General features: G+C 47.8%; 3 protein-coding genes and 1 non-coding gene across 7 annotated transcripts; 1 reads left to right on the top strand and 3 right to left on the bottom strand.

Moving 5' to 3' along the window:
• Positions 1-11,752: 11,752 nt before the first annotated feature.
• On the bottom strand, positions 11,753-265,818 carry GSG1L (GSG1 like). Its single transcript, XM_052636124.1, has 7 exons — positions 265,476-265,818; positions 174,984-175,031; positions 97,640-97,792; positions 53,312-53,423; positions 38,640-38,807; positions 26,866-26,936; positions 11,753-11,850 (listed from the first exon to the last, which is right to left on the bottom strand). Exons 1-7 carry the CDS (start codon positions 265,816-265,818, stop codon positions 11,753-11,755), a joined length of 993 nt encoding a protein of 330 aa, XP_052492084.1.
• TRNAG-UCC (transfer RNA glycine (anticodon UCC)) lies at positions 190,717-190,789 on the top strand. The gene has a single exon. It is a non-coding gene; the product is annotated as a tRNA-Gly (tRNA).
• Positions 265,819-294,472: 28,654 nt separating the features above from the next.
• On the bottom strand, positions 294,473-402,076 carry XPO6 (exportin 6). Of its 4 annotated transcripts, none has more exons than XM_052636379.1 (27): positions 401,876-402,076; positions 364,673-364,763; positions 361,589-361,701; positions 360,412-360,609; positions 357,135-357,294; positions 355,106-355,183; positions 345,082-345,535; positions 344,710-344,779; positions 343,593-343,617; positions 341,977-342,010; positions 341,699-341,825; positions 337,035-337,144; positions 328,012-328,120; positions 326,464-326,553; positions 325,272-325,341; positions 318,974-319,133; positions 315,826-315,918; positions 310,605-310,749; positions 308,652-308,798; positions 307,549-307,738; positions 304,691-304,846; positions 303,618-303,732; positions 303,282-303,453; positions 301,728-301,889; positions 298,399-298,497; positions 298,032-298,262; positions 294,473-295,324 (listed from the first exon to the last, which is right to left on the bottom strand). In XM_052636379.1, exons 1-27 carry the CDS (start codon positions 401,876-401,878, stop codon positions 295,223-295,225), a joined length of 3,504 nt encoding a protein of 1,167 aa, XP_052492339.1. In that variant the 5' UTR covers positions 401,879-402,076; the 3' UTR covers positions 294,473-295,222. The 4 variants fall into 4 exon arrangements, with proteins under 4 accessions (XP_052492339.1, XP_052492338.1, XP_052492341.1 ...); XM_052636378.1 differs by having other exon boundaries at positions 294,474-295,324; positions 326,464-326,556; XM_052636381.1 differs by lacking the exons at positions 341,977-342,010; positions 343,593-343,617; positions 344,710-344,779 and having other exon boundaries at positions 294,632-295,324.
• Positions 402,077-419,262: 17,186 nt separating this feature from the next.
• On the bottom strand, positions 419,263-419,828 carry LOC128043504 (histone H3.3A-like). Its single transcript, XM_052635858.1, has one exon. It carries the CDS (start codon positions 419,826-419,828, stop codon positions 419,418-419,420), a length of 411 nt encoding a protein of 136 aa, XP_052491818.1. The 3' UTR covers positions 419,263-419,417.
• Between the last annotated feature and the right edge of the window lie 23,281 nt (positions 419,829-443,109).

Genomic DNA, 443,109 nt, shown 5'->3' with positions numbered 1-443,109 from the left:
CAACAGGCATGGGGCCCTGCCTTTGGAGGCCCCCACCCCCATTTCATCCCTGCCTCATCCGGGGGCTGGCGGAGCTGGCCAAGAGGGTAGGGTTCTCCCCTGGACCCCTCCTGGACTGCTACCACCCCTTCACTCATCCCGGGGCCAGGGGATCTCACCCAGGCCCGGTGGAGAAGGAGGGATCCCATGAGGTATCCCTGATCCTGCTGGATCTCTGTCCTCTGGTTAAGCCCGAGAAGGGACTGGGAGCTTAGGAACTGAGGGAGCTGAACCCACCTGCGGCCCTGAGTCCGCCCTGTGCCTCTCTCCGGCATGCGGGCCCCGGTCCCTGCAGAGCTGCCAGGCCCAGACAGGACAGGCAGGCAGCGCCCTACCCCAGAGGGTCAGGAGGGCCCATCCGGATGCCCTCTAGATGCCAGGCCGGGAGACAGAAGACCAGTGCCACAGCCGCACCCTCAGCCCCAGAGGCCACGCCCCCTGCCACTTGAACTAGCCTGGGGGTGGGGGGCGGACTCCCTCTGTCAGATCCAGGCTTTTCTCCCTTTCCATCCGTTCTTGTCCCCCTGCGTCCTGGGCCCTAGGCGGTGAGGTTCTTGTTGCCCAGGGGTCCCTACGCCTTTGCCCTCTTCCAGCAGCTTCTGGGCAAGTTGGACTTGTGCCTTGCCCCCACCAGCCACGTGAAGCCCAGATCACATCTATTTTCATCTGTGTAACAAGCTCGGATCAGGGACCTCATTGGTTTCCCAGTGGTGGGTAATTTCTCGTTCCAAATATTAATCCATTGTTTTCCTGGCTCCCGGCCCGGCCCCGCTGCCACCGTACTGTACTCCAAGTAGGTTCCTATGCAACCAAAAGCCCCAGCAAATACTTTATGAGCTTTGCAGCTTCAGCCGAGCAGCTATGCAAATGAGTTTTTCATTAGGAGCGTGGGGCCCGACATGAAGATAAGGAATTGTTTCTCCCAGAGAAGATCCATAATTTCGGTAGCTTTCAAGCCCCCAGTTTCTAGGCTTACCTCACCCTCCCAGATGTGGCAAGCACCTCCACCTCTGGGCCTCCAGACTCCCAGGAGAATCGGGGGGCGGTGTGGCGGAGGGGGGTGGGGAGTTGATCGACTTTTAGTGATCAAAACCAGTACCTTGGCTTTAAAGGGAGCCCAGCTTTCTATTCCCGCCTGAGGCATTTGTAACAGGTCAGATATGTTTGGGAGATCACACGAGTACCACACTCACTTGCTCCCAGGATCTCAGTTGATATTTATAACTGTATGTACCATGCAAGTTAGGAGGGGAGGGGAAAAAAAAAGCTGTACAGGCATTAACTCAAATAAATTTCTATTTTTTTCTCTTGCAAGATCAATAAAAAATGTTATCAAGAATATGGTCTGATGTGCTAGATTTGGGGTCAGACAAGAGGGAGACTGTGCTGCCTCCAAGAACGGACTGAGTCCACTGGAGGCTGGCCACTCCCTCTTCCCACCTGCGAATGAGGTCGTGATCCTGGCAAGATAATAGGAGCCCATACAGTTTATCAGAGAAGGCAATGGCACCCCACTCCAGTACTCTTGCCTGGAAAATCCCATGGACGGAGGAGCCTGGTGGGCTGCAGTCCATGGGGTCGCTAAGAATAGGACACGACTAAGTGACTTCACTTTGACTTTTCCTTTCATGCATTGGAGAAGGAAATGGCAACCTACTCCAGTGTTCTTGCCTGGAGAATCCCAGGGACGGGGGAGCCTGGTGGGCTGCCGTCTATGGGGTCGCACAGAGTTGGACACGGCTGAAGCAACTTAGCAGCAGCAGCATACCGTTTACTGTGGCTGTTATTCCCAGGTGGCGCTAGTGGTAAAGAACATGCCTGCCAAAGCAGGAGACGTAAGGAACTCAGGTTGGATCCCTGGGTCAGGAAGATCCCCTGGAGGAGGGCCTGGCAACCCACTCCAGTATTCTTGCCTGGAGAATCCCATGGACTGAGGAGCCCGGTGGGCTACAGTGCATAGGGTCGCAGAGTCGGACACAACTGAAGCGACTTAGCACATATGCCTAGAACTGACTCATTTCACCCGCATTCAGCCTCGGAGGGTAGGTGTGATTATGATCCTCCTTTTACAGATACAGGAACTAAGGCACAGAGAGGTTCAGTAACTTGCCCGAGACACTCAGCTTGGGGAGCTATTAGTCAGTATACAAATCCTGAGATAACCACAGGAGAACTGGGGTGAAATTTCCTGGACCCGGGGATTTCCCTTCAGCATGAGTGGATCCTGAAAGCACAGCCCCCAAATGCTTGAGTGCTGGCTCCTCCTGCGGTTCCCCACCCCCGCTTCCTTTAGGGGTGAGTATCAGCGTCGGGATAAAGCAGCCCTCGAGTAGGAAGAAGGCTCAGTTGAAGGGGCTAGCGGTCTAGACTGCAGCTCAGTTGCCAGCAGTTGTATTGGGGGCTGGGTAAGGGCCCCCCGGAGACCCTCCCTTCGTCTATTAAACTGGCCAGAGGAGAGAGGGCTTCTGTCCTGCCGGCATGTAGGGACAACGGCTGGGCCTCTACTGGGCCCACCCCGCCCCCGGCTCCCCTCTGAGTTCCTGTGAAGACAGAGGGGCCCTGCCCTGCCAGACACCCTGGTACTACCGGGGCTTGTGTCTCTGGGCCAGCCCTGGAGACTGTGAACGCAGGGCAGCCCTCCCTGCATTCCAGCCGTGGGCTGGGAGGCCGGCCGAGCATCCCAGCTTCTAAGCCTTTCCAACACCAGCCAGAGTGCTGGGCCTGGGTCCCTGCTGTTCAAGGGCCAGGCAAGCAACACCAGGGGGCAAAGCTGGCCTTGCAGGACCTGGTCAGCAGAGCAGCCCAGGCACCTTCTGCAGCTCAGAGCCCAGAGTCCCGCCACGCCAGATCTTCAGGGGGTTTTAAAGAAGCCAGGAATCCAGGTGTTGTATTCATTTTTAATGTGAAATCTAACTTTTAAATGTTGGCTCTAAGTTAACAAACACCAAGTGAGCCAAGTGAATCCAGTTACGGGTCCTGTGTAGCTGACCCTCCACCACAGCTCCCATCCTAGCTCAGCATGAACATTGGCCTCCGCTTCCTTCCTGGCTCCCCGGAGCCTGCAGTCCCTGACCCGAAAGTGAAAGTATTAGTCACTCAGTCAGGTCCCACTCTTTTCGACCCCATGGACTATAGCCTGCCAGGCTCCTCTGTCCATGGGATTCTCCAGGCAAGAATACTGGAGTGGGTTGCCCTTCCCTTCTCCAGGGCGTCTTCCCAACCCAGGGATTGAACCTGGGTCTCCTGCATTGCAGGCAGATTCTTTGCCATCTGAGCCACCAGGGAGGCCCTCAGTCCCTGATGCAAGGCTCCATGAATGCCCGGGGCTGGCTCCCCCCAGTCCTCCTTGCCTTTCCAGGGAGGTAAAGAGAGGGAGGGGACTATTCCTGGCCCCGCCCCTCTTGCCCAGGGGGCTCCGTGGAGTGACCTCAGCAGACTGGACCTGCAGTCCCCACCCCCAGTCTTCCTGGAGAGCAGAGGCCTTCCTCTCCCTCCACATCCCGCTTCCCTGCTCATTCCCTGGGTCCCACCCCCACCCTGTAAGCTTCAGGGCTGTAAGTCAGCCCCGAGCTGCAGCTGTCAGGGGCACGGGGGCTGGTTGGCACCCAGGCATGGCTGCAGGGAATGAATCTTGGCCACAGCTGACAAGAGGGTTAAGGAAGAGCAGGCAGAGTCTCCCAGGGGAGCCTCCCCTTGGGCCTCCGTCCCCTGGGGACCCACCTTCTCTGACCCACAGAGGGATGGACCCACTTCTGTCTGTCTGTTCCTTTGGCTCCAGCACTGGCACCATGACCTCAGAGGGGCCCCCAGAGCCTGCCAAAGCCGTTTCTGTAGCCAGACCAGTGGCCGCTGCCCCCACACTCGGGCATGTTTGCTGAGATGTCCTGAGTCCCTCCCCAGAACTCACCGCCCACCCCGCCTGGAGCAGCGTGGTCCCTTCCCGAGGCCCCAGCACCTCCCCTTCCCCACCACCACCGTCACTCAGCCTCGCCCTCAGCCTCCTCGGGATTGGCTGGCTGCACTGGTCTGCCAGTTCTTTGCTTCTCTGGAAAAACGAAGCCGTGGCAGCTCTGGTCCTGTGTTACCAGATGGTCCCAAAAGCCAGAGCTGGCCCTGAGCCCGGGCAGCAGCTCCCCAGTCACCACACTCGCCACCTGCCCCTGTCGTCTCGCGCTCGGCCTGCGGCCCTCCCCGCATCGCTCCATGCTTCACAGCCCTACAGGCATCCGGGTTGGCACGCCGAGACAGAGGCAGGTCATTTACGTGGGGGAGCAGGAGGGGACCGGGGGACAGTGCTGCGGGCCCCACCCTGCTGCACACGCAGAGACTCTCGCGGGGCCCAAGGACTCGAGCTTCTGATGTCCAGTCAGGGAACAGGCCCAGGACAGTTGCCGGGGGGAGGTACAGGGGCCTCTGCCAACGGGCTGTGTGTCCCTGGGTGCTGGGGGCTGGCGGTCAGGCATGTCCCCGGACCTTTATGTGGCAGTCATGGCAAGCCTACCACTTCCAGGCTCCCAGCCTCTGGGAAACTTTCCCACTCACACCCACTCCTGACAATGGGGCAGGCTTTAGCAGTCATCTTCTGTGATAATAACAAAAGTCAGGACATGGGGCTTCCCTGGTGGCCCAGCGGCTAAGACTGCGCTCCCAGTGCAGAGGGCCTGGGTCCAATCCCCGGTCAGGAACTAGATCCCACATGCCGCACCTCAGAGCCCACACTTTGCAACTAAAGATCCAGAATGTGGTGACTAAGACCCAAATAAATCTCAGTGAAGCCAAATAAATGTCAGTCAGCACATACATACTAAGCTCTCACCTGGCCTGGATGCTCTATGGGTTCGTCACTGAAGCTGCGTATCACGGTTAGATGCTGAGACCTCATGCTGCAGGTACTCATTTCCCAGTGAGTTGGGGATGGAGAGCAACCTGGGGCCGCCTGGCCAGGGTTTGAGTCCAGACCCCACTACCTCTTAGCTGTGAGCAACCTTACGTCCTTGCCTCCTCGGCTTCCTTTCCCAGGCCTCAGGGTGCCCGCCACGCCTGCTCCTCAGAGTCACTCTGGGCATCCTTAGGAGCATCTCCTAGGAGGCAGGGCACACTGGCTGAATTCCACAATGGCCCTCATCTTCTTGTTCAGTTGCCCAATCGTGTCTGACTCTTTGCGACCCTGTGGATGGCAGCACACCAGGCCTCCCTACTCCTCACCATCTCCCAGAGTTTGCCCAAGTTCTTGTTCATTGCATCGGTGATGCTGTCTAGCCATCTCATTCTCTGACGCCTTCTTCTCCTGCTCTCAATCTTTCCCAGCATCAGGGACTTTTCCAATGAGCCACCTGTTTGCATCAGATAACCAAAATACTGGCGCTTCAGCTTCAGCATCGGTCCTTCCAGTGAATATTCAGGGTTGATCCCCCTTGAGACTGACTGGCTTGATCTCTTTGCTGTCCAAGGGACTCTCAAGAGTCTTCTCAGCACTACAGTGTGAAGGCGTCAGTTCTTCGGTGCCCTGCCTTCTTTACAGTCCAGCTCTCACAACCATACGTGACCACTGGACCATAGCCTTGACTGTATGGACCTTTGTCGGCAGAGTGATGTCTCTGCTTTTCAACACGGGAGGAGGGAATGGCAAACCACCTCAGTGTCCTTGCCGTGAGAACCTCATGAACCTTCATCTTACAGGTGTGCAAACTGAGGCTTTCGCAGCAAGAGTGGCCTGGGGGCTGAGATGGGAGGCTGCTCGAAAGGGCAGCACGGCCCTCCTGATGTTCCCGGATTCCCCCCAGCCTGGGCTGGTTGGTCCACGAAGGGCGCCGGCCTTAGAGAGTGAGTGCTGTCTCCCCTCCCATGCCAGCTCTTGACCTGTGGAGCCCCTCTCTCGCCTCCACTCCCTAAGCCACCCTGCGTGCACCCCTCCACCTGACAGCCACCCACCCACCCTGGAAGTTCCAGGGGAGGGAGGGTCAGGAGTGTATGTAGAAGGGGGCTTGGTGCCCTGACGCACCGTCTTGGCCTCCTGGCATGATACTCGTCCCAAGCAGAGGCCCCTTCCTGCTCCCCCAGAGCCCCAGGCTCCCTCCCTCCCCCACGTCCTGGCCAGTCTTGGCCGCTGCCCGCTGCCCACTCCCCTGCCAGGCCTCTGGCCACTCCCCAGCCTCCGGCCTCCCTGCAGGCCGAGGCTCAGACAGCATCCATCCAAGATGAATTATGGCCCAAGAAGCAATTACCAGGGTACGGTGGGCCGGGCCACGTGGGCACAGGGCAGAGGTCTCGCGTTGTGATTTCCTGTCTGTCTACGCAATAAATCTCCACGCGGAAGAGATTGGTTTTTCCTCATGACTGATGGTCGTTGTCTTCAGTCCCCCGGTAGGGCTGTCCTCCGGTGGGGCGGTGTAATGTGCTCATTGCTCACAGCCCCCGGGTGAGGGGCGAGGGGGGCGAGACTCCAGGACCCCCGGGCTGTGTGCTCCAGGGCCCCGTCTCTCTTGGCTTGGGGACAGGGGCTTTTCTAAGTCATCCACCTGGAGAGCAGTCTTCCCTGGTTTTCACCGAGGCCCCGCGTGGCCTACAGCATCCCTGCCTGCATAGCACTGACGCCCAGGAGGGAGGCTCAGAGAAAGGCCGGTCCAGTCCCGGCGCTTCCCACCCCCTCCCTCCCTCCCCACCTCCCAGCAGGACCCACAGCAGCCCCTCTCTGGCCACTTTGCCTCGGCCCCTCACCCCATCCCCCAGACCCGGATGCACTTCCCGAAATGAAAAGCCGATGTGTCCACCTCTTCAATCCCTCCTGTCAGCGGTTCTCCGCAGCCTTCGGGTGAAGGTCACACTTCCCATCACCACGAAGCCCCACACCAGCTGACCCTAGACGCCCACTCAGCAGCAACCCTCACGCCCTCACCTGGGGCTCCAGGCACGTGTCCCGCCCCAAGGCTGCAGCCAGGCACGCGGCATTCTGTCAGCCCCAGGGCCTTTGCACATGCTCTGACTTCGGCCCACACCATCTCACCGCCTCCTTCCTCATCCCTCAGTCCCTGCCTCCACGGCCCTTCCTCCGAGAGGCCCACCCTCAGCCCTGCAGTTTAAATCCGGACTTTCTGCGGTTCGCCTACACAGCACTTCTCACAGTCTGAACTGAAAACTTTTGCTGTTGAAATTATCGGAGTCATCTCTGTTACCTCCCTGGAATATGCCCTCCACGAGGATGGAATCGGTGCCTTTCTGACTCGCCATGTCAGCTCCAGTGCACACTCAGCGCCTGCCACACGGAAGCCCCTTGGCAAATAGTTCTCGATGAATGAAGACCCACACAGGTCAGCAACAGTCTCGGGATTTTAACAACTCCTCAGCCCTGGGTGCTTTCCTCTGTCCCCACTTCCTCCCAAATGAGGGGTCGGCACCCTGGTGGCAGCAGCTTCCCCCAGGGGTGAGCTTCCCAGCACACCGTGTCCTCAGGCCCGGCTGCCGGCGGATGAACGGCCGTGAATCAAGTTGACACCAGCATTACCCGAGGGAGGGTGTGGCTGCACGGGTGGGCTTTGGTGGAGGCTGCAGGGAAGACGGCTCGTCACAGCCACCAGCCCCCAAGGGCAGTCAGCCCAGCGGCCTCCAGCGGCCTGGACCTGCCAGTTAGCCCCCAGGCAGGGGAAGGACCAGGGCCTCGAGGGCACCTAAGGAGAAAGGGGGTGAAGAGTTGGACGCTACTGAGAGTCTGAGCACAGCACAGGCTGGCTTCCCAGGTGGCGCTAGTGGTAAAGAACCTGCCTGCCGACGCAGAAGACAATGAGATACAGGTTCGATCCCTGGGTCAGGAAGATACCGTGGAAGAGGGCCTAGCAACCCACTTCAGTGTTCTTGCCTGGGAAATTCCATGAACAGAGGACCCTGGTGGGCCACAATCCATCGAGTCGCAGAGTTGGACACGACTGAAGCGAATTAGCACGCACACACACACCTGAGCAAACATAGGCCAGAGCCCCATTTCAGGGTGGTGGGCACGTGCAGACCCAGGTCCAGTGCTGGTGTGCATCCAGCACCAGCACGTGCACACAGGAGTGTGTGCTCAGCGTCAGCAGGAGCACACAGACGTGGGTGGGTTAGCACGTGTGCACGTACAATTGCTAACTCAAGTTTGTGCAATGTTGAGGTGGGTGTGTCCACACAAGCCCAGGTGTGTGGCTACAGGGAGGCTGAGAGCAGGTGTCCAGGGAAGAACAGGCTGTGTAAGAGCTACTCTGGGCTGTGGGTCAAGCCAGCCTATGGGGGTCAAGGTGAGCATCCAAGGCCAACAGCCATTCTGTCTGTGGACAGAGGGATGGTCTGCTTGGTGCAGGGGATGGGCAGGGAAAGTTGTCTGCAGGAGTGGGAGGAGGGGGCTTTGCTGCCCCATCCAGGCCTCTGTGTGCTCACCCAGGACCCCTGCTTTCAAACCAGGTGGTCCTCCCCCCATCCCAGGTGCAGGCAGACAGTGTGGCATGAAGACAACCCTCCAGGAACTCCCAGTAGGGACCCATTGGGATCGCTCACCTGGCCTGCCTGGAAGTGCTGCCTTTTGTCTAACCTGCAGCCTTCTTGCTGCAGCCTCCTTGCTACAGCCTCCATGGGACTGAATGACAGTTACTTCTCTCCCCCTGCCCAGCAGGCACCCAAAAGGACTTGAAGCCTGAGTGAGTGGTCTCATGAGCCTCCTCCATCCTCCCCATCCCTCTCTGGGCTGAGCAGAGGATAAGAATGGCCCTTGCTTGAGGCGTCCGCATTCCATCATCACATACCACTTGCACGATTATTTATTTAATATTTTTCTTTAAGCCAACTTTTTTGCCTTTTAACTTAAATGCCTATTTTGGCTTCATCCTAAGCAATAACGTCTGTGAAATCACGGACTTGTGTGCCCGTTATACATTTTTTTCCTAATACACAATTTACATAAACACAACTATTAAAATAGATAAAAACTTTGCCCATGTTTCAACAAAAAAATCATCTCCCGGACCTCTGTGATCCACTTGGCAACTTCAAAAGGATCCTAGAAGAGAATACAGAGCTCCAAGGTACCCAGGGCCAGATTCCCATGGACATGCCCCTGCCCAGTCTGAAGCTGGAGCTGCTGCAGCGGTTTCTTCTCGCCCAGCTGACCTCCTCATCCTGATGTTCAAAGCCTTTTTATTTGAGTCCCAGTCTCTCTCCCAGACCCAGCTCCTGCCCCCCACAGGAGGTCCACAATAGTTACTAGATGAATGAATCACTGACTTGATTAGCAAAGCATGAATGAATGGGTGAATAAGCACACGCCTCCACCTGGGTGTCTCCCAGGCATCTGAGACTCAAGACATCTGAACCCGCCCCCACTCCCCCCAGCCCCTAACCTGAGTGTCGTCGCTGACTTTCCCCTCCCACCCTCCCAAATCAGCTCATTTTCCCTCCTGCCTGCCTCCTGACTCTGCCCTCACTGTGCTGTCCCAGGAACTCCATTCTGAACCAGTTCACCCTTCCCCTCCCTTCACATGTGGTGAGGACAAGGACAGGGGCCGTCCCCCCACATCTGTTCTCTGCCCAGAGCTGCGGAGACCTTCCTGGGATGCTCAGCTGGGCGCTCCCCACTTTGCCTGAAAGCATCTCCCGCGGATCCTTCCTAAAGAGGCTTCAGTCCCTCCGGCTCCACTAACGTCTGCTGCCTGATCGCTCATCCGCTGCCCCTCTTTCTCTCCACACACCTGCCATCTAGACTATCCCAAAGTTCCTATGATGTTCCCAACTTTCTTTGCCTCTACACTCTTGCCTACCTGACATCTAGACAACGTCACATCTCAGCTTAAATGTCATTTTCCCTAAGGAGCCTCCCATGACCCCCACTCCCTCCCACAAGCAGGTGCTGCCTATGGGCTTCTGGAGCAGCCCCCCACCCCTATCCCGCCAACTTCCCCTCATTGAGAAAACAGCAAACACCGACAGAGCGTTTATGTGCCAGGCTCTGTTCTAAAGGCTTCATGTATATTAGCTTCTTTAACCCTCAGAAGAGCTTTAAGAAGTATGTGTACTGACGATCCCCACGTGCCCACGGGGGCGAGGCACAGAGAGGTCAGGTAACATGCCCTGGATCTCAAGTGGAGGAGCTGGCATCGGCACCCAGGCTGCCTGGTCCCAGAGCACTCTATGCACCGTTCTATCTTCACCCATCTAGTTACGTGTCCTGCCCACCTGTGAGCTCTCCGAGGACAGACACTGTCTTTGGATTAGCATCCTATCTCGAGTGCCTGCCACAGTGTTTGGCACGCAGTAGTAGCACAAGGAATTGTATCATTGAGTAGATGGATACACAGATGGATGGCTGAATAATGATGATATGTGAAAGGGTGATACGTGAAAGGATGGATGGATGGATGTCTGGTAAAAGGAAGAATAACCACTGATGGGTGGATAATGGACGGACAAATGGATAGATGGATGGATGAATGGATGGAGGGATGGGTTATGGATGGATGGATGGATGATGAATGAATGGATGGATAGATGGGTGGATAATGGACGGACAAATGGATAGATGGATGGATGAATGGATGGAGGGATGGGTTATGGATGGATGGATGGATGATGAATGGATGGATGGATAGATGGGTGGATGAATGGATTGATGAATGGTTGATTGGATGATGTGTTTATGGAAGAATGAAGAACAACATTCCTTGAGGGAAATCTCTAGAAATCTTTTGGGAAAGGACAAGGCCTCTTGGAGTCAGGAGTCCTAATTCAAACCCTTAACCCTGCTTTTGCTAGCTCTGCGATCTTGGGCAAGATGCTTCATCTCTGTGATCCTAAATTCCCTCATCTTCATAACAGGAATCTGTTTCTCCAGGCATCTAAGCCCTAAGGTTGGATATAAATGTGACTCTAGACAGAGGGTAAAGGGTCCCCACGGGAGTCAGGGTGGCTGAGAGCCTGGGTTTGAGGGCCTGTCTATGGCCCTCTCCAGTGTCCCACCCACCTGGCGCCCACCTCCCCACCCTCTGGAATCCAAGAGAGCCTGCCAGCCTGGCTCTATCCTGACCCCACCCCCCCCAGACCCAGCCTCAGCAACAGGACCACCCCCCTTTCCTCCCACCCACCCACACTTCAGGATCTAACCCTGACCAGCACACTCAGGGCTGTCTCATCTTCAGGCTCCTTAGAGACCTGATAGGGTGGGGCCACGAAGGAGCAGCCACAGCCCAGAGAGCAACTGGCCTCCACACACAGCAAGAAAACAGATCCAACAAGCATTTATTTAGTCCCTGCTGTGTGCCTGCAGTGGGACCCTCCCCCCTGCGGGGCCAAGGCCACAGCTCCTCTTTCAGGAAGCCCCATTCATTCCCTGTCCCCTGCAGGGGACCTCCGAGACCTCCTGGCTGGCTCGTGGGTCCCAGCCTTTTAGCGGCCACGGTCCGTGTCCTTCTCAGCATCCCAGCTGCACTCAGCAGGGCTCTGCACACGACGGAGGCAGGAGGCAGGAGTGGCTGTCCCCAAGTCGCACTGTGCAGCCCTGTGCAGCCCCTCAGGCGCCCTGGCCCCAGTTCCAGGACGCTGAGCCCCAGGCAGCTGTGGGCAGGGCAGCCCATGTGTCTCCCACACAGGCTGGCTGAGTTCACAGCACACAGGCCAGGTTCCAAAGGTGCCAGACCAGTGATCCTGCGGCAGGGGGCTGGTGCTGATGATGGCCCGAGGTCTGGAACCAGGCTCTTCACGCTCACACCCAGTGCCCCAGGACCCAGCACTGGCGGTTCAGCTCTGCTGCCTCGTGTGCAGAGCTCCGGGGCCAGGAATCGCCCACGTGTGGCTGGTGTCCTGCCAAGGGGACAGGGTGGTCAGTGGTGACGGCTGCCTTCCTCCACCCATGCCCCACCGCCCCTCCCACTCCCCGTCCACCCATCGGTCCACCCACATGCAACTCTCCACCTACTCACTGTTCCATTCAACATCTCACCATCCACTTACCCAACTCTCCGTCTCTGCCACACCCTCATCACCCACTCTCTGCCCACCAGTCCATCCACACCTAGACATCTGCCTGCCAACACCCACTGCCATCCACTCACCAACCCACCAAAATACCCACAACTCCGCTCACATACTGTCCCCACCATGACTCCCCGAGCCTTAATACCCAGTCAAGCATCTCCCACCTGTCCACACATCCCACACCCGCCAACATCCCATCCATCCTCGCAGCAGCCCAGAACACTCCCTCCAGCCCTGCTCTCCACACACATCTACCCACCACCCAAAACACCCACCCATCCACCCACCTGGCCACTTTTCACCTCACCCACCTACTTGTCTGCTTCCCAACCTGCCAACACATCCGCACCCACACGTCAAGTCTCCAGCCCTTAACTCACAGACATTCTCATCTAATATTGCCCACTGCCCGACCACCAACACTGCACACCCACCTGCCCTCACTTCACCTACCCCTCAAGCCATCCACCCACCCTCTTTCCACCCTCCACCCACCCAAAGGCTTCCCCGTCTCCTACCACCCCCCGACCCCAGCAGGCTTCCCTGGGGTCCACTGCATGCTCCCAATGTGCTCAAGGCGCTATGGGAGGGTTAGGAGAATAGTGTAGATGACTCCAGAGCCCTGACCTTACTTGACCCTTACTTGACACTTACTTGAGCGAGCGAGTGTGTGGACATCCCAAAGCCAGCCCTGAGCTGCTCCCTGGGCCAAGGCAGGGGGCAGCCTCTATGACCACAGCCTCTGCTCCACCTGGGCAAGCGGAGGGGCTGGGAGGCTCATCTGATCCAACGTGCATGCTCACCCTTCCTTTTTTCTTGATTCTCAGAAGCTCGCTCCCCTGCCTTCATCCAAGCACCACCTTCGTGTCTTCCTAACACACCAGACCATTTCCATCTCCAAGTTGGGACCTGCTTAACATGTCCTCGTACCTACTATCAAACTGAACCCTCAAAGCCCAGCTCAAATCTCTCCTCCTACAGGAAGCCCTCCAGACATCCTCTCTCTGGCCTCAGGGGTCTCCTTCTCTTAAGAGCACCCACTCTGAATGGTGCTCCACCAGCCCTGTCTCTATGAGACCATTAGCCCAGGAGAGAGACTCAATCCCTGGAGGACATTCCACGGTGACTCCTTGGAACCAGAAAGATGAGAACAAAGAGGAACATGGGAAGGAGAGACTGCCTGGAATGGTGAGTGGGATGGGTGTGAAGGGCGAGGAAGAAAACTAACAGCAACAGAGCACGTATAGTCCACACACCATGCTAGGTTCTGTCCTCAAAAGCCTGAACCCATTTTACAGATGAGGAAACTGAGGCTCAGCCAGCATAAGCAGCTGCCTTAGGATTCACAGCTACACTGCTGCTGGGTTGAATTAATTTCTTCTTGATTCCAAACTTCAGCATTTTTTTAAAATGTGTTCTGCTCAGATAACTTCTCATCCTTTAGGGTCAGACAACCCTCAGAGCAAGCCCCTTGAGGTAGAAATTCCTGCTAACGCCAAGAATTCTTGCTTGCACACCTCTAAGGATGGGAAGCTCATTATTCTTCCTACATCCCCAAAGCAGCTCTGACTATTGGGAGATTCTTCCTCATAACAAAGGCAGGAAGGGAACAGGCAAAGATGAGGAAGATTGTGCCAATGCTGGGGAGTGTGCACACGTCATTTCCCCCCCCCCCCTTTGGCTTTTCTTCTATTTTTAATATTCTTTAATGTTGGCGCTTTGCTAATTTTACTAGATTTTAAAAAAGGGGTGGGAAACATTTGGCAAACATTCGGCAAACATTCTGGAATCATTTGGCCTTAGGAAAAACATTTGTTTTGGCCCCAGTCGCTGAAACAGTTGCATTCTTTGAAAGTGCTTGCTGCCAAGATATAGGTGTTGGGATTTTTTTTTAATCGAAAAGCAAATATTTGGTGTACAGAAAGGTTTGATTGTTTTTCTAAATGAGTATTTAGAAATGATTGTAGTTGCTCTTACCGTTGCCAACTAGCAGAACCTTGGAGAGTTTGATGGAACAGAAAGTGATCATGTGTTTTTAAGGGAAAGGAGGGGCTATGATCCTTATCCTTCTTTGAGTCAAAATCAGGCTTCCTAGGACTTCCTTGCTGGTCTTAAGAATTTGCCTTCCAGTGTGGGTTCCAGTGTGGGGACGTGGGTTCTATCCTTGGCTGAGGAATTGAGATCCCAGGTGCCGCAGGACAACTAAGCCTGCTTCCCACAAGCAGGAGACCAGGGTTCGAGCCCTGGGTCGGGAAGATCCCCAGGAGCAGGGCATGGAAACCCTCTCCAGTATTCTTGCCTGGAGAATCCCGTGGACAGAGGAGCCTGGCGGGCTGCAGTCCATGGGGTCGCAAAGAGTTGGAGACGACTGAGCAAGTAAACGGCAGAGGCTGTGCAGCCTGGAGCCCAAGGCACAACTGGAGAGAAACCTGAGCACCGCAACCAGAAGATCCCACATGCTGCGGCCAAGACCTGATGCAGCCCAAAGTAAATAAATACGTATCTTTAAAAAAATCAAATACAGGGGATTCTCTGGCTGTCCAGTGGTTAGAGCTCTGCACCCTTGCTCAGGGCTGCACGCCACACGGCGAGGCCAAAACAAAAATCAAGTTTCCTGTTCCCTGGATCCTAGGAGAGGCTCGGGGTCCAGAGTCATTTAAAGTGGGAGGAGCCCTGTCCTCACCATGCACCCCACTGGCCTATCACCTATGACTCCCCACTCACTTCCCTTCTCTGCGGCCCTTTACACTGGGGTCAGTCACCAGCCAGGGCGGGGGGTGGGGGGAATCCGTATGTTACAGATCAGGTAATCCACCTTAACATGTCTACTGGGCCCAAACCAATGACATAACTGGGTGAAGCAGTCAGAAGCAGCCTTTCCTTAGCTCTGGCCAACTGTTGCCCCAGGGAATGTGAGCTCCGATCTTCCAAAACACTCAGAGAAACTGACAATCTGGATTTTGAAATCAAATCTCCTGGCTTCTAAGTGATTTTAAAGGGCTTTTCAAGGGCTTCCTGCTGGCTCAGCGGTAAAGAATCTGCCTGTAACAGAAGTCACAGTTTCTTCCCCCTGGGTTGGGAAGATCCCCTGGAGGAGAGCATGGCAACCCACTCGAGTATTCCTGCCTGGAGAATCCCATGGACAGAGGAGCCTGGTGGGCTGCAGTCCATAGGGTCGCAAAAAGTCGAACACGACTGAAGCGACTTAGCATGCACACAAGGCTTTTAAACCATTTAAAACCACCTGTGGGCCAAGCAGCATCTCTCAGGCTGGACTCAGCGCACAGTAGCCATTTCTGACCTCTCACTGCTCCCTGGCCTGACTCTGTTCCATGGCTTTGCACATTCTGGTCCCTGGGCCATGTGCTTCTCCCTGCTGTCCTCTGGCTGTTGAGACCCTGGGTCCTCACCCAAATCCCTCCTCTGCAAAGCATTCCATGGACCTCTGCACCTGTATGCAGGCTGCACGTTGTTCTCTCCCTGTGATTGTCACTTTCTGTTGGCAAGGTCTCTGCCACTAACCTGGGGAGACTCAGTGCTGGCGGGGAATGAGTCTGCTCCATCCTAGAGCCTGCAGCCCCCAGCAGCTGGCTGGGCCCAGAGCAAGTCCTGAGCTGACAAATAAAGAAACCACTCAGGAGGAGGATGGAGTGATCCCTGCAATAGAAGCCTAGGCTCCTCCCATCTTCCTGGATAAAATGGACATTTTCTCTGTACATTTGAGATGCTCTCAGCTCTGCCTCTCTCCTCTTTTGGGTACAGGCTCGTGGGGCAGGGGTGAACCGTGCTTGGAGTCCAATCATCAAAGGTTCAAATCGAGGCTTCGCCAATAACAAGCTGAGCGACTTTGTCTTTTTTTTTTTTTAAGCTGTTTGACTTTTGACAAGTGGCTTCACCTCTCTGGGCCTGCAAATGGATGTTAGTTATAAAGGCATCAGCAGACCCAGCAAGCCCCCCTGCTAGAAGCCCTCCATTATGCAACCTCAGAGAGATGTAAAAATAACAAAATGCTCAGGATAGAGGGGGTTGAGGTTCAGCCACCTTTCTTCACAGATGAGCAAGCCAAGGTCCATAGGTGGGAAGAGATTTGTTCAAGGCCTCACCCAGACAGTTGGCCACAAGTACTGTGTTTTAAATCCCCTTGGAACCTCCCAGCATAGCAGTCAACCCATAGGAGGTTCTCAGAAGTTGTGATTTGTTTTCTCTTTTTAGTCGAGATATCAAACATGAACTTTTTAAAACATTTGGTCTTTTCCAGTCCTAACATCTCAATCCCTCAGTGGGGAATCACCATCTCGAAATTCCCCAAGGCACTGAGATCCCAAGAGATCAGCTCTTAGCTCTGTTGAAATGTATGAAATTGTAATCACTGTTCCAAAACAAATTCATTGGGTTGGAAGGGTCCTTCGAGACCAAGAATGGCATCACCAATGTGCAGGTAGGGAAATGGGGACAATCAGAGGGGAAGTGACTTGTCCAGGGTGCTCTGAAGCTGGTAAAGGGATCAGTGAGGGTGGGGAGATGTCTGGTGTTGGCATTCTTGACCCCCAAAGGAGCCGCGCCTGATACAGAACAGCCAGATGGACTGCGCCACCCGCTGTCCAAGGTGCTGACTTATTCTCCCCAGGACTCATGGGTCATATCCAGAGCCTACGGTCCCAGCTGCCCAATCTGGAACTCTTACCTCCAGACAGATATAGGATGTGGGAGAGAGATAGGGAGATGGATCAAGGTTGGCACTGAGCTGTCTGGCTTTGGATACCCTCCCAGCCAGTGATGTCATCACTCCTCCTCCACGGCCACCCTGACTGCCTCTCCAAGTCAACCCTGCTCTGTCAATCTTGACCCTGAGGGTGCTTCTGAGACTCTATCATATTTGGTAATATCTGTTCACTTGTTTCCTTCCATTTTCCTTTTCTAGGCTGTATACAACACAAGGACACAGACTAGCTCCGCTTTTATTCATCACCGTGTCCCCAGCACCCAGCACAGTTTCACACACAGTGCTGAGACCATAGATTTGTTGAAAGAATAAACGATGGAGGACTAGGGAAGAAGAGCAGGTTTGTGTGGGATTCCTGCTGCGAGGGAAGGCTGGGTTTTCCGGTCTGCTTTGGAAGTGGCTTGTCCTAGGAGATCAAATGGAATTCCACCCCTCTCTTCATTCGAGTCTATCTTCTGGGGACTGACCGTTTCTGGTCAGAACATTCTCTTCATCTCTTTTCCACACTTGGGATCAGGCTGAGTCCACGGGACCTGCCACCTCTCCCCAGAGCTACTGATTCCTTTGTTTCCTTGTTTGTTGAGCACCTACTCTGTGTCAGCCTCCCCACTGGGTGCTGGGTCTGGAGGCAGGAGTGAGATGCAGACCTGTCCTCTGAATGCTCACAGCCTAGTGAGGGGGAAGAGATGACAAGAGCAGGACTGCCCTGGTGGTGCAGTGGATAAGACTCCATCTGCCCGCGCAGTGGACACAGGTTTAATTCCTGGTCTGGGAAGATCCCACATGCCGAGGAGCAATTAAGCCCATGCAACCCAGCTACTGAGCCTGAGCTCTGGAGCCTGTGCTTTGCAACAAGAGAAGCCACTGCAATGAGAAGCCTGTGCCCCACAACTAGAAAGCAGCTCCTGCTCACCACAAACAGAGAAAAACCCGAGTGAAGCAACGAAGACCCAGTGCAGCCAGAAATAAATTTAAAAAGAGAGAGAGATGACAGGAGAAAACATTCCTCCAGTCCTCACTGTGCCAGGGAGCCACTCACTGTGCCCCGCATTCATTGACTCATGCGATCCTCAGAAATGGAAGTTAGGTGCCATCACTATGCCCATCATACAGATGAAACCCAGGTCCAGACAGGTTACATCCTTGAGGTTTGACCCCTAGAATTTGAACCTAAGCAGCTTCACTCTAGAGGCTGGGCTTGTAACCACTGTAAACCTCACCCTCGTCTATTCAAAAGGCAGGGCAGGGAAATGCAGAGGTGAACACAACCTCCTCTGTTGGGACTGGAGAGGGGGTTGATTGCTAGCTACTCCTGGACATCTGAGCTAGACTTGGAAAGCCCCATGAAGCTCAAAATTCCACTGGTAGGTTTTTTTGTTTTTTGTTTTTTTTGGCCAAATGGAGGCAGGGAGCAGGTCACTTCAGGCAGAAGGAACAGAGTGTGAAATAGGTTGTTGGCAGGTAAATGAGGCTTTTTGGAGGCATGAAAAGCATAGCGATGGTGGCTGGAGGAAGACAAGATGGTCTGTAAGGCTAGAAAGCCCGGCACACAGGGCTGGAGGGATACGGAGCAGAGGGCTGCAACTGCAAAGATGCTGGGTGCCAGGTGGAAGCGACAGCCCCCCAGGGAGTACAGGGTTCCTTCTGTACCTGGGGTTTCTTCTGCATCATCAGACTTACCTGATGCAGATTCCTGGCCTGCCCCGAACTAAGGGGGGCAAAAATGGACATAAAGAAGAACAATGACCCAGCTTGAGCTTGGAGTCACCCAGACGTGTGAGCCAAGAAAAATAACACTGTTGCTTGAAATCCAAGGAACTTATGAGGATGAAGTGAGCTGGACCATTCACTGGAAAGGTCCTGAGGACCAACCCTGTTCCAGGCACGAATGTGGTGATAAGGTCCCCATCCTCCTGACATTTCCATTCCAGTGGGGAGAAAGTTAGCAGAGAAGGATTCCGAGAGCGCTGAGTGACTGAAAGAAACCTGAAGCAGGGGTGGGATGGCGGGAGAAGGCTTCTGGAGGAATGTCTGGGAGGAGTCAGTACAGGCCTGACACCCACCCCACCAAGGATGCTCTCATTGGAGGGTTTGGGCTGGGAGGGGGTGAAGAAGATATGATTCAGGTTGTGTCTTTGGGGGATGGATGGGAAGAGACATGACCCCAGAAGCAGCAATTTCCACCCAGAAGCTGCTGAACAGCCCAGTGAGTGAGTGATAGTCCTTGCACTCATGTTCGACTCTTGCAACGCAATGAACGGCAGCCCGCCAGGCTCCTCTGTCCATGGGATTCTCCAGGCAAGAATACTGGACTGGGCTGCCATTTCCTTCTCCAGGGGATCTTCCCAACCCAGGGATCGAACACAGGTCTCCTGCATTGCAGAGATCCTTTACTATCTGAGCCACCAGGGAAGCCTAGTGGGTGACGAGATGGAGACTCCCTCCTGGCGGGAGCCCGGGGCGAAGTGTTGCTCAGAGTCTGGTCCACGGAGCAGCAAAAGCAGCAGCCCTGGAAATGCAGGATTCCAGGCTCCACCCTCCTCAGCTGGAAACTCCAGCGGGGCCCGGGAATCTGCATTCCAAGAAGCCAGAAACTCTGGGGCAGGACTGGGAAATCTGTGTTGCAAGGAGCCTTCCAGGGGATTCTGATACTGACATTGGCTTGGCTCTCTCTAGCTCAGTGCCAGGGTCTCAGAAATCTGCAAGCTGTGTGCCCAGCAAGTTGGCATTGATATTTATTTCAGAAATATTGTCTGTTTCCATTTTAATAAAAGAAGCCAACGCAGGCAGTACTACATTGGATCTGATTTTGATCTAATAAAAATGCCAAGTTGCTCCGAGACCAGAAAAGTCTTCCTTGAAATTCCCTCTGCTATTCTGAGGGCAGCGGCGGCAGAGACACGTCTAGACAGAGCTCTCAGAAGCCACCTCTGTACCCGGCGAGTGACAGCCTCTCAGCCAGCCCAGCCTCGCAGACACACCTGGCAAAGTCAGAAGCTTGTCTCGGGCATTGAACTTGACAGCTGCAATCAGCTGCAAACCCCAGTTGCCCCTAAAAGGAAGACGCAAACACCTGGACCATATGGCAGCATCGCCTCCATGAAATGTCACATCTGAGGAGCTCCTGAGCTAGCTGGTGGCACTGCAGAGCCCCAGAGGTAGGTTTCAAAAACACACTTTGCTCAGAAAAAAAAAAAAAAAAATGTGGCAGAATCTATATCATAGTAGCCCCAGAAAAAAAAATAGCAACTTTTAGAACAGTTAAGAAAAGCAAAAGTTCACATAACTGTTTTATATAAAAGGGAGTTCTCAAGTGGGATACAGTGCGAGAAAATGAGAAGTTTAAAGCAGTAATTCAGCACCGACTGTGTGCCATGCACTGTTCCAGGCTCTCAGGATACAGGTGTGAACAAAACAGAAGATAAGGTGCCTAGGATTTCCCTGGTGGTCCAGTGATTAAGAATCTACCTGCCAATGCAAAGGACACGGGTTCAATCCCTGGTCTGGGAAGATCCCACATGCTCTCGGGGCAAATAAGCCCATGTGCCCACAACTACTGAGACCTATGCTTTAGAGCCCTCGAGCTGCAAATACCGAAGCCCGGGCACCTAGAGTTTGTGCTCTGCAAAAAGAGGAGCCATCACAAAGAGAAGCCTGCACAATGCAATTAGAGGGTAGCCCCTGCTCACCACACCTAGAGAAAAAGCTTGCGCGCAGCAACCAAGACCCAGCACAGCCAAAAAGCAATGATACATTAATTAATTGTATTATTATATATTGGGCTTCCCAGGTGGCTCAGTGGGTAAAGAATCTGCCTGCAATGCAGGAGACACAAGAGAGGCAGGTTTGATCCCTGGGTTGGGAAGATCCCCTGGAGAAGGGCACGGCAACCCACTCCAGTATTCTTGCCTGGAGGATACAGAGGAGCCTGACGGGATACAGCCCATTGTGTGTCCACAGTGAGTTGGACACAACTGAAGCGACTGAGCACACACACACTATTACATTATTCACTAATATGAATATTAATCAATTGATAAATTATTCATTAAGAAGAGACAGGGAGCCTAATCTCATGGAACCCAGCGGAGAACGGCAACAGAACCAGAACCAGGTGTGTAAATATAATTTCAGAGAGGTACAGACACAGTGAAGAAGACACAAGTGATACAATGTTGACAGGGGAAGCTGGTGCAGGTTAGGGGAGCTTCTCTGAGAAAGTGGCCCTCAGCTGAGATTTCAGAGAAGACAAAGCCAGCCAAGCAAAGATTTAAAGGAAGAGCATTCCAGGTGGTGAGAAGAGCATGTGCAAAGGTCCTGGGGTGGGGGATGGGGAATGCATTTTGCTTGTTCTAGAAAGAGAAAGGCCATGCCTCAGCCAACTGAGGCAGGGAAGAGAGGGAAGAGATGAGGTGAGGAGTTTGGGGGCCAGAGCAGGAACCGCCTGGTTCCCAAGATAAAGGGAAAGAGTTACATGCCAAGCGGAGCCATCCTGCCCAGAGATCCCACCAGAAATCTTGACAAAGTCAATCCACACCTCAGAGCCTCCATCTCGCCATCTATACAGTAAGAACAGCCACCCCTCCTTCCCAGGGCTGCGCCAGCAGCTATGAAGTGCTCAGCAGAACCTGCACTCAGTAAGTGTTTAATAACGCGGGCTCCCTGGCACTCCTTCTCCCCCGTGCCTCCTGCCGGGGAGTCAGTCCACCACCAGATCTGAACAGTTGCTCAGCACAGAAATATTGCAAAACAGGTCCAGGCCTTTCCAAAACATTTTCTTGGCCCAAACTCCACCAGCAGCTAAGAGGCCGCATTCTGCAGATGGTGTCATTTCCCTGGATGGTGGTATCAGGCTGCTCTCTAGCCCATGACCCATGTGAGGACCCAGTCCACTGTGGCTGGGCCTTGCACCCCCAAAGGCTGCCTGGGGTATGCATGGGGTATGCTCGACATGTGGAGCCACTGACTGACACGTGGCAGCCCATCCCTGATGACTCGGGGTATGGGCTCTGGAACCAGACAGGCTGGGCACACATCCTCTTCCTGGCACAACCATAACCTCCCTGGGCCTCACTTTCCCCGTCTGTAAAACGGGTCTATCTGTTCAGTTCAGTTCAGTTCATTAGCTCAGTCATGTCTGACTGTTTGTGACCCCATGGACTGCAGCATGCCAGGCTTCCCTGTTCATCACCAACTCCTGGAGCTTGCTCAAACTCACATCCATTGAGTTGGTGATGCCATCCAACCAACTCACCCTCTGTCACCCCCTTCTCCTCCTGCCTTCAATCTTCCCAGAATCAGGGTGTTTTCCAGTGAGTCAGTTCTTCACATCAGGTAGCCAAAGTATTGGAGCTTCAGCTTCAACATCAATCCTTCCAATGAACACTCAGGACTGATTTCCTTTAGGATGGACTGGTTTGATCTCCTTGCAGTCCAAGGGAGTCTCAAGAGTCTTCTCCAACACTACAGTTCAAAAGCATCAATTCTTCAGCGCTCAGCTTTTTTTATGATCCAGCTCTTACATGTGTTTGGGGTTAGATGAGAGGGAGAGGATCAACGTAAAGTCCTCAGAGCATCCACAAGGGTGAGATGTTGTCATCAGACCTGGTGGGGCTGACGGAGCTCTTCCGCTTGGCTGTTTTCCTCATCAAGTCCAGGTATCATCATTATAGCTGCAGAATTCAACCAAGCCGGAACACCCGGAGACCAAGCACCCCTCTCTTTCCTCTTCTCCACCCCTCCCTCCCTCAGCAGGGTGAGGCGCCTGGCCTCTGCTGTCACAGCGGCTGCGCTGACCCCACGGTAGCTCTGGCCAGCAATACAGCAGAGCTTTGGGAGCTCCTGGGCCCAGACTCGCCTTCTTCACCTCCATGTTCCAGAGCCCAGCATGCGACGCCCAGCCCAGAGAAGCATCTTTAGCAAAGATTTGTGGAATACGTGAGTGAATCAATGACTTTCACGTGGCCACAGACAGCCCACTTCAGGACAATAAAAGTGACCAGGGCCCTCCAGCCAGCATCCTGCCCATGCTCTGCTGCCCCTGCCCTCAGCTCCAACAGCAGACCGGGTCTTTCTCTACCTCACTGCTTGAACTCTGAGTCCCCAGAGGGTCCACTGGTCCCAGGGGAAAGACAGCCAACCCACTAGCTTGGCTGCCTGATGAAAGGCACGCCTGGCAGAGGCACTGTGGGGTCCACGGTTCCTTTCTTCCCCAAGAGGCTGGGGTTTGACAAACCTCTGGGAGCCGCAGCCCCTTCTCCACCAGCTTCCCTGCTTCTCATTCTCTTTTTAAAAGCTACCTAATTTTTTACAGTGATTTTATTTTATTTATTAATTGGCCATCCCACACAGCACATGGGTGTCCCCTGGCCAGGGATCAAACCTATGCCTCCTGCATAGGAAGCACAGAGTTTTAACCACTGGACTACCAGAGAAGCCCTTCCATGGTTCTCTTTGAGCCCCAGGGTGTTAGGACCTCGTGGCCTTTCCATCTCTCCCCACCCTACACGATTCTAGACCATCTCAGCTGTCCCCCAGCTTCAACTGTCTCTGTTCTCAACCCTACACACCCCTAAAACTTGACACAGATGCCATATCATTGCATCCCCCTCAAACTCATCCTCTCCGTTTCCATCAGTGGGTGACATCTGACCCTTGATGGCTGACTTGAAACTTCCGAGCATATCCTAGGTTCCTGGCCCATCCGTCACCTCCAATCAGACAAGCTGATGTTGTGGGCACCCCCTCCCCACCAAGTGAAGCATGTTGCTCACCTCCTGTGGAGACTTCCTCCAATCCACCCCAGGAGATTCATGCACCTCACCCCACCGCACTCCAGCAGCCCTCACACAATGCCCAAGGACAGTTGCTGTCACGGCTCGGGGGATAACTTGGACCATGTGCTCTGCCCTGGCTCCCCGAGTCCTCCAGCGGAGGCTCTGCTGATGACCACTTGGAAGGTGACTTTCACTTGCCACCTGCCTTTCCCTGCTGAGCCTGCCTGCCCGGCGCCTATTTGCATTTTTTGGGATGCCCCACATAAGGCACTTGCTGTTGAATCTTCATCTTGGGATCTGCTCCGGAGGAACACAAACAGGCATGCTGACAACCCTTCCAGCAAAAGGTTTTTGAATTCGCCCACTTTTATCTCTGCTGCCGCAGGTCAGGCCACCACCACTCCTGGGATGATGGCGACGGCATCCAAGCTGTTCTCCTGGTCTCTCTCTTCCTCCCCTTCCGTCTTTTTTCCCACAGTGCAGATGGATAGAAGGAGGATGGGTAGATATGGGTATGGATAAAGATGATGTAGATACAGATAAATAACCCGGGTAAGGGGCTTCCCAGGTGGCCCACTAGCTCAGACGCCTCATTTCCCAATGCAGGGGGACTGGGTTCAATCCCCGGTGAGGGAACTAGACTCTACATGCTGCCACTAACAGCCCTCAAGACACAGCTAAGAGTCTGCATGCCACAACTTAAGACCCCATGTGCCACAATAAGACAAGGTGCAGCCGAATAAAAAAATAAATACCAAAAAAAAAAAAGAGAAGAACCTCCAGGGTATGTCTCTTCCCTGCTCAAAATGCCCCTGGGCTCCCCACTGCAGAGCCAACTCCTTCACATAGTCCCACCTCCTGGGTCCCCCAGCCCCATCCCCCCCGCCCGCCATCCACCCCCACCTCCCCATTGCTCTCCTCACCCCAGCCCCGAGGCCTCCAGGGCTGGCTGTCCCTGCCCTGGGGACTTGGCGCCTGCCGCCCCTCTGCCCACAAGGCTCTTTGGCTGACTCCTTCTCACTCCTTAAGTGCCCGTTCCAGCCGCTCCTCAAAGAGGTGGCTCTAAAGGGGTCTCCTAGAACCCGCTTTATCATCACGTTCCTTAGCTCTTGAGATGGTCTTATCTGTTTCTGAGTTCACATCTCACTTGATTCTCTCTTCTAGACACCCTGCCTCACAGGCAGGGGCTTTGTCTGATCTGGCTTCTGGTTGCATCTCTAGTGCCAAGATGGAGGGCCTGCACAGCTCAGTATTTGTTGGGGGCACGAAAGAAGGAATTCGCCATGGGCTGTTGACCCGGGGAATGCATCTGATGCTTGGGAGGTGAAGTGGGCGCTGGGGCTGGGCTGGGGGTGCAGGGCTTCTGCGGCTCCCCTGAGCCTGGCTGTCCCCACTCTCCATCCCAGGGCTTGCATTCAGGGCCAGATACTCCTTCAGCTCTTTCTTCCATCCTCAGGCCTCAGGGATCTGGCCTTTCCTCCTCCTGTCTCCCCAGTTGCCCCCAAGACAAGCCCCAAGACCTCTTTCCACCCAGGGCTTCCTGCCCACTCTACAGGGCCCCCCTGGGAGGGAGCAATGCTAGGTCCAAGCAGGGAGTCGGTGGTGCTCTGGGGTGGGGCTCTGAACATGCCAGGGCTCTTAGCCCATCCCTAGCATGTGCTTCCTGCTCTCCTCTGTTATCAGAGGAGATGACACTTCCCAGCCACCTCCGTGCCCTGGTTCCTGACCTCTTCCTCCAGGAAGCCCTCCATCCTGACACCTGACATGAAACCACAGTATATGCGCCCACTGCACACTCTAGTTCCTCAGGCAAGCAGTTAGCATTTTGACCACCTTCCTGGACTGGTGCTTCCCCCAGGAGCCTCTTCCTTCAGCATGGAGACCAGACCCTCTCCTGCTCCCCAACCAGGTCTCCTCCCAGGTTCCTTCACCCGCCTCCGTCTTCTTTCTCCCATCAGAGCCATTCCTCACTCAGTTACTAGGATCACAGAGGGTGCGGTCAGACAGACCTGAGTTTAAATTTCTGCCATCTTGTTCAGGCTCCCCAGAAGCAGACCCTGAGACAGGAATTAGAGGAAAGGGGAGACACCTCAGAGGTGCCGCCAGCCTTGGCAGAGGGGGAGCGTGGCCCAGGGAGGGAAGGTGGCCAGCCCAGGCGGCTGCTAGGCATGGTGCTGTGTGTTAGCCACTCAGTCGTGTCTGACCCTCTGTGACCCATGGACTGCAGCCGGCCAGGATCCTCTGTCCATGAAATTTCCTAGGCAAGAATACTGGAGCAGGCTGTCAATTCCCCCTTCAGGGGATCTTTCCGAGCCAGGGCCAAAACTTGTGTCTCCTTCGTTTCGTGCACTGGTAGGTGGATTCTTTACCACTGAGCCACCAGGAAGCCCCTAGACTGGTAACACTTAGGTAATCCTGCAAATCACACACCTCCAGGCGATCCTACTCAAGGGGCGAGGGAGCCAGGGTGTCCATGTGCCAGCCTCCTTGTGCACTTCCTGCCTTCTGTGGGTAGAGGTGGAGCAAGCTCCCAGGCACAGAGATACAGATACAAGCAGCTGGGAGGCACTGTAGTCTCCTAACAGGTCTGAGACATATGAGCATCTGCTCTAACAGTCCTGCCACTGACTAGCTAAGCTGTGTGACCTTTGGCAAGTGGCTCCGCCTCTCTGAGCCTTCCTTTCTGCAAAGTGTGGATAATAATCCTGGCTGTCGGGGTTGGTGGTCAGCAAGAACAGGAGATCAGGCAAAAAACAGTCCTTAGTACAGAGTGGGGGTGGGCAGGGAGCACAAGGTGGGCAAGCAGCAGGCTCAGATGAGACTCTGCCCCTTTAATCTTGTATCAGCTCTTTTCTTTTCTGTCTGGAGCAAAGCCTTCCTCTTTTGCCCTCTATTTTGCTTTCTGACATTTGTTTTCTGCACAGGAGCCCTAGAGTCTGTCCTATATAGTGAAGCCTTCTGAGCTTCCGGGAGCATTCACGGCTCAAACAGATCTTGGGATCTGGGACTCCCCTGATTTGGCTAGTTCCACCCCAGAGCTCCTGTCCCTTCAAGCCCATGGTGAACCCGGCCTGCACGGAACTGTGGCTCCCCGTCTGTCTTTAAGGTACGCAGCGTTCCTCTTGCTGCCTTAGCATTGCAACCCCATTGCAAGGGCTGTGGCTGCTGCACGCAGAAGGCTTGCTCTGCTTGCCCACAGCCTCAGTTTCACCCTCTACAGCGTGTGTCTAGGGGGAAATGCAGGGGCACAGGGAGAGGTCGGCCTGGCCCATCTCCAGGGTCCTCTCTTCTCAGACAGCCTACGAATCCGCAGCGCCAGCTCCTGCAGCTGAGGCCACTTACGGGCGGGGTATCTCTCGTGGCGGCAATCCAAGCGAAAGTCCTCCTCCTCGTGCCCGTCCCCCTTCTCCATCCTGGAAAGAAAAGAAGCCAAAAGCTGGCGTAAGAAAGATCAGGCTGAGCTGGCAGAGACCCAGGACCTGGAAAAGTGTAGCACCCCCCCCCCCCCACCCCGGAGAACACGTGGCAAAGCAACTTGGCACCATCGCCCTGTGGGATCCTTCCTGCGGCCCTGTGAGATGGGCATCATTCCTCCATTTGACTGATGAAACTGAGGTATCGAAAGGTGACATGACCGATCGGGTGCCATTCAGCTGATAAACTGGAGGCAGAATAGGGATGCAAGCCTATGCGCTCTCACAAAAAGATGTTCAATCACGTGCAAATGGTACATGACAAAAGCAAGTGTGCAGTGTGTTTGAAAAGTTACACACTAAGCCTTCCCTGGTGGTCCAGGGGCTAAGAATCCGCCTGCCAATGCAGTGGACACAGGATGGATTCCTGGTCCAGAAAGACTCCACATGCCGCGGGGCAACCAAACCGGCGCACCGGGACTGCTGAACCCACACTCTAGAGCCCACGCTCTGCACCGAGAGAATCCACCCCCATGAGAAGCCGTGCACCGCAACTGGAGAGGAGCCCCTGCTTGCCACAACTAGTGAAAGCCCTCAGGCAGCAACAGAGACCCAGTGCAGCAAAAAAAATCCATTCATTAATCAAATTACACACTGATATGCACAAAGCATTACTTGGCAGAACGTATACCAAAAGGTTAACGGTGATTGACCCCAGATAATGAGAATAAAGGGGATTAAATCTGAAGCCTTTTATTTTTCTAATCTTTCCCCACTCCTGGAAAGCCTTCTTTTTGAATTTACCTCTATGTTCTGATTTGTGGGCAAAAGACTTTGATTAGCTGTGTTACTTTTTTTAACTAAATTAAAACAACTCCCATAGATATTTCTACATAGAAACAAAGCCCTGGTCTTCCGACGTCTGCCACAATTCTCTTTCCTACCAACAGCTGTGAGAATTTCTCCTCTGGCATCCGAAGTTCACTGCAGTTCCAGAGGGACTGGCAAGGCCAGGGATGGGCGACAAGCACAGGGCAGAGGGTGACAAGGGTCAGAGAGGAGGCAACTGCAGGCTCTCCAACATGGTTCCAGATCTAGACCCTTGCCCCCATGCCACTGAAGACAGAGTCGGAGAACGGGCAGGTCCATATGCCCACATGGCACTCACCCATGTGTAACCCAAATACATCCCAGAGCTCCACGAGGCCCAGTCATGTGCTGTTCCTTTCTGTGTGCATGCGTGTGTGCATGCATGCACATGCACACATACATGTTCAACTCTCTGCAACCCCTCAGACTGTCGCCCGCCAGGCTCCTCTGTCCATGGGATTTTTCAGGCAAGAACACTGGAGAGGCTTGCCATTTCCTTCTCCAGGGGGCCTTTCTGACCCAGGGGTAGAACCCACATCTCCTAGGTCTCCTGCATTGCAGGCAGATTCTTCACCACTGAGCAGTGCCATTAGACAAATATAACCCAGTCCCCTGAAGTAGAAACAATTCCAACCACTACTGCACGTCCTAAAGCACACACTGCAGGCACCTCCAAGCCCTTCTCTGTGGCCCTGCGACTTGACATCATCCCTCTGTTCTTCACTTTGCTTTCAGTTACCTTGGAGCTTATGTTTCAGGAGAGAACCACTGTGCCTGGCATGGTACCCCACTTCCTGCACACCCAAACCTTGTTGCTAAGAGGCCCAGAGTTCAGTAGTCAACACATGAGAAAACTTGCCAGTTAGAAATCACTTGCTGGGCTGGGGACAACTCGGAGAGGTCTCAACCAAACCATCTGATAAAGGGCTGGGTTTTCCCCCCTTAATTTTCAATCTACCTAGGACTAAATTTTTAATAAAATAAAATAACAATGAATTGCTAGAGATTGAAATGAAAACACACGAGCACACACAAAAAGCAAGCTTGGGTGTACAGCAATGTCAGTTACGGCAAGAGCTCTGACTCTTAGCCCCCCACCCCGTGCTCCCTGGCAGGAAACCCCTGAGGGCAAGAGATGCTCTGGGTACAACTAAGACCTGGGCCCTGGAGGGAGGTGGCGTCGTGGCTGAGTCCTGCTCTGCTATGAATGGGCAGCTCACCGGAAGCTCTGAATCTCTGTGTTCTGGAATTTTCTACATGGCCATGGGCAGACCAGTGGTGGTGGGAATGACCAGGAGGACAGACACCACGGCCCCACTGGTTGCTATGAGGATGGGAGTCGAGGATCCGGCATAGAGGGAGGGTCAGAACAGAGTAGCCCCAGTGACTTTCAATCGGTTTCATCATTGGTCCCCCCGCAAACACTTTAAACTCAGAAAAAGGATGGTGTTTATCTCCTTCTCCACTTGTAGTGTTGGGGTCCAGCACAGAGATGGCAAAAAGTATCCCAAGGAATGTTAGAGAGGAGGAAAGGAGGGGGAAGTAGGGAGGCAAGGAACTGGGGAGAAGCACCATGCAGGAGACTTTCCCTGGGTCGGGAAGATCCCCTGGAGGAGGGCGTGGCTACCCACTCCAGTATTCTTGCCTGGAGAATCCCATGGGCAGAGGAGCCTCGGGGGTCCATGCTTTCATCACTGGGGGAACAATGATGAAAGAAGAGTTGGACACAACTTAGCGACTAAGCGTGAGCACGAGCAACCTGCGGCTACAAGCAGCCCGCTGGGTTCATCCAGGAAGGCTGAGCTTAGCATTAAAAGAAAAGGAACTGCTCAAGTGTCCCTAGGTGACTATCTTCTTTAATTTGAAGTACAACTTCCTGCAGGAAACAGTACATGCTTTCTGAAGATAGGTTTGTGGGGGTTTTTTGATGGTAGTGTGAGAGGTGACCCATGAATCTCAATAAGCACTTTGAAGGGTCAGTGGGGGGCGCTGGGGGTGAAGCAGTGCTCAGAAGGAGTAGCGGGCTGATGGCAGGGCAGGGATTTGAACTCAGGCCTATCAGTCCCTGGAGCTCAAGCATGTTTCCGTTGTGGCCTGCAGATTCCTGGCTGGCAGAAGCTCCACCAGACCCACCCTGGGTTCACTTGCGCTGGGAGGTCCCATGGAAAGTGGGGCTGGGCACCATCCAGCTTGGCCCCTCCCAGGACTGCCAGTAAGTGTGTAAAAGGGTGGTGAGGGGTGTGACCACCCTGTCACATGGTCACTGCTCTGATGACCCACAAGATCTGCAATCTGGGCATTTGCTCTTTGGAGAGAAGGAGGCAGGTGAGTGATGGAGCAGGGAGACTTCAAGGGTCTGAGAGTTTGAACCCACATCTTTTCCTGCAGGGAGACTCCTGGTACCTCCACATCTTATTCCAGGCACAAGTGTGGCCACAGCTGCTGGGGACCCTGGCAAGGGGTCCACCAGGTCTTACCTCTGCTGTGGCAAGAGTCCCAAGCCGCCCCAGCACAGAGCGCCCAGCCCGCTCCCCACCCACCTCTTTCTCACTGCCCCAGGCTGGCTTGTTTCCCAAATCTCCACTCACTTCCTGGTATAAGGTGGCAGTCTGTGTGCTGCGCTTCTCAAATCATCTGATAAAGGGCTAGGTTTCACACCCCCCCCCCTTTAATTTTCAGCCTACCTTGGACCAACTTTTTAATAAAATACAATAAAAATGAACTGTTGGAGAATGAAATGAAAACACACACACACAAAAGGCAAGCTTGGGTGTACCAGTGATGTCAACTCATTGTGAAAGTTTCCAAGCACGTGTCTCAGTTCCTCTCTTTTTATCACGGATGTGTCTGCAAATGGGCCCTGGTCTGGGGACCATACTTTGAGCAGCACAGAGGTGCAGACCCCGTCTTTATCCACGGGCCTCTTCTGACCCATAACCGGGGTTGCATCCACTCTGTCCTCCAGCCCAGCATTCCCCAAATGTGCCAGTAACCACAGATCACTCAAGGAGCTTTTTAAACTGCAGATTCTGGTTCCATAGGTCTGGGGTGGGGCCTGAGAGTCTGAACTCTAACAGATCCTCAGGTGGGATGATGCTGTTGGTCCCCAGATCTCATCTGAGGAACTGGGCATTAGACCATGGGCTCTGGGCACTTGTGAGCCTCCTGGAAGCATCAGCTCAATCGCCTTCCGTGTTCTAGGTTGTCATCTGGGTGCAGGTCTCCCGGGCCCTCCCCAGAGTTCCAGCTGCAAATGAGAATCACCAAAAGAACTGGCAGTAGTGATGGCTGGGCAGGAGCGTGCCCGGAGCCTCCCCGCCTCGCGTTTCTCTCCACTGGGCTGACACTTGGAGAGAACGTGGAGGTCAGGAAGCAGCTGTCCTGCAAGGCTGTTCCCAGCTCAAGGCCCACTCTGTGCCCTTTGCTTTCCTTGCACGAAGGGTTGGTTATCAGGTGAATCTAGGGAGAGCCCAGAAATTTCCACAGCGCCATCTCCAATTTCTGGGCATCTCGCTCCTCTTGAGACTAAACAGTGGCATCAAAAGACCCCAGTAAAGACAAATAAGGTGTGAGGCATTACTGAGAAGTAACATTCAAGCAGCGAGAGTGGGAAAAGACGAGGAAGAGGGAGCTATGATTGGACACGTCTCAGAGGCTAAATGGCTAAGAAACAGTCGCAGGGGACAAAGAACACAATGATTTTTAAATGAGGACTGATGATGGGATGAAGGATGAAATTAAAAGAAAATTTGGCAAATAAATGACCACGCATAGGAGATTAATATTCTATAACATCCCATCAGAAGTGCCATTCCTAGGCAGGGGGAAATAAATGGATTTTTTTTAAAGAGCCTCTCTCTGGTTTTTTCTTTTTCTCTTGCCATTTTGTAAGCAAGCTCATGATACAGAACATTCGGAAAATACAGGGAAGATAAATATCCACAGTGCCAGCACCCTCCCCTCATCTTTGTGTGCAGCTGACAGTTTTACCTCCCATTTCTCTGAAATTGGGTTTTACAAAGAGACCTCAAGATATTAGCACCTTGAGATTATTTTCGGAACTGCATGGGCTACAAATTATTACTCAGAAAAACAATCACTAGCATTAATGGGGCCCCCACCCCACACCCCCAGGCCCGCCTTCAAGAGCTTCAAGGGCCCCCAACAACATGGAAACCTCTAGACCTGACTTATCTCCAAAGTGCCTTCCTCAGCCCAGCCTTGGGGACAATGAGAGAGACCAGGTCAGCAGTCCCAGAGGTGGGCGCATCTGAGCGGGGTCCGCTCAGCATGGCGGCAGCAATGGGGGAAAAGGACGGGCAAGCAAATCCAGCGGCAGCTCCCAGAGGGCGAAGGTCACCTTGGCCAACAGACTGGCTAGTGACCTGCCCCAAAGGCCCCTGCCCTTCTGCCCTCTGTCACCCTCTCCATCCAAGCTGGGAATTTAAAAGGAAGTGGACCTGCGTCCCTGCCCTGTGCACACGTGGCCAGTGCTGAAAGAGAATGGATGGGGGATTCCACCCAGTTCAGAATGGATGCTTAAGGGACTTCCCTGGCAGTCCAGAAGGAAATGGCGACCCACTCCAGTACTCTTGCCTGGAAAATCCCATGGATGGAGGAGCCTGGTAGGCTGCAGTCCATAGGGTCACTAAGAGTCGGACATGACTGAACAACTTCACTTCACTTCACTTCAATGCAGGGGATGCGGGTTCAACCCCTGGTCAGGAAACTAAAATACCACTTTTAGCATGGCCAAAAGATTAAAAAAAATTTTTTTTTAAGGTCGATACTTGAAGTAAGATCATGCAGGCCCAGAATCGACAAGGCAAAGAAGGGGGGCACCCCATGTGAAGAGGAGAGCTGTCCTGAGGCTTCAACAGAAGCAGAGGAATGACCTGTCTGGGGAACTTCCAGCGGAGCGGAGGCTGAAGCAGGGAGGGGTGGGGGCCGATCCATGGCGAGGCTCGTAAGTTACCACAGGAGCTGGGCCTTTGTCCTGGGGCTCTGGGGAGGCACTGGGGTGTTTCAGCAGACAGATGAGGGTGGGGGCACCCTGATCGGACCAGCAGAGAGAAGAGACTTTGGTTGCTGGGGGAAGACAGATGCCAGGGGCAAAGTGCCCTTCAGTAGGTGAGAGCTGCCGCCCTGGATGAGGATGGCGGGAGTGGAGATGGAGAGAAGTGGCCCACCCACAGGGGAAAGCACTGGATATGGGGTGTCTGGATATGAAGCGTAAGATGTGCAGATGTCTGCTTACTCAGGCAGGACATAGAGAAGCAAAGGAGAAGGACGTGAAACAGAACCCAGTTTGGGGGAGACCATCTTAAATGGGTCCTGGCTATGTTTATCATTTTTTGGCAATGCCATGAGGCATGTGGGATCTTAGTTCCCCGACCAGGGATTGAGCCCACGTGCCCTGCATTGGGAGTGCAAAGTCTTAACCACTGGACCACCAGGGAAGTCCCACCATGTTGATTTTTGAGGCCTTTGGGAATCCAGAGTGGAAACACTAAAGAGGCAGCTGGATATGGGGCCAGGGGTCTGCAGGGGCCCAAGCACTCATAAGTCCTGGTGCGTGCGTGACCGCAAAGGCCAATGTCAAAAGAGGGCCTAGAACTGAACTTGGGAGCACCACCATCTAAAGGAACAGAGAGGAGGGTGGGAGAGGGCACCCAGCGCCTGGAAGAGTGGCTGGTGGGAGCCTGGAGAGGGTGGGCAGGAGGGAGGGGGTATGCCCATTCTCCGGGCAGCTGGAAGCTCTTTCTGCAGAGACGGGGGTGGGGAGCAGCTCGCAATGGGTCGAGCAATGAGTGGGAGGTAAGGAGGTGGAGACCAGCCCTTCAGAAAGTTTCCCTGCGTACAGGAGCCAGAGCAGAGCCAGCAAGGAATGGGGTCTTTGTGGCCCTTTCTGCACTGGTCCCGGGGATGGGTAAAGAGGGGGTGGCTCTCTGCTGTGAAAAACGATATATGTCCACCTGCTTCCCCAGGTAGGAAGCCCCATGAGGCCTGGCACCCAGGAAGGAGGTTTGGGGAGGGTCCCCATGCCACCTTCTCACCCCAGTAACATCTAATCTGCCTCTGGGCCAGCGTCCCACCCCAAACACTGTAGGAGGGTGAGAGAGATGAGTCACCCAGGCCCGACTCCCACCAGCTCCCCACTCTCAAATCACACCAAACTGCTTACATTTTCCTAAATACCCTTGTTTGTTGCCTGTCTGGCCTTTGTTCATACTGTTGCCTCTGCCTGGGAGCATGCGCCCCCACCCCACTCCCGCCTGGCCAGGAGTGCTGGCCACGCCTTTAAACACTTGGCTTGAGATGTCTTCACTAGTGACCCAGTGGTTGGGACTTTGTGCTTCCAATGCAGGTGGCTTGGGTTCAGCCCCTGGTCGGGAGACTAAGATCTCACAAGTAGACTAAATAATAAGAAGAAGTGATAAAAATAAACAGAAATTTGGTTTGAGACCTCACCTGTGAAGGCTTTTCTATCCTCTGCCTCCCCCAGGGTGGTACCAAGCTCCCCACCTGGAGTGACCTCCAGAGACCCCATCGCCACACCCAGGAGGGTGTTTTGCTAAGCTCCGCAGACCAGAGCCAGGTGGCCGGGCAGGTGACGTTAGAGGCTGGAGGTCTCCAAGGTGACGTGATTCACCTGGGGACCCTCAGCTAATAAATTGCAGGGTTTATTCCAGCCTGGGTTTATTTCCTCGTGTCTTCCATAGGGTTGAGTGAGAGTGTACAGGCAAGGCCCTTGAACGGGGAGGCGGGGGGGCGGGGAGGGGGAACAGCATCACTATAATTAACAATATAATTATTACGGAGAGTTAATAACTTGTTGAGCCCCTGTGGTTCCAGGTGTCAGGGACAGAGCGAGAGCCAAGAAAGCGCCCTGCTCCTGCGGTTTGCGCATGCGCGGGAGGAGGCCAGTAAACGAATGAACTTGGAAATTCGGAGACTGGGACGAGTGCCTGCTGTGCCTCAGAGCAAGGGGCAAGGGAATGACTGGGAGATCTGATCCTGGGGCCGGGCGGCGTGGGGACAGCGGGGAGAAGCTGCCTTCCCTGAAGCCCCAGGCTTCTGCTCACTCCCACCCATCCACTCTTGAATCCCTTGGACTGCAAGGAAATCCCACCAGTCCATCCTAAAGGAAATCAGTCCTGAATGTTCATCGGAAGGACTGATGCTGACACTGAAGCTCCAATATTTTGGCCACTCGATGAGAAAAACTGACTCATTTGAAAAGACCCTGATGCTGGGAAAGATTGAAGGTGGGAGAAGGGGATGACAGAGGATGAGATGGTTGGATGGTATTACCAACTCAATGGACATGAGTGTGAGTGAGCTCCGGGAGTTGGTGCTAGACAGGGAAGCCTGGCGTGCTGCAGTGCATGGGGTCGCAAAGAGTCAAACACAACTGAGCGACTGAACTGAAATGACTGAACTGAACCCACCCACTGCAGCTTCCCCAAGGAAGGTGGGATGTTTGCTCAGTTGAATTCCCTCTGGAGTCCAGTCCAACAGGGTCTCATTTCCTTCCCATGCTGTTAAACCTGATCTGAACATCAAGCATTCAGGAAAGCCCCGATCTGCAAATATTTAACTTTTCACCCTGCAGCTTCCTCCCCTCCCCTGGGAGGCCCCATTAAGCCGCCCTCCTTGGGGACGACAGGCAGGGTGAGGCTGGGAGGGTTTAATCCCAGATGTTTCTCAGAGTTGGCATAGGCTGCTCAGAGTCAGGGCGTGCAGGTTCAGCCTCTGTGACAAGCCCAACACACGGGGACACACTGGCTGCTACACACACGTGTGCACACACACCCGTACCTTTCTTCCACACACCACTACATTGCGAAACTCTGAAAAACAGTTTAGAATCTGCCCAATCACACCTCTGCTCCTGCAAAGAAAAATCCAACAGGACAAGGATGCGGTGTGATGGTGGTGGAGGGGCAGCAATCCAGGCCCTTCTGCCCCAACAACCCCTACAGGATCCCATCTTGTCCTCAGTCAGGGGCTCCTCTCCCGATGGCAGGAATGGCAGGGGCGGGGGGCATCATCTGAGAAAACCTGCACCCTCTCCCAGACGTCTCTGGCCCCACACCCCTCTTCTATATTCACAGCCTACCTGACACCTCACCCACCCGTTTGCTGTGGTTATTAACGTGATTATTAGATGCCCAGTGTCTACCGCACTGTCCTAAGCTCATCATTGCCAAGTTTTATACTTTGTGTCAGTAGCAGAAGGGACAGGAACCACAGATGAAATGCCCTCCTAAGCCACACATTGTGCTAGCTACCTTTCCTGGGCCATCCAATTTGAAGCTTCCTGAGATGCTGAGCGCTCTGGGCTCTCTCTTACTGTGGTTGAGAGGAAGCCAGCCCAGAAAGGCTCAGGGACTTGCCCCAAGTCATACAGCACTCAGGCAACAGATCAGGAAAATTCAGGTTAGGGGACTCCCAAACCCCTGTTCTTCCCACAGCCACCCCTTGTGGCCCAGGGATTGAGAAACATGGGCAGGTGGGGTCAAGGATCTCTTCTCGGGTGTCCCTGGCTTTGGTCTCAAGCACTCTGGCCCCTGCAGGAGTTCAGCCCTGCAGCCAGGCCCCTTGCAGATCTGAGCAGACATCCGTCTGTGTGCTCTGAGCGCTTTGTAGGGAAGCCACCAAAAAAAAGAAGTGAACAGCCCAGCTAAGCTGAAATGTTCTCCTTGGAGAGGAAGGAAAATAAAATTTGATGAACCTCTGCATAATGTTCAAGTTATGAACGTGTAAAGTGATATTCCGCACATATGCTGGGAAGCATTTATCTTCTCCCACGTCGTTGGGGCCTGAGCTATGAGGGACCAGCAAACGGCAGCTTCTTGTTCATGAGGTGCATAGAGGTCCTGTCTTCCGCCTCAGCAAAACGAGGGCCTCTACGGATGCCCCAGGCTCTCCCACAGCCGAGGTGACAGCAGAGGCAATGATAATGGGGCCACTTTCAACACCAGGCTGCTTACGTGGCTGCTGTAAACATTCCTGAGTGTCTACTATGAGTCCCATGCTCTGCCAGTCACCCCCACCTTCCTAGTAGACGCACTCTGTACACAGCCATGGGTAAGGCGGGCCTGTGTGCCAACCTGTCCTGGGCTCCCTGGGGACAACCGATTGGCCTGGACCTGGGCACATGACCTGGCACTTTGATATAGCAACAAGATGCTGTATCTGCCCGATGATGGTGGGGCTTAGGCTGAAAGAGTACCAGGCAGGGAGGCTGAGGTCTCCAAAGAGAAGTTGGTAAATTACACACACACACATCAAACTAACCCCCAGATGTTAAATGAGCACCTATTAGGTACCTGGTCCAGTACTTGGTGCTCAGAATATAGTGGGAAAGAAGATAGCAGAACCCTCCAGACCTCACGGTCTACAAACTATTACACCGATGTGTATGTGTGAGTCACTCAGTTGTGTCCGACTCTTTGCAACCCCATGAACTGTAGCCCCGCCAGGCTCCTCTGTCCATGGAATTCTCCAGGCAAGAATACTGGAGTGGGTAGCCATTCCCTTCTCCAGGGGATCTTCCTGGTAAACAAACAGAATAATGTCAGGTTATGTAGGTGCTATGAAAAAACAGCAATGGGATAAAGAGGGACTAGGACAGGGTGTATGGGGGTGTGTGTGCAGTTTAGACTAAGTGACTAAGGAAGGCCACACTGAGCAGGTAACATCTGAGCTGAGACCTTGGTGAGCCAGCCAGTGAGGAGTCCAGGCAGGGACACGGCAGGTGCAAAGGGGATGAACTTGCCGTGTTCAGAGACAGAAAGGAGGCTCAGGTGGCAAAGGAGAGGTGAAGGGGTCTGTAGCAGTCAGAGCGCCGTCCCTGTGTGGCCCCCACCCTGAGACTTCTTGGCTTGAAACCCTTCCATGTGCCCCACGGGGAGTCTGACTCCTCGGCTCTGCCCAGCTTCACAGTCTCCCTCCCTCTTTTCCTCCTCAGACTCTGTCATCAGTCCTGAGAAATCCCGTTCCCTGCCACTGAAAATCTTTAGTGCATGTCCAATCAGCACCCCCGAAGCAGACTGTGATAAAGACTTGGGTACAGGTAGTTTATTAAGGAGCTGTCCCAGGAAATATGATAACGACTTGCCTGTTCTTCCACTCATCCATCAAGCATCCATCCATCATCCATCCATCCAGCATCCATTCATCCATCATCCATCCAACCATCCAGCATCCATCCATTCATACATCTATATTTCCATCCAACCATCTACCCAGCCATACATACACACATACATCTGTATATCCTTCCATCATCCATCCACCCAGTCATCCAGCCAGCCATACATCCACCCACCATCCACTGTCACCTCCTCTCTTCCCAGCTGGTCTATAAGGACGCAGGTGATCAGATGTGGTCCCTGACTTTGAGGAGCCCTTCTCCTCTGGCAGTCATCACCAATCTCATGCTGAGTGCTTTTTTCACTCAGTGCTATGACAGAGCCCAAGAAGGAAACCTTAGTTCAGCATCTCTGTGACCCTACCTTGGTTCCAAAAATCATGGAGCCAGGGCAAACACTCAAACTTGATTCCCTTCTTAGTTTCTCAAGCTCTGATCACATCAGACCAAGGCAACCTCACGCCCCATAAAATATTAAAATACCCTAGAAATTTCAACTCAGCGGAGTCCAAACTCTGCCTGCCTCACCCAGCCTGCCCCTTCCACCCCATGACCCCTTGGAACACTTCTGTCCAACCACTCGAGTTTTTCAACTGGAGCCCTGTGGCCACTGAGGCTGGGTCTTGGGCTTCCGATTCCCAGCGGTGGCCAGAGGTGACCCCATGTGAACTGACCTCTCCCGGAAGTACTTGATGGCCTCAGGGTCTATGAAGGTCGGCTCCTCCCGGTAGCCCTGCTCAAAGACCTTGCGCTTGTGCCGGAACTCAATGACCGTCTTGGTGTAGGAGTTGAGCGTGGTGACAGAGGCTGCCATGCAGCAGGTGAACGAGCCCCACGCCAGGCTGCCGAGAGATGAGGAGAGAGACACCGCAGTCAGGGTGGGCAGGGGACAGGGGACCGCACCCGCCAGACATCCAGCCCTGAGAGAGGTAGGCCTTGGTCCCCGCTCCTGGTCTGGCTCGGGAGGCAGCACTGTCTGGACATTGTGATTCAGACATGACAGGGTTCATTGGTGGGAGGCAAGAGTCATTCCATCCACAGGCTGGCATCAGGGAAAGTGACCAGAACACAACCACGCTTGCACTGGGTCTCGGTGGATGAGTGAGAGTTTGCTGGGCAAACAGCATTCCAGGAAGACGGAAGAGCGTGTGCTAAGGTATTGGGACAAGGGGCAGTAGGAAGCATTCCACATAGTAGCACCCTATAGAGTGCCACGCCACAGGGCTGCTGCAAGGATTCACGGAAAGGATCCACTGGAAGTGTCTTAGAACAGGGTCTGGAAATAGGAGGCTCTCAAGAAAGGGTTGCCCCCCTCGCTGTCATCACTATTATCAACATCCTGACTACCCATTCTAGCTGTCTTGCTTTCCAAGTTCTTTCTCTGTTAGATGAAGGCTCTTGACTCACACTTCCCTCTGTGCACAGCTGGGGATTCTTGGCTGCGTTCATCAGATGTGGATATCGAGCCAACCAAAGCCGGAGAACCTGTCCTATCCACATCTGGAAAGAAAGGGAGCGGGGTGTGGAGCTAGGAGAGTCAGCTGGCGAGGGTGCTGGGCTTCTCTGCCCCCCTGCCCATTCTAGACATGGCTTCCTGCCTGATTCCTCTGATCAAGACCACGCAGTAATATACAGAACAAGGATGGGGTACCCTCCTTGCTCCAGGCACACCTGGTGTGGCTTCCAGTCCCTAGTTCCCAGTCTCTTCCCTAATAACTGATTTCCTCCATGTCAAGGGCTCAGTTTTGTTGCTTCCAAGCCTGCACTGTCTCAGGGCCTCCAGCCTCCCCTTTTGCCTGCCACCATGGTGTCTCAACATGACCACCCCTGCCTTCCTGAAGGTCAGTGCAGTCCACCTTCCACACCCGCTGCTCTTCTCCTCGGAGTGCCCAGAAGGAAAACAAGGTGGAACCTAAGGATTCAGCCTTTTTCTCAGGCACCACCCCCCACCCCCATCATCATATTCTCCTTATCGCCAAACTGTTTAGTTAACAGCAGTCCCCAGTCTTCTTGGCACCAGGGACCAGTTTCATGGAAGACAATTTTTCCACCAACTGGGGGTGGGAGGAATGGTTTGGGGATGATTCAAGAACATTACAGTTATCGTACACTTTATTTGTAATATTACATCAGCTCTACCTCAGATCATCAAGCATTAGATCCGGGAAGTTAGGGAGCCCTGCTTTAGTAGATTGCCCTATTCTTTCATCAGGAACTAATTTAGATCCTCCAGAAACTCTGTGGATCTATAAAAGGCAGCTTTGGAGTATCCATCTGGCCCCTTTAAGACCTATCCTGTCCATCAGAGGACCCAGTAAGTGACCGCACCCTACTGTTCTTAGGTGACTGAAGCAGAGCTGAACATCTGACCAACATTGGTCCAGTCAGATACTCTCTTCTGAGCAATGAATCTGAAGGTTCCAGTCTAATCTGGGATGTCTGTTTGAACTAGAGTGATGGACACCCAAGCTTGAGGATGGAGAATGAAGAAGCAGGCTATTTCTGGGATTCCATGAGTCTGCCGGTTTGGCCTGACCAGCACCCATTCTGTAAAGGGACCATGACTCCCCTTCTCTTTGGCGATGTAATTTGTGTGGGGCTGGCCTCACCCCCAACCTTCAGGGGTGCCTGCATGACCCAGGCCCGGCCAATGAGTTCATTTCCCTCTGGCCACAGTAATTCAGGGACAAGCCTGGAACACTCAAGTCAGCCTATTGAGACTCAACCCCAGGACTTTTGCTTATGCTATTGGAAAACAGGGTTCACCTTTTTTCCTGGGGTACCATGCTGGTGAGATTTCAGTCAGGAGCTGCTGGAGTCCATAAGGCCCCACCCCTCAGGCTGAGGATGAAGCTGACTCAGAAGGAAGCAGAGCCACCAAAAGGAGCTAGATATTCGAAGCCATTATTCCTGGACTTGCAATTATATTGTAGGAGCCCAAATTCCTTTTTTGGATTTTTTTCCCCCCTCAAGCCAGTTTGAATTGGGTTTCTGTCATTGGCAACAAAAGTTCTTATACAATTACTTTCTATAAATTCCCTTCTTTTGCATAAGTTCCTTAAGAAGTGATTTTCTAGTCTTTATAACCAGGGATCTTAACTGAAGACGTCTGACTCTCAACTGTGATGACCTGACCGAGGTGCAGCTTAGAATTCTGTTAATATCACATGTTGTCATTTAGTCACTAAGTCATGTCTGGCTCTTTTGCGACCCCATGGACTGTAGTCTGCCCAGTTCCTCTGTCCATGGAATTTCTCAGGCAAGAATACTGGAGTGGGTTGCCATTTCCTTCTCCAGGGAATCTTCCCGACTCAGGGATCAAATCCGAGCCTCCTGCATTGGCAGGCGATTCTTGACCACTGAGCCATCAGTGAAGCCCCGTTCTACCACATAATGCCTATTTAATTTCACCACAGTCCTCAAAACACCCTGTACTTCTCTTGTGTCTTTTTATCTATTATTTTTCATCCTTTGTTTTTTAATTAAATGTTTTATTTTGAGATTATCATAAATTCATATGCAATTGTAAGAAATAATTCAGAGAGAGCCCTGTGCACTCTACCCAGTTTCCCTCAATGGCAAAAGTGAAAAAGTGAAAGTGTTAGTTGCTCAGTCATGTCCAACTCTTTGTGGTTCCATGGCCTGTAGCCTGCCAGGCTCCTCTGACCATCGGATTCTCCAGGCAAGAGTACTGGAGTGGGTTGTCATTTCCTCCTCCAAGGGAATCTTCCCAACCCAAGGATCAAACCTGCATCTCCTGCATTGCAGGCAGATTCTTCACCATCTGAGCCACCCATGGTTCAGTTCAATTCAGTTCAGTTCAGCTCAGTCACTCAGTTGTGTTTGACTCCTCGAAATCCCATGAATTGCAGCACGCCAGGCCTCCCTGTCCATCACTAACTCCCAGAGTTCACTCAAACTCACGTCCATCAAGTCGGTGATGCCATCCAGCCATCTCATCCTCGGTCGTCCCCTTCTCCTCCTGCCCCCAATCCCTCCCAGCATCAGGGTCTTTTCCAGTGAGTCAACTCTTCGCATGAGGTGGCCAAAGCATTGGAGTTTCAGCTTTAGCATCAGTCCTTCCAAAGAACACCCAGGACTGATCTCCTCTAGAATGGACTGGTTGGAAATAGCTTACAAATATAGTATCAGGCAGGATACTGAAATTGATACAAATCCCTCCAGTTGCCATTTTTACAGCCACACCCACGTGCTTCCCAACCTCCAGCAACCGCCCATCAAGAATGTTATATTCATGGAACCATACAATATGTATGTTTGGGACTGCCTTTTTTCGCTCAGCATAATTCTCTGGAGATTCATCCAAGTTGTGAGTATTAAGCATGTGTCCCTTTATACTGCTGAACAGCTTTCCTAGAGCCATGTATGAGTTGTTGCACACCCTCACCAGCCTTTAGTGTTGTCACTATTTATTAACATTAGCTATTCTGAGAGACATGTAGAAATATCTCACTGTGGCTTTCATTTGCATTTCCCTAATGGCTAATGGTGTTGAACATCTTTTCATTTGCTTATTTGCCATCTGTGTGTCCTCTTTGGTGAAATGGCTGTTCACTTTTTTTTTTTTTTTTTTGCCCACTTTCTAATTGGATTGTTTTGCTGTTGTTATTTACTGTTGAGTTTTGAGTGTTTCTCTATATCCTAGATACCGGTTCTTTGTCAGATATGTGGTTTCCAAAAGTTTCTTTCAGTCTGTAGCTTATCTTCTCAACCTCTTAACAAGATTTTTTTCACAGAGGAAAAGTGTTTAATTTTGATGAAATCCATTTTATCAATTTTTCCTTTGATGCTTTTGATGTTAAGTCTAAAAACTCTTTGCCAGGTCTAAATCCCAAAGATTTTTCTCATATTTTTTTCTAAAAATTTTATAGTTTTACATTTTATATTGAGGACTGTGATCTATTTTGAGTTACTTTTTATATAAGGTAAGGAATAGATAAAGATTGATTTTTTTTTTTTTTTTTTTTTTTTGCCTATGACTATCAGATAGCTCCAGTACCATTTGTTGAAAAAGTTATTTCCTGTTCCACTGAATGGATTTACACCTTTGTCAAAAATCAGTTGGCCATATTTGTGTGGGTCTGTTTCTGGGTTCCTTATTTTGTTCCATTGATCTGTATGCCTATCCTTCCACCAATACTACACAGTCTGGGTTACTGTAGCTCAATAGTAAGTCTTGAAACTGGGTAGACTGACTCCTCCCACTTTCTTCTCTCTCAAAATTGTTTTAGCCCTCCCAGTTCTTTTGCCTTTCCTACCAAATTTTAGAATTATCTTGTCTAAACCTACATGAAATATTGCTGAGATTTTTATACCAACTTGAGAATCAACGTCTTTACCACGAACATAGTATATCTCCCCACTTGTTTAGATCTTCTTTGATTTCTTTCATTAGCATTTTGTGGTTTGGGGCATGCAAATCCTGTAGATGTTTCATGACTTTCACTTTTTGAAGTGTACAGGGTATTGCATTTTTTACTTTTGTTGTCCAACTGTTTTTGCTAGCTTACAGAAATGTAATTTTTTTTCTATTTTTTACATTGTATCCTGACACCAAACTGAACTCATTTATTAGGTCTAGGCATTTTGGGGAGGCATAGATTTCTTAGATTTTTCTACATAGACAATCATGTCATCTGCAGATAGGCGTAGTTTATTTCTTCCTTTTCACTCTCTGGAAAATCCCATGGATGGAGGAGCCTGGTGGGCTGCCATCTATGGGGTTGCACAGAGTCGGACACAACTGAAGTGACCTAGTAGCAGCAGCAGCCTTTTATTTACTTTTCATGACACTAGCAAGAACTTCTAGCACTATGCTGAGCAACAGTGGTGTTTACAGTCTTGGGGAGAAAGCATTCAGTCTTTCAACATTATGTATAATGTTAGCTGTAGGTGTTTGTAGATGCTCTTTATCAAGTTGAAGTAGTTTCTCTCTATTCCTAGCTTTCTGCAAGTTTTTAAAAAATCATGAATGGATGTTGAATTTTGTCAAAAAATTTTCTGCATTGATTGATACGATCATGTTGTTTTCCCTTTATGCCCCTTAATCTTCTCCCATTAATAATATAATTGCCTTAAATATTTCCTCTGAGTAATTTAGAACCACATCAGGCCATGTTGTAATTTTTGCTTCAATCATTATGCATGACAGAAAACTCAAGAGGAAAAGTAAAAATGTTCTTTTATTCCTAATGTTCCAAGATTTCTTCTTAATTTTTTTTTGCTATTTAGAGAACTTTTTTTGGCCATTCTTTCAGGATAGGTCTGCCAACAACTTTTCTTAGTTTTCCCCCGTCTGAGAATATTTTGATTCCTCCTTCCCTTTCCTAAAAGATATTTTTGCTAGAAACGGAATTCTAAATTGATGGTTTTTTTTCTTTCAGCACTTGAAACATCATGTCACTTCCTTCTAGCTCCATTGTTTCTGATGCAAAACTCCCTGTTTAAATTGGTTTTCCCCATGGTTAAGGGCTTCCCAGGTGATGCTAGTGGTAAAGAACTTGCCTGCCAATTCAGGAGGTGTAAAAAGATGTGGGTTCAATTCCTGGGTTGTGAAGATCCCCTGGAGAAGGACATGGCAAATCACTCCAGTACTCTTGCCTGGAGGATCCCCATGGACAGAGGAGCCTGGCGGGCGACAGGCCATAGCATCGCAGAGTCAGACACGACTTAAGCAACTGAGCACACACAGTTAAGAAGGGCTTCCCAGGTGGCGCTGGTGGTAAAGAAGCCACATGCCAGTGCAGGAGACATAAGGGGCACAAGTTCAATTCCTGGGCTGGGAAGATCCCCTGTAGTAGACAGTGGCAATCCACTCCAGTATTCTTGCCTGGAAACTCCATGGGCAGAGGAGCCTGGTAGGCTACAGTCCATGGGGTCACAAAGAGTCGAACACGTCGAAGCACAGTTAAGGTACTGTTTCACTCTTGCTGCTTTCAATATTTTTTTCTTTGACTTTAGTTTTTTTAAAACCAGCTTATCTACGATATTCATTGACAAGCTTATCCTGAGTTTATCCTGTTTGGCTATCCACTCAGTGTGACTCTGTAGGTCTATACCTTTTACAAAATTGGAGAATTTTCCAGCCATTATTTCTCTGAGTACTTTTTCAGCACGCTCATGCCTCTTCCCTTTTGGCAGTTCAATGTCAGATCCTCTGCTATAGTCCCAGAGATCCTTGAGGCTCTGTTCATTTTTTTACAGTCTGTTTTCTCTGTTGTTCACATTGGGTAACTTCTATCTTCAGGTTCACTGATTCTTTCCTCTGTCTTCTCCAGCCTACTGTTGTGCCCACCCACTAAGTTTTTTATTTCAGTTACTGTGTTTTTGAGTTTTAAAAATTCCACTCATTTCTTTGTTACATCTTCTAGTTCTTTCCTAAGACTTTCTATTTTTTTCATTTGTTTCAAAGGTGCCTGCTGAAGCATGTTAATAATGATTATTTTAGAATCTTTCTCAGATAATTGTAACATCTCTGTTATCTCAGTATTGGGATCTATGGAGTATATTTTTACTTTCAGGTTGAGATTTTCCCAGGCTTTCACATGGTCAGTGGTTTTTAGTGGCAATCTTGAGATTTGGGGTATTTTTTTTTTATGAGACTCTGGATCTTGTTTAAACCTTCTGCTTTAGCTGACTTCCTCTGACACCATTCTGACAAAGGAAGAGGGAACACTGCCTTGTAACTGCCAGGTAGGAGTAGAAGTCAAGACTTCCCACTGGGCCACCACTGACATTCAAGGCGGAAAGGTTCCTGGTTACTGCTGGGCAGGGGTGATTAGTTCTGACGCCCTGAAGCCTCTGCAGCTACCACTCTGGTTAGGAAGGGTAGGAGTGACTCATTATGGCTCCCAAATTTCCCTCCACTTGATACCACAGGGGAAGGAATGACTTCATCATCCCCAGCAGCGGTGACAACCCTGACTCTCCACGACTTCTCCTCTGACACCACCTCAGCAGGGATGGGGAGGGGCACCTTGTTACTGCCTATTGGGAGGGAGTCCGAGCTCTCCATGTGACCTCTATAGACACTCAGAGGTGCCTGGGGCTTGTTAGAGTCAAGCAGGGTGAAAGCCACAGCTCTCTACTCTGGTGCCAGTCCAGCTGGATGTGGGTGCCTTATTACAGTCCGGTAAGGTAAAACCTAAACTTGGCACAAGTAGGGTAGCGCCGCAGGACGATTTTTTGTTTCTTTTGGTTTTATTTATTTGTGGCTGCACTGGGTCTTTGTTGCTGTGCACGGGCTTTCTCTAGTTGCAGTGAGCAGGGTTACTGTTCATTGTGGTGCACGGACTTCCCATTGCGGTGGTTTCTCTTGTTGCAGAGCACAGGCTCTAGGCCCATGGGCCTCAGTGGTTGTAGCACGTGGGTTCAGTAGTTTTGGAGCACAGGCAATAGTTGCTTCAGGCCTGTGCAATCTTCCTAGACCAGGGGTATAACCTGTGACCCCTGCATTGGCAGGCAGATTTTTAACCACTAGACCACCGTAGAAGCCCAGGTTCTGGTTTTGATGTGGGTGAGGGGCTCAGGGCCACATCTGTGAGTCTTCAACTTCCCCACTGCCCAAACCCCAAGGCTCCCAGGCCCACACACTAGGCACAGGCTGAAAACCTCGAGGGTGGAATGCCCGCTGGAGTTTGCAGCTTACGTGGCTGGACTGGTATTGTGAGGCACGTGGGTGGTTGACCTGGTTTTTGGAGACAAGGACAGAGTGGACACTGTGGCACTGATGGGGGGCGGGCAGTGGGGGTGGCTGTCAGTGAACTCTCTGTCCTCTGGGAGCTACCAGGGTGGGTCATGGGAGGGACGCTAGGGGACCGGATTCAGAGACACTCGGATGCCACCTTGAAATCTACCCCAGGCCCTGCTCAGTGGAAAGACTGTACCTGGTCACTGAGGAAGGCAGTCCTTGCCCACCTTCAGGCCAGATGGGCACAGAGTCACCATGTAGGGCAGGACAAGGCACAAATGCTCCTAATTTAGGCCACCCTTGGTGCCCGTGAATGAAGAGACCAAGAGATGATGACGGCAGGTTCTGGGGGCTCAGCTGGTCCACACCACGGAAGCAGGGCATGTCTGGGCACCACGCTGCCCTCTCCCCACTCTGGTCTTGCAGAAAACAAGGCCAATGTCACCTGCTTCAGGGATATAAGTCAGGGTGAGAGCGTTCTGCTGGCCAACACAGCCTCTCAGTAACGCCAGCAAACACCCACTGCAGTGGCTCTTTGTAGCCAAGGCTCTTCCAGAACACCCTCTCCCACTGCAAGGGATCAACTTGCTGCAATGGAGAGAGGGCAGGGCAGCCTGGGTCCCCAGAGAGGGAAAGGGCTAGACCGCAGTTTCCACAGGGTCAGGGAGATTGAAGAGGAGGGGAGACAAAGAGAGGAGGACAGTAGGGAGGCCACATGACACACAGATGGACCCCAGAAGCAAACAGAGAGGGGCCACACTCCTGGGACCTGGCCTAACCTGCCACCCCTCTGCTGTGTGACCCAGGACAAATTGCTTAACCTCTCTGGGCATCCCACGTTTATAATACAACTCCATGATGGTAGGTTCCCCAGCCCTCATTCTGTCACGCATTCTGTCAATGCTCAGGGCTGGGGTCTCACTCTATGTGTGCTGGGGTAGGAGGGGCCCTTTTCCCATCTCTCTCCACTTGGACCAAATGCAAAGCAGAAGTAGAAAGTGACCCTGGCTTTCCATTCTCCCATCATCATCAGGAAATGCTGACATTTCAAGTCAGGGTCATGCACCCCAATTCCTGCAGAGTCAGGTGATGACCCAATGAGGAAAGTGTGGGTAAGGCGGTAGGAAGCAGTGGGGACTGGGGTAAGGCGGTGAGCAGGTGATTCATCTAAAGGGGCAGCCTCTACTCAGCCGAAGCTGCCTGCTGCCATGAGGCAATGTGGCTTAGGCGAGGACATATCTTCCGATAGTCAAGAGAAGCCAGAAACCTGGATTTTTATGTCAAATTTTTATGAATTCGCATGTTAGAAATAAATGCAATTAAAAAAAAACAAAACACCATGGCGGGTCAAACAAAATATCTACAGGCTGGGTTCAGCCCTGGGCTGCATGTAACGTGGTATCTTCTGAGGCTGTGCACCGCACACAGAAGCTTTGTGACCTGGACCTTTGCCCTGTCTCAGCATGTGTCCTCATCCCACAGGTGGGCACGGCAACCCCTCCAAGTGAGGGTCAACGGCGGGAATGAACAGCTCAGGGTTTGTAAAGTGCCTCCCGCCATGCCGGGTACAAAGGAGGTGCTGACCCACCTTGGCCTCATCCACTTGCTCCCCAAGCCAAGCAGCTGCCTGCGTCCCTACGACCCCAGTCCTCAGGGGCTTGCCTTGGCACTGTCACAGGACAACCTGCAGAGAGTTAAGACAGCTAGAAAAAGTAGCAGGCAGGAGAGGTGGAAGGCCTGGGGCACAGGGCAGGGATGGGATTCTTCTGCTTAGTGTGTGTGTGGGGGTTGGCTCAGGGAGGGGAGTCGGGGAGTAAGGAGAGGCTGCAGTCAGGGCTGGATCTCGAGGAAACACTAACGTCCTGGGAACCAAGTCCGGGAGACTGCGGAGAACATGCAAGGGATGGCCTGCATGCCCACCAGACGCCATCCTCTCGGACATCTGGATCACATGCCTCTCAAAAAGCCAGCATGGCATTATCAAAGGTCCCCATGTCATTATCACCATTTATAATCACTGCCACTTACAGAGCACTTCTGGTATATAAGCACTCTGAGAGCTGGGGGCCACCTGGTGCTTCCAAGGACGCCATTAGACCCGCAGTACTATGATCCCTGCTCCAGAGAGGAAGACGCTGAGACTCAGGGAAGATGGGGCGCTTGCCTTTCATAACAAAACACGCACTGAGCGCCTTCACTGTGCTAATGCCTCACGGGCGTTATTTCGTGCAGTCTCCAAAGATGCCCCTTCTTCTGCCCTGAGCCACACCTCCTGAGGTTCATGCTTTGTGCAGCCCTTTCTCCTTGCTTCTGGCCCCGATCCCTTGCTCTTGACCATCAGAACACAGCAGAAGTGACACTGCATGATTTCTGAGGCAGGCTCAGAAAATACACTTGCAGCTTGCATTTGAATCTCTGGGAATGTCTGCTCTTGGGACACTCTCCAGGGACCCCGCCACCATGCCTGAGAAGCTGGTCCTGCTGACAGCCTGAGCCAAGCTCCCAGCTCCAGACAGCACCACTGCTGGCGATGTAAGCACTGAACCCAGGCTGATGGACACCCAGCCACAGAAACTTCACCTCCCTGGGCAGGTGTGGCTTGAAAGCTGGTCCCCAAGATCAGCTGAGCTCCTCAGAAGTGCAGGACTACAAGCCCAGGGGTTATTCCACCCCAGCTGGGCCAGGAGACAGAGGCTGGCGCTGTCTCACCATGGAGCTGGCCTCCTCCCTGGTGGGGGGGTGGGGCAGAATTTTGACAAATGGCCTCACACATATTAAACAAGCGAGATGACACTGCACGGCCCTGGCAAGGCCCCAGATGCGGGGGATGAAAAATGGGGCTGATCCATCTTGCAGGCCTCAGTGACAAGGAGAAATGGATCAGCCCTAATAGGGGCCTCACACTGGGGCCTGGCCTTAAATAAGTTAAATGGGAATTGGGTGCCCCCCAGGAGGCCAGCCCAGGGGGAGCTGAGGAACAGGGCAGGAGGTCTAGCTTCCAGAGGAAGAAAGGTTCCTGTGGCCAACACAGCAGGCTGGGCTCCCCGCCAGGTTGGAGGGCCAGCGGATGCTGGAAAGAGAGGCACCCCAGCACCAGCTGAATCCTGGGCAAGTGACCCAACCTTTCTGAGTCTCAGTGTCTACATATACAACAGGGGGTTATTGTGAGTGTTAAATTTCATGTCAGTATCGGTAATATTAGGAAAACTAGTGTTTCCAGAGCACTTAGGTGTGTCATGTGCTAAACACACACTATCTCTCTATTACCCCATCCCCAGAGCAAGCAGCTTTTAATTTCAGGGCTGCAGTCACCATCCGCAATGATTTTGGAGCCCAAGAAAATAAAATCTGCCACTGTTTCCATTTCTTCCCCATCTATCTGTCATGTGATGGAACCGGATACCATGATCTTAGTTTTTTGAATGTTGAGTTTTAAGTCAGCTTTTTCACTCTCCTCTTTCACCTTCCTCAAGAGGCTCTTTAGTTCCTCTTCGCCTTCTACCATTAGGGTGATATCATCTACATATCTGAGGTTGTTGATATTCCAGGTGGCGCTAGTGGCAAAGAATCCGCGTGCCAATGCAGGAGATGCAAGACTCGCAGGTTCAATCCCTGGGTCGGGAAGATCCCCTGGAGAAGGGAATGGCAACCCACGCCAGTATTCTTGCCTGAGAAATCTCATGGACAGAGAAACCTGGTGGGCTACAGTCCGTGGGGTCACAAAGAGTTGGACTTGACTAAGCTCACACACACACACACACACACACACACACACACACACACACACACACACTCTGAGAGGCAGAATATAGAGGATGAGACCGTAGACTGCAGAGCCAGACTGTCTGGGTTCAGATCCCAGCTCTGCCGCTCACAAGCTGGATTACCTTGGACAGGCTATTTAAGTTCCCCGTGCCTCAGTTTCCCTTCCATGAACCACCCACCTCACACACTGTTGTGAGGTTCCCTACTGCTGATTCCCTACAACTGTTCTACTTAAAGGTATTGGGGTCTGTGTTGGCCGGTCAAGGCCCCTTAAGGCAGCAGTCCCCAACCTTCTTGGCCCCAGGGACTGGTTTTGTGGAAGCCAAGTTTTCCACGGACCGGGGCAGTAGGGGGATGGTCTGGGGATGATTCAAGTGTATTACATTTATTGTGCACTTAATTTCCAATATTATTACATCAGCCCAACCTCAGATCATCAGGCATTCGATCCCAGGTGTTGGGGACTTCTGCTTTAAGGCACAGGCCTTTAGCTTTAAGGGGGCGGGGCCAAGCAGAGAGTGGGAAGGGGCAGAAATACAGCAGGAGTCCCCACCGGTCCTAATCATAGCTCTTTCTGCTCTATTCTGACCATCTCTACCAGAGATGCCCTCTCACTGCCAAGTCTTTGCACCTGCCATCCCCCTGTCCAGCACCTACCTTATCCCCTCCTCCACCAGCTTGTCTGCCAGATTCTCCCCGAGGACCCTCCCCAGGGGAAGCTGGGCCAGGGACCCCTCCTTCCATGCTTCCATGGCTGGCTGATTCCCCTCAACCACCCACATCATAGCGTGGTTCAGTGGGTAGCGTGCCTACCTGTCCAGAACTCCTGTTACAACGCTGCCTCAGCCATTGCTGTATCCTCAGTAGCTAGCAGCCCCAGCACCAGCTGCCCCTGAACAAGTGCTCACTCAGCTAATGTGTTAAATGCCTGAGTGGATGAATGGTCCCTAAGCTCCAGAACCGGACCACGGATACCCTGTGGAACAGACTATGGTCACTTGTCTTTCCAGGGCACAGTCCTCCTTTTGATAACAGCTCACTCCACTCATGCCCCACCCCCAGTTTCCCATTAGAGGATCTCTCCTCCATCTCTCTGTCCAATAGTGTGGATGGGGCAACCCCACTCACCGCACCATGTGACTCAAGCCAGCCCAATTAGAACAGTCGAGTCCCCTCAGGGTCTAAATCATTGGTTTCAGTATGGTCAGGTGACTTAAGTTAATCCAATGAAAGTTATATCCAGGATTTTGGCTGGCAATATTGGAAAGAGGCCCAGTCTCTCTTCTGGTATTGCTACATTTGTAACATGTAAGCCTAGGACTAGTTTGCCCCAGATGGCGCTAGGGGTAAAGAACCAGCCTGCCCGTGCAGGAGAGGTAAGAGATCCCTGGGTTGGGAAGATCCCCTGGAGGACGGCACAGCAACCCACTCCAGGATTTTTGCCTGGAGAATCCCATGGACAGAGAAGCCTGGCAAGCTATAGCCTATAGGGTTGCAAAGAGTCGTACACGACTGAAGTCACTTAGCACAGCACATAAGCCTAGAACTGGGCTTGGTGACCAAATTTGCTACCACCTGGGGGAAAGTTGCCTATGAGTAAAACTGACACAAAGAGAATGGGGTCAGAAGTGGGGAGAGAATGACTGGGTTCCTGATCAATCACGTGACCACCTGGATCCAGCTGTGCCTGAAGCGGACATTGTGGTAGCTCACTTAGCATCTGTTCCACTCACTCACCATTTAGGAGTGTTGGACTCATTCCTTGTTCCAGAAGAATGGCCCAGCTGACCCAATCAGCTCATGACATTCCCCCAGCCATGGTGATGATTCAGAAGAGAGAAAATGACCTAAGTTGAGCTCATCAGAGGGAGGGTTGGGGGACGTCAGTGAATGTTAGGGAAAGAGCTCTTTCTCCTCCTGTATCCTGTATGTGAAGCAAGGAGCACCAGCCTCAAAGGAGCTTTCTTAGCACCAGGAGCGAAGCCCACTCAGGGACACATGGGGAGTGAGCAATGCTCCGGTGACCACAGAGGAAGAAAACTCAGCTCTGATGACATCAGCAACTCTGAATCAAACGTTCCCTGAAGTCCCTGCCAGGCTGCGCTTTCCATTTACAGGAAGCAATGTGTACCCTTATTGACTGGACTGAGGTGGGTGGGTTTTTCATTACAATCCGTTCCCTCCATCCCCCACAGCTGACCCACCTGGGCTTTTCAATGCTCCTCTTGTTTACTTAGGCCTGGGATTCCATCACTCCCAAGCCAAACAACCCTGACAGTCTGCCTTTATTTCATACACCAAGCTCTAAGGTGCTGGTCCCTGCTCCCTGCATCCAGCACCCTTCCCTAGGCTCTTGACAGCTTCTGTCTCTACTACTGGAGCAGCCTCTAAGGCAGAGGCTGGCCAACTGTCTCCGTAAAGGGCCAGATAGTAAATATTTTAGGCTCAGTGAGCCATTCAGCCTCTGTCATAACTGCTCAGTTCTGCTACTCTAGATTGCAAGCAGCTGTAGACAATATGTAAACGATGAGCCTGGCTATGTCCCAATAAAACTTTATTTATGGACACTGAAATCTGAATGTTCCAGAGTTTTCGCATGTCACAAAATATTCTTCTTCTCTTGATTCATGTTCAAGCATTTAAAAATGTAAAAATCATCCCTAGTTGCAGAAAAACAGGTGATGGGCTGGATTTGGCCCAGAGACTAGAGTTTGCCAACCTCAGTTCTAGGATCACAAAGCATCTCTGGACTCTGAGTTTCCCCTACTTCCCCTCCCCACTCCCACCTTCCTCTGTTTCCCAACTGAATTGAGCTACTAAAGTCCCAGCATGCCTCAGGGCTCTGGTGTCTGAAACTCAAAAGCCACTTACCAGAAGGACCACCCGTAGTCCCAGGAATGGGGTCTCCAGTCTTCAGGGCCGAGGCTCACGGTGACCTGGAACACCTGCGTGTACATCATGTGGGCTACCATTCCCAGGAGGCCTGTCGGGGGGAGCAGGACAAGGTGTCAGGAAGCAAGGTGGGGCTTTGTCTACCCACCATAGGCCTGTTAGTGCTGGGGAGAACATGAACCTCCCCAGGAAAGGGCAGCCAGTGGGACCAGAGCACAGAAGATCAGAGGGCGGTGGTTTTCTAAGCCCACCAAGAAATTTGAGTTCAACCAGAGGGCAAAGGGCAGCACTGGAGAAATTTAAGCAAGAAAGACACAGAGTCAGGTCTGCTTCTGGATGGGCAGCTTTTCTGTTAGGGACCAGATAAGTCAATATTTTAGGCTCTGTGGGTTGGGCCATGTGGTCTCTATTGCAGCTATTCAACTCTACCGTATTAGCACAAAGGAACCTCAGACAGTGCACAAAGGGATGAACATGACTGTGTGCCAATAAAACTTTATTTACAAAAGCAAGTGTTGGGCCAGGTTTAGCCAATGGGCCAGAGTTTGCTGATACCTGTGTTAAGGTCATTTGAGAGAAACTGCTTAGAGAGTGTTTATCAAACTGCAGGTCCTGATGCATTAGACAAGTGGATTATGAAATCAACTTCATGGATTGCAACCAGCATTTTAAAAAACTATTGGAATGGAATAGAAATATCTGATAACATCAAATGTAGCAGGAGTAAATATTGCTTTGTGAAACTTTCAGCTCTATGCACATGTGTCTCTGTGTACGGCTGTGTGTGTAGTGATTGTAATTATGAAGTGTTTTTCTGTGGCTCATGTCAAAAATTTTGGAACTGGCTGGGAGGACTTTGATTCCAAAGGATCTGAGTGGGAATTTTTTTTTACCATGTGGCCCTGGGTGAGGTACCTCCCTCCTCTGAGTCTCAAGTCTTTCAACCCTAAGACGAAGATTATGACAGATTAGGTGAAAACTGACTGAAATGAAGCAAGGCAGCCTCCATGTCTGCTGCCTAGCAGGCATGCAACTGATACAGTTACCAGGGTTATTATAAGACAGGGGACGTTGTACTGTGTGGATCATGGCATCTAGAGCCTTGTGGGTGCCACGGCAATGTGGCTAACTGGCACATACCTAAGTTTAAATGGAGTGATACAGTATTGATGAGGACAGAAGGGGTAGATGACAAGAGGAAGGAAGGAAACCAATAATGCATGTGTACCTACTGTGTGCCAGGCACTTGTCAGACTCTTTCACCTCCATTATTAACTTTCACAACAACCCTCTGAAGTAAGTAAGATGATGTGGGCCATATACCATTGTTCAGGTTGCCCACTGCACAATTCCATAGGGCTCCATTCGCATCAAAGTCTAGGTGCATGTCACTCCCTGAAGTCAAAGCAAAACCACACCTCTAATATAGTCGTCCTGACTGTGATTATTCCCATTTCACAGGTGAGAAAACAGAAGCTCAGAGTGGTCAAGTCTGTCCCAGGTCACAAAGAGAGTAAATGGCTCAGTTGTGACTGGGGCCCAGATCCAAATGGCCTTAAAGCCAAGGTTCTTCCCAAGCTGCCGAGAAGGCATCTCTCCTCCTCTTGTTGCCCAGTCACCCCTTCCCCTCTGATGCAAGAGAAGAGACAGAGATAAAGAGAGGAGTAAAGAAGGAGAAGGCAATGGCGCCCCACTCCAGTACTCTTGCCTGGAAAATCCCAAGGACAGAGGAGCCTGGTAGGCTGCAGTCCATGGGGTCGCTAAAAGTGGGACATGACTGAGCGACCTCACTTACACTTTTCACTTTCATGCATTGGAGAAGGAAATGGCAACCCCCTCCAGTGTTCTTGCCTGGAGAATCCCAGGGATGGCAGAGCCTGGTGGGCTGCCATCTATGGGTTCACACAGAGTCGGACACAACTGACGCGACTTAGCAGCAGTAGCAGCAGAGATAAGAAAAGGCATAAGTAAAGAGGAAGTGAGGCTCTGAGTCCTGAATCCAGACTTAGGGGCAGGAGTGAGGGTGTAGGTGGACATCCTGTGTTCCCACAGTGTGAAGGTAAAAAAAAATTTTTTTTTACCGCCAGGCATGCAGGGTCTTAGTTTTCCGATTAGGGATCAAACCTGTGCCCCCTGCAGTGGAAGCATGGAGTCTTAACCACTGGATCGCCAGGGAAGTCCCTTGAATGTAAAGGTTTAACAACACGTTCTCTGAAGACAGAAAAATAAAGAAGCTATGATTTGTAGTGTTTGCCAGCTTTCATGGTGTGGATAATCCCACTGTGGTCAGTTTCAAGCTACCAAGGTGATGTCACTGAAAGCAGAGCAGAGGAAAGATGTGCATGGTTGGGGCTTGGGGGCTGAGCCGGCAGGATCCAGAACATCTGTCTCCTTCCAGTCACCTCACCCCAGGTCCCCCAGAGACAGAGGACTCAGCTGGCTGCCCGCATCTCTGGGCTGAAGCCAGCCTATCACAGACCTCTGGCCGCAGATAAGGGGTGCTCCTCAGGGCTGGTAAGGTGTACTTCAGCCAGGAAATCAAGGAAGGGGGTGATCGTGACAGGTGCTGAGGCCCCCAAAGTCTCCTAAGGGCTCAGCCTGCCCAGGCTGTCTCTGCCAGGCTTAGACCTCATACGTAGTCATGCCCCAGCAAAGGTAGGCTAGAAACCTCTCCCGTCCCCTCTGCCTTGGTTCTCTCTGTTGGAAGGAAACAAGGGTTGAGCCATATGGATATTCTCTTTTCCTTTTTCTGTTTATTTATTTGTTTATTTTTGGCTGTGCTGGGTCTTTGTTGCTGCGTGCAGGCTTTCTGCAGTTGCAGCAAGTGGGGGCTACTCTTAGCTGTGGTGTGCTGGCTTCTCATTGTAGCGGTTCCTCTTGCTGAGGAGCACAGGCTCTAGGGCACAGGGCTTCAGTAGTTGTGGTGTGTGGGCTCAGTTGTTGTAGGTCTGTAACATGGGCTAGAACATGGGCTCAGTAGTTGGGGTGCAGGGGCTCAGCTGCTCCAAGGCATGTGAGATCTCAGTTCAGGATGGAAACCTGAGCTCCCTGCACCGGCGGGCAGTATGCCTAACCACTGGACCACCGGGGAAGTCCCTTATTTTTCTTTACTTGACCTAATTCTTGGTGAACTTCCAAAAAGTACATACTGCTGCTGCTACTGCTAAGTCACTTCAGTCGTGTCCGACTCTGTGAGACCCCAGAGACGGCAGCCCACCAGGCTCCCCTGTCCCTGGGATTCTCCAGGCAAGAACACTGGAGTGGGTTGCCATTTCCTTCTCCAGTAAATGAAAGGGAAAGGTGAAAGTGAAGTCGCTCAGTCGTGTCTGACTCTTAGCGACCCCATGGACTGCAGCCCACCAGGCTCCTCTGTCCATAGGATTTTCCAGGCAAGAGTACTGGAGTGGAGTGCCATTGCCTTCTCCCAAAAAGTACATAAGACATACCTTATTCTTTGGAACTGATGCATAAGATTTCTTGATAATGATATATCATGTTTTATTTATCCAATCAGTTGACACTATTTCCAGCTTTTTTGCTCCCTAAATGAATGCTGCAATGAACACATTTCTACAAGTCTCTTTGTACAGACAAGCAAGTATTTCTCCAGCGTGAAAAACAAGAGGAACTGCCGGGTCATAAACGCTGTGTACGTTTTGAATTTTGATCAATGTCAGTGAATTGCTCACCTGAGAAGCAGAACCTTGTGGAACTTCTGCCAGCTCTGAGAGTCCTCACCCAAATCCTCACCAATACTTCATACTATAAAACATTACAAATCGTATCCACGGCATGGTGAAAAATGACACCTCAACATTGTTTTAAATTTTACATTTCCCTCCTTACTAGTAAGCTTGGGCATTTTTCATGTGTTTATTAACCGCTTATATTTCTTATTCTGTGATTGTATCCTTTGTCAATTTCCTTTTTTAAAAAAATCTTTATCAACTGATATAAGTTCTTTATGTGTTCTGGATACTAATCGTATTTGTTACATTGACTCCAAACAGTTTACCGTTTGTCTTTTCTCATGTATAGCGCATCTTTTTTTAATTAATAGGTTTTATTTTTTAGAGCAGTTTTAAGTTTACAGAAAAAGGATCAGAAAATAGTTCCAGAGTTCCCAAATCCACCCCCCCTCTTTCCCCCCCAGTTTCTCCTATGATTAACATCTTTCAATAGTGTGTACATTTGTTACAACTGATGAGACAGTAGGGATACATTGCTGTGCTGGGCTTAGTTGCTCAGTCATGTACAACTCTTTGTGACCCCATGGACTGCAGCCCATCAGGCTCCTCTGTCCATGGGGATTCTCCAGGCAAGAATACTGGAGTGGGTTGCCATGCCCTCCTCCAGGGGAGTTTCCCAACCTAGGGATCGAACCCAGGTCTGCTGCGTTGCCGGTGAATTCTTTCCTGATTGAGCCACCAGGGAAGCCCAAGAAGGCTGGAGTGGATAGCCTATCCCTTCTCCAGGGGATCTTCCTGACCCAGGAACCCAACCAGGGTCTCCTGCGTGGCAGGCAGATCCTTTACCAGCTGAGCTACCGGGGAAGCCCCAGCGACACATTATTACTAAATCCATCGTTTACATTAGGGTTCACTCTCTGTGTTGTACAGTCTATGGATTTTGACAAAGGCAAAGTGACATGTATTCACCATTGTGTCCAATAGTTATGACCCTAAAAATCCGCTATGCTCCACCTGGTCAACCCTCCCTCCTTAAACCCTGGCAACCAGTGATCTTTTTACTGTCTCCATGGCTTGGGTGCTTTCAGAATGTCATAGAGTTGGAATCACATAGTATGTAGCCTTTTCTGATTGGCTTCTCTCACTTAACAATATGGATTTAAGGTTCCTCCATGTGCTTCCTGGCTTGATTACGCTTTTCCTTTTATTCCTGAATAATATTGCACTGTACGGATGTATCACAGGTTATTTACTCATTCACTTATTAAAGGACTTCTTAGTTGCTTCAAAGTTTTGTCAGTTATGAATAAAGCTGTTTTTGTCATCTACTTTGATTATTTATTATAGTCAAAGTTAGCAGTCTTTGGATGTTTAGTTTTTGCTTCCTGTGTCTACTTTAAGAAAATCAACACTCTCCTATATTTTTCTAACATACTTACACATATTTATGTTGATTCATCTGGACTTTATCTTGGTAAGCGGCATGAGATAAGGATATAACTTTATTTTTTTTTTAATGAGTAGTTAATGGCTTTGAACCCTTATAGAACAAACTGTTCTTTCCCCACTGACTTTATTTTATAATTTTATTTCTGAGTTGTAAAAAAGTGAGTTAACTTTCATTGGAGTATAGTTGCTTCACAATGTTGTGTTAGTTTCTCCTGAACAGCGAAGTGAGTCAACTGTGCATAGACATATATCCCGACTGACTTTACATCATGATTTTGTACCATATGCCAAGTCTCACGTGACATGTCTGCTCCTAGCTCGTCATTCTGTGCCATGAATTTCTTTGATGCTGCACTGTCTTCGTCACTATGACTTCCGGCGGAGTCTTTTGGCTCGAAGGGCAGGTCTCTGTTCCTTTTAGCCCCTTGTTCACTCCCTCCAGAAGTGCTACCCTACCCGGAGCCTCGCTTCCCAGATGGTGCTAATGGTAAAGAATCCACCTGCCAAGGCAGGAGACGTGGGTTCGATCCCTGGGTCGGGAAGATTCCCTGGAGAAGGAAATGGCAACCCACTCCAGTATTCTTGCCTGGAGAATCCCATGGACAGAGGAGCCTGGCGGGCTGCAGTCCATAGGGTCGCAAAGAGTCACGCGGGACTGAAGCAACATAGCGCGCACACACACATTCTCGCTCCCTCTGTGGGGCTCATTCCTTAGCCCCATCCCAACCTCGCCCCCTGCCCCAGTCTCCGTCTGAGGGCTGGACCTTGCTCTCCAAACCCTCAGCTGTTGTAACGTCTTCAGTTTCTTCCTCACCATGCCAGTCCAGATGCTCTCTGAGTTTATCGGACCTGTCACTGCCTTGATTTTCTCATCTATAAAGTGGGAATGGTAGCAGGCATATGCAATGTCAGAAAGCATCCACTAAAGAAGGAAAATGTTCATGAGAACAACTACCCCACACACTAGGACAGTGGGGACGTAACAGTATTTTAACACAAAAACTACCAACTAGACCCAGAAGCTGAACCCAGCCTGTTGACAGAATAATCAATTCTCCAAATTGTTACTTTAGAAATGCATTGATTTCTCAATTGAATCACATTTATTCCCAAATATGAAAGGCCATGCTTTAAGAAAAGTCAATAAATGAAGCGTACAAATCATTCAAAGATAGGTTGGTGAGATTTTCTGGTTGCATTCTAAAGACCCTGCTTAAAAAACTGGGCCCTCGATCAAGTTTCAGGAAGCATGTTTGTTCTGTGAAGTGCGATCCACCAACATCTGCTGTAAGAATCTTCAGCAGGAGGAATTGTTTCTAATTCATTCTGAGTTAAAAAGTGACTTTCTGTTGAGTTACGGCACCTCCTATAAATTAGCGGCAACTAAATGAACGTGGCTTTCTCTGCTGCGACCGCTGCTTCCTGGCGTGGGCCCACACCAGGAAACTCGCAGCTGTAAATCTCTCATCCTGTGGTTTCTCCCAACTCCTGACACCATAAATGGGATTTCCAGCCAGGGTGGTGAAGCAAGCATGGCTCCTCCCTGTCCTCTGGGAGACCTGGGAGAGCAGTGGGGTGAAGGATACTGGCCAAGGGCTCAGAGCTGGGCTGAGTGTGGTGCCCACCGGAACCGGAACCCAAGACAAAAAGCTGCCATGACCCCCAGCCCACCCTCCACTGGTCAGACCGAGGGAGCTGAAACCTGTTGTCAAGGCAAGAGGGGCTGGTATGGGGCCAGAATAAAGAGGGAATTTGGGAGAGTCAGATCCCTGGGTTGGGAAGATCCCCTGGAGCAGGGCACGGCAACCCACTCCAGGATTCTCGCGTGGAGAATCCCCATGGACAGAGGAGCCTGGCGGGCTATAATCCATGGGGTCGCAAAGAGTTAAGACACGACCGAAGGGACTTAGCACGCACGGAGGGTCAAGAGGTGAACCCAGAGTAAAGCAGGAGTGATACAAAGGAAGGGGGAGGGGCTGGTTTCCAGCTCTCTCACCAACTGTGTGACCTGGATTACTTCACCTGTCTGTGCCTCAGTTTCCTCAGCTGTAATAAGGGGATAATAACAACTGCCTCAGTGGTTCAGAGGTAAAGAATCTGCCTGCCAACTCAGGAGACTCAGAAGACTCGGGTTTGATCCCTGAGTTGGGAAGTCCTCTGGAACAGGAAATGGCAACCCACTCCAGTATTTCTGCCTGGAAAATCCCAGGGACAGAGGAGCCTGGTGGGCTACAGTCCCTGGGGCTGCAAAGAGTCGGACACGAGTGAGCGACTGAGCATGCGTGCACAGATTGGTATGAGGATTAAGTGGCTTATGCAGTAAAGCAAGCACTTGGAACAGTGCTTGGCTCATAATCAGCCCTGTATACGTGTTTCATGAATGAACGAACACGTGCTTAGAGCTCGCTGTGTAGGCTCCTTGCCTGTACCCTAGTCCAGGGTCCAGGCCTGTTTCGCTCTCCAGTGACTCCCCAGCACCGAGCCCAGGGCCCGGCACATAGTAAGTGTGCTGCAGGTGTTTGTTAAATGAATGCTGAGTGCAAGGTGCTTTGGGGAACTGGGCTGGCTGGTGTAAAGGTTTAGAGTCTGGGATATGCGGATAAGCTAGGACAGGGCCAGATTTGAAAACTCTGGAGAGCAAATTGTCTACAGACATGAACAAATGTCAGACTCATCATTTGTTTATTTATTATTCATTCACTCAATCAGTCATCGAATATTTATCCATGCTTTTCATATGCCAAGCATTGTTCCTGGGGACGTGGTGGGGGGAAACCTGCTCTCGGGGTCTCAGGTTCTAGTGGAGAGATCCACACAACAAGCACACTGATTAACAAGAAAATGTCAGACAGTGAAGGGTGAGAAATAAAATAGGGCAAATGCTGGGGGCTTTCCAGAGTGGGTGGTCAGGGAGAGCCTCTCCCAGGAGGTGACTCAAATCAGCAGAGATTTGAGCGGGGAACTGGAGGCAGCCACACGGAGGTCTGGGGAAGAGCATTCCAGACGCAGGGAGTGACTGGCTGGGGCAAAGGCTTGGAGGCAGCAGAGCCTGACCTTCGGCAGCAGAGTGGGAAAGGGGCAGGGGGTTGGGGGAATTAAAGAGGGGTTAGGAAGGCAGGCAAGAGCTAGGACATTGTAGATCACGGTGGGGAGTCTGGCTTTCTTCTAAGTACAACGGGATGCCATTGTAGAGGGTTGAAGCAGGGGCCTAATTTACATTTTAGATCGTTCTGGTTGCAGTGTGAAGACAGATGAAGGAAGTGGGGGTAGAGAAGGGAGCCCAGGCCCAGCTGTTGCTGCTTGAACTAAAGTTGTTGCCAGCTCCCGGGCGGGTTTTGAGGGTGGATTACTCAAGACCTGCTGGGTGTGGAGGGCCAGAGCTACCCAGCGATTGGGAGGGCCGTGGGGGTTGGATTTGGGCAATTGGATGGATGATGGTGCCAATCACAAAAATGAAGATGGCGGAAGATGCCTGGGTGAGTCAAACCCCACCTGGGCCAAGTTAATTTGAAATGCCTATATTAAACCCAAGCTGAGACATCATAGCAGCAGTTGGGTGTACAAGTTTGAGGCCTGGGAAACAGAGCTGGAGATTTAAATGCATGCGCCATTGGTATGTGGACGTGGGCCTACAAGAGACCACCTGGGCGCAGACGGTAGAGAGAGCAAAGAAATGTCAAGAATGGGGCCAATGTCCAGAGCTGAGCAGGGTAGGCAGGTCCAGCAGAGGAGAGTGAGGACCAGAGGCCGGGAAAGAAAGAAATGAAAGTGAAGTCGCTCAGTCGTGTCTGACTCTTTGCAACCCCACGGACTGTAGCCTACCAGGCTCCTCTGTCCGTCCATGGGATTTTCCAGGCAAGAGTACTGGAGTGGGTTGCCACTGAAAACCACAGGCAGCACTGCCAAGGCCAGGAGAAGGATGCACACTGAGGAGGAGGAAGCAGTTTGTTGGGTCAGAGATGAAGACCCGGAAGTGATTGCTGGATTTGCCAACATGGAGGCCATGGGGGCAGATGCTCCATGGAACAGGCTGAGAAGAGGAAAGAAAACAGCCAGACAGAGAGAAGACGTCCAAACTCGCTGCATGGAGAAGCCAAAAGATGAGGTGATAGCAGAGGGGGCCTGGAGCTCAGGGAGGGTTCCTGAAGAGGGGAGATACAGGATGTTCCCACCTTTACCCAGAGCACTCCAAGTAGACAGAGGGAGCCTGAGAGCACAGATGAGCCAGACAGCAATAGAAACCAGGGAGAGAGAAGGTTCTGGAAGACAAAGAAGCTGGCCTTTTAAAGTCAAGTTTATTTATTTGTTTTTGACTGCACTGAGTCTTCCTTGCTGCGTGCAGGCTTTCTCTAGTTGCGCCAAGCAGGGGCTACTCCCTAGCTGAGTGCAGGCTTCTCATTGTGGTGGCTTCCCTTGTTGTAGAGCACGGGCCCTAGAGCTCGTGGGCTCCAGTGGTTAGCTCCACGGCATGTGGGATCTTCCCAGACCAGGGATCGAACCTGTGTCCCCTGCATTGCAAGGCGGACTTTTATCCATTGCACCACCAAGAAGTCCTGGAGCTGGCTTTTGAAGGAAGCTGGGACTCCTGGCACAAGGGAAGGAGAAGGCCAGCAGGTGTGTGCAGGCCCCAGTACAGGAATGGCTCTGCTTCTCCCTCTCTCCCAGGAGGCCAGGCCACCAGCCGAGAGCGAGACAGCAGATGGGGGGAGGTTTGAGGAACCAGGAGACGGTGTGAAACGGTCCTTTCAGAGTATGGGAAGTGCAGACAAACCATGGCAGTGTGTGTGGCCAGCGGGGCCGTGCTACTTGTGTGTGACGCTTGTGCTCAGGAATTTAAAGTGAGGCCACGCAGTGTGGCCGCAGGTAGCGGGTGGGGATAGGAGTCAGCCTGACCACGTGGAGTTGTGCCTCCTGGGGCTGGAGGACACACAGGAGGGCCAAGCCAGGATGCCTCCTCTGGGGAAGGATACAGAGCAACGATGTCCAGCTGACTTCCAGACCTCCTCTTGCCTCCAGCCTCCCTCTCTTTCATAGGGTTTGGATGTATGATGCTAGTGGCATGCTCCATTTAATTGAGATATCAGAGGGATCCACTGATGAATTAATTTTTAATAGAGCTTACCATTAAAGGCGCTGTCCAAGTTATTACTCAGAACACTCAGGGGACATTCATGTCTAAACAAGTATTCTGTGTACGTGGGCCCTGATCTGGACTTGCCAATATCTCAGGCGTATCATGTCAGAGATGTAAGACAGATGGGCCCCTGGGGACCTGGAGGAAGCTGAAATCAGATGAGGTAGGGCAGGAAGGTAGCAAAGGGAAACCCCTGCAAGGGCAGCTCAATCTTTAGTCATTAGTCGCTGAGCATGTATTGAGCACCTGCTGTGTTCCAGGCCACCTTATAGCTGGGGAAATATGATGGGGGATCAGTGACCTGGCTTTCAATGCTCTCAGGGAGGACAGAGAAAATGGGATGCCTGTGCGGCAGGGCAGTTAATGGGGGAAGGCTGGGGGCCTACAGGAATCCGAGCTGGGGCTCTGAGACCAAGTCTGGGGGGTCAGGAAAGGCTTCTACAGGGGGTGACATTCAAGCAGAGAAGAACCGGGAGGGTAGACCAGACAGTGGAGCAGCCCTGGCCAAGCCCACAGGCATCAGGGCTTGGTGGGGCCGTGATGAGCCGTTAGGTAGGGCATGTGGGTGGAGAGAGCACTGCTGGAGGGGTAAATAAGACACTGCGTGGAAAGTTTTGAAGCCATACTGGGAGTTCAGGCTTTCTCCTGAGAGCAATGGGCAGGAATTGCATAATTGTAAGTTTGGGGGTGAGAACCAGGCAGCCTTTTTTTCCTCTCTCTCTGTTTTCCTTCTATTATTTCATTGGAGGATAATTACAACATTGTGATGGGTTTTGCCATACGTCAACATGAATCGGCCATAGGTATACATGTATTCCCCCCGCATCCTGAAGCCCCCTCCCACCTCCCTGCCCACCCTATCCCTCTAGCCCTCTCTTGCCACTGATGGAGGACAGATTGGCAAGAAGGTGGCAGGCAGGGAGGTCCTGGAGGGGCAGTTGAGTGAGAGGATGAGGCCAGGAGGAGGGTACTGAGCGGGGTGGGCAGGTGTCTGGAGGAGCCACGTCTGGCACTGCAGAGACGGATGGAGTCCTAGCAAAGCCTCGGGCCCTGGAAAGCCCTGACTCAGGAAAGGGGATGGACTGGGAGAAGCTGGTGGGACTGACCCGATTAACATCAGCCCTATAACATCCTCCCATGGAAAGAAAACTGGGAGAGGCCAAAGGTTGGTATTTCTGATACCAATCAACGTGGGGGCAGACAGAAAAAGAAACCCCTTATCTGTGCACATCTGAAACATCCAGATGTTTGCCCTGATGGGGGATAAAGGCTGACTCTCCCTTCTGCCCTTTGGCCCGGGGAGGAAATCATACCGGGCATGCCTGCACTTAAAACCATCCCCGAGAAGCCGAGCTGATGCTATGTTTAAAGCTTGCCCAGATCTATTTTTAAAGAACAGGCTATTTTTAGATACTCTCCCGAGAACCCACAGCCTCTCTTGATAGCATATTTCAAGGTTTAAAAAGTTCCTCCTTACACATAACCTAAATCTTTCCAGCACCAATTTAAGCTAATTTCTTGCTCTGCCCTCTGAGGACAAGGGGGATGGGGGCGAGCCGGTTGGCATCTTCCTGAGAAGAACCTTCCCAGAGCTTGGCAATTACCGAGCCACCCCTCAACTCTGTCATCTGGCACTAGACCATTCCAATTATTCTGCCCTTGCTCCAGTGGTCTCCTTCTAGGCCCCCTGAGTCATTAGCATCACTCCTATTTGGATTCTGCCCATTTCTCTATTTGCCCTTTAAAGTGAAGTGGCCCAAGTCAGAGCTGGCATTTAAGGAGGGATCAAGGTGGTGCTAGGGATCAAGGTAAAGAACCCTCCTGCCAATGCAGGAGACATAAGAGATGCAGGTTCGATCCCTCGGTCGGGAAGATGTCCTGGAGGAGGGCATGGCAACCCACTCCAATATTCTTGCCTGGAGAATCCCATGGACAGAGGAGCCTGGCAGGCTACAGTCCATAGGGTTGCACAGAGTCAGACATGACTGAAGCGACTTAGCACACACACACATAATGTTTACTGAATCCCCACCAGCCTCTGTCACCTGGCTACCCCCATCCAGCCCCGAGAGAATGAATGGGCTTAGATAGCCCAGCCCCGAGGTGGGGGTCTAGAATGAGTCCAGAGGCCACGCCCCAGTTCTTGGTGAGTCTCGGGTTAGGGAAAATACTGGCTGAAACCACCCACCCTGGGTGGGTGGCCAGGCACCACAGTAACCATTTGCATGAGTTATTTTATGACAGAAAACCCTGGTAAGGAACACAGAACTAACAAATCACCACCAACTGGAAGAATTTGGGAAAGATCAATAGGACAGAGGAGATATCAGTCCACATGTCGCCCCAGAATCCTCCTCACCGGAATCCATCTTGGCTGAGCGATGCACACACCACCAGGAAGGACCCTGAGTCAGAATGACTGGCCACAGACAACCCGGCAACTAATCTCATCACTGTAAAACCCAAGATGGTGAGCCACGTGGCCGAGCAGTTCTGGGCTCCCTTACCCTCCTGCTCTCCACCAGCGCCTCTTCCCAATACAGCCTCTTGCTTTGTCAGCATGTGTGTCTCCTCCAACAATTTACTTCTGAGTGTTAGACAAGAGCCCACTGTTGGGCCCTGGAAGGGGTCGCCTTTTCTGCAATAGGCTCAGACACCCCCATCCCCCAGGTGAGAATCTAGAATGAGTCCAGAGGCCATGCCCCCAGTGGATCTTGGGGTTGTTGCTACTATTGCTGATGTCCAACTCTTTGCAACCCCATGGCCTGCAGCATGCCAGGCTTCCCTGTCCTTCACTATCTCCCAGAGTTTGCTCGCAGAGATTCATGTCCATTGAGTCGGTGATGCCATCCAACCATCTCAGCCTGTTGTCCCCTTCTCCTCCTGCTCTCAATCTTTCCCAGCATCAGGGTCTTCTCCAATGAGTCGGCTCTTCCCACCCAGTGGCCCGGGGCAATTTGGTGGTGGAGGATTTTTTTTTCATGTTAGCGGATATGTCCCCACACCCGCCTTCATTTGGGTCACTAGACAGAAGACCTTCATGGCCTTGGCTGTCACAGATGACTGGGAAAACAAGAATCAGACCCCTGGCTTTGGGGATTTCTAAAGCCTACATGCAGGTGTTCCAGGAAAAGGCTTAGAAGCATATATGATCAAGCAGAGCCGGTTTCTCCCCACTCTACCTGGAGACCAGGTAAAGTTGTCTGCCTGGGGGAAGTGGGAAGAAGAGAAGGACAAAGAGAGGATAGTGGATCCCAGTGAAACAGGAGGGAAACAAACTGGCAGGACACAGCCTTTGAAAGAATGACGTAGCCTAAGGACATGTCTTGAAACGCACTGGTTCCAAACTGGGAAAGGAGTATATAAAGGCGGTATATTGTCACCCTGCTTATTTAACTTATATGCAGAGTACATCATACAAAGTACCGGGCTGGATGAAGCACAAGCTGGAATCAAGATTGCCGGGAGAAATATCAGTAACCTCAGATACGCAAATGACACCACCCTTATGGCAGAAAGTGAAGAAGAACTAAAGAAGCTCTTGATGAAATTGAAAGAGGAGAGTGAAAAAGCTGGCTTAAAACTCAACATATATATGGAATTTAGAAAGATGGCAATGACGACCCTGTATGCAAGACAGGAAAAAAGACGCAGCTGTCTATAACGGACTTTTGGACTCAGAGGGAGAGGGAGAGGGTGGGATGATATGGGAGAATGGCATTCTATCATGTATACTATCATGTAAGAATTGAATCGCTAGTCTATGTCTGATGCAGGAGACAGCATGCTTGGGGCTGGTGCATGGGGATGACCCACAGAGATGTTATGGGGAGGGAGGGGGGAGGGGGGATCATGTTTGGGAACACATGTAAGAATTAAAGATTTTAAAATTAAAAAAAAATAAATTTTAAAAAAAAATAAATAAATAAATAAATAAATTATAAAACAAAACAAAACAAAACAAACAAAAAAAAAAAACTCAACATTCAAAAAACAAAGATCATGGCAACAGGTCCCATCACTTCATGGCAAATAGATGGGGAAACAATAGAAATAGTGATAGACTTTATTTTCTTGGGCTCCAAAATCACTACAGATAGTGACTGCAGCCATGAAATTAAAAGATGCTTGCTCCTTGAAAGAAAAGCTATGGCCAACCTAGACAGCATATTAAAAAGCAGAGACATTACTTTGCCAATAAAGGTCTGTCTAGTCAAAGTCATGGTTTTTCCAATAGTCATGTATGGATGTGAGAGTTGGACCATAAAGAAAGCAGAGTGCCGAAGAACTGATGCTTTTGAACTGTGGTGTTGGAGAAGACTCTTGAGAGGCCCTTGGACTGCAAGGAAATCAAACCAGTCCATCCTAAAGGAATTCAATCCTGACTATTCATTGGAAGGACTGATGTTGAAGCTAAAACTCCAATACTTTGGCCACCTGATGCAAAGAACTGACTCATTAGAAAAGACCCTGATGCTGGGGAAGATTGAAGGCAGGAGGGGAAGGGGATGACAGAGGATGAGATGGTTGGATGACAAGCTCCGAGAGCTGGTGATGGACCGGGAAGCCTGGTGTGCTGCAGTCCATGGGGTCGCAAAGAGTAGGACACAAATGAGCTACTGAACTGAACTGAAAAGTGAAACTGAAAGTCATTCTGTCGTATCCACCTCTTTGTGACCTCATGGACTACAGAGTCCATGGAATTCTCCAGGCCAGAATACTGGAGTGGGTAGCCTTTCCCTTCTCAGGGGATCTTCCCAACCCAGGGATCGAACCCAGGTCTCCCCGCATTGTAGGCAGATTCTTCACCAGCTGAGCCACCACAGAAGCCCAAGAATACTGGAGTGGGTAACCTTTCCCTTCTCCAGCAGATCTTTCCCAGGAATGAAACTGGGCTCTCCTGCATTGCAGGTGGATTCTTTACCAGCTGAGCTATCAGGGAAACCCTGAACTAAAGGACACGACATAAACCAATTAGAACCAAACAGGTCCACGATGGCAGACAAGTCTCCTTCCACGAGACCTTGAGTCTCAGTATATGTTCATTGTAACCCATCAGCAAGCTAAAGGACACACCCACAGGTGCATGCTGGTCCCAAGGCTGACCACAAAGGTCAAAAAGTGGGTGGTAGCTCAACTTCTGGAAATCCCCACCTCTTACCTGAAATAGTCGGAGTAATCCTCCCATGCATTAGCCTATGAAATTACCCAGCCCCAAAACTAACCACCCCAGATTTCGAGGCCATCCTCACCTTCTAAGGCGGCTGACGCTCTGTCTGTGAAGCGTGTTTCTCTCTAAATAAATCCACTTCTTACATATCCCGCACCACTTTGACTCTCACTGAATTCTTTCTGTGCTGAGACACCAAGAACCTGAGCTTCAGTAAGTCCTGAGAGCAGGTTTGTCATCTCAGTTAGAAGACCATGAGTTTTGGCCAGGTTTTGGACATGTGGGTTCAAGTACCAAACTGAGGTCCACAGTTTCACCAGGAGAGAATGGATTCAATGATGCAGATATGAGCAGGGCAGCCCCAGGGTCCCAGCTGCCACTTCATCCCTGGGGGCACATGGAAATGAATTGGCCTCCGCAAAGGGTCTTGTGCCATCTAAGTGGACAGGGGACATCCTGGGTGTTGATCCACACGCTCACAGACAGGGCCAGCACATCCTATTCAGAACGAGTGCTGTCCGCCTGAGTACCAGCCCTGGACTCCTGTATGACTCTTCACGTGGACAACCCCACTGTGGCAGACTTGGGTGCTCCTAAGACCCCCGAGAAGGAAGGCAGGCTCTCTGGCCTAGAGGATAATGGTGGGAGGAAGAGGAGAAAGTCCCCTGGCCTGTGCTTGGGGGACACTCAGTAAAGCCCGCTGGGAACGTCACACAGAGATCCAGGCAGAGACGGGAAGCCCCCTTCACAGGTACACATGCCCAAGTTATGGTCCTGCCCCCTCCCCACCTTCTCCCACATCTCCACCCTGGAAATCCACATACCAAAGCTCGTGGTCTTGACATTCCATCTAAGCCTTGGACTTGGGCTGCCTCTGTGGGGAACAGCCTTGACTCTGCAAAATGGAGCAGAACCCTGTGGGCCTCCTGGGCATGAAAGCCTTTCTGTGTCCCCCATTTCTTGTTATAGGAAAAGAATTCATTCACCCTCCGTGACTTTTCCTGAGTCCCAAGAGGCAGGTCAAAACAGTTGCTAATTAGGGAAGGGACAGAGGCGAAGACAGGGGAGGAAGAGCCAAGAAACAATAGTGCAGGGACCTCCCTGGGGGTACAGTGGGTGAGAGTCTGCCTGCCAATGCAGGAGACAGGGGTTCGATCCCTGGCCTGGTAAGGTTCCACATGCTGTGAAGCAACTAAGCCTGTGTGCCCTAACTACTGAGCCAGCACTCTAGAGCCCATGAGCTGCAACTACTGAGCCGACGAGCCACAACTACTGAGTTTTCGTGCTACAACTACTGAAGCCTATGGTCCTAGAGCCTGTGCTTTGCAACAAGTCATTGCAAGAAGCAGCCCGGGTACTGCAACAAAACGTAGCCTCTGCTTGCCACAACAAGAGAAAATCCGCCTGCAGCAACAAAGACCCAGCACAACCCAAAATAAAATGAATTAATTAAAGAAAAAACAGTGCATCCTTGGGGTAGGGTCCTGCTCCCCGATCAAGGGATACACACAACGATATCTTTGAATTGGTCTGCAGATACTGAAACCCTCACCAAGTGGGAGAAATTGACTGAACACTGCCCACAAGCACATAGACCCTAGACAGGTTGGAACCAGAAGGTTGATGATGCTGACTCCACTTACCAGCAACCAATCAGAATGTCCATGAGCTGACCACGCCCTGCTCCTTGAACACTGTCAGACTCCTCACAGCCCCCCACTCCAGGTCAGGACACACAGTTCTGAGGGCACACAGCCCCCTGTGACCCCCTTTGCCTGGCAAAGCAATGCAGCTGTTCTTTACTACTTCACCCAAAACTCCATCTCTGAGGTTTAATTTGGTGTCAGGGGACAGAGGCTGGATTCGGCTTCACCTGGGCATGATGTTCCCGGCCCCATCTGCTATGTGGCACCTTCTCAGAGGCTCCCAGCCAGTCCCTCCTGCAGCCTCCAGGCCCTGCTGCTAACCAGAGATCCCCGGGCACTTAAAGCAGGATCCAGAGAGGGGGGAGCAAGGAGCAGATTACAGGGCAGAGGAGATAGCCAGGGTGGACAGCCTGCTCAAGCCTGTTCATCTCTCCACCGACTAGAAACAGTGGGTGAGAGTGACAGGCACCACGTCATTGATTGCCCAAGCCAGGACACCTATGAGATGAAAGGGGATGTAATTAAAAATTACCCTGGGACAAGAGGGATACGGACTCTTGACAATGATGGCAGATAAATGAACGAGGGAATGATCCCCCATCTCTCCAGGGGTCCCCCTTCCACCTGTGGAGACAGACACACACAGAAAACAACCGCCAAGGATCAGAGTGTTGGGAGGTGGGAGGGGCAGGGGCCAGGGGAGCTGATGGCTGGGGTCCTCTGCCCTGGGGATCAGGGCAGGAATCTCTGGGGTGGATGTTCCAGCTGAGCCTAAAGGATGAGGCACAACTAACCAGATCAGACCTGCCCGAGTATGGGGCACACCTCTCCTGGGGTGCTCAAGCTTATTTTAGATCAGGAGTTCTAAGCCTCAGCACTACTGGTATCTAGGGCCAGATAACCCTTTGCTGAGGGGTGAGCAGCCCTGTGCGCTGCAGGATGTTTATCCACTAGATGCCAGGAGTAGTCACCTCCCTCCCGCCTCCTCTAGTCGTGACCATCCCAGATGTCCCCAGATGTTACCAAGTGGCCCTGGGGGTCTGGGGAGGGTCTGAGAGGGCCAAGTTACCCCCGGGATAAGACCACTGTTTTAGATGCTACATAAACATCTTTACAATGGTAATGTTTTCATTTTTACAGATTTACAGCTCCTTTCTATTTATTACAAAAAATACTGACTTTTAGTCCCAATACTGATCAGAAGCTTCCTTTCTGAATAAATTTAAATTTCAAAAAGGGTGATTTAGAGGGGAAAAAATGCTAAGTATGTAACAGCACATGGATGTGGCTATAGTCACAGAGGAAGAATCACAGGTCTGAGGGGTAAGAAATACTGAGTCAGGGACTTCCCTGGTGGTCCTGTGGCTAGGACTCCACATTCCCAGGGCAAGGGGCCTGGGTTCGATCCCTGGTCAGAGAACTAGATCCCACATGCTGCAACTAAGACTTCGCATGCCACAATAAAGATTCCACGTGTGTGTATTAAGTTGCTTCAGTTGTGTCCAGTTCTTTGCAACCCCATGGACTCTAGCCCGCCACGCTCCCTTGTCCATGGAACTCTCCAGGCAAGAATACTGGAGTGGGTTGCCATGCTCTTCCTCCAGAGGATCTTCCCAATCCAGGGATTGAACCTGGGTCTCCTGCATTGCAGGCGGATTCTTTACTGTCTGAGCCACCAGGGAATCCCACGAGAAGCATTAGGGGCCCTGAAGTGGATGGGGACAGGGCCAGCATACTGGACAGTCCTGTCTCGCTGTCCTCTGGGGCACATGCTCATACGGGCCACCAGGCAGACCCCCTCCCTTTGGCTTTTTCTCTTTTGGGGGGCCCTATCACATGGCATGCAGGATCTTAGCTCCCTGACCGGGAACTGCACCCACACCCCTACACTGGAAGCATGGAGTCTGAACTACTGGCCCACCAAGGAAGTCCCAGGTTTTTTTTCTCTTCCTGCGCCTGACTCTATCTCCCTCTTTCCGTTTCCTCTGTCTCTGCCTTTGACTCTCACTCTATGTCTGGTTGTCCCTCTCTCACTCACTTTCTCACTGCCCTGGGAATATCTAGTTACATGTGTCCAAGTCACAAGCAGGAATATTCACTGTACTTGGGTTTCACCTCCGCCTCAGCACACAGTAACCAGAGCCCATCATAAGCAGCCTCAAGAACATTCCTCCCAGGGCTACCCTTCCATCCCTCTATCACATTAACTGAAATGCAAATCCGATTCTTCTGGCCAGTGAGATCTTAAGTGCTCTGAGCTTCCAACTTCCCCACAGCGAAGCTGTGATACCATCCAATTAGTTTCATTGCCCAGGAAGCCACCTTCGTGCTAGGAAAGTGAGATGCCTTCCTGCAAAACCTCTAGAGAACAAAATCTCTGCACAGCCCTTCCCTTCCCTGGGGACTCTACAGTGTGTAAAGCACTCAACCGTCCCATGTCTCATGTAGTCCTTGCCTCATCCCAGGAAAGCTAGGCTTGGTGACGCCTCACCCAGGGTAACACAGCATGAAAGGAGTGTGAGTCCAGGTCTTCCCAACTCCATCTAAATGTTTACCATTCCATCACAGCCCCTTCCATTCATTCATTCAGTCAATAAATATTTATTAAGCACTTACTGTATACCAGGCTCTCTTCGTGGTTCAGGATATAAAGGAGTATGTCACACAGAGTGAAATAAGTCAGAAAGAGAAAAACAAATATCCCATATTGTATATATATTGGAATCTAAAAAAAAAAAAATGATATAGATGATCTTATCTGCAAAGCCCTGGAGGAGGGCATGGCAACCCACTCCAGTATCTTGCCTGGAGAATCCCCATGGACAGAGGAGCCTGGCAGGCTACAGTCCATAGGGTCGCACAGAGTCGGACACAACTGAAGCAACTTCACATGCATTTGCAAAGCAGAAATAGAAATGCAGAAGTAGAGAACAAGTGTATGGACATCGAGGGAGGAAAAGGGAGGTGGAATGAATTGGGAGTTTGGATTTGACATATATACTCTACTATATATAAGATAACTAATGAGAACCTACTGTATAGCACAGAGAACTCTACTCAGGGCTCTGTGGTGACCTAAATTGGAAGGAGCTCTGAAAAAGAGAGGATATCTGTATTCGTATAGCTGATTCACCTTGCTGCACAGTAGAAACTAACACACATGGTAAAGCAAATACAGCCCAATAAAATTTTTTAAAAGACAAGCATGATCCCTGCTCTCACAGAGCTGATAGCTTCATGAAGGAAGACAAAATAAACACAGGCGCATATGCAAAATTCAGAGTTTAGAATATGCTGTGAAGGTAAAGAGGGGGCATGAGAAAAAAGGGTTATTGGGAGGGTCTTCCCGGGTGGCGCTGGGGGTAACGGGTGACAGGGTAGTAAGTCTGGTCAAGGAAGTCAGGGTGGGCACGTCTAACAAAGTGACATTTAAGCTGAGACCTGAAATTAAAAAAATTTTTTTATTTTATATTGGCGTATAGACAATTAACTTAGGGCTTCCCAGGTGGCACAGTGGTAAAGAATCCACCTGCCAATTCAGGAGATGCAGAAGACACGGGTTAGATCCCTGGGTCGGGAAGATAACCCCTAGAGTAGGAGATGGCAACCCACCTCAGTATTCTCGCCTGGAAATTTCCAGGGACAGAGGAGTCTGGCCAGCTACTGTCCATGGGGTTGCAAAAAGTTGGACACGACTGAGCGATTGAACATGCATGCATAGCCCATTAAAAATGTGATAGTTTCAGGTACGAAGCACAGCGACTCATGTATTCATCGAGACCTGAAATTTTTGAAGATTTGGGAAAGACAGGCCAAGGGGTAGATGAGGGCAAGCCAGAGGCCCTGAGGTGGAAGGAAGCCACTTTGCTTGGTTCAGGAGGCCAGGAGGGTGGGAGCCTCATCTGTGACTACAGGGTAGTGGGCTTATGTGCTATATGGAGGTGGGGGCAGGGCACTAGCAGCTCCTTCATAAGTGATGCTGGCTCAGGGAATCTCTCCCCAGGCCCCTTTCCTGATTTGGCTCAGGAGGACTCAGAGGGGCCCAGATGCCAATGGACTGCAGATCCCATGGGGCCCACCTCTGTTCTGGGACAGGAGCCAAGAAGAAAGCCTTCAAGACTGGGACCTGGCCATGCTCAGCCAGGGGGATGGGAGGGCAAAGCAGGAGTGGGGCAGTGCAGCGAGCCTGGAGCTGGGCGTTGAGGGGCTGTCCCCTGGTCCCCTCCAAGTGCGGCTGAGAGCTCCCTCAGGTGAGCAGCTGGGATGGTCTGGGCCCAGGGGTGGCTCCTGGGAGAGTAGGGTGTGTCACGAGCATCACCACAGGACTGGACATCACTATCTTTGCTCCTGTCCACCTGGCATCCCTGCCCAAGACCCAGTTTTTCTGTTCTGCTCCTTCCTCGGGCAGGGGTGGGTTTTCCAGCCTTTCTTCCAAGGAAGGTCTGGGATTCAGGCAGGTGCCCCCACCAGGGCTCCCCAGTGCTGAGAGCAGAGATTAGAACTGGGGTCGGGGGGCGGGTTGGTCCTCAGACCATGGGGGCTCATCTGCATCTGCACTCTGCGGAGGAGCACAGGCAAGTGAAGGGCGGTTCTAGGTAGCACTCCACTGCAGAGGACCCCTGCCTGTCCCAGCAAGGCTGAGCCATGCAGCCACATCCACTCTTGGCTCCCCTGCTCCTGACCTGTGGCCTCCAAGAGGTGGGGTCTGCAGGGGTTCCCTTCCCAAGTCAAGTCCAGGAGTGTCCGCTATGCCTCATCCCACCCCCAAGCTGACAGAGGCCTTCCCAACCAAAGTACTAAGTTCCATCCCAACTGCTGATTATCCTCCCGGGCCCCTGGGAATAAATCATCCCATCACCCCACCCCTGCATCCCAGACTACACCACCTCCGCCCTCCCCCTTTGCTGGTTGGGCCTCTTTCCCCAACTAGCAGACCACCTCAGATGCTGTCACGAGAGACAGGACAGTGTGGACTCCAGAGTCGGAGTCCACACTGGATCCAAATTTGCCTCCACACAGTCCAGGATTTGCCTAGGTCTAAAGCCTGCACCCAACACTTACTGGCCTTGTGCCCTGAGCAAGTCTGTTAAATGTCGATGACTCAGTTTCCCCATCTAGTTATGAGAATGAGCTGTGGGTCCATGCAGTCTGCTCTATAGGTGCTGAGGCTGTACTGAGCACTGTCCAAGCGCCCCTTTGGAGAGCCAGTTTCTCCAGATATATAACACCATCAGTGCCTCCCCGGCAGCCTGAACCTCAGAGAAGAGCTGTGACTAAGCATGATGTTAAGAAAAGCAGAAGTCTGGCTAGGGGAGGGGGCAGGCCTGAGAGCCATCAGAAGCAGCTCAGGCGACAGGGGATGGAACCCCAGAAGACCCTAGATGAGAAGGATCAGGGCACATGTGAGGCACGGGGTGGCCCTGGAGAGTGACCCAGATCTTGCCTGCTGGTTGACTCTTATGTGGGCTCCATCCCAGTGGGTCTCAGAGCCCCCGGGCCTCTCCAGGACTTGTAATACCACATGGCCAGTGGATGGCTTGGCTCTATTCAAACAGAAGAGAATGAAGGGACAGCAGTCCCTCATTCCAGTCTTCCCAGACTCCCTGGCACACCTACCTGGACATTGCTGGCCTTCAAGATTCAAACACCAGCCAGATACCTGCCTGTCATCTCAAGACAGCCAACAATGTCAATTTGGCCAGCCAGCAGGGAAGAGACCACTGGCTGGAAGCCAGGCAGAATCTCAGTTCTGCCACTTTCCAGCTGTGTGTCCAAGGGCAAGTTACTGAACATCTCTGAGGCTCCATTTCTTCATCTGGAAAGCGGAGATAATAAATACCTAGTCACATTTACTCACACAACCAATATCCCTCGAGCAGCTATTATGTGCCAGATACTGATCTAAGTCTTAGGGAACCAGTGGCAAACAACACAGAGTCCCAGTCCTCATGGAGCTGACATGCAAGTGGGGGAGACAGACATCAAACATGTGATTTCAAGGAAGAAACTGAGCAAGGAGACAGAGTGCCTGGGGGAAGCTACTTCAGGTTAGACTATCGGGGGAAGTGACTTCAAGCTGGAACTTCAAGCTAGAACCTTCCTAGATAAGAAGGAGTTGGTCATGAAAAAGCCTGGAAGAGTCCCAGGCAGAGGGAACAGCGATTGCCAAAGCCCAGGAGTGGGGAGGAGTCAGGTGGCTGGAGCCTGAGAGCAAGGGGGTGAAGGGTGCAGGGAGATGGGGAGGTTGGGATTTCATTCAGAACACAGCAGGAGGTCATAGGAAAGGTATAAGGTGGGGAGGCGTGACACTCCTCCCGTTTACAGTCATATTATACACAAGCACACAGAGCACACAGCAAGTGTTGGATACATGTTGGCTGACTCTTTGGTCTCCAACTGGGTGGGTCTCAGAGCCGCCAGGCCTTGTGATGTCATGAGAGGTGACTCAACTTTATCCAGAGGAGAGACATGGGGGTCGGGGCGGGGGGCAGTGGGGTCTCCTTCCCAGCCAGGTGCTCTGCCATCTGGCCCCCTTCCCAGAGATGGATAATGGGCAAGCACAAACTCAATTCCATGTCTCAAAATACCCATCAGTTAGTTTCCAATTCCTGGGGAAAGCACGTTTGTGAGAAGAGTTCTCAGGCATGGAGAATTTCCATCAAGGGGAAGTGTCCTCCAAGGGGCTCTTAAGACTCCCCAGCCACCTGGAGCTGTGGGGCAGGGGGGCGGGGTGGAAGAAAGATGGGAGCCTGGGAGACAGCAGAGCCCTCCAGTGTGAAACAGCCAGGATGCGACACCAGGCCCAGGCAGGGACCAGGAAAGTAAGGGTGTGGAAGACCCTAGGAGGAAGCCAGCTAAAGGGTCAGCTGTCAAAACTGAAAACACACCTTCCTTTTGACCCAGTAATTCCACTTCAAGGAATTTACCCTCAGACATATTTGCACCTGTGAGCAAAGATACACGGACAAGGTTATTCATTGCAGAGGACTGAAAACATCCTAAAAGTCCACCATCAATCCAGGGGGCTGATAGATTCAGGAATGACAACAGAAATCTCTGTCTCCCTCCCTGACCTTACCCCTGCCCTCCTCCCCTCTCTCATTCCTCTCGAAACACTCTGGCTTCCTTGCTGTCCCCTGAATGTGCCAATCAAGTTTCTACCTCAGGGCCTTTGCACTTGCTGTCCCTCTACCTGAGCCATTCTTCCTCGAGATCTCCACATGTCTTACCACTTCACTTCTGCGGTAGGCAGCTTCCAAGATTTCCATGTCTCGCCAGAGCATCTCTCACCACACACAGAAACCCCGCTTAGTTACTGTCAGGCAGGTTTCTGTTACACTCCCCTGGTCAACAAGCATTTGTGGAGGCCAACTTTGAACCAGGTACTAGGGATTCGGGAACCACCAGACAGATCAGATCCTGCCCTAAAGCAAGAGAGTACCTGGCACATTGGTGACAAAACGGAAACTCCTGGGAGCCGAGGGGCCTGGCTCCTGTGTAGATCGGACATGGACAGTGCAGATTAGTGGACCCCGCCAAAGAGCTGTGACTGGGGTCCCTCAGAGTCCCCTTCCCTCTGGTGAATGGAGAACTCCAGTCCCTCCACTAAGCCCCAGCCCACCCTGCCTAAGAGACTCCAGGGTGTGGCTTTCTCCCTACAGCAGGACTTTGGCCCCAGTTTCCCCACCCAATCCTCTCCCCCAGGGCTGGACCCTGTGCCTGTCCAGCCCCGGCTGGCTGCAGTCCTGGCCACCAGAGGGAGAGTAGAATAACAGGCTTCCCGGACGATCTGCTGCCGCCTCGCCCACCTATTTGATTTCCACCAAAGCCACACCCCCAGGACCAGGTGACACTTGCTGACCACACCCCCTCAGAGTCCAGCTTCCACTGGGCTAGTACCTGGCCGTCCTTGGGTTTCCCCAGAGACCAGGCCCCTGAGCACCTGGCATCCATCACCACACCCACTCCATAAGTAGGTTAAAACTGCTAGAACCAGGCAGTTCCAGGATCGTGGGTTTTACTTCCAATTTTTATTAAACTTATTAAAATTCTTGCTTCCTCCTATCCCCTTGCCAAAGTCCAATTGCTGCCTGGCTCTGTGCCTGGGGCCAGGCTCATTTGTATGAAAGACCCAGTGGCCTGCATACACCCCCAACCCTCGCTTGCAAAAGCATGCCAAGGATGTGGCAGAATTTTAATCACCACAACCAGTCTGGGCAAGGCCAGGCTGCCAAACAAGCACAGGCTGCCCCCTCGGCCCCACCTACTGAAAACACAGCTGACAGGTCCTGGTGCCCTTCTTTAATCTTCCAACCACTCTGCAAGCCCCTGACTTGCTTCTAACACTCCAACTCATTCATTCAACTAACACTTGTGAAGCATCCTCTATATACAAAGCATTGGATCAGCCACCGGGCTTACAGCTGTGACTACGGCATGGCTATTCTCCCAACACTAATGAGGAGGACCATGTAAACAGTGAAGGAAAATCCTTGATTACAAGTACAAAAACAAATACGTACATCCACAATCGAAAAATGGCAGGCTGTGGACTGAACCCAACCTGCAGAGGTTGGCTAGAGCTGTAAAAAATGATGAATTTTTTTTTTGGAGGGGGGCAACACTTAAAAATCTGGAGGATTTCCGTTAAAAATATGGGAGTTTTGGCTTCTCTTGTAAAAATCAGAAACTCTGGCAAGACTGGGTCCACATTTCCCCTCGGTGACCCTCAGCTGGAGCTGATCAGAGCTGTGCTGTTCAGTGAGGACCAGTGGCCAAGCCTCATGGGCTACGTGGGGCCCATCACTGCCCAGTCTGCTGCCTCTGTCAATCTTGTAATAGTCCCACCCACTCATGCATCCACATTTCCCTCCATGTCGCTGAAAGCATGTACATTTTCAACCCTTGGAAGGAGCCACAGGGAGAGAAGAGGTCAGTGTTACCTGGGCTTAGGGAAAGGCTTGGAAGGGGAGTTGAGCTTCGAGCTGGGCCAGGAAAGATCAACATGTGTTCACCAAGAGGGAACAAGGGGAGGTGGGGAGGAAGGAGAAAGGCAGCCTGGACTGGTAAACAGCCCAAGCAAAAGCAGGGAAGAGAGGAACAGCCCCATCTGGGCCTCCCTGTCCTGTTGTGTTTGGCACTTGGCTGCTCTGATGAGGCTCCTGACTCAGGACGGTCCCAATTCTGCTTCTGATCTCCTGGGACCTGCCTCAGACTGGAGAAAGCGAGGCGACAGGCGACACAGAACACACAGTGCAGGGGACATAAAAAGGGGAGGTTTCCAACCAGATCATCTCTAAGCCACCTTGTAACTCTTATTGGATTTTTTTCTTTAAACTTCTTATTCTGAGATAATGATAGATTCACAGGAAGTTGCAAAGAAATGTACGCGGGGACTTTCCTGGTTGTCCAGTGGTTAAGAATCCAACTTGCAATGCAGTGGACAAGGGTTGACCCCTGATCCGGAAACTAAGATCCCACAGGCCTTGGGGCAACTACTGAGTCCTCGCACACTAGAGCCCGAGCCCCTCAACTAGAGAAAGCCTGCGCGCCGCAACAAAGAGCTTGCATGCCACAATGGAGACCCAGCGCGGCCAAAATTTTCTTTAAAAAAGGGAGGAAAGAAATGTACAAGGAAGTCTCACGCGTACTTACCCCAGTGTTAACACTTATCAACTTGCACGGTCCGAGCGTCCAATATCAAAGTCAAAAAAACTGACCAGGGCACAATCCGTAGTTGACTCAGATTTCACCAGTTCTGCTCGCACCCTTGTGTGTATATGTGCAGCTCCGTGTAATTTTATCGTATGCGCAACTTTGCGTAAGCACCACGCGGCCAAGATACTCCACTGCGCACTGCACCATCACTAGACCAGCAAGCTGCCTTTTTCTACACACGCCCAGTTCGCCTGCCATCCCGAATCCCTGGCAATTCCTAATCCATAACTATGTTATTAAATGACACACAGATGGAATCATGCAATATGCATCCCTTCTTTCACTCAGCATCATTTCCCTGATGTCTATCCAAGTTATTGTGTGTGTCAGTACTGGTCCTTTTTCTTTCTTTCTTTCTTTTTTTTTTTTTGCTGAGTTCCATGAGATGGATGTGCTGCTTGTTTATTTACTTTTTAATTTATTAAACAATTATTACTTTTATTAAGTGTTTATTACCTGTATTTGTTTACTCACTCACTGAAGGACATTTGGTTATTTTCTGGTTTGGGGCTATTATAAATAAAGTCACTACGAACACTCCTATACAAGTTCCCATGTGAAAATCTGTCTTCCTTTCTCTGGGATCCATGCCCAAGAGTGCAACTCCTGGGTCTCCTGGTAAGTCTTATGGTGATCCATTCTTACTTTTGAAAATAACTGCTGAACTACTTTCTAGAGCAGCTGTACTATCTTACATTCCCACCAACAATATATGGGTGATAACTTTCTTGATAATTGGACTTTCATTTAAAAACAAAAATCTAGAGTTTTCACTGGGGATCCAACCTTTCCAAAGTCTCGACCTTTCTAAGTGATCCCAGAATTTTGGCAACCCTGTCATCGTCAGTCATTGTCAGACTCGGACAATGCCTGTCTTCTCCCTCCACCACTCCCAGGCCATAAATTCACAGAAACCGGTGGGGGGGGGGGGTTGTGGGGGGGTCACACTCGCTCAGATCTGCAGCCCTGGGTCTCGCACAGGTTCAGTGCATAGGAGGTGCTCTGTGAAGGAAATTAAATTGCACAGAACGACTAAGTCAACAAAGACCCACAGCCGGCAAGTAGATCAGAGAGGAGGGTAGATGCCAGCCCCCCAGGTCCCAGGGCCATGGTTTGACTCACTTCAAGGCAGGCTGTATGTGAAAGTCTCAGCCTAAAAGGTCACTACCATCCTAGTACATGCAAAAGAGAAAAAAAAATCCAACTGTATAGAGAGCACACATGTATATAATGTAAGTAAACAGATGTATAGAGTAACTGTGAAGTTCAGATTTCATGAGGGGAGGGGCAATTAGAAAAAAAAAAGATATAAAACATGGAACAAGAATGAATATAAGGTTGAGGGACTTCCCTGAAGGTCCAGTGGTTAAGAATCCGCCTTCCGATGCAGGGGACGGGGGTTCAATCCCTGATGGGGGAACTAAGGTGCCACACGCAGTGGGGCAACTGAGCCCTCATGCTACAGCTAGAGAGAAGTCCACGCGCCACAACAGAGACCCATGCAGCCAAAAAATAAAATAAAAATGAATGTAAGGCTGAGAAACACTGTCCTGACAGCACAGGCCCAGCTTTGACGGTTAGGTAACTAGAACATATTTTCAACATATGATGTTTTCAACTCCAAATGATGAGTTTATCAAGACATTGTTGTTGTTATTCAGTCGCTCAATTACGGCCAACTCTTTTCGACCCCATGGACTGCAGCACACCAGCCTCCCTTGTCCTTCACTAGTTCCTGGATCTTGCTCAAACTCATAGCCACTGAGTCGGTGATGCCATCCAACCATCTCATTCTCTGTCACCTCCTTCTCCCCTGCCCTCAATCTTTCCCAGCATCAGGGTCTTTTCCAATGAGTCGGCTCTTTGCATCAGGTGGCCAAAGTATTGGAGCTTCAGTTTCAGCGTCAGTCCTTCCATTGAATATTCAGGGTTCATTTCCTTAGGGATTGACTGGTTTGATCTCCTTGCAGACCGAGGGATTCTCAAGAGTCTTCTTCAGCACCACAATTCAAACGCACCAATTCTTTGGCACTCAGCCTTCTTTATGGTCCAACTCTCACATCCATACATGACTACTAGAAAAACAGTAGCTTTGACTATACTGACTTTTATTGTCAAAGTGGTGTCTCTGCTTTTTAATATGCTGTCTAGGTTTGTCATAATTTTTCTTACAAGGAGCAAATGTCCTCTTAATTTTGTGGCTGCAGTCACCATCCACAGTGATTTTGGAGCCCAAGAAAATAAAATTTGCCACTGTTTCCATTTTTTCCCCCCATCTATCTGCCATGAAGTGATGGGACTGGGTGTCATCCTCATTTTTTCAATGCTGAGTTGTAAGCCAGCTTTTTCACTCTCCTCTTTCATCTTCATCCAGAGACTCTTTAGTTCCTCTTTACTTTCTGCCATTAGGGTGGTTTCATCTGCATATCTGAGGTTGTTGATATTTCTCCCGGCAATCTTGATTCCAGCTTGCGATTCATCCAGCCCAGCATTTTGCATGATGTGCTCTGCATATAAGTTAAATAAGCAGGCTGACAATATACAGCCTTGACGTACTCCTTTCCCAATTTAGAAGCAGTCTGTTGCTCCAAGCCCGGTTCTAACTGTTGCTTCTTGATCTGCATACAGGTTTCTCAGGAGGCAGGTCAGGTGGTCCGGTATACCCATCTCTTTCCGAGTTTTCCACAGTTGGCTGTGATCCACGCAGTCAAAGGCTCTGAGGCAGAGGCTCAGTCAGTGTTGGTGTCTTTGCTAGCTTTCTCTCTGTGTCTCCTCCCTGCTCTGTCTCTTTCTCCCTGCGTGTGTCCCCCTCCCTCCTAGTGGGTCTGTTCATCTCCCTCTGCCTCCCTCAGCCTCCTGCTCCATCCCTTCTGTTATCAGGGGCTTTCTACCCTCCTCTGTTCCCTGTCCCCTCCCTCCTAGCCCTGGACAGGTTGAGACGTGATGAGCGAGCATTTCCCACAAGAGGTCCTGTCTCAACCCTCACCCACCCAGAATGCAGCCCTCTGTCTTCCTGACCTCAGGGCATGACTCTCCACTTCTGCATCATGGTCAGCTGTGATGGGGCACACTGACAACTCCCACCCTTGCCCTCTGGTCCACAGACTGCCAAGTCTTGCCAACCCTGCTTCTCTCAAGTCCACCCCCATCCTTCTCTGTTCACACTGCCACCATCTCCTTGTGCCCAGATGGCCACACGGCCTCATAGCGAGGCTCCTGGATTGTGCCCAGCCCTTTCTCCTCCCCAGGCACGCATGCTTAGTCACTTCTGTCATGTCCAACTCTTTTCGACCCTATGGACTGTAACCCACCAGGCTCCTCTTTCCAAGGGATTCCCTAGGCAAGAACGCTGGAGTGGGTTGCCATGCCCTCCCCCAGGGGATCTTCCCCATCCAGGGACCAAATCCGTGTCTCCTGCATTGGTGGGTGGATTCTTTACCACTAAGCCATCAGGGAAGCCCCTTCCTCTACCCCAAGAACCATCTTCATAGAACTTGCCCCTGGACCTTACTACATCTTTGCTTAAAGCCTCAGAGGTCCCCAGCTGCATCTGCTCTCGGGCAAGGCCCACATTTCCTGGCTTGGCATCCACAGCAGGTCACCATCACACCCACGTTTCCACTTCCCTCCTGTTGCCCAGTGCACCTGTGTCCATGTCTGGCCCCTCCAGGGACACTTCCCTGCTGAAAACCCCTAAAGCCTGCCTTCCTCCCTCTTGTTCTGCTAAGAAAACTCAAGCCCTGCACCACTGGCCTCTGTGTCCCACTCATCTCCAGCGCCCCCTTGCTCCCCAGTCTTCTCCCACGGCCACCTTCTCATCGATCCTCCAAAATCCCACCCGTTTGGGGCTTTTGAATGTGCTGCCCCTCTGATGGAGCACTCTCTCTCTCTTGCCCCCATCACCCCCACTGCCTCCTTCCCCCGCTGAGTCCTCCCATCCTTAGGGCCTCTAGGAAGGCCCCTGAGGCCCCCACAGGGCATGGTCTCCACCCTTGGGACTGTCTCTTCACATCAGAGTCCCAACCACTTGCTAATTCCCTGCCTTCCCCACTAGATACAAGCCCCCAAGGGCAGAGTGCTCGCCTGATTGCTCTCCTGGTACCTGGCACAGAGAGGCTCCAGGACTATTTGTGGAAGGAGAAATGGATGAAGGATGGATGCCGTGTGTCCCTGGAGCCTCAGCATCTGTCATCCAGCTTCCTCCTGGGCAAGGGCTTTCACACCTTTCCACCCATCCTTGAAAGCTCAGAGAGTCTTTCTACATTTCTGTCAGCCCCAGGGTGGAATTAACACTTACACCCAGGGGACAGGCTGTTGTCAGAGCCCGTCCCCCCAGCTCCAAACAGTCCGACCCGGCCCAGCCTTCCTCCCAGCTGCCCAGCCCACGACAACCACAAGGAAAACAAAGCCCAAATGAAAGTCAGCAACTCAGAGTCAAAAAAAAAAAAAAAAAAAAAAGTCCCATGGTTCTAGCAAGCTGAGAGAAGCTGAGCAGAAATAGACCAAGCCCTGGACTAGAAGAAAAGGAACAATTCAAACCAGGAGTGACAGCAGGAAAGGCTGGCATTGAGGGTGGGTGATTTCTGCCTTAGGAAAGAGGAGAGAAAGGTATGGACTTTTTTTGGCAGCACCGGGTCTCAGTTGCAGCAAACAGGATCTTTTGTTGTGGGGCATGGACTCTCTAGTTGTGGTTCATGGGCTTAGCTGCTTCGAGGCATGTGGGATCTTAGTTTCCCCGCCCAGGGATCAAACTCTTGCCCCCTGCATTGCCAGGCGGAGTCTTCACCACTGGACCATGAAGGAAGTCCGTGATATGGACTCTTTTAAGCAGAAACTCACAGAATAAGGCAAGAGCTGATCCAGCCCCCATCCCCACCCCCTAGCCCAGCCAAACTGCCTGGGTGAGTAGACAGTTTAGACGGTTTCTCAACAGAACCAGGATGCTTCTGAGAGTGAAGTGGGCCCTGTTTACAATGATACTGGGACTCTCCTGGACACACCTGGACACAGGGTTGCCTCCTCGTACAGGCAGAGCCCTCCGATCCCACCACTGTCACTGTTCTCACCCAAACTTTTCAACGAACAAGACTGAGAACAGGCTGCGTGCCCACCCTCTCCACTGGCTCTTTGCGTGGTTGGGTGATTTCATTTGATCACCCAAACCCATCTTGTGTGGGTGCAGACAGGGACAAAGAGCTAGAAGTAACTTGCCAGACCACACCATTTCAACAGGACCCAGCTGTGGTTTGTTCCAGTCTGTGTGGTTCGAGTCCCTGATGGTCCTACTTGGACAAGGTGCAGACCCCAAAGCTCCAATACCAATAACCTCACTGTGAGGGGCTGCCCTCTGCAAGGCATGCCTATATTCAAACAGAACGCTCTAAGGGCCAGGCCATGGGGATACAGCAGTGAAAAAGACACTCACAGCTCTTGGGGAACCCATTATCCGCGGCAGTGGTCCTCAATCAGGCATGATTTTGCCTCCCAAGGGACATTTGGCCATGTCTGGAGATGTTTTTGGTTGTCACGACTTGGCAGGGGGTATTCCTGGCATCTGGGGGGGCATAGAGGCTTGGGATGCTGCTGGTCAACAATGCACAGGGCAGCCCCTCTCCCCCCACCCACAATAAAGAATGACCCAGTGGACTTCCCTGGTGGCCCAGTGGTTGAGAATCCACCTGCCAGTGTGGAGGACATGGGTTTGATCCCTGGTCCAGGAAGATTCCACATGCCATGAGGCAACTAAGCCCATGGGCCACAGCTACTGAGCCTGTGCTCAGCAACGAGAGGCCACCGCAATGAGAAGCCCAAGCACTCCAACTAGAGAGGAGCCCCTGATCGCTGCCTGAACACCACCACTAGAGAATGGCCCCTCATCCCTGCAACTAGAGAAGAATCCACACACCAACAAAGGCCCACAGGAGAAAGAATGATTCAGCAAAGAATGTTGAGAAAACCTGGTCTGAGGAGGAGAGATAAAGGAGCAGACATGTAAATGAATTAGCAAACAGTGTAAGTTCACTTATCCACTCAACGAATATTCATCGAGTATCCGCCACATTTTAGTTGCTGCTCAGAAAGCATTATGTGCCATTAAGAAAAACAAGCTGGAGGGGGTGGAAATGACAGGGGCCGGGGGTGGTGAAAGCTCCTAAAGGAGATGACATTTGAGTGGAGAGCTGGCTGAGGGAAGAAATGAGCCAGGAGCAGGTGGGGAAGGCAGCGCCAAGCAGGGGACCCCAGGCCTAGGCAAGACCAAGCTTGGAGAATGTGAGGACCAGTGAGGAGGGGCTGGGTTGTAGGAGATAAAGTTAGAGAGGACAGCAAAGGTCATATTTTGTAGTCTTAGGAAGGAGTTTAGATCTCATTCTACAAAAGTAACATTTGATAAATACCAACTAGAAATGACAAAAACAGACTGTGTTAAAAAAAAAAATCCCCTAAAATGGTCCAGTCAGGCTAAGTGAGAAAAAAGCCTGCTAGGTTTAAAATTCTAAAGGAGATGAAACTTCATCACATGGAGAGCTGTACATCTGATGAGTATCAACTTGAGGTCAACCATTAAGTATGCAAAATGATGACTTGGCAAATAGGCATGGAGAAATATTTTTAGATGGTAATTCATGTTTTTTTCCCCAGCATTTTTCTCCCTTTTCCTTTCGCTTCATTCAAGGGGTAAGAGGCTCTGGACTTTTTGGTCCCAGAGGTTTTGCAGCAAAGAGGGAAGTAAAATCCATCTGCAAAATCCTTCCCTCCTGGCTTTAATCTTTAGAAGCCTTAATTTACAGAGGAGATTAGGACAGGGACCTCTGAGTGGGGGACAGAAAGAAAGAACAATCTTCCAGTCCTCATTGGGAGGGGCGGGGGCGGGGGGAAAGGTGGTATGGTCTGCGGCAGGGGCAGAAGCGGAGACTGAGGGTCTGCAGTGATGTTTTGTTGGCTGGTACAATGGTTTAAAACATTTTGAATTAAAAATTTAAACAAGGTAACTACAGTCTCTCCTAGGAAAATGTATGTGCACACAAACACTTGGACACGACTGTTCATAGCAGTATTATTCATACGAGCCAAAAAGTGGAAGCCACACACGCGTCTATCAACTGGCAGACAGAGAAATAAGATACGGTATACCTGCGCCATGGAATATCATTTGGCAATAAAAAGGAAGCTACCTAACGTGAACAGCCGACTCATTGGAAAAGACAGGTGCTGGGAAAGATTGAGGCATAAGGAGAAGGGGGCGGCAGAGGATGAGACTGTTGGATAGCATCATCCATTTGATGGACATGAACTTGGGCAAACTCCGGGAAACAGTGCGGCCGGGGGTGCTGCGGTCCATGGGGGTCACAAAGAGTCAGACACGACTGAGCAACTGAACAACAGCAAAAAGGAACACAGGGTTGATACAACCTACGACGTGGATGAACCCTGAAAACACCATGCTAAGTGAAGGAAGTCAGTTATAAAAGACCACATCGTGGGTGAGCCCAGGTATACAAAATGTCCAGAACAGGTAAATCCATGGAGATAGTAAGAAAGGACATCAGTAGTTGCCTAGAGCTGGGGTGGGGGTTGGTAGAAAATAAGGGGTGACTGTCACTGGGTATGGGGTTTCTTTTGGGGGCGATGAAAAGATTTTCAAATTGGATTCTATGGTGGTTACTAAAAGCCTTTATACACCTTACAAGGGTGACCTTTACAATATGTAAATCCCATCCCAATAAAGCTGTTTTAAAAAACATTTTGAATTAAAAATCAGGCGATTTTTCCATAAAAAACTCAGATTTTGGCTTTCCTTGAATGCCACGCATCTTCCCCCATGGCAACACCGGGGTGCTGAGGGGGTGTGCACTTCCAGGTTTGCCATCATGCCCACATCCACTGTTGTGTTACATCTGGACAGCTTGACCCATTTATGTCACCTGCATGGGCCCTGTGGGCTCTGCACTTGAGACCTCTGATCAGGAGTGATGAGGCCACAGGCACTGTCACCAGCTCCCTTCTCCCATCTCCCTCCTGATCCGGGCAACAAAGCCCTGGGGGCCAGAAGGGACCCTGTGGACAGCACTAGAGGCTCAGTGGCAACCTGCATGGACCCACATAATAGTAAAGCACATGGGCTTGGAAGCCAAAGCCGCCACTTACTAAATCTGTACCTCAGTTTTCTCAGCTGTGAAATGGGAATAATAACAGCACCTACTATCATAGGGTTCAACAGAAGGAATGTGTTCAGAATGCTGCCTGGCATAGAGTAGGTGCTCAGTTCAAGGGAGCTATTGAGACCATAATTTCTCGTCTGCAATTGCAAATTCCCAGACGTTCTGAAATCCAAAACCTTCTTCATAATTCACTTGGCCACAAAAATCTGACATGGTCTGAACTCATTTAGCAGTCAAGCCTGACCTGAATGGACATGAGGCTGTTGACCATCTTTATTTATGCCCCCAGCATGAACACTCATGGGTTCTGCTGTATTTGCTTACAGAGTACGGCCCTAACCCCTGCTGGGGTGTTATGCAATGGATGATCTATGTGTTACCATAACTCCTCAAATCTGAAAAGTTCTAAATTCTGAAACACTTCTAGCCCCAAGGGTTTCAGATCAGGGTCTGGGCCGTTTGATGAAAATGATGATGACAAAGACACTTTGTCAGACACTGCATGAGTCTAGACAACTGTAGCACAGCCAATACAGAGTAGCCCCTCAAATATGACAATAAATCCACTACCAGCCCAGGAGGATGGGAGCATAGAATCCAAGCGAAGTTCTTTTCCAGAAATGAAAGAGCTGCAGCGTTCCCCACACACCTGGCTCCGGGGGTGAGAACAACACAAGCCAGCTTAGTGTTAGAGGACAAAGCCTGGGGAGCCTCCTGGACCTTTCATTCAGTGTCTGTTCCTTCAGCTGATCCTGGCAGGGGTCATTTTTTTTAATGCATTTTAATTTTATTTTTAATGAATTCACTTTATTTCTGGCTGCACTAGGTCTTTGCTGTTGCATGCAGAATTTCTCTAGATGTGGTGAATGGTGAACGGGGGCTGCTCTTCACTGCAGTGCAAGGGTTTCTCATTTCGATGGCTTCTCTTGTTGCAGAGCCCGGGCTCTTGGGTGAGTAGGTTTCAGCAGCTGCCACACACAGGCTTAGTTGCCCTGCGGTATGTGGAATCTTCCTGGACCAGGGATCGAACCCATGTCCCCTGAGTTGCCAGGTGGATTCTCAACCACTGAACCACCAGGGAGGTCCCAGATTCGTATCCTTTATGACAATGCCAAAACCCTAGTGCTTTGCTGAGTTCTGAGAGTAGTCCTAATGAAAACCAAACGTAAAGGGGTCTTGGGAAGACCGATTTGCAGTCAGCTGGTCAGAGGTAAGGGTGGCCCGAAGATTCCCTGAACTAACAGCTGGCACCTGTACAGTGGGGCAGTCTTGCTGGGACCATGGTTTCTGATGGCAAATAGCGTCACATCTGCACTGCCGGACACAGGTTAATATCAGCATACTCCCTTTTGCCTTGGTTTGTCCTCGCCCCTCACCCCTGGCCAATACCAGAGGTCACCTGCAGCTCTGATTGGCAGCTCCTGTGAGTGTTGGTGACCTCCTTCCTCAAACACTTTCTTAGGTGGAGAAGGTTAGAAATTCAGGGGAGAAAGGGGTGGGGTGCTGACTCAGGAGTGACTTAGAGCCAGTGGTGGTGGATGGAAGCTGGTGAATAAATTCCACTGCTTTCTCATCCCTTGTCCTACATAGTCTCTCAGAGGGTCCCCAACAGAAGGGACTCCCAGTTGCCTGCAGAGGCCACCCACCCACCCACACTCCCTTTCCTGGCCCTCCTGCCTTCTCGTCTTCCACTGTCCCACCATATTCCTGGGATCACCTCCCAAATAAACTACTTGTACACATATTTTACCCTTAGGGTTTGCTCTGGAGGAACCCAAATAAAGACCTATGCCATTCCTGGGGCCCTGAGTTCTTCAGCTCCACTGCTAATAATCTCCCAACTTGACAAGTCAACCAACTCCCAACCACCAGGATTTGCAATCAACCAGTGCCTTTGGGTAACCACTTGTCCACCATTGCATACTAGTCCTGCTTGGTCCTTGGCCAAGCCCATAACCACAGATGTGCCTAGAGACCCAGATCTGGCTAACCAGAGTATTTCATCCTCCGGCATGAGGACTGGTTCAGGAATAAATCTGTGAATCTCGTTAGTCCAATCACAGTCTCCCTTGGAGTTTTGTACTGGAGAGAAGCTCTCTCTGCTTCTGGAGCCTTATCTAAGCTTGGAGCTCCTTGTGACCATCCTATCTCCATAAGGATGGGCTTGACTGAGACCGAAGCTAAAAGAAATCAGAGTCTGGAGATACAGCTAGATTCCTGATGACATGATCTTCTGGATGCAGCCATGCCTGAAGCCTACTCACCCTGTACTCTTCAATTTACAAGAAATCAATATAGTTCAATCACCTTCTCCCACCTGCCTTTCTTTCTTCTGCTAATATGATTGGGTTCTGGTCACTTGCAAGGAAAAGAAACGTTTAATAATATGGAAACACTCATTTCTCTTAGAGCCTCTGCATTTTTAAACACAAAAAACATAAAAATATTTGCTCTCTCAGCTATGAGCAAGAAACCTAGTCTGGTCAGGCAGAAGAAAGGAACAAAGGGCGTTATAGGCAGAGGATTCTTCTAGGACAGGCCTAACAGGTGGGATAGTTAGTGGAATTATTGTCCCAGGAAACTCATGCTAAAATACAGTGGTCGTTTACAGCGTGTGTGTGCTTAGTCCCTTCAGTCGTGTCCGACTCTTTTTGACCCCATGAACTATAGCCTGCTGGACTCTTCTGTCCTTGGGATTCTGCAGGCAAGAACACTGGAGTGGGTTGCTGAGTCCTCCTCCAGGGGATCTTCCTGACCCAGGGATCGAACTCGCATCTCCTGCACTGCTGGCGGATTCTTTACCACTGAGCCACCTGGGAAGCCCAAGTGTCCACTGGCTCTGCATATTTTTGGTCACAAAAGCATCAGAACATCCCCATTCCCATCATACCCTATTCAGTTCCCTTTCATATTTAAGATATTCTGTATTTTAAAAAATTAAAACAACTATTTTGAAATCATATGTTTTATATATAATGTCACAAAATAATTTCTAAAACATGGTTGAAGGTTAAGAAATTAAATACAGGCGTAATAGTGATGTGCTTACTGTGCAGTGAAATATACACTTTATGATGAAACCGAATATGCCAAGATTACATCAAAGACAAGATTCTAGCTTCCCGGATTCAAAGAGCCACCTCATCCTTGGGCATTTTTTGTTTAGTCGCAAAATTTCTTTCTCTTGATACTTAACAAAATAGACGCTTGCTGACTTCGCCACAAGGTCTCATCATTTCCTGGAAACAGACATGTTTCCCTTCATGCCAGTGCAGGTTTTACTAAAAGCCCACCGTTGTTAGCCTGATGATGTAGGAATTCTCCAAATGACTTTCTTTCCTTCCTAAGTAGATCACCCTCATCTTTCAGAGGAACTGGGGAAGAAGAGACATCTTCTAGCCTGCTTTCACATCCCCTCCAAGATACAAAACCCTGGCCACTGGGGGAAGAGACAGGGGCCGAGGAAGCTCCATCTTGCCCAGCACCTCAGCCAAAACCACAGGACCGGGCGGGCAGGGGGACCTGGCATCCGGAACCGTACTGCCCCTGCCCCCACCCCATCTGGAATCAGTCTTGCTCCATCCCTGAGAGACAGAGAAAAGCCATAGCCCAGTTCAAGGCCACATTATGACTTTCATGGGCCCCAGGCACTTTTCCCTTCAAGGGCCTGTTCTTCCATAAAATAAATATTAAAAATTACATTTTATGATGGCAGCGGTATAAAAAATATAATCCAGTCTAGATTCATTCTTATGTCTTCATTATTATTCTATTTTTTCCTTCTGATTCTAAAAGCAGTCAAAATTTAAGCACTTCATAGGTACCTAGAAGCATGGGGTGCGCCAGGCTCTGAACCAGAGAGCCAACCATCACAGCCCCTGCCTCCAGCCCTCAGGGGGTGTCCGCTCTGTACAAACACCCTCCTGCGGAACACAGGATCTGAACACAACCCTGCTGGCAAGGCCCCACTACTCCTTCTCGGTTTGCTGTAGAGTCCAGATCCCTCCATCCCAGCCTCACTGCAACAGGGCTGGCCCCTGGGGCCGCCATCTATCCCTCAGTTTATTCAGGGACAGCTAGGAAGAATACTAACAATAATAATAACCAATGACAATCTGAAGTCCTCAGCCCTGCTCAAAGCACCCTGTGTGGCAGGCTCTAGGTTCAGCCACTGACTAGCTATGTGATTGCCGGCAAGTCAGTTTTCCCATCTGTGGGATGGGCATAATGTTAATCCCTCCCACAAGGACAGTGAGGCATAAAGACATTAACACTTGCGGCAGGTCAGCCCAGGGCTGGTGCAACCTGGCATCTCAGTTGGTATTGGTTATTACAATTCACCCTAACCCACCGATTCATTTTTAAAAATATTTATTTATTTGGCTGCATCGTGTCTTAGCTGCCATGTGCTGGCTTTTGTTCCATCTCGGGGGCTTCTCTCTAGTGGTGGCGCGAGCTCAGTAGTTGAAGTGCATGGGCTTAGCTCCCCCCACGGCATGTGGGATTTTAGGTCCCTAACCAGGGAGCAAACCTATGTCCCCTGCATTGGAAGGCAAAGTCTTAACCACTTGACCAACAGGGAAGTCCCCCACTGGTTCTTTATAACAATTATTTATAATAATTGGTTCCAGTAGGGGCTGCCTCACCTCCTCCTTCTCCTTTGCCCTAGACGCACTGACCTTGACCTGAGCATCCCTCAATGTGAGCTGGTTCAGCAGCATCAGAACCCAACCCTCACCTAATATGGCCTCAATCAACGGATTCTCCCTGATCCTGTTTGCCTGCTTCTTCCCTCCCAGAGGAGCAAACCAAAAGCCCACCCACCTCCTCCAAGCCTCTCACCCCCACCTCCGCATCCTTCCCCAGCTGACTTGTTCTCAAGGGACTCCCGAAAAACCAGCTTTCTTGTCCCTCCGGGTCGGGCAAGTCAGGGCTTGGCTCCCTCTTGGGCTCCTGTTTCTCCTAGGTTTATCTTCTCCCAGTTGGACCATAAACTGCCAATTAAAATAAATAAATTTATATTTTTTTAAAAAAGGAAAAAAATTTTTTAATTAAAAAAATAATAAAATAAAATGTAAAAAAAAAAAAGAATGCTGAGTGCTGAAGAATTTATGCTTTTGAACTGTGGTGCTGGAGAAAACTCTTGAGAATTCCTTGCGCAGCAAGAAGATCAAGCCAGTCAATCCTAAAGGAAATCAACCTTGACAGTTCATTGGAAGGACTGATGCTGAAGTTAAAGCTCCAATACTTTGGCCACCTGATGTGAAGAGCTGACTCATTGGGAAAGACTCAGATGCTGGGAAACACTGAGGGAAGGAGAAGAAGGGGACGACAGAGGATGACATGGTTGGATGACATCACTGACTCCATGGATATCAGTTTGAGCAAACTCCGGGAGACAGTGAAGGACAGGGAAGCTGGCGTGCTGCAGTCCTTGGGGTCGCCAAGAGTCAGACAGGACTTAGCGACTGAACACAGGCATGAATACAGACTCCTTTCTCTCCACCGCCTGCTTATCACATCATCTTATCACGTGATCTGGCTGCTACATCCCTCTCAGTTACTGTTTTCTGAGGATGTAAAAGGCTTCTCCCTCCCCACTCGTGGGTTCACTCCTGCAGTGCAATCCTGAAAAACAAACAGAGGGCTTTGAAGCCAGCAGGAGTGGGGTTTAAGCCCAGCTCCACAAGTGACCAGCCGTGTGACCTTGGGCAAATCAATTAACTTCCCTGAGCCCGGCGTTGTTTATCTGCCTGAAATTACGAAGACAATCTTATTTTCTTTCTCAGTAGGACTCCCTGCTAAAAGAAACTGGGGTATTTTTGAGGGGTGAAAACTTTGATAAGCTCTTCAAGATAGAGGCAAGAGCCCCCTACTTGCTTCCCCATGAAGAGGCTGCTTGTAGAACTGGAGACGTTTGCCTGGGGCTGGCCGCCAGCTTTTGTTATGTGGCTGGAGTAAGCAGGTTGAGGGGAGGGCTGGAGGCTTGGGATAATAGAGGGGATTCTTCGATGCCTGGTAGAGAGAAAGAAAAGGAGAGATAAAGCCATTGACAAAGAAAAGAGCTGGATATCTTGCGGTGTTGCAGGAAGGGGGACCCCTTCCCACCCCGAGAGTGGGCTCTTGTCTAACACTCAGAATTGAGTTGTCCGAGGAGACACACGTGCTAACAAGCAGGAGACGTTATCGGGAAGAGACGCCCGGGTGGAGAACAGCAGGGTAAAGGAACCCAGGGAACTGCTCTGCCATGTGACTCTCGCAGTCACAGGTTTTCTTATGACGGGATTAGTTTCCGGGCTGTCTCTGACCCATCATTCTAGCTCAGGTTCTTCCTGGTGGCATCACTCAGCCAAGATGGATTCCAGTGAAAAGGATTCCGGGAGGTTGGTAGGCCATGTGGGCTGATGTCTCCTCTCCTTTTGACACCCAGCCTCTTCAGAATGGACCCATCATCTCTTCCACCTGCTCTTTTCCCGCCTTCGCCTTCTCAATGGTACCACTACTTACTCTGTCCCAGCCAAATGCCAGCCCAAATCAAGGGGTCTGGTCATTTCAACCTAGGGTCCCATCCCCAGAATAATGTTTTTAGCTGCATAAAATAAAATAACAAGATTACAGAAGAAACCAGTTATACTGAAGTACAATTAGCAAAATACACAAACACATGTGTTGTATCATAATATACGTGCGCCTTCATTACCATGTTAGATAAGATTCAGCGAAAACTCTAAGAAGCATTGCCCTTTTGAAGGAGTGCATTGCAAGATATCTGCACATCCATAGCATGACATGAAAACTGCGGTTCCTATTGGTGGCTACATCACAGGTGCCGCCCACGACTGTGATGTGTTGCCTCCCTTCATATTTAAAAGATATTCTAAATGTCAGTTACAAGTTAAGAGAAATAAAGATGCAACTTCCCCCCTATCCAGGTTCATAGACTCCCTCAAGTCTGTGGACTCCACACTAGGAACCCCTGACCTAGAGGCTCTGTTTTCCCACAGTCACCCACTCCCGCTTACCTCTCCTAATCAGTCTGCAAGCCCTGCTGACTTCTCACTGGAGGGCGCTGGGGCTCATCTCCCATTCCCAGAGCCACTGCACAGGGTTGGGGACTCACCCTTTCTCACCTCCTTTCCCATCTCCTCACCTCCATTCTTGCTCCACTCTGCCCGTGCTGCACCCTGAATCCTCATCCTCCAGTGCACACCTGACTGTATCACCCTTTGCTCTGGATTCTTCAATGGCTCCCTATTGCCTGCAGGATAAACTCTACAGACCTTTGCAAAGCACCAAGACCCTCACCCGGCTCTCCAGCCTCATCTTTCAACATTCCTCCTCACCTGACTTTCCACACTCCCATCATTTTTAACTACATGAAGTTGCCAGAATATGACAACTCACTAGGCTTTTTCCTATGCTTTTCTCTCCACCTAGAATGCCCTCCCCAAGCTATCCATTGGGCTTCCCAGATAGTAAAGTACTTTACCACTACCTAGTGGTAAAGCACCCGCCTGCCAATGCAGGAGACATAATAGACACAGGTTCGATCCCTGGGTGGGGAAGATCCCCTGGAGGAGGGCACTGCAACCCACTCCAGTATTCTGGCCTGTAGAATCCCATGGACAAAGGAGCCTGGCAAGCTACAGTCCAGAGAGTCACAGAGTCAGACACGACTGAAGCCACCCAGCATGCATGCACGCAAGCTGTCTATCAAACAAACTCAAAGTTTATTCCAAAGTCTCAGCTTGAATGGTTGCTTGCCCATTCCCCACCCCACCCATCTGCACCTCCAGGCAAACATATGTTCCCCCCCTTCCCCACCCCCCATCCCTCCAACCCACCTCCGCCCCACCCCCCAGAACTCACCCCACCCAGTTCACCAAGTCACAATCTTCTAATGAGTCTGTATCTCTGAGTCTATACCTCTCCAAGATCACAAACTTCAGGAGGGCAACGATGGAATCATTTTTTCTTTGACTCCCCCAAACCTAGTACTTCCCCTGGAGCCCAGCAGGCCATCAGTTGAATAAATGAATAAAACATTAAAAGAGAAAAAGAACCATGAATGAAAACTGATTTTAGGCATAATAGATGCATTTAACAACTGCAAAAAAAGAATAAACTATCTCTCGATCTGGAATAGCTGAAAACAGAGTAAGCAGGGGGCCGAAATCAACACTGTGCCGAGAGGCTCACTCTGATTTTCTGTTCTTCCCTTTACTATTTCGGTTAGATTGCCCACATCCTGGGAATGACGATGCGCATGTTTTGATCTATGGATCTGCTATAATTTCTTGATTTCTGCTCCTTATTCTTTGAGAGATCTTTCTGCTATATATACATACCTCAATTAGGGGCCGATTATTTCCCTTACCTAAAGGTTCATCGTTTCGGTTTCATTAAACAGAGAGTTCTTCCAGTGCATGAAGAATAGGATTAGATTTATAGAAATTCAATTTACATTTGGCTTTTGAGGAATAGCTGTCGTATACAGCCAAGCCACGGCTCTGTCTGTCAGGCCTCCTGAAGTTATGGTTTACAGGCTTCTTTCACTCCCTTCTGGCCAACTCCCGGCTTAACCCCTTATGACCTGGATCTGCTGAAGCTATTCTGGGCACCTGGCCACCTAATCCAATGACCTTTCCTTGGAGTCTTCTGTCTCCAGTTCCTGGAGTCGGGCTGCTGCCGCCAACCATCCAATTCTTCCTAAAACCCTCAAAATCCCTGACCTTTGCCCACGATCTCTGCTCACCCCACCCCCACCCTTGAGCTTCCAGATGGGTTTGTTCGTTTGGCTATCTGCTGGCCATCTCCGCAAGGATGTCTCAAGGGCAATAAGCTAAAGCAGATAATCAACGTGCCCGCCACCCCCAACAGGTTCCCCTTTCGCATCCTTCAGGACACCACCATCTGGCCTTTCTCATGGCTACCTCCCTCTTGCTTGTGCACACATCCCATCTATCACCTCGCTATGTGGCATTCATCTCCTGGAAACATCTCCAGCTAACCATCTCTGTCCCACATGAGTAAAGCTTCACCAAGAGCTGCAACTGTGTTTCCATTCATTACTCTAACCCCGGTACTTCTTAGCACCCAACCTGGCACACAAGACACCAGTAAACACATGCTGATTCAGAGAATAAGGAAGCAGACAAATCCCACTCTACAAATTGTAACACTGAGGCTCAGAGAAAAGAAGTGATTGGTCCACAGTCACCCGGGGGAGCCAATCAGGTCTTAGCCTGAAGGTGGCTCCACCCCCCCCGCATTGTCCTCTGATCTGAGGGCAGGGCTGGTTCTGGTGTGTTCTTCCCCCACTGCCCGAGACCCTCTGCCTTACCTGAGAGCACCGTGAAGACAGCCGCGAAGGCATTGAGCTTGAGCCCGTCGATGACATTGCTGGAGTGGAAGAGCTCGAGACACATGAGGCTGAAGCCAACCACCAGCAGGAGGATGTAGAGTACCTCGGAGACCACCGACAGCCACAGGACCCCTGCACGGAGGAGGAGGGAGGTCGTGAGGTGAGGACCCACAGGGCGGACTCTCCCTGGGTTCACTCCACCCCCACACGCTTGGGTTGGCGGATCAAGTTGTTTTAGAGAAGACCATCGGATCTAGGGTGGGTCCCAATTGGATGAGGAGATCCTGGCCAGCCATCCTCCTCACCAGGACTGGCTCAGGAGCCCTAGCTGAAGTCCCTCAGATCATGGCACTCTTGGGGTGATGGTTACTGGTCCAGGCAGGCATGTGGACCATAAGCGGGTCCATTCAGATTGGAGGCAAGAACTTCCATCCTGTGACTGGGTAAGAGGCTCTCTTTCTCTTCTCATCTGTAAAGTGACTGCCGCTGAGAGCCACTTCAGGGCTGACACTAGTTGCTGAGCCGAGAGATGGAAAGATGATCTCATCATTGTTGTTATTCAGTTGTTAAGTCATGTCCGACTCTTTGCGACCCCATGGACTGTAGCCCACCAATCTCCTCTGTCCATGGGATTTCCCAGGCAAGGATACTGGAGTGGGTTGCCATTTCCTTCTCCAGGGGATCTTCCCAACCCAGGGACTGAATCCCTGTCTCCTGCATTGTAGGCAGATTCTTTACCACTGAGCCACCAGGGAAGCTCACTGGGATACCCCACCACCAACCACCAACCCCCCAGGCTTCCCTGTAGCTAAGCTGGCTGTGTGGTGGTCTCTGCTGCCTGCAGCTATAAACATCCCACCTCTTACACACATCATGGTTGCCCTCAAGGGACACTTACATTTTTATTTACCCTGTACCCCACTCCATTTTTTTTTTCTAGAAGCCACTTACCTTCCAGGCCACACTAACCATAGGTTTTGAGAAGGGACTATGGACCAGACCTGGCCAGCAGGAGACGGACATATGACCCAAGTCAGCTCAATGAGTCAGACACAGGACTTTTGCTGGAACTACTAGGAAAGAAAATTCCTTTTTTTCCACTCAGTTTGAGATTGGGAAGGATGGAAGTGGCTGCACTGAGTAGCAAGAGCCTCCCTTACGGCAGAGCCAAGACCAAGAAAGGCAGCACCGAGGGACAGAGGAAGATCATGTCCTGTGATGTTGTTTGAGCCCCGAGATCCAGACATGCCTGAAGCTGCCAGTCATTTGTTCTTTCAATCAGAAGAACCAAGAATTCTTTTTCTTTGCCTAAGTTGGTTAGAGGTAGAATTTCCATCTCTTATAATCAACAGTCCTGATCTTCAGCTTTTCTTTTCTCACAAGCTGTTAGACCTGTCCTTCCCTACCTTTCTGCCTTTGCACAAGCTGTTCTCTCCACGTTAATATCCTAGGGACACCCCGATACACAGCATCCAGTGAAGGAAGCAAACAAACAGCAATTTCAGATCCCCTATCTATTGGCTGATGAAGGACCCAGATTCTCATACATCCACTATCATTCCTGACGCAATGGGCCTTTCAGACCTTTGAAGAACTTTTCTTTTCTCTTTCTCTCTCTTTTTATGCTACAAAAATAATCACCTTTCTTGGGCAATCCCTTGGATTTCTGTAAGAGAATAATGTGCTCTTGGCAGCCTGGATGTTGTTAAAACACCCCCTGGCACCAAACACTTGCAGCCTCCAAAGCCCTTTGCTGGCCCAGGGCCCACCAGGCAGCGGGGAGGAAGGCAGGAGGTGCAGGGCGAGCCGGGCCCTGCAGGGGGGCGGATGCCTGCAGGGAGGCCTGATCTCGCTCCCAGAAGCCTTTACCTCCAGCTGCTGTTGCACTGCTGGTGGGCGGAGGCCGCCCCTCACCACAGTGAGGCTCACTGACTCAGCCAACTCCCCCGCATCGCCCCCGCTCCCCCAGCGGATGCTCTCCTCCTGCCCACGTGGGCCTGGGGCCAGGCCCGCACCCCACCACCTGCCCCTCCCAGCAGGGCCCAACTCTGCTCTTTCAGATGGGATGGGAGATGACATGGGCGTGGGGCAGTGAGATGCTCCAGGAGTGAGTTAACCACGGAGAAACAGGCACTGGAATCTCAGATGCATAACTGGGGTTATGCTGCTTCTTTCTGCCAGATTATTTTCCTGTCTACCCACTGGGCTCAGAGCATCTGTCTAAAATTTCCAGCCCACCCAACGCAAGGAAATTAGTAACAATGGTAAGAAGCAGGATCATTGCTGAGGTTATGCTAATAGTAGCAGCAATGCCGCACTAAGGGCCAGGGGTTTTAGGCATCTTTCCGGTGCCAGGTCATACTGGATGGTGTTAATGTTCCACCCGATGTCCTCACATCTCTTTTCAGTGTTTCTGTCTTTGGAGGATTGTCTTCAGGAAGTCTTTGGACTTCGTTTTGCCCATCTTCATTCAGAAAGTACCTGGAAACTTGTATTTTTCCTCTCTGCGATGTCATCAGCCAGAGGCTGATCTGGGTGGTCCCGCCCCGTGGCTCTGGCAGAGGCAATTTTGGGACCTGACACACTTTGCAAAATTCCCTCTGGGCCAAAGCGGAAGCTGCCCTTCCTGGGCTCCGGCCTCACATCAACCTCTCGCTTGCCTTCCTCCCTTCCCCGGTCTGCTCTCTCCAGTTCCCTTACTACTCTCCTCTGGGGTGTGTGTGGGTGCTAAGTTGCTTCAGTTGTGTCCCACTCTTTACAACCCCCATGGACTGCAGCCCGCCAGGCTCCTCTCTCCAGGGGATTCTCCAGGCAAGAATACTGGAGTGGGCTGCCATGCCCTCCTCCAGGGCATCTTCCTGACCCAGGGATCGAACCCACATCTCTTAGGTCTCCTGAACTGGCAGGTAGGTTCTTTACCACTAGTGCCACCTGGGAAGCCCTTCCCTGGGACATTTCTTTATAAATGACTTGCACATGGATCCTCATCCCAGGATCTGCTTCCAGGACTCTGGCCTCAGACACCAGTATCCACATGCATGATCTCCCCCCCACCCCCAGTCTTCCTGATTGCTTAGCAAGGCAGCACCCATTTTATAGATGAGCAAACTGAGGTTCCGAAGGATTAAGCCACTGGTCTACACAGCTGGGTAGTGAGTGATACAGTCAGTGTGGGTTCAGACTCAGGCCTCTCTGACTCCAGAAACCATCATGGGCAGGGAGATCATAAATTAGCAGGAGAGAGTGGCCCTTTGAAGTCATATGGGGGAGTTGGGTTCTCTGACCATGGCTCTCATCTACATGCACCCCAGCACCCCTAAGAATTCCTGAGCCAGGATTCCTGCAGGAAGAGGGCCACGGAGCGGGATTGTGGTGGGGGAGCATATTCTCAATGACCCTGAGCCCAGCTGGCCACGAGGTATGGTGGGGAAGGAGGCCACAGGGGAAAGTGGATGAGTCTTAAGGATGCTGGTGAGACAGGCTGGGACCTGGAACCCTTGGTTGCAATGCTTGCACCTGGACAAAACTCTCTTCAAGCAACAAAAACACACAGAAACCATAAGGGACTAAAAATAACTGTGTGCCTGCGCGGTTAGGGCAAGTTGTGGACAATAAGATACAAAAAGACCAAAGACCCAGGGCTTCCCTGGTGGCTCAGTAAAGCATCTGCCTGTAAATGCAGGGGACAAGGGTTCCATCCCTGGTCCGGAAAGATCCCACATGCCTCGGACCAACTAAGCCCAGCGCACCACAGCTACTGAGCTGGCTCTCTGGAGCCCACACTCCGCAACAAGAGGAGCCACTGCAATGAGAAGCCTTGGCACCAACAACTAAAGAGTAGCCCTCGCTTGTCACAACTGAAGAAGGCCCGTGTGCAGCAAGGAAGACCCAGCACAGCCAAAAAATATCTAAGTAAAATATAGAGTAAAAGATACTCTTTAAGAAAACAACTGCCACCACTAAAGAGCTGGGAGCAAAAGCAGGTACTGCTCATGACCCCTACACACACCACCATCAAAGGGGTGGGCAAGCCACCTCTGTGGCCAGATCCCTGGACTCTCCCTACTGCTAACCTGTATAGGGAAATAGCTTGTCCTCTCCCCTCCACCCTGCAGGGGGAGCGAGCAAGAGAAACTGTTGCTTGTTTTCACCCCAATAACGCCTGGCCTGAATTACCTGTCTGGCCTCGTATCAATTTCTGTTGATTAAGGAGGTTAAGAACCCTGGTTGGTAACACTGAGAACCAGGCTGAAAAAGATGGGCTTGACCCATGACGCAGAGGTAGGTGTTGTCCTAAAGGCCTTAGCAAGGAAAAGACCTGCCAGGAGGCTCACTCTGGAAGGGGGCCTGACTAGCAGATCCGCTGGAGGCTTTAGCCATGCTCCATGAAGAATGGGACTAGTGGTAAAGAATCCACCTGCCAATACAGGAGACATAGGACCTCAGGTTCAATCCCTAGGTTGGGAAGATTCCCTGGAGGAGGTAATGGCAACCCACTCCAGGATTCTTGCTTGGAGAATCCCATGGACAGAGGAACCTGGTGGGCTAGTCCAGAGGGTCACGCAGAGTCAGCAATGACTGAAGTGACTTAGCACACACGCACCCATGAAGAGATGCTGGTGGTCCAGACCACGATAACGGCAGGGCGACGATGGTGAGGACAAGTAGGGAGCTTGGTAACTCCAGAGGGATGGGCTCAGTGGTCTGCTGACCCATGGATGCGATGGCCAAAGAGAGGGAGGAGTCCAGAGTGGGGCCATGTTTCTAGCCCAGGCATCTGAGCAGTCGGTCATTGCCCTGCAGTGAGAATGGGACAATGCTAAGATAGGAACGTGTGAGTCGAGGCCTACAGGTGCAGAATCTTCAGCTGCTGCAGGACCTCTGGTGAGGATGTGCACCAGGCAGCTGGAACCCAGACAGGGACGTGGGGGCATTGGCAAGACATGGCACTGAGTGTTTGCCATGATTATTACAGGGATGGATGACCCCCAGAAAGTATGCCAAGCAAAAGAGAAAATGGTGGGAAGCAGAATCCACGGGAACATGAAGACTCAACCAAAAGGGTGGTGAGGGTGCTGTGATGGTGCAGCCATACTAGGGATGACCCACCCATTCCTGCCCATGACCTTTCAATGCACCGGCCACCTGCCAGCACCTCTCTGCCCCAGGGTTTGCCTTGGTCATCAGAGCCCATGCCCCACCTGCTGGGAGATTGACACCACCCTGCCCTCCACCCCAGGAGCAGCCCTCAACCGATGCCTAATGTGAGTGAATAAGTACCCAGGGGGTGGGTAACACTGGGTACCCACCAGGTGGGGTGGGATCTTCAAATCTGTGTTTCCCATTGTAATAGGGAGGGACAAATCTGACTCCATATTGGATCTGTTCCGTTTACTTTTTAAAAATTGTTTTTAAAATAAAAATAACTTTCAGTTCAGTTCAGTCGCTCAGTCGTGTCGGACTCTTTGCGACCCCATGAATTGCAGCACGCCAGGCCTCCCTGTCCATCACCAACTCCCAGAGTTCACCCAGACTCACGTCCATCGAGTCAGTGATGCCATCCAGCCATCTCATTCTCTGTCGTCCCCTTCTCCTCCTGCCCTCAATCCCTCTCAGCATCACAGTCTTTTCCAATGAGTCAACTCTTCGCATGAGGTGGCCAAAGTACTGGAGTTTTAGCTTTAGCATCATTCCTTCCAAAGAAATCCCAGGGCTGATCTCCTTCAGAATGGACTGGTTGGATCTCCTTGCAGTCCAAGGGACTCTCAAGAGTCTTCTCCAACACCACAGTTCAAAAGCATCAATTCTTCGGCGCTCAGCCTTCTTCACAGTCCAACTCTCACATCCATACATGACCACAGGAAAAACCATAGCCTTGACTAGACGGACCTTAGTCGGCAAAGTAATGTCTCTGCTTTTGAATATACTATCTAGGTTGGCCATAACTTTTCTTCCAAGGAGTAAGCGTCTTTTAATTTCATGGCTGCAATCACCATCTGCAGTGATTTTGGAGCCCAAAAAAATAAAGTCTGACAGTGTTTCTACTGTTTCCCCATCTATTTCCCACGAAGTGATGGGACTGGATGCCATGATCTTCGTTTTCTGAATGTTGAGCTTTAGGCCAACTTTTTCACTCTCCTTTTTCACTTTCATCAAGAGGCTTTTTGGTTCCTCTTCACTTTCTGCCATAAGGGTGGTGTCATCTGCATATCTGAGGTTATTGATATTTCTCCCAGCAATCTTGATTCCAGCTTGTGTTTCTTCCAGTCCAGCATTTCTCATAATGTACTCTGCATATAAGTTAAATAAGCAGGGTGACAATATATAGCCTTGACGTACTCCTTTTCCTATTTGGAACCAGTCTGTTGTTCCATGTCCAGTTCTAACTGTTGCTTCCTGACCTGCATACAAATTTCTCAAGAGGCAGATCAGGTAGTCTGGTATTCCCATATCATTCAGAATTTTCCACAGTTTATTGTGATCCACACAGTCAAAAGCTTTGGCATAGTCAATAAAGCAGAAATAGATGTTTTTCTGGAACTCTCTTGCTTTTTCCATGATCCAGCGGATATTGGCAATTTGATCTCTGGTTCCTCTGCCTTTTCTAAAACCAGCTTGAACATCAGGGAGTTCACGGTTCACATATTGCTGAAGCCTGGCTTGGAGAATTTTGAGCATGACTTTATATTTTTAAAATATCTGTCAGTCTTCGTTCCAATCCCAAAGAAAGACAATGCCAAAGAATGTTCAACGTGGTAAGTCGCTTCAGTCATGTCTGACTTTTTGCAACGCCATGGACTGTAGCCCACCAGGCTCCTCTGTTCATGGGATTTCCCAGGCAAGAATACTGGAGTGGGTTGTCATTTCCTTCTCCAGGGGATCTTCCTGACCCAGGGATCGAATGCACATCTCATGTCCCCTGCGTTGGTAGGGGGGTTCTTTACCACTAGAGCCATCTGGGAATTATCCAAAAAAGAATGTTCAAACTACTGCATGACTGTGCTCATCTCCAATGCTAGTAAGGTTATGCTCAAAATCCTTCAAGCTACCCTTCAACAGTATGCGAACTGAGAACTTCCAGATGTACAGGCTGGATTTAGAAAAGGCAGAGGAACCAGAGATCAAATTGTCAGCATCTGTCAGATCATAGAGGAAGCAAGAGAGTTCCAGAAAAACATCTACTTCTGCTTCATTGACTATACTAAAGCCTTTGATTGTGTGGATCACAAAAAACTGTGGAAAATTCTTAAAGAGATGGGAATATCAGACCACCTTACCTGTCTCCTGAAAAACCTATCTGCAGGACAAGAAGCAACAGTTAGAACAAAAGACTGGTTCAAAATTGGGAAAGGAGCACAACAAGGCTGTATATTGTCACCCTGCTTATTTAACTTATATGCACAGTACATCATATGAAATGCCAGGCTGAATGACTCACAAGCTGGAATCAAGATTGCTGGGATAAATATCAATAACCTCTGATATGCAGATGATACCACTCTAACGGCAGAAAGTGAAGAGGAACTAAAGAACCTGTGGATGAAGGTGAAAGAGGAGAGTGAAAAAGCCAGCTTAAAACTCAACATTCAAAAAACTAAGATCATGGCGTCCGGTCCCATCATTTCATGGCAAACAGATGGGGAAAAAGTGGACAGTGACAGATTTTGTTTTCTTGGGCTTCAAAATCACTGTGGACAGTGACTGCAATCACGAAATTAAAAGACACTTGCATTTTGGAAGAAAAGTTATAGCCAAACTAGGCAGCATATTAAAAGCAGAGACATCACTTTGCCGACAAAGGTCCATATAGTCAAAGCTATGGTTTTTTCAGTAGTCATGTACAGATATGAGAGTTGTACCATAAAGAAAGTTGAGTGTTGGAATTGCGGCGCTGGAGAAAACTCTTGAGAGTTCTTTGGACAGCAAGGAAATCAAACCAGTCAGTCCTTATGGAAATCAGTTCTGAATATTCATTGGAAGGACTGATGCTGAAGCTGAAGCTCCAGTACTTTGGTCACCTGACTCGAAGAACTGACTCGTTGGAAAAGACCTTGATGCTGGGAAAGATAGAAGGTGGGAGGAGAAGGGGATAACAGAGGACGAGATGGTTGGATGGCATCATCGACTCAATGAACATGAATTTGAACAAATTCCAAGAGATAGTGAAAGACAGGGAAGCCTAGTGTGCTTCAGTCCATGGGGTCGCAAAGAGTCAGCTTAGTGCTGAACAACAACAGTTTATTTACTTACTTATTCGGCTGCATCAAATCTTAGTTGTATTCTGTTGCTTTTGCTAAAAGTTAAGAATGTTGCCTGTAGCCTGAAATATACAGGATGGCCCATTCTCAAGGTTCTAACCTTTACAAGTGTGACACTTTCCCATTCATATAGAGATTTTTTTTTTAAGTGGCAGAATAGAGAATAACCTTTGTCTCATTGGAGGTTTACATGAATATTATGTCCTGAACTAGGTGGACAGCTGCAAGAACAAAGAATTCCTACACCAAGAAGTTTGCAACACTAACCACAACCCCTCCCCTTTTAGTATAAAAGAAGCCTGAATTCTAACTCGGGCAAGATGGTTCTTTGGGACTCTAGTCCACCGTTTTCTCAGTCTGTTAGCCTTCTGAATCAAGTCGTTATTCCTTGAGGAAACGTGGAGTTAAGTGTGAAGAAGCACAATATTAAATTGTCTGCATCTAAGTGAAAACACTATTCATTTTTCCATTATTTAAAAAATTTTATCAGCTCCACCAAGCATCTCTGTTTGTTGCCAATATGTTCTTAATACCTTCCTAACACTTTGTTTGAAACAATGCTCAGATCTTCAGCAGCTCCTAGGCAGGCTTGAGGCTGAAGCTGAAGCTCCAATAATTTGGCCACCTGATGCAAAGAGTCGACTCACTGGAAAAGACCCTGATGCTGGAAATATTGAAGGCAGGAGGAGAAGGGGATGACAGAGGATGAGATGTTTGGATGGCATCACCGACTCAACGGACATGAATTTGAGCAAGCCCCCGGAGTTGCTGATGGACAGGGAAGCCCGGCGTGCTGCAGTCCATGGAGTTGCAAAGAGTCAGACACGACTGAGCGGCTGAAGAACATCAAGGCAGACCTGAAGAACATTTTGACAGTTTCCTTGTATGCTGGGAACTCTCCATCTCCCCCACCCTCTCTTCCCTCACAGGCCACTGCTCTCCACCCCTCTCTGCCCCGCTCTGTGTCCCAGGGGCCTGACTCCTTAGACAGCATCCCCAGGCTCCCTGGCTCTCTGAGTCAGCAATGGGGGGCACTAGCTGGAAACTGGACCACGGGAAGAGAGAGGTCAGCGTGCTTCTGCCCTGCTCCCTCTCAGTCTCTGCCCACTTTTCCGGCAGTGACCTCATTCTTCTGCCCACGACTGCAGCTCCGCTGTCACAGCTACTATTCTTACAGGCACCAGAACACCGCTCTGCCCTTTTCTCCTTCCTGTCCAAAGCTGGTAACAGCTCCACTCCATTGTCAGCCTTCGGGTGCCTCAGATTCTCTCAACCCTTCCCATGCCTCTATGAGTGCTTTCATCCAAGAGCCTTCATTTGAACCATGTGGGGGATTCTGTTGCCTGCAGAGAGCTCCCCGGCATATCATTTTTTATGGCAAGGGATCCAATTAGAGGAGTGATCTAAGCCAGTGATCTCAGACTGGACTCCTGACCAGCAGCAGCGGCAACGCTTGGGAACCTGCGATGCAAATTCTTGGGCCTTCCTGGATCTGGAAACTCAGAGAGTGGAATCCATCTGTGTCTTAATGGGCTCTCCAGGTGATGCTGATGCATATTCAAATACAAACATCACTGATCTGCAGTGCCCTTTCAAACGTACTGAGAAAAAAGCCAGTCAACTTTAGGGGGTGGGAAACTGAGTCAATGCTAGACCGTAGGTGTTGGCGCCGGGCAAACAGAGAGAAGGTAGAAGGGGAATAATGAAATAATTGGGAATCATCACGTAGTGTCTGGTCTAAAACCAATGCCCACTGTTATTATTAGTGCTATGGAACGCACCGTACGTACATGTGGATAAGGGAAGCCGGCAGGACAGTGGGCTGGAAGCCTCTGGGCAGGATCAGCAGGGAGCCTTGGTGATGCCCGGAAAGGCTCAATAATCACAGAGATGATTGTTTCTAGTCTCTGAAACTTGCCACTAATGGCTCGATTCACAGCTGAGAACTGGTGACCTCCTGGGGCAGGATCAATGAAATGATGTCTCATCAGGTGCGGGGCCCACGAGGTGACAGCTAATCCTCTTAGCTGCACTTTTTGCCTTTTTAAAAAACATCTTTGTGATGCCAACTCTGACCCTCCACTGATGGAACTGATGGGTTTGGAAGAACGATTTCCCTTTTGCCCAGGAATCCCTCCCTTGCTAAGACAGTTTCCAGGGCCAGCCCTTTAACGGAGGGGAAATCACAGGTGGGAACTGTGTCTTGGATGGGTGACCTTGGCTGGGAGGGCCTTACTCCTTTGCCCTCTGTTTCCTCCACTGAAAAATAGCCATAAAAGACTTATCATCAGCGTTCAATGAGACAATATCTTGCAGTCACACAAGCCTGACACTTGGAAAGTGTTCACAAGAGTTTTAACTGTTACTATTACTTCCTAATTAGTATAATTATTGGCAATTATGATAATTACAAGAGGCAGGGAGGCACATGGGTGAAGAGCCAGACGTGGGCCAGGCCACGGAGGTTGACACCTGCTCTGCCTGTTATCAACCGGGAGACTGTGTCGTCTCTCATGGTATCTGTTTGTATCTGTTTTCTCGCTTAAATTGGGGATAGATCCAGAGCGCACTTATGGATGGTTGTGAAGATAAAGCGATTCAATCAATGAGTGAAGAGCTCAGGGCAGTGCCTGGCACATAGCAAGAGTTACGTGCATTCGCTGTTACTATTATTGTTGTCATCATCGTTATTCACATGGGTAGAGCCAAGGAGTAGGCAGCCTGGAACGAGTGCATCTCAGCCACGGGACAAATAAAACCCTCGTGGGAAAGGCGAGGAGGGCAGAGGGGGATTGTGGCAAAATCACATGAAATCCCAAGACGCAATGGCATTTTAAGAGAAAACATTTTTCCTTCCCAAATCCATCCGTTTAATATGTCAAATCACTAAGTCATGGTGCAGTGGCCGCTGGCTTTGGGCTCGGTGACACACCCCCTGAAACCCAGCAGGTTAAATCATGTAAATGATGTGGTTTGGGACCTCTGAGGCTAGAAACGGCTCAGTGACAGCTGCTGTACGTGAAATGTCAATATTGGAAGCTCAGAGACAGGGATGCATGGGGGGCTGGGAGGAGAAAGCCAGAGGCCTCGAAGAACTGTAGTGAGGGGCTTTGAGGGTCACCAAGTCCCCAGCTCTCCATCTGCAAATAAGAAATTAGCCCCGAAAAGAGTCAGGATGTGTGCGTGTCACAAAGCAGGCTGGGGGCAGACTGGAGCAGGGGCAGGTCTTCCACCTGCCAGGCTACGTGAGGTTGCATCTTTAGGGAGTGAGGGGACGCTGTCAGAGGCACAGGGATTGAGATTTTAGGGGAAAGAGGCTGCCTTGGAAATGGTGGCTGCACTGCACTTCTGCAGCCCTGAGTTCCAGCCCCAGCACTATGGGTCCTCTGGGAGGCCCTGGTGTTTCCCAGGGGCCTCAGTTTCCCTCCTCGGTAAAACAAGTGGCTTCTCAAACAAGCTGCCAACAGACCAAAGCCAGCCCGCAAAATTGTCTTGTTTGGCCCACACAGTATTTTAAAAATATCTGAATTCATTATCAACATTTAAAAATAGGAGACTTCACAGAAAAAAAAATCCAGATTTCCGGATTTGTTTGCAAAATGGGTGGATGCAAGAATGCAGGACCCACACCCCCATGTGACTATGGAGCTGAGGTGCTGTGGGCCCCCTCCAACAGGGCATGTATTCCTGAGTCAGCACAGGCCCCACCCAGCCAGCCCCCTTCATCCCTGCATGGCTCCTTCCAAGCACTCATGACCATTTGAGTGTATAGCCCTCAGACAATGATGTCTAAGGTCATGTCTATCCCAGTCACTCCACAGACATGCAACATTTTGAGAGCCTGTATGGTCCTTCCTGATAAATACATGTAGGAGTGAAATAGACATCAAACTCTCAGTTATCCAGCTCCCTCATGGATTCGGGGGTTCTAGCAAACACCATGACATTCCACCGTGAAGGTGCTGAGTTTCAAAGGAAATTAGCTTCAAAGGAAAGGCATTCTGCTCTAAAAATATGCCCGGATTGATTTGTCTGAGTCAAACGCATGGATCCGAAATCTATTTCCAACAGTCCTCTTGTCTACCTCAGCCCCACATCCTGAGAGGGCCGGTGAGTTGCTGGAGGGCTTGACACTGGGAATCTTCTTTTCAGGAGTCAGACAGAACCTTTGAGACTTTGAGACTTTGACTGCAGGTCATGGGAGGGGGCTTCCCAGGTGGCTCAGTGGTAACGAACCCACCTGCCAAGGCAGGAGCTACAAGAGATGCGGGTTCAATCCCTGGGTTGGGAAGATCCTCGGGAGGAGGGCATGACAACCCACTTCAGTATTCTCACCTGGAAAATCCCACAGACAGAAGAGCTACAGTCCATGGGGTCACAAAGAGTCGGACACGACTGAGCACCTGAACACACACGCACAGGCAGACGTGCCCGGTGGAGAGCCTAGATGGCTGCTCCTGCAGGATGCAAAAGCATGCGGCAACAGAGCCCCTGGGACTGGAATGCCAGTCAAATGCCGAGCTGGGTGCTGCTCTGGAAACACGGGGCCCGCGTGAGGCTGTTTCCTGTGTCAGTCACCATCTTTTCCAGAACTGTCCTTTTCTAGAGCCTCTCTGGACTTCCCAGGTGGCACTAGTGGTAAAGAACCCGCCTGCCACTGCAGGAGATGTAAGAGAAGTAGGTTCAATCCCTGGGTTGGGATGATCTCCTAGAGGAGGGCAAGGCAACCCACTCCAGTATTTTTGCCTGGAGAATCCCATGGACAGGAGCCTGGCAGGCTACAGTCCATAGCGTCGCAAAGAGTCGGATAGGACTGAAGCAACTTAGCACATGCGCATGCGCACACAGAGCCTCTCTACACAAAGCAGACCAGCAACTATATTTTCAGCTTCCCAGCTGCCCTGAATGCACGTTCAAGTGTGGGGAGCGCTGTTCTAGAAGATGAAGTTTATCTGTCTTCATATGGGACCCTCATCCTTGACCAGCAGATCCTAAGCAACTCTGCCCACCTCCACCCTCAGCACCGGCTACTTGCTGAACACTTCATCGTCCCCATGCCTCCAGCATGGCCCCAGCCCTTGGAGTGTTGTCCTCTTCCAGGGTCAGCTGAATAATGGCCACGAAGATATTCATGTCCTAATCTCCAGAACTTGTGAAGATGTTACCTTACATGCCAAAAGGGACTTTGCAGACATGATACTCCCCCACCCTTGGGCTGCACCATGCAACATGTGGGCTCTTAGTTCCCTGACCAGGGATCGAACCTGTGCCCCCTACAGTGGCAGCTTGGAATGTAGACATGATTATGATCTTGAGATGGTGATGTTATCCTGGATTAATTGTATGAGCCTAGTGTAATCAAAAAGGTCCTTATAAGAGGGAAGGAAGGCTTCCCTGGCAGCTCAGTCATAAAGAGTCTGCCTGCCAATGCAGGAGACGCGGGTTCCACTCCTGGTCCGGGAAGATTCCATGTGCCTTAAAGCAGCTAAGCCGGTGAGCCACAGCTCCTGAAGCCCGCACACCCTGGAGCCTGTGCTCCACAACAAGAGAGGCCACCGCGATAGAAGCCTGCGCACCACAACCAGAGAGTAGGCGCCCCCTCCCATCATCACAACTAGATAAAAGCCTGCGCAGTGTCAAAGAGCCACCACAGCCAAAAATAGATAAATAATAAAAAAGAGGGAACCAGGAAGGTCTGAGGAACACAAAATGGGACAATGGAGGTAGAGGTTGGAGCGACATGGGACCATCGGTCAAGGAATGCGGGCAGCCTCTGGAAACTGGAAAAAGCAAGGAAACAGGTTCTCCCCTTGAGCCTCCAGAAAGGAATGCTGACACTTCAATTCTAGCCCCATGAGGCTCATTTCAGAATTCTGATCCCCAGAACTTTAAGATAATAAATCCATGTCATTTTAAGTCATTGAGTTTGTGCTTAATTTGTTGCAACAGCGATGAGAAACTAATATATCTTCTTTCTTAGTTCAAGACACCACCTCCAAGAAGCCTCTCCTGACTACCCAGCCCCCACTGCAGCCCTCAGACAGACCTCAGCAAAGAAGGAAGCTTCTCCATCACTTCTGGGTAGCTAAATGCCTGGGTGAGATGGAGAGAGCCTGGACTTGGAGTCAAGCAGGTCTGGATTTGACCTTGGACCCTTACCTAACCTCTCTGAGCCTCAGTCTCTTTGGCTGTAAAATCAAGTCAGCACTACCAATCTCACACATATTCTGGGCAAGTTAAGTAAGATGGTGTCTGCAAACCACACCTCCATCCTGCTTCCTGGCACATTGTAGGTCCTCAGTAAATGTTGGTGTATTAAGCTGACAAGCCGGGCCCAGAGAAATGAGTTGTCCTCCTCTGAGCTCACAACTGGATAAATGAGTTGATCAGTAGAATGGATTCTGACAATGTCTCATTGCCCCCAGAGTTCCACAAGGTTACAGTCCCCATCAATTTAGAAATGACTCTGGTAGACATGCCCTTTAGAAATGGCTCTGTTGGAACCTGGGGATAGTCACCGAGCATTTGAGATGTGTCACGGTGACCTTGACCTATCAGACTACAATGACTGTCCTCTCTCTTTAGGATCCAGAAGCTGGCCTTGAACATAATCTCTGGCCCACTCATGCCAGGTCCTGGGGAGGAGGCTGGGAGGGAGAGCGTGATGGGAAGCACTTAGAAGTCGAAGGCTGACTCTGGCCACCACTTCACCGTGGCCTCTCATCACTTGGGTACGTCCTCCCACCACGTGAGCCTCCCCTCTCCCATCTCTAAAATGGGCTTGCTCTGCAGACCAAGGAAGCAGGATGGGGGAGGTCAGAAGTTCCAAACTGGTCTGAAGACAAGTTTTTGAGATTCTTTTGTTCTGTTTCCTGGGTTTGTTTTTGTTCTTCCTTATCTTTGTCATTCTATCTTTCTGTCTCTCTTGTTATACATGGTATTTTTTTAAATTTTGAATTAGATACCAACATTTGAAAAACAAGGGCTTCCCAGATGGCTCAGCGGTAAAGAATTGGCTTACAAGGCAGGAGACGTAGGAGATGTGGGTTCAATCCCTGGGTCAGGAAGATCCCCTGGAGGAAGGCATGGCAGCCCACTCCAGTATTCTTGCCTGGAAAAAACTTCATGGACAGAGGAACCTGGTGGGCTATGGTCCATCCCTCCCTGCAAGGGGTGGGGGGAAGGAAAGATTTATCTGCTGTGAGATGATAGCGGTGGGCTTCCCTTGTGGCTCAGCTGGTAAAGAATCTGCTTGCAATGCAAGGGACCTGGGTTTGATCCCTGGGTTGGGAAGATCCCCTGGAGAAGGGAAAAGCTACCTACTCCAGTATTCTGGCCTGGAGAATTCCATGGACTGTATAAGCCATGGGACTGCAAAGAGTTGGACACGACTGAGCGACTTTCTATTCTATTCTATATTCTAACAGCATGGCCTGCAGACAGACCTCCTCTCTGCTACTGACCTGCTGTGTGACCTTGGGCAAGTTACTTCACCTCTCTGAGCCTGTTCCCTCATCTACCTCTGAGGGTGGTAGGTTGTGAGGATTCAATAAGACACGTGGGCATAATCCAGGTTCAGCTCACAATAAGCCTCAATACATGCCAGCTATCCCCATTTAACAAATGAGAACATGGAGACTTGGAAAGAAGAAAAACTTCATCTGTCTCAAGCCTGAAAGAGGCAGGCTGAGCAGGCTTTAGGGAGATACTGTCAACTGGGTGACCTGGATTCAACATTTGCTCAGGATCCCAAAATGAAGCACATTCTAGCCTCTGCCTGCAGACTGTTTGTAGCCCTCTTGCAGAATCCAGGGCACTCTGACTTGCCCTCCCTGATCCTGGCCCCTACAGTGTTCCTCTTCCCTGAAACTCACCCAAAAAATTCACAGTCTGTGCACCACATTTCCCAAACTCAGACCCTGCGTCAGGCACTATGAGGAATGCAAAGGGGAATAAATTTGGATCTAGCCCTCTGGAAACCCCCAATTTAACCTGAGGGGTGGAACCTTCCTAGTAGCCCAGTGGGTTAAGGATCCACCTGCCAATGCAGGAGACAGGGGTTCGATCCCTGGTCCAAGGAGATCCCACTAAACCCATGCGACACAACTGCTGATCCTGTGCTCTAGAACCTGTGTTCTGCAACAAGAGAAGCCACTGCAGTGAGAAGCCCCTGCACTGTGGCTCTAGAGTAGCCCCCGTTCTCTGCAACTAGAGAAAGCCCTCTCACAGCAACGAAGACCCAGCACAGTCAAAAATAAATCAACCTTGTAATGTCTTAAAAAATAAATAAGTAAAAAAATAACCTGAGGGGTGAGACACATACCCAATAATGACGATCACGTTTATTGGGTTGGCCAATACCACATGACAAAAAAAATCCAAACAAAATTTTTGGCCAACCCTATACAGGTGGCACTATTGGTAAAGAACCCGCCTGCCAATGCAGGAGACCAAAGAGATGCGGGTTTGATCCCTGGGTTGGGAATATCCTCTGGAGGAGGGCATGGCAACCCACTCCAGTATTCTTGCCTGGAGACTCCCATGGACAGAGGAGCCTGGCGGGCTATGGTCCTGGGGTTGCAGGGTTGGACACAAATGAGCAACTTCGCACGCACACACATACATCACCTAAGGAGTGTCAAGCCTTGTGCTGGGCCCTTAGCAAACAGAAATTCATTTCGACCTTATAATGGCTTAGGTGTTATGATTATCACCAAGTTACAGATGAGAGAAAACTGGGCATGGGCAGGTTAATTATCCAGCCCAGGATCACAGTTAATAAATGACAGAGCTAGGATTCAAAGGGCAGCCAGCCCAGGTCACCATGAAGGACAAGCCCAGCTGGCCTCAAGGTCAGTGGAAGAAAGGGCACCTCCCGATAACCTCTGGCTGGCCTGGCTGGTCCCTTCCAACAAGCATTCAAAACAGCTGATACAGGCTCCATCTTACCGATGAGCACACTGAGGCACAGAGAAGGAGAGTGATTTGCCCAAGGTCTCACAGCACTGGCGAGGGGAGTAGTCAAGACTGATGCTCAGCCCTGTCTGAGCCCCCTTCCAGCTCTCTGCAGGGGATCTGCCTCTTTTCTGGGGCATTGGACGCCTATGGCATCTGATGAAGCTTCACATTTCTCCCTGAACAATGTTTTTAAATGCATAAGACAAACATACAGGATTGTAAAGGAAACACCAATATACCGAAATGGAGTTATCAAGACATTTAAAAAAAATCAAATGTATAATATCAACCTACGTGCTTCTTTATTAATGCACAAAATAACAAGATCGAGTGCAAGTCTAATAACTCCTGAGACTTTGAAGCAGCCAGGAAGAAAGTGATATTTTCAAGACCTCTGCACGCCCTGTAATGTGTTATGAAAACTCTGGGATTCCACTCAGCAACAAAGTCCCAGGTGGGGCTGGGACACCACATATCATGGAGGGAAATGCTGACTGCCAGTTAGAAGGCAGGGAGAGTAAAGATGTGGTATTTGGCCACCCAAGTTCTGGGATCCCCTGAATTCTGACCACTGACCCCTTGGGAATTTCCAGGTTAACAATTTCTGCCTGAAGCAGTTGTTCTCAAATATGTAAGTGCTTGTTAAAGTGCAGTTCCCACGCTGGCCCCAGGGAAGCTGATACTGCAGATGAGGGAAAAGGCTGGGCTCTGCATTATGAAAAGCACCCCAGGTCATTCTGATTTGCTTGTTGTTTAGCCTCTAAGTCAAAGAGTCCGACTCTTTGCAACCCCATGGACTGCAACACACCAGGCTTCCCCGTCCTTCACTATCTCTCAGTTTGCTCAAACTCACATCCATTGAGTCATTCTGATGCATGGGCCACATTTTGAGTAGTGTCTTTTAAAAATACAAATACCATGAAGTCTCCTCCTTATTGCAACCTTCTGGAGAGTTCTCATTGCACTTGGAATAGGCCCCAACTTCCTGCCTGTCTTTTGAACCAACCCCCTCCACCACCAAAATTGTCGAGCCTCTGCCTATCCTCTGACACCTCCTCGCCCACCATGCTCCAGCCACCCCAGGGCCTTTGCACTTGCTGAGCTCTGTATCCAGAATGCTCATTCCCCAGCTTTGCTCAGTTGCTTTCCAGCTTAGATGCCATGGACCACTCCATCTAGAGGAACCATTCCCACAACATACACACAGCCACTTCCCATCCTTCACCCTGTTCTCTTTTTTATTATTTGAAATGGTAACATTATCTTTTGGCCAACACACGTGATTGGTTCTCCAGCCACAGTGAAAATTCCACACAGGCAAGGGTTTTATCAGACCATTCAGTGCTATCTCCTAGAACAAGATCTGGCCTTGACCCAGGAGATGCTCAGCAAAAAGCTGTTAAACAAATAATTAAGAAAGGACATAAGCCAAGAGGAAACAGAGGAGATGGCCAGCAGCAAAGGAGCCAAGTGAAGAAACTGCTTCAAGGATGAGGCGGCTGCTGCTGTGAATGCCACCCAAAGGTCAGGAAAATATGAGGACCAAGAGATGAGGGAAAGGCCACGGGCTTTGAAGATTTGAGCCCCTCTGGTGACATTTGCAGGGAGAGAAGCAGATTCTTTGGAGGGGCTGATGCCAAGGGAATGTGACTTGAGGCACTGGGAAACTAGTGGGCAGTGATGAGGCAGGAGGCAGATGCCCTGGGCACACCCCCCACCCAGGGAAAAGCAAGTGGAGATTCATCCTCTAGTGACTGAAACTCCAAGACAAGAATCACAGGGCAATTACAGGAGGAGGCTGGACCCTGCACAGACCACATATTTCTCATTCCCGAAGTCAGCAGACCTCTCTGACCACACAAGCGCAGAAAAGTCTCCTTGGAGGCCAAAGGGGAGTCATGACAAGGGATGTTCTACCCAGATGCCTTTTTGGTAGGATCCATCTTGGCTAAGAGATGCGTGTGCACACATTGAAAAAACCTGAGATATACCAGTGTGGACCATAAACCAGGCAAATCAAAATGATAGGCCAAAAGAAAACCGGAAGAAATGTCCCACAGAAGTGATTTAAACTGCTGTGTGGGCACAACTCAGAGACTCACATGAGCCCACCCATGTGTCTATCCACAAGCACTATACTCTTTTTCCTCCTAATGAACACTTTACTTGCTTCACTAGTGTCCATCTTTGTGGAAATTCTTTTCTGAAAACCTGAAGAACCAAGGCGCTTGTCATTGACCACTGGTCTAGTGGCTAGGATCTGATGCTGTCACTGCCATGACCCAGCCCACCTCTGGCTGGGAACCCAAGCCCAGCTCCAAGCCTTTGCAGGCCAAGGCCCAGAGATCAGTGAGGCTGGCAGTGCAGACGCTGTGGGTTTTGATGATGAGACTGGCCAGCCTGATGGGAGGTTTGCTCAAGCTTCATTGCAGAGGGAGAGAGAAGGGGAAGTTTGAGGGTTTTTCATCTGAACTGGGTCAGTACCCAAGTCATTCATCCCATTCAGTGGGGAGGGACAAGGTAGGGACAAGAACAGGGCTTTAGGGAGCCCTGACAGAGTGGATTCAATCCTCTTCCACTTACCAGCTGTATGATGTGGGGCAAGGTATTTAAATCCTGTTGGGCCTCAGTTTCCTCATCTGTGAAATGGAATGCCGCCAACGCCCGCATCAAGGGTTATAATGGGGATTCAATGACCTATGTGGAAACAGAGCCTGGTACACACTGAGTGCCTAGCAAGTGTCCTTTTTTATTTCCTAACTGTGCCGGCACCGTGATGAGCTGGAACATCATGATGAAAGGCCACTCTCAGGACATGCCAGAAAGAAGACAGCCAGAGCAGCAAAGCACAGATGGTTCACTGATGAGTCTGTAAGCCAGGACTGTGGCTAGACTGGGGAGTCCCAAGAGCTTCTGTAGGAGGTACTGCATCCAATGGGACTTCAAGGATGAGAGGGAGCCAGGAAAGGCAAACCAGACCTGGGGAAACAGGAGTCAGAACCACAGGGGCCCTCAGGTGTGGCTGGCCCACAGAGGCCAAGGGGGGAGGGGCTGGGGCTGGGCAGAGGAGGCCACTTTATCTCAAGGGTAGCAGGGACCTGGTGTCCAAAATTTCATGCTGGAGCCATGCAGACGGGGGAGGGAGGAGGGAGCCTGGAGTTGACACTGATCTGTGAGGGCACGATTGTGACGATCATCACTGAACAGTGACGATTCCAAAGGTAAGGGTGGAGACTTTGGCCAAGGCAGGCACAGGGCTCACCCGTGACAACTCCAGGTTGTGCTAATCTGACACGTGTCCCATGAGGACAAGTACCCGAGGCAGCTGCCAAATTCCCACCCAACTCTGTCCACCCTTGTTCCCCCAACACCATGGCTGGCAGAGGGTCACAGGCGGAGCCTACTGGTAGCACAGATGGGGAGGGGACTTCAGCTGCTGAGACTCCATCCTGGGGGCTGCGGACAGACAGAATAGCCTCAGAGCTGGAATGAGCCAGCAGGGCACCACCCCTTGTAGAGCAGGCCAGGTGTTCAGGGCTTGGTGGACAGACTGCACCTCCAACCTCCTCCTCAAGTTCTCACTTGGGAAGTCCTGGTCCCAGGAGGTCCCAGCCAAGACACACACCCTCCTTGGTCCTCCATGAAGCCACTGGGAGAGGGCGTTGCAGTGGGCTCAGCATCCACTCGCCTGTTCAGGGTCAGCAGTACAATAGCCTTTAACTTGCTGACACCTCCTGATCTCACCTCTACCCCTCCTCCCCCTTGCTCACCTCCTTCTAGTCAAACTGGGCTCCTTGTTGTTGGTCAGTCGCTAAGTCATGTCTGACTCTTTGTGACCCCATGGACTGCAATGCGCCAGGCTTTCCTGTCCTTCCTTCCTTGCTGGTCCTGAAATATATCAGGCATCCCTGGCCTCTTTGCTGGTCCTTAAATACATCATTCACACACCTACCTCAGGGCCTTTGCACTTGCCTCTTCCTCCCCCTGGATCCCCTCCCCCTCCCCTAAGTTTCTCCCAAACGTTATTTTTTAGTAATATCTTCCCTGATCCCACTATTTGCCCACACCCCTCCCTAATATTTCCAATCCCCTTCCCTTTTTTATTTTTCTCTCTAGCATTTATCACCATTCAGCAGCCCAAGTCCAGAATGTAAATGGAATCTTGCTTCTTCAAGCCCTCAAATGTGCAAATGTTTTCCCATCACACTCAAAATAAAATCCAAGTTCCTTCAAGGATTCTAAATGATCTGGCCCCTGCCCATCTGTCTAGCCTGATCTCCCTTCCTCCCTGAGTCTCTTTTCCCATCCACAAATGCACAAAACTCATTCCCACCCCAGGGACTTTGCACATGTTTTCCCCCCACTTCTGATAGAAAACATGGGAACAAGAAATCTCTTACTTTCTTCCTTCAATAAAGGCACAAGCACAATAATAAATGGAACTGACACCCTGCTTCCATGTCAGGAAGACAACAGGGCAACAGGATGGCAACTGTGACCACCTGGAGGGCCCCACCACAGGTAAAAGGAGAGGCTGCTCAGCAGACCCATGGGATGTTGCAACCAGGGCTGCCAGATCCTCCAACTTTTTAAAAGAAACCAGAAATCCTGATTTTTTTTTTATGTGACATCTCCCCACTCCAAAACATCAGCAACAAATTCTAATATTTCCAAACACCACACAAGCTGAGTCTGTCATGCAGAGTGAAGTAAGTCAGAAGGAGAAAAACAAATATTGTACATCAATGCATATACATAATCTAGAAAAATGGTACAGAAGAACCTATTTCCAGGGCAGGGATAGAGACGCTGACATAGTGAACAGACATGTGCACGTGGTGAGGGGGGAAGGGAGGGTGCGAGAAACTGGGAGATTGGGATTGACATATATACACTACCATTTTCCAATAGTCACGTATGGATGTGAGAGTTGGACCATAAAGAAGGCTGAGCACCAAGAAGAACTGATGCTTTTGAGCTGTGGTGCTGGAGAAGACTCTTGAGAGTCCCTTGGACAGCAAGGAGATTGAATCAGTCCATCCTAAAGAAAATCAACCCTGAATATTCATTGGAAGGACTGCTGCTGAAGCGCCAATGTTTTGGCCACCTGATGCGAAGAGCTGACTCATTGGAAAAGACTCAGATGCTGGGAAAGATTGAAGGTGGGAGGAGAAGGGGACGACAGAGGATGAGATGGTTGGATGGCATCACCAACTCGATGGACATGAGTGTGAGCAAACTCCAGGAGACAGTGAAGGACGGGGGAGGGGGGAGGGGGGGATGGAGAGCCTGGCGTGCTGCAGTCTATGGAATCACAAAAAGCTGGACACGACTGAGCGGCTGAACAACAACCACAAATGTGTAAAATAGATAGCTAGTGGGAACCTGCTCTCAAGCATAGGGAACTCAGCTTGCTGCTCTGTGATGACCTAAATGAGTAGGATTAGGGTCAGGGGGAGGGAGGTCCACGAGGGAGGGGGATGAACATATACATATAGCTGATTTACTTCGTTGTACAGCAGAAATTAACACAACATTGTAAAACAAGTACATTCCAATTAAACACACACACACACATACAGCTGAGCGGTGGTGGGACCCTAAGGACACTAGTGTGCAATACTTCACAGAACTCAAAACCCTGTCATAACTGAGTGCTCTCCACATCATTATTCAAATAGTAAAAATTCACCCCAGGGAGGGAAGAAGTAAAGAAGGTCACACAGCGTAGGCGTGTGGGTTTCAGTAGTTTCGGCTCATGGGCTCTACAGAACAGGCTCAGTAGTTGTGGTTCACAGGCTTAGTTGCTCTGAGGCATGTGGGATCTTCCCAGACCCGGGATCGAGCCTGTCCCCTGCATTGGCAGGTGGATTCTTAACTACTGGACCACAAAGGAAGTCCCAGGACTTCTGATCCTTAACAGACATTTCTTTAACTCCTACAATGCACCAGGCTAGACCACACAAAGGGGAAGATGCTAGTCAAGTTCCTATCTGCTCCATTAAGGCATGCACAGAATCAGATGGAAAAAAAATATTTTTTTAAGATCTTTTAAGGCTTATCTGCAAGGGTGCGTGAAAGGTTATTCTAGCACTTCTGAGTAAGGCATTCATCTTGGCAGGGGGTGAGGGGAGAAATGTATGATTCTGCCTGAGTCTCCTGTGCACTCGGAATGTCTATTTTATTACCCTGGACCCAGACAGCATCTTTTCTTTTGCAAGAAGACCAGCGCCCACCATGGTCAAAAGGATCCCGGGTTTTAACACTCCAGCAGAAGCTTCTAAAAATACCTAAACTCACCAACTTCAGGGGTTTATTCTCTCATCTGGGAGGCATCCACAAAGCTTTGCCAATATAAATGGCATTTCCTTTGGTATTTTTAAAGATCAGAGAATCCAAGAGAATATGCAAGCTGGACAGGGCCTGTGAGATCACAGCTTCCAAATGCCTCATGTTTCAGGCTTTTTTTTTTTTTTTTTTTAAGGGTTTTTTAAGGAGACCCAAAAGGTTAGGTTTCCAGGTAATTCACAAAAGAAGAAACAACTGTAGCTAAAATTGTATGGGAAAATATATTCAACCTCATTAGTAGTAAAATTTAAATGAAAACATCCATGAAATAACACCTCTAACAAGCCTACTGAGCAAAGGCTTTTCAAGTAATAGATTCTGGAGAAAGGGGGCTTACTTGGTGGCTCAGATGGTAAAGAATCTGCCTGAAATGCAAGAGACTTGGGTTTGATCCCTGGGTCAGGAAGACCCCCTGGAGAAGGGAATGGCAACCCACTCCAGTATTCTTGCCTGGAGATTTGCAGGGGGAAGATGGTAAGGGCAAGTGGGTTTCTCTTGCAGGAACGCTTACTTCTAACTCAACAACCATGTGAGTTGAGAAACAACACCCGCTGTGTTCCAGACCCATTGCAGACTGGAAGGGCTCGGTGACTTCTCCTGGCCACCATGCTTTGAGCAGAAATATAGATCACTTTTGAGGAAATGCATAGCAAAGCCAGTGTGGGACCTCTGCAGCCCTCACTCCTGATAACCCGGAGTGTGAGAGACCACGCATTGAGATGTTGGTGTGTAGACCACCTACACTTCAGCCTCGGGCCCACTGCACGTAGGTATTCCTTCTGGAATGTTCTTCCCCCTTATCTTCATGTGGCTGGCTCCTTTTTCCGTTCAGGTCTCAGCTCAGATGTCAACTTTTCAGACAGGATCCAGAAAAGTTCCAGTTTCTCCACTAATCCAAACTTCCGCTCCCCAGACCCTCCCCATGCTGACATCTTGTTCATCTTCCTAGCAGCTTTCCCACTTTCTCACCAGTGAAATAGGCAGCTGGACTCAACAGTTCCTAAAGACCCTTCCTCTAGACATGACTTGAGGACCCTGATAGGCACTCCACCCCCTTCCCCATCCCCCACACTCCCACCCCCATAGTTTTCACTACCTCCCCCACATCCCTCTTGGGAATAGAATCAGCTTTTCCTTCCAGGGACCACAGCTCCCCACTGCAGTCCCCGTGATGGGTGGGACAGACCACCCCTTCCGGTTCCAGTGGGGCTGAGACCCAAGCCACAGTGATTGGTTCAGGGATGGGCACGTGACTCAAAGCTGAGCCAATCAGAGCCAGGTCCCAGCTTTGTGGCGATGTCTGGGAAAGCCGCGTTCCTCTTTAGCACTGTGGATTGCTAAACTGAGGAAGATGGAGCTGTCATTAAATAACCCACCTGAGAATAAAGCTGACACAGGAATGACGAGCTGACAGAAGCGACCTCCTAAGAGCAAAGTGGACCCTGCTGTGCATTTCTAAGATCTACCCCACCGCCGGGTTACCTGAGGCAGCAACTTCCTCTTTTGGCTCAAGCCTGTTGCAATGAGTTGTCCAGAACAAGAACAGCCTGGTGAGAATGTCTGTCACAGCCCATAGAATGTTTGCTTATTGGCCTAGTGTCCCTCCAGGCTAGGAGCTCCTCATAGCCTTGGGCAGAGCCTCTGGTCTCTCCGCCCCTCCACGGCCCTGGTCAAGCGAGCAGAGAAGACAGAACGCTCAGCAGCTCCCAGTCTTTAATTGGGGAGCCATTCTGTCAGTCCAAGAAGCTTCAGACTGCGTGATCTGAGCAATTAACCTTTCTGCAGAGGCCAAGGCCAATTACATCCCCGGGGCCATCTGTGACATCTGTGTAACAGACCAAGTACCTCAGCCTGACTGCCTTGGTTTTTATAGGACAAATGTAGCATAATCAATCTCCAGCCCCACTGCTGTTGTCGTGGTCCAAGCCCAAGTCTTTTCTCCTGGCTGCAGCAGCCTCCTTGCCATTTCCCTTCCGCCCTTCCGGTCCTTCTCCACAGGCTCGTTCCCAATGACCTCTGTTGCTTCGTCTGCAGCTTCCCCACACCCCAGCTCTCCAATCCTCCAAACACCCAGTGCGACAGATTGCAGCCATGGCCCCAACTCTTCACCCCTCCTTGTGTCTGTGTCCTCTACACTACCCTGCCCCGCCCGGGGACTTTGGGCTTCACCACGTGATTTGCGTTGACCAATGGGGTTTCAGTGGGTGAGCCGCAACCACATGGGTGCCCTTCTGCTTGCACCTCTATTGTTGCCACTAGGTCGGGCCCCGCGGCAAGAGATGACTGACACATGATGACACGCAGGAGACAACTGACATGCATGACACGTAACTCACATGTCACTACCGCAGCAAGAGCTCACTGACACATCTTCCAGTTCGCCTAAACACCTTTAACCTTTGCAAGGGCTCTTCCCTCTGCCTGGCGAACGAACCTCCCCGTCCCCACTCTGATCTACAACTCCTACACATCCTTCAATACTCAGCTCAAGGGACTTCCCTGGCGGTCCAGCGCTTAGGACATGGAGCTTTCTCTGAAGAGCGCAGAGGTTCGATATCTGGTCAGGAAACTAAGATCCCACGTGCCACGGAGCACAGACAAAAAATAGGAATATATATATACTCAGTTCAAGTGTCGCATTCAATGGAGGGTTCAGTAACTTCCTCCTCCCAACCCACCGCAAGATAGTTCACTACTTTGTGCCCTTGCAACACCCCTCTGTTAAAACAGGCTGGAGTCAAGGGCTTCCCCGATGGTCCACTGGTTAAGACTCCAAGCTTCCAAGCAGGGGGGCTGGATTCAATCCCTGGTCAGGCAACTAAAATCTCATATACTGCACAGAGAAGCCAAGAAAAAAACACCTTGAGTCAGATATTGTGGGTCAAGTCCTAAAGCCATCACTCACCAGCTCTGGGGGCTTTGGACCCATCCCATCACCTTTCTAAACCTCAGTTTCCTCACCTGAAAACTGGGCTGATGAAAATAGTGCCAGCCTAATAGATCCAACCAGTCCATCCTCAAAGAGATCAGTCCTAGGTGTTCATTGGAAGGACTGATGTTGAGGCTGAAACTCCGATACTTTGGCCACCTCATGTGAAGAGTTGACTCATTGGAAAAGACCCTGATGCTGGGAGGGATTGGGGGCAGGAGGAGAAGGAGATGACAGAGGATGAGATGGCTGGATGGCATCACTGACTCAATGGACATGAGTTTGAGTGAATTCTGGGAGTTGGTGATGGACAGGGAGGCCTGGCGTGCTGTGATTCATGGGGTCGCAAAGAGTCGGACACGACTGAGCGACTGAACTGAACTGAACTGAATAGATAATCCACAGGAAGGGCTGAGCACGGTGTCTGGAGCACAGATTTAAGTACACCATACAGCCAGCTGTTGTTATTGTTACCATGGTGCTTATCACATCATGTGTAAAAAAGGAGTGTAAAAAAGGCCCTCCATGGGGCAGAACTGTGCAATTATTTTAAAAAAGAGAGAGAGAGAGAGAAATCAGTCCCCCAGGAAGCCTGGCTGGGGTCTCAATCTCCCAGGGCCAGGACAATGCAATTATCTGGCTTCCTCATTAAGGCAAGAATGTATTTGGGCCCCAAAGTCAAGACCCAGACCTTGTTCACCACTATCTGCCCATGGCCTGGACAATGAAAAGATAGAAAACATAAAGTGACCTAAAACCCACCATAACCCAGCTCTAGATAAGCTGGCACTGCTCATTTTATAAAGAGGACATTAATAGTCCCATTCATTGCCAAGAAAACCAAGGTGCAGGGACTTCTCTGGTGGTCCAGTGGCTAAGTCACCACACTCCCAATGCCAGGGGCCCGGGTTTGATCCCTGGTCAGGGAACTAGATCCCACATGCCACAAGTAAGAGTTTGCATGGCCCAACTAAAGATACTGCATGCCGCAACTAAGACCTGACATGCATGTGTGCTGAGTCACTTCAGTCGTGTCTGACTCTTTGCGACCCTACTGACTGTAGCCCATCAGGCTCCTCTGACCATGGGATTCTCCAGGCAAGAATACTGGAGTGGGTTGCCATGCCTTCCTCCAGGGGATCTTCCCAACCCAGAGCCAAGTAAATAAATAAATAGTTTTTAAAAAGGAAAACCAAAGTCCAGAGAAGCAACATAAATTCCCCATGATCACAAAGCAATTAAGTGATGTACACCTTTCCATGCCCCACCTGTCCTGTCCATATTTGGGACAAAGATAAATGCTGTGATCTCCAAGACAAGTGAGTGCTTTTCTTTGGTATAAATAATAATAATGATCATAATAATAATATCTAATATTATAAAGTATTTGTTATAGTACTGGTGCTACTCTAATTGACTTATTTCAACATACTTAATCTTTGCAAAAACCTCTACAACTTTTGGCTGATTCATATTGTTCTATGGCAGAAACCAACACAACACTGTAAAGCAATTATCCTCCAATTAAAAATAAATTTTTTTTTAAATTTTAAAAAACCTCTATGACAAATGTATGTACCATAATACAAAACAGTTTGAAATAAGGGGGTGGGAATCCTAGAAACAACCAAATGGCCATCAATGGTAGAATAGATAAATAAATTATGGTCTATTTACACCACGGAATGCACCATGGATTAGGAAAACAGGTTAGGCTACACACATCAACATGGATGAATCTTAACATCAAAGTGTAAGCCAGTGATGGAATAACACACATGCCATTATTCAATTGATCTGCTATGTACGTATGTAATCAGTCACTCAGTCGTGTCCAACTCGCTGTGACCTAGCCTGCCAGGCTCCTCTGTCCATGAGAGTTTTCAGGCATGAATGCTGGAGTGGGCTACCATTTCCTCCTCCAGGGAATCTTCCTGACTCAGGGGTCAAACTTGTGTCTCCTAAGTCTCCTGAACTTCAGGTGGATTCTCTACCACAGAGCCATCGGGGAAGTGCTTCAACTGATCTGAAGAATAAGCAAAACCACATAATGTATCTTGAGAAAGCAAATTGTGGTAAAACTATGAGCAAAGGAACAAGCAAGTGAATGTTAAACAGAGAAGTCAGGAAATAGGTTCTCTTTGAAGGAAGGAGCTGGGACCTGGATTTAGGGCATCCAGGGCTTCAACACTAACAGTAATTTTCATGACGTTGGTGATTGGCAGGACTTCCTTGGTGGTGCAGTGGCTAAGACTCCACATTCCCAACTTCAAGCAACCCAGTTTCAATCCATGGTCAGGGAACACATGCCACAACTAAGAAGATCCCATGAGCTGCAACTAAGACCCAGTGCAGTCAAAGAAATAAATATTTTTTAAAAGAAATTGGTGATTGGATGTTCATTGCATTTCATTATTAGTACTTTGAACTTATTTTCATAAATAGTCTTTTGTATCTATTCCAATATTTAATAAAGGCAGGTATTTTTAATAAGGAAAATGATAGGGCTTCCCTGGCGGCTCAGTGCTAAAGAATCCACCTGCCAGTGCAGGAGACACAGGTTTAATCAATCCCTGATCCAGAAAGACCTCACATGCCACGGAGCAGCTAAGCTCCTGCGCCACAACTACTGAGCCTATGCTGTAGAGCCGGCGAGCCGCAACTCCTGAATCTGTGTCGTAGCTACTGAAGCCCATGCACCTAGAGGCTGTGCTCTGCAGCAAGGGAAGCCATGGCAATGAGAAGCCTGTGCATCGCAACTAGAGAGCAACCCCTGCTCGTCGCAACTAGAGAATATGTGCACGTAGCAACAAAGACCCAGCACAGTCAAAATTAAATAAATAAAACAGTGCTGAATAAATATGAGTTAATTTTTAAAAAACAAGGAAAACAATAATTAGGGTAAGTTAGAGCAGAGGTTGGCAAACTATACTCCCTGGGCCAAGTCTGGCCCATGTCTTGTTTTTACAAATAAAGTTTTATTGGAACACAGCCACGTCCATTTGTCCATGCATTGTCTGTGGCTTTCACACTGCAGTGACAAAGGTGAGTAGCTGCAACAGAGACTGTAGGCTCATAAAGCCAATGTTCACTGTCCACACATTTGCTATCTGGCCCCTTTGCAAAACATTTTTGCTGAACTCTAGGCTAGAGCAATGAGCCAAACTCACACACTTAATTATTTTCAATGTTTCCCCTCCCCCTTTTTTTTAAATTTAAAATTGATACATGCTCATTGTGAAGATTTTGAAACATATAGAGGCATGAAAAAAAAAATAACACTTTTCCATATCAGGTCACCACCCAGCAATAACCATTAGGAAAATTGGGAGATATTTCCTTCCTTTTTTATGCATCTGTACATCTCCCCGCTCCATAACCAAGAGCACGCTGATTATAAAATTTTGTATCCTGCTGCTTTCACTCAATATCATCTTAGAAGCATTTTTTTTCCTGTGTGGCTTAATTACATTCCATTTTTGCCATTATAAGTAATGATGAGATTAGTATCCTTGTACACACATTTTTGTTGACAATATGAAATATTGTCCATATGAAATATTATATAGTCATCCAAAATGAATTCTTCAGGGAATTCTGAATGATATAGAGACTGTCACGACTGCATTATTTATACCAGCAAAAAGACTGGAAAAAAGATGAATGGGATGGCAGTGGGAGAATCATTATCTGAACTTGGTACATCATCGGATGGAATATTCTAAGCGACTAAGAGTGATGAACATACAGAATGCAAAAATGGCTATCTTTCAGAGCCTCAGTTTCCTCCACTGCAAAGTGGAGATAATACCTTTCAGAGATGTTTTAGGAGGATTAAAGGACATGCTGCTCTGGAAGCATCTAGCACAAAAATAATAATATGGGACTTCCTTGAGGGTCCAGTGGTTAAGACTGCGATTCCAGTGCAGGGGGTGACGGCTCTATCCCTGGTCAAGGAACTAAGATCACACATGCTTCATGAAGTGGCCAAGTAAATACACATTGAGAAAATAGATAAATAAATACAATCCACCCATCTAAAATAAAAACAGTATATAAACAGGTAAAAGGATATAATCAGGCTGATAGGTCAGTCCTGCATGCTGCGTGCTCATGTGCTCTGCTAAGTCGCTTCAGCGTGTCCAGCTCTTTGTGACCCTATGGACCGTAGTCTGCTAGGCTTCTCTGTAAACGGGATTCTCCAGGCAAGAATACTGGAGAGGGTTGCCATGTCCTCCTCCAGGGGATCTTCCCAACTCAGGGATCCAACCCATGTCTGTTTTTTCTCTTGCATTGCAGTCAGATTCTTTACTGCTAAGCTATGGGGGAAGGCCCCAGCTGCTGAATTTCTGAAGATCGCCCCTGGCTACATCCACACCTAAGTGAAAATAACCAGCATCTGGCAGGGACCTGGGCAAAGTGGCAGAAGGCAGTTTTCCAGCTCAACTTTGCAGCCCTGTGATGACTGTTCACATACCATTTGTGTGATAATTGAAGGACTATGATCACAAATGGGCTTTGTTGAGAACCCACCAGCAAACAAACAAAAAAAAAAGCAAATGGCTCTTGACTACAGACAGAACTGAGCTGCTACTACATAGGTATTGATCGAAGCTGAGACAGATGGAGCTGAGTGACAGGGCGACTCTCTCTCCCCGAGAGGATGTGTGTGCATGCACGTGTGCATACACACATGCCTACATGCACACACCAAGTTGGTTTCAAAAACAGGAAGGAAGGAGGGAGGGATGGGGGGAGGGATGGGGTGGGGTCTGGCTATGGGGCCTGCTGCCAGGGAGGTCTAGTTATTTAGGGAGGGTTTGCCAGACTCCTGTTTCAGTTAAAGAAAGAAATATTTGAAAGCAAAGAAATCCATGAACAGCAGGAGGCCTTGTGGGGTCACAAATAAAGATCAGTCATACAGGGCAGGGTAGTGAGCAAACAAACCACAGCGGAGAGTCAACTAACTACCTGGGCTCATAGGCTGCACCAGTCCCCATTCGCACCAAGAATATTTACTGAGTGCCCACTACATGCCAGGCGCTGATCAAGGTGCTGGGAATGTAGCTGTTTCATTCAAAACAATGAGTCTGCTCTCTCGGGGAGACTGACAATAAACAAGCTTTAGCATTGTCGACTCAATGGACATGAGTTAGAGCAAACTCCGGGAGAAGGACAGGGAAGCCTGGCCTGCTGCAGTCCATGGGGTGGCAAAGAGTCAGACATGACTTAGCAACTGAACAAGAAGTCAATGAATCTTGTAATAACCTATAATGGAAAAGAATCTAAAGCTGTACACCTGAAACGAACACAATACTGTAAATCAACTACGGGTGTGTGTGCTCAGTCATGTCCTACTCTTGGCGACCCTACGGACTATAGCTCACCAGGCTCCTTTTTCCATGGGATTCTCCAGACAAGAATGCCGGAGTGGGTTGCCATTTCCTACTCCAGGGGATCTTCCCAGCCCATAGACTGAACCCTCGTCTCTTGCATCTCCTGCCTTGACAAGCGGATTCATTACCACTGTACCACTCAGAGAGCCAATAAATTTTAAAATTAAAAAAGAAAGAAGCAAATGAGATCATTTGAGAGAGTGCCAACCAGAGCAGAGTGGCTGGGGGCACAGACTCTGAAGCCAGGCAGCCTGGGTTCAAATCCTGACTCTGTCACTTCCTAGGTGGGGATGTTGGGCAAGTCATTGAAGTTCTTCGTAGTGAATGCTACCTGCGTTCTCCCCATATCACTGGCTGCCCTAAATGTGGACCACTAAATATTCACGTGGCTTCACACTGCCCTCTTCTGCAGATGCTCTTGACCCAATTACAGCCACCTCACCTGGAAGATCACGTTCATTTCCTAACTCTTAAGGCAGCCAATGAGGGGGCAAGGCCCTCCCCTTTGGCTAAAGATGGGACCAGTTCCATGGTGCAGTTTATGCTCTGAAGCTTCCCATGGGATCAGATTGAAGCCTTAGCAGCATCATGCTTCCTTCACTGCCCTTCTCCTGAAAGTACCTCTGCACCTGAGTCTGTACCTTAGGCTATGTTTCTAGGGAACCTAGCTGAAGACACTCATTCTTACCAGTAAATGGAGGCCATAATGGCATTTCTAACTAGGAAATTGTTGAAGACTAAATAAGTCAATATATTTCTTTTTCCCTCTCAAGCTACTGAGATATAATAGACATTATAACATTGTGTAAGTTCAAGATATATAATGTGATGATTTGATAAACCTGTGCATGTCCAACTCTTTGCAACCCCGTGGACTATAGCCCACCAGGCTCCTCTGTCCATGGGATTTCCCAGGCAAGAATACTGGAGTGGGTTGCTGTGCCTTCCTCCAGGGGAATCTTCCCGATCCAGGGATCAAACCCACGTCTCTTATGTCTCCTGCATCAGCATGCAGGTTTTTTACCACTAGTGCCATCTGGGAAGCCCTTTGATATACACATATATTATGGAATGATTACCACAATAAGGTTAGTATATTTTTAAGGTCTTAGAATAGCACATTATAAGTCCTATTTAAGCATTTGTAATTATTAATGAAAAAAATTGTTCAAAGCAAAATAAGTGTCTAAGAAGCTACATTCATTAGAAGTGTCCAGGGAAAACGTCTATGAGGAGATGACATTTGAGCTATGTTTTGAGTAATGAAAAGGCGTCAACTAAGTGAAGAGCTGGATGAAGAGAAATCCACACACAGCAAGTGCAGAAGCTCTGTGATGAGAAAAAGTCTTGCTAAGTGTTTTGTTCCTGTAACAGAAAGGCGGGTGTGCCTGGAACCGCAAAGGGTTTTAAGTAAAGTAAAAAGTTAGTCGCACAGCCGTGTCTGACTCTTTGCAATCCCAAGGACTGTAGCCTGCCAGGCTCCTCTGTCCATGGAATTCTCCAGGCAAGAGTATTGGAGTGGGTTGCCATTTATAGGCTAATCTGATTTACACTGCAGATCACTCTGCTTGATAAGAATGGATTTGTTGGCTGCTTAACAAATACTTACTGGTGGCTTGTTTTGTGCAGGGCAGTATAACAAGTATTTGGAAGGAGTCAAAGGTGAACCTCACATCAAGGGGTCGTGTCCAGAAGAGGCGGCGAGGCGTGGCATCAGAACTCTAGAATCTAGGGACTTCCCTGGTGGTCCAGTGGTTAAGAATCTGCCTTGCAATGCAGGCGATGCGGGTTTGATCCCTGATCAGGGAACTAAGATTCCAGATCACATGGGGCAACTAGGTCATCATGCCACAACTACTGATCCCGCAAATGAAGATCCCACATGCAACAACTGAGACCCAGCAGAGCCAATAATAAATAAAAACTTTAATGTATTTTTAAAAAGAACGCTACAATCTAGAAAGTGCTGATAGAGAGGGAAAGGTGAAACCTGGAGGAGCCTAGGGCTGGAAGGCTGCTGGGTCATAAAATACAGCGGCAGGAATGTAGATGTGAAGAGAAAGTGAAGGTGTTCCAAGTAGATGGAACGGAATGAGCAAAGGCACAGAGGTGGAGAAGGAGGAGATGGTTGGGGGAGTTTAAAAGTCCAATTAACCTAGAACACAGGATGCCTTAATCTTCTGAAGCCAGAGAGAGGAAGTGGAGGCAGACTTTGGGAACTCTTGGGTGCTGGGTAAGAACTTGACCCAAGGCAGTGCAGAACTATTCACAAAGTTTTGAAGAGATAAGAATTAAACCATCTGTTCTCTGCATACTCAAATACAAAATTTATAACAACTTCTTTTAATTGAAAGGGATAGAAAATAAAACCCCAATAGACTTAAACAGAAGAATCATTTATCAGCTGCAAATATAAAGGCAGGTCTAGCTTCAGGCACAACTGAATTTCAGACCTGGTCCTCTCTCTCATGGTCCACTTCCCACTTTGTGACTTGGGTCTTAGACCCCTGGCAGTAGCAAGAAAGCTGCTGGCGGCCCCCAGGCCAATGGAGTATTGGCAAGTCAGTTCTCAGGGGAAAATGGTCCCTGATTTATGGCAAATACTTCCACTTGAGAGCTTCTTGGAAAGCAAGGAGATCAAACCAGTCAATCTTATAGGAAATCAACCCTAAACACTCTTTGGAAGGACTGATGCTGAAGCTGAAACTCCAATATTTTGGCCACCTGATGCGAAGAGCTGACTCACTGGAAAAGACCCTGATGCTGGGAAAGAATGAAGGTAGACGGAGAAGAGGGGGACAAGATGAGATGTTTGGATGGCATCATCAATTCAGTGGACATGAACTTGGGCAAACTCAGGGAGATGGTGAGGGACAAGTGCTCACAGTCAGACACCACTTGATGACCAAACAACAACCACAACTTCCACTGTGGCTAATTTTGAGCTACCGGTACAGTGTCACTGAATGTCAAGTTTAGAAGAGGTGTTAAAAGGAGCTTTCGGAGACATCTAAACAGGCCTAGCACACTTAGGCCTATATCCTCCCACCTGCAAATCCACGGGCACGGGAGCCTTCCCCAGGGGTTGCAGCAGATATTTCAGTACATCTCATTAACCTCTATATAGTCGTAGGTCCATCTCTGTCTTTTTAAAAAATACTTATTTATTTGGTTGTGTTGGGTCTTAGCTCTGACACTTGGGATCTTTTCCAGTTGTGGCAAGTGCTTAGTAGTTGCGGTGCATGGACTTAGTTGCTCCGAGTCACGTGAGACCTTAGCTCGGTGACCAGGCTCAAACCTGTGTCCCCTGCACTGGAAGGTGGGTTCTTAACCACTGGATCAAGAGGGAAGTCCCATGGGTCCATCTCTTGATCCACTGCCATGATGAGGGGACGATCTATGATGGTGTAGGCCTGAGTTTCATGCTCCAGCCTCAGCCTCAAAGCACACAGCCTGAACACAGGAAGGGATTGGTATCAAGGAAAAAAATCCAGAGTATGGTTACCAGAAGAAGGGATGCTGGGTGTGAGTCAAACATAAAAGATTGCTAAGCTCGCATGAGAAAATAGCCATGGAACTCTTTGTAAACTGGGAAACTCTGTGTAACTTTCCTAACTTGCTAGCTATTTTTATTCTTGGTCTGGTGCTCCAAGCTGCTGATACATCTGATTTCAAGGGCCATAAAATGCCATAGGAGACACCTCCGGGAACGTGCGGTCTTGAGATGAATGATTCACCACTCCTTTTTCTTTACCCACAGCAGACATGGCTAATGGATCACAGCACTCTCCCATGGAGCCCAGGAGGTGCTCACAGTCCTTCTCCCCACAGCTGTCCAGGCAGGCACTACCAAGTAAACAGAGAAGGAATGAAAGATGGAATCCTTTTGTTATCCTTCATCTAGCCCACTTCCATCGTGAACCAGCATGGAAACAGGTGCAGAGAAGGATGCAACTGCCCCACTTCACTGAGCAAGTCATCAGCAGAGCTTGGGGACACCTCGAGTCTTCCAATTTCTAATTAATCCTGGTAATATCCAAGATGACTCATATGGAGGGATGAGTCAGGGGCAAAGAAAGTTTGAGGGTGTGTGGATATTCAAAGTGGGGATGGCTTCCCACTTCTGTTAGAATAAACTCCAAATTCTTTTTTTTTTTTAATGTTTATTTATTTGGCTGCAACGGATCTTAGTTGCAGCATGCAGGACCTTTTAGTTGTGGTATATGGGATCTAGTTCTCGGACTAGGGTTCACACTTGGGCCCCCCACATTGGGAGAATGGAGTCTTAGCCCCTGGACCACCAGGGAAGTCCCTCCAAATTCTATAGTATAGAGTTCAAGGCTTTCCATAGGCGGTCCCTGCCTTCCTCTCTGATTTCATCTCCTACAAGTCTCCCTTCGCACTCCAGGCTCTGGCCAGCCTGTCCTTTTGTTCCTCAAAACATGCGAAGCTCAGCCACTGCTCAACGCCTTTGAGAGATTTCCTTGAGAGGAGACAAAGACCTTCACCCGCAGCTCCAGACTAATATCCCACCAGCTTAGCCCACAAATCCCACAGAAGGAGATCACCCCTTTTCCACTGAGCACAGCAAAAGCCCCAAGCCTGCGTCTCACTAGCCTATTAGCATCCAGACCCCACTGCGGCAGCCAAGAAGATGAAAAACTGATTGGCCAGGCATGGATCCTGAATCCCTGGAGAGCACAGTCAGCCTCACCCTGACCACAAAGACTGACAAGGATGGAGAGGTGGTTGCCCATGGGGAAATTAAATCACACTGGCAAAGGAAGGGAAGATGGGCTCCATAGACACTCTAGTGGATAATGGAGAATCCGTGCCATTTGGTTTTCACCTGGAAGGAAGAACTTGAGAAACAGGATGTTTAGATGTTTATTTTCCAGGATCAAGAATAAATGGTGCAGAGTAAGTGGGTTTATACCATCTCTCCGGATGAGGGTCATCCTACCCCACATACCCCTACACCCTGCAGATGGTATATTCAGAGAGGGCTGCACTGGGGAAATATTGGGGAATCTTGACGGGGGTGGGAGGAGGGGAAGGCCATTTTAAGCCATGATCAGAATGTTTTCCTTTGAGAGCTATTGAGGCCTTACGTTATCATTGTACTCGAAAAGGATCACACACAAGAAAACAAAAAAGAGGGAGACAGAGGGGACGAGCGCTCTCTCACGTTTTAAGATACTCCCCAAGCCCTGAATAGCCAACATTTGCATCCATGCCCCTGTAGCATTCAGACTTAGTGGAGCTATGATCAGTGAGCAATGTCTTCCATGGGCAGAGGAGTGGGGAACAGTGGTATGCCTGCTGTGTATTTGCTGACGCTAGTCTACCAACTTTCTTGGACTGTCGCGTGGCTGCCTAAGGCCAAAAAGATTCCCACCTGGACCTGATCTGTCAGCACACCAGGCTGACTTAATTAAAGTGAGCAGAATTACCAAGTCATTATTTAACAGATCTAAAGCGTTTTCAGAAGTCCTTGGAAGCAGGTACCACCTCCGGGGGAACAGCTATGCTTTCTGTCCTCCGCCCTGGCTGCGTGGCTTTCTCCCTTTTATCATCTCTCCCATTGCAAGTGTTTTCCCCGTTTGCAAACTGATCTTGGAAAACGGGAATGAGACATGTTTTGCTCAGGAAAATGCAGAGCAGCCCGAGGAGCGTGGGCTGGCCACTGGGTACAGCCACCATGCCAGGGAGCCGCTGTTCATCACTGCACGCTCCTGTCACCCTCCCAGCGACAGCCTGCAGGAGCCTTGTGAAGGGCTGAAAAGCCCTCAGGGAACCTGTAATTAAATCCCAGAAGATTGCCAGTTCTCCTGCTGGTAAGGGGAGAGAAGAGCAAGGCACAGCAGGCGTGTCCAGACAGAGCCAAGCACAGACAGCTAGCTCGGGCAGAGGCAGCTCGGGCTGCAGGGGCCAAGAGCAGACGGACGTGGGGGAGCTGGGGATACGTTCAGTCACGGGGAACGAGGGGCCAGATGCAAGCAAGTGATTTCTGGCTGGGCCCAGTCTGAGAAGGAAACTGGGTGGAAAGAAATCAGCCCAGGTCCCTACCCATTCTAAAATCCTATAACCCATCAATCTATTAATACCTGGCGAACAAACATTGCCTGTGACCAGAGCCACTTTTCAAAGCATAAATCTGATTGTATCATTCCCTTGCTCCCTTCTCAGGTGTGATGGTCAGCTGATATTCACCCATTCTGATGGCTCAAATACTAAAATCCTTTCTTTTTGGCCGGATCGAGCAGCAGGTGGGGATCTCAGTTCCTTGACCAGGGATCAAACCCAAGCTGCCTGCACTGGAAATGCAGAGTCTTAACCATTGGACTGACAAGGAAGTCCTGCAGTACTTTCATATCAAATACGTTTATACAGGTAAATAGTTGCTGTCTGGAGCACCACCTCCCCGCCCCCAGTCTTCATCCTAGAATACACACTGTCCCAGCCCCTCTCTAAGATCCTCAGTTTTCCCTTCCAAGACTTGCCCCAGCACCCTGGCCATGTCTGTTCTCCCACTGGTGCCTGAATGTTATTTAAAAACTTTGAATATCACTCACCACTATATAAAATCTATAGTCCATGGCTCAGAGGCAAAGAATCCCCTGTGATGCAGGAGACACAGGAGATGTGGGTTCATCCCCCGAGTTGGGAAGATTCCCTGGAGGAAGAAATGGGACAGAGGAGTCTGGTGGGCTACAGTCCCATGGAGAGAGGAGTCTGGTAGGCTACTATCCAAAAAGGTTGCGAACAGTCGGACACGACTAAAGAGACTTAGCGCACTATGAAGTGAAGTGAATGTCGCTCAGTCATGTCTGACTCTCTGCAACCCCATGGATAGTCCATGGAATTCTCCAGGCCAGAATACTGGAATGGGTTGCCGTTTCCTTCTCCAGGGGATCTTCCCAACCCAGGGACTGAACCCAGGTCTCCCGCATCGCAGGCGGATTCATTACCAACTGAGCCACCAGGGAAACCCGAGCACACTATGGAGAACCTTAAACATTGGAAAATTTTATTCCAATTTTGTATAGAATTCAAAATGGAAATTCCTTAAAAAGCTAAAAATAGAGCTACCAGATGATGCAGCCATCCCACTCCTGGGCATATATCCAGAGAAAACCATAACTCAAAAGAATGCCTGTCCCCCAGTGTTCACAGCAGCACTATTTACAATAGCCAGGACAGGGAAGCAAACTAAATGTCCGTTAACAGAGTAATGGATAAAGAAGACAATGGAATATTATTCAGCCATAAAAAGGAACTAAATAGTGCCACTTGCGCAGATGTGGGTGGACCTAGAGACTGTCCTACAGAGTGAAGTAACCCAGAAAGAGAAACACAAATATAGTATAATAACACTTATATGTGGAATCTAGAAAAATGGTACAGATGAACTTATTGGCAGAGCAGAAATAGCGTCACAGGTGTACAGGACAAACTTATAGTTACCAAGATGGGAAGGGGGATAAACTTGGAGATTGGGATTGACATATACACACTGCTGCTGCTGCTAAGTCACTTCAGTCGTGTCTGATTCTGTGCGACCCCATAGATGGCTCCCCCATCCCTGGAATTCTCCAGGCAAGAACACTGGAGTGGGTTGCCATGTCCTTCTCCAACGCATGAAAGTGAAAAGTGAAAGTGAAGTCATTCAGTCGTGTCTGACTCCTAGCAACCCTATGGACTGCAGCCTACCAGGCTCCTCTGTCCATAGTATATACACTACTATATATAAAATGGATAACTAAAGAGAACCTGTTTATTTAGCACAGGGAACTCTACTCAGCGATCTGTGGTGACTTAAATGGGAAGGAAATCTAAAAAAAGAGGTGATATATGTATACACATAACTGATTCATTTTGCTATAAAGCAGAAACTAACATATTGTAAAGCAACTATACATCAATTAAAATTTTAAAGAAACAAAGTCCATAGCCTTTCATCTGACATATTATTTTATACTCTCACTCCTACTAACTTTTCCAGCCTTATCTCTCACAACACAATCACCATGAATTCCAGCAACATGAATTCCCCATTATTCCCCATGAAAGACAAAACAAGGCAAAATCTCCCTACTTAGATTTCTATCTCCCTCATCTTTCCTTCAAAACTCCTATTCATCATTCACAAGTCTTCTCAATTGTGCCCTAGTTCATATAAGGGGGGGCTTCTCTGATAGCTCAGTTGGTAAAGAATCCTGCTGCAATGCAGGAGACCTGGGTTCGATTCCTAGGTTGGGAAGATCCCCTGGAGAAATGAAAGGCAACCAACTCCAGTATTCTGGCCTGGAGAATTCCATGGATGGTATAGTCCATGGGGTCACAGAGTCAGACACGACTGAGTGACTTTCACTTCATATAAGTGAGTTACCTGCCAGTTGAGAAACTGGCTTGATCACTTGGATTCTGCTCTGTGTTTAATCAGATTTCTGTCTTGATTTCTCTTCCAGGATCCTGCTTTGGTGATGTGCCTTAGATTGTAGCCTTCTCCTAAGATGAAGACTCTGCCTTTATCATACCTGTCACTTTTTTTTTTTTTTTTTTTGCAGCAAAAGACAGGAAGGGAAACCAAAGCATCAGAATGTCATGGTATCCAATTACTCAAGTCAACCTCGTAAAGACCACCAGAAGAGTATCTTCTGCCTTCCCTCCACCCACTATATCCTCTAATCAGCTGTGCTGATGAGCAGAACATATAAAACAAATTTATCAACATTACATTTATTTACCCTTGTTGTGACCATGCCTGTACACATCTCCCATCCTTTCCACCCTGAAAATGACTTATTTCTCTCTCCTTTACATTACTCTAGTTCCCCCATCTCTCTTGGGCACAAGAATGTCAAAACTGCAGTTTTCCCCTCTTTATCATGCCTGTGTCTCCAAGTATCTTGCTGCACAAGATATTTGTCTATTTCCATTGATCCAATATATTCTATTTCTCCCAACAAAACATGCCTATAAAATATTTTCCAACACACATGCCCATATAACTATACTTTTTTTCCTTCACATACCTATAACCAAATACCTTTTATATACTTACTACTTAACAAGTAGATTGGCACCCAATTAACATTACCCATCAATTCTAGGGGAATATGGGACTGTCTGATGCAGATGCTGGCCTAGATTCCCAGTCTCTGTGAGTCTCTAGGTCCTTTCCATTGTTCACTCTGCATTCTGCTTTCTCCTGTGACTCAAGCCTTCAGCACTGCCCACTGGACAGCTCCCCAGCACCATTTACCCCAGGATTCAAAATCCAAGGGTAGATGGCACTCAATCCTACACACCAGCCTTCTCCACAAACACAGACAGATGGAGATATCCCATATTTATCCTCTTGAATCTCCTCATCCCCCCTCATTCTCCACAACTGATTCAACATATAATCATTTAAGCATACTCTTTGCATACACAGATTTGACAAATTGGACCAGTATTTACTTGCTGGATGAAGCCTAGTGCTGGGGGATGGGCTGGACATGATCAGCAAGCTTTGTTCTGTTGCCTCTGGCTAGGATCAGGCTCTGTGTGACATTCAGCACACCACAGCCATCTGGGCAGCTCTTGTTTAGCTCCCATCTCTGTTCCTGTGTCCCCAAGAAGCTCCAGACACCCCCCAGGATAAGTACCACATCTCACTTCCACATTCCTGATACACTCACCGATGCCCTGCCCTATGGCAAATGGGGAAGACTTCTAAAATCCATGGTACATGGCATGCTACAGGAAAGTTCCAGAAGACCAACAGCAAATACTATCATGGAAACCATTTGTCCAGGGACATTCAGAAGGAGTGCCATGGTGGCTAAGAGTACAAATTCTGGAGCCCAGCTATCTATGTTCAGATCTTGGCTACCCCTCATATCAGCTTTGTGACCTTATGCAAATTACCTAACTTCTCTGAGCCTCAATCTCCTCCAAGTAAAATAGGAATAATAACAGTACCTTCCTGTTATTATACATATAAAATAAAATATATAGTCTAAATTTATATTTATAAAATGTTTAATCTGTAGGAGTAAGATTATACATATATGTGAATATACACCTATGTATATATACAGAAATACATATATATATCATTATATATGTTATGTCCTTAGTATACACCATATATACTTACTGAACTCTGCAAACAATATTATATATCATTATGGTACACTATATACTATCCTTTATAGAGTATATTTAGTATAATGAATATGTATATGTGGGCCTTCCCAGGTGGCACTAGTGGAAAAGAATCCACCTGCCAATACAGGAGACCTAAGAGATGCAGGTTCAATCCCTGGGTCTGGAAGAGCCCCTGGCGCAGGGTATGGCAATCCACTTCAGTATTCTTGCCTAGAGAATCCCATGGACAGAGGAGTCTGGCAGGCTAAAGTCCATAGGGTCCCAAAGAGTCAGACACGACTGAAGCAACTTAGCATGTGTACATGCACATGCGTGTGTGTGTATCTGTACACACATTACTAAAGGCAGCATGAAGTGGAGATAGAAATGAACAAATGTGCTACTGTAAGAGTTATCATCATTTAAATTATTTTCTTCTAATCTTTTTCCATTTGCATACATTTTATATCATGCTGGACTTAGAGTTTTGTATTGAGTTTTGGGCATAAGGAGTGTGGATAAGAATCTGCCTGCCAATGAAGGAAACATGTGTTCAACCCCTGGTCCAGGAAGATTAGGGAGCAACTAAGCCCATGTGCCACAACTACTGAGCCCGAGCTCTAGAGCCTGAGAACTGCAACGACAGGTCCCGCGTGGCTAGAGCCTGTGCTCTGCAATGAGAGAAGCCACTGCAATGAGAAGCTTGTACCCCCCCCAGCGAAGAGCAGGCCCCGCTCACCACAACTCAAGAAAGCCCACACACAGCGATGAAGACCCAGTACAACCAAAAATCAAATAAATAAAATTTTAAAAAGAATGTGATAAACACTGTTTCATGTGACTACACAACCTGAGAGTTCCTTTTTAATGGCTGTATAATATTCCGAAGAGCAAAGAGACCTGGATTGACTTAGCTACTGCCCTTATATCTGATAGGGTGCTTTAGGGTGCAAGTAATAAGAAGCCCTGATTCAACTGCTTTAAACAAAAAAAGGGCTTTTCTTAGCTCACATAAAAGAAACCTTGGAAGGAAAGCATGTCTGGGGTTGATTAATTTGACAGCTCAACAGTCTCATCACAGAATCCTTTCTATAGTTATGTTCTGCCATCTGCAGAAAATGGATTGTCCTAATTTTGACCCTGACGATCATGACATGACTGCAGTGATCCAGGCTGAAATGGAAGAAGGCGCTGACTTTTTTTCCTTCTTAAGAGTAAGAAAAGCTTTCCACAATCGCCCAGCAGAACTGGTTTACACACCTACTTCTAAGCCAACCACTGCCAAGTAGATGGGCTCACCTTGTCGATTTAGACCAACTGGGTTTCATTCCAAGGCTGGGGATGCAGGGTCACATTCCCCAAGAGTGGATACATGTGAAGAGCTGAACAGAAAACAAATTCCTTTGGAAGGAGGAGAGTAGGGCAGACAGATATTGGGGAGACAGCTAACAGTATACACCTTGTTCCTTGTTTGTAAGCTTCACTTACATCCAACTTGAAGGAACAATTAAGTTTGAGTAACAGGATTAAAATGCTTACAGGAGGTGACATTTGATATGGGCTTTGAAGGGTGTATAAATGTCAACAGTGCGGGAGGAGCCAACATTTCTGGTTGAAGTTCCAGCATGACTACAGTCAAGGGGCAATAAATTGTGGGACATTCTCCAGGAAGAATGAATGTCCCAGGGAAGCTGCAATGTAAGGCTAGATTGAGGCCAAATTGGAGTAAATGTTTAAATGCTAGCTGAAGCCTGCTGGACTCAGAGTTTGGAGGTCATGGGAAGTCACTGAATGTTTCAGAGAAGAGACACAGAAAAGCTGAACTTTGAGGGGAAAAATCTGGGTGTAGATATAGAATGCACAGCAGGGGAGGGGTGGCTGAAGGGAGACCAGTTGAGAACGAGCTACAGTCATCCAAGGGTAATACTACAGGTTCCCCCAGCGCAGCAGTGGTGAGAGGGAGGTGAGAGGGTCCACGCATCCAGAGAGGCAGGAGCCACAGAACCAGCAGTGCCTGCATGTTAGGACAGGGGCCAGGGGGCAGCGGGTGAGGAGAATGAATGATGGCATCATTAACCAAGCCAGCAAAGAAGCAAAGATGAAGAATATGACCCCACCTGCGGCTTGCATAGAGTCCTGGGTTTCCAGGCTACGTGCCAACACCTCAGATGGTGACAGCAGAGCAGCCCAGGAAATCCAAACAAAAATGCATTTATGCCAACATCAGAGGGTAAAGGGGAAAACTAGCTAAATGAAATGGTGTGTGTGTTGTTAAAATTCCAGAGGCAACCTCCGTGAAAGTTTTTCTGCATTAATTGAAGTGGGGCTTCTAATTGGATTTCAATAAAACATGCTTCACAAATGGGAAATAGAGAAAAGGAATGACAAAGCCTAATCTATTAATACAGTTACGGTTCCATTTTCTCCAAGGAAAGGCCCTAAACATTAGATTGTAAGTGTGGGGAGCTATCACTGAAGGGTTCCACAACCACCTGACCACAGTCTGGACTCAGTCCTGGTTTTATAGCGTGTGGGAGGAGTGATCCATTTATTTGTTCCTTCCTGCATTCCTTCCTGCATCCACAAACATTTATTAAGTCCATGCTATGTGCCAGGCTAGAAAACAGAGCCATTAGGAGGTTACCATAGTCCCTTGCACAGCAAGAAGAACAAACCAGTCAATCCTAAAGGAAATCAACCCTGAATACTCATTGGAAGGACTGATGCTGAAGCTGAAGCTCCAATACTTTAGCCATCTGATATAAACAACTGACTCCTGATTGGAAAAGACCCATATGCTGGGAAAGATTGATGGCAGGAGAAGGGAGCGACAGAGGATGAGATGGTTGGATGGCATCACTGACTGTATGAACATGAGTTTGAGCAAACTCCAGGAGATAGTGAAGGTCAGGGAAGCCTGACGTGCTGTGATCAAGGGGTCACAAAGAGTCAGACATGACCAAGCAACTGAACAACAACAATATTCATCTGGTGAGCAAAGCTGGAGGGTTGCATGAGGGGGTGGCTCAGTGCAGTGGTCAAGGGCTTTGGGTCTGGGCGCAGTCTCTGACATGTTTCTTAATCCTTCTGAGCCTCAAGTTCCTCATCTGAAAAGGGAAGATAGTAATACCAGCCAGCTCACTGGATTGTCATGATCATCAAATAGATAATCACCTGAGTACACAGTGTGCATTTCACTGATGCCAACCTTCTAGGCTACCCTCTTATTCCTCAGTCGTCACCACAGATGGCATGACTTCCAGTTCATTGCTTCTCCACTAGGATTCCCTGCCAAAGCATTGCATCAGTTTATCTTCTATTCATTTGCACTGGACTGACCATGAGCTCCTCTAAGGTAGAGACCATTACTTGGACCATAGCTCTGTCCTCCTTCAGTCCACCCTCCACACGGCAGTCAGGGGATCTTTGGAAAAGGCAAATCTGACCTTGTTATTTCCTTGTTCAGTCGCTCAGTCGTGTCTGACCCTGTGACCCCATGGACTGCTGCATGCCAGGCTTCCTTGTCCATCACCAACTCCCAGAGCTTGCTCAAACTCATGTCCATTGAGTCAATGATGCCATCCAGCCATCTCATCCTCGGTCGTCCCCTTCTCCTCATACCTTCAGTCTTTCCCAGCATCACGGTCTTTTCCAAGCAGTCAGCTCTTCGCATCAGGTAGCCCAAGTATTGGAGTTTCAGCTTCAGCACCAGTCCTTCCAATGAATATTCAGGGTTGATTTCCTTTAGGATCGACTGGTTTGATCTCCTTGCTGTCCAAGGGATTCTCAAGAGTCTTCTCCAGCATCACAGTTCAAAAGCATCAATTCTTTGGCACTCAGCCTTCTTTATGGTCCAACTCTCACATCCGTACAGGACTACTGGAAAAACCATAGCTTTGACTAGATGGACCTTTGTCAACAAAGAGATGTCTCTACTTTTTAATATGCAGTGTAGATTTGTTATAGCTTTTCTTCCAAGGAGCAAGCATCTTTCAATTTGTCCCACCAGAATCCTTCCGAGGCTTCCCTTACTGCTGAGATGGAAGAAAGCTTCCTTGCCATGGACTGACTCCAAGACCCTGTGCAGTCTGCCCCTCCCATGTCTTCACACTCACCTGCTCTGTGCTCCCACCACACCGGCCTTTTGCAGACATCCTCCCAATGCCAACTTCATTCATGCCACAGGTCCTTTGCTCATGCTCCTCCCTTGCCTTTGACACTCTATCCCTCCTTTACCCTCACGAAGCTCCTTAGTTGGCTTACACCTATCCTTCAGCCCACCAGTCACCTTCCCAGTCTAGGGGAAATCGCCCCAGGACAGCCACAGTGGAGAATCAGTGCCTTATCATAATGTCCTCAATGGGCAAGTCATCATCTTATTCATGTTTGTCCCTTCCACTAAACTATAAGCTCTATGGGGGCAGAAAGTTTCCCCAAGCATGCCTCACAGTTCCTAAGAAAGTAGGCACTCAACAATAATTATTCTGTGGGTGAGGATCACTATTGCAGTCAGCGTGTGCCAGGTCTTCACACACACCATCTGATTTCATTCTCACAAAAATGCTACCAGGTAATAACCCCTATTAGCCCCACTTCACAGATGGGGAAACTGAGGCCCAGAGGCCAGAATCCAGGTCACAAAAAGAGTGGCTTCCCTGGTGACTCAGTGGTATAGAATCTGCCTGCCAACGCAGGAGACATGGGTTCGATCCCTGATTTGGGAAGATCCCACATGCCTCAGAGCAACTAAGCCCATGCAGCTCAACAAGAGAAGCCACGGCAATGCGAAGTCCACGCACCACAGCTGGAGAGCAGCCCCCGCTCTTCAAAACCAGGGAAACGCCTGCTCGGCAACAAAGACCTGGCACAGCCAAAAATAAATAAATAGATCAAATTATTTCAAAAAGTCACAGAGAGAAGCAAGTCCCAGAAGGTGGATTCCAACCCCAAACACATGACTCCAGGACTTTCTTCTTATCCAACCCGGCCCATCTCCTCAGGACATGGTAAAAAATAACAAGTGTGAAGCTGTCGCCCCTTAGGGGACGCTGATTAAGTGTTTGAGTCGCTCTTTCCCAGCCTCTTCACCCCCTGAGCCTGGTTCTAAGGAAAATGAAACCCTTGTGAGTGGAGAGAAAACAAAACCAAGACCGGGGCTCTGTGTGTCAGGTCCGTGGAGCGCCAGGCAGAGGCGTCTAATTGGGCTCTGTTCAGCCGATCTGGAGCTTCTTGCTGACATCTGGCTGCTGGTGGTGGAGGGCATGATAAAGACCTGGGGCAGAGAGTCCTCAGAGTGGCCCTCAGCCCGGGCAGTGCGACTTTAACCTCAGTGGCTTTGATGCCCATCAGAAGCCACGCTTAGTTGAGGTTCAAATTGATGACCGCCATCCCAGAAGACCCGGACACCTGCCCGGAGCTCAATGCTCAATTTAATACAAGCCAGAGACTGGCTAAGAGGTTTCAAGTCTGATTATGGATTTCTGTCCCTTTTAACTTTCTTCCTTTTGAACTGAGAGACTGAAAAATCTTTAATAATCACAGAATGATAATACATGAAGGGAATTAAGGTGTGGGGACCCAGAAAAGTGGTTCTCAGTTCTGGCTGCCAGAGAAGCATTTAAAAAATAATAATGTTGGCGTCCTACCTCAGACCTGAATCTATCCAGGTGGGGCTCAGATATCTGTATTTCTTTTTTTTTTTTTTTTAGTAGTTCAATTTACTCAATTGTAATTGAAGGATAATTATTTTACAGTGTTGTGTTGGTTTCTGCCAAACATCAACATGAATCAGCCATAGGTATACCCTGTTCAAGAGGGAGGGGACCCATATTTCTTAATATCAGGTGTCTTTAACCTGCAGCCAGACTTGAGAACCATTGCCCAAGAGGTTAAAAGGCTCCCTGGAGGAGGTGACAGAGGATGATATCCCAGTGGATTCGCCCAGCCCATTCTCCTTTCTTCTGCTAACAGTTGCCTGGTTTTCCTTATCCCTCCGCTACCTTTGTCCTGTGGTTTGGGACAGTCTCACCGCTGGCCCCAGGGATGGTCACATGACCCAAACCTGGCCAATCAGAGTTTTCCATCTCCCTAGTGACAGTGATTGATTCATAAAGGGCAAGTAGCTCAAGTCATCCCACAGAGAAACAACCTGGGTTTTTTGCAGATGCTGCTGACATAGAAAAGCTGTCTTTCCTCTGGGGTTGCTATGTATGGACCCTCCAGCAGTCGCTGGGCCACCTCCTGGAAAGAATTGGCCTTATAATAAAGTCACAGCAGAGGAACTGCAAACCAATAGCTGAAAAGAAGATAGATTCCAGAGATGTAGTGTGAGTCCTGGTTCCAGCCACGCTTGACAGTTGTTTTTCAAGTTACTTGGGCTACAAAATCTCCTTTTTCCCTTCAGCCTGTCTGAGTTGTGTTTCTGTCAAATATCTGTGTTTAAAAGTCTTGATGGCTGCAGTTGGGACTGGTCTGTCTGCTCCATGGTGAGCTTGGTGAGGTAAGGCTGTGGACCACACTCCATCTCACATGCCCAAGGCACCCGGCCCAAAGAGAGAGAAAGAGGACTGTGGGGCAGGGTCCCATCTCTCTGCTCTCCTCCATCCTGCTCTCTTTCTTTCCTGCTCTTGTGGGTCTCCTACAGCCCAGATTACACCCCCAAAAAAGATTTTCTGTGATGAAGCAGTAGCCAAATCCTGCATAGCTGGCCACCCTGACATGTATGTGATTTACTGGGTACCCTGTGCTACATGTTAGAGACGAGCGTTTGAGCCCCACTGCACCTCTTGACCAGGTCTGGAACTTGCATGCCTCCAAGAATGAGGGTCTCCTTATATTCTACACCCAAGGTCCCTAGGTGTCAGGAGCTGCTCTCAATACTTATTTGTAATGCCTTGCTGACACCCCACAGTTGGTCCCCTTGTCCCCTTTGGGCCTTTATTCAAATAAGTCTTCCTCCATCGCCCTATTTGCAAGTGCAACTACCCTGCCCCATTTCCCACCTTAGCACTCAACACCACCTAAACACACCACACGATCCATTTCTTGTCTGACTCCATACTAGAAGGTGAACTGCAGGAAGATAAATTATTTTCCTTTTATTCATTGCTGTTTCCCAGAGCTTAGCATATGCCCAGCACATAGTAGGTGCTCAAGCAATGTTTGTTGATTGAATGAATGAGTTCAGTCCTTACAAGGTTCTATTATCATTCCCTAGGTGATACTATAGTCTTTCACCCGCCCCTGCACACTGTAGGTCCTCAACTGACATGGTTGATATGGTTCCAAAATGTTATTTTCATGATTTCCACAGCACCCTGAGAAAGAAAAGTTTGGGGGTGCCTCTCGGTCACTCATAAAACAGCAAATAAGATGAAACATCTGCTTCTTCATTCAGGTTCTTCACAGGGCCAAACAAGGGACAATAGGAATCCTGTCTCAGAGCTGCTAAAAAAGGTTAAATAATGGATGCCACCAGGACAAAGCAGATGAGCCTGGACTTGTTTCCAGATGAAATCATCTGCCGTGTCCACTGAGGACTCAGCCACATGGATGCCCTGCCCAACATGTCCAAGCAGGTAATCTGCAGGCCACTGGGCCCAGCCCAGCCCCCTTCCCAGCCCCTCCACTCCTGGCAGAAAGCACACAGTATGAAGGATATGAAGAGGCCACTTCCAGAAGCGGAAACTCAAACACGAGGGGCACGTGAAGAGACACTCAGACGCATTACTAATCAGAGAAATGCAAATTAAGGCAATGAGACATGACTTTATGCTTTCTACTGATTACACAGGTAAACATTTTAGAGAGCTGACTGATACCAGGATGTGAGTCCGGATGATCCAACGTAGGGAGTGTAGGACCCTCCAGCGGCGGCTGGTGTTAATTTTGCAAATCAAGTATACCTTACCTGATGCCCCACAACCCTGCTCCTGGGTGTATACCTCAAGAACATTCTCACTTAGGTCCTTACAAAGACAGACCTCAGGATGTTCTCTGCAGCATCATTTGTGATGAAACAACCCTAGTGTCCATCTCTAAGAGAATAAATAGCACACCGAGGAGATGCTCAAGGTGGAATATCAGGCATATGCTGGACTAGGTGTGCACACAGCCACATGGATGGATCTTAAACACATGGTACTCAATGGAAATTTAAGAAACAAAGTGAGATCTATAATGTATACTGCAATCGACTGGATTACTGTTCAGCCAACATTCACACTCCTTTCTTTTGGGGCAGAACACACTTCCCCACCCTGCTAACTTTAGCCCTGGCTATGTGACTTGTTTTGTCCACTGGAATACAGGCAGAAGTGACCATGTACCATTCTCCAGCCAAGACTTAAGAGGCATCACAGATTTCCTTTCCTTTCTTTTTTTTTTTTAGGATTTTCTTTTTATTCTTGATGTTTTGCATCTGCAAATGGGATATTTATTTAATCTTATTGAAGTATAATTTATTTACAATGTTATATTAATTTCTTCTATACAGCAAAGTGACTGAGTTATATATATGTATTATTTTTCATATTCTTTTCTATTATGGTTTGTCACAAGATATTGAATATAAATCTACATGCTATACAGTAGGACCTTGTTGTTCATTCATCCTATATATACCAGTTTGTCTATGCTAATCCCAAACTCCCAATCCATCCCTCCTCCACCCCTCCTCTTGGCAACCGCAAGTCTGTTTTCTGTGTCTGGCATCACAGACTCCTCTCAACCCTCCTGCATTTCTGCCATTGCCATGAGAATATCCTCTGGGTAGACGCTGGCCCCAGCATGACAAGACAAGCCCAGGACAGACCTGAAACCAATGCACAGCCAGGAACCAAGCCCAGTGAGCCCAGAACCCACAGCAGTCACCCCACCCAACCCTCATACCCATGAGCAAGAAAAATAAAGCTGGCTTTTATAAACCATTGAGTTTGGGGGTGATTTGTTCTAGTACAGCCTTATTGCAGAAATAGTAATATGCGTACTATTTATATAGATGTAAAGGATGCAGAAAGTGACACATTTGTAAGAACATATACAAACACAAGTGCTTTAAACAGAATGGAGGGTTGCCAGTATGGAAGGGAGAGGAATGGGAGGAGGGAACGGGGGAAAAAGGGAAATCAAACCATCAGTTAGATATTCGCATGGACCACTGGTGGTCAGGGCCTTGATCAGAGTGGTAACATCAGCTTAATCTTTTTCCCGGAGTTTCTGCCTCACCAAAGTCAAGTCCAGGAGGGCAGGGACCTAAAATAACCTTGGAAGGGTCCCCAGTTGATGCCCAGTAAAGACTCCTTGAACCAACGACTAAGATGAAAAATCTGAAGCCTTTTAAACTCTCAGAACCCCAGAACCTCTATTCCAGAAGAAAGGTTTCACACAATTTTGTCAGAATGCAGAACTCAAGTGACTGGAGGGAGGATCTTTGTCACCTTTACCTGGCAGGTCTCAGAGAGGTTCAGAAACAAGTTCAAGGTCCCCTGGGAGCTGACCCTGCATGGTGCCAGATTCTGTTGGAGGAGAAAGCCCTGTTTGGAGCCCCACCCATGGTGCTCCTTCCACTGGCATGAGTGCAGGGAGGGAGAAAGCCCAGGGCTGAACTAAATTAAATCTTCCTCACCTTCGTAGCTAGTTTATTTGTCAACTTCAGTCCTAAAGGGATGTTGATGAGAACTCCACAGGAAATAATGAGGCGGCAGAGGGGGAGGTAAGTGGCAGCCAAGGAGGCAGAGCGGCCTTCCATGCCCAGTGGGTCGCCGGTCCTCTGTAAGGGCCCCTCCACCTCCAGCCTGTGTGTGTGTGTGCTCAATTGCTCAGTTGTGTCCGACTCTGCGATTCCATGGACTGTAGCCCGCCAGGCTCCTCTGTCCATGGGATTCTCCAGACAAGAATACTGGAGTGGGTTGCCATACCCTTCTCCAGGACATCTTCCCGACCCAGGGATCTAACCCACATCTCCTCCATCTCTTGGACTGGCAGGTGGACTCTTTATTATTAAGCCATCTGGGAAGCCACCTCCAGCTTATTTAATTCTAATTTAACCTCAGGAAGGAAGGTCCTTGAGGTGCAGAGAGGGAAGGAAGGCTTAAGTGAGCTGTGACTTTCATTTCCAAGGAAACTAGATTCGGAAGAGAGCCACAAGTAGAGCAAACCCAAAGCAAATGACTTGGAAACCACCAAAGAGCTGCTTCTGGAGTCCAAGTAGCTCCGGGGTTGAACACTGATGCTGTCATTTTGCAGCTGTGTGAGTGTGAGCAGGGCGAACAGCCTCTCTGAGCCTCAGTTTTCCTGTGTGAAGAATGGGGACAAGAATTGCCCCTATGTTGTGGGGCTGTTGGGAGAATTCAGTGAGATGGTCTGTGCACACAGCCTGGCTCTGCAGAGCCTCCAAAATGCAGCTCTGATATTGGCTCACCTCCAGCTGGGCGCCAAGCACTGCCGGATTCGGCGCCGAATGAGGCAGGCGAGGCTGCGCCCACATGGATCTCCAGGTGTTTTGGAAACAAGACGGAAAAGTAAAGGCATCTGACAAGATCATTTTAGGGATTTGCAGAAGTGGTAAATCAGAGTGATTAGAGATGGGGGGAGTCCGTTTCAGACAAGCTGGCAGGACCAGACTGCTCCGAGGAGATGACATCTCTCGTTGAGGTGAGACCATAAGCTGGAAAGACGGCCACGTGGGCAGTGCTGGTACAAACAGGGCGCAGGAAAAGGCTCCCACTCCCACCGGCAAAGAGCGCTCCCCTGCCCTGGGAAGGGCAGCTAGGAGGGCTGCTGAGATAGGCCCCGCCCACCGGCCCTTTGAAAGCATACCTGGCCCCGCCTCCCCAGCTCCTTACAACCGATTGCAGGAAAGGAGGGCTTCAGAGTCAGCAACGGGGGCGGGGCTCTACTTGGGCTTTTATTCCCAGTGACATCTGGAGTCCATGACACAGGCTCTGGTTTGGGGCTCTTTCTACCCTGAATTTGTCCGGCTCTCTCCGAGAGACAGACCTCCTCTCAGACCCTCCCCGAGCTCCCCCAGAGTTCGGAGAGCTTGCTGCTTCCAATGACACCTCTCTGCCTAGAGGCAGCTATGAATCAGTTTCCAGAGTTCAGATCAGATCTGCCACTACTGGTTGCTGACCCTCTGGTGGCCTCCAGGATAAAGACCAAGCTTCTTGATATGACATTTGAGGCTTGTGGCAACCTAGTCCTGCTGACCCCTCTAGCCTGGCTCCTCAGTGCTCCCCAACTGTCAGTGTCTAGCTAGAGCCATTAGCTGCTGCAGACAGAAGGGGCCACTGGCATCTCAAATTTGCACATGCTGCCAGACTTCCCTGGTGGTCCAATGGATAAGAATTCATCTGCCAATGCAGGGGGCACGGGTTTGATCCCTGGTCTGGGAAGATTTCACATGCCTTGGGGCAACTATGCCCCTGCGCCACAACTACTGAAGCCCATGCTCCCAGAGCCTGTGCTCGGAAACTAGAGTGTAGCCCCGCTCCCTGCAACTAGAGAAAGCCCATGCATGTCAGTGAAGACCCAGCGCAACCAAATAAACAAATAATTCAAAATTAAAATATGAAATTTGCCCATGCTAGACTTCCCTGGTGGGCCAGTGGTTAAGATTCTAATCTTCCAGTGCAGGGGGCACAGGTTGATCCCTAGTCAGGGAAGTTCTGCATGCCTCACGGTGCAGCCAAAAATAAAAAATTCTACATGCTGATCCTTCCAGCTGAAATGTCTTTCCCTGCCCTAACCATTTAGCCTGCAAGATGCATCGAGATGATACTGCTCAGTAACCCCTACCTGATCATCTGATCCCTCCCCCAAGCACGGTCACACGTAGCTCTAGGACCCACAGATCAACCCCACCCACTCAGGACCCCATCAGACCTTCACCCAGGGGCCTGCCCAGGACACTAAGCATTTCACGTGGTCAGAGCCACTGCAACCCAGACAAGGGCAAAGGAGGTGCTAACATTCGTAATACTCTTCAGTACAGTTCAGTCGCTCAGTCATGTCCAGATGTTTTCAACCCCATGGACCGCAGCACGCCAGGCCTCCCTGTCCATCACCAACTCCGGAGCTTGCTCAAACTCATGTCCATTGAGTCGGTGATGCCATCCAACCATCTCATCTTCTGTTGTCCCCTTCTCCTCCTGCCTTCAATCTTTCCCACCATCAGGATCTTTGCCAATGACTAAGTTCTTCACATCAAGTGGCCAAAGTATTGGAGCTTCAGCTTCAGCATCAGTCCTTCCAATGAACACTCAGGACTGATATCCTTTAGGATGGACTGGTTGGATATCCTTGCAGTCCAAGGGACTCTCAAGAGTCTTCTCCAGCACCACAGTTCAAAACCATCAATTCTTTGGCACTCAGTTTTCATTATAGTCCAACTCTCACATCCATAGGTGATTACTGGAAAAACCATAGCTTTGACTAGATGGACTTTGGTCAGCAAAGTAATGTCTCTGCTTTTTAATATGCTGTCTAGGTTAGCCATAGCTTTTTTTCCAAGGAGCAAGTATCTTTTAATTTCATGGCTGTAGTCTCCATCTGCAGTGATTTTGGAGACCAAGGAAATAAAGTCTCTCACTGTTTCCACTGTTTCCCCATCTATTTGCCATGAAGTGATGGGACCGGATTCCATATCTTCATTTTTTGAATGTTGAGTTTTAAGCCAGCTTTTTCACTCTTCTCTTTCACTTTCATCAAGAGGCTCTTCAGTTCCTCTTCTCTTTCTGCCATAAGGGCAGAGAGTAATACTCATAAGTAATACTCTTACTTGGGGATGATCCTGCCCACTTTACAAATAAGAGACCTGAGGTAAGGTCACCTGACATGCAAATCAGAGCTGGGATTTGAACCCAAGTCTTGGGTTCCTCTGGTTCAAAGCCCTCCTCTTTCTCCTAATCCAAACAATGGTTCACTCCTCATCCCCCAGCCACAGTAGCCCTGTCAGTCATCTCCATGACCACACCCCCTTCATAATGAAACTGACCACAACCCTGGGGCTGTCCTGGGTGATCCCACCCCCTGCTTCGGCTCATCCAACCTGAGTTGTTCCCATCTTCAAGCTGGACCAATCATTCTCCATCCTTGAGTTTTTTTAAAATGGGACCTAGGTCAGAAGATAAAAGGTCAGAAGACTACTATAGGCCTATGGTCATCATGCAGGAGAGGCCACAAGAAAAGAAACAGATGTGCAGAAGACCCCTGATGAGTTTCCTTCTCACGTTCTAAGTTCTGGTCTGCAAATAACTCTTCTCTGACCCTGTGGGGTTCTGTACCTTATGAATTTGTTCCAGCCTCTAGGGCAAATGAACACAGTCCAGGGTGTGGGGACCCCCCCACTGGGGATCAGCAGCCCTTTGTTGGTGTGCAGGGGAGAATCAAGGACCTGAAAGCAAGTAATGGGTGTTCTAATTCCAAAAACTAGTGTTAGGGGAACCATTGTCTGAAATTGCCCACCATAGTAGCCACTTGCACAAGTTATCTTAAACAGGAGGTCTGTTTCCCTCATGGCTCAGATGGTAAAGAATCTGCCTGCAATGAGGGAGACCCAGGTTCAGTCCCTGGGTTGAGAGGATCCCTTGGAGAAGAGAATGGCAACCCACTCCAGTATTCTGGCCTGGAGAATTCCATGGACAAAGGAGCCTGGTGGGCTACAATCCATGGAGTCACAAAGAGTCAGACACGACTGAACAACTAACACTTTCCCTCTCACTAGTAAGAAATGTGGAACTAAGAAGCTACCACCAACCAGAATTCAGGAAAGGTCAAAAGGAGAGAGGAGACTCTAGTCCGTATGTCTTACCAATGTCCCAGAATCCCCTTCGCTGGAATCCATCTGGGCTGAGCGAAGCGCAACTCACCAGGAAGGACCCTGAGTCAGAATGATTGGCCAGAGACAACAAAGACACCCACCCAAATACCATAAAACCTGCGACTTTGGGCCACATGGCAGAGCAATCCTCCTGGGTTCCCTTACCTCCTGCCCTCCACCTGGGTGCCCCTTCCCAATAAAGTCCCTTGCCCTGTCAGCTCGTGTGTCTCCTCGGACAGTTCATTTCTGAGTGTTAGACAAGGACCAACTCTTTGGCCCTGGAAGAGGGTCTCCCTTCCTGCAACACTAGTACCTGCAAACTAAAATGTGGTGGACAGGCAGGCAGATTCTTGAGATACCCACAGCTGAGTGATACTTTGAGACATTAGCTGAGGTTTCCCACAGCCTTCCTGAGCCCCCTTCCTTCCTCAGCTATATTCACTGCTGCAGGCGACGGGGTCCAGGGGAAATCAGGCCCAGATCTCAGGACACAAGAGCAAGGCTTCTGAGCTACAAAAGCCACAGTTTAAGTTCAAAAGCCACCGTTTTAACTATAAACATTGTATTTAAAAGAAAAGAAGAAAGTCTGGGCTCCCTCCCCTCTCCTGCCCCTCTCCCCCACATCCCACACTTAATGAATCTTCCCCAGGGACATCTCTGATGGTCCAGCAGTTGAGACCCCACACTTCCAATGCAGGGGGTATGGGTCCGATCCCTGGTTGGGGAACTAAGATCCCACATGTCAGGTGGCAGAGCCAAAAAATAAAAATAAATAACAATAAGAGGAATAAAATAATTTTTCAAAAGAAATACTTTAAATAATAATAATAAAATTGTCCCCCTTGACCTGGGGGACAAAGAAGGGAAAAGATAACAGGTATGGCAGAGACTTCCATGTGTCACCAAAGCCCATTTCCTCTTCCTCATGGGCACTTAGATAAACTACATTTCCCTATAGCTCTGTGGTTAAATACAGCCATGAAACTGAATTCTGGCCAAATGAATGTGGGTGCAAATGAAAGGAGCTACTTCCTGGCCTAGCCCGGCCCATGGGGACCTCCCAACTCTCCTCTCTCCCCAGTTGCTGGCTGGATGGAGAAGACCCCAACGCCTGCTGGGGAAGGAGCATGAAGCTCTGGATGGGAATGAGGAAGGGGGTCTGCCATGGGACCACCTACACAGCACTTCCTATAATCAGAAAACTAACTCTTATCATGGAAGGCAACTAAGATTTGGAGATTTCTTTGTTACAGCAGCTAGTGCTACTAACTCAAGGGAAGCAAAAAAGCATAGATGCTGGAGGAGATCACTGAAGGGGGCCCTGGCACCTTTCCCCAGCATGCGTGTACACACACACACACACACACACACACCATCCTTCCGGGGAGGGAATGATAGACTAGGAAATCTTAAAGCAGAGAATCATCCAACCTTCCAAGGAAGACAAGGAGAATAGCAAGTCTCAAGAGTTCTGCACCCAGTACAGAGTAGGAGTAAATGAATGTGTGCAAAGGACAAATGGGCCTGGGACAGCCTTGGAGTGTTTTCCATGAAGCCAAAAGGGATGTGCAAGCGGCTGGAGAATCAGAGTTCCTGGATGGATGGATGGATGGATAGATGGAGGGGTGGATGGATAAATAAGTTTTGGATGTGCCTGTGCTCTTAAAAGGAAACGTAGGGGGAAACTTCACATCGAACTGGGTTGGCCAAAGCATTCATTCTGTTACATCCGCAAGATGGCTTTAAAAGCAATTTGTGGTCTTTAACTTCATTGGAAACAATTTTGTTAGATTGTATTGTGACAGCTATCATATCAGTATACATTTATAAAAATTTATCAAAATTGGTGACTTTTTGTATAGCCATTTTAATATTGGAGCTGGAAAGGAAAAAGCTGGTTTATAATGCTTTATTTCAAGAAAGGTAAAAATGCAACCGAAGTACAAAACCAAAGATATGTGCAATGCATGAAGAATGTGCTGTGATTGATCAAAAGTGTCAAAAGTGGTTTGCAAAGTTTCGTGCTGGAGATTTCTCACTGGACAACGCTCCATGGATGGGTAGACCAGTTGAAGTTGATAGTAATCAAATTGAGACATTAATTGAGAACAATCAATGTTATACCACACAGGAGATAGCTAACACACTCAAATATCCAAATCAAGAGCTGAAAATCATTTGCACTAGCTTGGTTATGTTCATCACTTTGATGTTTGGGTTCCACATGAGTTAAGCAAAAAAAAAAAAGGAAACCTTCTTGACCCTATTTCCAATGCAATTCTCTACTTGAATGTAATGAAAACATTCCGGTTTTAAAACAAATTGTGACCAGTGATGAAAAGTGGATAGTGTACAATAATGTCGAGCAGAAGAGATCACAGGGCAAGTGAAATGAACCACCACCAATCACACTAAAGGCCAGTCTTCATTCAAAGAAGGTCATGTTGTGTGCATGGTGGGATTGGAAGGGAGTCCTCTATTATGAGTTCCTTCCAGAAAACCAAATGATTAATTCCACCAAGTACTGCTCCCAAATAGACCCACTGAAAGCAGCATTTGACAGAAAGTGTCCAAAATTAGTCAACAGAAAGCCCACAAGCTTCCAGCAGGATAATGCAAAACTACATGTTTCTTTGATTCTTTGATAACCAGGCAAAGACTGTTACAGCTTGGGTGGGAAGTTCTGATTCATCTCCCCTATCCACCAGATATTGCACCTTCAGGTTTCCATTTATTTTGGTCTTTATAAAATTCTACTAAAGGAAAAAATTCCACTTCCCCAGAAGACTGTAAAAGGCACCTGGAACAGTTCTTTGCTCAAAAGGAGAAAAAGTTTTGGAAACATGGAATTACCAAGGTGCCTGAAAAATGGCAGAAGGTAGTGGAACAGAACAGTGAATACATTGTTCAATAAACTTCTTGGTTAAAATGAAAAATGTGTCTTTTATTTTTACTTTAAAACCTAAGGAACTTTCTGGCCAACCCACTATTTGGCAATAATCTCTTGGGTGCAATGACAAAAACACAGGCAACAAAATAAAAAAACAAATAAATTGGACCTCATAAAAGTTGAAAGCTTCTCTGTATCAGAGGACATTATCAACAGAGTGGAAAAAGCTACCCACAAAACAGGAGAAAATATTTGCACAGCATGTACCTGAAAAAGAATGATATTCAGAATAGATACAGAACTCCTACAACTCAACAGCAAAAACCAAACAACTCAATTCATAAAGGAGCAAAGGAACAAAGGACCTGAAAAGACATTTTCCAACGGAGATATACAAAGGGTCAAAAAGCACAAGAAGATGTATACCATCACCAGTTGTTAGGAAAATGCAAATCAAATTCACAATGAGCTACAACCTCACAGTCATTAGGATGGCTACTGTCAAGACAGGAACTAACAAGTGTTTGTGAGGACACAGAGAAACTGGAACCCTTGCGCATTGTGAACATAAAATGGTACAGCTGTTTTGGAAAAAGAGTATGATGGGTCCTCAAAAAATTAAACATAGAATTACCATATGATCCAGCAATTCCATTTCTGGGAGGAAGTGAAAACAGAGATTTGAATGGCTGTTTGTACACCAACGTTCATAGCACGGTATTATTCACAACGCCCACAAGTTACAAACAACTCAAATGTCCATCAACCAGTGGATAAACAAAGTACAGTATATATACCAGACCAGACCAGAACATTTTGTTTCTGATGCATCTACAGCGAGGTACACAGATAAACCTTGAAGACATTATGCTAAGTGAAATAAGACAGGCATGCACGCTCAGTCACTAAGTCGTGTCCAACTCTTTGCCACCCCATGGACTGTAGCCTGCGAGGCTCCTCTGTCCATGGGATTTCCCTGGCAAGAATACTGAATTGGGTTGCCATTTCCTTCTCTAGGGGATCTTTCTGATCCAGACGTCAAACCTGAGTCTCCTTTATTGGCAAGTGGGTTCTTTACAACTGCGCCACCTGGGAAGCCCGAAGACAGGCACAGAAGGACAAATGTTGCTTAGTCCACTTATATGAGGGACCTAGAGCTGTCTTATCCACAGAGACAGGAAGGAGAATGATGATGGGTGAGGGGGGAATGGGAATTAGTGTTTAACGGACATCACGTTTCAGTTTGGGAGGATGAGAACATTATAGAGATGGATGGTGGTGATTGCTGCATAACAAGATGAATGTACTTAATACCATTGAACTGTACAGCTAAAAATGGTTAAAATGGTAAATTTATGTTATAGATGTTTTACCACTATTTTCAAAATTAAGGACTTCATTCATCAAAAGACATCCGTGAAACAGCAAGCCCCCAGAGTAAGAAACGGGTAATACCTATAAGTAACAAAGGGTTATAATATGCTTTTTTAAAAAAACCACTTTATAAAGCAGTAAGTAAAAGACAAACCATCTAATAGAAGCATAGGTAAATGATGTGAACAGGTACTTATGCAAGAGAAAATCCAAATCACGATAAACATGAGGAGACGCTCGATCCTGTTAATAACTGCAGAAATGCAAATTGAAAGCCACAATAAGATACCATTTCTCATCATTCATTGGGCAAATTTTAAAAATCTGACAAAAGGTAAGTATTGCCGAGAATAGAACAATGGGAATTCCCATACCACGTGAGCAGGAGATGAATTGGTACACCCACTTTGGAAAACAAGATGGCTTTACTTAGTGCAATTAAAGCTACGCAAAGCTGACCCAGCAGTTCTGAGTCCAGATAAATACTACAGCAGATTCTCAAACTGGAGGATGCATCAGAATCACCTGAAGGGCTTGTTAAACACAGATTGCCAGCCCTAGACCCAAAGTTTCTTGCTCAGGAGGTCTAGGGTGGGGCTTGAGAATTTACAGCTCTGATAGCCTCCCAGGTGATGCTGCTGCTGCTGGTCTGGGGTCCACATTTGAAGAATCAACAACACAGGGACCTCCCTCATGGGCCAGGGGTTAAGAATCCACTTGCCAATACAGAGGACACAGGTTCGATCCCTGGTCCAGAAAGATCCCACATCCGTGGAGCAGCTAAAGTTGTGGCACATGCCTCAGCTACTGAGCCCACACGCCTAGAGCCCGTGTTCCGCAACAGAGAAGCCACCACAGTGAGAGGCCTGTGCGCTGCAACGAAGCAGGGATCCCTCTTGCCGCAACTAGAGTAAGCCCTCATCCAGAAACCGAGACCCAGCACAGCCAAAAATACATAAAATAAATAAAAATTATTTTAAAAGAACCAACAGTACTACTGATGACAAAACTGAAAATGTCCCAAATATCCACTGAGAGCAAAATGAACAAACTGAAGATGATAGAGCTATGCAATGGAATATTATACAGTAAAGAAAGGAACAAACTACAGCCACACAATTGCTGTAGACTGAATACGTGTATTCTGCTGCCCCCCAGATACATATGCTGAAATTCTAACTCCAAATGTGATGGTACTTGGGGGTGGGGCATTGGGGCTGATTAGATCATGAAGGTGGAGGCCTCATGAAAGAGACCCCAAAGAGCTTCCATCCCTTCTGCCCAGTAAGAACACACCAAAAAGACAAGGGAAGTGGCTTCTCACCAGACACTGACCCTGCTAGTGCCTTGATCTTGGACTTCCAGCTTCCAAGGTTGAGAGAAATAAATTTCTGTTGTTTTCAGCAGCCTGACTAGACTAAGAGAGTGATCAGCATAATGTTAAGCAAAAGAAGCCATACATACCAAAAAATCCACCATATAATCATATTGATATAGAAAGGTCAAAAACAAGTAACTCTATTGTGATTAGGCTTGCATACTGGGTGGTTCTTATATGTCCAGCATCGATAAATCTACAATTACAGAAAGGAGATCATTGGTGGTCTATGTCTGGAGGATTGAGGGATGATGGCTAAAGGAAACAGTGTTTCTTTTTGGGATGATGAAAATATTCTACAATTTGAGGACTTCCCTGGTGGCCTCTGTCTTCCAATGCAGGAGATAGGGGTGTGATCCCTGGTTAGAGAACTAAGATCCCACATACTGCAGGGCAATTAAGCCCATGCACCACAACTTCTGAGCCCTTGTGTCGCAACTAGAGAACTCTATGTGATGTAATGAAGACCCTGCACAGCCAAAAACTAATAATAATGTTTAAAAGAAAATATTCTATAATTCATAGTGGTGATGACCGCACAACTCTGTCAATGCACTGAAAACCATTGAACTTTAAGGGGACAAACGTACAGTAAGTGAATTATATCTCAATAAAGCTGTTACCCCCAAAACAAAAAATTTTTAAACTAATGAATAAAATCAACAGCCCCTTCCCTCACCACCAGAGATGAGCCAGGCAAGGGGCGTGTGTAATGAAACCAAGGAGAGAGACACCAAATTTGGAGAAACCACATTCCTTCCTGGTGTTTCTGTAATGCATGGGTGTGCGTGCGCGCGCGCACACACACACACACACACACACACACACACACACACACACACACACACCCCGGGGCTTTGCCTGCCTTTGGCAAAACTCATGCTAAATGCCAGAAGCCCATGAGGCCAGAGATCCTCTGGACAAGTAGGTGACCGGGGCACTCCTGCCAAGAGACACAGGACTCTTTCAACTCAAAATTAAATTTTAAGCAAATGCCTAAGTGAAGCAGAGCCCATTGGAGAAAGGCTGGTTCTAGAACCCACGCCAGGCCTGGAGGAGCAAATTCCTGGGTAGCAAATTGGGACAGGGGGCTTCAGCCCTCCCAGGACTCCTTCTGAAGGAGCTTCTGAAAGGGCTTCTCTCTTAAGCCCATTTCTCCTAGCGAGTTCAAGGTGTAGGTAAGGTCTCAGGGACTTAAAGCCCTCTGCTCCTCACACAGGCTAAAGGCAGCATGTTTGGGGAAGTCACATCCCAGACTTTGCGCCTCTAGGGAGCCCGGCAGATGGTTGCAAATGACGAGTCTGCAGGAGCCAGCAGATGTGATGTGTGAGGAGCAGAGGGTGCCAGGAGCAACCGTGGGTCCCCTCAGCTGCCACCTCCCTCTGCTCCACGCAGCCTCTGACAGCTCTGAGCCAATGGGGCTGCCTCGCTGGGTCAAAACACACAGCAAAGACAACCAAAGAATTTCCTGGGCCTGAGGAGCAGAAGAGGAGCCAGGAGGCCCCCTGGCAGGATGGAAAGACCCATGAGGTGTGGCAGAGACAGCAAAGGAATGGGATACATCGCTTTGCTGAGTGATCTCAGACAAGTAGCTCAACTTCTCTGAATCCGTTTAGCTGGTTGTAAACCAGAGATAACCACAAGTCCTCAAACAGCTGTCAAAAGGGTTAAACGAGCCAAGAGATGTGGAAGTATTTAGCGGTGAGTGGAATTCCGTGCGTGATTCAGCGAAAGTTGGTTGAGAAACACCAACTGAGTTTCATTTCAAGTTAGCTTTCCAGCTGGTTGAGCCAAAGTGAGGAGATAGGGGAAATACAACGGAATAATCAGTCATTCAAGCTGGCGTTGATTGAACCAGACCCCGTGCTAACCCCTGGCATGGATCATCCCATTTGGTTCTCAGAAGAACCCCACAAAGTGAACACTATTTATCCCCATTTTTCAGATGAAGAATGTGAACCATAAAGAAGATGAGAAGCATGCCCAAGTTTCACCCCACGTCATCAAACCCACATCTCCTGCTTGGCAGGCAGATTCTTTACCACTGAGCCACCTTTTAGTCCTTCCCTAGTTACAGGGATTCTTTTCCCATTTTAATAGTTCACATCAATGCAGCTTCCCTGATGTCTCAGTGGGTAAAGAATCCACTTGCCAATGCAGGAGACACAGGTTTGATCCCTGGGTCAGGAAGATCCCCTAGAGGAGGAAATGGTAACCCACTCCAGTACTCTTGCCCGGAAAAAAGTCCGTGAACAGAAGAACCTGATGGGCTACAGTCCAAAGGGTCGCAAAGAGTCAGACACAACTGAGCGACTAAGCGTATACACGCACTCATCAAGGCAGCAAGTGGAACTGCAAAAGCACAAGGACTTTGCTGCCCACCGGTCCGGGTTCCAACCCAGCTCCATCATCACAACCCATATGGCCTTGGGCGAGATAACCCTCTGGGCCTGTTTCCCCACCCACCAACCAGTTTAAAGATAGCACAAACTCATCAAGTTGTTGGGGGACCAGTGGGGTCTGACATGTTAGCAAAACAGAAATAAGTTGTTGGGATTATTATTATTATTTATTTTAAAGCATCTTGGGAAAATCCTGGCACACTAAAACCATGAATGACAGACCTCACTGCTCAGGATGAGGTGAAAATAATTTGACTCTATAAGTGAATCAATGTAAAGCAAAACAATAAGTGAATAATAATATAGATATTTGGCAGTATACAGCCCAAGTTGGGAAGGCAGTGCAAAATAAGAATTCAGGGTCTCTTGCAAGAGTTATTAATAATTTCAAGACAGGAACAGTGCAGCATTAAACCAAATGGAGGGCCCTTCTACGCATGGAACCCCATGTGACTATAAGGTCACGTGTCCACCAAGCTGGCCCTGGTTTTGGCAAGGATGTGGGCTACATCCTTGGATGTATGCATGCCTTTCATGCATTTTTTTTAAACTCATTGAATGTACATTTAAAACCTGTGCATTTTACTGTTTGTATGTCGTATCAGTAAAGTTATATCAATTTAAAAAGAAACGTGATAAAATAGGGTTATAAATCTCCTGCTTATCACGGGCAGTGTGATTCTGCAATGAGGCACAGGTATAAACTTGTATATTGAATGCTGTCTTCTGTAACATAGTCTGTGTATCCCTGATCCCTGTGTATAGTTGTACAGGATGTGCACTGCCCAATCCTATACCATTCACACAGACAAATCATGACGCCCCCCCCCCCCAAGTTGCACAGTGGGTAACCTACACAGCTGTCCATGGTAGCCTTGACTGTATAACTTCATTTGAAGAACTCATCATTTGTCTCAAGGGAAGACCCTGTTTGAATGCAAGACTGGAACCAAATAGAGTCTTACTGCAAATACCATCCTAAGACCTCCCATCCAGGCAGAAATCTAGAAGGAACCAGCTCATGGATAGACTTTCCTGGGATGTGCAAAGGAGCCATCCTTCAAATTCCTCCAACCCTATGCAATTCAGCAAGCCCTATTTCCCCAGTGCTACTGAAACCTCTGCTCAGAAGGGCAAAGGGCTGGATTTAAGCATCTGAGCTAATTTCTCACACCAAAGTATGATAAGACCAAGGAGTCATTTCAAAATGTAAATTACCATTGTTTACACTTAACAGAGTCTTCTCACCAAGGAGAAACTGTTTCCAATTATGAAACAAGAAAGCTGGTCACTGTTTGGGGTTAATATGACACTTTCAGAGAGAGTGAACAGGCGAGACTACCCAGACACCTAATTACCTGGAAAGATAATCTTGAATAATTGGAATTAGAGCAACTAAAGCAATTATTGGATGTTGTGATCTCCGGGAGAAATCCTCCACCGGCACAGGGATTCAATCACTTTTAATAAGAGCACGTAATTAGAGGAATCCAGAATTTCAAAATAAAGTGGCAGAATGAAGGAGGTGGGAGGACCATGTGTGATGCTAGAAAAAATGAGGCTGGAGGCATGGGTGGGAAGGAAGGGGAGGTGAGAAAGGATGGGCGGGGTGGGCAGGGTGGGCAGGATCCTGATGAAAAGACCTCAGGAGCCTGGAGGATGAGTCTGACTCTAACCTAAATTTGCTGTGTGACTTTGAGCAAAACACTTAACCTCTCTGGGCTCGACCTTCCTTCCACTCTTCAGTCATTCAGCGAACGTCTATTGCACATCTGCCACATGCCTGGCACAAGGACACTGGTCTCACATCTTGGCACAGGCCATTCATTCTGGCAGGAATGACACCCTCCCCCACCGCAGTGCCCCTTATGCAGTAGAAGAAATGCCACTCATCCTCCAGGGCCCTCCCCACATGGGACCCTCCCCAGACTGCCATCATTCCTTCCACAGACCTCTGGCCACCCACTCTGGGTCCCTGATTCACAGATGATTCTTTACCTCTTTATGTGCCGACCCCACTAGACAGCTCCTAGAGATCGGAAGCTGGGGAAAGGAGTTCTCCTCGCTGTCCCAGCTCCTGGCATATAGCCTGCCACCAAGGGACGCTGCCACTGGCCTGAGGCAAGGGGGACAAGGTCCCCACAGCCCTTCCCTGAAGGTAAGGGTGAAGCCTGGCTCCAAGGATGAAATGGCACCAGGTGAGGTGGCCCGTGTTGTGAGTTTGTTGAGGATGGCCAGGCAACGATCTCCTCCTGTAGGAATATTCCATCCCTTTCCTGCCTCCATGGAAGCAGCAGGACCATTCAGACAGACAATGATTCCCAGCCGCAGTCAGAGGGCTCCCAGAATTAGCTCCATGCTGGCTGGGAATGGCAGGTGAGAGGGAAAAACGGATGTGTGAGCCACTCGGCCTGGGCTCCTGCCCCTTTGTCTCCTGAAGAGTGACTCACTGGGATGAAGGAATCAGAGTTCCCAGTTTGTCAGGCTCTGGAGGAGCCCAGTTGTTGAATCATTAAGTCGTGTCCAACTCTCTGCAACCTCATGGATTGTAGCCCATCCAGGCTCCTCTGTCCATGGGATTTCCCAGGCAAGAATACTGGAGTGGGTTGCCATTTCCTTCTCCAGGGGATCTTCCCAACCCAGGGATCAAACTCGGGTTTCTTGCATTGCAGGAGGACTCTTTACCGTCTGAGCCACCACGGCGGTACTACTGGTAAAAACCTGCCTGCCAGTGCAGATAGACTAAGAGCAGGTTCGATCCCCTGGAGGAGGGCACGGCAACCCACTCCAGTATTCTTGCCTGGAAAATTCCATGGACAGAGGAGCCTGGCGGGCTGTGGTCCATCGGGGTGCCATGGGAGACCAAAGCTGGTGTAACTAACTCAGTCTGGGGGCCAGAGAGGACTTCACAGAGTCAGGATCTTTGAGAGGTGAAGGTCACAGGGAGGTCCCCAAATAGCCAGGGTGAGAAGATCGCCCAGGGTTAACGCACAGGTGCCAGGATGCACCAGTGACTCTGTTCAGGCTGCAGCTGGCAGGTGACCCGCTTGCAGCTCCGGTGTCAAGAGTCTGGGCAGCTGTGGAAGCTGGTTCCTCTCTCCCTTCCCTTCAGCATGTTCTGATCTATGCACGTTTCAGTTCTATGGCATAAATCAATAAAACGCACTAAATAAATTAAGTGAGCAGCAGAACTGTAAATCGATTTCAGACGGAGAACAGAGAGGTTGAGGGAACCAACAAGAGACAATTATAGGAACTCAAGTGAGAAATGACTCAGGCAAGACTCGGGACTGTGGTCGCAGAGCTACCACCTTGTTACACATCCCTGAAATATTAAACAAATGAAACTTACAAGCTTTGGAGATTGTTTCACAGAAATTGCCAGCTGGTGGCCGCCAGAAATCCCAGCTCTCTGGGAAACACAAGCAGGGAGCAGACAGAGATGCCTTAAAACACAACTCAGCCCAGGCAGGATGGAGGAGAGATCCAGGTTTCCAAAACCAGATGGGACACCCAGTGTCTAGAACATGGCCCTCGTTCCTTCCTTCCTTCTTTCCTTCCTTTCTTCCTTCATTCAACAAACCTCTATTAAACTCTTGCTGTGTGCCAACTCCATGACAGCACAGGAACCACCAGAAGTCCAGAGATGTAGTGCCTGTCCTCAGGGAGTGTCGAGTCTGGTAGAGGAGATCAGCACAAGGCAGAGTGATGGGTTCTAATAAGATGAGCCCTACGTGTGTGCACACACACTCAGTCATGTCCAACTCTTTGCGACCCCATGGACTGTAGCCCACCAGGTTCCTCCATCCATGGGATTCTCCAGGCAAGAAGAATATTGAAGCAGGTTGCCACTTCCTTCTCCAGGAGATCTTCCTGACCCAGGGATCGAACTCATGTCTCTTGTGTCTCCTGCATTGGCAGGCGGGTTCTTTACCAGCTGAGCCATCTAGGAAGCCTGAGTACCTTCAGAAGATGTCATGTCTCAACTGGGTTTTAAAAGATACACGGAAGTTTGCCAGGTCGGCAGAGGAGAGAGAATCTGCAACGGCACAGAGGCATGAGAGACGATGGAGAGTTTGGGGAGAAATGTACAAGACTTGTAGGAGGTGGAGAGGAACAGGCACAGATTAGAACACGAAGGTCCTGTTACATGGTGTATGTCTGGAGCCAGGAAAGGCTTTTAAGCAGGAGGCTGATGGAGCTGGATTTTCACTTTAGAAAGATAATTTAGAATTCAGTGTGAGAATTTTTTCCTTGACTTCTTATGGAAGTATCGCATATACAGAAAAGTGCATTGGTCACAAAAGTACAGCTTGATGAACTTTCATAAACTGAACACATCCATGTAACTAGCACCCAGATTAAGAAACAGAACCTCGCCAGCTGCCAGAGCCCTCCACGGGCTCCCTTTCAGTCACACCTGCTCTTCAAGGACAATCTCTGTCCTGGCTTCTGACAGCAGAGATCTGTTTTGCCTATTTTCCAGTTTTATACAAATGGAATCACGTACCATGGGTTCCTGTGAATCTGGCTTCATTTGCCCAGCACCTATGCTGCTGGGAGCAGTTATAGATTACACAGTACTCCACGGTGTGTATGAATGCACATAGAAGAATCACAGTGAGTGGTTACTGGTGCAGCCTTGATGGCAAATATGAATCATGACAGGCTCAATTCCTTCCTTCCTTCACTCATTTTTCATTCGTTCGTTCATTCACAGTGAGAACCCACCCACCTTCGAGTGGGAGCTCCAACTTCAGATTTAGGAGCTGGGAATTTTCCCCACACCACACCTTGACAAAGGACAGGATAGATCTCTACTGAGGGGTGGGAGCAGTTAATATAAGAAAAGCACAGAGTCCTTATGGACCCCACCCCCCGTGACAGGATCAAAGGTGGCAGCCATCATGTCCCCAGCCTTCTGTACTGGAAGGTGGCATCCTCTTTGTCCCTTGGCTGGAGCCCTTGCACGATGCCTGATCGCCATGCACGTAGCTGTCTCCCACTCCTGTAGGGCAGGGACTTTCACTTCATTCGTCCCCACACTCCCCTGACCAAAGCCTAGCCCACAGCCTGGATCACAGTAGGTGCTCAGAAAATCTGTGTTGAATTAGAAGCCCTGTGTGCAGGTGACTGGCACACAGGGGCAGCTCGACTGGTTGGTTCCTGGGGGAATGAACAGCCGTTACCTCCCTCCAAGCATTTAGGGCACTTTGGGACAAATAAATAAGTCACTTTGGGATGACAATAAAGAGAGGAGACCTTGATAAGCAAATTAATGAGTCACCATCAGGATTTCCCTGGTGGCTCTGCCTGTCGATGCAGAGGACGTGGAATCCATCCCTGGTCCAGGAAGATAACACGTGCTGTGGAGCAACTAAGCCCGTGTGCCACAATTACTGAGTCAGAGCTCTAGGGCCCAGTGAGCCTCAAGTTCTGAAACCTATGCAGCTAAGGCCTGTACGCCACAAGACAAGCCACCGCAATGAGAAGCCCAAGCACTGCAACGAGAGAGGAGGCCCTGCTCACTGCAACTAGCTGTGCAAAGCAACAAAGACCCAACTCAGCCAAAAATAAAAATAAGTAAACTTATTTTAAATGAGTCATCCCTACACATATTCATCCAGAAATCCAGCTGGGCCAGTTTCAGCACAACCAGCTCCCAATCATCCTTAAGGCCTGTGGTCAGACCCAGGGGTTGTGACCCAGATGATTACACTATCATTCAGCAAATATTTATTCCCGCTCCATCCTCCCCTCCGCATGCGTCATGCATTTCTTGCCCCATTGATGTTGTCTGCAACCACATGACTTGCTTTAGCCAATAGGATGCTCGCAGATAGGATGCAAGCAAAGGTTTTAAACGTGCTTGTGCAATTAGCCATCCTGCATTTTCGTTCCCTCTACCTGGCCCCTAGTCTGAGACTGAAGCCCAGCTGATGCAAAGAGGCAACTCTTTGGAAAAGACCCTGATGCTGGAGAAGACCGAAGGCGGGAGCAGAAGGGAACACTAGAGGACAAGATGGTTGGATGGCATCACCGACTCAACGGACATGAGTTTGAGCAAGCTCCAGGAGATGGAGAAGGATAGGGAAGCCTGGAATGCTGCAGCCCGTGGGGTCACAAAGAGCTGGACACAACTGAGCAACTGAACAACAACCTTGTCCCTAAGATGAACATACATGGAACAGACTTGAGCCCAGTCTACATCCTGGAACTCAGACAGTCGGCATCAGTTAAACCTAAGTCAACCCCAGACATGCAAGCAAAAAAAAAGCCAAGTGCCACCAAGTTTGGAGATAGTTATACAGCATTATGGTGGCTATTGCTGACCAATATGCTAGGCCTGATGATTATCCAGTTGGTCACATTATTTGGTAGGAGAATCTGGCCTCAGGGAATAAGAGACTGAGATTTGGAGAGATAAAGGAAGCTTGAAGCAGAAGAGTAGGAAGTTTTTCCTCTGCATTTTCACTATCAAGTTCACAGCACACAAACGTTGCTGTTTATCTGCATTTGCATGCTTCATCTTCATAAACTGCTCAAGCATCTTTCATTCCTCCTCCTCTGCCTCCCATGGCCTGCTGGGAAGATCTTTGTCAGAGAACCTATTACTCTGCTCTGCCAGCGGGGCTCCTGAGCCCTCCTGGGCTGAGCCCTGGAGGGCCCCGTTCTTGTAAGGGAGAAAGATGTGTGTACAGGTTGCTATTATTCAGCTATGATACAAGATTCTCGAAGTGTACCGGGGATGTAATCTGAATGTCCAGCTACAAGGCCTGATTAAATAAATTGTCTCTATGTGATGGGCTATTACACAGTTGTTCCAAAAGATGAACATGAGTTCTATGTATTGATATAAAAAACAATCTACAATTTTATACAGGTATATAAGTATACAGTAAGTCCCCTACATACAAATGAGTTTCATTCTGAAAGCACATTCCTAAGTTCAATTGGTTCATAAGTCCAACAAAGTTTGCTTAGGTACCCAACTAACACAAGCAGCTATGTAGTACTGTACTGTAATAGGTTTATAATACTCTTCACATAAATAATACACAAAAATCAAACAGAAAATAAAACAGTTTTAATCTCACAGTACAGTACCTTGTAAAGTACAGTACAACAGCTGGCACACAGGGGCTGGCATCAAGTGAACAGGCAAGAAGAGCTATTGACTGGAGGAGGGAGAGGAGGTGGGAGACGGTGGAGCTGAAGGATCGTCAGCAATAGGAGACGGAGGGCAGGCTGCAATTTCACTCCTGCCTGACGTTGATGGAATGCATGTTCGCATCTTTGAAAGTTTGAAACTTGAAGGATCATATGTAGGAGACTTACTCTGTGTGTGTGTGTGTGCGTGTGTGCGTGTGTGTGTATGTGTGTGAGTCGCGCAGTCGTGTCCAACTCTGCTATCCCATGGACTGTAGCTCACAAGGCTCCACTGTCCATGGAATTCTCCAGACAAGAATACAAGAGTACCCACTAGAGTCGGTGGCCATTCCCTTCTCCAGGGGAATCTTCCCAACCCAGGAATTAAACCGGGGTCTCCTGCATTGAAGGAGGATTCTTTACTGTCTGAACCACCAGAGAAGCCTCTCTGTGTGTGTGTGTGTGTGTGTGTGTGTGCACACATACGTGTGTATTTATCTATCTACCTACCTATCTTTCATCCTTCTATCCTTCTTCAAGGACTAATAAATCAAACCATTACCAGTGAGTATCTAAGGGTGGGCTTATAAGAGACTTTCATTTCTCATTTATACATGTCAGAATTGCTATAATTTTGATAACAAGTGTATACAGTAAAAAAAAAAAATCAATGTTCATATTTTGATTAATTCAATATTGCCAGCATTGCTCTGGGCCCTGCAGATGTTTGTGAGTCACAAACAAGACAGAATTCCTGCCCTCATGGAACTGACAGTCTGTCAGGGGAGACAACTGTTAATCAAAGAAGCACTGGACACATTTCATATATGATGTAAAGACAACTAAACAGAGAAGGGAGTGGCAAAGAATGTGGCAAGAGGAAGGGCTGCTCTAAAGTTGTTAAAGGAAGGCGGCCCTGAAGATATGGCATTCGAGTGATGAGAAGGAACCAGCTGTGCCAAGAGCTGAGAAAACAGTGTTCCCGGGACAGGAAACAAGTGCAAAGGCCCTGGGGCACACACAAGCTTGGCTGACTCAAGGAACAGTAAGGACTTTGTGGTGCTGGAGAAGACTCTTGAGAGTCCCTTGGAAATCAAACCAGTCTATCCTAAAGGAAAACAATTCTGAACATTCATTGGAAGGACAGACGCTGAAGCTGAAACTCCAATACTCTGGCAATCTGATGCAAAGAGCTGACTCACTGGAAAAGACCCTGATGCTGGGAAAGATTGAGGGCAGGAGGAGAAGCGGGAGACAGAGAATGAGATGGTTAAATAGCATCACCAACTCAATGGACATGAGTTTGCGCAAACTCCAGAAGACAGTCAAGGACAGGGAACCCTGGCGTGCTGCAGTCCATGGGGTCACAAAGAGTCAGACATGACTTAGCGACTGGACAAAAAAAGATATTGGAGACTGAAGTGCGGTAACAGGGGGAGATCTCAGGAGAAAGGCTCCTGTATGTCCAGGGCTTGATCCCCTAGACCGCACAGGCCATGATGAGGATGCTGACTTTTCCTTTGAGTGAGATGGGAGCCAAAGGAGGGTTTTAAACAGGGAACCACATGAGATGATTTATGCTTTCAAAAGATCATTCTGGCTACCAGTGAAACGGGGCAAAAATAAAAAGACGTAACCTGCTAAGAGACTGTGGCAGGAATCCAGATGAAAAGTGGATGTGGCTTAGGCTGGTTTAAAATGTAAAGTGATTTCCCACGTGAAGCAGAAAGCTAGAATGATCAGGAGAACTAACGAAAATATGCCATGGTAAAAACACTGATGACAGGCACATATTTTGCCAGGGGAGAGAGCAGGGGGGGAAAAGACAGGAGAGTATTGGAGAAAATGGCAAAGACGGGGACCGTTTGAGAAGGGCCTCAATCACACACACTCACACACACACACACACACACACATACACAGAGGCGCAAAAGGCCTAGCTTTTCAGCAGAAGAACCAGGCATTAAAAAGCCAGATGGCTCAGGTTCAAATCCCAGCATCCTAATTATGTGACCTTGGGCAAGTCAATTAACTCTCTAGACCCCAGTCTCCTCATCTGTAAAATGGGGATTAAATGAGCCAAGGGGTGTAAAGTTCTCAGAACAGTGCCTGGCATGTGGCAAGCACTGCAGGAAAGCCAGTCCTTGTTAGTGTCACCTAACACTAATGATTATGGTTGGATTTTGCAGAGCAGGCAGGAAGTCACAGGGGAATGAGGCTGAAGTCACAATCTGGCAGAAGAGTGCGCTTAGGGAGAGAACACACGTGGGCTCCAACATTGCCGTGACCCAGAACCAATCCCTCCCTCTCTGCAGCTCAGGCTCCTCATCTGTGAAATGGACAGTCAACACAGTGAGGACTCGGTGAGCATAACGGAGGGTTAGGGAGCATTACGCTCCTGCAGATGCCCCTGGGAGGGGCCAGGAGGTTTGGGAACTGGCCACCGAGCTGCCACAACCAAACCCCTCCAGCCCCGAGGGAGACCTTAAGTGCTTGAGAGGCAACAAGTCCATGAAAACTGGTCTGCAAAACCAGCCCACTCAGCCTCCTTATAAACACTTTCATATACACAGACAGAAGGTCCACTGCGTGGCCGCCAAGCCCTGAAAGTAAAATCACAAGGCTAGTAAACACAAAGAAACAACTTCTCTGGGGCCCTGGGTCCTCGTAAAAGCAGCAGCAATAAAGCTCTGATGCCCCCAGCAGGAGGCAAGAGAAAGCCACCTGCTGCTGTGCACGGACACACGTGCCCATGCACATTCATCCACACACTCCTATGTGCACCCACACGCATACCTGCCTCCCTGCCCACACTCACCCACCAGTGTGCACGCAGGCACACACACAAAACCCATGTGCACACTCTCACAGGAGCACCTGCCCATGCACATACAGCCTCACCCTCAACCAGACATGCACACACATTTACATGTGCACACAAGGAGAAGACTCTTGAGCTTCCCTTGGACTGCGAGGAGATCAAACCAGTCCATCCTAAAGGAAATCAACCCTGAATATTCATTGGAAGGACTGATGGCTGAAGCTGAAGCTCCAATAGTTTGGCCACCTGACGCAAAGAGCCGACTCATTGGACAAGACCCTCATGCTGGGAAAGATTGAAGGCAGGAGGAGAAGGGGCAGACCGAGGATGAGATGGTTGGATGGCATCACCAACTCAATGGACGTGCATCTGAGCAAGCTCCAGGAGACAAGGAAGCCTGGAGTGCTGCAGCCCATGGGACTGCAAACAGTCAGACATGAACTGAACACCACCACACAGGTCATGCTTCCTGGAAGTCAGATCTGGAGCAGAGGTGACCCAGAAACTCCAAGGCCTTGGGGATTGTGGGATGGGCATCACAGAGGTTGCCTAAAGGTATCGACTTCTAAGATGCAGTACAAGGTGGGGTGTAGAATGTGCACTCTATCCCTTATGACACGATCCCAACCTTTTTGGCACCAGGGACTGATTTCGTGGAAGACAATTTTTCTAGGACCAAGGGTCCAGGGGAGGGATGTTTCTGGATGATTCAAGTGCATTACATTTATTATGCCGATGCTGATCTGACAGGAGGCAGAGCTCAGGCAGTAATGAGAGTGATGGGGAGCAGTTATAAATACAGATGAAGCTTTGCTCACTCACCTGCCACTCACCTCCTGCTGTGACCCAGTCCCTAATCACAGACCAGCACCCATCCATGGCCCAAGGGGTGGGGATCCCTGGCTTATGAGATGTGAGATGTGAGTGGCTTAACGTCTCTAAGCCTCAGTTTCCTCATCTGTCAAGTAGAGTGAGAAAGTCAGCCCCTTCTTCACAAGGTTGTGGGGAGATTTCCAAGTTAATACATTCAATGTGCATGGCCCAGTGCCCAGCACATGGTACCCAATCAATCAAATTTCAGTCATTTATTGGCAGCTGTATTCATAGTATTTTCTGGAGATCTCAGTTTGAGAGGTACAGTCTGAGTCGCTCAGCCCTGACCATAGGCAGGTGTCGACTTCTAAGATGCAGTACAAGGGCCGGGTACGGAGTGTGGGAAGGAAGCAAAGGAAACAGAGGCAGCAGTCCCCACGGCCACAAGCTTGCTCAGCAGGGGAGCCCAGCCTCTTCTTGGGCCTGAGGGCACTTCGAGCCTCCTGTCACAGGCCCCTCAGTCTCACCAGCTGTAACCTGGCCAGAGCTCTCCAAGGGGACAGTATGTGCAAGATAGGAATGTCATCAGCCTCAATGGCACACACCCTCTGCCTACCCCATCTCTGCCAACACCTTGGAGGGGTTAGAGTCCCAGCCCTCCAGGCTCTTAAACCTCCTGACACTGCAAGGAAACCCCAAATTCAGCCCTACCAGCAGCGGGTGTGGGTGGCCACATGTCCTGGACTTAATTTTCCCTGACCCATGCTTGCCAAGGGCTTCCCTGGTGGCTCAGTGGTAAAGAATCCTCCTGCAATGGAGGAGACATGGGTTGAATCCCTGGGTCAGGAAAATGCCCTGGAAGAGGAAATGGCAACCCACTCCAATACTTTTGCCTGGGAAATCCCATGGACAGAGGAGCCTGGTGGGCTCTAGTCCATGGGGTCACAAAAGAGTCAGACACGACTTAGTGGCTGAACAACAATAGTGCCTACCAAGGCCCTCCATATCTGTATAAGATGTATACAAATATAGGACTCCAATGTATAGGACTGAACTCTTGCCTGTTTCCCAATCCCAACTCCCAGGACCAGAGCCCTCTCCTAATATCCAGGCTGTTTAAAGGGACCTGCACACCTGTTCTCTCTTGGCAGGGCTTCTTCCTGGTGCGGGGGGTGGGGGGTAGGCAGGAGGGGAAGCAGCCACGCCCTATGTTCTTGTGATAGCACAGCCTCCAGTATCCATTCTCCTGCTCCCCCACAATGATAGAACCCCTGACTTTTAGCGGAGCCCACAGTTGCTGATTAAGACCTCATTTCCCTGACTCCTTTGCAGCTATAATCAAGTTCTGGCAAAGAGAAAATGAGCCAACTTCTGGGAACCCAGTTGACATGCAAGATTTGCCCATTCTTTCTTCCCCTTCCTCTGTCCTATTGCCCGGAGTACAGATGTGACAGCTGGAGCTCTAACCACCCGCTTAGACCAAGAGGGCAAAGGATGATGGAGAGGGCCCTCAAGTGCTGGGATCCTGAGGACTGTATGGAGCAGATCCACTCTGGATTCAAACCTTTATAAAAGCTATAAACACATTTCTCCACTGAAGCCAGTTGTTTGGAGTCACCTGGTGGCTTAGATGGTTAAGAATCTGCCTGCAATGCAGGAGACCCGGGGTTGATCCCTGGGTCAGGAAAGTTCCCTTGGAGAAGAGAATGTCTACCCACTCCAGTATTCTTGCTTAGAGAATTCCATAGGAGCCTGGGGGGCTCAGTCCCTGGGGCCACAGAGAGTTGGAAACAACTGAGCGACTAACACTTACTTACACTTTGCTGCTGCTGAGTCGCTCAGTCATGTCCGACTCTGTGCGACCCCTCAGACGGCAGCCCACCAGGCTCCCCCGTCCCTGGGATTCTCCAGGCAAGAACACTGGAGTGGGTTGCCATTTCCTTCTCCAATGCATGAAAGTGAAAAGTGAAAGTGAAGTCGCTCAGTCGTGTCCGACTCTTAGCGACCCCACGGACTGCAGCCCACCAGGCTCCTCCGTCCAGGGGATTTTCTAGGCAAGAGTCCCGGAGTGGGGTGCCATTACTTCCAACTAAACGTAATCCTGACTACTCTGCCTCTTACATACGCTGCAGCCCACTCCCAGTCGTCCTATCTGAGTGTCACTGGGCTCAGAATCTCTGATATCTGGCCCTGAACATCAATGGCTCCTCTCTGAAGGGAAGGGTCCAATCAGGCTGGCCCTCCCCACACCTGTGAGATGACAGAGACAGAACATCTGGCTTCCCTCCCTTCCAAGGACAAATCCCACACTGGGAGGCAGTGCCCCCAGCGCTGTCTTGCCTGACCCCAAATTCCACACACCCATTCCACCTCCCCCAAAGTCCCAGCATGCTGTAGCAGTAACGGAAGTGGAAGGATTCTCAGGACCACACGCCCACTGCGGGGAGGGAGCGTGGCAGGGGGCAAGATGAGGACCCTCCACCTGCCTCTCCCACTGCTCTGGCTGCTCAAGGAACTCAGAGCTTTGCTGCAGGATCCTGGCCCCCTGGGGCGCCACCACCCAGGGGTGCTAACGGACAGGCTTTCCCAGGGCTGCAGGAAGTGTCCCAGAGGGCAAGGCTGGCACGCCTGAGCTGGGCCACACCTACCTTTCTCTGAAGCCGGGGCCAGGTCAATGAAGCTGCGGCATTTTTCACCTTTGGGGGGGGAAAGAAAAGAAAGGTTTTCAGAATACGAGAGGAAGTGAGAGCTTCGAGCTTCCACCTCTCCCCCTTCCAGGAGCCCCAGACTAAGCCACCATCCAAGCATGTCTAACCCGAGCAGCCTCTTTCTCTAACCTTAATTCCCAGAAAGCCAATGCCCTGAGGAATGCGGATGGCAAAGATGCAAACTCAATGCACAACCCCCGCTGTGATGCCACCTCCTGTCACCTCCCAGCGCAATCCATCCAGCCTTGTCACTTGCACCTCCTCAAAGCCCTGTGGCCTTTTCCTCAGCCTCCACCCCATCCAGGCCCAGCAGGATGAGGGCAGAAGCCATCACTTGGCTCCCCAGGCCTCTGTCTGATCCACTCTCCACACTGCAGTTGGAGGGATATTTTCACACCATACATTATGTCACAGGCACACACGCAAGAACACACACTCCTGCTCTAAACACCATCCCCAAATCAAGCCCAGATTCCTTCAAGTGGAGCCAGGACTGGCCGCCATCAGCCTCTCCATCCACACTCCATCCCTTCCTCCTCCCCTCCCAGGGTTCCCTCGTGGCTCAGATGGTTAAGAATCTGCTTGCAATGCAGGAAACCTGGGTTCAATCCCTGGGTCAGGAAAGATCCCCTGGAGAAGAGAATGGCAACCTACTCCAGTATTCTTGCCTGGAGAATTCCATGGACAGAGGAGCCTGGCAGGCCACAGTCCATGCATCACAAAGAGGCAGACACAACTGAGTGACTAACACTTTAAGAATGCATGGATTTTGAATGCATCACCTTAAACTTTCTTTGTTATATTTTTCCTCTAAAAACTAGAGAGGGAAAATTTTTACCGTCAAATTCATACGAGCAGCAAGGGCCCCGTTAAGACTATGAGGACCCTAGGCTTTTGCCTTTGGGGTCTCTTCCTCAATAAAAAATTAAACTAGAAATTATATTTTAACAAATGCATTGGTTAAAGATTAATACATTAACATTATTTCTGGTTTGCCAAAAATTTCATTCAGGTTTTTCCATAATACCTTACGGAAACACTGGAATAAAGTTTTTGCCCAACTCAGTGTATTGAAATTTTTCTCTTTTCCTTTGATTCTACAAGAAATTAAATGAGTCAGTTCTTCACATCAGGTGGCCGAAGTATTGGAGTTTCAGCTTCCTGATCTCCTTGCAGTCCAACGGGCTCTCAAGAATCTTCTCCAATACCACAGTTCAAAAGCATCAAGTCTTCAGCGCTCAGCTTTCTTTATAGTTCAACTCTCACAGCCATACACGACTACTGGAAAAACCAGTAAGGAAAGATTGAAGGCGGGAGAAGGGAATGACAGAAGATGAAACGGTTGGATGGCATCACTGACTCAATGAACATGAGTTTGCCCAAGCTCCAGGAGTTGGTGATGGACAGGAAAGCCTGGCATGCTGCAGTCCATTGGGTCGCAGAGTCGGACACGACTGAATGACTGAATTGGCTGATACTTGAGAGCCTCAGTTCCTTGCTGGTTGTCAACAAGAGGCCACCTTAGTCGCTTGCAATGCAGGCTTCTCCGTATGGTGACTTACTTCATCAAAGTCAGCAAGGACAGGTAGTAAATAGAGTCTGCTGGCAAGATGGGGATTTTTACCATCTTTTAAAATGTACTCACGGAAATAAAATCTCATTATCTTTATCATGTTACACTGGTTAAATGAAAGTTAGGGATTCTGCCTACATTCAAGAGAAGAAATACATAAGGGTGAGAACTAGAAGGTAGGATAACTGGGCCATTTTGGAGTGGGTCTGCTATAGGTATTTTAATGAGTCTTATCTGGAATGACGGAAGAGTAGAATGTGGCTAAAATTCTGATTAGTATAGAAGCAGCACTTATTCATGTTACTCAGAAAAGGAGGATATTTGCTCATTTTTGTCCTTTTGATTATGTTCATGTTTTTAATCTGTGCTTAGACATATGTATGAATGGTCTTATTTTGTCTTCATCCATTATAGTAACATATGTTAGTGACATCTTTGTCATTGTCTGATTGGTATCCTATAAAATTGTTTATAATCAGCAGGAGAATACCAAGACATGAGATCAGCAGCTAACAAGACTCGGGTCTAACTGAGGGTTCAAGAGCAGCTTCTAGCTGTCAGAGGCCACGTTTCTCTTTCTCCTAAGAAATGTTAGGACACATAATAGAGAGATAGGAAAGCTTGGAAAACAAATGAGAAGGAAAAATATACACCAATAAGATAATAGATGATTTTCTAAATAAGCAAGACAAATTATTTTTTAATTTTTTTATTTTTATATTTTACTGAAGTATAGTTGATTTAAACTGTTGTGTTAATTTCTGCTGAACAGCAAAATGATTCAGTTATCCATGCATATACTCTCTTTACAAAGTCTTTTCCAGTATGATGAATCACAGTATACTGAATATAGCTCCTTGTGCTATATAGTAGGACTTTGTTGTTTATCCATCCTATATAGATTAGTTTGCATCTTCTAATCCCAAATTCCCGCTCCTTCCCTCCCCTACCCCCTCCACTTCTTGGCAACCACAAATTTGTTCTTTATGTCTGTGTGTCTGTTTCTGTTTTGTAGATAAGTTCATTTATGGCAAGACCAAATATTAAAGTCACATCTTTAATCAAAAAACAAATAAAAGAAAATATTTTTATGGACTTTTGTTCTGACCGTGTACCTTGAAATCTTGCTGAATTCATTTATTCTAGTAGTTTTTAGTGGATTCTTATAAAGTACTATATACAAGAATGTATATATGCTATAGACAATGCCATGGACAGAGGAGTTTGGCAGGCTACAGTCCATGAGGTCACAAAGAATCGGACATAATGGAGCACACACATCGATATTCCTTTCATAGATATTCTTTATCAACTGGCAGAGGTCCCTTCTATTCCTAGTTTGTTGAGTAGTTTTATTGTAAAAGTATGTTTGCTTTCTTTTTAATCCTTTTATAGCCTGTAATGTAGTTCTGAGAATCCCTATTTTAGAGACAAGCAAACTGAGGCGCTGAACTTTCAGTGACTTGCTCAAGACCACATAGGCAGTAAGTGACACATTCAGCTCAGGTCCATAGGCTCCAAACTCCATGTCCTAAAGTTTTTCCAGCTATCTATTCCCATTTGCAGAGCTTTGGGGTCCTGAAAGCAACTCTCTGAGAACATACCTCCACATACATGGGGAAAATCCTCTAGGGCCTAAATAAAATGACTCTCATGCTTCCATTTCCAACTATGTGGACAAGACCAAACAGAAGATGTTTAACAGAGATGGTCAAAATTGGCCCACACTGACTGTGCAGGGCAAAGCTGAGGTTTAAGGAAAAATAATAGTGATGACGTAAGAAAGCCTGGATATATCAATGGTCAACAAGTCTAATGACAAAAATCCAAACTCAGAAGAGATTTTTTTGGCTCTAAACCCTTAGTTCCATGATAAAAGTTAGCTAACCATTTGTGAGAAAGGTATCAAACTAACATATTGGCTAATTGCTTTTAGAAGTAGTTCTTAAAACATTAATGCTTTTTACAATCATTATTAAGTCTATATGTGGAACAAGGGATCTCGTTTGGGTATAAAACTGAAGACAAGTGTGCTTATCTGTTGGCACTGAGGCTTGTCAATTAGATCATGGAGCTGTGGCCTGTTACTGCCACCTGAGGGCCGCATACCTTCCTTGAACCACGGAAGCAGAAAGCTGGTGATGATGGTGGTTTAGTCGCTCAGTCATGTTTGACTCTTGCAACTCCACGGACTGCAGCCCACCAGACTCCTCTGTCCATGGGACCTTGTTTCGGGGCACAGGTTCCAGGACACATAGGCTTCAGTTGTGGCTTAATCTCCCCGAGGCATGTGGGGGCTTCCTAGACCAGGGATTGAACCAGGCAAGAAATACTGGAATGGGTTGCCATCTTCCTCTCCAGGGGATCTTCCCGACCAAGGGATCAAAATTGGGTCTCCTGCACTACAGTGGAGTTCTGTTCAGTTGAGTCGCTCAGGCGTGTCCAACTCTTTACAACCCCATAGACTGCAGCACACCAGGCCTCCCTGTCCATCACCAACTCCCGGAGCTTGCTCAAACTCACGTCCATTGAGTCGATGATACCATCCAACCATCTCAGCCTCTGTCGTTCCCTTCACCTCCTGCTGTCAATCTTTCCCAGCATCAGGGTCTTTTCCAATGAGTCAGTTCTTCCCATCAGGTGGCCAAAGTATTGGAGTTTCATCTTCAGCATCAGTACTTCCAATGAAAATTCAGGACTGATTTCCTCTAGGATTCCTGGTTTGATCTCCCTGCAGTCCAAGGGACTCTCAAGAGTCTTCTCCAACACCACAGTTCAAAAGCATCAATTCTTCAGTGCTCAGCTTTCTTTGTAGTCCAACTCTCACATTCATACATGACGACTGGAAAAACCATAGCTTTGACTAGATGGACCTTTGTCGGCAAAGTAATGTCTCTGCTTTTTAATAAGCTGTCTAGGTTGATAATAGCTTTTCTTCCAAGGAGCAAGTGTTTTTTAATTTCATGGCTGCAGTCATTATCTGCAGTGATTTTGGAGCCCCCAAAAATGAAGTCTGTCACTGTTTCCATTGTTTCCCCATCTATTTGCCATGAGATAAGGGGACCGGATGCCATGATCTTAGTTTTTTGGATGTTGAGTTTTAAGCCAGCTTTTTCACCCTCCTTTCACTTTCATCAAGAGGCTCTTTAGTTCTTCTTCACTTTCTGCCATGAAGGTAGTGTCATCTGCATATCTGAGGTGATATTTCTCCCAGCAATCTCGATTCCAGCTTGTGCTTCATCCAGCCCGGTGTTTCACAAGATGTGCTCTGCATTGTAGACAGAGTCTTTATCAATTGAGCCACCAGGGAAGCCAGGAAGGATCCTAAAGGTCACCTAGTGTAAGTGGTTCTCAGCCCCGGGAAGCCCACCCACAGACATTCTGATGTAACTGGTCAGCAGGAGGCCTAAACATCAGTGGGTTTTCAAAGCCCCCAGGTGGTTCTAGTCAGACAACCAGGGTAAGATTCACGCTCTAATCTGATCTGTAAAAACATCTATTTTTGAAGCTTTCCTGGTGGTCCAGTGGTTAAGAATCTGTCTGCTAATGCAAGGAACATTGGTTCAATCCCTGATCTAGGAAGACCTCACATGCCTCGAGAAAATTAAGCCACAACTTAAGCCTACGCATCCTGGAGCCCGTGCTTCGAAACAAGAGAAGCCACAGCAATGAGAAGCCCGTGCACCACATGGAAGAAAAGCCCCCGCTCGCAACAACTAGAGAAAGCCAGCACACATTAACGAAGACCCAGCACAGCCAAAAATAAACATATATTTATTTTATATTTTAAAAATAAATATATCTTATTTTAAATATATATTTTTAAATAAAAATATCGATTTTCAGCATTAGAAAAGAAATAGTAAGTCATTTTAGTGGTGGTTGGCGCTATTGCCCTGGACACTCCTTCAAGCAGCAGTGTTTATGGGGCAGGAGAGCAGGGTGGCCAAGGCCTGAGCTCTGGAATCAGTAGAAAGTGAAGTCGCTCAGTCGTGCCCGGCTCTTTGGGACCCCATGGACAGCAGCCTGCACCAAGCTCCTCTGTCCATGGGATTTTCCAAGCAAGAGTACTGGAGTGGGTTGCCATTGCCTTCTCCAGGGAATCTTCCCGACCCAAGGATTGAACCCAGGTCTCCCGCATTGTAGCAAGATGCTGAATCAGTAAGGCTGGGCCCAAATCCTGACTCCATCACTTCCTGTCACATGAGTTCCCAGTCTTTCTGGACCTTGAGTTCCCAGTCTGTAGAACAGGCACAGATCTGTAGGGGTGTTATAAAGGCTCAACATGGGCAAAGAACTTAGGATGCCTGGAACAGAGTGAGAGCTTAGGGACTTCCCTGGTGGCCCAGTGGCTGAGACTCCACGTTCCCAATGCAGGGGGCCCGGGTTCAATCCATGGTCAGGGAAATAGATCCCACATGCTGTAACCAAGAGTTTGCATGCTGCAACTAAAAAAGATCCTACGTGCTGCAATAAAGATTCCACATGACGCAACTAAGACCTGGCACAGCCAAACAAATACATAAATGAGATGCTTTTTTAAGAAAAAAAGAGTAGGAGCTTAGGAGATGGTGAGTGTCGTCATTGTCACCTTCCACACAGGGGTCAGAGAAGCCATGGGACTTCGTGAAAGACAAGACTGCCCTGTGGCCCACCCCCATGGAGCTGGTGGCACGTGGCCACGGAGCCAGACCTGCCTGGGTTCCAGCCTGGCTCCATCGCTTACTAGACGTGCAACATCAACATGAACCTTTTGGTGCCTCAGTTTCCCTACCTAGAAAAATGACGATCACGAATGCTAATGTTTCTATAGTGCTTATTACAGGGTGGATCCGTAGGGTTCAGTGCCAACACCAGCTGGCAAGGCAAGGACCGCTCAGCAGCCAGGAGTCCAGCCAAGTGGTAGTTACAGGGATAAAGGGGCCCCCTATGGCCCCACGCCTTCCATTGTTCCCCTCAAACCCATGGACACTGCCTGCTAGCTGCCTCATTTGTGCCCCCTTGAAGATGCCCTTTGGCCCATCATTCCCTCCGCCTCTGATCCCCTCTGACCTCCTTCTTCCAGAAGACCAGAGGTTCTCCCAAAGTCCTGAAAACTTCACAGCACCCCAGGGCTGGGAGGGAACCTGCATTATGTGAAGTCTGAATTTCCTACTATCCCAGAAAATTGGTATTCAGTCCCATGAGGACCCGAGAAATAAACTCACGGGAAGCACTTCGCCTGTAAGAAGTGACTCAGACCCACCGTAGCCTCAAAGGGAAACATCCTGCACGAGGATCTTCATCCTTGCCTCTTGCTCCAAGGTCCGTGGTCAATGGAAGGGACTTGGAACCCAACCCCAACGCAAGGGCAGTCAATTCATGAGCTCTCAATACCCAGGAATGACTGGGGAAGCCTGTGTGGACTGGGTAACCTAGAGGGTGTGTGCTCTGTCTAAAGGAATATGAATTAACATCCTGGCCGTCTGGACTGGTCAGGGTCCCAGCAGGAAACAGATGGCACCCTGGAAGGGGCTCACCGCAGACTGCTGAGCGAAGGGTCTATTCATAGACACGGGGACAGGGATGAGGGGCCAGCAATGTGGGGAGCCCTCAGCTCCAGCCTGAAGGGGCTGAGGAGGGAAAGGAGGCTGCGAGAGGTGAAGCCACAGAGAAGGACATGCCCCTTGGAGCTTAGCCGCGCCCAAACAGGTATCAGAACCAGAAACTCTGGGGTAGGACCCGAGAAGCTGCGTTTCTGACAAATTCCCAGGGGCTGCTGATGCTGCTGATCTGGGGACCACACCGTCCTTAGAGGAATGTGGTCACTGTCAAACCTCAACAGGGTGAGAACTAGGCAGGGGAGGAGGACCACCCCAACTTTTTAAAAAATTGATTTATTTTCATTTTTTGGCCACACTGGCTTTTCACTGCCGCACTGAGGTTTCTCTAGCTGTGGCGAGCAGGGGCTACTCTGCAATACGGTGCACGGGCTTCTCCTTGCGGTGGCTTCTCCAGCTGCCGATCACCGGCTCTACAGCGAGTGGGTTTTGGTAGTTGTGGCGCACAGGTTTTGTTGCCTTGCGGCATGTGGGATCTTCCCAGACCAGTGATCAAACTCGTGTCCCTGCACTGGCAGGCAGATTCTGGACCAACAGGGAAGTCTCAACCCCAGCTATCTCCCCCTTCTGCCCTCTGATTTCCTGCCGATGCCTCGCGCTGGCTGGAACCAAGGAGAAAGAAGAGGACGCAGGAGTCTGGACACTGCACTTGAGTAGGGCAGTCTCTCACCGCACAGGGGGCAGAGGACAGACGTGGAGGGGTGAACAGCGAATGACCAGTATGCCACCCTACCCAAGGTGGCCCTCACCCCTCCTTAGCCATCACCCTCATCCCCTCACCCTGCATGCTTCTCTTTCAGAATCTTATCACAATCTCCATCTAAAATGATCTTGTGTATGCATGTGGTCATATGTTTATTGTCTGGGTTCTCTACGGGATGCGTGTGGACTTTTCCTCTACATGGGTTATATATACAGATAGATATGCCTGGGCTGTGGGCTTGACCACATTCTGGACCATTCTGAAAACAATTCAACAGTGCAGATGAAATCACTCTCTCTCTCTCTCTCTCTCCCCTTCTCTCTCTCTCTCTCTTTCTGTCACAATCCTAGGAATCCAAATCACAACCAGCAGTGATACTTGAGGATGTTTGGATTAATTTTGATCCCTAAAAATATTCTTCTCTTTGGTTCCCAATACCAGTGTGTGATATTCATGCAGTTATATTCAGTGAACATTCATTGAGCACCTACTATGTGTCAGGCACCACTCAAGGTGCTAGGGACACAGCAGTGAACCCGGAGGCAAGTGCCCGCCCTCATGGAGCCGCTGATCTAATGTTAAAGTGTGTGTGTTGAGCGCTCAGAATCCTTGCACCAAAAGAGGACGTGTCCCAGCTCATCTGAACAGTATTAGACGCGTATATTCAAACAAAACTAAGTCAGAGGGATACATGCTCTCCTGTGTTCATTGCAGCACTATTCACAATAGCCAAGGCACGTTGCTGCTACTGCTGCTGCTGCTGCTGCTGCTGCTAAGTCACTCCAGCCATGTTTGACTCTGTGCGACCCCATAGACAGTAGCCCACCAGGCTCCCCCGTCCCTGGGATTCTCCAGGCAAGAACACTGGAGTGGGTTGCCACTTCCTTCTCCAATGCATGAAAGGGAAAAGTGAAAGTGGAGTCGCTCAGTCGTGTCCGACCCTCAGTGACCCCATGGACTTCAGCCCACCAGGCTCCTCCGTCCATGGGATTTTCCAGGCAAGAGTATTGGAGTCGGGTGCCGTTGCCTTCTCTGAGCCAAGGCATGCAAACAACCTAAATGTCAGTCGACAGATGAGCGGATAAAGAGGTGTTGCATATATACAGTGGATACCACTCAGCCACAAGAAAGAAGCCAATAACGCCACATGCAGCAGCATGGATGCAACCGGAGACTGTCATACTGTGTGCAGAAAGAAAGAAAGACGAGCACCATAGATCCCTTAGACATGGAATCTACAATATGACGCCAACGAACGTATCTATGAAGCAGAAAGAGACTTGGGGACATAAAGAGCAAACTGGCAGGGCTCAGGGGCAGGGGCTTAGGGGAGGGCTGGAGTGGGAGGCTGGGGTTAGCAGGTGTAAGCTAGTATATGTAGAATGGATAAACAGCAAGGTTCCACTGTGCACCACAGACAGCCATATTCAACATCCTGTGACAAACCATAATGGAAAAGAATATAAAAAGAATCTACACACATATGTGTGTGTGTGTGTATAACTAAATCACCTTGCGGTACAGCAGAAATTAATACAACAGTGTAAATCAACTATATGAAAATTAAAATTAGTAAATAAACAGTGCCCAGATAGCGTCTCTGAGACAAGCGGAAGCTCCGTGACCACGCATCTCATTTGCTGCTGTGTCCTCATAGCCTGTACAGTAACAGGTGCTCCGGACATGACGTGGTGATGGAATGAGTAAATGAAGAGCATTTCACAAATGGCCTTTGCCAAGGATTACACCATATGGGGGCAGCTCTACGGAATCCTACGGATGTGGCCATCACACCTGCAGGTCAAGGTGAGACGAGAAACTGAGCTCTAGAGCATCTCAGGGCCCACCTGAGAGGAAAGAGGCAATCAGAGAGGCATTCCAGCCTCACAGCTGCCAAGACACAGAGGGCTTGGAGCCCGGAGATCAGCCTGGAGGTGATATTTTGGATGGCCACCTTTCACCTCCTTTTCTGCTGCTTGTTGCCTGGTAGTTCAGATTTACAACCTCCCTTTCCCCACCTCTCAATCTCAACATCTTCTCTCCCTCCATTTGCCCATATTTGACCCATCCCTAGCCTTCAAGTTCACCGGCTCCCCCACCACAAATCAAGTATTATCCACCAACCACCTGCCCCACCCTGAAGGGATGTCTCCCTGAATTTCCAGTGTTTCACCTCCCAAGACACTGTCCCCTTCTACTTCGGGCACAGCTTGGCCCCTATGGCACTGTCAATAGCAGATCTATCCACCATCAGGTAGAAGCTAGAGGACCCAGTGACCCAAGAAGAGTCCAGAGCAAGCAGCAAGCTAAGAACTTGGCACACGTCACAACTGTATGAAGTCAGTATTCATCCCCACTTTACAGATGAGGAAACTGAGGCTCACACAAGCAAAGTGACCTACCCAAGGTTACACAGCCAGGGAGCAGGAGAAGTGGGAGCTGGACCCAGGTCTGTATCTTTCCAAAGTGCTTTCCATTGTGAAAGAGACTGACTTGTACAGAGGAGGTGGGGACCAAGGGCAGACTAGCTTGTTTGGACTCCAGCAATTCAACACTGTCTCTGAAATACACTTTTTAACCATCATAATATGGGGAGTTCCTATCCTTTGCAAAAGCAGAGAGGCTAGTATGAGAGTCCCATGTCCCCATCCCAGCTTGGAAACTGTCGCCCCATGATCAGTCTTTTCTCTCTGCACCCACCACCCCCACCACTAGTGGAGCTGTCGTTGTGGTTCAATCGGTAAGTCATGTCCAGCTCTGGGCAACCCCATGAACTGCAGCACGCCAGGCCTCCCTGTCCTTCACTATGCTCTGGAGTTTGCTCCAACTCAGGTCCATTGAGTTGGTGATGCCATTCAACCATCACATCCTCTGTCATCCCCTTCTCCTCCTGCTCTCAATCTTTCCCACCATCAGGGTCTTTTCAGAGTTGGCTTTTCACATCAGGTGGCCAAAGTATTGGAGTTTCAGCTTCAGCATCAGTCCTTCCAATGAATATTCAGGGTTGATTTCCTTTAGGATTCACTGGCTTGATCTCCTTGCTGTCCAAGGGACTCTCAAGAGTCTTCTCCAGCACCACAATTCAAAAGCATCAATTCTTTGGCACTCAGCCTTCTTTATGGTCCAATTCTCACAGCTGTACTTGACTACTAGTGGGGTTATCTTGAAACAAATCCTAAATGTCTCTTTGAAAGGTTTGCCTCCTTGCTCAGAAAAGACAAATGGAAAGTCATTTCTTCTTAAACCCTGTGGCGTCACCCTACTGGGGCTGTTGACTTTTAGCATTACAGGAATAAAATACGCAACCCAAGAGGTCCTGACCTGCTCTAGCTGTTGACTGCTCCTGACCCACTGTCTGTGGGACCTGGCTGAGCTAAGGGTGAGGGTGGCTCAGAAATTGCCCTCAACACAACATCTTCAGTTTGTCAGCTGGTGCTCTGATCCTGCCACCAAGGGGAGCGCCTGGCACAGGTTCTCAGCAGAAACAGTAGAAACGAGGCTTCCAAGAATCCACCCCAGAGACAATCGGTGGGTCAGAGCCACCTCCTCTCTGACTCACCACGCACGCATGATTCCAGGAATCTTACCCTGAGGTCCCTCCTCCAGGTCTGATCTTCTTGAGAAAGAAGCTCATGGTGGAGGCGGCCAGGGGAGGCGGGTGCCCTGCCCATGGGGGCCAGGCAGGCTGTGCTCCCCACTGAAAAGCCTGCACTCTGACTTCACAGGAGTTCAAAACCCAGCTCTGCCACCTGCCAGCTGTGGGAACACTGGGGGAACAATGGTTTTCATTTATTTGGTTGGGTTTTTTGGCCCGGAAAAGGCCTCATGGTGTTGCTAAAGGGCTAAACGAGGTAACAGGTATAAAACAAGATGTCTTCAGTTAGGATTTAAATCAGGCAACACCTGCGAGGGATCAGCCTGATGCATCAACACCCACATCCCTCTGTCATTCATCACAGCTCCCAGGGCGCCCTCCGAGAAAGGTGAACGGAGGTGTCTGGGTTCCAAAACCGTAAGACGTGAGTTCACATCCCTCCTCTGCCTCTTCCTGGCCCCGTGACCTCAGGAAGTGGCTTCATCGGTCTGAGCCTTTGCCTCAGCTGCCAGATGAAAGTCCTTTGGGATCTGCCCTCTAGGCTTGCCAAAAAGGATGAAAACAGAAGGGAGTGTGAGAAGATGCCTGCCCCATGCTTGAAGTGCTATTTTTGATTCGGTCCCTGGATCCCAAGTTAGAGTCACACTGCGCTCCTCCAAAGGAGAGAGAACCTGGACGTCTTCTCAAGCCAGAAGCAGGAGGCTGTAATGGTGCCGCCTCAGCCCGAGCAGGTGAGGGGAGCCTGGCAGGGCCACGAGCACAATCCAGGGAGGTGGTGAGAGGCAGATGCCCAAGGCTGACAGAAGGCATGAGGAGCCTTGAGGGTCAGCCAAGTCACCCTTGGCATGAACACGCAGGCACCAGATCTGCTTGGCAGCAGGAAGATGAGCAGCAAGAGGAAGGGGCTCTGGGGGCGGTCCCAGAGTCCTTGGCTGGGTCCCCAGATCCTGGTCTGAGGATCGTGACTTAATTCCATGTTCCACCTGATGGTGAAGGCGAGGTTTCAGGGACTTGCAGGGTAGGGAGAGGGCATCTGGAGGGAGCCCCATGGGTGAGGGGCCAGGTCCAATCTGCTTTACAAACTACCACCCCCATTGTACAGATGAAGAAACTGAGGCACAGACAGAGTAACTTGTCTAAGTTTACACAGTGGAAGGTGGAGCCAGGATTCAAGTGGAGATGGCCCATCATAGATCCTTTAAATTTAGCCACTAGTCTGTGCTGCCCCTAGCAGAATAAGCTGGTTCTAGAAAAATCTATTCTTTCTAAGGGAAGTCTCAGATGCCCTCCAAAAGGACTCCAGGAAAAAATCAGCATCCATCAGGATGGTGCTGCATTTCAAGAAGTCGGGCCAAATGCCCAAACATGGCTGGTTCTGAGTTTACCTCTGGTTCTGAGACCCAGATTCCATGGACCCCAACCTCTGGGCAGGCACTTGGCTAGTTGTCTGTATAGCAGAAGTCTTTGACTTGCTGGGAGAGCAGAGGAAAACAGTCCTGGACCCCCAACAAATGTGGCTGAAGAGAAATGATTTTAACTGTTTGGCAAGCGTGAAAATTCACACACCTTCGCTGGGCTGGATTCAAGGCATTCAGCACCAAGAGCAGAAAGTAAAGAAACATGCCAGCAGATTCTAAGTGAAGCTTCTCCTCTCGCTCTCCACGCTGGCAGCAGAGCCTTGGCAAGCCCTTCCTTGGAATTCTCTGGAGGCCTCTGCCAGTTCAACTGACAGGGCAGCAGATGGCATACACTTATCTGCTGATGATATTTTGATTTATTTATCTCTTACAGATGGTACCAGGCCTTGATTTCTGGCAGGAGTTCAAAATATGGGTCAACTTTCTGGGGATAATCGTTTCTCCAAGTGGATGAAATATTGGAAACTAAAATCCTGCCTGGCATCACAACTGTGTCACCCTGACCCCCAGACACACCTTGCTCGGGCACCTGAGGCCATTAAAAATGGAAGGCAAGAATTTGTTCTGAAGAGCTGTACAGCCAGAAGAACCTAATTGCTAATTTCAGATGAACACCACAGTGGTTAAATGCAAGAGCTATGAACTCAAGGACTTCCCTGGTGGCTCAGATGGTTAAGGAATGCCTGCAGTTGGATCAGGAAGATCGCCTAGAGAAGAGAATAGCTACTCACTCCAGTATTCTTGCCTGGAGAATTCCATGGACAGAGGAGCCTGATGGGCTACAGTCCATGGAGTCGCAAAAAGTTGGACACAATTGAGCAACAAACACTTGAACTCATAGAGCCCCTGCTACTTACAAACTCTGAGACCCAGCCCAGACTCTCTGGGCCTTAGTTTCCTGATCTGTAAAATGGGTGTAACCTGTCATCTCCACCACATAAGCTGTGACAGAATCTGCTAGCTATCCATCCAAAAAATGTGCCACCCCTTTTATAGTGTGGAGTTATTGCTACAGAGTGGCTGCCCCGCCAGGCACAATATTTCCCAGCACCCCTACATCCTGCTGGGGTCATGTGACTGGTTCTTGCCTATAAAATGTGAGTGTAAGTGATGCATGGCACTTCCTGAGGGGGGCGTTTATGAAATGGGCGTGCCTTTTCTTTCCTCTTCAGCCCAGATGCAAAGGGCTCTGAGGCCCTAGGAAATGGTGGAGGCACAACATGGAAGTTGCCAGATCCCCAAATCCCTGTGTGGAGGAGAGATGACACCCACCAGCATCAGCTGTGTTCCATGAGCTACTGTGTCAGTTCCCCTGCCATCTCAGGGGTCTATTTGTTACAGCAGCTGTTACTGCCTTATACATAGTTCAGGATCCAATGAAAACATACATGTGAGACAGCTGGTGCATGACAAGAACTCAGCAAGTGTTCCCAATTATTATTACTGTCCTCTTTCAAGGGAGCTTGATAAATAAAGGATATTGTGGTGTTTTTATGTCATCCCATATGCTGGGTTTGGTTAAAGCAAAGCTGCTTTTCTCAATACCTCAGTCTTATTTCTGCCCTTTCGTTTTATACTGTCGAATATTTTTCATCCTCTGTTCTATCTCACTCCTCAAAACGATGTTCTGAGAGAGAAATTAAGGAGAGAGTATGTATAGTTTTCCTGTGGTACCCTGTGGCTGACACACACAGACGTTATGGCTCACAATCATTTGTATTAATATCCCCACTTTTCTCCTCTGCTCCCTCAGCCCAGAAGTCTCCACCTTGGCTGGGGATGGGAGGAGGGACTTGGGGCCATAGAGCCCACCATGCTCAGTTTCAAGACATGGATACGAAAGCCCAGGGAGGGCTCGTGATTTGCTTATGACCTTGTCATCAGGTGGATATTGAGCTGAAGCTGGAACTTGAGTCCTATGTCTTCTAACCCAGAAGAAGGTATGAGAGGCCAGGGGCCTCACTGTCTGTGGCTACAGAAAGTAACAGTTGCCAACCCTTAAAATCAACACATATGAGGTGCAAAAGTAAAAACACTTTTTTTACTTTCACAAAAGTAAAAGTGAACTTGCTCAGTCGTGTCCGACTCTTTGCAACCCCGTGGACTGTAGCCTGCCAGGTTCCATCCATGGGATTTTCCAGGCAAGAATACTGGAGTGGGTTGCTATTTCATTCTCCAGGGGATCTTCCCAACCCAGGGATCAAAAGCAGGTCTCCCACACTGCCGGCAGACTCTTTACCATCTGAGCGTTAGATGCCAGGCATTGTTCTAAATCTCCATAAGCACCACCTTGTCTAATTCTCATAACAACCATAAGAAGGAGACACTATTACTGTTTCCATTTACCAGATGAAGAAACTGAGGCCCAGTGAGGTTAAGTATCTTACCCAAACCCACAAAGATAGTAAGTGGTTGGATCCAGAATCCCACCCAGGGAATCTAATTTCAGAGGCCTCACTTTTTTCTTTTTAATTTGGCCACACCACACTGCTTAGGGGATCTTAGTTCCCCAACCAGGGATAGAACCTGCACCCTGAGCTGTGGAAGTACTGAGCCCTAACCGCTGGACTGCCAGAGAAGTCCCTGAGGCCTCAGTTTTAATCATGTTTGGAGGGATGGAACTTGTAGGAAGCAGTTGATTTTTTTCTTTTTCTGCTTGACTTTAGGACCAGAACTAAATGCAGTGAGCCCAAGGAGCAGCCCTACCTAACACAACCAAAGAAGAGTCCAGCCACAGAAAAAGTCCCTCCCCGGTGGCATTAAACTTCCCAGGAGTGAGAGATTTCCCTGGTGGTCCAGTGGTTAGGACCCTACACTTCCACTGTAGGGGGCCATGGTTCGATTCCTGGTCGGGGAACTAAGATCCGCCAAAACAAAACAAAAACGAACAAGCCAAAAAGCCCTCAGATTTCCAGGAGCTGAGAGGATGTAAGAAAAGGTTGGATTCCCACATGGAGATGGAGCCAGGAGATTCAAGCAGCCAGTGGGGTATCAGACTGGGCTGTGCTGCCTCACGTCCCACAGGTGGTTCATGATGGGAGCTGTGACACTGAATAACACTGTCACATCACGAGAAGTGATTTTCCCTTCCAACACTTCAAGATTACTTCCAGAAAAAAAATCAGTTTTGTGCTAGCCTGTCCTAAACATGGCTCTAACACTTGTAATCTTCTGTTTCAAAAAGAGAGAAACAGCAAAAATACCAGTTAGAATCTGACTGCATTGTTTTCTTGTATGCACACACATACACACACACGCACGTATATATTTCTTCTATTTTTGGCAAGCCATGCTGACTTTCTATTTCCAATTGGAATTGAAAGCTCTCCTTTTAAATTCATTTCTGTAAGGAAAATGTGAGACAATATGCAGCATAAAAAAAATTCATAGTAGAACAGGAGTATGTGACTAAGAACAAATTCAAAAAGGTGTTAAAAGAAGAACTGGAGTCTGGCAAACCCTGGGATAAAAGCATTCTGTGCTTCTAGGTCCACTCCATGCTCAGCGCTTGCAGGGCTGCCATCCTGCACAAGGCTGGGAGGACCATCCACACGATAGTTAATACAAATGAGATTCCCTGGAGTCCTGCAGTGCACAGCCTGTATGGCTGTACACAGCAGCCATGGATATTTTTAGAGTAACACATACCCCCAAACATAGGACAAAAGAGAATTAATCTGCTATTCAGCTGGACTGAAATTGGCAGTCAAAGTTCCTCACTCCAAATTATGGCAATCTTTGATCTTCCCACCATGTACCCGACCCCCCACCGTGCTCACGGGCCACCAGGCTGCCCAAGCATTGCTGGCACCCAATCCATCCTCAGGGATGAAGGGAAAAACCAGAACCCAGGGCATGGGATTCTCCTGAGGGGAGGCGGCAGGAAGATAAATGGCAAGCGAGCTGCACATTCAGCTACAAAGGCAGCGGAAAGACATCCTCAGACGTGAAGGCACTTGAAGAATAGAGTGTCCATGAACCACTCTGGGAAAAGCTAGTTGACACTGAAATTTAGCTCACCCAGGAATGAACCAAAGTCAACTCAAGAATGGAGAAGTCACAGTAAAATCAGCAAGGCAAAGAAGGCACTGTGGAAAATCCTTCAAGAGATGGGAATACCCGACCACCTTACCTGCCTCCTGAGAAATCTGTATGCAGGTCAAGAAACAACAGTTAGAACTGGACATGGAACAACAGACTGGTTCCAAATTGGGAAAGGAGTACGTCAAGGCTGTATATTGCCACCCTGCTTATTTAACTTATATGCAGAGTACATCATGCAAAATACTGGGCTGGATGAAGCACAAGCTGGAATCAAGATTGCCAGGAGAAATATCAATAACCTCAGATATGCAGATGACACCACCCTTATGGCAGAAAGCAAAGAGGAACTAAAGAGCCTCTTGATGAAAGTGAAAGAGGAGAGTGAAAAAGTTAGCTTAAAACTCAACATTCAAAAAACTAAGATAATGGCATCCGGTCCCATCACTTCATGGCAAATAGATGGGGAAACAATGGAAACAATGAGAGACTTTATTTTGGAGGGGCTCCAAAATCACTGCAGATGGTGACTGCAGCCATGAAATTAAAACACTTGCTCCTTGGAAGAAAAGCTATGGCCAACCTGCTGTTGCTGCTGCTGCTTCTAAGTCGCTTCAGTCGTGTCCGACTCTGTGCAACCCCATAGAATGGTCAACCTATACAGCTTATTAAAAAGCAGAGACATTACTCTGCCGACAAAGGTCCGTCTAATCAAAGCTATGATTTTTCCATTAGTCATGTATGGATGTGAGAGTTGGACCACAAAGAAAGCTGAGCACTGAAGAATTGATGCTTTTGAACTGTGGTGTTGGAAAAGACTCTTGAGAGTCCCTTGGACTGAAGGAGATCAAACCAGTCAATCCTAAAAGAAATAAACCCTGAATATTCATTGGAAAGACTGATGCTGAAGCTGAAACTCCAACACTTTGGCCACCTGATGGGAAGAACTGACTTACTGGAAAAGACCCTGATGCTGGGAAAGGTTGAAGGTGGAAGGAAAAGGGAAAGACAGAGTATGAGATGGTTGGTTGGCATCACCGACTTGATGGACATGAGTTTAAGCAAGCTCCAGGAATCGGTGATGGACAGGGAAGCCTGGCATGGTGCAGTCCATAGGGTCACAAAAAAAGTCAGACATGACTGAGCAACTGAACTGAACCAAAACACCTAAACAAAATGAAACTATTGGAGATATTAAGGGTCACAAGTCAAAGGCTGTAGTGCAATCCTGACCTTGTAAAACTCATTGTTTAGTTGCTAAGTCGTGTCTGATTCTTTTGATACCCCATGGACTGTAACCCCCCTTCCCATTACAAGGGTAACTATCTACCTAGAGTCAAATTCCTGGGCAGACGAGAAGGGAGATTAGAATTCAGTCCTCACATGTGAACACATGTCCCCAGCAACCCCAATATGGCTCTCTGACCCAGGGTCACTGAGAAAGAGCCTCTCGTGTTGTAGGAATTTCCCAGGTTGATTGAAAAAAACAAAGAAAGAAAATCAACTTATACTTACCTGTGCCCAGTCAGTCCTAAACATCTCTATCTCTCTCTCACATACACACATTCATTTCTCTTGAGGTCCAGTCTCCCTGCCTCCACACTGTCAGTCACGAGGATGTTTATGGAGCCCCATCTGAAATTCCGTTCAGGAACTCTCACTTAATTTCAGTTCTCATCAGAATCATCATGTCCTCAGACATTTATTAAAAATGTAGACTCCCAAAGATGTATATTCTCTGTGACCCAACAATTTCATTCCTTGGGATTCTTCCTACAGACATACCCACACATGTGCAAAATTACAGAAGGTCAAGATAATTCATTGCAGCATTATTTTAATAACAAAAGACTAGAAGTAATCTAAATTCCCATGAAGTAAATCAGAAATACACATTCGATTTATGGAAAACTCACATGTGGTGCCAGTGGTAAAGAACCTGCCTGCCAATACAGGAGACGTAAGAGACACGGGTTCTATCTCTGTATCAGAAAGATCCCCTGGGGGAGGGCACGGCAACTCACTCCAATATTCTTGCCTGGAGAATCCCATGGACAGAGGAGCCTGGTGGGTTACAGTCCATAGGGTTACAAAGAGTCAGACATGACTGAAGCACCTTAGCATGAATGCACGCACATCCATTAAAGCAGCTCTTTCTCTCTCAGAACATTAACATAGAACATTAATATTAATTGATATCAGTACAAAACACAGGATATCAATATTCAAAGAAAAAGTGGTTACCCCACTGAAGTTTGAGCCTCATTCCCCTTACAGAATAAATCTGAGCATTTCATCTGCCTTTTTTTCTCTTTAAGCCATGCCACGTGGCATGTGGGATCTTAGTTCCTCGACCAGTTATTGAACTTTTGCCCCATGCATTGGAAGTGCAGTCTTAACCACTGGGCCACCAAGGAAGTCCCTTCTGCCCCTTCTTTTCTCCAGTGCGGTCTCCGTCTTCTCCTTCAGACACTGTATTAGTTTCCTACGCTGCTATAACAAGCTACCACAAACTTAAAGTCTTAAATAATACAAAATTTCATCTTGTAATTCTATAGGTCAGAATTCTAATAAGAGTCCCACTGAGCTAAAATCATGGCACTGGCAGGGCTATGTGTCTTCAAGGAGACTCTGTGGACGATTCCCCAGCCTTGCCTTTTTCTAGCTTCTCATGGCTGCCCACAATCCTCGACTCATGGTCCCTTCCCCCATCTGCAAAGTCAGCCATGTTGAATCTCTCTCCTTCCATAGACAAAGCTCCCTCTCTGATGACAACTGGAAAGGGTCTCCTCTTTCAAGGATTCATGTGATTAGATTGGGCCCATCTGAAACATTCAGGATAATCTCCCCAATCAAAATCCTTAACTGAATCACATCTGAAAAAAAATCTCTTTCACCATTTGAGGCAGCATATTCATGGTTATGGAGATTCTCACGGGGACCTCTTGGAGAGACAGCCTTGTCTGCCCACCATGGCTACCCTGGACTCAAGCCAAGGCACTCATCACATCTCATCAAACTCAAGACCACGTGATGATCTATCCATCCCTCTGCCTGAAAGGCTCTTTCTCACCTGCCACTCCTACTCAAACCTTCAAGACTGAACTCCATAGCCACCTCCTCAGTGAAGCCCTCCCTGATTCCCTCAAGAAGAATTAGGGACACAGCTAGCACTCTGGAAAGACCCCTCCATAAGACCCCACCTGTCACTTGGCATTTAAATGATTTGCCTGTATGTGCCAGCAAGCAACTTAAGAGTGAAAAGTTATTCAACCACACATCCCCACCATTCAGCATGATGTCTGGCATGCAATAGGTTTAGCAAACACTGAAGGAATGAATGACTTAAGCCCTTCTATTTTACTGTGGCGTGCAAAATATACATATTGCTGTTGCTGCTTAGTCACTAAGTCATGTCCGACTCTTTGCGACCCCATGGACTGTAGCCCACCAGGCTCCTCTGTCCACAGGATTTCCCAGGCAAGAATACCAGAGTGGGTTGCCGTTTCCTTCTCCAAGGGATCTTCCCAACTCAGGAATCGAACCCACATCTCCTGCTTGGCAGGCAGATTCTTTGCCACTGAGCCACTTGAGAAGTCCCAAAATACATATGTATAAAATACATATATTAGGTGTATATATATGTATATACATATATGTTTAATACATATATATGTATGTGTATATATGTATACACATACATATATTTACTTATTAATATTTTATTATTTGCAATCCAAAATACGTTTTTATGTGTCCATTGTTATTACAATGTATGCTGTTATTATTGTCAGTCCACGTGCCTGGCATATGACAGGAGTTCAATAAATATTTGCCAAGTAAATCAATTAATAAGCATATCTAATGTTTATTGAACTTTTTCTATAAAAGCCTAGCACTTGGCTAAGCTTTTTATAATCTCTGCCTCCCTCATTAATTTTTCCACAACAACTCCCAGGGGAGCACTACTGTATCTGGGTAATGAGTACTAGCTGCTGTTACAAATACCTCAAAATCTGAAAGGCTTATTTCTCAGCTGTCTCTCTTGCATGCCTCCCATCCACGAGGTGACTCAAGGACCCAGGCTGCTTCCATGGCACAGCTGCACCATGGGAAGAAAGAGAAAGGATGGAGAGAACACATGGGACACTTCCCCACCTTGGCCCAGAAAGGACTTGCATCTCTTCCATTCATATCCCACCTGCCACATCAGTCACATGGTCAATCCCACTGCAAAGGATGCTGGGAAATTCAGAGGAGCTCACAGATACTGATAAGTATAGAGGCCACTGCCACAGTCATTATCTGCCTCATCTTACAGTTGAAGAAACAGAGGGTCAGAGGAATGGAGACATGGCCCAAGACATTGCAGCTAGCGTGAGTGGGAGACCAATTCAAGCCCAGGTCTATCTGCCTGCAAGACCACCCTCTTAGCCACTGCCTGCTCACAGCTCACCACAAAGGACAGAGGCCTGAAACCCCGATGAGTGGCAGGAAGGACCCCACCCTGGAATGGGCATTTCCTCTGGACAATCCCCACAGTGGATAAATCCACACAAGAGAACATCGGGAGATGGCCAGGTCCGGGCCCACCATATTCCCTTACCCTTCCGGTGTCAGTTTATTCATAAGCATCTGAATACTGACACGAGGCAGACGTTATGTGCTTGATTTTCCCCTCCAGACTGTTGCAAAAGGGGAAATAAAATCCATTTTTTCAAGTGAGCATCAGATGACGCTTGAACAAAACCAATAACTCTTTCAGGACGAGCAGCTCTCTAAGCTTCCCACATACGTTCTCCAAGTGTCATTTCTGGCATTTCTTTGGCAGTTGTTTATTGTCTGCAAAGAAACATCACTCCTTCCTGTATGCCTCTCCTCTCCTCCCGGTAACCTTCTCCCATGGCATTAGCCCTCTGCCCTTGCAGTTTAAAATTGCAACAAAAAAAATTTCCCCTAACTCCCCTGAGTTGCTTTGCCAGCATCAATCCCAGATCCTGCATCCTCTTTCCAGACCCCATCATTCTTGTCTGCCTGTTCCTGTCTTTTAGCGTCAGCAACTCAGCTGACACAACTGCAATTACAAGTCAATTCGCAATTATTCAGCGCTGATTATGCAGGGAGTGGATTCCTCAGGCTTCTTGCTTCCCTCCTCTCTGTCGACCTGGCACTGCTCGTTAGCACCTCCATCAGCAGGGAAGCAAGGGAAAGAGAGTCTGCCAAACTCCCAGCCATCAAGACCAGTTCCTGGGGCTTCCCTGGTGGTCCAGTGGTTAAGAATCCGCCTGCCAATGCAGGGGACACAGGTTCCATCCCTGATCCAGGAAGATTCCACATGCCTTGAGGCAACTAAGCCTGTGCGCCACAGCTACTGAAGCCCACGTGCTGCAGCCACTGAAGCCTGTGCACCTGGAGCAGCGCCCCACATCAAGAGAAGCCACCGCAATGAGAAGCCTGCACATTGCAACCAACAGCAGCCCCCGCTAGCCGCAACCAGAGAAAGTCCTCAAGCAGCAACGAAGACCCAGTGCAGCCAAAAATTAATCAATTATTTTTTTTAAGTCCACTTCCTGATCAGCCATTTCTGTTTGGCAAGGAGGCAACTCGGACACTGGCCTCATCTGCTCATGCTGCCTCTTCCCCAAGTCACACAGATAATTCGATGCTTACGACCATTTTTCCTGAAAGGAGAAGGGAGCTATGGCCGGTACCAGGCTGGATCTTCCATGCTCAGGGCTGCTCCCACCAGCCTGTGACATCGGCACACTTCGCAACAAGCGTGCTGGTGTGAGCAGTGAGCCTGTTGTCAGCTACAGCGCGCAGCTTGATGGCAGGGACTGTCTCTTTACAGCATGAAATATGTTGAGGGATCATTGTGTGATGGCTTATCTAATAAATGCAATGAATTTTTTAAAAACAAAGCAGAGAGAGACAGATGGAAGGCAACTCACCCTCACATGAAAGAATTGTTACTGCCAGCTGCCCCAAGACGGGGCCTGTTTCCTGACATAAGGCCCTTCCCCAGGCTGAGCCGTCCCGCCTCCCAAGTCTTGAGAAATCTGAACCATGGTCCCCTACTGAAGGACTCTAGGAAACACAGGGGACCTGCCAGAGGAGGTCATCTCAAGGGCCCATAAGAGAAGGAACAGACACCCGCCCAGTGGACAGTGTGCACATCAGCCCAGTAGGGGACCCAAGGTCAGTCCAGACACAGCTGACCACCTCTGCTGCGCTCACAACCTCCATGCAGCCTGGCAGCCTGGTCTTCACCCACCACTTGGGAACTTTCCATCATCTACTGGGAAGAGCAGCCAGTGGGCAAGAGGAGGGGTCCTACATGAGAATGAGAGGGGTCCTTTACTCTCTCCCTGCAAACCCAGCCAAGTTCCAGGTGATTTCTCAGCCCGTTTACCATTTCTTGCATTCAATCAACAAATCTTCATTAAGCACCTACTATGTGCCAGGCACTTCAAAGCACTGAGGAGCTGACAGTGAACAGGACATGACGTTTTCATTCCAGCAGAGAAGACAGTGAATAAGTGAAGAAATAAGTAAATAACAGATGGTCGTATACACTCTGAACACAACAAAACAGGATGTAGTGATGGGTGCATGAGACATCTTTGACAGAGTGATCAGGGCCTCTCTGATGAAAGAGTATTCTAGCTGCAAGCTGATGAGGACAAACCAGCCACATAAGGATCCAGGGGGAATGCATCCCAAAATGAAGCTCGTCAAGTGTAAAGGCCCTGGGGCAGGAATGTGCGAGGTGAGCTGGGGAAGCAACCAAGAGTCTGGAGGGCCTGGGGCCGACTGGGTCCTGAGTGAACAGCAGCACCAGAAGCTGCAGGATGGGCAGGGCTGTCTTACAGGCTTCGGGCTGGGACAGGTGTAAGGAGCTATGCTGGGGTGCTGGCAAGTCCTGGAGGAAGCCAAGCAGAAGAATGCTGTTATCTGATTTGCATTTTTGAAAAGCTCTGTCTGGAGGCTGAGTAGTTGCAAACAACTGAACCAGCTCACAAGCTTAAACATGGAAGCCTGTTAACTCGGAAGAATACAACAGTATCTTACTGAACCCAAATGCAGAGACTACAGGGATCCGAGAGCCACTGGGAACCAGAGCAGCCTCTCTCTGGCCATCTTGGCTCCAAGGTCTCTTGTCTCAGTCCCTCTCTGCTTCTCAGACCACAGGCCCAATTCAAGTGCTCCAGCCCCTGCTCAGAACCCAGCCCAACAGAGCCTGACCAGTCCTCCAAATTCCAGGTGAGTTAAGCTGATTGGCCCAGCTCAGATCACCTGTCCAACCTAGTGGCCAATCAGCACAGCCCAGTGAGGGCGGGGCAACCCAGGAAAATATGGCCGCCAGCAGTGGCTGTGACTGTAGATGGGGAACCCCCCGGAGAGCAGGGCTGGGCTGGGCTGGGCTGGGCTGGGCTGGGAAGACACCTCCAAGGGCCCTCTGCTTGGCCGTTTCCCAGAACTCTCTCTAGGCAGCCTTCATTGACTTCCTGAATGCCTGTCTCCATCTCAGTCCCCACCCTCAGCTCTCCAGGAGACTGTGGGCTGGCCAGATCACCAGAGTTCCCTGGGGTTTAGGAAGTGGGGAGCTTCCCATTCAGAGCATCAGGGGGCTGCAGATGCAAGGGCAACAGAGGGGACAGGCCAAATCTGAAAGACTGAGGCTGGGGTCTGGCAAGCAGAGGCCACTCTGCAGACCGTGAAATCAGACATCAGGGGCCAGACAAGTCAGCGCAGCAGGCTCAGGGTGACTGCCAGAACAGCCGCTGGTGCCCACGGCCAGCATCGTGTGCCAGCCAGGCCTGGTGGGGCTGCCAGCGGCTCTACCAGAGGCTCCTGTGTACATGGCAGGGCCAAGGAGAAAGGACAGAGTCCACTGGGAGCACAGAGAACTTGGGGGACTCAGCCTGGCTCCTCTGCGGCTCAGTGCCTCCTCTCCCAGGTAGGGAGGGGTCTCCATTATCAGCTCAATGCTGCTGCCACCACGGCCCGAAGCAGAGACCGTGTGGGCACCCTGGAGCCCCGGGCATGTCTGGAGCTTGATTGGTCAGTGGAGCAATTACAGAGGGGTGCTCTGGGAGGAACGGGTGGCTGAAGGGGGACAGGGAGCTGAAGCAGCCCTCTCTCAGTCTGCAGGGCCAGGAAGAGACCAGGAGGGAAGGACGGAGAGAGATTAAGTGGGTGAGCCCTGAGGAGACAGAGGGACAGGGAGTGACAAAAAGACAGAAGAGGGGAAGATGAGGGCAGAGTAATCAGAGCCAAAGAGCCAAAAGTGAGAGAGAGACGGGTACAAAAACAAGGAGAAAAACCACTGAAGAGTCAAAGAGGGAGAACTGCCTGGGTTCAAATCCAGGCACCACAGTGAATGAAGTCACTTGTATTAGTTTGTTGGTGCCAATAACTGGGCAGCTTAAACAACAGGAATCTATCGCCTCACAATTCTGGAGGCAAGATCAAGATCAAGTTCAAGATCAAGGTGTTGGCAAGAATGGTTCCTTCTGAGGCTGTAAGAGAAGAATCTGTTCCGGGCCTCACTTGTTGGTTCGTAGATGGCCATCTTCATGTTCACGTAGCACTCTCCACGTAAGCACGTGCTTCTCCAAACTTCCCCATTTTATAAGCACAGCAGTCATGCTAGATTAAGGCCCACCTTAATGGCCTCATTCTAACTTGATTACCTCTGTAAGACCCTGTCTCCAATCAAGGTCACATTCTGAGGGAGTAGAGGGTTTAGGACATCAACATATGAATTCTGGAAGGACACAATTCAACCCATAACCTCTCTGTACCTCCATTCTCTCATCTACCGTCATTCTGAGGATTTGTGAGTTTCTAAACATAAAACCTGGCAAGCAGTAAATGCTTAATAAATGTGAGTCACATTACAATCTTTATTTTCATTATTTGGCGTGGTAAGCAGGATAATGGCCCCCAAAGATATCCATGCTTTAATCCTCAGAACCTATAAGGATATTACTTTCCACAGCAAAAGGGACTTTACAGATGTAATTAACTGCACATCTTGAGATGCAGAGATTATCCAGGATTATCCAAGCGGACCCAATGTAACCACACAAGTCTTTAACAGCAGAGAACCTTTCCCTGCTGTGAAAAGACTCAATCACCATTGCTGTCTCTAAAGATGGAGAAAGGGGTCATAAGCCAAGAACATCATGACCTATAGAAGCTGAGAAGAGTCAGCAATTTACAGCCAGCAACAGCACAGTCACCTCAGTCCTACAACCTTAAGGAACTGAATTCTAACAACTAAAATAAGCAGAAATAGAGTCCACACTAGAGCCTCCAGAAACGAAAACAGCCTTCCAACACCTTGATTTTAGGTGGCTAATTTGTACAGGACTTCTGGACTCCACAATTGTAAAATTTAAAAAAAATCTATGTTGTTTTAAGCCTCTGCACTTGTGACAATTTGTCACAGCTTCCCCCCTACCCCCTCACTCACTGTACTCTAAACCCCATGGCTTCCATGCTATAACCCACACACACCCCAGCACCATCCAGGCTCAGACCTTTGAACCTGCTTGCTCTCTTCCTCCAGGTATCCATGGGGCTCTCACTCTCAAAGACATGACCCCCATAATAAGAGAGCACTCTGCCCCTGCCCCCTTGACCCTGCTGGATGTGCCTTGGCAGCCCTTAACCCTGACTGGGAACAGACGCTTTTGTTCCTGTGCTGTGTGCGCCCATTATTGGTCTCCACAGACCGTGAGCTCCATGAGGGCAGAAGGGTCCCCTGTCTTATTCACCACTGATGCCCTAATACAGTTCCTGACACAGAGCATGGGCTCATCACGTATCGATTGAATGAATAAATGAACGCTTTGCTATTAACCTCATCTCCAGTCATACCAGGGATTCCTTGGTGGCTCAGATGGTTAATAGTCTGCCTGCAATGAGGGAGACCTGGGTTTGATCCCTGGGTTGGGAAGATCCCCTGGAGAAGGGAATGGCAACCCACTCCAGTACTCTTGCCTGGAGAATCCTATGGACGGAAGAGCCTGGCAGGCTACAGTCCATGGGTTCGCAAAGTCGGACACGACTGAACGGCTTCACTTTCACTTTCTGGTCATACCAGGAAGGTTCATGATGGAAGTGAACGCAGCACCACCATGCAGCAAAGAGGCTTCCAAAAGTTAGAGATGCCGCAGAAAGGGCACTGGACTTGGGAGTCAATGGGCCTAGAATTGAGTCCCAGGGCACACCTCATCCAGCTGGGTCACCCTGAGAGATTCACTGTCCCTCTCTGAGTCTCAGTTTTCTCATCTGTAATATGGGGGTGATGACTTACTTCAGCCCATCTCACACCTGTGAGCAGCATGACCAGGTGGAAAAAATGTCTTATCCTGGCTGCCAGTACCAGAATTCCTCGGGGAGACAGAAATGGCTCCACTGAGAAAAATGTTTGGACAAGTGCAGGAGTAGAAGGTGATGTCCCATCACACATACTCTCACTGGTTGTACTGGGAAGTCTCGGAGAAGAGGCATCAGACACATCGTGGGAAACCCGGGTAGAAGGAGGGGGCCCGTCAGGTGCCAGAAGCTCTGCACTGTGCGATGTAGCCTCCCACGGATCTTCAGTAAAGTCAACTAAGTCCCCCAAGGCTCTCTGAAGAGGGGTTTGTCACCATAGAAACCAAAGAAAGGACAGCATCTCATCTTGAAGCTAACCCCATTCATTAGGGGAGTCAGTTGTAGGAAACCTAGACCCTGAAGGCACAGGCAGCCTCTGGAAACTTGGAAATAGTAGGGAGTGGGCCGGGGGCTGGGGAGGGAGGGGCTTCCCAGGTGGCTCAGTGGGTAAAGAATCTGCTTGCTATGCAGGAGACGCAGGTTCGATTTCTAGGTTGGGAAGATCCCCTGGAGTAGGAAGTGGCAAGCCACGCCAGTATTCTTGCATGGAGAATCCCATGGACAAAGGAGCCTCGAAGACTACAGTCCATGGGTTTGCAAAGAATTGGACACGACTGAAGTGACTGAGCACACACATAGGCCCAGAGACCATATGCTCTACGGGGAACTGTGCCAGACGGACTTGGGTCTCCAAGGGTGTAGAGGTCCCAGCTGAGAGCTGGCGCTCCGGAAGAACAAATGAGACCAGACCTCTACTGGTACGGAAGAGCCTTTTCCAGGTGGCTCAGATGGTAAAGCGTCTGCCTGCAATGCAGGAGACCCAGGTTCAATCCCTGGGTCGGGAAGATCCCCTGGAGAAGGTAATGGCAATCCACTCTTGCCTAGAAAATTCCATGGATGGAGGAGCCTGATGGGCTACAGTCCATGGGGTCACAAAGAGTTGGACACGACTGAGTGACTTCACTTGAGTCGACCTAGAGGTGGCAATGCCCTTTCCTTCCCACAGGGGCCTTTGGTTTCCAGGAGTCCCCCAGCCCCTGGGAGACAAGCTTCTCCGCTCTCCAGCTCCAGCTGGAGTGTCTCCATCAATATTCGCCCCCTAAAAGGAGACTTATTATCTCCTTCCTGCCTGACAGTCTCAGTTATGGAGGTGCTGGTGTCAGGAATCACGGATACGGATGGATGGCGGCAAGTATCCCAACATGGGAAATCACTCCTTGGCAACTGGTCCCCAGCAAGAGTGGGAAAGAAAACATCATCTAGAGCTTTCACAGGGCCTTGACTGCAAAATCTATACATAGCCTGCTACTGCTGCTAAGTCGCTTCAGTCGTGTCCGACTCTGTGTGACCCCATAGACGGCAGCCCACCAGGCTCCCCCGTCCCTGGGATTCTCCAGGCAAGAACACTGGAGTGGGCTGCCATTTCCTTCTCCAATGCAGGAAAGTGAAAAGTGAAAGTGAAGTCGCTCAAGTCGTGCCCGACTCTTAGCAACCCCATGGACTGCAGCCCACCAGGCTCCTCCATCCATGGGGTTTTCCAGGCAAGAGTACTGGAGTGGGTTGCCATTGCCTTCTCCAATACATAGCCTAGTGGCCCACAATTGCCTCTGCACAGAATCCCAGGCCAAAAGGCACTGGGTATGCCTCCTTTCTGAGAAGAGAAAGCAGGTCTGGGAGCCTCTGAGGGCAGGCTGAGCGGGGAGGCTCTGCTGGGTTGCCAGCGCTCAGCCCTGCGTGGGGACCCCCAGTGAGAGCCAACTCCCAGGACAAGGAACTCAGATGCCTCAGGGACCACTCAGGTGGTCCACTCAGATGCAGGTGAGTGAAAGAGCAGGTATAAGATGATTGACGCCAACAGAGTCAGGGACCCACGAGGGAGTGGTGGGGGCTGTGGAGAACTGAGAGCCCACGTGCCGACTGGTCCCATACAGAAGGGTAGATGCTACTCAACTCACATCCGTGTGGCCCGGTGTGACCCACCACTGCTGGATTCTTCCTAACCCTGATGCTTCCCTGAAATCTCCTGGTCTTCCCAGTTTGAAGTGAGAGAGACTCTTATTCGGCCCCAGGATCCAGCCCCTCTCCTCCTTTGGCAGCTAGAACCTGGCCATGGCTGCGGACTATCTAGGGCCATGTGGACACGGGCAGTATGTTGGGGATGGTACAGCGATTATCGAGAAGAATCCTGGGTCCCCAGTGTGGAGCTGAGATGCCTTACTAGTTCAGACTCTTATGTGAGAGAGGAAAAAAGCTTCTATCACACCGAAGCCACTGCTATTTTAGGGTGTTTGGCTCCACGGTCAGACTAATATAAATCCTAACTAATACAGTTGGCCCCAGATTCCACAGTAGGATGCTCAGTGAGTCCAGCCAACTCTGCCAGCCAGCAAGTGCCAGCTTGCAGCCCTGACCTGAGGTGATGTCCCAAACGGACCCTGTGGTCTTACATGGCTCCTTGAAGAACCTCTGAGAGTTCCCATCAACTCGACTAAGCCCAAACTCCCTGAGACCCCAAAGCAGGGCCTGCACACCCTGCCTTGCATTTGGCTCCATCTTTTACACGCCCACGTAGTCGCTATAGCTACTCCAAACTACCCACAGTTTCTAAGTCTCCAAGGTCACCGCCTCCTCCAGGCAGCCACCCGCGCCCCCAGGCTGAGTCAGTCACGCCCCCCTCTGCCCTCCCACCACCCCTTAAACATACCCTATTAATACCCTATTATAGCACACATCATGTGGCGTTCTAATTGCATCAAGCTGTGAAAGCCAGGGCTCCGGAGGCAGACAGACTGAAATCCCTGTGCCCAAACTCACAAGCTGTGTGATCTGAGGCTCATTAGTTCCTCAGCCCCTCTGAGCCTTAATTTCCCCATCTGTGAACCGATGTGACATGTAATAAGTAGAGACAGAATACCGGTTTACCAGGTGTCCTGGTAAGGGCTGAGCGTACAGAAATGCACCTGTCATTGTGAAGCTTACAAACCCAGGGAGAGGATTGGCTTGAAAGAAAATCATATACAACAAAAGTTACTTCAGGGACTTCCCTGGTGGTCCAGGGGTTAAGAATCTGACCGCCAATGCAGGGGACACGGGTTCGATCCCCTGGTCTGGGAAAATTCCACATGCCGCTGAACCACCAAGCCCATGCGCCACAATACCTGAGCCCACGTGCTGCTACTACTGAAGCCCGAGCTCTGCAACAAGAGAAGCTACCATACTAAGCCCGCTGCTGCTGCCGCTGCGAAGTCGCTTCAGTCGTGTCCAACTCTGTGCGACCCCATAGACGGCAGCCCACCAGGCTCCCCCGTCCCTGGGAATCTCCGCACACAGCAACAGAAGAGTAGCCCTCGCTCATTTCAATTAGAGAGAGCCCGCGCATAGCAACAAAGACCCAGTGCAGCTGAGAGTACACTTCTGGCCACAGTGGAGGAAGGAGAGAGGGGGGCCAATGGAGAAAGTAACATCAATATACGTACACCGTCATGTGTAAAGTGGATAGCTGGTGAGAAGTTGCTGTAGAACCCTGGAAGCCCAGTCTGGTGCTCTGTGACGACCTAGAGCAGAGCAGGGGTAGGGAGGGAGGCTCAAGAAAGAGGGGATATACGTATAATTAAGGCTCATTCTAGTTGTTGGGGCTTCCCAGGTGGCACTAGTGGTAAAGAACCCACCTGCCAAAGCAGGAGACATGAGAGACCTGGGTTCGATCCCTGGGTTGGGAAGATCCCTTGGAGGAGGGCATGGAGACCCATTCCAGTATTATTACCTGGAGAAGCCCATGGACAGAGGAGCCTGGTGGGCTACAATCCATAGGGTTGCAAAGAATCAGACATGACTGAAGCAATTTAGCATGCATGCATTGTTGCATGGCAGAAACCAACACAACATTGTAAACATTAAAAAATAAACAGGAAAAATAAATGGGTGTAATTATAAAGTCTTCCTTACAAACTTGCACAAAATAAATATTTTTTAAATAATAATAAATAGATGTTTTTAAGTTTCCTCAATGCAGTTGTGATAAAATTTATAAAGGAAAAGTACCATGTGTGGACAAAAAGAGAATCCAGTCTAGTCTGGGAGAGGAGGCCAGAGAAGGCTCCCATGAGGAGGTGATATTTATGAAGAGACAGAAAGCAGGGGCTGGTTGGGCTGGTGAGGACAGCTGCGGGGAAGGCCGTCTCAGGAAGCAGGAACAGCATATACAAAGGCCCTGAGGCAGGGAGAGAATGTCCTTTACCAGGAACCAGACAGGATAACGATAATGATGCTTGTGAGCAGAGCAGCTATGTCTTTGGGTCTCTGGGGCCCAGATCAGTGCTTGGCACACAGCAAACGTTCACTGATATCTGCCAAATGAATGAGGGATTCTGTTGAGTCCGCCCGCCTCCAATTCAATGACTAACTACATTAACCACGCACTGGCTGGGTGTTCGCCAGGCACCAGCCACACACCAGGTGCTGTGTGGGACTGAAGAAAGATGCAGAGATGGACCGGTCCAGGATCCTGCCCTCCGCCTGGCCACTTCCAAAGCCGGGAAGCAGGAACAGGGGACCCCCAGATATGAGGTTAAGCTGTCAAGGCTTGTGGTAAAGACTAGCCATTGCCCACCAAAACCTGTTTCCTTTCTTCCCTGGTACTGATTTCTCCTAGACCCCCTGGGCAGTCGGCACAGCCATGCAAAGCTCTTGCCAATGGCGTGTGAGTCGGCACTCCACGTCATGGATGAAGACACCAGGCAGGCCTTCCCCACACTCTTTCCCAGCTCCCTGGGTGGCTCAGTTTCAACCAGGCAGACAATAGGCTGTCCTAAGTGTTGGCAGAGCGATGACCTGGATGGAACCAAGGTCTTGAGATGACAGGCAGGGGTGGTGCAGCTCCACTAACCAAGACTAGCTCCTAAAAGAGACAATAGCCTCTCTGATCCATCAGCCTCTGTATGAGGGGCAGGGGGTCTGTTATGGGGCTTCCCAGGTGGCTCAGTGGTAAAGAATCCGCCTGCCAATGCAGGAGATGCAGGAGATGTGGGTTCAGTCCCTGAGTCGGGAAGATCCCCTGAAGGAGGAAATGGCAATCCACTCCAGTATTATTGCCTGGAGAATCCCATGGACAGAGGAGCCTGGTGGGCTACAGTCCATGGGGTCGCAAAGAGTCAGACACAGCTGAGCAACTGAGCATGATACAACACACACACACCTTTTGTTACAGCAGCATAACCTTACACGTGAATAAGGGAAAGGGTTCTAGGAGTTTGGAGCAGGAAGTGGCCATTTTGGACTGGAGGAATCAAGGAAGACTTCCTGGAGGAAGACAGCATTTGCACTAAGTTTTAAGGAAGTCTGTATTCCAAATAAATAAGTGCATATCCTTTGGAGGATTACTAAACAGCTGTTAAAGACATTGTGACTGATCCCCAGGTGCAGACATGAAGCAATGCCTGAGTTCTGTTTTCTCAAGAAGACAAGTACAGTCACACACTTCCATTGCTGTACAGAAGAATGTGGTTGTATATGGAGAGAAGACAAAGGGAAAAATACAGGCTACACTGAGGAGTGGGGCCACAGCACAAGAGAAGAAGAGGGATTTTCTTAATTTTCACCTTTTCTGTCCTGTGGGGCTATTGTGTCTTTTGATAATGAATACCTATCATGCTATAGTAAAACTTAGAGCAAGTTAGAAATGTGCTTGTCCTGCCCTGCCCAGCCAGGACGTGAGCTTCATTCGGAAGGAGGCCTTGGTGTAATTACTGGTCCTCAAGAGTGCAGGACGCAGGAGTTTCAGAGCAATGAGGTTAAGAATCACTTTCCAATTAGTCAGGGCTTCCCTGGTGGCTCAGACAGTAAAGAATCTGCCTGCAATGCAAGAGGTCTGGGTTCAGTCCCTGGGTTGGGAAGATCCCCTAGAGGAGGGCATGGCTACCCACTCCAATATTCTTGCCTTGAGAATCCCGTGGACAGAGGAGCCTGGGCTACAGGCCATGAGGGTCACAAAGAGTCGGACACGACTGAGCGACTAACACTTTCACTTTCCAGTTAGGCAAGCCTGAGCTTAGTGGTTTCCTCGAGACAAAAGTCTTAGAAGGGAGCTTCGCTGGCAGTCCAATGGTTAAGACTCTGTGCTTCCATACAGAGGGCACAGGTTCAATCCCTGGTGAGGGAACTAAGGTCTCACATGCGGAAAAAAAATTTTTTAAGTCTCAGAGGGAGGGAGTTTGCCCTCTCTGCCTGGGCCAGGAGTGAGGAAATGTGACTTCAGAGGACCTGGCCACGGCTATCCTGGGAAGGCCTGGGCAACATCCTGGTAGAGGCAGGGTGGGTCCCCTCTCTCCTGGGGTACAGGAGGGATGGTGACTCAGTGAGGGAAGCCCACCCACATGAAAGGTGGCCAGATGAATCCCAGCTGCTTCAACTAGTGACTCCTCACATCTGTCCTCAGCCACCAAGGAGAAACTGAGGCAGCCCAGCTGACGATGACGAGCTTGGACCCACTGCATTACAGAGCCCCTTTGTTACAGCAGCACATCTCTATCACAGCTAAGTCTGGCGTCTGGGAAAGGGCTGAGACCTCAGAGCAGGAAGAGGCTATAGACCCAGGAAGATAACCATTCTCATAGTTCTGGAACAGAGGTCAGAAAACGTTTTCTGTACAAAGCCAGAGAGCAAATATTTTAGGTTTTGTGGGCCATCCTGTCCCTGTCACAATCACCCAACACTCACCTTGTAGCAAAAAAAAAAAGAAAAAAAAAAAAAAAAACAGCCATACAAGATATATAAACAAATGAGCATGAGCATGTTCCAATAAAACTTTATTTACAAAAACAGGCAGTGGGCACAAAAATGTGGATATACCTAGCACTATGGAATTGTACTTGATAAATGGCTGAGATGGTACATTTTGTTTTTTGCAATAATTAAAAATTAAAATTTTCTGGGACTTCCCTGGTGGTACAGTGAGATACGAATCCTCCTGCCAAGGCAGGGGACAAGGGTTCGATCCCTGGTCCGGGAAGATACCACATGCTGTGGAGCAACTAAGCCCATGACCACAGCTCCTGAGCCTGCACGGTCTCCAGCCCATAGTCCGAAATGGGAGAAGCCACCACAATGAGGAGCCTGCGCACTGCAATTAGAGGGTAGCCCCTGCTCTCTGAAGCCAGAGAGAGTCCCCTCGCAGCAACAAAGACCCAGCGCAACCAAAAATATAAATATATAAATATTTTTTAAAGTTAAAATTTTCATTTAAATGCAAAAACAAAACATAAAAACAGGCAGTGGACTGAATTTGACCCCAGGGCTGTAGTTTGCCAAGCCCCTGTTCTAGAACATCAGAGTTGGAAAGACTCTCTGAGGACAGTCTCTTCTGCTCTAAGGCAGACTTCTTTAACAAACACACCTCACCCATGATTGGTAAATAGGGAAAGGATGTTGTGATAACAAGGAAATCACGCCCATATGTGATTTTCCCCAGCACGCTAATATTTTTAAATAGCCAGAAACAAGCATGATTTTTAAAATATCCTTCAGTTCAGTTCAGTTCATTCAGTCGCTCAGTCGTGTCCAACTCTTTGCGACCCCATGAATTGCAGCACGCCAGGCCTCCCTGTCCATCACCAACTCCCGTAGTTCACTCAAACCGACGTCCATCGAGTCAGTGATGCCATCCAGCCATCTCTCATCCTGTCGTCCCCTTTTCCTCCTGCCCTCAATCCCTCCCAGCATCAGTCTTTTCCAATGAGTCAACTCTTCGCATGAGGTGGCCAAAGTACTGGAGTTTCAGCTTCAGCATCATTCCTTCCAAAGAACACCCAGGACTGATCTCCTTCAAAATGGACTGGTTGGATCTCCTTGCAGTCCAAGGGACTCTCAAGAGTCTTCTCCAACACCACACTTCAAAAGCATCAATTGTTTGGCACTCAGCTTTCTTCACAGTCCAACTCTCACATCCATACATGACTACTGGAAAAACCATAGCCTTGACTAGAAGGACCTTTGTTGGCAAAGTAATGTCTCTGCTTTTGAATATGCCATCTAGGTTGGTCATAACTTTCCTTCCAAGGTGTAAGCATCTTTTAATTTCATGGCTGCAATCACCATCTGCAGTGATTTTGGAGCCCCAAAAAATAAACTCTGACACTGTTTCCACTGTTTCCCCATCTATTTCCCATGGAGTGATGGGACCGGATGCCATGATCTTCGTTTTCTGAATGTTGAGCTTTAAGCCAACTTTTTCACTCTCCTCTCACTTTCATCAAGAGGCTTTTTAGTTCCTCTTCACTTTCTGCCATAAGGGTGGTGTCATCTGCATATCTGAGGTTATTGATATTTTTCCCTTAGCAGGATTTAAAGAACTGAAGAAAAAGAGTGGAATTCTGCCTTCCCTTGCTGTAAGTAGTGGCTGGATCAGTGGCTCCAAGGACCTCCGTGCTGTCACAGGATTAAGCCATCTGGGGACATGGCAAGTTGAGATGAAGAAGCTACAAAGTCATGCCTACCTCTCCTCTCCTGGAGCAGTGGATTAACGCCCAAGGCTATCCTTCCAATTATATCTTTGTTGATCAAGATGGTCCTGGTGAGAAGCCACCACCCCCCAGGACCGCCCTCTCAAGAGGCAGCTGGAGCCTCAGAGTTCAAGGTTGGAATCTGTGGACGAGTGTGTAGCTGGGCACCCTTAAGCACGTGCAGACAAGAGTTTGGGTTTTTTTTTGGCCGTGCAGCACAGCTTGAGGGATCTTAGCTCTCTGACCAGAGACCCTGACAAGAGTCTACACGTGCTCAAGTGTTTATTAGAACTGGTATTGATTTTGTGGTGCTCTGGAAGATTTTTCAACCATCTACCCTCTTTTTTTCTCATCAGCCCTATTCTTATTAGTGCACAAGTCTAATCACAAGGTCTCATAGGAACACCTTCACAGCAAGAGAGGAGGGACACCTGCAACTTTTCTCAACCCCCCTGCACCACTCTGGATGAGAACTATGACCGATAGAGGCTGCTAACATTTACTGAGCACTTGCTAGAGGCTGACGTTATGCTAAAGAAGTTATATCCCTCCTCTCTCTGCAATAACCCTATATTATCATCTTAGCTCCCCACCAGGGATCCAACCCGTGCCCCCTGCAGTGGAAGTGAGGATTCTTAACCACTGAACCACCAAGGACGCCCCTAACATCCCCACTTTAATAGAAGAGAATACGGAAGCCTAGAGAAGGTAGGGGAGCTGTCCAAGTCAGGAATTAGAGCCAGGGAGGGCCCCCTTGCATCCTTTCAAGTCTTCTTGCCCACCCCACTTCCTCATCTCCCTGCAGCAGGCACCCTTGAGAATCCTAAATTTGCCTTCACCTGATTATTGAATAGAGTTGATTATTCAAAATACATAGAGAGAACCAAGGGAGGGAAATTGGATGCTGACCTTGCAGAGCAGTTCCTGATGATGTGTGGGCAAATCGAATCAGGGGCAGTTTTGATGACTGAGATGTCAGATCAGTTTTTCCCCTTACTGGGAACTCTAAATCAGTAGACCCCAGAGATAAAGCCATGAGTGAGGCATTGGCCTTAAGCCCCCTAAAATCATCTGGGGTGATCATTTAAAGAAGTATGAATGCCAGGACTTCCCTGGTGGTCCAGTGGCTAAGACTCTGTGCTCCCAATGCATGGGGCCTGGGTTCGATCCCTGGTCGGGGAGCTAGATCCCACACGCCACAGCAAAGATCAAAGATCTTCTGTGCCACAACTAAGACCCGGCACAGCCAAATAAGTAAACAAATGTTCAGGAAAAAAGAAGTATGAATGGTGATATTTAATGGCAAATGAGGCAAAGCACCTTTAAAGATCTTTTTAAAGATCAGAGATCACTGTCCTTGACCACAGGGTCATTCAGAAGAGAACAAATCCAGGTCCAAATGTTGGTGAGGATGTAGGCAACACAAGAATTCAGTCACTACCGCTGCTGCTGCTGCTAAGTCAGTTCACTCGTGTCCAACTCTGTGTGACCCCATAGATGGCAGCCCACCAGGCTCCCCCGTCCCTGGGATTCTGCAGGCAAGAACACTGGAGTGGGTTGCCATTTCCTTCTCCAATGCATGAAAGTGAAAAGTGAAAGTGAAGACACTCAGTCGTGTCTGACTCCTAGCCACCCCATGGACCGCAGCCTACCAGGCTCCTCCGTCCATGGGATTGTCCAGGCAAGAGTACTGGAGTGGGGTGCCATTGCCTTCTCCGTCAGTCACTACTAGGGGAGTATAAACGGGTATAGCCACTTTGGAAAAGCACTTGGCATTACCTAACCAAGGCAGCGTGTGCATTTCTACAACCCAGCAATCCACTCAAAAGCACATGCCCCGGAGTCACCCTTGCCCATGTGCACCCTGAGACACGGACAGGAATGTCCAGAGCAACCTTGTTGGCAATGGCGACAGAACAGCAAGCATCCCAAGTGCTTATGATTATATACAATTCAAGGATAGGCATCATTAAATGTCATATGTTTGGGGACACACAGGTGATAAAGCTGTAAAGAACAACAGAAAATGATCAGCACAGATTTACAGATAGTAGTGGGCTTTGGGAAGAAATAGGTTGTAATGGAGAGGGACACACTAGGAGTGTCTACGGTTTGGTAATGTTCTAATACTTAGGCGGTGACTATACGAATATTTTATTATTATTCATTAGACTATACACTTAAGTTTCAAACACTCCTTGGTATAACTGATATACCTCACAAGTTAATTTTTTAGATTTACAGTTAAAAGAAAAGGAAGAGAATGGTCTAGAGGTAGGAGAGAGCAAATTCAAGACCCTGTGGATATTTAAGTGAAGTGAAGTGAAGTCACTCAGTCGTGCCCGACTCTTTGCGACCCCATGGACAGTAGCCTGCACCAAGCTCCTCCGTTCGTGGGATTTTCTAGGCAAGAGTACTGGAGTGGGTTGCCGTTTCCTTCCCCAGGGAATCTTCCCGACCCAGGGATCGAACCCAGGTCTCCTGCATTGTAGACAGACGCTTTACGTCTGAGCCACCAGGGATATCCGTGGATATTTAAGGGGCACCCAATTCTCCATGGGAGGAGGCAATGGCAGCCCACTCCAGTACTCTTGCCTGGGAAATCCCATGGACGGAGGACCTAGTAGGCTGCGGTCCATGGGGTGGCTAGGAGTCAGACACGACTGAGCGGCTTCACTTTCACTTTTCACTTTCATGCATTGGAGAAGGAAACGGCAACCCACTCCAGTGTTCTTGCCTGGAGAATCCCAGCCAGGATGGGGGAGCCTTGTGGGCTGCCATCTATGGGGTCGGACAGAGCCAGACACGACTGAAGCGACTTAGCAGCAGCAGCAGTTCTCCATAGCCTCAGATAACATGCTCAAACATTCTCTATAGTATTAGGAATGCAGCTTGTAGTAGAAACCAAAAGCTCCCCAACAGTGACCTAAATAATACAGGCATTCAAAGATCTGTCATAACAGGAAAGCTAGTGTTTAAGGGTTGATCTAGTAGTTCGGTGATGCATTTCAGAAATTCTCCTAGAGGCACAAGATGGCTGCTGCAGCTCCGGACAACACATCTTCACCCAACCACTTCCAGAAGTAGGAAAGGAGCCAGGATAGTGAGAAAGACTTCCTTCATAGGCTTTTCATCAAGGGGGAAAATGTTTCCCAAAAAGTCCCAGCAGAGTTCCATTTACATCTCACTGGACAGAACTGGGTCGTTTTTTTTAATCTTTATTCTTTGATTTATTTGTTTATTATTTGGCTATCCTGGGTCTTAGTTGATGCATGTGGGATCTTTAGTTGTGGCACACGGGATCTAGTACCCTGACCAGGAACTGAACTCAGGTGCCCTGCATTTGGAACACAGAGTCTTAGCCTCTGGACCACCAGGGAAGTCCCAGAACTGGATCATTTAACCACTGCCAGGCACAGGACAGAGGATGACATGGTTGGATGACATCATCAACTCAATGGAAATAAGTTTGAGCAAACTCCAGTAGATAGTAAAGGACAGGGAAGCCTGGCGTGCTGCAGTTCATGGGGTTGCAGAGTCAGACACGACTGAGTGACTGAACAACAAGCCACAAGGGAGGCTGGGGAAATGTTTGCCCTTTTCATCCTCCCTATCAGACAGAAAAGGAAGGAGAGGGACTACCCACTGGGCCGGAAAGCATAATGCCTATCCCAGTCCGCCCCCACCTCTAGGCACATGGAGTACATCTGTTCTACCATTGATGCCTTCAAATCTGTCAAGTAACCCATGCCTCTGTGGAAACTGGAGTGGGTACCACACAGCCCCAGAATGAATGGGTGAGACATGTCTGTTTCTTCTGTGAGATGCCTGGTGGTGGGGGAGGGGTTGTGCTCTGAAAAGCCTTGGCTCTCCAGCCCCCAGCTCATGATCCGACACAGAGTGATAAACCTCACTTTGCCAATCGACGGACGCTATCAGATGACTGAAGTCAGCAAGTCCTCCTGCTGTCGTGATCTGGTCAGCGGGGACTCTGGTGTGTCACAGTGACAACCCCAATGCTAAAGCCTATAGAAAAGGAAGAAGCTAGTCGGGCGGCAGGGGGGCGGGCCATGAGCCACTTTATGCACTGGTTGCAAATCAACTGAAAACTTGAGCTTTGAGGACCCAACAGTTCACTATCGTGGTGGGCCATGGCAGCCAAGGGCTGGTGGGAGGGAGCAAAAATCCAGGCCGTGCTGGCCTACAGTCCTGCAAACGATGACTGCCCGGCACTTGAAAGACAGTGACCCTGAGACAGGACATCTGCTGTCCTGTTTGCCGCAGTCCCCACCACTCCCTTCTGTTTCTCCAACGCGGAAGCCAAGGGTTGACTACTGTTTATCATCACACTCACGTGGTTCTTCTTACCCTTGGCCACTTCCCAAACTTTGGGTCACCCGTCCGGCCTTATAGACACTTGAGTTTTGGATCCTTGAACTAAAGCACTGAAGACGGTCAAGTTCCCTGTTCTGCGGTGAAAGTAACAAGCCTACTCTCACATCAATGCCTTCAGTCGCTCTGGGGCATTGATGTGCTAAGTGATTGAAGTCAAAGACTCCAGGCTTGTTCCCAAAGAGATAAAAATCAGCCCTACCATCTCGCTGAGCATCAGTCCCTGCGGTGAAGCCGACATGCAAAACGGCCATGTGGGGTGCCATCTCTGCGCAGTGGCTCAAACGCTGCTCTGGCGGTTCCTCCAAAGCACGGCTCTTCCTGACTATTGTGACATGGTGTGTCATTCCAGGAAACCTGAACACCGACTTACAGCTACAAAACCAGGAAATAAAACGAAGCCCGGCAAAAAAATTTCATGAAAGACGGTGCACTTGGTAACATTTCTGAAATAAAAACTAGTGCTCACGTGAAGCTTATCATGTCAGCCCCTGTTCTAAGTGCTTTTACACTGATTAATTCACTCAATCCTCACACAAACCCTAGGAGGTGGATACTTGTTTTGCTGCTGTTGTTCAGTTGCTAAGTTGTGTTCAAGTCTTTGCAATGCTAATGGCTGTAGCCCACCAGGTTCCTCTTTCGATGAGATTCTCCAGGCAAGAATACTGGAGTGGGTTGCATTTCCTATCCCTGTTTCAATGGGATGTAGAACCAGCCCCCACATCATTCCCAGGGATCCTCACCTCCTGTTCTTCATGGCTGTGTACATCAGTCAGGGATAGCCCAGGTGACTAATGGAATACCTCAGAAGTGACAGTGTGTGGCTTCCAAGGCCAGGTTACAAAGGGCACTGTGAGTTCTGACTTGGTTTCTGGACTGTGTGTGCTGGGGGAAGCCAGCCGCCATGTTTTGAGGACCCTCAAGCAGCCCCGTGGTGAGGTGCGTGTGGAGAGGAACCCACTGGCCAGTCCCAGCTTGGCAACGAGAGCGTGAGGCACCATGGAGGCCAGCCCGCCAGCTCCAGGGAAGCTTCAGATAACTTCAGTCTCAACCCTCACCTCCTGCAGTCTCATGAGAGACCCCAACTCAGAATCACCCACAAGATTCCTGACCCCGAGAAACCAAGGGAGATAACCCACAATTACTCTTTGCAATCACTAAGTCTTGGAGGTGATTTATTAGGCAGTAAACAGCGCTTCCCTGATGGCTCAGCAAGTAAAGAACCTGCCTGCGATGCAAGAGACCCAGGAAATGCAGGTTCAGTCCTGGGGTCAGGAAGATCCCCTGGGCGAAGAAATGGCAACCCACTCCAGTATTCTTGCCTGGAAAAATCCCATGGACAGAGGAGCCTGACAGGCTACAGCCCCTGGCGTTGCAGAGAGTAGGACACAGCTGAGCACTCACGCACACACGCTGTTAGATAACTAGAACAGGTGGTAAAACCCAGGCAGCAGCGGGGCTTCCCCGGTGGTCCAGCGGTTAAGAAACCACCTTCCAGTACAGGGAGCTCGGGCTTGATCCCAGGTCGGGGAACTAAGACCCCACATGCCTTGGGGCAACTAAGCCCGTGCACCACAACTACTGAGCCTGCACTGGAGCCTGTGGGCCCCTAGAGGAAGCCTGCATGCCCCCACGAAGACCAGCGCAACCAAAACAAAAAACTCAGAAAGGGAGACAGAAGCTAAATAACTTGCCCAACTGGCAACTAATGGAGCCAAAAGTTGAACCCAGGCCATCTGGAGCCCGTGCATCTAACCACTCCACTACACTGCCCCTCTGGCCGCTTCCAAAAGGGATCCAGCTGGTGTCCAACTGTATCCATCTCCCTTTTGCTGAGTGCCTACTCTGTGTTCCCAATGTTACCTATATGAACTCATTTCACACTCTCCCAACAACTCGGGCAAACACGTAATATTCTCTGCATTTTATTTTTTCTATTAAAATGTAATTAGCCAAGTAATGCATCAATGCATTCCTCCTTTTAAAAAAATTCAATTAGAAGATAAGATCCCTAAATCTCCTTAGAACACTCCCATCCCTACACCCAGGTCCCTCTCCCAAGCTGACATCGTCAGTATGGTGGGTACCTTTTCAGATATTTCTTCCTAGTCATTTATCTATATTCATACTTATGTTCCCCCCACCCCACCCACAAAAAAAACTACATAGCCAAAAAACTATGGGATTAAGTCTCACAAAATAATGTTGGGCAGGACACAATAGAATACACTGTGTGACTCCTTTAATGTAAATACAAAATGCAGGCAAAATGATACTAGTGTTTAGGGTTGTAGGTTTAAGCCACAAAATGATCAAGTGAATCAAAGCAGTGACCACCATAAATGCCAGGACCGTGAGCACTTCTCAGGATAAAGGTGGGGGTCATTGCAGAGGTGTCAGCGTAGTTTTGAGAGGGTGGCACTGTTTCATATTTACCTCCGAGGTGATTCCATGAGGTTGGCTTTGTGATAAATCATTAAACAGGGCATTTTCATTTTGTGTACCTTCCTATAAATATAATTCACAATTGTAAAAGGCCTAGTTTAAGAAAATACGTGTTCCGTATTTCTGTTTTATAGCAGATTTCTCATTCTATCTTTCTAAACACTGATTCTGTTCACTCTCCAATAAGTCTATCCACTTGTCACCTGAAAATGTGCTTCATTCTTTTTAACAGCTACAGTATATTCTACAGAGTGGGACTTCCAGATTCGCTTAGTCATCCCGTTCAGATGAACATTCGGTTTGTTTCTAATTTGAACAAGCCTGCAGTGAGCATCTTTGTGGACATGTGCATTTTCTTAGGAAAGACCCCAGCAGCTGGAATTGCTGTGACAAAGATATGAACATCGATAGTTTTTTTTTTTTTAATTATTTTTGGCCACGCCCTGTGGTATCCTAGTTCCCGTCAGGGATGGAACCCACACCCCGAGCAGTGGAAGTACAGAGTCTTAACCACAGGATTGCCAGGGAAGCCCCTCTTTTTATCTTTTTTTTTTTGAACTCTGAGAGTTTTAGTAAACATTGCCAAAATAGTGTTCACTGTAGACATACTCATTCCTCTCTCTCCAGCATCAGGTAAGGATTCTCATATTCCTACATCCTCACCGACTCATGATATCGTCCAAGTGCTCCATTTGGGAGCCATCTGGGGGAAGGAAAATACTGCCTCCTAATTGTCCATTTCACAGATGAAAAAACAGAGTCTCAGACAACTGAAGCACTTTGCCTGAGACAACGTAGCAAGGGCTTCCCAGGTGGCACTAGTGGTAAAGAATCTGCCTGCCAATGCAGAAGGCATAAGAAGCAAAGTTCCGATCCCTGGGTCGGGAAGACCCCCTGGAGAAGAGCACAGCAACCCACTCTAGTATTCTTGTCTGGAGAATCCCATGGACAGAGGAGCCTGGCGGTCTGCAGTCCATGGGGTCACAAAGAGTCAGACACGACTGAAGCGCCTTAGCACACACGCATGCACGTAGCAAGGAAGCAGCAACTCAAGGACTTGGATTCAGATCTTCTGTCTCCAAATCCAAGCTCTTGCCAAGATGTAGGGTTTTGCTCTTTAAAGAACAGGTGCTCCTGAGACATGCCATGGATACCCCCTATTGTTGTTTAGTTGCTAAGTCATGCCCAACTCTTTTACCAGGCTCTTCTGTCCATGGGGTTTCCCAGGCAAGAATACTAGAGTAGGTTGCCATTTCCTCCTCCAGGGGATCTTCCCAACATAGGGTTCAAACCCACGTCTCCTGCTTGGTAGGTGAATTCTTTACCAATGAGCCACCCAAAAAGCCCATGGATATCCCCTAGCGAGAGGCTAAAGGCAACCCAATGTCCCCAAGGTCACAACCAACTGAGATGCACGTGGAACCTGGCCCAAGGGCTGGCAGGTAGACCACCACCTGCATGGAAATCACTGGAGAGGAAATGAGCTCGAAATGGAATTGACAAGTTGCCGCCGCCAACTCTGATAGTAAATTAGATAAACTTGCATCTGACACTATGCATTTAGAGCAAGGGAGCGCGAGGTTCTCAGCAGTCCTCAGCTGCTCCCGAGCAACAAGCCACTGGGAGTAAAAAATAAAACAATCTGAAGCTACAAAACGCAATAATGAATGATAACAGGCCCCAGAGCAGCAAGGGAGAATTATTGGAAAATCAGCTAAGAGCCCATCAGACGGGAGGCCTGAGCAGCTGGCAGCATGAGATGGTGAAGTGTGGCAGAGAAAAGAGGGCTTGCAGTCAGAGACGTCTGGGTGTGAAGCGACTCCCACACTTGCCCGCTAGGTGACCTTAAACAAGTTCCTGGAGCTCTCAGAGACTCAGCTTCCTTGACTATAAAATAGGAGTGGAAAGAGCACGTACTACCTTCCAGCACTGTTATGAGGATTAAACGAGATATCAACTAGACAGGGCCCATGGTCACCAAGCACAGTTGTTCAGGTCGGGCACAAACAAGCCCATTTACCTGAAGCTGTGAGTGGGGTTACAGTTGCACCCACCCTCCATGCCCAAGCAGGAGGCTTTCTCAAATTTGCCTGAGCCCGCCATGTACTGTATCAGCCTCGAAAGTGCTGGGCACATAGTAGGTGATCAATAAATGGGAACATTAGGATCACGGCAACCTGAATTTCCCCAGCTGGGGGTGCAGGCCTTTCTGACCGTGGCTGTGACAACAGCTCCTCTCCTAGGACCAAGAGAAACCCCCTACGCGGGTCCTGAAAGAAAACCTTGCAGGACTGAGTGGAATGAGCCGTGTTCCCCCCGCAGCCCACGCAGGAAAGGCTGGGACTCCAGGAAGTACAAATGGAAAACGAGTTGCCATGCCCTGTGCGGCTTCACACTTCCGTAGTGACGAGCACTCCAAGGAGGGGAGGGCATGGGGGGACCAGAGCCCCATCTCCAAAGGGCCATCCCCATGGACAACTTCCAGATCTTTGCCTGTGTTTTTCTTTCTGCCTAAAATGCTCTCTGCTTTGTCAGTCTCACTCTTCTCAGACCCAGCTCAAATGCCCACTCCCTTGCTCCCCTCCCCAGATCCCTGTACCCCCCATCCCAGGCTAGAAGGACTAACTGCAGCTTACGCATCCTTGTAACCATCCACACACCCACCCACAACTGGACATAATTGGTTTTCTTTCCGTCTGATAAGTTAATGAATAAACGAGTGAGAGAGAGCCTGGCCTTCCTCTAGGACCCTATGAAAGAGCAGGGACCTCCCCCTCCATCCTGGCCTATCCTTTTATAATTAGGACCAGTGAGGTCTGAAGTCAAAGAACAGTGTGTTAGGACAGGAGAGGGCTGACAGTTGGGTGTGACAGGCCTGTCATTCTGACAGCCCCAGGGGCTTCGACAGAGTAAAATGTGACCCATAGCCAAGGCAGAGACACGCCATGGCAGGCTCTGTGTGCAGGATAACGAGCTGGGGAAGGATGATCCTTGCTACAGAAAGAAGAATCTCTGGAGGCCTCCAGTCTTGCAGGCCCACCCACACTTGTAGGACTGCACTTGTAATCCAGGGTCATTTTTAAAGAAATTGATCAGACAAACACGGTGCTCTGGACCCAAGGGCAGCCTGGTTGTTAAACCGAGCTGAGCTCCCAGGTCATCCTGGACCTGGGTCTGCCAGAGCCCTGGTCCTGCTGCACCCTGGTCACTTGCTTGCCCTTCACTCCCCCTCTGGCTGTGCACACCTGGAGGGCAGGCACTGAGTTTCCTTAAGATCTTGCAGTGCCGGCTCCCTGCAGGAGGTCATTAAGTGCTTCTGACCGAATGAAAGGCAGCAAGCTCAGGCTTCTCTGGTGGCTCAGTGGTAACGAATCTGCCTGCCAATGCAGGAGACCCGGGGTCTCCTGGGAAGATCCACCTGCCGTGGAGCTACTAAGCCCGTGAGCCACAACCATGGAGTCTGTGCTCTAGAGCCCGCTGAGCCCACAGCCGTAGAGCCCGTGCTCCACAACAAGAGAAGCCACTGCAAAGAGAAGCTCGCACACTGCAACTAGAGAGTAGCCCCTCCTTGCCTCAACTAGAGAAAAGCCTGCGCAGCAACAAAGACCCACCCCAGCCAATAATAAACACATAAAATTATTAAAAAAAAAAAAGAAAGAAAAAGAAAGGCAGCAAGCTCGAGAGCAATCAGGAGAGGAGCCCCTTCTGTCCTGGCCCACGTTTGGTCCTCACCAGAGTGTGATGTTGTCATGATTGTGTGACCTCAGATCCCAAGCTGTATGAGAGCTGGAAGCTGGATAGGACTAGGGGAAGAGGGTCAGGGTGTGTATGAGGCAGCTCTTGCTGCAGCAATGAATATTCCTAACATCTCAGCCACTTTCAATACCAAACACTGCTTTCTTGAGCGCGTTACACAAGGGCTGTAGGCTGGCTACAGCTCAAGCCAGTTCAGCTGGACTCAGCTGGGCCTTGGCTGCACTGGGTTCCACGTGCCCTCTCTGCAGGACCAGGCAGAAGAAACAGCCAAAATCTGGGGCTCTGTGTTCTCATGACAAGGGTCAGAAGCTAAAGGAAGGCAGAGGCTCGCCATGCTTGCACATCACATCATATCACATTAGCTTGCATTTCCATGGTCAAAGTGAGTCATGTGACCATTCAATCAGGGTGGAATGATGGAGAGGAAATGAAAAATTGTGAACAAATAATGCCATTGAGCAGAATACATTATTTTTCACTCTCCAGCCTTCCCTCTCCTCCATTCCAGAAACATATTCCATGTGGTATGAGCAGATCTAATCATCCTTAGCACTAAGTAGGCAGATGAATTAGGCCAGCCAACTGGAATACTGTATTGACACCTCCCAGGCCACGACGATTGGCTCAGGAATGGACATGTGATATAAACAGGCCAATGAGAGCTCTTCCCTGAGATCTTTCTGCCAGAGCTATCAGGAAAGATGCTCTCTTCTCTCTGGGGTTGCTAAGCAGGTAGGATGTGAGTGCAGAGCTTCTAAGTAGCCACACTGGTCTCCACAGAAAGGCACAGTCCAGTATGACAGCAATAAGGAAAAGGTTCTATGCTGCCCACACATGACTGTGGCTGGTGCAAATGAGTTACTGAGGTTCACACTTCCTTTGGGGTTTAATTTAAATTTCATTTTAATTCATTTACATTTCAATCTAATAGTCATAGATAGCTAGTGGCTAACATATTGGATGCAATCAGTATAGAGTCTTTTATGATTTTTTTGGAGTCCCTGTGTCCCATTGACCCTGATGCCTTTTGTCACTTATAAGAGCAACTAAGTGTCTTTGCATCACTTTGCAGACAAAGGTTCGTATAGTCAAAGCTATAGTTTTTCCACTAGTCATGTATGGATGTCAGAGTTGGACTGTGAAGAAAGCTGAGTGCCACAGAACGGATGCTTTCAAATTGTGGTGCTGGAGTAGACTCTTGAGTCCCTTGGACAGCAAGGAGAACAAACCAGTCAATCCTAAAGGAAATCAACCCTGAATATTCATTGGAAGGACTGATGCTGAAGCTGAAGCTCCAATACTTTGGCCACCTGAGGCAAGGAGTCGACTCATTGGAAAAGACCTTGATGCTGGGAAAGATTGAAGGCCAAAGGAGAAAGGGGTGGCAGAGGATGAGATGGTTAGACAGCATCACTGACTCAACAGACTTGAATCTGAGCAAACTCCGGGAGACAGTGAAGGACAGGGAAGCCTGGTGTGCTGCAGTCCATGGGGTCACAAAGGATCAGACACTACCTAGCAACTGAACAACAAAAGTGTCTTTGCTTAAGATAGTAAGGTTTCCAACATCAGGAGTGGAAAGAGTCTAGGGACTTCCCTGGTGGCCCAACAATTACAAATCTGCCTTGCAATGCATGGGACGCTGGTGTGATCCCTGGTTGAGGAACTAAGACCCCACATGCCACGGAGCAACTGAGCCCACACACCACAACGAAAGATCCTTCATGCCGCAACCAAGACTCGAGGCAGCCAAATAAATAAATAAGATATTAAAAAAGAAAGAAGTGGAAATAGTCATAAGCAGTGCCATCAGCAACAGTATCACCTCCATTTATTGTGCCCTATTATATGCCAGGGGGCTTCCCAGGTGGCACAGAGGTAAAGAATCTACCTGCCAATGCAGGAGATGCAGGAGACACGGGTTCAATCCCTGAGTCAGGAAGATACCCTGGAGAAGGAAATGGCAACCCACTCCAGTATTCTTGCCCAGAAAATCCCATGGATAGAGGAGCCTGGTGGGCTACAGTCCATGGGGTTGCACATTACATGCCAAGCATTCAGCTGATACACATCTCAGTGATCTTTCTAAATAGGCCCACGAGGAACTTGGAGAGCCAGACAGCCTAGACTTGAATCCCACCTTCGCCAATTACCAGCTAGGGGCTTCAGGCAGGGAATGCACTTTCTGATGCCTCAGCTTCCTTTTGTGCCCAGTGGGGCTGGCGTTGTCCCTACCTCACAGGGCTGTGAAGGCCAAGTGAGTTACTACACGTGGACGGCCTGCAACAGTGCCAGGCATTAGCAAATGCTCCCTGGTGTTAACCCTTTTTTTTTTTCTCATTATTCTCATCCTGATTCTGCAAAGTGATGAAGGTAACAGGTGACAAAGAACCAGGACTGAAACATCAGCCTATAGGACTCCAGAATATAAACTCTTTACCACCACATCATTCTGTTTGTGGCTTTTAAACTCCTCTGTCCATGGACATGAGAAAAGTAATATGAATAAGTATTAGCACTAATCGTATGCCCAAGAATATAAATCCCAGGCAGTTTTGCCTCGGAGCCCAAGCTTTTAACTCTCAGAGAAAGAAAACGATTCCCTTTTCAATGCTCCTCCTGTCCTTGTGTTAATGCCAAGGAGAAAGTCCCCGCTCTGTGCCAATGTATCTTTAATGCCTCTCCAGTACTTGTGCAGAGAGAGCCAGCCTAAGGCTCAAAGCCGACCCCAGTATCTGGAGGGGATTTAATAGGCGCTGTGCTTAAGCTCTCTGCTTTATGCCTCAGGCAGAGGCAGGAATTCCCTCTCTCTGGAGAAGGCAATGGCAACCCACTCCAGTACTCTTGCCTGGAAAATCCCATGGACGGAGGAGCCTGATAGGCTGCAGTCCATGGGGTTGCTGAGAGTTGGACACGACTCAGTGACTTCACTTTCACCTTTCACTTTCATGCATTGGAGAAGGAAATGGCAACCCACTCCAGTGTTCTTGCCTGGAGAATCCCAGGGACAGAGGAGCCTAATGGGCTGCCGTCTATGGGGTCGCACAGAGTCGGACACGACTGAAGCGACTTAGCAGCAGTGGCAGCAGCAGACCTGCTATGGCTCCCGGTAGCCAGAAAGGCAGTGATTAGAGAGGGGAGGGCTTGGCTTCAGGAAGCTCTCGGAGCCTGCGGAGGTCACCCACAGTCTGCGAGGCTCTCCTTTGCAGCCCAGGTAAGTTTCACAGGGTGGTGGATGGCAGGGCACTGTGGGGCCAGCAGCCTTCCATGACCACCAAATGTCACCCAGCCTGCATCAGCTAGCTGACAGATTCTCGACCTGCAGTGAGTAGAGCTGCAAAAAGCACTCCACCTCACAGCATGTGATCAGGAGCCAAAGGCCCCCGATCTGAGTACCGGGCTGAGGGTCTGTGGGCAGTCCCTCCCTTCTCTGAGCCTCAGTTTTGTCATCTGAGAAACAGACATAACAATGCCTACCCCCGGACTTCCCTGGTGGTACAGTGGATAAGAATCCGCCTGCCAAAGCAGGGGACATGGGTCTGAACCCTGTCCTGACCTTAGAGAAGATCCCACCTGTTTCGGGGCAACTAAGCCTGTGTGCCACAACTGCTGAACCTGTGCTCTAGAGCCCGCAAGATGCAATTCCTGAACCTGGGAGACGCAACTACTGGAGCCTGGGGGCCTGGAGCCTGTGCTACCGCAACGAAGAGCAGCCCCTGCTCGCCACAACTAGAGAAAGCCTGCACACGGCAACCAAGACCCAGCACGGTCAAAAATAAAGGAAAATTAAAAGAAAAAAAAATACCTACCCCCACAGAATGATCCTAAGAAACTAACGAGGCCATACACGAGAACACACTGTGTAGGGAACTGAATAAACATAAACTACTGCCACTTTTATTCTCTGAGTACACATGTACTATTTCCATGTAGGAATCGTGCACACAAAGTCAAGGGCTGACACAAGGGTGCGATGGAATCACCTGTAATTTTCCGAATTCTCTTTGTTTTTGCATCTGTCGCTTTCTTCCAGGGCAGGGATCTTCTTTCCCATCTGGGCAGCCCACTGCCTAAGGCAATACCTGGTAGAGCAGAGCAGCAACAAATATTTCTTATACGGATGGATTATGGCTGATGGATAAATGGAGAACTGGATGTGAGGATGTATAGGGGCATGGATGGGTGGAATGAAGGGATGGGTGATGGATAGACAGACTGTGGATGGATGAATGCACGCGTGGTGATGGATAGATGGAAGGATGAAGGACTGATGGATGATGGGTATATAATAAATGGATGAGAGATGGTTGGATGAATGGATGGACGGTGGATGAGTGGGTGACGTATTTATGGGTGACGGATGTATACCAGATGGATAAATAGATGGAGGATGGATGGGTGATGAAATTGAAATTTTAGGATGCAACTCTTGGCTAGGCCAGAATCTTACTCTGGTACTAGATCTCAACACCCCAAACCCTCAAACCACAAGGAGCGTGTATATATGTGTGTGTGTTTGTGTGTTGTGCTGTCCTGAGGGAGAATTAGGCAGAGAATGTGGGTTTTGGGGAAAAAAATGTTCAAATTAAAAGATACTTTTTTAAAAATGCCAGGCAGCCCCATGACAGGTCTCCAGCATGGGCACGAAAGGACCAACAGACACACACAAGTGTCCTGGTACCACTTGGTTGCTACCTAAAATGTATAATACTTTTAAAACAACTTCTGGAATATGCCCTTTGAGAGTCTGCCTGCTCCCCAATCTTCTATGCCAGCTACATCATCCAGACCAACACAAAGGAAGGTCTGTGTTCAGGAGCCTGCTGGTGAGGCCAGTCAAGGTGAAAGACCCCGAAAAGGCATTTCTCATGTAGTTCAGCACAGTCCAGCGCCAAGGGGCACTGATTTTATCTCAAACGAATTTTCCAGGGTGGCTGGGACCAAGCGCTCCGGCCTCCTCTCACCAGAATTCTCAGTTACTTCGAGTGGCCCATCTTCTAGGCCACCTACCTATGGTGGGTTAGTCTCAGTGTTGGTCTGACTCACCACTGGTCTCTCAAGCACTCCTCGAGCCAGAGGTGGGACCGGCAGGTAGGGACCTGGTGCAGCCTAATTCCCAGCCCCTTACAATACTCTGGCTTCCCTAGTGGCTCGACAGTAGAGAATCTACCTGCAAAGCAGGAGACCCAGGTTCAATCCCTGGGTTGGGAAGATACCCTGGAGAAGGGAATCGTTCAGTATTCTTGCCTGGAGAATTCCATGGACAGAGGAGCCTGGCGGGCTACAGTCTGTGGGGTCGCAAAGAATCAGACACTACTGAGCAACCAACACATTAACTCCGTACCTCACTGATGGGAACGCAAAGAGGGAGCAAGTAACCCCGCCTACAGAGGCCAAGGAAACCTCAGCAGGAAAGCAGCACTGACTTCGAGTTAGGCCTGGAGGATGCCAGGAGACCTGCGGACATCTCACAGTGGCTGGCTGAGCGCCTGGTCCACACTACTGGGGACCTCCTCTCGCACACCACACATCCACTGACGAACAGGGACCGACTGAGCGAGCATAGAGAGATGACTGCACATCTCGGCAAGCTAAGGGGACAGAGAACAGGCCGCAACGAGGCACACCAGATCACAGTCGGAGGGTGCCTGGCTTGCACAACCTTGAAGAAAGAGGAGGAAGGAAAATCCCAGGAGGACCGGATGGGAGCCATTTCAGAAGGGGAGGGCTTGTGAAAGACACAGAGGTATGAAGCAGCTCTTTGGAGAACAAGGCAGCAAGGGGCTTGCTGGTGATTCTGCCCGCCAGGCCCCACGCCCCTCCACTCTGGTAGCAGCATCTTGACTCTCCCTCAGGGACCACCACCATCAGTGTGTGAGATCGTGTTGGGGCCGACTCTGGCAACGAGCAGACGACCCAGGGCTAGACTACAGGGCTGCATTCTTTACAATGGCAGGGTAAAGGGTTGCCCGTGATCCAAACCTGGCTAATGAGCCCCACCTGGGAGGTTTGCTGGTGCTAAACTGGAGGGGATATAAGCATGGAGCTGTTGGGGGCTACCATAGAGTCTGTCCTGCTCAGTCACTCTGTTGTGTCCAACTCTTTGTGATCCCAGGGACTGTAGCCTGCCAAGCTCCTCTGTCCATGGGATTTTCCCAGGCAAGAATACTGACGTGGGTTGTCATTTCCTCCTCCAGGGGATCTCCCCAACCCAGGGATTGAACCTGCATCTCCTGAATCTCCTGCATTGGAAGGTGGATTCTTTACCACTGAGCCACCTGGGAAGACCCTACTATAGAGTAAAGCCAACAAAAAAGAAAGAAGAATTCCGAAATGGAGAGGGGGAAAAAACAGAAGCAGAAGGAGAGACAAAAGGAAGTGGGGAGAAAGAGAGACATTGAACCCTGTCAACATCCTATGAGCACCTGGATCCAGCTGAGCCTGAAGCTGTCCCTTTTGCGTTGTTGTCACTTAAGACTTTTCCCCCCAGAGTCTCTCTGCTTAAGCCAGTTTGGGTTAGACTCTGTCACTTGTGACCAAACAAGTTGCCTTATTCATCTGTGTATCCCAACATCCACACCAGGAACTCAGGACATGGGGAAGAGATGGGGTGGGAGGGGTGGGAGTCAGCCTGGCCCTTTATGGTAACTGCACACAGGCCGAACTGTAGTTGTTCACTAATATGAACATTATTACTTGAGTTTACCCATTAACTTTCCCAAAGCAGGGTGTCCAAGAGCATGAGGCCCCTCTAGATTCCAAGCGGATGAGTCCATTTGTCCATTTATAAGAGGCTTGACCAAAGGGGTGAATTTAATTTCCTGCCTACTTTTATATGCCAGATTCTTTGTGGTAACCTGATGTGATCTGAGAGACAAGCACAGTTCTAACTCCAGCACGTGGATGGTGCGCCATAAATAACTATCCAATGAATCAGTTAATGCTGCCTTATGTAAATGGGATTCCCTGGTGGCTCAGATGGTAAAGAATCTGCCTGCAATGCGGGAGACCTGGGTCTGACCCCTACATTGGGAAGACCTCCTGGAGAAGGGAACAGCTACCCACTCCACTATTCTGGCCTGGAGAATTCCATGGACAGAGGAGTCCGGTGGGCTACAGTCCATGGGGTTGCAAAGGGTCAAACACGACTGAGCGACCTTCACTTTCGTGTAAATGTTAACATAAATATGAAACTCGATTTCTGGGTGTGCAGAGCACAGAAGGTGAACTCCACGTGAGTCTCTATCAGCAGCCTCTCTGAGGAGAGCTTTGACATCACAGGAGACCAAAAAATACATCCTGGCACTTGTTGAGCCTTGGCAAGAATTACAACCCCACTGAAAAGGAAAAGAATCTAGAAGTAGAGAGAATTAGGATTTATAAAGAAAATATCAACTAGAATGCATTATGCCACAATCAGCAGGGAGCAGTGTCTCTTGGGTTTTCAGGATGCACGGGGAAGAGAAGAAACAGCTCCGGCTCTTTACCGGGAGGTTCCTCTCCAGTGAGCATCGCTGACATTCAGGGTGGAAATGGCTGGAGATGCATGAACTCAATGGAAACGCAGAAAGTCTTTTTCTCTTAATTTGGGTATTGGGCAGACTTTGTTTCTCACCTGGATTAGGTAAAGCCACTGAGACAAGCAGGAAAGTTTCAAAAATCCAAATACTAGCAGCCAACCATCTTTAAATTCACTACAGGCCACATTCGCTTTGGAAAATTAGAAAGTTACAAAATAAATAACAAAAATGAATGATAACATGCAGAGCTGGTATGCACGCATGCTAAGTCACTTCAGTTGTGTCCAACTCTTTGTGACCCTATGGACTGTAGCCTGCCAGGCTCCTCTGTCCATGGGATTCTCCAGGCAAGAATACTGGAGTGGGTTGCCATGCCCTCCCTCCAGGGGATCTTCCCGACCCAGTGATCAAACCCACGTCTCTTGCAGCGCCTACATTGCTGATGGATCCTTTACCGCTGAGCCACCGGGGAAGACCAGAGATGGTTTGAAACAAATAGATTCATACACTGAAGTGTGCACTCAATGCTCCCTAGGTAACCTCAACCATCCTCCCCCACCTCTGCCATCCTTACCCCATCATCGCTACCCTGCTCCCCTCCAACACTGACATTGCCTCTGGGTTGTCACACAGACACAGCAAACTAAACCTGGCCAGTTTGAACTCAAGATTCCCTCCCCTCCTGCTAAATAAATTAATGATAAATAGCAGAAAACAAAAATCTGTTCCCACTTCAGTCTTCTCCATCTCAGTAATGGACACAACCCTGTGTTTATCAATAGAACAAAATTCGAGGAGGTGGCCTCAAGTGGCTCCTTTCCCTCACTCCACTTTTCAGTTTGTCAGCTGATCCTGTTGGCTGTACCTTCAGGCTGCCTCCTGAATCCATCCAGTTGTCTCTATCTTCCCCAGAGGCCAAGCCACCAGCATCTCTCACCTGGCCTGTCACCTGTTAAGCTTTTTATTCCTGCCTCCATCCAATAGTCTCCACTCATCAGTCTAAAGCACTCCTTTGTTCAATGGAAATCATATTCTTTCTCTGCTTAAAAGCCCTCAAAGGCATCCCAGTGTATTTAGCATAAAGTCCAAATTTTATACCATAGCCAACAAGGCTCTGCATGACCTGTTCCCTCCCAAGCAATCTGCCTTCTGCAGCGGCCTTACTGACTTCCTTTGAGGTCTTCAAATCTACCAGTCCATTCCTACCCCAGGGCCTTTGAACATGCTGCCCCATCATCCTGTACCACTCTTCCTCCCATTCTTACCATCTTCTAGGTTTCCACTCAAATGTCACCTCCTTAGAGAGGCCCTGTCTGCTTCGCCTCCCATCCAGAGTAGCTCTGCTCCCATACACGTCCACAAGGAGAATGGTGGACTGAGTTGCGGACCCCATTATAAGAAATGGATACTTGAAAAGTAATACCAGAGGTCACCCCTAGGATAGGAAGTGAGTGGCTGGGAACAAGGAGATTTTTTACTGTGCATTGTTTAATGCCTTTGAATTTAAAATCATGTGCATATATTATTATTCCAAAATGTGATTAAATCAAATAAAATAAGGAAGAAAAGAGGGAAAGAGAATAAGAGAGGGAGAAATACTCTTGGGAAATTGTCCTAAGGAAATAATTCCACAAACAAAAAATGTCCCATGTAAGAAAATAATCACTGTGGTGTTAAACTACAAGGAATCCAAAAACTAAAAATAAAATAAATGCCCAGCAACACAGGAAGGACTCGGGAAATACTGCTTTGTGAAGAGGTTGGAGTAGTATGAAGCTCTCAATAATGATCATTATTAAGCCTGCAGAAATGTGGAGGAATGTTTATGACAATCATTAACAGAGAAGCAGACTCTAAGGGAGTACACTAAGAAGGGAAAATAGGGTCGTGAAAACGGGAAACTGCTGAAGAGAGAAGGCCCACAGCTTTCATCACTTTCTCCAGGGAGCGTGTGACATGAAAAACTGTTGGTAACATCTCAGCTCTAAGCCTGAGTTTGGATTTTAGGGACTTTCCTGCTTTACCTAATCTAGGGGAGAACCAAAGTCAGCTGGGTACCCAAATGACAAAAAAAAGCTAGGACTTCCCTGGTGGTCCAGTGGTTAGGAATCTGCCTTGAAATGCGGGGAATGATGTAGGTTCGATTTCTGGCTGGGGAACTAAGATCCCCGTGTGGTGGGACAGCTAAGCCCACGCGCCACAACCAGAGAGCCTGCTGCTGTTTAGTCGCGCAGTCATATCCGACTCTTTGTGCCCCCCATGGACTGAAGCCCACCAGGCTTCTCTGTTGATGGGATTTCCCAGGCAAGAATACTGGAGTGGGTTGCCATTTCCTTCTCCAGGGCTACAGAGTCCATGCCCCCCATCAAGAGATTCCACGAGACACAACAAAGATCACAGACACTACAACTAAGACCCGATGTAATCAAATAAATAATTTAAAAATAACAGAAAAAAAAAGACTTTCTAGGTTTCCCATTGAGTTCAAGCATCTCCAGCCATTTCTGCCTTGAACGTAGAGGTGCTCACTGGAGAGGAACCTTCCGGCAAAGAGCCGGAGCTGTCTCTCCTCTCTCCTGTGCATCTTGAAACCCCAAGAGATGCAGCTCCCTGCTGATCTTTGAGATCAGAAACTGAGGCTCTGAGGAGGCCCATGCAGGACTGGGTTGGCAACAAAGGCAGTGAGCGACCAGGATTCAGGCTCCAGGAGACCTTAGCAGGGTGATACCAGGCCAGGGTTCCCCAGCCTCCGCACTGTTGACATCTGGGGATAGGAAATTCTCTGTTGTTAGGACAGACCTGCGCACTGTAAAACGTTTAGCAGCATCCTTGACCTCAACCCCTGGAGGAGGGCATGGCAACCCACTCCAGTACTTTTGCCTGGAAAATCCTATGGACAGAGGAGCCTGGCAGGCTACAGTCCATGGAGTCTCTAACTAAGCACACAGCACGACCCCAACCTACTGGATGTCAGTAGCAGCCCCCACCCTCAGTCAAGAACCCCTGTGTGTGTGCTCAGTTGCTTCAGTCATGTCTGGCTCTTTTTAACCCTAGGGACCACAGCCCACCAGCCTCTTCTGTCCATGAGATTCTCCAGGCAAGAACACTGGAGTAGGTAGCCATTTCCTCCTTCCAGGGATCTGCCCAACCCAGGGACTGAACCTGAGTCTCCTGCAGCTCCTGCATTGCAGGAGGATTCTTTACTGCTGAGCCACAGGAGAAGGCCCAATTACAGCTATATTTTTAATGTTATTTTCTAATCTTTATTTATCTGTTTACTTGGCTGCACCAGGTCTCATTTGCGGCATGCAGGATCTTTCATCGTACCACACGAGCTCAGTAGTTGTGGCTCAAGGGTTTAATTGCCCTGCAGCACGTGAAATCTTATCAGTAGTTCCCCAACCAGGGAGCAAACTCACGTCCCCTGCATTGGAAGGTGGATTCTTAACCACTGGACCACCAGGGAAGTCCCTAATTACAGCTGTATTTTTTTAAAGAAGATGTATATTAAATGGATTTATATGGTGCTTTTTAAATTTAAATAAAATAGGTGGGAATCCTTTTATCGTGGGAAGCCCAATTGAGAGCTTTTCAGTAGCCTGTCTCAGTGACAGTAATTATTTATCATCCTCTCACCCCTGCACACATACAGGTCTGGTTTTATAGCACACGGGCGCTACCTCACATGGGGGCTCTAATGGGGCCATGATTAATTCATAAAATATTAGGGATCACTTTGCCACACCATGATAATAGCCCCGATTTCCACACAGGGTCTTTGTAGTTTAACGGCAGCTCAAATAATAAATTGCTTTAATGTCTTATTCAAGCTTTTTCCAGAGACTTGAAATGTCAGCTCTAGAATTAGATATTTCCTCATCCAAGCCTCATTTTTCAGATGGGAAATCTGAGCTCTTTCCATACAAAGGGAGGTGACCTTCTGAAGTCTCACAGCTCATAAACTGTGAAGAGAGCCTGGGTCCCCTGGTTCACTGGGCTACTTCACGGCCACCCAACCCTACTCCCTCGGGAAAACACCCTTAATTGGTATAGGAGTCCTCAGGGTCAGTACACTGGGCACTTCTGACCAACAGCTGAGCGGGTTCCCACGTTTGGATTTAGCCTGAGAGTGAAGCTGGAGTGGGTGGTTTGGGGGGAAAAAACAAACCGAAAAAAAAAACGCTTAAAAAGTTCTTCTTCCTTCATGTCCACCCACCTCCAAACTCCCCCAGTCACCTGTGGGATAGAGAGCTGGGGTGACAGCATCTCTCAGGTGGGAAACACGCACCAAATACCGTCAAGAGCCCACATCGAGCCGGGCAGACCCAGCTCCCAACCAACAGTCATCCAGACACACTTCCCACCCCCAGACAGGAGGCTCCCTGCCAGCTCTCCAGTACCACCCTTGTGCCTCAACACCCAACACCCTCCAGTGCTTCCTCCAGCCCCAGAGTATGCTCAGCCAGCGCCCAGAATGGGGAGAAGGTCAGTGATGCCCTCAGCCAATGGCCCGTGGCAGCTGGTGGGAAAATGCTTGATACCCCCACACCTCATTTTGTCCCCCAGAGTTCTCAGCGAGGTTCCACGTTGGAACATGCAGAGACCCAGCTTCCTCCCCACCCTGTCTCATGGCCCCCCTCTTTTTTAATTTTTATTATTATTTTTTTAATTTTTATTTTTACTTTATTTTACTTTACAATACTGTATTGGTTTTGCCATACATTGACATGAATCCACCACGGGTGTACATGGGTTCCCAAACATGAACCCCCCTCCCACTTCCCTCCCCATAACATCTCTCTGGGTCATCCCCGTGTACCAGCCCCAAGCATGCTGTATCCTGCATCGGACATAGACTGGCGATTCAATTCTTGTATGCAAGACAGCAAAAAAGACAGATGTGTATAGCGGACTTTTGGACTCAGAGAGAGAGGGCGAGGGTGGGATGATTTGGGAGAATGGCATTGAAACATGTATACTGTCATGTAAGAATCATGGCCCCCCTCTTTAGCAGGACTTCTGGAACCCCCTCCCAAATAAACTTTATAAACAGACGCTTTAACCTCTGAGCCACCAGGGAAGCCCCCCAAATAAACTGCAGGCACACAAATCCTCACATCCTCATTTCAGAGTTGGCTTACAAGGCAGGAGCCAAGCAGCCCTGGCTGGTCTGAGCGAAACTTCCTTCCATAAGCTCTTGCCAACACAGTCTCACTCTGTCTCTGGGGTCTCCTGGGACAAGTCAGGACTCTCTCCACCACAGAAGCCCTTGGCACATTTTAGAGCAGCTCTCAGATGCCCCCAGGCCACTCCCCCCTTGCATTCTTCTCTCTCCTTGGCTTAAAATGCTTTTTCCCAGAGCTGAAATACACACACACAGTATTAATTGCATTCCCATTGTATATGAGAGTCATGTGTCTGGTTTAAACTCATAGACGAGTGTGCACTCCATGAGGGCAGAATTTCTCTTGGCATCTTCCTGAATTCTTAGAACGGCAAGGCATTAAGAGGTGAATAAAACACAGCCTCCACTACCCTGTGAATAAATCCCACCCTCCTGGTTCCTCTCCAGAAGACCCATGATCGTTCATTAACGTCCCTCGAAGACCAAATGCTTTGGGTGTGCCTCAACTGTGACAGAGAGGGACCACACCTCCCTCATGCTATATATATAATGTCTTATGTGGTGTAACCCAGGGTCCAACAAAGGATGGTTGGATGGCATCAATGACTCAATGAACATGAGTTTGAGCAAACTCCAGGAGACAGTGAAGGACAAACAAGCCCGGCATGTTGCAGTCCATGGGGTGGCAAAGAGTCAGACACAACTCAGCAACTGAACAACAACCACCCATGGTCACACTCTGGGTTTTGGAAGCCATTTTTCACTGTTGGCACAAAATAACAGTAACAACAATAGCAGCAGCAACAATAACAATAATATACATATATGATGAGCCAGGCACTGTTCTTATACCAAGTACACAGTTAACCAATGCCTTGCTGAATCTCTCATGTGTTGCTGGACTTGACCATTAGACCCTGTCCTTTGCACTCTGGACCTGAGTGCCCCACGTTACGTTTTTCCATCTAATATTTCCTCTAGTGGGATGCAGGCACCACCAGTCTCTCTCCAAACCTCTGCACCTTATATTCCCCCTCCCCCTTACTGCCTGATGGCTACATGTTTGATCAGAGTGCCCCCAGTCCCCCTTGCAAGTCATGGATTAAATGTGTCCACATCAGCACCAAGGACAGCTCCTCACCACGCCCTCTAGACACCCCACGCCCTCGCCCAAGTCCTCTGGCCTGGATGTCCAGACACTCACACACACACACACTTGATGTGCTTCTCCCCTATCCTGCCATGGCTTTGCCAAGCTCTGCAGAAAGTGGATATCAAGCACCAGGCTGGTTAAGTTCACTGACTTAACAAACACTTATGCCGCCAGACACGGTCCTAAAATCTTCACAAATATCAATCCATTTAATCTTCACAACAACTCTATGGTAGGTCCTCTTATTATCCCACTTTACAGCTGAGGAGCTGAGGCACAGAGAAGCTGAATAATGTGTGGTTACACATTGAGTAAGGCAAGAAGTGAGATGTGAGCCCAGGCAGGCTGCCCAGCCTGGCACCAGCACAGGCTGCCAGAGTCACGATCTAGTTCTCAGGTAATCTCGTCCTCAAGGGCTCTTATTAAACACATAAATAAAACACAGCGAGGCCATGTCCTCTCTTTGGTGAGAGAACAACGTGAACCACAGGTTCGGTTTGGTTGACCTTGTTCATTTGTTTGTGTGTGGTTTTTTTTTAATCTAGGAGCCCTATCATTCTGGGTTCCTGAGATCCATATTAACAATATAGTCAGTGAGGGCACACTCTAAGAGTTTTTGAGAGTTCACAGGGTTCTTTCCCACTGGAGATGGAGTTTGATGTCCCCACCCATAGCCCTGTGGGGAGGGGAGAGTACTTTATCTTCATTTTACAAATGAGGAGACGGAGGCTCCCAGAGGCTGAGCCTCCTACCCACAATCACACAGGATTGTGTGATTCACACAGGAGCAGGCAGAGGCAGCATTTGAACCCACAATCCTGGGGTCCAGATCCCACAGTGCCACCCACTCTAGGGTCTCCTCTGACTCCTCACTTCTGCCCAAGCCAGAAGGAGCTGGGGTAGAGGGAGGACAGTGTGTGTGTGTGTGTGTGTGTGTGTGTGTGTGTGTGTGTGTGTGTGTATGCACACGTGCATGTGTGTGTGTGGTATACATACATGCAGGAGTGAGGAATCAGCTCCACGGAAAGAAGGCAGGAGTGGTGGGGCGGGGTCGGGGGGGGGGAGAGTCTGTCTCCATGGTTACGCAGAACCTGAACAAAACATCATACACCACACAGATTACCGTAGCCTTAAGCGTTGCCACTCCTCCTCCCAGCGATAGCCTGAGACAGCCGACCGCAGGGCCTTCCAACCTGCCTGCCGCTTCTGAGAGCCTTCCTTTTTCATTATTCCCATTATTAAATCTGTCACTTTATAACAGCTAAATGTTTTCTAATTATTTACAGGTTCACCTTCACAGCACCCCATGAGATAATGATCCTGCTGCACATTTCTGTAACATTCTGCCCGCCTCCAAAAACTCAAATTGAGTTACCAAGATTGTCTCATTGATCCTCCCACTTAAGGTTCTGTCAGATCCATAGAAAGCAGGTGGAATTGCTTTCATCTGACCTGGAGGGACACTGAGGTACAGATGGATAAAGGCTGCTGTCTAGGATTTTACTGTAAATCAGGGCCACAAAGAGCATTCTGGGTTTTTTTTTTTTTCTTTTAACCCTAGAATAGAGGGCGAGATGTTGGATGGCATCACCAACTCAATGGACAGAGTTTGAGCAAACTCTGGGAGATGGTGAAGAACAAGGAAGCCTGGCATGCTGCAGTCCATGGGGTCACAAAGGGTCAGACCAGACTGAGCAACTGAACAACAACAAGGGAGAATAAATGGGTTTCATCTCATTATCAATCTCCATCATTGATAAGAGTTACTGGTCAGCTGTGTTAAGGATTCTAAGGCAGTATCTGAGGTTTGTAGGACAAAGTAATGTGATTGGGGATTTCCCTGGGGGCCCAGTGGTTAAGAATCTGCCTGCTGCATTCAAAGCCAGTGCTCTGGAACCACCCAGAGGGATGAGGTGGGGAGGGGGATGAGGTGGGGAGGGGGATGAGGTGGGGAGGGGGATGAGGTGGGGAGGGGGATGAGGTGGGGAGGGGGATGGGAGGGGGTTCAGGAACGGCGGGGGGGGGGGGGGGGCGGGGCACATGTGCGTCATGGCTGATTCATGTTGATGTGTGGCAGGGGCCACCAGTGTTGTGAAGTGACTGTCCTCCAATTAAAATAAATGAATAAATTTTTAAAGTAGAAATGCAAAATAAAAAGAATCTGGCTGCTAAAGCAGGGGATACGGGTTCAATCCCTGGTCCGGGAAGATCCCACATGCCTGCAACTACTGAGCCCGCACATCTAGAGGCTGTGCTCTGCAACAAGGGGAGCCACCACAACAAGAAGGCCAAGTACCGCAGCTAGAGAGTAGCCCTGCTCGCCGCAACAAAGACCCAGTGCAGCCATAAATAAGAAATCAACTGTTTTTCAAAGTGATGTGATCAGTTAAGGATGCTGACCATGGGTGAGGGAGGGGGTGGTGCTGGCACCTGGGCTGTGTATTTCCCATTTCTTCTTAGGACAGTGGTAAATGTCCCTGGGAAGATGTCACGCTTGTTCTCAACCAGGAGAACAAAATCTTCTAAGATTTTGCCCCCAAGGGACATTTGACAATGTCTGGAGACATTTTGGTTGCCGCCCACTGGACTGGGTACCACTGGTACCTAGTTGGTAGAAGCCAGTAAGATTTCTCACCACTCTACAAAATGTCAGGGACTTCCCTGTGGTCCAGGGGCTAAGAATCTGCCTTGCAGTTCAGGGGACATGGGTTCAATCCCTGGTTGGGGAACTAGATCCTACATGTCACAAGCAAGAGTTCAAATGCCACAGCTAAAGATCCCATACACCACAACAAAGAGGGAAGATCAGGTGTATCCCAGCTAAGACCCAGTGCAGCTGAATAATTAATTAATTAACTAAAAACCAAACAAACGAAATGTCTGCAGTATCAAGGTTGAGAAGCCCTCAACAGAACACACCCACTCTCATATGCACACACATACACACACACACTCACAGAAGTCTGGACTTCTGTCCTTCGTTCTCAGCAAGTCGATGCCAACAGGAATATCTAGACCTTAATATGCCAAAACCCCAGATTCCTGATTTTCTGCCTAACTTGTTCCCCCACCTTTTCCTCCATCTCAGTAAATGGCACCACCTGTTCATCAGGCCTAAAACCTAAGGTTCATTCCTGACTCTTCTCCTTCCTTTGTTAGCCCCACCATCAAGTCCTGATGGTTCTTCCTGTGAAACAGCTCCCACACCCACACCCCCTCCTCCAGGCCCCCCACGCCAGCTCCATCTACCACCTTGTGCGGACCGCCAGAACGGCCTGCTAACTGCAGCCCCCCAGCCACACCCACCTCTTTCCAGTTCCTTGCTCCCACCTCAGGGCCTTTGCACTTGCTGTTCTGCCTGTTCTGCTTTCCCCAGATCTTCACTGCGAGGCTCCTTTTTGACATTCAGATCTCAAGAAGAACATCACTTCCTCAGAGAGGCCTCCTTGCCCTGACCCATCAAACTACACTGCTTCTTGGTTACCCTCCATCCAACCACTAATCTTTTTAATTAATTTAGTTATTTTAATTAGAGAATAATTACTTTACAATATTGTGGTGGTTTTTGCCATACATCATCGTGGATCGGCCACAGATATACACGTGTCCCCTCATCCTGAACCCCCCTCCCAGCCCCCTCCCCACTCCATCCCTCTGGATTGTCCCAGAGCCCTGCTTCATGCATCAAACTTGCACTGGTCATCTATTTTACACATGGTGACGTGCATGTTTCAATGCTATTCTCTCAGATCATCCCACGCACGCCTTCTCCCGCTGAGTCCAAAAGTCTGTTCTTTACAGCTGTGTTTCCTTTGCTGCCCCGCACACAGGATCACCAGTACCGTCTTTCTAGTTTCCATATATATGCGTTAACATACAGTATTTGTCCTTCCCTTTCTGAATTACTTCACTCTGTATATTTTTGTTTTTATTGTAATTTTCACTCTCTGAAGCCATCTTATTTATTCATTTGTTGCCTTATCACTCCCCCAAAAGAGAACTACAGGTCATAAGAGTAGAGACCTCATCTTTTTCATCACTGTATCCTCCTTGTTGATTCCCAAAACACCCAAACACAAAACAAAATACACACAGCACTCAGCATGCACTTCAATTTTTTTTCTAATAAAGGCATGAATAAAACTGCAGGGATAGATGCCCTCCCAGCAACCTACAAAGAGACCCTTTTCAGTGGGGCAGGGCCCAGGAGATGAAGACAGTCTCACAGCTCCAGAACTGAGAGCGTTCCCTCCGCTGAGCTGGGGCCCCTGTGGGCACTCAGGCAGGTGAGGGGTTTGCAGGTAGCTCCAGGGCCTCCCACAACCCCCTCGCTGCTCAGCCAGGACGGTGCTGATTGGCTACCCAGACATTTCTTGAAACCAGTTAAGATCTAGACTCTCTTTCCTCAAAAGGGTTCCCCATCCCAGAACCCCTCTCTAAATTCCAAGTGGTTTATTTGGACTTTAAAGAGCACATACCCCCTCTGCTGAGTGCTATGGGAGAGGTCTTGCCTGCGTTCTCTCAACCTCCCAACAACCCTTCAGACGTTTGGGGGGGTGGCCATTTTATTGATGGGTACAATGAGGGAACTTTAAGCTGAGTTATTTATTCAGGATCACACAGAGCTGGTACTGGAAGAATCCCTCACAGGACAAAGACCCAATGCTAGTCATCTTTTACCTCTAGAACCTATTAGGTAAGCACCTGATGCAATATAAGCAAACATCCAGAGGACCAATGCTGAAGCTGAAGCTCCGATGCTGAAGCTGAAGCTCCAATACTTCAGCCACATGATGCGAAGAGCCAACTCATTGGAAAAGACCCTGATGCTGGGAAAGACTGAAGGCAAAAGGAGAAGGGGACAGTAGAGGATGAGATGGTTAGGTGGCATCACTGACTCAAAGGTCATGAATATAAGCAAACTCCAGGAGACAGTGGAGGACAGAGGAGCCTGGCAGGCTGCAGTCTGCACAGTCGCAAAAAGTCAGACACACCTTAGAGACTGAACGACAATCCAGACCTTAATAAATGGTCATGAATGACCGTGAATAAATGAATAAATGGACCATGAATAAATGGAATGAATGAGTGAGTAAATGAATTGATAACGGGGCCACAGTTCCAACTCATATCTTCTTGTTGTAAATCTAGAAGAGATTGAGGGCTCCCCTCCTCTTTATCAAAACCTACACTCAGTAGAGGGTGAAGGGTTTCTGGGTTAAGACAGGCGGCACATGGATTTCCCTGGTGGTCCAGTCACTAAGACTCCATGCTCCCAATGCAGGGGGTCTGGGTTCAATCCCTGGTCGGGGAACTAGATCCCATACAACCAAGACCCAGTTCAGCCAAATACACAAATGTTTTAAAAAAAAAAAAATACTGGTGGGTGGTGGCAGGCCAGGGATATATGACTTGCCCCTTGGGGCTAGTGGCAGAGAACCTGCCTAACAATGCAGGAGGTGTAAGAGACGTAGCTTGAATCCCTGGGTCAGGAAGACCCCCTGGAGGAGGACGTGGCAACTCACTCCAGTGTTTTTGCCTAGAGAATCCCATGGACAGAGGAGGCTGGCAGGCTACAGTCCATAAGGTCACAAAGAGTCAGACCCAACAGAAGTGACTCAGCACACACCCCTCTTTCAATCAAAACGTTCAGGAAGACACATGAAGCAGTGGAGTATTACAAGGGGACTAGCAACCGGGCCTACAGTCAATGATCTCTGCCAGACCAAGAAGGAATTTCCATTTATCGACTTATCTTTGCAGCCAAGAAGGAAGACCAAAGGGGTTCCACTGCCCTAGCTCAGTGACATCACTAGATCTGGGAGAGGCAGTGCCCACCCTCCGCAGCCCAGGAGCTGCTTTCTGAGGCGACCAGGACTGTTCAGTCCCCGGCCTCCATCCACCCAGTATCCGTGATGCCCAGTGAGGGCACACAGTAAGGATCAGAAAGGATGTGCAACAATGCATTGCATCTTGAGTTGAAGTAAAAGGGGCAAAGATAAGAAGAAATATAGGAGTGCTGGGGGAACCATAGTTTTACATCAGCCATGTCTGATAAGAAAAGAACTAGAAAGGGGACTTCCCTAGTGGTTCAGTGGTTAAGAATCCTATTCACCTTCCAATGCAGGAGATGTGGGTTCCATCCCTGGTCAGGGAACTAAGATTCTATACACCTCAGAGCAACTAACCCCAGGAGCCACAACTACCGAGCCCACGCACCACAACGAAGATCCTGCATGCTACAGCTAAGACCCAACAGAGCCAAGTAAATAAATATTAACAACAACAACAAATAACTAGAAAGTACTGCACAGAACAAGGAGGTCATACCTCCTTTCCATATCAAACCACCAGCAGGGAGAGAGGGAGGTCCTACCTCCAGCAAGCTGAGTCACAAAATGTAAACAAGTCCCAAAAAAAAAAGAAATCAGCTTAGTGATATAAGTGCCAGACTTCTGTACCACTTAAGATACATGAGGAAAAATCTAACAGCCACCAGGTGAAAAATGAGGCAGATCAGAAAGAATCCACACATCCTATTTGGGAATAAACATTAGGCCGGAAGAGACCTTTCCAGAACCCAGAGATGAGGGAAACAATCATGAATAGGGCATTGGGGATCATTCTACAACCTAAAAAGAGGAACAGCACATCTTTCAAATGCACTCATTCTAAGATAACTCGTGGAAGCATTTGTTCCTGTCCCTGAGAAAATATAAACTCCATAACTGAGACTCAACAGATTGGAGAATAAGACAACAGATTTAGTTGGGAATAGCCGCCAGGAAGGCAGTCTAGGTGAAAGGAAGGACTTTAAGGAACCAAAGATTCCAAGTGTTAGTTGCTCAGCTGGTCCACTGAATGCTCCAGGCAAAAATACTGGAGTGGGTAGCCATTCCCTTCTTCAGGGGATCTTCCCAATCCAGGGGTCAAACATAGGTATCCCACATTGTGGGCAGATTCGTTACCATCGGAGTCCAAAAAATGCAAAAAACAGAGTCCAGATACACATCTGAAGCAGTGAAGAGCAGACTCAACCCCACAGAAAATGGAATCGTCATTGCGGCATGGCAGTTTACCTCCAAAAACTTACACCATTGCCCAGGAGGAGATGCTCTGATGAGTCAGGGACACCAGGAGGGACAGCTCAAGGAGCAGATCTGCTTCTCTGAGCTGGAATTAAAACTAGGGCCTGGTGGGACTTCCCTGGTGGTCCAGTGGTTAAGACTCCAAGCTTCCGACGCAAGGAGTACAACTTCAATCCCTGGTCAATGAACTAAGATCCCACATGCCATGCGGCCTGGCCAAAAAAATAATTATTTTTAAACCTGGGGCCTAGAATCTCTTGCTTTGATGGAAGCACCACATTTCCTACCCTAAAGCTCCCAGCAGAATCAGGCTGGAGCACAGGGAAGGGGAAGCGAGAGGATCTCTCAGACTAGATCAAGGCACCTTCAGAGCTGCCCAAGCACGATTTAACCATAATCACTGGAGTAGAAAAGCATAAAGGATTTAGGGCCAGAATCCATGCTTCTGAGCATTCAGAGATACCAAAAGCTGGAGAACAAACTTTCTAAACTATTCTGGCATACGAAAGAAGGAACGGGATTTCTGGTTTTCTTTATGGCAGGTGAGAGGCTTGGAAGTCACCAATCCACCCTGCGTGCTTGTGTGCTAAATCACTTCAGTTGTATCCAACTCTGTGTGACCCTACGGACTGTAGTCCACCAGGCTCCTCTGTCCATGAGTGTGTGAGTGAAAGTCACTCAGTCGCATCCAACTCTGCGACCCCATGGACTATAGGGTCCATGGAATTCTCTAGGACAGAATACTGGAGTGGGTAGCCTATCCCTTCTCCAAAGGATCTTCCCAACCCAGGACTTGAACCAGGGTATCCTGCATTGCCGGCAGATTCTTTACCAACTGAGCTATGAGGGAAGCCCATGGGATTATCTAAACAAGAATACCGGACAGTGTTGCCATGCCTTTCTCCAGGGAATCTTCCCAACTCAAGGATCAAAGCTGTGTCTCTTATGTCCCCTGCATTGGCCAGTGGGTTCTTTACCTCTAGTGCCCCCTGGGAAGCCCCCAGTCCATCCTAAGAACAAGTAAAAGAAAAAGCTAAACAAACTGAAAACTCAACAACTCTTTTTAGAGCTCCAATAGAAGTGAGGTCACAAGGCAAACGGCTGTCCCCAAAATTGGTGGAGGCTCAGGCGGATTCAGAGAAACTCAACATCCCAGAGCAAAACCGCTGTGGGAACCAGTGCTGGGTGAAGGCATCCTGAACTATAATTGACGAACTGCTGGAGGCTCAGTGTGGACAAGCCTGAGCAATGAACACTCCTGCGGGGGACTCCGTCATCCAGGGTCCTCACACTTCTGTGATTTTTACCTGCAGAAAGTCTACCACACCCTCACAGTGAATATCAGAGAAAAAAACCCCTCATACTTCACGAGGGAACAGGGGTAATGAACCACATGAAGTTCATCAGAGCATTCTGTTCTTCTCAACAAGATTCACCCTCAGGACAAACTAGTTAACCAGAGTCCAACCTGTATATTAGCTGCTCAGTCTTTGCAACCCCATGGACTATAACCTGCCAGGTTCCTCTGTCCATGGGATTTTCCAGGGAAGAATACTGGACTGGGTTGCCATTTCCTCCTCCAGGACATCTTCCCAACCCAGGAACTGAACCCGGGTCTCCAGCATTTCAGGCAGATTCTTTACCATCTGAGCCACCAGGGAAGCAGAGTAGTCTAACCTGCTGGGGTGTTATCAGAGCCTCACTAACCTGGAGGAAGGGAAATACCCAATGCCAGCGATCCTATGCCACCTAATAGTACAGGGGACCAAGAAGCACATGGGAAACTCACAACCCAGGGGCACAGGCTCACCGAAAGGCTGACACCTAAGTCACTAGACCCAGGACACTTGCCCTGCCCCACACCTCACCATCACATTACTAAAGGCTATCGACAGCAGTTCCTTTTACCCAGCACACCACATCCAGCTATTAAGAAAAAAATTACTAAGTATGGCTAGCATGTGATCTGGGAATTGCACCCCTGGGCATGTATCCAGAGAAAACTCTACTTTGAAAAGATACATGCACCCCACTGTTTGTAGCAACACTATTTATAATAACCAAGACAAGGAAGCAACCTAAGTGTCCATCAACAGATGAATGGATAAATAAGACGTAATTAAAATATGTATAGAGGAATATTATTCAGCCATAAAAAGAATAAAATAATGTCATTTTCAGGAACATGGATGGACCTAGAGATTAACATATTAAGAAAATAAGCCAGATGAAGACAAATATCACATCATACCACTATATGTGGAATCTAAAACATGATACAAATGAACTTATTTACCGAACAGAAACAGACTCACAGACACAGAAAATTAACTTATGGTTACCAATGGGGAAAGTAGGAGGAGGAATAAATTAGGAGTTCGGGATTGGCAGATATGCACTAATATATAAAAACAGATAAACAACAAGGTGCCACTGTCTATAGCACAGGGGACTATATTCAATATCTTAGAATAAGCCATAATGGCAAAAAATATGAGATATGATATATATACACATTTATGTTACATTTAATTTATTTGGGATATATACATACACCCTAAATTAACATCAGACAGATCCAGAAAGTTCAGAGAATGCCAAAAAGAACGTTTAGCCTATGTGACAGAAAATAATAGCCATAGAGGTCAGGGGACAGAAAACAATCCCATAAATAAGAGGTGGGTGTTTCTGAAGAAGAGCCCAGAAGAAATGGAATAGTAGAAATAGTCGAAAATACAATACAATCAAGCCTTCCTAAGCTGATAACAGCAGGTACTTGGCCAATTTAAAAAGAGATTTATTTATTCTGTGATGAAATTCTATTTTGAGGATGAATGGGGAAAATCATATAAGAATCAAGGAAAAACAGAACAAGTTGTCTACAAAAGAAAAATAGACTGACTTCAGGCATCTCTTCCTCAGTGAGAGACGCCAGAAAACATGGAATGATGCCCACAGGATACTAAGGGGAAAGGTTTAAACCTGTGTCTTCTATACCCAGCTATGGTGTCATTCATAGCCAAAGGTCACAGCGAGCCATTCTTAAACAAGAGCTAAGAAGCAGATTACGTGCACTGGGGATAAAGCACAGTCCTCCATGCCTACAAAGCTCTGATCTTGTCTCTGCTCCCTGCCGCACTTCACCCCACACCACTCTCCCTAGCTCACTACCCTCCAGCCACATCCAGCTTCTCTCCATTCCTCCCACTTGCCAAGCTCTGTCCCTCTGCAGAGGCTTTTCACTGTTGTTTCCTCTGCCTGCCCCAGGCTAGCTTCCTCTCGTTGTTCAAATCCCACTTAAATGCCCCTCCTCAGAAGGAGATGGGTTTGCTGCTTCATGTATTGTTAATATATGCACATTCACACCTGAGCAGATGTATGTGTGAACACATACACACCACTAGAAGTTCCAGGAGGGCAGGAACTACCTCACTGGCCTCATCTCCACTGCATCTCAGCATCAAGCATGGGATCCAGCCCACAGCTGGTGGCCAGAACATACACCATCATATCTAGTGTTCAAAGTCAAAAGTCAACCAGGACATTTAGCTAAAATGAGGTAGGGGTGGAAGTTAACTAAAAGGACTTAGAATTAGTGAAACCAGTTATGCAAGAAATCAAGTTGCAATTATTATTATAAATATGAGTAGAAACCAACATTCAAGAGCCACTAATCCCATCCTAGGATTTCTCCAGTAAGCCAGTGGGCTTCCACTGCAGGGAGTACAGGCTCCATCCCTGGTGAGGGAACTAAGATCCCTCATGCTGCATGAGGCAGCCAAAAAACAACCACAACAACAACTGGGTTCCCAGGTGGCAGTCGTGGTAAAGAACTGCCTTCCAATGCAGGAGACGTAAGAGACACAGGTTTAACCCTTGGGTCAGGAAGAACACCTGGAGAAGGAAATGGCAACCCACTCCAGTGTCCTTGCCTGGAGAATCCCATGGACAGAGGAGCCTGGAAGGTTACAGTCTATAGGGCTGCAAAGAGTCGGACACAACTGAAGTGACTTAGCACACAATCTCATCCCACCACAGAAGATGTACTACAAACAGCTCTTCATAAGAGAAATAGAAATCTACATTTTAAAAACAGATTTAACAGCAATGTGTATACTTCTCAAGTCATTAGCAAAGGAAACAGAAACAAAAGCAAAAAGGAAAAACGAAGAACATGCTTAAAGAGAAAGGAATAAAGGGTTGAAACATTCTACAAAAAGGCATGAAATCGGATGTGCTGATTACAAGAAATAAACGTCATTTGGTTAAGACCCCCAGGTGTCCCAAAAGACGGACTCTAACTATGCTGTTCTTACCCGATGTGCACCTAACAGAAAGACACAAAGAAGTTGGCTGGAAAGATATCAAGAGGACACAAACAAAAGAAAGCTGGGATACTGATATTAAAATGTGAAAAAATAGAAGCCAGAGCAAAAAGCATTCACTAGGGGAAAACAGTCATTTTATCTTGACAAAAGATAAAATCCACAGTTCCACAATGAAAATGTAACTGTCACAGATCTTTTTGTGATGAATAACAAAGAATCAAACTTTATAAAAACAAAAACTATTAGAAACACAAGTAAAAATGGGAAGAATTCTATTGACGAGAAAGACTTTGACCTACTGCATCCAGTTTTTGACAGATCAAGAAAGCAAAGAGAAATAAACAACAAAATCATCCTTGAAGTTCTAAATTTTATAAAGCTGCTTTACCTTACACACAGGGAAATTAAATAAAACATTCAATTTGTCAAATAATTTTTCCCGAAAAAGTACACAGCAGAATTTCACAGGCCACCTCCTTCAACATTCTGTAAAGCTAAAAATTAATGACAAAAAAATTTAAGTGAATAAGGCAAAGCACCAGGAAATTTTTAATGCTCCACTAAATTATTCTTGAAGATAAACTCAATGAAAAGGACTTCCTTGTTGGTCCAGTGGTAAAGAATCCACCTTCCAATGTTCAATACCCTGTCAGGGAACTAAGAACCCCCAGCTGCAGGGCAGGCAACTAAGCCCACGCTCCCCAGCTAGAGCAGCCCGTGCGCCACAGCAAAGACCCAGTGCAGCCAAAATAAACAAGCAAATAATTCAATGAGGAAACAAAACTGAAATTCCAGAACTGCTGAAAACAAAATTATAATTTCAGAACTTTTAGAAAACCATTTTGAAAAAGGCACTACATTGCAAAGCTCACAAGATTTGAGCAAAGTGGTGCTGATAGGCAAACTCAGCACTAAATGCATTCTTGTTTTTAAAACTATGGAAACAAAATTTTCAACTCAAATACTTGAAAACACTAATAAAACAACCCTCACAAAAGTAAGCCAAAGAAATTAATGATGCATTAGGAAATTTAAACTGAATTTATAAATACAAGAGTATGGCTTCTTTATTTATTTATTTTTTTAAAGGGGGTGGGGTACGATTAAACAGCCTAGCTGGTAAGACCTGGACCAAAAACAAGAGAAAAGTCAGAAACAAATTACCGGAACCTTCAACTTGAGAATGTGACATCTCGGTACAGATCCCATGTAAAGATTTCAAGCCAGTCTGCTCTTTTCTGGAGGGTCTGAAAAGCAATTTTCACCAGGACCCATATCACCCTCAGCAGATTTCAGCAAGATAAATCAAGAGAAAGAGGGAAAATATATAGGACTAGGAGTGTAAAGAAGAAATTAATTAAACAGAGACTTTTCCTTTTAATCACAAGAAAATACTTTGCTAAATTTTATGCAAATAAGTTTGAATCTCTTGATGAATAAATTATTTTAGGAGACAACACAATTCTCTAAAAACTGACTCAAGAAGTAGAAAATGGATGAACTTATTCTGCCTAGAACACTGCCCCCGTACCCAGAACTCTGTGTGGCCACCTCATCCTGGTCATTCAGATCTCAGTCCAAATGTCACCCCTTGAAAGAAGTTTCCCCAACACCCAATCAAGAACCCCACCCTCCCCTGCTATCTCATGACTCTACTTCATAGCACTTAGGTCTACAGTGATTGAAAATATATGAAATTATGGGCTTCCCTGGTGGCTCAGACAGTAAAGACTCTGCCTCCAAATCCAGGAAATCTGGGTTCAATCCCTGGGTCAGGAAGATCCCCTGAAGAAAGGAATGGCTACCCACTCCAGTATTCTTGCCCAGAGAATTCCACGGACAGAGGAGCCTGGCGGGCTACTGTCCATGGGGTCACAAAGAGTCAGACATGACTCAGCTTTCTTTTCACTTACTTTTCATATGAAATTATTGATTTATGTCTGCTTAACTTATTTATTTTCTCTCTCCACTGGAATATGAGCTCCTCATGAGCAGGGACCTCATTCATCAAGTTCACCCAGTATTCCTGGTACAGAGGAGAGGACCCAGCACAGAGTAGGTGCTCAAAAAACATGTCTGAATGAATGAAGACCGAAGAAGACAAGAAGATAGCTTCCAAATAATCATTCCAAATGATCTCTTATTGCAAAGGAAGACAACTCTTTCAAGACGGAAATAACTACCCAGTAAGTGTCAGAACAACTGGGCCGGCAGTCGTATATGGGAAGATGACTGACCACAGGTCTCAAAATCCTACTCCAACACAATCAGAGAGAGTATGAAGAACCAGCTTGAGAAGCAAGCTACCTAAACATCCACTGACAGAAGAACGGATAAAGAAGATGTGGTCCATATATACAATGGAATACTACTCAGCCGTAAAAAGGATGAAATCACGTCATTTGCAGCAACGTGAATGGACCTAGAGATTACCAGACTAAATGAAGTGAGTCAGAGAGAGAACGACAAAGACCATACAATGCCACTTATATGTGGAATCTCAAATATGGCCCAAACGAACTTATTTACAAAACAGACTCACAGGCATAGAAAATAAACTTAAGTTACCAAAGGGGAAAGTCGGGAAGGGATAAATTAGAAGTTTGGAATTAACACATACACACACTGTTGTTGTTTAGTCACTAAGCCATGTCTGACTCTTTTGCAACCCCATGGAAAAGGGTAGCCTGCCAGGCTCCTCTGTCCATGGGATTCTCCAGGCAAGGATACTGGAGTGGGTTGCCATTTCCTTCTCCAGGGGATCTTCCTGACCCAGGGATGGAACTCATGTCTCCTGCATTGCAGGTGGATTCTCTATCACTGCACCACCAGGGAAACCCCCAGATACACACTGCTAAGTCACTTCAGTTGTGTCGGACTCTGTGTGACCCCATAGACTGCAGCCCACCAGGCTCCCCCGTCCCTGGGATTCTCCAGGCAAGAACACTGGAGTGGGTTGCCATTTCCTTCTTCAATGCATGAAACTGAAAAGTGAAAGTGAAGTCACTCAGTCGTGTCCGACTGCTAGCGACCCCATGGACTGCAGCCTTCCAGGCTCCTCCGTCCATGGGATTTGCTAAGCAAGAGTACTGGAGTGGGGTACCATTACTATATATAAAATAGATAACCAACAAGGAGGACCTACAATACAGCACAGGAAACTATACTCAATGTTTTGTAACAACCTATAAAGGAAAAGAGTCGGCAAAGTATATGTGTGTGTGTGTGTGTGTAACTGTGCTTTGCACCTGAAACTGAAACTAACATGATATTATATTCACAAATCAACTACACTTCAATTAAAAAACCTCCATTAAAGACAGTGAGTATCTGAATGTACAAGAGATTCAAAAATAAAGTAGATAAACAACAAGGACCTACTGTATAACACAGGGAAGTATATTCAATATCTTATAATAACCTATAACGGAAAAGAATATGGATACATAACTGAGTCATTTTGCTGTACACCAGAAACTAACACAACATTGTAAATCAGCGATACTTCAATTAAAAAAAAAAGACAGTCTAGAAAAGTCACAGAGACGTGACTGGTTTATGCAGTTAAGAACACACGTGGAAGCAGTGAGTGGCCTGGCACCTTACTACACATAAGATGCCTTCCTCTACTCAAGCCACTCAGACCAGGGGGGCAGAGGGGAGGGCGAGAAATGGTTGGACTCTGGATGTATTTCTATTTTTGTTAATATTTATTTATTTACTTTTGGCTGAATCGGGTCTTAGTTGACACACGTGGAGTTTTCCTTGCAGCACGTGGGAATCTTCCTTGTGGCACACGGGCTTCATTGCCCCACAGCATGTAGGACTTTAGTTCCCCAACCAGGGAGAGAACTTGCATCAGCATTGGAAGGTGGATTCTTAGCCACTGGACCACCAGAGAAGTCCCTGGATGTATTTTGAAAAGGAGCCGATAGGATTTGCTGATGGATTGAACGCTGATGTATGTGTGAGAGACAGACAGAGAGCGGGGAGAAGGGGTTAAAGAGAACTTCAAGGTTTCACCTGGGAAAGATGGTGCTGTCCTTTATTGCTTGTTGAGATGGAGCTGAGGGGGCAGGTGAGGATGAGGTATCCAATCACGCTTGTCACCAATCTTCCCAAGCTCTGCTTTCTAGGCACCTGGTAGGACCGCCATGCTCTAGCCTCCAGGAGATTAGCTAATGCCATGTGACTTGCTTTGGCCAATGAAATGCAAGCCAAATGGCATAAGCTACTTCTGGGCAGAAACTCGCCCCTCTTTCCTGCTTCTTCAGCCTCGGAACCCAGAGACAGGGCCTCTCTTACCTGAGTCCAGGATGGGGACACATGGAACACAGCCCCTGGGGTTGTCTGAACCTTCCCAGACTTGTAGATGGTCAGGACAGAGTGACCAGCCTCCCCTGGTCAGTGATGGCAGAAGAACAGACAGTGGGTTGGGGACTTGTTCATTGGAGATGCAGGACAGACCTCTGAGCAGAGGTCTCAACTGAGGGGAGTCACTGAGACTTGTGCCCAACCCCCAACCCTGACTGTGTTTGGGGAGGGTCTTCCTCCCTCTGCTCCTCACCCAGGACCACCCAGATTTCTCCTGAGGCTGGGCGAGGCAAGTGTTAGTTGCTCAGTCGTGTCCGACTCTCTGCAACCCCATGTGCTATAGCCCACCAGGCTCCTCTGTCCATGGGATTCTCCAGGCAAGAATACTGGAGAAGGGTACCATTTCCTCCTCCAGGAGATCTTCCCAACCCAGGGATCAAACCCACATCTCCTGCATTGCAGGTGTACTCTACCATCTGAGCCACCAGAACCAGCAGGGGACAAAGCTGGCAGCTGAGAGCGTGGGACAAGGATGGCAGGGAGAGACAGTTCTTCTGGAGGTCGACCCTCGGACAGAGCAAGCAGGAAGGAGAGAGGCCCAGAGAGAAGAAGGGACAGAGAGACAAGGACAGAGGCAGGGGAGGCTCCACAAGTGTGTCCCAGTGGCCACCAGGACACAGATCCAGTCGACTCACTGAGAAGCTGCCTCCTACACACTGAGTTTACTTGGGCTGCGAATGACTAATGAAAAGACCATAGTTTTCCAAACATGAAAGATTCATGTCAGTGTATGGCAAAACCAATACAATAAAGTAAAATAAAGTAAAAATAAAAATTAAAAAAAAAAAGACCATAGTTTTGCTAAGATGTGTTTATTACTCTCCTCATACGTGAGTCACCACCATCCTTATTATTATTGACCTGTGGCCGTTTGGAGAGGGGCTGGAGAGCCTCGATGGGCAGAAGCCCCCCAGTAGCACAACACCAAGCCCACCCACTCCCCCCAGCAGGGGAGGGATGGAGGGAGGAGGAGGGGGGAGTCTGGGGAAGGGGAGGGTCTGGTCTGGCTGCTGCACCTTCCCCACCTGCCCGAGGCACCCTGGGCTGAGGCCCCACGAGCCCACCCCTGGCAGTGCCGCCTTCTCCCACCATGGACTCAGCCCTCCTGGAAAAGAGCAGCAAGAAGGGGGCCATATGTGAGCCTTCCCGCCTCCCCCGGGCTATTTCAGGCTCCCCTTACTTGCCTCTCCTCCCAGCTCCTCAGGCCTGCCTGTGTGTGTGTGTGCGTGTGTGCGTGCGTGCGTGTGTGTGTGTATGTGTGTGTGTGTCCCTCTCCCTCTCGGTGTCTCCCTTTCAGTTACTCTGTTTCCCTCCTAATTGCTGCCTCTGCTTGTCTCTGTGTCTCTCCATCTGTGTGTGTGTGTGTCCCTGGTTTGTAACTGCACATCCCTCTGTCTGTCTCCACGTCCCTACCTCGCTCCCCTCTCCTGCCCTCGTCCCCTCTGTATGTGTCTTTCTCTCTCTCTGTCTCTGTCACTCTCTTTCATTACCTCCCTTCCTGGCTCCTCTGTCTGATCGCAGCCTTGCCCTGGGTCCCTCTCATATTTGGAGTGTGTCTGCCGTCTCTGACCACCTCCCTGGGAGGCTGGGATGCAGGACAAGGCCCCTCCCCACCACTGCCCCTCCCCCAGGCTCCAGATCTGCTTCCGGAAGCTGGAATATGGAACATGGAACATGGACATTCCCTGGCTGGTGTCCACCAGCAGCAAGGGGGCAGCCCCTGGGAGAGGACCCTGCAGCCCAGTATCCAGAAGCGATGAGGAGGCAGCCTCTGCATGGGCAGTTTGGGGCCGGGCCACCCTTCACACCTCATTGAGTCACCACCCAGCTGGAATCCAGTGACAGAGGTCAGCGCTGCCATCTTCAATTTTTGTCAGCGATTCTGGCCTCCCCATTGGAATATATTTAAACCACCAGGACTCATTAGAAAAGACCCTGATACTGGGAAAGATTGAAGGCGGGAGGAGACGGGGACGACAGAGGATGAGATGGTTGGATGGCATCACCAACTCAATGGACATGAGTTTGAGTAGGCTCCGGGAGTTGGTGATAGACAGGGAAGCCTGGAGTGCTGCAGTCCATGGGGTCACAAAGAGTCGGACAAGACTGAGCAACTGAACTGAACTGACTCACAGGAAGGAGCTGAACCAGGAGCTCGGGATAATCACCCCACTTGCCAGGTGGGGAAACTGAGACCCACATTTCCTCTGAAAACTCAGGAGAGGAAAACTTCCCACTCACTCTGCTCTAAACTACTGTCTCTAGCAGTGGCCCCACCCCGTGTGGGATCACATCTTTCTTCCTTGGGATTCTGTGCGTCTGCCCAGGCCTCCACTCTGAGGATGCTCAGGGTCTCCCCTTGCTCCTATCGCGACCTGGGGAATCCTGGAGCCCTGGGCTTCACCACCCTGGAACAGTCCTGGGGGGCTGTGGGGCGCTCCCCACCAGCCAAGAGGGCCTCTGCACTTGGGCTGATCCTGCCTGTCACTTTCTACCCCCCTTTAAAGACACACGCGTGCGCGCGCGCATACTGACCCTCCTGGCAGCCCTCAATTTTGCTTTCTGCATTTCCAAGGTAACATGTACATCCCATGGAAAGACCCTCATCCTGCAACATTGAGACCCTGGGTATCAGCTCTCCATCCAAAGGGATTCTGCCACTTCCTAAGGACCATGGCGTTCTGGCCCAGGGACACCATGGTCAGAAGTTGAACACAGTCTCTGGTCTGATCTGAGCTGCTCACTTTAGGATGAGAGGTGCAAGTGATAAATGTGCTTGGAAATTTGAAAAAAAAAAAAAAACGAAAAAATCATTTCAGCGAGCAGTACGTGCTGTGAGGAGATTGTGGGAGAACACAGCATCTAGGGCTGGGGGGTTGGGGAGGGTCTTCCGACGTGACAGCTTCATATTTAAAGGAAGGGAATCCGAATGAGGGACAAACGAGAGCAAACACGCAGATACACTGGATGTGGCAGGAAGTGCAGAGAGCATGGCACAGAACCAGAAGTGGAAGACCGTACCGGAAGCTAAGAGAGCAGGAGGCGGAGGTGGGCTGGCAGTGAGGGGCCTGGCCGGGGACTGCTGCCCCTTGTCAGATGCAGAATGAGAGGCCTGGGTGGGAACCCTGGGGCCCACACCTGCTGTCCTTCAGAAATCCCTGGGGAGCTGGTTAGACATGTGGATCCCTGGGACTTCCCTGGTGGAGCAGTGGCTAAGAATCTGCCGATGCAGGGGACATGGGTTCAATCCCTGGCCCAGGAAGATCCCACATGCTGAGGAGCAACTAAGCCCGTGTGCCACAACTACTGAGCCCAAGCTCTGGAACCCGTGCTCTGCCATAAGGGAAGCCACTGAAATGAGAAGCCCATGCACCACAAAGAAGAGTGGCCTCTGCTCAGTGCAACCAGAGAAAAACCTAGGGCAGCAATGAAGACCCAGTGCAGCCAATTAATTAATTAATTTAAAAAGAAATTCAGATCCCTGGGCCTTACCCCCCACCTATCCAGCAGAAGGTCCAAGGGCGAGGCCCTAGGGAATCTGTCTTTTAGCAAGTTCAGGTTAGACAGCATCACCGACTTAATAGACATGAATTTGAGCAAACTCTGAGAGATAGTGGAGGACAGAGGAGCCTGGCAGGCTACAGTCCATGGGGTTGCAAAGAGTCAGACACCACTTAGCCACTGAACACCACCAACAACAACTAGATGGCCCTGGGCACAGCCAGGTTTGGGAAACACCAGATGGATCAGAGGTCCTCAACTTGGGGTGGTCTCCAGCGTGGGTCTCCGGAAACTGCAAGCCAAATTGTGTGTTTAGGGAGACCCGGTTCTCTGGATGGAGGCTCCAGGTTTCCATCTCAGCATCACAGAGCCCAGAGGGCCACACGATCAAGAACCTCTGACTCGGGCACAGCTGCAGTGCCTTGGCTAAAAGGAATTGGGCCGGGGATGGAGGGCTCAGCCACAAACTCCTTCAGTTCCTAGATGTACCTTTGCTGTGTAAGTAGGGGGCATCTGTTGTCCTTATCTGCCCAGCATCTGTTTCTGGGTGGTTGTTGTTCAGTGACTCAGTCATGTTCAATTCTTTTGTGACCCCATAGACTGTAGCCTGCCAGGTTCCTCTGTCCAAGGGATTTCCCAGGCAAGAATACTGGAGTGGGTTGCCATTACCTTCTTCAGGGGATCTTCCTGACCCAGGGATCAAACCCGAGTCTCCTGTGTTGGCAGGTGGGTTCTTTACTTTTGAGCTACCTGGGAAGTCCCTCTTACTTGGACAAGTCCCAACTTTGAAGAACCACCTACAATACAGTGATTGTTTTAACTTTTTTATTGTGGAAATTTTCAAACATATACAAAAGTGAAAGGAGTAGTGTAATAAATCCCCATGAATCTATTGACTACCATCAAGAATTATCAACACCTGGCCAATGTCATCTCATCTATATCATTCTCTTGTCCTCTTTCCCTTTTTTTAAAACAGAAGGTCCTTGTTGGTTACTTATTTTAAACAGAGCAAGGTGTATATGTCAATCCAATGATTGTTTTAATGGCCCCAATTCTTCATTCTCTCCGGTATCCATAGAGGGCTTCCCTGGTGGCTCAGACGGTAAAGAATCCACCTCCCAATGCAGGAGACTCAGGTTCGATCTCTGGGTCAGGAAGATTCCCCCAAAGAAGGAAATGGCAACCCACTCCAGTATTCTTACCTGGAAAATCCCACGGACAGAGAAGCCTGGAGGGCTACAATCCATAGGGTCACAAAGAGTCAGACACGACTTAACAACTAAATAATAGCAACAACTTATATCCATGCCCTTGGCCATTATAACTCTGTGGTGCCCGCAACAGTGACTCCAGGCTCAGCTGCGTGATTTGCTTTGACCAATGAGATGTCAGCAAAGCAAACAGCCAGTGACCAGCATACCTGTGAGCCACCTAATATTTAGGCCCAAACTAACGTGGACCCGCAGACGATCAAGCTGAGCTTACAGCTGTCTGCCCCTGAGGTTCTGCTGTTACACAGCATCACTGTGGCAAGTGCTGACTGGCACAGCCCTCTTCCACTCTCAGGCCTCATGCTGGAGAGGAACCTGTCCTCATCTCCTGGGGTCAATCAATACCATCTACCCCTCTAGCCACGCCCGTCAGTTCAAGGACACGGAGACACAGTCCCAAGCTGATCCAATGAGAACCGGCTCTGGGACTTTTGTTTGGAACCTTGGAGAGGATGATCTCTTTTGCCCCTGAAGTTACTGAAGGGACAGAAGGTTAAGCCCAAAGTTTGGGGGGATGTCCACAGCGGGAGAGTGGACTTGAGAATGAAGCTAACCCAGAGGAAGGCAGAGCCAAGGGCTGGAAAGAGAAATTCCCAATTACACTGTGATCCAGCCTTGCCACAACCTGGACTTTTCTTAGGAGACTTTCTATCAAGAACAACCATAAATTCCTGTTTGTTTGTTTGTTTTTCTTAAGCCCATTTCAGGTGATTTTGTCTCTCATGTGGTGAGTCCTGGAGTCCTGCCTAATGGGTCACCTCCTTTAGGGATGTCCATCCAAGCCCCCACCCATCCCCCTGGCTTGAAGCTCTGCTTGCTCTCCTCTCTTCACAGGATGGGCTTGTGTAGATCCTACACCCCCCACTCCCAGACAGAGCAAACGGGATCAGCCATCAAGGCTGCCACAGGCACCACGCCGTCCAATCAGATTCTTTCTCAAGACTGAACCGATAGCCATGGAAACAAGGAGCTGGGACTCCAATCACATGAGCAGCAGAGCTCTGGCCTAGAAGTTGCAAACTGGTGGGACAGAGTCTGCTCGCCCCTCATAAGTGTTAGGCCCAGTCCTGCAGAGCACACTTCTTATTAGCTGAATTCATTGCCAAATTTCAACCATTACTTGGAGGGCTGATAAAATGGACAACTTTTGGTCCCACGGGGTCCCCCTTTCTCCAATAATAATGGGCACTGGAGCTGAACAGTAGCTGCCCCTTTAGGCAGGCAGCCGTTCCCAGTTCCCCACTGGCCCCTCCATTCCCCAAACTCTCTTTGGTTTCCAGTCTGGCCTCAGTAGGATTTTAGTCAGTGACTCTGGACCTGCAGGAAGATTATCAGCTCTGGCCTCCAGGAGCGCAGATAGTCCTGGCTCTGACTTCCAAGGCCTTTGCCTGGATTTTGTAGGCAGCAGCATCCTCCTTAAAAAAAAGAAAGAAAGAAAGAAAGAAAGAAACCCTATCCTTAAGTGGGTTTGAGTCTGCTCCTGTCAGTTCGGACCACTGATGGCCCCACAGGAAACACAGAGGCCTGAGGTCACAATATCCCCACAAGGTTCCAAGTCTGGCCCCAGGATTTAAACAGGATGACTGCATGAACCCCCTTAGCCCCTTATAGCACCCCCACTGAATACCTCTTCTCAGAAGCAGAACAGGGAAGGGAAGAGAGAAGAAAGGACATCTGACAAGTCCAAGGCAACAGCAGGCACAGAACCGGGGGCCTCCTGCTGCACACAAGAGTCCTGAGAAGGTCCTAAAACCCCACATGCATTCCACACATATTCACCGAATCCTCACTCAAAGCCAGTATTATGTAAAACGCACCAAGTCTTGCCCCCATGAAGACAGCATCCGAGCAACGGAGAGACATAATAAAGATAAATGGAAACAGAAATAGAGTCACAGAGGTAGAAAACAAACTTGATTATCAAGGAGGGGAAGGGGGAGAGATAAATTTAGAGGTTGGGATGGACATATGCATGTGTGCGTGCTAAGTTGCTTCAGTCATGTCCAACTCTGTGTGACCCCGTGGACTGTAGCCCGCCAGGCTCCTCTGTCCATGGGATTCTCCAGGCAAGAATACTGGAGTGGGTTGCCATTTCCTTCTCCAGGGGATCTTCCCGACCCAGGGGTTGAACTCCTGTCTCTTATCTCTTACATCTCCTGCAGTGGCAGGCAGGTTCTTTACCACTAGCGCCACCTGGGTAGCCCTGGATGGACATATACACACTACTATATATAAAATAGATAACTAACAAGGACCCACTGTATAGCACGGGCAAGCCTACTCGATACTCTGTAATGGCCTATATGGGAAAAGAATCTTAAAAAGAGGGGAGATATGTACATGTGTAACTGATTCACTTTGCCATACACCTGAAACTAACACAACAGTGTAAATCAACTATACTCCAATGAAATTTTTTGAAAGGAAGGAAGGACGGAGATAAATGAGTGATAGGTAGTGGGTAAGACAATAATTAGAGTGATGCGGGAATAAATGGGGGAGGTGTTTGGAGGTCGTGAGGTCACTGATATAGACCACATGGTCTGGGAAGGTGGTCTGGGACCATGTCCACTGAGAAGAGGACATCTGAGCAGAGCCCTGCCTGAGAAGAGAGGGACCCTGGCAGGTACCTGGAAAAGAGTTCCACATTAAAGGAGCAGCAAGTGCCAAGGCCCTGAGGCAGGAGGGCCTTGGCCTGTTGGAGGACCAGCAAGGAGGCTGGTGTGGCCAGGGCAGAGCAATTTTGGGGAGAGATGGTCAGAGAGGCACGAGGGGCAAATTTCAAAGGGCCCACAGGGCTTGGAGGATGCCTGGCTGTAACCAAGTGAGACAGGATGCACGGGAGGGCCCTGTGCAGAGGAGGGACTCGGATTTAACAGGATTCCTCTGGCTGCCAGATGGAGAACAGACAGGGGGTGGGGACCAAGGGCAGGAGCCCAGGGAGGGGTGACTGCCCTAGTCCAGGGGAGGGATGCCAGGGCAGAGCTGGTCAGGACATGGTCAGGTGGGGGCTGGAGTCTAAATGAAGAGCAGGCAGGATTTGCCCATGGATGAGATGTGGGATGTGAGAACGCGAGGCACCAAGGAGGACCCCAAGGCTTGGGGCCTGGGTGGATGGGGGAGAGCGGATGGTGGGGGGTGGGGGGGATGGTGGACCACAGGAAGAGGCAACTGCCACCCCCACAGGAACCTGGGCCCAGTGCTGATGGACCTGCCAAGTTTTTGAGAAAAGCCATCAGTCTGGTTGTTTCTGTGAAGTGTCTCAATTTTCAAACACTGGCAACTTATTCAAAGATGCTGAAAACACTGCAGGGCCAAGAAAACAGATGGACAGGGTCTTCCCTGGTGGTCCAGTGGTTAAGGCTCCGCACTTCTACTGCAAGGGGCGAGAGTTCGATCCCCATGCCACGCAACCAAAAATACATAAATAAACCAAATATACCAATTTTTTAAAAAATGGACAGTTTGAAGGTGACCCAAGGGCCACACGTCCACAGCCTCTAACCCAAGGTCAGATGACCACAAGCTCTATTAGTGAGTGATTGCTGTATACCAGCCAAGCATCTGTGTTATCCACCTGAACTCCAAGGACACAATCGTGAGGCAGATATCATCATCATCTTGTCCCAGCCAAGGAAACTGAGGCCCAGAGAGGGCAAGCCCCTGCCAGAGGTCACACAGCATATGAGTGGTGGCTTAGGGGCTGGAGCCTGGACAGTGCAACCACAAGGCCTGTGGTCACAGGGTGCTCTGCCGCCTCCATCATGCAGACAAAAAACAAAATGAAACATTCGTTTTACACACAAGGAAAGACAAGGCCAGAGAGTGTGTGACTTGTTTAAAGTCCCTCTGCAAGCTGGCACTGGAGGCTGGACTCGAACCCGGGACTCAGGACAACTGGCACAGTGCTCTTCCCAACAAGGCCTCTGGGAGGCGCCGGGGGAGCCTGTATTAACTGGGGTGGGGGAGATGGGGCACAGCATGGCACAGCAGACAAGGGCCAGGCTCTGGGGCCTCCTGCATATCACAGCTCTGCCACCTGGAAACTGTGTGGCCTTGAACCAATCACTTTCCCTCTCTGTGCCTCAGTTTCCTCATTGGGCATAACCATGGTACCTACTTCACAGGGTTCTTATGGGAACCAAAGGAAGTAACACATGGGGGGCCCAAGCCACCCCCTTCAAAGTCCAGCTCTTCACCCATCAGCTGCTCCTGGCCTGTGTAATATTACACCGATGTATTCCCAAGCACTGGAAGCTCCAGGTTGGGGACATCACAGGCCTCCTTATACTTGTGAAAATAGAGCAGCATAATGTAAGGGGCAGACAGAGGTTTCTGCAGAAATGAAGGGGAAGAAAGAAGGCATGGGGTAGCAGGGGGCTTCTCCTTCCCAGCAAGGGTCCCACCCCACGCTCACTGGTGAGCATAATGAGGGGCAGGTGGAGCAGAAACCTCAGCAGAAGGGGAGGGGTCCCCGGCCAGCCCCCTGCTTCACTGCAGCATAAGAAGACACTTGGAGCCTGGCGGAGAACTGCACCCAGAAAACAACAGTTACAACAACCGAAATCCATCCCACAAAAGGTGATGGAACCCCACTACGTGCCAGCACTGGGGACCAGTGTGGAGAACCCAGATGAACTCAAGCCCCACCTGCACAGAGCCCATGGACCACACATGAAACAAACAAGGAACACTAAGCAAAGGTCGATGGTGGTGAGCGGCTAGAAATCAACAGGAAAAGTGTGGGGAGATCAATGTTGAATCAGGTGTGGGAGAGAGCTGATTTCAAGAAGCTTCGGGAAACAGGAGCTTCCCTGGTGCTCCAGTGGCTAAATCCATGCTCCCAAAGCAGAGCACCCAGGCTTGATTCCTGGTCAGGGAACTAGATCCCACATGCATGTGTTCTTAGTAACTCAGTTGTGTCTGACTCTTTGCAACCCCATGGACTGTAGCCTGCCAGGCTCCTCTGTCCATGGGCTTCTCCAGGCAAGAATACTGGAGTGGGCTGCCATGCCCTCCTCCAGGGGATCTTCCCGGCCCAGGGATCGAACCCGTGTCTCTTATGTCTCCTGCGTTGGCAGGCAGGCTGTTTACCACTAGCGCCACCTGGCAAGCCCAGATCCCACATGCCACAATTGAAAGATCCAACATGCTGCAACAGTGCAGCCAAATAAATAAATTTTTTTTTTAATTGCTGAAACAGTCTTTGTGGCCATCTGCTGGAAGAGCCTTCCAGGCAGAAGGGAGGACCAGTGCAAAGGCCCTGAGGCTACATTTGTCTGGTGTTGGGGGCCAGTGCAGCAGAAGTCAGGGACCAGTGTGGGAAGGAGAGGACCCAGAGAGCTGGGGGAGGCTGAGGGCCACCCTCATGCGGGGCCTCAAGCTTCGGGGACCATGTGGCTTTGACTCTAAGTGAGAAGGGGACTGTCAGAGGGGCCTGTGCAAAGGAGGGACAGGATCCGATGATTACTCAGTTGCAGAGTGGACAGGGACGGGCAGGAATGGGGGCAATCATGGAACAAGTGCAGAAGTCCACAGGAGAGACACACAGTACGGCTCAGACAAGGGGGCAGCACAGAAGTGACCAGGCATCCCACACCCAACAGGTGCCCAGCACATCCCTTCACTGTTTCACTGAATCCTTACTCCTTGAGCAGCTGCTAGTTGCTCTGATCCCCATAAACCCCATTCTACAGGCCAGTAAACTGAGGCCCTTGCCCAAACCACAGGGCTATAAAGAGGCATCGTGAGGCATCCATCCTTCTTGGACCTTGTCCACCCATGACAGTGGACAGAATGGGTCTAGAGTCAGGACACCAACCATCCTGCTTCTCCTTCCCCTGACTCAGCTCTCCCTTCTCGCCAGCCACCCCAGTCCCACTTCCCTCCAGACACCCTCACAAGCCCCCCTAGACCTGGCCACCCCATCAATCCTCCAGAGTCACCCTTCTCCTGAGGCTCAAACACACACTCCCCGAGCCGAAGTCAAACATTACCTGCGCTCCCGTCAGCGCAGCCTCCTTCCTGCCACCCCCTTCCGCCCACCGCCAGACCTTCCCTCATCACTCTTCCAGGCCTTTCTCTGCCGCCCCTCCCACCCCAAGGGCCACGTCTGCACCCATCCGCGCCTTCCGAGCATCTCAGCCAGAAGATAAATCCAATTTGGGGTAATTCTGTGTTGAGGCCATGCTTCCCTGTCTGCCTGTTGAAGGAGGCTGATGCTCCTTCTTAGAGGAAAGAGAAAAGCGTCCTTTGTACCGGGTCTGGGGAGATTGTGTCTGTTCAGGACAGGCTGCAGTTTTCTTTGTGAACCCTGTAGATTTTTTTTTTAGTGTGGGAAAAGGGGCTTATTAGATTTCCCTGTGGCTGCCCAGAGTGGGGAGAGGTTTTTACCCTAAGCACAGAAAGAAATTACCGAACAGACGTTTGAGAGGAAGGAACATTTAACAGCTGCCTCTCATGGAGAGGTTAGGATTTCGTGGTTGGTGTTTTCACTGGAGTGAACATAAAATCCAGAGAAAGGAAGAAAACCTTTGCTGTAGTTTCATTGTGGGAGGGAAGGAAGTTGGTTGGCCATGTTCTGCGTGGAGAGTAGGATTTTGTTCCTGGGGGGTGGGCGGGAGGGGTGTGTTAGGGTGTTTTTTTCCCCCTCTCTAAGTAGAAAGAAATTTTAAAATGGTCGCAGAACCCAGAAGGAAGGTTGTCATAGCAACAAAAGTTTGAGGCCAGGTACCTCCTGACACCCTTTCAGTACCACAGCGGTGGAGGGGTAGAATCTGGGCACCATAGGATCTGCTGGGAAAATCATCCAAGTTTGGCTCAGACTTCCCAAATTTCTCACCAACAGTGACAGGCTGATAACTATTTTCCAAGCTCCCAGGGAGGAAAATTGTGATTTTCTGGGAGGGGCGATTGCTAACCAACAGTGATTAAGAGGAAAGAGAAAAACTGTGGGTTTGTTTTATTTACCCAACAAACTAACCATTCACGTGTTTACTAAGAAAGGACTGCCGGTGAGGGTCTTATGCTGAGCCCTCTCTGAAACTGCCCCTTTCTCCGACCCCCAACTGCACGGTTCTCTTTGATCACTTCATCTGGATTCCTTTCTGCCCCAGGAAGACAACTCAGGCCCCCTCATCAGGTGTGAGGCCAGACAAGAACCTCTCTTAACTTCAAATTCCTCATCCGAAAAATGGGCACCATAGAAGTGCCTCCCTCGCAAGGGTGTTCAACAAGATTTCGCAGGTGAGATGTTTTCACAATGCCTGGTACACATCAAGGGCTCAGTAATTGTGAGCTAGTATTGTTTTCAATTTTTTTAATTAACATTCCTTAAAGCTTAAAGAATTTAAACATCCTGTGTGGGGCTATGCATATACATATTGCTGATTCACTTTGTTGTACAGCAGAAACTAACACACTGTAAAGCAACTATACTCCAATCAAGAAATCCCTAACATCTTGTGTCAAGCCCTGAATGAGCCGCATGGATGAGCTACAGGGAAATAACAGCAACAGTTCGGGGCGTGACCTTCAGGAAGAGGCCCGGAGGGACCTCCAACAATTGAGAGGCTAAGCTGGCCAGTGAAGACCCTGGCACTTCATGGAGCAGAGACGGGACCACGCCACCGCCAGGCACAGTGTTGGATCTGAGTGTGTACACAAAAGAAGGAGCAGGTGGTCTGAGAGTTTCCATGAGGAGAAACGTGGTGAGAGGCAGAGGTGAAGCGTGGGGAGGGACTTCTACCCCCAAAAGGGTGCAGATGCTTTCCAGGATAAGGCATTCCGGGGCCTCTGTGGGAGAGGACTAGGATGAGTGGAAAGCAGGGAATTTTAGCCAAGATGTCTTTTAAGGTTAATTTATTATTATTATTATTATTATTATTATTATTATTACATCCCAGAGTAAAATACTCATGTCCTGAGTGCACGCCAGAAGTAAGTCTGATGGGGTGAAACTGGTCAGGGCATGACCCTATTCAGATGGTCTTTGGCAAACAGCCAGCATCAAGCAAGCGGTGCCATAAAAGTTCAGTGGGCCACCCCAGAGGCGAGACAGAGCAGGCAGCACCCCAGGAAACCTCCAGCCCATGGTCCCGAGGCCTCAGGCAACATTTATCCTGCCAACAGGTACTGAAGACCTTCTCTGCACTAGACAAGACCCAGAGACTGGGCATGGCAATGAACAAGATGGCTAGGGCCCTGCCCTCATGGAGTGCCAGCCTATGGGACCGGGGACAAGAAGCTGGTGGCCGAAGGCATGCCCCCAGAAAACTTCAGGTTGTGCCACGTGTGATGGGGGAGATAAAAGTGGCGATGAGCTATCAATACAAAGATGGGAAGACTCTGCCTCCAAAGGGGGGGCAGGGAGGTCTTCTCTGCAGGGGACCCTGCCAGGAAGTCCCCCTGGAGCAGAGGAGGAGCCAGCCAGGGAAGACATGGAAAAGGGCATTCCCTGCAGGGACTGCAGCCTCCCTGGGTTTATTTCACACCTTCTTCCCTCTGTCCTTTCAACCAGTCAGGCCAAAGCCTAACTCAGGGCAAACTGGAGGTTTGTGGCCCACTCCTGTCTCCGTGTGACTGCACACATAGCCCACGTTGACATCTGAAAGCTAAGCGACAGATGGAGAGTTTTAACCTTGGGGAGAGAGGTCAATTCACTCAAGAGGGTCCCCTCACCTGAACTTGGAGCAACATCCTCTCCAGCGTCCGGGAGGTTCCGGGTGGGGTGGATCAGCGTCCCCAGCATGGGGCCCCGGGGGCCTGCCCTGGCCTCGCTGCCTGCCTCGGGGACCCTTATTCCAGCCCTGGCTGCCTCCTGCGGGTACAGGCAAGGGTGCGAGGCCAAGCGCGCAGTTGGATCTGTCTTCTGAAAAGTCACCCCCTTCCCCCACAAACCTCACCCTCCCCCCCGCCCCCCGCCTCAATTTTGATCGGATCCTCCCCGGGCTGTCCAGCTTTCCCGCCTGCCTTCTCTGCCTCCCGCCTCATCTTCTCCCCGGGCGGGGGGCCTGACGCGAAGCGCTCCTTGCCCCTTGCAGGGAACCAACCGGACTGCCCCCACTGCTCACTCCCCAAACCCGGGCTGGGAGCCGATGAGCGCGGGTTGGAAATGGGGTGCGGGGAAGAATGGCCCCCTGGGCTCCGGGCTCTGTGGATCTGCGGGGGGAGGGGGCAGCTGATAGCAACAGTCCCTGCAGCAACACCCCCACCACCCCGGGAGGGACGGGGGCAGCCAGAGCCCCGCGAAGGGAAAGCGGGGAAGGGGCGAGCGTGAAGATGAGTTCTGGCGCGGAAAGGAACGCGCGCCCCGCCGACCGGCAGCCGGGGCTGGTGGCCGGGAGACGCGCCTCCCCAAGGCGCGGCGACGTCCCCCGCCCCCCACTAAAGGCGCCTGGCGCTCGGAAGGGGCAGGAGCTCCTCTTGAACCCTGAAACGGTGGAGAGTCCCGAAAGCACAGCATCTTACAGACACCACCACCACACCATCCGGCAACCTGCCCACCGCGCTCCCCGCGCCCGAACGCTGGGCCGGCCGAGCCTGCGGAGCGCGGGGCACGGCGTCCTAGCGGCGGCGCGGGGCCCCCAGCCCCGGCGCGAGGAGGGAGCGCGCAGCCCTGGGGGAGCCGGGAGCCGAGCCCCGGGGCGCCGCCGCTCACTCACCGAGCCCGCCGAGCTCCTCCTCGCACGAGTACCAGATGCCGGTGTGGAAATTCCTGAAGAGGAAGCGGTCGTCTCCCGTCTCCCAGCTGTAGAGCGCGCCGCCAGGGGGGCCGTTCCCGGCGGCGGGGGCGGCGGGGGCGGCGGGGGCGGCGGTGCCGTTGGCCGTGGCGTTGGCGCCCGAGTTGGGGCAGTTGGCGCTCCCGCCCTGGCCGCAGCCCGGCTTGGGCACCCGCTGCGTGCCCTGGCACCAGTGCGTGGTGAGGAAGGCGGTGGTGGCGAAGAGCAGCGCCAGCAGGTTCAGGGCCACGGCCAGGAGCGCTCGGCCGCGGCGGCTCGTCTTCATGCCGCCCGCGCCGCCGGGACCGCGCCGCCGGGGAGCTCCGCGCGCGAAGTTGGCAGCCGGCGCCCCGCGTCAGCGGCCGCTGCCCGCCGCGCCCCGGGGCTCGGGCGCCTGCGATGGGCGGCGGCGGACGCGGCGCGGGCCCATGACCCGCCCCCCTACCCCGGGGGTGGGGGCGCGGCGCGCGGGGGGCGCGCGGGGAAACGCGGGGGGCGGGCGGCGGAGCGGCTCCGGCGCGCCCGGAGCCCGGAGCGCGAGTGCACCTCGGCGAGGAGCCGCGGGCGCCTGGCAGCGGCCACGGCGCAGGGACGCGCGCCCCTCCGTGGGGAGACACCTGCAGGCGGCCGGAGACGCTGTTCTGGCTCCCGCCCTCACGGGGAGAGGGGGCGCCCCTCGCCGGGCGCGGGCGGAGGGGGGCCCGGCAGAGAAGGGGCGGCGTGGAGACACCCGCACCCGAGTGAAGGGTCTGAAAAGCAAGAGTGCCAGAGAGGCGCTCTCGGAGAAAGAGGGAGGTGAAGCCACAAAACCAGCCGGGAGGGGTCATCTCGCGCAGGAACCGAAGAAGTCCCGCCCTCTAGAGAGAAGAGCAAGCCTGCTGGGGTCCCCACGAAGAACAGGGGCCCGCAGCACCCTCGCCCCAAGAGGGAACCCCAGGAAGGATCCCCAAAGAGTTTGAGCTGCAGAGTTTTGGGTTTCACACACCAAGGAAGCTGCTGGACCCACTGGGACGGATGCTTCATTACTGATTCTGGAGTTACAGGACCTATCAGGAGGGGTACCTCACCAGGCACTAGTCTGAAGGGCTTATGCTTCCCCTGGGGGGTCTCTCTCCCATGGAGATTTTGGTTGTATGAACCAACAGGACAGGCTCGCCCAGCAGAATGAAGCCTCCCTATCAAGGCATGGAACTGCCAGGAATGAACCACACAAGGTGCCCAGGTGTTAGATACAGAAATGGAGCTTCCCCTCGCAGGCCATCCCCACCCAGCCCAGATCCTTAGCAGTATGACCCAAGGAGATACCATGCCAGACAGGAACCTGTTGCAGTTATCAGACAGGGGTGCCCCCACAGAGGCTGCCAACCCAGAATCTTCAAGTTTGGGGATGGACAGAAAGGTCAAGAATACTGACTTTGGAGGTCAGGCAACCCTGGGGCTTGACCACCTGTGGGCTCTGAACCAGTTACCAAACCTCTCTACTTCCCTATCTATTTTACAAAGGGGGGGAGGAGGAACAGGGAGGAATACTGGGCTGTTGTGATGAGATTGTGCCTGCAGAAAGCACTTGGCATATAGTAGGTGCTCAGTAAATGCTGCCCAGTATTATTAACGGACTTCCCAGGTGGCGCTAATGGTAAAGAACTCGCCTGCCAATGAAGACACAGGTTCAGTCCCTAGGTGGGGAAGATGCCCTGGAGGAGGGCATGGCAACCCACTCCAGTATTCTTGCCTGGAGAATCCCCGTGGACAGAGAAACCTGGTGGGCTACAGTCCTTGGGGTCACAAAGAGTTGGACATGACTGAGGCAACTTAGCACACATTATTATTAATATCTGAACCAAGATCATCAGATCAAATTTGCACAGACCTTCTCAGGATCTCTTGTGCAAGGTGGGATGGCTGACTGTGAGCACTCCTTCTGCACCTCTGTTCTCAGAAAACCACATTCCCAGAACCTTGGCCACACTGTACAGCACACGGTGCCCAGACGCCCGGGCACTGTGCAACAATGTGCAACAGTGAGGTGCATGCTGCTTGCAAGAGCTCATTTGAATCCTCCCAAGCTGAGAACGGCTCTCACAAGCCCCAGCTCGTGGAGTGGCAGGACTTGCAGAATTCAAGGTTAACGGATTATGAATTGCCTCACTCTGGTGAGTGAGCCCCTGCTCCCTGGAAGCTGCTGCTACTCCGCCTGGGGGTAGGTGAGAGTAATTGTGGGCAACGTTCCTGGCAGGAACCCTGTATGAAGGATGGCCAAGGGTCCCCAGACTTGTTTATTAGATCCCTTTTCTGGCCTTAGGCAAGGCATTCCCAACTATTTTGAGAAGGAGGACTTCCATTCAATAATGGTGGCATTGAGAATATTGGTCGACAGAGAAAATAAATCATGGCCAAGCAGCTAAAGGGAATTCAGTAGCGCTTTTAAATGGCTGTACAATATTCATCAGAGGAGCATCTGTACACATTTGAAAATCAATTCCTTGGATGTTGGCTTGAGACAGTGGCACGTGCATATGTGCAGGACTCAGGGACCTAGAGGCTGGGAACCCTGTCGCGGTTGTCCAAAGCAAGGAGAGCCCAGGGGACATATGTCTCCGAGACCACACTCTCTTAAGATACACCTAGAGAAAGCACAGAGGGGTCTGAATATTCTTCCGTTATCCTTGGATACAGCACCAAGGAGAAAAGAGCATGATGGCATTAATGAGTACGTTGGAGAATCAGCAGGCATCATGAGCTTGGGAGAACAACAAGGCAGGGAGGTGCAGAGGTGAGGGTAGGAGGTTGTGGCTTTAAATCAGGGCTGCAAGGAGATCTCAAGGGAAGGTGACATGGGAGCAAAAGTTTGAAGGAAGGTGGGAGCTGGCTGTGGAGACATCCCAGGAAAAGAGGTTCCAGGAAGAAGGAGCAGCCAGTGCAAAGGCCCTGGGGTAGGGGATAACTGAGAGAGTGGTATGGTCTGAGCTGAGGGCGCAGGGGAAGAGTAGAGAGGAAATGGCGGGGGGTGGACAGGTCATGGTACGTGGAGTCTGTTACAAGGACTCCAGCATTTACCTGAGTCGGGAGGGAGCCTGGGGAAGGTTCTGAGCAGAGGAGAGATGTCTGCTCAGAGTATAACAGGACCACTCAGGATGCTGGATTAAGAAAGAAGAATTCCCTGGTGCCCTAGTGGTTACAACTCTGTGCGCCCAAAACACAGAGTGGGGCAAGGGTTCGATCCTTGGTTGAGGAACTAAGATCCTGAAAGGCCCTGCAATGTGACCAAAAAAATAAATAAATTATGGGAAAAAAAGAGGTCAAGAAAGGAGAAGCTGGGGGCTAGTGAGTGAAAACGGGCAAGTAAGGCCAGTGGCCCAGACCATGCAGTGACAATAGGGCTCTGCATCTATTTCAATTTTAGAAACAGATCCTGGGACTTCCCTGGTGGTCCACTGGTTAAGACTTCACCTTCCAGGGCAGAGGGTGCGGGTTCAGACCTTGTAGCCAAATCCCACATGCCTTGTAGCCAAAATAAAAAAAAATGCTATAAAACAGAAACAATATTGTAACAAATTTAATAAAGACTTTTAAAACGGTCCACATCCAAAAAAAAGCAGTTCCACTAGGATCTGAGATGGGATGTATAAGACGCCTTCGAGGTGTTTGGCAGGAGGTCCTGGGGGAACAGCATCTCGTCGTAGGTGGGGCAGCTGAGTTGGAAACGCTGGGGGCAGGAGTAGTTCCACAGTTCTCACTGATTTTGTCCCAGGCCTTGCACTCAAAGTAGTCTAGGGGCTTCCTGGGTGGCACGGTGGTAAAGAATCTGCCTGCCAACGCAGGAGATGCAAGAGACACAGGTTAGATCCCTGCGTCAGGAAAATCTCCTAGAGTAGGAAATGGCAACCCATTCCAGTATTCTTGCTTGAAAAATTCCATGGACAGAGGACCCTGGCAGGCTATAGTCCATAGGGTCACAAAGAGTCAGACATGACTGAGCAACGCGCACGCACGCATGCGGACACACACACGCGTGCGCACACACACACACACACACGCTTGCACTCAAAATGAAGATGGAACAAGGGGATAGAGTCTGTGCCACTGGAGGGAGCCACTGCTTGGGTCTACACACACTTCCTTAAATAAAACCAAACTCAAGAACAAGCACCTTGGATAGGATTTATCCTCAAATAGGGATGCAGTTGGAATTACCCTGAGAATGGACAGGTGTTAAAGAAAAATTATTCATGACACTTGATAAGGCAGTAAAGCAGCCTTTATTCAGGGACCGCTGCAAAAGGAGTTCTGCCCCAGGAGAGAAATGAAGCTCAACTCTGAATACAAGAACAATAGAGGATTTAGAGCCAAGGAGGGTGGGGGTCAGCAGATGGAGGAAACCTGAAGGCTGGAGGGATTCTGGCTAAAGTGACTCAACAAGATTCCTGCTAAAGAAGACTAAGAGCTCCAGAGCGGGGAATGAGGGGCTTGATCAGGTTTCGAGGATGAGGGATTCTTGCTAAACTAAGCCAGTAGGATTCTTGCTAAAACTGATGTAGGCAGGCCAAGGACAGGACCCAAGGTCAGGGCCTATAGCTGAGAAGAGAGCTCAGAGGAGCCTGATTCAGGTTTGGCGGAGAAGAGGCTTTGTCTGGGTGTGGTGGGGGTGGAGCTTGTTTATGAGGCCAGAAATGTAGGCCCATACCCCTGTCCCCTCCTCTTTATTTTTTTATTTGGCTGCACATGGCCTCTTCCATCTTCGTTGTGGCATGCAGGATTATTTTTGGTTGTGGCATGAGAACTCTTAGTTGCGGCATCTAGTTCCCTGATCAGGGATGGAACCCAGGCCCCCTGCATTGGGAGCATGGAGTCTTAGCCCCTGGACCACCAGGGAAGTCCCCTGTTCTCTCCTCTTTAGACAGAGTCAAGGACGCTGTCTCCCAGGACCACCAACCAGGGATTGGACCCAGCCCATGGCAGTGAAAGCACCGAGTCCTAAGCACTGGTTGTTGTTGTTCAATTGTGTACGACTCTCTGTGACCCCATGCCAGGCTCCTCTGTCAATGGGATTTCCCAGGCAAGCACTCTGGAGTGAGTTGCCACTGGACAGCCAGGCAATTCCCCAGTGCCTCTGCCGGCCCCAGGACAGAGTCTACATGCCCAAGTTTGCCTTTGCAGGTCCTAGGCGGCTGGGCCTGCCTGGCCCACATCACTCTGAGCCCTCTGGGCTCAGACGGGCCCCCAGGCCCCCCCTACCTCCCTCCCTCCGCCTGGATGGCCTTGCTGTGCTTATCCTGTGTGTTCCTCCAAGTGTGGTCACACGTCGCTCCACACACGGCAGAGCCTTCCCTGGCCCCGCAACCCACCATCCGGCCCTTGTCACCGCTCCTCCGAGGTGTGATGTCTGTGTTCACACTCCTCTCCCCAACAGGCCCTGGATGGGAGCGGCGTCCCTCAAGGTCACCCCCACCAGCAGCCTGCAGGCCAGGTTTGGCCCATGAGCTTCTTTTGTTTGGCCTGGATGAAATTGGCCTCCACAGGGTGTTAAATTTTCATGAGTGGCCAACATTCAGTAATCATGATTTCACATAAAAAATCTAGGCTTCCAGCTTCTTTTGCAAGATCAAATTACCTGCTGACACCGGACCTGCATTTTTGCCTGGAAACTATTGGCAAATGTCCCCACAGAGGAAGTCCCCAGGGACCACAAGCCCACTAGGTGCTTCCATCTTAGGGATACCTGTGGGGGGCATTCAAATTTGAGAACCTGGAGTCAAGGCTCCAGACATTTTGGATAACACCCATCTATGGTGCTAAAAGTTAGGTGATGGTTACTGTCAGGAGGAGGCATAGTGGCTAGGAGAGGCCCTGGGGTGGAGGGAGAGGGGCAGGGGAGGGTTGGGGGAGCAGAAGGTAGGGAGGGAGGCTGAGGATTGGTTTATGCAAACTCATCAAAGCCCTACAATTGGGAATTGTGCCTTTTTTAATATTCAACAAAATTTACCAGAAAAATCGTTGCTATTAATAATGAAATTCATACTTTTCAGGAAACGTGAATATGCTTTGAAGGGACATGACCCAAATGCATCTCGCCTTCCACTTGGAGTCAGCTGCTGCAGGGATTCTCAGCAGCTTCTGGACCTCCTCAGTCACTTCCTGTTTTCTAAGCCTGCAAAATAAAGCTTGAGGAACCAGCGCATCCCCAGCCTCCAGGACCTCCTCATGATAGCAAGGGATTAGCCAATTTCCAATTACCGGTGAGGTTTTTTTAAACATTGACTCCCAAGGTATCTAAGCCTAATACACGCTTTACTCCCTGCTTAAGATGCTTCTCCAGGGCTTCTGTGAAAGCTGGCCTGGCGCTGCTAGTGTGTTTATGAGGCTGCCTGCTGCTCAGAGCTAGTGTTCCCAGGGGCAGGAGGGACCCTGGTGCTCAGGACAATCCAAGAAGTCCCAGGGGGTGGGTTCTCTGGAGGAGAAAGGAACCCACTTCATTAGCCAGTGACGAACTGAAGTTTCTTTGAAATTGTCTTAGCTCTTCCAACAGCTATTCAAGAGGAGTTTGTCAGGCCCTGGCTCTGTGTCAGGCTTTTGGCAAACTGGACCAACCAGCTCTGTGCCTTCATGGGGCTTATAGTCCAGAAAAGAAGGTAATCATGAACAAGGAAGCCACTCATCAGTTCAGTAATTGCAGATGGGGAATCAGGACTCAAGAGGAAGCAACCAGGGGCCTCGCTGAGGAGGGACAGTTGAGAACATGTTCCCGATTGAGGGTGGAAGGTATAAATTTTAATCCCCACTCTGCCACATCTGGGCTGCCCCTGCCTCTCAGAGCCTCAACTTTCTCATTTGTAGATAGGGTGGGGCAGAGGACAACAAGCGCTGAGTATCCTCACCGTGGGAGGAGGCTACCACCTCTGGGCACTCTCAACCTTCAAGGGGCTAGTCACCTCCACTTGACAGGTGGGGAAACTGAGGAAGCAGAGGAGAGAGAAGAAGCTTGGAGTGCAAGGGGTGGGAGAGAGCTCCCATGCCACAGCCTGGAACATCAACCAGGAGCTTAGATCCTACCCCAGCAGCGATGAAGACTCAGTGATGACTGTGGAGCCGGGAGCATGACACACTCAGGGCTGTGTTTCTAGAAGCTCGTCCTGGGGACTGGCAGGGTGAGTGGCTGGGAGGTAAGGAGTCCTGCAGATGTGTCAGAGGCTCATACTGTGCTCCACGCCTGCTCTGGCGATGAGATGGGAGACCAGACTAGGTACCTGGCCGAATTCACGGAGAACAAGGCCAGGACACACATGCACTGTAGGGGCATCTGTTCAAAAGCGTGCTACGAAACCACAGCCATAGAGTGACCAGCAAGTCAGCCATGGCTCTGGCGTCCAGGGCAGGAGGGAAGAGAGTCAGGCCTGGAGAGAAGAGGGAGAAGAGCAGGAGGACCTCACACTGGTCCCAGCCATCAGCTGTGGCCTCCTCTGGATGACCAGCCAGGGAGGATCTCAGGGGACAGAGCGTGAATGAGCAGGAGAAGGAGTCTGGGGACATTTATTTAGGACCAAGGGCATGTCAGGCACTTTGGTCAAAGGGATATCACTGAACCCTTTTGGAATTCTTACTTTTTTTTTTTTTTGGCCCTGCCGACACGGCATGTGGGATCTTAGTTTCCCAAGCAGGGATTGTGAAAGTGCAGTCTTAACCACAGGACCGCCAGGGAAGTCCTGAACTCTTATGGGATTCTTGATCTCAGCTAGAGAAACAGGCTCAAGAAGTAGCAGGATAGAGGCCGGAGTCCAGGGCCTGACACTGTTGTCTTCAGGTGAAATCAGGGGTCCTGGTAAAAGCCCCACAGCCCACTGACTGTGCTTAGCACTCAGTGGGATTTTTCCAAGTCTTCAAGAGCTGTAGCTGGTTTGTCTCACCCCTATATTAAGGAGGGACAACAAGGAAGGTTGGGGAGAAAACACGTTTTGAAGTGTCTCCTGGAACCAGCCCTGCTTGGGTAGTTTGTGTGACCATTTGTTTTTTAAATCCAAGTTGTTTTTTGCTTCCCTCTTCTGCCCCCTAGAGGATACAAGTGGGAATGCCAGCTTTGCTTCCCCTAACCAGGAAGAAAGCCCCCTTTCTCCCCATCCACCCACCAAGAAGCTAAAATTGCCGCGACACCTGACCGACACCCTGGAAATCGATTTACTGACTAAGAGCGGAGGTCTCCAACTGGGTGTAAATATTTATAAGTCACATAAGTATGCACAAATATATTACAAGCAGTACATTATAGATTACAAACATATTAAAGCATACATAAAAACTAGAGGGGACTTCCCTGATGGCCCAGTGGCTAAGTCTCCACGCTCCCAAGGCAGGGAGCCTGGGTTCAATTCCTGGTCAGGGAACTAGATCCCACATGTTGCAACTACGGGTTTACATGCTGCAACTAACGTTCTTGCATGCCTCAATGAAGTTTTAAGATCCTGCATGCTGCCACCAAGACCAAATAAATGCACAGTCAAATAAATGAAACTAAAATAAATATTTTAAAAACTAAAAAGTTTTAAAGGGGGAACATAAAGAGTAAATAGCCACTGCATTGAAATATTTTTATTTACTAACAGTATAGCAGACCTTTTGGCCTTCATTAAACATTCTTAATAATATACTTTTACAGTGAGCAATACAATAGCATATGCTTTTTAAAATTTTTTGAAAATCATGGGTTAACACTGTGCTGTCGTGATTCAGAGGTCTGGTTCTATGTGGTTATTTCCATACTTGATTTGATTGGCTGTTAGAGCTGAAAACAGGACTTTAATTTGGATTTATACAAAGATTTCTAAATCCAAATGAAAGAAGCACGTTATGGGCTGTGCTTTCTAAATATCAACATTCATATTTAGTCGCATTCTCGAAATAGGGAGCCATTTTTGGTGAAATCTGGATAATCTACTTCCATCTTCCTAGATAACCAGCGTTAAGTCCTGCAAACAAATCGGAAGATTAGTATTCATGTATTTTTAACAAATGGGATTCAAAACTCCCTGAAAGTTTTCTTCTGGGAAGCTTTTTTTGAAATTGATTGGAATCTTCTGTTTGCAAGTTCTTAAAGTATGCAGACTTGGAGAATTTCTAAGGGAAACATACTTTGCTTTGGGGCAATAAAAGCTCATAACAATGGAAACATTTCTGAACATCTGCTTTCAACATGCTCTTTCCAAAAATGTAAAAATATCAGTTACATTCTCTCACATTGTTTAAAAATTACCTTCCTCTTGGAGGAGCAGATGAGGTGGTTTGTTTCCGGGGTGAAACAAATAGTCAACAGTCACGGGTCACCCCAGAAGAGGTCAGCGAATGTGGGCGCTTGTTTTTTTTTTTCACAAAAGAAACACGTGAATCTCACTTCCAGGCTTAGCAGCTGCTTGAAGTCACACTCAGGATCCCGCCTCATCTCGTAACCGAGTATCACTGAAGCCTTCTATGCAAAGGTCTTGTACTTAGCAGTAATAATATAAATCATAAACACTATATAGAGAACACCAACCCTGTGTCAGGCGGTGTGTAAGCAGGCTCAGGGGCTTCCCTGGTGGCTCAGTGGGGAAGAATCCACTGGCCAATGCAAGAGAGGCAGGTTTGATCCCTGGGTTGGGAAGATCCCCTGGAGGAGGAAATGGCAACCCACTCTAGTATTCTTGCCTGGGAAATCCCATGGACAGAGGAGCCTGGCGGGCTACAGTCCATGGGGTCATAAAGATTCAGACACAACTTAGCGACTCAACAGCTACAAATCATTTGGCAATTATGCTTTTCAATAGAAGCAATGCTCTAATGCACATTTGTTAACATAGTTCTGATCGACACAGGCCCCAACTTCTTTTTTTTAATTTGTAAACTCATCCCCTGGGTTTACTTGTGCCACGCATTGGAGGGAAGTGTGTAATTTAGGGCTGGCTTAATCCATTCAAAGGGCACTCACTGAAAAACCAAGGGAAAGTCTGGCTTCAGGTGTGGCTTGATCTAGTAGCTGAAAGATGTCAAGAACTTGGGTCATCTCCAGCCTTTTGGTTTACCTTCCACAGTGTTAGCTTCATCTCTCCAATCTATGGCTCCACATGGAAGTCTCCCAGAAGCTCCAGGCCAACAAAATTGCTTTCTTGATTCTTGTTCTCATATTCTCAAACCTCACCAGCTCTTCCTTAGATGGTGAGGGAGTTTCTCTTTCTCAGAAGCCCCAGCAAATGGCTCCTGATGTCTCACTGTAGACAAGGCAAATGGGAGGCTCCAAGTGACTTAAGACAGGACCCACCCCTGGAGCTGTGTCTGGGGTCAGTCCCTGCCCAGACATCACGACGGAGATAGAGAGGTGGCCAGAACAGTTATCTACTGCTGCATAAAAAACTAGCAACACTCGGCAGCAATTACTGTTTTTCATGATTTTATGGGTTGGAATCTAGACAGCTACATTTCTCTCTCCTGGCACCGTTCATGGGCTACACCATTCTGATGGCTCGACCGGGGCTGTAAAATCATTGGTGAGCTCACTTGCACACCTAGAAATCTGTACTGTGGTGCTCAGGGTGCCCCGTTCTCCTCATGAGCACCCCCCTCCAGTCAGCTGGACAGGGCCCCTGTTTTCCATGGCTTCTTGGGGTCTTAGAAGGCACAGGTGGAAGCTGCAAGGCCTCCCAAGCTCTGCCCTGTGCACTCACATGGAGTCACTTCCATGTATTCTATTGGTCTCAGAATCTCTGCCCAGATCTAAAGGGAGGGCACCCCGCCTCTTAATAGGAGGGGTGAATTGCAAAGAGCTGGTAGGTCTGCAAACAATCCCCACAGTTGATTAGGGCAGATACAAGAGAATGGATTCTGGGCATCAAAATGGCCAAGGACCACCACGAGAGGGCAGGGAGTAGGCGGCTGCGTCTGCCCAGACGTGCCCTGGTGATCACAGCAGGCAACGCCCCCGGAGACAGCGTTTGTGTCAGTCACAGGCATGTCCCTGGGACCTACACCCAGGGATAATCTTTGAGATCAGGACAGAAGGGGCTGGGATTACATGTCTCCCTCACTAAATTGAGTCATGAAACTTTTATTAAGGGATATAGTCTGTCAATGTCAAGAAAACAAGGCAATTCTGGGCAGACCCATTAAGGGCAAATCCTTCTCCAGTTTCGCCGTCGCTGGTCCAGATGGAATTATGAAGTGACAGGGCGATGACAGGAGGCGGGCGTTCCTTGCAGCAGGGGCTGTGAGTCCGCTAATTGCGTGCAAAGTGCTTTCCCGGGCCCTTGAGAATGCGGGCACAACAGCCACATCCAGTTTTCCAAGTTTCCTTCCCAGAAGGGCTGCCTCTTTCACAGACACGAGTGACAGCTCCTTCCATCGGACACAGGAGTGTGTGCCCAGCCACTTCTCTGTCAGCCAAGAAGGAGGGTCGCGTGTGGCCTTATCCATCCAGGAACCTGAACAGCCCCTCCTGACCCCTCTGACTGAAGGCATCAGGGCCCCAGCCCTCCCAGCCAGAGAGATCCTCTGGGCCCCTCCCCAGTCCACCCAGGGAATGGGGCCACGCAGGGCCCCCACGTGGAAGACTATGAGGTCACCCATACCCAGATTCGGGCTTCCCTGATGGCTCAGCAGTAAAAAAAAAAAAAAAAAAAAAATCTGCCTGCAATGCCAGAGACTCAGGTTTGATCCCTGGGTTGGAAAGATCCGCTGGAGAAAGGCATGGCAACCCACTCTCGTACTCTTGCCTAGAGAATCCCATGGACAGAGGAGCCCGGCAGGCTGCAGACCATGAAGTCACATGGAGTCGGACACGACTAAAGCGCCTGAGCAGCAGGAGCACCCAGACTGGTCATCCCATAGCTCTGTGTTGCTGTCCAAGCAACTTAGCCCCTCTGAACCTGAAGATGGGTGCAACAAGATCCCTTAGCCTGTGGGAAACTCCCGGCATGACTTTTTTTTTTAATATGTATTTATTATTTTGGCTGTGCTGGGTGTTCAATATTGCACGGGCCTTTCTCTAGTTGGGGAGAGTGGGAAGGGGCCTACCCTCCAGCTGTGCTATGCGGGCCTCTCACTGACATGGCCTTTCTTATGGCAGAGGACAGGCCCCAGGGCACGTGGGCTTCAGCAGTTGCAGCTCCAGGGCTCAAGAGCACAGGCTCAGTAGTTGTGGCACACAGACTTAGCTGCCCGAGGCATGTGGGATCCTCTCAGACCAGGGACTGAACCCGTGCCCCCTGCATTCCTGCATTGACAGGCGGATTCTTTACCACTGAGCCACCAGGGGAGCCCCTGACTTTTTTTTTTTTTAATGTGAGCCAAGGTTTTAAATCAGGAGATTGCATACGAACAATTGTGTTCTCCAGCTTCTTAAAAACAGTCTAAACCACTCGGCAGCACTGGGCCTGTATTCCAGGCGACAGGACTGGCTGGAAGGTAAGTAACTGCTTTAGACTGGAGAGTGTCCCACTTTGCCACAGTCCCCACCACTCCTTATTGGCTCACATCAGCTCTATTTTGCTCATTTTTATCCCTGGCCTAAACCCAGCAGGCACTAGAGTTTGCCACCACTGGGTTAGAGTTTTAATTCCACTGTCCCCAGAGCTGGGCTTCCCAGGTGGCGCTAGTGGTAAAGAACCCACCTGCCAATTCAGGACACATAAGAGATGTGGGTTTGATCCCTGGGTCAAGAAGATTCCCTGGAGGCAACCCACTTCAGTATTCTTGCCTGGAGAATCCCATGGACAGAGGAGCCTGGCAGGCTATAGTCCATGGGGTTGCAAAGAGTCAGACATGACCGAAGTGACTTACAACGCAAGCACGTCCTCAGAGCTCCAGCAGGTCTTTATCCCAGGATCCACTGTCACTAAGCATATGGCTCAACGTCTGACCTTTGCAGGGAGCAGTCGTGGCCTCCCTCTGCGTCCTCCATTGCTCCAGCCACCAGGGCACTGACCGGCACTGAGGACCTGAGAACCACCTCCCTAGCCAGGCATCTGAGTGCCCTGATGAGCCCTCAGATGTCCTGACTCTTCCCTGTGGCTGAAGATACTGGGGTGAGGCCTCTGCTTTAGGCAGCTCACAGGGCCCCAGAATCCAAGTCCATTTTCGTCCTCTGGGCACTCAGTCTGCAAACGGTTTCATCTCTGTCTCTGGGCTCTTTGACTGGAGCACCAGCTGCCACGTCTGCTATTCCCTGAATCCTTCAACAAATCCCCATCGATCATCTGCCACAGGGAGCAGGGACCCGTGGCCCACAGGCCAAACACGGCCCTCCACCTGCTGCCTTCTGCCCATGAGCAAAGAAGGGTTTTTACATTTTTCAATGGTCAAAACAAAATCAAAATAAGAATCCTATTTTGTGACACATGGAACTCATGAAATGCAAATTTCAATGTCCTCAAATAATGTTGTATTGGAACATAGCCATTCATTTCCATATTATCTGTGACTGCCTTCAGGCTCCAGGGCAGAGCTGGGTTGTTGTAACCCACGGAGCCTCAGATGTTTGCTCTCCAGCCCTTTCCAGGGAAAGCCTGCAGCCCCTGCTCTGCTCTGTTCTAGCCCTGCTCTGGGGGTTGGCGCTACAGGGCTCTTTCCATTGGTCTGTGTAACAAAAACCACAAGCTGGGGGTGCTTAAAACCACAGAAATGGATTCCCTCTGAAGTCAAGGTGTCAGTGGGACCATGCTCCCTCTGGGGGCTCCAGGGGAGTGTCCTTCCTTGCCTGTCCCAGCTTCTGGAGGCTCCAGACACTCCTTGTGGCAATCTGTGTGTGCTTGTTCAGTCATGTTTGAGTCTTTGCGACCCTACAGACCGTAGCCCACTAGGCTCCCCTGTCCATGGGATTTTCCGGGCAAGAATACTGGAGTGGGCTGCCGTTTCCTCCTCCAGGGGATCTCCCTGAGCCGTCTCCTGCATTGACAGGCAGGTTCTTTCCCACTGAGCCACCCAGGAAGCCCTGGTTGCCTCCCTCCGATTTCTGACTCCCGTCTTCCCCTCTGTTGCCTCCCCCTGGTCTCTGCCTGCCTCCTCCCTTCCTCTCTTGTAAAGACACTCATCATTGGGTTTAGGGCCCATTGGATAGTCCAGGGTAGTCTCATCTCAAGATGCTCAATTATATCTACAAAGACCCCTTTTTAAAAAGGTTGCCTTGGGACTTCCCTGGTAGGCCAGTGGCGAAGATTCTGAGCTCCCAAGGCCAGGGCCCCGGGTTGGATGCCTGATCAGGGAACTAGATCCCACATGTTGCAGCTAAGAGTCTAGTTTGCATGGCGCAACTAAAGAGCCCACACACCCCAGTGAAGATGGAAGATCCCTCAAGGCCGCAACTATAATATCCCGAGTGTTGCAACTAAGACCTGGCGCAGCCAAACAAATAAATACTTAAAAAATAAGTACAATAGGATAAGGTTACATTTACCAGTTCTGAGACATGGAAGGCATCATCAGTGAACCACTACAAGTGGGTTTTTTTTTTTTTGCCTTCTAGAATCTTCCATTCTTTTGAAGAGAAACTGATGATAAGCAGCCCCCACCAAAAAAAAAAAAAAAAGTATCAGATCAGATGTTGATGAGAGCTGTGAAGAGCAGCTGTGAGTAAAGGAGGTGAGGCAGACAGAGAAGAGGCTGTTTATATACGCTTGAGCAGAGACCCCTTTTGAGTTCCAGGTCCCTATAAGAAGGACTCAGCGCTCCCACATGTCATCCTATGTACCTGCACTTAACATGCACACTCGCCGTGAGTTCCCTCACAGCCCTAACTGGGAGCTCTGATGATCGACATCCCTCCCTGGTCATGTGCACGAGTAAACCAAGGCAGGGGACCCGTGCGAGGTCTCTTGGCCCGGTGGCAGCAGAGCTGAGAGCCAGGGTGATGGTTCTCTCACAGCCCATCCGCAGGGCCTTTCTGTAAACAGAAGGAGCCAAAGCGAGGACGCTGGGTTTCACAGAGTTCAGCCTCACCCAGATTGCAGAGCAGACGTGTTTTTTCCAACGGCAGGAGGCTCCAGAGGTGCTCAGGAGCGGGCAGCGGGTATCCTGCTTTGACTTTCAAGGAGGTCAATTATCACAGAATCACAGCCTTCCCAAGCAGAGCCCCAGGGGGCAAGCGCGGATGTGTGTGCACGCGTGTCTCCTGTGCAGCATTGCCAGGCTGGCCAGCACCAGAGGATGCACCCTGTCTGCTATTGTACATGTGGGGTTGGTTCACGGGGCCCGAGAGTTTACAAGGCCCCAAATTTGGGGTTGCGGGAAAACAAGCCTCAGCAAGGGCTGCTGAAACGAGGGACTGAGACCCCTGTCCCCACCATACGAGGCAGCTGGGACAGGACAGCAGCTCTGACCTGACCTGGGCTGTGCTGGGGCTTGGGGCATAATGGTTTGTACTATGGTGAGGTTTTTGCTTGTTTGTTTTCTTTTTTACTTTATTTTTAGCTCTGCTGGGTCTTGGCTGCTGCTTCGTTGTTCTCCGGTTGCAGCGAGCTGGGGCCGCTCTCTAGGTGCGGTGTGCCGGCTTCTCACCATGGGGGCTTCCGTTGTTGCAGACCACAGGTGCTAGGCGCGGGGGCTCAGTAGTCAGGTGCACGGGCTTAGCTGTTCCTCGGCATGTGGGATCTTCCCAGACCAGGGATCGAACCCATGTCCCCTGCATTGGCAGGCAGACTCCTAACCACCAAGGAAGACCCTGGTTTGTCCTGTTGTTGATTTTCAATTACTATTTAAAATTCATATCAGAGTAGTAGATGTGCAGACTTAAATAATCAAATAACATCTCATAGTACTCCAGCCCCTCACCCTCTAAACTCCATCCACATTGGCCTTGTGTTCTCTAGCTCATCCGGCTGATTCCTGGCTCAGGGCCTTTGCACTGCTGCTTCTCCCGCCTGAGGACCCCTCCAGTGTCTCACTGGGTCTCAGCTCCAGGTCAGCTCCTCCATGAGTCACCCCACGACCGTTCACCCTGTGACTGCGCATGCATCCCTGCCCCAGCGCCATCTGCATTTCTCTGCATGATCCCAAATGGCCACGTTTAGTCATTTACAACTGTTGTTCATTTATGAGCTGTTCTGTCTCCTCCACTGGAATGCAAGTTACACGAGGGCAAGACCAGCGCTGTGGCTCACTGCCGAGTCCAGTGGGCCTAGAACAGAGCCTGGGCTGTAGCAGATCCTCACTGAATGTTGGTCAAAGAAAGAAATAAAGAGGAATCAGGGGGATGGGGAGAGGCAGACACAGCCACAGGCACCCACGCCTGTCCTTTCTCACTCTGCCTCTAGCGAATGGAACCCAACCCTCACCCTTGAACCTGACCCAAGTATAGCAGCTTCCCTTCTGGGCGAGCAGTGGTGGAAAGTTAGAGAGGAACCCTGAAGAACTTCTTCCAGAAGCCGCAGGCCCATCTCAGCCCAGATTCCATGATGTGGCCAGAGAGGGCTGCTCGCTCCATCCACCTGGCTGAGATTCTTTTCCTGGGGATGTGGCAGGACTAGGAGCAGGGCTCTGATGTCAGACACGTGTGTTGAATCTGGGACCCATCACTTACAACCTGTGCCGGACACTGACCACCACTGTTCTCCCTTTCCTCATCTGTAAAGTGGGGGCAGTCTCTCTGATGCTACAGACGTTCATTCAGATAATATGCTGGTAACAGGCCACCTCATGGGATTTATTTTTCCTGTTCTGTACGTGCTTAGCAGCTAAGATCTGAAGCCCAGGACCAAAGCTGTCAAGGATCCCACATTCTAAATAGACGTAGGCTCTGTGAGGCTTGTGTAGACAGACTGGGGGTGCCTACAAGGAAGGGCATCTTGTTTGCCAGCTGGATGTTGGCTGAGCTGGAGGCTTGACAGGCATCCCTACGGGAGAGAAGCGTGGGCAGAGAGCTTCCTGGGGGCCCTCAGAGGTGCATAACACATCTTCATCTTCAGCCCTTCTCCTCCGTTGTGGGGTCAAATGTGGGGGGATGGTATAGCAGTTAACCAGGGACCCAGATAACACCATGTAACAAGAGCCACAAAATCTCAGTTACCATCTGGGGTATCTGCGGCTGGATGATCTAGAATGAACTGGCCAGGACAGCTCTGCTGATCTCCACTGGGCCTGCTCACATGTTCAGGGGGTGGCTGGGGTCAGCTGGTCTCAGCTAGGTTGCTCCATTATCCAGTCGAACTCACTCTAGTGTCAGACAGCTGGGAGAGGTCTGCTGATCTCAGCCCGGCCTGCCTGCCTGCCTGGGGGTAACCTAGGCTGGGCTCTGCAGGGCAGCTCTGCTGAGCTTGGCGGGCTCGCTCAGGTGTCAGCAGCTGACTTGTGTTGGTGATCTGGGCTGGTCTTAGCTCCTCTCTGTGTGTTCTTCATCCTCCTCCTGGGGCCAGGAAGGTGGCCCAGGCATTCTCTTTTCATGACAATGGCAGAGGTACAAGGAAGTGAGCATGAGGCCCCTGAAGGCTTAGGTCAAAGTGACATGCTGTCATTTTTGTTGCTAAATTCGGCCTCTGCTCACCGGTGCTGAACAGAAGCACAGAGACCGAGTTTGGGATGAAGTAGAAAAGAATAGCTGTACTGCTTTGCCAGACAAAGGGGGCCCCAGTGGGCTAATGCCCTCAAAACTGTGATCCTGCGTCCTGCTCTGGAGGAGGCAGTGGGGAGTCTGACAGTGTCCAAGAAGCAGGGCATGGTCAGCTCGTGGACATTCTTCTGATTGGTTGGTGGTGAGGTCATCAGGAGTCAGCATCATCAACCTCCTGATTCCAAGTGGTCTGGGGTCCACATGCTTATAGATCGTGTACAGTTAACTTTTTACAGCTGGTGAGGGTTTTAGTATCTGCAGAACAAGCTCCCAATTCAGGAGGCCCAAGTTCAATCTCTGGTCAGGGAACTAGATCTCCCATGCTACAACTAAGGGTTCAAACGCTGCAACTAAAGATTCTGCATGCTGCAACTAAGACTTGGGGTAGCCAAATTAATACATAAAAAAATTTTAAGGCAAAAAAAGTGAGAATAACCTCTCCCAGGGGCCAATGTTTGGGGAGTGCATGAGGGACCTGGGGGGATGCCCAGCCCAGGACTATCTCCTCTCCTGACAACTGCCTCACGTCTACACCTGGCCCATGTGTCTGACAGTGTTCTCAGGCTGACTCTATCCTTTACAATCACGTATCAGCTGAACCTAGACAGCATATTAAAAAGCAGAGACTTCACTTTGCTGGCCAAAGTTCATAGAGTCAAAGCTATGGTTTTTCCAGTAGTCATGAATGGACGTGAGAATTGGACTATAAAGAACTCTGAGCTCCAAAGAACTAATGCTTTCAAACTGTGGTGTTGGAGAGGATTCTTGACAGTCCCTTGGACAGCAAGGAGATCCAACCAGTCAATCGTAAAGGACATCAACACTGAGTACTCATTCAAAGGACTGATGCTGAAGCTGAAGCTCCACTACTTTAGCCACCTGATGTGAAGAGCCAACTCACTGGAAAAGACCTTGATGCTGGGAAAGATTGAAGGCAAAAGGAAAAGGGGGCAGCAAAGGATGAGATAGTTAGATAGCATCACCAACTCAATGGACACGAACCTGAACAAACTCCAGGAGATAGGAGAGGACAGAAGAGCCTGGCATGCTGCAGTCCATGGGGTTGCAAGGAGTCAGACATGACTTAAGTGACTAAACAACAACAGATCGACTGAACTCCCAATCCCCCAACCTGACTGGCCAAAGCCAGGCCTCACGCTCTGTGGATTACACACCCCAACAGCCCAAAGGAGTCTATATCAGTAACAATCCGAAGGACCACTGTTCTATCGCAACTACGGCAACCCAGGCTTGAAGCTGAATACATCCATCACCTCACGTGGTCCTTCAACAATCCTGGGAAGAACTCATACTAATTCCCCTTTACAGCTGAGGACTGAGGAGCAGAGAGCCCAAGCGACTTGCCCGAGGTCACACAGCTGGGCTGACTGACTAAGAGAAATCAGCCCACAGACAAGTGTAACATCACTTTGCAATATTAAATCTAGTTCTATGACTTCGATTTTTTTTCTTATCCCCAGTTTTACTGAGGTACAATTGACTTAGCATTTTTATTTTTAATTCCTTTGGGGTTGGGGGCAGGGGAGTTGGTCCTACACTGTTTCTAGTGTTTCAGATCTAGCCTTGCATGTAGGAAGTGGTAACGTGTGAACTTGACCCCAGATCTTTCCGAATCTGACTCTCAAGATCTTGGCAAGAACTGATGGACTCTGAGCGCCACCATGCTCCCAAACACCCACCTCTCTGGCTGCGTCCTCACCTTCAGAGAGGGTCTTGGGACTGGGAGGGGAAGACAGAAGGCAGGATCCCCAGGAAGGCCCAGGCCCAGCTCCCCACACACACTGTTGCCCCCTCCCCAACCTGGAGGGAGGGCCTGTGGGGTCATCTAGCAGGAGGAGTCCTCTGGGATTCTCTGTGTTAGTTGCTAAGTCATGTCAGATTCTGCGTCCCCATGGACTGTAGCCTGCCAGGCTCCTCTATCCATGGGGTTCTCCAGGCAGGAATACTGGAGTGGGTTGCCATTTCTTCCTCCAAGGGATCTTCCAAAGAGGAAGATCTTTTGAACCTAGGGATCAAAACCCCCGTCTCTCGCATTGGCAGGCAGGGAAGCCCTAGCTGGAGGAGACAGAGGGATCCAGAAATACCTGTGTGGCCATCTAGTGGCCAAAGGTCACACACGCAGCTGCCCACCATCTTTTAAACAGCCTTTGTGTCTGGGGGCCATTCTCGCATTGGGAGTCCATCTCCTGGCATAGAAGGCAATACTCGCGTTCCAGCCTCCCTGTCCCAGGCTCTGCCTCCATCATTTGCCCCCACCTAGGATTCCAGTTTAGGACAGAGTCCAGTCGCTTCCTGGAGTAGGAGGCAGAGCGTGGTGGGGGACACCAAGATTTCAGAGGATAAGCCTGACCAGTGGTTGGGGTTTAGGTCCCCGGGGTGGAGCGCCAAGCCTGATCAGGCTTCCCTGGGCAGCCTCCTGTTCTCACCTGCTGCTCAGCACTGACAGGTGAGACAGTCTGGATGCGGTCATGAAGCGCCCCCTCCCTAGGACATCAAATATTCTTAGTTCTCCTTGCTGACCCCCTCAAGGATGCGAGGCCATGGCTGACCCCAAACTCTGTCCCCGGGAGGCTGGATTGGAGGCTGGAGGGGCCAGAAAGAGGAAAGATGGAGCAAGAAGCTGGGGAAGGGGACTGCCACCTGTCACCACATCCAAACTGCTGGACCAGTCTGTGAGCGGCAGACCGCTCGGGAGCCACATGAGTCGAGCCTCCGTGTGGGCAGCGGCCTGCGTGAGGCCCGACTGACCAGCAGGACTGACGCCCATCTGTCCTGAGCTCTGGCTCCGTCCCCCTCTGGCGCCACTTCTTGTCACCAACTCCTTTTTCTACTGTCATGGCCTGTCCAGAGTTTTCTGGAAGAGTGATGGGGGTTGGACGCTGGAGGGGGAGGAGATGGTGGCTGAGGGCGGAAGGGGAAGCCCTAACCCACAGGGCCTGGGTGGAGTGACAGGGAAATGGAGACTCCAGACACCAGTGACAACTTTAATATTTCACCTGCTGTGTCCTGGTGGGGACAGTTAAGGCCAGAAGCCACAGGCAAGGGAGTGGCACCCAGACACACTTAGCCCCAGACACGGAATTGAGTCAGTGATGGATATTCATGCCCTGTTGGTCTGAGGATTAAAAATCCAAAATAAGAGCTAGATGTCCCTCCCCTAACCTCATCAAAACACATAAGCCCCCTCCCCTTGAAAGCCATCTTGGAAAGAAGAGGGATGCGGGGGAAAGGAGGCCTCTGGAGACGAATTTCAGTGGGGATTTTGACAAGTTCGCCATGGACAGCTATGCAGGTTGCTCACTGTCCAACAAGGCCTGGCTCAGGGAGCAAGTGTGGGTTGAAATTGTGCCCACCCTCCATTCTCCTGGTATGGAGCTGAACCTGCATGGGGGAAGAGTGCCTTTTGAAACTCTCACAGAATTTGTCTAAAGTTGGAACTTTAACTGAATATTTTATCCAGAAGAGTCTGTTTTAAATCTGGAGAGAATCATTCCTAATAGGCAAATTTTTTAAAAATATATTTCTCCAGCCACCAGTTTTCCAGCATAAAATGAGATCATTTCTAGAAACAGGCACATTTTGTGGACACCTGAGTCACATCAGAGTTCATTTTGCCCACCATCCCTAATGTGTGCATGTACGCATGTGCACACACACATGTGCAGGCACACACACACACACACTCTCTCTCTCATGAGTAATTATGATGATATAAAGGACATGGAACAGTTTGCATTTGGAGCAACCTGGAAGGACCTAAAGACTGTCATACAGTGAAGCAAGTTAGAGAGAAAGATAAATATGCATGATATCCCTTATATGTGGACCTTAAAAAGAAATGATACAAAGGAACTTATTACAAACCAGAAACAGACTCACAGACTTAAAGAACTGGACATACGGTTACCAGAGGGGAAGTATGGGGGAAGAGATAGAGAGTTTGGGACCGCCATGTACACACTGCTCTATTTAAAATGCATAACCGACAAGGACCTACTGCATAGCACACGGAACCCTGCTCACTGTTATGCAGCAGCCTGGATGGGAGGGAAGTTTGGAGGGGAATGGATACATGTACATCCACAGCTGCTCTGCTGTGTACCTGAAGCTATCACAACGCTGTTAATTGGCTATACTCCAATATAACATAGGGCTTCCCTGATGGCTCAGCAGTGAAGAATCTCCTTGCAATGGAGGAGACACAGGAGACTCTGGTTCAATCCCTGGGTCAGGAAGATCCCCTGGAGGAGGAAATGGCAACCCACTCTAGCAGTCTTGCCTGGAAAATCCCATGGACAGAGGAGCCGGGTGGGCTACAGTCCCTATGGTCGCAAAGAGCCACACACAGCTGAGCGCACATGCCAATACAAAATTCAAAGTTTTTTTTAAAAAGGACACAGTCCACTTTGTTGAGGGCAGGACCCATGGTTTCCCATGCATGGGTCCTCGACCCAGCAATGGCCACAGTGTAGTCCCGCAGTAAATGCCTGGTGACAGCCTGGCAGACTGAACCAGTGAGTGACACGTTCAGTAAGACTGAGCGTTAAGTGACACGTACCATCCTATTAAGGGAAACCTACACAGCTGTGGCTTGACTCCGCACCCCTGCGCACAGAGAAACCCCAAGGAGCCTTGTGCTCAGGGATGGGCCTCCCAGAAGTATACTCCACCTGGGCCACCTACACAAACTGGACTCTGCAAACTACTCTCAAAGCCACCAGGGAAAGCAAAACCAACTTAGGAATGAAGCCTGCTGTGCGTCAGGAAGCAGGTCTGTTCCTCACACGCACAGACTCTGAAAGTAAGAGAGAGAGGGATGGGGCCCGGCAGACACGGTGAACCTGAGCCCCCAGGGACCCAGGCTCAGAGCTCTTAGCTTCCTGCTCTCCCCACAACCAGCTCAGGCTCTGGAAACCCCGCAGCCCCACCCACAAAGCCCCTCCTCCAGGGCCCGTCAGGAAGCAGTATACAGAGCATGGCAGCTGCAGCAGCTCTGCTAGGGAGCAGTATTCGGAATCCTGGAGACCTGGTTTCCCCGCCCTGCCGCATGCCAGCTGTGTGATCTTATAAGCCTGCTCAGTCGCTTCAGTCGCGTCCGACTCTTTTGCGACCCCATGGGCTGTGGCCCACAGGCTCCTCTGTCCATGGGATTCTCCAGGCAAGAATCCTGGAGTGCGTTGCCATTTCCTCCTCCAGGGGATCTTCCTGACCCAGGGATTGAACCCAGGTCTCCTGCATCTCCTGCATGGGCAGGCGGGTTCTTTACCACTGGGCCACCTGGGAAGCCTGTGTGACCTTGGGCAAGCCACATAACCCCTCCGGGCCCCAATGTCCTTCAGATTTAAGAGGAATAATGACAAATGTCCAGCTCATTGGAATATGAGCTTAGGAGGAATTTCCTGGTGGTCCAGTGTTTAGGACTCCGCACTTCCACTGCAGGGGAACAGGTGTGATCCCTGGTCGGGGAACTAAGATCCCATGTGCCAGTGTGGCTGAAAAAAAGGAATATGGGCTTAGGAATGACTGACAGGAGCACAGAAGCTTCCAGGCCCCTGTGCGTGCCACGCCCGCAGCGCGGCTGAGCCGAGGCTGGCGCCTCCATGAGCACTAGCACAGCAGAAAGAACGCAAGCAGGGGAGAACACAGCCCTAAAATGGGACCCCAGCTTTGCCAGGGACGTGGGCAAGTCACCTCCTCTCTCTGAGTCTCAATCTTCTCCTCTGTAAGCGTGTGCTCTAAGAGCAAAGAATCCTAAGGGGGTGAGGTGGGTGCCTGCAGAGGGCAAGCCCTGGACAGGATCTGGAAGGCAGCCTGTCTCCAGCGGCAGGTGGGAACCATTTTTGAAAATGGCACAACACAAATCAGATGGTAAAGAATCTACCTGCAACGCAGGAGATCGAGGCTCAATCCCTGGGTCGGGAAGATCCCCCGGAGAAGGCAATGGCAACCCACTCCAGTATGCTTACCCGGAGAATCCCATGGACAGAGGAGCCTGGCAGGCTACAGTCCATGGGGTCGCAGAGTGGACATGACTTGAGTGACTAACACTTTCACTTTTTCACAGCTTCCTCGGAGTTCCCAGCCCCTCCCCGGGCAGGCTCAGGGGAAGGAAGTTGGAGATGCAGTGCACGTCCTTCTCCGGAGCCTGAATCACTTCTACTCCAGTGCCCTTCAGAGGCTGGAAGCAAGGTCGCAGCGATTCCCATCAGCTCAGGAGTCATCCACTTGGTGGGGAGAGGCGGGGTGGGCTGATGGCAGCCTGTGGACCACAGGCCCCACCTCGGCAAAAATGGCAGGTAAGCCCTCCTCGAGGGCTCCAAGAGTAGACAGCATCTGATGGCTCCTCTGGAAGGAGCTGCGCCTCTGGATGAGCCTCCTGTTTCAGGCCTCATGCTAACTCCAGACACTCATGTGGGTCCGAGAGAAATGAGGGCCCAGATTACCTCTCACAGTGTTCCAGGGGCCGCTTCTCTCTCACCAGCCCCAGTCATGTCTTGGCAGAAACAGCCAAAGACAGCTGAGTTCTCTAAGCGGCCTGTGACCCACCAAAAGGCGTGTACATGCAGAGGGGCCTAAGGGGCTCGGACCCTGCCATGCATGTAACATTGTCTGGTTCACCCTGAAAGAGATGTGTGGATATACAGACACACAGGGAAAGGGTCATCATAATGCCTTAAGAGATTTTTATTTTCTTTTTATCAGAAAGGAACATGCATTATTTGTACAATAAAGAGAAGGAAAACTGGAGCTGTGGGACTTCCCCTGTGGTCCGGTTGCTAAGACTCCACACTCCCAATGCAGGCCTAGGTTCAATCCCTGGTCGGGGAACTAGATCCCACAAGCTGCAACTAAGACCCAGTGCAGGTAACAAATACAATAAATCAAATATATTTTTAAACACTGGAGCTACTGGAGGTGTTTAAACCATTAGTCTTTCTCTCCTTGCCCTCCACCACCACCACCACACAAGGCTCTTGGCTTAGACCCAAGAGGCTACAAAACCCAGGTCGGCGGTGAAATCTACCACCTCCCTCAAGGGCCTGAGCCAGTTAATTAAAGTGGCTCTTAAAAGATGTCTCCAAATGATGCAGACGGGAGAGCGGAAAAGGGAGTCCTTGAACTGAAGAAATCCTTCACTGAAGAGCCGTTCACTCGAGCGCTTCTCCCTGAGGAGCCTGAAAGCAAGGCCAGGCGATACGAGCAGACACCAAGGATACAGCTTCATTATGCGAGAAATCAGCCAGAAGAGACCCCAGTGTGACTCCAGCTTCCACCTGTGAGGAAAAACCCATTTGGATAAATCTGGAGAGATCCTCGCGCACTCAAGTGTTCTGGGGGCACCTGTCCCAGGCCAGGCCCTACACACAGCACTGGGGATACAGACGCGCCCCGGCCTTCCAGGACCCGACCCTGGTGGGGGACACAGGCGCTGCGGGGTCAGCGAGGAAGCCTGTGTCAAGGGGCGGGCAGAGCTCCTGAGGAGGGGAGGGCCTGGGGGAGGGCAGCCGGCTCATCCAGAGGGTCAGGGAGGAGCCCTGCTTTCCCCCAGAGCTGGTGCGGAGACAACCCAAACCGGTCAGACTGCAGCAGCGGAATACACTATTGAGCATCCTCTGTCTCAGGGCTGGGACCAGCTCAGAGTCGACCCCTCCCAATGAGCCAGGAGGCTGCTCCTGAAGCTGAATGGAAGGACATCGGGGGTCGTCTGTCTTTGTGTTAGTCACTCAGCTGTGTCCTACTCATTGCAACCCCATGGACTGGAGCCCGCCAGGCTCCTCTGTCCATGGGGATTCCCCCGCCAAGAATACTGGGGAGTGGGTTGCCATCCACTTCTCCAGGGGATCTTCCCAACCCAGGAATCAAACCCAGACCTACTGCATTGCAGGCCGATTCTTTATACGTGACCAACTAGGGAAGATCTGCTACGGTGAAACAAGCCTCCCAGGGCCAGACACTTTCTCCTCCAGGACCAAGGAGAACAGGAGCCCCAGCTGACACCTGCAGTCCCAGAATTGCTGTTGATAATCTCTTCTCGCTCAACACATCCTGGTTTGGAAGGAAGGTTTTAGTCACCCCACCCATCTGTCCACCAAAGCTTCGTGGCAGTCTTCAAAACGTCTCCAGCTAGTCCCAGCCTGGCTCACCAGCCTGAAGATGCTATTGGACCTGGGTCTTCACCTTTCCTCCACCCCTTGCCCCAGGTGAGAGCCTGCTCAGGTGACACCTGCAACGAAGCCTCCCCTGACCCCCTAGTTCAACAACCCTCTGTCCACTTCCTAGACTCTTCACCCCCATCACCCCCAACAGTCCTGAATACTTAGATTCTGTTTTTCGGCTGTGCGGGGTCTTCGTTGCTGTGTGGGCTTTCTCTAGCAGTGAGCAGGGGCTACACTTCATTGTGGTGCTCAGGCTTATCACGGTGGCTTCTCTTTTTGGCTCTTCTCATGGGCTCTAGGCGAGCAGGCTTCAGTAGCTGCAGCTTGCGGGCTCAGGAGTGGCGGTGCACTGGCTTACCTGCCCTGCAGCAAGTGGAATCTTCCTGGACCAGGGATTGAACCCGTGTCCTCTCCACGGGCAGATGGATTCTTACCCACTGTACCACCGGGGAAGTCTAGTACACATTCTGCAATGATCTCTTTGCCTTTCTCAATGGTCTGTGAGTTCCTTGCAGACACAGGCCGTGTCTTGCTTGTCTCCAAATCTTTCGTTGCAGCCTAGCACCTGGCTTAAGAAGGCAGATGGTAAGTTTGTTGAACTGATGAACCACCATCAGTTATGGTTCCTGTCAAGGCCCAAGGAGTGGACTAGAACTGTAACCTCTTCTCCCCCGGGTCCCAGCCGCCTTGCAGAGGTGTCCCTCAGAGACAACAACGTGGCTCAGAAGTGGGCAGGAGGCCTGTTTAGGCTGCCACTAACCAGCCAGGCGCCCCTGGGGGCTCAGAGGCCCTGAGATCCACAAAGCCAGGGGCTGACTTGGAGTCTTATAGCACAGACATTGAGCAGCTCTGAAATCTGTAACTTTCAGCCTTCTCCTGAAATAGAAATCAGGCCCCACTGATACCTATCGTAAGCCTCAAAAATATTTGACGCAGCAATTTCACATGCAGGACTGAACCTATGGAAATAATCACACAAGTGCACCAAGATTTATGTACAAAGATGTTCACTGCAGCTTCATTTGTAATAAAATTAAAAAAAAAAAAAACTGTAAGCAAATCATGGTTATCACCATATGAAAGAATACAATTACTGAACTGAGGTTCATGTGCCCTACGCACAGTGAGACCAAACAATACCAACATGTCGGAGTTTGAGCAGAGAAAGGTTTATTGCAGGGCCACACAAGGAGACAGGAGGCTCATGCCCGCCAAACCCTGAACTCCCTGAAGGATTTCAGAAAAGCATTTTTAAAGGCCAGGTGACAGAGGGGTGCTGTTGGTTGTCGCAAACTTCTTGATGCAGCTATCTTCCATCCACATAGGTTAGGTCAAGATGTTCCTGTAAACCTCCAGCAAAACAAATGTCATTCTCTGTTCTACAACTTTTTATCTCTATATGAATAGAAAAATGGTATACTCTTAAAGGTTGGAGCCTTGCGAACCGCCTATCCTGTGTATTTTAGGCAATAGGCAATATTCTTAACTCCAAGCAAAAGGAACAGGATACAAAGGTTCAAGCAAAAGAAACAGCTCAAACATGGAGTCAGATTTGTTCTTTCCAATTACAATACCGTCCAAGGTTTAAAATCATGATTTAGTATAATACATAATAACACTCAGTGTAATACTTAATAATGGGGCTTCCCTGCTGGCTCAGATGGTAAAGAATCTGCCTGCAATGCAATGAGACCCAGGTTCAATCCCTGGGCCAGAAAGATCCCCCTGGAGGAGGGCATAGCAACCCACTGCACCATTCTTGCCTTGAGAATTCCATGGATAGAGGAGCCTGGTGGGCTACAGTACCTAGGGCTGCAAAGAGTTGGACACAACTGAGCGATTAACACTTAATAACATGAGAAAATGGTGATGTTAAGTAAATAAAAGGGAGACTATAAAAACAATGGGACTTCAATTTTTTAAAAGAAAGGAAGAATGAGAAAATTGTTCATTTCTACACACATATAGGAAAGAAAATTCACAGAAATAACTTCTAAAATATTTATTTGGTGGCAGTGGGTCTTGGTTGTGACACGCAGGATCTTTCCTTGCGGTACACTGCAGTCAGGAGGCATCAGATCAGAGCTGTCGCACCTCCCCCGAGGGGAGGCTGCCTTCCTGCAGGTCATCCAGCCTCCTGTCCACCTCCAAGGCCCGAGAGCTCACTACAATCCACACAGCAGGGGTCGTGCCTGTCAGTGTTGGAATAAAAACCCTCCATCCCAACCCACCTCACTGCTCAGGGCCTTTCTTCTACCATCCCAGGTCCTGCCTTGTGTTTCATGAGTGGAGCTCACAGGGGACCAAACCCATCCCCTCCATCTCCAGGCGTTCAGAAAGCCCTTTCATAATGCCGGCATAGACATTGCTCCTGGCCTTGCCAAGCAGACAGGTGAGGTAGTATTTATAGCCTGAGAATAACTGGATGCTAATTCCCTTCTGTAGGAGAGTGACTGACGTTCAATTCCCTCCTCTATGAACTCAGAAGTGGGGCTAGCTGCAGCTGGGAGGCTGTGACTGACAAGGAACAGGGGACTGTGTGCATAAACACACACCCAGCTCAAACCCGCCCCAGGGCCCCACTCCCACCAAAGCGATTCTGATCAAGAAAGGCCCTGGAAGGAGAAGCCATCAGCCAGCTCCCTTCCTCTCCAGTTCTATCGACAACCCTGACCCTGACCCTTAACCCACCCTTACTTTCAGGTGAGCATACCTCCTCCTGCCAGGCGTGGTATTCCTCATGAGAAGCAACCCAGTCCTGTCATCCACTCCCCATCACACCTGAAGCAGGAGTTGCACTGATCCATTAGCCCAGAAACTCCCAGGACAAGTGCCATCTCTGCCCATGTGTCTGTTTCCTGACACACCAGTGAGCCCGAGTCTCACCCACTCCTCGCCCCTCACATGAATGGCTACACCCTCCTTCCCTTCTCCAGCCACCACTCTCAGAAAGTCCATCAGGAGACCCCCGCCGCCCTGCCGCTCTCGGCTGAGACCCTGGGACCCCAAGGGGCCCACTCCCTGGGAGGGGGAGGAGTGGACATGGCTCGATGAGCAAGAGGGTGGGCACCACCCAGACGCCAGAGCCCGCTCCACTAGGGAAACCATCAGTGGAACCAAGTCCCCCGCCCTTCCTGAACATGAGAAACGGGGGGGCCCCTGAGTCTTCTCGTGGTTAAAGACGTTGTCGAGAAGAGGGTGGAATGGAAGCCAGTCCTGGGAAGGGCTCTCCCAGGGCACCGATGCAGGGCCCACCCCTCATGGTCCCGCTCCCCGCCAGGCCTGACCCTTCACCTGGATGCTGGACCCTGAGGAAGTGGTGGTGTTTTTTTTTTTTCCTCTTGAGAAAGTTTTGAGTGGAAAAGAAGCTCCCTAACCAACGTTTATATAACAACAACATAAGCATTTTATTTTTTCATTAAGCTTCTTAGTTTCTTAGTATCACAATGGAATGATGAGAAAACAAGAACAACCAAAAAAAAAAAAACCCATGAGTCTGCAAATCTCTGACAAACAGCAGAGACTTCAAGGCAATTTAGGGGGAGGGAGGAGAGGCCTGACGGAAGCGCCAATGCAGCCCCAGCGTCATGCCTCTCCTGAGCGGGCTGGGCCAGGGGGGTGGAATGGTGGGAAGGTGGCACCGTCGCAGCTGTCCTTGGCATCGCTGCCTGGTGACTGACACGCATGATCGGCACAGACCACCTGACAGGGCGTCCCGGCGCTGCCCTGGTACCTGGCCGCATGACCCCCGCCTGCTCCAAACACCCCATGCCCTTCAGCTGGTGCTGAGATGCCCCGGAGCCAGTTCTGCTGGGCGGGCAGCAAGACAGGAGCACGGAGGAGTTGTGAGCGTCAGAGGAGCAGCCAAGGCTGGTCAGGAGACACCGGTGGCCGCAGGCGGAGGTGGTGCAGGGGCAGCAGCAGGAGTCGGGGTCCCTCCGGCGGTGAGCAGGCCACACCTAGAGCTTCACGGTGCCAGGGGGCAGGCTGTCATTGCAGAGCCGGTAGTAGCGCAGGTCGTTGACCAGCCTGTGCACATTCTGGGTGAACGAGGGCAGGTCCTGGAAGGCAGGGGCACAGCTGCAGCCCAGCCCCACACAACACCCAAACCACCCACACCTCTCAGCCACTGCTTCCCACAGGGTGTTCGGGGCTCTGTGGACCCTCTACCAGACTCGAAACTGTCCTCATTCTTTGCCCCACACGTGAGCAAAAGCACGGCAAGAGGAAAAGAACGACAGCTGGCACGGCCCTAGTGCCCACCACGTGCCAGGCCCTGTCCCCAAGCAATTTGGAGACGAACTCATTCAATCCTCACGGCCAGCCTGCGACACAGACTGTTAGCACTGCCACTGGAAGGGGGAAAAGAGTGAAGCACAGAGAGACTAGGAAACCTGCCCCGGTGACACAGGCCGGAAGGGAGGGCGTCCAGACGGAAGTCACTTCCCCATGGCCAGCCAGGCCCCTCTGCAGAACCGTCTCCAACCAGGGCCCAGGCAGGCCCTGCGCCAGTCACGCATCACACATCGGAAGCGGCCTACATGCCACCCGACACCTAGCCTGCTGGCCACAGAGTGCAAACAGAGAAAGCCTCCCACGGGAAGCCCAAAGTCAGCCACGGACCACTATGGGACCACCAGAGGTCATCTTCTTCACTTGGGGATTGGATCAGTAACGCCGGATTGCAGGTCCACACACAGAGGAACATCTACAGTGCTTGTCCACACCTGCAAGGCCACCTGGCTACCCTCCCTCCTCTCAAAGGCTGCCTCTTCCAAAAAGGCCACTCAGATATGATCTATTTCCTGGCCTCAACCAGGGAGGTCAGCGCCTCTGCTCCGAGCTCTCGGAGGCCCGTGGCTCTCCCTGCCCGTGGACAGAGCACAGGTTCCGGAGCCAGAACCCCTAGCTCTGGATCCTGCTTCTTGAATCTACCAATCCCAAGTTCTGTACTGCTGACCTTTCTGAGCCTGGGCTCCTCTGTGAAGCAGGGTTTAAAGAAGTCAATGGAGCTGAGCTCCACCAGCTCCACTGAGCTAGTGGCTCAGTAGGAAAGAATCCACCTGTCAATGCAGAATCCCTGATCCGGGAAGATCCCACATGCAGTGGAGCAACTAAGCCCGTGCATCACAACTACTGAGCCTGTGCTCTCCAACCAGTGAGCCACGATTCCTGAAGCCGGTGCGTCTCAGTCAGTGCTCCAGAACGAGAGGAGCCACCACAGCGAGAAGCCTGCGCACCACGGATAGAGAGCAGCCGCCACTCTCTAAAACTAGAGAGAATCCCGAGCAGCAACAAAGACCCAGCCCAGCCAAAAATAAATAAATAAAATAAAAATTTTTTTAAAAACCAAACACATAAGGTGCTTGGCTCAGCGAGGTCCACAGAGGTCGCTGTTGCCTGTCTTCCCAGCAAGATGTTTGCAGGCAGGGTGAGTGGTGCTCCCGGAAACCCTGGCACAGGGCCTGAGACGCAGCCAGCTTCAACTACACGGTGGATGAATGAATGAAGGCACTGACTACTTATTTCATCCTCGTGAAAACAAACCCAGGGATGTTTTTAAAATCAATGGCTCCTGAATGCCACGTTCAAATTTCCTGAGTGAAACACAGGAGTACTGCTGCAAAAGCACCCCAGGTGCTCGATGCACTTGAAAGCCACTGTTTAAATCCAGAAGTCGACCTAACAATGGCACCACTAGAAACCAATCACTGAACACTAGGGCCTCCAGGACAAGGACTGAAGTGAACTAGCTGAAGTGAACTTCAAGAAGCTCAGGAGAAAACAACATCAATCCCAGGGAGAGAAAGACTCCAAGACAAGGGAAAACAGGAGCTGAGTCTAACAAAGAGTGATCCTGCCACGTATCACAGAGGAGATGATCAAGGAGCATGTGGAGTTTCCCCAGCAAGAGCAACACGTGCCCCTGAAGAGGTAGGTGGACAGGCTGTTTCACACAGGTCAGGTCAGCAACACTGAGAGGACACAGAAGGAGCAGGCGTCACTGCGCCAAGGGTGAGGAGGCAGAAGACAAAAAATTATTGGACACATAAAGGTCCTGGAAGAGCCTCCTGGCAGGCAAGCAGCGAAGACTTGGCAGGGTAAACAGGAAGGAAGAGGGCCGGTGAGGGCCCAGCAAGGAAGCCCCAGGGCAGAAGAGCCAGCACCACGGGACCCAGACACACCAGCAGGGATGGCTTCCCACACTCCAGAGACCTCACCACCCCAGCTCCCACCTGAGGGGCTGCCCAGCCACCTGACTGCCTCCGGGGGAACAGCGTGGGGAAGAGTGTGAACGCCAGGAGGCTCCTCCCAGGCCCCGGCAACAGGTCAGCCCCTCTGTGCCTAGCATCTGAGAAGAGCCCAAGGCCCCACCTCTAACCCTGGGCTCCCTTCCAAGCACCAATCTTTTCGGTCTGTCACAAGTCTGGGCTGTGCCAGCTCACGACCCAGACGAAACAAGAGCTGGGCCCTACTCAGAGGTGGGCTCGACAGGGTGCAAAGAAGCTGAGACAAACCAGGTGGATGGCTGGGGCCAGAACAGGGATTGGGGGCTGAGCAGCAGAGACAAAGAATATACTCGCCACAGAGGCCACCCCGAGGGACAGCGTGTGCCCCTCAGTCTGGTCACAGCACCGAGTCCCCCAGGAGCCGCACGAGCTACAGCGGAGCATGCCCGAGGCAGCCTGCTCCGCCTCTCGGAACAGGCGCCAGGCCTGAGCGCCCACGCCTGCCCTCCTCCCTTCAGCCGGGCCTCCCTCTCCTCACCCGATCCATCTTGAAATTGCGCCCCAGCACGTTTTTCTGGTTGGCATCCACACCGTCGCAGCTGGTGAGGAACTCCGGGAGGAAGGCCGTGAAGAAGCCATCGAAGTCCACAGAGGCCATGTTGTAGATGGCGATGCCGATGTCCTCCTGCAGGAGGTCGTGGGACCTGCACACCAGGACCTGGAGCAGCACGTTCACGAACTGGAAGAGCATGGCGCTCCGGAAGATCTTCTGCAGACAGACAGACGGACGAGCGGGGTGAGCAGCAGGCCGGCAGGCTCCGCAGCCACCGACCGGGGGGGCTAGGCCTGGGCCCATGACACCCCTGACAACGAAGCCTTTATCTGAGAGCTGGCGGGGCACTCACCTTGTGGTACAGCTTCTGCTTGGTGTTGAGAGTCTCCAAGTAAAAGAGGTTTTGTTTAAATAGGTGGATATCGGGCTGGAGAAAGGACTGTCCAAAAGCCTAGGAAGTAAGACCACCGTTTTATTAGCGACCTTTACACACCCTTAGATCCAGCCCATCCAGGGCACCTCCCTATACCCAGAGACCCAATACTTGCTGGCGGCTCCCCATGTCAACACAGGGTGAGGGCGCCTGCTGCCTCGCTCTCCTGGCCCATCTGGTCAGATCTTTGGAATGCTCCTGTGTAGTCTGGGCTCCCAAGAACTCCCCACTGGGCCTCACTTACTTGGTTGCATCTTGACCCTTTTGTAATAAACCTCTAACCTCCTTCACAGAGTCTGTCTTTGGAGGAAGAAGCTAACACCTCAAGGCAAATACCTCAGCAAATACCAAGGCAAATACACCAGAGGCTGCCGACCCCCGGCTCATGCCAACTACTCACCCATAAGCCACCCTCTCCATGGCATCCCAGGTATTATAAACCACAAATCCTTGAAGCTCCTGTACAACCAGCTGCCTCTGCCTTGGGGTTAAGCAATAGCTCATCTTTAAACTGCTTTGCAGGATCTGGGCTGTGGAATTCCGTTACTCGTTCACCCTCCCCACTCTAAGTACGAAGAGGCCTGCTCCAACAGGAAGTGACTGAGGAGGGGGCTTTCCTGGGGGTTCAGTGGTAATGAATCCGCCTGCCAATGCAGGAGACATAGGTTCCATCCCTGATCACAGGCCAAGGAGTGACTGAGCCCACGGGCCACAACTATTGAGCCTGTGCTCTAGAGCCTGGGAACCACAACTCCTGAAGCCCGCGCGCCCTAGAGTCTGCGCTCCACAGTGAGAAGCCGTGGCAAGGAGCCTGTGTGCCACAGCTAAAGAGCAGTCCCTGCTCGCCATGAGAGAGCTGGAGAAAAGCCCTCACACAGCAATGAAGACCCAGCACAGCCAAAGAGAACAACACGTACAAATTATAAAAGCAGTCTGACTGAGGAGGAGCAGGGTAGGCCAATGAAACGCAAACCCATTGGCGGGCAAGACACACCCCACAACAGGCCAGCTGACAGCTTCATCATTCTGTCCCTGGGCTCCTAAACTATAAGAAGGGGGTCTTATAATCCTTGTGCCGTGATGAAACCTTCACGACATCCAATGGTTTTATTTTTTAATCATGTTTATTGAAGTGTAACAGAGTAAAATTCACCCCTTTGATGTTCACCATCATGTGGTTCTAAGCAACACACAGAGGAATCTAACCACCACGATCATCACTAACAAAGATTTCCTCTCCTCAGAAAGTCCCCTCACGCCCCCGCTGCGGTCAGTCCTCACCCCCTGCTGCTGCTGTTGTTCAGCCCCTCAGTCATGTCCGACTCTTTGCAACCCCATAAGCACGCCAGGCTTCCCTGTCCACAACCTCTCAGAGTGTGCGCAAATTCAGGTCTGCTGAGTCAGCGATGCCATCTAACCATCTTTTCCTCTGCTGCCCCCTTCTCCTCCTGCCTTCCATCTTTCCCAGCAACAAGGTCTTTTCCAACGTGTCGACTCTTCGTGTCACGTGGCCAAAGTACTGGGAGCTTCAGCTTTAGCATCAGTCCTTCCAATGAATATTCAAGACTGATCTCCTTTAGGATTGGCTGGTTGGATCTCCTTGCAGTCCAAGAGACTCTCAAGAGTCTTCTCCATGAGCACAGCTCAAAAGCATCAATTCTTTGGCCCTCAGCCGTCTTCATGGTTTCCCTCTCACACCCATACGTGGCTCCTGGCAAAGCCATGGCTGTGACTGTGCGGCCTTTGCCAGCAGAGGCTGTCTCTTAGTGTCTCTTGATGCGCTGTCTAGACTTGTCACAGCTTTCCTTCCGAGGAGCAAGAGTCTTTTAATTTCACGGCCTTCCTCCCCTCCTACCCTAGGCAACCACTGCTCACTCTCTGTTCCTCAGGATTTGCTTTTTCCAAAACACGTGTCATATGATGGGATGGAATCGGCAGTGTTTCCAAAGCAACCCTTTGGAGCTGGTTTCCTTGTACTGGGTGCAAGGTACTGCGAGGCCACGGCATTGCTGCATCGGTGAGAACGTGCCTTTTCACTGCTGAGGGGCAGGTGTCAACCGGCTATCTAGTCACCGCCTGATGGATATTTGGATTGTTTCCAGCTTTTGGCAACTAAGCTGCTGTAACATCTCTGTACAGTCTGTGGGAATAACATGTCTTCATTTACCTTAGGTAAAAAATTTAGAGGCGAGATTGCCAGATCATGGAGTAACTACATGTTTAACTTTGTAAGAAACCGCCAAACTGTGAAGCTGTTTTCCAAAGTGGCTTTCACCAGTCCTGAGTGGAGGACTAGCCGTCTGTCTACCAAAAGCACCTTAAAAGCAAGGACAGAGTTGAAGAAGGAGGTAGGAGGGGAGGGGAGAAGGCACCTGAATACTCCAAACCCAGGCCAGCCATGTGGTGTCGGAGATGGAAGAACAGCAAAAAAACTGGCGAGACCAGGGGTGCAACAATTGCTCTTCCATACCAGGAGTGTGTCTCATGCGTGTGTGTGTTGGAGCGGAGCTAAAGTGAAGAACAGTAGAAACCCCTTTGGATTCTCTATGAGGAAAAACTAGCACTGAAAAATCAGAAAATAAAAATAACCCTCTACTTTGACCGAGACTTAAAATAAAAAAGTTGTACAGCTGAGTGCAGAACAAGGAGCGTGCCTAAAAGCAGTCAGGGAGCAGCTGGCCACCCTCTGTGTGCTCGGCCCCCAGGGCTCACAAGCATCACACTTGATCGGAAAGGGAGACTGACTCCCAGAGCAGGGCTTCTCCCACCGTCACACAAGCCAGAACTATCTTTGAAAAATGCAGATCAACTGCCACAGTGCTGCGGGTGAGGAGGCCCAGGGGTGCCTGACGCAGGGGGCTGCCTATACGCGGGCTAACTCCACTGCAAGGCAGAGGGAGCTCACGTGGACCCAGCACTCCCAGGGCCAGGAACACGATGTATGCTCTCATGTAACCCACAACAAAGCCGTGAATCAGGCAGGGTTACCCCTACTTCACGGAGAGACCGAGGCTCCAGGAAATTAACTAACATCACAAGTATAGAGCAAGAGTTGAGCTTCAGATCCAAAACTGCGAGGCTTCAAAGCACCACTCTGTGGCACCCGCTGAAGCGGCCACGTTAGAGGAAGTGGGACCGTGAGCCGGAGAAGCAACGCGACGTACAGTCAGCCAATAGATGCACTGGCGTCCGGAATGGGGCCTGCCTGTTCGTGGATTCCACTCAGCCTCACCAGCTCTCCAGGTTACCTGCATGATGGCACTGAACTGCGGTTGGTTCTCCATCTGCTCCTCAGCCATGCCCCTCTGCACACTGGCCAGGACGGTGGACTTGAAGAAGTACCTCCAGTTGTGATGGAGCGTCCGGAAAAGGAGCTCAAACAGCTCTGCCTTCACATCAGGGGAGGGGCGCTGTGGAGACACACACAGACCCTCGCACCTTCCCTTCCTGAGGCTCAGGAGCCACCCACAGCCTGGTCCCAGCGCAGGGAAGAGGTCTGAGAGATCCCTGCTGACAGTCAGCAGCATGCCCCCTTCTGCGTGGCTCTCAGCAGTTCAAACAAGGAGTTCGCTCTCATCCTATTTAGCCCCCCAACAGGCCTGCAGTTCAAACAAGCAGCACTTAGGCCAAGACGGGGCCAGAGCTGAGACACACAATGCCTGGGTCAGTGCCAAGGGGCCCTTTTTCTGATGGAAGCACTCACAGCTTTTCAAGCTCGGAAAAAAGGTTCCTAAGTGGAAAAACAATTAGGACTATGGATTTCCTGTTTAGAAAGCAGTTGATCTGATCTGTCATGTTCCTTTGCCAGAATTTAAAAAGTTTCCCGGCTAACCTATTGGTCTTATGCAACCTCTGAGGATAGACACAGATGAAAAGGCTTAACAGAGGCTCTGCCCTCTATAGAAAAGGAGTTTAAAAAGCACTTAGAAACCACCGAAAGCAGCATGAGAGGGCCTCCAGGTAGAAGTGGCACCTCACGGTGGAGGCAGCTTCTGGTGCTAACTGCTCTCCGAGTCTGTCTCCTCTTTCACCGGCAGGAGGAGGAGGAAAGGGAGGCAGGCTCAGCAATAATTTTCTAATTTATCCAAACATCTCCAAGTCGTGGAAGATCATGACAGGTCACATTATTCCACGTGTCTTGGCAGAAGTCAACATTATAAGGCCCAGATCTATTTAATCCAGCCTCGACTAAAATCAAGACCAGTGGGCACCAGCTTCCATTACAGAACACTCAGAGGGCCAAGATGTGTTTAATGACACAGAGCAACTGGAGTGACTTACGCCTTAGCTTGGGCAGTTAGAAAGGACAGCCCTTGTTTACGAAACTATCATAGAAAACTTCAGTAAAAATATACTGATTCTGAATTTGGTCATGCTGAGTGGCTGTTTTCTAAGGAGGACAAGGAGCTTTCTAATGACGAAAACCTTGAATGGTTCTAGGAACTTGTTTTGTATGCTTGAGATTATGAAAGTTCTTAATAGGAAAGTACTATAAAATTTTGTTATTACAACGTCTGTTATATCTGCTGGAGAAAACCACATACTCACCTAAAGTTATAAACTGTTTCCCATGGGAGGCTGATCTTACCAACCAAGAAACCTCGTGACACTGAACCTGCTATGCTTATACTAGATTAGTTCTAATTAACTCAGCCAGTGTACCAAGCCAGTAGCATTCTCTGAAATATTATCTTATGAGAAAAATAACTAACAAATTCAGTTTAAAACACAACAACTCTTCCTCAATATCTCATTCCCTCCCCAGTCACAGGCAGCATGGGAGACCACCCAGCCCCGCGTACCTCGGCAATGATGGGATACACCTGCTCCATGCACAGGGCGATGATGCTGGGGAGGAAGGGCTTGAACACTTGGCCGGGCTCCTGGACCACTACCTGCAGGATCTTCAGGAACTTCTCGACCACCCGACAGCCAGTACTGCCTTCGTGGAGGATACTCTCAGCCAACTGTTCTCTGAAGACAAGAGAAAGCACACCATAGCCAAGGAAACGGTTCTCTGGGAGCAGCACGTGGCAAGAGAAGAAAAGGGAGCAAAAAGGCCCATGCTTAGCAGCCAGGTCCCACCACTTCTCACGTGGAGCCGGAAAACCACGGATAGCGAGCAGGTCAGCGGTTACCTGGTAAACATATTGAGGAAAGTCTGTATGATCTGCTCAGTGAAAGGCACGCCCATCTGGACTCTAAGGCCTCGAAACAGAGTGAGGAAGAAGCTCAGCATCTCATCAGTCACATCTAAATAAACGGACAAAGCGGGTGATCAGAGGCATGTACACCCGCCTGAAGAGCAGCCCCGGGCTGGACGCACTGCCTCCCGCTATCTGTACTAGCCTCTCCAGCTCTAAGGCTTCCTGCTGGAAGAAATTCAGCCAGGACCATCACAGCCAGTGACGGAAAGTGGGAAATGATTAAGGACATGCTGAGAAAACAGCCCTAATACGGACAACTCCACCCAGTGGCTCATGGTAGGAAACAAAGGTCACCTTGAAGCCACCCTCACTGCCCAGCATCCAGCGCTGTGCAGAGCGCTCACTGTGGCTGGGCCATCTTGTGCTCGCGGATGCAACTACTGAACTGGGTCAGCACCTGGAGGCTTCAGCCACTTCTCTCTGCAGTTGGGTCCAGCGTCAAGCCGCTGAAAGTGGATAATGGTGTACTTCTGACTGCATGCCCTGGGCCATTAAATGGACTAACTGCCGAAAATATTGGTTACATTTAGTGTGGCTGCACTTCCAGATCTCAAAAATCATCTGTAGAGTATGTTCTGGCTTCAACCACATACACCTGGGGGCAATTAGTGAGGGTGTGCTGACTGAGAAGTCCTGGTATTTCTCTCACAAGACTGACAGGACCACGGTCACTGCTCAGGAGAGCCAGGCCAGCATACCCAGAGACTGAGAGAGAGCTTCTCTGAGCGATGGTGACAGAGTGCAGGGAGGGGTAGCACCTCAGCAAAACTCACCTTGCCACATAATAAATAAGCAGAACTCCCAGAAAAAGTTCTATGTCGGCCCTGGAATAACGCCCCATCCACTGCTATGTTCCTAAGTGACTCAGCACCTCATGACGTCACTGCCCTCAGCCCGCACCTCTAGTCTGCACAGCTGACCGCCCTGGCCTGCCCTACAGAGCTAGGCAGGACTCTGGGCCCTGTCAGTACCACCCAGCAGCGGGGCCCGCAGCCAGCTCCTACCTGACTGATGGATGAAAGCTGGAAAGAGGGCCAGGGAGACCTGAACGGATTCCTGCAACGACTGATAGCAGATCTGTCGGGACTTGGTGGATTCCCCAGAGATATTCTCCACAATGTCTTCTAAGACACTAAGTGTCTGGTGGATGATCACTTTGGCTGCAAACCGAGAGTGAGCGGCAGGTTATGACTTGTCTGAGGAGAAAAGCAGAGTAAGAGGGAACACCAAGAAGGGGACGAAATCCGCAAAGGTCTTTCTCTGAAGGACAGTCGCACAGAAGCCTCTCTCGACTGAGTTCTCAATCTCTGTCTGGATCTCTCTGTATCTTCTTTCTCTCTGTTCCCTTTTTACTGTCAGGACTCCAACTGCCTGCCAGCCAGCCTGCTCAGTGTTCTGCCTCTATTCTGCCTCTTATCACATGAAACATCTCCACAGAGAAGATGGAATGTCCCTTGGGTTTGGTGTCCTGGACTTGAGACTTTAAGATGGTGAACAGACTAGTGAGGACGTGAGGGTCGTAAGGGCACAGGTGGGAATGGACACATACAGGTCGAACCCTCCCCTTCACCTCCCAGTCTGACTCCAGCCTGATGGCCCACACAGGACCCGCTGAGCGCACCTGCTGCGCCGCGCTAATCGACTGCCTGATCAGACCTCGGTCTCCTGGGGCTGAAAATATATGTAATTACTGATATCGCCAAGGCTGCATACAGTCACCCTGCTTATTTAACTCATATGCAGGGTACATCATGAGAAACGCTGGGCTGGAAGAAGCACAAGCTGGAATCAAGATTGCTGGGAGAAATATCAACAACCTCAGACACGCAGATGACACCACCCTTATGGCAGAAAGCGAAGAGGAACTAAAAATCCTCTTGATGAAAGTGAAAGAGGAGAGTGAAAAAGTTGGCTTAAAGCTCAACATTCAGAAAACGAAGATCATGATGTCTGGTCCCATCACTTCATGGGAAATAGATGGGGAAACAGTGGAAACAGTGTCAGACTTTATTTTGGGGGGATCCAAAATCACTGCAGATGGTGATTGCAGCCATGAAATTAAAAGATGCTTACTCCTTGGAAGAAAAGTTATGACCAACCTAGATGGCATATTAAAAAGCAGAGACATTTCTTTGCCGACAAAGGTCTGTCTAGTCAAGGCTATGGTTTTTCCAATAGTCATGTGTGCACATGAGATCTGGACTATAAAGAAAGCTGAGTGCCGAAGAATTGATGCTTTTGAACTGTGGTGTTGGAGAAGACTCTTGAGAGTCCCTAGGACTGCAAGGAGATCCAACCAGTCCATCCTAAGAGAGATCAGTCCTAAGTGTTCATTGGAAGGACTGATGTTAAAGCTGAAACTCCAATACTTTGGCCACCTGATGCAAAGAGCTGACTCGTTTGAAAAGACCCTGATGCTGGGAAAGATTGAGGGCAGGAGGAGAAGGGGACGACAGAGGATGAGACGGTTGGATGGCATCACCAACTCAGTGGACATGAGTTCGGGTCAACTCCGGGAGCTGGAGATGGACAGGGAGGCCTGGCATGCTGCAGTCCATGGGGTCGCAGTCTCGGACACGACTGAGTGACTGGACTGAACTGACAACAGGAGTCAAGACAGGCCTGCAGGGGGAGCTATTATGCCCTTCCATGCAGGCCAATTACTCCAAACAGGCAGGTGTTGCCCACTTCATCCAGCAGAAGAAGAAAACTACTCTTCTTCCTGAAGACAAGCCAGCTAATCAGAGACTGTTAACAGCCCAACCAATGAGAAGCCTTCAAATTTTGGACTCCCAGCTTCTTTCAATGGACTCTGGTTATTACAGACCCTCTCAACCCCTCCCTTTGCCCTAAAAAAGAAAGTGCCCCTTCCTAGCTCTTTGAATTTGCCTATGGTCTGCCACAGTCCTCATAACCTGAGAATTGCAATTCCTCTGGCTATTCCTGAATAAACTTGCTTTTGTTGGTAAAATAATTGACTATTACCAAAGCTGACAATGACAAAATGGTTAAAAGGGTTACTTTCCAAAATATTAAAAATGATGAGATTTAAGAGTTCCCTTTTCCATCTGTATACCACTCTAGTATTTTTGTATAATGAGCTTGTGTTAATATTCTTAATTGTAAAAGTAATGTACTTTAAAAAAAAACATTCAGCATATATTACTAATATGTCACAAAGCATTTCTGTTGACATTATCCAATAATGTTCTATTATTTTCTCACTGTAAAAGAGACAATTTTCAAACTATTTCTGTAATATTTGTTATTTCAGGAAGATTGTTCAGAGAAATCTGATGCCTTCTACTTGAACAACTGAATTCTCTCTTTTTCCTCCTTATTTACTATAAACAACTAAACTTGAAGATACCAAGCTTAATCACTTTTAAAGATACAAAAAGCTCTTTCAAAGCCTCTAAAACATTTATATTTTGAGAAAGGTTAAAAACAGTCAAAAGATAGTTTCCTGTTTCCCACTGTGGAGAAGTCAACTGCTTTGACTGTTTATACAAGTACCTGAGATGGATCAATAATCACTGAAGGGTTTTTACCCACAGAAGTCATCATCAAATAGGGTCTTCAAATCAAATAGGGTCTTCAAATGGATGTCATCTCTTACCGTTGACATTTTAAATAAGAGACGGGCACCCTGCATTCAGGGAATAGGTCCATGTGATGTGCTCACTGAATTCCACAGGTAAGCACGGTTCTACCTGAGTCAACTCTGTGGCTGAGCAACTGGGTGACAGTGGGCAGATTAATTCACCCATGAGCCCCAGATGCAAAGCCCATCTGCTACAAAGGAAGAATGATGCCAGCTCTACCTATCTCCGCAGGCTGCCCCTGCCTTGGGGCCACTTACTGTCATCCAGGGGCATCTTCCTCTGCGGGGTGACAGCGGTGGGCTTCAGACTGCGATAATCCCGGGACAGCGCAGAGATGAGGCTGGCGTGGTTCAGGGAGCGCACAGGCCACTGCTGCTCACTCTCTGGGAGGTTTGGCCACGGAAGCAGCAGGATGTTCGAGAGGGCTCGGCACACCAACACCTGAGCCTGGAAGAGACCCGAGGGCATCCATCCAGCGTAAGTTTACGACCAATGTGGACAGCAGAGCGGCTGCACCTGACATGACCTTTGACACCGACCGCACACACTGAGCTCAGGCCTTGGGCTCCTTTCTTAAAACCTGGGCCTGGGACTTGGGTCCAACTTGAACAATCCAGGAAGGAGAGAAAAACTGAAGAAACAACACCAAATCTGGGCCCAGCACATCCGAAGGCCAGCCTCTATCATCATTCTTACTGCTGGCACTTTCCCTCTAATTCGTTGCTTGCAGCGTTAAGAGGGGGAGAAATCACTGATACTGAGTCTAACCTGTCCCTCGGCCACCGGCTCCTGATACCCTCCGCCGAGAAGCTACTCAGAACACTGCTGTCGAGTCTTTTACACTCAATGTGCCCTTAGGGACAAGTCAGAAGCAACACATTCACAGTCCAGGGACTTTTAAGTAACTGCTTTGACGCCCCTATGACCCTGCCCCCATTTCGTTGCTTTAAACTTCTAGCCTGAGCCTCCCAGAGGATTGTAGGAGAATATACTTGTCTGGAGTGTCTCAACCCTAAGAAAACAAACATTTAACAATAAAAACAGACTGTTTAAACCACAAAGAATACAAAGAGGACTCTCCCAGCACCAGCCGAACTGCCAGCTCTCAAAGCACCATAATCACCAGGCCTGTCGGGAGGAACTTTTTATGTCTGAATCAGCACACTGACTGTGTTGAGAAGGAAGGTCTTAACAAGAGAGCACTGAGGCTGCATCAGTGTCATACATGTAAGAAATCCACATATGCTGGCAGGGCCTGTAAGCTCTAAGTACAAGACGAAAGGTTAGATTCTTCTTCCTCAGCCTCTCTGAGCCTGAGCCACATGGCTCTGGGGACCCCAGGGGAGCCCTGAGGCCTCACCTTATCGACAAGTCGCTGGGCAGAGGCATCAGTGATCCTGTTGAATACTTTCTGCACTGCAGGGATGCTGATCAGAAAGACAGGTCGCACAGTGGTAGCCAGTGAGACCAGTAAGTGGCACGCAGATAGCAGCAACTTATCTTGGACCTGGGGAGGGAAGAAGACATGTCAGCTCACAACGTCTCCTTTGAGACTGGTATTAGAAGAATTTGATGAGGCAACCATGAGCTGAATACGGAGCTTGATGCCAAACTACATCAACTAGAAAGTGAAGTCACTCAGTCATGTCTGACTCTCTGCGACCCCATGGACTGTAGCCTATCAGGCTCCTCCGTCCATGGGATTTTCCAGGCAAGAGTGCTGGAGTGGATTGCCATTTCCTTCTCCAGGGGATCTTCCTGACCCAGGATCAAACCTGGGTCTCCCGCATTGCGGGCAGACACTTTACCGCCTGAGACACCAGGGAAGCCACAACTAGACTCTGCCTCAAAGAAGTTTTCCTATAATGATGCCCAGTAACAAGGTTTCCTCTTCCCTGCCACATCCACAGCTGCTGCCCTCAAGCCAAGACCATCGTCTCTAATTTTCTAGCTCTCAGCCACGAACTCAGTCACTTCTCAGCTCATGAATCTACAGTGGCTCCCCGTCAGCATTTAAACCACATGGCAAACTCCTTGGCATACCATCCAAACAACTGGGGATCGTTCATCTGACTCTTCTTACTCTAGTCAAGCGGAGATCTCTCTTAACCTCCCATTCTGCAGTCCATCAATCACAGCAGGCTTGCCTACTTCCTTCACTTCAACAGGCCAATCAAACCCATGGTTTAAGTACCATTCTATCCCTTTCAAGTTATCTAGCAAAACCAAAGATGCTTCCAAAACAGGACCAGATGCTAGTAAGACTACAGTCCAACAGCACACCAAAGAGCCAGTGGTATGCAGAATAATTTAGAAAAATTACATAATTTCCTAAAACCGCAAAATATCCCTAACCTTTGAACCCTATAATCCCAGTTATTCTAACCAAATTACCTAAAAGGATAAAGCTACAGTCATGAGTACACACATTTCAAAACTATCTGTAATGAATTGTTAACAAATGGGACACAATTTAAAAGATCAGCGATGGATAGGTAAATTCTGAAACCACCCCCTCACAGGATTATCATAACTCATTTACAAATTACAATTATAAACACAACAAAAATTTACGGAAAACAGCACACTGTTCTGTTAACAGTGGTACAGAATGCCATATATGAGTAAAACTACCAGAAAAAGAAGAAAAAAGGAAAATAAGTATCTACATGCTTTAGTAATATAACTTGGTGGTTTCCTTAGAGGACAGCTTAGAATCTATCAAGTTTTACATGGATAGAACCTTAGACCCAGCAATTACACTTCTAGGAACCTATCCTCCACCAAGGATGTACATACAAGGGTCTAATTTCCAACAAAAGAAGAGCTATCATACACCCCCACTACAGAATAGCACTGGCCAGCTTCACACACTACATTTGTTTGCCACATGTAAAGGTCTCCAAGGCACACTGTGACACAAAAGAAGATATTAATTTATCTCCAGCTGTCTACAAACATTTACCTATGTGTATGAGACCCGGAAAAAGTCTGAAGGCTATGCAACAAACGCTGACAGTGCTTACCCTGGAAAGGAAAATATTTTGGAGGAAGGCATTAGAGAGTACCATACATTTGAATAGTATTTTACTTTTAGACAATGAGCATGTTTTCATGGGAGACTTAGAGAACTGCACGAATAGGTATATTTGAATTTATATGGGCTAGAACTGAAAAGGAACATGAAATGGCGCACAGTTCTATCACGGCGGCAAGAACTGGGTCTCATATTATGTGGCATTATAAATGGGTATATGAAGAGGAGGACAGATGGGGAGTTAGAGAAGAGATGCAGCCTTCGCTGTTTCAAGACCTTGGTGGTGATGAGAGGTGTGATTGCATCCATGGTGGTGGAGATGAGCGAAACGAACTGCTGGGTATTCTGCCGATGCGCCTCGCTGCAGTACTGTGCGAGCCAGTGAGAGTAGGCCTGTAGGGCAGCCAGGGACTGAGCATGCCTGCGAAGAGAGAGAAGACGCGATGTTAAAGGTTAAGGTCAGAATACATCAGCACTAAATCTACTCTCACAGGAGGAAAGAATTCCACCCATTGCATTTACCAATCTACACCACGCGTGACAGGCTAGAAATCTTCTCCTTGTGCCCTAAGGACCTAAAGTTAAAACCCGTCATCTAAATATTGCCACCACTGCCTGGAACCCAGAAGGCAGTTAGCAAACGTCTATCAGATCTCATTCAATCTTTCTGTGACACACATGGGGTCAGGTGAGAGAATGGTAAATAATAAAACCAGAAACCAAGAATTCAAGTGATAATGTGTTAGACTGGGAAATAGTAAAAATTTTATACCCTAACTACAGACGGGGACGTAGAAAACTACCAGGAATTAGAGCTTTACAAATAAGCTTTGATACAAGACTCTCAGCTTTAAGCTTCCATCACACCATACATGGTATCTGGCTGAGGCTTGAAGGAGCAAAGACTACAGTTTCTGCCGATGTTGTACTGCACCATACACACGACAAAATATACATCATCAGTTCAGTTCAGTCGCTCAGTCGTGTCCGACTCTTTGCGACCCCATGAATCGTAGCACACCAGGCCTCCCTGTCCATCACCAACTCCTAGAGTTCATCAAACTCATGTCCATCGAGTAGGTGATGCCATCCAGCCACCTCATCCTGTCATCCCCTTCTCCTCCTGCCCCCAATCCCTCCCAGCATCAGAGTCTTTTCCAGTGAGTCAGCTCTTTGTGTGAGGTGGCCAAAGTATTGGAGTTTCAGCTTTCACATCAGTCCTTCCAATGAACACCCAGGACTGATCTCCTTTACAATGGACTGGTTGGATCTCCTTGCAGTCCAAGGGACTCTCAAGAGTCTTCTCCAACACCACAGTTCAAAAGCATCAATTCTTTAGCGCTCAGCTTTCTTCACAGTCCAACCCTCACATCCATACATGACCACTGGAAAAACCACAGCCTTGACTAGACGGACCTTTGTTGGCAAAGTAATGTCTCTGCTTTTGAATATGCTATCTAGGTTGGTCATAACTTTCCTTCCAAGGAGTAAGCATCTTTTAATTTCATGGCTGCAGTCACCATCTGCAGTGATTTTGGAGCCCCCAAAAATAAAAGTCTGCCACTGTTTCCACTGTTTCCCCATCTATTTCCCATGAAGTGATGGGACCAGATGCCATGATCTTATTTTCTGAATGTTGAGCTTTAAGCCAGCTTTTTCACTTTCCTCTTTCACTTTCATCAAGAGGCTCTTTAGTTCTTCTTCACTTTCTGCCATAAGGGTGGTGTCATCTGCATATCTGCGGTCATTGATATTTCTCCCGGCAATCTTGATTCCAGCCTGTGCTTCTTCCAGCCCAACATTTCGCATGATGTACTCTGCATATAAGTTCAATAAGCAGGGTAACAATATACAGCCTTGATGTACTCCTTTTCCTATTTGGAACCAGTCTGTTGTTCCATGTCCAGTTCTAACTGTTGCTTCCTGACCTGCATACAGATTTCTCAAGAGGCAAGTCAGGTGGTTTGGTATTCCCATCTCTTGCAGAATTTTCCACAGTTTATTGTGATCCACAGTCAAAGGCTTTGGCATAGTCAATAAAGCAGAAATAGTTTTTCTGGAACTCTCTGGCTTTTTCAATGATCCAACAGATGTTGGCAATTTGATTTCTGGTTCCTCTGCCTTTTCTAAAACCAGCTTGAACATCTGGAAGTTCATGGTTCACATACTGTTGAAGCCTGGATTGGACAATTTTGAGCATTACTTTGCTAGCATGTGAGATGAGTGCAACTGTGCGGTAGTTTGAGCATTCTTTGGCATTGCCTTTCTTTGGGATTAGAATGAAAACTGACCTTTTCCAGTCCTGTGGCCTCCAAAAAGTTAGTCTCTCTCCCCACCCTACCCCTCCCAAACACACAATTTGGTGAACTAACTTGTCTAGACTATAAGAGTTTTCCAAATTTGTTGGCATATTGAGTGTAGCACTTTCACAGCATCATCGTTTAGGATCTGAAATAGCTCAACTGGAATTCCATCACCTCCACTAGCTTTGTTCGTAGTGATGATTCCTAAGGCCCACTTGACTTCACGTACCAGGATGTCTGGCTCTAGGTGAGTGATCACACCATTGTGATTATCAGGGTCGTGAAGATCTTTTCTGTACAGTTCTTTTGTGTATTCTTTTACATCATAAAAGCTCACAATTCACCAAAAAGAATAAATCTTTGAAAAAGTGAAGTGAGGCAGTTGTCCCAGAGCTTACAAAACACCAAACCTTCTAATAAACATAAATGGGTAATTTCTCCCTTTTCTGAAAAAATTAAGTAATTTTTTGGGTGGGGTGATACTTTGAGACTCCATAAATAATTAACACCCTCCACAACAAATACCCGTTGAGAATCCATGCATAAATCATTCTTAAAACTTGGTGGTTGCAAACGAGGGATTTTTCTAATTCTTTTCCTTTTCATTAGCTATATTCTTCTGTAAAAAGAACTTTCTCTCCCCGATCTTCTTTTCTAATCATATGGATGCTGTATATTCAACATATAATAACTCCTTATCATTCTTATTCTTTCTTGATGATCACATCATCAAGTTGACCAGGAAGCACCCTTTCTAGCTGGCCCCCATGTCCTTTTCATACATTCCCAACCTTCCCAATTGGCTCAACAAGATTTTCCAGGGTTAGCCTGCCCCAGACTTGTAGCATTTCTCCAAGGAGCCCTGATTCCTTTTGGTGGAGAATGTATCTCAGAAACCAAGATCCTGAATACTAAAGGGAGCGCTGCTTCTATGGTGTCACTGCTTCTAGGACCTTTCAGTGGAGAAGCAAGGACACAGCAGACACTATTTAAAAATCAAACTCAGTATCAGTAATTCCAGGGCAAACCAACCTCTAAGGGCTTCTAGACATGATGCAAGAAGGACACACCATCACATATATAACATTCTTGCTAAAATGTTTAACCTTGATCTAATACAGACAAAAACTAGACAAATCAAGATTTTTAAGTTTTTCTTAAAAAAAAAAAAAAAAAATTTAGATGTGAATCTCCAAAAAGTAAGTCTCTCTCCCCACCCTACCCCTCCCAAACACACAATCTGGGGAACTAACTTGTCTAGACTATAAGAGAAACACATAATGAGATTCATTAGTTAGAACCTGGATCTAAAATATATACATCTATAGATACATACGTATAAAGGACATTCCTGGGACAATTAGGTAAACTGGAATATACCACCAAAAAGATATGCTTAAAAACAGGAGATGACATTACTGCCCCTATGGAAGGTTTTGAGTGTTAATAATGTATTATGGTTATACAGAAGAACGCTCCTAGGAGATAAACGCTGAAGGATATAAAGGTGAAATGATGTGTTGCCTGCCCTTTATTTTCAAATAGTTCACACAAAAAACATGTGTGTGTGTGCACGTGTGCAGGGCTTCCCTGATGGCTCAGCAGTAAAGAATCCATCTGCAGTGCAGGAGACACACGTTAGATCCCTGGGTTGGGAGGATCCCTTGGGGGAGGAAATGGCAACCCACTCCAGTATTCTTGCCTGAAAAAATCCCATAGACAGATGAGCCTGGCAGGCTACAGTCCATGGAGTCACGAAAGAGTCAGACAGCTGAGCCGCTGAGAATGCACATGCAAATGTGTATAGAGAGAGAAGCAAAAACAGAAAAACAGACACACACAACAAATGTGGCAGGATGCTTGTCAATAACGAATCGAGCTTCAGAGTATAGTATATGGGTGTTCATCCTATTACCCTCTTTTCTATAAATTTGAGCTTTTCCAAATTAAAAAGGTAGGTAAGAATAGGTACTAAACACCTTACAGTAAGAAACTACAAATTTGGGGATTTTGCTATTCACAGTGACAAAACAGTTATTTTGTATTTTATCTTAAGAATCCATTGATCAAAAAGTACAAAAAGAAAGGAGAAAGGCATCAAAGTCTGTCCTGTGAAAGGGGTGTCTAAGAATTTCTGCCAATCTTTTTACATTTATACAGTTTCTTAAGCCTGAAGGAAAACTTTCCAAAATTGTGTGCAATGCGTGTTTATGAGCAAATTAGCCTCTTTCTTGGAAGAAGCTTTCTCTAAATTCTCAAAAAGGAGAGCAATATTAAAAAAAAAAAATTTTTTTTAACCACCATAGTAAATGAGACTCTTTTTCTATGTATCTAATTTGAAGCTCCAGAATGCTCTAGAACAGGGATCAGAGACTTTTTCTGCAAAAAAGTCAGAATATAAATGTTTGTTTTTGTAGGCCATCCACTCTCACCCAGAACTGTTCAACTACTCTGCCACTACAGTGCAAAAGCAGCCATAGGTAATATGTAAATGAATGGGCAGGGTTTTGTTCTAATAAAAGTATTTTAAAAAGCTAGCACAGGGCTGAATCTGGCAGAATGCCTCTCCAGCCGAGAGCAAGCCTTCCAGGCAGTGACCTCTGGGAGAGGGCCCCATCTCCAGTCCCCATTCCTTCACCCCATCTCTATGTCACTTTCCTAATGGCCTCCCACCGTCGATAATGTTTCTCAGTGTGGTCCCTGGGTGCCTGGCTTCAAAGTCACTTAGGGTTCTTGTTTAATATGCAAACACCCAAGCCTTGTACCATCCTGCTGTCATCAGAATCTCTAGGGGCAGTTTCAGTCACTGGTCTCAGGACACAATTCATGGCATTCACAGTGAACAGTCCTAACATGCCTATCCAGCTTCACCTCCCACCACACCAGCTGTTCCCCACACCCCTACCTGTGCGACTCTGCACCACTTCTGTGTCTCGGCATGTGCTATTCTTTCCTCCTGAAATGCCTACTCCATATACCTACCCTCTGCTCCCAGCTCTCATCTGCCTGATGAATGCCACTCACTCCAGCCACCCCAATCCCCAGATATAACAAGCTTTCTCTCTTTTGAGGTTTGGAGATGGGAGTTTTTCATCTTTTCACGACAGCCACTACAGTCCGTTTTTATCTATAAAGCCATTTGGGGGCAGAGAACAAGTCTTTCTGAGAATACACAAACATCTAACTATACTTACACATCAATGAGATCAGGCTTCAATACTGATGGCACAGCAGTCTCAATGTTGTACAATTTTATCTGAGATCCATACAAAGTGACTTTGACCAATCTGTTGGCAAAGAAGAATTGTACGAATGAGGCCACGCTCAGTTTGTGGACTAAAGCAGACAAAATGGACAAGGTATCAACAAAGGTCTTGAGGACGCACTTTTTTCCAAAAAAGAATCAAGACCAGGTTTTCAATTTTATCCCAAAGATGTAATCTGAGATATGCATAAAGATTTATATACTAAGACACAGTCTAAAGCACTACCTACAGTCTCAAACTTTTTGAGAACAATATAAATATCCAATAGACAACATAATATAATACATCCAACAACATGATTAGAATGGAAATTGTTATTGTATGTGTACTTTATCACAATTTTAAAAATGGAAAAACAAATGTTTCACATAGATAGACATATGATAAAGAAAATACAGCAAAATTTAACTGCAGAATCTAGGTGATAGGTACATGGGTATTACCTACACAATTTTTTAACTTTCTGAAGATATGTAATGTTCATGATACAACACTGTGATGGGGTTGGGAAAGGGAGGACACAAAAGCTTTTAACGTAGATTAAGGTATTTTTAATTTTCAGCACAATTCTTTAAGAAGCAAGTTATTGAGCCCACTGGTTGCCCAAAGGCTCACTACATACAAATGAACATTAAATACGACCAGCTCTACTGGAAAATGGGAGACTGCTCTTCCATTAGAGATACTCCTTTATGAGTAAACATTAAAAAAAAAAAAACCTAGAGACTTGGCTAAGTTCTCTCCGTGCCTGCTCTGTAAGGAACCCTGGACTCAGGTCTGCGGGGCATGCCAGGGAAGATGGTGTGTATTTTGCTCCCTCAACCCAACAGCGCAGAAGGTCTCAAACTTCACTGAGTGAAGAATCAACTGGGGAACTAGTTATAATACAGCTTGCTGGTGCCACCCTACAGATGCACACTGCAGCTCTGAGGGGGTCTAGAAATGTGCATCTCTAAGAGCAACCATGGGACTCTGATGCATGGGGTCCATATTCTGAAAAATATTCCTCTCTGATAGGGGCAGAAAGAAGGATTTTATTATAAAAAAACCACAAGCTTGAGTCACAAGTTATTCAGGGTTGGAGAGCAGTCAGAAAGAGGTATTTCCAGTAAGCCAGGAACTAAGTAAAAGAGTCAGGGGTTCTCATCTGAAGTTCTAGGAAGTGGGGTATGGTGGTGGTGATAAGTAGGTATCAAAAAAGTCACCATCAGTAAGTAATACACCAATGAGTGCCCAGTGTTTAATTCTTTAAATTGGTTTACATTCATATAATATGTGTACAATTTACTGGTGTTAAATATATTCATAACATGCAACTACCCCCATCATCTATCTCCATGACTCTTTCCATCTTAGAAAACTGAAACTCTGTATCCATTAAACAGTAACTCTCCACAACCCCTCCACCCCTGGCAACCACTGACTTTCTGTCTCTATCATTCTGACAACTCTAAGTACCTCATAGAAGTGAAACCATACAGCTTGTGACTTGATACTCTTCACTTACATTCAACAGCATTCTTTTAATGTTCCTCCACACTAAAAATGAACTTCTAAATGTGTCTTTTAATATTTCTATGTTTAGCAGTCTTGATACTAATATTCTGTAACCGACAAGTAAAAATGCTACTGATGACAGTGGCTATAGCCATAACAAAGAGGCTTCTCTCACACTTTATTCTAAGTGAAGACAAAAGAGCCAAGTGCGTTTAACTACTGAGCCTGCAAACGTAAGCAATGCAGAAAGATGTATATACATAAGGACCTATAAAGTAATAACCCAGAATCTCTGAACAGTCACCTCCCTATGAAGCCGAAATGACTGATGGATACAATATATGGCTTAAGTTTAAATTCAAAAAATATAGACTTCAGACAGAAAGACATGTTATGTTTCTACTATCAGAGGAAACAGGCCTAGTGTAGGAAGAAGAGGAAAAAGAGCTTAAAGTAGAAGCTCTGTGTCTGGAGAGAGCTCAGCATTTGGGCTCAAGAAACTGGTAAAAGTCCATGTGCGGCCTCTCACGCACTGCATGGTCTGAGGCAAGGCACTCGCCCTCCGGGACACAGTTTACTCAGATAAAGTGATAATACCTGTCCCTCAAAATATAGAAAGAAAATGGACAAAATTACTTTCTAAAATCTCCTATTACTGTATACTGCTTTTCTTATTAACATTAATCTGGATTTTCAAATTTATTTAAAATTCTCAGTCATGTCTGCTTTTAAGCCAAGAGTAACAGAAAAGTCTGGCATGCAAGTAAGCTGGCCTGGGCCCTAGCTCCCCCTAGTGTGTTACCAGTGACATAGCCACTGTGCCGACGAAAGAACCAGGTGTCTCAACTTTGGGCTGGATCCACACCCACCTGGTTTTGATCTAATCTACTTGCTGGTTACCATGAAATGACCTGAACGTTCTGTCCCTTTTATTTTCAGCAAATGACGTTTTAGGTGCCTGAGTTCATGAGAAGGGAGAGGGAGGACCTCAACAAATGCAGCCATAAAGCCTGTGAGGGCCCCTCGAGGAAGAAGCAGTAATGGGAGCTCCGTGCAGGGAAGGCGGGGATCCGCCCCACAGTCAGGCTTGACGGCTGCCCTGCTTCCACTCCTCAGGACCCTAAGAGGACTGCAAAAACTAGGCCCACTCTAACAGGACCAGAAAAAGACCGCTCCGGCATCTGGCTGCCTGGTCAAGAGTCCAGACTGCCTACTTGTCTGTCCTCTTATTAACAGGGCTGTCTTAACGTCTCTTTATGACCACACCTGGTTTCTTGAGGTTACTCCTGTCTTTAAATATAAGCTCTTCCATGAAATCGCAGCTTATCTTTACCATGTGCTACATACTAAGCCCCAGGCTCAGAGCCTTACCTCATATAAATCTCACAATAAACCCACAGGATACTATGTCCACTCCATTCTACCAGGACCTGAATGAAGTTCAGAGAAGGGCAGTAACGCTCCACACCCCTGTGTGCGGTGGAGCCTCGAGTCACCTGCACAGGGCAGAGCTGCCTGGCCACCACAGCACTGCATACAAGCAGGCAAGTTGAGTTCCATGCTGGAACTGCCCACCCACCTCTCCACTACTGTGAGGGCGTCGCTGAAGCGCGCGGCGAACACGTCCCCAGTGAAGTACTCGGCCAGGCGGCCCACGGCCTGCAGGAGGGAGCTCAGGTCTCTCAGGGAACAGTGCAGGCGCCGGCAGTCGTTCTCCGCTGTGATGTTCAGCCTGGGTCCTGAAACAGAACGCCTCAGGTGGTTTTTCAACAGGAAGAACATGCTCTAATTCCCACTACAGATAACTGCCTTTCCATATGGTTCAAGGGATTCTCAAGGGAAAGGTCCCTCTAGTCAAAGGTATGGTTTTGCCAGTAGTCATGTACGATGTGAGAGTTGGACCATAAAGAAGGCTGAGCACCAAAGAACTGATGCTTTCAAACCGTGGTGTTGGAGAAGATTCTCAAGAGTCCCTTGGACTGCAAGGAGATCAAACCAGTCAATCCTAAAGGACATCAACCCTGAATACTCATTGGAAGGACTGATGCTGAAGCTGAAGCTCCAATACTTTGGTCACCTGACGCCAAGAGTCAACTCACTGGAAAAGACCCTGATGCTGGGAAAGATTGAGGGCAGGAGGAGAATAGGGTGACAGAGGATAAGATAGTTGGATGGCATTACTGGCTCAGTGGACATGAGTTTGAGCAAACTCCAGGAGATAGTAAAGGACAGGGAAGCCTGGAGTGCTGCAGTTCATGGGGTTGCAAAGAGTCGAACACAACTTAGCAACTGAACAACAACAAAGGATAAGTAACGGGGCTTTCCTGATGGCTCGGTGGTAATAAATCCACCTGCCAATGCAGAGACGCAGGGGTAATAAATCCGCCTGCCAGTGCAGAGATGCGGGTTCGGTCCCTGGGTTAGGAAGACTCCCCCAGAGAAGGAAATAGCAACCCACTCCAGTATTCTTGCCTGGGAAATCCCATGGACAGAGAAGCCTGGTGGCTACAGTCCACGGGGGTCACAAAGAGTCGGACACAACTGAGCACGCACACACACATGGACAGGCAACACAGTAGAGAGGAAGAAGGCAGGCTGACACCTAAGAGCTGGGGGGATGAGTCAACAAGTTCGACGCCACATAGATTTCCAAGTGATGAGGCTGGAACAGAGCCCAGGACAGCCCCAAAAGGGGGACAGGAGCCTGGAATGGGGGACACTGTGGCCAGGGCACTATGACAGTGGGTCGCGCCCCGAGGGGCCAGAGGACAAAAGGAAGGAGGAAGAGCCGGTGACTAAGCGGCCCCGACCTGCCAGACCACCTGCCCCCCTGCAGCACTCCCCACGGAGAGCATAGCCTTGGCGCAGAAACGTCCCCCGGCAGGATTATCAGCCTGCAGGCAGCCCCGCCAAGACCATGAGATGGGTGGCTAAGGAGGGTGGGCCAGCTCCCAGGGTCAGAGCAAGAGGGTGAGCACCCCACACTGCCAGCCAGAGGAGCCCACAGAACACACAGAGCAAGCAGTGATTGTGGTCGCGTGCGGTCATGTGAGGGGAGCGGGGCCTCTGCACCCTCCTCTCCCGGTTAAGAAAAGCACCACCAGCACACACCTTCCGAGCGTCAAGGCTGTCCAGGGCCACCACTATGCAACCAAAGCCCAGGGTCAACTAAAACCTGCCAGAGAGGGGTTCCGATTCCTCATCAGGGGCCCCTCCCTCTCCCTGCACACACCCATCCTCATCACCCACATAGCTCTACCCTGGTAACTCGTTTTCAACTTTTTCACTGTACTAATTATCAGCATGAAGGGAAAGAGCCTTTTTCTCTATTAAAAACCAACCAAAACACCAGCCTACACCAAGTTTCCCTCATGGATGGGCATGAGACAGCTTCAAAGTCATCCTCAAGGGGCCAGCCTTCTTCCCCTCTGCCCCTCATCCACATATACATCTGGCGCATGGCCTTCCCCAGCACTGGCCCCTCAGCCTCTTCCCGGACCCCTCAATAGAACGCTAGGGCCCAGTGTCTCCTGGGGGAGTCTTCCACCTTTGGATAGCTTGGCCAGAAACACAGGGGTCTCCCTGATAATTCCTCCTATCATCCCCTGGTCGCACCTCCGTCCATTAAACTCTCTAGGCAAGAATACTAAAGTGGGTTGCCATTCCCTTCTCCTGGGGATCTTCCTGACCCAGGGATCAAATCTGAGTCTCGTGCATTGCAGGTAGACAATTTACTGTCTGAGTCACCAGGGAAGCCCTTCCACCCTTTCAGGGGAGAACAAAACACAAGCTTAATTTAAGCCTGCTGACACATGGCAGTCTTGGGGAGATGTGGAGGGAGGGTCACATTCTTGCAAATCTCTTGGCTGAAATACACGCCTGGTCCCTTCTGTTTTCTGTGCTCACCCCCTCTGTAGAATCCTGGCCATTCTCATCACTCTTGTTTAAACCTGCCCTAATTTTTCTGATAAAAAAGCAGTCCTAGAATGAGAAACAGCCTGGAACTGCTGTGTGTGTTTTGAACTATTGGTTTGAACCACATCAATTTGCTGCTATTTGACTGTTTCTGGCCTACAGAACCATGGTAATTCACAGAGTTCAACTCAACACTATGTGCCATCCAAGGTTCAGATCAATCAAAACGGCAGCTGCTTCTTTGCTGATGTGTCTGCAATGCAGCCAAACACACAGGCAGTAAGTACCCCAGATCAGTCTCTAGCCCTGCCCCCCAGCCTGGAAACCTCATACTACCATCACCACAAAATCATGCAAGGTAACCACACTGCCACCTGAGGGGGAAGGCCAGAGTTCCCACTGTGAAAGCCTGTTCAGATCAATCCACATTTTATTCTGTTTGGCTGAGGCTTAGTTTCCTCCTCGCTCCCATCAACAACACAGAACATCCACACAGTGGAACCTGCAGGTGAGGACACTGCGACGTGTAGGTTTCAGAGACAGAATATACCAGGGCCACACCAAAGTCCAACCTTCCATAAACCACGTTACCCTGCAGCTGTCTCGACAGATGTCCCCTAAGCCACACCAAAGAACAGCCCACGGGACTTCCCTGGCGGTCCAGTGGTTGGGACTTCACCTTCCAAAACAAGGGATGTGGGTTCAATCCCTGGTCGGGGAACTAATATCCCACATGCCTCACAGCCCCCCTCCAAAACAAAACAAAACATAAAATAGAAGCGATACTATAATAAATTTAATAAAGACTTCAAAATGTTCCACATCAAAAAAAAAAAAAAAAAAACCTTAAAAAAAAACCACAAAGAACAGCTCACTGGAAAGTCACTGCCCTGTAAAGAAACATATTAATGTTAAAGGTAATTCAGAGGTCAGTGGTTAAGACTTTCCTGTCTAAAGCAGGGGGTGTCAGTTTGATCCCAGGTCAGGGAGCTAGAAGTCCACATGCCTCGGGGCCAAAAAAAAAAGAAAAAAAAAAAGCCAAAACATAAAACAGAAGCAGCTGTGTAACAAATTCAATGAAGACTAAAAATGGTCCATATTTTTAAAAAAACTTAAAAAAATAAATTCAGTCTTTTTTTGGTGGCGGGGGGGTGGTGGACTGGGCAATAAAAATATAAAACTTAGCACTTAAGGTATTCCATTCAGAGAGAACAAACAAGTCATAAATGAACCTAAGCAGAACCAAGAATTTAAGTCCAAAAGTCTGTATCATAAGCAATCTCTTAGGCAGGGAAGCCTGCACAGTTAAACAAAAAAGTTAGCAGGACTGCTTGGAGCAGAAATATTGCCCCAATGGGGGAGGATCTCGGTGAACAGCGGCAGAAGCCAAACACCTACAGGACAGACCCTTCGGGACATGTAAGGACACAAACGCAGCACCAGGGGCACAATGACTGATGAGGGGGTGACGGAGACCACAAGCAGTGCAAAAGACAGCCAGCCAGGGCCAAGATGACTGCCGGGGTAGAGGAGGCGCAGCGACGGCACGCTTTGCCTTGGACTTTACCAAGGAAGCGGAAGCAGGCGGATCAATAGAAGTGAGTAAAGAGTAAGACTCCCAGGAACTTCCCTGGGGGTCCAGAGGCTAAGACTCGGAGCCCCTAATGCAGGGGGCCTGGGTTCAATCATGGTCAAGGAGCTAAGATTGTATCTGCCTCACAAATGTAGCCAGGGGAAAAAAAAAAAGTAAGGCTCCCATCACTCCAGAATTCAGGCCAGGAGAAGGTAAATGCAAATGAAAGGAATGAGCCCAAACCCACTGGGGAAAAGAACGTGGTTTCTGGTAAGAGGCAGTAAGGCTGACTAATACAGCATGAAGGTTATGTGAGGGGTAAACGACCATGGGAACCAGGGAACAAATCGTACTCAGAGTTTCCATTTTTTAATAGCCTTTGCATTGGAAACTTGGCTTTTGCTTCATCATGGATAAGAAAGCTCATTTTAAAACAGGAAATAAGTATTTCTCTGGCCTGAGAGGGTCTGCCCCTTGAGTATATGCCCCAAGGATCAGTGCTTGGGATGAGGTTTAGAAATGACCTGGAAGAGCCAAGCGTACTGTGAAACTGACAGCAAACGGGCTGCGATGAGAGCAGGCCTACAATGCTTCATTCAGGGAGAAGTCAATCAGATTATCCTCCCGGACGAGAAAATCTAAGTTATGAGATAACGGACTTGGGAATCACTGCAGACTGCCACCTGAAGACAGACTCAATGTAATGTTAAAAAGTCAGCTACTAATACTGACTTTAGGTATCTATTCGGGGAGGAAAAGAGTACATGCTCAATTTTATCTTTAAGATCAATAATAACTTTTTTAGGATCCTGTGTGTGTGCTCAGTCTGACTCTTTGCAACCCTATGGACTGCAGCCCACCAGGGTCCTCTGTCCATGGAATTTTTCAGGCAAGGAATCTGGAGTGGCTTGCCATTTCTTCCTTCAGGGGATCTTCTCAATCCAGGGATCAAACTTGTGTCTCCTGCATCTCCTGCACTGGCAGGTGGATTTTTTACCATTGTGCCACTTTAGGGTCCTGAGTATATTCTAATTTGAACAAGAGCCCTGAGGGAGAAAACATTACAGTATGATTTTTTCCCCAAGAATTTTTTCCTAGATTTTGGAAATATCTGCAGCATCTGTACACAGTCCAAAGACTTCCATGAATGTTGATGGCATATCATACAGGCACATTTGCTTTGAAAAGTAGTCTTTTTAAAGTTCTACAGAAGTTGTTCTTACTCGATCTACACAAATCAGGGTCTAGAGTTGGGGCATGCCAAGCCCATCAACCTCCTGGGGCCCAATGGGTTGTTTATTGGTAGAAGCTAATCTGGTCATGGAAACAAGCAGTCACAGGCCACCAAGAAGGGCAGCCTCGTAAAGAGCCTCTTGGGGAGGCTCTGCCACAAATAACAAGCTCATCCAGGCGCTGGGCTGTACCCCGGGCAGCTGTGTGCCAGGCTGAAGCAGCAGTTATACAAGAGAGGGGCAGCTGGCCAGGGCCAGGGTAACTCCTGCAAGGAAAACTGTGTGGGCATATGGGTGGGTGGGCATGTGTGCAGCACAAGTGTTTGCAAGCACTTGGTTAAGTTCCTATGTGTCTGTGCGTGTGTCTATGTGTGTGTGTTTGTAGCACAAATGTGTTTGCAAGAATGATGTTCCTGGTGCTTTCGGCTGGCAGAATGAACATCAGATTTTGGCTAATTCAACTTTTTATCGTTTCCTAGTATACCCTCCTGGGACTAGCGCCACAAGCTATGTAACCCTGGGTGAACTAACATCTCTGAACATGAATTTCCTCTTTTGTAAAACAAGAGAACTGTGATTAGTACTTACACCTCACAGGAGAGTTGAGAGAATTAAATAACAAGAACAAATAATATGGTGCCTGGCATACAATACCTCTTCTACAAACAGAAGCTATTATTATTATTAACAAAATAATCCCAAAATGCTAACCCTAAACCCCCAACTGATGAAACCTGCCAACAGCAGGCCAAAGCCTTTCCAAATGGCTACAGTCAGGGCCACTGACACAGGAGGGCTTAACAAGTGGTGCAGCGGTAAAGAATCTGCCTGCCAGTGCAGGAGACACAAGAGACACAAGTTCGATCCCTGGGTCGGGAAGATCCCCTGGAGAAGGAAACAGCAACTCTCTTTAGTAGTCTTGCCAGAATAATCCCATGGACAGAGCAGCCTGGCAAGCTGTAGTTCACAAGGTCACAAAGAGTTGGGCACGACTTAGCAACTAAACAACAACAACGCTGACACAAGAGAGCTGACAATCGCCATGACTGGCTCTACCAGGTCATCTGCTGCAGAGCTTGCTCCCAAGTCCTCCCGGGAGGATGATTTTTCAGAACCTTTTTTCTGAACATGAAATTAGAAAATAAAAGACAGCTTACCTGACCCTGACGTAACTATAAACTGCTGTAACCCCAGGTAAACTTCTAAATTGTCCTGAAGAACTGGGAACTGAAAACAAAGAAACAGAAGATTAAAAAAAACATAAATGTGAATTTTAACAGCATTTCAACATTGAAAGAAGTACCTGTAGTGGGAGGAGCAGGGTAAAAAACTTTTCTCCGGGAGCCTTTACACACAGCTAAGAGGTGGCACCCCTCAGCACCTCCCACCCCCAAAGTCTTCTACAATTAAAACCACCAGTTAATACTTGGAATAAGAAAGAAAATAACGCACTAGTTCCATACTTTTCTGAACAAGGCTCTATGATTATTATGACAATTATGTCCTTAAAGGAAGATATCAAGCCCCCAAATCATCTATACTTTCTAGAGCTCTAACACAGGACCCACCTCCCTTCAAGTCCAAGGAAAACCCTGCCCTTGAAAAAAAGCGCAGTTAAGCCTTATTTAAGTGCTTGATAGAGTGAAGAGAGCCAAATTATTTGTAGTCAGTTTGCCTTACTCATTTAGCAGACAGGAGCTTCATAATCAGAGCTCTATCTTTTCTTCCTAAAGCTGCTAACTCACCATTAAGATAAAATTAAGACGTTATTGTGACAGGTCCCCACGAAAGGCAGATGGCAAAATAAGATGGCACTCTCCATGAGAGAACACAAGACAGCTGGGCGGTGCAGTGCAAACCCGACCCCAGTGAATTATCCTGCCTTCAGAGGAGACGTGGACTTAACGAAATCCCTTCAAATAACAAGCATCACTTGGCGAATGCAATCAGTCCTTATGACATAAATATACACACAAAGTGCCCAGCAAATAATCTGCCAACAGTTTTGTGAGTTTTACGAAGGCTAACTTTCCAACAGTGTAATTTTTATAAATAAATCTTCCACTTGGCTTGGCCACTTGTAAGCCACTGGTGAAAGCATAAAGGCATCAGTAAAATTTATACTACACCCAAGAGTTTAGGAAAGAAAAACAGAGCTTCCAAAAGCTCATTTTAAAATACTGGGAGGAAATGTTATACACATTAAATTCAAGGGTCAGTTATCATAATTATTATTCTCTGTTTAAAACATATACATTTTATAAGACTGGTGAGCACAAAAGCCTTACTACTCATGCTATATGCAGGGAAATAATTAGGCTCTTCACTCCCCTCCAAACGGTGAGTTACCAGTGTTGAGAAGGCGTGTGTGGGAAGGAGCTCCATCACTTTGGCCACTACCTCCAAGCTCTGGCGTAAGTACCGCTGCCACTCTGTCTGCTGCTGCGGGGCAAACACAGAAGGATCAGCTCTTCCCAGAATGGCAGAGGCTCATCAGCTTTCCTGCCAGCCTGCCCTCCACCTCAAGCCCACTCTCCAATATAAGTATGTGGAGAAATAGTAAACCAGGTTATTTGGTACTTTAAAAATGCCAAGCTAAAAAAATTTTTGATCCAATAAATTAATGTCATAAGAACCTGGTTCCTCAAAAAAGAAACGATTCACATAAAATGACCTACTTTTCTCTCTGTCATAGGAATAAGAGATTTAAAAAAGTGACTGGTAAAATAAATGCTCGAGTCCCCTTTCCGTCATCCCAGCTATAGGAATTTGTCATTCATTACCTTCTGAGACAGCCCGTTCCTGAGCTTACATAACCAGCCACACCAGTGCTACACAAAATATGGTTGATGAACAGGCAGCATCGGCATCTCCGGGGTGGGGGGTTGTCAGAAATGCAACTTCTGGCCATGCTCCCCCCCACCCCTCCCCCCACACACTGCCTGAATCAAAGTCTGCTTAACAAGCTGTCTCACAGCGCCTCTTATTCAGGCTAAACTATGAGATGCACTGGCTTACATCAGACAGGTAACAGATGTGAAGCTAAAGTCTACCAAGTGCTGCCAAGCACCTACTACCCACCAGGCACGTGCCACCGTATCCACGTGTGGTGCCTGCACGTAACCGTCAACACAGGTCGGTTCAGAGCGAGCCTTCCTCTTCTGGGAGACGTGGAAATTAAACCTCAGGGAAATTCAGTGACCAGACTGCTACCTTCTTTGTACTTAAGGCTGCACAGTCAAATCTAGGCCATCTGGTTCCAAGCAGAAGGCTGTTTCTAACCCAGATATGGCTACCCTCAAGGTCTTAACCACAGCACAGTGGCTGCTATTCTGAGAGCCATCACAGTGACTTGAAAATGTTTAAATGCATGGTGGTTAAGAAAAAGGAACACTGGAATTATATCCTTAAAGACGTTTTTCTTACCAATGTGAAGCATGTCAGCATCAATAAACTCAAGGTTAATTTTAAGAGATATCAGTTTATATTAATAACATATAGTCAAAAGAGATGTCCTTTTATTCTAGCCTTATCATTTAAGTATCTCTAACTATCTCTGCCAGTATCCAGCTGGCTTGTATTTGTTGCCCAGAATATGGATGCAAGGCAGGGGAAAACAGGTGGGATGCCAAGTTCTTACTAAACCACTTTTCACTGTACATATGGTTGCTTTACTTACATCTCTAGTCCATATAGGTAAATGCCTGTAAAATATTTTTACAGTTCATAAACCCAAATCGACCAGCAGAATACAAATTTCAAATGTGTAACTCAAACCGTAAGACTGCTCTGGCTTAAAGATGGTCTCCAGAGCAAAGAGCTACGGGTTCCAAGTCTCCATTTCCATTCATACCACAGCATGGCAAGGATGAAGGCCAACGAGGCTATGCTGCTTACATCGTCATCTAGAGTCTCATCATCCAACTCCTCCAGCTGGGCCTGGTTGTATCTGAACTGGATGCGATTCAACACCTCCGTCAGCAAGAGGACTAGGGCGTCTTCGTACCTGCGTGGCAGGGAGAAATGCAGCATCAGGTGAGAGCAGGCTCTTAGCCTAGGATTTCAAAAAGGCCCCCTGCATTCTGAAGGGAATGGTGTCTACACTGGATTACCACACACAGGAAACATCTAAACTAAACTTAGTTTATGGTTTGGCAAATGCTACGTGACAGTGGGACAGGAGCAGGGGTGTGACTTACTCAACGATGTTCCAGAACCTTCTTGTATAATATCCTTTGTCTCTGGTAGCAATTTTTGTCTTAAAAGTCTATTCTGTCTAACTTAGTATAGTCAGTGGGTGAACAATCTACCTACAATGCAGGAGACATAGAACATGGGTTCAATCCCTGGGCTGGGAAGATTCCCTGGAGGAAGCAATAGCAACCCACTCCAGCATTCTCGCCTGAAAAATCCCATGGACAGAGGGGCCTGGTGGGCTACACCCCAAAGGGTCACAAAGAGCTGGACATGAATAAGTGACTAAGAATACCCCCCTACACAGTGTAGTTACCCTAGCTTTATTTTGGTTACTGTTGGCATGGAATATCTTTTCCTATTTTTTTTACTTTAAACCTATCTGTGCCTTTAAAATTCCAGTCAGTCTCTTGTAAACAACATGAAGTCAGTCCATTCTGCCAATCTTTGCTTTTTAACTAGGGAAGTTAAGCCTTTATATTTAATGTAATTACCAATAAGGAAAGACTGACTTCTGCCATTTTGCTATTTGTTTTCTCTATGTTTCATCTTTTATTCCTTACTTCTGCTAGGACTGCTTCCTTTTGTGTTAAATAGATAGTTTTGAGTGTACTATTTTAATTCCCTTGCCATTTCTTTTACCATATATTTTAAAGTTTTTTTTCTCAGTGGTTGCCCTGAGGATTATACGTGCTATATATAAATATCAATTAACTCAATGGTTTAATTTGGGGGGGGGGGAGGTGGGGGGCTGCACCACATGGCTTGTGGGATCTCAGTTCCCTGAGCAGGAATTAAACTCAGGCCATGGCAGTGAAAGTCCAGAACCCTAGGACCAGACCACCAGGGAACCCAACGATTCAATGCTGTCAACAACTGTGAGAGGTAGGTGGTATTACTGATACTTTTCTGATGAGGAAATTATAGTTAAGAGAAGTTAAATCAACTGCCCAAGGTCACAAAGCTAGCTGGTTTGAACCCAGGGCTCCCTAACTCAACGCCTCATGTTCTCTCTACACATAAACCACCAACAGGCTTTGAGCCTGCTCCACCCATTCCCCAAAAACCTCAATTTTAGTCAACGTTTAACAACACTTAAAGCCGAAAAGAAGACATGGGAAAAGTCTAGGGACACCCTGACCCCTTGATCTGTCTAAAAATAATTTCTCAAAGAAACATTTGGAGCCGGAGGCTTGGATATTTCCCACATGTGATAAGAATCTAACTCAGCACCAAAGTTATATGTAATAGTTGCTACCACAAGGGCCAACAAGCCACTAACTTTCAAGAACAAATCATGTGGCCTAAACGTCTGCCTTAAACATTTCCTGAAATGTTTCTACGAGAAGTTCAGAGCTGGGCCCACTCAGAGCAAAGCACCCACCCTGGTGGTTCAGCTCCTAGCACCAGTCGGCTCTCCATATTCTGTGATGCTGGGACTGAGACTGCACACAACATGCTTCATCTCTGCTTGCTGGACTCGATCCAACACTGGAGGAAAACTGAATGGCAAAGGGACCCCACTCTTCCTGTGGGCTTGCTATCCTGGCAGTGTCACCCCAACAATGGTCCCCAGGCAGTAACAGCAGCAATAACTGGTTCCAGCTTCCACACTCCCCAAGCCAGCTGAATCACACCCTCTCTCTGAGGTGCCAATAGGACCCAGGTCACAACCTCTCCTCAAAGGATTAAGTCCCAGCTCCCTGGGGGCCCTCTTCTGAGCTGTGCAACTGGGGGATTCCCTCCCCTCAGAGATCTGACCTCTAGCTGCTTGGAGGCCATCTCTCGGGCCATTGATAGTCAATGTCCCCAACACCTCTGCATGGTACCCCAGCCCTAGGGATGAAACTGCTTCCTGTAGCTATTGTCTGTGTTGTCTCAGTGTTCCCTTTTTGCTTTCCACTCCTCTAAAACTTGTTTAAGCAATTTCCTACACTGAATTCTTAAAATAAGTAAGTGTAATTTCTGTTTTCCTGACAAGACTCTAACTTATCAATCGCCTCATCTTATACCGGGAGTACCAGGACAACAAGACAATCAAAGCCAAAAGGTATCCAATACCAAGACCAAGTACAGTTCATTCAGTCTACGAGTTACAACCCCTGTACTGAGACTGTAGATATGGTCTGCTGCTGCTGAGTCACTTCAGCCGTGTCCGACTCTGTGCAACCCCAGAGACGGCAGCCCACCAGGCTCCCCCGTCCCTGGGATTCTCCAGGCAAGAACCCTGGAGTGGGTTGCCATTTCCTTCTCCAATGCATGAAAGTGAAAAGTGACAGTGAAGTCGCTCAGTCGTGTCCGACTCTTAGCGACCCCATGGACTGCAGCCTACCAGGCTCCTCTGTCCATGGGATTCTCCAGGCAAGAGTACTGGAGTGTGGTGCCATTGCCTTCTCCAAGATACGGTCTAAAGACTACTTAAAAATCCTCCTGAAATGTCACATCTCAGAGCTCTGTGGGCACAGGAGCTCATTTCTTCATCAGAGACAGAGACACTGTCCCCCCTCAATCCCTCAAAGAGTCCCTCATTATTTGCCAATAACTTAACAAGCTAGACAAGATAAGTAATTAAGCATGATGGCCCAGAGGAGAATGTTAGCAGAGAAAAATTACTAATAAAATAGGCAACATCTGTGGGAAAACTTGCAAACAGAATCAAAATCCCACTTCAGTAGACTTTAGAAAAAGGCTAAGTTCAAACACTTGAGCCTAGAGCTTATATTTGTCATTTGCCTACCCAACACCCTTTTCCCCAGGAAGAGAACACGAGGCCCTGATGCCAAATGAAAGACTATGTTTCCCAGTCTTCCTCTGCAGACAGGAGTGGTCAAGGAAATTTTAAAAGAAGTTATTTGGTGGGGCCGCTGGGAAAGCTGCTTTTGTCCAACCTCTCCCCTCTACTCCTGCTGCCTGAATCACGGGTGCGATGCCTTAGATTCAGCACCCACCTTTGACCATACAGTGACTGTGGAGATGGAAATCATGCCTACAGCTGGTAGAACAAACATGTACAGGGCTCTAAACTAGTTGACACATAAAAAATGAGAAGACACTGAACACCTGTCAAGGGAAAGACAATCAGCAAACTGTCACAGATGACACAGATGCTGGAATTATCGAAGATTTTTAAAGCAAGCTATTGTAAGCATCCTTCTTGAGGGTCTTCAGCTGAAGGGTGTTTTGGACTGAACTGTGTCCACTCAAACTTCGTATGCTGAAGCCCCCAACTCTCAGTATGACTGTATTTGGAGATAAGGCCTATGAAAGGCAATAAAAGTTGAGTGAGATCATAAGGGCGGGGTGGGCCTTAATTACATTAAGAGAAAGAGACATGAGGGAGTGGAGTGTGCTCACGCTCCCTCCTCCCCGTGCAAGCACAGAAGAGGGGCCACATGAGGACATGAAGGGAAGGCAGCGTCTGCAAGCCAGGAAGAGAGCCCTCACCAGAAACCAAATCCGCCAGCCCCCTCATCTATGACCTCCATTCTCTAGATGTAAGAGAAAATTAATTTCTATTGTTTAAGCCATCCCAGTCAGTGGTATTTCGTTATGGCAACCCGAGCTGGCTGATCGAGAAGGTAAACAACAATCAGAAAGAAACCTGGGAGCTTCCCTGGTAGTCCAGTGCCTAAGAACCTGCCTTTCCCAGGACACTGCAACTGCTGAGCCCACACCCCACAACTAAGGAAACCCGAATGCTCTGGAGCCCGTGCTCTGGAACAAGAGAAGCCGCACAAGGAGAAGCTCATGCACCACAACTATAGGGCAGCCCCTGCTTGCCACAACGAGCGAAAAGCCCTCGCGCCAATAGAGACCCAACAAAGCCAAAACTAAATAAAAAAAAATTTTTTTAAGGTTTTTTTTTTTTTTTAATCTGCTTGTAAATGCTGAGGACACGGGTTCAATCCCTGGTCCGAGAAGATCCCACATGCCGTGGAGCAACTAAGCCTATGCGCCACAACTACTGAGCCCCCGAGCCATCACCACTGAACTCTGCGTGCTCCAGCGCCTTTGCTCTGCAACAAGAGAAGCCACTTCAATGAGAAGGCTGCACACTGCAACCAAGAGCAGCGCCCAATCACCACAACTAGAGAAAGCAACAAAGACCCAGTGCAGCCCCCCGAAATTAATCAGTTAGTTAATTAATTTTAAAACAGAAACATGGAACTTCAGAATGAAGGGAAAGCAAGAGAACTGGCAGGATCTCTGGGTAAATACAACTGCTTCTCTGTTGATTCTCTTAAGAACTTTAAAATATGAATGTTGGATGAAAGCAAAAACAGAACACTGTCTGATGGGATTTTCACTGCTCACAGATGGAAAATATATGGCAACCTCAATGCAAGAAGAGAGAGCAAAAAAGTAGTGAGGCTTCTATATTACACTTGACATGGTAATACGTCAACTCGAAAAGTTAAATATATATGCATTTTAATATACAGAGCAATGACTTTAAAAACTCATAAATACAGTCAAACACTCAGTAGATACACTCAAAGGGAAAACTAAATTTGTGTGAAATTAACAGTTGTCGTTTAGCTGCTCAGTCATGTCCGACTTTTTGCAACCCCATGAACTGTAATCCATCAAGCTCCTCTGTCCATGGGATTTCCCAGGCAAAAATACTGGAGTGGGTTGCCATTTCCTTCTCTAGAAACTAACAAAGAGAGTCTCAAAACAAACAAAGCAAAAACTGATAGAATTGAAAGGAGACGTTGACAAATCCACAACTTTACTTGGGAGAATTCACCCCTCTCTCAGTAACTGGCAGAACAAACCGGATAAAAAGATAACCTGTAGAACGCTCTCAATCAACCTGATCTGGCATACCGATAACACTGCACCCAGCAACAGCAGAGCACACACTCTCAAGCACAGTGAGTGAGCCCCAAGAAGAGCAGGCCATAAAGCAAATCCTGACAAACTGAAAAGAACTGGAACCACACAGAATATGTTTGCAGATCATAATAAACTAGAAAACAACAGCAAGAAGACACAGGGAAAATCCTCAGATATTTAGAAATTAAACACCAAAGAGGAATTACAAAATAAATTGAATGAAAAGGAAACCAATACCTATTAGAATTTGATAGATAAAGCTAAAGCAGTGCTCAGAGGGAAACTTAGAGCATTAAATGCTTAAATATACACTGGAAATAAACCTACAGATCGGTGTGTTCAAACCACAAATGTGATTTCAGAAGCACCCCAACTTCTTCTGAGAGTTAAATAAAATGTTATGTTAAGGCAACTACATAGCAGCTGCTTAGTAAATGTGTGATGAATGAAAGAGAACAAATGAATCAATATGCAGGCAATAAATAAACAAACCTACAAGTCAGATAACTACAAGGCACCAAAGCATAATCCTGGGTAGCTTTTTCAACTCAGTGAAATATTCTGAGTGAATATTTCCTATTCACTTGAATATATCCTATTCACTTGCTCTCTGGGGCAGTCAACAGCATGAATTTCGTGTATCAAGAGCTAGAAAGCTACTGGAGCCCTGACATAAACCTAGTTAATACCTTTTACTAACTGTATCAAAATCCTGTGTGTCACAATGGCACTTCCTCTTTACTAAGCAGAAAAACCCACTCACAAGAAAAGGGCAGCAAGTTTTCTCACGCCTGCCCACATTTGTTTACAGTCCAATCTAATGTCACCCAGAATCCCTGGCAGGTCTGTGGCCAGCACCTGCCAGTACTCTCATGACAAAGGGGTTCACAGGACATGACTCAGTAACTTTAGGTTGCTTAACACACTGCAAGTTTCCTCATCCTCCTATAAAAATAAGTTTCTACCCAGGTGTCTCCCTACACACTGAAAAGCACAGAGAGAAGGAAGTTAGAGAAAGAGAGACAAAGGATGAGAACTAATACTTATTTACTGAACATCTACTATCAGCCAAGGTACTTTATACACACTGGTTCATTTAATTTGCTCAAGAACTTGTAAAGTAGGCACAACCATTCCCAAACTACAAAGAGGAAATGGAGACCGAAATTCAGGTCTTCCAACACCACTGATTCAAAATGGCAAACCTGGACAGTGAACCCCACTAGCAATTAGTTCAGTTGGGTGCATTATAGAATATTTATCTGTTAACAATGGGACTCAAGTTCTCCAAGTCCCCACCAGCTCTGAACAAGAAATTCTTGAGCATCTTCATTGAGCAAGGAACATGTGGAGCTCCAATTTCCAAACTCCTAGGACCAAAAATAATTCTATGCACATTTGTACTTCTAAATTTGTAGCCTACAAAGCCTACCACTTTGTTGTGAGGAATGATGCAAAACCTATAAACCACAAGAGACAGGAACTGAATGCTGTCTCTGCGACTTAACCACACCTACGTCTCCCATTTAAGACACCAAGAAAACATCTGACTACTTCCTGCAAGACCAGTTGCTTCTGAAATTCTGGTTCAAGTCACAAAAGCCCCCTGACTTCTTTCAGATATATTTTATCAGTTGAAAAACATCTGACTGCATTGACAAGCTCTTCACTAAAAATCAATGCAGTAATTATCTGTAGCCAGTGCTCTTTATCAGCTGCTTCAATATACTGGGATCTCTAAGATAACCCAGAGCTGTGGTTGCCAAACTTTCAAAACTTTCATTTAAGGTTTTTTGCGTATGTACTTCTACAAATATGCTCCGTGAGAGGTGACAGGAAACACAGAGCTCAACTATTTTCTTTGAGCAGGCAGTAGACTGCACTGTCCATCTTTCTTTGTCGTCTACTACCTTTGACCACTAGGGGGTGTCAGACTGACAAGCTGTTCCCCCAGATGATGGTTACCGTTAACGGCATAAACCACAGAAGAGCTTTGGACGTTTGGGTTGTTAAAGTGTGAAAGTGTTATGTGTGTATTTTTTTAAGTCATGAAAAATCAGAAAGCCTTATTTAGGATAATAATCAAAGGATCAATGAGAAAAATCCCTAGTGTTTAAAGTGGTCAGCCAGGACCGCTGACAACTGTGACGACAGATGCCTGGGCAGGCAGGCAGGCCACCATCTGCAAGTGGGCTGAGGAGTCTCTGCTGTCCAGGGGTCCTGTCATTTAACTCCACAGTCACCACCTCAGTCAAACAACAGCAACATCATCTATGACTTATTATTACTGTATGGTCATTACTGTGACCATCCACTGAGTGCCTAACATGTGATCGATACTAAGCCAGGTATTTTATATACGCGATTTCCTTGAATCCTAGCCATTCTACAAGAGAGGTATTAGTAAACTCATTTTGCAAGAGGAAATGAGATTACCATATGACTTGACCAACAGTAACACTGCTACCATGAAGCAGAAAAGGAATTTAAACTGCACCACTGCTCCTTCTATTGGTGCAGTAACCAGCACAAGTACTTCTCAGTGGAACAATATCGTATTCTCCCCACCTAAAGCACATTTGTACTGTGCTTTTAAAAGCATTTTCGTGCTGATAATGTCCTCAGCTTATTCTTCCAAAAAGTCTGAGCGATGTGAAAGACCATCTAACCACTTAAATATAGCAAAATCAGGCACAGTCCCAGAAGCAAAGGATGCGACTGCTCAACATACAAGAAAGAGAATCTGGCGGAAGCGCCTTTTCTTTGAAGAATTTCATTCAACAATACAATTACTCACAGTTGGCAAGTTCACCAAAAACAGGATCTACTGTTGTGTAAGAAGGTTTCTGATACACAAATATACTACCCAGAACCACATGTGACCTGACATCATAACAAGCTGGAAGCTATTTTGCAATCATAAAAATAGTTTGGGAAATGAAAGTGCAAATGCTTAAACTTGGAATGCAAATACCGTTTAGAATTTTAAAAACTCTTCAAACTTCAGAGATGGAAAGGGTTTTAAGAGGTTCAGTCCAACTCTCCCCAGATGGGAGTTCTCCTCACCACCTCCATTTGGCACTCTCTAGGAGAGACGTATTCACTATCTCCACCATCCACCACTGATACTATTTACTGAGCATTTGTAATGTGCTGAACACTCTAGATATATTAGCTTCAAATAGTTAGAGATATATAAGGACCACAGTGTACAGGAAACATACTTTCTGCCTGCAAACAAGAAAAACGGTCTTGAGAAACGTGGGGAAAAAAAACATTTCCCCATTTTCTGTTTCTAAACTATAACAAGAAGTACGAAACTAATTATCTCTGGATAGTGGGATTATAGAAAACTTATCTTCTTTATATTTTTCTATCTTTGCTAGTTTTTAAAATAAATACTTTTTTCCCTGACAAGTATTCATTATTTAGGAAATTTTCAAGCACATACAAAAGAAGTGAGGATACAATGAACTCCAAGTTCCTATCAACTGAGTTCAACATCAATTGTCAACACATGGTCAACCCACTTCCCCCACTAGCCCCAGGGAATTATTTTAAAGCAAATCTCAGATGTTATATCATTTCATCCAATAAATACTTCAACTTATATCTCTAAAGTAAGGATCATGGGGGAGAAGGGGCCACAAAAGCATTATCATACCTAAAAATTTAATACATGTTACTTTTTTAATCAGAAAAATGTTTTTTAAAAATGAGGTTATCTAAGGGGAAGAGAAGAAGACAATGTTCAATGGCATTACTACCTGAACTGCTTATGCGACTCCGTTTCACTAAAGCAGCCTGACTGCATGGCGGACTCTTTAGGCCACAAGAGAAACTGACCAAAATGTCTATTTCTAGTTATTAATGTTTCTGTGGTTTACCTGTTGAGAACTGCTTCCTTGTCTCCCAGACGACTTTTAATTTTACTTGTCAGATAGTCCAAAAAGAGTGTCCAGATATCCAAACAAGAGAAGTAACCTTCATGAGTAGGCTATGGTGCAAAAGAAATCCAGACAATGAAATTACTTAATGGAACTACTCCTTAGAAACACACCCACCAGCGTTTACTTCCACCAGAACGCTACAACCATAAGCCTAGGTTCCCTCGACTTCTTAGTAATAACCACAATTGGTGTCTTTTATCTGGTCTTCACGATTGGGCCCTGCTGAACTAACAAGACAAGGTTACCATGGAACATATTATTAAGGAGATATTATGCAGAACAAACCAATTTACAAAATAAGCCGAGAGAACACCTATGTTGAACTCTGAGACTGCGATGTGGAGAGTTCTCACTGATCCTCCGATTCAAATCTGCTTCAGAGAAAAAGAAATTGAGCTCCAGAGATATGTTCAATGTCAGGGATAGGAGCAGGTCTCTTTACTCCCCCAGCCAATGCTCTTTCCACTATGTACTATTATAAAACCAAAACTAAGTTTCAGCGGCTTCTAAGTGACAAGTTTACACATCTGAACATTAGGAAAGAAACACTTGCAGTCTTCCTACATGACAAAGTGAGCGCATTAAGTCTGACCCGCAGGCTCCGGCTCATCTGCAAAGTAGATGTGTCAAACAGGCTAACAGCAACCTCTTGCCTGAGTTTTAACAAGGACAAAGTGAGAAGAGAGCAAGTCTTTGTAGGGTCGTAGCAACTGGACCACTGCACTTTCTCAGGAGTTCTGGAAAATCCAGGCACTCTTTTCTCCAGTATCCAGTCCTCCTCATACACATTCAGTTTCATCTGTGGCACCCCCGCCCCACAAGCCCTTATGTATCCCCTCAAATTCTTGCTACCTACAAGAACGCCTCGGTTTTACTTGTGATTGCTCCATTCAACTACATCATTAGTAGCAGGATTAGATATGGCAAGAAATACTAACACTATCTTCTTAGATCAGCTTCCTTCCATTTCTGATCCAAGAAAATCCGGAAGTTTACATGGGCAGGTATGGAATTTGTCTAAGAGGTAACTTACAATGATGGTGGCGGTGTACAGTCAGAGTTCTATACCCAGGCTGAGTCTAAGACAGAAAAGCTATAAACTTAAAAAATGTGGCAGAGACTTCCCTAGTGGTCAGTGGTTAAGAACCCGCCTTCTAATGCAGGGGACTTGGATTTGATCCCTGCTCAGGAAACTGAGATCCCAGATACTGAGAGGCAACTAAGCCTGGGGGCTCTGGAGCCCATGCTACACAACTAGGGATGCCTATGTGCCACAGCGGAGAGCCCGTGCGCCACACCTAAGACGCAACACAGCCAAATATGTCAACTTTTATTTTTTAAAGAGGCAGACTCCACTCATAATCCACAGGGCAGCCCTGGAACTAGACTGCTAACAGCTCAATCAGGACCACCGGCAGGGCCATCCTCAGAGCACAAAATGAATTAGAAAAATAAGCAGGAAAAAAAAACACAATAAGCCATGTGGAAATAATATGGGTAGCCTGGGGACAGGCACTCTACTGGCAGCCAGGAGATGTAGCCTTGTCCTGGCTGTAGTGTGCTGTGCTTCCTTGTCAGGAGCTTACCTAGTCGCCTTTCCTTGATTTGAAAAGCAATACCTACCAGCTCCCTCAACAAAAAACATAACTGATCAGATGCATGTGGCTTTTGAGAAAAGCCAAGAGCTAATGGCTATGTCAAAGTGCTTCATGATTACACATGTCTTTCTCATGCCTTTGAATTGAGGATTTACTACGTGTCTTGAGGCTGGAAGAATCTACAGGCCCCACTGTGAGGCCTCCTGTGCTGCCCACAATCTGGCCTTTGATGACTGCTCTGGGCACAGAAGGCTAAGCTCATAAAGCTGGATGGGTTGACCGCACTTTTGGTGTCAACTCTGCAGAGCCCTCACAGACTCCTTTCTAAAATGTATCTATACTCAGATTTACTCATCAGATTCCAGAGCCAGTTAGTCAATAAAGACTAACTGGCAAGTGCCTTTAGAAACTAATGATACCACTACTTCTTTCTCCAGGGGATTTGTTTCCTTTTGCATTTGGTCTATCTGACCTTCACAATAGTTCTGGAAAACGGAGAGAAATTTTTCTTCTTTCCATTTTACAGACTAAAGAAACCAAGGCTCAGAAGTAAAGTCACCTGCTAAGGTGACAAGATAAGGAACAAAAAGAGAACTAGAGGACTTTCCTGGTGGTTCGATGTTTGAGAATCCGCCAGCCAATGCAGGGGGCACAGGTTCCATCCCTGGTCCAGGAAGACTCCACATGCCGTGGGGCAACTGAGCCCATGAGCCACTATTACTAAGCCCACATGCTCTAGAGCCCGTGCTGTGCAACGAGAAGCCCCTGCACCGCCGCTAGAGAGTAGCCCTCACTCACTACAAGTGGAGAAAGCCCTCGTGTGGCAAGGAAGACCCTGCTCAGTCAAAAATTAAAAAAAAAAAAAGATGCCCCCCTGCAGTCTAAATCCCTAGAAATTTAAAAGACTTGTCCAAGGACAGAGGCCTGTTAGAAATAACCAGAGCTCAAACACCCAAAGAAGTAGTCATTAGACATGCATACTTCAAACATTTTTTTAAGCTTTCTTCTATAACATGCATCTTTAAAAGATCCCATTTTACATAGAGAGCAAAGTTATATGACATTTCATTCTGTTTTCCCAAATAAACCCCTTCTTTCTGCCCCCAGCACGGGTTCCTTCTCTCTCACATCTACTGCACTTATTCTAATGTATCAATCAAAGCCTTCCTTTTTTCCTAATTCTCTTTCCAGTTTCTCCAGTTCGATGTCAAAGCTCTCCCATTTCTGATATTTCTCTCCTGCATCCTCACCCTCCTATATCACATCACCTCTCTGTCCCATATTAGCCCTGGTGAGCTTAGCTGGCTTCCTCCTCGCTCTGAGCTCACTGGCCCCTCTATCAGACATCTCATCAATTCTTCAATCTCCTCCTCCTCCTCCACCCAGGCCCTTCCAAATCCCCTATTACATTTACATACCCCTCCCAGCCTCCACCCTTGCCTCTCCTCTAGCCTCATGAAGTTACAACATGTTTCAAACTACCAAATGACTATTTATAAAATCAGCTGCCCTCCCTGACCTAGCAGCTCCATTCCTAGTACACACCAACAGAAGGAGTTATGCATGTCACCAAAGGCAGGCACAAGAACGTCTGCTGCATGATTCACGGCCACCAGAAACTGGAAGTAGCCCAAATCAGCAGTGGCGCGGCTTTTCTAATGACTTCCTATAAATCAGTGAGAACAAACTCCTGCCACACACAACACAGATGAAGTTCGTAAACATAATGTTGAATGAAAAAAGTCAAACAAATCTACATTGTATGCTTCCATTTAGAGGAGTTCTAAAACAGGCACAACTAATCTGAGCTGCTGACGTCAGAACTGGGGAGGATTTGGGAAGGACATGAGGGGATTTCTGGGGATTCTGGTAACGTTCTATTTCTTGACTTGGGTGGTGGTTACCTGGGAAATCTTTGTTCATTTTGGGAAACCTCATGAAGCTGTACACGCATGATTTACACACTTCTTTAGGTGTGTAACCCTTCAACAAAAAGCTGTGGAGGGGAGCAGGGCAGTCTGCACCTTGAGGTTTGCGGAACCTCAATTCCCCTGACCAGAGATTGAACCCAGGCCATGGCAGTGAAAGCCCAGAATCCTAACCACCAAGGAACTCCCCAAAAAGCTTATTTTAAAGAGGACTCGCAACAAGGACCTACTGTGTAGCACAGAGAACTCTGCTCAACGTTACATGACAGCCTGGATAGGAGGGCAGTTTGGGGGAGAATGGATACGTGTATATGTATCACTGAGTCTCTATCGTGTCCACCTGAAACTATTACAACATTGTTAATCATCTATACCCCAAAACAAAATAAAGTTTAAAAAAATAAAGACAATTATATAAAAGGGGGAAAAAAAGACATGCAAATGAGCACAAGTGAAAGGGCATGACTGAAAGATCCACAACGTCACTGTGACGATGGCTGCCCAAGTCTATACGTCTACCAAACACCACTGAATTGTACAATTACAATGGTGAATTTCTTAGCAAGTAAATTCTATCTCAATAAAGTTGCTAAAATATATACAGAAACAAAAATACTGGGTCACCAGAATGTAAATTCTAATGAAAAGAAAGGACTTGGCTTAAGAGGAAATACAATAGGAGCTCAAAAAACAACTGCTGAATGGGGGGAACAACTGGACCACCAAAACTGAACTCTTGAGAGCTGTACTTTCTACCGTCTCCTTGTGGGAAGGCTTAGTGACAGCTACAGACTACAGCTAAAGGCCCTATGGATTCAAATTCTGGCTACACTGCTTACCAACTCTTAACACCCTCAGCAAGTTACTCTTTGTGCCTCAGTTTCTTTATCTGTAAAATGGGGATGATAATAATACCTACCTCATAGGGTTGTTATGAAGGATAAAGGTGTTCGTCTTCATATAGTAAGCGCTATGTAAATGTTCACAAAATAAAATAAAGTTCTTTCTCCCCAAAATAACAAAGTGGGCTTCTTGGGTGGGAAAGGGATGGATATGGGTCATTCCAGTGCTTTACCTGATGAAATGTGTATTTGAACAAAAGTGTCAAAAACTCCACCACAGGGAACTGGGAGTAGGACTCGATTCTCCTTAGGTGAACGCTCACAAAGAGCCGCAGAAAGTCAGTAAACTTCTCGATGTAGCTAGAGAAGACAAGAAGACAAAAGGCAACAGTGAGAAACTCAGTTACCTCCTTAGAGGAGAATTCAATTCAATCCAAATTTCTTTCAACACAGAACTATACAGATTTATAACATATTTTCAGTTAAAAATATAAAGGCCTGCAACAATTACCTACAGCTCAGGCAACCCTTCATTCCATTACCACCTGAAACACAGCAGAAAAGCAACTTTAATCCTCAGATACCATCTACTAAGGCACCTTATAAGCTAGTATCCTCACATTTGCTAACTCAGTGACCCAATTAAAGGGAAAGGAAATGGTACTAAAAAGGTCGATGGGCGGATCGGCTGTCATTTCAATGTGGCACGTCTGGAGGGCTGGTTTTCTCTGCTAAGAGGCCAAAATATTACAACGAATGTGCTAAAAACCCCAAAATAAAACAAGGCTATACAAAAGGCATGGCATCCAGGTAAGATCTATTCAAGCTTGCAACCCAGTGTTCGTGTTTTTCCCCACCCTCTAGCTCTGGTGCTAATTAAACATAGCACATCCCAATCCATTCTAAAAAATTTCAGAAGTAAGGGAGGAGGGCTGTTCGAGCTGGACAAGACTCAGGGACAATTTAGCGATGCTTCATTTTACAGATGAGGCCCAGAGAGACAAAGTGACTGGCCCAAGGTCACTCAGCCAGCTCATGGAAGAATGGGACCACCATCCACTCCCAATCCAGTGCTCTTTCTTTTCACATCACAGGGAGTTCCCAATTCATTTGTATTCAAAAATCATTTCACAGAGGAGTGTGGGTCACAGCTGTAAGGATAAGAGATGTCTGTTATTAAATACACAGCACATCATCACTCTCACATTTCAGAAACTGTCATTATAAGCCCCTCAATACCAAAAGGTGATTAGAAAATGAGATGGGTGTACCTCCATAAATCACATTTCAGAGACTGATTTAAAAAAGGTAAACCTGGTCTTAGCCAAAAATTATATGTTGGCTAAAAGCAGTTCTGACAGTCCTAACTGCAAAAAGCTGGCCTTTTTGTTTAAAGCAAAGATATATGAGATAATAAAGGGGAAGAAGACTAGTCCTGAGAAGAGCAAAACTGGCCCATCAATAAACGTCCCAAATTGCTCCTGGGACCTAGCACCTGAGGGTGACCAATCGGTCTGTGTGGCTGCCACACACAGGTAAGTTTATCTGAAGCTTTAAAAAAAAATTATTTTGTTTGATAAGGATCATGGGGCCAAACACTTAAAAAACAGTAAGGCACCAATCAACTGTACTTAGAGATGGGAAAGTACAAAAGAACTCCTCTCTGAAGCCTTCAATCACTAAGACTCAAGAGCAGGAACTCTTCATTCCTCGCTCTGCTTATTACATTTTGACGTGGTTATTCAAAGCTGTCAACCATTTTGCTGCTCTTTAGGAAGCCGTACTCAATTCCCTACCACCCATAAAAGAATAAGGAAAAGTCGTAGGTCATGTAACACACAATCTCAATTTTATTTTCATCTCCAACTCAATTTTTAAAAAGAATACAGGCAAGACTGTTTGGCAGCTAACACTCAGATTTTATTTCACCTCATTTTCTTTCCCTTGCCCACCTTCTGGTACAGGTGCTAATGAGCAGTAGAAAGTTAGAAAAAAAAGCAGGAGAAGAGAGGCAAGAAACCTGGGGTTAAGTAGCTCCTAAACAACTGAGAAAGGACTTAGCTGTTTAGAATTAGGGGGAAGGGACCCAAGAGCCAGGAAGCAAGCACACAGTATTGTTCATGTCACCTTTCTGCTTCCAGGCACCTCTCAGCTTTCACAGGGCAAGAGGAAGCATAGGATTAAAATATAAAACCAAGAGCACAAAAGTTACATGTGATAAAATCAGTATACATCATCCATGACGACATTTTTATACCACCCAAATGTAAGCCGTAACAGACATTAGACTACAAGTAAAAGTCAAAACAACTGGTATCTATTTGATGCTTGGTGTAAGCTGCTAGGTTAACTGTTGGGTTTTTTTAACCATACGAAGATACACCCTTACTTAACCAAAGCTACAAAGGATATAAACATATACAGTTGTGTGTTTGAAAGCTGATACCTTTGAATTCAGATAGAAAGCCATTATCAAATAATGCAAAATAAACCCACATATTACCATATCAGATTATGAGTTCCTTTGTGAATATACAAAGAAAATTTCACAGAAAGCTTGTTCACAATGAACCAAACCAAAATAATCTTACATACCAATTTTTTTCAACTTTAGAAAAACTTGTCAAACTCGCTAAATTTAAAAAAGACTAGAACCGTCTTGACTTTAGGCACTTGACTTTATATCCCGCTGCTTACTCTAAGGAAAAGGAAACGGCTTAATTCTGTATAGAACAACAAAAACAAACCAAGGAAAACTGATTGAAATACTAATGACTTTTGCTCCCAGGCAATCTAGAAATATTTACTAATTCAATACAATTTATCTGCTTGAAACTTTCTGAACGGTCAACATAATGTTCTTGATATATAAGCTTCCAATCTTCCCCTGTTTTTACACAGCAGTAGCATCACATTAATGAACACTGTAAGATTCATAAACGACATCATCTCTAAGGGAAATAAACAATGAGACTGTGCCTCAGCTCACTGTGGAGTCATCTGAGTCCTTAACAAAGACAGGCGAAGTGACTTTAGGCTGCTTTCAAGAGGACAGTAACCAAGAAACACAGATGTCTGCTCACATGAACATCTCCCCTCTCTTCTGCGGAAACCTTGCCAGCGGCATAAAACTTACAATAGTGACAACATTCCTATACACTGCACGACGTTCATTTGGGAAAAGTCAAACAGTGAGAACCAACAAGCAACACCAAGCGAGGAAAGGCGAGTGTAACTCCTGTACCTCCACGGGCCTCCTCTCCTGTGCTTGGCTCTGCCTGAGCAGCGGTCCCCGCTCCTGCACCACCTCAGACCTGCAGGCAAAGAGTGAGGAAGAGGGCGGACGAGGGAGGAAGGGAGGACAGGAGATGGACGGGCAAAGAAGACAACCAACCTGTACAACGTACAATCGCTTTTCCTCCTCAACTTATTTCCCTTAACCACCCGAGCCCTCCTGGCTAAGCTCAGACTTACTGGCACATACCTACCTCTCCGTTCCTCATCAGGAGCCCCAGGTTCTGAAACCAAAGAGGATTACGGACACTAGGCAGCACAACGTGATCAACAGTCAAGGCCCGTTCTGGGGCACAGCCGAAGCCACACCTGTTTTCATTACCTCTCATCGAGTTCTTCTAGCCTGCTCTTCACTGTGTGGGCATTGTTATCCTTGGTGATTTTCTGCAGGAGGTAGAAAGTCTGCTGGAACATACGCAGTAAGTACTCCTCGAATTCCATAGGCACACAGTTCTTGGACATGAGTTCATTGATGCAGGACATGGCCAGGACCCCCAACCGGCCTCGCTCTTGACCCAACACACAGTTCTGGCTGCTGCCGTTAACTGATGCCATCTTTCTGGCCCGGATGTCACAGCCAAAGCGCGCAAAGTGGAAGATGGTGGTAAGGAGGGACGGGGTGATGCTGGCAGACAGAGGAATCCAACTGAAGAGATGGGCCAGGCACTCCAACGCCAGGGAACAGATATACTCACTCTCCGCATCAAGAATGGGGATTGGCTGATTCAACAGTTTGGCTGAACTAGGACTCTGCAACAGGTTACTCAGTAAGTCACCTGAAATACAAAAGACTTTAAGATACACGCCATCAAATCTCTTACAAACGAACTTAAGAAAGAATTCTCCTTAAAAAACAAAAAAACGAAGCATTAGTGCAAAGCAGAAGTTCTCAAAGTTTGGTCCGGGGACCCCTAACAGTCCCCAGGAACTCCCTTTGGAGGTTCACAAATTCACAATATTTTTTTTAAAATGCTATTTTCCCCTCTCATTTTTATTATCTCTCAAGTGTAAAACAGAGCTCTCCAGAGGCTACGTTCCACAAGCAAGAAAAAGCAAAAGCTATCTATCATTAAGCTACATGTTAGAGATTTACAAACTATAAAATAACTCCACTCTAAGTAAAAATTTCTGATTGCTTTGGAAAGTTATTTTTTCATTAAGATATATTATTTGTTTATATGTACTGAGTTCAGTACAGTTACTTTTAAAAGAATTAATATGTAAATCGACTATATTCCAATAAAAAAAGAATGCAGGGGACATGGGTTCAAGCCCTGGTCAGGAAACTAAAATACCCCATGCCTCGGGGCAACTAAGGCTACATAACCACAAAGAACCCGAGGGCCACAGCTGCTGAGCCCGTGAACTCTAGAGCTCATGCTCCACAACCAGGGAAGCCCTCGTGCCAAAACAAAAAACGCTCATGCACGGCAACCAGAGACTCTATTCCCTCTCACCGCAACCAGAGAAAGCCTGTGGCCACAATGGAGAGCCGTCATAAAATCTTATACTGTTCTGAAATGTGCACAAATATAACAGTAGTACTACTACAACAATACACTATAAAACCAAGATGAATTATATGAGGAGAAATAAAATGACACCTCCCAAAAAAGGATATTTCTAAATTTTCTCAGTTTTGATATCAACAGATAAAACTCATAAAGCTCTTTGAGGACCTCAATAATCCTTAAGAGTACCAAAGCTGAGGGTGGGTCAAACAGGCTGAGAGCATTAAAAAGGTACAAACTTCCAGCTATAAGATAAATAAGCCCTGGGGAGGGGATGTGATGTACAATATAGTTTACAATACAGCATTTGAATGCTGCTGGGAGTATAAAACAAGTTTTCACCCCAAGAAAAGTATTTGTAACTATGTGTGGTAATGGATGTTAATAAATTTACTGTTGATAGATCAGAATGTGGTGATCATTCTGCAAAATATACATAAACTATTATGTTATGCACCAGAAACTAACACTAACAGTGTTACATGTCAGTTATATTAAATATCTCAATTTAGAAAGAGAGAGAATAAACAGGCCCGAGGACCAAAATGTGAAACTACTGGGCTAGTCAAGGTGAGGTCTGTGGACCTGCATCAACATAACCTGGGAGCTGGTCAGAGATACCAACGTTCAGGTGCCACTCACTCCCACTGAACCAGAAGCTAAAAGGGTCAGGAAGCTGCGCCTGTACAAGCTCTCCAGGTGATTCTTATGCTTGCTCATTAGTTTTAAAGAGCCCTGAACTAAACACCAAAGGAAATCACACAAAATGAAACTGGGGGTGGGGAGATGACTATAAAACAATTTTAAAAAGACAAAAAAAAAAGACATTCAGTAACTATAACAAGAAGTCTTTCTGAAATAAAGATGAGACTATAAAATAAAAGGGCTTATTCTGCCCCAAGAAAAAAAATAAGGAGTAATCAATACAAAAACTTTAGGAATAAAGAAGGAATGAAGGCAGCAAAAGCACCTACACAAAGAAGAAAACCCTGAAGTCAGACTTCACCGTAACATTCAAAGCCGAAAAACAGTGGTGCACTGTCGCAAGTTCTGGGGCAAAGAATGACTCAAGCCCAAAGGTCTCTTTGAGTATAAAGAAAGGTGACATTTTTTCAAACATGCAAAAATTCAAATAATATATTGCCCACAAATTCTTAGGGAGAATAATGAACAAGAAACCCTGTACATAAAGAGATAAATAGAAATGAAGAATTACGGAATGGAGAAGCTGTGGCAAAGGGGCTAATGCAAGGACTGAATTAAATACAGAATCAAGACCGAACAAACGGGAGAATAATAGAAAGCCCTGCTAGCTAACTTTCTCATCTTCCACAAGCATTAAGTCTCAAAATATATGGACTAAAATTAAAATATGTAGTCAGAAATTTGTTTTCATAACCTTTCTTTTCTTATCCTTGGAGATATCTGTTACAAACTAATATTCCTTGTGGAAAAAGTATCTTACGGTCAGCAATTACTTCCATTTAGTACTTTCTGTTAAATTCAAGTAAAACTCAAATTTAATAGTCTTTATAAAAAAATAAAAATAGGACTTCCCTGGTGGTCCAGTGGTTGAGTATCCACCTGCCAATGCAAGGAACAAGGGTTCGCTCCCTGGTCCAGGAAGATTCCACATGCTGCAGAGTAACTAAGCACGTGAGCCGCAACTAGTGAAGCTTGTGCGCCCTGGAGCCCATGCTCCGCAACAAGGAAGCCACGAGAATGAGAAGCCCGAGCACAACGAGATGAAGTTGGAGCTTAACAATGAAGACCCAGCAGCCAAAAAATAAAAAATAAACAGCTTTTCTTTAAAAAATAAATATATGTGTTATGATGCTATTTTGTCCTTTTATTCAGCTTACTCTACCTTTATACCTAAGTAGAAAGAAAGGTCTGAAATAATGCTATTTCTGGAAGGTGGAATACTAGATAAATTTTTACATTTTAAATATTTTTTTAACCTTAGCAGCAGTTTTCATATTTTGGGGTCTTAGAAGTCTTTACACTCTTAAAAATCATTGAAGACACCAAAAACATGTTTATATTGGTTATTTCTATTGATATTTGTCATTAGAAATTAAAACTGGAAATTGTTCAAATATTTAATTCATTTAATAATAATTAAGCCTATTTACGTTATCATAAATAACATTTATAAATGAAAAAGATATTTTGCCCTACAAAACGTTAATGTGAAGAATAGCACTGCCTTTGCATTTCTGGAACTCTCTTTACTGTGTGGCTTAAAAGAAAATGAGGCGCTTCCCTGGTGACTCAGATAAGTAAAGAGTCTGCCTGCAATAAAGGAGATAAGAGTTTGAGCCTGGGTCGGGAAGATCCCCTGGAGAAGGGAATGGCTACCCATTCCAGTATGCTTGACTGGAGAATTCCATGGACAGACAAACCTGGCAGGCTACAGTCCACTGGGTCGCAAAGAGTCAGATACAACTGAGTGACTAACACACTTTTGAAAGAAGACAGATTTTCTCATCTGCTTCTGTACTCAATCTGTTGTTTTACTGACATATATGAAGAGAACCCAGCTTTACAGATAATAAAACTGAAAGGGAGTAAGTATTTTAGTGGCCTTTTCAGATAATGGCAGCTATTCTAATAACAAAATTTGAAAAGTACCAGTTTCTTAAAGGTTAACTGCAGTGTAGGATCTGAATGCACTTGTTTTTCAGTACACTCATGAGAGTGAGAATAAAAATGACAAACCATGTCTTAGCAATTTTTATGAACACATGGTTGACCTCTGGGACCTGAAAGGGTGTGGGGGTGACCTCTGGGGGTCCCCAGACCTACTGAGACCTGCCACCTTATATTAATGTTGGATTAATATGAACAAAGTAGTTAACCTTTCTCAGCCTCAATCTCCTCAGCCATTAAAATGAGGCTTTTGTGATTTATTAATAAGGACTTTAATTTCCATTGTTAAAACCAGATTAAACAGTTGTCCCCTGGCATCTATCCTGAAAGGTGTTTGCTGGTTTCTGTTCTGAAAGAGCTGCATCTGATACCAGATGAGACTCATCATGATCTCAGCTACCCAAGCTGATAATCAGAAAACCTGGCCTCAGAGAATAATGCAGAAGGATATTCAAGAAGACTCTGCAAACATTTCAGTTTGTTACTGGATTAATTATTTTGATTGCTGTGGCAGCTATCCACCTAAGTCACACAACCTATTCTCTATCAATGACTATTTCTGGTATTGCTTCTTTCATCATGGAACATGGAACATGGATCATGGAACAGCCCAAAGTCAGAGGAAATCACCCATTACCCAACTCTTAAAATTATCAGAGCATTTATCAACCAGGATCAAACTGAGGCTTTCGCAATGGGGGAACCAATCAACACCACCTCAGTATGATCTTAATTACACCCAGACATCTTTGGGACCCTGGACCTTTTTTAAAGCCTCTTGAACCGTATGGAAAAGAAAGAAATCCTGGCTTTCAAAACAAAAAAGGCAGCCCTTTTCTTCAGTTCAGAATTTTTCCACAGTGGGATTTCCAGGGGGATTTAGAATAACTAAAACACAGATAAACTAGGCATTTCCCCCATGTTCCTCAGCTAGTCAGAGGCAGAGTTGAAACTAAAACCAGGGTCTAGCTAAAACTAAGGCTTTGGGTCTTAGTATACACAAAGCCTATGCTCCTTACCAGAAGCCAGGTCAGGAAAGATTATGCAGCCAGGAAAAATGAACAGTCAGAAAACTAATGTTCAAATACAGAAAAGTACCGAAGATCTAAAGTCATATGTAAAATAGTGTGTGTCCACCATGACCGAAACTATAGAAAAGATATCGGCACAAGGACAAAGACTGAACAGGATTATGCAAAGGTAAATAAAATACAACCTACTGATAATGATACAGGGTGATCTCTGATTCTTCTCCCCTCTCAAACCAAGTACCTTTTAATGTTTCTCGATAAAAATATTTTACTCAACTCTCAATCTTCAGGGGAATTTTAGTAAATCAAAGAAGAGTTTTTAACAAAACTGTTACTTGAATCCCAGTGTAAGAGTCCCCACAGAACAGACACCCTGCTTCATGCCGCAGTATTTCCAAAGCAAAGCTAAGAGCTTTAACAAGCTGCTGCTGCTGCTGCTGCTACTAAGTCACTTCAGTCGTGTCCGACTCTGTGCGACCCCATAGACGGCAGCCCACCAGGCTCCCCCGTCCCTGGGATTCTCCAGGCAAGAACACTGGAGTGGGTTGCCATTTCCTTCTCCAATGCATGAAAGTGAAAAGTGAAAGTGAAGTCGCTTAGTCGTGTCCGACTCTTTGCGACCCCATGGACTGCAGCCTACCAGGCTCCTCAGTCCATAGGATTTTCCAGGCAAGAGTACTGGAGTGGGGTGCCATTGCCTTCTCCTTTAACAAGCTACCTCCTTGATTATACAAAAACATGTCAGTGACCTCATCATCCCTGAAATGGGCCAGGCACCAGCAGCAACAGGCACTCAGGCCCAAAGTAGTATGTGAGCTACTCTGGGGCATTTACTAATTTGGGAGTACCTCAGACATGGTTGGAACACTCGTAAATGGGCTTTTATGAAAAGATCTCCTCAGCTTCTTCATTTTCTTCCTTACTGAAATTCCACATGTTTTCTATTCTGTTCTACCTTTACTAGGTGTTTCTCAGCCTCAGCACTACTCACATCTGAGGTTGACTAATTGTTGTTCTATGTATTGTAGGATATTTACCAGCATCCCTGGCCTCCACTCACCAGATCCCAGTAATGCTCTTTTTCTTAAAAAAAAAAAAAAAAAATTCTCCACAATGCCAAATATCCCCTGCAGGGCAAAACCACCCCAACAGAGAACCTCTGACCTAACTGTAGCCTCAGTCCAGTAAAATGGGGAGGAACTCTTTTCAAGAAACCCTTGGGAGGAGGAAACAAGATCTCAAGAGTTGTGATAACAAGTCCCATTTTTTCTACAGGTGAGAAGATACGTAAGTGCATGAACCTGTGCAACTTGTAAAGAGTTTGGGGAAAAAAAAAACAGGAAGGTGTAAACTGCTCGCAATCAATTCAGGCTCTCTAACACATTTACCTAAAACCTTTCCATCAACAGTCTATGTCCAAGTCTATATTTAAAACTGGGCTTCCCAAGTGGCTCCCGCAGTAAAGAACACGTCTGCCAATGCGGAAGACAAAAGAGACCTGGCTTCAATCCCTGGGTCAGGAAGATCCCCTGGAGGAGGGCACGGCAACCCACTCCAGTATTCTTGCCTGGAGAATCCCCATAGGCAGAGGAGCCTGGCGGGCTACAGTCCATAGGGTCGCACAGAGTCGGACATGACTGAAGCAACTTAGTCATGACTGAACACACGTATTTAAAACTAAACACCATGTGGGCAAGGACAATATGGCCTCTTAATTTTTACTACAGAACAATCAAAGCTAGTTCAAAACTACAGTATTTATGTAATTCCATTTCGGCCACTTCCTCCCCACCCCCAAGCGAGGACAAGAGGACAGTACCTAAGGGAGAGGGCTGAGGCTGCACGAGTGCAGAAGGAAGCTGACCCGCAGCACGCAGATGGGGCACACCCACCTCCCCTCCCTCACTCCCCAGAGCACAGGCGCTCTTCTACGAGGACATCCGAGGGCAGAGAAGGTAAACTGAGTAAGCGTCAGAGCCAGGACTCCACCGGGGAATGAGGCGGCGGGCAGAAGTGCCGAGAGTGACTGAGACAGCAAACTCAGGAGACAGCACACCTCAACTTGGAATGATGGTTCACGTCACTGCAACCCTCCACTGGTGATGTGACCTCTGGCAAGTTACCCCCCACCACCATGAACCCCAGCTTCCTTTTTAGTAAATGAGATATAAAACCACTATTGACTTCACAGGATTATGGCCTGGTGAAGTGAGTTTAGGAGATGAGTCAACAATTTGGGGGAACTACTCTGAGAAATTAGCTACATATACTCGTCAAAACTTTTTCTACCTCCAGACTGTTAAGAGTAGTTGTTGCAGGGACTAGTCCCTGGGTTTTACTCTTTCAAAATGATCAGACAGAAAATGATATTACAAGAAAGTATATGAAAAAAGAGACCAAAAGCTCACAGGGCCAAGTCTGATGGGCAGCTGGGCAGGGCAGTGAGAGTCTGGCAGGGACTGCACACAGTGTGTGTTTAGGAATTATCTGGTCTACTCACTGGGCCTCACAGTTTCTCAGAAGGAATTTCCTTCATAAAACTGAACTGATAGTCAAGAGAGCTAAAGAATTTTCTAAAAGTTTTACCACTTAACTGGGTCTTAAGGGCACAAAGGCAGTTGAGCAAAACAGAAGTTGATTAAATCATCAGTATTGCCCAAACAGTGAAGCAAGACCTGATGACTTCACCTGCAACTGTCATAAAGAGAAAAAGAGTTAACAAGTGAACATGTAATTCTTTTTTTTTTTCCCTTGAAGAGGAAGTGTGCCAGCTTAAAAGTTTACTTAACTCCTTGGTCCATCCTCCCACTAGTCTCAATTATTTTGCTTTGTCTCAAATACTAAAATTCAAAACTTCAAAAATTGTAGTAGTTCCTAAGAGGCAACTCTCAAAAAGTATGCATCATATTTTAAGGTTTTATTTATATGGAAATGTTAACTGAGTTCTTATTTTATTTCACCTAACCTCATAAACAAAACCTAGGTGAAGGTGAAGTCACTCAGTCATGTCCAACTCTTTGCGACCCCCATGGACGGTAACCTACTAGGCTTCTCCATCCATGGGATTCTCCAGGCAAGAATACTGGAGTGGATTGCCATTTCCTTCTCCAGGGGATCTTCCCAACCCAGAGATCGAACCCAGGTCTCCCGCATTGGAGGCAGACGCTTTAACCTCTGAGCCACCAGGGAAGCCTGAACAAAACCTAGGCAAGCATTTATTATTTGTATTATCTAATATCACCCAACCTGACCTCCAGAAAATAAGTCTATCAAAGTATAAACTGAGTTAGCTCAGAATATGTACCTGAAAGAAGTCAACTAAAACTCACAGCTTTTGGTACTGGAAAACAACAAGTTTTACTAAACTGCTGCTGTTCTCTTAATCATGACACTAAGCTAGTATTCAACCATCTAAAGAACTGACTTTAACAAATTACTACTGAAATGAGATTTTATTTTTTGCCGCACCTCGAGACTTATCAGATCTTAGTTCCCCAAGCAGGGGTTGAACCTGGGTCCTCCGCAGTGAGAGCAGAATCCTAACCACTGGACTGCCAGGGAATTCCCAAAAGGTCAAATTTTAAGATCAGCCAAATTGCAAGAGATTTCAAGGTATCTATTCATAAAATCAAATCTCTCCAACTTTGCAATTTCTTTAATCATTTAATATTTCAAAATATAAATCTGCTAAGTCACCTCAGATATCCACTTTGAAAATGAAGGTTTGCCACCAAATAAAAATAAAATTCAATTTCTTGTAGGCTTCTAATATCCTCTAGAACTCTGTAACAGTTTTTATCTAAGAAGTATGACAAAAGACTCTAACAGTTTTTAATCCAGGTATGATAAATAGAATTGGAATAAATTAGTAAACTGTGAGCAGTCCTCAGAACTTCAATTACATTTTCAATTCAACCTCAATATATTTTCAATTCTACAGTAACTGCAAGAATTTCAACTTCCACATATTAACAACAGGCTACATGAAACCGTTGGAGCTCAGAGCTGTCCAATTTCAACAGCCTATTTCCCGAGGTAGAAGAGAAAGATGAGGAAACATTTCTCATTAGCCACATCAGCCTTTACAGTAGAGGAAGAAGTGTGCACCACTTCACAGGATGTACTCTACTTGAAAAGCATTTGTGATCACTTGGTGTAAACAGAAGCCGTTTAGAAACTAAAAGTTCCTGCTCAGACACAATTTCCTCTTTCCATCCATCCTTGAAAAGAGCCATTTTTAGGTGAACTGCACTCTGACTTTTGAAACAGATATTAATACTGCGGACAATGCTGCTGCTGCTGCTAAGTCGCCTCAATCGTGTCTGACTCTGTGCGACCCCAGAGACGGCAGCCCACCAGGCTCCCCCGTCCCTGGGATTCTCCAGGCAAGAACACTGGAGTGGGCTGCCATTTCCTTCTCCAATGCATGAAAGTGAAAAGTAGAAGTGAAGTTGCTCAGTCGTGTCCAACTCCTAGCGACCCCACGGACTGCAGCCCACCAGGCTCCTCCATCCATGGGATTTTCCAGGCAAGAGTACTGGAGTGAGGTGCCATTGCCTTCTCCAGGGACAATACTAAGCCACCAGTAAACTAGTTAATGGGCAGTGCAAATACGTCCACACTTTATCAAATGGATCTGAACTGAAGTAAGGTGTGCTGATCTCTGCACACTGGTCCCCAGTCCACCCAGAGCAACATGACTTTTCCCTGAGCCCATGGAGAAGAAAACACTTCACAGGCTCACTTCAGCTCCTTCAGGCTGCCACCCACTTCCTATGACCTGACCCCTGCAGGCCTGCAAAGCAGACCTGTCACGCCCACAGGTTCATGCCAACCTCAGCAGAACAAGACAGCCAAGGAATTTAAGAAAAAGGAAAAAGAAAAAGCCAGGAGGGACAGCAGTCATAAGCTGAAAGTCCATCTCCCTGATGGGCAAGAAAAAACAAACTATGTTGTTTAGAATATTATATTAGAAAGTACTTATAAGGAACTAAGAAGTAAGAAAGACAGCTACTCAGAAGACAAAGGCAGAGAGGCCAAAAATAGATTAAGGAAGAATCTACATCTGTATACGGCACAGATAAACGTTTGTTACCCTGCTGAGACCCCGAGTGCAGTTAAGAGAGGAGCACGTGTGTGCTGCAGGCCATACCGCTTTCTCCTGAGGTTGGGGATGGTGGTGGGGTGGCAGCAGTCACGCTGTGTTTGTCCCAGACAGTCTCCAAGATACCTACCAAGAAAGGAGAAACTGAGTTGAACAGAGAAATAAAACCCAACATATAAAAGTCAGATTTAGAAAAACAATGTATTGATATCTTTGATCCAACATCAGTATTTAAAAATCTGTCTCTCTCTCCAGCTGCTTTTTCTGAACACCACCACTTGGATATTCCAAACTCAGTGTATTCTCTCCCACAAAGCTGCCACCAATCTTCTCACGTTCCTCACCAGACATAAGTACCATCCCACGCAATCTCGGCATGGGCCTTTGCTCTCCAAATCTGGCTTCACCTGCACCCCACGCACAGGCTTCATCACACTGCACTGCTAGCTGCTCCTTCCTCATGTGACCTCCTTCTCAATATCTGACCTGCTCTCCTCCTTCCAATCCAACCTGACCTTTCACCAGACTAACAGCTACCTATCTGTCAGAATTTTACTCAGTTGTCACCTCCTCCAAGAAGTCTTCCCTGCTCAGTTTTGCCTGCACATGAAACATGACTACCCTAACTCTTAGCACATTATCCTTCTCCCCTAGTAGAGTACACAGTACAAGAGGGCAGGGACTATGTTTCAGCACTCTTCGTATCTCCTTACAGAACCTGGTACATAACAAGATCATAAAAGCTTTCAAAAATATTTTGTTCTCAAAATATTTAATATTACGACATGGAAAACTCTGAATATATCATGCTAAGCAAAAGAAGCCAGACATTAAAAATCATGTATTCTATGGTTCCATTTTTATGAAAAGTCTAAATAGGAAAATCCATTGAGAGGTGACAGGGTTGGGGGTGACGAAAATGTTCTAGACAGTGTGCTAGTCGTTCAGCCTTGTGACTCTATTCAAAATCACTGAGCTGCTTGCTACACTTTAAAATGGTAGACTTCATGATACATGAATGACATCTTGATTCAAAAAATGTCAATGTCCACACAAGTAGGACACAGATATCAGACATGGTCCCTAACTTTAGAAATTTAACATCTAATTGAGGGTGTCAATAAATATGATTTGAATAAATAAATGTTCTGAGGTCTGGGTTTCCTCCTAGAGATTTGGGGAAGGATGAGGGGGCGGGGGGGTAGGGGAGGAGTGACAAGTTTACTTTTTAATCAAGCACTCTGACAACCAATTTTAAGTGCCCACCACATGCTAAGCACTTCTGTTAACACATGCCGAAAAAAAAAAAAAGTTCCTAGACATCCAAAAAGCAGCCTCGGTCAAAGAGCTGGAGATAAAACCCTTCCCTTCCCTACACTATTTTCTCCAGCAGCGTGGCCTGGCCTCGCTGCCTGGCACAGCCCAGAGCCTCGGGTGTCTCAGAACCTGCAGCTCCACCAGTAGCTCAGCAGGCACGGCCTCCGCCCTGCTGCCCTCGAGACACAGGGGCTCCATTCTCTTCCTTGCCATCCTCTCTCATTCTGCAGTTTGCTTTGGAGTTGCTGCTACTCTTCGCTCATCATCACGAGGCTCTAGTACAACAGACCAGATGACAAAACAAACGCTATATACAGCTCCAACCTGGCGCACTGAGCTCCAACTCCACACCTGGGCTCACTTCCCCGCTCCGTATCTGAAACGTTCACGTCTTCCTCCTCCAACTTCTAGTGATTTAAATTCAAATCGTCTTAAATAAAGTGCCTGCTACCTGCCTTACTTTTAATGTAGTCATCAGTATTTCAATCACCTTCCCATGACCCGGTCTATATCTCATTAATCATAGCTATCGTCAGGTTCAAATAAGGGGAGACTTTAAAAGGAAAATAAATTACAAACATTTTTTTTAGTTCCTCCCATGTGCCAGACACTGGGCTGGGTGCTGGGACTATGGCATCACATTCTTTCTGTCTTCACGCACCACCTCGGTAATAGCTAAAGCTCAAGAACTCTGAGCTCCAGGGCCACACTCGGCGTCTGCAGACAGAACTCTGCCTCCTGGTGCCACCCAACCGCTCACCTGTCAGCAGCCCAAGCACCGTCTGCACCTGGTCCAGCAGTAGCTTCCGCAGCTCCTCCTTCCGAGCCACGCTGAGGTCCTCACGGGGACAAGCCAACTCTTCTGAAGTTGTCTTCAACATGATCAGCCCAAGGGGGGTTGTCACGGGGGACTGGATCAACTGCCAGGAAAAAGTCAACTCTGAGCACAGTGTCTGGCTAATTAAGGCACAAAGAAGGCTAACTAATGGTAAACCAGCGAAGTACAGTTGTTCCTCGGTATCCTCAGGGGACTGGTTTCAGGACCCCTGTGGATACTAAGCCAAAAAAAAACAACCTTTCAGATGATTTAATCAGAAGATCATATAATGGTGAAGTTGATTCCAGAACCAGTTTGATCTTGTTTACTCATACCTGAAGAAATTTATCATCATTATCAGAAATGTCAGCAATGGAACACCAATGGTTCTTGACATGGCTTTCATACCACTGACTGGTTGTCATGCAAGGATAAGCAGAGAATAAGACAACTGGAAAGAATTTTAAAGAACACTTAGTCCAATTCTCACATCTTACAAGGAAAGAAATGGAAGCTCACAGAAGTGGCAGGAGTTGCTAAAAGTCAAGGTGATTTGGAACAAAAATCACCACCTCCTGGTTCAGTGTCCCTTCCACAAAGGGGTGTTTCGAATCCCTGAGGACTGCAAGAAGTGAAAGGAGTCATTTATGAAGGGTGGGAAGAGGGAGGTAGTGGGGAAGAGAGAAAGACAGCTACTCTTTTGGAATCTCCATGAGCACCTGACCTAAAAGTGCTCTTCCAAATTCTCATTTACAATCATTAATTAAATCTCATGGGCAGATAAGTAATGTCTGTTCTTCATCAAAGGAAATGATCCCGCAGGCACTGCCTCGCGCCAGAGGCCATCCTCATTGCTGCCGACAGGACTCAGCTCTCTGTCTGCCTCACCTTCCATTGCTGCTTCACACAAGACACACCACTGACCAACCCACAAAGAGAACCACTCAGACCCCCACCTTCCGGATCCTTTCCATCTCCGTGGACTTCCCGGCTCCCTCTTAGAGAACATGGAGAGTAACCACAAGTTCTTTCCAACTTGGAGAGAAAGTGTGTCAGCCAGCCAGCAAGCCTCTCGCCTCTTAACCCCCAACTCCAGGCTCCTGCCTCCTGCCCTCCTCAGGTCCTTTGCACGGTTATTCCCTCTGCCTACAACACTGTTCCTGTTCCCTGGATATCTACATGGCTCCCTCCATCACCTCCACTCAGGTTTCTGCTCAGATATCTGCTTCATAGAAAAGGCTTTCAGGATCATCCCCGCTAAATAATACTGCTGATATTTCCTCCTCCTCACCTTATATTTAGTTTTTGCACAATACTTTTATTAACTACCTGAAAGAAGTTATTTGCTTATTGCTTACTGATACCTCCCCCTTGGGATTATAAACTCCATAAAGGTGGGTATTTGTTCACTACTATATCTCCCCATGATGTGCTTAGTTATTAGTATTGATATGTGGCTGGTATTCAACAAATAGTTTACTAAATGCATGCATCTGGACGTTCCTAGTGGTCCAGTGGTTAATAATCTGCCTGCCAACGCAGGGGACACAGGTTCGATTCCTGTTTCGGGAAGATTCCCACATGCTGTGGGGCAACTAAGCCCATGTGCCACAACTACTGAAGCCCAAACACCCTACAGCCCGTGCTCGGTAATAAGAGAAGCCACTGCAATGAGGAGCCCACACATCGTCACCTAGAGAGTAGGCCCCACTCACTGCAACCAGAGAAAGCCTACATGCAGCAACAAAGACCAAGTGCAGCCAAAAATAAAACAAATGCTAATCTCAGAAAAAAAATTTTAATAGATGCATGAATTTTCTTTACAATATCAATGCAATAAATCTCTAGATACATGAATCACCATATAAAACGAAATAGTACTGAATGAAGAACTGCTGTGCCACTTTGAGAGGCAATCTGAGAAAAGCAAGATGGATGCTGCTGTTGTTTTAATTGCTGTATCATTCAAATGGTTTGTAGGGAGAAGCAGCCAAACATTAGAAAATGGTACTGTTTAGGAAAATTCTGAACCTGCAGTCACTGAGACTATAATCAATTTTCAAAGATTGTTATTGCTATAATCTGTACATGATACCCATTTCTTGCACACCCAAGACTGCCTCAATAATATAAAAACACTTCCAACTTTATCACAGGAGTCAAAGAATGAAAGCATCTCCCCCTCGGTTTTTAGGTCCCACCTATTCCCTGATGATTTCCAAATCCTGAACCCAGATCCACATTTCCTAATGTCTCACTTGATGGACGCAGAAGCAACACACAAATCTTAAATGTATTCTCTATGAAACTGAACACACCATCTTCTATCCAAACCCATTTCTTCTTCCTCCATCCCTGGCCTGGAAAAATCTACCATCTGAGCCAGAAACCTGGAAGGCAGTCTAGCTTCCTCCTCCCCCCATCCCCACAACCCAGTCCCTGCCCAAAGGCTCGCGATTCCGCCTCCTCTGTTCCCCATCAAGGTTCACCAGGCAGGCCCCAGCTCGGCTCAGGCCCCTCAGCTCACTCAATGTCTCCAGCAGCAGCCTTCCTAGCCTCCATTCCTACCTCGGCCTTCTGCCACTCAGAGTTCACACTGTTGCTAGAACTGCCATTCCAGTATAAAACTGTGACCACGCTGTCTCCCGTTTCCAAACTTTTCCTCAGTCCTCAAGAAAGGACTGTGAATCAAACACCGACGCCCCCTGCGAGAGCAAGGCCCTTCTTTCCCTGGCCCTGCCCATCAGCCCAGCCTCTCATTCTACTACTTCACCACCTCGCATTACCAGCAACACTGGAAATGCAACACTCACCTCCGTGAGTCTAAATGCCGTGTCACCACCACAATCTGCATACTCCACTGCAGTCGTTACATACTGTGGGGTAATTATTACTTGCACAGCAATCTTCCCACTTAACTATAACTTCATCCTGGCACCCAACACCTAGAGCGGCACCCAACAGGGCTTCCAATATTTGCTGGACAAAATTTCACAAGAGGTTACCAAAGCAATTGGGGTTCCCCATCCCCCACCTTCTCAACTGCACCAACGTACAACCCATCTGGAGAACAAAGCTTAAGTGAATGAGCTAATCAACCCCACAGAGCCCTCGCCACTGCAGGTCTAAAGAAGTCTTAAAATGCCTCTTCCAAACAGAAAAGAATCACTCCTACAAACAAATTATTTGCAAGATCAAGTTTCCCTAAGTATCTCCTTACCTGTAAAATGTTAGTAAAAAAGTCATGGTAGAACATGGGCCAATCTTGACGGCCAATGTCAACAATCACTTTGCAGAGCTTGTTCCGGATGAAGTAAGGTAAGGTTTTGTGGTGAGCCAAGAGGAGTTTGGGCAGGCAGCTACGGATTTCCATCTTATCCTGAGATGGGACCCCAAGCCACATTTTATTGATCAGGTTCTGAAAAACAAGCACACATCTTTTAAGTTAACAATCTACTGGTGGCTAAGTGGTAAAGAATCCACCTGTCAATGCAGGAGATGGGAGTTCAATCCCTGGGTCGGGAAGATCCCCTGGAGACAGAAATGGCAACCTACTCAAGTATTCTTGCCTGGGAAATCCCACGGAAAGAGGAGCCTGACAGGCTACACTCCACGGGGTCGCAAGAGTCGGACACAACTTCGTGACTAAACAACAACGATCTAACACTAAACAAACTGGCTTTCATGCACCAGCAGCTACCTCCCAAACAAGAAACTCTGCTTTCAAACAAAGGTTTGGAGCAATCTGGCAATGAGAATAATGAAATATTCAAATTCTATGATACAACAACTTCATTTCTGGGAAAACTGGCAACATAATCTAACGGAAACAAAAAAGGGCAGGTACAAAAATTTTCTATTGCACTATTGTCTCTATTAAAAAATAATGACAGAAACAACTTTAATGTAGGGGCAGGAGAACAGTTTGGTAAGTAAAGGTGCAACCACTTACAGGAATATTACATAAAGGTAAGTGTAGGGAGGGAGGGACCGAATGCACGTGGCATGGGCAATGTGAGCTTATAACTCCATTTTTTAAAAGTATGCACTGGAAGACAATGACTGGAGGAGAGCTGACATAAATGAAGGTTTCTGTGGTTGGGATGGTATAATGGTAACAACACCCCTCCTCCCAAACTGCTTTTCTTTCATTATCTCTTTTAAATAATAACAGGGAAGACAAAATTATATGTTACCACAGAAGCCCTCCCAACCTTACCCCATCTTACCTTCTGGTGTCAAGGAGACAGAATCCTGACAAAGGCAGCACATGGGAAGAAGTCCCTGTACTTATTTCCCAACCACGTACACATCAAGAGTGAAGTCCAGCGCCAAGGACAAGGCAATGTGACTACAAAGTACTCTTCAGAATAGTATAAAAGTATCTGACAACTTACCTCAAAAACCGTTAAACTGTACATCATTACATAGTCATTCCTAGTGCTGGAGAGAAAATACAGGCAGAATCTCCAGGCTCCTATTTGCTGAGCAAAGTTATTAAGAAGTTCCTCTGGAAAAGTTAAACAGCAACAAAAAAGCTATGAAAATACATGAAATTAATACAAAGCTGGGTTGTCTTATTATTATTTTTTAAATGCCTCTCTCCACACAACACAATGACACCAAAAAAAAAAAAACAAACCTACAATATCCAGCTGACTCTTCAAGATAGAAAGGACAAAGCATACAGTATTTTTCTGACCTAAGGTGACCATGAACACTGAGTCTAAATACCAATATATAACCTAGCTATGGACACTTTCTTAGGCAGAGAAACTGTCACTGTTGAAGTGCTTAACCTAATGAGTGGATAGATAGCTGTAAGAATGTCATTTTTGCCTTATGATGGCTGATTGGTAACTTACTTCCTCTGGGGTACGGCTATACACACATACATCTAGATAGATAGACAGAAAGATAGATAAGGTAGATGTATCCACGCCACTCACTCAACACTATTCTTACATACAATTACACACACACAATGACGGCTAGAAAAGTAGGAAAAAAAAATTAAGACTAATCTTATAAATACAGAGTTGGAAAAAAATGCAAGAGAATTCAAGATGGTTAACTCCTTTCATGTGAGTTGGTTTTATTTTAAAACACCACCCAAAGAGTCAGAAGTCGGTAAATAAAGAGTAGCAACCGTGGGAGTTTCCAGGAACCCTGTCTACCTCAAATCACTTGGAAATGGTTTTCTTCCTCCTGAAGCTGCTGGACAGACAGCAGCATTAAGAGTCTATCACCATGCTTCCAGACATGCTGCCCATAAGTCATAAACTGTAACACAAAGTGGGTAAAAATACAAAGGCCATGACCCTGAGAGATTCTCGAGAGCCCCCGGAAAAGCAGCGAGCACAGCAGCCCATCCTGATCCTACAGTCACTGCTCTGCCAGAGTCCCACCACTCAGGCTAAATGCACCAGGGCAGTCTCATTACGAATCCCAGAGAAGCAAGCGCACGGTGCCTTCTTACAATAATCGGGCAAACCTTCCATGTACCCCAGAGGCGAAGCCCAACCAGAGACGATGACCTCTGACTGGAAATGAGGAGCTCTGGGCTCTGTTCTAGACTCTATCACTAACTCACTGAGTCTGAGCCCAAGCGAATCCCTGCTCCTCTTTGATGCTCCATCCTTCTCCACTTTTAAAAATGACCAATCTGTCTCCAGAGGCTCCCTGCTATCAGCTCTGTCTCTAGAGCACTAATAACACATTTCTGTTGGAGGATGGGTGGGGCCCCTATAATAAAAGGTCTCCCTCTCTCCCCCACCTAGTGTGGAAAGACTGTAATTTATTCTAAGATATCAAAAAAGAAGCAAGAAGTGGTTCCAGCCCACACACTCAAATAAAGCTACGGAGACTAGGTACAAAGAGAACTGAACTAAGGCACGCCTGGTACTGAGCCCCCGGATTCCCTTTAGCTAGCATTCAAATTAGACATTTGTAGCATCTGGTTATTTAAAACTACTTTAAAATCAGATTAGAATACAAACATGCTAAAATGATACCACTTTTAATGCATGAACACTGAAGATGAATAACATTTGCACTGCAAACTGAAATTTAAGAGAAAAACAAAAGCATGTCCATTATAAGCTAAAAACAGGACTACAGAGAAATTTGTGTTGGAATATTTAACAGACTGATTTAAGGGAAAGATCGTTCACCTCCTTTGGTAAAAATCACCAACGATGTTTTTACTGTAAGGTACTTTGGTAGCATAAAACTAATAAGGGGCTCACTCCGGGAGCAGGAGTTGCATCAACACAACTGAGTAATAAGGGAACCTAGGGGAGCAAGCAAAGTGGGTCTTCTGAGCCAGATGCCTGATCATCCAAGTGGGCCCAGCTTCTGTCAGTATCCCCCACTGATAAATGCTCTGGTTCCCTATAGCACACTCCCTTAGAAAAGAAAGGCATATACAGGGGAAGTCCAAAAGAGACCATCACATCTAAAATGAAAAGCGATAAGAAGGTACATCCCCCAGGATCTGATGTGATGCTCAAAGGATGCTGCAGCCAAAGCTTTACTGACTGGCCACCTGAAAATCCAAACCCTAATCAAGCTTTGGACCAAAGGGAGAGATCAGCCATACCACTTAGCTGGCTAACATAACTTAGAGAAGCCACATGAGCCAGAGAAATGGCTCTACAGAATCCTGCAGACACAGAAAAAGGCCTCCAAGGAAGTGAAAGCAATGAAGGTCAGTGCAGAGCAGCCAGACATGCAGGGGCAGGCCTGCCAGTTTGGATCAGGAAAAACAGTTTTCATCTTCAAGTTCAGGGGTTAAGTGAAGACTTGGAGACACAGAGAGAAAGACTACTCTAGGACCAAAGTACAGCATGTCTCTGAAGCAGAGATCTCACACTTGAATACCCTTCTAATGTACAGCATGCTTTAATGAATATCGTGCATGTAGATGAACATAAAATTCAGAAAGAGGTTCTAGAAGGTGCTGAGATTCCCAGAATACCTGAAGTTATTATACCTACACCTCTCTGTTGTTTGAAGCTTCTGTTCAACAAAAGTTTCAGAAGGAGAGGAATAACAATGGCGATAAAGAAAAAGCAAGAACTGGAGGTAACACCGGTTAAAGGATCTCTGGGCACTAGATAAGATTTCAGCTAGACTTCTACACACCAAAAGTATGATTGTTTTAATGTTTTTTATGAGATTTTTTTTTTTTAATTAAGTCACAGACTTCTTGTAAAAGTTCAACACTGTTGAAATTAAGAGCAAAGCAGGAGGAGGGGTTTCCACATCATCACTCTGGATTAAAGTGGGCTCTGCTGACGACATCCATTGCAGCTAGGTCTGTAGACCCCACCAGTCACTGACCAGCAGCACTGGAGCAAAAAAAAGCCAGAACTCAAGGGGAAACATTTAGGCTTGACCAGTCCAGAGTACCAACTCCTTCCTCCCCTCTGGGGTCTGTTCGTTATAAATGACTCCTTAGAATTCAACACTTCACTTACCTATCTCACGTTTCCTTTCATTGGTTGTACAGTCATGGAAAAACTCTGTCATCAGACTTTCCAATGCCCTGAGAGAGGCTTCTTCAGATGCCTAACAAAGGAATTTGAAAAAAAATCAGCAACTGTATTTTCAGTTCTATGCTCCTCAGTTCCATCCAGGTCACATTCAACAGTCATAGTAATTTACTTCCTCAAAACATCTTGTCAACATTCTTCAGATGCATGATATAAGCCAGAAAAATTGCAGGGAATTTCCCACTTGGCTCAGTGCCCAAAGCTTTAGAATACTGTATATATTCATGTTACCATGCAATTAATTTTCAATTATTTATGCTAAGGAAAACGGGAGCGATAATTTAAAATTTAATTCTGGAAACATATTAAAAGCAAATTAACAGTCCCTGATTTATTTTAGACTGAACAGGTAGAGTGAAGAGATTCAGAGAGGTTAGGGTGCTTTATAGACTATCCGTCAACAATATATTTGCCCCTTGTCTGAATAGCGTGTGTTAATAATAGTCGCTCAGTTGTGTCCAACTCTTTGAGACTCCATGGACTGTAGCCCGCCAGGTTTCTCTGTCCATGAAATTCTCCAGGCAAGAATACTGGAGTAGGTAGCCATTCCCTTCTCCAGGGGCTGTTCCTGACCCAGGGCTCAAACCCGGGTCTCCTGCATTGCAGGTGGATTCTTTACCGTAATATGAGCCAGCAGACTACTGGCCATATTCTGACTCAGAACAACTGCAGTCAAACTGCCGCATGGATTTCTGGGGGTTTTCAAAGGGACTCCAGGAGCCAAACATGATCCCTCAACTCTCAATCTCACATGAGCAGCCAACAGAGATTAAGGTGTAGCTAAGAGCCAAGCAGAGCAAGGACTCAAAATAAGAGCACCTCCCAACCACAGACCCGCAGAGAGCCCTACTCTCAGCTGAACCACGCCAGCGGAGAATGAGAAGAGAGGGGCCCCAGGGCTCCTCCTCTCCCTTTTCCATGCGGAGCCCCAAACCCACTTCCTCTTCTCTTACTGAAGGCAGGAACATCAAGCACAGCAATGAACTTGAGTCAACACTCCTCACATAGCCAACCAGTCTATGACAAGGTGAGCGCTAGCAGGCCCTTTGTGAATCTTCACTGGCATTAATCTACCATGAGATGATCAGGAGACGACAGCAGTTCTGATTTCTTAATCGTCTATTAATTTCCTCCTTTCCACCCACCTTCCCCATATCCTCTCCACTACCCCCCGAGTGAGAGCTGACCATTAAAACTGCATTTTAAGGGAACTTCCCTGGTGGCCCAGTGGTCAAGAATATACCTTGCAATGCAGGGGACACAGGTTTGATCCCTAGTCAGGGAACTAAGATTCTGCTGCCGGCCCTTGGGTCGCCGACTACTGAGCCCGTTGGCTCTGGAGCCCTTGTATCACAACTAGAGAGTCTGCGCCACGATGGAAGATCCCGCCTGCCGCAAGTAAGACCCATCACAGCCGAATAAACAAACAGACATTTGTCTAAAAAACTGCATTTAAAACAAGTCCACATTCAAATGTGTCATGTATCAAACTGTAGTATTAGCAGGGGCCTCTACTTGGTAACTGGCTTTTCAGGAGACTGAGGAACTTGGGCCACTTCTGTGGGTGAACCAGCACTTTTTAGGACTGGTACTAATTATACAGGCTGAATCAGGCTTGCACCAGCCCATCTACACCAACCAGCACATGTAAACACGCCTCCGCAGACGGGGGTCACACTCAAGCAGTGCCAGGCACAGCTGTCCCTCCCATGCTGCGGTCACGGTGATAGCCCTGCAATGACAGCTGAACTCTGACATGTGGGGTGATGAATTACTGCTCAACAGTTCTAGCACTTGTGAATCTGAAGCACTTTCTTGTCTGAATTTCACAATAAGCATTAGCCCTCTATTCCTTTTTCAAACCAATACATCAGTTCAACCAAGAAAAATTACTGGATTGCAAGCTGCTTAATTCTAAACTACACAATTTTTTAATGCAGAAATAACCAGAATGTGGGACAAAAATAAGACTGCAATCCTTTTGTGTGTGTGTTTGTGTTGATCAAAATGGTCTCACTGTTCTTACTGACAGATTTTCTAAGTGTTATAAATTCAAATTTCAAAATGAATTTATATAAATAAAAGAATGCTTTGGTCTGCCTCATAGATCAACTTGGTGTACCATTTCATCTGAAAATACGATTTTTGGTTTTTAAAAGTTTGTGAGAAGATTTGAAAGAACCAAAGGAAAATCTGCTATGTTAAAGTAACTTTTTGGCAAAAAATAATAATAATAATAATAATAACCATAAATCAAGACATATTTCTTGAACTAAAGCCAGCTATTTAGCTAAAATAAATCAACAGTTTTCTGGAGCCAAAATAAGTTCCTGAACACTAAAGACACATCTTCAAGTCACACCTGCTCCACAAGTGATTCTTTACTTTTTGGCGGAAGCATGCAGCTTATGGGGTCTTTACCAGGGATAAAGCCTGGGCCCCCTGCAGTGGAAGCATGGAGTCTTAACCACTGGACCACCAGGGAGTCCCTCCACAACTTATTCTTACAGTGAACGACACCAGCACAGACTAGAAAAAACTTGAACTCAGCACATTCAGGCTGTCAAGGTTTATTTCAGATGGGTTCTTGAGGCAGAAGTTCATGAACTTGCCAATCACTGGTCATATATCAAAGGCTGCTGCAGCAAGTTTCTGCCTCCACAGAAAATCCATCTCTATCTCCACTCCAGTCCCATCACACCCAACCTCACAGGTCCAACCCAAGAAGCTAACATTCCCACAGAAACGGGAAAGATGAACACCCACCAAAACCATAGGATGTGCTTCTTACCAAATGATGGTCGCTATATGAAAAAGGAAACCTCCAAAACCTAATAACCCAGTGCCGTCACCAGGAATTTCTCAACAAGAACAAATAACGTGCTGTTTGCATTTTCAATCACTTCTCTAACTGCAGAAGGAATACCTACCCCACAGGGTGTTAAGAGGATCAAATGAAACACTCCACGTTAAGCTGCTGGGTAAACTCCTAGGAGCTATCTAATTCACAGTATGGCTGCTATCGTTTTTATTTAGTCCCAGATACCAAATGAAAGCAGACCAAAGCAAAACAATAGAAGTACTCAGGCCTCCTTTGAAACTGGAGATTCACACCCTAAGGGCTTTGTCCCAAACATATTTAATTTAGTGGGGCTTTTCTAACTGGATTTCAAAACGCAACTATTTTAAGGGGAAGGAAAGGAGGCTGAGACTTTACTAAGGTCACACAGTCAGAACAGAGATATAAAGGATAACATTCAAGACCTGCAAATGGTTGAAGGGATATTGGAGAACTATCCCTAATTGGCAAGATGGCCAGTGGACTCCTTGCCAGTTGTTTTAAGCAGGTGGTGAAGCCAGAATTCAGACAGCAATGGGTTAAGAAATTAGTGATAAGTCAGCACATGAGACTACACTTTCAAGTAATAAAAGGACAAAGAAATAAAACAAAACCAAGTGCCCTGATGTGGTAGGAAGAGAGGTTTCAATTCCCAAAGGCTATTCAAGCACTGCACTGATTAACTGATGAAGAACATTTAGAATTCAGACACACCTGACTGCTTCCCATCCTGGACACGATTTAAGACCCAGATCTCACAGAACAAAAAAACGAGGTCAGCTAAAAACCAAGCAAGGCACATTCCACACACAATAAAATTTCAGTTACATGGCAGATATAAAATATAAAAGGTAAAACAATAAAGCTTCTAGAAAATATAGATCATCCTCATGACCCCAGGGTAGGGAAAAAAATTACTGAAAACACTAAACATAAAGAAAAAGACTGATAAATGGAAATGGTCACCAAATGGCACCATGAAGAGAGTGTAAAAGAAAGCCGCAAAATGGAAAAAGATATCATCAATATGGGTAACAGAGAACTCAGCGTAAAATAACCTCTACAAATCAGTAAGGAAAAGATAAATGATTCACCTTTTTTCAACAGGCTAATAGTTATAAAAGAGGATACTCCAAAAGCTGATACACAGAGCAAGTACTCAACCTCATTAATCATCATAGAAATGTAAATTAAAAACAATATAATGCCACAAATCTATCAGAACAGCTAAAGTTTAAAAGACAGTGACAGGAATTGCTGAGATGCTGCTGGTGGGACTATAACCGGTATAATCATTTTGGAAAATGAACACATGCATACTTTATGACCCTGTAATTCTACTCCTTGACAATATAGCCAACAGAAATTTGTACCCCACGAAATGTACACAAATGTTCGCAATACCACTATTCATAATATCCAAAGAGTCCAAAGAACCCAATGTCCACCACCAGTGGGATGGATAAGTTGTGGTTCATTCATCTGGAAGATGTTGTAACAGTAGAAACGAATGAATATTGCTTCATACAACATGGGTGTGTTTCACAAAGCTGAATGAAAGAAGCCAAGACACATCCAACCTTATTTGTTTTATGCTAACTTTTAAAAATGAGCAAAACAAATCCATGATGTTACAGAATGCATGCGTGCTCAGCTGCGTCCGACTCTTTCCAACCCCATCAACTGTATCAACTGTAGCCTGCCAGGCTTCTCTGTCCACGGAATTTTCCAGGCAAGAATACTGGAGTGGGTTGCCATTTCCTACTCCAAGGGATCTTCCTGACCCAGGGATTGAACCCATGTCTCTTGGGTCTCCTGCATTAGCAGGCAGGTTCTTTACCACTGAGCCACCTGGGAAGCCCTATAATCAGAAGTGATTATTATTAGCCTTTGGGGAAGAGGGATTCTGGGATGCTGGTAATATTCTATTTTCTTGATCTGAAAGTTACACAAGGATGACTGCTTTATGCCCTTTGTAAGTACATACACACAAGTTTTGAAACTTAAAAGGAATACTTATTTTCAACATTCAGGTTGGTGTCTGCAGACTCTGATTTTAGAAACTGTGTTTTTTCCTCTAATAGCACAATTATTAAGAGCAGTCTGGGGACCCAGAGGTGAAGTCTGAGCATGAGACTCCTAAATTCCTAGGAATCATCACCTATTTCTCCTCAAAGCTGCAAGGATGACAACAGAAAGTTGCAATTCCGAAGTCTGTATTTCCCTTAGACTTCCCTCAACAGCAAATTTAGACAGGATGGTGAATTAAATGTGGCTCATAATACACTCGTGGAGACCTATGTACATATCTAAAAAATCTTTTCTGTCCAGAAAGAGTTAAAATCTGCCAAGTGGAGCTTTCAACTGTTCCTGCCTTAACTTTATCTGCTTTTTTATGGCACTGCTCATGGTCTAGCAACTCAGACACTATACTATATGACTGATTTATTTATTAAGTCAACCAAGACTCACAATTACCTAAAAACTTACCAAAAAAAGAAAAAAAAAACTGAGAGAAGGGGAAGGTCCACATAATTTAAATCTTCTGACTCTTCCCCACTACCACTTCTACCAGGCCCTAACCCCCTCCTGCCTAGATTATTGGAACTTTTTACCTAGTCATCCTGATGTCAGCTTTCCCAATTCCAATTCCATCTCTACTTCACTACCAGATAAATGCTTCTAAATAGCCATTTTCTGCCCCAGTTAACCTAAATCTAGCTTTCAAGAGACTTTATATCTGGACCAACTGAGATGTTCAGTTAACTCTTCAAGAAACAATCTCAATATTCACTAAGTAATGAATATTGCATTAGGTCCTTGAGATACAAAAGACTGTCCTTGACTTCCAAGAACTGGAGATGGCCTGGGGAGCCCGGGTTGGGGGGGCGGAAAAGTAGAATATGACGGTTTATATCCTACAGTAGTGACATATGGATAAATAGCTTTAGGAGCCCAAACAGAACTCTGAGAGACACAGGGAAAGCTTCACAGAGATGACAAAATACTTTGGGATTTGAAGAATGCAGACAACGTTTACTAGCAGGAAAGCATGCCTATGCCTGATTCACTGTTACTCAAGACAGGAAGCCATCACTCCGGTCTGAATACTCATGGTCTCCAGAACAAATAGCTATTCCCATCCTGCATTTGCTCCTTGGTCTGCCAGTGCAGGAGATGTAAAAGACTCGAGTAGGATCTCTGGGTCAGGAAGATCCCCTGAAGAGGAGCATGGCAACCCTCTCTAGTACTCTTGCCTGGAGAATCCCATGGACAGACAAGCGTGACAGGCTACAGTCCATAGGGTCACACAGGGTCAGACAAAACTGAAGCAACTTAGCACGTACGCACGGCAATTCACAGTTTCACCTTCATGAAATTTCTTATGAAGTTTTCAGTACAGAACCCTCCCTTGTTTTCATCTTCTGTATTTCCTCGTAAGCGGTATCACAGAATTTTGCCCATGGCAATGTTCTCTGCTCACTTCAGAATGGCACCATTAAAGAGCACAAGCTCTGGTGTCGGGTTCCTTGGGTTCAAATCAGAACACATCTCAACCTCGGCCTAGTTATTTAACCTGTCACTCTCCTCTTACACACAACTGGGAATAATAAGAAAACCTAACTCATAAGACTGTTCTAAGGATTAAAGAAAACAACCTGTGTAAAGCATGTAGTAAACATAATGCCAGGAATACAGTAAGGATGTGACGTCACACCTGTACCTGTTAATAATTCATAGATACCAGGCCTCTTTCTCTAATGAGAACATGGAACTGTGTGGAAAGAGATTCTGCCTAATGCGGTCCTATTTCCTGTAACAGCCAGTATGGTGGTAGGAGGAGTGTCAGTCGTTGAGTCGTGTCCGACTCTTGGCAACCCCACAGACTGTAGCCCACCAGGCTCCTCTGTCCGTGGGATTCACCAGGCAAGAGTACTGGAGTGGCTTGCCATTCCCTTCTCCAGGGGATCTTCTCAACCCAGGGACAGAATCTGGGTTTCCCACATTGCAGGCAGATTCTTCACCATCTGAGCCACAGGGAAGCCAGTGTTACTGGCACTCAATTATTTTACAGACCAAATTCAGGAGAGTAAAAGGAACAAGTAGACTGTTGATATCGTTTCTCAGGAGTAATGGTAATTCCTCCAATGCAAGATACATATGACTGTGCTTTAATTTCCCCCTTTGAAGAGCTCTGATCATAATGACTTTTGCTCACAAGCACTCAATGATTAGGTTCTGAAAACCAGGAGACTGCTAACAATTTATCGTAAAAACAATGAGACTGACAATGGATAATATTGTGCTTTGTCTCCTAAGACAGGACACCTAGACAACAGTTTTCTCAAATCCTGATTAATCTGCAATGTTTTACCTAATTGCCTCTAGAACACCCCTCTGTAAAGCAAAACCTTTTTATAAAATTGGTACTGGGGAAAAAAAAAACTTTCTTTAAAAGAAGGTTGTTAATCAAGCTTTTCATCACCTTTACCAAGAGCTACATTTTGTCTATTCTTCAATGAGATGAATCACATGAGCCTTCTGTACTCAGGTTGATGCTTCCTTGATAGTAAACCTAAATACGAGGGCAAGCATATAGCAGAATCTGAGCTCAAAGACTCCTACAGCAGATCCAGAACATTTTACTACTCCAGTTGCTTCTATCTAAAGAAGGTTCCGGAGAAAAATGATTCTATACTAACTGCTGACCAAGGTTAAAAATTAAAAGTATGCAAAAGACACCTGGTGTGTTAATAAGAGATTTCATTAGCAAAGAAATTCAACCTCATGTAAACTCTGGAAGCTAAGAGGATTACCACGGATGTCTAAACTCTCAAAAGAAAATTCACATTCTTCCCTGCACCCTTCACCACTGCAAAGAAAACTGATGAAGGAAAATCTCCTTGGCCTTTAGGCCTGCATATAAATATGAGATGAAATACTAAGCTTAAAATAACACACAATGGAAATCAATGTGACATCCATCCGTCCATCCCTTCCTGCAGGCAGTTCAAAACGCCAGGAAGCACATCAGGGAAGACCCAGGCAGGAGAAGGGTGCGCAGAACAAGACTTCTCACCCTTCCCATCACTGTTCTTTGTTTTTTAAAGGACAGTGTCTGCAGACTGAGACACAAACTAAACAAACCATGATGAACTAGAAAACTCATTTTATTTCTCTAAAAGCAAACTGGTGAAACCAGTTGAATCTTCAAAGTCTAACACTTGGGTTGTTGAATGCTGAGACAACAGATACCTAGGAGTAATTAAGTTATACACAAAAGTTGCAGGGCAGGAGTGGTCGGAGATGGGGTGCACGGGGCGTGGAACACGTTTTCTACTGATGGAAATACAGGGAGCGCCACACCTTGTTCTGGGAAAACAAAGCCCAGGCAGATGTACTTATCACAACTCTATGAACATGTGTCTGCAACTAACTACTGAAGTTACACATGTGCCTACAAAGGCTCCTGGCTGTCTCGCCTATAGCTTAAATCTGAATGATATTTGCCCTTTGAGAGTAACTACAGACATAACTTTGTATGATATCATCATGCAGATACTTAATATTTGATTAAAACATATACTGCGGCTACATCTAAACATATTTCTAACCATAAAAAGGCACCTTTCTGCTTTAGTCTAAATCTACCATAAAGTTGATCAACGGCAAGACATCCCCCGCTCCCGCTCCCAGTATTTCTTGGGTCTGCAGACAGTGCCCAGTCAGATTCTGTTTCTTCCATGAACAAAAGGCTCTGTTGACAGCTGAGGACTGGGGGTGAGGAGCAGTATGACAGCCCAGCGTCTGAGCCAGGAAGCCCAACTGGTTCCACTGCGGTCACGAGAAAGTCAAAGCAGTGTATTCTGTCCCCACAGGGACCAATTAGAGGAAACATCTCGTACCCAGAAGACACTGTGTTTTATGCTGGGAAAACCTTATCCCTGTACTACTGGACAAGCTATAAAAACAAGAAGCACCAATTAGCTATGAATGGACAGGTGCACTGGTTTCAAAAATTTCCAGCAAATCTAAAGAAAACTACAGAGTCATCACAAGTAACTCATACCTGATTCTAGACTAGATACTACACTGGAGGGGGGAAAAAATGCTATAAAGAACTTAATTTGGCAAACTGACAAAATTGGAATACAGATGGTAGATCAGCTAAAACTACTGAATCGATGTTAAATTAATTAAAGTTGACAGCTGCACCATGGTTATGCAAGAGAATATTTCTATCAGGAAATACACTATACAGGGGCAATGGACCATGACATGGGCAACTTACTCTCAAATGATTCAGAAAATATCATGTGCATGGACGTATATGCATATACATACATATATAATAGATACAGAGAGGAAGTGCAAATAATAAAGCAAACACGGCAAAATGTTAACGAAAGGTGAGTTTGTAGAAAGAGTGTTAAGAGTGTTACTGGTACTACTCTTTCTTTGCCAGATTTGCCAATTTGAAATTTTCCCAAGTGAAGTTTTTTAAAATCTCATCTGTTGGATTGGTACATTCCATCTTGTTCCACACTGCTCCAAGTTAGCTAGTCAAAGAGGAAAGAAAAAGTGAGAAGAGAATACAATAAAGGAAGAAATTATTTTACTTTCTCAGATGCCAGATTTATTATCTCACACTGTTTCTGAAAAAGGATAATACCTAGGTCAGACATTAAAAATTTTGCATCTGCTGATTGGACTATAACCACATCCCACTAGGAGCTAAAATACATACAATTTATATCCTTATTTATTCATATTCTAGTCAGAAGGCTTTAATTAGACAGCCAAAAAAGTAAATGATAAAAATAGTTATTCTGCAAGAAACTGTCTAAAATAAATGAGTAACACAGCCAAGACTGGGCTCTCTCTTCACAATCCCATCTGCTGCTCTTTCCCAGGTACGTATCCCAGGAGGACCAATGTTTACATCTGCATGCAGAGTCAATTAAACTCAAAAGATATGCACTGAGCACATTTTAACACAAGGCATGCTACCAAAAATTCCTAAATCAGGACCATGGAATCTTAAGAGAGAAATAAAACAAACCCCAAAGAACAGCAATTCAACCCCCTTTCATAGATCAGGAAAATAAAGCTCAGAGAGAGCATCTTGTCCAAAGTCGGCAAGCTACTGGTCAAGTCACTGGGCAGGGCCACCAGAGTCCCTTCCCAGCCGTAGCTCCTCTACCCCTTGAAGAAGCGCAGAAGTGTTCTGCTCCATGAGCTAGGGATGGTGAATGACCTGCTGTTACCCTGCCTCTGATGAAATCAGGAAGTGGATGGGTGCAGGGTTGATGAACCACCGTAAAAACAGGCAGCAAACATGAATCACAATTACCACTGCGGCTCAAACGTAACTGATTTCATCTCACTGCTGTTGCCACTGGAACTGTTTAGCAGCAAGTCTCCTGTAAATCCCATACCACATGCCTCCTAAATTACTCTGGAACAGAACTGCCTTTCTAAATAACAGTTAAAATAACGTTTGACATTTTGGCAAACATCTCCAGGCTGTATTACAGAGTGCTGGAATCTGGGAGAGCATAATCACTTCCTTTCCCTCGCCCTAGTTCTATCCATCGATATATAATCACTTCCTTTCCCTCGCCCTAGTTCTATCCATCGATATATAATCATTTCCTTTCCCTCACCCTAGTTCTATCCGTTGATACATAATCTCAAGAGACGAAGTACAGATCAAAGTCTAATGTCCTCCTCAGGATGGGCAAAGCTGCAGCCGCCTTCCTGTTCTGAACTGCCCCAGCCTGCCCAGGTCCAGCCACGACAGGAAGGCAGGACACAGAGCAACATGAGCTTCTCCTGTGGGGAGACAGGTGAAAGGCTTGAAAGCTGGGTAGCTTTGATGCAATGACTTTCTACCTGGTAGATGCGGGCCATGTTACTAGGCTCCCCGCCACCACACACTCATCATAAGCATATCAGTGATCAATCTCTCCTGTGGGAAGGAAAAAAAGTGAGGTGGGAGACACAGCCCAGAAGAATCTGCTCCAGTACAACTCCCACCTCGGGTACAGACGACAATCCCCCAAGTGGGCACCAGAGCAGGAATGAAGGGACACAGAAAAGGAGCTCTTTACATGAGAAATGACTGAACGGGCTTCATGCGAGCCAGTGCTAACACTAAGAGGTCCTTGGCCACAGAGAAAATGCCAGGTGAGAGGCAGGCCCCGCTCCAGAGTACAGCCTCCATGACTTTGGGCAAATCCTGCAAGCTGCTGGACAGGCAGCCTTGGACTAAATGCAATCAGGTGTGTGTCATGCAGTTGATGATAAAAGGAAAATGCAAAGCGTTCAATTGCTCAGTCGTGTTCGACTCTTTGCAACCCTCCATGGACTGCTGCCCGCCAGGCTCCTCCGTCCATGGAATTCTCCAGGCAAGAATCCTGGAGTGGGTTTGCCATTCCCTTCGCCAGAGGATCTTCCCAACCCACGGACTGAACCCAGATCTTCTGCATTGCAAGCAGATTCTTTACTCTCTGAGCCACCAGGTAAGTTGATGATAAAGCACTATGTAAATGTTAGCTAATAAGTTATCCCTCTTTCACTGTACGTTACTCTCAGCCCACCCTCCATGTTTGGATTTGCTTTTATAAAGACAATGTCCTCTAAAGTTGTCGTCAGCTTGTCCCTCTCAATACACCCTGCACCACCTTAATACTGTAATTCTTAATTTACAATCAGTCACGTTACTTTAAGGCTCTCAAAGGACCACTGCCAAGTGCCCAAGGGTGCTGATGTATCCCACACAACATAAACCACGATGCCCATGAGAGCAGCTGCCGGAGGACCTCTGAGGGCGCTGCAGGCTGCAGGAAGTGTGGTGCTGCTGCACAAGCAGAGATGTGCGCTCGGTAGGAAGCGACGCTTCCTGGCTGGGGGCTCTAGATGCTCCTCCCGTCACCACAGATGACCACGAGCCACCAGGAAAGACACCGTGTGCTCTTGTAAGAGCAACTCTCTCGGCCAGGGACTCTCCTGGATGCTGGGTTCCGCACAGCTCTACTAGTCGATGCAGCTGTCTTCTAAGTTTTACTTTCAAGAATAAGCTTGGTGCTCACAACTGTGATTTTGTTTAAAAGCTGTAACTTTTACAATATGGAAAAGCTATTGTAATATTGAAACTATACTGCTCCTGTGCCTCCAGCCCTTTGAAGATTCACTGGGTTACAAAGGCAGAACAGTGGCAGTTCCAGGGGTGTTTTTTTTGGGGGGTGAGGGGAGTGGGGGAAGTGGAGGTGGGAGGTACACAGGAGAAAGGAAATGGATACTTAGCTCCTGTCCAATTGTCTGACCTGCCAGGAACCCTGGCCTTGCTCATATCCCCGGGTAAGGCAGGGATGACTCAACAGCTTTCCACCAGCCTCCAATCCCCACATAACAGGAACAACTAGCTGGAAAGAGGAGTACATTATGGCCCTTTTCACAGTTCTCAACTGGAGTAAGGAGAGGAAGAGAGGGAAAGAGAAAGTGCTGCTTTTGACTCCTACCTCTAGGCTTTGCTCCTCACTATGATTCCAAATAGGAAAAGGAGTCCGTCAAGGCCGTATACTGTCACCCTACTTATTGAACTTATATGCAGAGTACGTCATGAGAAACACTGGACTGGAAGAAACACAAGCTGGAATCAAGATTGCTGGGAGAAATATCAATCACCTCAGATATGCAGATGACACCACCCTTATGGCAGAAAGTGAAGAGGAACTAAAAAGCCTCTTGATGAAAGTGAAAGAGGAGAGTGAAAAAGCTGGCTTAAAGCTCAACATTCAGAAAACGAAGATCATGGCATCCGGTCCCATCACTTCATGGGAAATAGATGGGGAAACAGTGGAAACAGTGGCAGACTTTTATTTTTGGGGGCTCCAAAATCACTGCAGATGGTGACTGCAGCCATGAAATTAAGACGCTTACTCCTTGGAAGAAAAGTTATGACCAACCTAGACAGCATATTCAAAAGCAGAGACATTACTTTGCCAACAAAGGTCCGTCTAGTCAAGGCTATGGTTTTTCCTGTGGTCATGTATGGATGTGAGAGTTGGACTGTGAAGAAGGCTGAGCACTGAAGAATTGATGCTTTTGAACTGTGGTGTTGGAGAAGGCTCTTGAGAGTCCCGTGGACTGCAAGGAGATCCAACCAGTCCATTCTGAAGGAGATCAGCCCTGGGATTTCTTTGGAAGGAATGATGCTAAGGCTGAAACTCCAATACTTTGGCCACCTCATGCAAAGAGTTGACTCATTGGAAAAGACTTTGATGCTGGGAGGGATTGGGGGCAGGAGAAGGGGACGACAGAGGATGTGATGGCTGGATGGCATCACTGACTCGATGGACGTGAGTCTGAGTGAACTCCGGGAGTTGGTGATGGACAGGGAGGCCTGGCGTGCTGCGATTCAAGGGGTCGCAAAGAGTCGGACACAATTGAGCGACTGAATTGAACTGAACTGATGGGCAACAGTCCAAAGCCAAGGGACAGAAATTCCACACCACTGCACCTGTGTGCGCCCTTCCACCATTACTGAAAAGGCTGGACACTACCGTTCCTGGGAACGCCTTAAAAGTGAATTGTCACAGCATAACCACGAGGGGTATGGGCTCTCCAGATCTGTGTCTGACCTCTAACCTGTGTCTGACCTCTAACTTCACCACTTACTTGGTGCATGACCTTGAATAAATGACTTCATCTCTCTGAGCCTCAGGTATTTCACTTGCAAAATGGATTTACAACAGTCTCCCCCCACTCTAGGTAGTTATGAGAAGTCAATGACATAACATACAAATCCACTGGCACCCTTAACCATAAAGAAGCAAAACTATTTCACTATTTTTTTCATTGATGAGTCAGTAACCTTTAAAAAAAGGAAGACACCAAAGAAACAAAACTTCCAAATAAGAGTCAACTAAATGCTCAAAAAAATTCCAAGAATGCCACCATCTTCACCAGGGCTACAAACAAAGACTATAGGAATGGTGCCGTCCTCTTCCAGGCTTCTGTTTGTGTTTGGGACAACATGGGTTGGAACCAAAGCCACGACTGCAGCAGCAAAAGCTGTTTTGTTTGCTTTTGTTTTTTTAAGGAAATAATATTACACAGAATCCCAATACATAATACAGACTCAATCAGAGACTGCTGAATTAACAGGGATGAACAGGAGAATTGAAACACCTATCCAGCATTCAGGAGCTCTCCAAGAAACCACCACACTAAAATTCCTAGCATTTTTAAAGCCCTTCCAGCATTGATTCAGGTTCCACCAAGTATGGCAAGTTTTCTCCAGGTAATAAATGGTTGCTAAAGACTGGTTTACAAATTCTCTAAATATCCTTCAACTGGAAGCCTCTCACCACCACCCAGGGTCTTTGCCATCTGACCATCACAGCTGATCCAGTCACCCCGTCACCTGGCCTTGACCTGCCCCTTGGACCTCACCGGGCCCACACTCCCTCTTCCAGTTTCCTCACCCATCCTGGGCACCAGCTAGACCCATCTTCTCCACACAACACCTCCATGTCTTCTCAGATGCCGTTCCCACCTTCCCTACCTAGGGAACTCCTATCTACGCATTTTTCAAGACTCCTTGAAAAGCAGCACCACCTCCGTGAAACCTACTGAAATTCCCCCGGCTGGGCCAGTCATTGTTTGTGGGCTTCCTAACATACAGAAGACAGTGGACTAAAATGACCTCTTTGACTTGCATATAATGCTGGTGAGACTGAAAACCAGTACCACTACAACAGAAGACGATTTAGCAACATCTACAAAAATTTAAATGCACAGATAGCTTCATCCAGCAAGTATACTTTCAGCAGTTTCTTCCCCCACCCCACACCCCCTCCACCCCTGCCAAAGGTTTATGTGTGAAAGATCTTCAGGTCAACACTTTATAAAACAAAAGATTGGGAACAACCTAAAATTCCATCAAAGCAAGATTAGTTAAATAAGGTACATCCACATCATGGAATACTACGCAACTGTGAAACAATATACCAGTAGGTATAGTATGCTAGCCATTAGTAGAGGTAGAATGGCTAAGAGAAAAATACACACACACACACATACACACACACATACTCTCTCTCATTTACACTGGCAATGGTGGATGCTTCTGAAGAAGAGAATGGAGTACTGGGGGCAGGGGAACAGAAAGAGGCTGACTTTTCTCTGTATACTCTATTGCATCATTTAAATTTTGCACTTTGTTCACTTGTTTAAAAAGAGAAAGAGAGAGAACGGGAGAAAAAAGAAATTTCCTGCTAGGTCCCTCCAGTGGCCTGGAGTGCAGAGGCAGAGACTACTTCCAATTCATCTCTATTCCCAGGGTCTACCTAAGCACACAGCAGGCACTTAATAAACACTTGTCACAGGAGTTACTTTACTTCTTTCTCTTATGTTAAGTGAAGCTGTAAACTAGTTACCCAATGGTGATAACCTAAAAAGCTAACATTTACTTAGCACTTGGTACACACCAGGCACTGTCCTACAGGTGTCAGTTGCTCAGTCGTGTCCGACTCTTTGCCATCCCACGGACTACAGCCCACCAGGCTCCACTGTCCATGGGATTCTCCAGGCAGGAAGGCTGGAGTGGGTTGCCATGCCCTTCTCCAGGAGATCTTCCCAACCCAGGGATCGAACCTTGGTCTCCTACGTGCAGGCAGTTTCTTTACCAACTGAGCCACCAGGGAAGCCCTGTCCTAACTTGGTGCTTGGTGTACTTACGGAACCATATACAGCTTCTGTGGTCAGTTCTTCTGTGGGCAAGTCAGTATCTTGTTTTCATTAGTAAACAAGTTAATCACTTCCCCAGAGTGTCCTAATGAACTGGCATCAACTCCTTTAATCCTCGTACATAATCCCACTGCACAGACAGGAAACAGAAGCCCAAAAGATTAAGTAACTTGTCCCAGGTCATATACTTGGTTGAGTGGAAGAGCCAGGATTCAAACTCAGGCCCCAAACCCATGCTGTTAAACAAGAGGTTATACTAGTCTTCAGATATCTAGGAATGTATTAAAATCACTAAACACTGAATGTACTCCTTTCTGAATACTTGCTGCAAAAATCGGTCCTTAACTGCTTAATCATAAGCAACACTGAAATAAAATGAGGTCACTGCCTACTTGGGGGACTGAGGTATCTCTAACCCAAGTGCTGATCACTGGCTTTGCTGATTCACACTGACCCCACCCACTCTGGGAAAGTGATTAACGTGTTGACTAATGAAAACAAGACACTTGACTTGCCCACAGAAGAATTTACCACAGAAGCTATATATGGTTCCATAAATACAATCCTCCATCTACACCAAGCATTCCATCTCAGTGAGCATCTGATCAAACTCTGAAGGCCCTTGGAAAAACTTCCATGTAAAAAATGAAAAACCAGACACACAAAACTTCCCCCACTTCCCAGGACTTTCAGTGAAGAGATCAAACATGAAAACCAGATGCCCCGGCCCTTCTCTGTCTGTCCTTGCTGTCCCCAATACCAATCTTACTTCTAAGCAAAAATTCACCCATTTCCTGAGTTCTTGTGCACTAGATACTGTCAAAAACTTATTCATTTTTAGGCTATTTTGTTGCCCTTTTTTTTTTTTGATGACACAAGGGGAGGCACCTTACCTAAAGTTCTTCAAATCATGCTGCTGTAGAGGTTAACTTTGAGAAGGGCTTCCTGTATATTCCCAGCCATGGAATGTGCTTTCACTTCATTGGCTTTCACTCTCCAAGCACCATACTCTTTCTATCTTTGTCCTTACTTTAGGTTCCCTCCTCCCCGGAAGGCCTGTGGCCCTCTGTCACCACCAACAATCACAAACTAGGGATGGGAAATCTTGACCAGTAAATATGCTGAATTAAGACTGTTTAATAGATGGACTGTCTCAATTAGCAAACTCTAATATTAACACATAGATTCAATCTGAATTTTACTTAATCTAATTCATCTTTTTTTCTGCTTTAAAAGATACTGAGAGGCCATAAATATTGTGAGAATAGGAATACTTCCTGCCATATCAATAAGCGAGGATGTCAGTCATCAGCGATTCCAGCCCTGCAGGGCCCTCAGGAAGGAGAGAAGTACCTGTGATCTAACAGTCATTAGACTGCAGCCACTCCCTCTGGTGAGCTCGACAGCGCTCAGCATGTGAAAACACAGGATACTGGCTGCAGGATAGTTGAGATGCATTTGAAAGGAATGATTTCAGTGAGCCCAGACTCCTGCATCTTACCATACATAGGAAAAAAAAAAAATTGCTAAATTTCTTAACTTGGGGTATCAGATTTTCTTTGCTATTCAGTCGCTAAATCATGTCTGATTCTTTGCAGTCCCATGGACTGCAGCAAACCAGGCTTCCTTGTCCTTCCCTGTCCTTCACTATCTGCCAGAGTTTGCTCGAATTCACGTCCATTGGTTTTCTTTAATTAACAGTAATCCTTTGGTGTTCAGACTACCTGCCCTTTGTTGTTAAGACTTCTATATAACCTGACTCCTCCCCTCACCTCTTTGGAACATTTCTCTCAGAACTACTTAAGATGCTATCTCCCAGGCTTAGGTCCTTAAAGTTTTCACCAAATAAAACATAACTCTCAACTTTTAGGTTGTGACTCTCTTTTAAGTTGAATATGATTCCATATATGAGACATCAGAATAAGCACAGTTATGGAGACAGAAAGCAGCTTTGTGGTTGTCAGGGGCTAGGAAGAGGGAAAAACGGGGAGTGACTATTCCTGGGTACAGGGTTTCCAAAGGAGAGTCAGAAAGCGCTACAACTAGAGAGTGGTGGTAGTTGCATAACATGGTGAATGTAGTTTTAATGTCACTAAACTGTACACTTCAAAATGGTCAACCTTCTGTTATATGTATCATGCCATGCTGAGTCACTTCAGTCATGTCCAACTCACTGCAACCCTACGGACTGTAGCTCACCAGGCTCCTCTGCCCATGGGGATTCTCCAGGCAAGAATACTGGAGTGGGTTGCCATGGGGTTGCCATCTCCTCCAGGGGATCTTCTCGACCCAGTGATCAAATCCATGTCTCCTGCGGCTCCCACATTATAAGCAGATTCTTCACTGCTGAGACACTGGGGAAGCCCTTCTGTTATGTTTTCAGTTCAGTTGCTCAGTCGTGTCCAACTCTTTACAACCCCATGAATTGCAGCACGCCAGGCCTCCCTGTCCATCACCACCTCCTGGAGTTCACTGAGACTCATGTCCATCAAGTCGGTGATGCCATCCAGCCATCTCATTCTCTGTCATCCCCTTCTCCTCCTGCCCCCAATCCCTCCCAGCATCAGAGTCTTTTCCAATGAGTCAACTCTTCACACGAGCTGGCCAAAGTATTGGAGTTTCAGCTTTAGCATCAGTCCTTCCAAAGAACACCCAGGACTGATCTCTTTAGAATGGACTGGTTGGATCTCCTTGCAATCCAAGGGACTCTCAAGAGTCTTCTCCAACACCACAGTTCAAAAGCATCAATTCTTTGGCGCTCAGCTTTCTTCACAGTCCAACTTTCACATCCATACATGACCACTGGAAAAGCCATAGCCTTGACTAGACGGACCTTTGTTGGCAAAGTAATGTCTCTGTTTTTTAATATGCTATCTAGGTTGGTCGTAACTTTCCTTTCAAGGAGTAAGTCTTTTAATTTCATGGCTGCAATCACCATCTGCAGTGATTTTAGAGCCCAAAAACATAAAGTCTGCCACTGTTTCTACTGTTTCCCCATCTATTTCCCATGAAGTGATGGGACCGGATGCCATGATCTTAGTTTTCTGAATGTTGAGCTTTAAGCCAACTTTTTCACTCTCCTCTTTCACTTTCATCAAGAGGCTTTTTAGTTCCTCTGTTATGTGTACTTTACCACAATTAAAAATAATAATAAAAATCTACTTAAGACAACGGGGAAAAATGCTTAAGGCACCACTTTCAACAGATGACAGTAAAGGATAAATAGTAAGTAAAGTAAGCATAAGGGATGTCTTCTATAAACAAACAAAAATAAAATCTAACTTGGTAAAAACTTTTCCTACCAAAGAAAAAAAAGAAACTGAGGAACAATGAAAAGCCATTTTTAAAACCTACTAATTCTACAACAATTTTTCCGAAGGCTACGCAATGCTGGTGAGTATTTTTCTACAGCTTGTGGGAGAATAAATTGGTATAAGCTTTCCGGAAAAAGGCTAATGACATACCTGTAAAAGATTTATTTAAAAAAAAGAAAGAAAAACTTCATACCCTTTGGGTCCTTCTGGGAATCTATTCTAAGGCAATTTTCTGAAACACAGAAAAAGCTTTTAGCAAAAACATTAATCACATATTATTTACAATGGTGAAAAATGGAACAATCTAACTATCTAAGAATCCATGCAATGTGATATTATAGAGCCACTGTAAATACTTATGAAGTATTTAATGACTGAAAAAACTACTTATATTAAGTGGAAAAGGCAGAAGAAAAAAGTACATTTACGGTGTGATCTCAACCATTTTTTAAAAGTAAATAGAAAAACACACTGGAAGAAAAGAAAAATGTTATTAGAGGCTGAATCAGATAGTGGTAATTTCTTGCCTATTTTATACTTGTCAAATAGTCTACAGAGTTCAAAATACCTTTTATAATCAGGAAAAAATAAGCAAAAACAAACAAACAAAAAATGGTGGAGAAAACTTTGTGATCACATTAGTACCAACTTTAACTGCCAAACAGTACTAGAAGCAAGTAGGTGCAGAAACTGAGCTAAACTACTGGCCACAAATCTTGGAAGACTGGGCTATTGTGACTGTTTTTGACTTTAATAAATTCCTATGAAAAAGAGTATAAAGAGACTCCCTGTACTATTTTTGCAACTCCTCTGAAAGTCTAAAATATCTCAAAACCAGATGCTTAAATTGAATACATAAATCTGGGATAGATCACTTAATTTGTTTTTTCTCTAAATGCAAATCAAAACAACAATGCAGTATCACCTCACTCTGGTCAGAAGGGCCATCATCAAAAAGTCTAAATTTAATAAACGCCGGAGAGAACGTAGAGAAAGGAAACCTCCTACACTCTTGGTGGGAAATGTAAATTGGTGCAGCAGTATGGAGATTCCTTAAAAATAATAAAAATAGAACTATCATGTGACCCAGCAACCCTAGTCTGGGGCATATATCCAAAAAAAGAAAAACCCTCTAATTAGAAAAGATATATGCACCCCAATGTTCAAAGCAGCACTACTTAAAATAACCAAGACATGGAAGCAACACAAATGTCCAGTGACACACCATACTCATCAATTCAGCCATTAAAAAAGAATGAAATAATGCCATTTATAGCATCATGGATGGACCCAGAAATTTATCATACTACATAAAATAAGCCAGACAGAGAAAGACAAATACCGTGATATCATTTATGAAGAAGCTTAAAAAATGATACAAATAAATTTATTTATAAAACAGACTCACAGACATAGAACACAAACTTATGATTATCAAAGAGGAAAAGAGGGTGAAGGATAAATTTGGGATTAACAGATACACACTACTATATATAAAATAAACAACAAGGGCCTACTGTATAGCACAGGAAACTATATTCAGTATCTTGTAATAACCTACAATGGAAAAGAATCTGAAAATATATATATAACTTACACTGCTGCTAAGTCACTTCAGTCGTGTCCGACTCTGTGCGACCCCACAGACAGCAGCCTACCAGGCTCTCCGGTCCCTGGGATTCTCCAGGCAAGAACATACGAGTGGGTTGCCATTTCCTTCTCCAATACACGAAAGTGAAAAGTGAAAGTGGAGTCGCTCAGTCGTGTCCGACTCTTCGCGACCCCATGGACCCCCAGGCTCCTCTGCCCATGGGATTTTCCAGGCAAGATATATATTATACATATATATACAGCTGAATTACTTTGCCGTACACCTGAAGCTAACACAACATTATAAATTAACTACACTTCAATAAAAAATAAAAATTAGGGACCTCCTAGTAGTCCAATGGTTAAGACTTCATGCTTCCACTGCAAGGGACACAGGTTCAGTCTCTGGCTGGGAAACTAAGATGCCCCATGCCACATGACATAGCCAAAAAAAAATTACTACTAATAGTTAAATTTCTTTATCTAAAAACAGGATTGAGAATATAGAGGAATAATTTCCTAGACAATAATAAAGCTCCTTTCCTCAGTAATTAAATAAAGCCTTTCCAAGAGTAGCTGCCTTTGGAGACACCATCATCGCTGCCTATTTCTGTACTTTTCCCCCAGCACTGTAATCACTTGCTGCCGTGCACATCTCATCTTCCAAAAGTTAAAAACTTCTATGACTTCTAGTCAGGGCTTCCCAGGTGGCTCAGTGGTAAAGAATCCACCTGCCAATAATGCAGGAGATGCAAGAGACCCAGGTTCAATCCCTGGGTCTGGAAGATCCCCTGGAGAAGGAAATGGCAAACCACTCCAGCATTCTTGCCTGGAAAATTCCATGAACAGAGGAGCCTGGCGGGCTACAGTCTAAGGGGTCGCAAAGAGCGACTGAGCGTGCACATGTGCACACGCACACACACACACCTTCTAGTCACCCTTTCCCATCTTTACACACACACACACACACACACACACACACACACACACCTACACACACCCCTACACACACACCCCCCCATACTTTCTAGTTGCCCTTCCCATGTTTACATTCAATAGCTGCAGGCCAGCTGATTTGCAATTATTTTGGAACTCTGTTGCAAGTGAGGCCCCAAATTCACCAACAGTGCTTCCTCCGACTCCTGACTTTGCATTTCAGTAAAGAATTAAAAATACAGACATCCTGGTGAACAAAGTAACATCACAAGTTAACTGTCTTTTCAACTTTCTCCAATCAGCAATGTTTGCCATGGCCCAGCATTCACCTAGTATTATGAATTGCTTTCCTTTCTTTCCACAACTAGAGTGTGGAAGACACCAGATTTTAACCCTGTACTCTAATTTGTCCAGAACTCTTCTATGCTAACTAAGAACTTTAACTTCCTCAGATCGTTTCATTCAGTTCTACACGTTGAATTTCGTTGGGGGATTACTTTTCATAAAGTAATGAAGATTTTCATAACTCTCAAGCCATAACCCTGAAGAGTAAAGAACCCCCCAGGCTGTACTGAGCTAGGCGATCAGACAGGCCCACTTATATGCCAGCCAAGAGACTTGTTCCAGACACCTGAAGGCACTGCAAGTCACACTTCTCTAAAACAACAAATGATTTATCAAAGGCTTTGAAAGTTATTGACAAATAACCAAAAACACAAGTATTACATATCAAGAGTCTACTGAGTATGCCAACAGTTCTCTTTCAATCTGTTCACTCTTACGGTGTAAAGAGGGATGGTTTATATTTCTGAGGTCTTTTCAAGTCTTCAAGTTTTTTCCCTTCATAAGAAGTCTCCTTCACAGATACACCATGATATGATTTTTCAGCACTCCTCAGATAAGTATGTCTATCCAAAGAATTCTGGAGACATGGATCAGTCAACCCCAACAGAAACACGTGACGGTGGACACAGAGTGCTCCTCAAAGAGAATGTATGTGTCTGGGACTTTCCTGGCAGTCCAGTGGTTAAGACTCCTAGCTTCCAATACTGGAGGCACAGGTTGGATCCCTGATTGGGGAGCTAAGAAGCCACATGCTTTGTGGCCAAAAAAAACAAAACATAAAACAGAAGCAATACTGCAACAAGTTCAATAAAGACTTAAAAAAATATATATATATGCCTGGATCTTTGTAAAGATCAGGGAGGGAGGAAAGGGAAGAAAAAAGGAGAGGGAGAGAGGTAGAAAGAAAAATATATACTGACTTCTAAACAATATTATTGACTTCTAAACAATAAAGATTTAACATACAGTTCAAGATTTGCAAGCAATTTCAGGTTTGAAGAGAGCTGTTTTGACCTAAAGCCCCAGGACAGGGCCTTCTCTTAAGCAAGTATAGGCTCTCTGCCGTTTGAGGAATTTCAGCAGAAAATCAGAGAAATCCTAAGCGTGACTGATAAACTCTCCTATGAAGTTACTTCATATATGCTTTAACATTCTAAATTAATACACCAAACTAAGAGGATCAGCAACAAATGATTACCAGAAAAACCATTCACCAGGGTGAGTTCTGCAACTTTCTGGCAATGGAACCACTTTCCTGCAATTAAACCTGTTCTTACATTATGTTGTAACAAATAAACCTGAAACCAAGTGGGGAGGAATACACAACTAAACTACACAGATCATCAGACAAAAGGTAAATGTATGACGGTTCATAAAATTACCACAACTACCAGATTATACAGTCCTATCCCAAGACAATCATTTTATTCAAGTCTACAATATCAGTGTACAAGAAATTATAGTGTTCTTAATCTAACTAAAATTAGTGGCATGAGATTAATCAACCAAATGTACAGGCTATTCCAAACCTAATTTTATCAACATTCTGAAACTAGTCAGCCAAATTACATTTTTCAAAACACTGTTGGCTGACTCAACAGAAAAATGAATAGAGGTCAGGAATGGTCAGCTGACATAGGAAAAAAACACATGGAAATAAAACATCCAAAGATGTTCCACTTCACTCAAAACCAAACATAACATGTAAATTCCTAAAGTGTCATTTTCATCTTTCACATTAAAAAGTTTTACTGGTGTCAGCCAGAATCCCACTAGTGATAATATAAACTGATATAATCATTTTGTAGAAGAAGCACTAAATACCAGAATTTTTAAATGTACTGTTTGCCCCACAATTCCACTTCTAGAAACTTATCCAACAATCTCACAAAAAATGGATAAAGATATATTTAATGTGTTGACTGTAGTTCTGATGCAAAACACACTAGAAATCTAAAGTATCCAACATCAGGAAACTAGGTATAAACATGAAGGTAGGCATACCATGTTCCCAGGAAAAGTCACAGAAGAGTGATCCACACTAGAGATAACCTAACTGAGCTACTGAACTTTAGTAATGCAGAGTTCTTCCAGCAACCACGCAAAACAGGCACGTTCTATCTCACCGAAGTAAAGGGAGAGGGACACCACACGCGTCAGGGTGACAAGGCTTTCCCACACAGCAACCTTCAGGACAAACGCCAAAGCCTCTGACTGTGTGCATCACAATGAACGGCAGAAAACTCTGAGAGAGATGGGAATACCAGACCACCTGACCTGCCTCTTGAGAAATCCGTATGCAGGTCAGGAAGCAACAGTTAGAACTGGACATGGAGCAACAGACTGGTTCCAAATAGGAAAAGGAGTACGTCAAGGCTGTATACTGTCACCCTGCTTATTTAACTTCTATGCAGAGTACATCATGAGAAACACTGGGCTGGATAAAGCACAAGCTAGAATCAAGATTGCCAGGAGAAATATCAATAACCTCAGATATGCAGATGACACCACCCTTATGGCAGAAAGCAAAGAACTAAAGAGCCTCTTGATGAAAGTGAAAGAGGAGAGTGAAAAAGTTGGCTTGAAGTTCAACATTCAGAAAACTAAGATCATGGGATCTGGCCCCATCACTTCATGGCAAGTAGATGGGGAAACAGTGGAAACAGTGGCTGACTTTACTCTTTGGGGCTCTAAAATCACTGCAGATGCTGACTGCAGCCATGAAATTAAAAGACGCTTACTCCTTGGAAGGAAAGTTATGACCAACCTAGATAGCATATTCAAAAGCAGAGACATTACTTTGCCAACAAAGGTCCGTCTAGTCAAGGCTATGGTTTTTCCAGTAGTCATGTATGCATGTGAGAGTTGGTATAAAGAAAGCTGAGTGCCGAAGAATTGATGCTTTTGAAGTGTGGTGTTGGAGAAGACTCTTGAGAGTCCCTAGGACTGCAAGGAGATCCAACCAGTCCATCCTAAGGGAGATCAGTCCTGAGTGTTCACTGGAAGGATTGATGTTGAAGCTGCAACTCCAATACTCTGGCCACCTGGTGTGAAGAGCTGACTCAAGTGGTGTGAAGAGCTGACTCATTTGAGAAGACCCTGATGCTGGGAAAGATTGAAGGCGGGAAGAGAAGGGGACTACAGAGGATAAGATGGTTGGATGGCATCACCGACTCAATGGCCATGAGTTTGAGTAAACTCCAGGAGCTGGTGATGGACAGGGAGGCCTGGCATGCTGCATTCCATGGGGTCGCAGAGTCAGACACAACTGAGCGAACGAACTGGACTGAACTGAACTGAACCTTCAATGGAAGGAAACAATGGAGAAATATCCAAAGAATTCTAAAAAAAAAAAAAAAGGTATGACCCATGAATATTACACCCAGCCAAGCTGTCATTTATGGGTAAGGACAACAGAAACTTTCAAAATGAGTAATTCAGGAAACAGAGCAACCATAAACTCTTTTGGAAAAAAAATTATATATGTATACACACACATTATATATCAGCTCATCAATGTTAAATAAATTAAAAGGTTCAAGAAAACACCCAATCCCAGATGGTGGAACAATGTCTACGAGATCTAAGGGAAAGAGTGCATTCCAAAAATTTTATACCCAGCCAAGATGTCCTTCATATATAAAGGCAGAGACATTCTTAAATCACCAAATAAGGCCCTGTTTCTTAAGAGTGACAATAAAATCTAGCTTACAGGGAAATGAATCAAAAATTTCAGACATGGAAAGACCATAGTTAAAAGAACTAGTGGGGGGGACATTTGGATTCTTTAAAATATAAAACTAAGACTAAACACTGAGGGTGTTGTGGTTATAGAACAGACTATAAAGGTTCTAAAGACAATGACAAAGTAAAATAACAAGAGTAAAGAGGGAAAAGTGGAAAGACTACACATCTTCTTCTTTTTCCTATTATGAAGTTCACTGATGCTGCCTAGAACTGAAACATGGAACATATTAAAAATAATGCCATCTTTGTAATGGTTTCCATTACACAGAAATGTTTTCCACTTCCATAACCTTTTTTCCATAACTGAAATTTATCAAGAGCTAATAATTATTGAAGCAAAGATATGTTTGAAATTAACAAATCATCTTTCAGTTTCATTTGTTCCTTTTTCTGCTATTAAACTGAAATGAAATAGAGAGACCTCAAGAGCAATGTGCTCAGTGAAAAAAAAAAAATCAATATCAAAAGGTTACAGCCTGCAGATTACATTCACACGACTCTCAAAATGACAAAACTACAGAGATGGAGAACAGATAGTACACTGGTTGCCAGGAGACAAGGAGGAATGTTACAAAGGGTATTAGGGGGAAAAAAATATTAGGAATGAGTCAGACCTTCAGTGGTGATGGAACACTCTGTACCTTGACTGTGGTGGTAGTTACATGAATCAATACATGGAATAAATTGCACAGAACCACACACATACACGTAAATGCAGGTTACAAATGGTAAAAAGGGAATTAAGTCTATAGTCTAGTCAATAATTGACATGTACTAATGTCAATTTCCTGGTTTTGATATTGCACACAGCTATGTAAAATGTCACCATTGGGGGGAATCTGGGTGAAGGGTACAATGGAAAGCCTTGTACTCATTTTGCAACTTCCTCTGAGTATATACATATTGCAAAAAATATACTTTTTTAAATGCAAATGATAATAAAATGATTTTTATTTTAAACAAGCATGACCCCAAAAAAATCAGCATGATCACTTTTTTAATAAAAGTACTTATTTTAGGCATCTATTCTCATCTTATAGACAGATAGAAACAAAGATATATGGACTATTAATCATAGTTCAGGGTACGAGGAGTTAGAGGATTTCTTTTTTTGCCATGTTCTTTATACCTTTTGATACTGCTTGATTTTGAATGAGCATACATAATTTTTATAAAAATTACCCAGTTGTTACTCTAAAAATAAAAAAAACTTATCCCAAGTCTGATTATTAGCCAATTTAAAAACCAATGAGGGCTTCCCAGGTGGTGGGGCTACTGGTAAAGAAGCCACCTGCCAATGCAAGAGACATAAGAAAGAAACACAGGTTTGATCCCTGAATCGGGAAGATCCCCTGGAGGAGGGCATGGCAACCCACACCAGTATTCTTGCCTGCATATCCTCACAAGGCAGAGAGAAAGAAAAACCAATGATTCCCCTCTATCTTAACTGCATTTAACTCATAAAATACCTTTAGCTTTCCAGGGAGTCTGAGACCAAAGACCTTTTTCATTATAACCTTCATATAAAAGAGCACCAGACTGCTCTGATAAATGAACTACTGCATATGCTAAGCCTAATTGGCTTAACTGAACTGAAACACATAAAGTCAAAGAACCTTCCTTTATGTTGTTCTGTAACGTGCTCCAGCTACCACGTTACCCTCAGGAGTCACATTTTCTCTATTCTATCACATCAGAGAATAAGCAGAAATCTCTTTTCTCTCATTTGTTATCAGCAAACTTTTACCATATTGCCCTTTCTGTTATAAGAGGTAAATTATGCAAGTTTTAAGGTTATTGTCACTATATGTACTGTTTTTCCTGGGACAACATACCCACTTGGGCTACATTTCAAGTAAATATGCCTACGCAAAAGTGCACAGGCTTAAGAAGAAAACCAGTGCTACAGAAAGAACATGGGCTGTGAGTTTAGAATTTGGCGTCTACACCCCATCTCTATCAACTTGCTATGTAACTTTGGACAAGCTGCGTACTTACATTACCCTCCCTGAGCCTCAGGGTCCTCATCTTCCTCAACTGTAAAATGGGAACAAACAATCACACTTACCTTGCAGAACACCTGTAAGAGACAAATGAGGTACTGAGTACACAAGGGCCCTAAACGAAGCTAGCACGGAGTGTAATTGTGAAGCACACTCAGACCTTTTTCTCCCTCTAACCCCCAGCTTCTTTCCCTTCCCATCAGCCTCTCTCACCATCTCTCTGCCTTGTGGGTTTCCTCAGTCACTATCCACAGCCCTCACCTCACCTCACCCCACCCCCACTCATCCCCCAGCAGTTCTCCCAGGAGCAATCAGTTTTGGAGGCCTCCCAGGAAGTGTACCATCTACACAGCATTTGTTCTGACAACTCCTCTTGCTCACCTGCTCCTCACCTCCATCTGCCCAAAAAACTTCCTGAGCTTGCTGGCTACATGGCTTTTGGAAAAATTATACTCATACTCTATTTCAATCTTACTACACTCTTTGAATGCTGCTACTATCAACTACTAACCTCAAGGGCCTACAATGACCTTCTGGGATTTGCTGTTTTTACACCTCTTTTTTTTCTTTTGTTTTGCGGGGGGGAGTGGCTCCACCACACAGCTTGTGGGATCTCAGCTAGCTCCCCAGCCAGGGGTTGAACCCGAGCCTGCAGCAGCAAAAGCAGAGTCCTAATCACTGGACCGCCAGGGAAGGCCCATCAGACCTGACTTCTTCAATTACCTAAATATCTGCTGAATGCTTACTGGGCACTGGAAATGTAAAGAGTGAGACTCATTCTGCTACGGGATCATAAAGAGAAGGAATCAATCCTCCCCACCCCCAGGCTTGGAGGGGGAGGAAAGGAGAGAAAGCTAGGGAAAGGATGGAGGAAGTTCCCATTTTGCTCTTCAAACTTATGAATTATTTGACACTTACTACAAGAATATAATCTTGTAATTCTTATATAATAAAAACAAATAAATCAAAATAATAGAAGTAAAAAAACACTAACTATAATCAAAGATGATAAATGTTAAACTAGTGGCTGGAAAGCCTCAAGGGGGCCACGGTCATGGCAGGTAAGGTCTCAAAAAGAAGGAAAGATGTTCAAGCAGAGGGAATAGCTCTGAACAAGGGCAGAGACACATCCAAGTGTGCTCGGTGTTCTGGGGATGACAGCTGGCTCGCAGAGGCTATAGAACAAGACACAATTTGAGAAGTCTTTAAAAGATATTCTGAACAAACCACTATAAGCATTTAATAAATCATCTTCATCCTTACTGAGAGGACTAAAAGTAAGAGAAATTGTGAAAATCTAGGGCCAATGTGCTTTCCACTACTCTGTTGTGATAAAACTTGGTCTTTGACAACACTGGGGACCCTCCGCTCAGAACACTCTGGGGTCAAGTGACATGACCACGTCTGAGGTCCATGAGGTAGCTCTGGCAGGAACATGGAAAGAAGACGGATTGGTGGAGGAAGAATCTGGAAGCTGTCAAGACACCAACTACGAAAGCAAGAGATGACAGTAGCCTCACCAAGGCAGAGGGAATAGAGGGTAAGGCTGAGGTCAGACACAAGTTAGCTACAGCATCAACAAGTCCATAAATGGGGGACTGAAGGCAAAGAGAAATTTAAAGATGACTCAGCTTTATCACTGGAGTATCCGGTGAACAAGATCACTAAGAGAATTAGGGTATAGGGGAGGAGGCGCTAACCTAAATGGAAGACGATGGGTTTGGTTAAGACACATTTAATTTGATGTCTACAGGACACTCCAGTGGACATCCAAGGCAAGAGAGGGTGACTGAGTTCTCACTGGTTCACAGGTCATAGCTGAAGTCATAAGAAAGAAGATCAAGGGAGACTGAAACAAGAGTTATATCATGGGAACCAAGAAAAAGTGTTTTGGGGCAGGGAGTGGGGAAGGGCGGGCGGGAGGCCGGAAGGGACCAGTGGTTGCCAATAGCCAAAAGAGGGCATAAAGACTGAAAAGAGGCTATTTATGTATTCACTGTACTACACCAACTGAGAATCTGTGGATTTAGGTATACTCAGGGCTCCGGAAACCAACCCCCATGGATACCAAGGGATGACTGTACACTGAATTCAGCACACAGTGGTCACTGGTGGTCTTAGAAAGTAGTGACGACAAATCAGTCTGCAATCGGTTGCAGAACAAACCACTGGTGGAGAGAAAACGGGAGGAGGAAAAAGAAGCAATAAGTAACAGCTACACATTCAAGAATTCTGTCCCTCTTCACCCCAGCCTGTGCAGTTACATCTCCCTTGTAACTGCACAGGACACTTACGTTGACAACCCAACCACCTACAATCGTCACAATCCTTGTCCTGTCCAAAGACAATCACCTTCATCTCAACAGAGCAGTGACTCTGTATCTACAGACAGAGCCAAATTCCTTATTTTATCAGTCCATGGCCTATCTCCTGTCATCTTTCTATCAGTTCACCTGCCATCTCTTTCATCTCTACCAAATCCAATCACCAATTAATTACAATTTCCCACCATTCCCAATCGCCAGTTTAGAGGCTTCCAAAATCAGCTTGAGTTCCTCCCTTTTCTTCATCCCTTGCATCTAGAGTCCGTCTGTTATAAGTGCTGACTCTCTTGGTCAAGTTTTCCTCTCCACTCCTAACTCCAAATCAAAAGACAAGCCTTTGTCATGTCCACACAGGTGTTCTATCTGGTTTCCTACACCAATCTAACCTACACACAGCAGATGAATCAATGTTCCTTCAAGGAAAAAATTAACCAAAAAATGAAGCCAGACTCCCTAGGGTAAGGCTGGAGGCCCTCCATTATCCAGCTTTTTACTGCTTTTATAAGCTTTCTAACTGCTGCTTCACAAAAATCTCCACCACTGCCAAACTAGTCTATTATAGATGCTATCTTAACACTACACGTTCAGTTATACCCTTCTCTTCTGAAGCGCCCTGTCTCTCCAAGTTCTATTCACTCTCCTTCTCTAAAAACCTTGAACACGCAAGACTGCCACAGCATTCCTAACTACAACATAACTGTCTAGGATGTCCCTCATAGCTCAGTCGGCAAAGAATCTGCCTGCAATGCAGGAGACCCAGATTTGATTCCCAGGTCGGAAGAGCCCCTGGAGAAGGAAATGGCAACCTACTTCAGTATTCTTGCCTGGAGAATCCCATGGACAGAAGAGCCTGGCAGGCTACAGTCCATAGGGTCACAGAGGCAGACACAACTTAGCGCATAAACCAGCACCACCACTACAGCAGGAATTGTTCTATGCTCCTGGGATACATCAGTGAACAGAGCAAAGCCATAGGAAGTTAATATTTTGGCAGAAAGAAGTAACAAAAAATAGACCTCATAAATAACAGTAAGTTTGTAAAATGTTTAAAAGTGTATATGCTACAAAAAGAGGTGGAATGGGAGTTCTGAGATGGGATCACAGTTTTCAATAAGGACCGGCCTCACTGGGAAGATTACTCTTGAGAAGACTTGAAGAAGTTCACACTGCTCCTATAGCTATCTAGGGGAAAGTACAGCCCAAGGAGAGACAACAGATGGGGGCAGGCACACATCTGGAGCTTCTCAAGGACAGCAAGAAGGCCAGGGTAGTTGAACAGTGAGCCAAGCAGGGAAGAGCAGGAGATGGGTTCAGAGAGTAATCACAGCCAGAATATGGAGGGCAGAGCAGGCCACGGAGGCGCACCATGGCCTGCACTCTAAGTGAGCTGAGGAGCCAAGGAAACAGAACAAAGATATTAGGTGCCTTCAATTTTTCAAAGGACCACTGAGGCTACTGTGTTAAAACAGTCTATAAAGGCACAAGGTCAGAAGCTAAGAGAACAGTTAGGAGACAACTGCAATAATGCAGGCAAGAGATGCTCAAGGCCTAAACTAGAGAGAGAGCAGTAGAAGGAACAAGAAGTGAAAATCCTGGCTACATTTCAAAGGTAGAAAACAATCAGCCTTCCTGATACAGACCAGATGTGGAACAGAAGAGAAAGAAAGGTCAAGGATGACTCCAAGTTTTTGGCACAAGCAATTAAACGGATGGAGCTGCCCCCAACTGAGACAGAGACACCCTGTGGGTGGAAAGGAATTAAGGCAAAGATCGGGAGCGGAGTTTTAGACAGGTTACATTTGCCATGCCTGACCAACAAGCCTGCATGTCAAGTATGCAGCTATGTATGTGAGAAAGGCAACTGGGGAGACAGGTCCGGCCTGGGAGCTCACTGGACCCAAGGCTTAGAGCACTCCACCTGTTAAAAGATCGTGGGATGAAGAAGAAATATCCAGTAAGATGGGGGGAACCAAAAGCACATTTTAGCATCCTGGAGGCCAGGTGAAGAAAGACTTAACAGAGAAGGGAGTATTCAACGTGTCCAGTGCTACCGACAGACCGAGTAAGATGAGGATGAACCTCTATGTTCAACAACTGTGGGGCGGAACCTGGACAAGCGAGCTTAAGAGAGAATGGAAGGAAGGTGAGGAATTAAAGACCACTCTTTCCTGGAGTTCTGCTGCAGAGGAACAAGGAAATAGAGCAGCAGCTGGCCAGGAAGGTAGCAGTAAAGGTATTCACGACGAGAAAAAACAGCATGTTTGTGTACTGTGTCCATACAGGCACACAGAGCCCCTACTAAGCCCGTGCACCACAGCTACCGGGCCCTACAAAGTCCAGCACTCAACAGATGTTAATTCCTTCCTTCACATCCACCCTTATTTTCTATTTCTTTTATTGATCTATATCTAATCTTTGTAACTATCCGCAAATTTTCCATTAGAAGGCCCTTTCTTCCCTTGTCTAACTCTTCTGAATCCTTCACGACTCAACTGTGTCTCCTGGGAACTCTTCCCTGGCCGCTCCGCCCCACTAACCTCCCTCAGGTGTGCTACCTCTGTACCAGTGAATTATTCTCCTATGCGTTAGTCAATCGGTCGCGCCCAGCTCTCTGCAACCCCATGGACTACAGGCAAGAATACTGGAGTGGGTTGCCATTCCCTTCTCCAGGGCATCTTACCTACCCAGGGATCCAACCCAGGTCTCCTGCATTACAGGCAGATTCTCCACCATCTGAGGCACCAAGGAAGCCCTATTCTTCTACTATGCTAAACCTTATCACACAGCTTCTCATAATTACCAGAATATATGTCCCATTTCCTCACTCAACTGACTCTCAGAGGTCAGGGGCAATATAACCCTTCCTGGCGTAAAAGTGTAGCAGTTGAGAGCACTGATTCTTGAACCAGACTGCCAGGCTCTGAATGCCAGTTCTATCACTTGCTTGCACTGTGACCTTGAGAAGCTGCCTAACCATTCTGGGCCTTGAATGTTCTCATCTATAAAATGGGAAATAAAAATAGTCTCTGCCTCCTGGCACTGAAAGACTCAGATAGTAAAGTATCTGCCTGCATTGCAGGAAACCTGGGTTTGATCCCTGGGTCGGGAAGGGAATGGCTACTCTGGCTTCCCTAGTGACTCAGACGGGAAAGAATTCACCTGCAATGCAGGAGACCTGGGTTCAATCCCTGGGTTGGGAAGATCCTCTGGAGAAGGGAACTGCTACCCACTCCAATATTCTGGCCTGGAGAATTCCATGGACCTCCAGAGAAGCCTGGCAGGCTGCACTCCATGGGGTCACAAAGAGTTGGACACGACTGAGCGACTTTCACTTTCTTTCATAGAGACTCTTTCATGATGATAATGTATCCACAGATCCTAGGATTTTAAGCTTGATGCAGGAAGTCAATAAACAGAGGAATAAACTGAGGCACTACAAAGCTCTGGCCTGTTGTACAGAATAACTTCTCGACACCACGTTAATAGTGTTTTGGGGATCTGTTTAGCAGGTTATTTTATCATTTGAACCATACCATCTCCTAATTTTTTCAAAAGATATTCAAGTCATTTCTGGATAGTTAACCTATCTCCCAGAAAACCTCTGTGCCATGACTGCCACAGAGAACCTGAGTACCGCTGAACCTTGCCCTGTGGTCTCCCTCCACCACCACAGCTTCTTCACGCCTCCAGTCCTGCAGTGCACAATGCAATACAGTTGCTAAACTAATGCAAGGCACACCAAGTGAGGAGCCAATTTTAAGGTCTGATTTTCCCTCCATTACAGGGACTGTTCACAGAAGAGGACATTCAAAAATGAGAAGGCTTAGTAACCAAAGCAATCTTCCAGGCAACTAAAAAAAAAAACCCACTAATTTAAGCAAGGGTTCAATTTTGCACAAAATTTCCATAATAAGCAAATTTGACATTAAGTAAGAACTTTTCAGAGAAGTGGTGGGAACCTCTGAGATGTTACATCACTTGAGAACTCATGAGAATTCAACCCAAAATGATTTCATCAAAGGTAGTTACAGTCTCACTGTTCTAGGTATTCCATGCTGAACCTACAAATCTTTCATTAATTCTAAATTTGCAGGTCAAAACTCGTCTTCCTAGAGGGAGACTTTAAAGGAAATTCCCATGGTCCCTTGCCCACATCACTATCTCAGAACCAAATAAACTATAGCTGGATGACATTCCCAACCATCTTCTGTGTGAGGCAGCATCTGGCCTCAAGCAGCAGAGGCTTTGGAGAAGGGCAGCCTGGGTCCAAATGCCAGCTCCACCTCTTGTTAAACAGGTATCCTACACCAGCTGTATTCACCTCCTCCTCTAGTAGTGATGGCAATATGGTAACCAACCTAGCAGGACTGGTGTGCGTAACTGATACTGAATGACTGAAAGGAAACAAATAAATGAAACACAGCTAGCTTAGTGTAGATACTTAATCAATGGTAGTTCTACCATATTACACCATTTTCATCTTATAAGGGAACTGAAATTTTAAAAAGATATTACAAAGACCCCAACTTCTTTGCCAACTCTTTCAAGGCTCTTTAAAGCAAAAATGTTAAGTCAGTACGAAATGGAAAAAGAGTTTCTGGAACAAATAAAGAACTGAGATCCCTCCCCTCAAATGAGACACAAACCAGGCAACAGCTTCCTTGCAGTTGGGGGCAAGGCCTGCCCCAGCCACACCCCTGAACCTGGGACACCTAAGGAAACAAACCCCCTGGGATCAGTGCTGCAAAGAGGACATGATTTGACAGTCCTATTGGCCTTACATCCGCTGTGGTCACCCACTGTGTGCTAAAATAAGTGAGGGGAAGGTTACAAAAAACTTGACTCACAAGTTATCTTAGAAAAAAATTGTAAATGGTGATGATGAAGTCAATGACTTCACAATTAATTGCTCAAAGGTGGTTATTTTCATAACGCTCTCCTGACTCTCAATTACAATGAAACCTGAATACAATGGTGCTTGGCCAGCTAAGTCGATAAACAGTAAAATTCTGCCCAAAAGCAATTCTGTTCTAAAGCAATGTTGTCAGCTACCTGAGAGAAGGTACCTGTCTGTCTTGTTTATCTGACATTTGCTAGAGCCTCGCATACAGTGGCTACTTAAATTCATTAAAAGATGTGTACATCCGTGTTCATATCAGCATTTTTCACAATAGCCAAAAGGTGGAAGACACCCAAGTGTCCATCAACAGATGAACGGATAAACAAAACGTGGGCTTCACACACAATGAAATATTATTCAGTCTTAAAAAGGAAGGAAATCCTGACAGATGCTACAACACAGATGAACCTTGCAGACATTATTATGCTCAGTGAAATAAGCCTGTCACAAAAAAAACAAAACCGTATGACTCCATTTATATGAAGGCTTACACAGTAGTTAAATTCAGAGACAAGAAAAAAAAAAAAAAAAAAATTCAGAGACAAGTAGAAGAGTGGTCACTAGGGGACAGAGAAGAAAGGAATGGGAGTTTTTGTTTAATGGGTATAGTTTCAGTCTTACAAGATGAAACTAATTCTGGGGATGGACACACTGTGAATGTACTTAATGTGACTGAACTGTACCCTTAAGGATGGTTAAAATGGGGCTTCCCTGGTGGCTCAGTGGTAAAGGATCCACCTGCCCATGCAGGAGACACTGGTTCCATCCCTGGTCCGAGAAGACCCCACATGCTACAGAGCAACTAAACCCGTGCATATAAGATAAAGGAAAAAAAAAAAGGTTAAAATGGTAAATTTCATGTTACCTATATTTTACCACCATTTTTTTTTTAATTCATTGAAAGAATCAGTGAAGGACCACTGAATACTCCTTTCATCATTCACTCAGTGTTACACTTCATACCTTTGTTCATTAGAGAATTCCTGTCTCCACATTCCACAGCTGAGGACCCAGAGACTCAAAAAGCTTAACTGATCTGCCACTATCCATCCTACCTACACCTGGTACAGGCAACACTATACAGTGCTGCCTGGCATTAACAGTGCATTTTATCTGACTGGTTATAAGCACTATGAAGACACGGGCTATAGCCTAGGTCTCCTCTCTCTGCCCCAGACCTAACACATCACCCACAGGACACTCCAACGTTCAGAAAACCACACTGGCCTGAAGAGCTATTATCACAGACGATGTCATGGCCTCCTTTTCTCTACTAAACCCCTAACGTGACAGAGATAAAATGGGCACCCTATAACTGGAGACAAACACAGCTCAAACACAGACTTGACGATCAACCACCTTCCATGGGCTTACTATGTACCAAGAGCCAGAGAAGATAAAAATTCTGACAATTTCACCTTTGAGGAAACTGAGTTCACCGCAATGGACGACTACAGCTCAGAAATAATCACTCCAACAAGACAAATGCTTAAAAACAGATGTGCACAAATCTCAGGAAGTACTGAGAGTGCCTTTGGGCCTGGAAAATGTGGAATGTTATCCTCTGAAGAGGTGGCTTCTGAACCAGATCTGGAAAGATGAAGCGATCTCCAGGCACTCCAGGGCAAAGGTCAGGGCATGTAGTAGAAAGACAGGCAGGGTGAGTGTCTGAACAGAGTACAGGTCCTGACTTTGCTACCATCTAGGTAAGTGGCCTTTGCAAACCACAAACCCTCTCAGCTGCCCTGTATATAAGCTTCTACCAAGATGGCAACCCACTCCAGTACTGTTGCCTGGAGAATCTCATGGATAGAGGAACCTGAGGGGCTGCAGTCCATGGAGTCGCAAAAAGTCGGACACGACTGAGCCGGCTAAACCAAGATCCACTCCAGCTCTGTCAAGTGTGTTCTATTAGGAGCTCTGAAATCAAACAAGGTTCAAACCTCGCCACTGTCACTTAAGAGTGACCCTGAGCTGGATATTTAGTTGCTCTGTGCCTCAGTCTCCCTACTTCAGAACACAGGGCTGGTGTACCAATTAAATAACACACGTCAATCACTTAGCACAGAATTGTTAGCTACTGTCGTGATGAGCTACAATGTACGAGAGGCAAACAACAGATGCAAGGGTAGTGTCTGCTCCGCGTCCAGGTCCCTCCCAGTCCTGAACCATCCCTGGGGCGGGAGGCGGGGTGGAGGGGGGGGTTTGGGGGGGGGGGATGGGAGCTCAGAGCCCGGCTGCAAACCCTGCACGCATGTGTCACTGCCGGACTCGGCACGCGCCTCTCCCCGCCCCAGGGAGAAGCGATGGCTCAGCAGTCCCGGGCCCGCTCCGACTTGGCACCCGGGAAGGAAGGGGCTCCGACCCCACTTACCATGCTGGCCGGGGGAGGGGGCGGCTCAGGTGAGCTGGCTCTCGGGCTTCGGACACGTCCGGCTTGCACAGTTCAGGTCATGGTCCCGCAGGCTCGGGAAGTCCCCCGCCCATGCAAAGACAACCGCTTCCCCACCCCCGAGCCTCGCGGGGACCCTCTAAAAAGAGTGCGGCCCCCCGGCCCGCCTCATCGGGGACCCCCGGAACGATTCATCCAGACCCACCCACCCCTCCCCAAAGAAACTGAAAAAAGCAGGAAATGGGGCTCGGAGGGCTGACGAGGAGGGCAGCGGCTCGGGGCCCCCCGCCCGGGCCCGACCCCCGAGGGGAGGCTCCGGGCCCAGGCAGGGGCTCCCCGGCCCCCGCGTTCAGAAACGGCGGCGGGCCCGGCCCGGAGGCTGAAGGGGCGGAGGCTGAAGGGGCCTGGGCGGCGCAGTCCGAGCGGCCGACTCAGGGGAAAGGCCCGGGAGCCCACGCTATCCTTGCCGCCTCAGCCCACACAGCCGCTGCCGCCGCCCCCCGGAGCATCCCTGCGCGCGCCCGCCCCGGAGCTGCCCGCTCGCGCCGCGCGGCCGCCCCCGACCAACAGCCCCAACGCGCCGGAAGTGGCGAGCGCTCGGCGCGGCCCCACGGCGCGGCCGCCGGGCTGCGGCGCTGGAACCGGACCAATCCGGAATCGAGCGGGCGGGGGCTGGGGGGCGCGGGGCGGGGCCGCACCTGACGGCTCCCTCTGGCCCCGCCCCCGCCCGGCCCCGCCCCACGCCCGCCGCCCTCCGCCGGTCCACGAGGGCAAGCGGCCATGTTGGTAAAGGGAACTGGCTCTGCCATCTTGGTAAAGGGGCGGTTTCTCTTTCATTTCCTGAGCTCATTCATTCCACCCATCTTAAAGGAGCACCTTCTATTTGCCCAGCACCCGGCTAGAAGTCGGTGGCACGCAGCCTCTTCCCTTGTGGAATTTACATCCATTCAGCCCATAGACATTTTAGCTGCTGTGGACCAGGCTCAGCTGTGGATGCCAGGACTAGTACAGTAAAGAAGATCAATGTAGTCCCTGCACTCAAGGAGGCAGATAAGCAGCAAGTAGCAACCAAGTGAATAAATTAATTGTAAGAAACGAGGAGTGTTGTGAGTGTTATGAACGAACGAACACACAGGGGCCCCAGATAAAACATGGAAGGGAGGAATGGAAATGTAAACAAGCCTGAGGATAAAGTCAATAGCCGCCAACGTGATCAAAGTTAAGGAACAGCAACTGCAGAGATTCTAACTAGGCAAAGACGTGGTAGGTTCTGGTTCCTGTTTCTATCCTCCAACTCACTTTACTTGTGAAAGAAGTGAGTTTAAGAAATAGAAGCAAGAAACAATGCCCAGCAGCAGAGGTGCTGCTAGTCATGGGCTGAACCAAATCTGTGTTCAGTTCAGTTCAGTTCAGTTCAGTCGCTCAGTCGTATCCGACTCTTTACGACCCCTGAATCGCAGCATGCCAGGCCTCCCTGTCCATCACCAACTCCCGGAGTTCACTCAGACTCACGTCCATCGAGTCAGTGATGCCATCCAGCCATCTCATCCTCTGGCGTCCCCTTCTCCTCCTGCCCCCAATCCCTCCCAGCATCAAAGTCTTTTCCAATGAGTCAACTCCACATGAGAGGGCCAAAGTACTGGAGTTTCAGCTTTAGCATCATTCCTTCCAAAGAAATCCCAGGGTTGATCTCCTTCACAATGGACTGGTTGGATCTCCTTGCAGTCCAAGGGACTCTCAAGAGTCTTCTCCAACACCACACTTCAAAAGCATCAATTCTTCGGCGCTCAGCCCTCTTCACAGTCCAACTCTCACATCCACACATGACCACAGGAAAAACCATGGCCTTGACTAGACAGACCTTAGTCGGCAAAGTAATGTCTCTGCTTTTGAATATGCTATCTAGGTTGGTCATAACTTTCCTTCCAAGGAGTAAGCGTCTTTTAATTTCATGGCTGCAGTCACCATTTGCAGTGATTTTGGAGGCCCAAAAAATAAAGTCTGACACTGTTTCCATTGTTTCCCCATCTATTTCCCATGAAGTGATGGGACCAGATACCATGATCTTAGTTTTCTGAATGTTGAACTTCAAGCCAACCTTTTCACTCTCCACTTTCACTTTCATCAAGAGGCTTTTTAGTTCCTCTTCACTTTCTGCCATAAGGGTGGTGTCATCTGCATATCTGAGGTTATTGATATTTCTCCCGGCAATCTTGATTCCAGCTTGTGTTCCTTCCAGTCCAGTGTTTCTCATGGTGTACTCTGCATATAAGTTAAATAAGCAGGGTGACAATATATAGCCTTGACGTACTCCTTTTCCTATTTGAAATCAGTCTGTTGTTCCATGTCCAGTTCTAACTGTTGCTTCCTGACCTGCATACAGATTTCTCAAGAGGCAGGTCAGGTGGTCTGGTATTCCCATCTCTTTCAGAATTTTCCACAGTTTATTGTGGAAATCTGTGTAGTGGCCTTCAAATTCCAGCATGAATCAGAATCACCTGGAGGGCCTGTTTTAAACACTGATTGTCCTTCCCCATTCCCAGAGCTTCTAATCAGTAGAAGCTCATAAATTACATTTCTAAAAAGTTCCTGGGTGATACTAATGCTCCAGGTCCAGGGATCACTCTTGGGGGACTGCTGACATAACTCATGGCCACAGAAAGCAATGGCTCTCATTTATTCTTTCATTAAATATTTATTGTTGCCCACTAAGTGACAACCAGTGTTCTGAGGATTCAGTGCTGATAAAACAGACACACTTGGGCCTTTATGGAATAGAGAGATGAATTATTTTAAAAGTATTACCAAATGAGTCATCACTTATAATTGCAATAAGAGCATTGAAGAAAAATACAAACCATTTGAGGGTTAATAGCCAAGGGATCTAAGCTAATCTTGGGGGTTTGGATGCGGAGGCAGTCAGGAAGTCACATTTATTTACCCGTGGCTTGAATGACATGTTGTAGTTAGCTAGGCAAAGTGAGGGGAAAGAATCTCCAACTGTATGTACAAGAGAAGCCATCTCAGAAGATAAACAGATGAATCAGGATGGATGCCAAGTGGCCTGCCCTGTCTTGGTTCAGTGTAGTGAAATGAGCCAAGACTTTGGAATGAGAGATTTGGAGTGGGAAACCCAGCTCTTATCACTGAAAGTGAAAGTGAAGTCGCTCAGTTATGTCCAACTCTTTTCGACCCCAAGGACTGCCAGGCTCCTCCCTTCATGGGATTTTCCAGGCAAGAATACTGGAGTGGGTTGCCATTTCCTTCTCCAGGGGATCTTCCCAACCCAGGGATTCAACCCGGATCTACCCGCATTGTAGGCAGACGGTTTACCATCTGAGCCAGTCGCTTCAGTCGTGTCCGACTCTGTGTGACGCCATAGACGGCAGCCCACCAGGCTCCCCCATCCCTGGGATTCTCCAGGCAAGAACACTGGAGTGGGTTGCCATTTCCTTCTCCAATGCATGAAAGTGAAAAGTGAAAGTGAAGTCGCTCAGTCGTGTCTGACTCTTTGCGACCCCGTGGACCGCAGCCTACCAGGCTCCTCCATCCATGAGATTTTCCAGGCAAGAGTACTGGAGTTGGGTTGCCATTGCCTTCTCCGCTCTTAATCACTAGCTGAGGTATATTGAGCAAGAGACTATCAAAGTCTTAATTATCTCACTGTGTAATTAGATGAAACAACAGGAAGTCAACTCACTCAACAAGAAGTACGCCAGGGCTTCCCTGGAGGTCCAGTGGTCGTGACTCAGTGCTTCCAGTGCAGGGGCTGTGGGTTCAATCCCTGGTCAGGGAATCAAGATCCCATATGCCACATGGCAAAAGAACAGACGTATGCCTTTGGCTCACATGATTCGCAAACCTGGACAACCAGAAATAAGTCAGCTTCAGGCTGGGAGTAATGGGTGTCCCAGATCCATTAATCTAGGACTTTCTTGGCTTTGCCATCCTAGGTGTATCAGCCTTGTCCTCAAGATGGCAGCCAGTGCCATCCAGGGCCACACAATTCCCTGTTCACATCCAGCAAGAGAGAGCACTTCCCTAGTGGTCCAGGGGCTGACTCTGTGCACCCAGTACAGGGGAGCAGGATTCAATCCCTGGTCAGGGAACTATGCCCCACATGCCACAACTAAAGATCCCACGTCCAACAACTTAGACCCAGCACAGCCAAATAAATGCGTATTTTAAAAAGAGAGAAAGCATATTTTCCCATGTCTTATCTCATGGCAGTAAGTTTTACACTTCTGGTCCTAATCGACCCAGGCCTGCCCATCCCTGAACTAGCCATGTAGAGGAAGATGGAATTGCTAAGACTGACTTAAAGAAGGGGCTGATTTCAATTCCCCAGAATAAAGTGGATTTGTTGGCGTCACCGCCATGTCCATCATACCTCCATTGCCAGGCTAGAGTGAAGATTAAATTTAATGTACACAAAACATCTAGCGCATAAGGCAGACAATACATCACAGCTATTATTAATTTTACTCCAGGGATTTTGTCCAAGTCAACTAAATAACATTTTGTTATTAATATTAATCTCAAGCGTGTGTATTCCAAAAGAAGATTTAAGGCTGCTGTTACCTTTTGTTGGCACTGCAGGGATGGCCCCTATCCATCTCCTTCTGCCCATTCCTATTGCCACTGCCTTGGTCTCATTCATTCTGCTATCTGTTCAATATTCGGTTAGTATCAACTTTCTGCCAGACCTTTTGCAAAACCTAAGATTTCCAAAATGAATAAGATTCAGACAAACTGTTCACTGCCTCGTGGTAGAAACAGCCACCAAACAATTACCACAGTGTGAGAGATGCTATAATAGAGATAGATACAAACCTTCTGGGCTTCCCAGGTGGCACAGTGGTAAAGAATCCACCTGCCAAAGCAGGAGATGCAAGTTCAATCCCTGGGTCGGGAAGATCCCTGGGGTAGGAAATGGTCACCCACTCCCATGGACAATCCCATGAACAGAGGAGCCTGGCAGGCTACAGTCCATGGGGTTGCAAAGAGTCGAACACAACTAAGCAACTGAGTCACTGAGCACACACACTTTCATAAGTCTTCTAGCAATAGTAGGGGAAGTAGTTGTGAGGCTAAACAAAAATGGTAACATTTCAGTTGGATCTTCTGGGATGAATAGAAGTTCACCTGAATGCAGCAGTGTCCCCAACTCCTATTCCAACTCGAAGCTGTCTTCTACTGTGACAAGACTCTTTCCACTACAAGTGACAACATTGGGACCCTAGAGTTGGAACTCAACTATCATATGACAAAAAAGGGACTGTATTGTTTCTAGGAGAGATCCAATGGGTTGCATGGATTTCAGACACAACTGAATTCTGGGTCTGAAATGATGTTACAGAACTCAGTTTTTCCCCACTTCTTGGTTCTGATTGAATACCCATGTGGTGGGCCCTGCATACCCAGGCTTTATCTTCTCCCAGATGGAAACCTGGTAGAAAAGAGAGTATGCCTCTCCTACAAATGTTCCAGGAAAATAATCCCATTGGCTTTCGTTGGCTCAGTATGACCCAATCATTCCAACCGGGGTGAATATGATGCTGTGATTGGCTAGACTTTTGTCACATGCTCCACCCCAAGCTCCATAATGTCTCTTTCAAGGGAATGGCCAAGTTCTCTCTGAGCCCAACCACAATACTGCCAGGCTGTTAGAACCTGGAGAATTCTCCCATTTTGCAGATGAGGAAACATGTTAGTTTCTCAAAAGGTGTGTTAACAGTAACACTCAGTATGGACTTGGTGAAAGAAGGGGGTGAAAAAAAGGGTAAAGGTGTGCACCCTCTATAGGTGATAGGAAAACTGTCTTTAGCCTGTCATTCAAGGCCTTTGACAGTCTGAAACTGTATAACCAGACTCTCTGGGTTGAGTCTCTACTCTGCCCTTTACTAGCTGTGTGGCCTTGAGCAAGTCACTTAAACTCTCTGTACTTCAGTTTCTTCATCCATGAAATGGGAATAACATCAGTACAGGTACCTGTGTGAGTCAGATTCTATCAGGAAACCCTAGTTTAGATTTGAAGGATTGACAAGGGTGTAATTCAAAGGTGGGTAAGGAAACCCTACAAAGGGTAATACAGTACCCCAAGTCTAGCAATAGTAGGACAACTTGCACCTTTAGACCTGACAGGGCAAGAGGAGGAATGGTTGCCAGAATCTGACAAGGGAGAATCATGTGAAAGCAGCTGAAGTAAGCACCCAGCCAAGGTGATCCTGCAGGGAAGAAGCCAGTGGAATAAATACGCTGACCTCACTGTCTTCCCTCCCCCTCCCTCCTGCTGGGACTCCCCATTGCATAAATCCAACTAGAAGCCAGGGACCAAGGGATGCTGCTGATACTGTTCATAGCGACCAACCTCTTAGACCCAGGGCTGGGCAGAGAAGGGGAACAGAAGAGAACGAGCAGAGTACCATGAAGTGTTTAGAACAAAACCTGGCATTTAAAAATTTAAAGTGTTTTGCTGTTGGGTTTTGTTTTGTTTTTTGGCAGAACATGGGCTCTAGGGTATACACTTAGTTGTGGCCCACAGACTTGGCTGCCCCATGACATGTAGGACCTTCCTGGAACAGGGATCAAACCCACGTCCCCTGCATTGACAAGAAGATTCTTAACCTCTGCACCACTAGGAAAGTCCCTAAAGATTTTCAATCATTTTAGCTAGCAATTACTATTTCCATCCTAGTTCCAGCCCTCCTTTCAAACTCCTCTTCCTCAAATCCTCATGGCTCCTGGAAGACAGTAGGCTCTTTCATGTCTCTGCGCCTATGCTCATGTTGTTCCATCTTAGGACGACCTTTTCCTGACCCCTTTCAATCTCCTATTCATCCCAAAGACCAAAAGCAGATGTCCCCCACAGAGCGTCCTCTTCCTGTGGAGTAAAAGAAAATGAAAGTGCAAGTGCTAGTTGCTCAGTCCTGTCCGACTCTTTGTGACTCCATGGACTGTAGACCAGCAGGCTCCTCTGTCCATGGAATTCTCCAGGCAAGAACGCTAGAGTGTGTTGTCGTTCCCTTTTCCAGGGGATCTTTCCAACTCAGGAATCGAACCCCGGTCTCTTGGATTGCAGGCGGATTCTTTACCATCTGAGCCACCTGAATAAAAGGAGTTAATAAACCATCATTAATATGACGTTGGAGAAATATTGCCTGCAGCTTTACCTGGTTGTAACAGCCCCTGGAAATATCCAACAGGAATCATCCATGGGTACAGTATTATGCAAGAGAGACCTCTAATGTCCAGCCATGTCAAGGACAGATTGTACTTCCCCATTCTTTGCAGTTGACTGAGTGGAAGTGACCCGTGTCACTGCTGGGCCAGAGCATTTCTTTGCGTGGGTGATTCTCTTCCATTCTGCCCTCCCCTACCATAGTGAACGCTGAGGCACCATGTTGAAACTGTGGCACCATGAAATGAAGTGATTGCACAGGACAGAACCACTTCCTGACCCACACGAGACCAGCAGAATGAGCTGATTTTGTTTTCAGATAAAGTGATGGGTAATAAATGGATTTATTTAGAGAGAAATACATTTCATAAAGAATTAGAGGAAAACAATAGAATGGGAAAGACCAGAGATCTCTTCAAGAAAACTAGAGATACCAAGGGAACATTTCATGCAAAGATGGGCACAATAAAGGACAGAAATGGTATCCTAACAGAAGCAGAAGATATTAAGAAGAGGTGGCAAGAATACACAGAAGAACTATACAAAAACAAACAATCACAATGGTATGATCACTCACCGAGAGCCAGACATCCTGGAATGTGAAGTCAAGTGGGCCTTAGGAAGCATCCCTGTGAACAAAGCAAGTGGAGGTGATGGAATTCCAGTTGAGGTATTGCAAATCCTAAAAGTTGATGTTGTGAAAGTGCTGCACTCACTATGCCAGCAAATTTGGAAAACTCAGCAGCGGCCACAGGACTGGAAAAGGTCAGATTTCATTCCAATCCCAAAGAAGGGCAATGCCAAAGAATGTTCAACCACCACACAATTGCACTCATCTCACACGCTAGCAGAGTAATGCTCAAAATTCTCCAAGCCAGGCTTTAATAGTATGTGAACTGAGGACTTCCAAATGTTCATGCTGGATTTAGAAAAGACAGAGGAACCAGAGATCAAATTGCCTACGTGCGCTGGATCATAGAAAAAGCAAGAGAATTCCAGAAAAACATCTACTTCTGCTTCATTGACTATACCAAAGCCTTTGACTGTGTGGATCACAACAAATTTTAGAAAATTCTTCAAGAGATGGGAATACCAGGCCACCTAACCTGCCTCCTGAGAAATCTGCATGCAGGTCAAGAAGCAACAGGTACAACCGGACATGGAAAAACAGACTGGTTCCAAATCGGGAAAGGAGTACATGAAGGCTGTATATTGTCACCCTGCTTATTTGACTTATATGCAGTGTACGTCATGTAAAATGTCAGGCTGGATGAAGCAAAAGCTGGACTCAAGATTGCCAGGAGAAATATCAATATCCTCAGATATGCAGATGACAACACCCTTATGGCAGAAAATGAAGAGGAACTTAACTTCTTGAAAGAGAAAGAGGAGAGTGAAAAAGCTGGTTTAAAACTCAACATTCAAAAGGCAAAGATCATGGCATCCAGTCCCATCACTTCATGGCCAATAGATGAGGAAACAATGGAAACAGTGAGAGACTTTATTTTCTTGGGCTCCAGAATCAGATGGTGACTACAGCCACAAAATTAAGACTCTTGCTCCTTGGAAGAAAAGCTTTGATAAACCTAGACAGCATATTAAAAAGCAGAGACATTACTTTCCCAACAAAGGTCCGTCCAGTCAGAGTTATGGTTTTTCCATGTATGGATGCGAGTGTTGGACCATAAAGAAAGCTGAGCACTGAAGAACTGATGCTTTTGAACTGTGGTGTTTGAGAAGACTCTTGAGAGGCCCTTGGACTGCAAGGAGATCCAACCAGTCCATCCTAAAGGAAATCAGTCCTGAATATTCATGGGAAGGACTGATGCTGAAGCTGAAGCTCCAATACTTTGGCCCCCTGATGCAAAGAACTGACTCATTAGAAAACACCTTGATGCTGGGAAAGATTGAAGGCAGGAGAAGAAGGGCCCAACAGAGGATGAGATGGTTGGATGGCATCGCTGACCGATGGACATAAGTTTGAGCAAACTCTGGGAGATGGTGAAGGGCAGGAAAGCCTGGTGTGCTGCAGTCCATGGGGCTGCCGAAAGTCCGACTGAGTGACTAGACAACAAAGCAAGGCGGATGAGTAGCTCATGCTCAAAAGACCCGAACTCTTCAGTGGTTTCAGTGAAGGGTTTTTAAAGATGGTGGTGAGGGGAGAGTCATAGTGTGTGGACAGCTTGTGGACTTTCTTCTGACTGGTTGGTGGTGAGTAACAGGGTGATGTTTCAGGAATCTCAGCCTTCTGGTTCCATTCAGCAGGGGGTCTGTTGTAAAGCGGCATGAACTCACCATCCTCCACCTGGGTGGGGGGGTCTTAGTTTCTACAGAACAACCCAAAGATATGCATCAGATTGTTATCTATTTCCTTTTAGGAGGAACTAGGAGTCCTGTGGTTCTTGTCCTAATCACTGATTGCTTGAGCCTGCTCTTTGAAATTCAGAGAAGGCCTTGGAGACTGAAGCCTTTTTTCTCCTACAAACAAGAAATGGAGGGACTTCCCTGGTGGCATAATGGTTAAAAATCCACGTTACAATGCAGGGAACCTGGGTTCAACCCTTGATCAAGAACTAGGTCCCACAAGCTGCAACTAAGAGCTCTCATGCCGCAGGGAAGACCGAAGATCCCAACTGCTGCAACTAAATCCCGCAAAGACCCACAACTAAGAGCTGCAAATTACTTACTTGCAGCCAAGTAAATAATTACATTAAAAAGGTTGGGAGGGGAGGCTTCCCTGGTGATTCAGTGGTAAAGAATCTACCTGCCACACGCAGGGGACACAGTTTCGATCCCTGATTCAGGAAGATCCCCTATGCTGCGGAGCTACTAAGCCCGTGCACCACAGCTGTTGAACCTGTGCTCTAGGGCCTGGGAGCTGCAACTACGGAGTCCACGCACTGCAGCCACTGAAGCCTGAGAACCCTAGAGCCCGTGCTCTGCAACAGGAGAGGTCACTAAAATCAAAGGCCTGCGCGCACGACAACCAGAGAGTGGGCTCCACGCCCCACAGCCCAAGAAAATCCCATGCAGCAACAAAGACCCAGAACAGCCAAGAGCAAATGAAGAAAAGTATTTAAAAGAGAAAAAGAAAGAAATGGAGGTCACAGAGGGACTTCTGCGCTGGAGAAGGCCCGCAGGGTCCTGCTTGGCTTCAATTCCCCCCCCCCCTTTCCTTTGATATTCCTCAATTCTGAAGGGAACAGGGTTGGGACAAGAAAGGGAATAAAGTTTTGGATAGAGAGATTAATCAGAAACTCAGCAGAACTTAGTTTGAGGGAGATTCACTTTCATATTCAGTAAGAGGAAGAAAACGTCAAAAGGAAACTGAGGGGGAGATGAATGTTCAGTAAATTGAAAACAAGTGCTCCCCAAATGAGCACTCTCTTCCCTTGAAGAATCCCAGCCTACAGGAGGCTAATCACATCCTCCCACAGGGCAGTACAATGGACTGGGGTGAGCTCCATGATGGAGAAGTACAAGCCACCTAGACTTGGGCTATGTAGTCAGAGAGAGTTTCCCAGAGGAGGCAACACTTCATCTCAGGCTTGAAGAGTGATGGTGTTGCAAGAAAAAATGGGGTGCGAGGGGATGGTCACTTCCCAGGTCTCAGGGGAGTCCCTGGGGCCAGCTGCCAAGTGACAGTCCATAGCTTCACACAGGAAAGAATTCAAGAATGAAACACAGTAAAGTGAAAGCCCAAGTGTATTTAGAGAGATTTTGGGGTCGCCATCCACTTTTTGGCCTTTTATGGTTAGCCTCAGAACTGTCATGGGACCTGTGGTTGTGTCATTTAGTGAAACTGAAAGTGAAAGTTGCTCAGTCGTGTCCGACTCCTTGTGACCCTACAGACTATACACTCCATGGAATTCTCCAGGCCAGAATACTGGAGTGGGTAGCCTTTCCCTTCTCCAGCGGATCTTCCTGACCCAGAAATCAAACCAGGGTCTCCTGCATTGCAGGCAGATTCTTTACCAGCTGAGCTACCAGGGAAGCTGATATCATTTAGATGCTAATGCATTAAAATAAATGTATAGTGAAGCTCAAGGTCTACTAGAAGTCAGATCTTCTGCCATCTTGGAGCTAGTTGGTTCTAACCAGTTTTTGTGGTATCCTCAACAACTATGTTATTCTTTTAATAGTTGGGCCCTACCCCCTTCCCTCCTGTCTCAATGGGAATCAGAATCTCCTATGTAAAAGAGTTGTTGTTTAGTTGCTAAGTCGTGTCCAACTCTTTGCAACCCCATGGACTATAGCCCACCAGGCTTCTCTGTCCATGGGGTTCTCCAGGCAAGAATACTGGAATGGGTTGCCATGCCCTCCTCCAGGGGATTTTCCCAGCCCAGGGATCGAACCTGCATTTGTTATATCTCCTGGATTGGCAGGTGGGTTCTTTACCACTAGCACCATCTGGGAAGCCCAAGAATACTGGACTGGGTTGCCATTTCCTTCTCCAGTGTAAAAGGAGAGGCGGTGGCAAAGGAAAAAATGAATGTAAAGGCCATGAGGTACTACAGAAGATGTGAATTTCTCTTCTCTTCCTCATTATCAAACTTGCGGGATTTGAAACCAGGAGGAATGCCCTCTTTGATTTTCAGTCATCTCTAGAAAAGAAAAAGGGAGGTAAAACGAACATGGTTTATGGATGATACAGTCGTATATCTGGAAAATCCAGTGAATCTGTTGAACAAACAAATAATAAAAGTCTTCTGTTACTTGGCTGGGTCCAAAATTAAACTAAGGACATCAATAACTTCCCTATTTATATCAACCACAACTGCTTAGAAGATATAATGGAAGTGGTGACCCCCATTTGCAACAGCAACACAAAAGGTAGACCCTAAGAATAGACTTACTAAGAAATGAATAAAATCTCTATGAAGGAAACTTTAAAACATTGCTGAATGATGCTAAAGAAGACTGAAGTCAGGTCTTGACAAACTTGACAAACTTTTCCTTGAAGGAAAAGTCAACAGCATAAAGATGCCACTTCTTCCTAAGATGATCTATATAGTAAATATTGCTGTAATTAAAAAAAAAAAAAAAACTCCCATCTGTTCTGCTGCTGCTGCTGCTGCTGCTGCTTCTGCTGTGTCGCTTCAGTCGTGTCCAACTCTGTGCGACCCCGTAGATGGTAGCCCACCAAGCTCTCCCATCCCTGGGATTTTCCAAGCAAGAACACTGGAGTGGGTTGCCATTTCCTTCTCCAATGCATGAAAGGGAAAAGTGAAAGTGAAGTCGCTCAGTCGTGTCTGACTCCTAGCGACCCCATGGACTGCAGCCTACCAGGCTCCTCCGTCCATGGGATTTCCCAGGCAAGAGTACTGGAGTGGGGTGCCATTGCCTTCTCCATCCCATCTGTTCAGACCTCACTAATTCTTTAATGTGTCTGCATGTGTGCTCAGTCGTGTCTGACTCTTTGCCACTCCGTGGACTGTAGCCCACCGGGCTCCTCTGTACATGGGATTTTCCAGGCAAGAATACTGGAGTGGGTTGCCATTTTCTCCTCCAGGGGATCTGCCTGACCCAGGACTTGAACTTGCATCTCCTGCATTGGCAAGCAGATTCTTTATCACTCTTTAAGTCTCAGCTCAAATGCCTTCCTACAAGAAGCACCCCTGGTCAGAATGTACTGCTCAGTGTTCCTTTTTTTCCCCCAATATTTATTTATTTATCTGGCTTTGCCATGTTTTAAGTACAACATGCAGAATCTTCAGTTGCAGTGTGTGGAATCTAGTTCTCTGACCAGAACTGAACCCAGTCTTCTGCGTTGGGAGCTCAGAGTCTTGGCCATTGGACCACCAGCAGAGACCCGATCAGTGTTCCTTGACCTTTATTCTGCTTTCAATCTTTATTAGAATTAGTGGCAGACAGCTGTGACTCTTCTTTGATTTTTTGCTGCACCTGGAGGCATTTGGCATGTTAGTTCCCTAAGCAGGGATCGAACCTGGGTCCCCCACAGTGAAAGTTTGTAGTCTTATCTGCTGGGCCACCAGGAAATTCCCTGTGGATGCCCCTAAGGGGGACTTTACTGAGGGCAAGGACTCTCTCCCACCTCCCTTCATGTATCAGGTTAGTAGGGTTCAAGCTGATGTTGACCATGAGGCTGGGGAGGCCTGGAGTCACAGGCTTTCCCGGGGATCATGCTACATGCAGGCTTTGTCTGGAGTTCCAGAGGCAGCTACCCAGGCCTTCTCCTGGCCTCCTTGTTCCTCTGCTGCCTGGGACCTTGGACATGCCATCTGATCCCACTTCTTGCCATCTTCCTACTGGGACCTGTTGTTGGCTCTTGCTGTCCTAGAGTCTAACCTTGGTCAGTTCTGGGCACTTTTTTCATTCTGTATATCAGGTCCTGGAAACTGGCTTGGTCTCTTTTTGGGAACGAAGTCACCTTAGTTTGTGCCTGGTTTGGGTTTTATTTCTCCTATCTCAAGCCAGATCTGGCTTCATACCTCACCTTCACACTGTACACCAAAATAAACTCTAAGTAGACACGACTGAGCAACTTCACTCACTCACTCACTCAGACCAAAGTTTTACCTGTTGTTGTTGGTTTGTTTTTTCAAAGCTATAAAAGTACTTGAAGAAAGCCTGAGCAAATTCCTTTCAACATTGACATTACCTAAAATGATTCAAAATCTAGAAACCATGAAAGATTGATTAATTCAACTGTAAAAAATAAATTTAAAACTTCCTGGCAAAGTAAAGGCATAAGCAAAGTCAAGAGACAAATGACAATCTGGGGAAAATATCTGCAAGTCAGTGTCACAAAGAGGTAATCATCTCCTAATTACAAAAAGAACTCTTAGAAATGGAGACTAGAGTCCACCAATTCAGTAGAAAGAGAGGGGTAAAGTACGTAAATTGATAGTTCACCAAAAAATTGCGATGTCACCTCCCAGTTTAGCTCCAAATTCAAAAGTTTGACAACATATCCTTTGGCCAATCTGTGTGGAAATAGATACTCTGTGTAGTTTGTAGGGGGCTTCCCAGGTGGCGCTAGTAGTAAAGGGCCCACCTGACAACACAGGAGACTTAAGAGATGTGGGGTTGGGAAAATCCCTGGAGGAGGGCATGGCAACTCACTCCAGTATTCTTGCCTGGAGAATCCCATGGACAGAGGAGCCTGGAGGACTATGGCCCATAGGGTCGCAAGGAGTTGGACACAGCTGAAGCGACTTAGCAGGCACATATCCTGGTAGGAATCCACAACTCCCGAGAGTGAGTTGGCACAGTCCACCAAAAACACCTTTTGACCCAGCAGTTCTACTTTGGTGAATTTAGTCTATAGACCCTCTAGTCCACTTACATGCATAGATGCACAAGATTATTTTTTACAGCATTGGTTTTGTTATTAAAAGAATGGAAAATATATTATCTAGGGTCACATGCTTACCCCTCAGGTCACATGACACCAAGGAGTGGGATCAGTCCAGCCATACTTCACTGAGAGGAGAGGAAAGTTACCGTCTGAGCAATATTGGGGTTATCAGAACAAGGGACAGGAAGAAAATGACAGTCCTGCACCCTCCATGTTCTTCCTGTGTAACAAGGTACAAACAGCTGCCTTTGTCAGAATGCTCCAGCGCAAACACACCTGACATGGCACTTGTGGTATGATTTCAAGATGTTTTCAGGTAACCAGTGATAGTGGCTCAACCACCTTCTAGGGAATTCCCTATTGGTCCAGTGGTTAGGACTGGGTGCTTTCACTGCCAGGGCCCAGTTTAATCCCTGATTGGGAAACTTAGATCCTGCCAGCTGGGTAGTGTGGCCAAAAAAACAACACCCCCCCAAAAAAAAACACCTTTTAAGAATAATGGGTTCTCGATGTGAGGGTCCTTTGCTTTGCTGAGCAAACGATGAGCATGGATATGTAAACATGGGGTAGCATCCAGGGCAGTGAAATGTCTCATCTCTGTGTAATACTAAGAAGAGAAACTTGGGATTTGGAATGAAATTCTGGAGGGAGAGAAATAAACTAGACTGCCAGGCACTATGAGAGATATGAGCTAAAGAAAAAATAATCCAGTAGCAGTTTTGCTGATGCAAGAATTGTAGAAAAAAAAAGCAGAAAGCGTGAATGAAGGTCTTAGGTTATTTTGCATTGGGATGGGTGATGTAGTCCCCTCTTCTGAATTCTTATGAAAATTTTAGTAAAGATGGGTCCTCGTGGCTCTGGTGCACAGTTGCTGTTTTGAGGATGGTACTGTCCCTGTGCGTGCTAAGTCACTTCAGTCATGTTTTTGCAACGCTATAGACTGTAGCCTGCCAGGTTCCTCTGTCCATGGATTCTCCAGGCAAGAATATTGGACTAGGCTGTCATGACTTCCTCCAGGGGCTCTTCCTGACCCAGGGATCGAAACCACGTCTCTTATGTCTCCTGCATTGGCAAGCGAGTTCTTTATCACTAGTGCCACCAAAACTTGGGAGCTGGTTTTTTTACTGGTTACGGTGACTGCCAGGAGTGAGGGCATGATCCTTACTGTCTCCGTGGCCAGGATCATGCCATCTAGTGAGATATTTCTCATACATGACCTGTTTGCACCCCCAGCTGGAAACACTGCTTTGGTGTGAGTGAATTGTCTGGGAAAATTTGAAGATGTTTTGGGTTTTGCATCCAGGTTGATGTAAGGAAAAAAGGAGAGCACACAGGAGTCAGAGGACAAAGACACAGCAGGCACTTGGGTTACACTTGTATTTAAGACTTTGATTATATTGTAGCTACATCACTTAATTTCTCTTGTTATATCTTCCTTCATTACAGCCCTAGATTTATCTCCTCTTTGTCATCTGCTTCATAATAAGTTTTTTTCTTTTTTAATTAAAAAAAAACTCTGACTACAGCACCATGTAGCTGGTGGACCCTTAGTTCCCTAACCAGGGATCAAACCTACACTCTAGGCAGTGACAGCATAGAGTCCCAACCACTGGACCGCCAGGGAATTACCGTAACTTGTTCTTTTAGTTTTCTGCATTGTACATTTTTTCCCCCCCATTAGGTCTAATCTGCATATAAAATAGAGGTGTTTTGCACACAATTTGTCCTTACCCATCTACAGACCAGGGCTCATCCTCTCTTTTGTCAGCACCATATTTTTGGAAATCATTTGCGATCTTTTACCACCCTCCCCATCATTTGCCATTTAAAAAAGCAAGTTATTTATGGGTTTCTTAAATTTAGATGTTGAGGGAATAATTTAGATTAAAATATCTCTTACAAAAAAAATATATCTCTTCCATACACTGCTCAGGATCAAGGTATTGCAACCTCACAATTTTTTTTTTTAATTAATAATACATATGCCCTGCTTCATTCTTTCAAAGTCTGCCATTCTTTCAAAGAGAAATCCATGTCAGCAAGTAGCTGATGGTGAAGGTGGGAGGTTGGGTTTGAGCTGGAGGGCTCTGATCTGAAGGTTGCCTGGGGCTCAGTGAAGCTGTGGGAGACCTGGGAGTGTCTCCAAGTTGGATGGTCTTGATCTTCCAAGATATGAGCCTCAGGCACTCTCTGTCTTTTAAGGACACAGTCAACAGAAAATGGGCCAGGTCTCCTGTCAAGGGGTTGCCTGGTGGTTGATTGGGGTTATGGTCAACTGGTTTTCATAGTCTGAAAAGCAAGGAGCTGTGATGGCTCCTTACGGGCTCCCTTAAAGGGCAGACCTTGCTATAGCGTCCTGGTTCCGGATTGTTACAGGTACTGGGTATATACTGTTGTCTTCCAATATGTAAATGATTTAAGACAGCTTATTATTATCTGTCACAATTCTGTGGATTGACCAGCCCTAGCTGGATATCATTTGGGGTCTTTCTTTCTTTCTTTTTTTTTTAGTTTAATGTATTTTAATAGCAAACTTACAGGAACAGCACAGAAGACAGACAACATTAAAAACATGTGCTTGCATGTAGGACAACTTAGCTAGAAAAGTATAGTGAATAGATGGAATCTACTGCATGATACAATGCTACAAACACCATTTAGTTGCAGTCAATAAGAAATTTACTTGTTTTAAAAAAAATCCAAATTCTGGCATTGTCCAGAAAAATTTAACAGGTTTATTTATAATTGTTATAAAGTTGAATTGCTGAAACTTGTTCACTGAAACATTTTGACTTTCATTAATGCTTTATGTCCCTGCATTTATATTAAAAATTCACACACAAATGAAAATGGAAAAACTGCCAATACCTGATTTCTGTCCCCTATTTTCCACTTGCAATCATATACTTAGATACCTTTTGACCCCATGGAATAAAAATATCTAACGTTCAGAACTACCAATAACAGGAAGAAGAGAATTTTTTTTTTTTAAAGAATGAAATGTTTCCCATCATAGTGGATTCTTAAGCACGTTCTCCACGTATGCAGCGTGCTAGCTGGATGTCTTTTGGCATAACTGTTACACATTTGGCATTGATAGCACACAGGTTGGTGTCTTCAAAAAGGCCAACCAGATAGGCCTCACTTGCCTCCTGCAAAGCACCAACAGCTGCACTCTGGAAGCGCAGATCTGTTTTGAAGTCCTGAGCAATTTCCCGTACCAGACGCTGGAAGGGAAGTTTGCAAATCAGAAGTTCAGTGGACTTCTGATAACGTCTAATTTCACGGAGTGCCACAGTACCAGGCCTGTAACGATGAGGTTTCTTCACCCCTCCAGTAGAGGGCGCACTCTTGCGAGCGGCTTTTGTAGAGAGTTGCTTCCTCGGTGCTTTACCACCGGTTGATTTCCGGGCAGTCCGCTTTGTACGAGCCATGGTATAGAGACCTCCTTACTTACCCCCCTTCTCCTTCGGCTGGAGCTCGGCAAGCTTGAGGTGGCGCTGGCGTTGGAGAGCAACGGCCCATTTGGGGTCTTTCATGCAGCGGCAGTCAGAGAGGTGCTGGGCCTGAAGTCTTCCCAAGTTCTGACTGGGCTCGACCATTCAAGATGGCCTCATCCCTCAGCTGGGCCTGCTGTGATGGCTGGAAGCTGGTCAGCCAACTCTTCTTCTTCTTCCCACTGTCTTTCCATGTGGCTTGCCAGAACTTCCTCACAGCATGGCCGTCTTTGGTAATCGGACTTCTTACACAGTGGCTGATTTGCTCTGAAAGGAAATATTCCTGGGCAAAAGCTGTAGGCTTTCTAACTTTGGAAGTCATGCTCCCTTCTACTTCATTTCATTGGTCAGAAGTGAATTCACAGGGCCAGTCCAGGTTCAAGGGCAGGGGACTACATAAGGCTGAGAACACTGATAGATATGATTCAATGGGGGTTCATCTTTGCACACATGGTCATGTGTGTCAGTCAGGAAAGGCCAGGTTATGCTGCAGTAACAAACCAACCCCCAAATCTGACTGTCTCAAAACATGAAAGTCTAGGCCTCTCTTATCTTTTGAGATGGCCCATACTCTGTGGAATGTGTTTCTCCTAAGGCCTCTTGCCTTCCAAGATGTCCCATACTCTGTCTGTGGAATGTCAGTTCAGCTCAGTTGCTCAGCCGTGTGCAACTCTTTGTGACCCCATGGGCTGCAGCATGCCAGACTTCCCTGTCCATCACCAACTCCCAGAGCTTGCTCAAACTCAGATCCTTTGAGTTGCTGATGCTATCCAACCATCTCATCCTCTGTCATCCCCTTCTCCTCCTGCCTTCAATCTTTCCCAGCATCAGAGTCTTTTCCAATGAGTTAGCTCTTCACATCAGGTGGCCAAAGTATTGGAGCTTCAGCTTCAGCATCAGTCCTTCCAATGAATATTCAAGGTTGATTTCGAGTCTTCAATACCACAGCTCAAAAGCATCAATTCTTTGGCACTCAGCTTTCCTTATTGTCCAACTCTCACATCCATACATGACTACTGGAAAAACCATAGTTTTAACTAGACGGACCTTTGTTGGCGAAGTAACATCTCTGCTTTTTAATACGCTGTCTAGGTTTATTTCAGCTTTTCTTCCAAGGAGCAAGCATCTTTCAATTTCATGGTTGCTGTCATCATCTGCAGTGATTTTGGAGCCCAAGAAAATAGAGTCTCTCACTGTTTTCATTGTTTCCCCATCTATTTGCCATGAAGTGATGGGACCGGATGCCATGACCTTTGTTTTTTGAATGTTGAGTTTTAAATCAGCTTTTTCACTCTCCTCTTTCACCTTCATCAAGAGGCCCTTTAGTTCCTCTTCATTTTCTGCCCTAAGGGCGGTGTCATCTGCATATCTGAGGTTATTGATATTTCTCCTGGCAATCTTGAGTCCAGCTTGTTCTTCCTCCAGCCTGGCATTTCTCATGATGTACTCTGCATATAAGTTAAATAAGCAGGGTGACAATATGCAGCCTTGACATACTTCTTTCCCAATTTGGAACCAGTCTGTTTTTCCATGCATGGTTCTAACTGTTGCTTCTTGACCTGCATACAGGTTTTTCAGAAGGCAGGTAAGGTGGCCTGGTATTCCTATCTCTTGAAGAATTTTCCAGTTTGTTGTGATCCACACAGTCAAAGGCTTTGGTGTAGTCAATAAAGCAGAAGTAGATGTTTTTCTGTAATTCTCTTGCTTTTCCAACAGATGTTGGCAATTTGATCTCTGGTTCCTCTGCCTTTTCTAAATCCAGCGTGAACATCTGGAAGTTCTCGGTTCACATATTTCTGAAGCCTGGCTTAGAGAATTTTGAGCATTTCTTTGCTAGGGTGTGAAACGAGTGCAGTTGTGCATAGTTTGAACATTCTTTGGCATTGCCTTTCTTTGGGATTGGAATGAAAACTGACCTTTTCCAGTCCTGTGGCCACTGCTGAGCTTTCCAAATTTTGCTGGCATATTGAGTGCCTCCCTTTCACAGCATCATCTTTTAGGATTTGAAATAGCTCAGCTGGAATTCCATCACCTCCGTTAGCTTTGTTCGTAGTGATGCTTCCTAAGGCCCACTTGACTTCGCACTCCAAGATGTCTGGCTCTAGGTGATTGATCACATCATCGTGGTTATCTGGGTCATTAAGATCTTTTTTGTATAGTTCTTCTGTGTTTTCTTGCCACCTCATCTTCTTTCTTGGTACCCTGCAAACAAACCCTTACTTTGTTGCAAACATCCACTCTCAGAGTTTGGCTTTCTGTGCCATGGATACACGAGCCCTTGCTTGGTAACTAATACAATTAATAGGGATTGAAATCAAAGGTTTTCTGGACTTCCCTGGTGGTCTAGTGGGTCCAGGAGTTAAGAATACCCCTGCCAATGCAGGGTTCATGGGTTCAATCCCTGGTCCAGGAAGATTCCATATGCTGCCCATGCATCATAACTACTGAGCCCAAGAGGAGCCACTATTGAAACCCAAGGGCCCAAGAGCCCATGCTATACCACAAAAAAAGTTTCTGCAGTGAGAAGCCTATACACCACAACGAGAGTAGCTACTGCTCACCTCAACTAAAGAAGGCCGGTATGTAGCAGTGAAGACGCAGCACAGCCAAAAATAAATTTTAAAGAAAAGGTTTCTCTTCTCTAGCAAAGGGAAGGGGCATATGGTTAAAAGTAGGCCAGATGGACTTCCCAGGTGGCTCAGTGGTAAAGAATCCACCTGCCAGTGCAGACGCCACAGGAGCCACAAATTCGATCCCTGGGTTGGAAAGATCCCCTGGAGGAGAAAATGGCAACTCACTCTAGTATTCTTGCCTGGGAAGTTCCATGGAGAGAGGAGCCTGGTGAGCTACAGTCCATAGGATCACAACTTAGCAACTGAGCACACGTGAGCACACACACAGGCCAGAAGGAGCCCTCTTCCTGGGAATTTGAATATTGGGACAAAGAGAGTGAAATGATTGGACTGTGACTTCAGATACGGTGTCCACTTCATGTAACAAGTTCCCCTTCCTGGTCTCTGGAATTGCCCATCTCCAAGCTTCCTGTTGACTCCATGAGCAGCCCATTTCCTTCCAAGAAATTCACTTTTCCTTAAGTTGGCCACAGGCAATGTGAGGGTAGGCTATGCTGCTGTAATAAATAATCTAAAATCTCAGTAGCAGGACTTCCCTGGTGTGTCCGATGGTTAAGACTGCGCTTCCGCTGTAGGGGGTGCAGATTCAATCCCGGTTCGAGGAACTAAGATCCTGCATGCCACACAGTGCAGTCAAAAAATAAATCAAATCTCCATAGCTTATCACATATTCATGTCATGATCAGTGATTTGACAGGAGGGCTCCATTTCACATAGTCATTCAGGGTCCCAGACCTTTTGCATCTTGGGGTTCAACCCACCTTTAGGAACTTGGAGTCTTTCAGATCCTCTGCAACTGCTGGCAAAAAGAAATAGAAAGTAGAGGAATCCACTGGAGGTACTTTAGAAGAAACCCCTGGAAGTGTCATATATCACTTCTGGAAATTTCCAGGGAACTGGTCTTTAAATCTTGGCAAACTTGGCCAGAACTTAGCTATATGGCCCCACCCAGTTGCAAGAGAAACTAAGAAATGTAGTCTAGCTGTGTGCCAGGATGAACAAAGAAACTGTGCTAGCCACCATCACTTACTACCAAACAAAGTATATCTTGACTGGGACCTCCCTGGTGGTCCAGTGGTTAAGAATCCACCTGCCAATGCAGGGGACACGGGATTCAATCCCTGATCCAGGAAGATTCCACATGTCACAAGGCAACTAAGCCCATAGGCCACAACTACTGAAGACTGTGTGCTCTGGAGCCCATGTTCTGCAGCGAGAGAAGCCACTGCAATGAGAAGCCTGTGCACTGCAACTAGAGAGTAGCCCCCACTCGCCACAACTAGGGAAAGCTCACACGCAGCAACAAATAAATTTTTTTTTTAAGATTTTTCAAAATATATCTCAACTGGTACACTCACTCGCTGTATTTTTAGCCCCTGGCCCCATGCCTGATACGGAGTGTGCACTCAAATAAGTATTTATTGAATGGAGAAAAAATGAATGATATTTTATATTATTTAGTCTTCACAGTAACCCTGATAAGACTCAGAATAGTTAAGTAACTGGCTGAAGGTCACCCAGCTAGTATGTGGCAAAGCCAGGATTCAAAGCCAGTGTATCTTCCATTGTTCCATGCTGTCATCCAAAAGTTCCATCTGTGTGCAGAGCCCTAAGCTGTCTAAACCAGTACCTGGCCTGGAGGAATTCACATAAAAAGAGAAAAGCTAAGAGCAGCCCAAGTTTGCCAAGATTTAAAGACCAGTTCCCTGGAAATTTCCTTGATAGCTCAGCTGGTAAAGAATCTGCCTGCAATGCAGGAGACCCTGGTTTGATTCCTGGGTCGGGAAGAGTCACTGGAGAAGGGATAGGCTACCCAATCCAGTATTCTTGGGCTTCCCTTTTGGCTCAGCTGGTTAAGAATCCACCTGCAATTCACGAGACCTGGGTTCGATTCCTGGGTTGGGAAGATCCTCTGGAGAAGGGAAAGGCTACCCACTCCAGTATTCTGGCCTGGAGAATCATGGGGTTGCAAAGAGTCGGACACAGCTGAGTGACTTTCACTTTCAAAGACTCATTCAGGATAGCAACAAATGCAGTGGTACACACTTTAGTGCCAAATGCACTGCACAGAAAAGTGTGGAGGGCTGAGGGATGCACTTTGGGCTAGAACCAATGTCCTGGGGAATCCTCAGGGACAAAGCAGAGCTCAAACATCAGGAGAAGCTTTGTGCTCACGAATTCTCCCAGGGACACTTTAGAATCAGGCTCTGGTCAATCACTGCATTGCAATGGATCTGACAGCAGACAGTGTGGGCCTTAAGTCTCAGCCTAGCTGCCTACATGCCACACTGTTCATCATGAGCTGAAATTCTCGAGATGGTTTTAGTTTGTATGAGAGAAAGCAATTCAAACTGGCTTTAAGAAAACAGTGATGTATTCTGATTCACATATATTTTTAAAAGTTTAGGTGCAGGTGACCAGGCATAGCCTGATCCAGGGGCTCCTCCCACATCCTTGGTTTCTCTTGTCATTGTTCAGTTGCCCAACCATGCCCAACTCTTTGTGACCTCACGGACTGCAGCATATCAGGCTTCCCTGTCCTTCGCTATCTCCCAGAGTATGCTCAAACTTATGTCCATTGAGTTGATGATACCATCCAATCATCTTGCCCCCTTCTCCTCTTGCCCTCAATCTTTCCTAGCATCAGGGTCTCTTCCAATGACTCAGCTCTTTGCATCAGGTGGCCAAATATTCGAGCTTCAGCTTCAGCATTAGTCTTTCCAATGAATATTCAAGGTTGATTTCCTTTAGGATTGACTGGTTTGATCTCCATGCTGTCCAAGGGACTATCAAAAAGTTTTCTCCAGCACTACAATTCAAAAGCATCAATTATCTTTCTATTACTTCACTTTTGCTTTGCACTTGGCCAGAGTCTCCTCTAGTTGTGGACCCTGATTGCTCCAGACTATTATCCTCTCAGGAATAATTCTAAAGGAAAGAAAGATTTTCCTCCTGAATTGTTCTTGGAAGAGTCTGAGAGCTCATTCTAGATTGGCTAGGCTTGGGTCATCACTCTTGAGCTGTATGAAGTCAGATTTAAGTTCTAGATAGTACACAGGCTTCACACGCTGACCATATCTGTACTCTGTCACCCCTCTATTTTCAGGCCTTAATGACTTCAGTTGAGGGAAGGTGCAAAAGGAAGGGGCTCGAAAAAGGACTTGCCCTCTCATAAAGGGAGACAGACCTCAGGCTGGGACCTCTCTCCAGAGCAGTCAGGAACCTGCCTGACATATCATGACACACCCTAGAGAAGACTCTATTAGAAATGCTTGGATTTTCCTCAGATACTCACTGAATGGGCCCTCTGTTTCCCAGAAAGAAGGCCAAGGAGGTGTGGTGGGTCCCAAGGTTGACAGTAGTAGGTGAACTATCTCCACCCTTCAGCCTACTTGAAGAACCAAGACTGTCCACTCATTACTGCTAGGCAGCATTTACTTACCCATGTGACTCCCTTTGAAACATAGAGCCTAGTGTCGGGAACACCAGAGTACAGAACTGCTCACTGGGTCTGGGCTGAACGTGATGGAGGGTGGCTAGGAATTCTCGTGTATCCACATGGCCCAGAATTTAAGACACTGTCACTGCCTAGGGACCAGCTGCAACAACAAAGAGAAGCTCATTTGTGCTAACTTGAAGGAAGCGATAGTATATACATTAGAAGTGCTTTCAGCAGCAAGATACAAAGACATTTTTCTTGCTTAACAGTAAATAAGTGATGCTATGTAGACTCAGCTGCTCAATGGCTCCACAGCATCTCTGATTCTCCTAGATTTGCCTTCATGGTGGTAAGAAGGCTGCTGCAGCTCCAGGTATTGTCTTCACATCCTAAGTAAGAAGCAGAGGGAAAGAGATGGTGGTGGCAGCCACATCTGCCCCCGCCTCTTTTTTTTTTAATAAAGTTAAAGCCTTCCTGTAAACCTTGAACAGCCTTCTGCTCTCATCTTATTGATGAGAACTGAGAAATACAACTTCCTTAAGCTGTAAGAGAGGCTGGGAGAGAAAACATTTCGCCTTTCTAGACTGTGTAGTGACAAGAGAGAAGGAGGTGAAGAATGCCAAATAGTGTCAACCACAGGAAAGTTTACTGAACATGTGGCAGGATAATATTTGGAGATATTAACCTGTTTTGTTTTTTTTCTATCCCTTGATATTTTCTTTTTCCTTTCCTGCTGTCAAGTCAAAACCTGTGCTTGTCACCTCAAGAGAGGAATGTGAGCAGGTAGAAAGCAGTAAAAAGCCATGAATCTGGCTTTTGTGTCCCAGTCGCTTAAGTTCTAATTGGAGAAACATAGAGGCTTGCCAACCTCAGATCAGAAATATTCCCCCGAGGTATGGGGCAAAAGAGAGAGAGGCAGAAGAAAGGTAATGAAAAAGAGAGAGTTTGGGAAGTCTCTGGGGATGAGGCCCTGAACTGTACTTCCTGAAAGTGAAAGTGAAGTCACTCAGTCGTGTCTGACTGTTTGGGACCTGTGGACTGTAGCCCACCAAGTTTCTCCGTCCATGGGATTCTCTAGGCAAGAATACTGGAGTGGGTTGCCATTTCCTTCTCCAGGGGATCTTCTCGACCCAGGGATCGAACCCAGGTCTCCCTTTTTTTATCTCATTGCAGGCAGACGCTTTAACCTCTGCTCCACCAGGGAAGCCCTTAAATACAAGAATACAGTCTCTCAGAAAACCTCCTATAGAGACACAGAACTTCAGATCCAAGTACTAACATCAAAGATTTCAAGGGAGGAAAGGAAGCCAGGTTGAAAGAAGAAGGGGGAGGAGGCGAGAGAGGGGGGCAAAAGGGGTGGCCTTACAGACGTCTCCTGCCACCTACAGATACCCAGGCGTTATGGGAGTTTTCCCTGGGCCTCCAGAGAAGGGAGGACTGGAACTCGGCCCTACCAGAAATCAGACCAGACCAGAACCAGAATTCGAGTTCTCTGCCAAGAGGAGATGATCAATCTCCAATCCTCAGCTCAGGCTGAGGGCCCTTGGACCAGATTCCTGCATCCAGGACCAGGGGACTAGAAAAACAGGGAAGGATAGGAAGGGTTAAGGAGAGGAAAGAGAGAGGGAAGGGGAGAGAGATCAATAAAGTCTCTTGTTCCTTACCGGTCGGGGCACTCTGGCCAGTTGTCCGCGTCAGGAGGAGACCAGGGACAAAAGGGTCCCAGTTGCGGCTGCTGGGTCTGGTCCATTGGCAGGCAAGCTGGGCCCTGAGTACCCCCAGTGGTCAGGATGTCAGTCTTGGCGAAGAAGAGTCCCACCAGAGTCACCATTTGTTGCAGGAAGAGGGACCCCTTCCAGGGCCCGAAACTGGGCTCTTGTCTAACACTTGGAAATGAATTGTCCAAGGAGACACATGTGCTGACAAAGCAAGAGATTTTATTGGGAAAGGACACCTGGGTGGAGGGCAGTAAGGAAACCCAGGAGAACTACTTCCTGAAGTATCCCAGAAAGAGATTTTGAGAGCAGGTGGAAAGAATGCAGGCATGCAAGCAACAGAATGATCCTTGAGCCTGGAGGACGGTCCAGAAGAACTCACAGACAGAAACAAGAGAACCTGAACAAGTCAGTGGCAGATACCTGAGAGCTGATGTCTGGACACACCGACATGGGCAGAGGGCTTCCCTGGTGGCTCAGCGGTAAAGAACCCACCTGGCAGTGCAGACCCCTGAGTCAGGAAGGTCCCCTGGAGAAGGAAATGGCAACCCTCTCCAGTATTCTCACCTCGAAAATCCCTTGGACAGAGGAGTCTAGAGGGCTACAGTCCATGGGGTTGCAAAAGATTCAGACACAACTCAGTGACTTAACAAAAACAACATAGATAGAGGACTTCAGCACAGATATCATCCAGCGTTGCTGGGCATTTCGAAAACCACCCAGGAAATTAGACATTCACACAGTGACATTAAGTGCCATTCTGGCTTGCAATAGAAATTATGCTAAGATACAGAAAATGCAAAGAAAGTTCTTCATGTACCCGTGAGTAAGTACACAGACTGAGGTCACGGTCTGTGGTTGCTTCCCCCAGCATCCATTCTCCCCTTGCTCCTTAGGAATAAACCCTGGCTTTTAGCACACTTCCCAAACTCCCTTGCAGCAAGGTATAATCATGTGACTAAGAAACAGCCAATAAGATGTAATCAAAACTGCTCCATGGAACTTGAAGGAAGTTGCCTTAAAAGGGAGGGACCCATTCTTTATCCCTTCCTCCTTTATGCTGCCTGGAATAAAGCAGCTGCAGCAGCCATCTTGGTCCAAGAGGTAAACTTGAAAATAGACAGTGGAAGTAACAGTGGAGAAAAGTGAAGTAAAAGTGGCCATACCATCTTGGACTGCCCTACTCCAGGCTTATTTGACATGAATGGAAAATGAACTATATCAGTCTGCTTGAGCACCATAACAAAGTTCTATAGGCTGGGTGGCTTAAACAACAAAATGTATCTTCTCACAGTTCTGGAGGCTAGAAATTTAGGATTGTCTCTCCTTGGCTTATAAACAGCTGTCTTCTCCCTGTTTTTACTTGGTCTTCCCTCTGTGTGTTGTCCTAATCTCTTCTTATAAGGACACCAGTCATTGGATTAGCCCACTTTAATGACATCATTTTACCTTAATTACCTCTTTAAAGACACCATCTCCAAATACAGTTGTAACAGGGAAGAACAAATCTGACTCCATATTTGACCTGTTTCTTTTGCTTTAACCTTTGTGTTCTATAGCCTTTACTTCCAGTTAAGAATGTTGCTTATTGCCTGAAATATAGAGAACAGCCCATTCTCAACACTCTGACCTTTAAGAGTTTAACACTTTTCCACTCATACAGACATAAAAAGTTGTAGACAGAGAATAATATTTGTCTCCTGAGGTTTACAGGAACACCTTGAGTTGACTTATGTGGACAACTGCAAGAAGAAAGGATTCCAACACCAAGAAGTTTGCAACAACCAACCACATCCCTCCCTCACCTTGCCTTTAAAAATGCTTTGTTGGGACTTCCCTGGCAGTCTAGTGGCTAAGACTCTGTGCTTCCCTATAAACACTAAATGCTGGAGAGAATGTGGAGAAAAGGGGAGCCTCTTGCACTATTGATGGGAATGTATATTGATACAGACACTATGGAGAAGAGTATGGAGATTTCTTTAAAAACCAGCAATCCCACTACTAGGCATATATCCTGAGAAAACCATAATTGAAAAAGACACATGTATCCAATGTTCATTGCATTACTATGTACAAGAGTCAGGACATGGAAGCAACCTAGATGTCCATCAGCAGATGAATGGATAAAGAATCTATGGTACATTTATACAATGGAATATTACTCAACCATAAGAAGGGGCAAATTTGAATCAGGTCTAGTGAGGTGGATGAAATTAGAGCCTATTACACAGAATGAAGTAAGTCAGAAAGAGAAAAACAAATATCATATATTAACACCTATATATGGAATCTAGAAAAATGATGCTGATGAACCTATTTGCAGGGCAGGAATAAGGACTCAGAGGACAGACTTACGGACACAGCAGGGAGAAAGAGGGTGGGATGAATTGAGAGAGTAGCACTGAAATATATACACTACCACGTATAAAGTAGATCGCTAATGGGAAATTGCTATAGAGCACAGGGAGCTAAGCCTGGTGCGCTGTGACAGCCTAGAGGGATGGGAGGTAGGAGGGAGGTTCAAGAGCAAGGGGCCGTGGGTATACTTACGGCTGCTTCATGTTGATGAATGGCAGAAACAAATACAACATCGTAAAGTAATTATCCTCCAATTAAGAATAAGTAATTTTTTTAAAGAGGAAAAAAGAGACACCATGCTTCCATTGCAGGGGGCATGGGTTTGATCCCTGGTCAGGGAACTAAGATCCCACTTGCCGAGTAGCCAGGCCAAAATAAATAAATAATAAAATGAGAATAAAAATAAAAATGCTTTCCTGAAAACCTTCAGGAAATTGGGGGCTTGAGGAGCACGAGCCATCTCCTTTGTTGCATGGCCCTGCAATAAATATTTTTCTGTTCCAAACTCTGATACTTTGTCTGGCCTCACTGTGCATCAGACATAGTGACATTCTAAGGTTCTGGGGTTCAGTTCAGTTCAGTCGCTCAGTCGTGTCCGACTCTGCAACCTCATGAACTGCAGCATGCCAGGCCTCCCTGTCCATCACCAACTCCTGGAGTCCATCCAAACCCATGTCCATTGAGTCAGTGATGCCATCCAACCATCTCATCCTCTGTCGTCCCCTTCTCTCCCTGCCCTTAATCTCTCCCAGCATCAGGGTCTTTTCAAATGAGTCAGCTCTTCACATCAGGTGGCCAAAGTTTTGGAGTTTCAGCTTCAACATCAGTCCTTCCAATGAACACTCAGGACTGATCTCCCTTAGGATGGACTGGTTGGATCTCCTTGCAGTCCTAGGGACTCTCAAGAGTCTTCTCCAACACCAATATGAAGTGGGGTAGAGGGACAGCACTCCAGAACACACACTTGCCAGCAGGGGCCAGACCCACCCTGCTGTGCAGCTCTGGGTAATTGGGCCTCCTGCCCATTCTGAGCCTCAGTTTCTTCTTTTGTGAACCATCGGTTTCTCCTTTCTTAAGGGGCTAAACCTGCTGATGTCTGCCGTTGTGCGTTTTGCTTCTCAAGCTCCCCCTGGGGCTGCTTTCTAGCTAAATTTAGGGCCAATCTGTCCCCACCGTGGGCTTGTGGAGCTGGAGAAGGGTGTGGGTGGACTCGTGAAGTGATGGCTGCAGGCCTGTAGCCTCCCCGCCCCTCAGCCTCACTCACGGTCTCCCTTCCTCTCCCACCGTGAGGCTTGGGACCGGCTCAGGCCCCGCACTAACCGTTGACTGTCCTCCCAGGATTGCACTTGGAGGAGGTATGCACAAGGTCTCTTCCCGCACCTGGCATCTGCAGCTGGCCTACTCAGGGCCTCAGAGAAGAAGCAAGAGTTCCATTCAATAAACTCAGTGCTAAGTGCTCTTCCTGGTTAGCTCATGGTACAGATGGTGAAACTGAGGCAAACCCCTACATTTACACCTGGGCCTTGGATCCCAACCCTCCTACCTCCTTTTTTTTTTAAGACATTTTCTTTTTTTTTTTTTTAAGACATTTTCTAAAAATTTATTTTAATTAATCTATTTATTTGGCTGCTCCAGATCGTGGGATCGTCGATTTTTCTTCCAGCATATGGGAACTTTAGTTGCAGAATGCAGGGTCTAGTTCTCTGACCAGGGATCAAGTCCAGGGCCCCCTGCATACGGGACAAATTGTCTTAGCCCCTGGACCACTAGAGAAGTCCCCCAACCCTCCTACTTTTTTGAGAACCCCTCTCTTCTATATTTCCAACACTCTCTCTCAAATGAAATCCATCCCATTAATTTTTTTGAGTAAATAATTTACTGTTTAAAAAAATGCTAAACACAAAATAAATTTCTATTTGTCATTTCTATTTTCCACCCTCCCTGTGTCCCAACCTTTTGTGGTAATCACTTTTTACTATTTCCCTTCAGTGTTTTGTTTAATGTAAATAAAATATATTTTCTTATTTCCCATTTCCCTCATGTTTTACACAAAAGATGGCACTCTAAATATACTCTTTCTTCTCTTGCTTTTTTTTTTCACATAACAGTGTATCCCAGCGATCTTTCCACTACAGTACATAGAAACTTTCATTTTTTTATAGCAGTGATTCAGTCTTTTTAAAAAGTCTATGGCAAGTATTCATAAAATGTTTATTATTTGAATGAATGACTAATAATTTCAATCCAACAACCTCCAAGTTGCTTAAAACTATGATAATATTTATCATTTCAAATTTCATATGATCTTATTTTTCCTCTGCTGTAATTTCTAAAAGCTTGATAAGTGTTTCTATTTCTTATCAAAAATTCTTACGCAGTGAATAAGTCCCCTATTGATGGCTTCTTGGGCTATTTCCAGTCTTGTAAGAAAAATGGTCAACAGAAACAGTAACCAACACACACACACACACACATAGACACACATATTTTCATCCACGCCAAGTTGCTCAATAGCATAAATTTTCAGAGGTGAGACTTCTTTATCAAAGGATAAAAGCACATGTAATTTTTAAAATTTTATTGAAAAAAAAATTTTTATTGAACTATAGTTGATTTACAATGTTGTGTTAATTTCTGCTATATATCAAAATGATTTGGTTATATGTGTGTATATTCTCTTTATAATATTTTCCATTATGCTTTAGCACAGGAGAATGAACATAGTTGCCTCTGCTATACAGTGCGCGTGCGTGTGTGTGTGTGTGTGTGTGTGTGTGTGTGTGTGTGTTAGTCCCTCAGTCGTGTCCAACTCTTTGTGGCCTCATGGACTGTAGCCCTCCAGGCTCCTCTGTCCATGGAACTCTCCAAGCAAGAATACTGGAGTGGATTGCCATTTCCTTCTCCAGGGGATCTTCCCGACCTAGGGATCGAACCCTGGTCTCCTGCACTACAGGCAGCTTCTTTACCACCTGGGTCACTAGGGAAGCCATCCTATGCATAATAGCTTGCATTTGCTAATCCCAGACTCCCAATCCTTCTGTCCCCCAGCCAAGGCATCTTTAATTCTGATAGACAATGACAAATTGCCAATCACAAGAACTGTACCAATTTGCACAGCCTATCGGAAATATACACAGAGGCCTATGTCTCTTTTGTCTCATGAGAGTTTAAAGAAAAATGACATACTAAGGGAAACTATTGCAACTCATATCACAAATGCAGGGACTTTCTGCCTAATCTGTAGAATTCCTAAAGTCAATAAGAAAAAAGGCCAATGAACCAATAGGAAAAATGGGTAAAAATGTAAAAAACAAAGAGAATCTCTAAAGAGAAATTTCCCCTCAACCTATGAAAAGATGCCATGTTCACTCATAATAAGAGAAATGTACATCAAAATCACACTGAGGCCACTTCTCACCTATGAGAGAGTGGCAAAGGGACTTCCCTGGTGGTCCAGTAGCTAAGACTCCAAGATACCAGTGCAGGGGGCCCAGGTTCGATCCCTGGGCAGGGAACTAGATCTCACAGGCCACAACTAAAGAGCCAATGTGCTTCAGTGAAGATCAGAGATCCAGCACACTGCAAGACCCAGCACAGCCCCCCACCGCCAAAAAAAGGAGTGGCAAAGGACAGTCAAAAACTTGCCACCCCATCAGCCAGGGCTGCTGCTACACACCCTCCAAGGCACAGGACAGCCCCACAACACGGAATCATCCAGGCCAAACATCCACAGGGCCGAGGCTGAGAATCCCAGCCCTGAGGTTGCCTCTGCCAGCAACATTAAATCCAGGGGAACTTTTCTCAGTCTTCATCACTCTTGGCCTCTCAGCAGCATTCACACTCACCCTCCCTCCCTGCATCTTGAAAAGCTGACTTCTGTGACCAGGTTTCCCATTCTTCATTCCCGTTCCTGGCTTATCCCCCTCTATGTGGCAATTAAACGTGGGCGTTCCCCGAGGTGGGGTCCTAGCCCCTCTTTTCCTCTCACTCCACACTAACCCTCCTTGATGTCACTCACTCCCTGAGTTTAATCACCATCTGGCCAAACCCACCCTTGAGGTTTGGTTCTGCACATCTAACTTCCTGTTCGTCAGTTCCACCCGGATGTTTCCCACACCCGCAGGGCCCATAAGGCTAAGCTTGCCCACCTGATGCTCCTACCAATTCTCTTTCCACGTTCCCTGTTTCAGTGACTGGCGAAACTGCCAGTCTAGATACCTGAGCCAGGAGCCCAGAAGTGCCCCTTGTCCTCCAACCTCACCATACCCCGAGATTTACCCTCAACATAGCTTTCACATTCATCCACATCTTCCAGTCCGCTCCAGGCCACTGTCACCTGGACCACCACAGCATCTCCCACGTGAGTTCCCCACCCCCATCCTGCCCTCAGTAGCCAGAGGGAATTTTTCAAGTCACAAATCTGTCCCTGTCACTAGCCTCTCTTTACTCTTAGGATCAAATCGAAACCCTTCACCCGCTCGCACAGCCTGGTCCCTGTTGGCCTTAATTCACAAAGATGATCTTCCAAGGGCCTTCCCAGCTTAAATACTGTTACTTGAGGGCCCCTGTGGCAAAGCGATGTTGCTACCTAGACGAGTGTTCCAGGTAAATGACCAGGAAATGCAGAGCCCCTTCGGAGATGAGAGAAGTTGAATATCTTCCCCCATGTACTTATTGGCTGTTTCTTTGTTTTGAAACTGCCAGTTCACAGACTGTGCTTCTGCTCTTATTGGGTTCATGGTCCTTTGTTTCTGATTTGTAAGAGTAAATTTTCTATTAAGGACACTAGCTTTTATTTGTCATTTGTACTATACTTTAAAAATAGTTGGCCATTTGTGTTTGTTTGTTCTGTGGTAGTTTTTGCTGTGTAGAAATTTTAATATTTTTTTTTGGTAGTCAAATTTATAATTTCTGAACTTGGTTTCTCACCCTGAAAACACTTTCCCATTGAGATTATTTTTTAAATTCATTCGTATTTTTTTTCTAATTCGTTTATAGCTTTATTTTTAACTTTGAGATCTCTGATCCATCTGTTGTTTCCTATGCTTTAACGAGTGAGCTATCCAATGAGTGAGGGCCCAGATTTCTATTTTTCAAAGACTATCAAAAAGCCCATCTTTTTTTTTTTTTTAAAATAAGCCATCTTTTTTTCACTAATTTGAAATGTCCCAGGGACTGGGCATTGAGCTCAAATCTACCCCTGCTATACTGGACTTTGCAATGCGTAGGATGCATGTGTGCTAAGTCCCTTCAGTCGTACCCAACTCTTTGCAGCCCCAGGAACTGTAGCCTGTCAGGCTCCTCTGTCCATGAAATGCTCCAGGCAAGAATACTGGAGTGGGTTGCCATGCACTCCACCAGGGGATCTTCCTGACCCAGGGATCGAATCTGTGTTTCTTACATCCCCTGCATTGGCGGCTGCTGCTGCTGCTAAATCGCTTCAGTCAAGTCCAACTCTGTGCAACCCCATAGACAGCAGCCCACCAGGCTCCCCCGTCCCTGGGATTCTCCAGTCAAGAACACTGGAGTGGGTTGCCATTTCCTTCTCCAATGCATGAAAGTGAAAGTGAAGTCGCTCAGTCGTGTCCGACTCCTAGCGACCCCCATGGACTGCAGCCTACAAGGCTTCTCTGTCCGTGGGATTTTCCAGGCAAGAGTACTGGAGTGGGTTGCCATTGCCTTCTCAGCATTGGCAGGCGGGTTCTTTACCACTGAGCCACCTGGGAAGTTATTTGCAGAAGCTGAGGCTCATTGGAAGGACTGATGCTGCAGCTGAAACTCCAATACTTTGGCCACCTGACGTGAAGAACTGACTCATTTGAAAAGACCCTGATGCTGGGAAAGATTGAAGGCAGGAGGAGAAGGGGACGACAGAGGATGAGATGGTTGGATGGCATCACTGACTCAATGGACATGGGTTTGAGTAAACTCCGGGTGTTGGATGGACAGGGAAGCGTGGCGTGCTGCAGTCCATGGGGTCACAAAGAGTCAGACACGACTGATCTGACCTGAGGCTCTCCCTGCAAGCCACCTTTCTGCCAGGGTGAGCGCGCTGTGGTAAATTCTGCCCATAGGGGGCGCTAGAGGCACACTTCGGGACTGGAGGACAGAGGACCCACATTGATCCTGGGGCAATGGTGATGATTATGGGTGACTGAGGGGCTTAAACTCTCCCACCACTTCATCAATCACCCCCTACAAAGTCATCGCAAATAAACATAAAATTCAGCGGCAGCCTGGTTCTCCATCGCTGCCTCTAAACAAGCTCCTCTTCCTCTTGTAATCAGCTTGCCTTCCCAAAGATGTCTATGGAGAAATGATGAAACTGACCTTACTTGGGTTCAGAAGGAGAGATCATCAAAATCTAAGGGGGCTGCTCTCCCAGGTCCAAGACCCTCCTTGCTGAGTGCTCAGTCGCTCAGTGTGTCTGATTCTTTGCAACTGTAGCCGTCCAGGATCCTCTGTCCATGGGATTGCCCAGGCAAGGCTACTGGAGCTGGTTGCCTTTTCCTACTCCAAGGGATCTTTCCAACCCAGGGATGGAACCTACGTCTTTTGCATCAGCTGCATTGGCAGGCGGATTCTTCATCACTAGCGCCACCTGGGAAGCCCCCACCTTGCTGAGACCTGCCGGCAGTTCACCCAGCCCAGGAAACTTCTCCACAAAGCTGAGCCCACCCAGTATATTGACCCAAAGACAACATTCCCTGCCTCCCACTCTCTGGTTCCTCCTCCCCACCACATACCACTCCGGAAGGAGAACCCAGACCTGAAGGCAGAGTCCACTGGTGCCAGGGACTGACCATGCTGGGCTGGGAATCCGGTCACATCTCTAAGGCCACCAGACTTCTTCAGCTATGGCTGATACCACGGTAGTTCTTTGGACAGCTCAGGACAATACAGGAGCATGAGGCAGCCGCTCTCTAGCTGGCATCTGCTGGAAGGGCTGCTATACGGAGGGGAGGGATTTTATTTCTTTAGCTTGAGTCCCCAGGGGTAGACAGGGCTAATGGGTAGAAGGCACAGGGGCCCTTCCCATGTCCAGAATCCATCTTGGGAGGCAGTGAGTTCCCCGTCAGTGACCCTTTCTCTGGAATGGTTTTCTCCCAAGTATTAACATAACTCACCACTCACTTCCTTCAGGTCTGTCACTCAAGTATCACTTTACCAGGGAGGCCATTCCTGACCACCTTATCTAAAATTGCAAACCTCCCTCTGCATCCCTCTTCCTTGCTCCACTTCCCTAGAACATTTTATCATATATTTTATTAATTGATCTTGCTTATTATCTTTCTTATATGCTTACTACCACTAGAAGACAAGCCTATTATTTCTTATATGCTTGTTTTATTATTTGCTGATTTGCTTTTTATTTTATTATTTGCTTATATGCTTATTTTATTAATTGATCTTGCTTTTTACTTCATCTTATATGTTTATCATTGGTCATGACTGAGTCCTTTGTGTCTAGGACGGTGCCTGCCACAAAGTAAGTGCTCAAAAAATATCTGTTGACCAAATTCCTCCCAACCACTTTCAGAAGTATCATTTTTAAATTTTAAAAATATTTTTTATGTAGACCATTTTAAAAGGTTTTATTGAACTTGTGACTATATTGCTTCTGTTTTATGGTTGTTTTTTTTGGCCACGAGGCATGCAGGATCTTAGCTCCCAGACCAGCAATCAAACCTGCACCCACTGCACTGGAAGGTGAAGTTCTAACCACCGGACAGCCAGGGAAATCCCAGTATTATTTTTATCTCCATTTCACAGCTACAGAAATTAAAGGTTAAATAACTGGCTTTAGTAGCAGCAGCCTGTCTCCAGTCCCAGGCATTCTACATCCAGGGCCTGTGCCCTTATTGCAGTTACAAAATGCTTATATTGCAACACTGTCTGTAACAGAAGAAGGCTGGAAACAACCTAATTTCCCATCAGTAGGGGAGCGGTTAAATAAATTACAGTATTAGGCATCCTGTAATAGTCTATAAAAGCAACCTATAAACGAATTAAGCAGATCTATATGTGCTTATTTGAAATGACCTCCAAGGTATTGTTGAGTAAAAATAGCAAGACTCAGAACAGTGCATTGCATGGGCTCTTGTCTGTTTGAAATAAGCAGGATGACCAGACGCATGCAGGCTGGATGTGCAGAGAAATGTCCTGAATGAACATTCTAGAAACTGTTGACAAGGCAAAAGGGAGCCTGGGGTCTCATGTGGGAGAAAACTTTTGTATACCATTTGATATTTAGGGGATTTTAAATTATACACATGATTTGCCTTTTTCAGCAATGCAAATCTTCCACACAGTTTGAGCTACAGGGATTATATCAAAAATTAGCAGTCACCTACCCTCCCCCTTCTTGTATTCCACGTCTTTTCCTAAAGGCAATGAATTCAAATCTTTCAGCTGTCCCTTCCGGTTGCCGCTCTTTCTTTCTTTTTTTAATTTTTTTTTTATCTTTTCCATTCTCTAAGTCAGGGTTTCTCACTTCAAGGAGCACATGAATCACCTGGGATCTTGTTAAAATACAGGTTCTTATTCAGCAGGTCTGATGCGAGCTCCAAGATTCTGCATTTCTAACAAGCTCTCCCAGATGATGTTGATGCTACCTGTCCATGGATCATTCTTTGGGCGTTTTTCTAACTAACATGCTAATATAGCTATTTCTTGATATTTTGTTTTTGATCTTACTTCCTAATATAGAAAGTGAAAATTTTGTTCTCTTCTCCCCCTGTTCCCACACATGTGGACCCTATCCCCATCCTCCCAATATAGTCAGGTACCTTTTTGTTTAAAACAGTTTTGTTATTTACATTACTATTTATTTATAGATGGCCTTCCCTGCTGGCGCAGATGGTAAAGAGTCTGCAACCTGGGAGACCCAGGTTCAATCCCTGGATCAGGGAGATCCCCTGGAGAAGAGCATGGCTACCACGCTAGTATTCTTGCCTGGAGGATTCCATGGACAGAGGAGCCTGGCAGGCTCAAGTCCACAGGGTCGCAAGGTCAGACAAGACTAAGTGACTAACACTTTCACTTTCATAGATAATATTCACAGCTCAGTCACATAATATACCTTGATTACATTTCCTTTCTTGTGCAACTTTTTGTTTTCCCTGGAGTTAATAATTTCTTCATTTTTTTTCCGTTTCACCTTTCTTAATGCATACTCAAACCCTTTCGACAAAACGAAAAGTCTCTTCTTAATAGATCCAAACATACATCATATAATCTACATCTTGGCACCTTTGTCCTCTTGGACCAATATAGACTGATTACCCCTTCTATTTTTTCATTTAAAAAGATCAAAAGGTGGACTGGTAAACAGAGTTAATGGCAGAAAGCAGAAAGGAAAGTTCAGAGCCTCAGCTATGAATTAGTCCTTCTTGTCTTCAAACTGGATTCCCTTCTCCCTTTTCGTGATACCCAACCCCTGCCCTAGTTTTTAAAAATGCGTATGACTGTGCAGTTCGGGGCTAAATTTCCCAGTCATTCTTGCAGCTAAAGGACCTATTGCTTGCTGACAGAATACAGTGAAGGTGAGGAAAGCCCCTTCTGCATCACTCCATCTTTCCTCTTTCTTTTTTTTTTTTTTATCTTTCCTCTTTCTTGAGGACTAAAAATTCAGCATGATGCCCATGAGCCAGCTTCAACCCAGAGGACCACCTATCTCTAGACTATTACCTAAAGAGAAACAAAATTCACTTGTAATAAACAAAACCCAGAACAAACTTGGGTTTGAGATATAACTTTCTCCATGTGATATAATTCTCAAGATCCTTCTGAGAAAACATTGGCATTTGTGGCAAAATGCTTAAGCAATATTCTGATAAACCTTAATTCGAGTAAGACCTCTTCTAGGAAGTGAGCTTCCTATCTACTCAGCTGTCAGTCACTCAGGGAGCTAATGTTCTAATATCAGACATTCTTCTTCCTTGTTTCTACAAATCAAACAACAAATATCTCAGCAGTCTCTTTCCTCTGAAAGGGAAAGTTCTCCTTGAATCAGCTTGGCCATAAGCCTCTTTCTCCATGGCAAACCTGAAGTAAAACTCTGGCATGCGCTCTTAATTAATTTGTCAGAAGATTTTTTGAGCCACTGTAGTTGGAGGCCTCTTCTTGACTGGCTCATACATTTCTTCTCACAATCCCACAAGGTGGGTGTTTGGAAAAAACCCCAGCAGCTTTTGCCTGCTCACCATCCTTGGGGGTGAAAAACAATGAGAACTGAATCAAAACAAGGGAGAAGGGGTCTGCATAGACTGAGAATAACAATGTGCATAAACTGAAAAGGGAAAGGGAAAATTAAAGTGATAGTCTCACAGTAGTGTTCGACTCTTTGCAACCCCATGGACTGTAGCCCACCAGGATCCTCTGTCCATGGAATTCTGCAGGCAGGAATACTGCAGTGGGTTGATATTCTCTTCTCCAGGGGATCTTCCCCACCCAGGGATCAGACACAGGTCTCCTGAAGTGCAGGCAGACTTTACCATCTGAGCCTCCAAGGAAGTCCCCGCCATGAACTGAAGGGAAGAACGAACTCTGCCTTCTGAATACCTGGGTCCAAATGGAAAATAAGGGGCATGGGGCCTGGGTAGGCAAGACAGGTTGTAGGCCTGGCAGTCACTATTCACACTGGTTCCTGGTTTCCGAAGGCCCGGGTACTAGGCTGGGAACCCAGCAAATGGTCTGAGTGCTTCCAGACAGCAAGACGTGGGTCCAGAGTCCATCAGAAAAGGCCCAGGTTCTCAGAGAAGAAGGCAGGGCCTCTCCAAGGTGAACACATCGCAAGCCTCTTTCCTTTCACTTCTTTTTTTAGATGTTTATTTATTTGGCTGTGTCGGGTCTTAGTTGCAGCACATGGGATCTTTCATTGCAGCGTACAGACTGTAGTTGTGGAGCACTGACTTCAATAGTTGCGGCTTACGGGCTTAGTTGCCCCGAAGCACGTGAGATCTTCCCCGACTAGAGGCTGAACTGGGTCCCCTGCATCGGCAGGCAGATTCTTAACCACTGGAGCACCAGGGAAGTGCCAGGACTCCTTCTTTTTGGGAGGCTCACTGTGTCCTGGAAACATTCAGAAATGCCAAAAACAGCATAATGAAGACCGCGGTATATCGTAAATGTTTAGGTGTGTGTGTGTTCACTCAATTGTGTCCGACTCTTTGCGACCCCCATGGACTGTAGCCTGCCTGGCTCCTCTGTCCATGGGATTTTCCAGGCATGAATACTGGAGTGGGTTGCCATTTCCTCCTCCAGGGGATCTTCCTGACCCAGGGATCCGACTGTCATCTCTTATGAATCCTGCATTAGCAGGCGGATTCTTTACCAGTAGCGCCGTCTGGGAAACCCATCATAAATGTTTACACTTGCCTAATTAACACACGCGCAAATAGAGTGCCAGACAGATATTCCACTCACAAGACAACGACAGGATTCATAAAGGACACTGACTCAGGGATAACCCATGAGGTCAGGGGAGAGTGTAATCTGAGATGGGACAAGCTCTTAATGTTCCATAAATGTTCTTGGTTATCAACCCCATCAGAAAATTGTCATGCCTGAATATATAACTGCATCTAGAAACCATAGCAGAAGCTTACATTTAAGTCTCTTCAGAAGCCTGGGCCAGACTCCTCTGACGCCTGAGACAGTTCTGTGAGCGGAGCCTGAGCCCAAGAGGATGGCTGGGGCTGACCCTAAGTACCAAGGGTTGCAGGCCTGACTCCAGTCCCCCAGAGCTGGTGGGACTGCCCCTGCTGATGCATTTTTGGCCCATAAGTCTGGTGCCGGGGCAGTCCCTCTTGGAGGGGGTTAAATGGCTGAGATGTAGTGCTCAGACTCTTCCCAGGATGCCCGGGGCAGTTTGGAGATGCCTGATGACTAATCTTCTCTCTCCGGGCTGAAGTCAGAGTGGGTGGGACCCAGAGTCTCAGGCTCCTGAGAACTGGGTCTGAGCCTCCACCCCCCCACCCTCAGCCCAAGAGCCAGACCCAGCCACCCAAACAGGAGACAGACAGAGCTTCACAGCCACTGAGAATTAAAACCTATTGATTTTCCCCATTAGCTAGAGAAGGCCATCAGAGTGCATTAAAACCAGGCAAAGCACCAGCATCATGAATAATTAACATCCACAAATGACAACCCCAGGGGGCCCAGGGGAGGGAGAAGGGGTGCCCAGAGGCCTGGGGCACCTGACCCCTTATGACTCCCACCCCCCGGGAGTCCTGGCCTGGCCTGACCTCCCCTCCTCTCCTCCCCCATGAATCTCTACTAATCCTCCTGTCCCCTCTCATTTCCTGTCTCAAAGAAACAAGTCTCCAAGGCAAGCGACCTAGGAAGACAGGAGTGCCGAGAGGAGAGTCAGGTCTGCCCAGCTCTGCTGTGTGTCACTGTGTGACCTCGGGGGAGTCTGCCCCTTTCTGGGCTCATTCCTCTGGCTAAGTCCATAGATCTGTGGTTCCATAGCGAGGGACAGTGATTGGCACAAAGCACACAGCAGGTCTGCAAACAGAGCCCATACTAGGACCTGGGGCCTCCAGTCAATCTCGCTCCCAGTCCAGCCTATAGGGTACCTTTATGCAAACCCAAAAAAAAGAGGTCACTCCCCTTGGAGTGACCAGTTGGAAAATGGCACCTGTCTGGGGGAACCAATTAGATGAAAGTGTGCCCTCTGAACAGGCTAGTTCAAAAGAGATCCCTCTAAGTGGACTGATTTTTTTACCTTTATTTTTTAAATATTTATTTATTTGGCTCCACGGGTGTCTTAGTTGCAGAACCTGGGAATCTTCGTTCTTCTTTGCGGAATGCAGGATCTTTAGCTGTGGCATGCGAACGCTTAGTTGCAGCACGTGGGATCTAGTTTCCTGACTAGAGATCGAAACCCAGCCCCCTGCATTGGGAGCTCAGAGTCCTAGCCATTGAACTACCAGGGAGATCCTTGGACTAACTTTTAAAAAGACCCTCTTCAGGCTGACCAATAAGAAACAGGAACTCTTTTGAGTGGACCAATGAGAAAAATGTGCCCTCCCCCAATGAGGTCACAGTTTTAAAGGTGGAAGGCTTGG

The sequence above is a fragment of the Budorcas taxicolor genome, chromosome 2 (genome assembly GCF_023091745.1).
Source record: "Budorcas taxicolor isolate Tak-1 chromosome 2, Takin1.1, whole genome shotgun sequence".
Lineage (NCBI taxonomy): Eukaryota > Metazoa > Chordata > Mammalia > Artiodactyla > Bovidae > Budorcas > Budorcas taxicolor.
The sequence above is the reverse complement of the archived record's forward strand: the minus strand, read 5'-3'. Positions and strand labels throughout refer to the sequence as shown.

Bases quoted from the DNA above. Each gene is read 5' to 3' on its own strand.
- GSG1L (XM_052636124.1), bottom strand. From the start codon at position 265,818: ATGAAGACGAGCCGCCGCGGCCGAGCGCTCCTGGCCGTGGCCCTGAAC. The intron at 175,032-265,475 runs GTGAGTGAGCGG...CCCCCCCCAAAG, and splicing joins GGAGGAGCTCGGCGGGCTCG to GTGAAAAATGCCGCAGCTTC. The intron at 97,793-174,983 runs GTAGGTGTGGCC...TCCTCCGTGCAG, and splicing joins GGCCCCGGCTTCAGAGAAAG to GGGTCCTGTGGCTGTCGGTG.
- XPO6 (XM_052636378.1), bottom strand. The intron at 345,536-355,105 runs GTATGGCCTGCA...TTTGTATTTCAG, and splicing joins CCCAACCTCAGGAGAAAGCG to GTGACTTACTGAGTAACCTG. The intron at 308,799-310,604 runs GTCTTGAAACAG...TTCCCTCCCCAG, and splicing joins CACCTCTCATCACCACCAAG to GTCCAAGATAAGTTGCTGCT.
- LOC128043504 (XM_052635858.1), bottom strand. From the start codon at position 419,828: ATGGCTCGTACAAAGCGGACTGCCCGGAAATCAACCGGTGGTAAAGCA.